At 30.5% G+C, this 430519-nt stretch overlaps 20 protein-coding genes across 37 annotated transcripts; 8 read left to right on the top strand and 12 right to left on the bottom strand.

Moving 5' to 3' along the window:
• Positions 1-3952: 3952 nt before the first annotated feature.
• LOC130669831 (RNA helicase aquarius) lies at positions 3953-9627 on the top strand. The gene is made up of 3 exons (XM_057472934.1): positions 3953-4200; positions 4394-8389; positions 8469-9627. Exons 1-3 carry the CDS (start codon positions 4126-4128, stop codon positions 9228-9230), a joined length of 4833 nt encoding a protein of 1610 aa, XP_057328917.1. The 5' UTR covers positions 3953-4125; the 3' UTR covers positions 9231-9627.
• A 3164-nt stretch (positions 9628-12791) lies between these two features.
• LOC130669832 (uncharacterized) lies at positions 12792-17071 on the top strand. Its single transcript, XM_057472936.1, has 7 exons — positions 12792-13038; positions 13278-13372; positions 14053-14207; positions 14319-14449; positions 14512-14647; positions 14714-16586; positions 16649-17071. The coding sequence occupies exons 1-7, from the start codon at positions 12960-12962 to the stop codon at positions 17012-17014; spliced, it is 2835 nt and encodes a 944-aa protein (XP_057328919.1). The 5' UTR covers positions 12792-12959; the 3' UTR covers positions 17015-17071.
• Position 17072: 1 nt separating this feature from the next.
• Positions 17073-18960, bottom strand: LOC130669835 (protein FAM177A1). The gene is made up of 3 exons (XM_057472940.1): positions 18529-18960; positions 18332-18454; positions 17073-18265 (listed from the first exon to the last, which is right to left on the bottom strand). The coding sequence occupies exons 1-3, from the start codon at positions 18601-18603 to the stop codon at positions 18002-18004; spliced, it is 462 nt and encodes a 153-aa protein (XP_057328923.1). The 5' UTR covers positions 18604-18960; the 3' UTR covers positions 17073-18001.
• A 92-nt stretch (positions 18961-19052) lies between these two features.
• LOC130669833 (putative ankyrin repeat protein RF_0381) lies at positions 19053-21758 on the top strand. Its single transcript, XM_057472937.1, has 2 exons — positions 19053-19210; positions 19298-21758. Exon 2 carries the CDS (start codon positions 19320-19322, stop codon positions 21630-21632), a length of 2313 nt encoding a protein of 770 aa, XP_057328920.1. The 5' UTR covers positions 19053-19210; positions 19298-19319; the 3' UTR covers positions 21633-21758.
• Positions 21759-25511: 3753 nt separating this feature from the next.
• On the bottom strand, positions 25512-27519 carry LOC130669261 (eukaryotic translation initiation factor 5). Its single transcript, XM_057472030.1, has 3 exons — positions 26478-27519; positions 26153-26344; positions 25512-26066 (listed from the first exon to the last, which is right to left on the bottom strand). Exons 1-3 carry the CDS (start codon positions 27516-27518, stop codon positions 25941-25943), a joined length of 1359 nt encoding a protein of 452 aa, XP_057328013.1. The 5' UTR covers position 27519; the 3' UTR covers positions 25512-25940.
• Positions 27520-27909: 390 nt separating this feature from the next.
• On the bottom strand, positions 27910-34115 carry LOC130669263 (uncharacterized). Of its 2 annotated transcripts, none has more exons than XM_057472033.1 (3): positions 33936-34115; positions 33552-33731; positions 27910-28348 (listed from the first exon to the last, which is right to left on the bottom strand). In XM_057472033.1, exons 2-3 carry the CDS (start codon positions 33571-33573, stop codon positions 27915-27917), a joined length of 456 nt encoding a protein of 151 aa, XP_057328016.1. In that variant the 5' UTR covers positions 33574-33731; positions 33936-34115; the 3' UTR covers positions 27910-27914. The 2 variants fall into 2 exon arrangements, with proteins under 2 accessions (XP_057328016.1, XP_057328017.1); XM_057472034.1 differs by lacking the exons at positions 33552-33731; positions 33936-34115 and adding exons at positions 30121-30464; positions 30575-30744.
• Positions 34116-34359: 244 nt separating this feature from the next.
• Positions 34360-36176, top strand: LOC130669262 (cytoplasmic 60S subunit biogenesis factor ZNF622). The gene is made up of 2 exons (XM_057472031.1): positions 34360-34618; positions 34896-36176. The coding sequence occupies exon 2, from the start codon at positions 34913-34915 to the stop codon at positions 36077-36079; it is 1167 nt and encodes a 388-aa protein (XP_057328014.1). The 5' UTR covers positions 34360-34618; positions 34896-34912; the 3' UTR covers positions 36080-36176.
• A 255-nt stretch (positions 36177-36431) lies between these two features.
• Positions 36432-39009, bottom strand: LOC130669260 (putative ankyrin repeat protein RF_0381). The gene is made up of 2 exons (XM_057472029.1): positions 38870-39009; positions 36432-38772 (listed from the first exon to the last, which is right to left on the bottom strand). Exon 2 carries the CDS (start codon positions 38748-38750, stop codon positions 36624-36626), a length of 2127 nt encoding a protein of 708 aa, XP_057328012.1. The 5' UTR covers positions 38751-38772; positions 38870-39009; the 3' UTR covers positions 36432-36623.
• A 5515-nt stretch (positions 39010-44524) lies between these two features.
• Positions 44525-57124, top strand: LOC130670650 (kinesin light chain). 13 transcript variants are annotated; one of them, XM_057474104.1, is made up of 10 exons: positions 44525-44662; positions 45019-45066; positions 51060-51426; positions 51631-51796; positions 52383-53098; positions 53174-53377; positions 53531-53542; positions 53732-53848; positions 54108-55500; positions 56589-57124. In XM_057474104.1, the coding sequence occupies exons 3-9, from the start codon at positions 51085-51087 to the stop codon at positions 54231-54233; spliced, it is 1683 nt and encodes a 560-aa protein (XP_057330087.1). In that variant the 5' UTR covers positions 44525-44662; positions 45019-45066; positions 51060-51084; the 3' UTR covers positions 54234-55500; positions 56589-57124. The 13 variants fall into 13 exon arrangements, with proteins under 13 accessions (XP_057330087.1, XP_057330089.1, XP_057330084.1 ...); XM_057474106.1 differs by lacking the exons at positions 44525-44662; positions 45019-45066 and adding an exon at positions 48947-49247; XM_057474101.1 differs by lacking the exons at positions 44525-44662; positions 45019-45066 and adding an exon at positions 48947-49319 and having other exon boundaries at positions 51631-51790.
• A 6212-nt stretch (positions 57125-63336) lies between these two features.
• Positions 63337-166898, bottom strand: LOC130670649 (netrin-1-like). Its single transcript, XM_057474099.1, has 7 exons — positions 165331-166898; positions 113524-113712; positions 89413-89562; positions 88174-88278; positions 68465-68533; positions 65625-65829; positions 63337-63799 (listed from the first exon to the last, which is right to left on the bottom strand). Exons 1-7 carry the CDS (start codon positions 166616-166618, stop codon positions 63655-63657), a joined length of 2151 nt encoding a protein of 716 aa, XP_057330082.1. The 5' UTR covers positions 166619-166898; the 3' UTR covers positions 63337-63654.
• Positions 166899-171476: 4578 nt separating this feature from the next.
• On the bottom strand, positions 171477-240997 carry LOC130670131 (uncharacterized). 4 transcript variants are annotated; one of them, XM_057473344.1, is made up of 12 exons: positions 240445-240997; positions 234674-237521; positions 234303-234436; positions 233808-233940; positions 182811-183047; positions 182405-182546; positions 180634-180845; positions 180014-180321; positions 178106-179935; positions 177865-178024; positions 177618-177786; positions 171477-175996 (listed from the first exon to the last, which is right to left on the bottom strand). In XM_057473344.1, the coding sequence occupies exons 2-12, from the start codon at positions 237354-237356 to the stop codon at positions 175810-175812; spliced, it is 6195 nt and encodes a 2064-aa protein (XP_057329327.1). In that variant the 5' UTR covers positions 237357-237521; positions 240445-240997; the 3' UTR covers positions 171477-175809. The 4 variants fall into 4 exon arrangements, with proteins under 4 accessions (XP_057329327.1, XP_057329329.1, XP_057329330.1 ...); XM_057473346.1 differs by having other exon boundaries at positions 182405-182543; XM_057473347.1 differs by having other exon boundaries at positions 182889-183047.
• A 210-nt stretch (positions 240998-241207) lies between these two features.
• On the top strand, positions 241208-246658 carry LOC130670132 (regulator of MON1-CCZ1 complex). Its single transcript, XM_057473349.1, has 11 exons — positions 241208-241422; positions 242289-242588; positions 242652-242826; positions 242895-243051; positions 243119-243224; positions 244167-244320; positions 244500-244563; positions 244680-244899; positions 244961-245127; positions 245927-246202; positions 246283-246658. Exons 1-11 carry the CDS (start codon positions 241291-241293, stop codon positions 246545-246547), a joined length of 2016 nt encoding a protein of 671 aa, XP_057329332.1. The 5' UTR covers positions 241208-241290; the 3' UTR covers positions 246548-246658.
• A 659-nt stretch (positions 246659-247317) lies between these two features.
• Positions 247318-306210, bottom strand: LOC130669317 (GTP-binding protein Di-Ras2). The gene is made up of 6 exons (XM_057472121.1): positions 305983-306210; positions 290688-290778; positions 255561-256364; positions 254362-254507; positions 254005-254270; positions 247318-253930 (listed from the first exon to the last, which is right to left on the bottom strand). The coding sequence occupies exons 3-6, from the start codon at positions 255745-255747 to the stop codon at positions 253729-253731; spliced, it is 801 nt and encodes a 266-aa protein (XP_057328104.1). The 5' UTR covers positions 255748-256364; positions 290688-290778; positions 305983-306210; the 3' UTR covers positions 247318-253728.
• Positions 306211-309922: 3712 nt separating this feature from the next.
• Positions 309923-342993, bottom strand: LOC130669316 (protein N-terminal asparagine amidohydrolase). 2 transcript variants are annotated; one of them, XM_057472119.1, is made up of 8 exons: positions 342546-342993; positions 330812-330904; positions 316269-316456; positions 314237-314302; positions 312781-312963; positions 312502-312710; positions 311949-312110; positions 309923-311299 (listed from the first exon to the last, which is right to left on the bottom strand). In XM_057472119.1, exons 3-8 carry the CDS (start codon positions 316453-316455, stop codon positions 311162-311164), a joined length of 945 nt encoding a protein of 314 aa, XP_057328102.1. In that variant the 5' UTR covers position 316456; positions 330812-330904; positions 342546-342993; the 3' UTR covers positions 309923-311161. The 2 variants fall into 2 exon arrangements, with proteins under 2 accessions (XP_057328102.1, XP_057328103.1); XM_057472120.1 differs by lacking the exons at positions 330812-330904; positions 342546-342993 and adding an exon at positions 319190-319388.
• Positions 342994-343832: 839 nt separating this feature from the next.
• Positions 343833-350907, top strand: LOC130669256 (zinc finger protein 260-like). The gene is made up of 2 exons (XM_057472024.1): positions 343833-343946; positions 345623-350907. Exon 2 carries the CDS (start codon positions 347444-347446, stop codon positions 349337-349339), a length of 1896 nt encoding a protein of 631 aa, XP_057328007.1. The 5' UTR covers positions 343833-343946; positions 345623-347443; the 3' UTR covers positions 349340-350907.
• A 748-nt stretch (positions 350908-351655) lies between these two features.
• On the bottom strand, positions 351656-358317 carry LOC130669254 (lysosomal alpha-glucosidase-like). Its single transcript, XM_057472023.1, has 16 exons — positions 357949-358317; positions 356865-357509; positions 356640-356791; positions 356234-356502; positions 355993-356161; positions 355366-355435; positions 355001-355105; positions 354685-354942; positions 354198-354403; positions 354023-354130; positions 353755-353932; positions 353089-353237; positions 352925-353009; positions 352589-352859; positions 351943-352139; positions 351656-351869 (listed from the first exon to the last, which is right to left on the bottom strand). The coding sequence occupies exons 2-16, from the start codon at positions 357504-357506 to the stop codon at positions 351807-351809; spliced, it is 2922 nt and encodes a 973-aa protein (XP_057328006.1). The 5' UTR covers positions 357507-357509; positions 357949-358317; the 3' UTR covers positions 351656-351806.
• A 4564-nt stretch (positions 358318-362881) lies between these two features.
• On the bottom strand, positions 362882-367970 carry LOC130669257 (uncharacterized). The gene is made up of 6 exons (XM_057472025.1): positions 367713-367970; positions 365941-366128; positions 365411-365658; positions 365107-365336; positions 364920-365022; positions 362882-363327 (listed from the first exon to the last, which is right to left on the bottom strand). Exons 1-6 carry the CDS (start codon positions 367849-367851, stop codon positions 363051-363053), a joined length of 1185 nt encoding a protein of 394 aa, XP_057328008.1. The 5' UTR covers positions 367852-367970; the 3' UTR covers positions 362882-363050.
• A 9187-nt stretch (positions 367971-377157) lies between these two features.
• LOC130669258 (uncharacterized) lies at positions 377158-378668 on the bottom strand. The gene is made up of 5 exons (XM_057472026.1): positions 378550-378668; positions 378121-378311; positions 377669-377916; positions 377365-377594; positions 377158-377280 (listed from the first exon to the last, which is right to left on the bottom strand). Exons 1-5 carry the CDS (start codon positions 378650-378652, stop codon positions 377174-377176), a joined length of 879 nt encoding a protein of 292 aa, XP_057328009.1. The 5' UTR covers positions 378653-378668; the 3' UTR covers positions 377158-377173.
• Positions 378669-384760: 6092 nt separating this feature from the next.
• On the top strand, positions 384761-386679 carry LOC130669259 (uncharacterized). Its single transcript, XM_057472028.1, has 2 exons — positions 384761-384991; positions 386272-386679. The coding sequence occupies exons 1-2, from the start codon at positions 384935-384937 to the stop codon at positions 386650-386652; spliced, it is 438 nt and encodes a 145-aa protein (XP_057328011.1). The 5' UTR covers positions 384761-384934; the 3' UTR covers positions 386653-386679.
• A 17881-nt stretch (positions 386680-404560) lies between these two features.
• Positions 404561-426863, bottom strand: LOC130670088 (fez family zinc finger protein erm-like). The gene is made up of 2 exons (XM_057473262.1): positions 426223-426863; positions 404561-407090 (listed from the first exon to the last, which is right to left on the bottom strand). Exon 2 carries the CDS (start codon positions 407074-407076, stop codon positions 405793-405795), a length of 1284 nt encoding a protein of 427 aa, XP_057329245.1. The 5' UTR covers positions 407077-407090; positions 426223-426863; the 3' UTR covers positions 404561-405792.
• Between the last annotated feature and the right edge of the window lie 3656 nt (positions 426864-430519).

Below are 430519 nucleotides of genomic sequence, written 5' to 3'. Positions count from 1 at the left end.
TATTTGGATCGTTTGGTTGAGTATTTGGTGGGCGATGGTCCTTCTAATCGGTATGCGTTGATTTGCCGTCAGTGCGATTCCCATAATGGAATGGCACTCAAAGAAGAATTTGAATACTTTGGTAAAGTATATTTTTATTATTTACTTTAGTTTAATTTAAATCTTTGTTGATTATGGATTTATTTATTATGGATTAATCAGGTTTCCGTTGCTGTTATTGTCAATACTGGAATCCAGCCCGTAAACAAAAACCATCAGCACCAAAATTAGATAGTGATATTAATTCATCATTATCAATAACCGGCCGACAGAGCGCTAAGTCAACAGATCACGAAGCAACATCGTCAAGTTCATCAGGCACTGATTCAGATATTGAGGTTGTTGATAAACCAGATACACCTGAAGCTGAAGCTCTCGAGTCAGATAAAATAGATGATAAAAATTTAAATGACAAAGGTATTAAATTACTCAGGTCTAAATAATTAATTATTTAATTTAAGGTCATGCTGTCAGTATTTCTAAAGAAAATTAAAATAAAAATCTAATTTTTATTCATTTATCTCTGATAAAAATCTAGACAATTAAGAGACTTAAGTAAAAATACTCGTGATCTTAAATTTAAAAAATAAAATTTTGTAAATATGAAATTAATTTTCTACTTGATAATAAATTAATAAATAAAATTATTTTAATAGTTTTAAATGAAGATAAAAAAATAATTGAAGAAGAATCTGAAGATAAATATGACCAAATGGAGGTAGATGAATCTCCACGTAAATAATTTAGATATTAATAAAATTATATAAATATAATAATAATAATAAGTTTTATTTGCACAACCTTTGGTTTTTTACAAAATTTCTATAATGAATTATATAAATTGTAAATTGTGAGAAATAATTTTTAAAACCAACAGTGGCTTGGATTTTTTAACATTTTCGCGTTCATTAATTAATGTAATGTAATTATGAAAAAAAAAAAAAGAAATCGTTATTGAATCTGTGATTAAAAATATTATTATTATTCTATTGACATCTCGAGACTGTATGAATTTTTTTCAATAACGATTATGATAGATTAGCAAATAAAATAAAAATATTAATAATAATTTATGATTTGTGAGCATTAAATAAAAATTATTTATTATAAATCTTTTTGTTTTTTATTTATTGTAAAAAAACAACTAAGACAATTTATATTTTATTTTGTGTATTTTTTTACGTTGCTCAAAAGCATCTGATATTATTTTTATTATCAATATTATTTACCTTTTTCTCTATACTTATTATTTAAAATATATAACTATTGTAATTGTAATAAGTTATTACTTTTAATAAACGAATATTTAATTTAGAGAAATAAAGATATTTTTTTTTTCGTTCTTTTATCAGATTTATATATTTTCATAATTTAGGTCTCCGATTCTACAGTAGTTGCAGACTACACTAACTGATTTTTTATGATTTTAATTATTCGAGTGATGAGTGTGAATATAACAGACATCAGACAAATTTTAAATTATATATAAGTAATAAGAGTAAACAATATTTATAAAAAATGCACTTATTCATTTTAAATTTTTTAAATGCGCATTTTTTTTTGAAATTTTATTTTATCAATTATTCACTCTATTTATTAATAGTTTTAAATTTGTCTGATATCTGCATCATTCACACTCATGGCACCGAAAAAATATCAACTTAAAAAACCTGACACAAGTGATGACAAAAATGACATTAAAAATTTACTTGCACCAAGTAAACAATTATTTTCAAATTTTTATCTTGAATCAAAATTTTTTTTTTTCACGTCAACATATTTTTACGCTTAAATAAAAAAATTTTTACTTGCTTCAAGAGTTTATATTTCTTAATGTAAGAGATATTTTTGTTTTGGAGCAAGATAAATTTTTTTTTTGTAGCAATATTAAATTATTTTGGTTAAAAAAATAACATTTTTCGGATCAAGTACTATTCTTTTTACGCAAGTATTTTTGTATTCTTCGGCCTAGACAACAAAAGTTGCTTAAGCCAAGAGGAAACATTTTTTGAGAGAAAATATCGATATGGAGAAGGGGGTAGTCACCGGTGCTAGAAAGCAGCAGCGGGAGTAGTTCGATGCTCGCCACGAGATCGCGCCTGCCATTTGCAGTGTCCCTGGTAAGAAACTTATTTCAGAAGTCTTATATTCCATACTTGGACGCATATATGACACAAGTATTTCTCCGTCATTCGATAGAATGATTATTATTCTTTGGGATATCAAAATAATATTTCTTATAATGCATCTTGACATCAATATTAAATATTAATGTCTATTTGAATAATTTTAACGTAAAACTTGCTGAGAAAAATTGCAAGTTTTGAAGCTCATCGAATAATACTTTGGTAATTTTCATGAAATATTACATCGTGAGAAAGTAGACTTAATGAATTTTAGATATAAATCGATGCAGGAACGCTCTTATTCCCGCTTACGTTTCCTTGCCTTTTCTACATGCAAGGTATGATCTCTCGCGACGTGACCTTTCGCCGCGTTGTAAGACAGGAACGTTTGGTTACATCCAGCGATTGAGCAACCCAAACGTCTCTTCATCTCACAGACCCACACATGATAAATCGCGCGGTATTTGAATGCGATGAGTCCACATTTCATGCACTCATACCATTGCCGCGATCTATATTGAGGGTATAACCTCCTGTCCCAATCCACATTTTTAAAAGTGGCCACATCGACTACGGGAAATGTCTCACTTGGAGACATCGATATTGCTGGTTCATCACCATCCAAGCCAAGATAATTAATCATGGCTTGAATGGTCTCCCGTTCATCTAGGTTTTCCGGAAATATGTCCGGTTTTTTTCTCGGTTTATACTCCGTGGCCGAAAGAAAGCAGAGTGGATGGTCCGAGACCCTGCGCCTTGTTGATCTTGTCAAGACAATGAAATCCGGAGAATTGGCTAGGCCGTTTGCCTATCCTTTTACGGCAATTTTCAACTGACTATTCATGTCTTACTGACTCAAATAAAAACAGGTGGCGACAGAAACTTTAAACAAAAAACATAAAAAAAAACTATCATAAACCATTGTGAGCAGCGCTTACATTTGAACAGAACTAATCTGCTTCTGAAGGCTGGAACAAATAAAAAGATTTAATTAACCTACATATTCATTATTTTTGATACCAAATAGTATCATCTAGATACATCCTATTAACATTAATAGTTTCTACCCTCCACCGACATAAAATTCCCGGCCGAATCATGCAATTTAATTAATAAAGGATTTAAAAAGGGAGTAAAACTCTTGGATAAAATCGCAGCTTTTGGGCTGAATTACAGTACTTATGTTTCTTAGGTCTGGCACCCATTATAGGTCACTTGACCACTTTCGCCTATCAAAACTCTAGGATCTGGAAAGCATTAGCGCAATTTATGTAATTTTTATTTATGAGCATTATGCTCAATTAAATAAATGTATTCAGGCAGAAATCAATGTAAGTGACCAAAGTAAGGATTTAAATGAGTTTTGACTCAGATGAAAGTGTTAATATTTAATATATTTGAGAAAAATCATAAATTTCTTATGTATGTGAGTGTATGTATGTATGTGTGTATGTATGACTTGCCCTTGTTAAAAAAAAATTCATAATTTATAAACATTATTGTATAAAATACTAATTAAATGTAATTGACCAGAAATATCATTTAATACATTATTTATTTAAAATAATTAAATTTTATTTGTATTTAATAAAGTTGTCTTGACAAATAATTCAAATTTCGCGCGCACTATTGTGGTAATGCTGTAACCATCGTATGATAAAATTGCAAATGCTGTTGTTGACATCTCACATGGCCCAATGATCAAAAGTAGCGAAATAAATATTTCCTTAATATTACTGTAGAGGAGCTGCTGTCGACCGGTAACTTTTAAAACTCAGCTGTTTGATACCTTCAGCAGCAGCTTCAGTTTGCGGAGTTCATTGTTTGTATTTTGAGTTTCAGTATCTGTAATTTTAGTTATTTTAATTATAACTATGGTTTAATAAATAATTAATACATACTTTATTAGAAATTAGATTGATAAATCTATTAAATTATATTTGAAGACACTGACTGTAAAATGGATAATAATCGTGTCATTAAAACTAACCCAGCTCCAACAGTGGAACAAATAACATCTGATCATATAACTCAGGTATGAATGACTATTTATTTATCTGTCATTACATATTTTAATTATTTTAATTAATATAAAAAACATGGTACAAATATTTATTTGAATTTCATTTAAAATTCTTCGAAAGTTGTAACGTTCAGTAAACGTATGGATTGTAGGTTATAAATTATCACGTGGATGTTGTTTATATGAACGTAAATGTATGTTACAGATTGCCAGTAAATACTGGACACAGCAGGACAATGATTCACATTCGCCGTTTAATAAACATGTTATCGAAGACATTTATATACAAGAAATATGTGCGTCAAAGTTTTCGATACGGAGGATAATGATGTTGGAGTACAGTTTGTACTTAGAAAATTATTTATGGCCTAATTATCAAGCAGAGAGTGCTTCGAGAGCCCACACTCTTTCGATAGTCGTGATGGTGAATGAAAAATTTCGAGAAAGAGTTCAAGTTTGGGATGTTTTCAAAAATAATCCTGCCGAGTTCTCGGGTTTTATCCAACGAGTACTAGAGGCGTGTTTGGAAAACAGTATTTTAGATTACGATCTAAAAGAGCAGACCTCGCTGATAGTATTTTTGAACCATTGCTTCAATTCAATGGAAATTGAGCTGGTGAGAAATGAAATAAAACGACTGGTGTCGTTGTCAATGTGGGTTTCGCTGCAGCAGGGTCGGCGGGAACTGGAGTTTAAGAAACACGAAAAGTGGAGAAAGCACTGGAGGATTTTAAGGAAAAAAGACAAACCAGAGCTTAAAGAAAAGTTGGACTGGGAAAGGAAATTTCTCCATCGTCTGATGATTAAATTTATGGCAATCTTAGACACAATTACTGAAGATGATCCTTTGAATCCTGATAAAGTCCACTACTGCGAAAGATTTCTTGAGCTGATGATTGACTTGGAAGCATTACTGCCAACTCGTCGTTATTTCAATACAGTGATGGATGATTGTCATCTGGTTGTCAGATGCTCCCTGTCCAATTTATTGAAGAGACCTGAAGGTAATTTATTTGGTCAGCTACTGGAGATGTTGAAGTTCTACGCGAAATTTGAAATTGACGAAAAAACTGGGGACACTCTCACTGATCACGATATGACCCACATTCACTACGAAAAAATAACTTCGCTCCAAAAAGCATCGTTCGCTAAATTTCCTGATCTCCGGAGTTTCGCGATGGCCAATGTCGCGAGTGTCGACACTCGAGAAGCTCTGGAAAAACATTTTGGTTCACTGAGTGAAGAAAAACTCAAAGCTGTCGCGTGTTATTTGAATCTCATCCCACCCGCAGAGAGAGCTAATGACGAAAACTGGTACCGTGTTGATAAATTTTTCCTACAGGAATTACTGATATCACGCCACGAGCGCAGGTCATCTCAGCTGGAAGAATTAAACGAAATGCCGCTTTATCCCACGGAAGATGTTATCTGGAATGAAAATATTGTGCCAACGGAATACTTTTCTGGAGAAGGCTGCTTGGCTTTGCCTAAATTAAACCTGCAGTTTCTTACTCTGCACGATTATTTACTGAGGAATTTTAATTTGTTTCGGTTGGAGTCGACGTACGAAATACGTCAGGACATTGAAGACTCTGTTAGTAGACTAAATCCTTGCAAGGCTGAAGACGACGGGGTTTATTTTGGTGGGTGGGCTCGTATGGCACAACCGATAACGCAATTCGCGGTCGTGGAAGTCGCTAAGCCTAATATTGGTGAGAAAAGACCCTCGCGTGTACGCGCTGACGTCACGATAAATCTCAGTATGCGGAAAGAAATAAAACCCGAGTGGGAAAATTTGAGAAAACATGATGTGTGTTTTCTTATAACTGTTAAGCCACCGAATCCCATCAATACTAAATACTCACACAAGCTTCCGTTTCTGACGCAAGTGGGCTTGACGGCAGTACGTGGCTGCGAAATTGAGGGTATGTTGGATTCAAACGGACGTGTGATTGAGGATGGCCCTGAACCCCGGCCTGTTTTGCCCGGAGAGTCGAGAACTTACAGAGTTTGGTTGGATTCCAACCAATATCGCATTGATATGGACACCACCAGCCATGGCAATGAAGATATTTATGAAGGATTCAGTATAATAATGCGTCGTAAGCCCAAAGAAAATAATTTCAAAGCCGTACTTGAAACGATTCGCGAGCTGATGAATACTGAATGCGTCGTACCTGATTGGCTGCATGATATCATACTGGGCTATGGTAATCCCGGTGCTGCTGAGTACTCGGAGATGCCCAATAGAATATCGACTATGGATTTCAATGATACGTTTCTTGATATCGATCATCTGAAATCCAGTTTTCCGGACTACAAAATTCAAGTTAAGTCAGATGATGCTGATAAACTGGTAAGGCCTTTCCGAATAACGTTTGAAGACAAAGATATTGTCACAGTAGAGTCTCATGTGATACCTAGCAGAGGTCCTTACAAAGCAAACCAACCGAAAAAAAATCAGATACCATTTACTCCAACGCAAATAGAAGCAATTCGCGCGGGTATGCAGCCTGGACTGACTTTGGTCGTCGGTCCACCTGGTACCGGTAAGACTGATGTAGCCGTTCAAATTATTTCAAATCTTTATCACAATTTTCCTAACCAGCGGACTCTCATTGTCACGCACTCCAATCAGGCGTTGAATCAACTGTTTGAAAAAATTATGGCGCTTGACATCGACGAGCGGCATTTACTTCGTCTTGGTCATGGAGAAGAGGCACTGGAGACTGAAAAAGACTTCAGCCGTTACGGGCGAGTTAATTACGTGCTAGCAAAGCGTATAGATCTACTGGCAGAAGTCCAGAGGCTCAAGGAATCATTGAACGTCAAAGGTGATGTCGCGTATACTTGCGAGACTGCTGGCTACTTCTTTATGGACCAGGTTATCACCCGTTGGCAGTCGTTTGAGTCCAAGCTTAAACAAGTATCTGGTGACAACATCACTGATGTCAATGTCATCAAAGAAGAGTTTCCGTTCACTAAATTTTTTAGCAATTCAATGCAGCCACTGTTTAAGAGCCAGAGCTACGAAGAAGATTTGGAGACTGCCCATAGCTGCTTCAGATACATCGATAGTGTCTTCAAGCAGCTGGAAGAATTCCGAGCTTTTGAGCTGCTCAGATCTGGTCTTGATCGGTCCAAGTATCTGCTTGTTAAAGAGGCTAAAATAATAGCCATGACTTGTACGCACGCTGCTTTAAAAAGGCGCGAATTAGTTGATATGGGATTTAAATATGACAATATTCTTATGGAAGAGTCTGCGCAAATTTTAGAAATAGAAACATTTATACCATTGCTGCTACAAAATCCAGAGGATGGGTTCAATCGTTTGAAACGTTGGATCATGATTGGAGATCATCATCAATTACCGCCTGTTATTAAAAATATGGCGTTCCAAAAATATTCAAACATGGAACAATCACTTTTCACAAGATTTGTCCGTCTTGGAGTACCAACTGTTGATTTAGATGCTCAAGGACGTGCGAGACCGAGTATCTGTAATCTATACAACTGGAGATACAAAAAACTCGGTAATCTTGCGCATGTTGAACGCAGTACTGAGTATTTAACCGCAAATGCTGGATTTTGCTTTGACTATCAGCTCATTAACGTTGAAGACTTCAAAGGAAAAGGAGAATCCGAACCCACTGCTTACTTTTACCAGAATTTAGCCGAAGCTGAGTACTGCGTTGCTGTATTTATGTACATGAGAGTGCTCGGATATCCTGCTGATAAAATAAGTATTCTGACAACTTACAACGGTCAGAAACATCTTATCCGTGATGTCATCAACTCGAGATGCGCAGGCCATCCTCTCATTGGCCGTCCCAGCAAGGTCACTACCGTCGACAAGTACCAGGGTCAGCAGAATGATTATATTTTACTATCATTGGTGCGAACTCGTGCCGTGGGTCACTTACGAGACGTCCGTCGTCTCATTGTGGCCATGTCTCGTGCTAGACTTGGATTGTATGTTTTCGCCAGAGTTTCTTTGTTCAAAGATTGTTTTGAATTAAGACCAGTGTTCGAACAGCTGATGCGTAGACCAGTAGTTCTGAAGTTGATACCCGATGAAAATTATCCGACTAAAAGGCTCAATGCTGACCCACCTTCAGCTCCGGTCGTTGAAATACAGGACGTATCTCATGCTTGTCATTTTGCTTATGAATTATACATGAAAAAAGTTGCCAATGAGAAGGTAAGTTTCTTATATATTATATATTTGCAGTATTATATATGTAGAATTTATAATTATAATTTTTTATATTTTTACTTAGGATGCGTACGCAGAATATGTGAAACCGGCAATGGCGTATGGGGCAAATGGTTCTAGTGGATCTGAATCAGGTATTGATGGTTCTAATAAAGGAGATAAAGAAGATGATGTAGCGATGGTAGTAGACAATAGTAACGGTACTGAAGCTGTTGATAAAATAAATATTACTGTAGAAAATACAGGAGAAGAAGTTAATAATAAAAATACTGGAGATGATGATAAAGGAAATACGGCAGTAGAAAGTCAAGATGAGGAGACAATCAAAGATACTGGAGATGTTGAAAATACAAATATGATAGTAGAAAATACGGGAAAAGAAAATACTGAAGTTGAAAAAATTAATATGACTGTAGAAGGTGCAGAAGAAGTAAATAATAAAGATACTGGAGATGTTGATAAAGGAAATACGACAGTAGATAGTAAAGATGAGGAGACAAGTAAAGATACTGGAGATGTTGAAAATACAAATATGATAGTAGAAAATACGGGAAAAGAAAATACTGAAGTTGCAAAAATTAATATGACTGTAGAAGGTACAGAAGAAGTTAATAATAAAGATACTGGAGATGTTGATAAAAAAAATACGACAGTAGATAGTAAAGATGAGGAGACAAGTAAAGATACTGAAGATGTTGAAATGAATACTGTAGAAACTACGAAAGAAAATACTGAGAGTAGTAATAATGAAACAACTCCGATAGAAAATGAAGTAGAAAATTCTAGCGCAACAAAAAATCATGAAGAACCAATGGAAGAAGATTAAAATTAATTAATTAAATTATTTTTTACTGTATGTTCATTCAATTAATTTCTTGTCTGTATAAAAAACGTTAGTTTTAAGCAAAAAAAAAAATGTTTGTAAGATAAAATAAAAAAAAACTTTTTTAAAAATTTAAAGTAATGTAAAGTAAATTAAAAGATTTAAAAATTTCAGGTAACTAAGAAAGTAAAAGAATGACAATGTACTGATTTTTTTTTCGTTGAAAAAAATTTGTAAAATTTAAATTTAGGCGGATTTTTGACAGTGTCATCAAGTGTCTTTACAGTAAACTAAAAAATATTGAAAATGGCCGTTCGTGACGCATGAATATAGTTTCAACTCAAAGCGTTTACAACCTCCAATCTCCAACCGACAATTCACTCAGTCTAAATATCTGTAAAGGTAAATCCAAAAATCTAAATTACATCACTTATTAATACTCCTCAATAATAACTTCATTACAAAGTTTAAATTTCATATTATATATATAAATTAATAGTCTAATAAAATGATTTTTATTGTCATCGTAACTTGGATTTTTCCAACGATCTCGCGTGAGTCGCGATGTAAAAAAAAATGCACTCCCTTTCCTTTTATGGTAAAATAAATTTTATTACTTTTTAAATAAATATTTAACGTCATTTATTTTGATAAATATTAATTTTTACTTATAAATATATTAATTTATAGAATTTTAATTGTTATTATTTAATAGTGGCAATAATTGGACCTTGAAACTGTAGTTTTTTTAATCGGCACCCTAGCAAACACGTTCTAGATAAAGATAAAAATGGCGCGCCGGCTTTATTTTGTCTCAACTCATATATTTATTTATCACAATTCATTATAATTAAAAGTACTTGTAATAATATATATATTTAATTATATAAGTTTGTAATAATGATGATAGCACAGTGATGGTTTCGCTAAAATTTATTTCACTGTCAGATTACTTTGAAGAGAAACTTGGCTGTCTGATAAATAATCTATTGAAAATAATTATTAAGTATTTGGTAATGAACAAAATTATTAATTAATTATTCATAATTAATTTTCAGATAATAAAAGATGCCGGAATTAACTGAATTGGACAAGGCAGCGAGCTCAGACTCAAAAGTCGAGGTTGTACCCGCAGGATCTGGGACAGAATCAGATTCCGATGACTCAATTCCCGATTTGGAGGACCCAAGTGCCGGAGGTGGAAGTTACTCTGGCACCAACGTCAGCGGTTTACCAGTCGACGTCATCTCCAAAGCTAAACAGACACGTGGTGAAAAAAAAGCACGTAAACTTATGAGCAAACTTGGACTGAAACTCGTACAGGGAGTCAACCGCGTTACCATTCGTAAAGCAAAGAATATTTTGTTCGTCATCAACAAACCTGATGTCCTTAAAAATCCGGCTTCTGATACCTACATAATCTTTGGTGAAGCCAAGGTACTTATTGTGCTGATATTCAATTAGAATAATTTTTTTAATTGGACTTTGATTTTAAATTATGATTTTTATTGTCTAGATTGAAGACTTGAGTCAACAAGCACAAGTTGCAGCTGCTGAGAAATTCAAGGAACCACCAAGTACCGCAACTGCTGAAGCTGGCGGCAGTACATCTGTCGTAGCTCCTATACAAGAAGAATCCGAGGAAGAAGTTGATGAGACTGGCGTCGAGGAAAAAGACGTCGAACTGGTTGTCGCACAAGCTCAAGTGTCAAGAGCGAAAGCTATTAAAGCGCTTAAAAATAATCAGAATGATATCGTCAATGCTATCATGGTAAAATTTTTTGTCATTTTTAATTTACACTACTCATTTAATTGCAAGGAGAAAAATGTTGGCTCGAAACCTATCAATTTTTATTATGCTGTCGGTCAAACTTAAAACAGGAAGTGAAGCATCCAAAAAACTATTATGCTGTATCGCAATACTTGTTACGCGCGAGAAACTTATCGATAAGCTTTGAAAACAATAATTTTTATATATAATAATTATCATGTGGCATAACATTTTTTATAAGAGCGTAATAATCTTTTGGATACTTCACTTCCTGTTTAAAGTTTGGTCGACAGCACAATAAAAATTAGATGAGTGTGAAAGTATCACATCAGACAAATTATAAATTATAAGTAAATAGAGTAAATAATTTAAAAAATAATAATTATAAAAAATGCACTTATTAATTTTTAAATTTTTTAAATGTGCATTTTTAAAAAATTTTATTTTACCATTTTTTACTCTATTTATTATTACTTTTAAATTTGTCTGACGTCTGCTGCACGGCTGCCCAATTTCAAAACACAGTAACTGACAAAAATAAAATTTTTGAAACATGCATCGAATCATGTCCACAAGACTCCACTGGAACTAAAAATACTAGAAAATTGATTTCGAAAAATTTGTCACTTACTGTGTTTTGAAATTGGGCAGCCGTGCTACATTCACACTCAAAATTGTAATGACGATAAAGTTAGCAGACATTTAAAAATTTTTGGATTTTTTTTAACAAAAAATAAATATAAAAAAAAATATTTTGAAAAATTGCACGTATAGTTTATGAAATTTCTGACGTGTGCATTTTTTTAGAAATATTTTTTTTTCATTATTTATCTGTTAAAAAAATTTTTTTTAATTTCAAATGTCTGCTAACTTTACTATCATAAAATTGTAAGGTTTTGAGCCAGCATTTTTCTTCGTGTGCAAATTAATTTAAAATGATGATAATCGTGAAGGTTTCGCTAAAATTTATTTCACTGTCGGATTACTTTGAAGATAAACTTGGCTGTCTGAATATAATTGTTAAAAATAATTGTTAATTAATTATTTTTAATGTCATTACGAATTTGACTATTTATTTATCTGTTACAGGAATTGACGATGTGATAAACTGAAAGCATTTGTTATGCGTTAGTCTCCGCTGCGAAAAAGCCAATTACAATTAATCGTCTATTATTTTGTATTTTATAATTTGTCATCGTCGTTTATTTTTTTTTTTTTTTTTAATTGCATTGCTACAAGACATAAATTAAGTAATAAAAATAATAAGTAATTCAAGAACAAAAAAAGTACATAAAGTTTTAATAAAAATTATAAATTCACAATTATTTGACGATATTCGTCAATAAAATTATCTTATATGTATATAACACACCAATTACATTTAAAATAAAGTAATAAATAATCATTGCTCACTTACCATTTATTTTGTTTATTATTTATTTAATACCTGAGGTGAAAGACCTGATGACATTTAATTCTACTTAATTATTTACTTTGCACACATGTGTATATATGTATAATATATTATTTAAAATTTATGATACTGAAGTTAGCAGACAATTAAAAATTTTCGAATTTTTTTTCCAACAGTTTAATTTAGAAAAAAAAAAAAACTGAAAAAATGCACATGTAGAAAATTCAAAAAATTAGAGGTGCAATTTTTTAAAATATTTTTTTTTTCTAATTTATCGTTTTTAAAAGCATCCAAAAATTATTAGACTTCGGCTAATTTTAGTATCATTTAAAATTTACCGACTGTCTGAAGTAGTTTTCTACATTATAGGCTGCCATATTTATTGTAGGCCATTTTTAAATACTGAAAATCCGTCCATTTTTACATACCAAAAAAACTGACAGTCGCGGTAGTGAATAAGCGGCATATATATTTTTAATAAGTATATAGTATATAAATTTAAATTAAATGGCAATAATTAGTGTAATTAAATAAATAATAATTTAAAATGCAAGACATTTGTTCAGATATTAGGACAGCGATTGATCATGGTCGCACTGATATCCTTCGATCTTTACTTGGTGCCTGTATGTATACAATAAATATCTAAATGTATAACCAATAAAAAAAATATCAACTGATACATTAAATAAATAAAATTGTAATTTTGCATTAAATGCTGACTCAATTTGGAATTTAACCCAGTACTGGGTTTCAAATTCGCTATATTTTTTATTTCAAAATTTTTAAATATTTTTGCGGCACGAATTTTTTAAATAATTTTTTGAAGGACGAGTTATTTAAATTGTTTTTTAAATTTGCTTAGGTGACAATGGCAACGTTGGCGAAGGAATAACCAGAGATGAAATTTTAAATCAACCATTTTTAGAAGAAGGTACTTTTTTATCTTACGCTTCAAAGGTAATTATTTCAAATTTATTATTTACTATTTGATGATACTGAGAGTACCCGGCATCTGAAAATTTAAGTGTTTTTAATTACTGAGTTAATTGTTATCAGAAATTTTAAAACATATCATGATACTGAAGTTAGCCGACTTCTAATAATTTTTGAATTTTTTTTCAAAACGATAAATTACAAAAAAAAATTATTTTAAAAAATTGCACTCATAGTTTATTAAATTTTCTACATGCGCATATTTTTATTTTTTTTTTAAATTAAGTCCTTGAAAACAAAATTCGAAAATTTTTAACTGTGCTAATTTCAGGATCATACTGAAGTTAGCCGACTTCTAATAACGTTTGGATTTTTTTTCAAAACGATGAATTACAAAAAAAAATTATTTAAAAAAATTGCACTTACAGTTTTTTAAATTTTCTGCATGTGCATATTTTTAGTTTTCGTTTTTTGTAATTGATTTGCTGAAAAAAAAAATTCAAAAGTTAATTGTCTGCAAACTTCGAGCCATAAAATATCAACAGTAAAATTTAAAAAAATTCTTTACATGCATTTTTAAAAATAATTGCATATCAATTTATTTTGTTTATTTAAAATACATAAATTTTTTAAATGACTGCTACTTTCAGCATCATTATTTGCCCAAAAATTTTTATCTAAATAAATTATATTTTGACATTTAGACGAATCAGGTTGATGTAGTAAGAACATTACTAAGTTGCGGTGCTGATCCAGCGGTTAAAAATGCACATGGACGTAATGCTGTTGATGTTGCTGCTAGTGAAGTCATACGTTTGATTTACGTTGAAGAATTATTACGTGCTACTGCTGCATCTGAGTAAATTATTTTTTTTTCACTAGATAATTATTTAAATCAATGTCTTTTGATGCTTAGACACGACTTTTGTTATTTAAAATTAATATAAATAATAATATTTTGTTTCATTAGAATAGATAGAGTTATTCAATTACTAGAAGCAGGCATTGATGTTAATTCATGGGATTCAGAAGGTAGTAAAAATACACCATTGCACTGGGCCGCTTGTTACGGCAATAAAGATGTAGTTGCTTGTCTTATTGGTAAGAAAAAAATATATAAATCAATAAGTATTTACTTATCTAACAGTAAATAAATATTAAAGATCGCGGTGCTGATGTTAATGCCGAGAATGGTTGCGGAGCGACGCCTTTGCATGAAGCAGTCAATCGTGGCGACATAACAATATGCCAAGAATTATTACTTGCTGGTGCAAATCCTCACACTCGTGCTCTACAAGGGTAATTATTATATAATATTGGTAATAATTATTTAATATATCTATAAATATGTTATTATTTATTCAGAACATTTGCAAATAAGAGTCCATACGATTTATCACGAACAAAGCCAGCAATATTTGGCTTACTGCAACGTACTATGCCGAAAGAAACTGACAGTGTTCATAGTCCAGTAACATACAGTGACTCAACAAATTTTAGCCAGAAAAATTTGTCAACGAATATGAGCCAGCTGTCAATAGATTCTGCTAAATCAACAGATCCTCTGTACGATCCAACACTACCTGCCCTACGTGACCCAGTAAATGACAACACGCATCACCATCACCAGAGTCCAATAAGATCTCATGACAAATCACCAACATGGAATTTAATATGGCCTGAACCCAAGAGTATAATTGATTTGAGTCACTACTCGCCGCCTTTTATTGCTGGCAAAGAAATATTTATATCAATAATCCAAGGAAGTGAATCTATTCACGATATCCTGGATGTCTGGGAAGTAAGCCGTACGTATTTGCTTGAACTAGGCCACGATGTTAAAGTGGGCGAAGTCCAACCGGGATCTGGAAGATTCACTAGCGACAACAGGATTGAATGTATCGTTAATCGTAAATTATTTAATATAGCAGAGGGTTATCAACTTCACATATCACAGAATTCAATAAAAGTTAGCGCGGGAAGTCTAGCGGGCTTACATTACGCGGTGTGCACATTCGTCCAGATACTGCGTCTCAGTAAAAATTCAAACTCACCGGAAGTTACGGAGATCGAATCCGTTTTGATAAAAGACGAGCCGCGGTTTATGCATCGCGGGATACTGCTCGACATTTCTCCACGTGGTAGAACCCCGACACTGGAGTATTTACTGCACACTATAGATCTATGGTCGTCATTCAAAGTATCCCATCTCCACCTGTATTCAAGATTAAATCCCAGCTGTGATTGGCAATTGTGTTACACACGCTCCGAAATGGTGACATTGGATCGGTACTGCCGCGATCGCCATTTGAATCTAATCCCAGCTCTAGACGTCGACTCAAACGTAAGCCAGCGTCATTTGACGCAAATGTGGCCAGTGTTTCAAGAACTACTCGCAATATTTCCAAGCTTGAGTTACGTGCACGTGGGCCCTAGACTTGCGAGCTTGCTGGTGCCACCAGAAAATCTTGATTTGAGCAACAGTATTAACGAGACCGTAGAAACTGACATGTCTGAAGTATTTAAATCTTATTCGTGTCTCCAAGAACTCTGGCACATTCTAAATTTAAATTCCGACACAACTCTGCTACTCTGTAGCAACGGCTTGCATTCAAAACCCGAGTTCAGAAGCGTTCCTAGCAACGTGATACTTGTCGAGTACGGATTCCAAGCAGACTACGACTTCTCCGAGTGGACTGAATCCTTTAAAACAGCTGGAGGCAATGTGCTGCCGTCCTCAGGTACCGCGAGCTACAACAGCTTAGCCGGTTGTCCTGGATCGACTTTGATAAACACAAGGAACGCATTGAAAATGGCCATTGAACAAAATTCAATTGGTATTGTCGTGGCTCACTGGTCAGGAAGTCACCATCTAACTCCGCACCCTTTCTCGTGGCTCGGATACCTGATAGCCGCTGGTCTTTCTTGGAACCCTTCAACAGAAATCGAACTAGGTCCTGTTGACCTATACGACAACCCAGAGGTTGCTAATTTGATTAAACGTCAGCGGTATTTGACCAGTATTTTAAACATCCACGTTTTCCAAGACCTGGAACACAAAATCGGCGGTACTATTCTTGAACTAGGACGCGTTGACACTTTGGTATTAACGCTCAGTAAAAACCAGGATGCCAATGACTTGCAACAGATTCCTGACAACCGGGGATCGACGCTCTACAGATTGCTCACTGATCCTGATAATGTTAATTTGGAATATTTGTCTGCTGATTTATTCGCTGTAAGTTCAAATCATGAATTAGTTATTTATTTATTTTAATTTATTAATTTTTATTTTAACAGAGAATGACCAAGCAAATAAAACGCGTGACTCATGCATTGTATGAAGCGAATGTAACTGCAAAATTTGGATCAATGGACATACAGGAATTGCAATTAACTGCTGATTTAATGGTGACGGCGTGTCGTATTGGTCGCACGCTTATTGGTGTTGGTGTAAATCCAAACAGCAATATGGGCCTAGCTGTTATTAATCTCGGTGTTTGTAATTTACCACCGACATTTAGAACTGACATTGCTAATAAAATGTTAGCACACATTGAACAGTACAAAGGAGCTTGGTTACAAAGACATTTACCACAAGGTCTTCAGAGTTCATTGCTAGTCTTAACCAGTGCACTTCATCGTTTTGTACCAGAGTCTTCGTAGTACTGATTTATTATTACTAATTTTTATTTCTTTATTATCACTGATGATAATAATAATAATTACATATTATTGACAATATTTTATTATTTTTTGACGTTACTGTTAGCAATAAATTTCCGTACGATGCAATTGTATATTTTAAATAACGACAAAACTTAAAAATAATTCCATTGTCAGATTTATATGAAGGGTATTAATTATTAATTAAAGACTGTTGAACAAAAAGAGTAAGAGTAATGATAATAATAAATGCAACGTATAATTGTACAATTTAGATATACAAATATATTAATATGTTAAAAATATATTATAAATTGTCAATAAAGTGCGTTTTTTTTAAAGGCACTAGGCTTATTTTTTGTTTTTCAATTTAAAATAATTGCTAGCCCTCTTTTGATATTCAGACTCCCTATTTATTTTTAATTGAGTAAATAATTTTAATACATGTAATTATTAATTTTCCTAATAATTAAATGAAATTATTGGGAAATGATCATTCAGAACTTTAAAAATTAATCATTTGAAAATTTCCTGATTTATTTTTTTTAATTAATTACTTTAAATGTTGAATTATTATTTTAACAAAAAATAAAGGGGAGAGCTGAGTACTGATATTTGTGCAAATTTACTTATGCTCATTTTTTAATAAAATATTTATAATTGTAAGCATGAAAAATTAAATTTAAATATTTTAAAATGTAAAAAAAAAATTTTTAAACGTTTCTGTGAGACCTAAGGTAAGAAACCCAGTACCCGATCACTCATATATTTGTATATCTACATTTACTAAATATAAATATACAAATACATGAAGCGATCGAGTACTGGTTCCCTGATCGGGTACTAGGTCTCTTACCTTAAAAAGTTACCGGGAAATAAATTTTAGAAGACTAGTTTTTTTAAGGGAACTAAATAGTTGATCATAACTGAGTAATTTTCGTAAAACTCTTGACTGAGTGTGAGTAATTTTTTTTTTTGTTTATAAAATTAATTGCCGGAAGTTTTAATGTCATTAAGAATAAGATTTTCTGTATTACTTTGAGTCCAGCCCTGCATCTCAAGGTCTTTTTTATCTTCATCGTTTTGCAGCTTCTGAAGACGATGGTACTCAGCAAGTTCAAAATTATACTTGGGTGAGGTAATGCCTAAAAAATCAGCCAGTGCTTCGCCAACGTAATCACAGCTCTCGAGTACTTTGGAGCCGATCCACGAGGTTTGGTACCAAGTCCACGGGATCCATCCAATATTTTTCTAGCAAGAAAAATTAATCATTATCTATGACAATAATTTAATAGTTAAAATATAAGTAATATTTACAAGATCAATGAGTTTTTTATCAGTGTCAGGTGAACTGGAGTCCGTTTCATCATCAGAATATTCGACTAGATCACCATCAGAAAAATGTAAAATTCTTTTGGGGCGTTTTAGTGATTGATTGTCCTGAATTATTAATAATTAAATTTTAATTAATTAAGTAATTAATTTTAATTAAAGGTTAATTCATTAAGACTTACTTGATTTAGTTTATCTCCACCCACTTGCAATACGACATTAGTTAAGTCACACAGTTCTTTATTTTCAGTTGTCATTTTGACAGCTCAACAATTAATTATGTCATCAATTCAAATTTTCAAATCAAAACTATACTTTTATTATTAATTTATTTAAACAATTAATAATCACGTACTTTAATTACATCCTTGACACGATTTGTTTTTATTATGACATTTAACATATGTGCAGTCATACATACATATATTTATGTTTATGACGTCATAAATAAAAATCAAAACAAAGAAAGAAACTTTGTCAGAACTTACTTTTAAAAAAAATTAATTTGGCGCTAAAATTTTGAAAATTAATTTTTTATAATAGTTTGATAATTTGTTGGATAATTATTTATAAATATTAACTCATTATTTTAAAAGAATATTTAAAGAATAATAAAAGTATGTCGCCTCGGTCGCCACCAAGTGATAAAAATATAAATTATTGAGTAAAAAAAATATTTTGAATAACAAAACTCCTAACCTACAATATGACACATGTGTCAATGTAAACATATTTATAAATATCAATAACAAAATATATATAGATATATATATAACTATTTTTACTGTAATAAAAAGTGTGTGTGCAACACTAATTTTAATTTGACAGATCAAATAGTATCAGTAATTTTTTATGTAATCACAGGTGAGTTACTTTGTGCTAAATGAGTAAAAAAAGTAAAACGTCAAATGTCAAGTTGTAAGTGAATTTAATGACACTTATAATTTTTAGGAATTAATAGAACGTGATTACAATGTCTGATGATGAAACACCACCTAAGCGGAGACGTCTGGATACATTGTCATCAAAATCTGACGATACATTGAATGACAGCGACCTGTCAGAAGCAATAAATCAGGAAAATTTATCAGACAGTGACAGCGAATCATCAAGCTCTGATAATATATACGATAATGACCGCGAGGTAAATTCTTTTCAATTGATAGCACAAGCTGTTGACGAAGACGCAAATGACAACGAGGAATTCCAAGAGAACTCCAGCTTTTCTGACTGGATTAAAGGCTCGTCTGTCGAATCAACTTACGAGGACGAAGAAGAATTGGTTTCTTTGAGGAAAGAATCCAAAGATACTCAGTTACATGTTGCTGTTAAAGCTGGAGATATTGAATTGGTTAAAAAAATTATGAGAACTGGCGTTGATGTCAATGCACCAGGTGAAGATTCTAACACAGCACTGCATCTAGCTGTTGATAATGAATTATTGCCAGCTATCAAGTGTTTAGTTGAATATGGAGCCAATATTTCTGCTAAGAACAAATCTGATGACCCATACCTACGATGGGAAACTCCATTGCACATCGCAGTGAGAAGAGATCGTCTGGATATTCTGGAGTTACTTTTCACAACAGAAATAAACGTCCAGGAACTGATGAAAAATTATGACACCAACTTGCGTCACGCTGTCGAGCGTAAAAATTTCAAATTGATCAATAGTTTAGCGGGAAATTCAAATTACAATAATTACAACAGTTCAATAAAAGAAGTGTTTAAAAATTTTTCAATGCAGCAGCTTTCAAAAATGGGCTACGGTGAAGACTTGATAGCTTTGCTATTCGGCAAGTACGCAGACATAAATGTCCGCAATAAATCTGATCAAACTCTTCTTTTTTTAGCAGTTACCAATAAAAATGTAAAGATGATTAAATATCTACTTGACAACGGTGCTGATATAAATGCGGTAAATTGCGGTGATTTTATTCCCGGATGGACTGCTCTGCATGCTGCTGCTGAGGCATGTTACGAAGATGTAGTAAAGATTTTATTGGATCATCAGTTTTGCGACGTAAATGTCAAGACAGATGACAATATAACGCCGCTCCATATTGCCGCGTCGAAAAATAATTTAACAATTGTAAAAATGTTGTTGGAAAAAAATGCGCTGTTTGATATTCATGGTCAACATGATCTTATTTATGGATTGACGCCTTATCACGTCGCTGTCTATGACGATTGTCTGGAAGTGACGGAATATTTTTTGGATAATCTTAAAATAGATGTTGACAAAAAGACGATGAATGATGAGAGCGCACTGCAAGTTGCTGTGAGAGATGATAATTGTAGTATGACAAAATTACTGCTGGATCATGGAGCTGACATTAATTATTTTTCAAAAGATCAGGGCGCGGGATTCACTGCATTGCATATTGCTGCGCAAAATGGTAATGCGGAGCTGGTTGATTTACTGCTGAGTCGAGGCGCCGATGTCAATATCATGGGAAATGACGTAAAGACTATTCTACATATGGCTGTTTGCTCGGAAAATGAATTTATTGTCAAACGTTTGCTAGCTTGTGGAGCTGATGTAAATCGCAAGAGCAACACGTATAGATTTGAAGGAATCACTCCACTTCTTGAAGCATCGTCACGTAATTTAAAAGAAATTATTTTGATGCTGATAAATGCAGGCGCTGATGTAAACGCTACTGCTACAAATAAATTTGACGATAAGCGTCAGTCTATTATTGACATCGCTATCAAAGGGTACGGCGATGATGAGTTGCTGAAGATGCTTTTAAATTTAGGAGTTGATATTAACAATTCTTATGTACATCTTGAGTTGGCTGATGCTTCTTTGACTATTCTTGAGCAGCATGTACTTAAATTGAAGGCGGCTGGCTTGTTTGTTCATCAAAGACATCTAGATTGGTCCAATCACAGAGGAGGTAACAGAGACTTTCAAAAAGAATGTAGAAGAGAGCTAAAGAAAATGAAGACTGAAAAAATAAATAAGAGTAATATTTGTTACTACGATCTGCTTGCTAAGGATGTTGATCAACTGGCGATGTATGCGGAGAATAAAAATATCAGGAAGGCTGTGAAGCTCGATAAGCTGACGGTGAAGTATCCGTTGTACGCGGAGATGTTGGTTTTTTATTTCAAAAAAGGACAGAAGCGTAACCAGCTGCTAAATGATGTTGAGAAATTCCTGGAAGATGTTTTTATCAAGCTGCCGCACAATTGTGTCAGGAATATTTTGGTATATTTGAGCGATGACGATTTATTAATGTGCTTAGGAAGGACATCCAGTGTGATGGCGGACAAATAAAAATTTATACTTTTTTTGAGTTAATGTAAATGATGTGTATATATTTTTAACTTTTATTGTGAGATATTTAATTTATTGTTATTGTAAGAGATTTTTTAACATTTTTTTTTAATAAAATGAATTTAATACGGATATATTTTTTTGAATTTTCCTGTATTTTAGATACTCATTTTGGCATAAATTTAAAAGTTTTTTTTTTTTCAAATTTACTTAAAAAAAAAAAATTGGTGTGTAATCGTATGTACCTGAAGATCGAAACGTTTTTCAAGCAACAAAAATGAAAATAATTCATGAAATTTGTGTCTAAAGGCGACTTAAGAGGTAGTTGAGGATGGCCTGTCATTTTCGGGTGACGTGCTAAACATTTCCGAAATCTAAATCCAGTAGATTTTTTACTTTTCATTTCTTTTTTTTTATTTTCATCCCGCGAAAAACGTTTCGATCTTCAGGTACATGTAATCGTGCATAATTTATAATTTGTAAAAACATTAAAATAAAAAATGACCGCAGCCTGGATTTGATCCAAGGGTCTTCAAGTGACCTGGTACTTTATGACATTGATGACTTTTCTGCCACCACCGTCCATCTTACGGTATAGATGTTCAGAGTAGAAATACTGATTTTGGCCACCAAAAATTTAAACAAAACGCAATAACGAATAACGTAATTAGTTTAAAATTGCGAACCGAGATACTTTTATCGCTCTGTTACGATGAAAATTTTATTTTATACTTTTTTATTAGTTAAAGGAAGTATCTACTGTCCAAAAATGGAGTAGTGGCTACAAATAGTACTTCTACCCTATTTAAATAAATTAATGCATTAGTAATTAATATTTATAAAGATATAAAAAAAAGTAATTGCAATAAACCATATTTTTATTTAATAATCATAATATTTTAATAGATACAATTAAAAACGGCCGTAATAATAAACAATTTAGAGTAATATGTAAATCAATTGAAAATAGAAATTATTAATCAATCTTTTATTTTAAATTAAAAGGACTGGGCGTCAAGACAATGCAGGTAATTTTTATTTTGCATTTATCTCAATAATGAGAAATTAATAATAGTACAAAAAAAAAAACATAAGGAAATAAACGAAACATTAAATAAAAAAATTTCGCGCTAAGAAAATGGAGCGCACGCATTTCTGTAAAACGCTTAAAAACACCTGTAGAATTAAAATAATGAAGCACGACATCGAACTTGTCACACATCAATGAGATGATTAGCCATATTCTATTATGGGAAAGGATTGCGTAAAGATAAGCCGTAAGATAGTCCTAAGATAAAAAATAAGTAATATTGCATAAAATAAACTTTCGGTTACGGCCATAAAAAACGTGACCATATGCAGTGAAATCTCAATAATAGTTCTCGATTAATTTTTTTCTTTGAAAAAAAAAAGAAAAGTGTTTTTTATTTGTGCTTGTTTTCATGCAAGACGTGGATTTTGTTTAAAAAAAAAAAAGAAAACTACACTGAGAAAAAAATTTTCTCTTGACGACTAATTTTGAGTTATGACAAGAAAAAGATTTGATTGTCCATTGCCAATTATATATTTGGTTGGTTTAACTAAATATTTTGTAATCCACCAACAAAATAGATTATTTCCTACACAAGTACTTTTTTCGTACTATGACAAAAACTGTTCAGGACGACAATTAATTTTCCGCTATGTTACTATTAAAAATTTCCAGCGGATCACTCATCCCATAAGTGCTTCAAGCTCGGAATATAAAAACTCTGAAATAAGTATCTTACCAGGGACACCACAAATGGTGGGCGCGATCTAGTGGCGAGCACCGAACTACTCCAGCTGTTGCTGCCTAACACCATAACTTTTAAATCAATAATCATTAGGTTCAAATATATATTCATTAACCTCGAACAAATATATATATTTATTCTAAATGAATATATTTTTTTGTGTCTAATTAATATTTATTAGAGTTAATATAATAATATTTTGCTCTAATATTTGGATTTGTTGGCACTACAAAATAGTTTAGTTCTCCATTAAATAAATATTTTCTCAACTCTACCAAATGATTTTATTATCTTAGAGAGAAAAATATTAATGTCAACAAAATAGAGTCTATTAAATCACTTGTTAAAAATGATAAAATAGATTATATTGACGTAATAAAATTTAGTTGTCCCAAATAAATTTCAGTTTAACAGAATTTAACAAAACCAATTTGATTGTCCGAAGATAAATTTTTTCTCAGTGTATGTAATAAAGTTTTTTCTCACTTAATGCATTTATGTAATTATTACCCACTCTCGCTAATTATTTTTATTCATTGAAATAAATGTTTTTCTTTATAGCGCTCAAGAAATTTCGGAAAATAGGTACCGGGATATAGTTCGCCATACAAACCTGAAGTCCACGACTACCAAACTTTATCCATTGGATAAGCTGGAATCAGCAAATTTGAACAAGCTGCCGAAAGTCACGAATAATCGGTTGTACGCCAATAACGGCGTTAATAAAATATCTTCCCGAAGCATCGTCTTATTGCAATTAGTGAGTAATTTTTTCCATTCAGAACGGCCGAAAGCATAGTTTTTAAAATTTATTCTCAAGAAAGAAATAAAGAGTGTGCAGCTTTTCACGATTAAAAATCGAGATAGGCGTAGGAACGAGTGTCGTATAAAAGTATCACTCTTGTAAGTTATTTAAGAATTTTTCTGTCTAAATTCATTTAGTTTTGAGATCTTTACTTTAAGTATTTTCGTCATTGACTGTTTTCGAGTGATAATAATAAAAAAAAAAAAGTTAATGGTGAGGCGTTCTGAATTTGTCACTATAAATTAAATTTATTAAAGAAGTGAATGCAAGAGTTTTTTTTTTATCTCATTAAGAAGTGTTTGAATTTCTTTTTTTTTTAGAAAATAAATAAATATTTAAAATGGTATTATTCGTATTCTTTAAGCGTCGGAATATAAAAACGTTGAAATAAGTATCTTACCAGGGACACCACAAATGGTGGGCGCGATCTAGTGGCGAGCACCGAACTACTCCAGCTGCTGCTGCGTAACACTATAACTTTTAAATCAATAATCATTAGGTTCAAATATATATTCATTAACCTCGAACAAATATATATATATATATATTCTAAATGAATACATATTTTTGTGTCTAATTAATATTTATTAGAGAGAAAGAGAAGAAATTTTCAATTACCGTTGAAAAAAAAATTTTTCACTTCTGCGGGCAAAGTGGGGTACCCCCTAAAAAAGGTAAAAAAAAAAATTTCTGGATTTTAAACGAATTTACTTCTACTCTATTTAAATAAAGGTTGCGTAACAATTCACCCTACGACAAAATACCCGCGACAAAACACCCGCAAACCAAAATACCCGCGACAAAATACCCGATGCCAAAATACCCGACGACAAAATACCCACGATGAAATACTCGCAGTCCAAAATATCTATAAATAATATAGATGTTGAATTCCTTCAGCATTGTATTTAGACAAAAAAAAATAGTAAATATATAGTATATAATATAAAATAATTAAAAAAATTATAATATAAATCATATTTAATATAATAATGATATTTAAAGTAATTATATCAATGTACCCATACATAAAAAGGTGTGAAGCATAGCGCCCTTTTTTCACGATTTTTGTGTGTGTGCAATTAAAAAAATATACCCACACATAAAAAAATTAATTGCGGGTGTTTTGTCGAGGGTGTTTTGGTTTGCGGGTATTTTGTCGTCGGGTATTTTGTCGTCGGGTATTTTGTCGCGGGTGATTTGTCTTCGGGTATTTAGACGTGCCACCTTTCATTTAAATAAATTAATGCCCAATTTTTAAATCAGTTATTAATATTTATAGGGAAATATGAAAAAAAGTATTTGCAATAAACCATATTTTTATTTAATAATCATAATATTTTAATAGATACAATGAAAAACGGCCTTAATAATAAACAATTTATAGTAATATGTAAATCAATTGAAAATAAAAATTATTAATCAATTTTTCATTTTAAATTAAAAGGACTGGGTGTCAAGACAATGCAGGTAATGTTTATTATGCATTTATCTCAATAAGAAAATTAATAATATTAAAAAAAAAAAAAAGGTTTAACATAAAAATGACTAAAAAGATTTTTTTTAATTCATAATGAGAACTTTCGGTAATAAGTTTTGTGTCCATTGAGTTCTGAGGTAAAGTAAAAGTTGAATTTTTAGTGTTTATAATTATTATTTTAATTGGTTTCAATTAATTAGCCGGTGTAAAAATTCATTGAGTGTATTATCAATAATTATCATTTTTTTTTAAATGGCATCGATGTCAACGTCATTTTCTTCATCGGAATCATCTACCACAGGTTTGGGTGGAGCTTTTTGATTCTGCTGTTGTTGCTGTTTGAGCGGCTGCTTGGCTCGGTCATCATACTCGATCTAAAAAAAAAAAAACAATTAAATAAATACATATTTACAAAAATTATTTTACAATAAATATCAACTGTCTGGTAAAAAATGTGTACCTCTAAATCATCATCCTCATCCTCTTCCTCAGACTCTGATTCCTCTTCCTCAGCTTCCTTGAGCCAGGTAATAAATGGTGCTGCTTTGTCGTGAATTTCCTGTGACAGATCTTTCGAAACGTACTTCTTACTTACTTTGCTCGCCCATTCGAACAAAGCTTTCTCTTCTAGGATATCATTGTCGTAAAAAAGCTATAAAATAAAAATAAATATATTAATATTTACATTAACCACAACTGTAAATAAATTTTACAACATTATTGTCATTTAAAAATCTATTAAAAAAAAAAATCAAGTAGTAGTTTATTAAATAAACAATAATCACCTTGAGAATACCAGGGACTTTATTCATAAGTGCGTCCTTGTGTAAAGCAATCACCTGTTCAATACCACGAATCAAATATTTTTGTGCTTTTATATCATCATGAGTGAAACGTAGCAAGAGTACGCGGTGCTTCTTAACTTGAGCAGCAATCCCTTGGTCGAACAACAGCTCAGCAAGTACTAGCGGTGCCTTGGTCTTTATTTCAAGTCGATCAGCCTCGCTGACGAGCTCCTTGTGATTATCAAGTTGTCCAGCATCGCGACGTGTTTTAACAAGTTTGTAAAAAATATCCATGCGCTCTTTCTCGCTTTTCTCAAGATCCTCGCTGATGGTCATCCCCTTGGCGCCTTCGGTCAGATCCTGGAGCCGTGCACGGACCGCTTCCTCCGAAACATCGACGGCCCATTTAACGTCGGCCACATCATCGACTTTTTTGTCCTCAGCGATTATCTCCGGTGCCTCGACAACAATATCAGTGGTGCTGGTGTCATTGTCCGGTGAACCAGAACGATCGCCATTAGAATCGCCGTTAACTTTCTTGGAACGTTTGCCGCGTTTACCTTCAGTCAAAGAACTGCCCTGAGCTGCGGGATTAAGACTAGGCGGATTTTTCAGAATGTAAGTATTTAATTTGTGGTTGCTCTCAAGTAAACCATGATGTCCGCAAGCTTTGCAACCCTGCGATATCGTTCCCTTCTTAGCGCTGACAATCAATTCTGTCTCCGGATTATCACAAGCTGGACACAGTACATATTTTCTTATGAAACCGTCAAGCAGATCCTGTAATTTAGCTGCCTCGTGCGAGCCATTGACAATGAAACGTTCATTCTTAAAATCAAATTGCGTTTGTGCACCCAATTCACAGCCAAAATATTTTGTTGGATAAGTCGCCGGTCTTCCAATAGCTTTTGCGACATCAATCATATTGACAATCACGGTTTTAATTCCATTGCCTTTGCCCTCGACTTTAGCTTGGATGCGGGGCATTTTGTAACGATAGAAAGCATCGCTAACATTACGATTTACGTTTAAACTACCCATGATGACAAAAGTTATGCTAATAAATTTTAAAATTTATAAGATAATCCAATAATAATCTATTTGATTTGTCCCTATAACTCAACCCCCAGTATTCTCTTTTATATTTTTTCTTTAACCGCTCAATTTTAACCCGCTCCTTTTGCTTTTCTTAAAAACAATCAAGTTGGCAATGTCTTAGTCCTCGTTTTTCTAACGTGTCGCTTGATTAAAATATGTGCGACCTCCTGATGCGTCAGTTTGATCGGTATTACTGTACGCTCGCTGTTTGGTACAAGAGCTACCTCGTGGTAGCGAAAACACGATCGAGTCAGGATGATTTGTGTTTAAAGTATTGTCTGACAATTTAGTTGTATTAGCAGCAACTTTAATATCTGCCGCACAACTTGATAATGACAGTCACGTCTCCCTAAACGGCTGGTAAAGCTTTCGATGCCTGTTACTGGAAAATTTTGAGGATCTGTGCTTAGGCAGGACTAGATGGTTCAATAAACGTTGGGTGGTATCTTGATTGGTATTATGCCGCGATCTTGTGGGCAGAGGGGGATAGTTTTCAATGATCATACACGCTGCTGGTCCGTATCTCTTGTTTACAGTAATTTTATCAGCACACCACCTTACTCCTACCGATGACGACGCTCCTGATGATCCCGTTAGTCGCAATGATAATTGCGATGATAACAGCGATGGTGTAGATAATGACTCACCAACAACTGAACTAATTAAATTAGTTTTTGCTATAATTTTGCTGTCAATTTTACGTCTGGACAGTGTCCTGCCACCGCCGCCTTTACTACTGGATCCTTTCCCTCTGGATGATATCCTGAATGTTTCTGTAAAAAAAAAATATAAAAATTACATAAATTTAATCCTACGATAATTAGACTCACATACTTAATACTTAATAGTAATTAAAATTTTTATTATGGGTTTTAATTTTTAACGTCCAACAAAATAATTGGCATCGCGTACTCGCGTGCCAAAATAATCGTCTTTACTCAACCAAAAATAAAGCTTAAAGATCATGATAAATAACTTTATCAATAAATAACCAAATAAATTTAGTAAAATATGTCAATTATCCGAAATGTTAATTACTCGTTCATTTGTTTATTTTTAAAAAATAAATAACCAGTAATCGGTAATTGGTAACTGTGATTGCGTAACGATATCAGTTATAGTTTATAAAATAAAAATATTGTGCACAACTCAAACAATAAAACGGTTATACAATCCCTACAACACAAGCAAACAGGATTAGGTGATCGAGTTCAAAGGAAGCCTGTCTTCTGTCTTGACAAATCGTTTTTATTTTATATCAACAATGGATTTATACATTTTCCCTCAATAATTTATTATTTATCCCAGTAAATTATTAACAAATAAGTATATAATATGAGTAAGTTTTAAAAAAAAAGTAGTAACTGCAATCACACGGAATTTATTATGTACAATGTACACTAGAGTCGGTGAAAATCAATTGCACGTTCTTTTAATAATCAACATTACATTTATTACCGTCTTATTCTTGTAGTCATGTATGTGAACATGAACATTAATATGTACATATGTATATATATGAAAAAATAATACACACGATTTCGATGCACGTACGATCGATAACGTTATCTGAAAGCAGGCGTACCTCGCGCTGCTTGACACCTTCTTCTCATCAATTTCTTAACCGAAATAGTTTATATTTTTTAAATATTTATATATTTGCTGATATGTAGTTATTACTGATATATTTTTAATACATATTATGGTCAACATATAATTTAGTTATGATAGTAAAGTTAGCGGACATTTAAAAATTTTTAAAACTTTAAAATAATAAATTAAAATAAAAATAAAAAATTCATGTTTAGAAAATTCAAAATTCAGTACATGCATTTTTTTTTAATTTTATGGTTTCAATTATTTACTTTTTTTTATGTAATAAAAAAATGTATGATACTGAAGTTAGCTGACGTCTAATTTTTTAAAGCGATGAATTATAAAAAAAAATTTTTCAAAAAATTTCTCATAAAGTTTTTTTGATTTTCTATACGTGCATATTTTGAGATTTATTTATTTTTTTTTAATTTGTTGAAAAAATATTTAAAAATTTTTAATTATCTGCTACATTTGCACTCATAATAAATTTTTTATATAAAGGCTGCAGCTGCAGATGAAATAGATCTAGTTTCCTAATCAACTAGATTTATATTCTGCAATTAAATTTTTAAAATTTTAATTAAAACCCCGAGTGACCTACATCATAAAAAAAACTAAACAAATAAAGTATAGCTAATTATTTTTATCGTGTAATTTTCAAGAGCTGACCAAGCATGATATTGACGTACACGTCGTGACGTTGATAATAAATAGTATGTCTATGCGCAATTATCGATGACAACCTTATAATGTATACATATTGATTTAAATTCATTTCCAAACACTCTTATGTCCACAAAAATGAATAATTTATTCATAAATTACAGAAACTAACCGTGACCTATTTAATTTGTTTTTAAAAATAAATAGGGAATAGATAAAAAAAGTAAATTATTAAATCTAGGTCAATGAAAGTGTCGAAATATTTTGATGTTATCTATTTTTTTACCTGCTCGTAGACGCATAAGTCGTTTTTTGGTCTGTAGAGCTCTATCGCTGCAGATGCTGATTAAAAACCGTGGGATCAATAGATCCAACTTTAATTAATCAAAATTTTCCTTAACTCCCAGCGATAAAACACAACAAACTACTTCTATAACTATACTTTTAATTCTGAACTAAGTAAGCGACAATTTTTTAGCTGATTGAGCGTAAAACGAAGCACTTGGGGGTAAGGAAACTGACTGTCACTGTCCTAGTGTACTGTAGAGTACTGGTGTATGCTGTTAATACTCAGCGAGACGGGTGTCGGATTGTGCTCTCCTGCTGGGTGGCGGATGCGCGATGCTAACACTAAAAATCGAATCGCTAAGTAAAGAGGGAGAAGCGATTAAATAAACGAGGGATTTAAATACCGGAAGAAAAATACTAAAGATAATTTTTAATTTATCAATAAAAATCACCGTCTCTTTGAATACTTTTATTTATCCATGTGATAAATCTCACAAGTTTACTTTTTATATTTTCACAATAAAATTTGCGCAGGCGTTTTATTGTAAATACCGAGGCGCAAAATCACTGAGTAAAACCCCGTGGTTTCGCTCCTCATTTATTGATCGAGTGCGCAGTGCACCACTCTTTTTAAATGTATACAGATATATAAGCATGATATCAATGAGCAGTGCGGATTTGTATCATCTTAGATCAACGTCTGGTCGTTTTTCCTTACGAGTTAAAAATCAACTCCGTGAATTTCACGAAATTTCATTTAATTTTCCGACTAGATGACTCAGCATCCACGTGACCTAGGTCATAGTTACAGGGGGTAAAAATTTATTACTGATCCTAAATGACTGATTGTATTTCTACTGATGATTACGTCTTATCTATTACATTAAAATGCTTTATAGAATAAAGATAATTCATTGTCATTTTTATTATTATCATTATTTTTTATTTCACTTGTGATTGTGATTCATTTGTATTTTTAACGAGTGGGAATTTATCATTAATCTGGTCACGTGTCCACGCAGAAAGGAAATAATTAATAGACATGAGATTATTAACAAGTTTTTATAAACAGATTACTTATTATTTATAATTTCAAGATAAACATTTTAAAAATCTTTAGTATAAATTTATATTTCATATATTTATTTTGAAATAGATAAATTTCCAACTGATCTTTAAAGTATAATTTTATTTAAAATATTTATAAAATTGCTGGTTATTATTTATCATTTATCACCAATTCAACTTACTTGATAAATTTATACAATTATAAATATAAGAGTATATTTATTTATATATACAGTGGCTCTCAATTACATTTATTTAAATATATATATTTATAAATGCGGAAGAAATAGCATTGGAACCTTCTAATTTAGAATAGAAATAAAAAAAAACCAAGAAGCTAGTTGAAGAATGTCGTAACCAGAGAGTTTTAGCGAGTGAAACTTTTAGACGGTTTTAATTTAAATTCAACTTTTGCTTTTAATTTATTCATATAAATTTTATTTCTTCACAATCAACATATTTATTTATTTACTATTATTATTATAATTATTAAAACCAAAACTTATTATTTATTCAATAAACATTTCATTCATAAAATTTAAATTATCTTTAAAAAAAAAAAATCTTAATCATACCCGCAGTAAAAAAAAGCCTCAGTATTTATAATCTTAGTTATTTTATCTATTGTAAAATAAATATTTTAATGAGATGGTAATGAAGAGGATGTAAATAAATAATTAAGAGGTTTAATCAGTTACGGATACTGTATTTTAATATAAAACATTAATTTAAATGTTGATGATATTTCCTTAGATGACACTAGAGTGTCGTAACAGTGGATGAGTTTAAAACAAGTTCAATGTACGCAGTTTACCAATAAATCACTAGTTACGATGGCAACGGACATATATATTTATGTATATCATATATATATATTGTCTAAGAAAGAAGAGACTAGAGAAGAGACCGAGACATCACTAAGATTAATTTGTACCCAGTGTAACTATGACCTAGGTCACGTGGATGCTGAGTCATCTAGTCGGAAAAGTAAATGAAATTTCGTGAAATTCACGGAGTTGATTTTTAACTCGCAAGGAAAAACGGCCAGACGTTGATCTAAGATGATACAAATCCGCACTGCTCATTGATATCATGCTTATATATCTGTATACATTTAAAGAGAGTGGTGCACTGCGCACTCGATCAATAAATGAGGGGCGAAACCACGGGGTTTTACTCAGTGATTTTGCGCCTCGGTATTTACAATAAAACGCCTGCGCAAATTTTATTGTGAAAATATAAAAAGTAAACTTGTGAGATTTATCACATGGATAAATAAAAGTATTCAAAGAGACGGTGATTTTTATTGATAAATTAAAAATTATCTTTAGTACTTTTCTTTCGGTATTTAAATCTCTCGTTTATTTAATCGCTTCTTCCTCTGTACTTAGCAATTCGATTTTTAATGTTAGCATCGCACATCCGCCACCCAGCAGGAGAGCACAATCCGACATCCGTCTCGCTGAGTATTAACAGCATACACCAGTACTCTACAGTACACTAGGACGGTGACAGTCAGTTTCCTTACCCCCAAGTGGTTCGTTTTACGCTCAATCAGCTAAAAAATTGTCGCTTACTTGGTTCAGAATTAAAAGTATAGATACACTTATTGATTTCGAAATTTTTTAGATCTGCATTTTTTTGAAATTTTATTTTATTAATTATTTACTTTATTTATTAATAATTTTAAATTTGTCTGATGTCTGCTAAATTCACTCATAAAAAATCATGCTCCGAAAATATGATCCTGAAGTTAGCAGACATCTAATTATTTTTGGATTTATTTGAGGCGGTAAATTTGAAAAGAAAAAAATTTGAAAAAATTGCACCTGTAGTTTTTAAAATTTTCTACATGTGCATATTTTTATTTTTTTGTAATTGATTTGTTGAAAAAAAAATCCGAAAATTTTGAATTGTCTGCTAACTTCAGGATCATTCCGAAAATAGCAGACAATTAACAATTCTCGAATTTTTTTGAACTTTATTTAAAAAAAATAAAAATAAAAATAAAAATATGCACTTGAAGAAAATTAAAAAAACTATAAGTGCAATTAAAAAAAATTTTTTTTTTATAAATTTATCATTAAAAAAAAAAATTATCAGACATCGGCTGATTTCAGTATCATAAAAAATCACCATTTAAATAAAATAATACCGAGTGATTTATTATTTATTTAAATAATTGTGAAAATATATATTGGCAATCGGACCAGCTGGTTAGAAAGTAATTATATATATAGGATAGTAGCCATTACATTGCAGATGGAGATGGAGATGGAGACTGAAGCGGAGCTCGAGTATTATACTGATAATAAATATTTGTACTACATATTAAATAATTAATAAAAATATATGATTTACCTTGTTGTCGATGAAAAGTCATATAAAATGGTAACGCCCTGCTGGACGGCCGCTTTCTAGCGTTAAAAAAAATTCACTTGTAACCCGTTGGGCAAGAAATTGGGACAGATGGATGGCCCTCAGTTAAGAGCAGCACCCTGTGATTTTACTTGGCGATATTACTCGCAACCGTCTGGTTACCTAAAATTATCAAAGTGTGTGTTTTATATATATGTCGGGTATCTTTCTTTCTATATATATATATTGCGCACAATACTTTTGTACATTTATACATATAGATATACATTATATAGATACGCGAACAGTCGAAGCGACCTCAAAAAAAAAATTCAACATTTTTATACAAGTAAATAAATATATTTTTAGGTTTAATATTTAAATTACCTGACAATGGCGACGCAGTGGATTTGACAATTAGTTTTTTTACGTTTGTGAACGTAATGAGTAATTATAAATATAATAATAAAATAAAACAATTATAATGATATAAACGTCCGGTTGTAGAGACAACTCATGCCTGAATGCTACTGCGAATATGAAATGAACGACACAATTTCATTTTCACTCCACTACGTATTTAGAAAAATGGCGGCTTCCCATCACGTTTTTATCACTTCCTTTTCTTTAATTTGAATTAATTTTTTTTTTATTTATTAATAAGATTAATAAATGATATAATTAATTTTACTGTTAGAAAGTTTTTCTTTTTTTTTTTATATGAACAGTAAAATTTAAAAATTAATAAAATAAAAATTCAAAAGAGGATAAATTGCAAGTGGCGCAAAATATCGAATCGATTTAAAAATTTTCGATAGCGGGAGTACGCAGGCGCGGAAATTAAATGTCATATAACCTTTTAAATAATTGAACGTGTTAAATATAATTGTTTAAAATATAATTTATGAGGATATTTTATAATTATGTGATGTAATAATTTTTTTTTACATGAGAATATTTAATTACAATTTAATTATTGGGTTTTAACAAAACAAGACAAGTGATTCATGTCCTATTTGTTGTCAACACGTGGATTGACGTAATTTGTCTTATTTATTACACCAAATAATGTAAGTCTTAATTAATTAGATTGATAATTAATCGTAAATTAATTAAAAATTTTTATAAAAACAGCAGACACTTCAAAATTTTGGATTTATAAATTAAAAAAACTCCATTTTGCTAAAAATAAATTTAAAAAATTTATACCAGACGTCAAAATTTTTAAAAATAATAGATCATTTGTTTACAAAATTTATCACACGTCTGCTATTTTTTTTGGTGTGAATTTTTCAAAACAAGTTTATATAAGAAATAATTTATGACATTTAATAATTTTATTTAAAGATTTTGGAGCAAAAAAAATGGAAACTGAATCTTTACCAACAACATACACATGCATAACATGCCGAGTTGCATTTAAAGATCCCGAAATCCAACGTCAACATTACAAAACAGATTGGCACCGTTACAATTTAAAACGTAAAGTCGCTGAGTTGCCTCCAGTGACAGCTGAGAATTTTCAGACAAAAGTAATTGAACAGCGCGGCGAGGAGACTGCAGTTCCCGAGCAAGAAAGTTGTAAAGTTTGTCACAAGACATTCAACACCACTAATCAGTATGAGAATCACCTCATGTCTAAGAAACACAGGGAAAGGTCTTTGAAGAACGAGAAAATTCCACCGCGTGATGATGCAGAGTACATTAATACAGTAAGTCCTGGCAAATTAATACACAAAGCCGTTAGTTCCATAGGTTCGCCGGACAAAGATGACGAGAAAGCATCTTCACTTAATGTTGAAGTAGACTCAGATGTTGAATCTGTCGACTCTGATGACTGGATCGAGGATACTGATAATCCAGTTAAAAATAACTGCTGTCTATTTTGTAAACATCACAGCAGGTCGATTGTAAAAAATTTGAAGCACATGAATGAAGCTCATGGTTTTTTCATACCCGACCCGGAGTACTGCATCGACGTCAGAGGTTTGCTGGTTTATTTAGGGGAGAAAGTATTCGCTGGGTTCATGTGTTTGTGGTGCAACGACCGCGGACGAGTGTTCCAAAGTGCTGAAGCTGCACGTGGTCACATGCTGGACAAGGGACACTGCAAGATGCTGCACGAAGGCGAAGCTTTGGCTGAGTATTCCGACTGGTACGATTACTCATCGAGTTACCCAGATGCTGAAGATCATGATCCAGATGCAGATGTCGAAATTCCTGAGATTGATGACACTGATTATCAGCTTGTCTTACCCTCGGGCAACGTCATCGGACATCGCTCGCTCATGAAATACTACAAGCAGAATTTGGATCCGAATCGCGCGGTTGCCATTCCGAAGAACGAAAAATTAAGGCGCGTTTTGTGTCAGTACCGAGCTATCGGATGGCCTGAAACTCAGAAAGTTGAAGTGGCAAAGAAAGTCAGGGATATTAGATTCATGCAACGTATTCAATCGAGATACCTTATGAAATTAAAGTTGAAAGCTAATAAATTCCAGCCGCATTTCCGTCAACAAGTTAATTACTAAAATAATTATTGCCAGTTACTTATAATGCTTGTACTACTTATGTATTCTTATACTGATTGGTTACTTTTTTCTAAAATAAAATATAATATTTAAAATATTTTTGTAATTTTCGGAATTTATTAAAAATTTATAAAAACTGGCAGAGATTTAAATAAAATTGACACTACTCCGAAATCACTCTGCTGAAAATACAAACTCCCTATTTACTCCATATGCGATTTTTTAAAAAAACTCTAAGTAAATTTGGGTTTAAATAAACCCCATAATTCTTCCGAATTCACTTCCGATTTTTACGGTGTAGTAAAAACATTTTAAACAAAATAATAAATAAATAATTCCTTTTACAAAATTATAAAATACAAATTATCAAGTCAAATCTATTTTATTTTAGTTATAAAAATATAAAAATTAGTGTTTACATCTGTAGCTTACTGACATAAATAAAATACTTATTTATTTAACGAATAATGTTATAAGTAGGCTCAACTTTTAACTGAAGTAAATAATTTATCTTCCTTAATTGAAACGTTAAGTAGATCCTCCACTAGCACCAATCAAATTTAAAGTACTCTGAAGATAGATCAAGAATTTTTCCTCTTCTACACTGAGCGAGCAGCAAATCCCCATACAGTGGAAACTTCTTTTTCAACTCATCTCGCCGCATAATCGTCTTAATTTTTTTATCTTCCACAAAGCTGTCTACTTTATTGATATTTTGTACCAGTAATTTATAATAAGAAACATTTGTGTTTTCAATATTTTCCTCCTTCATCTTTTTAATTTCTTCCTTGCATTTAACGTTAAATTTTTTTACTGCGCATTCATTGTCACATTTTTTCAAAAAGTCTCCTGTTTCAATCAACGACTCGAATTTTTTATAAACAACCATTCCAGCAATTTTCATTTTAGTCACATGATTTTTAAGTAGCCTCGAAATATGACCGTAAGTCCATTGATGTTTATGAGCTTTATTTATATCAGCCCCTAGTTCTAGAACCAATTCTATCATTTCAAAATCTCCATTATGATTTATTGCGATATCAACAGCAGACTCATAGACTTTATTGACTTTATTATAAGCAGTGGCATTTATATCTGCGCCCTTGTTCATCAACATGACAACAATATCCTTTAAATTCAATCTTATAGCCTCAAGTACAGGAGTTATATCTTCGTAATTAGTAGTATTACTTTGGCAATTAACATCAGCACCAGCATCTAATATAGGTTCTACTATGCATTCATTTTTCTTGCAAACAGCTCTATGTAGAACCGTCATTCCGCCCTCTGGAGTTGTATTAAGACAACATTTTTTATCTACCAGCAAGTAAAAGACATCAATCTTATTGCTTCGTAACAATGCATACTGCAATGCCGTGTAACTCTTGTACTTTGTCTTTGAATACTCATTGACAGCAATACCTCTGTCTATTAATAATTCAACCATGTCATAATTTTCGAGCTCAACTTTAGTTAATGCGGCAACATGTAACGCCGTTTCATCTTCCCCGGTCCTCATGTTAACGTCTACTTTAAGAGTATCCAGAAAATATTTTGTCATGTCTAGTAAATCTTCATGAACAGCAACGTGGTAGGGCGCAAACCCAATCATACCTTTGTAATTGACACGTACATCAATCTTAGCATTATTTTTAATCAAAAGTTCAACGATTTTTAAATTATTTTTCGACACAGCGATGTGAAGTGGCGTTAAACCGGAATCCATTTTAATATTCACGTCACAAAGTTCATCATCAAGTATAAGTTTTACTATTTCTTCATTGTTTGAGTGAACGGCGGCGTGTAAAACAGTTTCATTGTCAAAATTAGAAGCATTCACGTCTGCTCCGCTGCTAATTAACAGTTTAATCATATCGATATTTTCATTTCTAACTGCTAAATAAAGGGGAGTTTTTTTAAATTTATTTAGTTTGTTGATCTCTGTGGACTTGCTGAACCACATAATCAATGCATCTTCACTGTAACCCAGTTCTGATAATTCTTGCATAGAAAAACTCTTGAGAATTTTGTTTATTGAGTTGTTGTAAACATTTGAATTTGAATTTTCAGATAAAAAATTTATTGCTTTATCATTCTTGAGTTCAACTGCACGAGTCAAAGCGGCCTGGTGATGTTTTTTTAGTGCGGTTGCATTTATTTCTTTTGTCAAAAATAACTGGACGATGTCCAGGTGGTTTTTTTCTACCGCAGCATGCAGTGAAGTATTCCAGAAAGCGGGGTTATCACCGACAGCAAAATTTCCAGCAGTGATATTGGCGCCATGCTCTAGCAAACACTCAACAGCTGGTGAATATTCAACATCAACAGCTACGTGAAGAGCTGTCTTGTGGTCTGCGCCAGTTTCGTTGACGTCAACGTCAGAATCTAAGATCTTTTTAATTAATTCCAAATTTTTTTCTTTGACAGCAGAAATGAGCGGCGTGTCTTCAAGTTTTTTTGGTTCTTGTTCAGGTGCTTTCTCTTCAAAATTATCAGACTCATGGCTGTCAGATGAATGACTTGCAGAGTCTAATAAATCATCGCTAAATTCTTGCTCAGATTCTTCTTCCTCGGAATGATCAGACTCGTCACTGTCAAATGGATCATCACTTGTAGAGTCTGATAAATCATCGCTTAGCGAATCATAAATGAAACCTGGGCAACGCGGCATTATTATAATCGAATGTGAATTCCTGTAGAATTTGAAAAATTTTAATTAATATTATTATTTTTGTAATTAATGAAGTTTCGCTAACAAAGTAATTAATTAATATTCTAGTTTTAAATTACTTGCGTATTTTCTTGTGTATAATATTCGTCGTATGCAATCTTTGAGGTCACGATATTTGGGCGAACTTTTTTAGGTTAGCTAACGTTCCTTTGTTCGATTGCGCAAGCATCATCTACGCATATTTTAGCTTCGTAGTGGGGATTGTTTGGCTGACCCAACACTAGGGGCATATTCAAAAACACACTCTGGATACAGTCAGAAATTAAAAACAGGATACAAGAAATATTGTACTACGTATAGAATTTTTGCTACTAATTAAAAACTACAACTGATATAACTCAACATAAGAACCAATATATTTAGTTTATCAATAAATAAACTGGAAAATTTAAATTCAAATTGGAGCGGGAACCGCCATTACGGCTCGCCGTACCTAACGAAATCTCGAATTTAAGAATTCTAATTACTTTTTGAATATTTATGGGACTTGGATGATGAAAATCTTCCGAGGAAGTTCGTCTTCTGCTTTTAGTCGGAAGCTAAGAAAATTACTGTTATGATAATTATTTAATAAATAATTACAATTCTTAAATTCGAGATTTCGTTAGGTGCGGCCCAGTCTTAAAGTCAAACCAATACAACAGAAACTGGCATGTGGCCAAATTGGGACGATAGCCAAGAAAGAGCAAAAAAAAATAAACACCTTCTAGAAGAGAAATATTTAACTCCTGCGTTCAGAAATATCCTCTGGTAGAACCACCCTGGTGGAAATTTTGCGGAATTTTCTTTGAAGAACTCGGTTCTAAAGTTCTAAAGACTTTTTCAGAGTTACTCAGAGAAAAGTCCGAAAAATTTCCACCAGGGCAGAGGTGTGATTTAACATTACAAGGGTATTAATCGCACGTGGATAGGTAATTTTTCATCTCCAGAGTGTATTTCTGAACACGCCCTACATAATTATTAATGCTGGGTCATACCTAACAAAATCTCGAATTTTAAATTTCTAGCTATTGAATCAAGTGAATATTAAACTTTCACTTTTGCTAAGTCCGCAGTGGCCAAGTGGTTAAGGCGTCAAGACATTGGGGAACTTTGTGTACTTGTACACGAGACTCGGACTGTTGAGAGCTTGGGTTCGAACCCAACTCAAAACATCGCGCGTTTCGTCTGTTCACTCTTTTCTACATAAAATTTCCTTTAATTTGATATAATTATTTGATACCGTAAGATGGACGGTGGCGGTAGCTTAGGTTCATCTAAGTCACAAAGTTTCAGGACACTTGAAGATCCCTGGTTCAAATCCAGGCTGCGGTCATTTTTTGACAAATTAAAAATTACGCACGATAACAAACTGATTTTTTTTTTTATTTTATTTAAAAATTGATGATGCTCAAACTAAAAAAAAAATTAATTCAAGGAACTAAAATTTTTCAGTCTACGAAAATTGTTGTTTTAACTAAAAAAATTTAGTTGATAGTATATGAGTTTTAAAATTAACTATAACTTAATTTTTTTAGTGTATGTAAATAAAAATTGTTTTTATTATAACTGCTGATTTAATATAAAAAAGTTGTTATAAATATAAATCTAGTTAATGGAACTAAAATTTTGAAGTTACTGTAATTGAGTTAAATGTAGGCAGGAAATGGATTTTTAATTTTTTTTCAAAACTTGATGATTGAGTAAATAAATGTTTTTAAATCGCCAAAAAGTTTTTATCAAAAACTTTTCTTAAACATATTTTTTTTTGCAAAATTATTTTTTTCTAAAAAAATTATTTTTCAAAGCATTTTTTTTTCCAAAAAATTTTTTTTCTTCATTTTTTTAGGAAACTCCACACTGAGAGAAAAAAAAATTTTTTTCAAGTATTTTTTTTACTTATTTCTGTGAATACTTAAAACAAGAAATTTTTCCTAAATTGAAGTATAATATTTCTTATTTTTAGCAACTATTGCTTCGATCTCGTAATATATTACTAGATACATGAGTTACTTGTAACAAGCAATTATTTCTTGAATTAAGTTGACATATTTCTATATTCAAAAAAGCAATTACATAAGCCATGAAAAATCTTTCTTTGACCAAGCAATTTTTTTCCAAGTTCGAGAATATTTTTTCTCAAGTCAAGAAACTTTATTCTTGGCTAAAGACATTTTTCGTATTGAGTCAAATAAAAAAGTTCTTGAACTAAAACAAAAAAAATTTTAAACTTAGTAAAAAATTTCTCATCTTAAGTAATTTTTTTTTCAGTTTGAGAATATTTTTTTCTCAAATCAAGAATCTTTATTCTTGGCTAAAGACATTTTTTGTATTAAGTCAACAAAAAAAGTTCTTGAACTAAAACAAAAAAAAAAATTTTAAACTAAATAATAAAATTTCTCAGTCCAAGTGATTTTTTTTCCAGTTTGAAAATATTTTTTTCTCAACTTAAGGAATTTTTTATCATGGTGTGACGAGTCACAATATTTTCATATATAAAAAAAAAAAAATTATTAAAAGAAAAAAAAATAAACGCAAAAAAATATAATGCGTGTAAAAAAAAATAAATAAATTTAAATGAATAAAGAGATAGAGAAAAAATAAGGCGAGTGAAAATAACAAAATGTGCAGACGCAGAGTGCGAAAGAAAAAATTAGTACCAGGAGTCACCGCTAGGCGCAGAAGAGCGCTGCAACATTTTCCTAGTTGGACAGTTAGAATAGAAGTAATAAGTTCCGTTCAAAGGAATGAAAACGTCTCTCTGTCAACTACTCGCAACAGGACAATATCCTAGTAGAAGAGTACAAGTACCCTTGAGGTAAATACTTGAGAGTAGATTTTTGGAATGCTTTACAGTCATAACTATAACAGTGCAGGGGAATCCGAAGAAGCATCTATGCGGATTAAATTTAAATACTAAATATAAATATGTAATTATTGAATTGATCATGCCATATACTAAATAAGAAGATTTAATTATTAACCTTGAATATTTTGAATACTAAATATAAATTTTTAATTACTGAACTTAAGAGAATTTACCAGGTGATTTTCAAATGAACCGTTTTCACAGATAAAGACCCAAATTATTAAACAAAATATGTCATTCGATGCGTAAACTTATTATTTATCGAATGAAATGTTTCTCGTTCGGAAATCGCAGTTTATCTCTGAGAACGGCTCATTTGAAATTTCCATTTGCTAATGTAAGTGTAACAAGGACAGTTCCGTTCGTTTACATGTGTGTGAGAAAGAGAATAGATGGCACATCCTCTTAAGTCGTTCAAATACTGAATGAAAATTTTTAATTATTAAACTTTAGTGTTTTAAGTAGTAAATGAAAACTTATAATTATTAAATTAAAGTATTTTAAATGCTAAATTAAAATATTTCAATATTGATCACGAGTATTTTAAATACTAATCTTTAATTTTTAATTATTGAACTTGAGTATTTCAACTACTAGATGTGACTTTTTATTATTTATTTGGAGTATCTTAATTACTAAATTAAAGTTTTTTCATCATTTATTTCAAGTATTTTAAATATTCAATTTTAATTTTCTATCATTTAACATTAGTATTTTTTTATTAAACCTAAGTTTTTAGTATTAATAGATTTCACAAGTATTTTTACTAGAATTAAGAAATTATTTACTTGGCACTATTTAAGTATCTAAAATACTTGAATCAAGTATTTTTACTTGAAAATATGCACTTTTTTCTCTCAGTGTATACACTCCTCGGGAAGTAAATGAGAAAGCCTCAGATCACATGTTTGTTGACCTCGGCTTCGCCTCGGCCAACAATTACATGCGATCTGAGACATTTCTTACTTTACTTCCCTCCCTGATTAAAAAAAGCGATTTAAAGCGATTCGAAATAAAAAATTTTAAATACTTTTTAATGTTTTTGAATACCTTGAATACTTTTGAATCCCTCTTCTTATGGGCATTTATCATTGTAGATCGCTTTTGTAAATCAGGGCTAGGTGTGTAATATACTATTTTCTTATTATTTAATCTTAACTGACATTTATATTGATAAAGACAATAAATCCTAATTAAATTACTTAATTAATAATTTACAGATATTCTAAATGAGATTCTAAAAATGACTATATTCGTTCATGCATGGTTAGGGGAGGGAGGGGCAAAAGGGGGTACTTAAGGAAATGCCAAGTTTTCGAGGACTCAAATACGCTAAACCTTTTTTTTTTAATGATATTCAAAGAAAATAAAAGGAATTTTCAGTTACCGTTGAGAATAAAAAATTTTTTATTTCTGCGGGCAAAGTGGGGTACCCCCTAAAAAAGGTAAAAAAAAAAAATTTCTGGATTTTAAACGAATTTGATTAACTTGAATTTTTTTTTAACAGTGGTTATCAGATATTTTTGGCTGAGTTTTTTTCGGAAACAAAATCTCTAAATACAAAATACAGACCGCACATTGATGCACTAGTGTCTAATCTGGCGAAATGCGCTTAAATTGTTTGACAATATTCGTTTGTTTAAGAGGAAAACGGCCAAAGTTTCCATTTACTGCACAAGTGCAACAAAGATAGTACCCTTCGTGGACTTTAGTGTAATAGAAAGAGAAATACGAACCCCTGTTTTGATTATCATTACAGTCCTAATATGATGAGTTGATGAATCAAGTGAATATTAAACTTTCACTTTTGCTAAGTCCGCAGTGGCCAAGTGGTTAAGGCGTCAAGACATTGGGGAACTTTGTGTACTTGTACACGAGACTCGGACTGTTGAGAGCTTGGGTTCGAACCCAACTCAAAACATCGCGCGTTTCGTCTGTTCACTCTTTTCTACATAAAATTTCCTTTAATTTGATATAATTATTTGATACCGTAAGATGGACGGTGGCGGTAGCTTAGGTTCATCTAAGTCACAAAGTTTCAGGACACTTGAAGATCCCTGGTTCAAATCCAGGCTGCGGTCATTTTTTGACAAATTAAAAATTACCCACGATAACAAACTGATTTTTTTTTTTTTTATTTTATTTTAAAATTGATGATGAAGAACTCGGCAGATATTTGACAATATTATATATATTTACATAAATAAATTGAATACTTACAGCACGTAATTAATTTTTTTTATCTTAAGGTATTTTTTTTTGTCTAAACATAAAAAAAAAAAAAAATAGCCAACCGGACATAAGATTCTTAGTGTCAAAATTTTTTCCTATGAATAAAATTTTTAATTTAAATTTCTCATAATTTATTCAGTACAATTTCGTCCTTTTTGGGTAAAATTACAAATCCAAAATCACCGATCATCTTTTATATGACCGGCGCTTACATTAATAGAATGACAGGTAAAGTAAAAAAGAAATTTTACAATAATTATAATTAAATACTGCTATTTAATTTTCAAAATAACATATAAAACTTTATTATAAAAAATCGATCGTTAAATTTCTTGACTCTATACAATTATTTCGTATTTATGTGGACATATACATAAGCAATTTAAAAATATATTTAAATAATAATTGGAGTCCAAGTTAAAAATTTTTTTTTCCAAGATACTGATAACGTTTTATTCAAAATTTTTGATAAAATAAAATGTTATTTGTGTTCTTATCTAATCGACATAAGTCTATAAATTATTAAAATGTATTTATTTATAACTGTAACTGCTTACAATAAATTTTAATTTCAAAGTAAGCGCGGTAAATTTTTAAATTCAAAAATGTAAGTTAGAGGCGCGTCAGTCAACAATCGAGTTATCGTTGTTTTTACTTTCAGACGAGGATTACAAAGTGATCATTACGACTTAAGTCATTATATCTAGTTGACAAAAACCAATTACCCAGTGTACAAATATTATTATAATTATTTATCAGTATCAATAACTAGGTAACTATTAATAAAATAACTTTGACGTAACATAAGTAGTAAAAATAAATATAAAAAATAAAATATACGGTCATATATTTATGAGCAACGCTCTCGCCATTTTATCCTGTCACACTTGTCTTGTGATTTAGTTAGTTCGTGAGCTAAATGTAATAAAAAAACGACAATTAAATGAAAAATAAAAAAAAATTAAGATTCAAATGTTTCTTATCTATAATTACGACTATCATAGTCCAGCAATAATTAAATACTGAAGAAATAATAATAATCATCATTAACCTCTTTAACAAAAAAATTTCTTAGCATATTAGTTCTAGTGTCGAGTTTGTAAAATTAATCTGTCATTTTTTTTACAGTGATGGTAATTTGAAAAATACCAAGGATTCCTTTCTGGATCTCTATAAGTGAGTAGTTTTATTTTTATTAAAACAAAAGTTTCTTTGTGAGATCCATCCCAAGATCTAGATATTTTTCAATGACTAGAGCGTTCTGATACTTTTTAATATTAATCCTACAAAAGATTGTATTACTCTCTTAAAACTTTATTACTCTCCTCTGGATACTCTTTCACCTGCCACGCCTTCAACGAGAGCAGGTGAAGCCGGAAAATCCTACATACTTTAATTTGTTTCCGCGATATTTATACCGTGACGAAGATCTTGTGGATATTTCAATTTACTTGGGATTGAGAGTGATGATAAAACAAACCCACTGAGTAAATGTTTAAGTTAATCGAGTGATTGTTTTAATGATAAATATTTAAATAAATATTTATTATTTAATTAATTAATTACGCTTGAGTTGCCAATGAAAATTAGAAATTTATGTATTTTTTTTTTCGATTGGTTTTAATGATCCTGAAGTTAGCAGACAATTGGTAATTTTTGGATTTTTTTTTTCAACAAATTAATTACAAAAAAACAAAAAATAAAAATATGCACTCATAGAAAATTTAATAAACTACAGGTACAATTTTTTCAAATATTTTTTTTTAGTTTATCGTCTAAATAAAAATCCAAAATTTATTAGACGTCGGCTAACTTCAGTATCATTTAAATATGATCCTGAAGTTAGCAGACAATTGGTAATTTTTAGATTTTTTTTTTCAACAAATTAATTACAAAAAAACAAAAAATAAAAATATGCACTCATAGAAAATTTAACAAACTACAGGTGCAATTTTTTCAAATATTTTTTTTTTTACAATTTATCGTCTGAATAAAAATCAAAAATTTATTTGAAGTCGGCTTACTTCAGTGTCATTTAAATTTGGTGTTACAATTTGAATTATTGTAATTTTTATTATGAATGTCAATGTAGCAGACATAAAAAAATTTTTAAATTACATATAAAAAAATTAAATGATCAAATTGATAAAAACAAAAAAATGCATGCATTGATTTTAGAATTTTCTAAGTCAATTTTCAATTTTTTTTAAAGAAAAAATTTTATTTTATTCTAAAATTTTAAAAACTGTCAGATGTCCGCCTGCTGTCATTTTTTTATTACAATCAACTTTTAATTTAAATTTCATTGGGTCTCTAAAAATTTTTTAATCAAAATTTCGATAAAATTTTAATTGAATCTTTGAAAAAAATTATAATCATAACTTTGATGAAATTCCATTTGAATTTCAATTGGATTTAAATTTACCGCCGAAATTAATAATTCAAATATTTGAATTAATAAAATTTATAAAACTCAAATTAAAAAAAAATAAATAAATTACAAACGTACACTTGGTAATAATTTTTTTATTAAATGAATTTTATGCCATTGAATTGTTAAATTACTTACGTAACTCCGTATTATTAGACTTTGATTTAAATAAAATAAGAGAATATAAATTCATACAAAATTACAGTTAACCCACAGCTATAAAGAATAGTCATACATTTTTTAACTAAAACAGTTAATAATCCTTTACATATATCATTAAAATATCATTACTTAACATTCAGTAACTCGAATAGTAATTACAAAAAACAATTGCAATGACTAATGCCTTAAAAATCCTCACTTTTTAAAATAAATTGAATTAACGATTATTAAATAACATAGATTACAAACTGTTAACAAAAAGTCATTAAAAAAGAAAGTAGAATAAAAGTTATTAATGCATATTAATACATTATCGCATGTTAGTTCCACCTGATTATTAAGTATGTAACTGTATAATTAATACGTGGACAAAATATGAAAGTATTTAATTATTTAAGCACTTGTAGCATTGTCTATTAATAAATTATTAATATTTTTACTAATTGATTATGGATAATTAATAGATAGAAAAAAAAAACTTTCGAAAGAGTGCAGTCTAATTTTATTATTTACGTCGCAATTAAAAATATTTATATACTTTTTTTAATAACAATATTGTTTATATTTTTAATTCCACGTGTACACAAAAAAAATATTTCTTGGCGCGAGAAAAAATTTTGATTATGAAATGAAAATTTTTCAAGACTAAAAAATATTTTCTTGGCGCAAGAAATTTTTTTTATCCCAAGAAAATTTTTGTTTTCAATTTAGAAAAAAATTTCTTAGAGTAAGTAAACATTTTTCGCGCAAAGAAAATTTTTTTTTCTGTGTATGTTTTTAAGGGATAGGAAAATATTGCAACATATTTTATTTATATATTTATATTATTTTATTAGTATGTATATAAGTTGTTACGGTTGAGTTGAGCTTTGTTTAGTTGGTCTTAGCGGTGTAGTTGCTCGGATAGTAATGTCGTCACGGCATGAATCATCGGATACCGTCTATCGCACTCAACTCTCGAGCAATCAGTATTATATAGATATAGATATACGACACACTGATAAATACAGATATACTTGCATCAAAATAACTTTACTGCAGTTTTGTTCTTTTAATGCTTTGTAACTCACCACATACTCTTATCCATGGAATACTTACACTAGTGTACAAAGAATTTAAGTCTTAAATTTCAAAAAACTTATGCATGTATTATGGTTTAAATGTAAACTCGTTTGTTAATAAAATTTATTATCGTTACTTGAACCTAATTTCGCTTGATAATATTTATTTTTAATCTATTCAATTTATTTTTATTTGATTATTTAAAAAAAAAATTGGATGGTTGTACGGTAAAAAATAAAATGACGTTTAATTGTATGGTCTAATTGAAAATTTATCGAGCGAAGAATATATAGCTCATTGAATTTTTTTAATTAAAAAAAATGGAGCGAATTTTTAATGAAGATAATATTGGAGACCTGGAAAACTAAAAAAAAATTTGGTCTAGTTCTGAAATTTTATTGAAAAAATTTATTTTGTGTTTGTGGTATTTATGGTCGGGAGAATTTTAAACTTTAAAGACTTACTTAGTTAAGCGTTTTCTCTTTAAAGATTTAAGTAAATTAGTCAACAACTTTTCGGGTCTTGACTCACTAGTTTTAACTGTAAACTTAACAAAATTAGCGCGCTAGCAAATTATAGAATTAATTTTATTTATAAAACGCAATAAATAATGAAAAATTTAATTTAATTACTTTTCATTTTCAAAAAAAATTTCCATTTATATCTTCCAGGCTACGACTTTTTTAAAGAAAATTTTAAATATTTAATTGAAGTCCAAGAAAATCTTTATTATTTTTAAATTTTCCCGCTCAATTTTAAAATTGACAGTAAAAATTTAAAAATCAATTTTTTTTCGGTATTTCTGCATTTCATTTCAAATTTTTTTTTCTATTAAAAATATCTTTTATTAAAACTTTTTGAGTTACCATGTAAAATAATATTCACAACTCATTACTTTATCATTACTTACTTGTTATGCAGTAGATAATTACAGTTAATTTTTATTCAGCATAAATATTTATATTTTTTTTCGAAAAACTTTTTAGCAATGAGTTCTATGAACTTGTACAATAATCTTTATGCAATGTTTACATTTATTTATAAAAGTGTGTCATCTATTGTACGAAAGTTCCCCTTTCATTTTTTCTCATTTTCATGTCTTCATTCGACTTACACGATAATAATAATGAGTATGATGTTAAACCGCCCTTGCGTTGCATCCACTGGTAGCATGCATGTGCAATTACATTCTGTACATACTCTTATATATGTATATATATATCTATACATGCATATTTATAATGCATGTGCAGCAAAATGCACACAGATATCGAGGCCACATGATAAGCGCACGCGCGGGTGCATCTCCCACCCTGATCAAGTACAAAATACACGAGGGGTGCAGACTAAAATCTACTCCGAAAGCAACTTCAGTGAGGAATAAAACCCCAAAGTGACGTGATTATCCCCGTAGTTTAAAATTATTATACTGTATAGACATATATATTTTTATACTGAAGTACTTTGTTGTAGTTTTTAAAATAAATAGTTATAATAATAATTAATAACAGAAACTACTATTATTTTCGCACTATTGTAACAAATATTGATATTGATAAATAAATAAATAAACAGAATATAAAGTGAGAATATAAATTAATTAAATTTAAAATAAAAAGTTAACGTGCTCGGCTAGACGTGAGCGACACAGATCGATACCAGGGCATATACATAAGGGTTTTATCTTTTTTATACGGATTAGGTAGGTCTTGCAGATTCTGACATTATCAATGGGTAGAACTGATATGTCTAAAACACTTAATGCCTATAGAATGTGAGTTTTATCGTAAGTAATTAATTACCCATTAAAATCCTCATTTCAAATAAATTATTTTTTTATTTTTATTTTGGGAATCAGTTCAAAAATTTTTAATCAATGGCTTCAATTAATTTTTAATTGATTGAAATTTATAAACAAACGTTGGTTTGTTGTAAAAAATTGTACTCAATTCAAATTATTTTTGGTTGAAAAATTATTTTTTTGAATTTTGACATCTGCGGATTAACTGAGAAAATTAATTTATTATTTTTAAAAATAAATAGACCATAAATTTTTCATATTATTTGAAATATGTAACAGTCATATTTATTATTATTAGTAAAATTAATTTTTAACTTTAATCATTTTTTGTGACCAGAAATTAATTAATTTTTTTTTATTTAATTAAATATTTAAAATTTTAAAAATATGAGTGTGAATGCAGACATCAGATAAATTTAAAATTATTAATAAATAGAGTAAATAATTAATAAAAAAATTTAAAAAAATGCGCATTTAAAAAATTAACAAGTGCATTTTTTTATAAATATTTTTTTAAAATTATTTACTATTTGTTTATAATTTTAAATTTGATGTCTGCTACATTCACATTCGTTTAAAAATTTATATTTTGATTTATTAAAAAATTATGATAAATTTTTATATACAAAGACACGTGTTTAAAAAATGATTTCCTATTCCGCGTACGTTATCGAGTCACTGGTTTATTAATAACTATAAATAACTGAGCAGATAAAAACAACAATATTAAGATCCATAAAGAAAAAAATACTTGACCAGGCAGATAATTTATCAAATTTTTCCACGTCTGTAGAACAAGTTTTCACTGTAGTTCTTGTAAATGAATCTCTGCTGTCTGAATGGCTGTGCGACCTTGCGCGAAACTTGTCAGCTGTTAAACCATTCACGTTATTAAATATTTTTTACAGCTAAAATTATTTTTCTACATCCTCATTTTTCCCAACGAATCCTTTCTCCAAAAAAGTCATCTCCTTTTTCCCGAATCGCTTATTGTCTTGGTTTTAATTTTTCTAAGACCGGAGCCAAATAAAAAGAGGTCAAGGTCTGACTAGAAATCAAGGTATTCAACTCCATAAATCTTAATCAGTATTACTTAAAATTCAAAAATAATAAATCATTTAAATTTAAATAAAAAAATATTAATTATATCCGATAATTTTATCGTCCAAGTAAAATAAAAATAAAATTGCGCAGTCGCGAACTTATTGAACGATTGATATTTTGTCGCCCGGTTTTGCGCAACTTTTAACATGGGGTAAGTTGTTATTTCAAAGTTAATTCGTTAAATTTTATTTATTTAAATAAACTTTGACGGATAAAATAACAATTTACTTATGGATTTAAAATATCCTTGTGAATTCTGGTTGTACTGGGGTTTTTTTATAATTTTTTTTACATGTGAAAATTTTTACGGTCAGAAGGTCGTCAAGTTTGTAGTGGTCATTGGACGACAACGATGCTTGCAGGTCTTTAAGACATTAAATTTATCTTAACACTTCATATATTTCATTTTAAGATAAACATTTAAATGTAAATAGTGTCAAGTTTAGTTTAGTTTTTTTTTTAATCTGGATCTCGGTTAGTAAAAATAGTCTAGTCCATATAGAGATCGTGAATGTCAAAGTTTCACACATGAGCCTCAGCCTTTAATTGATAATTTTTTATTTGTCAGTTTACTGATTTACTAATTAATTTATTGTCTTAAAATTGCAGTAAAAAAATAGAACATATTGGCAGAATGACAGCCATGACGCAAGAAGAAATAGTTGCTGGTGCCCGGACAGTGGCCCAGGGTCTGGAAGCTCTGCGTGTTGAGCACACGGGACTTCTTCAAGGACTGCAGTCTCAAGAGGCACCTGAGGCTCGTGATAAAGCCAGTCTGCTGTGTAAAAACATTGAGATGATTGAGCTGGGTCTGGGTGAAGCTCAGGTAATGATGGCCCTCGCGAGTCAACTACAGATGGTCGAGGCTGAAAAGCAAAAATTACGTACACAAGTTAAGAGGCTTTGTCAAGAAAACGCTTGGCTGCGTGATGAACTTGCTGGTACTCAACAAAAGTTACAAGCCAGTGAACAAGCTGTAAGTATTTACTTATATATCACAGTTCTATTGTCATATATCATTATATATTTTACAGAGTATAAATTTAATTTTTAAAAATTTTTTCTATCGTTTCCTTTATTACTTTTTGAGAAAAATTAACTCCAAGTCCAAAAAATATTTATTTGAAACGTAATTTCTAGTGAAATTGTTATTGAAAAATAAAAATAATTTTTTTTTAAGGTTGCTCAATTGGAAGTGGACAAAAAACATATGGACTTTATGGAAAGTATGAGACAATATGATCCAGATCCACCAGCAGACGATGAAAATGCTAAAGACAGACCAAAAGATGATCCGGTTGTTGACTTGTTCCCCGATGAAGAAGGGGACGAACGAAACAGTAAGTGTACGTTAAAAAAACCACTTCCTTTTTATAATTATTTATATACCTTATTTATATATAATATACAATTTACAAACAAAATTATTAAGGCCATCCTCAGACAGCTCCCCTCCATTTTTTAAAAATATTCGATGACTTTCCATTGTAATGACTAAAAATTTTGATAATTAATTGCAAAAAAGTTTAAATATTTATGGGAAAAAAGGCAACGCAGTTACAATTTCTCTGACATTTTTTAAAAAATTATTTACAGTTGATATCTATGAGAAGTTGAACATAATTTGGAAAATTTCAGTTAAATCTTCATATCAACATTATAATTTTTAATGTCAATTTTTTTATCAAATTTAGTTTAACTCCCGATTGATAACTGAGTAATTTTTTTAAAAATCTATACCTCAGTGATATTGTTACTGTATTGTCTGTTTAAATTAATGCTTTAATTTTATTGAAATTAATTAATAAAATTTTAATGATGTGGTGACAGTTCAAGGTCACTGAATATTTTTAAAAAGTGATGGCAGGGGCATTGTCTGAGAATGCCCTTAAGTATTAAAATAATTACTAAATAAAAATTTTAAATAAACAGCAATGTCGCCAACGCCGCCGTCACAATTTGCCCAGCAAGTTAACGCCGGGTATGAAATACCCGCCCGTCTACGTACACTACATAATTTAGTAATACAGTACGCAAGTCAAGGCCGGTATGAAGTTGCAGTACCACTGTGCAAACAGGCACTCGAGGACCTTGAGAAAACTTCGGGTCACGATCATCCGGACGTAGCAACAATGTTAAATATATTGGCGTTAGTTTACCGCGACCAGAATAAATATAAAGAAGCGGCTAATTTGTTAAACGACGCGCTGGCAATTCGTGAAAAAACTCTGGGAGAAAATCACCCGGCTGTCGCCGCAACGTTGAATAACTTGGCTGTGTTGTATGGAAAACGCGGCAAATACAAGGAAGCTGAGCCGCTTTGTAAACGTGCGCTGGAGATACGTGAGAAAGTATTGGGCCGCGATCATCCGGACGTTGCTAAGCAGTTAAATAATTTAGCGCTTCTCTGTCAGAACCAGGGTAAATATGAAGAAGTGCAGAGATATTATCAACGCGCGTTAGAAATTTATGAAGCTAAATTGGGTCCTGATGACCCCAATGTCGCTAAAACTAAAAATAATTTGGCGTCTTGTTATCTGAAACAAGGAAAATATAAAGATGCTGAAGTTCTGTACAAACAAGTATTAACTAGAGCACACGAAAGAGAATTTGGTGCTATCGATGGTGATAACAAACCTATTTGGCAGGTAATGTATTTATTTATTTTCATATTTATTTAAATAATGGAGTCGTCAGTAATTGGATTGTAAATTTTTTTTAAGGTCGCGGAAGAACGAGAGGAAAACAAACACAGAAATAAAGAGAACGCACCTTATGGAGAATACGGCGGGTGGCATAAAGCCGCGAAAGTTGACTCGCCGACGGTAACCACGACGTTGAAAAATTTGGGAGCTCTTTATAGAAGACAGGGAAAATACGAAGCCGCTGAAACGCTCGAAGACTGTGCACTGAGATCACGCAAGGAAGTGAGTTAGAAATTTTTTTAAATCAACCTTTCAATTTTTCTAGAGCATAAATTTCGTATCACAATAACGTGCTAACATTTGAAAATAAATTTTAAAATAATTACTAGAGTTAAACGTTGCACAATTATTTTTTTTTTTTTAAATTGCACGCAGCATTTGCAGCAGGTGAGTTTCCCATGCTTTTGCAAATTTCATACATCATTCACGTGTTTATAATTTTATTTATTTAAATAACTGAGCTAGACTTTTCCTGAATTTAAAATTCAAAATTTTAAATTAAAGTTGAAGCTTTGGAATTAAATTTTTTTTTTTATGACAGTAATAGAAGCTAATGAATAAAATTTGATATTTTAGGCACTAGATCTAGTAAAACAAGCTAAAGTCGCACAAATACTCGGTGATGAAAAAGGCACAACAAGACGTGGCTCGCGTTCAAGTCTCGCGAACAGCGAGCACGAGCAGCACGACGAGGTGAGTTTCAAAAATTAAATACCCAAGACCACTAATTTATCGAGTATTTAAAATAAGTTTTTTTAAATATTTAAATTTAAATAATTTATAACAGTATTTTATATAAATATATATTTACAAAAGTGTATATCGCACCGCATGTCGTAGTATCACCATTAGTCGTCTACTATCCTTTCTTCTTTCTTTTTTGTTTATTTTTTTTTCGTTGTCCCGGCCCGATCTGACGATTCTCCGACACACACATGATCACAATCCACAGGGCTCGCTGCCGCTGGTACAGAAGTCACTTCACGATGGACAGTCCACCAACAGCGACACTAGTTCTAATAAACCCGGGTTCAAAAATAAATTCTTCCATGTTTTCGGTATTAATTCAAACACGTAGGACTTTTATTACTATTTTTATTATTATTAATTATTATTATTATTATTTAATACAAGCACGAAATAGCCGTAATGTTTTTTTAATACGCAATCTCATATGTCTTAATTGTAATTGTCTTTATTACTTCATTTAATTTTTAATTAATATCATTATTTATAGTATTTTTATTTTAAATATTATTGGATACTCATATTTTGTTTTTTATTAATTATTAATTACGTGTCTGTTAGATATTTAAATAAATATGAGTAATTCAATTTAATAACTAATTAATAATTAATGACGATAGGTGCTTATAATTGTGCATTTGCCTTAAAGAAAAATTAATTATAATTACAAACAATTAAGACCAGTGATAAATTTATTAATAATTAACATTATTTATTAATAAGATCTGATTAATTATTTACATTAATAGAAAATAATAAAAAAAAAAGTATAAAATCTAAATTAATAATGTAGACATTTAAAAATAAATTAGGCAGTAAAGTTGAAAATTATTTTATATTGAATACGTCTCAGGTACACTTGGTTATTCATTTTAATAGAGATGTATATTTTTAATTGTGCTTTTTACAACTAGCATTTAATGAAGTTGCTTTTTTAAATTTCTATATTAATTAAAATATGATAATAAATAAATATAATAGAATGTTTTGATAAAATTAACGCATCGTGTTTCATTTACTTCCAATGAACGCTCAAAAAAAAAAAAATTATTAAGACTTTGAATTTTATTTGTCAATTATTGAAACACTTTGCTTACTTTTATTAATAAAAATATATAAATTATAATAAATGATATTAATAATTGAGATTATTTTATAAATATTTATATTTTATGGCCTTTTATTAAATATATAAGTGATATAATGCATTATAAGTACGTGAATAATTGTTTTATCGCGAGTTAAAGAAGTAGTGCCTTGATACTTTAATAAAATAAATTATTTTACAGAAAAAAAAAATAAATAAAGTTTATACTGTCTGAGTAATTAATGTTCCTCGGTTAATAAATGGAATTAATCGATGTATAAATAATAAATTTTTGTTGCTTACGATGCACGCATAAATTTTTTTACCACAAGTTATTTTCGCGATGCGTTGTCGTTTTTTTTTTTTTTTTTTAATTTTTGTTCGCTTAATTGTAAGTAAACGCGGGCCCGGGGCTTAGGTACAGTCAGTTGATGGGACGAAGTAAGAAGATTAGATCAAAGGAGGCTGTCTGATGGAAATCCAAATGACTTGAGAAATTTAAGCTGGACAGGTGCGTATTTTTAGTAGGATTACTTCTGTTACAATTCTTTACTCTCTATCCCTTTATAATGCACAGTAGACGTGTGTAAACTTATTAGCTGCTATTATTTTAAATATTGAGAGGATATTCTCATTAAACAGGAAAACAAATTTTTATTTATGTTCTAAAATTTATTTATTTTATTTTTATTGATATCAATACTAACATTTACTTGTGTTTCATAAATTTAAAAATATTGCGCTTCTTTAAATTTTTTTATGATACTGAAGTTAGCTGACTAATAATTTTTGGAATTTTTTGAAGGCAACAAATTATAAAAAAAATATTTGAAAAAATTGCACCTGTAGTTTTTTGTATTTTCTACAAGTGCATTTTTTTTTTTTTTAATTATTTAAATTCCTCAGTAGAAAATTAATAAATTTCTAATAAAACTTTGTTTTGTATGAAAGATGTAATTGATGCCATTGTTGGTTACTCGAACAAAGCCGATTATTACCGATCTTTGTCGAATGTACCCGAATATTCAACCTTCGATTAACTGAAACAAAAAATTAACTTTGAGCGATGGATTATTAATTTAAAAAAATAGTTTTACAAAAAAATATATCAACTAATTTTTGAAAATTTTATTAGAGAATTAAAAAAAATAAATTTGACCTTTTTTATGAGAACATCCTCTTAATTATAGTTATTTATTATTTTTGCTTGATAAATTGCTTCATATAAATTTGATTATTTATTTTATGGTTATTAGATTACTATATTAATAGTGATATTATTTAAATGTAAAAAAGCACTAATGGTGACACTTGGTTGTTTATTGTGTTCTAATATTATTTAAAATTAATTGCCCTTTGTGCGGCTTTTATTTTTCATAAAACATATCATACTTTTTTAAATAAATTGTTTATGAATCTTTTATTTTCATAAAAAAAAAAAAAAAAAAAAAAAATAACGATAATTAAATGAAACAAAAATGAATTTTTAAAGTATTAAAAGTAAGATATGAAAGCAATTAAAAGATATTTTATTTAAAATATAAAATATAAAAAAAGAAAAAGAATTTTGGTAGAAGTAGCGAATTTCTTGTGTTGCAGAATCGGAAGTAAAGTGCACGGAGGATTCATCACATTAATGATTAATGAAGACTAATGATTAATGGATCACTAAAAATAATAAAATAAGTGTCAAGTGAGCGAAAGTAAGGATGAAAAAATCCAAGGTGGTCTCGATAACCAAACGACGTTTTTATTTAATTCTTTTTTTACAAATATTTAAAAATAGCGAAAACGTCGGTTCGATGTCTAACCTAGGCTGGATTGTTCATTAATGCATATTAATAATAATAATACATTCCAGAATTGCTTTCAACGATAATCGCGGCGTAAATTGCACTACAGGTGATCAATTTAACACTTAAATAAAAATATAAAACAAAAATAAATTAAATAATAAATAGTTTTTAAAAAATAAACATTAAAAAATTCCCGATTTGTTAATTAAATTATAAAATCTGGAATGGGCTACGCGGTGAATTGATTAAAATCTGCTTCGACTGGAATTTTTAATCAAAAAAACAAAAATATAATAGAAAACATTACACATGTTATTTGCACTTGAAAAATTTTTTTTTTATAAAAACATATCTGGCCAAATTAATAGAACACTTAATTTTTCGATAAATGAATTCTATGATTATGTTATTAATTATTTAATAAATTAATTGATAATTATAATTTATTAACTGAAATTATAAAATTTGCGTTTCCAAACATGTAGAAGTCATCGATTCTCAATTAAAAGTGATTGCTGCAAAGACGATAATAATTTTTAAAATAGAGCCAAAAAACATTTAATCTGTGTTCTATTTGTCGAACTACGTTAAATTAGTGTTAGGATTATATACTTTTATTATTAATATTAACATTAATATTAAATAATTTATTTAATCGCTTTGATTTTTTATAGTTAAAGATCTGAATTTAAAATCTTAAGTACTTGATTATGTAGGACTAGTCACCTAATGTATCTTAAATCAAGTTCTATTTATTATTTTGCAGTCCAATCCATTTATATTTACCGGTTAATTATTATTTAATTATTCAGGTAAAAGTCTAGAAGATTTCGAGCGAAAAAATATTCTTAGAGCATCAAAAATTCAGTTTTTAAAATTTAACTCGCCCAGTTGCTAATAAATATAAAAGAGAGGGAAATTTAAATGTTTAAAAAAGTTTGAAAGTAAAAAAGTAACAAATAGATTTTTTTATTTAGTGGAAAAAATTAAATTACTTGCAAAAAAATATATATGAGTATATATTTATTTATTCATATTAAAAATATGTAAAATCGTATTTAAATTAAACTGTAGTGAGTTTTTAATTTAAAAACTGACGTAACTCTAAAATATTTTGCCGTAAGATGGATGAAGTTCAAAAAATGGAGTAGACAGAGAAAATTAAAAGTCGTATTTGAATTATGTAAAATCAGACGTTAATTAAAAGTTAATTAACTAAAAATGTGTTTTATAATTAACATTAATATATTTTCTGGTTTCATTCTACTGTCTTATGCTGTAAGATGGATAATGAAGTTTAAAAATCGTAGTATTCAAATGAATGAATTTGGTAACGTTCTTGTTATCAGATCAGATTCAAAATATTTGAATTTTCTATCTTTTATTTTTAAATTTAATTATAAAAAATTATTTGATAAATCGCGAGTCAAGTGAGTGTTAAAAAAAAGTTGTAGTTTGAGAAAAGCTCAAGACTTTTACCGAAATAACTTAAATTTTTCTATTTATTTGAAAAGTATGTTTTTAAATAACGAGTGAAGAATACAGAACGTTGAGTAAAATGCATGATTTAAATTAACGTAAATAAGATTTTTTTAAAATTTAATTAATTGTGTATTAATAAGTATAATATTTTATAAAATTTATAAAAAAGAAAAATGATTAAAATTCACCGCTAAAAAATAATTTATTAAATGTCTGTACTTTTATTTTGTTTAGTTGCTATTATTTATTAATTATATCAATTAAGTATTAAATTAATTTTTTTAAATAATATGTGCTCTCGACGCGATATCTACGCATTTATAACCGTATGTGCGCCTGAGAGCTTTAAGGCCTAGTGTTTGTGTCTTAAAAAAATATATCATTTTTTTTTATTTAAGTATTAAAAATGCATTTTCAGTAGCTTATGTGTCCAAACAATAAATAAATATGTAAAGCTAAAAACAAACTTATCATTTAATAATTTAATTATTATAATACATAATAAATATAATAAAATAAATAAATAAAAAGTGATACTTCGCTAAAAATGTATTTTTTTTTATTCAATTAAACGACTAACAGAAATCGTCCATAAAATTTATGTTAATGGCGGCAACCGTCCTGAGAAAAAAAATTTTAATTAATCACATTTTTATTTGTCTGTGCAATTTAATTTTCTTTTATTTTTAAATGTAGATTAACTATATTTATATTTTATACGCAGTGCATTTAAATATTTATTAATTATTAAATATTGTAGCAGGTATTCTGGCTCTCAGGTGCAAAGAAAATAAAAATTGTTACTCGATCTGATTTGTATAAGCTTTGGTTTACAATAAATACATTTTAACTTGTACAAAAAATATCTAAATAAAAATCTATTTTTTTTCCACATTAATTTTAAATTTTAATTACTCGTTAAGGGTCCAAAGGTTGTCATCAATCCGAGCTTCTCAATATTCGGAACATAGGGAGCAGTCTGGGCGGGATTTTATTTACGTTTAATTTTTAAATATTTCCTATTTCGCGCTAAAAACTTTCATAAATTTATTTGATGTGAAATTTGAATACAAATTAAAAATATAATGAAGGTGAGTTGTGATTTCTCATGCCGATGGTTAAAAAAAAATTCCTCTGACTTCTGAAAAAAATTCATTGGTATTTAAATATTAAGGACTTTAAATAAAAGACAAAATTGTCATATTAATTTGTATATTAATATCTAATCACATTTATTACACCACAATACACATCGTTATACACTTTATATTTAAATAATTTAAAGTTAACACCATAAATTGGTAAACTGTAAGCGATTTTTTATTTTTTTTATCAATAGACATTAATTACTTATTTATTAATTAATTAATTAATTATAATTATTGTTTTTTATAAATTATAATCCGGAGGTATAAATAGCACACTTGTCACAGAACCAGATATTTAAACTAATTGACAAATATTTCTAATGATTTTATTTCAAATATTTTTCTGTCCGCGATAATTTGAATTCAAGCGTTTAAATTTTATTTTCGGGTACACGCTCCAGGTGAACGTAATAACTCTACTTTAAAATAATAATTACTCAGTTAATTAATATATATTTTGTCTCATTACCGTTACATATGTTTTAATATTCCATATGCGATTATTTAAATATTTATTATTTATTCTAATCTATCTTAAATTATAATTATTAATATTAATCTATACATGGTTGCGACAACAAGAACTCTTGAAGCTTAATAAATTTTTTTTAAACATTTTTCAATATTTTAAAATTTTAAATTCTCAAGTATTTTATAATTCGTTGATACAGTTCATTAAATAAATAAATATGTATTTAAAATAAAAAAATGATTATTTTACTTTTATTTAAACTTTCAAATTAATTAAACTTCGGTGAGTCTATTGTCATCTATTATTTAATTGTCTCTAAATACTGTACAATAGTAATTTTAATAAAATACAGAAATGTATAAAAAGAAATATTGTAATAATACATTTATCTATTTATTTATTTATTTATTAGTTAATTAATTAATTAATAAATTTATTAATAATTATTTAAAAACATGCAGATACTTGGATCAATATTATGGCAGTGGATTAAACATTAAGCTGCCGACAAATTAAAATAATTTTAAATATTTATTATTAAATATTCCATTAATAATATTCTTATTATTACTGGCGTTTATATTTTTATTTTTAAATTTCTATTTAAGTATTTTGATATACAGTCTAAAAAAAGCTTTGATAATTTATGATACTGAAGTTAGTCGACGTCTGATGATTTTTTAATTCTTTTAAAAACGATAAATTATAAAAAAAAAAAATATTTGAAAAAATTGCACTTGTAGTCTTTTTAATTTTCTGCATGTGCATATTTTTGTTTTTATTTATTTTTTAAATTAAATTGTTGATAAGAAAATTCAAAAATTGTCAATCGTCTGCTAACTTCAGGATCATTGATAATTTTAGTTTTTTTTTATTAAATGTACAAATAAGATCTACAATTATTTGTTATGGTATCGAATGTAAATAAATAAATAATTAATGTAAAATTAATTTAAAAATATAACTAATTATTAAGGATGTTGATGAGTGATAAGCTTCGAGTATAAAATTTTAGCAAAAGCTATATCAGTTTTTTAAATTAATTTGTATATATTTTTTTTTTTAATTAAACATTTGAACAGGAAGTTAATAAATATTTATTTTATAACTACAAATGCATTTAGAAATTATTTTATTATGATTAAATATAAAATTTTCTAATTGGCAGTTTAAATTGCAGCGCGCATGCGCGATTGTTTCCCGCTCTCAGTTACTGCGCATGAGCGCGACGCCATTTTCATTGTCGCAGCTACAGTTGGAGGCAACGGTCGCAGTGAGTTAATTTTAGTTTTTTTGGGGTAATTAACGATAAATAAATTCAAAATTTTTAATAAATCGTTGATTAATAGCTTGTAGATTAATAATTTATATAAATTTTTGAGTGACGAAGTTTAAATTCGTGGAATTATTATTTTCAATTGTGGCGTCATGGCGTTCTCGGTGCTCGCGGTTGTAAAATATTAATAATTAATTATTTTTAAAGATTGTCGGGTAAATATTTGTGCTTAAAATAGTGAGAAATGATTTTATTAATTAGTTTTTTTTTAAGTCGTGGTGTAATAAGTGATTGTGTGCTAAAATTATTTTTTTTTGGTGTCGGGAATTTTTTTTAATTTTTTTCGGGTAAAAAAAAAAAATTAGTTTATTTCTGATATTAAATTGTGTTCGTGTGCTAAGTTGTGTCGTGTAGTGAAGTGGTGTAGTGATGTAGTGAAGTGAAGTTGTGTAGTGATGTAGTGTAGTGATGTAGTGAAGTGAGTGCTGTGATTTAGAGTCGGAGATGGTCTCGACCCAGGTCCTGGTTCAAAAATGTCTGTAATTTTTTTTTTTGTCGTCATAAAACAATTGAATTATTTTCTCAAGACCAACTGGTAGTCACGTTCTCGAACCTTAATCACGAAAATCTCAAGACATCTCCGGTGAGTAAAAAAATTTTTTTGAATTTTTTAATATCACGGAAATTATTTATCAATTATCAAAAATTTAATTGATTTCAAAAATATATTTTATTCAAATATAAAAATTTGAAATTTTATCCCGCTCTTGGCAGTGACGCCGCATTCACTGTAAGTAATTTCTAAATGCATTCATAGATGTCGCACCATGGTATCGAAATAATTTTCAAATTTACCGCGCATTTATTTTTCTTTGTTTCAATATAAAGGTAAAAGACCCAATTATTCAAATTACAAGATATGACATATAATTTATTTATTAAATTTATTACTAACAATACATTTTTCCAATAAATTTTCTCATTTTAAATTTCTTCTAAAATCAATCGTTTGTACTTTTAATAAATACAAAGTAAATAAATATATAATATCTAGTATGTAGCAATAACTGGCGCCATAAAATCTCTATGGAATTTCCAGTTTTCACTTCAATTACAAAATAAATTTTTTTTTATTACGGTGTTGGAAAAAAATTAAGTGAAATGATTTACAAAATAATGGGCCACTAATTGGTGGTCTGTAAATAATTGGGTCTTTCGCCTCATTTTATTTATATTTTTAAAATGTAAACCCATTAGCAGTACTTAAGAAATTTAATCACGAGTAAACTAATGTTTCGCACATAACGTCGATCTTATGGAGTTCGTAACAACTATTACGGCTTAACACGCAAGAATAAATACTCAGAGCATTACTGTAACCCATCACCTTTTATTTACGTCCACAAATAAATAAATTCTTCATGCACATGCACATTCGCTGGGCAATTTGACTTTGATGATAACCGCGGTTAAATATTCGTCTTGAACCATTCCGTTGCTCTGCTCAACTTTTTATTTTTATTCTTCTTCATTTACTCTACTTATTCTTCTTTCTCTGTACTCTACACTTAAATATATACGTATCTCTTCCTCTTTAATCTCAATACAATTAAAACTTGTCTTTAAATTCATACAACTCTTCCCTCATACTCATATTTATCTCACTTGCGTGCTCACTTTACAAAAATTTTATTTTTTTTACTCGTGAATAATAAAATTTTTTTAAGAACACAGAAAAAAAATTTCTTGGCGCGAAAAAAATTTTGCGCTATGAATTTAAATCAAAAATTTTATGATTCAGAAGTTAGCCGACGTCGAAAATTTTTTGGATTTTCTTCAAACCAATAAATTATAAAAAAAAAAATATTTAAAAAAATTGCACTTGTAAAATTTTTAATTTTCTACACGTGCATTTTTTTTTTTTTTTTTTTTTGGTAATTGATTTGTTGAAAAACAATCCGAAAATTAGAAAAAATTTCTCGGCGCGAGAAATTTTCTTTCGCCTTAAAAAATTTTTTCTGTGTACAAAAATTTTTTGCTAATAATTTAAAAAATACCAACGGTGCTCATTAATTGATTAATTAATTAATTAATTTTTTATTAAAAATTAATTATCATACAAAAAATTTTTATTAAAATTTAGTCTTCAATATTTGTTCATAATTATAATAATATTAAAAGAAAAAAAAAGCAGTACAATTATTTATCGACTAGATATTATCGATATTTATCGACGCATAATTAAATTATAAAACTTTTTATTATTCTTAATTTAATAACTTATAACCTAGATTATCGTATATATAATTTAGATATGTACGAAGAGGGTTAAAAAAAAAATCAAAAAATATAAATCCGAGAGTTAAAAATAAAATTTTGATTGGAAGAATTTAAATTCCAAGATATCGTTAAATAAATTATAATTATTAATTATAAATTAAAGTTTTAACGATTAGCTGCGGTCGTAATCGATTTTTTTTTATAAAATAATTTAATTACATGCTCGTGATCTGCGTTGAAATCGACGCATTCGGCGGTGCCACTCATCTCGCCATTCAATAACGATTGATTTTGGCGTTACCGTTAGTCCGTTTTTGCCGACTCCGTCTTGTTCTTGTCCTAAAAATAAGTAAGACCTGCAAAAAAAAAAAAAATAATAAATAAGTATAATAAATTAAACAAATAAATATTAAAAACTTTCTCATATTTATGTACCAGCAAAAAACGCAATGAAAAATTAATCCGCGGGGAAAAAAAAAGGTAATAAATGAAAGTAAAAAAAATTATATATGACAAAGATATAAAAAAATATATGAAGATAAAATAATAATAATAATAATAAAGAAATGTAGGAGTGTTGCTGACATGAAGCGCAATGTGATCTCGAGGGGGTTGAACATAAAGACTGAATATTTGTGACAGTATGAGAGAGGTTGCGTTACACCTCGGATATAATATAATCTTGTGTGTCGTTTTGTAGTTTCTCTTATATGTATTATTATTACATGTTCTTATATCATATACATATAAATGTACGAATGTTTGTGGTAAAGTTTATAGCGAATATGCACTACCGGACTCGTCTCGACGTCATACCCGCCGTGAATTTGCGTGTAATGACACGCAAGAGAGTTTGTCTGGTTGGTAATGTAACTTACGGTACACGTATATGCATACGAATATATTTATTATTATTATATTTGGTATGTATGGTACTGGGTTACATTATTATAACACTATTCACGGCAACAAATTGCTTATGAATAAATTTGTAAGTTATAATTACGCGAATAATTAATTATATTTGTTTACCTCACTATGGTTATACAAATTACTCAGCTAATTTAATTTAATTTTTGATGACTTTTTTTAAATTGTAACTCTTGAATACTTAATAATTTACAAAATTATTTTATTTTCATTTATTTTTTTAGAATTATTTAAATATGATAGCTAATTTAGTTTAATAAATTCTTGCAGTGCAAAATAGTAGGGGAGGGAAGGAAGGGCAAAAGGGGGTACTTAAGGAAATACCAAGTTTTCGAGGACTCACATACGCTAAATCTTTTTTTTTTTAATGATATTCAAAGTAAATAGAAGAAATTTTCAGTTACCGTTGAAAAAAAAATTTTTCATATTTGCGGGCAAAGTAGGGTACCCCCCAAAAAAGGTAAAAAAAAAAAATTTCTGGATTTTAAACGAATTTGATTTAGTTGAATTTTTTGTAAGTAATTTACATGAAGAAAAATTATATTTTATATGTTTATTGGATACAAAGAAGAAAAACAATTTTTAATAGTTTTTATCTTAAAACAAACGTCATTAATATTTTTCAACTGACAATTGATTTTTGAAAAAGTTTACCAAAAAAAATTCAAAGTAACGCTTAATTATATTTACAGAAGTGATTTTCGAATGTTTAAAAACCATTTAAAATATAAAATTTTTTTTTATAAAATTTTGGGGGTACCCCGTTTTGTCTACCCTACCCCCTTTTGCCCCCCTTTCCCTATATTATGCATCTAGGGAGGAAAGTAAAAATGAAAATTAAAGAAATTGAATTTACAATTTCAGATTAAAGACTAGAACTTTTTTGAGTTTTTAAGTAACGGGAACGCATCAATTTAGTAATTTTTTTTTTTTTACAATTACCTTCACTTAAAGAAATGAATTTTCATATAAAAAAAGTGTTGGGTTTAAATTTCTTATAATAAAAAAAATTATTAAACTAGTGTTCTATTTATAAAAGCAGTTTTTCGTAGGCCAGGAAAATAATTCTCATATGTAGTATAACTTTATTGCCAATTTGTAATAAAAGCATTTCTTCAAACTTTTTTTCCAGTATGTAGTGAGAGAAACTAGATACTTTCTTTAAATTTGATTAGCAAAGAAGGAAGAGATGAGTTCGATCCAAAAGTTTCATAGTATAGAATATTGTAATGTAGAAAAAAAAAGGCTTACTTATTTGGCTTTATTTTGGGGCATCTGCAAGCAAGATCCTCATTGTGTACGTAGAGTGGAATAGGGCCGCGTTTAATCTTGGAATCCTCGTTTCGTTTGTAGATCAAATCAACATTTAGTGTGAATCTGGCAAAGGAATTGCCTGTAGCACCACCACTTGATACCTCATTACTCTTGTATCTTCCGGTAACTCTACCGAGAATAGCTGAAACACATCAATAAACACCATAAATTCTTCTTGCTTACAAATAAATTCAATCTAAATAATTCCCGCATTCTGTGCTTCCATTTCTGTACCGCGAAAAAAATAAATAAATTCTACTAAGTAAACATTTTTCTGACTCAAGCTTGAAAATTGCCTGAATTTATATTTTTGGCGATGAAAATTTTCTTGTAAGCTTCATATTAAGCAAATAAAAAATACGCTAAAGTACTTTTTTCTCTCAGTGCACTTTAATATTTTTTTTTTACATCAAATACTAAATTTATCAACATTTTTATCTCCTCTATTTTTGTTACCGAGCCGAAAAATTATTTTCACTTGAAATAAATGTCTTATTAATTCTAAAATATCAAAGCTATACATCAATACTGATACTAAATACATAATAATTGGTGGCAAAGGCATTTATTTAAATAAATTAAATTTAAAATCTATTATTAATCCTCGTAGAGCTAAAATTCATCGTATTAATCGCAATAAATAACGCCGGTTAAACATTTTAAATAAATGTCTGTTAAGGCAAATGGTGCGATTAGTTACGCCCTCAATAGACGTACATACGTATAAAAATATCTACCGTACAATTATAAACAACTCTGCAGTATACTACTCTGGTGGGTACAGTAGTCTAGTCTACATTATACACAACTAAACACTGGACTACATACCATAGATCTGTAAAGTATCATGTTGTGAATTTAGTACGAGTAATACTCGACGAAATTCGGCGTTACTCCCAAATATATATGTTCATATATGTACTAGGTTTCATGCAAAAGGTATTACATGACAAAATCTATTCCTACTATCGACTATTCCTGCACACAACAGTAATCTAAACTATTACTATTATTATCGCTATTAAAATGAAATACAAGATCGCAAGGGGTTTGTCCTAGAGCTTTGATATGACGTGATGTGACGGTAAAAAATAAAATTCGGGACATAGAATAAATATTATGTACCTGAAGATCGGAACGTTTTTCCTGAAACGAAAATTAAAAAATCGAAATGAAAAGTAAAAAAAATCAACTGGATCTAGATTTCTGAAATGTTTCGCACGTCAGCTGAAATTGTAGCCTACCCCATTTACTTTTTAAGTAAAATTAGGGGAAGGGGGGGCAAAACGGGATAGGCCGGCAAAATGGGATACCCTAAAAATTTCGTCAAAATTTTTTTTTCTCGAAAAACTTTCGAAAATGGTCAAAAATGACATCTAGTATCATTTTACACTATTAAAAGCTAAAAAAAAACATTTTTATATTTTTTGCGAAAAGTATAAATGAAAAAAATGTACAAATTTTATCGTACTACAAATTTATTTTCATGAAGTATCACAAATTAAGAAATTTATTTCTTTAATTAACTCAAGAACAATAACAACAATAATACTAATAAAAACTCTAAAACTGTAACATTGGTAATCATCATAATTTTAACTGTTACATTGTAACTTTCATAATTTTTTAATATTTTATAACTTTAGTGCTATAATATCACATTATTAACAGTTATGTTAATTTTCTAATATTCAATATTTAATTATTTCTCTTATAAAAATAATTTCTTTGGAATGGAAACTAACTAACATTATTTTTAACATAAGTATTAAAATTTATAATAAATAACGATATAAAATTGATTCATCGTTAATAAAAGATAAATCTCTAAAATTATTCACAATAATCACAGATAAATTGAGTATCGTCGTCCGAAACACGTAAATTTTATTACTTACATCAATTTAGAAAGACATTATTACATCAATTTTATTCACTTGAAAAAAAAAAAAAAATTTACTTTTTTTTGGGGTATCCCATTTTGCCCGCAGAAAATAAAAATTTTTTTTTTGATGGCAGTCTAAAATTTGTTATATTTATTTCAAATAGAATCAAAATGAAGCCAATTTACGATATTTATGTTCCTAAAAACTAAATTTTTCGTTAAGTATCCCGTTTTGCCCCCCCTTCCCCTATATGAATTTTTTTCATTTTCGTTGCACCAAAAACGTTCCGATCTTCAGGTACATTAAATATTTGTATTTAAAAAATGAAGTTTGTCGTTGATAAAAATTTTTATCGTTGATATTGAGCAGTTGACATAATAAGTAATGTAACAAGTACTGTTGAGTGTCACGAAACACGAATGACATGAGTGTTAGTAGATATAGTAAGTACGGGTAGGACACACGATAGATATATAGTATAACAGAAAACAAGAGTAGAGTCACATCACTTGTCTGTGTTATGCACATCGTCCCCTTGGTGGTTTAGTGTCCCCGGCGAAAGACTCAAAAGCGTGCCGTTCTATTATTGAAGCACCACGTCGGGCTCTTTTCATTTCATTTTTTTTTTTTTTTTTTATTATTTCTACCCATAGTCCACGCGGTTAAATCCCTCTGCGACAAGCTCTCGGGTACTCGGGTCAACCACGCGGGATTCTCTACTACTACAAGCTTTTTTGGCCTATGGACTTTTATAAATATATAGATATACATATATATGTATCTATAAAGTATGTCTTTACTTCTTTATGTACTTAGTATTATTTATTTATTTATTCAAGTATTTATATAGTTTTATGGTATGAATATTTTATATTTAGAAAATACTCTTACCGTAATCTCTCTTGCAATATTTATTTAGATTTAGTCTTCGTGTTGTTGATGGGCATTTTCCGCAACGTTCTGCAAAAAAAAAAAATATTTATTAATATTATTAAATAATAATAATATAAAATTAATTAATTAGTGATGGTGGTAGAGGTGGTAACTTGATAAAGTAGCTGTTAGAATTAAGATTGTCAAAATATTTAAAAAGATTGATCAATTAGCGGTAGATTGACGTACACAGGAGACAGTTGGACTAACGTCGGGTGGACTTGTACATCGAATCGCCGACGTAGGCTGCTCTGTGTTCGCTCGCGAGACGGATAACGCATTGCACGGGGAATTAATCGGGCTGACGGGCGAGTGTGTGGGTCATGTGCACATGAGTAACACTGGGTACTGAGTGTGAGAGAATATGTGTACATGTGTATAATCTGGATGTGAGGGAATAGGTAAATGTGGATGTTAGAGTCACGTTGGAGATATATGTGCTTAGAGTAATGGATGGACAGATATAGTTGGGTAATAATGGTGGCTGATGTCAAGTTGAGACGAGGTACATTCAAGTGGTAATGCTTCTACACCTGCTCCTTGTCTCGGGATTTATATATCTCGAGACAATGGAAAACAAATTAAACTTCAGGCTAAAGCATTTTTTAATTAATTCATTGTTATTTATTTGTTGTTTTCTGTGTTAATTGTATATATATAAATTTAATTTCGTATTTAATTTTGTTTTTAAATTCGATGGAAAAATTCAATCAATTAATTTTGATGGCTAAATTTAATTGGTTAATTTGGTAAAAATTATTATTAAATTGGGTAGAAAAATTTATAAAATTAATTTTAATAGTGAAATGAAATGAAATAATTTTTTTTTAAATTATTTTTACCAGAATAATTTATTCGTTTAAATAACAAGATTTAGCTGGAAGCTCTTGAGTTAAATTAAGTATAAATTTTACGAGGTATTTCGTGTGAAAATTTTCACATTTAACTTAACTTCTCACCGCCTTAAAATTTTTATTCTATTTCTCAGTATCTTTTTTTTCTTTATATTTTTTATTAATTTTTTTTCCTTCACCGCGAATTTCAATATTTTTCCGTCATGTAAAGAGGTGCATGTACTATAAGGGCGAGTGAAAATGAAAATGTGGGGTGTGAGGTGACGGAATGAAAGGAGTGAGAAGTAAAGAAACAAAAAGAAAAAAAAAACAAGAAAGAAAGGAAGGAGAAAAAGAAGAAGAAAAGAAGGGTGGTAGTATATAAAAAAGCGTAGATCTACCCTACGTTAGTGAAGTGAGTCCTCGAGGTCCTGGCTAAGGACTTTGCGTACACTCCCAACTCCCAAGATATATGCGGGGGTGGCTACCCCTAAATTTTTATTTTTTTGCCAACTACTCATCGCTAAAAAAAATTAAAATAAAAAATAATAAATGCGAGCCGAAAAATGTTTTTATCGTGTGGGGGTTCGTTATTTACACGTCAAGTCCCAGCGATTCGCTGGGGTATTAAATTGCAAAAGCCACCCTCTAAATATAAGTATAAAGAGGATATAATAGAATATTTAATTTGATGTGGATAATATATATACATATATATATTTTTTTATTTTTATATAAAAGTGGATTAATTGAAATTTTAGTAACTTGTTTGGGCGGGGGTGATTTATCATTTAGAGTGAAGCGTAAAAAAGAAACATGAGATTTGTCGAGGGTTTAGAATGTCTGGAATTTTCCATCTGGTTCTCGGTTGAGGTTATTTCCAAGGTGAATCGAGAGAAAATCGGAATTTTATTACCGTTACCACAGTCCATTAAATCTAGATTACACGACGTCGTATCCTGGAACGATATCTTTCGTAACTCTCTAAGCTAAAATGGAATGAACCAGGGGCATAAGGGTGGGAGAAAATAAAGGCATTTTAACAGGGGTGCACAAGAATTACGATCATGTCGAGAAAACATTTTCTTATATATTTTTTCTAAACGACCACATACGAAAATTTACTTACAGCTACTCGTGTATTTTTTTTCTTTTAGTAAAAAAAAATTTTTTCTTTAACGTCAACCCTCTGACGGAATTTTTTTTATGTTGAAATTGCAAAATATTTTTTTTTAATGGCTTGTGAAATTTTTTGATTAAAATTTTTGTGATATATTTTAAATTGAAATTGCGGATCAAAATTATTGAAATTCTTCGGAGAACTTCCGGAAAATTCCATTATATAATAATTTTTAAAAAATTTTTAAGATTAGTTTGTTTATCAAAAGAAAAAATGCGCGAATAATTCAAAATTACGAATTATTCGTTTGAAATCGGATTTTCAATCAAATAATTCGAAATTTAAAATAATTTATTCTGGATATCGGCAAATAGTGAAGTGTAGAGTAGAATAGTCCGATATTTAGTGAAATTTCAAAAAAAATCAATAAATTGTTAATAAAAAATTTTTTCAATTAAAAATAAAACAAAGGAGTCCGTTCGCTATAATCCACTTGAAAATATTCAATAGATTTTCGCACATTGAATTAAAAGTATTTAATTTAAAAAAAAAAATTCCTTTGAGTCGATTGATAATTTTATTTGTGACAAAAAATTTATTTATCGCAAAAAAACGACTGAGTGAATTAAACTTGGATTTAACCCAACCAAATAGTATTTAAGTCAGCGAAAATTGATTTCAGTTAACCCGATTTTATTTATTGCAAATAAATTTTTCTGATAATCTTAACTCGACTCAATTGATTTATTGGTTATAAAAAAAAATCTTTTTGGGGCAAAAAATAAATTTCGTATCACAACATTGACAAAAATATGGAAACATTTTATCAGTATTTGCTAGTAGTTTATTTAAAAATAATTATCCAATTAAAAGTACTAACGAATAAATGAAATTATTTGTTTGAATCCATTTAAAATATTTATGAATACAAGAAATGAATTAAATAAAATGAATAGCGGTTTTTGAGGTCTGATTACGATAGTAATACACGTCGTTTTCCACATCGACATTTATCCTTTTCACTTGTTCATGTTCTTTCTCGCCTCGTACTCGACATCCGACCGCAGGAAGTGCCGCAGGAGATTGCTCTGAAATCGCTTTACCCTTGTCGTAATTCATCTCCGTGGTCCGATCTCACAAGGTCAGAAATTCGTCTCGACTTGTTTCTTATTCATTTTATTTTTATTTAATCATAATAAAAAATTCTTCATATATATATGTATGAAAAAAAAAATTTTATTCCATAAAGAAACTTGATCATCAGCCATTAAATTTAATTGTCTACATAAACATAATTAGGGATTTATTTTTTTTTCATTTAAAAAAAAAACGAATAATTTAAATTTTATTCATGGAAAGAAAATTATGGCAGCGGTTCCCATAATTTTGTGAAATGTTTTCCTATACCATCATAGGAATTACGACCATAAATTATGGGAGCGGTTCCTATAATTATAGGAATGTTTCCCATAATTATAGGAATAGTTCCTATAATTATGGGAATGATACCCATAACACTATAGGAATGGTTCCTATAATTTATAGGAATACTTTCTATAATATTATGGAAACCATTTCTATAATATTATGGGAATGGTTCCCATATTATCATGAAAAAATTAATTTAAAGAAGTGTGGTAATCACTTGTACAATACACAGAAATATTATTAAACATAAAAACAAAAATTCAAACATTGAAAAAAAAAATCGTATTTGGCAAAAAAACATTAAAATTTTTAACAAGAATTTTTTGTCAGCACAAAACATTCAAGAAAATTTAAATTTTGGGAAATTTCTACACTATTGTGCAAAAAAAAAATTTTATGATATTATAGGGATGGTTCCCATAACATTATGGGAATAGTTCCCATAATATTATAGGAATAGTTCCTATACCAATATGGGAACCATTCCCATAATGGTATGGGAACTATTCTCATACTATTATGGGGATGGTTCCCATAATATATGGGAACCATTTCTATAGTAGTATAGGTACTATTCCCATACCATTATGGGAACCATTCCCATAATGCATAGCAAAACTTCCCATGATTTTTTTTCCGTGTTTTTATTATTAACGAGAGTAAATTTAAATCAATAATATAATAAACTATATAGAGAATATGTTTCAATTCACGGGGGATAACATTCACCGATGCGAAACGAAGTTAATTAGTCTATGGAACACGAGAGCAACCGATTGAGACCAATCGTATTGACAATATTGTTTTGCCGCTTGTATCCTCACTACTATTCAGTTTATATAGTGCCGCGTATTCTATAGAGATCTATCTCTAGTTGTCAAGAGATGGATGCCGCATCCCGTGAGTGCCCACACACATTCTCACCTAGGTATGCATACTACTTTGTGTATGTATATATTTATATAAATAAATAGAAAATACGACACAGATGTACGCAGTGACATTACTTCGATTGGAAAGTTACTTCAAAAATCGTTTGTTCCCAATCTACTGTTATTTCTCAATTCTCATAGTTGGTACACGAACATTAAACATATGTTTCACAAGCATTTACATACCTACACACATATATATGTATTAACGCGAGCTGGGGTTAATGAATACAAAGGACGTCTCGTTAGTTTGGAATTAAATGGATTACACTCTTTGACCTACGTTTTATCAATTCCACATATGTTCCACTCGCTTTTTTTTTTCATTTGTTTTTCTTTTATCAATTTAAATATTTTACAAAGCTCTATTTATTTTATAAACAAGTATTTTTTTATTTTTTCTGTAATTGGAAAGAACAATTTTTATTTTTTGTTTTAATGTAAAATTCAATTATTAATATTCCGTTAAAAAAAAACTTCAAAGGTTTAATTTTTAAAAAATTTTTTTAATTTTGGTGTCGAGTATTACAGCAAAGTCTCGGTTGCAAAAGGATACAATTTTTTCTATACTCAGTATGAATTTAAAAATTTTATACTTCGCGGGTTATTAAATTGAGCTTGAATTTTTTTGAATGCCAGCGTGGGAAAAAAAATTTTAAATTGGTAGTGTACGAAATTTTTTTTTATCTTAGGCAGAATAAATTTCGGGTTAAAAAAAAATTATACAACAACTTTTACCAGAATCACAAATTTTGAGATTTAAATAATTTTTTTTTTTAATGAGCCTTTTTTATGTCTAAGAAGATATCAGATTTTTTATCGTTTAGTATAATAACCATCAAGTAACTCGATATAAACAGAAAAACCACATTTTTTATTAGACTTTATTTTACCGTAAAAGTTTTACAAAGGGCGCAGAGATAGAGGATTTACTGTTTTATCTGTTCAGTTTGCCGGCAGGTTTTCGGGAATTTCGATACGAGCCCAGCCGGAACCAAAGCTGCCACTAACTACAACTACAATCTACTCACACATTCACTCATATATTTATATATATACCATGCCGATAGTGGAATGTTGGATATTTTTATTCGATAACCTGGTCTCTGTGCTTGCTATCACCACCCTCTTTCCCTCACCTCCGAAGCTCTCTTTTCTATCTATACAGCTATACAACTATGCCTATATAAACTCTAGTTCCTCCTCCAGTATACCATCACCTCCACAGGCATCAGGATGCCATGGGGCATCGATTGAATTTCAAACGAAATTCAAATTACGTTTAATTTGGTTAGCCACAGACAAGCGCTGCCTCAGGCTTGCGTACCATTTTCTCTTTCACTCATACTCACTATACACCCTTTTACGTTTACTATTACTATCTATATATATATATATATATAATACACATATATATGTTGCATAATATAGTGTAGTATACATGAACAGAGCCAGAGAGGAATATATGAGATAATATATTGTCGATGAGAGAATCGAAAAAGAGTTAAATCATCAGTGAAAGAGTATATAGCCATCAATGTATATCCTGGTATAACTACACAATACTGTAGAGTTCATTAAAATAACTATGAAATTTAACAAACATACTCTACATACTTGTTTTCCTGTTTGCTATTTGCTGTTGCTCGTTTTTCCAGTTCATACAAAAACATATTCTATTCTATTCTTTTTTTTTTTACCTTCATTTTCCTGTTCTGCTGTTTCTGTACACACTAGTAATGTTAATATCAATTGTCGAGATTCAACGTTTACTAATTAAATTTTAATATTTTTTTTTTAAATTATCATTTATTTATTAATAAATTTTAACGATTTTTTTATTTTTTATTTTATTATTCACGAGTGATAAATTTAAAATAACCAAGTGAACTATATTTCATTTGAATAATTAATTAAAATTAAATTTTTATAAATTATTAAAATTAATATTTGCTATCAATACTAATTATCTAAGTCAACAAAACGTGTATAATTTGTTGATAAATAACTTTCTATATTAATGTACATATAAAATTATAATGATGAGCGAAGTTTACAGAATCGCGTGATTACTTTAACGGTAAATACTTAGTACATGCTTACTACATAGTATCTCTGATAATTTATAAATTACAAGATTGATAGATATATACTTTAAATATATAAGTTGATTTAATCGAAAAAGTTGTATCGTGTTTGATATATAAATATATATGAGAATGTGTTAATATGTGTGGTTTCGTGCTGTTGATTATATATATAATATATCTACATATATTTAATCAAACGTTTGGCTCGTGGTCATTTCCTCAGTATCAACAGACTCATCTATCTTATATTACATTAGGATTTCGTGTCATGCTTCTCTTTCTAGTTACGCCTCATTAAATTATTCGTTTTGTAAATTATAAAAATTATATAAACATTTAATCAACACGCGGCATTATACCGACTACTGAATACAAATTATTAATTATTAAATATTAATCAATTAAATAAATAATCATTTCTTTTTACGGATGCTTTCGTTTACGTTAACGAACAAAAATTTTCGTGACAACATTATTTAATAAATATGCGCGCATCAGTAGTCAAAATGTGTGACTATTCAATACCGTTACCAATTGTGTTATTGTTCATTCTATTGACGGTTATTTTTTTTCGGAATACTGCCGAAGTATAATTGAGCCGGTATTTTAATCCATAAATATCCGTATCGATCTACACAAACTTTAGTCATTTCCACAGTGCCGGCAATTATTGAGCCCTGATATTTAAAAGCCGGACGTCGTCTTAAAAAATTTTTAATTCGAGAATGAAATTTTGAAACTTCATTATTCAAAATGTAGGGTAAAAAATACCAAAGATCGCCATTTGTGGGGTTGAAATGCAGTCGAATATTTTTATTAAACCATGATACCAATCCATGATTAGAGTCGACTGAAAAAACGACAGAAGAAAATCACTTTTTTAGAGAAATTGATACTCTTTGAATTTCTTTAGTAAATTAATTAATATTTGGCTCTATAATTACCATTAGCTACTGAATAGTTAGAGGATTTAACGATTCTTATAATTCCGTCGTCAACTAAATATCCATAGGTCGCTTCATTATTTTTCCAATTAATAAGACCATCGGCAATTATATGATTTAATTTTTGAGGTTTCGTTTGATACTCATGTAACTGTAACAATTCTTTCTGTGAAATATCATTAGCGTTGTGATAAAAGTGATAGTAAATATGTATCCACGGGAATCCATATTCATCTATACGAATATCTGTTTTTTCTACGCCTCCCACAATAACTGATCCTTTGTTTGTAAAATTTGGTGATTGTGTCAGCATGTTTTTATCAGTATTATTTTTATAGTCGGTCAGACAAAAGAATGGTAAAAATAACCATAATTTACTGTTGGAATCCATGTAAACGCGGTCTTTTTTAGAAATCCATGATAGTAATCCGAATTTTTTATAGTCACTCGTGAATGTCGATTTGGATATTTTTTGAGATGAAATCATAATATCGAGTATCGATAATATGAAAAAAATCTGTAATAATAAATTTGTTACACAACGAATAAATTAATTTTCTGAATTAATTGTCTATCAAAAACTCACAAAATATAGAGATGACATATTTTTGTTTCCTTATTTGACAGTAAATTTAGAATACGTTTTTATTTTTTAACCATCAGCTGCAACTAACCGATTGAAAGTGACTTGACAATAGTATTGACCGAGAAAAAATTTTTTATTAATCTAGATTGTCGGTAATTAACAATTTTAAAAATAAAATTAATCATTAATGATTTTTTATTGCCGGTTTTTTCGTTGGAATTTTACCGTATCAAGATACAATAAAAATTATTTATAAGTTCAATCGTTCGTTTAAAAAGTTTTTATGCGTTTTAAAAATAAAATAATTATTTTGGTAATTTATCAAATCAAAAATAAATATTTTGAGTATAGAATTTTCTTACGATAGAAACTAATAACCCTTCGGAGTACAAATTTATATTTACCGACTAATTTCGCGAGCTTTCCTTCGTCTGAAAATTATTAAATATCTGCAGAAAATTAATTTAAAAAAAAAAAAAATAACAAATTGAATTATAAATAGTACAAATGTACAACATACATTTAAATTTATAGTCTAGCAATGTAAATCGAGTGGTTGCCGGTTGCTATATTGCAGTTTCACCAAACTTTCAGTAACTAAGTGCCCATGGGTATTTGCCGGACTGGGATTACGCGTTGCATTAATCCGCGGAGATTACATTTACTGGACTACTTCTCTATATATTAAGTAATATATGGTCAATAAACATATCAGTGAAACCTAATAAAATATAAAATATATGTTAGGTTACATGAATGCTAATAGATTTGTCAGAAAAAGCCACTTTGGACAATCATTCGATTTATCCCGAATCATAATATATATATATATTTATTTTTATTATCCTTTATGTGTATATGTATGTATGGGAGAAATAAAATGGTAGACGACGCCAAGGCGCCTCAACACTCTACTTTATTCTACAACTATACACAACTGTTACTATTCCCCTTTACTCTTGAATCATCGCAGAAAAATCTTTTCTCGACAACAATTTTTCCCTCTTACTCTTTCTCTTACTATAACTATAACTATACTTATACTTTGTATACACCAGCATCCGTTCTATCATGAAAGCCAATGTACTCTGACAAAATACAACCCACCGACATCACCTAACCACCAACCGACTGAATCTCTCCCTCATATATTTTTCTTCATAAGTATAAGTATAAGTATGTATATGTATTTATATGCTTTCATATCTATATGCCTATGCAATAAAACTCGAATGAACTCGGTGTGTGTATGAGAGAGAGTTAACATGCTTCAAGATACAACAAGGGATGGTGAGACATTCACATTATGGTGATTGCCTACCATTCTTTATCATAACTCTGGTGTTGTGGTGAGTTAAATTGAAAGGGAGGTTTTTGATTCATAAATAATCATTTTTTTATTGATACTATTTTTTAAAATATTTTTATTATTTTTTTTAACCTCATATCAGCAGTAAATTTACATTTTATCAAAATTTATTGATTTTTGACTTTCCTAATAATTTTGTTCATTCTTGAAAAATTTTTAGTTCTCACTTCTTATAGGGGAAGGGGGGCAAAAGGGGGTAGGGTAGAAAAAACGGGGTACCCCCAAAATTTGATAAAAAAAATTTTATATTTTAAATGGTTTTTGAACATTCCAAAATCACTTCTGTAAATATAATTCAGCGTTACTTTGATTTTTTTTGGTAAACTTTTTCAAAAATCAATTGTCAGTTGAAAAATATTAATGACGTTTTTTTTATGATTAAAACTATCAAAAATTTTTTTTCTTCTTTTGTATCCCATGAACATGTAAAATATAATTTTTCTTCATGTAAATTACTTACAAAAAAATTCAACTTCATCAAATTCGTTTAAAATCCAGAAATTTTTTTTTTTTTACCTTTTTTAGGGGGTACCCCACTTTGCCCGCAGAAATGAAAATTTTTTTTTTTCAATGGTAACTGAAAATTTCTTCTATTTACTTTGAATATCATTAAAAAAAAAAAGATTTAGCGTATTTGAGTCCTCGAAAAATTGGTATTTCCTTAAGTACTCCCTTTTGTCCCTCTCTCCTCTAACTTTCATTTAGTTTTCAATTTTTTATAATTTTGATTTTTTGAAATTTTGCATTGAGAATGATCTGAACGTGAAATAAATCGCATATCGTCATCACCAGTTAGATGACTCGGTTATCTGATAATTTTTAATTTCATTAAAAAAATTGATAATTATTAGACATATGGGTCATTGTTAAGGCGTATCACTAAAAAAATATAAAAAAATTTACTTAATTTTCTTTTTTTCGTAAATATTACTGCATATAAATGTGCAGCATTAATTAATTTTAATGACTGTTGCTAAAACATAATTTTAAAAAATTTAAAACGCGAATGTTTTTTATATTTTTTTTAATTACACATGTGAAACTGTGGGTTTAAGGTGACAGTACAAGCGTATATTCACACGCGGTATCTTCTGTAAAGGTACATCGTTTGTTAAAGACACCCGAGCATTCATAAAGACGACGATAAAAATCCATAAGCGAGACGGAGAGATGCCTAATGTTCGTGTGCAGAAATGAGAGGGTCTAAAAAAAAAAATAAAAAAAATATACACAAGCTCGGTTCATTCCTCTGGCAGAGTACCGAGCGTATGTTTACCTTGGATTACTCTCGCCTCTTCGTCACGCTTCTCTCCGCAGCTTCCTCATGGAGGAGATCATGATGCGGTCCACATCCTCCCTACCACTATTATTTTATTTTTATTTTAAAAATGTTTTTTTTATTTTTTCATTTCTCTCTCTCTATTCATCACGACTTTCTCCTTTTTTCCTGGTTTTTGTTCCCCGGTTTCTTGTGTCTCCAGTCACTCTGCTCTCAACTCACATCACCACATCACCACACTCTCTACTCTCTACTCTCTACTTATACGTAGTTGTTGTTTCTGTACACCATGAAATGTAATGCCTGTGCCAGTACTATACCCTCTATACTGAGCACATTGCCAACCTGGAGCATATTCATGCGCGTGGGCTACACTTATGCCTTCAAGCACGACCATAAAGTAACGTCTTAATTACAAAAGGGTTCCGTTGCGACGGTGCAACCCATTATGAAACGCTTTAAGTGCCGCGAATTCAAATCCAAAGAGGAATTTACCGTCCAACAAATGATTGATAAAGACTTAAACTTCATTTGTTAGCATAAACTTTTTACTTAATAAATTAACTTTATAAATTATACTCCAGTCGTAAATGACATATTTTCCATTTTTTTTATTATTAAACAATCAAACGTTTCATAGCTTATTGTTTTCTTTTGCAAAAATTTTTATGGCTTTTTATTTAAAAAAAATTTACTTCGTATTTTTAAATTAAAAACTTCCTCATATTTTATTAAATACTCGTAAAAAAGTAAAGTAATTTTTTGCATCATATTCAATGAAAAGGGAGGGGGTTAAATTTTTTTAGGCTCATTTTGCACCACTTGGAATTTTTAAATAAAATGCCTGGGTGATAGTCATATTTGATATTTATTTGGCAAATAAATATATTGAAAATGTATAACATTTGATGTAAGATCATTAATTTAAAGTGTTAATTAATTGTTTGTCAAGTTTTAGGAAGTTAACATAAATTAATTAACAAAACTTTAGAAACTCGTAGATGAATATCATAATAATTAATAATTGTCTCAGTACATGATGTAATGAAATTTAAGATGTAAAGACGTAGCTCACAACGTAACGATTTTTATTCATATTTAGCTTATTAACTATTTTTAAAAATTAATTTTCTTAATTTAATTACAAACTTTTGCTCCAAGTGCAGTCGGTATATAAAATAAACTCATAATTTTTAAAAAAATAATTTAAAAAATTGCAAAGTTAATTTTTTGGTAAAATATACAAGTTGAGAGTCACTGGACAAGGGTCATTAGCGTGTGTTAGCTGTACACAAGTAAACTGCGCAGAATAAGTGTGAGGATTCTCAGAGCTCGTTTGTCTCTGTTTATTTTTTTTTTTAAAGTTTTTTATATTTTTTTAGTTTCTCACCCTCTAGTCAGTACGTTCAGTAAGCCAGTACTACACATGAGTACACACAGTACAGAGAGCACGAGACCAGATTAACGTCAGAGGGACTTAGGTGAATGCCAAAGTAACACTCGCGGGCACCAGTCATACCCACCAACCATATATGTATACGTTGATGCGTGTTGCTAGTGTAAATCAAAATATACCATCACTCAGCGACTCAAAATTCAACCGCGAGTTAAAAACTAAAATGGAAAATCAGAATTTTTTTCAAATTTTTGGACTAAAAATTTCTTGTCTTCAGCCAATTTTTTAGTTAATTAATCTTTATTAATAGTAATCAGAATCACAGTAATTAACATGTCTCATCTGTTATAGATATACATTTAAATAAAATTAATAAACTTGTTTTACGGTAGATTAGTCCTATATATATATATAGATATATATTTAGTATGTTACTTGTATATATTAACTTGGTCGAAACTTTCGTAATCCACGATACTATACACAAATATTATTATTATTATGGATATATAATAGTGTAGACGACAGAGGAGGTGAGAGGCTAATAGATACGAGTTTGAGAAGAAGAAGAAGCCACTAGAGGTAGATCAATTAGTCTTGATTTAAATTAGCAACGGCGGGTGGTAATTAACTTTGGTTTAGGTCGCGAGAACGATCCTCAACTGACGTTATATTATATACATATACAGTAAGAGAGAGAGAGAGAGAGAGAGGGGGGAAGGGGTGGGAGAGAAAAAGATAGGGACGAACGGACTCGGTCGATTTAATGCGCAACGCCGTTAATAATTACGATAATTAATATTACAAGCGACTGGGAAAATGCGTTGGCCCGTTTATAATAATCAAACTCCTCCTCTTCTTCATCTTGAATCCATCAATGTATTGTATCATTGATTATATATATTTTTTAGCGGTTATTATTGAGAATTTATTAAAAGAAGTAGTCAAATGTGAGTTTAAACTCATAATCCTGTCGTTGGTAGATTGCAAAATTTTTTCTTCTTTAGCTATCGATTAATTAATTTTATTACTAATTGTAATTTATTGCCGATATTTCATTGGCCGTCAAATAAAAGTTTTTTTTTTCAATCGTTAATTTTTTAATTAATTGACACATTCATGTTTTTTTTAAATGTAGACACGTAATAAATTTTTTCGGTACCTTCATATATCGGGGACATGTTTTTAAGTTCTTTAATTTAATTTTTTTCAAAATCTAATTAGGGGAGGGAGGGGCAAAAGGGGGTAATTAAAGAAATGCCAAGTTTTCGAGGACTAAAATACGCTAAATCTTTTTTTTTGTAATGATATTCAAAGTAAATAGAAAAAATTTTCAGTTACCGTTGAAAAAAAAAATTTTTCATTTCTGCGGGCAAAGTGGGGTACCCCCTAAAAAAGGTAAAAAAAAAAAATTTCTGGATTTTAAACGAATTTAATTAAGTTGAATTTTTTTAAAGTAATTTACATGAAAAAAAAAATATTTTACATGTTTATTGGATGCAAAAGAAGAAAAAAAATTTTTAATAGTTTTTATCATAAAACAAACGTCATTAATATTTTTCAACTGACAATTGATTTTTGAAAAAGTTTACCAAAAAAAATTAAAAGTAACGCTTAATTATATTTACAGAAGTGATTTTGGAATGTTTGAAAACCATTTAAAATATAAAATTTTTTTTTATCAAATTTTGGGAGTACCCCGTTTTGCCTACCCTACCCCCTTTTGCCCCCCTTCCCCTAATTTATTAAAATTAATTATGTAATTGACACTGATAACTTTTAACACATCAGGTTTTATATATTTTGTTTACCGATGAAATTAGTATGTGGTAATTCTTAATTAATGTAATTTCGTATTACCACGATGCAGCAAGGGAATTCAATGCTGTAATGAACCACATGTACAATAATTACTGTAATTTGTTACCATCAATGTCGAAATTTTGTTAATTACATTTAAATATATCATTATATATCGACAGTAAATACATTCCATAATATTTTTTAATTCTATAAATTTAATTAAAATTTAATTAATTTAATTACTTAACAGTGGGTCTATTATTAGTTATTAGTTATTAGCTTTCCGCGAGATTTAACCCAAGTACATATAAGTAAAAAGTTAAAAGTTAAATGGCCAAGAAAATTGAATAAAATTTTGTTGAAATAACCATTCGGGAAATGTGCATAACAGATGGTAAAATGAAAAGAAAAAAAAATATTAATATCAAGTTGGAATAGTGTACATTGAAAAACACCTTGTAGAATATTATAATACAAGATATGCTATGCATAAATGTATCGATTTACATTTATAAAGGAACTCGACTGTCGTATCGATATGTAGTCTGATGTTTTAGAGTAAGAGAGTAAGAGGGTAAGGGTGAGGTTGAGGGCGAAGAAGGGAGAGGAAATATTGAGAGTAGAGTAGAGTAGAGTAGAGTACCATCAGCAAAAGTTTATTGGCAGTGTGCCAGAAAGGAAATGATATTGTCCCTATCGCACGTCAGTATTCCATTTATTTTAAAAAATAAAAAACCGCTACAAGAAAGAAGGAAGAAGAAGAAAAAGAAGATTCTTTATATTATGTATATTATATATTTTTTATTCAATGCTCTTCTTGCTTTATTCTTGTAGAGCTTGCAGTTTTTATAAAGACAATAAGACAAGAATTCTTTTGTAAAAGTGTGTATACAAAATCAATGGAGGCAAAAATGTCGGAATAATTTTGTTTAAATTTCATTAGCTCGACGACAACACGGAAGCCTTTTAGATTTTGTTGGTACAGAGGAAGTGTGTAAAAGGAATAGGAAAGAATATACAAAATATATAAGAGAGTATATAAGTTTGATGATAACGAAAGGGGATGAAGGGATGAAAAGATTTGTCGGGAAACGGAAAAGGGGGCAACTCGAGGTTCTCCTGATGACGGAGGGTGGGCTCTGACGAAACTTTAGTGAAACATATTGCATTTGGGATAGAATTTGGCTCAAGGAACAAAGGCTATGTTGAATTATCTTTGTTCTGGAGTTAGTTGAGTAGGCTGAGGGAGCTACTAAACTACATATTGCAGGGCTTAGGTGTTTGTTTCAATTAAACTTCTCACGCTTGACTTGTTATTAATAATAATACACTTTAGCTACGTATTTAACTATGGTATTAATAGTTGCGGTTGTTATTTTTCGGTGTCTTGGAATTGGGGATTATTTCGTGATTAATTTTAGGTATTGGTATTAATAGCCGATGGAAAATTAATTTTTACTTGGGATAATTGGCTACAGTCTGATAAGAAATTTAATTTGGGATCTTCATTAAATAATTAATAATGTACTTCTTTAATTACATCTTATATTTATTTAGTATAAAAAAATATATTTATCAAATTTAATGAAAAAAATTTTTTTCATAAAAATTTTGTCGATTTTTCTTATTTTTGACGTAACGGAATTTTTATATTTTTCTGCTCGAGTAGTCTAATGAGAAATAAATCCCGTGTTTGATAAAATATATTGAACTTTTTTATATATGAATATATATAGTTATATATTTATTCTTCAGACATAAAAGAGCTTGCGATAAAAGTCTATTAAACGAGACAGTTGGAGTGATGTCTTGTCGATTCTCATTCTCGTCACTCTTATTGGCTGTTGGCTCATTTCGACGTATAAATACAACTACCACCTTCCCAACAACACTTGGCCTATTATATAGAAAACACGCCAGCAGGAGAGTTAAGTAGAGAAAGAAAGAATCAGCAAAAAAAAAAAAAAATAAAAAAAGTCCACATAAGCGCGAGCGAGTGGAGATAAAAAAGAATGAAAGTTAAAGGGAGCAGTATTTCCAGGGCGAAAGATTTACGCCCGGTTTGCCGGCGGCCGAAGGCACCAAAGAGCCCACTTTCTTACTGTACCCACCCGTCTCATGTGTTTGCTGCCGATATATACCTTTGCAGAGGTGTGTGTATATATTTTTTTTTGTTTTATTATTTTCTCAACAGGAGGGTGACTGGTACTGCAATTAGGCCGCGATCGAGATCGATATATCGAGTCTCCTGGCAGTAACTGAGTGAACGAACCGACGTCGCGCCCGCATAAATTTCCTTCCGTCTTTTCTACTGCTCGTTATGACTGCAACGTTAAATTTCCATTCATTCGTTTCTCTGACACTTGGGATCAATGGTTTAACAACCGGTTCTGATATATTTCATCGAAATCATTTTTTGCTGCTACTTTAAAATTTAAAAATAAATAAATTTTTTTAAATTGAAATTTTAATTAAAATACTTTTTATTTCGCGGAAAAAAATTTTTGCGCAATTAAAAAAAAATTTTAATTGAGATGGATGCAATTAAACAAATGTCCACATCTACAGAATAATTAATAGCAAAAATTTTTTTTATTTTTTATTTTCTGAATAGTTTTTTATTTTTTGCTGCTTTAACGTTCTCTACAATTTAACTCTAGCTCATTGGCAACCCTCGAACGATCCGACTCGGAAGTAAACTCATGTCATGTGTGTCCCATAGTGTCCTACAGTATCTCTATATATCTCTGGTCTCGTAGTCCTGAGGCTTGAAACCGCACGCGGCGTGGAAAACGAATCGATGCAGTGTGCAAACATTGCCGGGCTGGCTGTTTTCCGAAACGGAAAGGACCCTATACTCTCTCGCATTTATCCGAGCGTGTACACCCTGTATGAACGCGTATGACGAGCAGCTTGGGTGAGAGTTACAGAAAAATAATAATAAAGAAAAACCACAAGTAGATTTTTTACTAAATAACTTTTTTTTTATTTTTCGTTTCTACAAAAAAAATCATATTTTCGAACTTTGACCTCAAATTTTGGATAAACTATCAAAGATACGATAAAAAATAAGGAAACCAATTTTGTAGAAAATTTAATTTTCTACAAAAAAGACTCTTAGCAATTTTTTCGTAAACTCAATAGGTTAAGCAAAATTTTGATTCAAAGTTAATCATAATGAAATTCTCAAAATTAGTAACAAATTTAGTTTTTTTAATTTTGAATTTAAATTCTGGGTAAACTATCAAAGATATGATAAAAATTAATAGAAACATTTTTGTAGGGAATTTAATTTCCTGCAAAAAAGGTCTCAAGTAAATTTTTCATAAATCCAATAGTTTACTAAATACATTAATTTGAAGTAATTTAGGAAAAATTTTCAGTTTGTAAAAAAGGAAAATTTTTAAAAACGTTGAATTTAATAATAATGATAATATAAAATTATGGGTTGTTTAATGGTATGTATATAAGAATTTATTTTATGAAATATCGAGTAATGTCGATGTACCGATATCTGAATCATGAGTCCTATAAATCACTTAGCAACAAGCCTCTTACATCCACGCGACTTTGTACTAGTAGCCGATAATATTTTTTTATTTAATTTTATTATTTAGCATTTACTTTGCGTACCAAGAGCAAGACCTCGTGTAAGTAAGAGTAAGAGGCTCCTCCACAGTACTCGTCCTCAGCTGCCTCGACTTCTGCGTGTACTCTCATACGAATAACCAGAGGAGCTGGAGGATAGGAAAGAGGGATAGGGTTATCTTTATACTTTGGACGTCGCGTGGGTGCACCACCGCGTGTACACGCGACGAGTTACGCGCGCTCAAGGTGCATTAACATATAGATGCGATCCGTGACACGACATGAATCTGCTCCGAGGTATGCTTGTATACCTGTTTAGCGCATAACATACGCGTTTTTACTCCTGGTTAAATTAACTTTATTTTTTAAAATTAACTATTCTTTCACGTACTTTGTATTATTAATACAACCTCCCAGTTGTCTTTACTCAACTTTATCTATCTGAGAAAATATTTATTTCATTAAATATTCATGTACTTTCACAGAAAAAAATTATTCACATCTTAGATTCATTAAAAATTTATAAAATATATTTTAATGCTCGAGTCAAATTACTCGTATCGCATTCAAAAATTTTTATTCATCACTAAATTTAAAATTTTACTATTTTTAAACCAAACCAAAAATTTTTTTCTCAATTCCAAATTTCGTCTGGCAAAATAAAATTTTTCTACTTCATGACTAAATTTTAAATAATAAATCTTCACCTCAACAATTTAATTAATTAAAATTAGGATAGTAAAAATGAGCAAGTTTAAATTAATATCGCAATGAAATTTTGAATTGCAGACAAACGAAACATGAGGTAAATTAATTGTTAACCAGAGAGAGTGTAAAGCCTTACTAAGTAATAGAGTGATTAATCGAGCAAGTAATACCTTCTCTAGCATACTGGTAAATACGACACGCAGATGCTTGTGCAAGCGTACGTTGTTGTATTTTGTAACGTAGTAGCTAGTAGTTACCGAACATACTACAATATATATGTATATTGTATATGTTTATATACATAGTTGGAGTAGTACAGTAGTATAGAGGAAGCGCGTGGAAATATTTCGAGCGTAGAGGTACTCGCGCGTAAATATTCGCCGTGGTGATACTACGTATTATGGTCGTAGTGTAGTAGACATAGTGTTTAGTTGTAAGTATACTTGTATGTATGTATATATGTGTGTATAAATATATGTATATGTTATGGAAAAGCAGCCAGAGTGCGAGAGTAAAGTAGAGAGAGAGGAAGGAAGGAAGGAGTCCGTGGCAAGGGTATAAACGTGTACCGTTGTGCAAGGGTGGTTTTAATTAAGCCATTAGGGGTAGGCTGGAGAGGCTGGGACCTAGCGGCGAGACGTTCTCTCTACTCACCTCTCATCTTGTGAAACCTACTACGAGACCCTCTTTACTCTTCCATTTCCCTCCTTGCTCTCCTTATCCTCTTATCCCTCGGTTACTCCCACCGCACTTTTCTTTTCTGTTTTACCTTTACCACTCTCTTATACTACCACTAGCTTACTGCTGTCCCTCTTGCATGGCTTTTTGCTAAATTAATATCACCCTTAAATTTCTACCCCGATGTGACCATACTCCCGCTAAACTTGATCCAAATCGCCCTAACCCTCGTGCACTATAACTTCCTACTCACTTTGTCTGTCTCACTCGACATCACTTCGCTCTGTGAATTGTATTACTTTATATATATACATATATATTTGATGTGTATGAAGGTAGGAGGAGAAAGAGAGAAAGAGCCAGAGGTCTCGGAATTCATCCGGGGGTTACTAAAAGCGCAATACTCACCACTCGACTCGTTATCTTGTTCCATTTACTGTGTGTTAGATAATGGTTATGATTATGTAAGTACATTTCAAATGTACTCAATTTTATATTTATTTTTTTTGATTGTAGAGTTAGTTTTTATAAATTTTTTTTAATGAGTTATGGAAATTTTTTTTCAAGTCATAGATTGAGTGAATTTTTTGATCGATTGTTGCAACAGATGAAAGTAAAAAAAATTATTTTCGGGAAGTATGGGAGTGAAAAATTATATTTTATTTTAAAATGGGATTTTAGTTGAATATCATGGTAGAAAAGAGTAAACAGAGGGTGGATAGAGGGCTGTCTTGTTATTAAAGATGAAAAAAAAGTTGAGAGGCTTGAGAAATTAATTTCTATAAAAAAAAATCTATCAGTCTGTAGATATACAGGAGTATAAATTATAAGGATGAGGAATATTTTTAAAAAAATTTCCTCTATAACTTTAAATAGCGAATATAAATATTATGTTCTTTATTAATAAACTTACCAGCTCGTCCATCGTAACCCCGTTCGTCGGCATCCCCATCATCATAATCATGTTCCCCATTATCTTCACCCGCGATTCCCTGAGTCTGAATCACTTGCGGAATTTCTGTAAAACAAAATACCATCCATCTAAGCATCCCAAACAAACAAACAAAAAAAAATAGAAATAAAAAGTTATAATAAACTAAAAAAAAAAAATAAATAAAAAAAAAACTCAACTACAAACACTTAACACAGCAATTTAATCAGATCCACACTTTCCAAATTTATATTAAACCTTACATAAAAGGTAACAAACACTTATCTCACGTGTGAACAACTTACACCTAAAAAACCACATTTTTAAAAAATAAACATCTCACTAATTTAATTTTTTTTTTTTTTTTTTTTTTCGTTTATATTACACTCATTTTCCTTAATCGCAATCGCTACTAATCGACGACAAGTTTACTAAAAGTTAACCATCAATTATCTCTTTTAAATGATATCCTAAAAAAAAATGACCGCGAATCCCGAATAAATTCAAAAGTAAAAAAATAAATATCAGTAAAATTTAAAAAACTAAAAATAATAAAAATGAAAATGAGATGAATTATTAAAAAGTTGTTCACAAAAAAGCGGATGAAGATGATTACGAATAAGATACAAGTAAGTACATTAAGTAAAGCATAAGTTATCGGCTGGTAAGTTGATCGTTGTCCGTTCGGCCAAATAAGGTATGCATAAATAATAACCAGTCGCGTATATTACGCTTCCACCCATACCGACACACCATATCATACTACGACAACTCTACTACCTTTAAATATATATCTTATAAATTATCTTTGTATATATACATAATACATAATACATAATACATACATACATGTATACTTACAATCTCTACATTAGTTATTGGCTCACACCAATATGTGTGATTATTGGCGCGAATGAAAATAAATTAACAGTTTGGTATTTTGGTAACACGTTAACCAATATAACTATACCTACTATCTGAATATAAATTAATCATAATGCGATTTGCATTTGAGTATAACCAGAATCACAGATATATTTATAGTGGTGTGCATACCTCAGTAACTCTGAGCCATGAGCTCTGGGTGTGCATTTTTTATGTCGCTGTATTTCTTAATGATTGTGATATGTTGCTTGTGATGATAAGTTTGTGTTGGTGGACAGAGTGGAGAGTATAAAGGATGCTATATACGTATACATATATATATAATCGTATACTTACTGACACACGGTGCGATGTGAGACCTACTCTGTTGATAACCTCTGGCACACCTATTACAGGTGGTACCAGTCACACCATCTTTGCAAGGGCATTGACCTGTACTTTGATTACATGTTTTTCCTGATGCTCCAATTAAGTGACAATCACATGCTGTAACAAAAATTATTCAAATTATTTATTGTTTTTGTTGTCGTTATTGAGGGTGCGCGGTAAAAAAATTGGGAGTGAATTCGGAGTACGGATTTTATTTCAATCCGACTTCGTCACTTAGGCGTAAATAGGGAGTTTTAGTCTGGATTCCCGGGTCAAAAATAAAACTTGATTCAGGCTCGTTTCGCCTTATTTTCTTTTGGAGTTATCGATTTGCCGATGGTTTTCGATAAGATTTCGACTTTTTCGACTTGAATTTAATTTTTTTCAACTTTTTTCATCTTAGTTTGAACTTATTCGTCTTTACTTTGAGCACGATAGTCATTCACATTACTCTTGACTTGCTAAACCAAGTCGAAAAAAAGTCATTTATTCGCCTTACTTTCGCCTTCATAGGGCAGAGGTACCGTTTTTGGCCACTTTAGTGCCAGTTATGGACACTTAAAAAATTAGAATAAAATAATTTGTAAAATACGCTCTGACTTAATCAATTTTTCAAGTATAAAAAGATACTTTTATCTCACTACCCAAATAGTAATTTTCTTTAATACTTATTCATTAATTAAAATAAAGTATTAAATGTCCAAAAATGGAGCAGTGACCACAAATGGTACTTCTACCCTAGATAAAAATTATTTCACCTTAGTTCTGACTTTTTCCACTTATAATTTAAGTCGAATAAGTCTACATCAAGTCAGTTTCGACTTGATTTAGACTTTTTCGCCTTACATTTTAAGTCGAATAAGTCTAAACCAAGTCAATTTCGACTTGATTTAAACTTTTTCGTCTTAAATCGTGACTAAGTAAGCCAGTTAAGTCTAAACCGAGGCGAAAACTCAATGTATTTCATACCTCCGTAAAAAAAGTCGAGTTTGTCTTGTGAAAAACGGCTCCAAATTTCGACTTGGTAACCCAAGTATAAATCAAGTTTTATTTTTGACCCGGGTTTTATATTAATCCGCGAATTTTTTAGAGTGTGGGGGTGGGGTTTTTTTTATATTTTTAATAAGACAGATGGATGTTAGATTGTAATTAATTGCGTAGATGAATAAGATTATATAGATATTTATTGAATAGGTGGGTAGAGAGAATATGTGAGAGTTTAACTAAATGATTTATGGAATCAATCAACAGTCTGTCATGAGAGGTGAGTATTAATGAGAAATGCGGATTACAGATAACGGGTACAAATTGATAGGGGTGAGAATTTCGACGTCTGACTGACGATGAGCTTGATAGTTTGATATATAATTTAATCCTGGTTATATATATTATATATTAATGGAATAATTTATTAGATATATCAGAACGTGTGTGTGTGAGTATGAGCGATTTGATAATGTGTCGGGATAATTTTATTTGTGGTTTTAATTTATTGTGACGGTCTTTTATTTTTACGTTTTGTTTCACATGGTAAGCCTGTAATTACTACTTAATATTCAGCTGTGAATCACACCCCAATTCATGGCATCAATTACGTCTTGACTTGTTGAGAGTGACCCTCAACAATTTTCAGAGACATAAATCAATAATAATGCTGAAACATCTTGATGCTTGAATTTATGTGATAGGGGACTATTTAATTGATGCCTCGATTCAACATTTAATAACTATTTACTTTTTTTCTTACGATTGTTTATTTAATTTTAGTTATCCATTAGCCTTTATTACTTTTTTTCAAATAATTTACAACATCGGTTTTCGTAAATTAAATTTCGGTCTTCATATTTTACTAATAATAAATAAATAAATATATACAAGTATTTATTTATTTGATATATTTCATATGAATACGAATTATAAAAAAAAGAATCGAAATTAGGAGCAAAATAGGTTGACTTAAAAAATAATAAATTAATTGTGCGAAATACAAAATTTATGTCTCAAAAAATACTTAAAGATATTTGTGGACAATTTTCCGTATAAAAAAAATTGTTGAAAAAAATTTAAAAAAGTGTTGACTATTCTAAACATCAAAACGTGACACAACGACGAACTTTTTTTGAACGTTTTTTAAACTTCTGAAAATACACAAAAAAAACAATTGACTTAATACCTCAAATTAACATTTTTCAGTGCAAAATATGTTCAGAAAAAACTAATTTTGAAGTATATATAAACGTTTTTCGTATTAGAATGTCTTAATAATACAAAGGATACTAATTGACTTTTCTCTTGAATTTTCAAAAGTGTAAAAAACGTTCAAAAAAATTCGTCGTTGTGTCATGTTTTGAAGTTTAGAATAGTAAACACTTTTTTAACCTTTTCTTAACAATTTTTTTTTACACGGGTTATAATTTAAATTAAATTTCAATAGTGTAATTTTGATTTGAAAATTTTATTCAGTCCCATTTTGTCTCTGAAAGTCAATTTTCCCCCCTTTCCTCAAATTATTAACTATTAAAATCAATGTAATAAACAGTAATGATATTTATATTTTGAATAACTGTTGACTTAAGTCTGTCGTGACTTGTGGCACATGCTCATGTGGAGTCAGTAGTACAGTCATTAAGCGCATATAAGATAGCATCACGAACAGATATACTGGTACCACTTTATCGCATTTATCATCCTTAGTCGCGATCAACGAATACTAAATATAAATATCCATATACATATACACATATATACAAACACATGGACACATAGTTCTATAAAGCAAAGAGTCTTCAGTACAGCAAGACATTCGTTCTCACGTCTTTTCTCTTCCATCCGGTCGTGACTCCTACGCGGGCATACACACAAGATGACCTGACACGAGCAAAGACTCCGAGTCCTTTTCAAGAGATTTCAATTTTACCATTTATTTTTTTATTTTTTTATCAAACATCTTTCCTTTGGCTCTTTACTCTACTCAACTCAACTCCACTCGTCTTTTAGCTCGTCTCAATACAAACTTTTGGTTGTACCCTACCTCTATACAGATACAGTGGACATCATTTAAGACGTCCTGCACAGTAGTTAGCAACCAACTAATATAACCAAGTATATATACAATATATAGATATATAGTCAAGAAATAGAAGGACACACGACGTACGACGTTCATCGGCTGTATACTTACAAAGCGTAACACAGTACTCGCTTTCTCTCGTTTCACGACAGTAAGTCCATTCGACATACAATATTTACACAGAGCAAACATTAGTTTGTCGTACTTGTACTCTACGAGGGATTTATTAACATCAAGTCAACAAGAGACTCTCGTGCCAACTCTATTCCCCTCTTACCCACCCTCCCTATGGAACATCGATTGTACATATTTAAATTAATGTTTGAGTATTATATACTCATAATAATAATAATAATGAAAAAGAGTATTCATAACTAAATATATATATATATATATATATATATATATATTAATTTTTTTTACTATTACTATCAAATATATTTGCCGACTGTAAATATTTTATCAGTTGATATTTATCTTTATTGGTTCATGTTCACGACCCGATAAATATGTATATATATATTGATATTTAGTTTAATTTATAAATTTTTATTTTTATTTAGTACCAGAGTATTCAATTAGAGTAACAGAAGTGCAAATAAATTTATTGCACAAGTTAATCAGTGAGTAAATCAAAAAGCCTATGTAACAGCGTGTCTCAATCCAGTCTACGGTAATTTATTAATGTGCAGCATCTGTATGTGTATGTATATGTGTGTTTATTATGTGTGTAATGTTTGATGAACTTGAATGCGAAATGACTAATACGTAAGCTGAGACCGTTGAAATTTAATATTTTTATTTATTTAGTTTTTATTCGTGTTGACGATGTATCAATCGACCCACGCGAAATTTTGCTCAAATCGCTTGAGGATTTTCTCTACTTGAGCTTGTTCGAGTATCAAGATTGTCAACATCATTGTTGTTTTTATCTCGATAGCACACTCGAGTAATCCGGAAGTCAATGCAAAGGATTAAAAAATATTTCAAAAAAAAAAATTACATATATTTTTGTTTTAGAAAAATACTTAAATTAAAAAATTAAATAGCAGTAGTGTCGAGTTTAATTTAAATTTAAAACGTTTTTAATTAAAAAAATTAATGTTATGAATAAAAAAAAATTAACAGTAACCTAGATTGTAAATAAAAATCTTTAGAAAGACTTCCAGGTTATGCGTACATCAGTGGGGTTGAAAAAAAAAAGTAGACTAGAGCTTAAGGGAAAATAAGGCGGGTGGGTCGTTTACGCGTGCGAGTATCTTTCATGCGAGATGAGGCCGGTGAAAAGCGGCTAATTACGATCGCATCAACTGAGCGTCCTCAGGCTCATCGTCAAAAAAAATAAAAAAAAATCTCTTGAAAAAAACGTAAGATTGACTCTTGTAGTATACAAGTATGGTCGCGCCTAGTGGCTCTACACGTTGCTCGTTCCTCATTTGCCAGCGTCTTTTTATCCATTCCTTAAGTTATTCTCTTCTTTAACTTTTTTATTCTTATTCGTACTTCCTACTTGTACACTGCGTTTTCATTATTCCTCATGTCGCTACAATCCGTTCCTCATTTTCTCAGTGTCATTATTCATTAATGCCATCGTGGGATGGGATTTCTTTGAGTTTATACGATAATAAGCCAGCTCGTATACATATTTATATATATAAATAAATGTCAATGGAAACATAAATATGAAGGGGTTTTTTTAGTCTTTATTTGGTTGTAATTTTATTGTAATAGTGATTACTGATTAGTTTAATGGACGAATAACGAGGGTTAAAATTTTAAGTAACGGAGTAATTTTGTTGGGGTTTAAGGTAGAAAGGGTGAAATGTTAAATGGTCTTGAGGATCTTTAATTTTATTTAAAAAAAGGCTAAAGCGCTCGTAAATTCGACTTATCTGTATACTAAGAAAAAGTTGCAGTTTACATTTACATTTAGTGGGCGAGATTTTGTCCGGCTGTGTGCTAGCTAAAGATATATATTTTTATTTATTTTATTTATGCATTGTATTTATGTATATATTTATATTTTATGTTTGATGTACATAAAATTGTGAGAGTATAGTTAAGCCGATTATACTAGATTTTAGAGTCGAAATAACCTTCAGAGATTTCTTTTCATCTTTGCCCTCGTATTTTATCCGCGTTATGATTCAATTTTACGTTCGTGTTTTTTATAAAATAAAATTGGATTATAAATTTTTATGCACAAGACAGAGGTTACTTTTTTTTTATAACAAACTTTTTATTTCCTTACTTTTTTTTTTTTGTAAATAATACAATAAAATTTACTGTGCAGTTTTATGTTTAAATTTATCTGTCATAGTAAATATTTAGAGGAACGCGAAATGGCGGCTAAAAAAAATTCACTTTTTATTCTGGATACGCTGAGTCTTTTATTTTTTACTTACAGTTAGAGAAAAAAAAATTTTAATTACCATTGAAAAAATTTTTTATTTTCGGGCTAAATGGGGTTGCATTAAAAATATTTTTTTTTAATGCATATATATATATGAAAAATAATGGAGTTTTTTTTGTTATTATTTTTCTCGTGTAAAAATCGATAGCAGAATTTTTTTTATTTATTATTTTATTTTTTTTGCGGGAAAAGTACAGAGATAGTGAGATTTAAATGTAACTTTTAAAAAAGTTAAACTCGATTCGAAGAATATATTTATGTGGTAGTAGATATGTGTTGTATCTTAGAGAGTGTAGTGAGGGTGCGATAAAGGTTGAGAGATTGGCCTCGATATGGCAACTACCATGAGCATCGGGTAACTTTTCCGCTTGCATTTGGCCCTCGGCCCGAGATCTAATCGATTTGATTTCTTGCCACTGAGACACCTCCATGTCCTCTTGAATTTTTTTCCACCAGTTAAATAAATAACATTTAAATAGAGAATTTCAATTTTACTTAAAAATTTATCTGTCCACGATAAATTCACGATTTTTTAATCTATTGAAGTAACAGTGAATTAAAATAAAATATAAGTGAGAATTACTAAGTGATGGATGAGTAATAAAATCAGTGAGTTAAATTTATTAGCGATTGGATTTGAATTGTGATAGAAACTGTTATTATTATCATCATTATTATTATATGGTATGTTGTAGTGAGAGCTAACGTGAATACCGAACAATTTATTAATCGGATTATCAGGCTGATTTCCCCAGAGTAAAAGTTACCCGGATGATCGCGAGTGGTTTGATAAAATTTGCGAGCTTGCCGGCGCTTTTCACCTGCAACTCTCGTGAGATTAACTTATATGAAATTTCCACTTTAACTACTTTTACTTTTACGATACAATGTTCCAATATAAATAGATTCACTCTGCTCGTAAATCTGGGCTTTCATTTAATTCTTTTTAACACTCTTCCATTTATTTAGTTTTTTTACAACAACCCATTAAACTGGAATAAAAATCATTCATTTCCCGGCGGGTAAAATCGAATCTGAGGAAAAATTCACTTTTTTTGTTGATCACGCAAATTCTTTACTTCTTATTTATATTTACGAGTGGCCAATTTGGACATTACTAGATTTTCACTTTAAAAATTTAAATATTAAATCTTTACTTTATATTTCAAAAGTATAAATCTAAATTGTTGAAATAAATTTAAAAAAGAAATATAAATAAATTTGAAAAAATAAAACTTTTGAAAACGGTTTTGTTCACAACAAAGTGGTTGGTAAAAGTATAAAACCAAAAAATAGGATTGGATATGTATAAATATATATATGTATATATATATATACAGCTAAAAACCCACAATTCACGGATCGTTGCAACGTGAGCTTTAAAATTTCCCGTGGGTCCCCGTGACCACAGAGTCTGTTATCGTTTATCGGTTATCGAATCGAGCCATTATCCCACAATGTTCTGCCCCAGCTGTTTTCATTTTCTCACATTTCCTTTTTTTACTTTTTTACATAAAATTTTAAACAAATAGGCGGAATAAAGCTTTAAAAATCACGGATTTAATATTATATAAATAAATGAAATTAAATCTTGGATCTCGATGATCAAATAATAATTCCGATGATAGAAATAATGAGGGTTAAAAATAAAATAAAAGGATCGGTGTGACTTTTAGGGGATTATTTCCCCTGGGACTTTTTTTTCTGCCCTCACGTTCTTCATTGATGAAATTGCGCCGCTACACTAGACTTTCTTCTTCAACACATGGCACATCGAAAAGGGATATAGGTATAGAGTAAATGGGTATAGAGTGTTAAGGAAGAAAAGAAAAGTGGATGAAACTGGTCATGTGGAAACAGATTATTTTTCTCAATGCTTTGGGAATTCTAAGAGGACAGCTTCGAGTAGAGCTTCTACCTAAGATTTTATGATTTTATTGCGGGCTCAAGAGAGGGGTATAATATTGGAACACGTTGTTCGGCCAAGCATGCGATCAATTTTTCCTTCATAAAAATCTTTATAAGTAAAGACCACAGGGTTGTAAAAAAATATCTACTATTTTTATCCAAGAATGTCAATATCATTTTCTATTTTATTAAACGAAAATAAACATTAAAATACCTCAGGAAAAATAGTATGATTTAAAAATAATATTATTTTTTTTTTTTCATTTAGAAAAAAAATTCCTGCGTACCAAAAATTTATTAGATAAATTTTTAGAAATAAAAACAGAAATATCTGATATAAGGGAGGGAGGGGTAAAAGGGAGTACTTAAGGAAATACCAAGTTTTCGAGGACTCAAATACGCTAAATCTTTTTTTTTTTTTTAATGATATTCGAAGTAAATAGAAGAAATTTTCAGTTACCGTTGAAAAACAAAATTTTTCATTTTTGCGGGCAAAGTGGGGTACCCCCTAAAAAAGGTAAAAAAAAAAAATTCTGGATTTTAAACGAATTTTATTAAGTTGAATTTTTTTAAAAGTAATTTACATGAAGAAAAATTATATTTTACATGTTTATTGGAAACAAAAGAAGAAAAAAAATTTTTAATAGTTTTTATCATAAAACAAACGTCATTAATATTTTTCAACTGACAATTGATTTTTGAAAAAGTTTACCGAAAAAAATTCAAAGTAACGCTTAATTATATTTACAGAAGTGATTTTGGAATGTTTAAAAACCATTTAAAGTATAAAATTTTTTTTTATCAAATTTTGGGGGTACCCCGTTTTTCCTACCCTACCCCCTTAGCCCCCCTTCCCCTAAATAAATTTTTTTTTCGATTAAAATAAAAACATAATTTTTCTTGAAATAAAAAGTCATTTGAGCGGGATTCGATCCGCAAACTTTAGGGTCAAAACTTTGAACCAAGTTCTGCAATGAAATAAAATAAGTAAATATATAAGGAAAAAAATCGAGTAACGATTTATAAAAGTTTTTTAAAAAATATTAGCAAAGAAGAGATTTTTCACAGAACAAGAGTCAAGTCTGACTAAAAAATTCATCATCTACTTATAAATCTTGATAAACGAGAGATGTAGATGAGAATAAGGTTATAAGGCAAGGCGCGAAAGATGGACTTGGTAGATAGAAATAAGAAAGTGCGAAGAAGAAACTCCCGTGCGATTCAAAAATCGAGACACGCCCGGCGCCGTTTGATTTATTCACATCACACCGTCCGACCTCAAGTTTCTCCTGACGCTCAGCTCCTTTTTTATTCCTCGCTCGTCTCTCTCCATCTTTTATTTCATCTCCTTTCTCAAGTCTATCATCAAAGATTTTCAGTCTGTCTTTTCGCCCTATACTCTATACATCTCGGCACTCTTAGCCTCCGACTCATCCCGTCTTCCTTTTCCTCTTGCTCTTGCTCTCGGTCTCAGTCTTGGTCTCCACACCCCGTAATCAGACAGCGGTTCCCCGCGAACGAATTCGCATTCACAACTCGAAGTCGTTGGCCCCCACGTCTCCACTAAATTGTTTCCTTTCCAGATAATTCAAATCGCTTTTCTACGTCTATACATCATTTCAACATGCATGCACTTTTGCATAAATATTTCAAATTTGAATCAACATATAAATTTTTCTCGAGAAAAAATAAAAAAAAAGTGTTTCAATTTATTGAGCCATAAAAAAATTTGAAAAATCTTATAAAAACATACTTTTAAATCTTAAGAAGCACGCAAGAGTTGAATTTACCAGCATAGAGCGCAAGTTTATACGGATGACCTCTCAAGATATCCGTTTATTCGTGATGCCAAGCTTACCGGGTGAACGAGAAGAAAACGGAAACTGGTTTCGTCGTCGTCGCATGCTATGGATGCCCACCTGTAGCACGTCGTCGTTGTCGACGATGAGATACCGGCCAGTGTGTATGTCCTACCTCTATTCTATACATACATACTTTTACCTCTTACCTCCCTGCCTCTTTTTACTCCATGTGCTACTGGTGGGCAATTTCACGTGAGGGTGGAGCTCAGATTTTCGTCCACTGAAGACGTGTCCATAATTTATTGCATTACTCGTAACTACTCGGAGTATAAAACCAAAAAAAAAAAATTAAATATCTAGACCGTCATATTTCAACTTCATTGTTATTTATATATTTATACAATAATAAAAAATTATTTATACGCAATTTTAAACTCCAGTTTATTATATTACGTTTCATTTACAAGCTTCGGTTCATATGTTTATACTTAAAGGGGCGGGTAAAAAAATTATTGCTGATTTTTTATTAACCTTTTACTCTTAAATTTCATTTTTTAATTAGACTTTCACATAAATCACTCCTGAAATTTTGTCAAAATTATAAAGGAAGAATTTTTTTGAGCCTACTCCATTTTACCCGAAATCGCATTTTTTTTTTTTCAATAAAAATGGGAAATTTGTACGCATATATTTCAATATCAGTGAAAAGTAAAAAATTAGCGTATTCAGGATTAAAAAATAGTATTTATTCATCAGCGTCCCCATTTTGCCGGAGCTTCCCCAGTATTTATATTTATATATTTATACTGGCTGTTATTTTATGGGTTTGGATCCTTTATAACGCTCCGGAATCCGGCGCCTCTAATTGGCATCCCAATCTCATTCTTTATAGGACGGGTATTTCATTAGTTGTCCCGAAAAACCGTAAAAAATATTATATTAAATGTTTTTATTTATCTTTCCTTTTGTCTCAGAATTTTTAATTTAATTTTCTTATTCACTTCAATATTTATGCACTGAAAATTAAAATGAACTTTAGTTTATTTAAAACAACAGTTTTTTTATCAAATAAAATCTAATTAACCGTTTCGTCGGGTAATTAATAAAGTTAAGTAAAAAAAAAAAAAAATTCTTGTTGAGTATCGAGGTCGAAGTGGGTCAAAATGGAGATAAAATAAATAAATATAAAAAATAGTTTCGAAATAACTTTAGTATACATGGGAGCGAAAGGTGAAAAGTCAGCAAGAAATTTTTTCGGTTCTCATGAGAATTGCAATGCCAGCATTGAAGTCGTCGAGAACTCAAGAATAAGACGAAGACGGAGACGAAGACGAAACAGGAGGAAAGTTAGAGAATAATAATAAAAAAAAAAAAAAGAAGCGATCAAATAATCAAGAATCGACAAGACTATCTGACGGAATTCTCGCCACGTAAACGCGTCAATAACTTGTTCTTGTTGCTTGGCGGCACGTCCGCAGGATCCGTTGGGAGAGACCAAGTTAGATACCTCGCAAATTCGATTCCCGCACTCACACACTATCTTACATCTTCACATTCACATGTACAGTGGATAAAATACAACACTAGTGCAGGTGGGTAAGGAATAAAAGACAGAGAGATAAAGTCCATGCCGATCTAACGGAGATAAAAAATAAGAAACAGAGAAAAGGACAAGTTGATGTATCTGAGTTTGGAGCTACGGTATAGGTACATGTGCTGATGCTTCGGTGGCGAAATCACGTACAGGGAAAATAAAAAATAATAAAATATATAAGTAAATAAATAAATAAGGAGCAATAAAATAAAAAAGACGTTTAAACTTTTGGGTACTGCGCGATACCGTCTGGTAATTGGTCCCAATTTTTTATTTTTTTTTTTTCTTACTTTAGTTTATTTATTGTTATTATTGTATTTGTACTCCATTGTATCGAACAGCTCGTGTCTTTCGATGCTCGGAGTCGATATCGTCTTTAATATTGTGCTCTTGATTTGAGGATGGACCAAAAAAAGTTTTGAAAGGAAGAATTGAGGGTCAGATTGAGGTTTGTTTCCGTGAGTTAACTCATATATATATATATAGGGTATGGAGTGTATATAATAAAGAGAAAAGTTTCATTTTAGTTATTTTGTGGTTTTTTTTATTCCCCCGGGCGTATTTTTCGTCACTTTATTTATCCACGCGTGGGGATATTCAACCTGGTGGGAACGTCATTTCCTGTGTCGGGGCGCCAGACTGTTTTGTTTGGATTTTTTTTTAGTTATTCTATACTATATATTTTTTTATTTGTTTGGCTAAATATTTTTTACCAGACGTGTGTTATTTAACTTTAGCCAGCGATATATTTTGATAAATATTTCGAATTTTAAAAAATGGATCTGGGTAGTTTTTCAGTGAAAATACGGATGATATATATGTATGTATGTAAAGTTTGAAGTATGTAGAAATAATTTCCGGTTGGTAGTGAATAAAAAGTGATATTTGGATGATTGGAAAACCGATCTCACGTCGTTTCTTGAATCCTTTCCCAATGGGATAGTTATCTCTTTTGAAAAGTAACTAAGCTGTGTATACTTATATATATAAATATATGTGTACATATAGTATGGAAGAAAAAGTAAAAAATGAAAATAAAAATAAAATGAAGATGGAGGATAAAGCCGGAGGCTTCAATCTTTCTCGTTTCCGTCATCCAAGATTATCTGACTGCTCTTTTTTGCTTCTCTCGATTGCTCTCGCCGATTCGATAAATCGCCGTATTTTCAAATATCTCTTATTTTTTTATTTTCTCTATAACTTTATACCTCATCTAAAATATATATTTACCTATTTATTGTAACTTGAATTCCATGGATTTGTTGCTTTGATATCTTTTATCAAGATAAATAGAAATATTTACATAAGATAGATTTTTTTATATTTCAAAATATATACATTTAGATTTTATAAAGGGTAGACTTTATAAAATACTCGACTCATAATATTATATGTCTATCATAATATATAAATGACTTTTAATTCTTACTTTTACATCAAATTTCTTTTCATTAATTTGAAAAATTATAAAGAAAAAATTTTCCCGCGCATTTTTATGAGAAACTTTTTTTCTTTTTACTTTCAAATATATAATTTTCTATCATAATATATAAATTACTTTTAATTCTTATTTTTACATCAAATTTCTTTTCATTAATTTGAAAAATTACAAAGAAAAAAATTTTCCCGCGCATTTTTATGAGAACCTTTTTTTTAACTTTCAAATTTCAAATTTGATCGATTAATAAGTCAGCGAATAAATAAATTATTTATAAATATTTTTCAAAGTCAAATCTCGAGTTTATCCCTTTAATTTTAAAGGCCAAAGAATAGCGCAGAGCTGCATATGTAAAATTAGTTTAAAAAAAATCCAGAAACGGAGCAAAAAAATAAAAAAATGAAATAAAGAACGAGAATAAGGTATGTCATCGATCATATTTAATTGAAACCCGACACCCGTCAGAATATACCTCTATAAATCTCGATCTCTGACTATTTTCACGGTGGCCACGTGCATGCATAAGAGAGGAACAAAGAAAGAAATAAACCAAGTCTGCCGGAGATGACAAGGAAATAAAAGATTACTGAATAATAAAGATTTAAATTTAAATAAATATTAAATATTGAGTAAAAAAAAAAAATTAACTTTTACGTTTTAATATCAAGGAATTTCACAAGTGTTGAGAATTTTCCAACTTCATCTCATTAATTCCAAAGTTTATTAATTTAAATTTAGTATACATAGTTTAAATTCGCAGGATTTATTTCTCGTTAATTATCAGTAGTTGCATAACTTTTATTCAAAGTTTTAATTCATATATATTTACTTATTTATAATTAATAAATTATTTCGAGTTATTTATTGTTAAAAAATGTATTTTTTTATTGCCCGAGTGCATGTCAAATAAAAAGTTTAACACGTGATAATTTATTAACATCAGTTTGATAGTGAATAAAACTGTCATGTAAAATAGTAAGAGTTTAAAAAAATAATTATAATTTATAATAATGAAAAAAAAAATTTTTTTTGACGTGCACTCAAGCATTAAGTGTAGAGGCTCGTTTTCCGCGTTTGAAATCTCGTAGATGTATATGGAGGATATATATATATATGTATGTATATGTATATGTATAGAGAGAGGATGGGGAGGTGGGGCAGGGGGGAAGGGGGAGGGGGTAAAAGAGGTAGAGGTTCAAGTAAATGAGAGAATGGTTGATGTTGAAGTGAAAGAGATGATGGTACGAGCAGCGGGAGATCGATAGCTATCTTCTCTTCCATTCGTTTTACATGCGTTTGAAGCGCCTGGAGTGCGCGACCACTTCGCGTAATATAAGCACACGATATGTCGCGGTAATGACGGTGTCTCAAGAGTTAATGAGACAGTCGTATAACTGAAACCTAAAGAGACCGATGTCAATGCGACGAGTATATTTAATTAATATCCATATAAATAAAAACCATTTACAATAATAATAATATTTGTTATTATTATTATTATTATTATTATTAAATATAAATTTATTTAATTAACACTGATATTTTTAAATAAAATTCACTGGATATTTATTTTCAAATTTTATATAAAAAAAAAAAAATAATAAATTTATGTCACATTAAAATTACCATTTAATATCTTTCGTAATGAAAATATTTATTTTGACGTTAGGAATTATTGTACAATAAATAAATATAATTGATATTTTATATTTTTATAAAATAAATCACTGAAAAAACGTATATAATTATTTTTAAATACAAACTACTTAAGTTTTTATTGGGAGTAATAAAAAAAATATATACAAACTGGTGTAACAACTGGATATGAGACGATTACATTAAACGGCGATCAATTGCGATGTCCAGGTTGATCACACACTTACTGGTGTTCAATAGACCCGCATGTGTATTAATAATAATGATAATATATAAATCAGTCTCACGATATGCTCAAGATATCTCAGAGATATTTTTTAAATTCACGCTACAAATATATATATATATAAATACCATTTACCTTGATCTTTCTTATTACTGAAAGTTATTAATTTCTTATCGTTCTATTACTGATGAAGAATATTAATTAACTCGTCGACTGAGTTACCGGTTAAATTCTTAAGATAAATTACTAATCGACATGGAATGTCTGTGATATAAATAATTATTTATTTATTTTAAAATATTATAAGTTTACATATGCGAAATATATTTATGTTTGATGTCGCATCGAGTAGTATAGCATTAAATTAGGTGCGTGTATATTTGTGTAGTATATAAAGTAAGCCAGTGAGTGGAGGTAATGTAGTATGAAAATATAAAAGTATGAAGATTGAAGAAAAGGAATAAGAAATTTAGCATCCCAAGTACTCGGTGCAGTCAATGCATGTGACCCTTCAATTTCCTTCCTACCTCTTACCCTCAGCCCGATTTTTACGCACACATTTATAAATATATGTGTGTATGTTATGTGCACAATATATAGAATGATTGGAGGTATCGATTTTCTTTAAAGTGCCGGGTGTTCTCGATCTTTCAAGTGGATACCGATCAGGTATAACCGATGTGCTACGCATCGGGAGAGAAGAGTTATATCTACTTCGTGCTGCGCCCTTAAATTATAAGCGCAATTACCTTTACTACGGTCTACACACACTTTTATACTTTTATTATGATAGATTGAGCTGAATTGGAATTTTTATCAATACCTTTTTTAAATAACGCGGGAAAACGGAGTAATCAAAAGTTACACTTTCAGAATTTTAAATTTAAAATTTGAATTAAGCGCGGGAATAAATTAAAAATTGAGCTTTTTTTAAAATGGATTGAATTATTGACCAAACTGTACACAAATTTGATGCCTTGTGATAGTGTAAGTTCAATACAGATGTAAGTGACCCGCGTAAAGGGTAGAAGTAAATAGAACACTCGATCTTTTTTCCGCGCGCGATTTGAAATGCCATCATTAACAGACTTTTTAATTTATTTTCATTTTATTCTTAATGAAGCTCAGTCACTTTGTAAACCATTACAACTTCTTACTAAATTTTATTCAAAATCAACAAAATAATGATTAAAAATTTTTTTAACGGCTAAAATATAATTACTTTTTTTTTGCTACTGTTAAAAAAATGTAATATCAGCAAAAAAAATTTTACAGCAGCAGTAAAAAATAGAATAATGATCTAGTGAAAATTAGTGAGTACTGAAAAAGTGTTACTGTCAATAAAAATAATTAATGATTAAATTACTATAAAGACGACATAAAAAAATGATAATTTAAATAATAAAAGTGCATTAAAATAAAATAAACACATGTTTTAAAGGCATCGGTTTAATCGATAGTCGGGTCAGTGGCACGTAGAGACTATTCGATTGACGTTTTACAATCGAATAAGTACACGATTCAGCACACTTGCCGCCCACTCGACACCTCCGTAGTTCGCGACTCTTCTCTATTCTCACCATTATAAATTTTTTTAATCTTTTTCGACATTTTAATTTTTTCTTTCATCCACTCTACTCCTCTCGTACTCAACTGACACAAATTCATGAATTCAGCTTGATAATTTTTTTTTCCTCTTATCACGCGACTTTTATTCATTTTTATGTTTCCCGTCTTAATATAATACAAAGAAATATTTTTTTATCCCACTTTTTTTATGTCTCGTTAAGCTGCTCACTCCAATTTAATAAATTGAACAACAAGGTACTCGTCTGTTCTTAAAAATCTCAGCTACTGAAATATTTATAATTAAATGTCGTGCATTTTAATTTATTTATATTTGTATTTGTATTTATAAAGCCGAGTGTCTCAACTTCAGTCACACTTTTAAACATGAATCGATGGCACGTCGCGATTGTCTCGACTTTTAATAACGACTCGAGAGAACCCGACGATTCATAACGACGACCAAGTCACCGCAGGTGTCCGTAACGTGTCGTTTTGTTGCCCTACACTCCTATGGGAAAATATTTTACAACAAAATATATACATGCAAATATACCCTAATATTTATTTTAACTAATACCCATAATAAGATATAAAACTCAAACTTAAATGTTAAGACTATTGATCCTTATCTGTTTTATTGCTCGAATAAAAATTAAAATTTATAATTATTATTATTTTTTTCATCGATTAGGAAAATAAAATTATTTTTATAGTCAAGTATTATTTTTACATTTTAAAATAAAAAAAAAATATTGTACAGAAGTTTACGAACAAATTTAAAAAAATTCTAAAAACTCTACACCCTGATTAAATAACTGAATTCGACCGAATTAAAAATTTTAATTCTGTTATATTCTGTCGAATTCTTCTAAACAGAATTCAACTGAATTGAAAATTTGAATTTGAATTAAATAGAATAAAACCGATTTAAAAATTTCAAATTCGTTTTAATTCAGTTTAATTCGGAGTCAGATTTAGAAATTTGAGGATTATTTTCAAATTAAACAGAATTAAGCCGAATAGAATTATTTAAATTCGTTTTAATTTGGACAAATTCTGGTTTTCCTGCCGAATTAGACAGAATTCATTTTCAAGTTAGGTACCGAATTAACAGAATTTATCTGAATTAAATAGAATTAAAAATTTAATTCGATCGAATTCAGTTGTTTAATCAAGGCATTGAAAAAAAAATTTATTTGAGCCGACTAAGATTTATTTGAGCCAAAGACATCGTATATTTGGATATAGCCAAATAAATATTTAATTGTGAGAAAGCAATAATATAATTGAGCAATTTAATTGCGTGAAATAAATGATTTATTTGGGGTAAAGAAACGATCCAATTGCTGTAATGCAAATAAAGGTTAGTTGGGCCATGTGCTCAACCCGTGTAAAAAAAATTGTTGAAAAAAGGTCAAAAAAGGGTTGACTAGTCTAAACTTCAAAACTTGACACAATGACGAGCTTGTTTTAAACAATTTTCAAACTTCTGAAAATACATAGAAAAAAACATTTGACATAATACTACAAATTAACATTTTTCAGTGCAAAATACGTTCAGAAAAAACTGATTTTGAACCATTTCTGAACGTTTTTCGTTTCAGCATATCTTAATAATATGAGGATAGTTATTGATATTTCTCTTGAATTTTTAAAAGTTTAAAAAGCGTTCAAAAAAAGTTCGTAGTTGTGTCATGTTTTGAAGTTTAGAATAGTCAACACTTTTTTGACTTTTTCTTAAAAATTTTTTTTACACGGGAAGTATCGCCAAATTTTCCGATATTCTTCACAAATTTAATATCTTGACCACAAATATATCATTCACTTACCATAATTAAATTATATAAAATAACTTCAGTCAAATTATTTATTATTTGCCATTAAGAAATATTTAAAAAAGCCACAAATAAATTGATTTATTTGGGACAAATATTTTTATTTTTCAGTGTAACGGACTCTTAAAATTTTTTTAATTATCTACTGCAGTACTAACTGTTATTACTTCTTCTTATTTGTTCTAGACTAAGAAATAGAACCAATTGGACAAATTGTAAGTAGCGGGCAAGTATTTAAGGACTTAACCCATAAGTTTCGAACATTAAAGCTGATCTACGAAGCAGACTAGTTGTAAAGTGAAACGTCGACGTAAGCTGACAAATCTCCTTCGGTAAGTAGTATTTGAAATTCATCTTATATATATGTATACTTATATGACCGAACGCTTACCGATAACTGGAGGGGACGAGCAAATATTTAGCAAAAGTTTTCAAATATTAAAACCGTTTCTAGAATTTATTTGATAAAATGCGTAGAAACGTCCAAGTGTTTGGGCAACATGAATATTAATACCTTGAATCATCGTGTGAATGAAAATATCACAGACATAATAACGGATTGTAACGTAAAAGATCTATATAAATGTATGAGTATGATATATAGATGTAGACATACAAATATTATGTTACCAGTAGTCGCTCCTAACAATTCACTAAGCTTCTTAACGCATTCTAATTGGCCGGATGAAAAGGATCCGACTACAACAGTGAGTCTTCTTCACGAATACTCCACGTTAATTGGTGTAATCTGATTAAAACAAAATCCTAGTCTCCCTTTTATAGATATATACTTTCAACTGAAGCCTTTTCTTCTCTCTGTCGTAATTTTATAGCAGCCATTATAGCACAATCATCGGTATCGTAATAAAAACAACTTAATAAGCTGTAGAGAGTATGCTTTATTAGAACCAACTTGGAGGAGATATAAAATTTATTTTGCCGAATCGCGAGGCGGAGGTTTCAGTCTTTTGTTTTGTTCATTTTATTCTTAGCATTGTTTATTTTTTTTTGTTACAAGAGTTCGCTGTCTATAAGGAGTAAAACCGTATTGGGGTAAAATGATCTCGCATTTTGTCGGTAAAAAAAATTTCGAATCCCCAATTTTTTTTGTTCTACCTACTAATTGTTGTTCCACAATATTTTTGAGACTCTTCCCATGAATAGTAATAGAAAATTCTCGAGAAAAAAAATTTTTCTGACCCTAGACCTTCTGCAGACACATGCCTCTGGAAAGTCGCAGAAATGGTCAAGATTTTGGATAATTTAGAATCAATTTCATGAGTAATTTTCAATAGAAATAATTACAGTAATTAAAAAAATTGACATTTAAAGAAAATTCAGTGTGACAATTAATGAAAAAAATTCGATTTACGAAAAGTCATATGTTTAAAAAAAAACTACAATTTTTAATACTAATTAAAATCAAAATATATAGGGGAGGGAGGGGCAAAAGGGGGTACTGAAGGAAATACCAAGTTTTCGAGGACTCAAATACGCTAAATCTTTTTTTTTTTAATGATATTCAAAGTAAATAGAAGAAATTTTCAGTTACCGTTGAAAAAAAAAATTTTTCATTTCTGCGCGCAAAGTGGGGTACCCTCTAGAAAAGGTAAAAAAAAAAAAATTTCTGGATTTTAAACGAATTTGATTAAGTTGAATTTTTTTGTAAGTAATTTACATGAAGAAAAATTATATTTCACATGTTTATTGGATACAAAAGAAGAAAAAAAATTTTTAATAGTTTTTATCATAAAACAAACGTCATTTATAGTTTTCAACTGACAATTGATTTTTGAAAAAGTTTACCAAAAAAAATTCAACGTAACGCTTAATTATATTTACAGAAGTGATTTTGGAATGTTTAAAAACCGTTTAAAATAATGATCCTGAAGTTAGCAGACAATTCAAAATTTTTGGATTTTTTTTTGAACAATTAAATTCGAAGAAAAAAAAAACTAAAAAATATGCACATGTAGAAAATTTAAAAAACTACAGGTGCAATTTTTTCAAATATTTTTTTTTTATGGTTGATCGTCTAAAAAAAAAAAATCAAAAAATTATTAGACGTCTGCTAACTTCAGTGTCATTTTAAAATATAAAATTTTGGGGTACCCCGTTTTGCCTACCCTACCCCCTTTTTCCCCCCTTCCTCTATATTTAAAAAATATTATTATGACAACTTTTATCAGGTCAGAAAATAATTACAATGATTACAATAATAATAGTAATATAATATGATAAATGTTGTTATATTTACATTCCAATTTATCGCAAGTTGATGAAGATGAGAAGAAAAATGTTACGGACGATATAATTTATCAAGTGTATTTAAAAAGACACCTTGTATGTATCAGGTGCACTAGAGAGATCGCTCTCTCGTTCCAGAAGACGCGGGGGCTCTGGACCGAGAGAGAACGCGAGTGATCTCCAGGTGGGAATAAATTAAAAGCTTGGTACGGGGTAAAGCGGCCGGGCATCCTGTCCACACGGTAACTAGATACCAGACTGTTTAACTCTTTTTTTATTCTTTACCCTTTTTTTATTTTCCTTTACTTTTTCCTTTGCCTTTGCCTTTGCCTTTACTTTTACTCAATTCACTTCTGTCCTGTTCATTTTATTCAGCTCTTTAGCATCTTATTATTATTGTTATTATTATTTTCACGGCTTCTTGTTTCGCCCACTCTTTCGTATCGATAACGACACACCTAGTCGATTATCTATCGAATCGTGAAAAAATAACTTAACAATAAATAACATTTCTTATTGCTCTTCAATACGGAAGTTAATTTTTTATTTTATTTACTCAGGCGTATCTGATAATTTTTCTTTTTCTTTTTTTTTTTAATTAGTTTATTCAAAAGAAATAAATTATAATGGACTTTTAAAGTCAATCAATTAAATAATTAATTTGTTAATTAATTGATAACTTGAATCTTTTTAATTTTAAAAATAATTAATGACTGAAAACTTTCACCGGACTCGAACCGCCTTCTTTTAAATTATGTCTGCGTTTACTGGCTTTAGTTAATTATTATAATGATTATTTGAATAATTAATTAAAATTATTACTTGATTATGAAAAAATTTAAATTTAAAATTCAAGAATATTTAGTAACTTTTTATTACAAAATAAAAGTCTGGCTTCTTATAAAATAAAAGACCAACTTAACGCTTTGTCTTTTGTGAGTAAGAATAATTCTTTTATTTAAAGTAATAAATAATAATGCAAATGAATAATTCTGAATAAAGAAGTTATTGAGAATAGAGGAAAAGCGTTGAAGATAAAGATAAGAAAAAATAAAAATGGCCGACAATGAGTGAAACGGTTGACTTACAAAGGAAGAGGAAAGAAAAAGCGGAAGAACATCAATTGTAGGAAATACATTATATTAAGAGGGACGAAACTCAACCGAGACTAATATTGCTGATCGTACAAGTATAAGAGAGTAGGAAGAAGTCATATCGGGGGTCTCGAGCTTGGAGCTTTTAACTAAGTGCCGGGTAATGAATATGCTAACGTGTGCGAATGCAAGTACACTAGGCGAGAAAGCTTTAGCTTTTACTTTACTTTGTACTGTTCGCTCTCTACTCTGTACTTGTGTTGCTTGTATCGAGTTCAAGTACTTGGCAATACTACATATTATACTTCAGGATTAGTTACAAAACCACATTTATATTGTGAATTCTTTGTTACCTTTTTTTTAGTCGGAATTTTATTTTTTTTAATTCAAAATTTGTTGTAGAATTTATTTACATAGACAAAGAGCAGGCTCTTTATTTTTTTACTTCCACTGTAAAAACGTGGTGTTAAAACGGACTTATTTTAACACCGATAAAATTAACATTGCAATACCCATACAAAAAAAAGAATCGGCCTATTTCTGGGTCGTGAATGGCTGCCAATTTTGAAGCATCGGCCGAAGATCGGCTAAATATCGGATGATAACAGTATGCCAAGCATGGCAGTCGATCAAACCGTTGGCCAACCAATGGCGGTTAATTGTGCGCCGTTTTTATAAGCAAAAAGCACGGGCCAGTATAGTTAGCCATTTATTGGCCAATCATTGCAAACCAGGCATCGGCCGATCTATGGGAAAATTTCGAAGCTCGGCGACTTTGTATGGGTAGCGTAGATTTACACCGTTTTTTTACAGCGTATGTTTAAAAATAAATATAAAACATTTTCATTTTCAGACAAAATGGGGTAATTTCGATAAAAATAAAGTAAAATATTTTTTCTCTTTACTTTCTGCGCGACACCCTATTTTACTCGGCCTCCGCAAACTAAATTGATAATTTTTTTATATAAAAAAAATCTTTCTATCTATTGACAATAAATAACGTCGCTTTATTTTAAAAATCTTAAACAATCACCGCAATTTTATTAAAAAAAAATTAATTAAAATTTTTTTTCATCGAAATAGCTTTCAATATTCACTACAATTGTTGTTGTTGTTTAAAGACAAAGATAAAAAATTGAAGAGACAGAATAGGTAGAAGAGGTACGGCGGGAGAACAGTGAGATGAGATGACTGTGACCGATTCTGTTTGAGGAAGAACCCTTGCTTGAGGCAGTACTCTCGGTGGCGGCACAGGGTTAAACACAAGTAGAGGTATAGAGCTCTGAGTTGAGATAGAAAGCAGCATGAGACAAGACTTGCATGAGTGGTAGATAGAGTAGGTACTGTACAGTGAGTTTAAACAGTAACGTATGTGCTAGAGTACACTGGCATATAAGTTGGTACGGTCACGCGTGCTACGCAAACAGGGGAAGTTTCTAATATTACCGTATATGCCTCGAGCACCCTATAACTCACGCTTTCCGAGCTCATACACCAGGCATACATTCAGCTATACATTATACTGCGGAATATGTGTCCTCTCTGATGCTTAAGTAAATGTGTTTCGACGTGTATACGTGCGTGAAAACGTTATAACTATTCTATCCATATATATACATATTTTTTTTTAATAAAAAGAAGAAAGGCTCGAACATGCATTCAGTAAAATTAATATGAGAAAAATTAATTTCTCTGAGTAAAAGATTTTTTAAAATTTTACGCGGGAAAAAATAAGAAAAAAATGTTGGAAAATCCAAAATTGCACACCTCAATCGCTCATTTCATTTTTAATCATTACTTTTTTTTTTTATGAATTTTTTAATTCAACTTTTTAATTATTAATTTGATTTTTTTATTTCTTAATTCCAGTTTAATTTTTTTTTTTTTATTAAAATTTTTTCTAAATATCCCGCATTTTTGTTGTAGATGTCGCTCTTTTTTTTAATCCTACTGTTTTACGCTAGTGCTGCTGCCAGTAGTTGATGGGGAGAAAAAAAGAAAAAAAAAATTTACTGTTGTAATAATAACAATAGTAAAAATAAAAATGGCCGCTGAACTTTTCGTGAATAATCAGTCTTATTATTTTATTTAATTACAATTAAACTAAAAGAATTTAGACAGTAATTTTCAATAGAGTTCTTGTGATCAAAAATACAAAGATAATAAAAAAAAAGTTAGGCCGATTAATTGTGTCTATCGAGAGTTATTTGGTTTACTAAGTTTCATACAGGACAATTGACAACTCGTGTCACTGGGATTAAAATAATTTATATTTAATTAATGAAATTATTAATCGACTTAATATTGGGTCGAAGTTATTCTTTAATAAATTGTCTTTGTGTTGGTATAAAATTTGACCCATTTTAGTGTAATCGAAAAAGTCTAGAGATAATTCAATGTGAGTGAATGAGTCAAAAAATTTAGAACGATCATAAAGCACACCAGCGCTTTCGCGCTTGAGGTGTGCAATAATTTATTGTAGATTTTTAAAAAAATATAATGAGTAGTAAAAATTTAAATCACGATTTGAATTTAAAAAAAATTTTGTTACAAAAAATAACTTAAATAGTTTAGGACAAGTAGTACAATTCAAATGTAACTTTGTCGTCACGTACTAGTCGAATATCTTGGTTATATTGCTTAACCTGTGCACCGGCAAGTGGCTGCTGATGCTGGTATATATTTGAGTGTGGTAAGATTTTAAAGTCTCGAGTAATGTATATAGGGAGCAAAGTAGGCGGAGGTTAAAACGGAATAGAACGAGACGACACGTAGCCGCAGTTTCCGAGTGGTACTTTAGGTAAAAGCCTCAAGTAGTTTTGAGATTCGAATAGGAATAGAAATAGGAATAGGAAATTCCATGACATCCTTTGAATGATCCACCGAGCAAATTAACGATTCCCTTTGCTCTTTGATGATATTAATGTTCTGTTCCTTGAGCCAGTCGGGGAATTCCAGCTTGTAAATTCTACTACATCTATATCTTTACCTAAACACAAAACGTGGACAGGGTCTAGGTCTAGGGCTGGCTATTGAGGTTGTGTCCGCGGGACTTGATATTGTTTATCATAAATTGTCAGGTCATGTTTGAATAATATCAGACAAAAGTGAAGCTGAGGTTTTTGCGGTGAACCGCAGTACAGGAACGTCTTTCAGCGGTGTTTCTAAGTTGTTGTATTGGGGCGGAAAAGGGTTTCTGTGCAATTTAACAATGTGGTTTACTCACGTTTACAAGCCTTGCGGTGGGTGATCGGTTTTGTTGGATCTCTGTAGTAGCCCTCACGACAGTAATGGCAGTGTCTTCCTGCAGTAAAGTGTCTACATGACAGACATACGCCTCCGCTTACACGTCCCGACAGCTTGTATAGTTCCACATTAAAACGGCATTTTCGGGCGTGAAGATTACAGTTGCATACTAAAAACCAAACATCATTAATTATTCATTACCATTATGTCATTTTTTTTTGCAATTTATAATTAATTTAAATTTTTACCATAAAAAAAGATTTTTATTTTACGGATTGAAAGAAAATTCCAAGTCTTGTACTTAGACGCAGACAATTATTTTTATTTGACGTACAAATTTAAATTGTGTACTCAAAAATTTTGCAATTAAAATTTTTACTCAAAAATATTTTTTTAGAAAAATATAAATTAGAATTTTTTGAATGATTTTTGTTTATAGAAATTTTTATATTTAGAATTTAAAAAAAAAATTTTTGAACCTTGAAAAAAATCCATGCCCTGTATTCGAACCTGGACATAATTATTCCGAATCCTGTCACTGGCTTTCAAACATTTAAAAACTTAAATCACTCACATAATTTAATATAATGATTGTTTATTCTATTGACTAACTATAAAAAAGTCCATACATGATTTATGAAGAAAAAAAATATACAGACACATATATGTACATTATATTTGAATAGCTCTCAAGTCATATTGAAAGTATCGGTGACTCAAGGCAACCGCACGAGGTAACAAAAGCCTCTCTATATATACAGTTAAAGTAGTGGTTATTCTTTGGAGAGAAGAATTGAATTCATTCTGCCATCTAGAGATGCTACAAGGGACCAAGTAGAGGGAGAAAGCCGCGGTCTAGGTAACCCAGTCCGAGAAAAAGACGAGGACAAGAAAAACGTAGTTCTCTCAAGTATCATCGATGTCACGTTTTCGTTAGTCGACTTTTTCACGTCCTCTCGTTTCTTTATTTTTTATTTTATTTTTTTTCCCCGTCATTTTATACCCATTTTTTTATTTTTATTCTCATTCTCTTCCTGGCTCATCGAAAACGACGTGAAAGGCAAACGGACCACTTTCGTGTCTGCATTTTTTTATCCACGTACAATGTAATCCCCACAAAAAATAATAATATTTAATACTAATACTTCATGTTAAATCCTATATTTTATCGTTAGCTCTATAAAAACTAGTGACGAAAATTTTTAAAACTCAGAATGTTACGTAAAGATCGAAAAAAACAGATAAATCTTAGAAACAGGTAGCCGGAATTTTTTATTTTCACAAATACCGATTGATATTTAAATATTTTTATCGTGTTTCCAAGACCTAAAATAAGATTAAAAAATTTTCTACAAGATAATTTAATCGGTAGCTTGTTTTCGGTTGTAATAATTTGTAGCAACAAAAAAAGTTACAATTTTTTCATCATTTTGGGATGACCATTTTGCAACACCTCCTCTATATACGTCAGTAAAATATTTTTATTCCAAAGTAGTGAGATATTTTTGCTCAGATTATTGTCATCAATAAAAAATTTCAATTCAAAATGTCCAAAAAGAAAATTTCAAATTACTTTCGATGCTAATTTTTTAACGAGATAATTGGTGGCTTTTTTTTGGGTTGCAATAATTTGTAACAACAAAAAAAAGTTACAATTTTTTCATCATTTTAGGATGACCATTTTGCAACACCTCTATATACGTCAGTAAAATATTTTTACTCCAAAATAGTGAGATATTTTTGCCCAGATAAAATTTCAATTCAAAATGTCAGAAAAATTTTTTTCAAATTACTTTCGATGCTAATTTTTAACGAGATAATTGTTGGCTTGTTTTCGGTTGCAATAATTTGTAACAACAAAAAAAAGTTACAATTTTTTCATCATTTTATGATGACCATTTTGCAACACGCCTCTATATACGTCAGTAAAATATTTTTACTCCAAAATAGTGAGATATTTTTGCCCAGATAAAATTTCAATTCAAAATGTCAGAAAAATTTTTTTCAAATTACTTTCGATGCTAATTTTTAACAAGATAATTGTTGGCTTGTTTTCGGTTGTAATAATTTGTAACAACAAAAAAAAGTTACAATTTTTTCATTATTTTGGGATGACCATTTTGCAACACCTCCTCTATATACGTCAGTAAAATATTTTTACTCAAAAATAGTGAGATATTTTTGCCCAGATAAAATTTCAATTCAAAATGTCAGAAAAATTTTTTTCAAATTACTTTCGATGCTAATTTTTTAACGAGATAATTGGTGGCTTGTTTTCGGTTACAATAATTTGTACCAAGATAAAAATAATAATAAATTTAAAGTGAAAAATACCGATAATAATCTGTTGTGTTTTAAAAAGTCGATCTGAGCGATCGATTGAACGATCAGTCGATAGATTATCACCAGTATAAATAAAGTTTCGGCAAATAGCTACTGAAAGAGATACTCTGGTTGATTTTAGAGTTAAAGTTCCTGTTATTAGTCAATGCCGCTTACATGCTGGCTGATGCCGAAACCAATAAATAGCCCGGGGATATTTTTGATCGCTCACTCAAGATAACTATTTTTATCACGAGCTGATCAATGATCGATAGCTCGGATTTACTTTTTTTGCCGCCAAAAATTTTCTTCAGTACTTTTTTTTGAATTTTTGTTTCTGATCTGCTCTTTTATTCATGACCAGAGCCCTCGGGTGTGACAACCCCAGAAGATGCGCGTAGCGGTCGCTCGAGATTTTAAAACATCTCCCTTGGTACATTCTTATCTTCTTAACATCGCTGTCGTCTCTGTATAGCGGTAGTGGTAGTTGTAGTTGTGGATTTCATTCGGTTATATTACGAAAACCAAAAAACTCGTGAACGTTATCTCTCTCTATATACATTTAAGTTGGCTGGTAGGTTATACTAACGAGCTGACAGGGTATCCTCTGTTGTCTCCAAGGACCAAAGTCCGTGTTCTCCACGTGCTCTTTTACTCAATGGCTTCTTGCTCTCAGTATATACATATATATGTATATATAAAAAAAAAAAATAATATAAAAAGGCAAAGTAAGCCAATGCAATAAGAAGACTCATTTTCATTTATGTTAGAGATAAGACACTAGTCTTATTTCCTATTGGATATATTCTACTACGAAATTACATTAGCCTTGAATTCAAATCGTAGAGAAAATTGCCGATAAATAAAATTAAACAATTAAATATTTTTTTTGTTTTATTTTTATACGATAAGTATTATTTATTTTCACATTACACTTTTGTTGCGAGTAATGACGCTGATCGTTAAAGTAACAAATAAAATAAAATACTTAAATAATTGCTCTTGTTCACGAGGACTTGCACTGTACTTATTTCTTTGTTATTTTATTTTTAATGCCCACTCAATTTTTAAGATGAAGTAATTTTTTTTTTTGTGAGGAGAAACGGAAATTATAAAGTGTAATTTATAATTACGGTTAATTTCGTAATTTACTTTTCAAAATAAAATTTTTAACTGAATTATTTCAGGGCAAAATGGGTCACTACTAAAAAAAGTTACTGTTTAAAAATTTTTAGGTACAGAAAAGAAGGGTGGGGTAAGAGAAAAAAATTCTCCCATTGGGCAAAATTTTTTGCTCAATTTTAAAAGGCGTTGGTAGCCATTTGAAATTTCCCATTTAAATAACATGCGAAAAAAATTTTTTTAATTAAAAATATTATAACTTTTGAACCGTGTGAAATAAAAATTTGGCTCTAGAATATTCTTGTAGGGCATTAAATTTCTTAAAAGAAAGTCCTGGGAGTCGAATTTGTAAACTTGATATTTCGTATACTAAAAGGCCATCAAAGTCTAGAGTAAACAGAATCATACAAATTTAAGGCTTTATTATTAAAAATATCAATACTACGAGAAAATTTGTTTTACATGTAGTGTAATGGAATCACCAACAATATCCACGTTGTAACAAATAATATTTTGTTATCGATCACAATAAAAGAAAAGTATTTGGAAAATCCAAATAAAGCTTTAAATTTGTATGATTCTGTTTACTCTAGACTTTGATAGCTTGTGAGTATACGAAATATCAAGTTTACAAATTCGACTCTCAGGACTTTCTTTTAAGAAATTTAATGCCCTACAAGAATATTCTAGAGCCAAATTTTTATTTCACACGGTTCAAAAGTTATAGTATTTTTAATCAAAAAAAATTTTTTTGCATGTTATTTAAATGGGAAATTTAAAATGTTTACCGACACCTTTTAAAATTGAGCTAAAAATTTTGTTCAACGGGAGAATTTTTTTCTCGATATATAGGTCCTTTTTAAGACGTAAATTCGATAGGTTGGTTTTTTTGGCTCATCTTATTAATCACGGAGTAAAATGGTCATCTATAAATTTTATCTCATCAAAATTTTTTATATTTTATTGTGATAATTTTGCCCCGGTTGGCTGACTTGCCCCATCCTCTTTTAAATTCAATCATGAATTTTTTTAAACAAAATTTTTTTTTACTGTGATTTTGCCTCAGTTTCTAATTACAATTTATGAATTTAAATATGAAAAAAATTAATCAACGCGTAAAAAGTGAATAAGAGCAAATGCAATTATTTAATGAAAAGTAAAAATAATAAATAGAGACATTAAATAATATTAAAAACAAACATTTATCTCAACCCAACTCATTAAAAGTCCCACCTTCCTGTCAACATATTCCCGTGTATATTTTTCATTTTCTCACTTCCTCGTATTTATATTATTTTTTTAACATTACACCTCTGTATCAACAGCAGTTATGTAGCCGGCAGGCCCTCAACTCACCTGCAGGTATAGCTCTAAATTAAACACCAGCTATTTATTATCACCTTTTAAAATACAGAGATAGTACGGTTGGCTTGATACCCAACAGTTAAGCCAACCCGTCTTGTCTTATAAAGTCAAAGAAAGCATAAGCTTATTCTGGAATTTAGTTTTTTAAAAACCGTCTCGTTAGTGTTGCTGCCATACCTACACTAATTATTGTCTTTTTGTCGAGCGACATTTTATCACAGCGCAACTGATAATACTCGTTATGTCGTGACACTTTTACAAAAGTTACTTTACCTTAAACTACTACTGTGAGCCAGGACATTCAGCACAGTAGAGCACAGTAGTGTTGTACTACGGTTCGTTTACTCTGATACTAAAACAACGTCGGGATGTCGTTGAGAAATTGTCGCGTTCACTCGACCATGATTCTTGTTATGTCCGGAAATTTTTGTTTTCTTAACTTTTATTTATTTACTTTGTTAATTCGAGATATTTACTACTTACTTTTATAAATTACTTATATATTTTTTTAAAAATAATTCAAATTTTTTTTCAAATTCTTTGGCGGGAATTTTATAACTTTTTAAAGTGAATTTAAAATAGTGATAGATAAATGATTGTAAAAAAAAAAAAACATATTTTTTATGTAAGTTAATGAACGACTTTTAATTTAAAACGTGATACGAAAACCTGGCAAAATAATTAATTAAAAGCCGACACCGTCGGATCCTTTTGCTGCGGTTTACCGCCGAGGTTTAGCGGGTAACCATCACCAGTAAGAAATAATAAAAATAACGTTTAAAATATTTTTTAACAAATAAAGTAAAAAGTTAACGTTTAAAAGATGCAATTTTTCGGGTATTTTAATTCCTCGCAGGCTGTAATTTTATCTTAGCTGTGGGAAATCATGGACAAATTGGTTCATTTAGTGGTCGAATTAACTTCGGTAACGTACTACTTTATACCCTCCTATTCTCTCTTACAGCAGTAGCATACCTCCAGTGACTATAAATTTACGATGTACGAAACTTAGCCACAGCTCTATATTACTCAAAACTTTTCCAATTTATCTCAAAAAGTACTTTGTACCCCGTCGTAAAAAATAATGATTAATTATCCGTTCGAGTACAAATAGCAGTTACATTCTTACCATACCAACTTTTTTTCTCCCTCTTTACTCTTATTCAGTCTGGCTCGGGGTTTGACTCTGGAATTTCCTAACTTTTTTCACAAATTGGTACATCTATCTCAACACAATAATTAAAATTTTTCCTATTCAATAAAACCTCAATTGACCCGAGTCGAAATATTGGACACAAATTGAACGTTCTTAACGTTTTAAATGTAAATTGAACGTTTTGAACGTAGATTGGAGTATCATAAATTGAAAACATATTTATCATAAAACTAAAACCTATTTATACTTACAATAAGAAAACATAAGCATACCAAAAAATTTTTTTCATCGAATTTGTACTCCTGGATTATAATCACGTCAATTCCCTACACTGAAAAAAAGATTTATTTGAGCCAACTAAGATTTATTTGAGCCAAAGATATCGTATACTTGGATATGGCCAAATAAATATTTAATTGTGAGAAAGATATAATATATTTGAGTAGTTTAATTGCGTGAAATAAGTGATTTATTTATGGTAGAGAAATGATCCAATAGCTACAAATAAATAAGGGCTTCAAATATATGTATAGTATCGCCAAATTTTAGGTTCTTTGTCACAAATTTAATATCTTTACCACAAATATATCATTTACTTACCACAAATAAATTATATATTTTTGTCAAATTATAAAATTATTTGAATCAACTGTCATATTTTGTTGTACCAAATATTTTTATTTGTCATTAAAAAATATTGAAAAAAAGCCACAAATAAATTGATTTATTTGAGACAAATATTTCTTTTTTTTAGTGTAAAATTTTGTCGTCTGCTTTTCTGGCTTTTAAATAAAGAATTCGTATTTTGAAAAAAAATTTTTTTCAGTTTCATATTTCTATCTTTAACACTATATGTGTATATTTGTTCATATATTATGATATCAAGGTGATGAAAATTGTGATTACAAATATTGAAATAAATAAATTAATGTTATCATTAAACTATAATCATAACTCATGAAATTACCAATTTTTTATGAATCAAAATATAAAAAAATCGTTCAATTTACTTTCAAATCGTTTTAAACGTTCAGATTACGTTTAAAACGTTAGGAAAGTTCAACTTACGACTAAAATTTCGACTCGGGAACTTCAGGCTTCTTGGAAGTAGATGTAAAATATATGAAAAAAATTTTCTTTGCTGACAAAAAAAATGACACTAATCGTTAGTAATTAAGTGTCTTTAATTATGCAAAGTGTTGATAATTTATATGATTACAAATTTATTTGATAATAATAATAATGAATTTTGGTGACTTTCTCTAGAGGTATGGGCATAATAAGTCGACACAATCCATTTAACCACGTAGCTGTAATTCACAATGTTAATTCCTTAATTAGAAACGCGGCAGGCGACCCTTCAACACATTACTTTGATCGCTGGATAATGACCGAGTCGTTTATTCATGTCGGTATTCCTTTGAGAGCTCAGACTGTTCCTTATATTTTCAGTCTTTATTTTCACTCTTCTCTCAATCGTTTTATCGTTATATTATTTCTCACTGCTATATGTATGTATATACACTGACTGACTGACTGGGAGATTGACTGAATCGAAAAGCCGGTGGTCGAAGTCGTAATTGTGCGCGGGCGTTTGCGTTTTCTCTCAACTTTAAATCGGTTTTTCTTTGAATTTCAATTTATCTTTATCGTGCATGTATATATTTATATTAATATTCATATATGAGTATATTGTTGTACAGTTATTACCGGCTAACCTGCATGTACATTTCATTCGAGGGTTCGAGCTCCCAGAACCTCTATAACTCGAACGGTATATAAGTATTACATGGCATTACAACAAATTATTTATATAAAAGGCTTTGAAAGACGGATACATTAATGATAATAATAGAGATAAATACACCTGTATATTGTCTGGTCTGGAATTTAATATTTTATTTTGAAATAAAGATGAGGAAAATTATTTTACATCACTACAATTTCATTATTATCAGAAGTTATTTTGAATTTCCAACGCTAATATTATTTTATTTATAATATTTACTTTAAAATACTAATTAATAAATCAATTTCTCACTAAATTGCGATTAATTATTAAAATTTTTTTTTTTTTAATTATTGCCAACTAATTTGAGTGAAATTCATTTTAAAAATAAAATTTTGGAGATGCCCGGTCCAAAAATAAAACTTGATTTAGACTTGGTTCATCAAGTCGAAATTTGGAGCCGTTTTTCGCAAGACAAACTCGACTTTTTTTTACGGAGATATGAAATATATTAAGTTTTCGCCTTGGTTCAGACTTAACTGGCTTACTTAGTCACGATTTAAGACGAAAAAGTCAACATCAAGTCGAAATTGACTTGATGTAGACTTATTCGACTTAAATTATAAGGCGAAAAAGTCAAAACTAAGGTGAAATAATTTTGATATATTAAGGCGAAAGTAAGGCGAATTAATCACTTTTTTTGGACTTGGTTTAGCAAGTCAAAAATAAGATAAATGACTATCGTGCTCGAAGTAAAGACGAATAAGATCAAACTAAGATAAAAAAATATGAATAAGTTCAAAAAAGTTCAAAAAGTTGAAAAAAATTTAATTTAAGTCGAAAAAGTCGAGATCTTATCGAAAAATCGTCGGCAAATGGATAACTTCAAAAGAATATAAGGCGAAGCGAGCCTGAATCAAGTTTTATTTTTGACCCGGGTGGTTTCGGATTTTGAAGTTTTTTAAAAATAATTTTGAATGGCCCGAATCGCCCCCATGGTCCGGCAAAAATAAAACTGATGACGCATTTCAATTCGATATACGTAATTTTTTTATCAGTTCTTAGGATATTAAAATATATATGGATAATCTTATCGGTTTTTTTGATAAAAAGGTAAAAATCATTTATTACTTCTGGTAATTATACCCATTAAAAGAACGTCACCAAAGTTACAAACGTTTTATCTATAATTAATAAATTCTTAATCAGTTGCTTGTGAGCATAGCTCGCGTTGAGTCACATCTGTCTAGTTTTATTGAACAAAAATTTTTTAAATAAAAAAATAATTGAATTTTTTAAAAAATGAATCTCAAAAATTTTATATATTTGATATTCGTACTTTGTGTTACTTCGGCATTAGCAATGGTATGTTTTGATAATCATTTAACGTTTGTGGTTACATTAAATTAATTAAATATTAATATTATTTAATAGACCAACTCAGCAGAGCAAAATTTAATAGACAAGGAACATAAAATTGTAAAAAGACAAGATATTTACTTTGATTGGATCTTGGGACCTGGTTACTTTAACGGAAATTCTTTACCATCGATAGAAAATTCAACAGCATATTTTGTTTGAATAAATATCTATTTTCTAAACAATGTTAATTAGAAAAATAAAAAAATAACGAGTAAAAAGTATCAATATCTAATAAAAGAAAATTAAATAATAAATTGATATTAAATTTATTTATACAAAATGATGACGGAATTCGACATTGGACAAAAATATATTTTTCTACGCCGTAATTCCAAGTTTATAAAAATAATTTTTTTTAATTTATCGAATTTTTACAAAAATCGGGAAAAATTTCGAATCACACGTTTCGATATTTTTAAGGAAAATTCATTAAAATGGGTAATTTTTTATTGAAATAATTATTAATACGTCGCTCAATAATATCATTTCTAGTAAAAAAAAAAAAAACTTTACTAATTACGTTTTCAAAAATAAATAAATAAAAATAACTTCACTAAAAATTTTGTTGACAATAAAAAAAAAATTTTTTAATGGCAACAAAAAATCGTAAAATTTTTTTTTTAAATAACAGATTCCGTTTATCGAATTCGCGGGGCTCTGCCGTAATTACAAAATTTTCTCTTCTTCATTAATTTAAAAACATTCACATAAAAAAAATCTATCACCTTTAATTTCTAACCCTCCAGAAATGATTCTATTCCCGGCATATTGACAGCTATCAGATACTTACATCTATCATAGGGCTTCTATTGTCGACATTAACTTACTCCTCTCTTCCCTCATTCTCAATTTCAACTCCTCTCAACTTCGCACACGTCTGCAGGCACTCGATGTACCTTAACTGGATTATACGACATATCTTCAGTTGAAAATTACCGAGACAGTGGAAAAGGGCCAGCACACAAGCAAGAACACACGATATAACTGTTAAAAGGGTCGTCGCCACTCTTCTATCAGCGTGGCAGTAGCGCATCAGGATGTAGCGGCAACTTAATTCGATCTATTCGCAGTAGAGCTTTTATCGAAGTGGTTAATTGATCGAGTTACACGCTTTGTCTCTGTCAATAAATGACTTTCGTCTGTCCTACATTAATAACTTTTCTATTTCTACAAAGTTATATTTTTTTTAATAAATAAACCAACCCGTCGAAATTTAGAGCCCATTTAGAGCCTTCTAAAGTCGGACCTATTTCGGACTTGGAGGCTCTAAATAGAGTCTGTTTCTACACTGTAAAAAATCACCGGGGTAAGTCCAAGCGGTGTAGGTGTTAAAATTATCGGTGTTAAATTTACCCCCGAAAGCGGTGTGAAAATAACGCCGCCACCGGTGTAAATATTCTGTACCGGTGTTAAAAAAAATTCTCCGGTGTAAAAATAACGCCGCTGCCGGTGTAAATATTCTAGACTGGTGTTAAAATAACGCCACCACCGGTGTAAATATTCTTTACCGGTGTTAAAATATTTTATTGTGTGAATATTTTTACTTACTCGATCACTACACTTGTTGATAAATGATATTTTTTATTAATTTTCATAGAGAACTGATTTTTTTTTGTGTTTTATAATCTTTAAAGTTAATACTCCAAGCGGACGCAATTTACCCCGCTTTTACACCGGTTTGTCCGCTTTTACACCGGTTACCCCGATTTAACACCGTTATTTTTAACACCGGTGTATTACTCCTCCTACACTGGTGTAATTTCATTTTTACACTAGGCGGAGTTAAAACGAGTCCAGTTTTAACACCGCTCTTTTTACAGTGCATGTTAAATTAGGTCCGAGTTTGGTCCCTGAGGTGCTACAAATTTCCGTTTTCAGCACTTACGGGCTCAATGTAGGACCTGATGAAAATTAAAATTAGGTCCGATTTAGGGCCTGTAAGCCCTAGTTTATTGTAATAATAATATTAATAATTATAATATTAATAATAATAGTCAAATTATTAATATTATTAGCACTATTAATATTGTGATTAATAATAATCTATGTTACTCTGGATTTTATTTGCACCTACAATGCTTAAAATAATTTCAATTAACATTATCAAAATATACAGCAAATGCTGTTAATAGTTTAATTTTTTATAACAAATTACAAAAAATTATAACTTCAATTAAAGAAATTAATTATTATTAGTACTTCTTATAATTAAAATAATATTATTTTTCTTTGTGTGATGCATGACAATAAAGTTAGCAGATATTTTAAATTTTTTGATTTTTTTTAACAAAAAAATGAATATTAAAAAAAATATTTTGAAAAATTGCACGTATAGTTTATGAAATTTCCGACATCTGCATTTTTTTAGAAATATTTTTTTTTTATTATTTATCTGTTAAAAAAAATTTTTTTTAATTTCAAATGTCTGCTAACTTTACTATCATGTGTGATGCAGTCGTCATTCTAAAGTTGTTATCATAAACAATTAAACAATTATGGGACTAATATTGTTGGACTTGAAGGCTCAAAATCGGACCTCTCAGTGAATGTTAGGACCTCTGGGTTCAAAGTCGCAGCTACAGGGCTCTAAATCGGATCTATTTAGGGCTAGAGGGGCCTATATAGGCTCTAAATTTCGACTCGGGAACACTCTATTCCATCAATAACAAATAAAAAAGTAAAGACAAATAAATAAAAGCTGTTGATAGTGATAATCAATATTTATTTTGTTTCAAAATTACCCTGCAGAGTCTTAAGAAGGCAAAGAATGTGTGAGTGTATGGTTAAAGGGTGAAAGTTGGTTTGATTTATTGATGTAAAATTAGCTGGTCCATAAAGAGCGAGCGTGTCTACATCTTGGAGGTCCCGTAGGCATCCGTATATTCTTTTCCCATATTTTTATTTACCATCGTCAAACGATATTCTTACATCGAAGCTCATGTGGTAGTATGTTTATGTTGGTATATACTCAGTTAAAAAAATAATAATAAGAAGAAGAAGAAAAATACTCGTAAGAAGAACAAGAAGAAGGTTGTGATGATGATGAAGAACAAGTAAATGCTGCAGAAGTCGTGTGAGTTGTGTATGCGTGCAACACACAAGATGATAATGATGATGAGGGAGGAATATAAAGAGAGTGAGTTGAAGCCAAGTGAGGGTACAATTAACCCCAAGGGTCACCCATCACCGGCAGCATTTTGATGGAATGAGTTTGCATGCTTTTGCTCCTTATACTTAGCTATACGCCTCAGTCTATAGCTGATACTTGTTCCGTATTTTGAATTAGTAGTAGGCCTTACCGATCATCTTTCCCTGCCATATAAATATATGTTTTTTATAGACCCTGTTAAATATTAATTTTTATTTTTTTCGCTATCGGCATATGGGTTTTATATTTATTTTAATTTACGGGGATCTGCGGGCAAATATGTGTGATCGAGGAAGTGTAAAATTGGTTAACAAGAAAAAAAAAATATATATGTATTTCGAGTATAAATGGAGACGGAGGTGATAGAGCGCATTGGTGTCACCGCAAGACACGTGTAAAATACGAAAGCGTAAAATCGCGTTACAAGCTTATAGGATTATGGGAATTAAAATCGGTTCGCTACTGAGAGCTGGGTGTGTGTGCGTTTGTACAAAGGGAGTGTGTATGATGTGTAGATATATCTATGTGCTGTATAAATGGATCTGTAGCTAGAGAGTAGAGGAAAAAGAGGTAATGGAGGCAAAGGTGGGGTGAGTGATCGTCATGTACGAATAAAGGGTACATTTCCCTTTACATTATTCCATATACATGTCGTGATAAAGTCGACTAAGTGCGAAAATCCTATGCACTGATTTTTTTACATGCGTTTTGTTTTGAGTTTTAATTTAATTGTCAATAATGGACTCAACTAATTTCGAACAGACTTTGACACTTTTTTTTTTTAAACTAAAAAATCTGTTATTTTATTTACTGTTTAGTTTCTATTGAATTAAATTCTAATTTGATTTTGTGATTACAGTTAATATATGGGTTAATTAAATTTAAAACTTCGCTGACTTATAAAAAAAAAAAATTCATTGCTATTAATTAAAATTTTGATTACGAATAGAAAAAAAATCAATTGAATATTTGATGTAATAAAGAAGAGTACTGATGTAATGTATGAAATTAAAAAAAAAACATATCCTCGAAGTTTGCGGAGTAAAAAAAATACGGTAACACATGAATTAAAATTTTAATAACAAATGAATTCAGTGGATGATTAATTACCGTATTTTCATCTCTTTGTTTTCGTTTCACTATGAAAACTCTATTTAGCAAATTCAAATTAACGTGAAAATGGTTTGTCGGTTGATATCGTATCCATCGATCTGATATATCCCAACAATCTATCTCTCTCGCGGGACGTTATAAACTCACTCTTTACTCTCCACTCTCCTCTTTTCTCTCTCCGCGAGTTATCTTCATCTCTTTTCCTCTCTTTTGCATACACTCGAGCCTATGCAGCCCCTAGCTATGCTCTGTTGGTAGATAAAATAAAAATTCCCGTGAGCTACAACGCGAACCAGCAGCAGGAACAGCAGCCACAGCGTGCACTGAAAAATTCAACGGTTCTCGCACGCAATTCGCGTTAATTAATCAGTCACTGTTGCGATGTCTGCAGTAGTATTAAAATCCACTACCATACTCGGATGCTACAATATTCAAAATAACTAAATACGAATGCATCATACTCACACATAAATATATATATTTTATTTAACGTAATATATAATATTTAATGAAACTTCGTCGCTTGTAATTGTTTTGAGTGCATACACCAGACATTAAACTTGTTCAAATTTATACACACACGCACACACATCATAATTCATCATTTCGCAGTTACAAAATATCCTCAACTCACGTAAATAATATCGATTTATATTAATAAATATTGTATGTGATCAAATGTTTGATCGTGATCATGCGCCGGGCAGAGTAGAGAAATAGTTACTCTTGTATTACAACAACAGTAGCCGCGAGCTAATGTGTTTGAGGTAGAAACCGGAAGGATTATATTCGGGAAACCCGTTATTTATTACCCGATAAATTACCGGAGCTTCAAACCGATACTAAACACTATGGCGACGGCTGTAGTTGGCTCCAATCGCTAACGAGACGTTACATTAGTGACACGTTATACGTTCGTTATAAAATTGTACTGACGATTCATGACGGCTAACGAGAACTTGTCATCGTTATCGCTTTAATATATAGATATATATTTGACTAAGCCATTTCCCAGGGATTTTTGGTGTTCAAATTTATTTGGTTGGTACGGAAAAAAAAATTTTTTTTATCGTTAACGATGTTAACTAAAATTTTAGAAGGTCGCTTGAAATTTTTCCATATTTGCCGGTTTTGGTGATCAAATATATGCGATATAGTTTTGTGAATTTTTAAAAAAATATTTAAATAGGGGAAGGAGGGGGAAAGGGGGGGGGGTAGGGTAGGCAAAACGGGGTACCCCCAAAATTTGATGAAAAAAAATTTTATATTTTAAATGGTTTTTAAACATTCCAAAATCACTTCTGTAAATATAATTAAGCGTTACTTTGAATTTTTTTTTGGTAAACTTTTTCAAAAATCAATTGTCAGTTGAAAAATATTAATGACGTTTGTTTTATGATAAAAACTATTAAAAATTTTTTTTATTCTTATGTATCCGATAAACATGTAAAATATAATTTTTCTTCATGTAAATTACTTACCAAAAAATTCAACTTAATTAAATTCGTTTAAAATCCAGAAATTTTTTTTTTTACCTTTTTTAGGGGTACCCTTTGCCCGCAGAAATGAAAAATTTTTTTTTTCAACGGTAACTGAAAATTTCTTCTATTTACTTTGAATATCATTGAAAAAACAAGATTTGGCGTATTTGAGTCCTCGAAAACTTGGTATTTCCTTAAGTACCCCCTTTTGCCCCTCCCTCCCCCATTTAAGAACTTTTTTGGAGGTCATAAAATTCTATACAAAATTGTAATTTAACTTTTGAAATTTCAGCTGAAATATTTATTTCCGCAATTCGAGTGGCAAATGGTACAAAACTTTAATTTTGAGCGAGCTATTAAAATTCTAATTACGAGCAGAAGAGAATATACTTTAGTATACTAAATAATTTTGAACGGACAAAATTTTATTTGGAATTATAAATCATAGTTCTGTAGGAAATTAAATTTTTTAGAAAAAATCTGTCAGGGTAAAGTTTGTGTCGAATACTTTGGCAGTTACTAAAGTTCAAATTTATTTTTTATTAAAATGATAATAAAATTACTCTCTGAAGTTTTGACTACGAAAACTTTTGACAATTTCGTTTAAAATTTAATGGCACACACAAGTTTTAGAAGAAATTAATAAATCCACAATTTAAAAATTTTTACTATCAAAATTATAATTCTCAACAGACCGATTTTTTCTACTAATTTCAAAAAATCCAAATCTTAGAATTGTGATTTCATAAAAAACCAAACAGATTTTTAAAAATAAATTAGCAGCGCGGTTAAAGAAATTACAACCCGCATTCTCAGCTGGCAAAATGAAAGTTTTTGTTTTTCCACCATAAAAAAAACGAAATAATAAAGTAAAAAAAACCGGCAATTTACCAAGACAACATATTGATACTTTTTTTATTATCATTCTTCCTTTTTAAAAACATCCAAGATAACATATAAGATAAAACTTTAAATATACATCCAAGATTATTACACACTTTCTGAATTTCATTTCACGTAAAACTTTTTGCCCGCATGCTCTTACTCCCGCTCCAACTTAAAACGATATGTTTATATTTATTTCCTCAAAGCAAGAATTTAAAATTGGCAAACGCTCATTTTTTTTATTCTTATTTTTCACTTAAATTTTAAACTTTATACAAACATAAACATAAAAATAAAATAACAAAAACCAAACTAAACCTACGACATTCTAAATTGAAGCATTTATATATATTATATATATATTTCGGTTAGTCGGACGAGCATGAGTAGAGTAGAGGACAAGTATGAGCCAAAGGTATAAGATTATTCCGAGATGCCGCTTCTTGGATAAGCTGCCTCCAACTTTTGCGGCTTTATAGATCTCCCACACGCTTATATATATATATATACATATATATATAAAGTTACCACACTTTCCAACATGGTATTGCCAGTAAATCGTCCTCATATGCAAGCTTAAATCCAACACAACTTATATATATGTATATATATATATATACATATATATATATATATAAATATATATGTGTACCTGTTATATAGCTAACCGTTCAAACAGCCTTCTATTCGCCGTCTACTCGCTCAAGTCGTGATCATAAATAACACCAACAGCTTTCCCAATTACGTCTCGTCTTAAGAAAAAAAAAAAAAAAAAAAAAGTCAAACTTTTTTTCTCTCATTAATCCTCGATCCTTTGACTACAATATAAACATATTATACTGCGTATGACAACTTTAAACGTTAGCGTACCGCGGCTGGCGCACTGCACATTGACAAATTATTGCACTTAATAAATCGTCTTAACGGTTTTTAAATTTATTTATTTTTTTAATATAAATTAATAACATGTCCGATCTGAACGGCAAACAAATATTTTTTTATTTTTATTTATATTACATTTACATACAAACTATAAATCATAGAAAATATTTATTTTCCGTCTGTCTATCGTCTTAATAAAGTGATTTATGCAATGACTCAGAACTTTTATGAATTCAAAAAGTATTTATTTTTTTATTTTAAAAAAATATGAAAAATTGCTGGATTTAGTGTCACTTATTTTTTTTTTTCTTATAGACTTTTAGAAATATTTAATCGACTGTCTAAATTTCTTTGGGTATTAATTTATCTTGAGTTTAAACCCTTTTTGAAAGACCATTAATCCCTTTCGTTTGACTCTATTGTCGAGGAACAATCGATACTGATTGGTCGATACAATGCAATTAAAATAATATGATAATTTTTTAAATTATTTAATTACTTACTAATTGACTGAGGGAGAAGTGAGACATTATTATTAAAAAATAGAATTTTTTATTTTGCGAACTCTCTATGAACGAAAAAAATCGAGGGTAAAATAGTCAGTCTACCCCCATGGAAAAAATTTATAAAAAAAATATATTAAAAATACATAAAAAATATATAAATGTATATAAAATATGTATGAAAAATATATTTTAAATCGCTAACTTTTAGCCGATTTTCGTATATATTTTATATATTTTAAATATATTAAAAATATATCTTAGAATATATAAAAAATACATGTATAAAAATATACAAAAAAATATATTTTTTTATATTTAAAATATAAAAGAAATATAGACATGGTAATGTAAAAAAAATATATTAGTAATATATTTAAGTTAATCACCAACATAGAAAATGAAATATAAAAAATTTATATCAAAAATTTATTTTTTGTATATTTTTATACATGTATTTTTTATATATTCTAAGATATATTTTTAACATATAAAATATATACGAAAATCGGCCAAAAGTTAGCTATTTAAAATATATTTTTTATACATATTTTATATATATTTATATATTTCTTATGTATTTTTAATATATTTGTTTATATGAAAAATATATTTTTTTTATATTTTAACATATATTTTTTTTATAAATTTTTTTCATGGGGGTATTTTTTTCAGTGTTAAGTTGAACTTTTATTTCAATGAGGCAAAATAGCCACCAGTAATTTATGTATTTTTTAAAATCGTCTTATTAAACCGCGCTCTCCACTACATAAATTAATTTAAAATCATGGGTTAATATTTTATTGAAAGCGAAATTAAAACATTTAAATTTACAAGCTGTTCATGTGCGTCAACTAATGTAGAGGATGAGAGGTTAATGAGAGTAAAATATTAAGTATGAGAAGAAGAATAAGGCACTATGTGAGTGTATGAATGTAGCAACATGTGAATGTGTGTGTGTGTGTGTGCGTTGCTCGGCCCACCGACTGTTTTAATGAGAGTTTAAGTCCGTAAGTAAACGTCGAATAAATCATCCTCGCGGAGTAGCTGCGATGAGAAAGCACCCAGGGTAAGATCCAGTGAATAAGACTAACCCGCATAGTTGAGGTAGCTATTCTAACCAAAACTTCCTGCATTTATTCACCTCTATTGCATAATTTATCCTAGATTCTACGTCATTCCTCATACTCCACTTCTCTTCTCCCTCGTCCTTCTTTTTCACTTTTTTATCCCGCGTTCCATAACTCATTATTAAATATTACTTAATCAAAAGTCTTTTATTAAAATTCAGCGTTACATTTTTTTTCTTCCAATTATAGACCGCATTTGCTATTTTATTAAAAATATTTAAAAAATAACATTTTCATTTTTTTCCAGTCTGAGAATAAAAAGCAAAATTTTATGGAAATTTAAAATTTAATCAGGATCAAAAAATTAAATTTTTTACTTAGCCCCCGTCTCTCCCCTTCCTTATGTCTATTATTTAAATTAATAAACTTTGAAAAAAATTTCATTAACAAATAAAATATCCATAAATTTAAATATCAGTCAGAAAACAAACAATAAAAAATTATAATCCACTACTATAATAACCTGACTAATAAAACAAAGTTTAAAAAAAAAATTGATCCTTTGTAAAAATAGGAGACTAGTTTATCGCATATTTACACTTGATATCTAAACTTTTAACGCAGTCTACACACAGCGAGCGATTCTCGGGGGATTTTTTTATAGCATCCAATAACGCCACGTAAAGAAGCAATATAAAGCAAGAAAGTTAAAGCTATTCAGTCCAGCAAAGCTTTTCATCCCCTTGCCCCCCTCTCTTGCCGTCCAAGCAAGCGCGCAAATAAATAAAAAATATAAACCGATAATACAAAAATAATAAACCACAAATAATATTTAAATCCCTCTGTATACCCACATATTCGACGCAATAAAATTTATTTAGGGGTCGCGACGTGAAAAAAGGTGACGGATAAACGATTAGGGGAGTTATAAAACAGTGACGGTGCATATTATTACAAATTAAAGCTGTCCCGGTCTGTCACAGCGCATTTGTATATATGTATTATATATATATCCCAGGGTGAGAGTTAAAATATATAAGCGGAGTGGAGTTTTATTTGTGAATGCGTTGTTGTAGTTGTCGTCATACTCTAGGCCGCGCACCCTAGCCCCAGCTAATTGTCAGCTGGATGATCGATGCGTGACGTTATTCGGCCACGTAAACTGCCCATTTGCTTCATATATATATTCTCCGGGGAGTAAAATAGTCTTTAACATTCTCTCCGTCTCATTTTATCTTAACTCGGATATTTCTGCACCCTCGACGGAAATTCCCGCACGCTTTAGTGCAACCCCTACGATAGAGTTCGCCTTCTATGCTAGATGCCTACATATCTATATGTATATATATATGTATGTAGATATATGTAGGTAGGGATGTATGGATGTATATATGTAGTGGGTTCGCGCGTGCCCACGCGCTCAGCGAGTTATCGCTTTCATTAACTGAACAATGGAACCAATTTGCCTCAGGAGGTACTTGCGTGCTCGACACACCAGACACTCGGAGCTGGATTCTGTACGGTGCTACAGAGTCAAAGAGAAAGACGATAGTCTTGATGACAGCAGTAATTTCTGATGTACTGTTATTTTATTAGTCTTAGGTACCAGTACTGATGGTACTACACCACTACTACTTGTTGTATAACTTGTAAAATGAGCATAGATTTTGTATTTAGACGTGAGCTTTCTATTGTTGTGTACTTATGCTCTTTTGAATTATATAGTTTCAAATTACATGTTTTATTGTATTTTTTTACATGAGAGAAAGGATTTAATCTTAGGTTACATCAAAGTATACTTTCTTGCTATTAAAGATATTTTAATTTTTAATACACGCTGAGAATTTTACGGTATTTTTTGCATAAAAAATTTATAGAAAAATTACTATATATACCCATAGTAACATGAGGACAGTATGGAATTATCGTACAAATTACCGATACTGTAGAAATTTTTAAAATACATCGAACAGAATTTACAATGATCCTGAAGTTAGCAGACAATTGAAAATTTTCGGATTTTTTTTTTTAACAAAACAATTACAAAAAAATGAAAACTAATAATTTGCACATGTAGAAAATTTTAAAAACTACAGGTGCAATTTTTTCAAATTTTTTTTTTTTATAATTTATTGTCTAAAATAAAATCCAAAAATTATTAGACGTCGGCTAACTTCAGTATCATAATTTACAAGGTGCATTGTAATTTTGACAAAGCTACAGATGAAATTTATGTCAACTGCATACTTAAGATTCTGATTTAACCTAAAAAATTTTACTGTGCAGTTGGTATAAATTTAATCTGTTGCTTTGTCAAAATTACAATGCACCTTGTAAATTATGATACTGAAGTTAGCTGACGTCTTATAATTTTTGGATTTTATTTTAGACGGTAAATTATAAAAAAAAAAAATTTGAAAAAATTGCACCTGTAGTTTTTAAAATTTTCAACATGTGCATATTTTTAGTTTTCATTTTTTTGTAATTGTTTTGTTGAAAAAAAAAATCCGAAAATTTTTAATTGTCTGCTAACTTCAGGATCATTGTAAATTCTGTTCGATGTATTTTAAAAATTTCTACAGTATCGGTAATTTGTACAATAATTCCATACTGTCCTCATGTTACTATGGATATATGTAGTAATTTTTCTATAAATTTTTGATGCAAAAAATACCATAAAATTATCTGCATGTAGAATATTAAAAAACTTCACTATTATTAAATAAATGCCAAAAGAAAAAGTAACTAATTTAAAAAAATAATGGAAATTTTTTATTAAGACATAAAAAAATATCACAGCAATTTATCTGATGATATTAAATGTCACCTATTATTTTTTTTAATGAGTAAGATAAAAAAAATCCCCTAATACTTTTAGCAAATGATTATTATTTTTCATATAGTTTTTAGTGAAAAGCGCTGGAGGAAAATATATCCTTAGAGAAATTACATCTCGTGCAATGTCTCACGGAAGTATCAGTATAGTGGAGGTAAAAGGGGGAAAAAATAATAAAATAAGTAGAGAAGATATTAGACCGCAGGATTTAATACGCTTAACACGCCGGCGAATGAGCAGGAGTGGAGTTTCTCATATATATAAGACCGTAACAGCCGTGACATTAGACGCACCGGTGTAGAGAATCAACTACACGCAACTACTTTGCTACTATTATATATATAAATATAAATATACGGTGAAAAGCTTAGTATAAAATATATAACACGTAAAATAGTAACACGTAAGACGAGATAATAAATATCAGTCTTATTTTGCTAAGGGACATTATGATCATGAAAAATTTAAGAGTTTTAAGAAGTTAGAGCCGCAGACGATCGTTAAATTCGACGAGCTCGTAAACATTCTTCGAGTATTTTTTCAATTTTTTCGAGTGTCGTTACAGCGAAAAGTTTAAAGGGAAAGTCAATTTTTAACGGTTGGAAAATATTTTTTTCTTTTCAATTGAATTTACTTTTTTTATTGTTAACATTTCTGAGAAAATTATTCAAAGAATTAAATGGTAAGTCGACAAAAAGAAAATAGAAGGAAGCGATTAGCCTCGAGATATATATGGATGAAATAAGAAGATCTGAGAACCGGATGCTCGCCCGTAAGTCTCGGTGAAATTAGTGTAGAAAAAAAAGGAAAATTATGTTGTATATATAGTAGTAGAAGTAGTAGAAGTAGTAGGAGGAGGAGTAGTATTGAGATGGTAAATGTAAAAGCGAGTATAGGGGGATGAAGGATGAATTTGCCCGCGAGAAAGTGTCCGCCGAGAGTGCGAATTTGTCCCGAGGGTGCACTCAAAGTCGACCCGAAGAAATTCTTCAATTTAACGTACAATCTTTTCCAAGTTACTTTCTTAGCTCCTCAAATAACTAAAAGTCTTTTTGTACTTTTGTTTTACTTGCGTAGACAAAAATATCCGGCTTTTTGTTTCACGCTCGTTTATCAATTTTTTTAAAAAATTCACAATTTATTTGGGGGCGGGCTGACCAAATCGCTATTTTTTTTATCCTGAATACGTTCAATTTTTCACTTCCTGCTTACATTCGAAACAAATTTACCCATTAGCATAAAAATATTTTTTTTTTCAGTCAAAATGGAGCCGGATAAAAAAAATGAATCAGAATTTAAAAAAAAATCCCGGGAAAAAAATTTGAAAATTCTCCACTTTTTATATTTTAAAAACTGAATAAAAAAAATTCAAAATTATTAAGAATAATTAATAATGATAAACAGTAATTTAATGACACTTTAATTTAATGAATGCCATTTTTTTCCCACACGTTTAATAAATACACTCATTCTTTTTATTTAACATCGGGTTATCTTACTAATTAATCGACAGATTAAATGATCGAGATATCGGGTGACAAATTAACTGTACCCTTTGAATCAGTATTTTAGTCGTGTTTAATGTATTACATAAATTTTTTTTAAATCTCTGAATATTAAAAAAAAAATTTTTTTTTATTTTCGGTGTCGGTATAAAATTTATAAGTTATCAAATGAGTTGAGCTTGAGGAATAAGAATTAAAACTAAAATATATATGTTCTTGATGCCGATTACCGTCAGGCATCGGTAGAATGAGTCGGTAATCCCTTTTCGTAATTTGCCGGACGATAAATACTTACCCCCTTTGGATAAACAGCCAGCACCGAGGATTTATGGAGGCGTGTGGCAATTCTATATATATATATATATATATATATATATATATATATATATACATAAATGAAAGAGTGAAGTTAAAGGATAAAGACTATGGGAAAGTGGCGAACGGAAATGCAGAGTATATAAAGGTTATTTAACTTGCTGTTAGTGTTGGCATCATACAAGTTGGTGAGAAATACAAGTGTATATCTGTTGTGCATCAGGGTCACCCAGTTTAATCGGTACTCTCTCATCTGACAACGAGAACGGGCCAATCGTTTCATCTCAGGTTTAAACATTTTTATCGCCTCAATAAAAGCCTTTAAAAAATAAATTACAAAAAAAAAAATAATAATCTTTAGTTGATGTAATATAATACTATAAATATGGATTAAATACGCAAATATATTTTTTTTTTATGAATAAAATATTAAAATTAATCTAAAGTTTGAGATTGTAATAAAAGGTAAATGGAGTTTTATTGGGCAAAGTAACTTATAAATTTATAAAAAAAATTTACATTCAATATTGATAAAAAATCGATCAAATTGAGATGAACTTGGGCTGAATTTAGTTTACGGAGGAGTAAAAAAATGAAGTAGTTAAAGGACGGGGTGTAAAGAAAGAAAAAAGGTATAGAGAAAAGGCAAGTGAATGAATAAAAGATTTTCGTAGTGATACAATAAGGAGAATCGATAAAATACTAGATGGAAGAGCGTAAATATTGAAATATTTTCTTCCGCTCTGGCACGACTCGATCTATCACAAGCTGCGATGCTCGACTCTCTATATTTATATATATTTTTTTATTTATAAAAGAATATAGAGTGTTGTGTAGATGGAGATCGAAGCTGAGAAAGAGAGCCAGAGATGTAGAAATGGCGCATGATCGACGCCTGAGGAAAGCTAATGTATGGAAAATAAAAAGGAAATTTTAGTGAACGATGTATCACGCTAGGTCGCAACCTAAAATATGACGTATGACGTAAATTGATGCCTCTATTTCGCATTCTACGTGTCAGCCCTACGGCTAGAAGTACTATATTCCAAACTCATATATATGTGTCCACATCCATGTGTGTGTATGTTATTTTGCTATTATGTTCGCGTTTACAATATGCTTTATATTTATAGAACGTGATATGATATAGGTTTAGAATTAAAATTTTTCAAAGCCATTCGTTCGAATATGTCATACTTTTTTTATAATTTAAATAAATTTATGGGAACAAATATATTTTTTATGACGCTATTAAATTTTTATTGAGGAATAAATATCGATACCTTAAATACTCGGAAATTAAATCCGCCATTAAGGCAACAAAATATATTAATTTAATAATAAAATATTAAATCCGTAAATTCTTATAAATTTTATTAGCATAAATTCTCAAGTAATTAATCTTATACTTTGTGCCGATAAATATTTTTGATACATCTCCCCATACAAAGTCGCCGTTAATGGAAAAAATGCCGTAGATCGGCCGATGTCTGACTGCCGTCACTCGGCCAAGCATTGGCAATTAGTAATGGCCCAAACCTGGTTAATTACCAGCAGCCGTCTAATTTTTTAAACGAGGCTGCCGATGGCTGGCCAATGAATGGCTGCTTACGACTGGCCGATTATCGGTTCGCAACGTTGGGCTACTGTTGGTGAATCAGTGTTCCATGATTGATTGTTGTTGAAGTAGACTGAATAAGTTGATCATATTAAAGTATCAGCTCAACATTAGTAGGTTCGTCCAGTAGCCAGTGTTCAGACCCAGCAATCAGAAGGACGGCAGTTCGCGCCCAGAGCCCAGCAGAATTTTCACCGAGTTTTTTTCACATCATTTACCCCACTTAAATAGTTTAAATGTTAATGATCATGAATTCTACTAGGATAATAAAAATAAAATTTTTTATTAGTTAAATCTATTTGCTTGCTTGGCTGATTGCTGGCTACCATTAATCGGCCGATAGTCGAACGCCATTAATGGGCCGAGGTTATCATCCCGACTATAAGCCGTTTATCGGCCAATGAAAATTTCCATTGCTGAGCCATTAATCGACATTCTTGGCCTAGTAATGGCCCAATCTAGGGCCAATTTCCAAACTTTGTATGGGATCCTGACTGAAGTATTTCATATTTTACTAAAATCAAAAATTATTATAATTGTTGTTTCATAATTTTTAAAAGTATTGCGCGGGGTTGATTTGTTTTCTGTTGAAAAAAATAAATGAAATTTAATTAACAAGAATTTTAATGAACATTAAGACGAAGTGACGTTTGTATATAAAACAATAGGTATTTAATTAGACATAGTAAATGAGAAATAATGACAACAATAATGTAGTAGATCACAACCCCTTTGTTGGGAGAGAATCTTCGGGTATGTTGGTACAACTCGCGTGCGTTCATGTCTGTTCGCATGATGTACGACTGTTTGTAAACATAATCGCGCGGGTGGGAAGTCTCTTGTCTCGTAAATTCGTCGATGCGTTCACGCCACAAATTTTGCGTTCACCGAATGCAACATACATGTAAATATATATGGACTTAAATACATTCTCATACACGCTTTGACGCAAACCACAAGCACATATTTGCATCTACGTGAATGAACTCGGTTGTACTTAACACAGTTGCGAAAACATAATATAACATAAGCAAGCATCTACGAAAAGTATTTAACTACCGTAAGATTCATAACCAAGAATATTTGCACTTATGTTTAACTACCACTACTATTACTTTTAAGTCTAGACGGGAATTTCAAAACCATCTGTTCCGCTATAAATTATCAATGTATCACTTTATTTTGAAAGCTTATAACATTTCTGTCTTTTTTTTCTTTTATCCGATTTTATATATTTATTTATTTTATAACGGAAATGGGTTCGTGAGTGATTAAAAATTATTCTTCATATATTTTAGTCTCAAATAATTTTTAAACGGAGAATTTTTATTTAATTAATATTTTTTAATTGCAAAATTAAGTCTTGTAAATTTAAATTTCCAGCCCTTTAAAATAATCACAATATGATTCCACGGGAATTAAAAAAAAATAAAATAAAATTACATGAAGCTTTAAAACAGCTAAAGTACTCTACTCCCATTAATCAAACTAGAAATAATGTCCGCGACCTTCTCCCTAAAAGAACAAAACACAAAACATTATTTTTCATTCCGCGAATAATTCTTCCCGAGTTATTAAAAAAAAAGGTCCCTAAGTACTTAACGTAGAAATCATGCAAGACAAATTAACGTTTTCACAAGTCGTTTTATATAATTTGAGTGACAAGCGCAGCAGCCAGCTGTTTTTAAAATCTCCTTCAGTTCTTCGCCATTCCCGTTAACGTTAACCGGGATTTTAGCAACCCCTACAATAAACCTCGTTAACGCAAGCCTTCTTTACAATCTCTCCACTTTTATCTCCCGACATATTTTCGCGTTATTTTACTCCCATCCTTATCATCACATAATAAAAAAAAAATTATATTTTTTGCTCGACATCTATTCAGCGCATTAACGAATTAATAGTTAGCACATCCCGGTTGTTCGACGTAGGGAATAATACTCGGGTCTTGCATTCTCCGCCGCGAATCTGTTTGCGAGGCCATTAGGGATCAGCACAGATCGTAAATTCATTGATATATTTACTGTGTAAACAGACTCTTCGCGAGTGCCTGCATAAACGACCAGGCTTTTCAACTAAACATGTACATACATATACTTATGAACGCCTCGAACTCGAGCTTCTTTTCTTTACACTCATACTTACACTCACACATACTTATTCTCAATTCCTGTACCAACATTACATTTAAAATACTTTAACTCATCAACCTACACAACTATAACAATATTGTCTACTGCTATAACTGTTACGGCATTCCCTTAAGATTACTATCGGCATTAATTATTTAAATCGCGACAAGTCCCGATAAATACTTAAGACATCACTTTATTGTTTAATTAATAACTTGGGGCTCTCGTACAAAAAGTTACCCAAGTATTCAACTGCAAAATTATTATTATTGTATCTAAATGTCGATGTGAGGCATTTTAATAAATTTTTATGTTATTAATTATTTAGTATTATCAAATTACATTTTCATATATTTAGTCACGATCTTTAATGTCAACTATTTTTACTTCCTTTATTTATTTTCATTATATAAATCGTTAATTAGGAAATTCAGTTAATAAGTTGATAAAAATTCTAGCTGGCAAAATTACTTTCTATGTAATTTATTCATTACAATTAAACATAAATTTATTTTATAATTTCTGATTTAAAAAATTTGTAATAAAAATATTCCTAGTGAGCAAAAAATTTGATGTACCTAAAGATCGGAACGTTTTTTGCACAACGAAAATGAAAAAATTCAAGTAATTTGACTGCTTAAAAGTGACTTCAGAGGTGATTGGCGGTGGCTGCAATTGCCGGTATACATGCGAAATATTTTAGAAATCTAGATCCAGTAAATTTTTTATTTTTCATGTCGATTTTTTATTTTCGTTCCACGAAAGACGTTCCGATTTTCAGATACACAAAATTTGAGTCAAACTTTTTTTAAATTTTTCAATTTCTGATTTTAAAAATTTGTAATAAAAATATTCTTAGTGAGCAAAAAATTTGATGTAACTGAAGATCGGAACGTTTTTCGCACAACGAAAATAAAATATTCATATAATTTGACTGCTGAAAAGTGACTTCAGGAGTGATTGGCGGTGGCTGTAATTGCCGGTTGACATGCGAAACATTTTAGAAATCTAGATCCAGTAAATTTTTTATTTTTCATGTCAATTTTTTATTTTCGTTCCACCAAAAACTTTCCGATTTTCAGGTACAAAAAATTTGAGTCAAACTTTTTTCAAATTTTTCAAAACTAAACTAAATAAATTTAAATTTCTAAAAAATATTTCACGTAAAAAAAAAAATATTTTTATTAATAAAACAAAATATTCAGCAGCTAAAAAAAACCAGTAAAAGTTGAATCAATAAACCGTGACAGTTTTGGGTCAAGCATTAGATTGAATAGATAACTAAAATTGACAAAACCACCTCACAATATTAATATACAATATAAGCAGATAAAAGCATAAATAAATTAAAATTAAAATAGAAACAATAATAACTGTTAACCAACGTACATATCTATTCAAATAATACAAGGAACTAAACCTCTAAATTGAATAACCATCCGAAATGTATATATCCTTATTCAAACTGATTATATCTCTGTAAATTTTCCAATTGAGTGGATACTGGTACACAATACCAGTACCTATGTATACATCTGTACATCTATATACTATATACATACATAGAATATGAAAGAGAAGCTTTTGGCAAGTAGACTATTGGTAAAGAACCAAATCGAGTTCGGTAAATCTAGCTGCCCCATGCAGCCTTAACTATTGTTGTCCTAGTGAATAACAGGCTTAATCTCTGCTTTACTATTTTTCCCGTCATACTTTTTCTCTTACGCCTATTATATATATACTATATACAAATCAATGTTCTGCCGTTTAGTTAATTTAATCTACTCTTTAACAAATTCACATAAAAATTAAACTTACAACTTTTAGGACCTTTAGTTAAGGGGTAACGGTAACCGATTTTCAATTCAATTTAATTTACGAACAAACACTAGAAACCTAAAATAATCTTTAGCGTATTTTAAAACCTTACACAGAAAAAACAGATATCTTGAGTCAAGAAAATATTTTTGAAGACAAACGTTTTCGGGAACCAAGTCAAGATTTTTTTGAGCCAAGAGAATTCGTCTTGGTTGGAGAAGATTTCTACTTTATCTGAGAAAATTTAGGTCTCCAAAAAAATTTTCTTTAATCAAGAATATTTACCTTCAGTCGAGAATTTTTTTTGTGTGTAACAGAGGGCTAGAAATTTGGTATTTTCAAAAATTCTAATTCGTCTCCGAGAAAAATTGTTTTAAAATTTTCATTTTCTCAACGAGTGCAACAAAAATAATCCCGTTTATTTTTCTGAGTGTGAGAAAGAGGTCCGGTAGCGTATCCCCTTAAATCAAAACTGCGATGGCTCGCATTAAAATATATATGACAATGTCTCAATAAAATGAATTTACCGATTTTATTCTCCCTATTTTTCTTATTACCCCTCGAATGACAACTCGCTACTCACATCTGACATTTCTATTCAACATGACACTCAATCACATGTGGACGTATCAAAGATTAATAAAAAAATTTATATATATTCTATTTCTATGGAAATAAAATCCTCATTTTTGGCAAATAAAATTATTGACTCAGTGGGGCATGAAAATAAATAAAAAAAAGCAGAACTAAATAATGAGAGTACAGTAGAGCGATTGTTCCGGTCTTTAAACGTATGATAAAAGAGATTTAAATCTTGATGTATCTAGTTTATGTTGTTACTTATTTGCCTTGAAGGAACCAAGGTGTGGCTAAAATTCACTCGCGCCTCATTCTTCCTCTCTGATTCCATTCTTTGTCATCATTTGTGATCACATTTTTTTTTTATTCTTGTTCTCCATCCTCACTAGATATCACTCAGGCATATTTCCTGCCGATATCTCATCATCCCGACTCCCGTCTCAGCTCCAACGATAGAACTAAAGAAAACGATGTAGACATTGCGTCTTGCGTTTTAAATTGCGAAACAAAATTACACAATTGCAAGACCTTTATTAATGCTGCTATGCATACTTTTAAAAACTAAATAGGGATATTTATCTATTGAGAAATAATTTTAATGTAAACAAAGAACATTCCTCAGATGACTTTTTATTTTATTCTAAAATAAAATTAAAAAATTCGCTGGCTAAATTTAGGACACGGTATAGATTTTTTTTATCCGCCGAGTTTTTTTTCGAGAGTTTGATTTCAAAGGAACCGAAAGATATTTTTGGATGAGAAATAAATTAAAATTAGATGTAGAGATTCGGACGAGGAGACGTTCGGGTTTAATTTTGTGTAAAGAGAGAGGTAAGACAGTGGTCAAATTACTAAGGATTGATTTTTGATTGAAACGTCAATGGGTATCAGTGAAATCATGGGTCATGGATAAATTGCGTCTATTGTAAATGCTGGGTAATTTTATTGGTTTCGTCATGTCTATGTATGTAAGGTATGCATGGAAGTATTTATAGAGAGTGTTAGTGGATATGTGAAGAGAATCTCAAGAGATTGGGATGGTCTGTAGGCGTGTCATATCATGTTCTGCACAGCCTGTCAAGTCTTTGATATAAGAATACAATCGTCTCTGGATACTCACGTATATCGGGTTTATGTATATATTATATATATGTGTGGATGTGTAGATGACTTACCCATCGATAGATCGATATCAATTGATCATCGTCATCATGGGTGGGATAAGTATAAATGAGAACGCGTTAATGAACTCATATACTTTACGTATCTGATTTTATCTCATTGCTTTTTTAATCAATCAACTATTTGCAATTTAAAACATACTTTTTATCATTTATCATATTTTTTAACAGTTAATACACTTCTTATCTAAAATTGCCCATTAAGATAAAAATTATTTTTTTTTTTAAGCAAATTTAAAAAAATTTATTATGACCGCGGACTGGAGAAATTTTTTTTTTTTAATTTTCTAGATGCTCCGTTTTACTCCCGATACGTTATTTTACTTGGCATCAATATTAAATATAGAATATCGATAAAAAAAATTGTGCACCAAATTTATGTAATCGAATTATTTTTGACGGCTAGAAAATTTTTATTAACGGAAAAATGAGATAAAAATTTAATTAGTTTTGCAAAAGTAAAATCATTATTTAATAAATTTTTTTTTATGATTAATAAACTACGCGTAGTAAAAAAAAATCGTTAAAATCTCTCATCACGTCCAAAGCAGCGCAACAACTGCAGCTAAAGTAATACATAAAATAAGTGAGGGTTATAAGGTAAAGTTGGTATAGTGACGGTCGACATACGCACGTGCCAAGTACAAAGAACACGGATTTCACTTCACAACCTCCCAACGTCCATCACCAAAAAAAAAAAAAAGTTGAATAAAAAATAAAAAGCTCAGTGAATTCACAACAGTCTTTCGCGCGAGCGAGAAAATGAAAACGCTAACGCACTGAGAATTGAAAATAGAAGTAAAGAGCAAAGAACGAGTGAGAAAGCTTCAGTTAATATAATATATAAATACAGAGATAGATAGACAGAGAAAGAGTGAGATGAAGAGAAATAGATAGAGAGGGAGAGATAAAGTAAAGATCGAGTTGAAGCGCCGCTCAGCTTTACTACTGGCAGCGCTAATCTATTTTAGCCTCCGGCCAGAGCATGCCCCTGACGGCCCGCGATTTTCAGGCTTTGCCATCCACACTACACTACACTACACTACACTAGTTTATCTACTAGCACACACAAAATCCACAGACCATCATCCAGCATCCCTTTAACATCCACCCACACACTCAGAGTACGAGAAATCCTCGTCGATCCGTACCACCAGCCAGGGGTTGTTCATCACCCTCAGGGTAATATGTCTGCTAGAAACTTACCGCCAACTAAATATTTTCTTTTATATATATATACATTTATACAATACTATTTTATTTCATTCCTCCATACTTATGACGGACGTCCACTCGAAAACGAAGAAAAAAAAAAATATCATAACTCTGTACTATTTTTTCCACCCGACACTCATATATTTTTATATTTTTTTTTAACTTGTCAACTAAGTCTCGTATAACATTATAAGTATTCTATACTCTACAAGTTTTACGTATTTCATTCAATGTTATTTTAATGAGAAAAACTTTTTAAATTTTCCCGAGGCGTAATCCTGGAATTTTATTATGGATATGTTGAGTCTACATGTACATTTGTATTCAGTTGAAGAGCAGTAGCTATATTATTTGGTCTGGAAAATGATGGGATTATACTCTTCATATATATGTATATATATATAAATGTATGTGTATTAATACAGTGTACAGTAGAATATTATCGTGGAGTTTTGATATTAATTACGATATGATAAATACTTATTTTAATAACCAATTTGTTTATGAAAATTAATATCTACGTACATTTGTGCTGATCAATATTACGAGTGATTGATATTAATTTACTTTATTATTAAAAACATTTTACAGTATAATTAATTATTTCGTCTTTATTGCTAATGGAAAATGGTAAATAATTTTGGTAATCCAGATATTAATTTATTTTACATTAATTAATTTTTTAAATTATTAATTAATTTAATTTTCAATTATTCGGTGCAATTTTTTTTTTCAACCCAAATTTCAAATTGAATTTTTATTTAATTAAAAATAAAATTTTTTTTAATTGATTTTAATTAGGGAAAGGGGGGGGGGGAGGGCAAAAAGGGATAGGCCGGCAAAATGGGATACTCTCAAAATTTCGTCAAAATTTTTTTTTCTCGAAAAACTTTCGAAAATGGTAAAAAATGACATCTAGTATCATTTTACACTATTAAAAGCTAAAAAAAAACATTTTTATATTTTTTGTGAAAAGTATAATATTGGCGCCAATTTCAAATTTTGAAAAGAAATAACAAAGAAAAACTTCTTTAAAAATATGTTGAGAGTAAATTTTATTACTTACATCAATTTAGAAAGACATTATTACATCAATTTTATTCACTTGAAAAAAAAAAAAAAAATTTACTTTTTTTTGGGGTATCCCATTTTGCCCGCAGAAAATAAAAATTTTTTTTTGATGGCAGTCTAAAATTCGTTATATTTATTTCAAATAGAATCAAAATGAAGCCAATTTACGATATTTATGTCCCTAAAAACTAAATTTTTCGTTAAGTATCCCTTTTTGCCCCCCCTTCCCCTATTAAAAATTTTCTATACAATTTTAACAGACTATGATATATATTTTTGGTATAAATAATTCTGTATTAATATTTATCATAAAATAAAATATTAAATATTAAAATCAGATAAATGTATACATTAGTATTAATTTTCACGTAATAAAATATGATAATTAAATTTTTTTCACAAGAACTCACGGTCAGAATGTTGAAAAAGAGATATTAAAATAAAATTTGAATTAATAAAATATATATAAAGCGAAAGAAAAATGAAATTTAAGTAAACGAAGTAAAAAATAAAATAAGATTAAAATATCAAAGGTGGATACCGAAATGTCATTAAATACCTTCTTGCTACTTAATTAACATTTTTTACCATTAAATTACACTCAGGTCATAAATTAATTAATTAGCAAGAAATTTCATCTCACAATTTATTACATTGATAATAAAAAATATATTAAACGTTTTATTTAAAATATTAATATAAATAATATATTAATTAGCAAATTATTATGACGTGTGAGTTTAAAATTATTTTTATTGAAAAATAATAGATAAATAAATATAATAATATGAAAAAAAGGCCTGGGGGTGTGAAGAGAACAATAAATTATCGGTTGGAAACATTTACGACGCCGTTTGTTTCTTCATAACTTTTTTTATATTTTTTTTTTTATTTGTAACTTTTGTTTTTTGTCTCTCACCTACTCGGCGTCTGTCTGCAGCGAGTCTTTACTTACTTCTCGCTGTGCTCGCTGTGCTGGTATTATATGCTTTTTCGAACCAACAAAATGAAATTGATAGTTTTACATATATATATCTATGTATATATACTTGAATGTATAAGAACCCAAACTGAATTTATAAAATCCAAGACGGGAGACTTTCGAAGAAATCACATCCATATACATACAGCACACAGACATTCGCGAGTGCACAAATAAGTAAGAACAAGCAAACACTAATGTTATGTACGATTTAAGAAAGTAAATAAATTCTTATATTCGGGGCTTGAATCTTTTTACCAACAAGACAGTAGTAGTAACTGAGATTTAATGTAAGAAAATCGAATCAAGTAAGAGTTAACAGAGAAAAGGAAAGGAAAGAAGTTGAGTTGAGTTGAGTTAAGTAAAGGACAGCAATGAGTTTTGTTTTATGTATTTTATTCTTGACCGAAACTCTTTACTTAGACTAAAAACCACAGTCTTATATCAAAGTACTTTTTTTTTATAATGTACATTTTACTAATGTACTATAAGTTGATTGGCGCGTTTTTTCAAAAATTTTAAAAGTTCTAAGGTGTAGAATATTTCCAAAGATTTTAGATCCTTGGAAATATTTTGAAAAATTTCAAAAAGAATTTTTTTTAATATTTTGAATCTCTTTAAAAATTTCAAAATTGTTTAAGCCTTTGAATAAAATTCTAAAATTTGGAGTATGAATCAAAAATCGAAACTACTGTAGTCTGCACTGCAAAAAAATTGTGGAGTGAACCTGGATTAAATCTGAAGTGAATGCGAAGCGGATGGTTGTTTATTTATTTGATCGTTTCGGAGTAAAATGCATTCCAAGGGGAGTTTAATTTAATATTAAAAGTCATAATTGGAGTGAATTCGGATTAAAATAAAATCCACACAGAAAAAACAGATATCTTGAGTCAAGAAAATATTTTTGAAGACAAACGTTTTCGGGAACCAAGTCAAGATTTTCTTGAGCCAAGAGAATTCGTCTTGGTTGGAGAAGATTTCTACTTTATCTGAGAAAATTTAGATCTCCAAAAAAATTATCTTGAATCAAGAATATTTACCTTCAGTCGAGAATTTTTTTTTTTTGTGCAGATCACTCCAAAATCACTCCGCTAAAAAAAACTCCCTATTTACTCCGTATTCGGAGTGATTTTTTTCTAAAACTCCGGAACTTTGAGTGACGGAGTGAATTCGAGTTGAAATAAAATCCATAATCACTTCGAATTCACTCCCAATTTTTTACAGTGTGAGGTTAAAAAAAAATAATCCATAAAATAAACATCTCAAATCAACATCAACTGAAAAAATCTTAAGTGGAGTCACCTTCCCTCTGAGTAATTATCAAAAAAAATCAGTATAAAAACTATGAAAATGAAAATAATAATTATAATAAATGAGAGCAAAATTCAGTAAATACATCCAAGTATTTAAACCCCGAGGGCACTCGTCGGATCTGCTTGATATCACATAAAAAATAAAGCAAGATATAATCCGTGCAAAATATAATCCGGGATTCGGCCTCGCGGCAACTCTTTATTTTATATAAATTATATATTTTTTATTTTTATTAAATTAATTTTTATTTTATTTGTTATTTTATATGCCTGGTACATTCTTTTACCAAGTAATTAATTTATTTTACGCCTATCAAACTCAACTCGCGTCATTCTACCCTACTTATTTATTTGCATTCATCCGTTAAACTCCGAGATGAGGATTAGTATCGGTAAGGCCTGAGTTATGTGTCAAGTTTAATTTCCGTTGATATAAAAATTAGTGATTTCATTCACCGGTTTTGTTTCGACAATTTTTATTTTTTTTTTTTTCTGTCTCCAACTTTTTTAATCTTTATAAAATATTAATCCGGTCTCGTTTATTTTACGGAATAAAATTAAAATACATATTTTTTATTTTTTTTTCCTAATTTAATTCAACTTTTTTTTTTCACATAACATATTTTATTTTATTTAAAAATGTGTACGTGTATGTACTGCGAGTATACACAAGCAACTTTTAACAAAAGTACGCCCGAGGGTAGTAAGCATCAGTACCGGATATTACAACACTTTTATCTCCAATTCAGTTGCAATATCGCCCATTTTTTTTTTTTAATCTCGAAGTCAATGTTTTCGCAACGAAATTATAAAACTCAAGGGTACTATTTGTCCAATGGTAAATAAAAATAACAAATAAACAATTTTTTATTTCAAAATTTCCTGTCACCAAATTTCTCAAAAATGCGTATCAAGTAAAATAAAAAAAATTATAAATTCAATAGAAGTTCTATCAAGCGGATGAAAGTGTTAGAAATATTTTTTTAAAGCTGTACAAATATTATCAAGCAAATAAAAAAATGTTAGTCTTCAAGTTTTTTTTTTTTCTTTATTTTTTATTTCGGATAGACGAGCATGGGTGGGCACAAAGGAATAAAAAGTTGATGTCCCAAGTTTTCAGAGGGCTATTGAGATGACAATAGACTCCAGCGGCGTTGGCACCTCTCGCCGACGGGTTCTCCGATGAAAATTGGCTGGGACTATGTCGACACCTTCAATAAGCCCGTGAAAAGCCTCGTGTGTTTGTCCTACCGCTGTCGGATAGTATACAGAAGAAGCTATAGAGCTATAGACTGTAGATACCGGGTAGAATGTAGAATGTGAGAGTAGAGTGTAGATGTTGAGTATATCCACCGAGAATTGGATGAAATACACAACTACTACTACTACTTACTGACATTACTTACAGCTTTACTACTTCAATACGACTGTTAAAACGACGACTGTCATTCAGGGATATTGTTGGCACCAACTATTGGCATCCAAGTCGGTTCAAACCATAGGGATCTATACTAAGAACTTATTCAAGTACACTAGTACAATAATTTATAGAAATAAAATTTTTAATACCAATTATAATTTTTTTTCTCAGTGAACTTTAAATACTTCGTAAGTAAATTAGTTTTTTTTTTATTCTGAAGGTAGAAGACAATTAACAATTTTCGGATTTTTTTTCTGACAAATCGATTACAAAAAAAAAATCGTAAAATATGCATGTGTAGAAAATTTAAAAAACCATAGGTGCAATTTTTTGAAAAATTTTTTTTTTATAATTTATCGTCTATAAAAAAATCCAAAATTTAAACGTCGGCTTACTTGAGTATAATTTTTTTTACTCCAATTTTTATACCAAAAAAATTTGATGTTAAATTAGACAGGGGGTAAAACGGCCATATCCAAGTCAATTTAAAAAACTATGGGGTAAAGTGGGTCTAAAAAATAATGAAACTCCAAAAATTTTTTTTTACTAATTTTCAATTAAAAATTTTGAATTACCCATTGTATATTTTATTTCATAAAATTCGGGGTTTTAATTTACTGCAGTTTTTTTTACACAGGAAATTTGATTAAAAATAATGGTCGTAGTTCATATTTTTTATACTGCAGTAATTATTTATTAAAATATTTAAATCCACTGAAATAAATAACAATAATAATAATTAAACATAAAAAAATATGAATAGGGGTCACGTATATGCCATAAAAAATATATAGTATTTTTTCATAAATATATAAATGTATGTAGAGTGTAAGTTTAAATGTTTGAATGCAGAATGATCAATAATTTCCTGCAGTAATGCCCAATGTTGAAATAATACTTGTGCGGTTGTTAATTTAAGAACTTGAAAAGGTAATTATTTATTGTTGAGACCCGTCAAAGGAGTAAAAAGTAAAAAGTAAAAAGTAAGGAGTAGGTAAGTGTGTTGTTATTATAAAGTGTGTATTTATGAATGAATATAAGGAAAGACCGAGAATGGGAAAGACTGAATAATAATAAAAGGAAGAAATAACAAGTTGCACACAAGGCCAGCGGTGGTCCGTCCCTGACGTACCGATAACCACTGCCACGGGTGGTCCCGTCTTGGTACGCACTTTACGTGCCAACACCCACGCATACACGATCCTGTTCTACGCATCCTACGTACTCTATACCGCAAACTGCATACTGTAATACTTGATACTCCATACAACATAGTATAGGTACTGTACGGTGTACTGCACCACCGGACAATAACACACACACTGGACACTGAGTGCTGGATACATTAATAGAGACTACGAGCCAAGAGCTGATTCTCCGAGTCGATATTATATTATATATGTTTCGAGATAATTATACGGCATTAAAATATTAATTAGCTTCTTCCTTAAATGCTACACGAGCTTGTACGATAATTACTGTACAAATATTATTTAAATTACGTTTTATTTTCTCTTAACATATTCCGGTTGCATGGACCGCCATTGATATTTATTTTAGACTCACTAGAATTTATTGCAATTTTTTTTTTCATCGGAGTCAAATAATCGAGTCTTTATACAAATTTCTATGAGACATTTAAATATACAGTCCTAAGTATTGCGATAAGGTGGCAGTAAAAATAACTAGATGCCATAAAATCTATGAACTTTTTTTATTGATCTAGTAAATTAAAGTCTTGTCATTTATAGCATTCTAACTTTTTTTCTTTTTTTTGTAAATTATTCTACAGATCTAGGAAATTTTTTAAATAATTCAGAGTTCGGATAAAAAAAATTGACCTGACCCCAAGCTACCGATTGCCCGAAAAATTTTTAATTAAAATAATTTTCATTGATATAAACATAATTTGTTACGAAACTGAAGTTAACCGACGTCTAATAATTTTTGGATTTTTTTTAAACGATAAATTATAAAAAAAAAAAATTTGAAAAAATTGCACCTGTAGTTCTTTAAATTTTCTACATGTGCATATTTTTAGTTTTTATTTTTTTGGAATTGATTTGTCGAAAAAAAAAATCCGAAAATTTTTAACTGTCTGCTAACTTCAGGATCATATCTAATTGTCATTGTAGATAATTTTTACTCAGAAAAAAAAAGTTCCCTAAATGGTTATATTATTAATTTTGATCAAAGTAAAAGCGAGAAAACTGCGACAAAATTCGCCACCTGGCAGAGACTTAAAAAGTAAACTGATCTACTTGATTATTAAAATCATCGACTCATATAAATTTGCACCCGATTAATAATTTATTAAAAAAGCACTAGCCATTTCCATCGTAATTGAAATCGATAATGTATAGATAAATATTCATTAAAGTTATTTCTATTTTTATATGATATATTTACAGGCAAAGTAATTTCCAGAGACCGTGAAAGGGTTATACTGTATAACCGTCATAAATGTCTAGACTTTAGCCTATATATTGCAACAAATTGAATGAGTATTAAATGATTTTCACCTGATATTCTCGCTCATAGTTACTATCCATCGCACAGACAGTAATTTCCCGTGATTCTCCGGCTGAGGAAGCAAGCTAAGTCTATATAATATATGTCGGGAGTAAAACGAAGAGAACAAGCAAAAGTAAAGTACCAGAGAAGAGTAAAAGAGAAAAATAATACACTTGAGAAATAAGTGCAAGCCTCTACAGCAAAGTCATAGACCTCAGGTCACATGGATGTCTATACTGTATACCTGTACATATATATTTACTATGTATGTGTGTATATGTCAGTAGACTGTACCGTGATATCGACTTATTGAACGAAAGTATCGTGTGTAAACTTTCTTCCAACTCACTTCGTCATCAATCTCGTATCGGAACGTTCAAGAGACACTTGGAATAATTTCCACAGCGTGCGTTTATGTAGACGTATACATCAGACGTCTTATTTTACTCGAATCATAGTCTATACTCACGATCAAGCTGAACCATCTTGAGCTATCAAGTGAGTAAACTATCAAAACTCCTGTTATACTCTTAGCCCCTACATAAATCTTAAACACAAACAGAAAACTTTAACAAGTGTCGAAGTGATAAAATAAACTATTCCATTGCTAACAAATGTTTTCCGTATCAAACAGAAATATATATTTTTTTTCTGGGAACAAGATCACTTCCACTTGACTGGTTGCTTCCATTCCCTCCTATCCAATTCATTCCATTCTTAGTTTAGTTTAGTTCAATTCAATCCAATCCAATCCATTCTTCCCTACAGCACAAACTATCCACACTAAGAGATTTGTTTACAGAATTAAATAAATCTCAACAGCTGGACGCCCATACGCGCAAGACGAATTGCAAATCCTACTGAATTCGACCCCGAAATAAACCAATTTAAATAATAATAACAGTAACAAAAAAACGCGGGCTATTCAAAATCAGGCGCCGTTGATACTAAATTAAATGAAATGTTATGATAAAGTGCAGCGTGCGCACAACATTGTGGATATTTAATATTAATTTTTCTTGGGTCTCGGCTAAAAAAGGTTTTGTGTAAACGGCAACACGAGACCTTTGCGCATGACTAACGACTGGATTGGACTCCCTGGAAGCTTAAACTTAAACTCTTTCCTTGTTCTTATGCTTATTAATTTTTTGTTATATTTATTTATCGTTAATATTCCGCTTTAGGTATCTTATATCCTTAAGGTCGTCTTTTAGTCTCAGAATCCAAAGACCAAAGAGACTTTAGACTTATGTATTATTGGGCTCTCTATCTTTTTTATAGCGTAGTGCCGAGTGTCGAGTGTAGTCAAGTCATCGTCTGTTGAAAAAATAAAAAAATTTATTCTTCACCTCCACACAAAAATAACAGTGATAAAATATATTTGAGCTTAGCTTTGTATATATATATATATGCATATATTCTTGACATGAATATGGTTTTAAGAAATAATGGATACTCTGACAAGTCATGAGTAAAGATAACAAATTTTTTTTGCTTGTAATGAGATAAATATTTTAGTTATTAAAAATAATAAATGATGTAGGAGAGGGTGGGGCAGAGCGGCCCCCCTGAAATTTTGATCAAAAAAAAAATTTTTTTTTTTTCGACTAATTACTATAAATCCGATATGTTTGCGCATTTTCACACCTACGCATGACATTTGAGGCAAAATGGACAAGCCCAAAATTTCGAAAAAGTGATTTTTTCATATTTTTATCATCAAATTAAAAAAAAATTAGTATAATTCCACATTTCTAGCCCTACGCATAACACCTGGGGCAAAATGGACCAGCCGAAAGTTCCAAAAAAATTGTTTTTTCATATTTTTCGGCCGTTTCTCTATGTAAGAGCCAAATTTGGTCACTAAAAATTTATAAAAATTAAATTTTTTTTTTTTAGTTGATAAATTTTTGAAATAAAGTAAAATTATAGAATTGATTTTTTTTTTATTAAATAACAATTAGTAATTAAGGTAATCGAGAGTGAACGATTTTTTACGCTTTAAAAAATTTTTTTCGAGTAATATAAAACCGAAAATAGTTGTCAAGAGAAAGAAATACATTCTTAATGATGAAAACAATTTAAAAAAAAAAAAACGAAAAAAAAAATTTTTTTTATCACTTTTTGAAGGGGGGCCGCTCTGCCCCACAAAAAAAAAAAATTTTTTTCAGAATTTTGGCAAAATGTCCATAAATTTGTTCGAAATAGGACAAAAGTAAAGTGATCTTATGGTTGAAAGCCACAAAAAATAATAATTGGCTTAGGGGGGCCGCTCTGCCCCACCCTCCCCTATATATATATATATTTATTTATTGAGATTACAGTAGGTAGTTGGGTACTGTAATATAAGTAATTGGAAAAGATAATAATATCTATTATATGACAATTGGCTGCAATGTTTCACAGCGACGTCGATCGCGACCACTTGATGCTTGAGCAATCTCACCGAGACAATACATAACACACGACGTCCCACCTCACCAATTTATTGGACACCCACGAGTCTGCTCGTCGACCTCCCGCAGGATGCACGGCTACAACGCGTGCCCAGTGAGGTACCGGTGGGTTGAAGTCAAAACGAAAGACATAAAGCAAAAAAATTATGAAAAGATGAACAAGCATCGGAAATTGAAAGAGCTTACGGACTTTTGTGACGTTTTATTTTAAAAACACGGACAGTAACAAACGTCATCATTTTTTAAAATGAAGATAAGACGGTCTTGATATAAATTTTATTATTAACGCCCGCGGGTTTAATTCTTATTTAATTAATTAAATAATGAAATTTAAATCACCAGACAACAAACATGGGAAATAAAATTAAGCAAGTATGACATTAACATTAAAGTAATTACCTAAAAGTTTGTGTTGAAATGTTTGAGAAAGTTGTTTGATGAAAATTTATTACAGACAACAGCACATCACCTGTAAACTTACACGAGGTTTATAATTGTACTATGAACTTTTTGATTATTCAAATAAATGCACTCACTCGGATTTAAATAAATAACAAATATACAGATATATATTTGTTTATAAAGTTTTGATCAACATCTTAATCGTTTAAGTCGGCGGTCTATCTGCAATTTTGGGTCTCAAAATTTATATCAAAGTACTTTTGTTCTATATATATATATATATATATATATTTATAGCAGACTGACTAAAACAAAGACATCGAGACTAGACAGAGGTAAAGTGAGTTGAGAGAAGAGCGTCAGGATAAGCATTGTAGCGCATCAAGGAAGTACGCGACATCCGACCTCACCGACGAAACTCCATCCCTTGCACTCCCGCTCTATATATTTTATATAATCTATACATATACTTAAAGTTGGTATCAGAGGAATGGAGACAGAAAGAGCAGACGGAGCAGGAGTAGCTGGATTCTGCCACCATGAGGATTCAAGACTCAGGCTACGAGATATATAACTCGACTGTGTACTACGTCGGCGAAAACTATCCAAGTCCTGGGTAAAAGCGGTCTGCCACCGTTCCGCGTCGCTAGTTATTTCCTCCGTGGAGCTTCTGCTGCTGCTGCTGCTGCTGCTCAAGTTTCAAGACTCAATCCCCGGAGCCTAATACCGAACTAACTTTCCGATCGTCTTATCTGTTTTGTTGCTTATATCTATTTGCTTTTCAAAAGCTACCTGAGACTACTCAATTGATCATTTTAATCGCTTTATACTCACCTACTTGATTCTATTTATCACCAGCCAAATTGCTGTCAAGTTATTATTTTTGAATAATCGCTTTTAATTAAAGTTGATAAATCACTTTGTCGCCACTGATCAATTCAATTTTTTATTAAAAGTAGTGGATTTAATTTTTTTCATTTTAATTATTAGTAGACAAAAAAATTATAAAAATCACAGGAATCATTTTTTTATGATCCTGAAGTTAGCAGACAATTCAAAATTTTTGGATTTTTTTTTGAACAATTAAATTTGAAAAAAAAAACTAAAAATATACACATGTAGAAAATTTAAAAAACTACAGATGCAATTTTTTCAAATATTTTTTTTCTTCTGGTTTATCGTCTAAAAAAAAATCAAAAAATTATTAGACGTCTGCTAACATCAGTATAATATTTTTTTTTTTTTAATACGATTCTGAAGTTAGCAGACAGTTACAAATTTTTGGAATTTTTTTTTCAACAAATAAATCACAAAAAAAAAAAAACTAAAAATATACACATGTAGAAAATTTAATAAACTATAGGTGCAATTTTTCAAAATATTTTTTTTTTATAGTTAATGGTTTTCAAAAAAATTCTAAAACTGTCAGACGTCTGCTAACTTTAGTGACATTTCTTAATTGGAGTATTTAAATTTTTTGAATCCATTTTGTAGCTCCAAAAATTTATTTTTAAATGACTAATTATTTTACAAGTAAAAAAATCACCGGAGTCATAATTTTAAAATTTAATTTTTTGACCTGAACATAAAATTGAATTAAAAAATATCACAAATTAATTAATTACATTTTTAATAAAAAAAACTCGTTCATTAGCTTGAAAATATAAAACTTTCCATTAATTATTCCCATACTAAATGAATAATTAATTAACAAACTAATTAACGGTTGAAAAAAAATAAAAATGAAATCTTGCAAAGTTTTAATAGATAATTGATTTTATTTTTCTCTTCATTATTATCTCCTCACCCCCAATCGATAATAAATGACACTCACGGTCCATTAAGCAGTCAGAGACTAAACTTTACGAAACTTAACTTTTTTTTTCACCAGTTCTTTAAACTTCTCGACCATCTTACTAGTTTTTTAACTTTATTTTTATTTTATTTTTATATCAACCTCCTTATTTTGCTCTTTACTTATTTTCTCACTGTCTCGCCACCATCTCAACATTATACTCCATATATATATAACCCATTCGTACAACCAACTTCTTCAATATCTATATATCCTCACAAAGAGTAAGTACGTACAAATTTTTTCAGCATTTATCAGTTTTCCATTTTCCTCCTGCCAGCCAATACAACCCGCCAACTACTTCTTTTACTTTTACTACCTCTACATACATATATCTATATATTATATATTATATTACTATATCTGAAACCCACTAAACTTAACTTACTCTCATTTAACTTGAGCTAAGAATAAAGACAGCTCATATCCAACAGCAAAAAAATTTATCATAAAAGTAAAATAACCCATACAAAGTCGCCGTTAATGGAAAAAATGCCGTAGATCAGCCGATGTCTGACTGCCGTCACTCGGCCAAGCATTGGCAATTAGTAATGGCCCAAACCTGGTTAATTACCAGCAGCCGTTTAATTTTTTAAACGACGCTGCCGATGGCTGGCCAATGAATGGCTGCTTACGACTGGCCGATTATCGGTTCGCAACGTTGGGCTACTGTTGGTGAATCAGTGTTCCATGATTGATTGTTGTTGAAGTAGACTGAATAAGTAGATCATATTAAAGTATCAGCTCAACATTAGTAGGTTCGTCCAGGAGCCAGTGTTCAGACCCAGCAATCAGAAGGACGGCAGTTCGCGCCCAGAGCCCAGCAGAATTTTCACCGAGTTTTTTTCACATCATTTACCCCACTTGAATAGTTTAAATATTAATGATCATGAATTCTACTAGGATAATAAAAATAAAATTTTTTATTAATTAAATCTATTTGCTTGCTTGGCTGATTGCTGGCTACCATTAATCGGTCGATAGTCGAACGCCATTAATGGGCCGAGGTTATCATCCCGACTATAAGCCGTTTATCGGCCAATGAAAATTTCCATTGCTGAGCCATTAATCGACATTCTTGGCCTAGTGATGGCCCAATCTAGGGCCAATTTCCAAACTTTGTATGGGAAGAAGAAAAAAAATATTTTATTCAAATCTTAGATTACTAAAGTTAGCAACTACGTACATTATCAAGTTCAATAGAATAAAAATTTTTATTTAAATAAAAGCAAAAGGACCTCGTGCATTTTATTCTGCAATAAGGAACTGAGCAGCGATGGAGGAAATTTAATAAAGAAAAATAAAAAAAACAGCAGATGGAGAGATGAAGAGATAGCGAGAAGATGACGAGACAAGAGTATAAAATAATAAAAATAAATATAAACAAGAGCATAAGGATAGATGTTATGAGATGTAGGAAAATAAAGTTATAGTCTTACATCTCGACTCGACGAGGCTTTATCTTAACTTTCAGCCATTCCGAGGCTATTCAAAGAGTAACCCAATTAGCAAGCAGACGCGCGAAGAAAGAAAACGTTTACTTGGATACCACCGTGATCTTCAGTCTTAAGGCCTTTAGTTTGCGAAAGGTTTTTATTCAAATTTTTATTTTTGCTAAACGAGGATTATGTGGACTGGGAGGCGTCTCATCTTGTGGTTTTCAGTGACGATTTTATAGTCAGCGAGACCGAGACCGATTTGCCTCGCTTTTACCATCATGCCAGCAAACTTGGTCGTTATACTCGGAAACGTTTTCTGTTTAAACTCTCCCACGAGACGCTTTTATCTTATTTTCTGACGATAATATTACATACCCTCTTATTCGTTCACTGGTGTAATGTCTTTTTTTTTTAAATTTTTTCAACCGAAGCGAAATTAAATTGTTGCACCACAGTCAAATATTATACGAATCATAATAATGGCGAAGAATTTTTTTATTACTGGAGCCGGCGAAAATTGTTGGAGAAAAAAGTGATTTTTTGAAATTAAATTTTTTTTAATTAAAAATTAGCGGGTAATTTAAATTTAATAAAATGTTTTACTTCACAAAAAAAAAAAAAATTGGAGTTACCTTCGAAGAAATTCAATAATTAAAATAATAAAAAAACTGACAATTTATTTATCATCGTAACGAAAAATTGTTATTCTATGCAAGCGTGAATGGAATCGGAATGTCGAGTGTCCTTATAGATATATATAGAGACAGTGATCTATTGAGATGCGAAGGATGACGCGAGATGATGATCAGAATGGACGGAATCAAAGGGAGTAAAAGAGGCCAGGAAAAGTACCGTATGCAAGAAAGCAACGGAGACAAGACTACACCGAAGAATACAAAGAATGAAAATAAAAATAAATATCAAACATATATATGTACTGTATACTATATACTATACATACAATATATACATATAATATAAGAATATAAAAATGAAAGGAAGAAATGTTTAAAGCAAGAAGTGTTGCAGTTAGTAGCATGGAAAAGGCAAAAGCTACTTCCATGGTGTTTATTCTTTAAAGGCGATTGTGAATTGCCAACGAATGCCATTTATGGTGATCCCCAACTCAGCCTCTATTTTCAAACTGGTTTCAAATGTTTTATATTAACTATTTATTATTATTATTACTATTAATATTATTATTCTTATTATTTTCAAGTGACATTTAAAAATTACTATAAAAAAATCAAAATTCTGACCAAACTATAACATATATGACAAAAACACACAGGAACATTTTAATAGCTACTTAAATTCTCTACAAAAAAGGTCTTATGACATTTTCATGTACATCGAGTTATTTCAACAGAATCGCAACGTGAACTCAAAAACTAAATTTGAAATTATTTTTAAATGAATTAATTCTTTATATATTTTCAATATAACTTCAAAAATATCAGCGATACGTTAATAAACTAGGAGATCTTTTTTACAGCAAATTACATTTCCTAAAATTTTTGTCTGAAACATTTTTTTCTAAAATCAATAGTTTCGCTGGAAATTCCATTTTAAAAAGATTAAAAAAAATTAATTTGATAAGTACACGATATTATTATTATTACATTAAAAATATTGAAAATAAAAATGAAATATAAAAAATGATTATTATGAATGTGATAAAAATATTGAATTACATCTGCGGTGGGTAGTACCGAGAAAATGTTGATTATATTAGTGCAGTGTACTCGTGTATTTTAAAGTTAAGAGTATTATGTACTCTATAGCACAGCACAGTTTGGCTGGCGAGAGGAAAACGTACGGCGACCGCGGAAGCACCTGCGCCGCCAACATCCCGAGTCGCGATAAAACGAGACCGCGAACATGAACGCGAGCGCAAGAGAGAGACAGAGTAAGAGTTGAGGATGAAACGGGTCCTCGGGCGACGTTCCAACGTGCCCTCGTACGCACTCTTTTTATTTTTTTTATCTTTCTTTCTCTCTCTACTCGCAATTTCTCCACTTCCATTCGTACTCTACTCATATAAATGCACTTACGTATGGTACATACGTATAAACATTTAGCACAAGAGCTTACACTGTAGCTTCGAGTCTTCATGTATCAACATTACACAGATATATAAGTCGGGTGAGTTGAGAAAAGACGTGCGTGCTCGAGACAGACTACGGCAGACCGCGTGGCAGCCACGGGTTTCGCGATTTATTTATACGCGAACGCGTGACTTGTGAGGAGTCGTATAAAAGAGTAAGTGGTTTTAAACTCGCCGCGCTATTCGGCAAACCAATGCGTCAGCTTGCTTACATGCATTTATTATATGTTACCTTTTTTTTTTTTTTTTTTTTTTTATTTTTCATTCTTTCGTAATTTTTAATTCAATTTCATTATTTTTTTCTTCACGCTAATAAATATAAATATTTAATTCCCATTGTCGATTTATGAATTAAAGCCGTAAATAAAATATATGACTTTTTTTTTTATTTATTTAAAATTTTTAAATTATGACAGGACGTGTTGAGTATAAAAATACAGGCTAGAGGGGACAGAGGATGTGAATGTATAAAATAAAAATATATGAATAAGAAAAAAGTTAAGAATGAAGAGGGAGAGGGAGAGGAGAATAAAGAAAAAAGATAAAGGTAAAGTGGATGAACAGAGGGCAATCTCGGAAGATGCATGATGCATGCGTTCGACACACGCTCAGACTCTGTTCAGGTTTGCATTCACGCGGATCTTTGTGGTATTATGGCCCGAAGAAAAATTAAAGACAGTAGTGGCTGGTAGAAAATTTAAATAAAAGACTGGTCAAGGTGATTTTTTTCGTACTAAATATTTTTTAACACATTATCATTGTTTTCAACACGTAACTGACGTGAATGCAGGCTAGTTATGTATTTGGGTATAGAATTATACTCTAAATAACAGGCTGGCAACAAAAACTTAGCGCCTCTCAGCTCTTCTTAACGCAAACTTTTATATATATATTTATTTTTTGGTTTTTGTAAATTTTTTTATATTTTATTTTGTGGCTAACAGGTTCCCTGCATGTGCGTTCGACACGAAACGCGGCGTGTCCCGCTGCGCGTGTATAATTACTTAATTAAAAACCTCGGTCGTGATTCGTTTTCCGAACAGAAGTGGGTCTGAGATCTTGAAAAGCAGCTAAAAATAATATTAATAAAATGCTGGATGATATGAAAAAGAATAAGTCGGTCGAAAAAAAAGGCTCTTATTATTATTATTATTTTTTTTTTCATATTTCATTTTGATCTCGTAGACTGGAGATAGCTCGCGGTCGAGCTCGAATCACATTAAATACGGTCTGGTCATTTCTTTAGTTGATTTAGTTATTTGTTAAAAAATTCGCGGAATTACTTGGATGAGAGATTGGGATCGAGAGTGAGGATCAAGATCAAGAGGTCGAGGCTGACGGTGAGACTGAAGGTGGAAGAGAGAGGGACTTTTATTATGTAAGAAGGGGGTTGTTTTCCTGATCCAGATGTTTGCAAAGATGAGAAAGCTACTTGGCACGGAAGAACAGAGTTTGGCTTTCGACGAGCCGATAAATTTCATGAGGACGAGTCGGAAGAAAATACGATAAGTGCTTGTCGACGAGAGATCCGAGTCTCCAGTGTTCGAGTGTCTCGACAATCGAACTCCAATGGGAATCTTCAAGATATTTATTGTATATATATATATGGTGAGAAGGGTGGAGAAGATTTTCTTATTCTCGCCCTCTCTTTTTCACTCACGTTGTTCGTATCTGTATATTTTATTTTATATATATATATATACATATATGTGTGTATACCTCTATATATATATTTATGAAGGTATAGGATTGTGAATTCCAAGGAAGGATTGCGGATCCACCCGGCTACTTGATAGCATCACCGGATTCCAGAGAAATCGAGCAATCGATCCTTGAGAATTCAACTGGACTATGAAATTTTTTTTCTCTATTTTTTAACCGTTTTTTTAAGGAATTTATTTTCAAACAAAACAAAAATTGACTACATCTATTTCCAAATTTTTATGTACCTGAAGATCGGAACGTTTTCCGTGAAACGAAAATAAAAAACAACGAATAGTAAAAAATCTACTGGATCTAAATTTTTGAAATGTCTCGCATACGCGCTAATATGTCAGCCGGAAATTGCAGGCCTAACTACCCCTTCACCAGTCAAATTACATAAATTTTTCATTTTCGTTGCGTGAAAAACGCTCCGTTCTTCAGGTACATAAATTTTTAAAAAATATTTTCGCGTAAAAAAAAATGATGAGATTATTGAATACCGAGACGGGGAAGTAAAATATTCAAATTTTTTAAACTAAATCGTATATAATAACACATCGAGTTCTAGATATCAGCAAAAAGTGGGTATTATAGGGGAAAGGCTGTACACATTATCAGCACAGGGGATAGAGAAAACTGGTGACGCCCGAGTTGCAAGAAGTATCCAATTTAAAATGTAAATTACGGAATATTTGGCGCTTAGTCAGGCGACGAAACGCGAATGAAATATCCGCGAAATTAAAATGTAATTTAATTCGTCGAGACGCGCGTTTCTCGCTTGCCTTCACGAGCTTCATCGTTTCCGCTTATACTTTTTATTAAACCAAAAAAATAATCCATATATATATATATTTATATATATAAAGAAATTTTTTTTATACGCATGGTTGGATAACGCATCGGAATGTAATAAACGATATAGGATTTATAAAGTGAAATTATTTTCAACACATCAATTTAAATCAATTGGAAAATTGATTCTCGTTAAATGTCAATAATTTAACCGGTTATATATATCTATAGATATATACACACATTTGATTTAATATTGACATTTATACGTTAGCATGTCGTGTTAATCGACACATTAAAGTAAAAATAAAAAAAGAAGACAACGATCCGGAAATGGTTTGAACCCTCGACGTTTAATTCACTTTAACGTCAATGTGTCGTTATGACCGGTCTTTTGTGAATCTAAAAACCCGGACAGCCGGTGGTAAAATCTCTACTCTCTGTTCGATTTCACACACACACATATATATACATTCATACAAATATAGACTGCGTTATGGTATGTTACCAATAGTGCCTACAGCAAATGCCCAATACGGATAGCAAATTGATGCTGCTGGAAAAACGGCCACTTTTCCTCCGATCAATTTGAAAACTACAGGCCATTCATGGACGCCAGGTAGAAAAATATTTCCATTCACTGTACTTACATACATATATACATATATATGTATGATTGAGAGGGATTTATTCTAAATGATACTCGTACCTATTGCTTTGATTCAGAAAAAAATAAATTTCGAGGGTCAGCTGTGTCAACTATTTCAATCACAATACACTCGGTTCATTATTTGTACTTATATATGTATATATTTTTTTGTGTTCACTAGTACACACAAAAAAAAAAATTCTCGACTGAAGGTAAATATTCTTGATTCAAGAAAATTTTTTTGGAGACCTAAATTTTCTCAGATAAAGTAGAAATCTTCTCCAACCAACACGAATTCTCTTGGCTCAAAAAAATCTTGACTTGGTTCCCGAAAACGTTTGTCTTCAAAAATATTTTCTTGACTCAAGATATCTGTTTTTTCTGTGTACAGAAATATTTATTTCCATAGTAAAAAAAATTTATTTTGAATTGAACATTTTGAAAAAACATAATTGAAGTGTCTAATGAATTAACGAAAGTAATTAAAGTTTAAGTAAATGGGTAAAGTTTCGGTTGACGCATAGAAAGAAAATAAAAGTTTATCAGCTTCTGTTTTTGCTTCTACTTCTGCTTCCGCTGTTGTTTTTTTTTGCAGATGCACTTGTAGAGGTTTGCAGGCTGTTTATCGATTTGAAGCGATTGAGAGGGTGGTTTTAGCTTTACCCTAGTCGAGTACACCAGCCGAGGCTTTTGATTTCGGAGAGATGCGGCTTCGGGATACCTTCGCGCCGTACACGGTTCGCCGCGTCGAATTAAGGGTACGCGAGGGGGCGTACGAGACGTTTTGATACGAGATACGAGGGTTGGGAATTAAGTACGTCGAGCTGAATCGTAAAGATTCTACTGAGAGTTATATGCCCGTAATGTACTGTTTGCTAAATCACAACTGTTCAAAATAATGATCATAGATAACAGACAAGACACTCATTATTAGACCGAAATTAGGCATCTAACGCACACGTACTCTGTTGATAATAATAATGGAGTTAAATAAAAAAGTTTAATTAACCATTTAAGAGGCAGAGGAGGAAAATAAGTAAGCTATCAGACACGTCTCGATCGGTTGTCTTGTCTGAAGGGATCAATTATCTTTCACTACGCTTACAAAGCCAGCTCTTAAGCTCATATTAACATCATCTTTCTTTCCTGCATCAGTATTATACGCTATATATACCGATACTATATGTGGTGTTATCACGATAAAGAGGTCAAGATCGTCATCGTGTGATGCCAAAAGCCACTTTACTTAATAGTCTTCATTATTTTATACATCACCCGTATCTACTTCATATCATTCTCCTTTTTTATAACTTTATTACGTCAGCGATTTTTCTATTAATGTACTTCACTACACTCTAAATTAATTGCTTTTTCTCATATTAATTTATAAATATTTTTTTAATTAATTATCTCACTGATATTTATTTATTTACGTGCAGACTTAACAGTAATTAAGTGTTGAGGAAAAAATTCTTCAAATTTTTTATCAAAAATATGATGATAAATAAATTTTCGGGCTTTAATTCTAAGGAATTCTGGGGTAAAATGGGGGGTTATTTTGTCAAAATTTTATCAAAAACAAAATTTGTGCCTTGAAATTTTTTTTCTCACCAAACTTCTAATGCTCAGGAGAACTTTCGTGCTCTGATCTCACCTGCTAGCAAGTAAATAAAAGTAAAAAATTACCTTGACATTCATTAGCATCTTTAGCAGTAGCTCTGGCCCATGGTCGATCGAAGTGAAAAGGTTTACATCTCTCACAATCTCTACCAGCAGTATTATGTTTACATTCACAAGCAACCTCACCATCTTTACCCATAGAACAACGAGATGCATGTCCATTACACTTGCACCTGCCGCCAACGGCCAAGTCTGAAACGGCGTAGTGATGAGCCAGCGCAGTTCCACTGGTTGCCATAACAATAGTAGTAGGCGATATGTCCGGCTGGAAATTCATCTCCTCGATATCCAAAGCGTCATTCGAGTGCATTTCCTGTGCCTGGGGCGACAGGACCTGGTGGACCGACGGCAGGACCGTGACATGAGGATCGACTCCTCCATGTAGCAAATTATTCTTATGGTTCTTGAGCTTCTCTTCCCTCTCGCGCTCCCGCTTGGTCAGTTCCTCGATCCCCAGATCCTCCGCACTGAGCTCCGGTTGGGGAATATGGAGCCGGTTAAAAATAACCCGAATGTCCGTAGCAGTGACCCAGTCCTGAAGCACCGGAGAGTTATCAAAGTCCGCGGCGGATGGTCGGCCTTCCAAAGTACTGAAGGCGATTCTACCAGCGGGTCCCAGTCCATCGCCCCCAGTAAATCTGTGGCTGTCAGTACAACGTGCTTCCTGTTCATTAGCTTTGGTTATCGTCGCACGATTCGGTCTCCCGTAAACTTTACGACACTGGGATGAGTAAAACTGAAACGGTTGCCATGTTTTACCATAATCAGTTGACTTATAAATAGCTATTGAGTCTGGCTTAGCAGCCTTTGGACAAAATTGTAAGCTAACGTACGTCAATTCATACTTTTTACCCAATGAAAGTGTGAGAGTAACGTTGTCTGGCGGAGCATTGAAGCTCTGAGAGGAAACCAAGGGCTCACTGCGCCAGCAGGTTACGTTATTTGGATTATTTAAATCTGTTAAGTGACTCGCGGGAAAACGACGCCGCGGTGTTGTATCATCGCAGACGTGACATTGACCCACTCCTGTGACACCCGTATGGGGTTCCTGGACATCGCAGTAACGTGTCGGTCCACCGGTACCGCATGTTGATGATGCCTCGACAACGCGACCGAATGCCGCGTTTACAAAGTCGGGGATGCAACGTCGCGGACGATCTTCGTCGTAACAGGGGTCTGAGGGGATCGCTTGGCTCGAGTACATTTTTGCGTAAATTTCACTACCACATTTAACATAATTTATACAAACCAACACCACTATTGTCTGAAAAATCGTCCATTTAATTGCCGCCATTATTGATTTTCAAAATTTAAAATTCAATGTTTTTTTAAATTTCACAAGAACTTTTTTTTTTTATTCAATTTTTCATTTTTTTACTGAAAGACTTACCAGAAAATTAGTCATATATTTTTAGTTTGTTGGGGTAAAAAAGTTTTTTATTTAGTAATCATTTTTTGGAGCGAAGATATTTTGAATTTAAAAGCGCGAAGATTCAGTAGATCAGGACGTTGATAGCCGGACACTAAATACACACGATTCTGGTGGCGGCTCGCCGCTAACTGAGCGTGATCACACGACGTACGAGTAGTCAAAGTCCCTCCCTGAAAGCTCAACTCCCCTACCGTGGTCCTCGGCCAATCGTACTTGCCTCCAAACTAACCACCTCCCCACCTGCCGATATTATTCCGTGTACGCTTCGCGATCAGAGAACGCTACACTGAGAATCACGAGGGATGCTGCGCGCGCTTTGAGATTACGAGTTATTTTTTAAATATTTTTTTGTTTTGTTTAATCCTGCGGCCCATTACCGGAAATAATCCTTATCATTTACGAGCCGCGAAAATTATTGAGGGATGGAAATTAATTACGCAGTAGTACAAATAATTATTTTCAAAAATTCTAATTTAATTTAGTAAAAATTTTATTACATTTAATATGTAGTTCAAAATTTTAATTAAGGGATGAAAACTAATTACTCATGAATAGAAAAAATTTTTTCCAACAAAATTAATTTCTATAAAATTTTTTAGTAATTTTTTATCGAAATTTTGTTCTGTAGTAAGAAATAAAAATTAATTACAAATGACCAATTAAAATCATTATTTAGAAATTTATTTATTTCGAATTAATGTCAAGTCTTTCTAATTAAAAATTAACACACTTGTTAAAATGAATATCATTAATAAAATTATCTACAAAAATTTTTTTTCAAAATTACCATAATTCTTAATTAACTAAAAAACTCATCAAATTGAATAATTAAGACAAATTATGAAACCAAAAATTTTCACGTAATATTAAAGGCGTGAGTAAATAATTGCCGTACAAGTGTATGATATCTCAAGATAAGGTTAAAAAAAAAAGAAAAGATGTATCATAAGAAATAAAAATTATAATACAATACAATAGAAAGGTCTTTGTAACGTAAAGATAAATGCGCATTAAAGTAAACGCCCACAATACACACGCGAACTCAATACCGAGAGTTATATTTGAGAGTGTGATGCCAAAAGCAAAAACTAAAAAAGCCTAAAGCCTACTTGTCGAATGACGCCTTACGTGAGAGCTAAGAGTAGTCGCCGTTTCGTTACGGACAAGGGATATATTCACATATATATGTATATGTATATATATTTATGGGTAGACACTTATTTAGTAGGATTATTGCAAGGCGTTTGTGTAGCAAGAGCCTGTTTCTACAGAAAATTGGCAGGCGGAGATGGCTTGTGGAGTTGTGGAACATCATAAGGCTACTTTAGCCTGGTTTAGCTGCTTGAGATCTTTGGCTACACTCGGCTATACTGCTCTCATCTGTGCTATACTACGTCTGTTGTTGGTTGCTGGATACATCGAGGCACGTAAACGAGATACTGAACTGTACGAAAGGGGAGAGAATTGAGAGGACTAACAAGAATAAGACAGGATCCTCGTTTAGTTAAGTATAGGTGATGGTATTTAAAAATAATAATAAAGAATATCTTATTCTTATTTTTACTCTTGTTCGTTGAGAAGAAATTTTAAAAAATGAATCTCAAAAATATTTATCGCAAGGTATTTTTTTGAGAGTCAATTTATTGATTTATTGGCGCCTGATGTTTAAATGATAAGTGAAAGGTTCGGTGATTGATGTTTAGACACTAAGATACTAACGTGATTTAATGTATTTTTATTTTATTGAACAAAAATATATATATATTTAAATTAGCACACTCGTGACGGGTCGATAAAATTTTAATTAATTCGTGTCAAAATTTTACGATGCTAAATTAATGGCAATGATTTAAATAAATAATTCTAAATGTCATGGGTAATAAAATTTAGTATTACACTTTGGATGATTATTATTATTTGTTACTACTAAAAGTATATTTTTAATTCTTATTATAATGCCATTGATTTTTAATTCAACCTAATTTCGATAATCAAAATTTTTTCAAGGCAGTCGATAATTTTTTTGAATTAGTTTTAAATTTCCGCGGTTATTTTGTAATTTTATTTCTCACCATTTTTGTACCCATGTCAAATTTCATTTTCGAATTTTTTCCAAAATTAAAAACTGTCAGAAAATTTATTTTATAAATCTTAGTCGTGAAGTTTAATTTAAAACAGAAAAATATGAAACGTTTACTACGAATTATTTAATTATTGACACAAAAAAAAACTTCTTTCCGTAGAAAATTTTATTTTCAACAAAAGTATGAGTGTGTAAATAATTTCTAAGGTCACATAAATAATTAAATGACTTTGCTACTGCGTTTTCATACTTTTCGTTACACTGTTTTTCTCAAAGCAGTGAATTTTTTTTATTAAAGTTACAATTAAATATAAAAATTCATATTTTTGAATTTGGAAAAGAAAAAACCTTAAGAAATTTTCTGAATGCAAACCGAAGTATGCAACTGTTTTAAAATACCTCAATCATAAATCATTTTTTAATAAAAAATATACGAACTCAGGCGCCGGCGGCAAATTTTGATTATTTATGAATCGGTCCTCAGATTTGGGATAAAGATTAATGTCTTCTATATATATGAGCAATAATGTTACGTTTTGTTTTATATGTAAAAATACTAAGACCGGAAGTGAATTAGTATAAATGAATAGCGATAAAATTATAATAATAATGATAATAAATGAATTCCTGCGGAAGAGGGCCATGAGAGAATAAAGGAATGGAAGTAAAGGCTAAAAAGGCATCGTGAATATTAAACTCAAAGAGCGGTCACTGGGCGCTTTGATTGGAGTTGAAAAGTTTATAATACCCGTAACCAGTTAATCCTGAAGTTGGAAACGCTATCACGCTCCTGGACCGTGCTCGAGGCGAATTCACTCAGATTACATTAATTCGATAAATGGATGCTACAAGTTGAGTCGCGAGAACGCCGATAAGTTTATGTGATGTCTTAAATCACCACTTCAAAGTCTCCTTCATCAACACCTTTAATTTTTTTTATTTTTATTTTCCTCATGTTTAGTTTCGTCGGAAGTTTCAGAGCAAGAAATGCTCCCGGTCTTAAGGTAACTGACCCCTTATTTATTTACTTTTTTTCCTCGGAACTTTTGGGTTCTTGATGCAACACGAAAATTTTTCCGTAACTCAGTCAAGTCACTACTTTTTTAACACATGTTTTTAATATTTATCATCATATTTTCTTAACTCGAGGGCTGTTTGAAGAACAGGCGAGAGAATTGTATTGAATACAACTTTTTAAATGCCAGTAGGTTAAAGTAATAAACGGACTACAGACAGTTCAGTTTCTACCTGTGTATTTTCAATGCCACAATTGCGTGTTACGTTCCTAGAAAAACTTTTGTCGAAAAGTTTATATATAATAAGATAATAAAATAATAAAAATATGTTTTTATATTCAAATTCTTCGAAAGATTTACGCCTTTATATTATTGTGTATCTCTACAGTTGCTTATTTTTTAATCTTTTAGTTGTTTTCTTTACATATTTTTATTTTCGATTTTTAAAAATTCCATTCCATTGATTCTGTTGTCCACAGAATCTGGAAAAAATTTCTGAATTTATTCTTACTAACATAAAAGTCCAATCAAATTTGGAAAAAAATTTTGAACAGACGAATCCTTAGAATTTTAATATTGACCGAAAGCAACTCAGTTCCATGTCATTTTTGTACGGAATTTCCTGTAGAACTAGATTTTGGAATTACGCAGGAATTGATTACTGATTAGGCCTCAGGAGTTTCGATATTCCCGAGGAAAGGTTTAGAATGCCAAAAAATATTATTTTTTTTTATAGATTTCTACACGGGGATAAATATCTACACGCAGAGAATTTTTGAATAAAAATTACCCATAAAGTTTAGTACTGCAAATACATTTTTAGTCAGTAACTAAATTTTGACTACGGTGTTAATAGAATTTGCACTTCAATTACATGCTATCGAGTAGTGTATTTTACAATTATATGAGAGATATTTTGATATTTACCACATGTCCTGACAGTATCCAATTTTTTGGGTAATTTTTACTAAAAATTTCTCTGCGTGTAATGAATTTTACTCGTTAATTGTGAGTAAAACAGGGCAAGGATAAATAATTACTCTTCTATTTCTAGATTGTGCTCAATTATGAGGTAAAAAAAACTCAATTTCGTTTAATTTTTACCACAAAAGAGTAAAAAGTAAAACAAAAGATATTGGTTTTTATTCTTTTCATATATATTTTATTTTTGGCCCAGGTTTATTATAAATTGTAGGGTAAATTATATCAGAAAATTTTCTCCGTGTTTTCTCCCAGAATTTTTGAAAGGCCTAGAAATTTTAGATCCAAGGAAATCTAATCAATCGAAACAGATTTACTGATTTTGGGATAAAGATTTGGGATTGATATCAAATTTTGAAATTTGAAGAAATTAGATTATGGGGATCAAATGATTCAAATAAATTTTTCTCGGGCTTAGCAAAATTATTTTTGATTAAATTACGAAAATAATATTAACATTCAATTAAAATCTTCAATCAAAAAATCAATTTTCTGTCAGTCTTCAATAGAAATCAATTTTTTCAAAATTCTTGACATTACGAAAAAAGAAAAAATTTGAATTCATGTAAATCTGAATTTCGAAGGTTTTGGCTTATTTTTAATTTAACAAAAAGTAATAAATGAAAAATATCAATAAATATTTGATCAAATAATTTATTAAACATTTTTGTTGCTCCTTACGTTTATATTACAATATTACAAGATAACGAATGTCCAATAAAACATTCAAAATCATATCCTCTCATGTTATTAATCTGAAAAGTACACATCGGTATATTTATATTTTTACTTTTTACTTATGTGAAAAAACACATTGCGGTACTAGTGGATCAGTGTCAGCCACGCAGGTCGCAATCAACCGAATTATCAAACTCCACTCATGAGATCTATTTCTCAAAACTTAGCTATCAATAAAAAATCAGTGATTTAGAATTATCTCCTCCACTTTTAAATAACTATCAACTACCAACTAATTGTTCGTTTTCTCTACAATTATAATAACAATTTTAAAATAACATTTTTTAAATAATTGATATTTTGATAAGTCAGTTGATTAACGACTCGTCGCACTTTCCATTTTTATAAGTTATTTATATTTGTGTCCCCTACAAAGCTTATTTGTAATCAGTAATTAATCAGTAATCACCTATTGATGTACACATACATATTTTGTACCAAATACCGCAAATTAATATGTGACACTCAGAAAATAATCTCATTTTTTTTTTTTATTTTTCATCCATCAAAAAATTGATCATAAAATTCATGGAAATTAAAGATCATTAATAATTAATAATAATATTAAATATATATGTAATTATAATTTTACATGAAAAAAAATCTATGTTTGATTTCACTTGATATAAAAAAAATCCGAGTATCACTTGCTTTTGTATCTGACACAAAAAATAAGGGAGTTAATGATATTAATATATATTTTTGTTAATTAAAATTTTATTTATCGTGTAATGTCATCATGATCATACATGTAATGCCTGCACATTTTTATTCTAATTATCTAAATATATATAATATATATTCATTTATATTTATACTTCATAGATTTCATGTAGAAATAATTCTTCTCTTTTTTTATTATTTTTAACTTTTATTTTTATTTTATCTCCATTTTTTTTTATATTTATTTTATTTGTTTATTTAAAATAAAAACCATTGAGTAAATCGCAAAATCCCTGTAGTGACGAGTGTACTGATTAATTAAATTTTTTAATTAATTTAAATTAATCATGATGTTCTTTGGCACGCGGCTTTATTACGCTCGTCTGTTTGCAATTATTTTGAATAAATAAACAAATTTTCATTTAATTAATGGCTTATTTTAATTGTTACTTTTTTTTTTTTTTATATTTTTTTTAAATTTATACTTTAGAACTGATTTTTTGATTGGCGTTAATGCTGCCGAACACGATTTATTTTTATTCCATAGATATATTGCAAGATTTTTCTATTCTTTTTTTTTTTTTTTTTTTTTTTTTTAAATACAATGAGGAGTTAAGAGAGACAGAGAAAGTTAATTATTAAAAAAAGATATGTATTATCAACCTTAACGAGAGATTTAAAAAATAATGATACTAATTATTACTAGTAATGAATGATAATTAATTATTAATGTTAATGTTAAATAATTAATCGAAATTATGCAAAATAAAACGAAAAAATAACCAGAGTAAAATAACCAAAGTTCACACAATCAAAAATTAGAGCCAGTTTTTCAAACCGAGTTTATTTTTATCCGGGTTTTAATTAATAGTATATCTATATATTAGTCATATGTAGATATACCAGCAGAAAAACTGGCCCTTACACGGAAAAAAAAAATAGTAGTAGCTACTCTCTGGGATAGTACTGAGTACTATCCCGGATAGTATCGGACACAGTCTAGATAGCATACAGTACTGTCTGAAATTTTTTTTTTTACAGAAAGTACTCAGTACTATCCCAAAGAGTAGCTACTACTATTTTTTTTCCGTGTAATGTACTATTGTTTCTTATTTTTGAGTTTCTCTTTAAATATATATAAATTTATGATAAATATCTAAAGACAATTTAGAGATGATCTCACTCACTTTTGGCTGCGTTTTGTTATTCAACCAAAAGTAAAGTATAAAAACTGGGAAGATAATTTTTAATATAAATAATACTGCAATGCGTAAAATATTTATAGGAGAGTAAAAAAAAAAAAATGGCCGAATTTTGGCAGTGGCCAAGTTCAGGGGCAGCCTAATTCAACTAAGAGCCAATTTTTAAATCCAAGATCTAATTTCTGAGATTAATTAATTTATTACTTAGTGCATATATAAGATATATAAAATATATAAATATATTTTAGTGTATGTAAAGTTAAAAATGACAAATGGCTCTCAATATTTAATAAAAAAATTTGTTAACCTCAAAAAAAAGTAAATTATTTGTTAGGTAAAAAATTTTTCTTTTTTGGTTAAGTTTCGATCCGGTTATTTTTCCATCGGTCATTAAGTCGGTAATGTAATTTAAGCATAGAAAAATTAATATTCTTAAAAAGTATACAAAAATTAATTAATAATAAATAAATAAAATTATATTACATCTTAAATTATTTTTTTTTAAGAATAGAAAAGAAAAACAAAAAATATTTTGGTATTGGGAGAGTTAATTTTTTAAATCAATTTATTAATCTTAACATATCCAATGTTAATTAATCGTAATTAATTTTCGCTCATACCCTTAAATACACAAAATCAATATTTATATATTAGTTCATTAAATATCAATAATTAATAATAATAATAATAATAATAATAATAGTAATAATAATAAAAGTATAATTATATAATATTCAATATATTAATATAAATAATACAACATATTTTTCCCGCTAACAAAAATTTCATATTTTTTTTTGTTCGCTGATTTACAAACTTCTTCAAAATAATTACAATCATTCATTATTCATATACTTCCTTAATAAAAAAAAAAAATTAAAATGAAGTCTAAATTTTTAGCGGGTGAAATTTTGATTTAACTAAAAAAAAAGTTATTAATTAATATTATCTAAAAAAAAATATTAAAATCCTGTACGTTAAATGTAATCATTTTAAAACGGCAAACATACAATCCCAAAATGAAATTAAAAAAATTACAAAACCTATTTTCAATCAATTAATTAATTAAATTAAAATTTGAATGATTCAAAAAAATAGTGACACTCAAAAAATTTATTATCATTAATTAATATCAATATGCTCGAGATAAAAAATTCCAGCGAAAAATAAAAAAAAAATTTACACTGTAAATCGGGAGTGAATTCGTAGTGATTACGGATTTTATTTAAATCCGAATTCACTCCGGAGTTTTTTCAAAAATTCACTCCGCATACGGAGTAAATAAAAATTTTTTTTTTGAGCGGAGTGACTTCGGACTGATCTAGATTTTATTTAAATTCGTATTCACTCCGATTGGGAGTAAATTTCCCTCCGAGGGGATCAAATAAATTCACGGTCATCCGGTCTGCATTCACTCCGGATTTAATCCAGAAATTTTTTACAGTGTACGATTACAATAATAATTGTGAGTAGAAATGAATGGATAATTGCCGTCTAATTTGTCTCGTCTCGGAAAAAACGAATTATTTAAATTACAATTTAAATTTAAATAATATAACTTACAATGGAAGTTCATCACACAAACGTCCAATTTAAATAGTATACATTACACGCATTTAACATATGACTTTTCAACTTTTTTAAATTTAATTAACAAAATTTTTATTTTAAATTATAAATTATAAATCATTACTCGTAACACAATTATTCATTTTAATTTATATATTTTCCCTGTCGCTATTTAAATGGTCATGTTTTATATTTTTTTTTTTTTTTTTACTGAACACTGAAACTGGACATTTTAAATATTTCCTTTAATTATTTATTATCATTTATTTCCTATCCAAGCTCACCCTTACAATGTACGTCTTAATAAGTGAAAAATATTTTGTTTTATTTATTTTTTTTGTTTAATTTGTAAAACGCTATCGCAAAAAATATCTATATCTCTCTATGAAATCTAAGCGCTAAAAAATTGTGCTCCACTCAGTTTATTTACTTTTAATAATTATTATATAATATAATAATTAATTATTTATAACCGCAGCTAAACAATTCAGTTTGTGATAAATTTTAATTTGAATTGTTTAATTGCCTTATTATTTTTATTTCTTTGGGTATATATATATAAATATTTTTTTTTATCTTTTAGATTAAATAGCAACGTGATATAAAATATTCAGTTGCTGTTTATAGAAATTGATATCAAGTGGAACACAAATCGGCGACGCTTGGAAGATCAATGCCAGTTTCAGTGTAAGTTTTTATATTTTTTTCTTTATCAGTACTTGTGATTCCCATTTTAGTATTTTTTTATTTTTTTTTTGTTGGTTGTTTATTTAATTATTTATTTTTTTACGCGGAATCGAGTCATCCGGGATTTTTTACGAGTTTTTTCCCGCGATAGTCGTAGACACGCCGGCAAAATAGAACCATATCTGCTGGTACTGGAATGGGAGGCTGTCTACTCTCCCGAGGATAACTCTGTTCCCCAGGTGGTACTATTAGTCCTGGACATTCGAGATTTTCTTCTATTCTTCGTAAATTTTTTCGATATCTAAAAAAAAAAAAAAAACTCATTCAATTTTTATTTCTACTTCAGTGAATTATTTATCGATAAAAATTTTTTAGAAATCGTAATTAAAATTAAACCAGCAAACAAAATAATACATATAATTTTAATGAAACAAAAATATATGACAATAATTAAACATATATTTTGTGGGATATATTTATTAAATCATCAGATCATTTGTAGGTCAAAAGAATTTTTGTTTTACATGAGTGTGAATGTAGCAGACATGAGACTAATTTCGAATTACAAATAAATGAACTAAACAATTGAAAATATAAAAATAAAAAAAATGCACATACTTATTTCCAAATTTTATAAATGTGTATTTTCTTAATTTTATTCGATTTTTATTAAATTCACTTATTTCAAAATTTTAAGATTGATAGTTGTCAGCTACATTCACACTCATATCGTCCCCTTTCTGGGTAAACCTCGTAACTACTTTTTTTTCATAGTTCAAATTATGAGTGAAAACCATTCTTTAGTACCGCTATTGCGTAAAAAAGCTTCCAATTTTAATAATTATAACAGAATATTCGATGTACCTGAAGATCGGAACGTTTTTGCTGAACGAAAATAAGAAAAAAGAAATGAAAAGTAAAAAATCTACTGGATCTAGATTTCGGAAATGTTTCGCACGTCACCCGAAAATGACCAGCCACCCCCGACTCCCCCTAAATCCGCCTTTAGACACAAATTTCATGAATTATTTTAATTTTCGTTGCGTGAAAAACGTTTCGATCTTCAAGTACATAATGTTCGAGAGACTTTTGAATTTTAATATTTCTATTAACGCACGTGTAACAGAATATATGTTTTGACAGATTTCTGAAAAAATTATAATTTTGCAGTCACGAGATTTATCCAGAAAGCGGACGATATGTGAATGTAGCAGACAGACAAATTTAAAATAATTAATAAATAGAGTAAATAATTAATAAAACAAAATTTAAAAAATGTGCATTTAAAAAATTGCGAAATTAATAAGTGCATTTTTTATAAATATTTTTTTCTTAATTATTTACTCTATTTATTCATAGTTTTAAATTTGTCTGTCTGCTACATTCACACTCATTGTTTCACATATTATTTGCTTATAAATTTTTATTGGTTAATGCAAATTTATGAATAGTGGGGATTTCCACGCCATTCACGGAAAAGATTTTTAGAATTGAAATTAAGGTTAGAAATTTTCAGATTTAAATTTAAAGTAACCGATTTATTAGTTAGTGTGTTATTGGCGTTTGAATTAAATAGGATAAAGGTACCGTTTTTGGCCACTGTAGGACCAGTTTTGGACACTTGAAAAATTCAAATAAAATAATTTGTAAAAGACCCAACATCATAATCAATTTTAAAAATATGTGTAAAGATACTTCTAACCCTCTATTAAAATGAAAATTTTATTTTACACTTTTTCACTAATTAAAATAAAAGATTAAATGTCCAAAAATAAAGCAGTGGCCACAAATGGTACCTCTACCGTATACAAAGTACTGGATCCATAAAACAGTAAGTTTTGTTTTCAATTGGATTTTATATACTTGAGATTTCGTAAAAAATTTAAGATTACAGTTTTTGATCAGCAAAAAAAAATACTTACCGACAATATTCATTGAACGTCAAAATATAACATTTGTCCTCTATACAAGCAACGCTATTAGCATCGCGGTGCCTCGATGCAAACACTTCGTCCTCAGTGTCGAAATCCGTGCGACCTTGTTCCGTATGTTCTGGCCTGTAGTACCACAGTAACGAGAACATCATTTCGCCTGAAAAATATAAAGCAAACCATAAAATCTCCCATAGAAATAATTAAAAAAAAAAAAAACAAACAAAAAAAAAATTACCATCATCAGGATTTTCCCAAAGCGCAGCTATTTTAGCCACAAAAGGCAGGTCTGCTTTACGTGGACCGCTTTTCAATAAAACACAGTCCCGTGGTCTCAATACATCACCACTTATGTGTTTCATACTTTTGTAACACCTCCGTATAGCCGACTCTTCATTCTAAACAAACCAACAACCAAACAATCAATCAATAAATCAATCAACCCTCCCTCAAATCCACACTAAACAAAAAAAACCCACCGTTAAATAAACTTTGGCCTCATACGAGTCTCCTTCCCAGCTCCAGCCGTTGCTCCACTTGGGCTTAAGAAAGCCCTTCTTTGTCAAACAACTAAAACTATCACTAACAACCCCCGTGACACTTTCATCACGTCCGCTTGCCTTCTTATGACCCACGCCGCATATTTTCTTTGTACTTTTTTTATTATTCTTCTTTTTAACTAAGGCCGCTGGTTGTTTCTTACCCCCCTCTCCCTCACCACCGCCCCTCTCCTCGCAAATCTTAACAACCTTCCCCTTTAATTTTGATTCCCCGGGTTTACGCCCGTCAACTTTGTTTTTAACCTGCACTATTTTATTACTATTTATATTACCCTTCACTCTGCTCTTACTTTCCTTGCACTTGTCCTTATCCACTCCCCCTGTTCCTCCCACTAAGACTCCCAATTCTTTATCCTTATCCTTTATTAATTTACAATCCGCCTTATTAACACATAATTTATCCGTAACCACCGTCTTAACTATCGTCTTTGGAACATTTTTAATAGTCGACAATAAATTAACAGATTTTCTTTTACTATCGCGTTCTTTGAACGCATTACAGCTCTTAGTGCTAACGTTATTATTATTGTTATTATTACTAATATTAATATTATTATTATTATGATTATTATTATTGTTATTACCACTACTATTACACTTATTAATATCTTCATCATTCTTACTAGTCATTTGTACACTCTGTTGAATCACATTGTTAATTGTCTCCATAATACTCATCGCGGACGCCGTCTTAACATGACAATTTGTGATTCCATTGCTTAAATATTTTTTCGACCTCTTGTTGTTACCCTCGGCAGCAACACCGTCATCAGCTTTGCGCTTACAACTTTCTTTCTTAACTTTCTTCTTACCCTCCTTTCCTCCCACACTCGCTACTGAACCACAGTCAAGCTTATCAACCCCCTTATCACTACTTCTATCAGCGACGATCGTTCTGTTAACCAAAAACTCCCCGTTCATCGGGTTCGGTACCCGGTGGTCGTTAGAATCGCGGGTTGAACCTACGGACAGAGTTCGTTTGTCTAGTTTTATTTTCTTGGGAGAACTCAGGCTGTCGAGTGACAGCTTTCGCTTGGTCAACTTCTGGCACTTCGGTAACGTCTCTTTGTTACCCGAGCACTTGTTGACGTTAACGTCAACGGTATTAATGCCATCGGTCTTGTTAACGTTAACATTTACGTCGTTAACATCAGCGCCGTTAATTTTCTCAACTTTGTCCTCGATCGTTTCAGTGACAGTGTCTTCGTAATCGGGTTTGGTCCAGTTCTGATTGTCGATGTTGATATTAACAACCACGACGTCATTGAGTTCTTCCTTAACCTCAGCTTCAGCGGCCTCTAGTTTGTCATCGATCATAAGAATTCCCGAGTCTTTGTCTATTTCTAGTATCGCCATTTCTCTTTCCTCTTTGAGACACTGCTCGCACTTGATAATCCCGCACTTGTAATCATCCTGCTGCTCTTCGCACTTAACGTTGCAGTTTGAAACACACGATAAATTGTTATCACTGACGATTCCTACGCTGCATGACTCACACTTAACGTTATTGTTCTCCATTTTGAATGTGCGAATGCTTTCAGTTGACATTGGAGGTAATTTCTGTAAAGTCGGGGGGTGCGTTGGCTGCGACTGTTGCAATGAAACTGGTGACTGCGATTGCAATGACGGTGAAGGTACTGTTGCTTCTGCTGGTGATAATGTCTCGATTTTGACGTCACACGTTGACGTACATGCTCGCTTTTGACACGTACATTTGTTGCATTTATTGTCCGTACATTTTTGTTCTTCCTGTAATTGATAAATTTAAATACTCAATCAATTAACTAATCAGTGATATATTATTATGATTTGAATTTGAATACGGACCTTAGTACGGCATTCGTTGATGTGGGTAGTTGATGATGGAAGCTGTTGATTCTGATTATTGTTATTGATATTACGATTATGAGTGTTAATTTGGACGCGATCCGTGTCCCAGGCATTAGCGCCGTGAGGAGGCGCTAACCCGGCTAGTCCCCTCGCGGGCGAGGGGGGCCCTACTAAAGCACTGGGTGGCAATGACAGACCGGGCCCCGATGCCACTGGCGCCCCCTTACCATTACCAATAAGGGGCCCAGTATCCACGTTTTTTGGACACGATTGCATCGGACACGGACAACCTTGGAAGGCTGCGTCTGTAATTTTTATTTATTATTCAAAAATTTGGTCCACTTTTGAATTGATCATTACCCGGGTCAAAAAAAATTGATTTTGGCGTAATTTCAAAAATACAGTACCGATTTACACCCACTAAGTTAAATTAAAGTCACGTTATCTTGGATTTGACTTACATTTAAGTCATCTAAGTTAAATTCAAACCAACATGACTTTAATTTGACTCAGTTGACTTAAATTTTCAAGTCAAATTCAAGTCAAAAGTCAAAAAAGTCGAAATTGAGTTATTTTTTTGACCTGGGTCCTGGATAAATTTAATTGCGATAACTTACGATCTACAATAGGTCGACCTTGAGCGTGAAGATAAGCGGGATTAGGTGGCGGTGGTGGTGGTGCCGGTGGCGGTGGATAACCGGCATAATAAGGCGGCATCGAGTAATCACTAGGTGGCGGCGGAGGCTGGTATTCTACGACTCCTGGAGCACCGGTTCCTGCGCCACCTGCTCCTCCACCTCCTCCTGCTTCTGGGTAACTGTAGTACTGTCTGTAAATAATTTTATATTGTAACATATATAATTTATAATTACGGGCTGTTGAAATTAATTATTGGTATCGAGAAAAATATCATTTATTTGCTGACCATTACCACTGATCTTATAGATTTTATGACTTGTGTATGGTTACTTATTAAATTTTAATTATTGTTTGATATTGTAGTCATTAAAAGTCTAAAGTTTATGTCTTGATACTCTTATAAACATTTTTACGCTAAAATTAAAAACCGGTGATTTAATATTCGGACTGTGGACTTTTCTAAATGAACTGCAGCTTAATTTAGTTGGTCGCGTACTTGATCTCAGAATTAAATTTTAATGAGTCGAGTTCTCTAGTATTTTTTTTTAATGAGTTATGATAATTTGTATTAATAATCGCTCTTTTTGTTTTTCCATTCATTAAAACGGAAATGAATTAATTATAATGAGAAATTCATTAACAACGAAACTGAAGTTTGGAAACCGAGTTTTTAAGTGAATTTGTCAAAATAAATTCTTTAAATTATCAGTAATCAAGTAAATTTTAAATTAACGAAATTTTTAGGGAAAAAATTTTGTTTTTTGTGAATAAATTAACAATAATTATAAAAATTTTGCTTATAATTTCAAATAAAATTAATTTTTCCGCGATTTATAACTCAATAATTTTTTGATTTATAATTAAGGGATAGAGGAGGCAAGATGGGCCCTTAAAAAAAATTTCAAAATTTAATTAATTTTTTCTAACTTTAGTCTTCGATAAAATTTTTCACCCCAATATAATCTAGTGATACAAGAATTTACTATCGAGCAAAATGAGCCCCACTAAAAAATTTTAATTATCGCAAATTTAAAATTTCGGGTGACCCAAATTGCCCCACGATGTCCATATCGTCTTTTTACAGTAAAAAAAAAATCGGTGACTCATTTTGCCCCTTGTAATTTTAATTAATAAAAAAAAATTGATGGCCATTTGACTCCGCCCTATTATTTTTTAACGAAATACTAAAATTTTTTGATAAAATAGGGGAAGGGGGGGCAAAAGGGGGTAGGGTAGGCAAAACGGGGTTCCCCCAAAATTTGAGAAAAAAAAATTTTATATTTTAAATGGTTTTTAAACATTCCAAAATCACTTCTGTGAATATAATTAAGCGTTACTTTGAATTTTTTTTGGTAAACTTTTTCAAAAATCAACTGTCAGTTGAAAAAGATTAATAACGTTTGTTTTATGATAAAACCTACTAAAAATTTTTTTTCTTCTTTTGTATCCAATAAACATATAAAATATAATTTTTCTTCATGTAAATTACTTACAAAAAAATTCAACTTAATCAAATTCGTTTAAAATCCAGAAATTTTTTTTTTACCTTTTTTAGGGGGTACCCTACTTTGCCCGCAGAAATGAAAAATTTTTTTTTTCAACGGTAACTGAAAATTTCTTCTATTTACTTTGAATATCATTAAAAAAAAAGATTTTGCGTATTTGAGTCCTCGAAAACTTGGTATTTCCTTAAATACCCCCTTTTGCCCCTCCCTCCCCTATATGTATAAATGTATATATAAAAATTACCTTCTATAAGCTGGAGCATATTTATAATACGGTGGTGGATGCGGATGTGGATGTGGATAAGTCGGCGGATAACACAGCTCCTGATACTGCGGCGGAGTGCCATAGTATTGAGGACAGTAGGCTCTGTAGAAGCCACCACCTGCTGAAAAAACAATAAAGTACATCCAACTTAAATTAGTCTCGTTAGCACAAGCATTCTCTCAACATTGCGCTGTTATATACCAGAATACTTCCGTACGGCATAACTACACAAGTTTATTAAGCTCGTTAAAGCTGTGGGAAGACAAAAGATTTAAAAAGAACAAAAAAATAATGATAATAATAATCAAGATCATGACCAAGAGTAAAATAAAAATAAAAATAAAAATAAAAGTCGAGGAGTAGGAAAAAAAAAACATTTGCTCACTGGGGACAATTGACGTGGATGGAATCGCTGAGCTTGGTAGTCTTGAATCCGTTTTACGATACGAACGCCAAGAATTACCTGTGCTGTTGGTGCCACCGGAAGTTGTCGATGTTGCCACCAGGTCGTCTGAGCTCTCGGAATTTTGGGGCGGCGTGGGCGTCGGTTCCGGTGGCGGGCCTTTTATTGGCGGCAACGTGGGTGGATGCTGAATTAGCGGACCTGCCGGTTGATAATAACCTGTAATCAAATCATTTAATTATTATTATTTTGATTATTACTCATTATTCATCATTAAATTAAATACCCATATATATATATAAAGATTTAATATTGCGCGGTGACGGTTGTTTACGAGCATGTGTTGGATAAATATATACACACGGCGACAAATATTGAAGGTGTTATTAATAATGTGGGTTAATTGGGTTGGATATTTAACAAGGGTTTAATTGAAACAAAATAATCAATGTCAATGTCTAGCACTCAATTATGCCAATGTGTAATCTGTAAACATTGTGGGGGGTTGTGGGTATTTACGTTTATTGATACTTAGGGGACGTTTATTAACTTATGAGGGATTTACAAATTTCATTTGCTGATACTATAATGAGTCATTATTTAATTAATTGCCGACATATCATTTGTAATTATAATTTAATATCATTAGGGTTCTTATCCATTGTTTATATAATATGATTCAATTCTCCTCTTTATTAGATTGAATTTTTTCGATGTTTATTAAAACTTTGTACGACGTTTCGTCAGTTTCCTGACTTTCTGAGGTACTACAATTAAAACATAGTCATACGATGTTTTTATAAATGAGGTAATTATAGACCACGTGTTTTTGAATTGGTTGAATTTAATCTGACAATTAGATTATTACTGATTACTGTGTATTAATTCAAATTAATTTTATAATTTATTTGATTCGTAATAAGAATAATGAACTGACTGTGTATGTTTCAATTGTAGCCCGAGTCAAAATATTAGACGTAAATTGGACGTTCTTAACGTTTTAAACGTAAATTGAACGTTTTGAACGTAAATTGAACGTTTTGAACGTAAATTAAACGTTTTGAACGTAATTTGAACGTTTTGAACGTAAATTGAACGTTTTGGACATTAAAAACTCAATTCGACAGCTTTCAACTTATTCAAAACGTAGATTGGAGTATCATAAATCGAAAACGTAACTGAAACTTATTTAGACTTACAATAAGAAAACATAAGCATAGCAAAAAATTTTTTTCATCGATTTTGTACTCCTGGATTATAATCACGTCAATTCCGTAAAATTTTGTCGTCCACCTTTCTGGCTCTTAAATAAAAAATTCGATTTTTGAAAAAAAAATTTTTTTCAGTTTCATACTTCTATCTTTAACACTATATATGTATATCTGTTCATATATTATGATACCAAGGTTATGAAAATTGTGATTACAAATATTGAAATAAATAAATTAATGTTATTATTGAACTAAAATCATAACTCATGAAATTACCAATTTTTTACGAACCAAGATACAAAAAAATTGTTCAATTTACTTTCAAAACGTTAAAAACGTTTAATTCACGTTTAAAACGTTAAGAACGTTCAACTTACGTCTAATATTTTGACTCGGGAGTACCTGAGGAAGTCAGGAAACTAACGAAACGTTGTACAATGTTTGAATAAACATCGAAAGAATTCTATCCAATAAAGAGGAGAATTGAAATTTATATTTTTTATCAGCAGTTCAAAGATTTTGAGGGTTATATTCAATGCGATTTTTAGATCAGTCTTATTTTTGATAATTTTTTCTTATAGAAAAAATTAATGTTGGGCCTACGGTATCATTCTGCGGGAAAATGAGCAGGGCTTAACTTTTTTGACCAGGGCATCAGTTCTATGAAAGTTTAAATAAATCTAGTTATGGAAAAATGTTCAGACGTTGAAATTTTTCTAAACTAAATTTGAAAGTTTTCAAATTTTTCAGTTCAATGAAAAAAAAATCTTAAAATGACTTTTTATATTGAATTAAAAAATTTATCTCGACCGAAAAATTAAATATCTGCATTATAAAAGTTGCATACCACTGCATACTTAATAAAAATCAATCGGATTTTTTCTATTAGAATATTAATGATCAATTTCCGAGCGACATTAGCTGATTTATAATTAAAAATAAACCACAGCAGCAATAAACCTCTATTGTAACCCAGTTACAAAATTCCCATATAAATTTCGATTATTTAAAAAATTTTTCGAAAACACGAATCGATAAATGAATTTATCAGGCAGCCAACTTGTAGAGAAGTTTGTGCGGTGCAAGCACGAACGTGAACAAAGTTGATGAATTTAGTGATGACCATTAAGAGAAATCACAGAGTAAATAAATTAGTCTTTAGTCCGAAAATTAACGTTTTGACTTTGAGCCGTGTAATGAAAAGTTTGTTTGTTCTAATCAAGTTTTCCTTATTCTCAGGTCTACATCCAGAAGTAGAACCTATATATCCTATAATCATAGTATCAGTAGTTAGACTACTGTGCTGGTACAAGTTAGATAGCATTGCATAAAGCTTAAAAGGCGACTTACTGCTCCTACTGCATATATATCCCTCTATCTCCACCTCCTGACCCTCCTACATCTGCACATCTATCCTCCAATTCAATTCCTCAACACACTCTACTCTTTTCATCGTACGAATCCCGAGCGCTTATTTCGCTGGTGTAAGTAAACCCTACGTAGCCATCACACAGCTTACACCACTGTAGACTTTACTATAGATAAGAGTAATATAACACAAGCAAACTGAGCTAAGACTGAGTTGAGTAGAGTAGAGTAGAGTAGAGGTAAAGGCAAAGGCCGTTGGCCGGAATAGTCTCGCGTTAGTACGCGGGCACGTGGGCCGTTGGTTCGACTGTCCGTATTTGCCGGCAGTGAAAGGAGACAGAGCACTTGTAGAAAAGACCGAGATATATGAAGAATAAAAAAATCAGCTAAAAAGAGTTTAAATTAAAGAGTAAAACAAGAAAGAGGAGAATGAGGAGGAGGTTAACGAGTATCCAGATCCAGCGCTGCTACTTTTATTCTACATGCTCTGAGAATCCTTCGGATAACTTTGCGCACCAAGGGAAATTCTCGGCTTCATTGATACTTTAAATACTTTCAATTAAATTGAGACATTATTTGCTTCTATTTATTTTATTTATTTAGAGCAGAAATTTTTTTTTTTTTATGTAAACATTGCAGATTTTTTGCGAGTATTTTTAGAACTGATTATTAGACGTATGAAGCTCTTTTCAAACAGAAATATGAATGTATGTGTGTATGTATGTGTATGTGGATGTATGAGAAAATTGAGAGCATGAGTTGGAACCGTAACGGCTCGATGGACTCGGTCAACTCTCATGCTTTACTTGGTAGAAAGAGATCAACTATCTGAACGGTTGGATGCTTTTAACGGATCTAAGGATGCCTTGGCTTTCTTTGTGTTTATAAAAATATTTTATTACTGTTAAATGTTTTTGCAGATAAAGAAAATAATAACAAGTAACAGTTATTAAGTTACTTGGGTTTTTTAAGGATTTGTTCAAGAGTGAGAGGGCTCGCGATTTTAAAGAAGTAATTAAACAGCTTGAGAACTCGTTTAAAAAAGTTTCGAGCCTTTGTTTAGTATAGAAGTAGTTTACTGAAAATCGGGTGTAGATGATAAGGAAATCGGAGGAAAAATCGCAGCTTTGAATTGTGGTTAGAAAAATTTATTTTCTTTGGACACGCGTTCAAAGAAAAATACGAAAAGAGGGAATCAGTCTGGTTACGAATGAAATAAAAATAAATTTAAAGATCTGTTGATAATTTTATTTTTAATCGCGCCGCGGAAAAAATCCGCGAAAAAAGTCTGCGTAACTGTTTTATTTGTACCCTTACCCCTGATTGAACAACTGAATTTGACCGAATTAAAAATTTTAATTCTGTTATATTCTGTCGAATCTGCAAAACAGAATTCAACTGAATTGAAAATTTGAATTTGAATTAAACAGAATAAAACTGATTTAAAAATTTCAAATTCGTTTTAATTCAGTTTAATTCGGATTCAGAACCAGAAATTGGAGAATTATTTTTGAATTAATTAGAATTAAACCGAATAGAATTATTTAAATTCGTTTTAATTCGAACAAATTCTGGTTTTCCTGCCGAATTAGACAGAATTCATTTTTTAGTTAGGTACAGAATTTATCTGAATTAAATAGAATTAAAAATTTAATTCTGTTTAATTCGATCAAATTCAGTTGTTTAATCAGTGACGGGTCACTCACATGTCTGTGGAATTTATACTTTTACAAGAGCTTCAAACTTTTATCAGTATCCAAATATTGAACCTGTTTTGAAAAAAGTTCAATTTTTACTGTTCTATTAATTACTTAGTCGCTGGTTTAATTTTCCCGCTCGCGACTAATTAAAAATGAAAAATTCTCAAATATCGTGAATAATTTTACTGCAATAATTTATTAAAACAATAAAAGTCCGATAAATTGACAGTAATAATAACCTAAATGCACTTAACACCTGAATAATTAAATGATGAGAGGTAAATGTTTAAACATGAGATATCAAATATCTCATCTAGAAATTTCCACCCAAGCATTATCTAAAATGTATATATAATATAATATATAATATATATGTATACTAAGTGTATTAACTATCCCAGTAGATTAGCTTGGCCTATTTGCTTACGAAGGATAAAGGGAGGTCGAGAGTGAGGGTGAGAAAGGGGTCAGAGATAGAGAAGAAGAGTAAGAGGGAACATAATAAGCGGGAACAGGAACGGGAACGGGATAAATACATATATCGTAACGATGCGCCCCCACAGCAAAATGTCAAAATCGATCGGACTCATGACCACAAGCGTTACCAGGCCACTATAACTATACTACAACAGTGATCGATTGCCGCAGCACACTCCAATTATAAATTGGATAATTCGATTCGATCAATCTAAAACTGATGGCATATACGACAGCAAACCGGCGCCGAATGTCAACCTCTCTCCTTTATATATATATATATATATTTTTTTTTTTTTTTCATATATTCATGTTTATTTCAATGGTTTATTTACTCGGCTTTGGCTACTGTTTTTTATTCCTCAAAGCTCGAGTTAAACTTCCATGCTCTGTGTCTCTGTTTTCTTTTTTATTCTCGTCTCCTCTCAGGATAGAGATTGTCGGGGATTATTGCATGGGGAGATTCGACCTCGGGGATGGCAATGAGGCCGATTTACCTTGTATTGCGGAGGAGTTGTCGAGGTGACAGTGTTTTGTAGCGAAGGTACCGAACGGTAGTCAAGTTGTCGTAGGAGTCAAGGACCCTGGACTCGAACACGACCTCCGGTCTACGTGTGTCGGGTTGTAAATATATATATGTATATATTATATTACATTTTATAAAATGTATTGGTGAGTGGAGCATGTGGTGTGCGGTTTTGCTGCCGTTGTTTTTTCGATTCGTCACTTCACTTGTAAAATGTTATTTTATGAGAGATATAAGTTAAGTGTTGAAACATTTTATGGGATTTTATCCCGATAGGTGAGAGTTCGGTGTGGGATTTTTTAGAGAACAAATCATGCTCATGATTTTATCGAGTCTGTTAATAGGAAACTTTATTTATTAACGTACTTGCAGTATTAATGATGGATAGTATTTACAATATTCGCAATTACGAATTCGTAATTATTATTTTGGTTTTTTGTATTAAAGTAACTCGTAAACTATCGAGTTTACATGAAAATACAAAGAGAGCTTTTTTGTAGGAAATTTAATTCTCTACAAAAAAGACTTCAATAAATTTTTATGTAACTTCAATAGTTAACGAGTTATCTTGATTGAGAGAGTACTCAATCTATAATTTTAAAAATCAAAAATTTTTTTATAAAACTTTAATCTTTAAATTGATATTCTGGCTAAACTACTATCGATACGATAAAAATGTTGGAATACACTTTTGTAGAGAATTTAATTTTCTACAAAAAAGACTTCAATGACTTTTTACGTAAATTTAATAGTTTCCTCCTAATTTAAATTTTAAGCAAAAAATATTAATTTTTTCAAACACGATTTCTCTTCAGCGTGTAATTTAAAAAAGTACGCACTTTCCGCAAAAATAATTAACGAGCTAATTATATAAATATGAAGGAACATCAATAAAAAATTTAAATGCAACATAATTAATTTTTAAAATAAATTAAAACCAGCTAAAAAATATTATATTTGTAATTATAAAATCTTTTATTAAAAACCGGTTTTTAATTTAAATACGCGGCGTAAGCAACCTCAACAAATAATAATTACTCATTTAACTCACAAGACCAGCAAATTAAAAAAAATCAGTCAATTAGAAATATTTTAAATAATTTACTGCATCCTTAATATCAAATTAAAGTCTTCATATCAAATATCAGGTATCAAAAACATTAAACATAATACAAGTCATACATCCGATACTTTTATTTATTTTCCTCCTTATTTTCAAAATTTTCCTCGACAATTTGATCTGTTACTTTATTTGAGACTTCCAAAGGTGAATGCACTTTTCGTCATCTCGATTAATTCTTGCCCGCTAAGACCAAATTTCGTCTCAAAAATTTTTTTTATTCACCCCCATCTTTACCTCTTTCGTCTTCTTGTAACTTTTATTCAAACATTATTATATCCATCATTATTTCTTATGTTCGTCAACATTGCGATCTCGCCACTCACCACCAGAGCTCAAAGTATTTCGAAGGTAATAAATCCTCATGACCTTCAAACAAGTACATATATGTATACATATACACATGTGTATCCTTATTTTATCTTCCTTGTCACGAGAGTACTCAGTACGAATGTTCAGTAATCCAACATCTGAACAAACGAACAAACGCATGTGCTTTCTTTTAATTTCATTGGTCACGATGACTTCTAACCGCATCGCGGGGTCCCGTTTTCGCTTCCGCCTTTGGGTTTGCGGTAATGTAAGACATCCAATGTCATTTCTCTTTTATATAATTTTATTTTCTTTCTCATTTACTTTAATTTTATTCCACTTTATTCTACTTAATTTGCTTTTTATATTTTAACTAGTGAATTTTTTTATTTTTTCATTAAAATCTCAGGTCGTTATTTTATTTTTTCGAGTATTTGAAATAGTGTTTTTTAGTCAAGCTCTTAATTTATAATTGCGAGCAGTGTATCGATGTGCGTCATGTCCATTCGCGCGGAATTTTCATGGAAAAGAGGTCGAATCGCGGTATTATATATATACAGCAGAGTACTGCCAGGGACGATATAGAAAGTGCTAAATCAACCGCTTACTGGAGATAATTGGCGCTAGCGATTTATTAACGCGGATGACACAGTCAATTCAGAGTTTAATTTTTTTCCCATTCGTATTTAACAGGAAAAATTTTTTAATTACTTTTTTCCATTTTTTTTTTTTCAAACTACAAATAAAAAATGACTAGTAAACTCGTATCTGTGATAGCATTTCCTAAAGTTTGAGTACTCACATCCATATGTTCGCTCGACAAAAAAATTTTCAAAAAATTTTCAAAAATATTTTAAAATTTTTTTAAAACTATTTCTACTGTACTGGTCATGTGATTCCGAGTAAAATGAGTACACACATCAATATATTTTAACCAACACAATTTCAAAGTGACCGTCTTACATCTAATTAATAAATTAATTAGATAAAAAAATTTTTTTTGCAATGTATCGTTGTTGGTACTCATTTTACGCGGAATTTTGTCTACTTTTCAAATCTGACGTTCGTTTTTTATAAAAAAATTATTTCAAAAAAAAAATTCAATTAATTTTTGAATAGAATAAAAAAAATCAGATGCAGTTTTTAATTTTTACTTAGTAATCTAGGCAAAGCATTAAATCGTATTCTTTTTAATCTCGTACTTGAAATTGTATAGGCGTAAGAAAAGACAATAATAATAATAATACGACGACCCGCTTAGTACTATTGGCGTTCGCCAGCAACCGAGTAACCTCAATCGTCGAGATTTGTTCGAACATGCCCTCACACTGAGTATAATCCTCAGTGTTCTAGCAGCAATCTAGGCTAGTTGCGATCCTTAGTTAATACTCTAAACGATGCTGCACACAATCAATATATACGGATATATTTTCACATACAATACCCATAGAAATTATTCAATACTTCCCTTCATTTGAATAAAAAAAAGGGATACAAAACTACTAAACTGTACCTGTGTAATACAAACGAAGAGGATTTGCTTGAAAATTCTCTTTGGATAGTTTAGATGATAGCGAAAAAGGCGAGAAAGCTATTCTGAAAGCTAATATATATATATATGTATACACACATACGAAATAAACGCGAGTAATCTCTGTATCCCACACGCGCAAACTACTATATGGTTCAATTGTGCCAGAATATGGTCGATATTAACCAGGCTCTGTTATATTCAAGTTGGGATATGCTCATCGCCCGACATCCAACTACCGACAACCGACAACCAACCGTATCCATATCTACATAAACCTGTAACCACGTTTATATATCATCGCGACACACTACTTGCTCATCGTTGATCATGGATAACAAAATGCCAGAACCAATAAGCTTAACAACGATATTATAATCCACATTACGCATATTTCCGTCATCAAGACAATAAGAGTATTATACACTTGGCTCGCTTGTGTTATGACAAATTACCTATTTAAATTCACGGATTTATAATTTATTTTATTTATTAAAATCAAAGAAGCCTTCAATTCATTATCAATGTAAAAAAATGCGGGTGGGGGGGGAGGAATTTCAATATTTTTTTTCTTGAGTTCCACTTTTTTTAGCTCCGATCTGAGCATTCGGTGTCAAAATGACCCAGTTATAAAAAGATAAAAATTAAAAACGGTGTAACGTGAGTTCCTCTAAAAAATTTAAAAACTGACAAATCAGGAGATTTAATTTTTTTTTTAATTTATGGGTGCCCATTAGGGTGAGCTAAAAAAAACAACCTATCGAAATTATGTCTTAAAAAGGACCTATATATCGAGAAAAAATTCTCCCATTGGGCAAAATTTTTAGCTCAATTTTAAAAGGTGTCGGTAGCCATTTGAAATTTCCCATTTAAATAACATGCAAAAAAATTTTTTGTGATTAAAAATATTATAACTTTTGAACCGTGTGAGATAAAAATTCGGCTCTAGAATATTCTTGTCTGGTATTAAATTTCTTAAAAAAAAGTCCTGGAAGTCGAATTTGTAAACTTGATATTTCGTATACTAACAGGCCATCAAAGTCTAGAGTAAACAGAATCATACAAATTTGAGGCGTTATTATTAAAAATATCAATACTACGAGAAAATTTGTTCTACATGTAGTGCAATGAAATCACTAACAATATCCACGTTGTAACAATTAATATTTTGTTATCGATCACAATAAAAGAAAAGTATTTGGAAAATCCAAATAAAGCCTTAAATTTGTATGATTCTGTTTACTCTAGACTTTGATAGCCTGTTAGTATACGAAATATCAAGTTTACAAATTCGACTTCCAGGACTTTTTTTAAAGAAATTTAATGCCCGACAAGAATATTCTAGAGCCGAATTTTCGTCTCACATGGTTCAAAAGTTATAATATTTTTAATCACAAAAAATTTTTTTGCATGTTATTTAAATGGGAAATTTCAAATGACTACCGACACCTTTTAAAATTGAGCTAAAAATTTTGCCCAATGGGAGAATGTTTTTCTCGATAAATTGGTCCTTTTTAAGACGTAAATTCGATAGGTTGGTTTGTTTGGCTCACCCTAGTGCCCATTTTGCCCATCTCCCCTAATTGTATGGAATAAAATATTTCTACATTATTCTTGTGAGAGCTAAAATAAGTTTAATTAAATAATTCGCAAAGGAAAAATTAATTCCTCAAGACTGAGTGTCGTCTCGGAATGCTGATAGTTTTCAAGCTCATAGTTTTCAATAAGGGACATAAAGGATACATATACCTCGGGCTCTAGTTCTATATCGTAGACTATAGTTAAGGTCCAGGGTACAGCTGAGCAAAGAGGTAAAAGCCCCGAGGGACCGAGAATCGAGTCCGGAATGTGTCGTCGTCTCAGTAGCAGTATCTCACCAATGAAATCTTCAGTTTCAGTTACAGTTGGCCTTATTAGACTTTTATATAAAAGTTTGTCGGTAACTTTAAAAACTGTGTTGATTCTCTTAACAACTTATTTTATTTTTTCATTCACTCAAACTTAACCCACCGGCCAAAAGTTTCACTGAACTCTCAAGTTAAACACTTTTTTCCCTGACTATTTACTGCCGTACCGTGAGAGTAATAGTCGTCCGTGTATGTTATGTACAGCAGGATTTTTCGGAATTACGGCCAACATACTCCTGGAAGGCATTTTAAATGGGACCATGAGTGTGATTCGCCAAAGCATTCCTACTTCTATATATATCTATACATGTGTATATGCAGATATTTGTCGTAAACTAAAAATAAAGATTCTATTTAAAGAATAAAATAAATGTGCTGAGAGAGAAAAGAGAGGAAGGTCAAGGCGTGCTAGAAATGAACGGATGTTTCCAAGGAAAAATGTCTCATTTACAACCTACTCTTGTGTATGATCACATGCCGCGCCCTTTATGATAATTTATAAATATAATATATATACATTGTCGTAAGTCTCCAATACATCTTGACCATCAGCTATCGGCCATCGGCCATTAGTTACACTGGGCGAAAAAAAAAAATACTTCTAACAAGAGAAGGGAAATATTCGTGATTAAAATATTCACTTTATTGATGATCGGTAGAATGTGTTTTTGTTTCAAAAATCTATTACTATTATTAACAAAAAAAAAATCTTATGCTGAGAATCTTTACATCGACGTCCTAAGGGAAACTTTTTAAATTCGCAGTTTTAACAAAATGAGTTTTCAATATTTTCTGGTAGCAATTGTTGTAACACATATTGTCTATTTGGTAACACGGGTGTGAAAATAACTCGCAATTTTTTTTTTTAATTTATCAGTTGGTACGAACTTTGAAAATTGAAAAATTCAAAAAATGGAGCGAGACAGTTTGCTTCTGAAGACGTCAATTTTATGATTGAAAACAATTTTTTTAAGACAACCCATACAAAGTCGCCGAGCTTCGTAATTTTCCCATAGATCGGCCGATGCCTGGTTTGCAATGATTGGCCAATAAATGGCTAACTATACTGGCCCGTGCTTTTTGCTTCTAAAAACGGCGCACAATTAACCGCCGTTCGTTGGCCAACGGTTTGATCGAATCTTGATACCAAGCTTTGGCCATGCTTGGCATACCGTAATCATCCGATATTTAGCCGATCTTCGGCCGATGCTTCAAAATTGGCAGCCATTGACGACCCAGTAATGGGCCGATTCTTTTTGTTTGTATGGGAAGAGATAGTTTACTATCTTACAGCTTTTTTTGCTGTCAAAAAAGTTGTATACAAAGAGTTTGTTTACAGGAAAATATCTTTAATCCAGATGTTTATAAGCAAATGATTGCAGTGGGTTATATAGGAATAAATTCATTGGTTCTCTTATATTACTTATACTCGTCTACTTTCTCCAGTGAAATGCCAACTGGTTGGCACTCGAGAGATTACCGTGTGTACAGAGAGCTTCGTGTAGAGTAGCCGATTTATATGTCGGGTGAGTTGCTTTTGCCGTTTGCCTGTACACATACACCTTTCGACCAATTAAGCTGCTACGAAACGACCGGGAACGGGCAACGGGCTTTTATATTCTACACTAGTGTATATATTTAAGTGACTGTGGTAGTATCAGAGTAAGTACTGGTACTAGTATCACTACTGGTACTAGTTTCAGACTATGCTCTATTCTATAACCCCGGTCTAGTCGCTTTATACTCTTCTATTTCCCGGTTCCCACTAAGCAAAATCCCGGAAATCCCTACGAATTTCCCTCTGCTCTTGTCTGCAGACTACCGCCGGTATAAACTTTTATTTGGGAATCGCCAGACTGCTAAATTGCTTACCTATGCAACTTATTTACATTTTTTTTATTTTATTTTATTTGCTGTATGAACACTGAACCCTTGAAAAAATATGCGAAAATAAACGAGTTGTTAATTTCATACTTTTTAATTTAACTTTCAGTGGATATTTTTTTTTAATTGATTTCAGATATTTTTCCGGATTCTTTTATTAAGTTACCGATAATTAGGCAGCATATTTTTAATTGAAACTTTTTATTTAATGAATTAATTTTAAAAAAATTTTCCATAGAAAAATTAATAAGATTTTTATTTTCGGGTTTAATATTTTTTCGTAAAAATAAAAAAAAATTAAATGAAGCCGCACTAGTTTTTGTGTCAAACGTAAAATATATGAGTAAATTTAACATAAATTGTAATTAAATATAATTTCATAATTAAAAAATATTTAAAAGCGAATTTTATTTAAACTAAAAATTTATATAAGCTCTTTTGAAATGATACTCGACTCAAGAGTCTTATAAATGAACTTAATTTTAATTCAGCATTAAAAAAAATAATAAAAAATTTTTTTTATCACCAATTTAATACACTTTTAAAACCAAAACTTTTTGACTGTCATAACATAATATTCTTATCTTAATGTTTATGGCAAACAAGATAAGTACAGCGATCACGCTTACGATTATTATAATAGTATAAAAGTATTTAATCGTGATTTGAAATCACGTTTCCGCGGAATAGAGAATAAGTAATAAGTAATAAAAAATAACATAAAATAAGAAACAAGAAATATTAAATTGAAGCCGTCTATGGAGTTTAGAAACACAGGTATGATCTGCTTCCTTCCTTTTATCCAGATGGTCTAGGGCAGCATAGAATAGTTTTTAAGAATAAGTTTTCTCGGATAAGTATCACACGGGGTATTGAGGTGAAAATTAAAGAGCTCGGCTCAACTTGAGTCAAACCAGCACACGATGTTGTAAAACGGTAACGAGCTTCACTCACACACATTTAATATATATATGTATATGTATATGTATATGTATATGTATATATGACTAGCACTTGAGGGAGTTTATAACGACACCTGGCACGTGACTCGCCAGGGAACGCATTTACTAGAACGACGTGTGGTATATGCTGTAGTAGACACTGAGAGCTATAGGATGAGCATTAAACCGCGACTAAATGTATTATGCATGTATGTATACTTGTAGATAAAATACTACAGCGTAACTCGAGTGAAAATGAGCTAACTTGACAACAGGTTTTACTTTTCAATTATTATTATAAATTTTTTATTTAATTCATTTTATATTTCAAACACTAGGCATTTATGTAACAACAATTATCGCAATTAATAAAAATAATGATCTAGGGATTTTTAGATAAAGGCTGCGCGCGATTGGATGCACGGAAAAAAATAAATAGTAAATCCAACATGATGCAGTCTTGGTAAATAAACATGATGAAATCATGTAGCAGTAACGTGATTTGTCATGTTTCGGTCTCATGATAATCATGTTGCGGTAACATGAGAAAAATAATGTGGCAGCAACATGATTTTCATGTAGCCTTAATAGCATGAAATTAAACTGCAACAACTAAATATTTATGCTTCAGAAAAATTATTTATTATCAAGCAACAATCAAGCAAAAAATCGATTTTTTGAAAATCCTGACTACCCCTAACCCCTTAAGCAAAAATATCATTTACAAAAGATTTAATTTGATAATTTACTCTAATTTTCATCTGCAATATTATAAATCCGAAAAAATCTAAGGCTACATGAAAATCATGTTGCTGCCACATGATTTTTCTCATGCTACCGCAACATGATTGTCATTTAGCCGAAACATGACAAATCATGTTGCTGCCACATGATTTTTTCATGCTACCGCAACATGATTTTCTCATGTTACCGCAACATGATTATCATGTAACCGAAACATGACAAATCACGTTACTGCTACATGATTTCATTATGTTTATTTACCAAGACTGCATCATGTTGCATTTACTATTTATTTTTTTCCGTGTGCCAAGGGAATAAATTTTCTATATTGGTCGTAAATACTGTAGACAATTTTTTAATTTTCAATGAATCCGTAACTTTTTTTTTAATTTAAAAAAAAATTTGGGGCAAGGGGCATCAAAAAATTTTTTCGATTTTAAAATTTATTGAAAAATTATGATAGAGCAAAATTTTGAAATTATGAATTCTACACACAGAAAAAAAAATCCTCGACTGAAGGTAAATATTCTTGATTCAAGAAAATTTTTTTGGAAACCGAAATTTTCTCAGATAAAGTAGAAATCTCCGACCAAGAAAAATTCTCTTGGCTCAAAAAAATCTTGACTTGGTTCCCGAAAACGTTTGTCTTCCAAAATATTTTCTTGACTCAAGATAATTTTATCTGTGCAGGAAAACTACAACACGAACGTTATGTAAACTTTGAAAATTTTTTGCTCGTTAATCATAACAGTTATTATTATTATTAATTTTTAATGATAGTTTACGGTTCTTAAAGATAATTGTTTAGGTTTGTATTAAATAAAATTGTTTAACGACTTAAAATGATGACGTGGCAAAGGTGCGTTGAGCGGTGATCCGCGTTAGCTTCCGCGAACACAAGGTACTAACCTGGGAGGTATATAATAACAATAATAATAATAATGGTAATAACGGAAGGCACCTTCGTGCAGCAGCAGCATCAGCGTGAAAATTACCTCGTAGTAAGTAGGCGGCCAGCATCATGTCCTTCAATTGCGGTAGATACAGGCCGTTTAGCAGCCCGTAGTTTGCATAGTCGATGCTCGAGTTTTGACTACAGTTTAATCCATTTATATTGAGGTAATTTAATTGATGGAGCGATGATAAGTGACACGGGTGACTTAATCCGTGGTCCTGAGGCACTTGACGCTCGCCCAGTAATTCGCATATTTTGCAGTGGCTTTTCGTCATTTTTTATTCAACACTCTTTTAGCTTTCAGCTTATACTTTATTATTATTGTTTGTTTATTTGTTCAGTTCGTTTGTTTGCTCACTAGAATTTTAAGTTTAATTAATAGCTAAAGAGACTAATCGATTTAGTTTTAGTTTTTTCGTTATTGATTGTTCTCGCTGAAACGTGCAAGAAACTTTGGCTGAGTATCAAGACAGAAATTCGTTAAAAGTTTATGGGTCTCTCGTTTTGTTAACGTTTTCTTCAATCACCCAACCCGTGTTGGGATCGTTACAAAGCACCATCACAATCTCTATCTTTATTTTTTTATTTACTTTTTTAGTTTCGCGCTCGCTCGGTCTTTCGTTTTATCAACGGGATCAATAACTCCGAGCATAAGAGTTGACTTGGAAGACTAAAAGTTAAATATTAAATTGTCCGAGTACGTTCGCCAAAAAATTTAATCAACTGAAAATGTTAATTAAGTGACTAACTTTTTAAATAAAAAATTATTTTTTTTTAATTTCAATTAATAATTAAATTTTTCAGTAATTTTTTTATTAAATTTGCAAACAAAGTATCAATATATATTTTATATTTCAAAAGTATGTAATAAAGTTATATAGTAGTAAAATAGTAGTTATATATATTTAATAGTATAGTACAGATAATAAAACGATGAAATACTTGAGTCAGCAAATACGATAAGACATTCGATGTCTTACTTATACTTGATTCTATATTTATATAAATATATATATGTATATGTGCGTGTGTAGTTTAATGTGTGGGTGTGAAGAGATTATACAGTTTAAGTATAAAGTAGTAGAGATTATTTTCCATCTCTATTTGGTCTTTGTTTCGTTTTCACGGCAAGTTATCCGCGTGTTCATGGCGGTCGTAAAAAATAGGTTGGCTTTCTTATGAACGGAGTGACGTAGAAACCGCGAGAAAGAGGTGAAAAAAAAAGGGAAAAAAAAATGGCAAGCGCTAGTAGTATGAGTATAAGTATAAGGTTAAGGTGGTGATGGTGATGGAGGTGAAAAGGGAAAAAGGATTGAAAGAGCACACGGCAAACGGCGGCGCCTGAGTAGACGAGACGCAATAAAGAAAGTCCTCGATTGTATGGGAGCGAAAGAGCTGAGAGTCGATCGGTTTCGGGATAGGAATCGTGATTCGAGTGCACGTCGTGTCTAGATCGCTTGAGTACGTGGTATTTTAGTGCGCGAAAATTGCCTCTTATCTTTAAATTTTTACCATTCTTTCGGATTATTTTTATATTTAACTCTAATACGTGCAAACTAATAACACTCCTTTATTGTTTATGATCTTTATGATACTCCGTGCACTTTAATTATTTTAATTATTTTTTTTATTTACTTTAGAAAAAATTGTTTGCTGAACTTTACTTTTTTATGAATGAATTTTTAACAGAGTTTGTATTTAAAAAAAAAATTATTATCAATGTGTTAATAAATATAATCTCATTTAAATGCGTCATGAAACACAACAATGACTGGACAGCAAAGGGAAACGGACTTTTCAATCTCTACAGTATTACTACCCTCGGTAGTCGTAATATTACCGAGGACAAAGTTTTTATCGTACGAGAACTGATAAGCTGCCCTGCAGACTGTCCTGAGTCACACTTCCGGTCTTTCTAAATCACGTATGACATTTTCTCAATGGTAAAAAAAACTCAAAATGGATTCCATACGAATAAATATAATAGACGTGAACAAAATTTATTTTATTTTCATGAAATTTTTTTTTTATATCAATCACTTTTATAGAAAATGAGTAAAAAAATTTTCTTGTGACAATAAAAAGTATTCAAATTAAACATTTTATATTAAAATGGCTGAAACTTTTGAAATTTTCAATTTATCGATTCCTCCAATCAGACATTTTTTTTCAAAATTTCTGCTCCAAAACGTCTATTTCTATCATTACAGCCTTTAGTCATAATTTCGAAATTTTGCTCCAAATTTTGGAGCTCCATTATTTGAAATACAGAAATAGACGTTTTGGGGCGGAAATTTTCAATTTATCGATTCTTCCAATCAGACATTTTTTGTAGACCATAAAATTTCCTACAAAATTTTCCTTTGACTTTTTTATCTAACGTCAAAATTTCCGCTCCAAAACGTCTATTTCTGTATTTCAAATAATGGAGCTCCAAAATTTTGAGCAAAATTTCGAAATTACGACTAAGGGCTGTAACGATAAAAATTTTTTTTTGCCCGCATACTAGATAATTTTTAATAGCGATCATAAAAAATTTCGCTAAAAAATGACAGTATAATATATTCATATACATTAAAAGTGTTGACTCGAATATGATGTAACAGTGATTATATATACTATTAAAACGTATTAAATAAATGTATGCAAGTAAAACTAAGCTGAGCAGAATGTAATGTATGTGTAGTTAATAAAAGAACGTCGAGACTAATGTAACATTAAATAATAATGATAATAAAATATAAATAAACTTGAATGTATAGGACTGGATGTATAGTAAAGACGTAAGACGTAGTATGTAACAAAGAAACACATACAAGTGCCATGAGGAAAAATCGATACTCGATTGTGCACGGACACGGTGTTTGTATTCCATCTTTCGGACACACGTGACACGTGACGCCCGATACCGTGAATAATATAATAATATATATGCTTACGTTAATTTACCGACGTGACGCGTTTAGCACGAGACAACTCAGTCAGTCACAGTCACAGTAAAACCGGTGAAGGTTAAAAAACATAACAACATAACAAATATTAATAATAATACAAGAGACGTGTGTAGTGAGGCGAAAAATATTTACCGTAGATCACGTCGAAAAAAACACGGAATAGTAAACAAATTACGTAAGTCCTGATTCTTAGGTCAAGTTGAAGGAACAAAATACGGCAGTCAGTCGGTAAATTCTTACAAGTCCGTCTTTTCTTGAATTCTTTATTTTTTTTCTCCATGTCGGTAACAATTCTCTCTATTCTCATTCGCACATCCCGTCAGTGTCCTGTGCGACCACTCTGACCACTGATTTGTGGGTTTCGGCCTTCATTTTCCTCTCAATCCTCCATTTTCACCGTCGACTTATTCTCCGTCTCTAGTCTTGAATTTTACACATCCAGTATTTATTTAAAAAAAAAAAAACTATTTTATTTTACTCATAAATTTTTTTAATTCATTTCGTGACTGAGTGTTGACACAAAAAAATTTGATGAAAGGAAATTTTTCCATAATTTTTTTTAAAAGACTACATTATGAAATATTTATTAAAGTCGGAATAATTAAAATGTTTCTAAGTTTATTTACGCGAAAATTTTGTAAGTATGTGGATGTATATGGATGTGAATGCATATGTGTAATTACGGACGGTGAATAAACTTTAGTATAAACAGCACTTTGATAGGTTGATATTCATTAGAATGGGAGTACATCGTATCAACATTAAATATGTCATTTGAATATATTATTATTATATAGTATAGTTACATTTATTTATGATAAAATAGCTTGTATGGAGCTATCAATGTTAGAATTTATTTAAATGAGAGCAGATGAGCGGACAGTGAGTAGGAGAGAGTGAGAAATTAATCTGCTGCGAGCGGCGAATAGCGAGAGTACACGTGTATCTATTCATAGCTAATCGACAATTTGCATTATTGGTGTATTAATAATTTGTATACGATAACAAATGTTAACGTCAACACAATTAATCTATAATGTGACGTCATTACTTTACTGCTTAATCCTTCTTAATCCAGTCGCTCTATTTCCGCAGGTATCTATTTTTACATTTCATATGTAGTTCGTACTTTATAAATTTTTTTTTTGACGGTCGTCTAAATGACCAAAGTCAAAGTCTGAAAATTTTTCTCAAAATTCCATGTGTCTTTTTAACTTTCCGAGTCGAAATATTAGACGTAAATTGAACGTTTTCAACGTTTTGAACGTAAATTGAACGTTTTGGACATTAAAAACTCAATTTGACAGCTTTTAACTTTTTCAAAACGTAGATTGGAGTATCATAAATCAAAAACGTAACTGAAACTTATTTAGACTTACAATAAGAAAACATAAGCATAGCAAAAAAATTTTTTTATCGATTTTGTACTCCTGGATTATAATCACGCAAATTCCCTAAAATTTTGTCCTCCGCCTTTCTGGCTCTTAAATAAAAAATTCGTATTTTGAAAAAAAATTTTTTTCTGTCTCATACTTCTATCTTTAACACTATATATGTATATCTGTTCATATATTATGATACCAAGGTTATGAAAATTGTGATTACAAATATTGAAATAAATAAATTAATGTTATCATTAAACTAAAATCATAACTCATGAAATTACCAATTTTTTACGAACCAAAATACAAAAAAATCGTTCAATTTACTTTCAAAACGTTAAAAACGTTCAATTCACGTTTAAAACGTTAAGAACGTTCAACTTAGTCTAATATTTTGACTCGGGTTCCCGATAAGAAAATTGAACATTTTCAAAAATTCGGGAAGTTATTAGTTTCGGTCCAATTTTTGAAAATCGAATTTCTATCAGATCTCAAGGACTCGAAAATAGCGGGAAGTTTTAGGGCTGGCCGCAGAGTCAACCGATAGACCGATTTTTTTTGTTTTTCCGTAATTTCATAATTAGTAATTTTTGTGAAAAAAAATCGCGGCAAAATTTTGTAAAAATTAAAAAAAAAAATTTTCAGTCAATTTCACGAGTGATAATATTCTATACCGAAAGGAAAGTCTACGTGATAAAGATCTAATCAGTAAAAAAAAATCCGGGATAATTTATATTAATTGATAATTGTAAATTAATATAAAGTAGTAATAAAAAAAAATTTATGAGTGTTTTGAAATATTAATGGGGAAATCAAATTACTTATAAACGTCAGCTTGGGTAACTTTGGCCTGGCGGGGAAATTTGTCCACAAAAATAATATTTGACTTCAATTTTTTTTTTATCCGCGTAATTAACAAGTGGGTTAAATTGTGGGAATATTAAATGTTATAAAATTAACGACACTATTTAATTGACTTAAAATTAAATGAACCGATTGCCAAAATTCTGTAAATTTCCTTTTCGTAAAAATTTTGGATTTTTAAATTCTGTTGAAAATCGGCATTTACATATTTTTTCGAAATGCACTTTTCTGTACTCATGGATTACTTTGAAAATATGACAATTAAATTGTCAGCAAAAAATCAAAGAATGAATCGAACATAAGAATAAAAATAATCAGTAAATCATAACCCGGAATCTAATTGAGTAATGACGTCGCTGTTATTTTCGGATACCCCGTAGGTTTTACAGCTCGCACTTGTTGCTTCATATATATAACGTGATTAAAATCGTGCACCTCTGCGAGGTTAATTTACACAATTACTCGTTTCCCAAATAAAAATTACTCCAAAGTTTAAGCACTCGCACCCCATAGTTACATAAACATTAACCGCATTTATATAAATATAAATATAAATATTTATATAAACACTCATTGGCCATCAACTAACCGAACAAATAAATATATAAACAAACAAGCAAACAAACAAACTTCTACCAGCGACACTCAGCAACTCATTAAATCACTCAGCGCGTTTAAATAATTGATAATTAAGTTTAAAAAAACTAGGTAAAATAAATATATAAATAGTACGCAAGTTTAAAACGTCGTTGTGACACGCCGCGTAGCGCGCATTTGACGTCGTTCTCCTCGTTGTAACTCGTGCGATCTCGTCTTTTGCTTTCTCACTATACTACTATAAACACCGTTTATATATATTTATATATATATGTATTCATCCTCAATACACAACTACATTTCACAAGTCACGTCTCTGTCTGGTATATAGTAACCGCGAGTTCTTGTCTGATCGGTAAGTAGGCGGCGAAAACGCTCGATTTCGGAGCACTGAATCAGACGATACTACTTATACACATACTTATATAAGTTTCACATATATACATATACATATATATACATTTATACATACATATACACACGTATATATGTATAAAGTAGTAGGGAAGAAGACGTGACTAGACGGTGATTGTGGACAAGTAGAAAGAGTGTAACATATATATGTACATATATATAAGTAGTATAGAAGTACACGCGCTGACTTGGAGGATCACGATTCGACTGCGTACAATCCCGACAAGTTCTGCAGCTATACTTGCTCACTTTAATACACTTACATGCATATATACTTAAACACTTTACTAAATATGTATATATATGTATATATGTGGATGTATGTATGTATGACGAGTGTAATGCGCACAAATTCTCCTGCTTTTACCATCATTGCCAACCACTCACTGTAACACATACTTAAATTTATTATTTTTTTATTTTATTTTCCTTTTTTTTTTTTTACTAATTAACTACTCTGGAAGTCTATCGATCGCACATAAGGACGAAGATGAGGATGATGGAGATGAGGACGAGGACGAGGATGAGGATTTAGATCGAGTATCGACAATACTGCGGATGTTAAATCTTTTATTTAGACTGAGATGAAAAAATCTGCCATTCAATAGTCTATTAACTCGTTTAGTCTACTATGTATGTATGGATGGATGTGTGGATGTGTATATTATGTATAGGATTCTTTTGTATAGATTTTTATTTATTTTTTGTGCAATGGTTTTAGTTGTTTTGCTGGTTTTTTTCGTTATTGAGTTAATAACTGTTTTCCCGTTCGTCAGTCTATGGTACTAGTGTAATGGGTTTTTAGTTTAATACTCGGTTTCAGCTGCCAGAATGTTCACTTGCGGTTATAAATATTTTTTTTTTATTGTTGTCTGTAGGCACTCGAGTTGCTATTTTTATCCCGTTTAATTCAATGACAATATCATTTAGTTAATTTAATTTTTTTTTTGTACTAATTAATGTCCAGTTTCGTTCGTTGTTAACTGAACGAGAATATGCAAATATTGGAGCTGCTGAAATTTATTCAAAGGTGAATAAAAGATCAATTACAACTCATTAGACCTTAATTGTTCACTTTTTTCTCAAAAAAATATTTGAATTTTAAAAAAAGTCGCCACTGGACCGATGATCAAAATTTCGCGGTCAAATTTAAAATCAAAATTTTTCATCAATTTTACTTTTGATTCAGAAAAATTGTTTTCTCTAAAAGAAAGTCTGGCATTCAATAATCGATAGTTCAAAATTTTCAAATTTCATATAAAAAAATTAGGCGAAATTTTGTCTTTTAAATTCGGGAGCTTTCGACTTGACCCAGACCCAAATCTTTACTTCCAATCCATAGCTTTCATTCAAAACAAAATTCCCACAAAAATATATGACTTACATATACATTTTGCATAAATCATGTCAAATACTTGACCCTTTTTCACAGTTGACCCACTGTTAGAAATCTATCAAATAAATCTACAAAAAAAAGAAATCAACCCTCGAAATTAGTGATTTAGTAATAGGGGCAACTAAAGCTCAGGTGGATTTGAAGCGAGCAAGAGATTACAAAGGATAATATTGAATTAATGTATTAGTGAATTAATTTCTGTAAGCCGACGTCAAACCTCTATATCAATATATATCCTGGTTGTTTATCACAGGAATATATTAAACTTGCGTCGAGATAGTTTCTGCTGGTTCAACTGGTAGTAATACGTGATGGTTGATTACAATATGATATCACTATCATGATTGTTGTTGTTATTGGTGATATTGGTATTGGTCTAACATATGATGGAGGTATAGAGAAGTAAAGAGCAACAGGGTATGTGCGATGAGTGTCATTGGAATAAACACGCAAGGCAAGGTCAACAACGAACGAGTAGAGCCGCTGAAACCGCGCGGTGGAGAGTACAGACGATAGAGACTATATCAGTATAGTTGTTACATTATATATATAGGAGGATAAAGCGTTTGGTTGAGAGACAGCAAGACCACATACACCACACACTAAGCACGTTAAACGTCGCAATACAACATAACATGACCAAGCTGACTCTTTATTCTACTGCTCTGCGCATCTGCGTACGTGCTGTTTACGATCTCGTTGTCGGGCTACGTGCGTTTTGTCTTTTTACCACCACCTACGTGGTACTATCTACCAGCAGTGCAAGACCCACTCTGTACCGAGGTACATTCTATATGTACTGTTACTATGTAGTTACTACTATTATTTAATTTCTTCATATGCTGGAGCTGCTCATTTTTCAGAGCTTTCATTTTCTATTAGGAATTTCATTAATAAACCTGATTAATGCTTCGTATGATAAATCTTTTAAAGCTGTCTGATATGATTCAATGATTCTGTAATTAATTTCAGTTATATCCAGATTTTTTTCCATCTCTGATTAAACCTGTTTGCTACTTTTTATACTGGATTGTAAATTTACGATTTATTCATAAATTATGATAGTAATTATTATTATTATTAGTGTGTACGGGAATTTTGACCCTTCCTACGGTATTTTTTCAGAATTTCATTTGAAAACTAATGATACTGAAGTTAGCTGACGTCTAATAATTTTTGGATTTTATTTTAGACGGTAAATTATTAAAAAAAAAAAATTTGAAAAAATTGTACCTGTAGTTTTTCAAATTTTCTACAAGTGCGTATTTTTATTTTTTATTTTTTTTGTAATTGATTTGTTGAAAAAAAAATCCGACAATTAGTAATTGTCTGCTGACTTCAGGACCATTGAAAACTAGACGATTTTGGCGGATTTCGGTTGATTACAAAATTTCAGGAAATGCATAGAAAATTCTGAGATTTTTTTATTAGATTTTGACAGAATTTTTGTAATTTTTCTAGTCTGTTGTACGATTTCAGAAAATTTCTCAGTGAATTTTTAGATTTTTAGAAAATTTTCTGAGTTTAGAATTTTCTGATGGATCTAAAATTTTTTTTCGCTTTAGGGTCTAGAGTTTTTTGGGCAAATTCAAAAAGTTTAAAAATTTTTTGATGTACAATAATTAGGATTTTATTTTTCACTTGATCCTAAAGAGAAAAATATAAAAAATAATTAATAGCTCTCGGAATTCAGGAATCTTTGTCAGAAGCAGTGTCAGAAAAAAAATTAGAATTTTTAAAATTTCAGTACTTAGAGGTTGAAAAAAAGTAAAATCATAAACATAGAAATTCATTTAAATTTATGTTATCAGAAACCCTTAAGATTTTTTTCCAACAGAAACTTCCAGTTTAACGAGTTGTACTCAATGTCAGCGACTATTAATTAATTAATTTAAATACAGATTTTAAAATCACTGAAATCTAAACTAATCACCTCGCCGCGATGATCTACCGTTTCAATTACTCCTTAATTACTATCCTCTAACGTACATTACCAATCAATTATTTCAATGTTTTAATTACAAAAAAAGGTACCTTTAGCTCAACCGGTTCCCTTAATTTAAAAATACAAAATCAGATTTACTACAAAATGACCGAAGAAAAATTGCATTAATAAATTAAAATTTTTTTGACTCAAAAAAAAATGCAGTGAGAAATTTTTATTAAAAAATTAATAAAAAACTTTTAATTACATTTTTTTTTCTCAATGCAGATAAGAGTTATACATAATAAGAAAAAAATAATATAGGTATACTTCATATATACATATCTACATATATATATATACATATATATATATTTAAAAAAAAAGTATATACTAGTTAAAAAGGTGTGTAAAAGTAAAACTAATTAATTCAACCGTACAAAATATGCATGTTTTGGAGGTCTCATTTGTTATACTTGCTATGAGATACTAAAAGTTTCTTATACATCTCGCAGCTATCTCATATATATATATATATATATATATATATATATATATATATATATATATATATATATGTTTTTTGTCTATTTTCCGTTGTCCGTGCGAGTTCACATTTACACAGTATTTTATATACTATAGAATACATAGAATATATATATATATATATATATATATATATAAGTTACGAGTCTCTGCATGGGACATGATAACGCAGATTAATTTACAAATGTTGAAATATACTTATATATTTATACAATACATACATATAAACACTTAATTTTTTTTCAACCATATATTTTTTATTCCGTTAATTTATATAACTTTCTCACAATTTCTTATCGTAATGCATATGCGTCATTCTTGCACTCGTACTCATTTGCACATTCACATTTTGACCTATCTTTTTTTTTTTTTTTTTTTTTTTTTCTTATAACAAACTTTATACTCTGAATAATACTTTACTTTCTTTTTTGTTTATCAATAAAGGACCGGTTTTTCTCACGTTGCTTAATTTTAAACCAATATAATGAACACTCTTTTTATTTTTTTGTAAAAAAAAATATTCATTGTCGAAATTCGTGAGAAATATATTTTTATTGTGCTGTATTTATGTATCTATAGAAGCGCAGTAGATAAAAATAATATGGCGTGCAATGTTATAGATAAAAGCAACTCGCGAATATGGGAGATGAAAAATTTATAAAAAACTCGTGTAATCGATATGTGAGATTGGATCCATATTGAATACTGAATAACCTTATCGAGTACACGAACACGTACTACGTCCATTGGTTACATCTTGAGATAAACTTGCATATAATCCACATACATACATACGTGTAATGTATATCAACATGTATAGGCTGTAGCTAAGTCAATACATTTAATTTTTGCAGACCGTTAAGTGTAACATGTTAACAATCTCCATACGCATCTACGACTGAACTATTCCTTTATATATGTAGAGGCCCGCGAAAAATAGTAGGGACGATTTAGCAGAACCGACACTTGCAGAAAATTATTTTTATCATGATAAGAATTATTTCCCCTTTACTGTAAAAAATTAGAAGTGAAATCGGAGTGATTACGGATTTTATTTAAATCCAAATTCACTTCTTCACTCAGGGTGTTGGAGTAAAAAAAATCACTTTGTCTATGAAGTAAATAGGGAGTTTGTTTTTTCGAAGGAGTGGTTTCGGAGTGATCTAGATTTCATTTAAATCTGCATTCACTCCAATTCGGAATATTAATATTAACCCTAATAGTTGTTCATTTAAATATAGTGGAAACCTAAACATGCAAACCTTCTCAATAAGACAATTTATAGATAAATTGAGAAAAATATAGATGGCCCGAACTGGGAATCGAACCCAGACCAATTCGGTATCGCGCCGAGTGCTCTACCAGTTGAGCTATCCGGCACTATACTACATTTTATTCAATTAGATCTATAACGGTTGAACATGGGCCGTATCCAAATATTCTACTGTATACAGCCTAGATGCCTCCGAATTTTGATGAAAATGTTTATTGAAAAAGGGATTTTCGGGGCTGGCAATAACTCTATCGCATAGTTAGAAGTCCAAAGAAAACCTACGAATTTATTCAGATTTTTCTTTACAGAATACCATAATTAAATAAGCGGAGGCCGCTAATGACCCCATGTTCAACGTTTATGGTTGAAAACAGCGACACCGGATTAGGGTTAAAATAAACTCCCTTTCGGAAAAAATTTCACTCCGAAGAAATTAAATAAATAAACAGTCATCCACTCCGGATTTAATTCGCGTTCACTCCGCAAATTTTTTAAAGTATAATAAATCAGTTACATATTTATCCAGTCGAAAATTAATATTGAAAAAAAAATGTGATTTATTTTACTTCTCATACTCCTAAATGTCAATTTAAAATGATCCCTTCTCTGAAATGAATTTCAATTTTTAAACGAATTAAATTTCATTCAATAAATAAATTCTAAATGTATCAAATCAATACATTAAATGTCACTTTCTGTCCAATACTGAAAGACATTACATGCAAAAATGATTCATTTCATTATTACCTGCTCCAGTTTTTTAAAAAATCTATTAAAATACAAAACCTACATTCTCTTTTTTGAAATCTAATTTATAAATCACCTCATTAATTATGTCTGTCATCAAAGATATTAAAAATGAATTTTTGATAGTTACATGAAAAATATTTACTCATGATCTGGTTAAAAAATTTTCATACAAAAATCACTTGAAAAAAAAAAAAAAAAAAATAGTAAAAGTTGGAAAACACATGCGGTTTGTGTTAATTCAACCAAAAAAAAATTCAACGGTACATATCCTTTGACATATTCATACAAGCTATAACTCTGTGACACATGATAAAATTTTATACCTGTAAAGTTGATAAAATAAATATTCATAGAGTAGATGATGCTACAGAATAAATATCAGATAGTCTGCTGTTGGGAAAAATAATTTTTCTTTATCCCTTAGTCGAAAGTACGCACTTCCCTCCCTAATTTTAAGGCCTAAAGTCTCATTTCCCTCTCCTAGTGGAGTTACACGCGCCCCACTTACATCGCCGGGAGCAAAAAATTTTTTCGTGCCTACGGAAACAGCCGGCTGCTGCCATCTACTGAACGTCTACCATTTTATCAATAAAATTTTTGACGATAACATCATAGATCGTTGCTTTATTTATATGTACGTCAGTGTTTTCGTGTCTCGTTGTTTGTGATATTTTAAGTAAACAGTGTACTTGCAATAATAAAATGACTGAAAAAGTATCATCTGATGACTCTATGGACGAGGATGAGGTGATAAAAGATTTTGATGCAGAGGCGAGGTTAATTATTGAAAGATTATGTATTCATTTATATATTATTTATTGGCAGGAAAAAAATCTTGTTCATAGGCATAAATTTATTTCTTTCGAAAAAAAATAATTATTTTTTATTTTTATTTTTTATAAGTATAATTATGTCTTTTTTTTTGTTTTGTTTTTGATGCCTGCCCCCGCCGACCAGACGCACTCGCTTCGCTCGTGCTTTCAAATGTCGCGGGGCAGGCATCAAAAACGCAACAAAAAAAAAAAGGGAGACGGAAAAAAATTAAAGTTTTATGTATGTCCGAAAGAGGCGCGTCAATAGGGAGCAAATAAAAAAAACATGGCCGACCTGTCAGCTGAAGGCAGAACGTGGTTGTGTTGTTTATAGTATTCAAAAATGTAATTAATAAACGTACTTTCGACCAGGTATAAAGAAAAATCGTATACACCACACGGGAAGATAGTTAAAAGCCCTGCCCTGTGTGTCATGATGCCCTCGGCTTCGCCTCGGGCATCATATCACACAGGGCAGGAATTTCAACTTTCTTCCCTTGTAGTGTAATATACTATTTTTACTCTCAGTGAGTCTGAAGATATAATTTGTAATCGTTGTAGATCCTAGTGATGTGTGACTTTTAAAATTTGGATGAAAGTATATATATTTATATATATGTATATTATATACAGTAAACTCAACAAAACTTGATTCAAGCGCAGTCGGAAACTAATCAGGACTACATTGCTCCATTTTCACGAGCACAAGCACAACACACATATATCACGAGTCACAAATACGTTTACCGACATGAGCACTCTGTTATGTACGTACACAGGTAAATAGTTGACATACAGAGAAACCTTGCATTCTGTCCTATCAGGAAACAAGATTGTGTAGGGATTTTATTCATTGTGTTGGTGAGTGTTCTGTGCTATAACTATATAGGAATACATATCCCGAATGTAGAATGTGGAGCGCGCAACTACAACCGCCGGAAGAGAGCGAGATAGTTTTAGTCAACGAGTTATAGAACAAGACTATTATATAGACGTGGATGTATAGGTGTAGGTATAGGTATGGGCATAGGTGTAGGTATGATTTTATGTATATGTAATGTATGTGTGAAATATGTAAGTGTGTAGTGACACCACACACAGTATCTAAAACTCTTTGCGATGCCACGCCGCAATGTCCCAATTCTGTATACCTATTTTTACTCATCTGCATTCGCTTTTTACATCCGTAATGGCAAACATCCTAACCACACGTATATTAACTATTTTTGTTTTTATTGAAAATGTGTTTGTCATATTACATTTTTTTTTTATTTTTGGTTACATAGAAAAACATGAGGACTTAATTTTTTTTTTAATTATATTTTATGAGACATTTATTAATAATGAGTTAATTGATAAATTAATAGGGACGGGATAAGAAAGCGCCTGTGAAATTTTTTAAAAATTATAAGGGGCAAAATGGACTTCCAAAAATAAAAAAAAATGTGTAAGGTGAGACCCAGTATCCGATCAGGGAACTAGTACAACTAGTACATGATCACTCATGTATTTTCATATGTATATATTTACAAAATTTTACTAAATATCGATATACAAATTCACGAAGTGATCGAGTACTACACAGAAAAAAAAAATTTTCCGGCGCAAGAAATATTTTGTATTATGAATTGAAGACAAAAATTTTTCTTGGCTCAAGAATTTTTTTCTCGCCTAAAAAATTTTTTTCTTGTTCTAAGAAAATTTTATCTTACCCCAAGAAAAGTTTTGTTTTCACTTTATAATACAAAAAATTTCTTGGGTCAAGTAAAAATTTTCTTAGAACAAGAAAAAATTTTTTGCGCCAAGAAATGTTTTTTTCTGTGTACTGGTCATAAAGTATTAACCCTAAATTTAAATCATGAATAACTTGTGTTTAAAAAAAATCGCATTAGAACGTGAAACATATAGATCGTTATAGATTAAAGTCTCTTCTACTCCTATCCAAAATTTAAACTTAAAAAATTTTTTACCCGAGATAGAAACAATTGAAGGTTGAAAAGTTCCCTGATCGGGTACTAGGTCTTACCTCGTACAGAGATAACACAGACGTGGGTTATTAAGCGCACTGCAAAAATTTTTAAATTTGAAATTAGATAAAATTTTCATTCAAATGTTTAAATGTCCCAAATTTTTTTTTTGCTGAGTGAGTCATATCGAGTATTTATTTGGGGATTAAAAAAAAACTATTGATATTCTTTTTTTGAAGGGCCCGGATTACCCCCAATCTTTATAGTAAATATTATTTAGAAGTTAAAAAATTTTCAATTTGAAAGAGAAATGAATTGAGAAAAATTTTCCAGTAATTATTGATAAAAAAAACATGATGTTTTATGTGCAAAATGTATGAAATTTATGATATTAATTTGTAATGGAATGAATAAATTTTTTTAGCGAGCGAATTCATGGATGTAGTCTGTCAAACGGTTATGTTTTTATCGATATTATATCAACCGCAATAAAGTGGTTGTTATAAATAAATTTATAATAAAAGATATTTGTGAGAGATATAATTTTCATAACTGCATACTAAATCAAGGTAAGAGTATCTCGACATATGTTACAGCTACACCTTTATGATGCCGAGAAAAAGTAGTAGCAAAAAATGATAAAATAAAGTTAAAAAAATCGAGCAACCCTCTCTCCGACTTGCGAATTGAATTCCCATGATTGAACGCTCGCGAGACTTTAAGTACCTCGGAATAAAAAAATTATAAAATTTATTCTGTGGCTTTTTAACTCGACCGCAGTTATTACTCTACTTATATATATATAAGTATCGATTTATTATAAATATTTTTATCAAGATGGTCTGCCACGATTTCCGGTTCTTTGAATTTCGCGCAGTTTCGGCAACAAAAATTTTACCTGCGCTGTCGCTCGAATTTAAATAATAAAAGTATCACGTATATATATATTTATATATTAATTGTCATTGAAGACACTAAGAGTTTGAGGAAAAATAAAATTAAGCTTATCTACACACGCTGTTTAAAACATTTCGTATCTACTTCGTGTGTTTAAATACTTGTTATTCTTATCTTAAATAAATTCTTTTATTAGAATATCCGGTTTTCAGAAAATTTATATAAATAATCGTGATTTTCCTGTTTTATCATTTCTTTTTTTTTCTTTATCAATAATAAATAACTCAATAGTCAAACAACTCAAATAAAATTAAAAATAATTAATAAGGAAATTTATTTCATTCATAAATTAATTTTATTAAAAACTTCCTGAATATTTTTTCCGATAATCAAATTTTGTAATCAACGAACGCACAAACTTTTTTTAGTAAAAATTAAAATTCGCGCCCTAAATAATTTTTGTCATAAATATTGACAGCTCAAGAATTTATAAAATTTTTTGGGTCTTAAATTTCCAGTCATTTGGAGAGAGGGGGGGGGGGTTAAATTGGAATTTCAAATCAGAAGTATCATAAAAAATGATGATCCTGAAGTTAGCAAACAATTAAAAATTTTCGGATTTTTTTTCAACAAATAAATTAAAAAAAAAAAATAAAAAATAAAAATATGCACTTGTAGAAAATTTTAAAAACTACAGGTGCATTTTTTTCAAATTTTTTTTTTTTATAATTTACCGTCTAAAGGAAAATCCAAAAATTATTAGACGTCGGCTAACTTCAGTACCATAAAAAATACTGCAGTAATTTTTATTGAAAATCTGATAAATGTTCCATAGCAGACACAAAAAGTTTTCGAATGGTAAATGAATGATAATTTTTATTAATAGTGATAATTTATTGTAAAAGGAAGATAAATATGAAATAAAATATGTGTATCATGGAGAGAAATATTAATTTAATATCTTGAGAATTAATCTCTCAGGGGATCGCTGTAGAAAAAGTCGGCGCCATATTACCGAGTATTCAACTAATTGATTACATCCAGACGTACATAACAACAACAACAACAACGATAGCGACAGCGACAACAACATAAAGTATGATTATCATTATCATTATTCCGATATCAATCGGTTTATTGGATAAAAAAGAGTATCGAATTTTAAGTATCGGCAAGAACGAAACTCAAACTGAACAGAAAGAAATTACACGCCAGAAGCAGAAGCACAAGCTGTAAGCGCACAAGTATCTCAAGTATAACGTACACTTGAACGGGTAAGCTGGAGACACGAATTGGATACATTCTCCGGGGTTTCTTATACCTTTAAACCTCCAAACAGTCGTCGAGTTATCCGCCCGCGGTATTTGTAGATCACAAATACCGTATATACCGTATCGAGGAATGCTCAAGATAAATAACTCGATATATATATATATATAATAACAGCCGACGTCAGCCGTCCAGCTTCACTTGTCCGACATAACGTTGTCGTCATCTTTCCTCGTTTGTTCGTCTAATATTCACCACCAAGACCACACTTGTTATTCTGAACATTCAAACTATTCAATAAACTTTCTTTAAATATCTACCTCATATTTGTCTACAGTTGCAACTGAATTTCGCTCGAGTTTACTCAACCAACGGCGAAAATTATTTCAGAACAAACGTCAATCCCTTTCTTGACCTTTTGGTAAATTGACAAGTGTTGATTCAATCTGTTATATATTTACAATAATCATAAATTTTTTTGATATAAAAATTTGGAGAGATTCAAAAAATTACTCAGAAATTTTCGGAATTTTTTTAGAAATTTATGAAATATTTTAAAACTTCTTTAGTAGAAAAAAATGACATGATGTAAGAGTTGGATTCCATTTTTGAAATTTTCTTTGGACATTTATTCAAAAATTGACTAAAGTTATTTTTATTTTAAAATGACAATTTTCAAAATTTGGTTTGAAAAATAAACATTCGGCGGTAAAATAGATACGATAAGTTATTTTCAACTACTCGAAATTTGAAATTCAAAATTATTCAAACAAAGATTTTCTCAAAATCTCATAATTTCATCAGATCCATTTTGAATTTTTTTCACGACAATCCATTAGTGACCAAAGTATTCAAATTTCAAAAAAATAAGACGGCTCAAATTGCTGTCAAAATTTTTCCTCAAAGTATCCATTTTGCCCTTCCTCCGACACAAAAAAATATGAAAATTACATTTACATGTAAATTTTTGACGAATAAAATATCTTGACTTTCTAGATCAAGAAACATAGACGATAAATAAAATTTCCATTTGTTTGAAAGAGCAAAGTTCAGAATATTATTTCAGTAAACTAAAAACCCAACCAACAAACAAGCAAACATATATTATAATCATTTAAATGTCTGAGAATTTTAGCATTAAACTTTTCAAGGTCAATCCATATATATATATAGATGTTTGTTTTCTTTTCGTAACCATACCAGTAATATCCCGGTAAGGAGATTTGATGTTCAACATAATATTCTTTGTCTCAAAGCTTGTGAACAAAGGATATTGGTTCTAACACACATATATATGTTGTGTACGCTATAGGGAATGTAATGCCAGACATGGCAGGTCTTTCAGCGCGACTAGTTCCTCGAATCAATATGTATATACACATACAAACACATAGACACGTTCATCTATATATCTATATGTCTATACCCTGTGCTAGAATATTCGTGCAGGTGCACAGTTACAGTAAACAGCATACAGCATGCAGCAGTAGGTAATTTCCACGAACGGTCTCTATTGATGCGTACGTTAAACGCATATGCAATGACGTCATGCCACAAGGGGAACCCGAAGTTTCATCTGGTTTATTTTATTTTTTTAAAAATATTCAAAACACTTATCCTCTTTTTCTCCTCATATCCTTCAGTCCGCGTCTCGGATCAGAAAAAAAAACCGACTGATGATTTCACTATACCGTGATGTGAACAACCATTTTATAATACTATATTTGTCATTACGAGGAATGAAAAAAAACCACGTGCGCACGGTAAAATTGACCTTGCATCGCCACTAATGATTAACACGCAAATATGCCAGCATACATACTACATATTACACATTACACACGATACGAGTGTTTATGAAGCTGCTGACATGCGATATTGATAATTAATCAACCCTTTTTTTATTCTGATAAATATGTTTTTTTTATCACACGAGATTTTTATCTGGCAAGCACATGGAGACGTCAATCGAGAATAAAAGTCTAGTGTACGTAATACATAAACTACCGTTGGGATGTTGATAAATTAGCTGCAGACAATCTGTTAACGGCAATAAACCTTGTGGAAAATCCGACATATTTTCATCCGGATATTTTTCATTATTTGTATTGAGCTGTGATGAAAAAGAATAGAATCTATTCCAATGTTGAATTTATATATATATTTTTTAAATGTATACTTGTCGTCTATATCTGTCTATGTCGGTATATATATGGATGGATGAATGAGTAAAGGATAGAATATAGAGGATTTAGCAGTCTTGAAGTTTTTAAAAAAAGCCCATTTTGTTGTACCGTTGGCACGACGCCCGTACAACACAGATATCCACTTCCGATCGAACGTTGCCGCCAATACGGCCCACAAACATATACAATATAGCTTTAATACATGAACATTTGCTACCGTCTGTGTTGCCACGCGGATCTATACTTTATGTATTTTTTTCAATACATATATACCTTAATGTATACAGACAGTTTATTATTATTATTATTTTTCTCACCTTCCAGGTGTATTATATCTTGTTATCTACGACAGTTTGCAGTAGTATACGATCGAGCTTTCCAGCGATTTTAAATTGCTCTTGTGATATATGTGTAAACGAGACCATAACACTATTTACAGTATTTTTTTCCACATACATCTCGTTACAAATAATGTATTATTTTATAAATAATACATAACAAATTCATTGTTTGATACTAACGAGTTATAGAAACTGTTATTTTATCAGTCCATTACTGGAGACGAAAGCAAAAGCTAACCTCACTTTCTTCACGATTGAATTATCGCGCGGTTTTGAATGATAACTTGATCAATTGTCGATTATCGAAAGCGATTTTGGGAGGTTCACAATCGTATTGACGGATAAAAAATAATGGAAAAGTATTTGGGGAATAGTCCGGTTGCTAAATGGAACCAAAAGTCTCAGGTGAGCTGACTCGAGTGAGCAGATTTTCCAGTGACTTTCTTCGAGCAAAGCAGTTAATTATGAGAATAAGGGGGAGGATAAATTGAATGTGGAATTATTTGCGTGACAGTGCATATCACGGGTGATGTTTCGCTTCGTTCAAACTACAAGCAACATAAGGTGTTTTCTCCGGCTTGATAACAACAACAACAACAACAACAACAAGACAAACAAGAACTAGAGAAATGTTGTCGATCTCTCTCGTCTCATTCTGATTGTTTCCTCGTCTGAACAAGACCGTAGACGGGGTTACTACTTGCTCGTGCAGTAGAGTACATGCCAGAGGCCGGCTGGTCCCAAAGACGTTTTCACGAACAGAAGAAGCATCTGCCCGTTACCGCTGCTACACAGCTGCCAAATAACACAACCCAAGCTTTTACTTGCCTTCTCTCACCCTCTTACTCTTATATATACACACTTAAATTTATATATATATATATATATATATATATATATATATATATATATATACATATATACACCAAACTCTTATCCCCCATTGGCTGCCACCGGATGCCTTATTTCTTTCCCTCATTCTGTTTAAAACTCCGTCTCCCTCTTTCTCCCATCCTCAAACCACCGCGTTCCTTTTCATTCTATATTATTCTTTACCTTTTTTTCTGTTTCTTATTCTTGCTCGAGTGCATTCTCCGTCTATTTAATCCAAGTATCCCGCATCATCTCACTCATTCACTCACTCGCTCGTTTCTTCGTTCGTTCATTATTTCACAGTCCTGGTTTCGGTGGCCTTTCAGTCATACACTTTAAAAGCTATATATCAGTGTCCTTTTAAAAACCACCATCACCATCAACATCAACATCTACATCTACATCTAAATCTACATTAGTCTAGATGTAAATGTTGATGTAGGCTATAACCCAGTACCCGGATAGTACCTAGTTCCCAGTCAGCTCACTTTACTCTTTTGTCCATAATTCTCATCTCTGCGGTACGCTTTTGGGACACCAAATCCATCCCCTGATGTCGTCCTGGTATTATTCCTCCGATATGCCTTCGGGCGACCTACCGGCAACCCATACACCCATAGAGCACACTAAGCTCGTGCCACACGTATTTATCCGGCTATTCTGCCTACTCACTATCCACTGACTCGTGCCAGATACGATGAAATGCTTTTCTATAAACTTATACCTACCCAATAATAAAACTACCAAACTAAACCGTAAAAAAAATAAATTTTTCTACAACCGTGAGCGCGTATTGTGATTATCAGTGATCCGGATGATTTACTGCGGTAGAATTCGCTCGTGAGTCTCATTTTTGATGAGATTAGGACGTGACACATCAACATCTGCTTGTGCTCGTCCTGTTTTTGCTTCTCCTCGCTACTATTCTGCCTCTGCCTCTGCCTCTATACTTTACTTAAACACAGCAGATGATAATAATGCACAACAACTCCTATATTTTGTTTCTATCGTTACAACATACAACACACTAAATCCTGTTGTTATAAAGAACCCTTTTTGCTATTTTACTACACTCGTGTTTTCGTGTTTTGGCTCATTAGTGATGTCATAATTCAAAAGGATACTTTACCAAGAGATTTTCTTGTCATGTTTAGTTACTATATCACTTTATTTATTAATCCTCCTAACTATCATTATTTATCGCTCTACATACATGCGTTTTTTTTATATTTTATACACAGTGAGATTACGCATTCATTCTTTTTTTCACCATGACCATGAGTTTTTTCTTGATTATAATATTTTCTCTATCAAGGGGGACCACATGAACCTCCGAGCTTTCCGATCAAATCAAAAATGTAATTTTGGCAGACCACAAATCATCAAATTTTCGCGCGAAATTTGAAATTCTTTTTAAAAACTCCTTTTGTTAAATTTCTATTTTTTTCTTACCCAAGGCCCATGGTACGGGAAATATCTTCCAGTTTAAAAAACTTTTTGGTTTTTTTTGTAATTCAGGCATTGGGAAGGTCGCTATCACTGCAGTGGGGGGACTTATATTTGAGCGTTAGGAAATTATGAATAACTCACTGAATTTTGAATTTTTTGGTCCAAAAATTTGATCTTGTAGGGGAGACCGGGGCAAGACGGCCCACCTGGGGCAAGAAGGCCCACCTCAAAAATTAACCAAAAATTTTTTTTTCTTGTTTTCTTTTGATTATCACAAATTTAGATTATTTACTCATTTTTAGCCCGATACGTGAAACTTGGGGCAGAATGAAACACTCAAAAATTCTAAAAGAAAATGTATTTCATAGTATTATAGCCTAGTCATGATTAATTTAATAGAAATATCATTTTTTGGTTAATTATATGGATTTGGATTAAAATAGAGCATTTGAAAAAGTTAAAAAAACCAATAATCAATTTTCTACAGAAGTGAAAAAATGACTCGTATTATATCAAAAAAGGTTATTTCGAGTAATATTAAAGTAGATACAGTTGTTAAAGAGAAAAATATAAACATTTGTTACGCGGGAAATTTTTTTACAATTAAAAAAAAAAATTTTTTTTTTCATTTTTTTTCGGAGGGGGCCGTCTTGCCCAAAAAAAAAAAAATTTTTTTTCAGGAGCTTCACCAAAATTTTGGTGAATTGAGTTCAAGGTGGACAAGAGTAAATCGACTTGATGGTTAAAAGCCACAAATAATAATAACCGGCTTAGGTGGGCCGTATTGCCCCGGTCTCCCCTACATTAAACTTCACCTTAAAACATTAAAACATCCAAGTCATGGTTTTCCTTTAAAACAATTCCCAAAGATCATCTTTTTTCTGGCGGTCACACTAGTGATCCTCCTTAACAATTGGCAATTAATGGCAAGCAGCCAAGACATTTAGACCCGAAACACGGAGTGCAAAATAATCTAAAGGTTTTTATGTAGAGTTGTATCTCGAAAATAATTGGGGTAAAAATTGAAAAGCCGAGTGTTGAAAGTTAAGTGTTTTTAAAAAGTTTGTGAAAAGTAAGGTATGTATGGAGAAGTAATATAAAGGGTCGGTTGATTGCTTGGATACCGCTGAGTACACTAGATTTCCGGACACCATTGCCCATTACCCGGGCTTCGGTCTTCAGGCTTTGGAGTCTGGGCTCTGGGCTCTATACTCACTTCTGTACTCGGTATAGTATGGAAGCTATATAATTGGCAAGCAACCTTGCTGTTGCAGACTCGTTGAAGGCATTCCACTGAGTACAAGAGATTAGAGTGCTTCTGGATTTTTAAATTGCGACACGCTGAGGCCACTGGACCAGAACGTTATCAGTATGCCGACATCGTTCTTATATTATGGAGCTAGAGCTGGCTTTTCCGAGATCCCCGTGGCTGATCGAGTTACTTCTTTAATCTTGTTTTACTTTTTTACTTTTTTTACTTCCTTTTTATTTACCGTGTTAGCTGTTTTTTTATTGCATCACCGATGTGGTAGATCTTTATAATTATGGTAATCAGGTTTGAATCATTGACAGTATGTTTAGATAAATATGTGTGGTTATAAAATGTACACAGCTATTTATATCAAATTACTATTTACATATATTATACATTTTTTCCTATTAATATTTATTTATTTTATATTAATATTTATGCCCATTAAATTTTTAATTTTTTAAATATCTAGTTTTTTTGTGGCAAATACAATTTTTATTTTTAAATTCAAAGTTCTGGGTTCGAATCCGGTTGGAAATAATTTTTTTATATATTTGTGTATTCATATTAATGACAAATATTCTGATAAATTAAAATGATTAAAGTTAAAAAAAAAATAATTTCAATAAAACGTAAATTAAAAGCTGATTTTTTTTCGATAATAAAAAGAGTTTATAAAAAAAAATTTTTTTCAGTTGCATAAAAATACTTTCTACAAATTTCTAGATACGCGAGTAGAGTAACCTCGCCTGAGGATATTCCTCGTATATATTAAATGTTCGGTATGACGTCGGATTCTCAACAATCGAAGCATACGCCAGAAAAAAATAAAAAAAAATAACAAACAAAAAGTGGGTCGAGTCAAGGGAAAGTCAAGAGAAAAGAGTGTACAAGAGTTTAAAATGTTTCTATCTTTCTTAGAATAGCGAATTGTTCATAAGTTTACTTGAGCTCAAGCTCTCCCTCTTACATCCTCTTTTTATCTCAGTGAAGGTAAAGGTGTTAATTCACACCGAGAAATCAGCAATCTCAGCATTCGAGAGTTTTAACGCCTCGACATGTCGATTGGAAATTAAATATCTTAACAACCCATGTATCAGATCTCTTTCGCAAAGCACACATCCCACTAAAAAAATATTACCAAGATCATAAAAGTATAACACTTAAATTCCTCATATATATACACATATATACAACACGTTTTACGACAAATTAATTAAATCCATATTAACAATGTTATAAAATCCCTGTCAGCATATCAAAAACTCATGTTTAATCCGGGTCTTTTGACGGCGCACGTCAGGACTTACTTACAGTAGTTTTAAATCGAAATTTAACGAGAGTATTTTTCTCACAAACTATTGAAAGAGCATACTCTGAGCAAGGTTATATTAAGCTGAGAATGAGTGTGAAGACAACGAAGATGCGAGAAAATAAAAGTAGCTGTTGCTTTTATATATATATATATATATATATATATAATATATAAATATATACCAACCGGTCCCTGTCTTATCTGCTTTTGCAACTTGTTTAAAACGCCCTGAAGTTTCAAATGCAAATGCATATCCTTCTCTCTTATTCACATTCTCTTTTACTCACTCCATCATCTCACTGTACGTATATCTATATACCTGTACAATATATACGTATATATATTTTTTTACCTACTCGTCTCCTTATGCTTCTCCTGATGCTCCAACGCTCCCATTTTGCACCAGGTTCTTTCGACAATATAACCGTTACACGAAGGATGTTTAACGCTCCAGAAAATTAGGGACATCCTGCCCAGCTTGGAATTGTTAAAAAATAAAAAAAGTTTTGTGAAATAAAAAATATTTTTGAATTTACCGCGCCACGTGCATGTAAATTAAATGTTTAATCGCGAAATGGCTTGAAGAGTAAAAAGTACCGGGAAAAGTGAGGAATAAAAAAGAAAATGTTTGAATTACGTCATCGAGATTTTTACACATTTATGGAAAAGAAGAAGAAGATAAAGAAAAAGAAAAAGGAGTGAAGGAACATCTGGATCGTATTTATTCCAGTGTCATTCCCTTGTCTTTTCTTAAATTCTTCCCTCTTGTTTCCGAAACCTTTTCCTTTATTCTTATTCCTTCCGCCCTCTTACATTAAGGCGCCTTCAAACAACTCGACACAAGCCTTTAGCGTTTTTGGCGTTTCTTTAAATTTGGGTACGACCCTTCTGTTCTGAGGCCACTGCATGGCTTCTCAATAATACAGTACACAGTTTAGCCTTTTTAAAGTATAGGCACCAAAAGTACGCACTACGATAGAATATTATCTCTATTCAACCCTATTTTTTAAAGCGGAAGGGTTTTACTTCCGGTTTCGTAGTTTTTTATCGTTACTGTCACGTTTCTATATTAAAATTTATTTTTAACACCTATATATATTACTTATATAAGTAGCTCTATGTACATTTCAGTCAATGTTAAATTTATTGTCGATTTATAAAGTTAGTATTAATAGCGGTATTGACAGTATTATATATTTAACAGCTTTATCTGACTGGTACATGACGACGTCAGCAATACAAATGCTAATTTTTTTTTATACCATTTTTTATTGAGGTAGTTTGTATAGATTTAAACGATTACTGGTGGGCACAATGGATGAATTGTATACACTGCGATTGATTTAGTACATTTTAATAGACTTGCGTCGATATAAATCATAAATTTTTAAACCGGGTGTTAATCGTTTGATGAAAAAATATTTTTTACGCCTCATAAAAATCTTATTTTGCAAAAAATAAAATACGGAATATGAATTTTAATATTAGGGGAAGGGGGGGCAAAAGGGGGTAGGGTAGGCAAAACGGGGTACACCCAAAATTTGATAAAAAAAAATTTTATATTATAAATGGTTTTTAAACATTCCAAAATCACTTCTGTAAATATAATTAAGAGTTACTTTGAATTTTTTTTGGTAAACTTTTTCAAAAATCAATTGTCAGTTGAAAAATATTAGACGTTTGTTTTATGATAAAAACTATTAAAAATTTTTTTTCTTCTTTTGTATCCAATAAACATTTAAAATATAATTTTTCTTCATGTAAATTATTTACAAAAAAATTTAACTTGATCAAATTCGTTTAAAATCCAGAAATTTTTTTTTTTACCTTTTTTAGGGGGTACCCCACTTTGCCCGCAGAAATGAAAAATTGTTTTTTTCAACGGTAACTGAAAATTTCTTCTATTTACTTTGAATATCATTAAAAAAAAAAAGATTTAGCGTATTTGAGTCCTCGAAAACTTGGTATTTCCTTAAGTACCCCCTTTTGCCCCTCCCTCCCCTATCAACTTTTTTTTATCATTATGTATATGGAGAATCACTTTTATATTTATAAAATGAAAAGGAAATACTTCCTGTGTTAGATTTCGTGGATTGAAAGCAAAGCAGTTTAATGTCAGGGGTCAGAAAGGGTTTCCTCTAGTATTTCATCGACAAAGACAAACTTTACGCACATCACACATCGCACACATGTATCACATACAAAGTAACCTTTGGGATGGGGTAGCACACATTTCCATTGACGCAGCATATCAGCCTACGCTTCAATGCTTCTCCGTATCCACCCTCGTTTTTTTTGCCATCCATATATATATATGTGTATTCTATATATATATCAGCGCTTAGGTTTCCCATCTACGCACTTACACTATCCTCGGTCTCAGAACTCCCGACACACCCCCATCGGATTCCCAACTGCGTCATTCGCCTGAGAATGTCCCAACATCCCTCAAGATATTGGATTCTCGTCTACATCTATATCTATATATGTATATATATATATATATACTCATACCCAACTTCAATCGGCCTATTCACACGGTTCTAAAATACACATAACAAATTTTCTTATATCTTTATTTTTATCACACACCAAACACCTCTTTTATCATTTAATCATTCAATTTATAAACATTAGAAAATTCAAACGTATTTTTTTTTTTTTAGACTCAGGTGAACTGAAATTTATTATTTAACGCAACAATTAAATTAATTAAAAAAAGACTAAGTATAATATGACAATCTTATGACCTTGGCCTGGCTCAGACCACGTGACAAATAGTCGAGCGATATCATTTGTAAGACGTACTATCTGAATGTATAGTTATATATATATATATATATGTGAAATTTATAGCGAGAGACAATGACAAGAATATATATAACATATATGATTTATTTAAGTAGAGTAATGTTAATTATCTCCTAATGTTTTATGTAAATTTAAATCTTGCTCATTAATTTTTACTCTATTTAATGAATACATATTTGGACTTTTTTATGTCAAAATTTTTCAAATTTTTGGGTCTGTCAAAAGTCATTCAATCTGTCAATTTTTCAAGAGGGTTCTGTATAAATAGCAAATTTTTCTGACGAAATTTTGATGAAATGAAAATTTCTCGTACCCTAATTTAATTTATTGTCATTTTTACCCGAAAAAATATTTTCTGATTTTGTGGATTATATATATGACATATATTTTGCTATAAAATTTTTTTACAAATGAATTTTTTCATACAAATGTCATAAAACCCATACAAAAAAAAAAGAATCGGCCCATTACTGGGTCATGAATGGCTGCCAATTTTGAAGCATCGGCCGAAGATCGGCTAAATGTCGAATGATAACGGTATGCCAAGCATTGGCCAATCATCGGCCAAAGCTTGGTATCAAGCGCACTTGATAAAACCGTTGGCCAACGAACGGCGGTCAATTGTGTGCCGTTTTTATAAGCAAAAAGACGGCTGCCAATGATTATACTGCCATGTACGGGCCAGTAGCTAGCCATTTATTGGCCAATCATTGCAAACTAGGCATCGGCCGATCTATGAGAAAATTTCAAAGCTCGGCGACTTTGTATGGAAAATTTTGAGTGAACTTTGAAAATTCCAATCAAAATAAGATAAATATTTTTTTAATGGACATTAAATAATTTTGAACCGTGAAAATAAAAAAAAAAAGTGAAAAATGACAGCATAAAGTATCGAATTGTGTCTACATAAAATAATAACTGTTTTAAAATTAAATATCGTTATGTATTTATGGGGAACAGAGTGAAATATGAATACGGAAAGTAGATTGTTGTGGAAAATATTTATATAAGAAGATGTGAAAAGACAGTTCGAGTATTGTGTAGGGTATATAAAGATATATGTAAAATATATAATAATGTAATGTATAAAAGATCGAGTAGAGAGCGGGCGTGAATTTAGTGTTGAGTTTCGTGTTAACGGTTTTTAGCTCTTGAATTTCTCTCACGCTGTTACAACATACCGGGTCAATGTGTCTTGTATATTTAATGTTCTTTATTTTTTTATTCTTATTTTTAGACACGAAAATTTCGAGTGAATTATATCAAGATAGACATTAGCTTAGTGACGCGACAAAAAGTTTGGGAAAGTAAAAATAAGTCGGCAACTGTCGAGTTAAATTGTCAAAGAAGTACTTAGTGCTTTCGGTGCATTGCGATGTCGGCACTGAATGCAACTATTGCACTCGTTTTCTTCGGTTTTAGTGCTTTTTTTATCTTATTACCGTAGTTAAGACAACGTCCATTTTTTTGTTGCCGTCTAATTCTCTCGTAACTTTTTTTTGCGTAACTCGAAAAGAGCGCGAACACGATCAAATTTGTATGATTTATTTTTTGTGATTTAATTTATGAAAAAAAAAATTTTGATTTCAATAATTTTGGAAAAAAAAAAAAAATTATTGTCTCCCGCGAAATTTGAATATATTTGTAACTAATCAGAAAAATTAAATTTAACGAGTGTATAAAATGAATTGAAAACATGAAAAGACACAAATTAAAATCGAGCTTTTTCCAATACCAAATTTAATCAGTCTATAGACTGTCCAATTATAATTGGACAAAATTTTTCTTATGAAACATTGATTAGTAATTAAAATATGTGTTGAATAAATAACTGAAGTTAATTTATGTAAGATATTGAGAAATATTATACATGTATAAGAATATGAAATAATGTTAATAATAACTGAATGTCATAAATTGATGAATACTTGGTGATATCTGTACTGACACTATCCAGTACAGAAAATCTCTGACCCGTAGAATATTATGGACGTTGGAAATGCTCATTTGTATTCATAATGCCACTTTAAAATGTAGTCACAACTACACTAGATTATATATGACTATACATGTTTAGTTATATATATGTATATGTAGACATGCAGTCAGTGTAGCAGAGTACTCTCGAGACTGCACTAGATCCAATGTTTAACATGGTTATCATCTTTAAAATGCCGTACTCTTTTCAAAGTCAAAAATTTTTTTTATTAACGTTAAAAAAACTAGAATAAGTTTAAACGTGACAAACTGATAGCCAATAGAGTGCAGAGAAATCTTTATCGTGTTATATATTTGTGTTGAGAGTAAGTACGAGAAAGAGTGAGGTATAAAACTGGAATTGATTCTCCGGCGTACTTTTTTTCCCAGCTCATTTGAGATGTGAAGAGGGATCCGCGATTCTTCTCTCCAACTTGGCAGAACTCGCGATGTGGCTGAGTGTGGAGAAAGAAAGAGAGATAGAGAGAGAGAGGGTATGATACAGTAGGCCGGTTCCCGAATGGTTGCCGCGTTTTATTATGGAGTGAGACGCAATATCTCTACTGACAGCCAGTGGCTCTCAGCTGGTTTGCCTGCGTGAAAGTGCGCACCGCCATATCAACATTACACTTTTGTATATTTAATATATAAGACGTCATTTTGTAGCAAAATTTTCTTTAAATTATTTGATTTACACTAAAAAAAAAAGATAAACTGACACTACTCTTAATAGGAATTTCAAATTTGCTCAAAATTTCGCTCGAAATAGTGAAATAAATAATTTTGCGGCTGAAATTTTGATGTTACATGAAAAAGTTAGAGGACAATTTTGTAGAGAATTTTATGGCCTACAAAAAAGGTCTGATTGAAAAAACTGATAAACTCAAAATTTGAAAAGTTTCAGGCATTTTAAAGAACGTAAAAATAAATATTTTTTCAAAATTCAAAATCTCATGTCCTACAAAAATATATAGTAAATATATATGATTCATAAGATCAGAAAAATGTTTTCAGAGTAAAAAAATCATGGAAAAGGACAAAATAATGTCATATTTTTATGGCAAGTTTTCAAAAATTTCTGCGGACTTTCAAACTTTTAATTGATGGAAAAAAAAATATTTTTGAAGGAACATTATTTTTTTTTGAATAAATGTTTATATATATTTTGAGTATAGAGTAAACAATACTTAGATAATAAATTAAGTGTCAGACGGTCAGTATAATAGATAGCGTATGTGACACTAAACACCGAAAATGACAACTAGGACATTGAGTTGACGTCGACGACAAAGTGAAGGATAAAAATAAAAAAAAGTCGCGATCGGATGGGTCGGGTCCTCATCATCTACAGCTCTCGTCGCTCTACGGTTTAGTACGTGCTCAATAGGAACTTTCAGAGCTGCGGAATATACTCGTGGGTGTGCGGCAGTTTGCTACGGCGATGGAAAATAGCTGCGAGTTGTATAGAGTTGAGTTGCCGATCGATATAAAAAGGCCAGGTGACCACTGGTGCACGTGTTAAACTCGCGAGCTCTAGGAAATAATAAAAAAATTGTTTTTTTTTTTGCTGTCTAATCAAATAGTTGCATCGTGTGTCGTACGTTGCCGTACTCGTGCTGGATGACCGGGCTAAAGCTTGGAATTTTATCAGCTATAAATTGCTGACGTGTTCAAATCGCTCCAATTGCTAAAAATATTAAATTCTACCGCGCGGTTTGAATATTGTTTACGTAGCTATGAAAATCATATTTGCTTCTTATTTTCTTATTGATGTGGAATTTATTTTACTGACTCGTGTTATTTATTTTTTATTTTTTTGCGTGCACGTGGGATATAAATATATATGTATTTTTGTCCGGAGATAGCAGAGCTAATCATGTCACGGCTAAGAATAAAAATAATCACAACTAATGACTAATTTTATTCCCCAACTCAATGTCTAGACACTTTGACAATTCTACTTTACTTGGGTGGTGACTCATATTATTAATCGCATTTATATACAAGGGAGGGTTTTTAAAAACTTGTGGACTCAACGGCTCAGTGTCATTTAATGACGTGTTACCCGATACTTTTAATCGATTGATAATTATCAAATTTCATTTTTAAAAAGGGTTCATATTTTTTTAATTAAAAAATATCTTTACCTGAAATTAATTAATTGGAACTTTGTGATAAATTTCAAAATTTTCATTATTAAATATTTTAATAAAAAATCTTTTTATGCAAATTTATAAGTTACGTTTAGCACAAAGTCGAGCGCGAAGAGTGATAAAATTTTGTAAGCGATATTCGATAAGCATGACAAGAATTTTGATTTTTTGGAGTAAAATGGGCTTTGAAAAAAAAATTTGGGCTCATTTATTAAACAACAAAAAACAATAATTTGGATGTTAGATGCATGCTTTCTGTTCAATTTTTCACAAATTTGTGATAAATTTCCAAATTTTCAATGTAAAATTTTTTTTATACAAATATATACATTTATGGTCAAGACAAAGTCGAGCGCGAACAGAGTGATGATAAAATTTTATAATCAGGGGATATTCGATAGGCATGACAAGAATTTGGAGTTTTTTGGGGTAAAATGGGCTTTTGAAGAAGAAAAAATTTCGAGCTAATTTAGTAAAACACAAAAACAATAATTTGGATGTTAGATGCATGCCTTGTTTTTTTTTTTCATTGTTCAAGTGTGAACAAAAAATGTCATCAAATTTATTTTTCCAAAATCAATTTTGCATCGAGTGTTTTTTATCTGAACACAACTTTAAATAAAAATAATTGCAAAACCTGGTTATCTGAAACGCCAAATATTTAACAAGTGCAATTTTTCCACTGACGCAGAAAATTTAAGCACCGACCCATTCACTGGACCGGAGACCATTAATTTTTAACACCGTAATGTCCGTAGTGATATGTTAACAGAATTACATAACCGAGCGCAGCAACTCATTAATAATACAAACATACCATAAATATCAAGCATCGAAAAATTCCAGGGAAAAAAATTTCAATTTCAAAAATTTATCGCGCCCATTTTGCCCCTGCTTAAATTTGCATCAATTATCAATTAAACCTAAAAAAATATAAGTAAACAATAGAACTAACCTGCCAGAATCATATCGCGTTCGTGCTTCAACAATAAATCCAAAAATATATGAAACATATATATATGTATTGTGTATAAATATATCCAACAATAATACAATAATCAGTGGTATTATCTTGAAAACAAAATGCCGTAGCTGTTATCAGAAATGTTTCACGCTTCTTTAATCCTCTTGTTACCGTTTCCTTCCGTTTCACAGGAATTATCTTTTCGTAGCGCACGCGCGTGATTTACGAATTTTATTTTCCCGTTCACGTAAATACATAACATATATACAATCCTCCATATATATATAAATATATGTACACAGAATATACAATATATAATGTACAATATACAATGCAGTGTGCTCTGTTATTTTTTTAATACACTATACACTTTTTTAAAATAAATCGACAGGGGTCATCAGTTACACGTGAATTTTATTCACCATCTATCGATTTATCGCCAATCGATCCTATTCGTGAAATATTAAAGCGTTTTATTCCAATACATCCGAACGTTCGAATAAACTACCTTTCGTTTATTTATTTTTTTTAATCTATACTCTAATAAAAATTATTTATCATTTTTTTTCACTTGATTGATAAAAGCTACACCGATAATTGTTACTTATTCGAGTCAGGCGAAATAGTAAAGTGTTAGACAGTACAAAGTTTCATTATTTACCGCTAAAAAAAAAGATGATTCATTTTCTAGTCTGTTAAAAAACGATGTTTTATTTAGATAATTCTCTTTCACCAGCAAACGCAATCAGTTATCCAGCTAAATTCTCACGTTATTACTTCTCTTTAATGATCACCAGTAATTATTCACTTTTACGTTATTTTACTCTTTGTACTTAAAACCCATTTACATTGTTTTCCCTTTGCTTTACAAACTCAATGCCTTTACCTTTACCTTTTCCTATTCCCCCAACACCAAAGCGATCCTCGAATCACGTGACGTCAAAAAACGTACATACAATAACAGTAAAAAAAAAAATTAAAACAAAAAAAAAAGCTTAAAGTGAATTTTAGTTACACTTTGCCACCTAAATCCACTTGCAGATTCTCAAAACGTGCTTTGAAATCCAAATGCTTGTATATCCAACGAAATCCTACAGTAGTCTTACACTGTGTTATCGTAAACATAGCGCATAACGTGTCAAAGTTCTTTGGTTTAGCTTTTTCTATGCACTTTAGTTGATAAAAAAATAGAGTAAACAGAAAAGCTAAACTTTGTTTTTAAACCTTTTTGTTTTTTTTTAAACAAACTACAGCTTAAAAAAATTATCACTGCGTAACTTTGTTCAAAAACAAGTTACTCCACAATAAATTCCGCGAAACAATTGCTGAAAAGATAAGCATCGTTTTTAAAATAAATATAAAAGCACGGCAGAATTTAAACAATCGCGTGAAATGTTTTCAGTGACGTCAGCGGGAATACGCCGGTCATGTAACGATGCAAATATCTGCATCAAAACATGTGACAAAATTTTGACAATCGGCGTCGTCACAACTCCGAAACAAATAAAAAAATCACATCACCGGCAATAAATCCCGGGTATGGTGTAACTGTGGCAGTACTACGTGATAACACATGACGTAATAAAGATTAAATTTAACAACAACACACTTATTGTTAAGTAGTAAAGTTTAATACTGTATGCCACGAGTAGTGAGCAGCGTTTTGTTTGGTACCCTTTTGCGCACACTTCTGGTTTCGGTATATACCGTAAACTGTGGATAGTATAGGACGCACATCAGGAACTCCCCGATTGTGATGTGCGCGCGCACACATTCGGAACAAGAAAATAAGGAGTAGTCTACGTCGTAGACTATACGACTTACACTTACTTTTACATTGCTCTTACACTTACGGATCATGCACTGAGGCACCAAGTTAACTGTAATGGTGATGGTGCACCAGTTGGTGTGTCTTCTTCTTGCACCAATGCTTCTTCAGATACTGCTGTCTCATAATAATCTTCTCCATTTCACTTACTCCAATATCCATCAACTCATACTTATACTAATGCTGTCTCTGTCTGCCTCCCACTTATTCTAATATTTTGTCCTTCTTGTCTGCCTTTCTCATTCTATTGGTGTATTTCTGTCTTACTTATTCTATACAGCATTTGTGTGACACTCATACTCTTGGAGATTTGATAGTGTGTTACCACCAGCTTGACTGCGTAGTTATAATGTCAGTGTTTACATTCAAAAGAAGGGGATGTTTATGTGTATATGTATATATATATGTGTATGTATGAACGGTCATAATGTGTTGATACTCGCATACAGACGCGAGAAGTTGTGTGTGAACATGACAAGTAACGTCAGACACGTTCGGCGCCGTCTCCACGGGGATCGCGAATTGTGTGTGTCATATGCATGTATATACAAATGTATGATATTAATGTGTAGTGGATGTATTTTTGTGTGAATGCATGAGTTAAGGCACGAGAGAGCTGGCAATAGTCTGATGAAGGATAAAATTCCGCAAGTTGGATAAAGAGAGTGTTATTATTGCGCGCGCATATGACGCAGGGACGTACATTTTTGTTGGTGTTGATAATAAAATACTTGAGAACGAATTTTCAGGGCGCGAAATTAATGGGGGTTGGACGTTTTAGCGTTTAATCGAGTGGCTGTCTGGTGTTTTTATGGTGTGGGGTATAGCGAGGATCTATGGCATGAGAATAAGCGAAAAAGAATTAAGAGAAACGAGAATACTATTGACAGGTGGGCTGGCCAACTGATCTGATGGTCAATTCATGCCGAGTTTAAGGCGCTATTTTCGGGAACGCTTGATAAAACTTAATAATGATGTCCTTTTTTTTTAGAAATAGGATTTGGACTTACGGTATTGGGGCCGCGGGGTTTTCATTACACTGTAAAAAATCACCGGGGTAAGTCTAAGCGGTGTAGGTGTTAAAATTATCGGTGTTAAATTTACCCCCGAAAGCGGTGTGAAAATAACGCCGCCACCGGTGTAAATATTCTGTACCGGTGTTAAAATAACGCCGCTACCGGTGTAAACATTCTAAACCGGTGTTAAAATAACGCCACCGCCGGTATAGATATTAGGGTGGGTTGAAAAAAAATTTTTTTTTTGTCCAAAATCGTGGAAAACATCTAATAATTGTCGAATGTGATTTTTTTTACTTCACTTTCATTTTAATTCAAAAGAAAATGCTTTTCATTTTTGGATTTTTTACTTAAATTACAAAAATAATAGGAAAAAAAATTTTTAAACTTCTGACTTTCAATTAGCTTTCAAGGGGATACCCTACAGATTCTAGAACACCATGTAATTTTTTTTTGGCCACCTCAAAATGTTGAGTAAAAAATTTTTTTTTTTTAAGGTACCAATTCTATCTCCATGCTAAGAAAAACAAAAAAAAAAGTTTTTTTTCAACCCACCCTAATAGATATTCTTTATCGATGTTAAAATATTTTACTTTGTGAATATTTTTACTTACTCGATCACTATACTTGTTAAAAAATGATTTTCTTTATTAATTTTCATAAAAAAACTGACATTTTTTGTGTTTTATAATCTTTAAAGTTAATACTCCAAGCGGACGCAATTTATCCCGCTTTTACACCGGTATTTTTAACACCGGTGTATTACTCCTCCTACACCGGTGTAATTTCATTTTTCCACCGGGCGGAATTAAAACGAGTCCATTTTTAACACCGCTCTTTTTACAGTATGGAAATAAGTATTCAAATTGAAAGTCAAAGCTTTTGTAATTTTATAAAACCTTAGGTGACTTGGTAAGGATCTTATAAAGTTAGTTCGAGTCTTAAAATGGATTTGAAACTCGGCATTGTTACAAAAAGTTATAGTTTCATGATTGAGTGATTAATTCGAAATTACGCGTCAGCGTCGCGAACCTCGGGAAAAACAAATAAAACAACAGAGAGTCAATGAAAGGGAATGAATGAAAGGACTTACCATGTTGATGAGGAGCGCTGAATGCCGAGTGTCTTCTGGGTGACATGTTCGGATGAGTGGCCTGACTTCCTGGTGGCTGCATCGAGGATAAGGCCCCGAGGGGTGTATAGGACTTGCATGGCTGCTCCGGTTTCTATTTTAAAATAGATTAAGATACTGCCGGTTATTATTATAACAGGATTACACCTTTTTTTATGTTTTAGGACATAAATAGAATAGAGAGGCATTGGGGGAAAAAATAATTCAGATATACGGAGACCTAAATCCTGGATTATTACTTAAGCCTTCGTAGATATAATTTATTCATAGAGCAAAACCGAAATGATCTATGGATAAATTAGATCTGCGTTGATAAATCGGATTTGGCCGGATCTAAATTAATTTTTCCACGTTAGGTAAATAGATATTTTGTTGTGATGAAATTTGACGGTTTAATATAGTGACACAATTCCATTTGGAATCCTTTATCACCGTTGAAACATCCGAAAGGCGTACCTGCTCGTGAAGTTCAGCAGCCACAGCGGTTGCCGCAGTTTGCGTGTGGCTGGTTGAGCTGATTCTATATTGCATTCCAGCGATGCTACAGAAACCCTCGTGGTGGGTTGATCGGGTTTGATTAACATAGACACCTGCACATAGATGATAGTGAGAATTTGCTTTGGGATATGAGATCTGAGAGAGATGCTGCGCATATACCCAAATTACTACGCAAATAATACATACGTATACAGAGAAATACATATGGTTGCGTATATGCGAATATATATATATATATATATATGTATAGATAAATAAACAAATAGAATTAGTGAACCCGCGAGCGAACTAATACGACAATTACTTTATTAATTGAGGGTTAAACTAACCGGTGATTGTGACATCGGTATCCTGATTGACAATGACTACTTTTTTTGAAGCCTTGAGAGCTTCTTCTTCTTGCTTGGCTTTCCGTCTTTCGGCGGCAGTTTCACCCGCGTCGCCGTGCTGTTTGCGTCGTTTTATGAACTCGACTTCCGACGACTCGCTGGACGAGGATTCGGTAGACGATGAACTCTGGAGATGTTTTTCGTCTGAATAAGAGGCCGCGAGAATTGCTGATGCATTTAAACTAGCCATTCGCTTGCAGACCACCATATCCTTGAGATCCATCACCTCTTCAGGTTTTTTCCGTCTCACTGTTGAGTTTTTCTTTCTCCCGCGCTTAGCATTTTTAACTTCTGGATTGCGCGGTTGCTGTGATTGGGATTGCTGTGGGGGCTGCTCGTTGTTCGACTCGTCCTCGGAAGATGATGAGGACGAAGAGGAACACTCCATCATGTCCCAATGTTTCCCGCGAAGACCCGGTACATTCCTTAGATTTCTCTTAGCGACATTCTCCGACTCGGTTTTACTCGTCACTGTTGTGGTTTTTTTATTACTATTATCTTTTTCTTTGCGTCCAGATTCCTCTTTATCCTCTTTAGCGGCCGGTGCAGTAGCAGTTGCTGTTGCTGATGATGATTTTTTAGCGACTTTATCTTTTTCAGGTTTCGGTTTACAGAAACCACCCAGATAAACGCCACCGGCTTCATTCTCGTACATACAGTGCACTTTAGCTAATGCGTTTAATGACGCAACGCGATGCCGTTTCGGTCCACTCCAGAACCCAAACAATCGCATTCTACGCGCCCGTTCTTCGTCCGTTGAATCTTCCCGGTCTTTTTTCTTTTTCTGACGATTGCGACGTGTCTCCAATTCGTTCTCATAATCTTCATCAGAGTCACCACAGCTCGACGAAGCCTCCTGACTCTCATTAGAATCATCATTTGACTTTTCTACCTTCAGATCAATTTTAAACGCACACTCGTTTTCTTTTTTCGACGTTGCCTTGACACCACTGCCGGCAGTTTCTTCATTCTTGGTGCTTTGTTTAGTCACCGTTGTCGAGTCTGACGATGAAGAATCGTCGGAAGCGGAAGCACAAGGCGAGGAAGCCGGGGAAGAACCACCAGTCTTGAGACAAACTTTTTCACAATTTTCCTCCAGTGATTTGTTTGATTTTACTGATTTCTTAGTCGCTTGTTTTTTGTTACTTGTTTTCGACTTTGATGGAGTTTTCAAAGACTTTTTTACATCTGAAGATTTCACTTGAAGACAACTACCACTACCATTACTACTCCCACTATTACTATTACCACCACTAGCCGCACCACTGCAACAACTTTCTTCTTCGTCCTCCTTATCGTTACAAATTTCCTTTTTTATGCTCTCGTCGTCTTCTTCACTATTTAGTGGCTCTTCTTTCATCATTTTTTTGCCGTCAACTACCATGTTAACTTTGTCCGCGCTCTCCTTCAACTCCATCTTCCTTCTATTAACTATTTTATCAGTTATCTTCTTAAGTTTTTCCCGCTTTAAAACAGCGTTATTCAATTTGCCATTTTTCGCTGGCAATTTGGCTTTCATCTGTTTCGCTAATTTTGGTTTTTTATTATTACTATCTTGATTATTTGTATCACTACTATTGTTACTATTATTACTAACTTTAGACTTAGCATTAGTTGGATTCTTTTTCTTTGTCTTGCTATTAACTAATAACTCTTCCTCATCCTCAACACTCGATGAATCATCTTTATCTTTAGACTTATTGACTAGTTTTAATTTTTTATCCGCCAATTTCTTAGTCCCCTCGACAGACTTTTTACCCAGCAAACAAGTTTTCTTACCAGCCGATTTCTTCGACCCGCTGTTGATATTTTTTGAATTTATTTCTTTTTTAACAGCAACAGCTTTTGATTTTTTACCAACATCCTTATCTATTTTTTTACTCGAATCAACTTTCTTATCTTTGGTTAATTGATTTTTACCATTTTCTTTAGAATCTTTGCTGTTGACCAGCTTGCAGTCTTTCTTATTCTTGTCATCCTTCACTTTACTATTTTTCTTGCCAACCAAATTTTGCGCACTACTTTTGTCGTCTGCATTTTTAACTTCATCTGTCACTGTAACCGGAAGTGAAGTTAAACTCAAGTCATTTTCCCCAGATTCCGTCGAATCTTTGCTTAAAATTTTCTTCTTGTCAATTTCGCATGATTTTTTCTTGCCATCAAAAACTTTTTCTGTCTTTATTTTATCATCAGATTTATTATTTTTCTTTTTTTCGGTCCCGCAGTTACCGGATGTGCTGTTTAAGCTCAAATCCAATGAGCAATCATCGTCTTTGTCCATTTTCTTGTCGTCAGTTTCTATTTTCTTAACGTCCATTTCTTTGGGATTACACTTTTTTTTGTCATCTATCAATTTTACGTCAACTTTAGTCTTGGGATCAATTTTCTTACGTTTTTCAGTCGCTTTATCTTTTTTCTTATCACTGTCACCTTTTTTAGTCTTGTCCGAAGAAGACGCGGAAGAGGATGATGACGGTGATGACGAAGAGGAAGATAATAATTTCTTTGATTTTTTATCTGTTTTATTGTCGAGGGACAATTTATCAAGGACCTTACGCTTTTTGGCAACCGGTGGTGACTTTGGCGCCTTTTGCGAAACAATACCCTTCTTTTGTGGCTTCATTCCGTTTTCTCGCCTGGCCCTTCACATCTTTGGTGGAATTTTATTACACCACTTTATTGGTTTTATTTTTTAAATTATGAGCACTACCTGATTGCCATTTCCGGATTTTAATTTTATTTTTCAAAGTTTTAAATAAAATTAGGACAATATTAATTTCAATGTTATCTGCAATTCAAATAAAAATATATATAAATAAAAGTACTTCAATAATTTCTATACTATGATTTAGAACATCAAAAGTAATTGAAACTTGACATTTATTTGATTTGAATTTCGCGAAAAATTACCGTGACAGCAACGGATCTTTAATTAAATGCTACTACTTCATTACGGCAATTATCAAATTACACATATGGAGATTTTTAAAATTTCCTAATTTCAATTTTTTTCTAGTAAAATTTTATTATTTCACAGTAGAAGCATTTTTTTTTTTTTTTAATATAAAAAATATAAATTTTGCTCCGATAATTTTTTTATATTGAAACGAGTATAAAAATAAATACCATTCATTCTGATAAGTTTATCACTGAGTAATCGGACTATAATAAAACATTATGTTATTAAAAGAAAAAAAAAATATTGACCTTCAGTAAGCCACCAAATTTGTAGATTCTGCAATACACCGATTAATCAATTATATAATTATGAACTGATAATTATCTGTTCATTTATTGAATACCTCAAGAACTATTGTCAAAAATAGTGTAGTAAAAAATAAATCCAAAAATACTTAAAATAATTTTTTTTTCTTCCTAATCAATTAATTGATTAAATATACGTAAAGATCACGAAAATTTCCGTTGGTAATTAAAATCCGTTCCATTTAAAGGGCTACTTAAAGTACCGTTAGTCAAAGTAAAATTGAGTATTAGTATAATTATCTTTTAATTCCTCATTAAAAATACAAGAATACTGAATTAATTAATAGGTTCATTTTTGATGGCTAATTAAATTAATACTCGATCCGATAAAACTCAAGTTAAACAATTAACTAATTATCTGATTTATTATGTAGCTATAAAAGTATAATTTTATAATCTCTGAAACTGAATAAGTGAAAATTTGTGATTTTCGCTAATTTACTTTTAACGAGATCTCAAAATTATTGGAAATTCAATGAAAGGTTTTTTTTTTAATTTTTCACTTATTGGCGGGAATATATATTTATATATTAATTACCAGAGTGTCTATTTTTCAAAGGAGATCAAGTCAATTTTTTTTATTTTATCGAAGAACTGTTCTATAAATTGTCCGTACAAATTCTACAGCAAATAAATATCAGTTTAATTTAAAGGGACTTTTAAACGACCGTTAAATCCGCAGTGACGAAAAATCGTTTTATTGACGACTGGAGTCTTTGGCTTTTAATGAAATAGATAATTAATATTAATTATTTTTGGAAGAAACAAAGTTCCCAGACTTCTCACATCCGCAAGAAAAAGAAACAAAATTTAGGTGTCAAAATTTTCAAAAACTGAATATCGATTTTTTTTTAATTTTTCTGAAAACGCATTTGATCCTCATTGAAAAAACAAAATCTTCCAATCAACAAATGAATACTTTTAATGAAGTATGCAATCAATATAAATTTTTTTAAAATTTACTACTGTAACTAATTTCGCAATTCATTTTTTTAATTAAGTGTTAAAAATGTTTCATCAAAGCAACTGAATATAATTTTAATGAAAAGGGACTTTTTAAATCCCTTTTTAATCCCTATCGAAATAAATAATCCTCTCAACTAGCAAATAACTTCATATAATAAAATACACGGTCAATATACATTCAACAAGACTCAAATTCATTAAATAATTAACACTTCATATTTACACACTTCTGAAACCCACAAAAAAAAAAAACAATGATAGTAAAAATAAATTCCTGTGAGGTAAATAAAAAAATTCTACATACTCGACTCACGATTTTACAACCACTCATATATAATTAATCGTAAATAACACGAGAATTATTAATAACCATGAAAAATTTTCCTCAACGCCACTAAATATCAGTTTTATTCAAAGGGAATTTTAAAATACCATTCAATCCTCATTGAAACTGAAATTCTTTCAGTCCAAAAGTGAATAAAATGCCAATAAAATATCCTATTGATATAAATTCTTTATGAATAAAATTATTAACTGATCTGTTAACTAATTAACACTCATTTAATTGAATACTCTCAGATATAAAAAAAAAAAGTAATATTAAGTATGTAATTATCAGCTTTTCTATATATTTATAAATTAATTAAATTTTTTCGTCATATATTTATAGGCATTGATTGTTAATTTACTGTCATTTTAAGTTCATAAATTTGGAGGCTACTGTAAGCAGAGCTGACTAGTATTTTGCTGTAAATTTATAGATTATATATATATATATTTTTTTTTAAGATGATATATTATCAATAAATGTAAGCAGTAAAATGAACGTTCAATTGAAATAGAATCAAAAAAAATTTGTGGCTGATAAATTTAAAAAAAAATTTATAAAGGTCAATTTTTAAAGGCGACAGATAATTTTACCTACAAAATCTGTGTTGTAATTTTCCGAAAAACTTCTCTATTCAACGTTGAAATATTTTTTTACTAAATCATAAATAACTTTCAAAAATATTTCCCATGGCCATGAAACTCCCGTTTATTTAAAGGGCCAGTACCGTTACTAAAAATATATAAATATCACGTCTCTTTAAATTTAATTAAAATTAATTCGGCGATTAATGGACAAATCGGTCAATTAAAAATAATTAAATAATTTCCGTAAATTATAAATAAATAAAGCAATACAATATAATGCAATAAAAATAATTTTCCCTCATCGCAAACAATAAAACGTTACACAAATAACTAATAATTAATTATTCCTATTAATTACAATTGATTAAAATAAACCGTTATGAATATAAATATAAATAAAAGAAAAAAAATGAAAAAAAAAGTCTGGAATCCATAGATGGCCACAAGTGTCTAACACGGACCTCTAATCAATGATCCTGAGTCTTTGACAAAATCAACCCTCGAGTAAACGGAGTAAATTTATATAAAAATAATTAAAAAATGAATATTAAATTTAAATTAATTACCTGAGTTGTCACTTTTTCACTTACTCCATTCCACACGTACCCATATATTTATACGTATGTATAGATATATGTATGTGTGAGTATGTATATATATATATGTGTAGGTATATATATTAAATAAAATAATTTAGCACTTAAATCCAAGAAAATTCACTCGCGAGACACCACGCGTTGTTATTGTTATGATTGATAATTAAAACCTTTAACACAATTAATTAAAAAAAATAATAACTAATTATTGAATAGTAATAAATATAAATAAACGGTTAAATAATTAATATGTTTATTGAAATAATATATATTATAAAATGAGAGTTAACTTGAGACGTTATCATGACGGTACTGAATATTGTGTCCCAGCCCTTTTGCTAGAGCACCAACTAATCCGCCATTTTCTTTAATCGGACATCAGACCGATGATTACCAAGGACCTCTTTCTGTATTTTCTTGTATCCGTTTTACTCAAAAGCATGCCTTGACACCACTAAATTCTACACCAACCGACAATCAGCATCAGCCCGCTGACAGTCGGTAAGATACTGCCAGTACACCAAACACCAACTAGCAATATTTCGCTCTGCATTATTTTCCTTTGCTTATACATCATAATCATAAGTATATACGCTCATATATATGTAATACTAGGAACTTACATTGGTGTAGGTGAAACAGTTTGGACAGAGAATGGTGTAAAGAGGTGTGGGTGCTGACATCTTGCAGTGGGAGATCCAACTAGGGAAAATTGACACAAATCAGCTGATTTTATTTTTGTTGGGTGGTATTTTTGTTTAGGTAAACGTCAAAATATCGCTTAAACTTTTTTTGGAGTTATTGTATTTTATAATAATGTCGGCGAGTGAATCTACTGAAGGGGATGAGGGGAGTGATAATTATTATTTGGAGTTATCAATAAATCCAGTGAGATTTGAATCACTTACTTGTGTTAATAATGTTTTTTTTGACGACTCCAAACACCAGGTATGTATTTTTTGTATTTTTGATTTTTTTAATTAAAAAAAAAACTACATCTATGTATATATTTAAATAGATCACAGGTAATTGGACAGATAATTGGTTTTTTAATAGAGCAAAATTTAAATAAATTTGGATTTATGTATGTATGTATTTTTCAAAGCCTGATGAAGACTTAATAAAGAGTCAAAACGTCGCAATAATAACAATGGCATGATTGTTTATTCTTTTATTGTCCAATTACCTGTGGTCTATTTAAATATTTTTTGGATTTTGGATGCGATAAAATGGAAATCTGTATATAATTTTTTTTATGATACTGAAGCTAACCGACGTCTAATAATTTTTGAATATTTTTCAAACGATGAATAACAGAAAAAAAAATATTTGAAAAAATTGCACTTATAGTTTTTTTAATTTTCTACGTGTGCATATTTTTAGTTTTTTTTTTTTTTTTTAATCAATTTGTTTAAAAAAAATCCGAAAGTTTTTAATTGTCTGTTAACTTCGGAATCATTTTTTTTTTTTTTTGGTAATTACTGCATTCAAAAATTTATTTTAGATGTAGTATTACATTTTTAAATGATTATTTATGATTACTTCAAAAAAATACATTTTTTAAATCGGAGCAAAATTTTGAATTTCTAATTATAGGCATTAATTAGAGGAATTTATTTTTTTTTTTAAGAGCAATAAATAATTTTGAATTGTCAATTGAAAAAAATGTTACTCCAAAAATATTAGGGATGCCCATTTTAGAGCAAAATTTTTTCAACGGTTAAAAAAAATTGTCTATCAGCGAACTGCAGCGTAAACTAATTAACTATTATAATTATTATTAAATAAATGATGTATTAATTATTTGTATGGAGGTATTTGCCGTAAGATCCGGAGGAATAACGACAGTAACTGGACCAAATGACGTGTTTACATTCAAAATGGAAGATAAAGGCCAAGTGATATCAATTAAATTTTCAGCGGATATGAATATTTTAGCCATACAAAGAACATACACGTCCGTTGAGTTTGTAAATTATAATCCAGGTACTGGACTAGACACCACTGAATATTCCCAAGCCTGTAAAAGTAAAAATGCGACCATCCAAGGGTTCGTTTGGACCCACGGTAATGAAATTTTGCTCATAACCGATCATGGAGTTGAACTGTTTTCCGTAAGTGATTTTCATTGACTACCCGAGCATCCATTAGCAGAAAATTTATTTAAAACCTTTCAGGTAAATCCCGCGAAAAAAAATGTCAAAGCGCTTAAATCATTAAGTTTAGGAGTAAATTGGTACGTTTATTGTCCCAGAAGCAACATGATTTTATTGTCATCCGGGACAATTGGCAATCAAATGCAGGCATTGCATATCACACCTGGAAATTTACATAAAATAACTAAATTTGAAAGTAAGCAAATAAACTGAGCATTCATTTGATTTTTTGATTGCATAATTAAATTATTTGTGAATTTTTAGTGGAAGCGATTCCAGCAAAACCTGGGAAGTTGGCAGTTTCTGACAGAGACGTAGTACTGGCAGTACTCTACGGCACTCCGAGTATTGTCGTTCTAAGGCATCAATATGAAGCTAATAAATCTATAAGTGCTTATGTTTGTGTTTATACTGTTCATAAGTAAGTGTAATATATTTATCTGAAGCATGAGTATTTTATAAGTGTTATATTAATCTTATTATTTTAGAATGTTAACAATTAAAAAGAGTCATATATTAAAATTAGATTTACGAGGAAGATTTGCTATTAATGTCGTTGATAATCTTATTATTGTTCATCATCAAGCATCAAAGGTAATTTTATTATTATTTTTTATTGAAGTCGAGGAAATAAAATGGAATAGTTTCATTAACTGATCGAGTATCTTGACCAATAAATCAACGACCCCCAATAATTGGGTGAAAAGTATTTTAGTAAATTTCCCTGAGAATATTTTTTAAATTCTTATACAAAATAGCGAATTTCTGATTAATTCTGATAAAAAAAAATCGGACCGAAACCTTTATCTTGGCATTTTTTTTTTCAATTTTCAAATTTCTACACGGAAGTTCAAAAAATTTATAAGAATTTATAGGAATATCAAACAGGAAGTTTACCAGGATATTTTTTCTATTCCCATGAAAAATAAATCACATGTGGCCATTCATGAAAATTGACCATAGATTGAAAAATTCTTAATATTTCATTACATTATTTCTTTACAAAAAACTCGAAATTACTTAAAAATCAAATTATTGGTCGACTTACCCTATTTTGTTGATCGTAGGTTTCATCGATTTCTTTTTTTTTTTTTTGTAACTCTTCAATTATTCAGTTGGATATTTTTCTTATTATTGCCAACTGATATGTCAGATAAAGCGTCCCGAGTCGAAATTTAAAACGTATCTCAAGCGTCTCAGGCGTTTAAAACGTATCTTAAGCGTCTTAGGCGTTGTAAGCGTGATTAAAACGTTTCAGGCATTAGAAAATCATCAAATTCAAAAAATAAAGTGAATAAATGATTCAGAATGAAAAAAAATTTTTACTTAATACCCAGTACATTACCTTTTTTATTTTAATCGGAATTAAAAAATTATTGAAAAGTTTTAAACGCGCTCTTAACGCCTGAGACGCTTAATTTACGTTTTAAACGCCTGAGACGCTTGAGATACGTTTTAAATTTCGACTCGGGACCTTAATCTTTTTTTTTTATTTAACTAGACTAGTATTCAAAATAAATATTTATTTATTTTTAGACATCAATGATATTTGATATAATGTTAGGTGGTGTAAGTGATGGTACAGTAATGCACCATACCAGCGTAGCAATACCTAAACCTATAAAACCATACAATCTTAAAGTCCAAGGTGCTACGTTATCTGAACAAGTTATTCAACCTTGTCCACTTTGTATCCTTTATTATTATTATCATTATCATTATCATTATTATTATTATTATTATTATTATTATTATTATTATTATTATTATTATTATTATTATTGTTATTAATTTACATTTCAAGGTATATAACAGTGTCACAACTAAGCACTATACTAATTAAATTATATTTTCCTCAACGATAACTAGATTCGGAAAATTGGGTCGTCTTTCAGCCAAACATAATTATTGACATAAAACTGGGATGCTTGTGGTAAATACTCTCTTATTTGATACACGTAATTTAATAATTAACATTTAGCCAATAATACAAACCAACCAAATTTGATTACTCGGTTTAATTAATTATTAAACTGTAAACTGTTACAGGTACATTGAATTACATTTAGAAGCTCTGATTAAACTTATTAGTGATAAAGTTCAGCTGATTGAATTTTTTATTCAACGAAAAAATGCCAAAATAATTTTATTACAGGTATTGCAAAATTATGTTAATGATTTACCGACGACCCTCATTGATATGCCGGCTATTTTTGATAAAATAAATTCGGTTTATCGCGGGCATTTGGAAAATGAAATTCAGAGCCAGGTATTTATTGCTTATTGTTATTAGTTATAATAATTATGATATTGATTATAAATTATTCTAGATGGGTACACCGTTACAAAATGTATCAAAAAATACTGAAGTCTTTGATAATCTTTCTTATAAATTATTATTAGATCAAAGCGATATGTATACACATATATTATCAAAATTTTCAGCTGATTTGATCGAACCGAAAATGGTTATTTGGGTTTTACTTGAATATATAAGGTAATATTTTATATTTATTTATTTAATATATGAAGATTTTAATGTAAAATTATATCTAAAAAATTTATGTGGATCAAAGTTAAACAATAATTATAATTATAATTTTTTTTTTAATTTCAAAGCTTACTCTCTAAACATGAATGAGTGAAATAAGTGAATATTTACTAATTTTGAGTGCCAACTGAACTACTTTTTGAAATTAGTGGTTCGGTTTGCACTTGAAATTAGTGAATATTCACTTATTTTCACCAATTCATGTTTAGAGAGACAAAATTAAATTGGATAAGAAAATTTCAAGTCTACTTAAATTTGGAAGCATTGAAATTTTTTTGAAATTAGTATTAAACTATTTAGAAATTTCAGGCAAATTTAAGCGGTAAACAGTGAAATTAATATTGAAATAGAAATTTTTTTTTTAATTTTCCTACTTGACAATTCTAATAAAATTTAGTAAGCAGTTTTTTAAAAATTAATGCAGGAATTAATGGAGGATTTTTTAAAATTTCAAATTCAGTCTGAAAAATTCAAATTTCAGATTCAATGTAAAAAAATTCTTGAATAAATTTTTTAATTATGCAAAAGAACAAAAATATTCAAGTAAATATTTTTGATCAATTAATGAACAAAACCTCGATTATTACAAATAAATATATGACATATTTTTTTTACGTTGATATAAAAAAAAAAAAATCGTAATTTTTAAATGAAATTTTTTCAACTACGACTGAAATAACTTTAGTTAATTTTTTCCTGTTTATTAAAAGTAATTAAAAAAAAATTTTTGTTTATTTTACAAAAGATCATTAGTAGAACATGGGATACCGGTGCAACACTTTATATACGAGTTAGTAATAACGACTTTAGTTCAGCGTAAAGCGTACTATCAGTTGCATCAGTTACTCCAGTACCACGTCGTAGCTGACTCAAAACCATTGGCTTGTTTGCTTTTATCCTTGGAAAATTTGTATCCAGCGGCGCATCAACTAGCACTGGATATGCTAAAGCGTTTAGGAAGCGCCCACGAGGAAATAATTGAAGTTTTGCTATCCAAAGGCCATATATTACCTGCCTTAAGGTATTTACAACACAAACACAACTTAGATTTAGTGTTTCCATCCTGATAACCAGTATTAAAACTTGAATAATATAATGCAGGTACGTACGATCTGTCGGAATGGCGGATCAGGTGTCAGCCCGGAAGTTTCTGGAAGCCGCCAAAGCCCTCGATGACCCGACGATTTTTCATTCCGTCTACAAATTTTTTGAACAACGGAATCTGAGGCTGCACAACACAACTGCATTCACTCGCGGGGAACATTGTCAGTCTTATGTCCAGCATTTTGAATTTTTATTCCGTGGCATAGAGAACATGAACGTCAGTTTGAATTCAAGTATTTCTACTGTTTCTCTACAGGATTAATCCCAATTTTTTTTCACCATTAAATAATTAATTATAAAAAAATTAACAAGTGCAATTAGTTTGTATTACTGTAATTATAAAAATTGAATAAAAAAATTATATATATATAAATATGACTTTTAATTTTCTATAAAAAATTCGACCAAAAAAAAAAAATTTTAATTACGGGCTCACTTACATCTCGGGGATCTAATTTTAAATAAATATATGAAAAAAAAAATATATATATATTGTGTATAAATGTGGTATAGATTTTTTTGACAGTAAAAGTATGAGGCGAGTATTTTTGAACGTAGCTATTTTAAAAAAACTTTTTTGATTGATATAAAAAAAGTGAATCTTGAGTAGATGAGGGACAATTGACATAGCAATAGGATATTCCAATCAGCGTATTTACTGGACTGTAAAATGTTTTATCATTGCGGGCAGAGAGTCACGTGCCTGAATGTTTTAAAAAAAAAGATCGATAGTGCCTTTGTGTAGGATCTCTTGGTTCTGTATTCGTTTCGACTGCCTTGGCATTTCTAGTTGTCAGTCTCGGAAAAAAAAAGCTTATACACGTATCGCTGAATACCAGCTGGATTTCGAGAGTGAATAGCTGAGAGCGTAAATGTCATTGTTCATTGTTACTAAATAAAATGCGAATTTTCAATGATAATGCGAACCTGCCTGACAGTCGAAAATGAGTAAGAGATTGAACCGGCGACCGGCGAAAGGACCGGGAGGGATGAAAATTGAATAAGTTTTTAAATTAAAATCTACATATTTCAATAGTCCATTCAAAATGCATTTTATTGACATATCTTAAATCACTTTTTGTCTTTCATTAACTTATTGTTCTGCAAAACAATATTATGGATGTCTCTGTTTATTATTTTTAGTTCTTATCGCACAGTGCAGAAATTATCATTTTTTTCCGAGGGTAAGTTTTAGTGTAATTGGACAATTTTTATTTATTCATAGCTAGGGTTTTTATAGATTTTTTTTTCTACGAAGAATAGACATTTTTTTTTTCTTATTATTTATTATTGTTATTTTTAAAATTTGTTTCAGTTGATAGTGCGTTTAAAGATAAGATTCATAAATTCGGTTATTTTTTATTTTATTAATGTTTCGTTATAAAAATAAAAAATATTACTGAGTAAATGAAAAGTTAATTTATTATTTAACGCTCTTACTACTAAATTATTTTTTTAAATTTAATTAATTACTCGGGTATTATAATTTATAATAACGTAATTTTTTATTCAGCTGACCTGCAGTCGCTGATTTAAATTTTCTAGCAAATGTTAAAAAAATAATAAAATATTTAACTACTAGAATTAAAATTAAACGAAATTACGGGAATTGAATAATTAATAACAAGAAAATTTTTGAAATTTCTCAGTAATATCTTTTATTATAATTATTATTTAATAATAATTATTAATCTGTTCCCATTTGTAATTATATTCTCTTCACAAAACAGCAATAAATACATTACTCGTTATTTACGTACACAATTAACATACATTACAGTAGTAGTAATAATAATAATAATAATTATAGTAATAATAATAATAACAATAACTAATTTTATAATTAATTATTAATTATTACTATTCATTCATTATCGTTATAAATCATTTGATTATTAATATCTTTGGTCTCTCACACCACAAATAATTTCTTACCCTAGGCGACATTATTTTTATTTTTTTTCCAAACAATCCTAAAAATCACTTTAACCAACTTATTTATTTATTAATTTATTTATAATCATAAATAATTAATAATCGATAATTAATTCCTCGTACTACAGAGTTAAATTTAGTGCGTTTATTTTTAGAGTGCGCATACAACAGCTATTATTTTTCAAAAAGATCTATCGCTAAATAACAAAACTAATCAGAACTTTGTATTTCAGTAAGAATTTTAATTTTGATTCCATTTTCTTACAACTTTTCAATTTATGAACGTCAATTATTTTTTTTGATTTGTAGCTTAGCCCTCTGAGTATTTTTGTCCCGGGTCAAAAATCAAATTTGATCCAGGCTCGCTTCACTTTATTTTCTTTTGAAGTCATCGATTTTCTGATAAGATCTCGACTTTTTCGACTTGAATTAAATTCTTGTCAACTTTTATAGCTTTTTTTCATTTTAGTTTGAATTTAATCGTCTTCACTTCAAGTACGACAGTCATTCACCTCAGTTTCGACTTTTTCAAGTCGATTTCGATTGAATTTCGACTTTTTCGTCTTAAATCGTGACTAGTAAGCTAGTTAAGTTTAAACTGAGCTGAAAACTGAATATATTTCATACCTCCGTGAAAAAAAGTTGAATTTGTCTTGTGAAGACTCTAAATTTCGACATCAAAATCAAATTTTATTTTTGACCCGGGATGCTCTCATATATTTCATTCGTGTTTTTTTGTTCGCGAATTATTTCAAATCTCAACAATAAAAATCACAATTTATTGTAAGCTATGGAAATTTTCACATAAAAAAATCCCTTTTATTTAATGTGTATCACGTTTTAAAAAGTACATACATAAAATGTACACACATATATTATTTGTTTTATTAAATTTTTTTATTTTAAATCATATTCAAAGCAAACATACAGATGTGAGCAAATGGGCGCACACCTTCTGGCATAAACCTTCGATTATTTATTTAAAGTACCGTGAAACACTATCTGAATATTTGAAAATAGAGAAGTAAAAATGTCCTTTTAAAAATTTTATTTCATTTTCTTTTTATTATTTTCATATTCATATATATTTTGTTACAGATGCCCTCGGGGTAATTTTAAAAAAATTGAATGGAAATTAAAAAATTTCACGTCCTTGTGTTCAATCAATTTTTTATGAAATTTCTAAAAACTCACCCCTAGGAAACCTGTAACGCGAAATTACAAAACTAATACTCGAAAATAATTAAACACCATTAAGAATTTAAATTCATGATTATATTTATTATACTTTATTAAACTTGCACTATTTCCCTCGAGTTTTCCAATACAAAATCCTCGATAATCTTTTTAAATCCGGTCGACTTGAGAATTATTTTTATTATTCGTAAGCGTAATCCATCGTTTATTATTAATTTATCTGTTAAAAAATTATTTGTATTAATAATTATTACTATTATTATTATAACAATGGAATAGTAATTTTTTTTTTCATTTATTATTTAAATATTTTTTTTACAACCTCGTAGTTATTTTAATTTATTTTTTGTTATTGTAAAAAAATCCATTTGCCGGACGGTTGTACGGAGTAATAAATATATCGTTATATGTATTAATTATTTATTTATATATTTATTATTTATAATCATTTTAGTCTAACTAAAAAGTCTATCAATCATATATATATATATATATATATATTATTCGCGATTTTATTATTCACTGTCCATATGAAGACTGAATTCCATGTGATATTTTTCAAATTTATTTCTCTTACATGACGTACGTGTGAATATTTTGAATATATATATATAAATATATGTATGATTTTTATTAAAAGAATTTTTGATGTCCCCAAAATTCTTTATCACACTTATTTTAATATTTAACCATAAATTTCATATAAATTAAAATCAATAAATTATTTTACGTGCATCTTATTATTTATTATAAATTTACAATTTTGACTATATATTAACCATAATTTTTTTTGGGTTTTTTTTACTATCAATCCCTTTCGTGCATCGATTCAGAGTCATAGAGAATCATTAATTATTTATTCAATTTTTTTTTTTTTTTTTTTTTTTTTTTCAAAGTAACCCACGCAAATATTTCAAATAATTTCGCATATTCAGAAATTTTTTTTTTTTACCCGTGTAAAAAAAAATCGTTGACAAAAGGTTAAAAAAGTATTGACTATTCTAAAATTTAAAAAGTGACGAAATGACGAACTTTTTTTAAACGATTTTTAAACTTCTAAAAAAAACAGAAAAAAAAATTGACTTGAGGGGATACGCTACCGGACCTCTTTCTCACACTCAGAAAAATAAACGGGACTTTGTTGCACTCGTTGAGTAAATGAGAATTTTAAAACAATTTTTCTCGGAGACAAATTAGAATTTTTGAAAATATGAAATTTCTAGCCCTCTGTTAAAGTTTTCAAAAACGCTAAAGACTATTTTAGGTTTCTAGTGTTTCTCCGTAAATTAAATTGAATTGAAAATCGGTTACCGTCACCCCTTAATACTGCAAATTAACATTTTTTAGTACAAAATACGTTTAGAAAAAACAGATTTTGAATTATATCTGAACGTTTTTCGTTTAAGCATAGCCTAATAATATTAGAACATTTAGTGATTTTTCTCTTGAATTTTTAAAGTTTAAAAAAAGTTCGTCGTTGTGTCACATTTTGAAGCTTACAATAGTCAACACCTTTTCAAAATTTTTTCAACAATTTTTATTACACGGGTATTTCAAAAATGATTTCATAGATCGTTTAAATTTTGATTTTTTTTCAAACAAATTTTCGTCGATCGACTGAATTAGGATGGATCATAATTCAGAAAATTATTGACATATATAAATTAAAAAAATTAAATAAATATAATAATCGATTCTCTTCATCCAATCTAAAAAAAACCTACGTAACCAATGACGGCCTACTTATATATTTATATATATAATTGTAATAAATTAGAAACTATATATCAACATATTACATACCAACATACATCTACAATTAAAAAAAAAGTATCTATACATATCGATATATTTTCATAACTGTATGTAACAATCAACCCTGAATATTATTCCTCAAACGAAGCGGGAATGTAATTATTTATATAATTAAAACAAATAAAATCTGAAGGGTCGACTGAGGCACGGGAAATTTCAGAGAGTAATTTATTCATTTTACTTTTAATTGCCATTCAATTGGCTTCCGTTTTATTTCCACAAATTAATTATTTTTCAATAATTTTAATTAAAATTTTTTTCAAAACCTTTTGCCCTTTCTCCCGCAAATTAATTTTTTTTGAAAATTTAAATTACCGCACTTTATTAAATCTTCACTTAATTGAACAAATTTATAATGAGATTTGAATATTTTTGATACAAAAAATTTTTCCTTAGGACGGTACCCAAATTTTTATGAGTGTGAATGCGGCAGACATCAGACGAATTTAAAATTATAAATAAATAGACTAAATAATTAATAAAATTAAATTAAAAAAAAATGCACATTTAAAAAAATTTGAAATTAACAAGTGTATTTTTTGTAAATATTATTTTTGTAATTATTTATAATTTTAAATTTGTCTGATGTCTGATACATTTACACTCGTAAATTTTTTGTCTTCTGTTAAATTTTTTGAAAAAAAAAATTTTCAAGGGAACTTATCGTGCCCTGTTCTCTAGCATCTTGACGGTTTTTCGCGAACGTAAACTTGAGATTGAGGTTAAAAAAGATGACAAAGATGTAAAGAGACAGACATGAAGAGTAGATAAAACTAATATTCTCTTTGTAAGACGTTTCCTTTCGCGAATATAATGACTTATCAAAGTATTCATAGCCGTCTCAAACAACCACTTACTTTTCATGATTTTCGCCATCCGTACGACGCCGAGTTATATTCGTACTTGATCTATATACAGATATAGAACCTCGAGAAAAACGCAGTCGTGCGAGTAATACGTATCCTTATTAATGTAACACGTCAAAGATATCCTTGTGAACACGTCGCAACTCCACGCTTGACTCTGCTCTTTATATTCTATACTATTTTATTCCGAGCCAACTCATCTCTCATCTAAACTCAAACAGCATCCAGCATCCAGCATCATCTACCGTCCCTTTAAAAAATTTTCTCTTTGAATTTAAATTTCATATTTTAAAGTAACTGTAGAAATTTATTTCTCATATTTTATTTTCATATTCAAGATGCTCTTTACATTGTTTGCTAACACAATCTTTTTTTTACCATCACACTCGAAAATAAAAAAATAATTTAGAGAATTAAAATCTCGTTAGTGTTAATGTGGAAATAAAAAAATATTTTTTTTTTTTTATAATTATTGTGTGTTCATGGAATTCATTTTTAAATCTTTATATTTGTAACTGACGTTCGTATTTATTTATTTTTAATTGCAGTAACTATTTTTACCGGAAGGAAAAAATTCAAATTGATTTATCGCAGAAAGACCGCGGGCTGGATTCGAACCGCCGACCATCCGTTGGTCGGATGTTGAGAAAAAACGCAGCTGTAAGTGAAATTTAAAATATTTTAGATATCATATAGTAAAGACTGATATGTTTAGTGCAGATAAATCGAAAATTTTTATAAATAATCATCTAACAATTTTATTTAGAGAAAGGGGGGAAAAATGGGTCCTCTAAAAATAAACTAATAGTGTGATTTTTTCCTACTACTTTTTTAAATCTTCAACACTCGGTCTCAATATGACCCAGGTATAAAAAGATAAAAATTTTTAATGTGAGGCAAAATGAACCCCCTTAAAAAAATTCAAAAATTTCAATTATCGTAAATTATTCAAGCAAAAATTTGTATCGCAGTTCAAAATAAATTTTTTTGTCCACAATTTTAAGTGGCTCACATTACCCCTGATCTCCATATTTCCCCTTTTTAAAAAAAAAAAAATTTTCAGGACTCTTTCCTAATTTTTTAACCATTAATTTGACTGATAACCAAAACAAGTCAGTCTGGCTCCCAGTCGTGAGTTGATAAGTTCACCCATAGGATGCGCAATGCTTTTATTTATCTTTCCTCTGCTATTATTATTATTTCATTTTATTATACCGCGCACCTGCAAGATTACTTTGCAGAAAGTACCATATAGAAAACGTCTTTGATGTCTCTAGCAGTCTGCCCTCTACCTCAATGTCTGTCTCTACTTAAATTTTTTTTATTCAACCGACATTTCTTCTCTTCAAAATATATACGTATATATACATACACCTATATATAGATATATATGAATGTACTTCTCATATTTTTACGTGGTTCATTTTTTTCCTCTCCTTCAAACTCTACTTGAACTAAAGACTTACCTCAGTACTTTTGTTGCCCTAAAAACTTTCCGGTCATACATAAACTCACTTGGCTTGTACATTTTTATGAAATATTTCTTATCAAGAAATATCAACACACTCAATAATAATTTTATTTATTTATTATTAAATGCAGTGGGAAGTAAAAAAAAAATACGATTTATTTAAGAAATATTACAATCGTCAGCATGCGACTCGCGGATCTGCTGCTTTGTTTTCCTGGAAGCGCGTCTTATAAGACTTCTGCTGCGAGGTTTACTTTTGACTTCTTCAGCAACAGCGACTACACTCGTTCCTTGTGCTGCTAATACTTGTTGCGTAGGCCCCGAACCAGCGCTTCCGGTTCTTCCGTTCGGGCTTCCAGATCTGGAAGCAAATCGATAAAATAAATGAATTATGTGTTTCCTATGCAAGGAAATGGAGTAAAAAAAATTTATTACCGCCGAGATCCGTAAGCGGAACACCTTCTTCTCAGTCCGGATTCGTCGAGTTCACCGCCCGGATTCTTAGGTACTATTTTCGAGAGGGTGACAAAACACCTGAATAGTTCTTTTATATTGTAGTCATCTTTGGCTGAACACTCCATCACTTTGGCACGGAGTTTTGGCAGCTCACAAAAAAGCCATTCACTGACATCTTCAATTGGAACTTCGCGTCTTACTGATGCTAAGTCTAATTTATTGCCTGCCACAACTATCGGTACTTCCTAAGTAGATATGCAAATAGATAAATAACTGAATGAATGAATGAATAGGTAAATTATATGTGTGTTTGACTAAGTAATTTAATAGACGAACTTGGTAGTCGGGTCGTTGCTCTCTAACTTCTTCGAAGCACATCTTAACACAGTCAAAACTTGGAGATGAAGTTGTCGCGTAAACTAAAAGAAATGCATGCGCTGTTGCTATGCTTAGTCTTCTCATTGCTGGGAACTGCAAGTCTCCTGAAATAATTGTTTTTTTTTACGAGGGTTGCTACTAATTAAAACACATGATCCAAGTTTTCGACGATCGTTTAATTAGTTTGTGATGATTATCATGATAAACTTCTAAAGTCGATCGAACTCCGAAAGTTTCAATTTTAGTTCGACACTTAAAATTTTTTTTTGATGGCTCGTAATTAATTTTTCTTTTACTTCACTATTTAAGGGGGATAGCCACTGTGAGGATCGAAAAAATAGGTGGTTTTCGGGAATTTTTTTGACTGGAATAATAAAGGAATTCGGGGATCGGGTTTTTTTTTTTGTTTTCTAAAGTATACATTGAAGATAATTATCCTAAATTTTCATTAAAAAATATCGTGTTGTTACAAAGTTGTAAGCATTTTTGTGGAGCAACAAAAAAATTTCCCCCACCACGGTGTCATCTCTAACTCAAAAACGGATGATCAGAAACAAAAAAACTAAACGGCGTTGTAATCTGTATGTATGTGGTTATCGTTGCACATAGGGGATTTTGAAAATTTGGATTTGAAAAAAAATGGCGACATATTGAAAATTTTTTCGTTATTTTTTCTCATTTTTTTTTATTCAAACAGCCTTAAAAAATCTTAAAAATCAAAATTTTCAAAATCCTCTATGTGCAACTATAGCTACTGAATAGACGAATGCGACAGAAAATAAAAGTTGCGAATCGGTTCATATTTATGCAAATTACCGATGCCACCAGTTCAAAAAAAGTAGTTTCGAGAAAAATGCGTTCAAAGTTTTTAGTCGATGCGGCGGTCAGTTGACGCGCTGTCACAAAAATTACTATAACTTGAAAAATATTCAGAATTTTCATAGAAAACTTTAGATATATATTTTTGAACATATACGCTTTGATTTTATGAAAAAAAAAAAAAATTTTTTTTTTGAAATTTCACAGTGGCTATCCCCCTTAATTTTGTAGCAAAATGAAGCCTTCATAAATTTTGATCCGGTTTTTTTTTTGTAAATCGATCGTCAGAAGCTGAGATAAAAATTAAAAAAAAATAACTATTAGTATTTGTGTGTTACCTGCAGTATCTAAAAGATCAACTTTAAATGTCATTGTACCGAGGATACATTCACGTGAATAAAGATCCTCGACAGTAGGTCTGTATCTTTCAGTGAAACCTTGACCAAGAAGTCTTCTAATAATAGCACTCTTGCCAACCCCAGCACCGCCAAGAACGACCAAACGTATTCTCTCATAGTCTGTCATTATTATTATTAATGAGCGTCTGAGTGAGTGAATAAATAAATAAATAAATAAGAGAATCAATGAATAAATTATTTTATCGGTGAATCGATGCTTTCAATTCTCTCCCATTTCTTCTGAATATTTTCTATAATTTTTTTTCTTTACCTCAAATTCATATACCTTTATATATATGTATATTTATCTTTTTAAATAGTCAAGAATTTTGAAGGGAATGCAATAAGGGCGATGTCTTCGGGTTACGACTGCCAGACTCAGCGCAAGCGTATTAATGAGATTCTATATTAAAGCCTCCGGAAGCTGTCGCCGACGTGACGACGGGAGTGGCTTCTTTCACTAGTTAACTATCGATCGTGATCGGATACTTTGAGTTCAAACATTTTTTCAATTTATTATTTTTTTTTATTTTTATTTTTCTCCTAAAAAAATTTCGGTGATAAAAACTTTAGATCATTTGAAAATTTTCATTACGCGGGAAAAACATTTTTCAAAATTTAAATTTCATGTCATTTGATATCGAAACTCTAGACATTTTTATTTTAATATTTTGAATATTAGAAAGTAATTTTTAAATTTAGTGGCGCGACTTTTTTTTAAAAAATTGTTTAATCCATTAGTATCTGAAACAAAAAAAAATTAATTTCGATTAATTGATTTGTGTGTCAAAGGAAATTTTTTATTTATTAATAATTAAATTAATTAAATTTGACATGAGTATGGATATAAAATTATAATTTAATTGTTCTATTGAATTTATTTCGATGAAATTGGATTAAAATAATTATAATTAATGAACTTACTGCTAATTAATATTTTTAAAAATATTACATGAGATTAATTTGTTTATTAGTACATATGATTATCAGTATTAATTCCAATTACGGCTGATTAAATTAAATGCTGGGTAAAATTAATTTGAAAAAAATAAAAAAATAAAATAGTTTTGATTAATTTGATATTAAAAGGTAATTTGAGTAATTAGTTATTTATCAAGTGATTGATTGGAGAGTTTAAAATAATGGGTAATTATAGAGATTGAGGGTTGAGTAAATTATCGGAAAGAAATTTGTATCTGGAGGTTGACTCGGGGTAAAACTCAATGAACAAGGGAGAGAGTGATAGCGATGAAGAGAAGACGTGGGGGAATGAGGGGGAGGGTGAAAGTGAGAAGAGTGTAACGGTAGAAAGTTGTAAGGTTTGAACTTTAGAGCTAAAAAGGAAGTTAACTTGGTTGACTTGAGCAAATTAATCGAGTTCGATATCAAACCGAGTTAATTTAAAGTAATGAAGCTTCGTATACTTTTTATATAGTGTTCTAGTTAATTATCACTTCTTGGGTACACAAAACTTCCGTCGAGTAAATTAACTCTTTACTGTAATTAGTTTGTTTTATTTTTGTTTATTAGTCTTGTTGACATTAATTTTAAAAAAAATTTATTTAATTAGAAAATTTAATTTTCAATTGAAATTTAACGAATTCTATTTTTAAAATAAAATTTATGATTGAAATTTTGATTTCAAATTTTTAAATCAAATTTTTATTGGTGTTCATAAAATTTAACTTTCAATCAAAATTTTGGGAAGTTTATGGTTTCCGTAGCGCCGTCAAATGACCGCGAATTTTTGTAGAACTTAACGAAATAACTTTTTTTCAAATAGCTGTAACTTTTTCAAAAATGGAATAATTCAGACGTTTTTTTTTTTTTCAAAATTTTCATCCTTAAATTTAGTTTTAGGAAAAAAATACAGAAAAAATGAAGATATTAAAATCTATGAAATTTTTCACTTTTTTTAAAAAATCACATTTTTCCCAAAATCCATTTTTCTCGAAAACTAAGCGAGATATCGAAAAGTTTTATTTCTTAAAAAAGTCTTATTTTGTTGAGTACTATATGAATTCACGGTCATTTGGTGCCCCACGGAAACCGTAGAATCCCCAAAATTTTTAAAAAAAAATTAATTTTTCAAAGTTAAAAAAAAATATTGATACTGATATTTTTTTCTTTAAAAATTAAATTTTTTATTCTCAAACGATTACCCAGCTTAAGATCTTAATGAATTTTTAAGTCGATGTTTCCAATATCGGATTTTGCGACCTAATTTTTTTCATCCCTTAAATTTCATCATAACAAAAACAAACTCCAATTTCCATCTGCCCTCTTGTTTCCTCGGTATTCATGTCAACAAACGTTTCAAAAAAAAAAAAAAAATTATTTGATCCCCTACAAGTTAATTCATTCAAAATTAACCATTTGAAATTTTAATCAGTAATACATTACAACAACATAGACCACAACACGGTATAAATATAAAATAAGATAAATATACCGTTGATTCAATATTTCCCCTGAAAATAAATGTCAACATTTTTTATTTTATTTATTCGAGTAAATGGATATTTACAAACTGCACGAGATCGATGTCCATTACATACAATGTATTAAACATCCAATATATTATCTGATGGTGATGATGTTTGCACTCACCCTCGAATATTATTATTATTATTTTCACCCCAGATCGTAATTTTGCTTATTTTTATTTTCTCTCCCTCCCTGTTTCACTTTCAGTATTCATTATCTTGAAACTACCGTGCGTTATATAGACAATAAAAAGATATGAGTATATAAATGAGAATGAAAAATCATATGCTGTTTCATGCACTTAAATACTAAGACAATATTCCATTAAACTGTACCAGTGGTGTATTATATATTTCACTATGGCATTTATGTCTGTTATTTTTCTTATATGAGCTCAATATCAATGAAAATAATTATGTAATAAAGCTTATGTTTATTTTATAAATAACTTTATTTTAATTGAAATATATACTATTTTATTGTATGGAGGCATTTTAATTAAATGTTTGAAAAATAATGAGAATCTGAAAGATCTCTAGCACATAGAAGTGAAAGAAAAAATTTTTTTTCTCAAAACCGAACCCTTAGTCTAGATTTTCAATCGAATTTCGATCAGAATTCTTGGAGACCAATTCTGACCAAAAGTAAGGCATCCGTTGGAGGTTAGGAGGCCTCCGAAGTATGATAGAAATGTTCTGGAAGAACGCTAGCACATAAAAGTGAAGGATGAAAATGTTTTTTCTCAAAACCGAGCCCTGAGTCTAGATTTTCAATCGAATTTCTATAAAATTTCTCAGGCGACGATCCTGACCAAAATAAAGGCTTCTTTGAGATGTTTGGAACTCAAGGAGCTTGAAACAGTGGGAAGTTTCTAAGTTGTCCCGCAGGGTGAACCATTTAAATATAGTAGAAACCTAAACATGCAAACCTTCTCAATAAGACAATTTATAGATAAATTGAGAAAAATATTGACAGCCCGAACTGGGAATCGAACCCAGACCAATTCGGTATCGCGCCGAGTGCTCTACCAGTTGAGCTATCTGGTCGAAATGTGTCCGAAAGACACTTCTCAGACATTTCCCAGACACTTTCTATAGACTTTCCATCGAGATGACTGATTGATGACAGTTAGATTACTGACTGAAAACTGACAAATAACCAATTTCAAGTAGTCAAAGTTTACAAGCACGTACAAAAAAAAAAATTCTCGACTGAAGGTAAATATTCTTGATTCAAGAAAATTTTTTTGGAGACCTAAATTTTCTCAGATAACGTAGAAATCTTCTCCAACCAAGACGAATTCTTTTGGCTCAAGAAAATCTTGACTTGGTTCCCGAAAACGTTTGTCTTCAAAAATATTTTCTTGATTCAAGATATCTGTTTTTTCTGTGCATGAATATCATTGGACTTGTAAACTTTAGGTGAACCTTTAGACGCCACCGTCCATCTTACGGCTTTAAATAAATCATATTATTATTAATTGAAATGTTTTATTATGTGAAATTTGTCTTTTTGGCAAGTTTTTGACAGGTATCTGGTATGGTCTGGGTTCGATTCCCAGTTCGGGCTATCTATATTTTTCTCAATTCATCTATAAATTGTCTTATTGAGAAGGTTTGCATGTTTAGGTTTCCACTATATTTAAATGTCAACCCTTTTCACATTATTTCAATTATATTTTTCACTTACAGTCCGAAATTATTTAAAAAATTTTCATCGACCAAATATTTGAATACTCAGAAATTTAATAAAAAAACAAAAAATAGTTGAGGTAGACATGAATAAAAATAGTTTTCAACTAGAAAACTTAATTCATAATGAAAATTTTAATTAACGTGTCAACATTGAAATCATCAATGCGCGAATGTTTTTTTAATTAACTCTAATGCCAAGCACGTGAATAAATGAATTAATTATTAAAATCATGTAACAGGTAACAAAATCAATACGACCCAAAGGTCAAGTGCTTTATGAAATTTAATTACAACAAAACATGTCTCGTAATATAGCAACGTCAGGCGCATTCTTCGAGCGTTAGTACGTACGGGTGTTACTTGATTGCTTGTACATCAGAGTGACTGTTGAACAGAATCAAACATTTTCGACATAACCGTCACCACCATCACCACTGGAACTACCACCAGAATTACATCGACTATTATTAATTATTATATACACACCGTCCGAGTAACTAAGCGCCATTGCCGCCGTTATAGTCAAATTGCATTGCATACAAAGTAAATATTGCTTATGTGGAATTACATTTGGCAAATGACAGCTACTCAATCAATTATTAACCGTACGAATAATTATGTTCGGATTATATTGGATTACATTGCACATCATTGCCACCGGATTTTATCGATCATACATTAGACACATTCAGAAAACAGCTTAAAATTATTCCATCTATGCTCAATAATATTTCACATACTGTTAGATTTAATGCCCAGTTATACTCTAACTGTTTATTAAGTATTCCACTGTCATTAGTATGGATTGCGTTGTTGTTTATCTGTGTTGTGTATATATTATGTATATGTATATCTATATGTATATGCATATGTTGATAGTTGATATGTATATAGAGTAGAAGCAATTAGGTGGCTCTGCGCGTTTAGTGAATCTATTACCAAAAGCAATATTGGCAACCGACGACCACAAGCTATACCTCATGCCGGTCTCTTTGTGTTTTTAATTTACGTTAAATATTTTCTTGATTATTTCACTTTTTTGCATTATGCAGTCACGTCAAGTACAAACTTAATTTATTTTTCAATTATTTGTGAACGTGCTGCTATTTATGAAAATTTCTTTTTCAAATGAGGTCTACTAGTTCGCGTGAAATTTTTTTTTGCTCATAGTTGTGAGTTGTTGCAAGAGTATATAATTATAATTGTAATTATGTTTGGTTGAATTACACAAAAAATTTAAATTTTTAATTTATTTTGAAAATTCAAATTTACGAAGTTGTACATTGGAAGTTTGATTGTCAGGCTTTGGCGCAGTAATTAATTCCTGGCAGGATGTAGTTGAAAGGACGAACAGACTGAATTCAGGACCAAGTATGCATAGGTGTCCGATGTTGGCACTGGGTTCGAATAAACTTTTCAATGTATTCCTAAAGTTTGTACCAATAACCATAACTTCAAAGATCCTTGGGTTTAATTGTTTATTTTGCATTCATACGACTCCTTATTTACTTTCTAGTTACTTAGTCTCTTATATATATAATAAATTAAAAATTTAAAAAATCTAGAAATAATTATTCTGGATTTGAAATTTGAATCTAAAATGTTGGGAATTTAGGTATGGTAATCGTGAATGAAACAAATCAATTTATTAAACAATTGAAAATGATATCTTTTATTAAAATACGCGCTCTAGGGTATGTCTTCACTCGTAAGAGATTTAGCTTAGACTAACTTATTCTTTTAATATTATTTAACACTAAGGTCCAACAACCTCTCCTCCTTTTGTATAACAACGATCTCTGTTCAAAATATATATATTAGACTGGGCCAAAAAAATTGACTATTATTTTTTTTCATAGCTATATCGAAAATATTATTCAGAATGACAAAAAAAAAATTTCATGAAAGTTTGAGCCCTTAATATTAATTTTAAGAGGTCTATCATCGCTATTTTTAATTTTAATTCATAATTGGATGTTTTACGTCAGAATTGCTAAAACATTGGAGTAAAAAAAATTCATTTCCACTTATTCTTATGTAAAATTAAATTCCCTACAAAAAAGGTCTGATTGAAAATTTTCGTCAGACAAGCCGTTTCCGATTAATTAAGCTTAATAAATTGATTTTTACTTTTGAATTTTGTAACTGACGAATCAATAAATATCTAAAAAAGTCCATGACAGATTTTTGAAGGAAATTCAATGCTCTACAAAAAAGGTCTCCTAACATATTTTGCTAAATTCATTCCTTCGAAAGTTATTCAAGGTTGAATTTGAGTCAAAACGATTTCAATAACGTAAATAACTTTCGAAGGAATGAATTTAGCAAAATATGTTAGGAGACCTTTTTTGTAGAGCATTGAATTTCCTTCAAAAATCTGTCATGGACTTTTTTAGATATTTATTGATTCGTCAGTTACAAAATTCAAAAGTAAAAATCAATTTATTAAGCTTAATTAATCGGAAACGGCTTGTCTGACGAAAATTTTCAATCAGACCTTTTTTGTAGGGAATTTAATTTTACATAAGAATAAGTGGAAATGAATTTTTTTTACTCCAATGTTTTAGCAATTCTGACGTAAAACATCCAATTATGAATTAAAATTAAAAATAGCGATGATAGACCTCTTAAAATTATTATTAAGGGCTCAAACTTTCATGAAATTTTTTTTTTGTCATTCTGAATAATATTCTCGATATAGCTAAGAAAAAAAATAATAGTCAATTTTTTTGGCCCAGTCTAATATATATATATATATATGAGTGCAAATGAAGAAAAACATATTGCCTTGCATTTACTTGGAATCTCTTGTCACCCAAGTACCTAAGGTCATAAAATTTGATCCATGCTAGCTTTCTTTTCCTTAAGTAAACATATACATATTTTGAACTCAACTTATATATATATACTACGACTTAAATGCAACACTGTTCGAAATATTATTTCGAACAGAATATTGAGTTAACAGAAATATTAAATGAAATATATATTAGAATAAAAATTGATTTTTGTACAGAGAATCCAACATAAAGAATTGATGCATAAATTTTGATAGTTATTACACTGTTTTCAAGTGAAAAGTTTCAATTTAATTTATCTCATTAACTAAAATTGAGACTAAGTGTAAACACTTCATTAAAAGACGCCAACCACCTGCAGTTTTTATCTGCATCAACTATCACGATTGTCTTTACTACTCAATAACTCCAAGAAATTTATCCAAGATTAATTTTATTACTATACAGGCCTAGTTACTTGCTACTGTATACCAGTTAAATTTTTACGATAAATTTTTTTGTAATTAAAAAAAAAACTAATCAATTATCGGTTTAAAAAAATGTTTGATTTTTTTATGTCCAATCTACATCCAATTTATAAGTTCGTTAGAGGGCAACGATAACAAGATATTCATTATAAAGTCTATACATATATATATATGAGGTAAATTTAAAATAATTGTAAAATGAGAACAAAGTGAAAATTGACATTGATAATAATACTAGAAAATCATTGACGTAATTCTACTAACAGGCTCGATTTTCACATCGTTTAAAACTAATTAGTGACATTAAAATCATGGAAGCGTTACGAGGAAACTAGTTAGAGAATCAGGTGCGAACAAGCTATCATCCCATGTCCAATTAAGAGACCATCTCATGTATACAACCGCTACTGATATACAAGAGACGACACACATTATTTATTTTATTTATTTATACACACATATATGCATGGGTGTACCCATGCATATATGCATTGCGAGAGTTAAAACTACTCTGGAAATATATAAGCAGATAATCACGTGATTCAATTTATTCTCAGTTATAAGTTATAGTATTTTAGATAACTGAATTGACTATGAATTAAAACTTTTTTTTTTTAAGCAATTTTTGATTAAAATTTATCTACGAGTATACCAGAGTCAGAGAACAAATTCTATTTTAGTCCTCAAAAGCCTCAATTCTTTTGATGTTTTATTTGCCGCTCAAAAAGTAGCTCTACTTTAGTACTCAAAATCCTCAATGAGAACTATGAGTTCTAAATGCGAATAATTTATCGATTTTGAATTGTAACTAAGGCCTCAAAATCCTCAACGAATCAAAAGTTATAGTTTGGACTTTGAAAAATTTTAGATAGAAAAGGGAGGGGAGAGAAGACGTCGAATTAGACTTTTGAGGTTCAAATGTGTATAAAATTATTCCTGTATATTTTTAGTATTTTGAGACTCTAGTCCCCCGGATCAAAAATAAAATTTGATTCAGGCTCGCTTCACCTTACTTTCTTTTGAAGTTATCAATTTGCCGACGATTTTTCGATAAGATCTCGACTTTTTCGACATAAATTAAATTTTTTCAACTTTTTGAACTTTTTTCATCTCAATTTCAACTTATTTGTATTTTTTTATCTTAGTTTGAACCTATTCATCTTTACTTCGAGCACGATAGTCATTCACCTTACTCTTGACTTTTTCACCTTATAATTTAAGTCGAATAAGTCTAAACCAAGTCAATTTCGACTTGATTTCAACTTTTTCGTCTTAAATCGTGACTAAGTAAGCCAGTTAAGTCTAAACCAAGGCGAAAACTCAATGTATTTTATATCTCCGTAAAAAAAAGTTGAGTTTGTCTTGTGAAAAACGGCACCAAATTTCGACTTGGTAAACCTAGTCTAAATCAAGTTTTATTTTTGACCCAGGCCGGATTATGTTGTTCTTGTTTAGTCCTCGAAATGGTAAAATGGGTCGTAACTACTACTTTGAGGGCTAAACTTCGATAACTTTCTATACTGTTGTCAGTCTCAAAATTCTAAATTGATCCTCAAAAAATTTATTGAGAACTTTGAGACTTAAATCCGAATTTATTTTTTGACTCGGGTAGAGTTCAAATTTTTATGTAAATGAAGTCGATAAGTGTCATTGCGATAGTCGAGTTAAACTTTTGGACAATAATTTTGAAACAGATACCAATCAATAGTAATAAAAATGATATATATTATTAATAATAAATATAATAACGAGCGCTGATTAATTTACTGATCGTTAGACAAATAATTTATTTATCAATAAAAATGAAGTGAACTGTTTTTTTTATATCAAGTGGGGTTGCACCCTATTTTCTAGATTCAGTTTTATCTAACGATACCTTCCCTTCAGTAAATTGTATCAATTATTGGTATCGAGAACGTTCTTACCAAATTTTTTTTTTTTTTTTTTTTTTGTATGTTGAATATAGTTATGGATATTCTGAAACAATACTAGTAAGTTTTGAAAGAGAAAATACGGTCGAGCTTTAAGAGAGACGTGAGAAAAATTGTAGAGTTGACCTACGAGCGGTTGTTAAATTTTGAATGGAAAAATAATGCAGTAGTCAGTGCGCGCTTTATTTTTAATGGAAATCTTCTGCAGTAAAAATAAATATTTTACGGCTAATGGAATTTTTTTAGGATTGGAAATATAAATTAAATGGATGGTAGAATTTTTAAAATCCATAATAAAATTAAGTAGTGTAAGGAAGTAGTCGGTAGTAAAATTAAATTTTTACCACCTGATTAAAATTTCTGAGAAAAAAATTAAAATTAAATTATCCAGGAAAATTTTCGAGCCGAAAATTTATTTGGCTTTAAAATTAAAATTTAATCCTCTAGAAATTTTTTTAATTAATAATTTTAATAATTAAGAGAAATTTTATAAAATTAATGGAACCCTGTCTTCAAATTTAGTAGACATTCACTCTAATAATTTTTTTTTTAATTCAATACAATTTCAATCCGTACAATTGTGCTCTAAAAAAAATTCAAATTCAAGAATTCAAGAATAAAAGAAATTATTAAAATTAAAATTCAACACTGAGGCCATAACTTTTATGTCCTCTATCATTAGTAATTTTTTTTATTCCTTTATAACAATTGCGCGGAAACTTTTGCTTTGCATTGTAGTCGATTGCGAAGCCTCAATATATTTTTTGTAGATTATTATTCATAGTGTACAATGTATCTCATTTTGTTAGACGAAAGATGGATCAACGTTACGGTAAATTTCAATATTGTGTTTTTGATTTACCATAGATAGAAAGAAAAAATTCAGTTCACGTCGTGGCTCGTGTGATCTTTTATTATGAGTTCGGACGCGAGGCGTGACTACACCGAGGTCGTACGAATATATGTAAGTTTAAAGTACCCGGCACCACCCTCTAGTTCGAAAAATATTGACAAGACTTCAGAATCTCTCGGGACATGAATCCGACGACTCGTTACGCTCTAGCACGTATTGCTGCTGATGCAACTTGTACTGCGTTAAAATAAACTTTTCCAAGACCAAATAAATTTTCACTTGAACGAATAAATCATTCAGATCAAACTCTTTTTTTTTTTTTTTTTTTTTTTTTCAAATTTTGACAATAGGGCAACATGGACATCCAGGGCGATGTAGGGTTTGAAATTTTTTTCTCACAACTGCCCGAGTCGAAATTTAGAGCCCACTTAGAGCCTTCTAAAGTCGGACCGATTTCGGACTTGGAGGCTCTAAATAGAGTCTGTTTCTACGTAAAATTAGGTCCGATTTTGGTCCCTGAGGTGCTTCAAATTTCCGTTTTCGGCACTTGCGGGCTCAATCTAGGACTTGATGAAAATTAAAATTAGGTCCGATTTAGGGCCTGTAAGCCCTGGTTTATTGTAATAATAATAATATTAATAATAATCATCATAAATTATTCAATTATAATGAATCCAAATTTATTACGGGACTAATATTGTCGGACTTGAAGGCTCAAAATCGGACCTCTCAGTGAATGTTAGGACCTCCGGGTTCAAAGTCGGAGCTACAGGACTACAGGGCTCTAAATCGGATCTATTCAGAGCTATAGGGACCTATATAGGCTCTAAATTTCGACTCGGGTGGGTCGAATTTTTTTCAAATACCGGCTCGGTAATGAAAAAAAAAATTAAAATTAAATTTTTTTTTAATTTTGTTGTGACTCATTTTACCTTACATTCAAAACGTCTATGGAGCTAAAAAGGGATTAGGAAGAAAAAAAAATTACACTTGGGATTTTTTTCTTTTATGGTAAAAAATTATTTTCCACACGGGTTGTAATTCATATTTATTTTGGTCATCTAAAAATATTTACGTTAATGACCGCTGGGTAGAAGTAGTATGAAAGTAGTATAGAAGTAGTCGCAGGTTCTGAGGATCGTACTTTCATGTCAGTATGCTCGGTTTGAAATCACGTACGCGCCTGACAGAACATTTTCATCCCTCGATAAAGGTCGTCTTTGTAAGGTGCACGTGGTGTGTTAGACCGTAACATCATCTCCACGGCAGTTTAGTCAATCTGACAGAATCGATCGTCTTTATATTGATGATGTACACCTTTCCTCTTTCCTTTCTCTATTTTACCCTCTATAAAATAGTTATTGCTGTAGTTTGTTAATAACATCCCTTTATTTTTCTATACCCCTAGTAGATACCACAACCGCAACCACTATCTCTACCCCTACCACTACCACCGCTGCTATTTTATGTTCCCCTTCATTATTATTTAATTCACATTTAGATTTTTTGATTGACGGATAAACTAATGCTTACATTTTTTTCATTTTATCTTATCGGGGATCGTAATTGTCTGTAATCAACTTTGAATTATTTAAATAAACTTACCAGATCTTTTTTTATGATAACATGTTTATTTTTTTTACTCATATATTTTTCATAAATTTTTAAATATTTCAACAAGAAAATTTTTAATTCAAAAAAGGAAAAATTTGAAACCTGACCAAGTTAGCACCGTTTACGATCAATGAACGTGCATTTTTCCCGAGTCGAGATGACAAAAAAAACAATTTATTTTCAATGGAAATTTTATTAGAAATTATTGTCATTGTTAATATTTTTTTTAGTGAATTTCATCAACGCGCAAGTTTATAATTTTATTTTTACTCTGTTCAGTTTACCTGCCATCTCTATTTTCTCTCCATTTTTCCTCATCTCTTTATCAACTTTTTTTATAAATTTTTTTAAGAATACATCATACACACATTTGAACTCTACATATTTTTATCTTGCGTTTTTTATATGGACGGATACGTACGCGCTCTACCGAATCCACATTGCCTACTCGTTTAACAATTTTATTACTCGTGTCCCACTATATACACATACATACATACATATATACTTTATATACTACACAATACTAGCACTAACACCTACACCAGCACTAATGTAGCATAGACTCGCATGCCGACAAGCTTCGACCAATCGCGCTTAAACTAGTGCCATGCGAATTTCTACCTATTTTTCATCAGTTTATCTGCCAACTAATCAATAACTAAAAAAAAAAAACCATTAAAAATTATCTTCAAGTCAGATCGCAGCTATTTTTCGTTAATGCTTTTTTTATTGTTACAATTTACACTGAAAAATCGCGGCTATTTATTTTGTGTTATCAACCGTTTAATTTACATAGAACTATTTTTTTTATCTATGGAATTCAGATAAATTTTTTTAAATCTCAAATTCTACTCTCTTAATTTGAATCAGTGAAATTCCACTGGTTTGTCAGTGAAACTTCACTGATTTACTAGTAAAACTCACTGATTCGACCAGTGGTCTTGGCGGCCATTTAATCCCACTGATTACTCAATGGTGTATTACCGTACGATGGACGGTATGGCTCAATGTTATAGATCAAATTGAACGGAATATAGTATAGTGCCGGATAGCTCAACTGGTAGAGTACTCGGCGCGATACCGAATTGGTCTGGGTTCGATTCCCAGTTCGGGCTATCAATATTTTTCTCAATTTATCTATTGGCTCCGTGCACAAAAACACTAATACTATTAAATCATCAGTGTGAGACGTATACATGCATAATGACAGCACAATACACATTTACTTCTATAGTAGTATACGTAAGCGCACGGAGCCAATAAATTGTCTTATCAACGGAGGTAGTCACTGATTTAACAGTGAGAATTTCTCACTGATTCAACAGTGAACTGATATAATTTTCATTATAACCCAACTTATACATATAGGGCATGATTACTTACGTAAAATAAATGAATTAAAAACACAATTAATTCAATTGTCATTAACAAACAAACATAAGGTTATGTATAACTTTCTATAACCGGTATAACTAATCATAGGTCGCTGTTGACAACGGAGTTGTCAGTACTCGAGGTACTTAAATTTCGCACTGGTTTGAATCAGTGAACCCAATACTCATCAGTGATTTTTTTACTCACTGAATGAACCAGTGGATTTTTCACTGATTTAAATTTAGAGAGTTCGAAATCGAAATTAGTGATTTTTGAAGAACTTGGAAAAATAAAATACAAGTCAGAATACTTTTGACTATCTCTTTTTATACAAATAAAAAAAACCACTCCAAACTCAGTGTATTTGTTCAGTCAATTTTTATCGATTAAATTAAAAAAATATGTATAGAAAAAATCTTGTATTTTTTATTTAAAATGTGTAAATTAAAATAGTGAGTTGTTGAAAATTTCTTTACTTTTTATTGAATTGATTGAACAGCGTCAAAAGCTCCTAGCAATCATCTCGTTGTTGAGGTAAAATGAGAGAAGGAGATAAAGAGATCGATAGAGAAGGAGAGAAAAGGCATTTAGATGTATTCATGGCCAGCTCAATCCACATCGTAATCCTATGGATTGTGTGGATTCCCTGACGATTAAATCCGTACGGATGAAGGTTTCTCATCAAATTATACCCATACTACTTACTCGAGTCCCATCATTTTCACTAATGATACCATTCTATCAAAACTTTTTTTATATTTTTATTTAGAGACCTGAAGTATTTTTATCATTATCTTTGGTCTGCTAATTGAATTGTTTTTTTTTTTTATATGAAGAATTGATTGGTAGAATAAATAAAGTGACAAAGAAAATTAGAGATGATCGACTGTCAAAGGGACTAAATAGCGTGTAACATTAATCTGGGAGTTAACGTATTTATATATTAAATGGACGATAGTAAAATGGGCGTGAGAAGTATGAGCAGATAGAAGAGCCGATCGACGCGGATCTGAAATGGATGCCATTAAAATGTTGGCTATCGTAGAGGATTGAATGTACAGGCGACAGTGACTTTGAAACATGATACAAATCGATTACTAAATTTAAATTAATTCCATCTCTCGGTACACATTACATCGTCCAATTTCCGCAATTTCATTTCATACAAGGACATTATTTACATTTTTTCAATCTATTGCTATAATTAATTAATTAAAATAACCAATGGCAATTAATTAATCATGATTTTTATCACAAACATATTTTTGTTATTTATTAAATAACTCATTGCGATAAATTGAACCACGGGAGACTGATGCATTGTCTACAGGGGGTAAAATGATCACATCACAATTTTTTTCGCAATTATTAGTACACGTTCAATAATTTATCATTTTTTTTTATACTTTGATCAGGAAAATTATTCTTCAAAATTTGAATCAAAATTTTGGTTTATAAAAAATATTACTTTCTAAAATTAGGGGAAATAAAATTTTGTAAGCTTCGTACAGATTTTTAAATGAAAAAAAATATTAATGAAATTTTTATGACCATTTTACCTCATCAAAGTTTAAAAATTCAAGAATCGGTAAAAAGTTTTTAGTTTTATGGTGGCCATCTTAATTTACCCCCATTCAAATTTATCCTCATACTATTTTCCTACACAGAAAAAAAGGATTTCTCGACAAAAAATTTTTACTCGCCCAAAAAAATTTTTTCCCAGCCCAAGAAATTTTTTGCATTATGAATTGAAAACAAAAATTTTCTATGATCCTGAAGTTAGCAGACAGTCAAAAATTTTCGAATTTTTGTTTCAACGACTTAATTTAAAAAAAAAATAAATATAAAAATATGCATATGTAGAAAATTTAATAAACTACTGGTGCAATTTTTTCAAATATTTTTTTAAAAATAATTTATTGTTTAAAAAAAAATCCAAAAATTATTGGACGTCGGCTAACTTCAGTATCATAAATTTTCTTACAGCAAGAATGAATTTTCTCAGAGTAAGACAAAACTTTTTGAGTCAATAAATTTTTTCTCGTCCCAAGAAAATTTTTGTGTTCAATTTAAAATACAAAAAAAATCTTGCGCCCAGAAATTTCTTTTTCTGTGTATCAATTCTCTCATTTTTTTTTGTTTTGTTATTAAATGTAAAAAAATAAAAATTACAAATACATGATTCATTAAAAGTGTCATATATGTAATAGTGTATTGATGTCACAGTAAATATAAGTTAGCGAGTCAATAGCAATAGAGCAGAGGTCGAAATATATGTAAGCATCAGATTTGGTGTCGTAGCAGGAAAACAAATATAAACTCCCTTATGATTCGCAGTGTTCTAGTGAGTAACTTTTACGCTCGTGGGATTTATATATTATCTAAAGGTGTCGCGCTACTAGGATTTAATACTTGACTTCCCCTCTTCCTCAAGCCCCGTCGGCGACACGAGGTCCCGATGCCTCTTTCCTCCACGCGCTCTACAACTGCCTCATCATCATCTTTCTCGGGCTGTTGCTGAGAAAAGCTCCAGGCGTTATGTGTCACCTCGACAATCTTGTCTCTTCTGACTACACTAGTACGACTCACTTTAACCTACCCCAGTCCTCCCGCTTCCTCTTCGTCGTTGTCATTCAATTGCTAGAGGCTCCGTTCGATAATAATTCAATCCCGCTACGATGAACGTCACTAGCGTTTGAGTTATATTACCACGATGGTTGCAGTTACTGTTAAAGTCACGGCATTCACTTTGTATCGAATATCGTTTTATACCACGACAATCTATTGTGATCGATAAAAAAAATTTAACTGTCTGACTTTTTTTGTTACATATTTTAAGAATTTTTATTACTTTATAAAGATTTTAATATTTTTCGTTTGTTATTATTTTCCCGGTATTGGAAAAATTTACATATTTAAAATGGAAACTGGGGCAAAATAAAACACTGCTATGAAAAAAAAATATTTGCGGAAGTGGGGCATTTTGGTTACCTCAAAATTTTTTCTTAAAATATCAGAACTCAAATTTATAAAAATTGTGAATCGAAATTGGAACAAAAAAATTTTTTCTGGTGTCACCCGAGTCGAAATATCAGACGGAAGTTGAACTTTTTTAACGTTTTGAAAGTAAATTGAACGATTTTTGTGTATTTTGGTTCGTAAAAAATTGGTAATTTCATGAGTTATGATTTTAGTTTAATGATAACATTAATTAATTTATTTCAATATTTGTAATCACAATTTTCATAACCTTGATATCATAATATATGAACAGGTATAAATATATAGTGTTAAAGATAGAAGTATGAAACTGAAAAAAATTTTTTTCCAAAATACGAATTTTTTATTTAAGAGCCAGAAAGGCGGACGACAAAATTTTAGGGAATTGACGTGATTATAATCCAGGAGTACAAAATCGATGAAAAAAATTTTTTGGTATGCTTATGTTTTCTTATTGTAAGTCTAAATAGGTTTTAGTTACGTTTTCGATTTATGATACTCCAATCTACGTTTTCAATAAGTTGAAAGCTGTCAAATTGAGTTTTTAATGTCCAAAACGTTCAATTTACGTTCAAAACGTTCAATTTAGGTTCAAAACGTTCAATTTACGTTCAAAACGTTCAATTTAGGTTCAAAACGTTCAATTTAGGTTCAAAACGTTCAATTTACGTTCAAAACGTTCAATTTAGGTTCAAAACGTTCAATTTACGTTCAAAACGTTCAATTTAGGTTCAAAACGTTCGATTTAGGTTCAAAACGTTCAATTTACGTTTAAAACGTTAAGAACGTTCAATTTACGTCTAATATTTTGACTTGGGCAGTCATTTGAATGATTTTTGATTACAAAATTTTTCTTAACCTTGAGTAGTTTTATATTTTACTGGGGAAAATTGAACACCCTACAATTTCTTTAAATAAATTTATTTTCCCAATTAATGGGGGGTGGAAATTTTTTTATTTTGTCCGATTTTTCAGGCGCACCATTTTACCCCTAGTTTTTGTTTCATCACGAAATTAGTAATTATTTTGATTAACTGAAAAATTACTATTAAAAAAAAATAATTTTTGACGTTTTCGTAATTTAAGTTTTTGGATGATCGAATTGCCCCGTTATATTATAACCTCACACTTTAGGCAGTAATGCGTTTACGTTTTCCGTATTGGGATTTACTGTAGCGTTAATCAAAGTTTATTAAAACCTCTTTTGAGTAGTCGAAGCAAGTGTGCAGAAGGAATTCTCTACTCACCCCGCGATTAAATTTATACGAGAGTTGCCGCCGGAGCCGCTTTACCCTCAACTCGGACAGCTTTTCATCTAAGAAGATTACAAACTTTATTTTGTTTCGCAAAAGCTTTTATTTTTTTTATTATTTTTCCATTTCTGCGTTTCCTCGCGTCATCGTCCTTTTTCTTGAACAGAATCCCAGAGAAATAAAAAATTAAAAACAAGGACAAGTCTTGTCTACTAATTTTATTATTTCACAAGTACATGAGATATTTAATATCACGTTCATGTTTTAAAATATTACGAGTTTACTTTAATAAACTAAATTACCATAACAATGATTATAAATTATAATAATAATAAAAAATAATCTTCTCATTACTTAAAAAATTAGCGATAAGAATCCGCTTATTATTTTTAAAATCTTCATAAAAAATATAAAAGACATTTTCCCAGCATTATCACTTTTATGTTTTCTGTAGCACAGGATTATAATTATTCCAGATGAAAATTTAATTAATCTTCGTAATTAACAAAAGTTAATGTTAGAGGTCACTTTCTTATTCTATCATTTATTTAATAGTTTAGTCACCTCCCACGCGCTTCAATTTTTTTTTTCCAATTGTTTATTAACACTTGTTAGGTTCTATTCAGTGACCGGAAGTCTATTATGGGTTCAATAGCAAGAGGTAGTAGAAAAAGTCGATGCTTCAGACATCGATATAAATTTTCTTGGATTATTGAACTGTAATGAGGTAATTGCTCTGATAATAAATAAATTTATGTAAAAAATAATCATTTTTGAAAAAGTTATGAAATAGGGAGGGGGTGAAATTGACGCTAAGAATTTAAAAAAATATTTTTTTAATTTTCGTACGCGGCTTTAATTTTTTTTCTCATATTTTACAGTGGGAAAAATTTTTTCCCTCGTTTTCACTCTAAGAAATTATTCTGGTTTTTTCTGAGGGTCATTGTGCTTCTGCTCATTATTATTTTAAATATCATCTGGTTTTTATGCGTAAAATTTTAATATATTAAAAAATCGCAGACATTTAATAAAGTAAAGTTGTAATGGAAATATGTGACGTGACCATGTTAGAATTCTTTTTCTAGATCATTTCACATTCTAACCATAACTATTTTTTCATAAGAATTTTAAATATATGAATGTATATGTACATACATTTTTCTTTTTTTTTTTTTTTTTCTATTTCTTATTCCCTTTTTTTTCGCTGATATTTATTTTTCCTTTTATTATTGTTATCAAATATAGACAAACAGAATTTGCATTCGTTAAAAAGAAGAGACAAAGAAACTTCAGTAGGAAAACGTCAATAAAAAAAAATATAAAACCGAGTCAGGTTTTTATTTTACTGTGTGTACTAAAGAGAAAGAGGAGATCGAGGAAAAAAGAGCTTTTTACATTTTCCCTTTGGGTTTTATTGAACGAACGTGACTCTTGGCGTCTACTCATGCGGAATCGCCTTGAGCCTAATGTCAATTTACGTTTACATTCTTTTACGCATATCTGAGTTTGCAAAAAAAAATAAAAAAAAAAATTACCTTCTCATTCTCAATCATCATCTTGACATTCACGTTGTGTTTAATTCCCACAATCATTTTTATCATCCCCCGCTTCGAATTGTGGAAATAAATTTCTGTCACGATTTGTGGTCAGAAAATTTATAAATAAATCATCAAACTACGAGCATTAATAAAGTCGTCACCTCTGGCCTATGAGTAATTTCTATTTTAAGACGTGAAAAATAATAATAAACAGGAACTCGGAAACGGATGTCGGAAGTGATATGACCTATCAGCAGACAAATAAACGAATGGGGGAATATTCATTACATACGCGATCGTCTGGCTCCTGATGGGGCTAATGGCCGAACCACTTGTTGAGAGTAGAGATTTTTGTCCTCAAAAAAGCCAACTCGTTTCCAAATGTATGCGATATCCACAGTAGCATATATATATCAGCGGATATAAATTCAAAGGGATCCTTCAAATTTATCGATAGTTACCTTCGACAGTCGCTAATGGAATATGGAAATCGATTTTTACTTTTATTACTCTCCATAATAGTTTTTGTATCCAATCGCCATTAGTTCTTACTTTTAAATTCTGTTTGTTTTCCACTTTTTTTTTTGTATAGACATGTAATGAATATGAACTCATGTCTAATATTGATACACTGTAAAAAGAGCGGTGTTAAAAATGAACTCATTTTAACTCCGCCCGGTGTTGAAATGAAATTACACCGGTGTAGGAGGCGTAATTCGGTGGTGTTAAAATACCGGTGTTAAACCGGTGTAAAAGCCGGGTAAACTGCGTCCGCTTGGAATATTAACTTTAATGATTATAAAACACAAAAAATGTCAGTTCTTTATGAAAATTAATAACGAGTATAGTGATCGAATGAGTAAAAATATTCACAAAGTTAAATATTTTAACACTGGTAAAAAATATCTACACCGGCGGCGGCGATATTTTAACACCAGTGTAGAATATTTACACCGGCGGCGGCGTTATTTTCACACCGCTAGGTTACCCAGTCTTGGCCCAAGCCTGGCTTGCCATTGGATGGCCAAGGCTAGGTTACCCAGTCTTGGCCCAAGTCTAGCTTGCCATTGGATGGCCAAGGCTAGGTTACCCAATCTTGGCCCAAGTCTGGCTTGCCATTGGATGGCCAAGGCTAGGTTACCCAGTCCTGGCCCAAGCCTGGCTTGCCATTGGATGGCCAAGGCTAGGTTACCCAGTCTTGGCCCAAGTCTGGCTTGCCATTGGATGGCCAAGGCTAAGTTACCCAGTCCTGGCCCAAGCCTGGGCCAATATAGGTGTGCCAAAGCTAGGGTCCCCAGTGCTGGGCCAAGTAGGTGCCCGTTGTTCAACTCTGGCAGCTCCTGTATGGGCTACACCGCTTGAATTTACCCTGGTGAATTTTTACAGTGTATGAAGAAAATTCGGTTAAAAAAAAAATAGATAGCGATGAGAAAAAAAACTAGAGGCATTAAGAGCCTGGAGACCGAAGTGTAAAGAAGGTCGAGATGATGTTCGATAAAATCCACTCTTGCGATGGATGATCAACCATTATTTATGTCCCTTCCTTCCGGCACCCTCTCACTTTCTATTCCACAGTAAATTCACGATGTGGATTTGTGAACAAAGCTTAACGAGCTACGAGGAAATGATCTAGGAAATAATAATAAATCAGTATTCCGGTGTTATCGAATCACGTTTGTCGTACTCCTTATAAGAAGGCACGAGTATTTTCACTGATTGTCTTCTCTAATTGCATTCCGCGCTGCTTCTTCATCTTCTTCTTCTTATCCTGTACGGATTCCCGGTTTCTTTGAACCTCTTATAAACACTTGATAGCATTATAATAATGATGACAAAATTTATTATTATATTATTGTTTTTCTTAAATAATTATAATTAATTTAAATCAGTGAATTCGGATTCAACTTCTAACTTTTAATTAATGAATTCTACTATTACTTATTAATTAAAAATAATGACCCATGTATAATTAAAAGTATTATCATTAGGAAATAATAACTTTGATACGCACACTAATTAAAAATATTTATCAAGTTTAATTAATCGTATAAATATGGTCGGCTTAATATTTATTTACGCTGTGATTTTTTAATTAATTAATTCAAAGTGTTTACACTAGAGTGTAAATAAAAATAAGTAAATTTATTGGGTGTTCCAATCTTCTGTCCCTAGAGAAATTAGTACAAATGCATTTGTACAGCAATGTTACATGCTATATATATGTATATATATTGAGTGCACGTGTTTGTGTCTAGGGAAGAACCAAATAAACTGGAGTAGCCTAAAAAAAAAATATGATACTAAAGTTAGCCGACGTTCAATAATTTTTGGATTTTTTTTTAAACAGTAAATTATTAAAAAAAAATATTTGAAAAAATTGCACCTATAGTTTATTACATTTTCTACATGTGCATATTTTTTATTTATTTTTTTTTTTAAATTAAGTCGTTGAAACAAAAATTCAAAAATTTTTGTCTGCTGGCTTCAGGATCATAAAAAAATGATTATTATATTTTTTCTAAAATTTTTTGATTTTTTTTTGAACAATTAAATTTGAAGAAAAAAAATAAATAAAAATATGCACATGTAGAAAATTTAAAAGACTACAAGTGTATTTTTTTTAAATATTTTTTTTTTCATAATTTATTGTTTTTTAAAAAATCAAAAAATTATTAGGCGTCAGCTAATTTTAGTATCATATATTTATGTATATATCCCGTTCGAAAAAAGTATATATCTGCGATATATTCGGGCAAAATTGAATATATGTGACATATATCCAGATTTGCCCGGATATATATTTTTTTCATACAGGATTTACTCTGTAAAAAATTTTGAGTTCTCGGTGTGAAATTTTGGACAAAAAATCTAAAAATTTTAACTTACGTCATATTAATTTAAAAAAATATTCTGATAAAAAAATAATTTTTTCAAAAAAAGCCCCAATTGTCACTCAACCTTAAATGGGTTCACTTTGTTTTTGTTGAAACTAAAAAAATACCGGAAACTAGTTCGCGAAAAATTTTCAACGGGTAAAGATTATTTTTTTATCAAACGCAATAATTTTTTTCCATCTGCTAAAAAAAGTTGTCAGTTTTTTTTAAATACTTCTACTATGTGTTTAGTTTTCTTTTAATTTTTATGTAGTGGCTAAATAAAAACATGCAGCACAAAAATAATAATATGACAGTAGAGCGAGAATAATAAAAGCAGATCTTAATTATTCTCTTTGAGTACTATTGTATTTAAACAAATGCGAAAACACAAACGAAAGATAGAGGAGTGGAGAAAAAAAAGTAATAATGCTAGTCAAAAGACTAAATGCTCCAGGCTGTCATCAGGTAATAAAGCTTTAGCTTAAAGGGATCAGGGATCAAGTTGACAGGAAAAGTTCTATGCGCATTTTTTTTTTGCATTAAAAATTTAAACTCATTTAATTATGCAGGTTAGCAAAACTTTTTTGTACAAAGTAGTTTGTATATTTTTTCTACTGACATTTATTTGTTCTCTTCGCTTCAAATATTCGTTATTTATTTTCAGGCTAAAAACTAAAATTCAGTTTATCTCAAAAAGTCCAAAATAGTTCAATTCCATGAGAATTTTCCATCAGAATTAGAAAAAAATCTACGAAATATTCACTAGAGTTCAAAAATAAATTTTTCCGTCGAATTATTATTAATATTGGGGTCAAATTTTTTTTTTTTTTTTTTTTCAAATTATTCTATTTTCAATGCGCAACAAGAAAAAAAATAGAAATTATAAAAAAAAAACGTTTTAATGCTCAAATATTTGATTGAAAATCAAAAATTTAATTTTTTGACTTTTCAATCGCCAAAATCTTTATGAAATTGAATTTTTTAGGTATTGATTTAATTTTTACCATAAATCCACCGAAGAGTAGAACAAAATGAAAAAAAAAATTCTTGGATATCTTCATTTTTCGATTTTTTTAAGCCAAAAAACAGGGGAGCCCCACTTCTATATAATAACCAAAATTTTCAAATCATTAATTAAATAATAATTTCAAAGATAGAAGCACGCAATTAAGAGGATACTCGATCAGCAAATTATCAATTGCAAGCTCTCGTAATTTATAAACACAAAATAAATACAATGTATGTTTATGACTTTGGGCTGTTACGGGGTAAGCAAGCATAAATATTCGTATAAAAAATACAACCGATGTTTCTGACACTGTCTATCATGAACAGTATTCCCGCTGTGTATAAATAAAACCTAAAATGATATAATAAACCAACAAGTTTATAAGCTCGCTGTATATTTTCGGGTATTTCTTTGGCTTCGTCAATCAATCACACCTGGGATTCCCAGAGAACACACGTCTGCACCACGAACAATGACCCTGGCACAGTTACTAAGTTGACCAAGCGAAAATCTACGCTCCAACAATTCCAATGCTTCCCACCGATTCCCTTCCATTCCATTCCAGTCTATCTATCTATCCACTTTACCCATCCCATTCTATCCCATCTACTCCACCCACTGCTCTAATATACTCTCTTCACTGCTCTCTGGAAGTCTATCGGTAAGTTAATCCATTTGCCACTGGGATTTAGTCCCACGCGTTATGTAACGTCAAAATATATACCTCTAAATAGTATTTCTTCAGTTACATTGAATTTTATAATTTTGTTGGCGAGTAGGCGAGGGCCGTCAAAAAAGGCGCTTAGAAAAAAAATACATTTTTTTTATCCTCAATACGCAAAATTATCTAATTTGTGAAAAAAAAATTCGATTGCGATCAAAAAAATTATTTTTTGTCATATCGACAGCGAAAGTTGGATTTTCAAGCAACATGCAGAGGGCGCAAACTATACGATTAATGGAAAGCTATAGTTTGGTTAACTTTCCTTGAACTTGTATCGAAAAGTAACTTCTCTCGCTCTATCTCTGCCCTGTTATGACAAAACAACGTATCTCGAGATACGCTGTTTTGTCGTTACAAAGCTAAAAAGGTTTATTGAGTGTCACTTAATAATAGGGTATCGTCAAAATTTCACTAATTTAATTAATTATGCCAATAATATTGATCAAATGTGCGTATAAAAGACATGAAAAAAAAACGTATATCTTTTGCATTGGAAATTACAGCGTTTCGTCATAACAATTTCATCTATTTATCAAAATAAGCATTAGTTTCTTACGATACAAAAACCAAATCTCGAGTTACAACGTTTTGTCATAACAGAAATTAATTTTTCTGTTAAATTGTACTCAAATTCTGTTAAAACTTTAAACGCTATTTTCTCGAAACTATAATTTTTGAGATATGTCGTTTTGTCATGACAGGGCAGAATCTGTCTCTAAATTGCTACACGACTTAAAACATTTTTGACTGTTTCTCTCTCAAATTCAACTTCCGCTGTTGATATGACAAAAAATTTTGTTCGATACTTTATGCTCAAAGGTAGGAACTCTGACAGACTTGAAGTGCAGGCACGCGTTTGAGGTTATGGATACATTCTCATCAAGACCTCGTACTATATCCGGTCTTGATAAGAAAGCGCCCATAGCCTTAAACTCGTGACGTCACTTCAAGCTGTCAGAATCCCTTTCGTTACGCATTCGTATCGAAAATAACTATTTTCGTGTTTAGGCAAAATAGGACGAACTCAAAAATTTTTTTTGAAAATTTGACGTGTGGATTCACATGTGAATTCAAATTGTAAACCTAATTTACAAAAATATTTTAAAGTACACCCAAAAAACTAATTTTTACACAAATTTTTTCGAGGCTCATTTGCTTAGACCTCTAGTATTTTTTCTATGAATGAAAAAAAAAATTGCTACTTATCAATTATTAAAATCATCGTATTAATGATAATGTTGTGTTGTTTTTGAGAGCAATTTCCGTTAGTTTGTCTTCATGATTTCCTCTATTACAAAGCATATTAAAGTTTAAATAGTTTTCCTCTTTTTATTTGAATATTAAAAAAAAAATACATATATTTTGTTCTTTTTTTTCTATTCTAAATATTTTATTTTTTCTTTCAACCAGCATCTCTTTTCATTTAAACTTCATTCCGTCAGTTAGATCCACTAACTGCGGAAATGAGCTGACTGAGAAATAATAAAACAACAGAGAAATGTTACTTCACAAAATATATATATATATATATATATATATATATATATATATATACGTATATAAAATGTGAGATGTTTTACTAGTCGATGTTTCTCTGGTATGGCCTCAAGGTAAAGTATTTTATTTATCATTTTTTTTTTCTTTGTTATTATAGAGTACATGAAGATGGATGAGTAATCTAGTGTTCCGGAAGCTTGAAAAAGAATATAAAAAAAAAATAAAATAAGTGCAAATGTCAATTGCATCTGCGGCACTTGTCTTGGGAATATTTTTTAGTAAATAGAAAAATTCTTTTATTCACTTGTTCGAAAACTTTTAGAAATTTTTTATTGTATTTTATCTTCCACTAAAGGCCCGAAAAGTTTCATTTCTCTAAAACCCTCCATTACAATCTTGATCTTTTTCGTGTCGTTACTTTCTTTGCTTACATAAAAAAAAAACACCCCGTTTTTCTAACATTTTTATTTTCCCGTTTTTTATGCTCCCTCATGGCCATAATAAGAGAGGAAATACATTTTTTATTCGGTCTATGTTTTTTATTTCACGTCCTTATGTATTGTGGTTACTTTACTTGTGAAATGTTGATACCAATGAATTTTCTACAAATAGGCTGTATATATTTATATGAAAAGTCTTAAAAAAAATTCTATAACAACACGGGCCGAATATAAAATTTATTTAGGCTTCACTTATACTGCGCACTAGACTGGGCCAAAAAAATCGACTATTTTTTTTTATTTTTTCGATACTGTGAAAATATTATTCCTGATGACAAAAAAAAATTATTGTGCAAGTTTGAGCCCTTAATATTGATATTAAGAGGTGTATCATTACGACTTTTAGTTTTTTGACAGAAATTTTATTTTTTTTCCCAAAACTTGTAAATTATTTATCTGAAAAATTTGAGCAATACATAATTTTATAGGAAATTGAATTCCCTACAAAAAATTTTTCTTAGTGAATTGACGTAAAACGAGCCGTTTTCTTGTAACCGTGCTTTAAACATTGATTTGTTTTTTAAATTGGTTGTTTCTAGTTTGGATTTTTGTAACTACTAAAAATATTAAAATTTTTTTTAGTTAAGATACATTTTCTTGAAGGAAATTTAATGCTCTACAAAAAAGGTCTCCTAACATTTTTTGTGAAATTCACTTCTTTGAAAGTTATTCAAGGTTGAAGTTAAGTCAAAAAGACTTTAATAACCTGAATAACTTTATTTTCACAGTATCGAAAAAAAAAAAAAATAGTCGATTTTTTTGGCCCAGTCTACTGCGCACTTACGAATTATATCGAATTTTCGAACCAAAACATTTGGAAAATTCAAAATATGTCAGCTTTCGAATTATTCAAACATTCCACATCCTCGTGATTAATCAAAATTTTGTCTACTACTCGTAATTTTATTCAAAAATTCTTTTTTCATATTACTATTATTATTATATATAAGTATACTGATAGAATGAAAAAAAAAAAAAATCAGACTTGAAACTCAAGTACTGACCTCATTGAGAAGCCCTCAGTCTTCTATAGGACACCAGACTCTCGATAAAAATAAAAACCGCGACGACCGTCAGTCCGATAAAAATTCACTCTTCGAATAATTAAAAAAAAAAAAATTACCTTTGACTAGACATTTAATTCCTAAGAAAAACAAGCAGCGAATTGATAAAAAAATGAAAACAGTCTGACATAGAAAATAAATTATTAAATGGCAATGTATTAAAAAACAAGAGACTTAGTGACCCAAGGCAAGTTAAAACTTGGCAGTAATTGCGAAAGATTATAATGGAGGACGTGATAGAACCGGGAGGCTATCAGGCTTTGTGGTGCCGGGGATTAAGGTATCAGGAGTAACGACAACCCGAGCACGGGATAGATCCAGACAGAGTGAGATAGTGATCTTATAGCTAAACTGATACGACAAGATTGCGATACTCTGTAGTTACCAAACGAGAGACTTATAGAGCTAAAACCTTGTCATGAAGTCATGTCAGACGTGCTCCGGTTCTGGCTCTAGCTCTAGGTTTATTTCCAACTCGAAAGTTACCAGCCGCTACTGAGATCACCGGAAACATAAGAGATCGCCGTAAAATATAAAAAAAAATAATTGGCTGGCGGTACGGAGACCACGTAGCGTTCAAATGACCCGATGGTTTAATAAAAAAGAAAAATAAAAGTTTTATTACTCTGACGACTGTTTTTTATCTTTGATTTCTCCTTTACGTTTACTTGGGTGGGTTTATATTTTTCTCGTCTCGCTGTCTTGTTAGCTGACTTAATCCGGTGGATTGTGCGTTGACCTCTGTCACTCGAGCGTCAATTAAACTTCAACAAGCGGATTAGTAGAGATTACTTACGATTGATGATCGTGATAGATGTGGATGAAGAAAAGCTAAATGAAATGACAGCAATTGCCATTATTTATTTCGTCTATTTGTTATATTTTGATGCTGAGTCATCTGCTGAATCAAATCTACTCTCGATAAGGGCGTGGTGTCGAAGCTTTTAAAGCTTCTTATTTTATATTTTTTGTATTGTTGATTTATAGAATAGAATAAAATAAAATAAAATGAATAAACTCGGGCGAAATTGAGGTATTGCTGAAACAGCTTTTTGGGAGTATTGACATGTTTGGATTGGGGTAAACGATTTAAAGATTAAATCTACGAGTCATTTACAAAAAAAAACCAGATGGAGTTTTTTCACTGCATTTTTGAGGTTTCACTTTTTTTTCGAGTCGACATTGGGTCGAGATTAATGATGGGGTAGAATCGATTTTCACACGGAAAAAAAAATTTCTTAGTGTCAGAAATATTTTGCTCTATGAAATGAAAACAGAAATTTTCTTAGGGCTATTGAAGCCGGACCATATTGGCCGCATGCAGAAATTTAAATCGACACGTAATAAATTTTATTATGGTCATAATTTTTGTGTTGATTCAAATTTCCGTTAATGACCGACATGCTCCGGCTTTACTATGACACCATAGCATGTCGAACGAGAATAATTTATCCGTGTACGTCTAGGTCATAGATACGGATATTTATTCGAGGACTAAAAAAAAAATAAATAAATTTAATACCTGGATATTTCAATTATGAATATTAATTTATATTTACTTTATTTTTTTAAAAATAAATAAATAATATAAATATTTTAATAAAATTAAAATGAACTTTATATGATTAAAATATTATAAGTGAATAAATTCACTGAATACTCTTCAAATATATAAACATATAATTTATAAGATTAAATAGTCCGCTGAATAATGTTGAAGAGGCTTAAATTTAATACCAGCAAGTACGTTAAATATATATATATATATATGAGTAAACCCGTGTAAATAAAGTCGTTTCAAAAATGTTCAAAAAACTTAATATCAGCGAACTCCCAAATTTGGGAAAATTCTTCACTTTGGGTTGATCATTTTTGGACTTTTCAAAAAACCGAAGAGTAGAAAAATTTTTAGAGTGAAATTTTATGTAACTGAAGATCGAAACGTTTTCGGCGGAACGGAAATATAAAAATAAAATGAAAAGTAAAATATCTATTGGAACTAGATTTTAAAAATTTTTCTTACAGGTGCTAGTATGTCAGCCGAAAATTGCAGCCGGCCCCAATTACTTCTTAAGTCACCTTAGCAGTCAAAGTACATGAATTATTTTCATTTTCGTTACGTGAAAAATGCTCTGATCTTCAGGTAAATGAAATTTTTTCTCACGGGGTGTTAAAGGAAGAGAAATTCAAAAGCAAAGTGAACGTATATATATAATTTAGGGTAAATCAAGTTGAGAGTAAACAAAGCACTGAGTATATCAAATATATACCCTGCATATATTATACTATATCATGTCTAATAGTATAACAGTATGTCTATTAGTAACTGAACGCCAGTCAATCCTTCTTGATCATCACACCCTCATCTATCTATAGTCCATCGTCATTAATCGTCGACGGTGAGGTAAACCATGAGGCCATTTCCGTGCTGGTTGGTAGCTGGTCTTGTATCGGTAGTATACCTGTCTAGAGCTAATGTTCTAGCTGTTGGGAGTTAGGAGTTGGTATCTACGTGCTCTAGCAAAGTCTAGCGGTAGCCCACATGACGATTCGCGCGTGAAATCGTCAAAGGACTGGAATGAAAGAGAAATGCCAGTCTTGGTATACTTCTAATATAAACTCTTCTTTAATGTCAGATCTAGGGAATTACTAGCGTGTACCTAAACTGAGGTGATGTAAGTTGATAAAAAATATCACATCATATCATGTCATAGCATAGCATAGCAATCCGCTGGAAAATTAAAGAGAATAATTTTAAAATTTGACCTTACGATTCTGCTTCGCAACAGAAATGAAGTTATAAAAAGTTTAAATTAAACTGGTTTATAAAAAATAAATTAAAGCTGAAAAATTTAAAGTTTTGTACAAAGAGAAGAGATACTAGTTTTTTTATACCGTTAATTTTTTAACTGAAGGAACTTTTAAATAAATAAAACGCTTTCGAATGAATTTGCGTTACAAATGAAAGTTTTGTTGGATATTTTGTACAAAGTCAATTGAATGGAAATAATAGATCGGGAAATTGCAGTGAAAGTTTTGTCGAGTATTTAATTTTTATCGTGACCTTTTTTTTAAGTTTTAATTGAAAATTAAATTCGTATATTTTTTTTTTTTCTATTGAATATTGTGAAAGTGATATATTTCTATAAAATTACCGTTTGTTAGTCTGAAAAATTTATAAGCTGCTTAGAAAATATTTTTAGAGCCCAGTTTTTATTTGATACTGTGATATTTTATTCAAAATTATTTAAAAAAAAAAAATTTACCCTCTCAGTAAATATTCAAACGCTAGAAAAAAAAATACTTAACCCCTACATCAAATTTGAATAATCAGCGGCATTTTTAAAAAATACTACCCATGCAGGAGCCGCCAGAGTTAAACGACAGGGCCCTACTTGGCCCAGCACTGGGGAACCTAGCTTTGGCACATCTATATTGGCCCATGCTTGGCTCAAGACTGGGTACTCAGTCTTGGCCATTACAATGATTACCCAGACTTGGGCCAAGGCTGGGTTCCCCTGTCTTGGCCATTCAATGGCAAGCCAGACTTGGCCCGAGATTGGGTAACCTAGCCTCGGCCATCCAATGGCAACCCAGACTTGGGCCAAGGTAGAATTACCCAAGTTTGGCTATACCTATGGTTTAACAAGTAGATCATATAAATGTACCAGTTCAACGTTAGTAGGTTCATCCAGTAGCTATCGTTCGGACTTAGCAATCAGAAGGACGGCAGTTCGCGCCCAGAGCCCAGCAGAATTTTCACCGAGTTTTTTTCACATCATAATTAACCTCCTTTAGATATTTTAAACGTTAATGATCATAAATTCTACGAGGTTAATAATAATAAAATTTTTTTTTAATTAAATTTATTCGTTTCCTCGAGGCATGGGCAAGGTCTGGCAAAAAAGTCAGGGCCAGGACTGGCAACCAAGCATGGGCCAAGTCTAGCAACCAGGCCTGGCCCAATGTTATCATTCCAGAGTCCTATCAAGGCTGGGCCAAGGCTGGCTTACAAGCTTGGACCAAGGTTTTACATACTTGGGCCAAGCCTGGGCCCGTCGTACTTTCCTCTCTGGGTAACTTCAAATTTTAGCAAAATTAAGAAATAAAAATAAAAAACCGCTCAGCCGAATATTAAATAAAACAATTAAAAATATGAAATTTATTTTTCATTTATTTAATTATAATTAAAAAAAAAATAAATGGCGCTCATTAAAAGTAAAAACAATAATCCAAAGTTTAAAAATCACTTACAGTCCGATCTGAACTCCCACATAAATAATAAACAGTAACAAAACTATTTAATGAGGTCTAGTGCAAAAGGTTCTTTATGCCCACAGGGATTTAACCAACTATAAAGTCAGCCCAGCTGTAGATTGACACGACAATATAACAGACTCTACTACTTTACTCTACTCTACTCTACTCTCGTTTCATTTCAAGTCATAGTGTAGCATAACCCGGCTTTCTACTCCATTCACCAGTGACAGTAATAAAGGTAAAGGTAAAGCTGAAGCTGAGTCTGAAGTTGAGATTGAGGCTGAAGCTAAAGGAAAAGCAAAACCATTTTACCGAACGCCGTTTGCATTCGGGCTCAATTGTTCAGGACCTTATTATCCCCGAACTAAAACCATCGCCATCACCAACACAATTACCGTCACCTTTTAACACTCGTTTTTATTTCATTTTACTTTCAACAACAATACTACTACTAGTACAACCCAGTACTTTTGTTGTCCACCGACTAATCAACTATTGGGACGTCAAATTTATAAACGTTGACAAGGTTACTCTACAATTGTAAATTGTTCGGCACTTGATTAATATGTCAGTTTGTCAAATTAAACGATGAAATTGTAATTGTAATTGCAGAAGTAGTCGCAGTGGTAAAAGTAGTGATGTAAGGCAGAGAAATTGTTACAATTGACGTCAGTTGACCCGCGAAAATTAACCGACGGTCATTTTTTGAATTTCCTGCCGGTTTCCGCGCGAACTCAATTTTGTCCAGAAAATTATTTTATAAAAAATTGATCGAAAAATTTTTTAACGTCATTCTGCATCTCAGCAGAAGTGGAATGAAATTTTTTACGAATTTTTTGAATGACACGACTTGTAGATTACTTACAATTACGAGTACTTGTATAAGTATTCAATGTTGTCCAGGGAACTGTCTAAAAAAAAATTGATGGAAAAATTTTTGACGTCAATTTTCAGTGAATTTTTCGTGAGCTGACTAAACATAAAACTGACGGGCATTGCGCATCATGGAAAAAGTAATAATAATAAATTTATTAATTATTTATAAGTAAATTGCTGGCCTCGTTACTGTTAATCATTAATTTAATGGTCTAGTTTATTCTTTAGGGTCGTTTATATTTTTTTCACGTACTAACGTTACCAATTTATCGAGCTATTTTCCGAGAAAAAAGGAGAACGCTGGTGAAGAAAAATAACGCGGTAAATTAAAGAGGAAAATTTTATATCTTGTAGTTTTTAAATTATTCTTCTAGAGTTTGTGATCACTTGCGGAGAAATTTGAGACAATTTTAAAAAAGTTTGATCAAAAGTTTTTTGTAATTCAAGTCTTGGTGGCAATTTAACTGATTGTGAGTAATGACTACTTGGCTTTGTAACGACGAAAATTTTGATGGAAAAAAAAGTTCTCTGGTTTTTTATTGAAGATCTTGATAAGGTCGAATTATAAATTTGGAAACAAATTTTAATTGTAATTAGAGGATTTATGGAAAGTGTGGGGGTGACGTTAATTAGTGGGTGGACATGCGACTTGTCGAATGACCACTTATCAGTCAATTTTCAATTATTCAATTTACGGCTGTAATTTGAGTAGTAAATTCTGTTTAATTAAAATTAATTGTAATTCTTATTACTTTCATATAAACAAATAATTGGGTGACCCAAAAAAATAACAATTTTTTTTTTAAATTCATGTGAAATTTTTTTTTTGCGTCCTGAAAATTCTCACCAAAAATATGCATGGTAGTAAAAATTTTTTGAATTTTTTCTTCATTCCAAAAAATGTTCCGCGAAAAATGAAAAATTTCTTGAAAATTTCACTTCAAAAAATGAATTTTTGAAAGTCGCTCAAGAATTTTGAAATTTCTACGCAATATCAGTCGTCTACATGTTGAGGGTCAAACAAATAAAATGACACCATAAAAAAAAAAATTTCCCCTTTTTAAATGTTTGCGCTTTTTGTTAAACTCATGATTCTTCATAAATTAATATATTGTTATATTTTAATAGGATAAAAAAGTCACCCTAGTTTTAATTAATTTTTATTTTCTATACAAAATGTCATGAGTAAATTTTTTATCAAATTACTTTTAATTAAAATTATATTCGCGTGAATGACTCGTAATCATAATATTAATGAATTTTCTCAATTAAAAAATTTTATCTTTAAAAACCATTGTCCATTTGACTTTCGCTCCCCTTTCGTTAAAAAATCAGCATCACAGAACATAAAAAATACTTTTTTTTTCATAATAGTTTCACATTTCGCTTGGCTTTTTTCTTCATACATATAAACATTGACTGGAAAGTTTGCCTGATAAATTTATTAATATATTGATAGAATAAATATAAAGTTTTATGAATTCTACATACATTAAAATGTATATGTCATGTATAATTAAAGTGAACAAAAAAAAACTTTATTCATTAGCCGACCGAAATAACTTCGTCTACACTAAATATATACAAGTTGTCATTGAAAAGTTTTGCTAAGTGAATGTAATGTAACCCACGAGTACTTGGGTTCTTTAAAAAAAAAAAAAGTTATTAATTAATTTATAATTTCATAAATTTTACGATCAACTTTATTGAAATCTAATTCAATTTGACATCAGCGAACTTTATTTTTCACTCAATAAATTTAATACTTGATTAAGTAAAAACTTTTTACTTCGAGGAGTTTCAAAAAGTGGCAAAAAGATTTTGGAACAAAGGAAAAAAAGTCGATAGTAATTAAAGAGTATTACAAGTTGAAAATATCGGGTTCAGTTTTCTTTTTTATCTAAGAAGGGAAAATTTTTTCAATTACATTGACGAGGGACCTAGTCACTCAAATGAGAACAGGATTCAATCGCTTAAGATTTACGACTGAAAGTGTTTGCCATTTTACTCGTGTTCGTATAGTATGGGCAGCTATGAGAGCAGTGGAGAGTGTAAATGAAAAACCGACGGTTAGATCTCGAGGTGAAAAAGAGGCTCATGATTGTCAGTTAACGGTGATAATATATCTTTAGTCGAAAGACAGGAGCAGTCGGAACACAAAACAGACCCTTTTCAACTAAGATAATGGGGGAATATTTATTTCTAAGATCCTTCTGGATCTTGCTGCCATTTCATTCAAGACGTTACCGAAACGGCTCAAAGGATTTTCGAGTGATTTTATACGTAAATTTTGTTGATGTTACTCTACTTATGTTCTGCGGTTGCTGATTCATCACCGCTTCAAGCTGTTACTTCATTACCAGACATTAATTTCAGTCATTGCGTATTTTTATTTTATTTCTGAATTCATCTTTTTGGTGATTCAAAATATTTATCTTCACTTTCAGTCTGTACGTAATATTGATGTTGTTTTTTGATTTTCCTTCATGCGAAAATGAAAAAAATGCAACCGACCCGAAAAATGGAAATTAAATTTTTCAAGAATTTTGAAAATTTTGAATCTTTTGAAAATCGGTAAATATGATCGTAAACTTGATCAATTTAATTGAAAGCATATTCGATCACTTTTGATATATTTTGTAAAAAATCAAACTTGGTAACGAAATCCAAAAATTGAATGAAAAAAGTAATTTTTGTTATTTTGAAAAATTTAATTGGCAATTATTCCTAAAGTAACTGGCGGGTTTAGTTCAGTTTTGAACTTAGACACGATGATCATAAAAAAAGTCAACAATGTATATACATTTATATACTTTTGAAGCAATAGTGTTTTTGGAACTCCTTTAATGAATGAAAACATTTAATGGCAAATTTTTTGAAAATCGCGCCATGCGATCGTATTCAATTTTTGTCAAACTTTTTGAAAGCATTAAAAAAAAATGTATATAAATTTATATATTTCAAACATAAATAAATAAATTTCATTCCAAAAAGGATTTAATCAAAAATTTGAATCTATTGCAAAAAAAATTCCATTTATTTGTCGGTTCAAAAATTTAGCGTCACCTAATTTGCCATTTTATTCCCTCATAGAAATTTCCATAAGAATTTCCACATGTCCTGTGATTTTTCCCTCCCCTTTTTTTTTGTGTCTTCACTTGTCCAAAATCGCGGGTAGTTAATGACTTAAATGGCGGTTTTTTTCTCCAATAAAAATAATTTAATTTGAATATAAAATGGGAAACTTACAAAATCCAGCAATTACTTGGCATCTATCGCCTTAATAAATTCCTTTGATCCCTCGGGTCTTCGGCGTGGAATTGAGCGAATCGCATTAAAACTGAAACAAAAATAGCAAAGTGTTAAGAATAAGAACAAGAATAAAAATAAAATAGATTTATTGTCTAAGTAAATTTAACTTTTAGTTTTAACATAACATAAAATAAAAAAAGACAAATTATTGTACATTAGCCTTAGACGATTTCCCTGCAGGCCTATTTTCAAAAATTATTTTCAGTGACAATTTAACTTGCGTAGAGAAACTTTCACAATTTAATATATTTTTATTTTTTATATTGAGACGCGTAATAAGACGGGGGCTTTGTGAAGATTGATAGAATATTGTGATAATGCTGAATTTTTTCCCATGAGCTTTTATTTTTTGTATCTCCTTCTGTATACGTGACTCTTTTTATTCCTTTTTTTTTATTTTTTTGTCCTTGCCACCTCGGCTACTTGACGATCGATGGAGACAATGAACTCACGATGCTTTCATGGGTATTGTAATATTATCGATGTACATATTCTTACACACCCCTCTCTATATTTATTTATATTTAATGCTCCGTATTTTTTTTTCTCACCCCAAAATTTTTTATTCAGTGAAATAAAAAAAAATTCTCACTGATTTTTACGGTAAAAAAAAGTTTAATTTTAATAAAAAGCACAAATTTTCAAAAATAAATAAAAATTTTTTTTAATTAACGTAATGTATTAGTATTTTAGCTGACAAAAATAGAAATAGCGACTCGAGTTTATATTGCGAGCAAATATCTCTGGCAACGTGAGAATTTTATGATGAATTTAATTGTCGGCAAAATTGCCGTTGGTTAAATGGGAGATGATTGAAATAATGTGTACTGAGACACGTAGAGAGGACGAAAAAAAAAATAATTTAACATTACTGTGTACACTGAGAGTGGTATTCGTTTCCTCTTTATATACTTCTGTTATTTCGCTAAATAAAGTCCTCTTTGATGTTTTTTCCATTTTCTTTTTTATTTTTTTTACCTTTGTCACTGATATTGTTAACCTGGTCATACATTATTATTTTAGCGAGATATGAAATTTTTGATTTTCATAATGTCAGTATGGAAGAAATGCTTAGATAACAATTCAAATTTAATTTAAATCTTTGCTTAGTATCGTGATTCCGTTAAAATTTTTTTTGAATACTGGGGTAACCCCAAAAAAATTTTTTCAAATTTATAGCATCGAGTGATCGATATATATACATAATTTATTTTACAAAAAGTTATTTGTAATACGTCTTAAGAGAAAAAATTTTTTTGAACATTCTGTCAGAGATTGTACGCCATATTATGGAAAAAAAACATTTTCAAAAAAATTTATTTGATATCGCTTGGCCTTGTCCCAGATTTTGAATCACAAATAAATTTTTTATTAATATTAAAATCAGTTGATAATCGAATTTTTAACCCGCGCTCGAATTCTACTGGGAGCTGACGGTCAGCAGTTCGATCCCAGCTCAAGGTAATTTTTTTGCACCGAATATTATTTTACCGTAGATAATTTTCTTACAGTATGAGTTATTCAAGCCGAACTAAACAAACATTTATTACACAACTTACATTCGACTTCATCATTCCCCTCTCAATGAAACTCAAATATTATTACAATATTTGCATATCCCTGCAATATTTTCTTATATTTTTTTCTGCATTTATAGATATTGAATATACTTTGAGCTGCTTTACATCAATAATTCATCGTATAATTGTCTAAAACTAAACAATTGAACCAGTTTTCATTTAAAAAATTAAATATTCCCATGTTTCTTATCAAAAACACTGTCCTCATTTTTTTTTTATTTAATTAGGGGAAGGGGGGCAAAAGGGGGTAGGGTAGGCAAAACGGGGTACCCTCAAAATTTGATAAAAAAAATTTTATATTTTAAATGGTTTTTAAACATTCCAAAATCACTTCTGTAAATATAATTAAGCGTTACTATGAATTTTTTTTGGTAAACTTTTTCAAAAATCAATTGTCAGTTGAAAAATATTAATGACGTTTGTTTTATGATAAAAACTATCAAAAATTTTTTTTCTTCTTTTGTATCCAACAAACATGTAAAATATCATTTTTCATCATGTAAATTACTTACAAAAAAATTAAACTTAATCAAATTCGTTTCAAATCCAGAAATTTTTTTTTTTTACCTTTTTTAGGGGGTACCCTACTTTGCCCGCAGAAATGAAAAATTTTTTTTTTCAACGGTAACTGAAAATTTCTTCTATTTACTTTGAATATCATTAAAAAAAAAAAAAAGATTTAGCGTATTTGAGTCCTCGAAAACTTGGTATTTTCTTAAGTACCCCCTTTTGCCCCTCCCTCCCCTATAAATTTTCGAGCTAAATAAAGTATGCCGGGTAAAATGGGTCACTCCAAAAATTCAGTCTTTTGAAAAAAAAGAAATTTATTCCTCGCTTGAATATTTAATTAATTAATTAATTAATTAATAAAGTGATAAATTAAAAATGAATTAATATCGAAGATAAATTAATTGATACGGTGATTAAATTAATAGGCAGTTATTAAAATATAGAGTAATAAATGTCTATAAATGAGAACATAAATGGAAATTTATCGTCTACATGAATTAGTATCCTGGTATGGTGTTAAATTAATTAGTATCATATAAATTTATGATTGAATACAATTAATAATGTTCATCATGTATAACTGACATCTCGGTGATGTAGACAAGCGCGTTAACAATGATCCAACCTGATTGTGCTGATTAAGCACCCACCCGCCATCAGTCATCGGAATATTATCGGGTTTTCCCTCTACTCCTTTCAGCCTCGTCCCCACTCTTAACCCTTCCCCTTTTCATATGGAGATGAGGATTACCCTCCCACGGGCATGATGTGGCGGAAATAGTCAAGTCTCTCTTCAAGTTTAAAAATAATAATAATAATAATAATAATAATAATAATAACAATAGCAAAGCGTAGAGAAAAAAAGTACTCAGTAAATTGAAAAATAGCTACAAGTTAAAAACAGTCGGAATAAAAAGAATCGAGTTGGTTCTTTTTGTATGCACGTGGATCGTGTCAATGAACACAAATGCGCGGTATCGATGTGAGCTGGTACATAAAGTTTTTAACAAAAAATATACAGCGAAGTATTCTACTGGTTACCCAGTTTAAATTGTCGAGTTTTAAAGCTTTACGGTCTCGTTCCTATGACATGACAATGAACGAAAAAAAAATTTTATCACAAAGATAAAATACGAGTAAAAATAATAAAATTAAAAGACAACAAAATTCGTGCCAATGATTTTTTATAACAAATTTCAGTGAATTGCTTAAGTTTTATGCTCGTGTTATTTTTTTTTTACACGCGATTTTGTAATTGTCTGGGGTATCGATTAATCATTTGAGTGACTAGTGAAAAAAAATTTTTTTCTATGGCCACAATTAATTTATTTTTTAATTACTGCAATTAAAAAAAATTGTTATCGTGTAATTTTAGCAAAAAAATTATCCATTTTACCAGTGAGAGATTTGTTTTATTTTTTAAAAATGAAATTTAATATTTTTTTTCTGTAATTCTCGAGCAGAAATGTGAGAGCAGTTAAAGTCTTTGCTGTTGTGTCTTTTATTGTATTTTATTATTACTGTTGTTATTATTTTGTTAGCAGTCGCATTTATTGCTCACAGGGTGGGTGAGGAGTAGGACCCCTGTCACACTGAAGATTTCTATTATCCGTAGGTTATAGTAAATTGTGGCGTCGAGAAGGGAATGAGAAACAATAAGAGGAGAAAAGTACTCAAAACATGAAGGAAAAAATAAAATGATAATAAAAATAAAGCCGGCTGACGGAATAACGTCGAGAAAAAACAAATACAAAAAACTAAATTGTTATATTATTCACAATCAAATTTATTATTCGCAATCGCAATTTCCTAATATCTATTATTTATCCCGGATCAGGGGCTATGAAAAAAACGGATTATTTAACCCCAACACGCGGGTAATCTTTATCGTTTGTGCTGAAAAAAAATAATAAATGAGAGATATAGCAGTTTAATATCTTGCTATTAATATGAATCAATATCACGTTTTATAACGAGACTATCAAGTAGAATTATTGTCAACAATAAATAAAAAAAATAACATAATAGAATGGAAAATGACAATATGATTCTTGAAACAGAAATTTAAAGTACCCCAATTTTGAAAATAACCTCTTATGAATATTCAACTTTTATTAAAGAAAAAAAATATAATACGTACTCTACAATCTTCAAGTTGTAATAAAAAAATAAGGAGAAAATTATGAGTTTGTGATATTTACTGACAGCTTGAAAAGTTTTTTTTTTTTGACTTTATTCATTTTCTCAGCCTTCATATATTTGAGGGTGATTTTCTTTCTAAAACTAGTTAAAATAACATGATACTGAAGTGAGCTGACGTCTATTAAATTTTGAATTTTTTTAAAATCTATAAATTAAAAAAAAATATATATTTTAAAAAATTGCACCTGTAGTTTTTAAAATTTTCTACATGTGCATATTTTTAGTTTTTTTTGTTTTTTTTTAATTAAATCGTCGAAAACAAAATTTGAAAATTTTGACTTGTCTGCTAACTATGATCCTGAAGTTAGCAGATAGTTGACAATTTTCGAATTTTTTTTTCACCAATTAAATTAAAAAAAAAAAACTAAAAATATGCACATGTAGAAAATTTAATAAACTATAGGTGCAATTTTTTCAAATATTTTTTTTTTAATAATTTAGTGTCTAAACAAAAATCCAAAAATTATTGGACGCCGGCTAACTTCAGTATCATCTGCTAACTTGAGTATAAGGATCGTAAAATAACTATATATATATTAATGAAAAAATTCAATTACTATACATAAAGTGCGTGGGGTATGTTGGTCCCTCAAAATTAAAAAATTACCAAATTTTTCAAAAAATTTTGGACCAACGTCTTCAATCACAAAAAAATATTTGAATTGAAAATTAAAAAGTGATGACTTTTCATGATCCTGAAGTTAGCAGACATTTTAAAATTTTTGAATTTTTGTTTTTCAACAAATCAATTGTAAAAAAATAAACTAAAAAAATGCACATGTAGAAAATTTAAAAAACTACAGGTGCAATTTTTTCAAATATTTTTTTTTTTATGGTTTATTGTCTAAAAAAAGATCCAAAAATTATTAGAGGTCTGCTAACTTCAGTATCATGACTTTTCCACATCAAAGTCATATATTCCAAAATCGTCGATGGAAAATGAAGAAAAAAAATTAACTGCCTACAAAAAAATTTTATTTGGCTCAAAATCGTTTAAAATGGTCACCTTACCCCGATTGCTGCAATTTTTCTTGCAGTAAGTAAACAATTTCGAAAAAAAAAATTCTTACATATTTCTATGAGTTAATTTCTTATAGAGGAATATAACAGTTAGCAATATCTAAACAGCTTTGTAATAGACTTCTATCACGTTTATTTACCGAGATACAATTTATGATCACGTCTAACTCACTTAACAAAGTAATAAACATGTATGTACGTCTATCTACACAATAGCGCAAGCTGTATCTTCATAAATGCATCATATATATTTAAATATTCTGAGGAAACTTGTTTCGAAGGTTTATTCATATGTTGCAGCTACTTTGGTTATTAGTTTCGAACAATAAGCCCTACCCTTTTACCGGCTGTTAATATTCTATTAATATCCATATGTAATATTTCATATTTAATGTTAATGCTGTACTTCAATTTAAAAAATTACCGAAATTAAAATTCGTTATTTTTTTCATTATTAGTCCGGCCGATGTAAATTTATATATTTTTAGTCAAATTTAAGCAGAGCCCACTTGTATAGAGTAGACTTACCGCTTTTGGCCACTCAAGGGCCAGTTTTGGCCACTTGGAAAATTTGAATAAAATAATTTGTAAAAGGCGTGATGACGTAATTAATTTTTCAAATGTTTTCAAAGATACTTTTATCTCACAGTTACAATAGAAATTTATTTTGAACTTTTCCATTAATTAAAATAAAGTGTTAAATGTCCAAAAATAGAGCGGTGGCCACAAATGCTACTTCTACCCTATCAATATTGATAAAAAAGTTGACAAACTTTCTAGGAGTATCCATTCGACAAAGTCAATATCAATTGGGCACTTAATGTTTATTTTATAAGTAAACCATTCGTAAAGTAAATTTGTCGGATTGACTGTGATCGGCCGAGATTACGAAACTGTCAAACTACAAATCCAAAGTTCTTACAACTCTACCTGAAAATATTACGCTCGTTATTGTCTGTCAGTCCCCTGTTCTGCTAGATTTGCATCGAGATTAGGGAAAAAAATGGGGGTTAAACCCTAATTAAGAAGTAGTTTTGAAACTGTAGATCCTAAGTGACTAGTCTTGTAGAAACCTCATGGGATCATAATTAACCGCATTTGATTGTCCAAATAATTTACAAATTGCTCATTTATTTCTTCAATTAGCGAAAATTTGACTCAGAGAAAAAATTGTTCTGTAGATTTACGTATTTGAACTTTTTCTGGTGATAATGAGAATCAAAAATATAAAACGAGATTAAAAATATTGATCATCAGTAAAAATAAATGAAATTTTGTTAATTTAAGCCCCATCATTTATAATTAAATTTCCTAATTTGTCAAAGGAATTTATGTGTTCGTAAATAAGAGTGACATTAAATGTATTCGGGACGTGAAGCACGCGGTGCCATGGAACAGACGACCTTTTACTTGATTACTTATGTACGACCAAAGTAACGGTATATCTACTTGACTATTTGCTCATCCTGGTACACATGTTCATTAAATTATAATTAAAATTATAAATAAATACATCACGGAATTAATTTTAGACGACTTAATTTTCTGTCAGAATCTGTGAAATTGCCAAAAAAAAGGTCGTTAAATATTCAGCTTTTGACGCAACATATTTTCAGTGAATTTTTCATGACAGTAAAATAACAACGTAAATTATCTGGGGATTTTTATGCCCTGAGATAAAATAAGTAACAAAAAAGTGTATCTGTAGGTACGAGATACATTTTGTGGACTTTCTTTCTTCTGAAAGTGAAGTGATCCTAGAAACCTCAAGGGGAACATTTTTCTACTCCCTCATTTTTTTTCATTTCCCGCCAACTTGCATACTTATATATGGATAAAATTTATATACAATGAAGAGTATACAAGGTCATTTTTTTGAATAAAATTACCGCGAACTACATTATTCTGAGGAAAGTGTGTACGGAATCATAAATTATATGAAATTTTAATTTTTCTGACCGAATAATTTTCGAATATTTAAGGAAATAAATATAGCAATATATATATTTTTTTTATGTATAATATAAATTATATATAATTGAGAACACATAAAATTGAAGAGACGTTAAGTAATAGGTCAGTTAAAAAAACATCTGTCAAATATTTAAATAGAAGCTTTGTGACTAATCCTCAATTACGAACCAAAAATACGTTTTTTTTATTTTTGATGGGTAATTTAAACAATCGGAGCCGATTGTCAATAATAAATCTACTCAAGTAATGCAATGATAAAGTGATTTGTTAAAAAAAAGTTAACAAATTATTTATAAGTACTTTAGAGTAACGGGTCAACTGTCAGTGAATTTGTCTCACATATTTTTATGCCCAAAACATTTAAAAGGTCACATGAAAGCATTTTAGCTGAACACAAGTAAAACTTTATTTATTTCGTCGCCCAATAGTATTTTCAATTTACTTATCCATCACCTCAGCAATAATTACTTCCCTAAAATATTTTTTTTTCTTAAAATATAAAATGGTAGCACGACTTGTAATCCGCGGATAAAATATTCGCGACAAAATATCCGAAGACATTTTATCCGTTAAACAAAATATCCCCGGGCTAAATATTCAAGAGACAAAAAATCCTGACAAAATATCCTTTCGATAAATCTTATTCAGAAAAATATATTTTAAGTGAAAAAATAATTAATGATTTTCGATAAACGGGTACTGTACTATTTCAAGCATATGTGTTGATCTATTTTTAATTTCACAAACTCAAATTTTATGTGCAAATATATTAAAAATTTCTGATGAAAGGGTACTATTTATATTAAAAGTATTTATATTATAAAATATTTTGTCGGGGATATTTTTATCTATCGGATAAAATGTCTTCGGATATTTTCTCGCGGATATTTTGTCTTCAGATAATAAGTGACGGTGCCTATAAAATACTTTAGATACAATAATTCGAAGTTATCTCTGGTCAGTCCAAAATGAATGTATTCATTTTATATACCGCACAATATATCGATCCAGTAATAAAATATCAAAATATATAATCAAAAATGAATAGAAAAAATATAAATATTAATGGTTAGAATTTATGTTACACCTAAAATTCAAAAGTGAATTCGGAGTGATCTGGATTTTATTTAAATTCCGCATCTACTCCGAACCGGAGTTTTAATATTAAAATAAACTCCATTCGATGTGAATTTTACTCCAATGAGTTAAATAAATACACAGTCATCCCCTCCACATTTAATTCGCGTTCACTCCTCAAATTTTTGACAGTTTAAATTGCATATATATCTAAATATTGTGACAATTCTATTGATCCCTGACTCAAAAGCTGTCTATCCAATATTCCACTATGTAAATATCTATCTATATATTGATATATATAGTGATGATAAATGTAGTGACTGCAGAGAGCAAAATTGCACGTGTACTGGGTCAGATAAAAGTTTATTAAAATAATATAAAATGAGTAATCGCAAAAACGGGGGTGTCAAATGACGACAGCCAGGCTTGTATATTCTTCCGTCATTTCCGCATCGTCGATGCTCTTTGTTTAATATTGTATATATTGAATACACGACATGAACGTACCTCGATGACGTTTCACAAGGTCGTGACGCCACAGTTTACACTTTTAAATGAGAATAACTTTTTACTCTGTTTTAAAAATCAGCCATAAAAAAAATAATTATTTATACAGCTCAATAAATATGTTATTGTTATTTTTTTATAAATACATTAAATAAAATAAATTCACTGGCCCTCAGCCATTTCAGCTTAAAATTCCCTACAATATTTCAAGCCTGAGAATTGATAAAAAATATTTCATTCCTCAATAATAAAAAAAAATGTATTCTTGTTATCGAGGATTTTATCCACTTATCCATTTATTTATATATCATATTTATGTATTTAAAAAAAATTTTATTTCCAGACTAAAATATTCTGCGTAAGATCGTAATGGATGGAAAAATATGAAATATATATTGAAGGACGGGAATAAAAGAAAAAAAAGGCGTATCGGATCCAGAGCATTTTTCAATCCTTTTATATATATGTATTAGAGGTACATAGGTAGATATATATATGTGTAAGTAAAGGGGATTCGATGAAATCGCTCTAGTTTTCTTGGAATCGATATGCGTAAAGGAAGGGCCGGACACGATTGGTTGATATGACAAGCCGGGATGGTTAGCAACAAGAAAACGTGAGAAAGGAGGAGAGCTTCTGCTGACTTTCAGATGAAACGCCGTCTTTTTAAACTCGAAAAGCTCAGCTAGAGATTTTGCTACACAGCTTTCAATGGCGCATTTTACCTCCAAGGTTTCTTTCATGTATTTGTACTCCTTACATTTTATATAACTTGAGTACTAAATCAACCCTACGTTTTCTATGATCGTAATTAAAGTCTTTAATTTACTATAAGTACAATAATATCTTCAATCTTTAATTTATTAATGAGTTCGCTGGTAAAAAATTGAAAATTTTAAGCCTGGATATATATATTTAGGGACCAAAAAATTTTTTTACGTTTTGGAAATTAATAATCAAAATTTTGACATCAATTTTGATGATGCGGTGATGGGAAATGGATTCTAGTGATTTTTGGGTTTGAAAAAAAATTTGGCACGTGATTTTTTTGATTTTTTTCATTGAGAATTTGATTTAAATCGGCCATTTTGACCAGCCGTCGGAAAATTAAAAAATTAAATGAATCTAAGGATAATTAAGGGCGTACTTTGATCCTAAGCATCAACTCACTTTTAACGAGTTTTTAAAAATTTAATATCAGTTATTTCTTGCTTATAAATGTCCACAAAGTGTGCGGGAACTTTAAGTTATAACGTAAAATAATTAAATCCGTTTTGAATTTAAGTCTGCTAAAGTTTTACAGTTCTCTCAATTTTAAGTTAAATAACTTTCGACCTTGATATTTATTTCACCTTCGTACTTAATTTTTTTCCTTTTCCCCACGTGTCTAATTATATATTTACGCAGAGTACTTGGAAAATAATTTGAAACAAAAAAAGTGATAATTTAAAATTAAAAAATTTAATTAAAGTGAACTCGAGTTATTTTTTAACAGCTCAATGGACGATAATTAATTTAATCAGAGAAATAATTGAAACAGAATATTAACATTCGGGTATTGACCACGCAGACATTGGCGACGGAGAAAAAATTTTATTTGACTGTTGATACGTTGGTGTGTTTGCTATTAATTCAGATAATCACCGACTAGTCTGCAGAGATAATTAAATTTTATTTGGGTTTCCCGCAGTGTTTGTCTGTTGAATTTTGTTTATTTCAAGACAAAGCTGTACAAGCATGTAATTGCATGCTCGCAAGGTACATGGAAACCCATAATGGAGTGGTAATACCAAATTTCAAGGTAACTATTATAGCAAAGCGTAACACGAACCGAGCACTAGTACTATACACTTTAAATTGCAAGATATATAGTGTGCTAATGTTAGTCCCGAAAAGCTCTTTGGCTATAGTTGACGTGACTTTTAGCAGTACAATATCGTCCTCGTCGTTTGTTCCAACTTGCATCTACGTAATATCATCATAACTTCCATATTTTAGTCTATTATCGCTAAGGAGTAAGTTTGTTACCATTAAACAGAATAATGTGTCTTGGTATATTTATTTATTATTTTTATTCGATGCTTCGGAATTGACCCGAGACAACTTTTGGTTGTAATCATTAGGGACAAGATTTTTACATTATTTTTGAAATGAGTAGTTTACATTTTTGATATTACTGCAAAAATATTGGTCTTATTAAAAAAGTTTTCGAACAAAAGTTGTAGGAAATTTAATTTTCTAAAAAAAATTTCTCTTAAGATTTTTTTATACGATCAATATTTTCCCCGTAATTTAAAAATTAAGATTCATAATGGATGATTCAAAATTTGGGAATTTATGAAAATCTTAATTTTGAAATAACAGCTTTCTTAGTGGTCCTAAGAAAAAATTATAAGAGATAATTTTTTTAGAAAATTGAATTTCCTATAACTTTTGTTTGAAAACTTTTTTCATAAGACCAATATTTTCACTGCAATTCAAAAATTAACATTCATAATGAATGATTCAAAATTTTGTGAGTTATGAAAATCTTAATTTTGAAATTACAGCTTTCTTATTAGTCCTAAGAAAAAATTATAAAAGACATTTTTTTTAGAAAATTAAATTTCCTACAACTTTTGTTTAAAAACTTTTTTCATAAGACCAATATTTTCTCCGCAATATAAAAAATTTCATACCACTAATTATTAATTATTTTTAAATTAACGCAAAAATCCTGGCCCTAGTAATCATACTCGAGATGTTTTTTTTAAAGATCGCTTTTGAGTAAGAGATCAATAGAAATGTCACAATATTTAGATACTTAAGCGATTTATACTGTCAAAAATTTTCGGAGTAGACGCGGATTAAATGCGAAGGGGATGACTGTGTATTTAATTCTCTTGGAGTAAAATTCACTTCAAAGGGAAGTCTACTTTAACATTGACCAATTCGGAGTGAATACGGATTTGAATAAAATCCAGATCACTCCGAAATCACTCCGCGGAAAAATCAAACTCTCTATTTACTCCTCACTGATAGCTGCCACGTAATCGCAAAGTATTTTTAAATAATTTAAACTATTTCTATGTATATATAAATAAGGATTGACCTGAACTGTCATCGGATCATCTTACGATATCTCTATTGTACCAATAATTATCCAATTGATTTATTTCTTATCGTAATATCTTGTCTTATAACAGCAATACTATTTGCGTTATTATTCATTACACAATTAATTTATCAATGGCTTTTGTTGAAAACGGTCGCGTAAACTCTAAATGAGTAAATTGACAGTGACTGCGAATCTTAGAAATAAATTCCAAAAATACTTAATTATTTCATTATCATAATCTATTATTAATTAAATTACACAAGATGAACACTAAAATACATATTACTTAACATATATATGTATATACTCCAATCACCCGATTCAATATTTACTTTGTCTTGATATTCAAAATTTTTTTTCCGACAATAGAGAGTTGATAATTATTCAAGCTTTGTATTTTATAAATAAATAACTTCTACATCCAGAGAATTCAATGAAAAAGTCATCACTGACATTCGTTATGAAAAATTAAAAAATTTTAAATTAATTATCTATTTTTGGTGATCTATATTCATTACCCTTAAACAGCTTCTGTCTAGTCATTTTATAGTAGACTATTTTGGGTTATTGTACTCAGTATAATTGGCTTCTAAAATTAGATCGCGAAATAGTAAATAAAAACTTTAAAGGTCACTTGTAAATAATAAACGCTTTTATTTACGGTGTAGTAAATGTGAATTGAAATGATTTTTTTTTACATTTTCGTTTACATTCAAAAGGTTTAATTTCAAAATTGCTAACGGGTGAATTGTAATTGATACCAAAAATACTAGATTACTCATTTGTCATTTATATTTATAAATATATGTAGAGGAAGGGCGGACAAAACGGACCATCTCAAAAATTTGAACCATCTAAAAAAAAAGTTTCTTTATTTTTAGATTTTTTTTCAGGAATATTTCAGTGAACTCAAAGTATTGGTGATCACAAAAAGTACTTACGCTCTCTGAAAATGAATCAGTGAAAAAACCTACAAATCAGTGAATATTCACTGCGAATCAGTCCCAAGTAGGGGAATGGGGGGCAAAAGGGGGTAGGGTAGGCAAACCGGGGTACCCCCAAAATTTGATAAAAAAAATTATATATTTTAAATGGTTTTTAAACATTCTAAAATCACTTCTGTAAATATAACTAAGCGTTACTTTGAATTTTTTTTGATAAACTTTTTCAAAAATCAACTGTCAGTTGAAAAATATCGATGACGTTTGTTTTACGATAAAAACTATTAAAAAAATTTTCTCTTCTTTTGTATCCAATAAATATGTAAAATGTAATTTTTCATCATGTAAATTACTCAAAAAAAAATTCAACTTAATCAAATTCGTTTAAAATCCAGAAATTTTTTTTTTTTACCTTTTTTAGGGGGTACCCCACTTTGCCCACAAAAATGAAAAATTTTGTTTTTCAACGGTAACTGAAAATTTCTTCTCTTTACTTTGAATGTCATTAAAAAAAAAAGATTTAGCGTATTTGAGTCCTCGAAAATTTGGTATTTCCTTAAGTACCCCCTTTTGCCCCTCCCACCCCTATATCACTGATTCAATTTGTGATATACTTGGGACTATTTGTGCAGTGAATATTCACTGATTGAAGTACTTTTCACTGATTCATTTTTAAAATGCGGTGTCCATTGTGCCCATCCAGATGTTTTTTTTATAGCAATTGGAAATTTAGTTAATTATTTAAGCCGTAAGTCAAAAATTTAGTGTATTCAAATTTTCAAAAATTCATTATTTATACGGGTCCGTTATACCCCTATCTTCTATATATATAAACATGATAAAAAAATATGATGGAAATGAAAATTATAATTTGACCAAGACGGAATTTATTCATTGGAGTAATTTAAGTAAATTTGATCTTTGTCAACAGTTTATTGCACTCTATTTTTTTAACTATTTGTTTATGTAGCTGTTATCTTTTTTTATTCATGTCTTGCCAAGAGCAAATGTTCTTTTTCGTATTTTCTAGTACATAGTTATATGTCGGTTTCATGAATATCAACAGGCTCTGGCGGAGCTAGTATAAACACAATATGGTAAAACCCGACTGTTTTGTTTGACAATTTACAAACTTTTTTAATATTATTTTTAAATAATAAATGAAACATTGCAGGTAATAAATAAAGTAAATAAATTTACTTGTCAATCAATAAATATATGAATTCAAATAAAATTCAAAAAAATTTATAAAACACTGAAATAAAAAGGATTCAACCATTTTTTGGAACATCGTTGATTCAAATTTACTTTTTTTGAATTACTATCAAGATATTGCGTTATCAAAATTTGAATAATTTAAATTCTGAACACCGCAAGCATTTGACGGTTTGTTTTAAATTTTTGGGATGAATTATTATATTGTATACAACAAAGTGAGGATAATTGATTATATTAAAAATATTTATATATATTTTTTTTTGAATAATATTATATTAATGCTGTGTAAAAGTTTAAAGTGGAAATTTTAAAAGATTCAACTTTATAAATGGATTATATTATTTTTTTTACGTTCAATTGTAGGGGAAGGAAAAATGAGAGCGATAAGAAAATAAAGTACTCTTGTAAACTTAAATGTGATGTATCTTTCCTTTTCATTCATATTTAAAGATATGAAACATATTTTTCGCTCCCATTAAATTTTTTTCCCAAACAAAGTGAGCCAGCCTCAATTTTTTTTTTTTTAATATTTCCAAAAAAATTCAAGGGTAATATTTTAGGCGCATAGAAATTTGAAATTAACACCAAATAATTTTTTGAAAATTTTTTTTTACTGCAATTTGACACCCGACCCTTGACTATATTTTGAAAATTTTTTATTTAAAGTTTTCTCTGTATAAATTTAAAATGAAAATTGAAAATTTATCAAAAATAAAAACTTTTTTTTTTTTTAATGAAAATTAAATTATAAAAAAAATTGAAAATTAAATCAGCCTTAAACTTTTTTCAACTCATCCTCAATAATTTATTCAAAAATTCCATAACTTTTTTTTTAATAAAAATTCAAATGATTTTTCAATGTCCGCTTAAAAAAAAATTCCTTATAACCGAATACTTTGCAAGCATTATATCCGAGGGTACTTTAATAGCAAATCAATGTTCTGATTAAAATTTAACGAATCGATTTATCTCTTTACTTTCTTTTACTTCTGCTTCAAGAAACTACAAAACTTAAAACTAATCACTAAAAATTCAGTTAAATAAATTATACTTTACAATTTAACTTTACAGCAGAAAAAGTTTTTAATTTAAAATCCACTTACCGATAATTAGTACGATGAAATCACAAACAAGATAATTAATTAATTAATTTAGTAATTAATTATTTACTCAAAAAAAAACTAAAAATTAAAATTTATTCATAAAAAATTTAATTAATTAGTTAAAGTATATATTTATGTGATAAAACACAATCCGACAGCACGAATTTGTTGAGAATCGAAAAAATGTGTGTTCAGACGCGTTGACGGAACGGCACTGAGCGTCAAAAAGCGTCGTGGCAACCCTGATAACGACGCCGATGATAAAGACGGCATGCGCGAACTCTAAACCCCGCGGCGATAATAATACGCGTGTATATTTATATACTTATTATTATTATTATTATTATATTTTGTAGCATAACGTCTCCAGTATCCAGCTCTGGAGCTCGGTATTAAAATCAAAAAGTAAACACGATTATATAGATGCATGAAATTAATAAATTTAATTATTTTATGTCTCATTAATTGATGCGCTTTTATAAAAATTTTTGAGTAATTGATTTATGATAAAAAGGAGAGAAATTTTTTTTTGTTTCTTTGCTTATCGCTAAAATGTTTTAACACCAGTCCATTATCGATTTTAGGTCACAACAGATTGCATTAAATAAGTTACTCTATTCTATTAGTCACGGTTTGATTTTTTTTTTTTTTTTTTTTTTTTCAAATGTTGCCCGAACATTTGACTCAATTACGGGTTAAATATTTGTCTCCTAATATTATTTATTGTTGAATTTTGTTGTGAAACTACTGGGGCTCAAATAATTTGAATTTTTCTGGGAAAATTTAAATTTTTCGGAAAAAAAAAAATTATTCTATGAAGCGTAAAAAAATATTTTTAATTATTTTCAGTGAATTTTGAAAATTCGTACCAATTTCCATATGAGCGAGTTTTCATTCGGTAAATAAATAAATCGATTTTGATGACTACCGAGTGTTCATTCGAGTTAAAATCTGCTTTTATTTTAAAATAAATTACTCACAGAATTTTTCCAATTTTCCAAAAATTTATCAGGATCTTTGTAATTAATCACTCGCGTAAAAAAAATCAAAATTTGTAGTGACCTAATTTCGACATTTTTTTATAACCCTCAGTTTTAGAAAATAAAAAAAAATTAAATAATATTCATTGATACTAATTTCGGTTGTAAATAAATAAATTAATTATTGTCAAACTTGTTGATGGATTAATTACAAAATCTATTAATAAATAAATTAATTTAACACGTATGACCTATTAAGGATGTAAATTACGTTGATTGGGAGTATGTGGTCGTCGTCCTTTGTCAACGATTCACATGCAGTGCATCCTTAATTGTCAGGATATATATCAACCTCTATATACTGGAACCCGTACGTTATAGTCGAGATTGATGTACAGATTTCACACACGCGAATTTATTAATCGATAAACCAGGCATGACATTATTAGTCATTATCATTATATGTAAATAAATTATTTTAAATACCAACATTACGATTAATTTTAAATGACAATAAAGTTCGCAGACATTTAAAAATTTTTTGATTTCTTTTTACAAACAAATAAATATTTTAAAAAATATTTTGAAAAATTGCACGTATAGTTTATGAAATTTCCGACATGTGCATTTTTTTGGAAATATTTTTTTTTTATTCTTTATCTGTTAAAAAAAATTTCAAATGTCTGTTAACTTCACTATCATTAATTATTAGTCAGTAAAATTTAAAAAAATTAAAATAATAGTTTGGATTTTTTTTTATAGATGGTAAAATATATGAACTGATATATTTAATCAATGAGATAATGATCTTAATATACTAGGAACATTGCTCTTCACTAAGCACTCATGCATGTGCTCTCTATTCTCTAATCTCTCTACTCCCCTAGTACGCCCTAAGTCTTTCAAATAATTCTACCTCATCAGCTTCCGATTATCAATCATGATAATGATGAAAATATTCACTAATTTTCAATATCAGCTTACGGCTAATCCTATAAATTTGTAATTAATAATTAATAATTAATAATTAATATAGTGCGCAGAGTTAATTGCCGCGGGTCGAAAGACGCGGAATTAATTCGCGTTTTTTTTTTAACTTTGAAACTTGGAATATCAACCATCTTGGACCAGTTTCTAATAAATTAAACGGAATCGCCTCGAGGTATAGAGGATACTGCTTTAGTTTTTATCAGTTATGGATCTTCATTGCCCTACACTTGTTATACTTGAGAAATTTAATATTTAATTTTGTGACTCTGAAGAGGTACTTTGAAATTTTAATAAAAGAAATTGTATAGAGTTTTTTTAAATTATGCAGGCATTAGTAGGAAAATTTCAAAGTAAATTTGTTTTACTTCGGTGGTTGGAAAAATTTTCAAAATTTATTTCTTTAAATATCTTTAAGAATTCGATTTTTATCGATTACTTTATTAGGTTATTTTGGAATTTTATTTTGTAAGGGTTGCATATTTTTTTTACAATAATAATAATTATTATTAGGGAAGGAGGGGGCAAATTACGCCCCTGGGGTCAAAGTAGGCCCCTTAAAATTTTCAAAACTTCAAAAAATATGTGGCAAAGTAGGTCCCACAGAATTTTCTATACGCCAATAAATTCGGACGGATAAAAAGCTTATCGAAATTTGTTATATAATGAGGGCTAAAATAGACCACCAAAACTGTTCATTAAATATAATTTATTAAGAAAGCTAAAGATAGTAAAATTACGTTTCAAAGTTATATCATCAAGTTATACAATCGTTTTATAGTTATTTACAAATATCACACGTGTGAAGAATAAAAAATATCAAATCCGAAACTTTTTGGACGGCCCACTTTGCCCCTAATTTTCGATTTTTTAATTTTATTGGACGAAGCATAATGAAGTGAAAATAAGTATCAAGGGTCTAAAAAGAAATAAACGCGTACAAAAAATTAATGATAATATAATTATTTTCCTTAAGGGACCCACTCTGCTCCCCCCCCCCCTCTCCCCTATTATACTGTTTGAAAATAAAATTTTTATTGAATTATTGATATCTGGATGGTATTAAAAAAAAAGAACAATTAAATGTATGTAGAAAAATTAATCTAGTAATTTGAGTCTACCAGTAATTCTTTAGCGTAATTAAAAATTAGAAAATTGAAATTTTTCAAGGCGAATTTTAGCCACCCCCTCTATTTAGAAAAAATTAAAGGATCTTGAAATGTCATATTTATATTTTTCTGTCAGATTGAAAAAAAATGGACGTCAATTAAAAAATAAAATGTAGCGGAAATTTTTCCATCAGTGAATTTATTAAAAATTTTAATAATCTCTAAATTTTGAACTTGTAAAATAAAATTTAACTGATAGATTTAAAATTTAACAGACCGTTTTTTTAGGCGCGCGCAGACTTCTTGGCGGGAAAAATAAAAATACGAATTAAAATTTGATCTCAGCCGCATTTATCATGACAATTTTAGTAAACGCATCATTAATTTTGTTTTTCAAAAATGGCGGGAAAATTTCCCTGCAATTTGAATCCTGTATTTTCTTTTCATGCTAAAAAATTATTGACATATTTTTAAGCTGGTAGATTTTTTTGTTTTTAATAAAAATGTACCCGTGTCTAATAAAATAAATAACAAAATATTATTGAATTGTATAATAATTTTATTAAATTTATTTAAATTACAATTACAATTAAATTTTTGTTATAAAATAAAACAATAATATTTATTAATAATTAATCATATATAAATATATCACCAAATAATAAAAATTACAATTGTATTTACGTAATGAAATAATAATAATTATTATTAATTACTACTAATAACTACAACTATAATAAAAGAGAGCAAACAGTAAATTATATTTGAAAATAAAATAAAAAAGTCTAAATGAAACAGACGTTTTCCAGCAAACTTTCAAAATGATCAATTACATCTTCGTGAAAGTTTATTATTTCTTTATAAAAATCTTATATTTACTTGACAATGACGGTCTTTCTTTTTAAATCCACCGGTGTAATTGACTCGAGACAAGAAAACTTATTTTTATCCTCAAACTCTGTTACATTAAAACTTAAAACTTAAGAAAAATAAAAAAGACTAACGATAAAAATAAACTTGAGTAAGCAATAACAAACTTTACTCAGTTTTAACTCGGGAAAAAATAATTCTGCCATACGAAATTTCATCGCTTATTTTTTTTCAAAATTTAGATCCACATTTTTCCAAAGATCTACTAAAATTTTCCTAGATCTTCTTAGATCTAAATTCCGTTACCCCGCGATGCCGGTTCAGTAACAGTTCAACCGACGACCAGTTCAACCGACGACAGTTCAACCGACGACAGGTCAACCGAACGACACTTCAACTGCAAATAACCCGGGCCCCCTTATTTAGGTGCCCTCTTATCAGAGATTTTTTGTTGGTTGAATTGTCGTTCGGTTGAAGTGTCGGCGGTTTAATAGTCGCGGCACCGCGACCCCGAAATCTTTTCCCGCTCAAAATTTTCAGATTTTTTCTTTTTTTTTTATTTCGGTCTTCGTGGATTTTTGTAGATCAGAATGCGAGATTCAGATCAGCGCAGATCAAAATTAAATTTTCCCTGAAATTACAATAAAAAATTTTATTTTTTAATATTTATTTATTTATTAATTTCCTGCTTCATAAATCGTCTCTTTACAACTTTTTTTTTTAGTAAAAATATATTTTTTTTCTCGTAATTAATATCTAGACTAAGCTCGCTCATTATTTTTAATTAACACCCAAGTAATAGCGTCTTCACATTAAAAAAATTTTTTTACGGACGGTTTTGTTTATTAAAATTTTTTTTTCTTAGTAATCAACGATATTTATTTTTTTTTACAACAATATAACAGCCATCGATTTATAGACACGGAAAAAAATGATTGTTATCAAATAGACGCAATTGATAAGAAAATTTTGATAAATGGCGAGCTTAGGCAACAAAAGTATATACATCGTATCTTTCTACCTTTCTCCATTTTTTTTAGTCGTAGTAATAAAAATAATAATAATAATAAACTAAAAATTTTTATGGCAAAGGCAGATCGATTACTCGACCACAAAAAATGTACGGCGTAAAATAAACCGTTTAGCTTAAATCTAAAAAAAGGTGGCCGTGGTTTGAAAACAAGATAAATTGTATGTAAATATTGCACGAATAACGCAATTTATTTATAATTATTAAAAATTAGTGTCGTATCGTATCGGCTGCCAAACTCCAGTTGTTTCATCTCGGCGGTAGTAATGAGGCCTATTATCTCGGAAGACTGTCACAGCCGGAAATTGATTGTCTTGTATATATTTTAATGTTGCTCTTATCTAAAAAAAAAAAATAATTAAAATTAATTCAACAAATTAATCAACAAATTTTTAATATTATTTCTAACACTAGTGTTCCCTTAAATGTTCATTGAAATTTTAAACGTATAAAGTATGGGGACTCCGGATCACTCAGGATTTAATCCGCGTTATCTCTGAAAATTTTTTCTAGTCTAATATTTTAAAAATTAATGAATTTTAATAATAAGCGACTGAGGCAGTCGTTCGGCACACGCGTGGCTCGGGTGATCACCAAAGTTAAGTAGCATCGAGCATGATTACTACTTGGTTGGGTGACCGCAGCCACGCGTCGGGTTCGAACGGAGGTCTCTAACCGTTAGACGCGGGATGAAGATCCAGTGATCGGTAAAATGGGAATTTTATCGATCACTGGAGCTTCATTCAAACCGAAACTGTACGGGCTAGGTTTTCTCTGTGGTTTTTCTAGCCACTACACCTCCATTTCGCAAGGGAGGTAGTATGGCTCACCGTAATGATGCAGTACAGTACGAGCACAAGTCGGGCCACAGCCGCAAAAAAAATGAAAGAGAGTAAAAAGCTTAGGGCGTTAGAAGGTAAACGTAAAAAACTGCAAAAGTTGTTCAATTAAAACACTAAAATAAATAATAAATAATAATAATTATAATACTTGAGAAACAAAATGAGGTGGTTCAACATCTGGTGAAGTAGATAAATGTTGTAAAATAAACTGATCAGACTGCGCCAGCCACAAATCAACTCCACGAAGTGGGTCGTAGTTGAAAGGTCCGATTCTCAAGAGTCCAAGTCCACAATCGTAAACATCTAGAACCTATAGGAATAATAATAATAATATTATTTAAAAATAAGCCAATAGACCAACCGGCAATAGAGAAAAGAATCATGTGGGGCACGTGTGCGCAGTGGGTATGAGTGCGCAACCCCATTCATTTCAGACTGAAATGCATGGGTTTGCGCACACAGAAAAAAAAATTTTCGACTGAGGGTAAATTTTCTTGATTCAAAATTTTTTTTGAAAACTTCAATTTTCTAGAATAAAGTATAAATCTCCTCTGATCAAGACAAATTTTCTTTAATCAAAATAAATTTTCTTGACTCAAGATAAATTTTTTTTCTGTGCACTCATATTCATTGCGCACCCTTGCCCCACATGACTAATAATAAAAAAGTTTGATAATAAAATAAAGTAGAATAAGACTCACTTGCTGGCCACCTGTCAAATGCCTCGCCGACCTCAAAGCCTGGTCTGGGCCCTTGTCCGGGAACGTTGCCGGGAATATCTCACCGGTCTTGACATTCAGCCCAATTCCATATATTACGGGCCAATGGATTCCTCCTCTCACTGTCGTATTAAGCTCGCCCACGCAGCAAAGTGTCAGGTCGATCTCGATAGGTTGCTTGTGAAAGGCAGCTGTTTAATTTATTTCAAATTATTATTTCCATAATTCAAGTAATAAAAAAAATATATATATATATCTTACATAAAATATTGTAAAATAATTCTTCAGAGTAATTTCGTGGATCAGAGTAACCACCAACGAGCTGTAGCTCAACTCGGCCTTCAGGAAAACCCAGCGCGAGTTCCGTCACCCTCTGGACCATCGCAGCCGCAGCATCTTCAGTACCAGCGCCATCAAGATGCGCCAGCGCAACAGCACCCGATCCTATAAATTACAATGCATCCAATAGATAAAATGCATTACTATAAATATATTATATATATATATATATATATGTGTAAAGTGGTTTAAAGAAAATAAATAGCCTATGGTATATATCGGATGAAATATACGGCAAGAAAATTTTCTCAAGTGCCCAGAAACGCATCATTTTCTCATCTACACGTTGAACGTGTGGTGGCTCTACAAATTATAGTAACTGAGAATAAAAAGTGTAAGAGGATAAAAAGTTTAAAGTAAAAATAAAAAATTGATGATAGGAATCAAGTCTCATTGGTATCGTGTTCAAACGAGGCACCGACACTGCTCTGAGCACTGAGCACTGAGTACTGAGATAATTAAAAAAATATATATCTCGCATGTAAGACAGTTGAATGAGACAGATAGATATATGGGTGTATGTTAAACATTACACGGTGTAGCATAAAGCAATATAACACAGGTGTACCAGGCGTTGAAGATTCGATAAAAAGTTTTATAAAATACGGAAAGAGAGCTGAGTACATTTAAATAATACTTTTTTTACTTGCACGTCACGTTTTGTCTGCTAAGTATTTTTTTAAAGTAATGGCTAATGTTTTTTCTTTTTATTTAATTTTATGTGCACGTGTGTAAGAAAAAATTACTTGAGTTTCAAGACTTGAGAGGAAAATTTTAATTGCGATTATTGCGAGTAAATATTTAAGGAAGTACTCAATTTTAATTTAAAATTAAAAATTAATTTTTTTATTCGAATTCGCTCAGTCACTCGGTTTCGGAGTTTAAAAAAAAAATTTCCTGCCTATAAAATGAAGAGGGAGTTTGTTTTTTCAGAGGAGTGATTTCGGAGGGAAAATTTAAATTGCGATTATTGCTAGTGAATTATTTGAGGAAGTACTCAATTTTAATCTAAAATTTGAAATGAGTTTTTTTGTCAAGCAGACTGTAAAAAATCGGGAGTGAATTCGGAGGGATAGCGGATTTTATTTAAATAAAAATTCACTTCATCACTCAAAGTTTCGGAGTTTAAAAAAAATCGCATATGATCTGGATTTTTTTTAAATCCGCATTCACTCCGATTCGAAGTTTCAAACATTGAAATAAATTCCGCTCCGAATTCACTCCAGATTTAATCCGCATTCACTCCGAAAATTTTTTACAGCGCGGGAAAAATTTAAAATAATATTTTCTATGATAAGAACAGGAAAAATTAGATATTTAATTTGTCTGTTAAAAAAAAAAAAAAAATGAATGATTGAATAAGACAATAATGACTTACCAGAATGTCTAACAACGACAATTATACACGTGGTCATGTCGTCTGAGCCAAGAATACTCACGTTCTCTGTAACAGAATAAGCAAAAGGATGTTGAATAAAATAAAAGTTAAATATAGATAGCGTAAGGAAAAGGGTTACGGTCAGATTGCTTGACCAATCAACTTGTCTTTATTTTTTTTATTCCCATACATACATACATATATATATATATTGTCTTAGTCTTTAAAAATAATAAAAAAAAGTCTCGCTCTTTCACCGCAATTTTTAAAAAAATTGTTTTATTTTATTCTATCGTATCCTCTTTCATTTCAAGAGAGTTGAATGCAGTTCTTATAGTTGAAGCCAGTAATTGGCAGTCCTGAGCTAAAGTATAGTCGTGAATTATCGATAATAATCTCTACGACAGTTAATATTGCGTCGCTTTTACTTTTTAAGTCAATATCGTTGTGTAATTTTTAATTTTTAATGAAACAGTATAATATGTACTATAGTACCGCAGTATGTACATTTTTTTTTAGTAATCTAATAAAACGTATATTGATTTAAATAAAGTGATTGAAAGTGTTTAATGAAGTCTGATGGATATGTAAAAAGAACAAGTAGTAGATGTTTATTATTGAATTACTCAAGATGATGTGGACATTTATGTAAATAATTGATATTAATTGCTAGTAATTTTATACGTGTCATGCTTCTGCTTTCTTATTGCTTTTTTGAGTGCTTGAGAGGTTTAACACTTGGACAGTTATCGTCAGATTAAATAAAGAAAAATGTGGTGGGATTTAAGTTTCAATATCTATAGATGGGACTTCATTTTTATTATTTTTTTATCTCTCGACACGAAGCTATTGGAGTGAAATTTATCTGCTCGGATTATTATGACCACTGTAAAAAAGAGTGGTGTTAAAATGAAATAACACCGGTCTAAGCGGTGTTAAAATACCAGTGTTAAATCGGTGTAAAAAAAAAATCCACGTACAGAAATTAAAAAAAAATATATTACATATAAAAATTTAAAGAATATTTATACCAGTGGTGGTGTTATTTTAACACCGGAAGATTTAACACCTACACCGCCTGGACTTACCCTGGTTTTTTTTTACGTTGCAACATTATGACCACTGTTAAAAAGAGTGGTGTTAAAAATGGACTTAATTTAACACCACGTGGTGCTAAAATGAAATAACACCGGTCTAGGTGGTGTAATTTGGCGGTGTTAAAATACCAGTGTTAAATTGGTGTAAAGAAAAATTCCACATATATAAATTTAAAAAAAATATATTACATATAAAAATTTAAAGAATATTTATACCAGTGGCGGTGTTATTTTAACACCGGAAATTTTAACACCTATACCGCTTGGACTTACCCTGGTTTTTTTTTACAGTGCAATATTATGACCACTGTTAAAAAGAGTGGTGTTAAAAATGGACTTAATTTAACACCACGTGGTGCTAAAATGAAATAACACCGGTCTTGGCAGTGCAATTTGGTGGTGTTAAAATACCAGTGTAAAATCGGTGTATAAAAAAATTCCACATATATAAATTTAAAGAAAATATATTACATATAAAAATTTAAAGAATATTTAATGGCGGTGTTATTTTAACACCGAAAATTTTAACACCTATACTGCCTGGACTTACCCTGTTTTTTTTACAGTGCAATATTATGACCACTGTTAAAAAGAGTGGTGTTAAAAATGGAGTTAATTTAACACCACGTGGTGCTAAAATGAAATAACACCGGTCTAGGCAGTGTAATTTGGTGGTGTTAAAATACCAGTGTTAAAACGGTGTAAAAAAATTTCACATATAAAAATTTAAAGAATATTTATACCAGTAGCGGTGTTATTTTAACACCGAAAATTTTAACACCTATACTGCCTGGATTTACCCTGTTTTTTTTTTACAGTGCAATGAACTAAGTAGAATTTTTTAAAATTTAATTTTGGGCGGGAAACTTTTAAAAATTTTATTTGTGAGATTTCTATTTAATTGAGTAGTTAATTAATTAATTAAAGTTACTTACTATCATGCGGAAGAGTTGCGGCCATTTCTCGTTGCTGTACATAGAGAAGGCCCACTGGACCCACTAATTTAGCGGGCATCGAATGCAATTGAGCTGCTGTCTCACGATAAATTGGATGCGCTCCATAAAGTGATCGGCTGTCTATCGGAGCCTCCTCTTGCAGGACTCCGTTTACCACCAACACCATCCTTTTGTAATTAAAAAATATACTTGACATTAATTTTTTTTTTAATTAATTAATTAAATAAAAAAAAAAACAGAACTAAATTTTATTTCAGACAAAATAAACTTTTTAAGCTTTTCACTTAAAAATAAAAATAACGAGAGTTTATACGAAGGATTAAAAATTTTTTACTGCGAATCGAGTTTTAAAAAAAAATATGAGTATCCTTATATATGTAGTATGTACAGTATTAAACTCTGTAGAGCCCTTATGAATGCTATGGGATTTAAATCCTCCCGCTACAATTCTCTTGACATATTTTAAATTTATTTGTCACTTATTTTTTATTTCTACGGTTTATTATCATTTATTTTTATTTAACACTGCCTCTCATCATTCAAACCACGAGACCATTACACAAGAGCCATAATATTTTATACTCGCGTATTAAGTCGCATTTCGTGGGCATTAATTTCATCACCGGCGGACATATTTTTTTTTCTTTCATCTTCACTTTTTAAATTTCATTTTACCCTTATTTCTGCGGCACGTACCACACGTGCTTGACTCTTTTGCACTATTCTCTATCCTCATCTCATATATATTTTCATATATACATACATACATCTATGCATGTACACGCAAAAAACAACAGTTTAAATGCGATGACGCACAAAATCTTCTTAATATTTCTCACTTCCCCTGAATTTTTTTCACCCTCACCTTAAGCTCACAATAAATTTTACTTACAAAAAATTATTTTTTTTTATTCCCCAATTAATTAAAAAAAATTCCCAATTTAGATGATCCTGCCGTTAGCAGACAGTTAAAAATTTTCGAATTTTTTTTTTCAACGACTTTATTTAAAAATAATAAAAATAAAAATATGCACATGTAGAAAATTTAATGAACCATAGGTGCAATTTTTTCAAATTTTTTTTTTTATAATTTAATGTTTAAAAAAAAATCTATAAATTTTTGGACGTCGGCTAACTTCAGTGTCATATCAATGATACTGAAGTTAGCAGACCTCTAATAATTTTTGGATCTTTTTTTAGACGATAAACCATAAAAAAAAAATATTTGAAAAAATTACACCTGTAATTTTTTTAATTTTCTACATGTGCATATTTTTATTTTATTTTTTTGCAGTTGATTTATTGAAAAACAAAAATTCAAAAAGTTTTAAATGTCTGCTGACTTCAAGATCATGTCATATCATTTAGTTGTCATTTAAAAAAAAAAAAAAAAGTAAATGCCGCACATTTAATTGCAAAAAAAAAATTTTATTGTTGGCTGTCCATTTTACCCCTATGCCTGCATCTATTCGATTACACAACAAAAAAAAACTGATAAAAATTTAGCGAATAGATAAATTTTAATTTAAAATTTAATGATACGTGAATTATTTAAAAATATATATATTAATTATATAACAAATTTCATAAGCTGATATTTTATTTCACTTACGTTATTAATAGTAATAATAATAATAATAAAGTGCGTTGCTAAACAAATGTACATAACGTCTGTAAAATAAAAATCGTAAATGTCTATGCAGGTTAACGATTATTTCAAAGGGATCAATAATAAAATAATAAATAATATTAAAATATATAGTACAGATATTAAATCCAAAGTTCAATTTAAACGGTCGAATGAATTTCGATAACGAAGAAAGTGTAATAATTAATACTGGTTATTATTTATGTATTTAATGACTTTATTGTGAGTAATTTTGTTAATTAAAAATATGAGATTTATATATTTAATTATTTGAATAATTAAATATTTAAAAAGTTAGTGCGATAAATAATTTATTTATAATATAAAAGAGGTTACTAACGAGACTAAAGATCAAAAAGAGAGATCTACGAGGATCGAAGATCAACACTATTGTTATAGAAAATTCGTGACGTGATTTCGTGTCAAGTGACTACGGTACACGTCTAAACCGCGAGTCGCGACAATGTACTTGTATAACAAGCTGTACGTCACTTTGCTATGAAAAGAGTCTATAGAGAATGAGAAAAATATAAATGGGATATAAAAGATCAAAGGAGACTTATGGTGCAAGAAAAAATATATATTGATAAGAATCGATTGTAGAGTCAATCGAGCACTTATTGTTGCGTTTTTAAATTCTTATAAATGTTTTTATTTTTGCTGTTTTATTTTATTGCGATACTTATGATAAGTATTTGTTTATATGTAAGTATATTTTTTCGAGATTTTTCCACGGAAGTTTTGGTATAAAATATGGCAGCTCGAAAAAATCCGAGGGTCCATTTCACCGCATTTTCTTATGAGAGCTGTAACCGTAACTTTTTTTTCAGTGTACGCACAGAAAAAAAAATTTCGGAGCTCGAAAAATTTTCACTCGATCCTAGAAAATTTTCACTTTCCCCAAAAAAATTTTCTATTAAAATTGAAAGCAAAAATTTTTTCTGGACAGAGAAATTTTAAAATTTTCTGTATAAAATTTTATTGCGAACGAGAAAAATTTTACTCTGAGGTAAAATGGGCCACGATAATAAAAAAAATTTTTCACTAAAAATTTAAAATCACCCGCTGTCGGGCTGATGGATTTTCCCCCAAATTTGAAAATAAAAATAAAAATCAAATTTTCTTCCTTCGCTAAGCGAAAAATTTTCACCCTCTTAATTTTCTAACCAAACTCAGTCACCACTTAAGTCACCACAATTTCAAAAAAACGTTTATCTCTCCACACTATAAATAAATTATTAAGTAAACTTACTCAGTAAATATTATTTAAAATCACTCAATAAATTCACTTGTGTATTTAAATTGAACACAATTAAATTAAAATTATTTAATTTTCTTCAGTTAATAACAGATCGAGCGAGGAAATAAATGATCAGGTAAAATCGTAAGACTATTAACAAGAAACCGGTGGTTAAGACTACACTCTATTCTCGATACTCGATAGTAATGTGTTCAGCTTATTAACAAATCATACTAATTATAGCATTCCTTATCATTGTACACATAGATTGGCTGACATGCGTTCTACGTCACGTTGAGGGAGGAGTCAAAATCAAAATACGACCAACCAACATCCATGTTAGCGACTTATACATATTAATGCTCGATATAACGAATAATAACAACAATATGGAATAATTTACATGACAAATAAGCTTTGAAAATATATATTTAAACTGTATACTAATAGTTACATATTTCGGTTGGGTTTTTTTCGTCGAAAGTGAAAACCAATCAAATATTTATGTAAAGTTATGCGCGGATGTTAATATGTGTTGTGATGTGGACTGAGATTTAACGGGCATAGGCTCGATGTAGCAGAAAAAAGGTGGAGGAGGTGAAGAAAAAGGAAGAAGAGAAGAAGAAGGTAGAGAATATAGATGAGGGAATAAAAGGAGTGATAGGATCTGACTTGAGATATGGGAATAAAGCACAGCAGAAAAGGATTAAGCGCAAACGAAAGACTACGAGCTGTGTTAGATTAAATCTGTAAGAACGAATGGACGGGCTGATGTCGACGGAAAAATCCGTAACATCGTATTGAGACTGCTCTCTTGTAGTTTTACTTGTGTATGAGTATGAACTATGTTTGCTGACAGTGTGTGTGTTCATGTGTGATTTCACTCTCTCTAGAACTGTAATCCTTCAGCGATGGAATTTCTGTTACTTAAACTTCTGTTGGACAAGAGCTAGACTGTTAGACGAAGTCTTTCAACTTTATATTTAAATTTTTATTAAATTGTTTTTTTTTTAAGAAAAAAAAACTAGTGTTTTGACCATTCGCAAGGTGACATTTTTTTCGATTTTTCTGAAATATTTAAAATGGAGCCGGTTCTAAAATTTCAGAAAATTTTCTAATTTTTTAATTCCATGGAGTGAAATAATAAAATTTTTTTTTATCTTGAAAATTTTGAAATGTTTTCCCGAAAAATTGAAAGTTCAAGTTAAATTTTTGAAAAAAAAAAATCCAAGTTTTCAGGAAAAAAATTTGACTACAAAATTTTGTAAAAAATTTTCTATTTAAAAAAAAATTCTAATAATGGCATAAATTAATGATACTGAATTTGGCTGACGTCTACTAATTTTTGAATTTTTAAAAAACGACAAATTAAAAAAAAAAAATATTTCAAATAATTGCACTTATAAATTTTTTAATTTTCCACACTCGATTTTTTTAGTTTTTTATTTTTCGTAATTAATTAGTAGAAAAAAAAATTCAAAAATTGTAAACTGTCTGCCAATTTCAGGATCATATAAATTTTATTACCAGAATATTGAGTCCCACTTTACTTTGTACAGTAAAATTATTTGTGTTATCATAAAAAAAAAATTTCGAATCCAAAATGACTTGAAAATATTATAAAACTGATTTTAAACGGTTGTATAAAATATAAACCATAAATTTAGTCGAAAAAAATGAAGTATATAATAAAAATGAGCATTACAAGGAACTACAAGGTGGATCCTGTGGAATTACTATGACGCAGGGAAAATTAGCGTCTGCCACCCCATTCGCCGGTATGAGATTACACGGCGGCGATGGCTATCGCCATTGTATCGCCAGGAAATTACACTCCTCGAAAATTCATTGTATCAGAATACGGCGTATAGAGAAGAGGATAAGAGAGCTGTACTCTTCACTCTCCTCTCCTTCTCTCTTCACTCTACACTCTTCAATCTACACCACACTAAAGATATAGAGTCAGTTTAATATAAGTAGTGGAGGATAAAGTCCACCGAGAAACTCCTTCTCCATATTTGTAACTTTATTTTTTTATTAACTTCCCCTTTTTTATCCACTCGACTCATCCTCAGACCCACGTCTGTAATTTAACGTCATTGTTTCTTTTTTAAACTTTCCCTTTTAAATTGATAGCCACTTTTATTTATCATCATTATTATAATTATTGTTGTTATTATAAACGATTACATGTTGACAGTTTTAAAAAGTCGTTAAAAAAAATAATAATGTCGTAAACACGACAATTAATAAGTAAAAATAAAATTTTTTAACCGATGAATAAATACTTATCATACCCGTGGTGATATATTTATAATTATGCGAACGATAAACGAAATTCAAAGTTAACATAACGTATCCCCTTATTTACTTGTCTTGGGCGATAATGATAAGTGATAACCGATAATTATATGCGTGATATCAGTCTCGACATGAGCGCTCAGATTAATCGGAATCGCCAGTAAATAAATGTGTCGATTTATTTCTTAAACGTGTGAAGAAACATCACTTATGTGATATATATGTGTAATCGGTTTATCTGGAGCATTCTCAGTAGATAAGAAAGACATATGAATTTTAATAAAAAATCTACGGCCTTATCTAAGGCTCGATAAGAGAAGCAATGAACTGGAGTTTTTTTTCTTTTTTTTTTTTTTTGTAGAAATTAAATGTTGGGCTTTTGGGGAGAGATATTTTTTATAATTAAAAGGTGTGATGTGTTTGGAAGTGATAAAAGTTTTGATGGAAGAGAAATTACTTTTTTTTTACGGGACTAGTTTGAGGAGATAAAAAAAATGTGGAGATTAATGTTGAGATTAATTATATTCTTTGATAATTGAATGAATGACTGGGTTTTAAATTAATTTGGGGGGGGGGTAAAATTTGACATTTATTAAGTGTGGCAGTGATCAGTAATTTATTGTGGCTTGGATTTAATTTTAGTTCAAAATTGATGAGAAATTTGTAACATGAGTTATTTATTTGAAAAAAAAATAAAAGGTAATTTTCCAAAAATTTCATTTTTGATATTTTTGAAATCAATGGAAATTAATTTTGCAGTAATCGATTTATCAGAATTATTTGAATCAATTGGATTGATAGTTTTCAGGTTTTTCAAAAAAAAAACATTTTCCAAAAATTAATATCTTGAAAATTTCAAAAAGTTGATAAGTTTTTCTGTAAATTTAGTCGCGTATATTTTACGTCATTGTTTTTTCCACAAAAATATGAATCATTTTCTGACTAAAAAAAATCGTAATTCCCGCGAGTTTTTAAATTTGATATTTATTAAGTGAGGCAGTGATCAGTAATTTATTGTGACTTGGATTAATTTAATTTCAAAATTATTAAGAAATTCGTAACACGAGTTCTTTATTTGAAAAAAAAACTAAAAGGTAATTTTCCAAAAATATTCATTTTTGATATTTTTGAAATCAATGGAAATTAATTTTGCAGTAATCGATTTATCAGAATTATTTGAATCAATTGGATTGATAGTTTTCAGGTTTTTCAAAAAAAAAACATTTTCCAAAAATTAATATCTTGAAAATTTCAAAAAGTTGATAAGTTTTTCTGTAAATTTAGTCGCGTATATTTTACGTCATTGTTTTTTCCACAAAAATATGAATCATTTTCTGACTAAAAAAAATCGTAATTCCCGCGAGTTTTTAAATTTGATATTTATTAAGTGAGGCAGTGATCAGTAATTTATTGTGACTTGGATTAATTTAATTTCAAAATTATTAAGAAATTCGTAACACGAGTTCTTTATTTGAAAAAAAAACTAAAAGGTAATTTTCCAAAAATATTCATTTTTGATATTTTTGAAATCAATGGAAATTAATTTTGCAGTAATCGATTTATCGAAATTTTTTGGACCAATTGGATCGATAGTTTTAAGGTTTTTCAAAAAAATAAACATTTCCCAAAATTCAATATCTTGAAAATTTCAAACAGTTAATAAATTTTTCTACAAATTTACTCACGTATGATATTTTACGTCATTGTTTTTTCTACAAAAATATTAATCATTTTTTTGATTCTCAAAAAAGTCGTAATCCCGCGAGTTTCAAAATTAAATATTTAATAAACCGGAAGTTAAAAATAAAGAAATAGAAAATGAAGCAATGCAAATTAAAGAAATAACTTGTGGGTGCTTTCTTACTCCTTATTCGTGACTGTAATCGCTGTGAAGCTGTGTTAGTTTACATACATATGTATATAGTAGTGTACATCTGAGATTCAACCACACGGAAATCCACTTGAAAAGTAGCCATTACCTTAATTATTGGTGTCTCGAATACTCGACGAGTCTCGTCTGCATGAAATACTTCTCAATGTCGGTTGTCAAGTCTCACATACATTTATATATATATTTATGTACATACATTACATTGTATTCCCGGTTTTTTACACAAAGAAATTTTTTTTCATTGCTCATTTACTTTTCAGCGGTAACTTTATAATCGAAATGAGGTAAAGTTTAAATACGAAATTATTTAACCACAGCAGTGATAAATCACGTCTGTAAATCGTGATTAATTACAGAAAAGTTATTCAAATAAATAACCAATACATTGATCAATACACGGAAATAAATTGCAATCCTGAGTTTATTAGAAAGAAAATAAAAAGCTCGAGCCTACATAAATATATATTTATATATAACGGATTTCAAATATTTAAAAGTATTTGAATTCAGTGTGGGATTGAATTATTTTTGTAATTGTCTGATTGAGGAGATGAGCAATTCACGTAAATAATTTTTAAACAGCCAGAAAGCGGGCAAAATAATCTCACGGAAGATGAGAGAAAGCAACGAGGATCGAGTACAAACAACTAGATATATACTATATATATATACTATATATACAGAGGTAGAAATAGGATTGGATGGTATAACCTATTGCTGGCTATTACTGTTGCTGGAGTTGTAGCTGAAGCTGGTGATGCTGTTGCTGGTGGGTTGGATGAAAACGCGGTAGTTATTTATTCAATCGTACAAACTCTGGTACTATCATCGGTTACCTCATTCCGCGAATCGATCGGACTTGTATTGAAAGAGAAGAATACGAATATAAGAATAAGAAGACGGGATGAGATGAATAAAAAAAAATATGGAGAATCCTAACGGTTGGTAAAACGGGAATACGTTTCTGATTCATTGGTGTATTGTGAATTCTCCGGTAAATTTAACTATCAGCATATAGATTTTTATTTATCTTTGGGAAATAAAATTAATGAGAAAATCCGCGAATGTTTTATGAAATAAAGTCGATCTGTGTCAATAATTTTATAGACTTTTTTTTATGGTTAGTATTAGAAAATATTTTTCAATAATTCAGAAAAAAAAAATAATCGGCCCATTACTGGGTCGTAAATGGCTGCCAATTTTCAAGCATCGGCCGAAGATCGGCTAAATATCGGATGATAACGGTAAGCCAAGCATTGGCTAATCATCGGCCAAAGCTTGGTATCAAGATCACTCGATCAAACCGTTGGCCAACGAACGGCGGTTAATTGTGCGCCGTTTTTATAAGCGAAAAGACGGCTGCCAATGATTCACCATGCATGGGCCAGTACACTAATAAAAAAGTTTACTTGATTTAAGAAATAAATCTTGAACCAAGAATAGCATTTTAAAGAAAATGATTTTCTTGAGTCAAGAGAAAAAATTCTTGAGCCAAGAAATTATTCTTGGTTCAAGTAAATTTCTCTTGGTTTAAGAATTTTTTCTCTTGACTCAAGAAAATCATTTTCTTTAAAATTCTATTCTTGGCTCACGATTTTCGTTCTTGAATCAATTCAACTTTTTTATCAGTGTATAGTTAGTCATTTATTGGCCAATCATTGCAAACCAGACATCGGCCGATCTATGGTAAAATTTCTAAGCTCAGCGACTTTGTATGGGAACAGTCACATATTTTTGTAAAGTAAGAGTTCACTTTTTTAAAAAATGCAGAAGATGCTCGAAAATTTATTTATTTTTGAATGAAATAAATACTAAATTCCCATAACAAATAGACAATAAAATGACATTTTATTTTTTTAAATTCTTGAGCCCGCAGTAAAAAAATCCGGGCATGCATCTAAGGGTCTTTAATTGGTACTCAAGCGATTGACTCCATAACAAATATATGAGATAAATATTTTCTAAATTTATCACCCATAATCATAAACTCCAACGCATAATTTTATAAAGAAAACTTTTCTTTTGAAATCGCAGTTTTTTCAAAAAATATTCCCATGATTTCTCGACCGTTAAATTACGAACTGATAAAAAAATAAATTTTTCAAAAATAAGTGGGAGGGCTCATTAGCATACGTATTAGCTCCATGAGAATGTAACGCGGCCGATGATTAATTAGTCAGTTTAATTACTATCCTAATTACCTCGGATACGGATCTGAGCTGACCAAGTAATCACACTGCTGGGATAAGTACCGGTATATATCTCCACATATATATTGTATAGATAGGTGGATGTGTGGGATGACGACAAGGAAGACGATCATCTCGAATCTACATCCATGTGTACGAGGGAGAATTAACTCTAGGGACCAATATAACGATACGGGTAATTAATCCTCACGGAATCTCGACATGGATTAATATTTCAGGGAGATTACCGTTATCTTTGTTAGATTATATTTTCATGTGTTAATGTTTTAAACTCGTGTAAAATAACAATTTGTATGTATAGATATATAGGCATACGTTTATATAAAATCTTTGAAAGATTAATTGGATAGAGGTTTTTAATGATGATATTTTATACCATCACGAACGGAGCTTCGGATATAAATTTAATCCTTATTATAGTCCTTAATTAAATTGTATCGTTATAGATATTATTTATTAAATATCTCGATAGAATTAATTAATATCTTTTAATAGAGCTTAATTAAAGATTTTTTTAGCTTTTGACTAAAATAATTACTGTTGTTTTTTTATTATAGAGGGGAAACCTTTGGCTCTAAAAGTCGAGTTTGAAACGAAATTATTTCCTATTAATTACTTTATTATCAATTTCTAAAATTAATTACGATAAGTGACGTTTTATTCCACGACAATATACTTAATTAGAAAAAAAAAATAGAAAATTTAAGACTATCGTTAAAATTAAAGATTTTAATCAAATATTAAGTATAGAATAATAATAATGTTTGAGTACAGTGACATTAATATGACTTTTATGAGTTGTTTTTGGAAACTCCCACTGTTAAATTTTCTACCAGCGTCGCAATACTGATATCAGGTTTAAAAAAAAATTTTTAATAGAATTATTTGAGTGGGGACTCATATATATATAAATACATAAATCAGTCTATTACTAATTACTGCGACAGTGCTCGTAATAACTGTCGATAGAAGTAAAGACAGAATTTTGATACCCACAGTATTATGTGTATTTTTATTTGAATATTTTGAGCAGTATAATAATTTTATATATAAAATGTCTATCAAAATTTGGTTAATTTTGGGTATTGTAATGGCCATCATTTTGTTAACCGAGAGTTGTGCTACAACAACAGGATGTAAAAAAGCTGGAGAAGTAGTATGTATAACTCATATTTTTAATATAAATCTACACTACATTGTAAAAAATCGGAAGTTAATTCAAAATGATCACGGGTTTTATTTAAATCTGCATTCACTTCGACTCGGAATTTTGATGTTAAAATGAACTCCTCTGGAATGAATTTTAATCCGAGGAGATTAAATACCCGTGTAAAAAAATTATTATTCATCATGAATTTAGATATAAATTTCATCTCGAAACTCAGATCGTGCGCAAATATGACTTTCATAATGAATTTGTATCGTCAACTTTAATCACGTCAAAATTATGGCAGTAAAATTCAAATCCAAGTGATCCGAAGTTCATTCACTAAATTAATTTTACCATCAAAAATGATTTACGTTAATCAAGTACTTGATAGAAGTTTATTAGTAACTTTTGAATTGATAAATTTTACAAAAAGTTTAATTTAGTAAAAATTCAGTCCAGTTTCTATCGAAGTCATCCCAAGTCTAATTTAAAGACGTAATAAATTAATTTTATAATTGGTACCGATTTACTAGACGAAAAGTTGGAGTAAATTCATGATGAAAGTCATATTTGTATCACGTTCTGTGTTTCATCATGAAATTCAGACCTTTTTTTACACGGGTACATAAAAAATCAAATGCTCCTCATTTACTCTGAATGTAATCCGCGTTGACTCCGCAATTTCTATATAATATATGACCCTAGTATTTATTACAATGATTATTGTTTACTAAAATAGCATAAAAATTTTTTTTATTGCAGTGCAAGAACTCAGCCGATTGCTGTGACGATTACTTGCAGACGAAATTTTGTTCAGGTGACCCAGTTTCAAAATGCAGTTATATCTTCGAGGGGGGAGTACATCCCACTGATTAAGAAAATGAGCTATGATGTATCGTGGATTAATCGATTAAGAAAAAAAAAGGATAAGGTGTCTTCATTTGGTCCAGCCCTCTAATATATATTTTATTTTAATAATATTGAAGTTAGCCGACGTCTAATAATTTTTGGATTTTATTTTGGACGGTAAATTATAAAAAAAAAAAAATTTGAAAAAATTGCACCTGTAGTTTTTTTAATTTTCTACATGTGCATATTTTCATTTTTTATTTTTTTGTAATTGATTTGTTTAAAAAAAAATCCGAAAAATTTTCATTGTCTGCTGACCTTAGGATCATTCTATTTTATTACCTCACGTAATTAAAAATTTCATTAATAATTTTTTATAAGATAAGAAGTATTTCAGTCAGTTTTTGTGGACGTAACAATCAAGTGCCGTAATGTCGAAATTTTTTTTTTTAATGATTGTTATCGGATTAATGGCATTAGTAATTAAATGTTTCGAGCCAACGACAGGAAGCAAGAACGATAACGAAAAAATTGTTATACAAAAATGTATATTACAGATATTAAATATTTTTAGTATTGTTTTAAATAGAATTGTATTTTAAACTGATGTTATTTTTCTTTGTTCGAAGCCTTCAATTTTTAAACTTCCCGCCATAAAAATTTAAAATTCTCAAAAAAAGGAAATTATATATATATATAATTGGATATAATATATATATATATATATATATATATATATATATATATATATATATATATATATATATAATTCTCAAAAAAAATATATATATATATTGTTTGTCTGATTTTCAAGTTTTCATAAGATTTTGTTCTTTTTATTTCTTTCGTGCTCTATATATTTTTCAATATTTTTTTTTCTTCTCGACAGTTCTTACGTTGATGTAAATTGAGTTTGACAATCTCGCTGTATCCTTATAATCCGACCTTCGGATGATGCGTCGGTAATATTATTTCCGCTGACATATTGCGAGCACGTTTTTTTCCACTATTTTTAAGATTTATTTATCTTATTTATTTATATATATATATATATATATATATATATATATATATATATATATATATATATATATATATATATATATATATATATTTTCCCGTGTTATTATTATTCTACAGTAATATATCTAGTGAAATGTCACGGGTATAAATAAATAAAAAAAAAAACGTAAGGAAAATATTTGAACAGTCGGTTTGTTCACAGCAAACAGCTACCTCGAATAAAAAATAATCATATAAATAAATATAAAATAAAAAATAATAGATCACAACAAATAGAAAGGATAAATATAATAAATAACAATTGGGTTTGATATCCATTATAGAAATTTTTTTTTTCTGTATGAGCTCAGTTACTCAATTTCGTTGTGCCTCAGGCGTTTTATCAAATCTCGGATAAAAAATAAATTTGAAATATTATTATACTGGACTCTTTCTCATTTACAGAAATAATAAAGTATAATAATACGTGATAAGACGGGAGATAACGTATGACGTAAAAGTTCATTAAAAACCAAACTGTATTTAAGATTATATATGAATATAAATACATTTATTTATTTGTTCAACAAATAAATGAATGGTAATAAGTATATACATATATATAAATATACTCATCTGGAGCCACGTAAAAAATTTTTTGCCTACAGTTTGGATTTATTTTTATGCCTACGGATGATTTGAAATCCATTTGGGAGCAATTGATCCCCAAAAAAAAAAATTTGGTAAAGGGTCAGTCCTTCGCATGGTCAATTTTGAGTTGTAAGTCACTGTCAGATGCTGTAACTCATCTAAAGCCGCGCAAAAATTAGCGAAAATTTGATTTGTCATCACGATGACAATACGGGTCACAATTCTGTTCGGATTCTGATGAAGTTTTTGAAATTTTTTTTGGTAATTCCCCTGATCAATTTTGGCGATGATCAAAATTACACGGAAAAAAATGAACTATATAAATTAAGAATGACAAGTAATATAATGATAAAGAGATCAATAAATACCATCATTCTAAATAGTAATTTTTTCGTTTATGATTCAAAATTCAAACGTGAATAATTACAGGATAAATATGAAAATGTATTGTCTATGTAAGAAAAATTACTATTTGAACTGTAAAAATCGTAACTGATACTTAGAAAATATACGACACGTTTTATAAAATTTACTATTTGAGTGCTAAAATTCCCCATATTGACAACCGGGTTCCGGGTTATAATTTCAAATAGTAATTTCTAAAGTTTTTTTTTTTCCGTGTAGTCGATCAGTTCAAAAATTGCATACATTGAAAAATTATGCGCCTGAAGATCGGATCGTTTTTCGCGCAACGCAAATGAAAAAAAATTATGTAACTTGACTGCTTTAGTTAGTTGGAGTGGCCTGCAATTTTTGGCTGACATGCGAAATATTTCAAAAATCTAGATCCAATTGAATTTTTACTTTTCATTTTGTTTTTTTATTTTTGTTCCTCGGAAAACGTTTCTATCTTCAGGTACATGAAAAATTTGACTTTCATGGATTCTGTGAAAAGTTCAAAGCTAATGAACTAAGCTTTCATTTTTTATTTCACACTGACTGTCACCGATTTCATGGGGGTTCAAAACTATTTTTTAAAAAATCTATTCTACATTCCGCCTCTCATGCAGTATTTTATCAGCTATTCAAAGGAACTGAAACGAATGATCAATGACAAAAAAAAATCATTCCACTATTCCAATACCTAGGACTCAACGAAATCCCTTCCTCCCCTATTCGACAGGAAAAAATTAAAAAAAAATCGAACAAGCGGATCTACATCCAAGTCATCTCCGAGTGTTTCAATACGGGAGTAAAAAAAATGGGTTGCATGGGCAGTAGACAAGAAAAGGACGATGTTAATCGAGATATGTATCAAGCGCCGGGAATTCACGGTCCGCGTGCACATCTTAATCGTGGAATATGTTGCACGCGAATAGACTGAGAAAGTAAATAAAAAATAAACAAGAGCTCGGGATACAAGTAAAAGTATAATAATAAAGTTATCCAAGCAAAATAAAAACGTTTTCACGTTCTACCGCGCTTCTCATGATCCACATATGTTGCATTGTCTTTACGCCATCACACGGATCGTTGGCAACATCTCGCGCGGAAAATGCACATCAGTTTATCTCGTGATTTCCCACTTGTTGTTAAATTCTTCTGATAATCGTAATAAAAAATTTTAAAAAAATTATTACCTGGTTGTTTTTTTATTTAATCTTCAGGTAGGACACGTTCCTGCCGCCATATTCAGTCTTTTCTCTCCAGTACCTTCTACCCCCCGTTTATTTCTGAAACCAGCCATAGAAAAAAAAAAAAATAAAATTAATAAATAAATCATGAGAATTTTATTCGTTAAATAATTACAGATTAATTCAAATTCAAATTCAAATTTAAATTTTCAAATCTTAAATCTTTTAACCTCAACTTCAATAAAATAAATTATAAATAAAAATTTAAATTCATATGAAGAAAATTTAACTTGGAAATAAAAGGGAACATAAAAATGTCGATTTTAAAATTAACATGATATTTTTATAGAGATAAGGAAAAAAATAATACATATGTTAAGTTTGGGTCTTATGATAAATATTTGAATTTTCTGACAACACCTGCATAGGTCACGGCAGAGCCTACTAAATATATATTTAGTGACATTAAATTGTTATGATAAAGTAAATAAATATAGAGATCTATAATATTTATCGAGTGTATCTAGAACGTATGCAAAGCTTGATACATTATTAGCATACAGTGGCCCAGGTGACCACTGACTATTTGCATATTTATAGGCTTTGACTTCCTTCGATTGTCTTTAGTCTTTATACTCAGTGTATTTCTACTTATTTTTTAAACATTCGTTTATATGCAGCAATAAATCTGTCATAGACATTAATCATTAATTCCATGTATTTAAATTCAAATTATTATTAAATTGATCGTTCTTATTATTGAACAAACACTTGAAAAATACAATGTAAAGTCAATTTTATAGTAATTGAAATAAGCAAGCCCATTATTGACTCGTGTTGTTTTTCAAATATTTATTTCTATCCAAAAAATGCTGTCAAATTTTTCTTAATTTATTTCACTAGCAGACGACTTTTGATTTTAATTATTTTCAATTCAAATTTTTTTTTTTCATTTTCAGAAAAATGGAGTAGCTTACAAAATTTGAAAATAAAATTCTCACATGTAGAAAAACAGCAGGGCAAAACGAACCATCCCAAAAATTTGAGAAAAAAATTTTTTTCCAAATTTCTGAGCGTCCAAAAATTTTTTTCAGGAATTTTTCAATGGACTCAATGTATTGTTGGCCACAAAAAATTCATACGATGACCTCTTCGCTACATTTAAATTTTATATATGTTATCTTCAAAAATTTCGTTTTTTGACATCTTTATTTACTAACAGGATTGGAAATCTCTTTTTTCACTAAATTTCGATATAAACACTTTTGAATTTCAATACTCCTGCCACACAATACTGAGTTGTTTAGTGACATGGGTTCTGTAAAATAGAATCTATAATTTTCTCACACTACTTACAATATTACAAGAGCGACTATCGAAAGTTAAACAGAAAATTTCAAATAATTGAAGCACTCCCTGAAGAATAGGAGCTTCAACTTTCTGAATTTCTTCGGTTATTTTTAATCAGTACGCTAATGAAAAGTGGGTGCACACTAATAATGGACGTTATCGTTCGACAGTAATAATTGCGCACACTTGTAAAACCCGCGGCCAGACAACCCGTACATACATACACATTTAGTGTACGTAGACACACGACGGTCCGCATTCCATGAGTGGAACAACCGGTACACGTTACAGTGGTTCTCACTAAAAGACAATTGCAGACATTAAACTATTTTAATAAACTTCTCAGATGCTACAGCACCAAGTCCAGTGTAGTCTCCTTTTTCCGTACCCACTCTCGTTTACTTTTTACTTCATCATTAAACTTAACTCGTCTTTACTCGGCTCTTGAAGTTGAGGCCTTTGAAGATTAAAGAAGATACTACTGAAGACTTAACGAGACCAAAGAAACAGAGATTGGATATCCTACGGTTATGTAACTTTCTTAAACGTGAGTAGTCTCAGTATTTTGCGGAAGTAATTTCAATACTTCCGCCTTCAAATTTTTTAAATTATTTTTACATAAAAAAAGATTGAAAATCTCTAGTATAAATACTCATACAAAGTCGCCGAGCTTCGAAATTTTCCCATAGATCGGCGGATGCCTGGTTTGCAATGATTGGTCAATAAATGGCTAACTATACTGGCCCATGCAAGGTGAATCATTGGCAGCCGTCTCTTTGCTTATAAAAAAGGCGCACAATTAACTGCCGTTCGTTGGCCAACGGTTTGATCGAGTGCTCTTGATACCAAGCTTTGGCCGATGATTGATTGTCATGATTGGCGAATGCTTGGCATACCGTTATCATTCGATATTTAGCCGATCTTCGGCCGATGCTTCAAAATTGGCAGCCATTCACGACCCAGTAATGGACCGATTCTTTTTTTTGTATGGGTATAACACTGTAAAAAATCACCGGGGTAAGTCCAAGCGGTGTAGGTGTTAAAATCGGCGGTGTTAAATTTCAACACCGAAAACGGTGTGAAAATAATGCCGCCACCGGTGTAAATATTCTTTATATTTTTGATTAATTTTCATAGAAAACTGACATTTTTTGTGTTTTATAATCTTTGAAGTTAATACTCCAAGCGGACGCAGTTTACCCCGCTTTTACACCGGTTTCTCCGCTTTCACACCGGTATTACTCCGCTTTTACACCGGTTTAACACCGGTATTTTAACACCGGTGAAGTACGCCTCCTACACCGGTGTAATTTCATTTTAACACCGGGCGGAGTTAAAATGAGTCCATTTTTAACACCGCTCTTTTTACAGTGAAGGAATATGAATTTCTTAAATTGGATAAATTTTTTTTTACGCTCGATTGTTGACGTCTATTGTAAATAAGAATCAAGATTCGGTTGTCACTCAGCACAATGTGAGTTACTGAGGTACAGAAAAATTTTTTGCCTGCAGTTGCATCTAGATTTCTACTTTGCTTAGCGGACTTGTTTTATTTTTTTGTCCATTGCCTCTGTCTCTGTCACTCTCACCGGCTGGATATAAAGAGTTGCAGAGTCAGTCACGGTGATTTATGTGCATAAGACTCGAGTACAGTTTCTACGGTCGCTGATATTAAAATTATTTTGCCATACTTTATATTACATTAGTTTACTTTGTTTTATTCTACTGTATATTTATTTTGAATTAATTATAATCATTTATAAATATAATTCAAGTGGTTAGAGATTAAATCATTAATTAAGTTATTAGAGATATAAAAAGGTGTGATTATGATAAGACAGATAAAACAAGTTTTAATTATTTATATTTATATAATAACCAGACAGTGTCTAGTCGACATATCAAACAAATCTAGTAAACTTGTGTAGTACAAAGTAATCATTTTTATCTGTATAACGAGCAGGTAAAGAAGGGGAGAAACGGGCCGTGAAAAAAAAATCCCGGTAAAAAAATTTTAATTCCACGTTTAAAAAAAACGTGGAGTTGACTAATAAAATAAGAAAAATTATCAAGGCCCATTTTACCCCCTCTTCGTGCTTAAGATTTAAATATGAGGCCTAGAATTCACGATAGAATAAATTTTTTTATTAAGAAAAAAAAAATAATTTTTATGTAACTCCTGACTATTTGTCTTGTAAAATATAGGCAATATTTCAATAGCGGAGTAAAGAAGATGCGTGATGACATGCAACAGAGGCTGAAATTAATAAAAAGAAAGTGAAATCAGTTATATAGAAAATATAATTTTATAGTTGAAGTTTTAATGATTGTTTTAAATAAAATAAAAGCCGATGAAGAAAATTCGACTAATTGTATTCTGTAGAGCTTAAATTATTTGAAACGGTTTAATTTATAAAATTGAGGATGCATGAAAGTTGAATATGAAGATACGCGTATAAATTTTCGAGAACAAATCAAAGAACCAACCATCTAATTTGCTTCTGTGCACATAAATGTGCCCGCGTGTAGCGATGTAACGTCTAATTGGAGTCCATAGAGGATAAAGAAACGACTGTTATGTACACATATAGATATATATATCCATATGTATATAAATATATGTGCACGTATGGATCTATAGAATAAACGTGCATGCGGACCGTACGAAATTTGCTTCGTTAGTTTCAGCGCCTGTTCTATAAGAGGAAGGAACGAACAGAAAACCGTTGCCGTGGGAAAGTCCAGGGATATATACATACGTACGTACATATACTTAGTTATAGTGTACTTATATTCATGGAAATCTATTCTATTGCTTATAATTTTATATCATGCATTAAAAAATAACCCATAAATTTTAATGCCCCTCTTCTGAAAAAGCTTCTTTGCGAAATAATCTTCCGGGAATTAATATTTAATTTTCTGCTATTACATCTAAATACCCGCTCTTTAATTTTTTTATTCATCATTACCTTTTTTTTATAACACTACTCCGTATAATTATCTTCCTAACGAGCTTAAATTGATCATTGGCAGCAAGAATTTTTTTTTAAATAATTATTTTTATGATTAAAAAAAAATTTATCTATGGAACGAGAATGAGAATTTATAAAATTTTTGTCTGTTTTTTAATTGATAATTAGAAAAGTCAGGAAGGTGGGACACCATGATGATTTAAAAAAAAATTCAAAATAAAATGGATGGGTAGAAGTATTACTTGTGGCCGCTGCTCCATTTTTGGACATTTAATAATTTTTGAATTGTTTTAAAAATGATATATTTAAAAAATATATATATTTCAGAAAATTGCACTTGTAGTTTTTTTAATTTTCTACATGTGCATGTTTTTAGTTTTTTTTTTTTTTTTTAATTAAATTGCTGAAAAAAAACGTCAGAAAATTTTTAATTGTCTGCTAACTTCAGTATATAAAAACTATATAAAAGTATATATAAAAGAGTATAAAAAAAATGTCCATTGTATTAAAAAAAAATTTCCATAGGGTAGAGGTACCATTTGTGGCCACTGCTCCATTTTTGGACATTTAATACTTTATTTTGATTAATGAAAAAGTAAAAAAAAAAATTACCATCTTAATAGTGTGATAAAAGTATCTTTAAATATAATTAAAAAATTAATTATAATATTGTGTCCTTTACCAATTATTTTATTTAAACTTTTCAAGTGTCCAAAACTGGCCCTAAAGTGGCCAAAAATGGTACTTCTACACTGTTAAAAATAATTTGAAAATTACAATACAAAAGGAATTGAATTTTTATAACTAGATATTTGAATTGTATTTTCAATGAAAAAAGCTTTAAATTTAATATACGTAATTTAATAATCAAGCTGGCATTCAAAATTAAGAAAAAAAATATGAATTTTAATAAACGTACTTGAAATCTATACTTGATTTTTAAATTTTCAAAGCAAGTATTGAAAATTCTAAAACATATATTGAATTTCAAAAATTCTATTTGAAATTTCATAATACTTATTTTAAAATTCAAAAAAAAGTATTTGAAAATCCAAAGTGTTAATTTGAAAATTCAAAAACGTGTATTTTAAATTCTATATGAAATTAGTAATGAAATTTCAAGCACAAATGTATGTGTTTATTGCGTTATATACAATCTTTGAAACTTCAAACAATTTTTTTTACAGTGTATACTAGGGAGCTTCATTTGAAATGAACATTTTTTTTTTTTAGCGGACACAAGAAAATTTTGTTGCTTATGTTGAGAGAAAAATTCCCTGAAAACTTCAGCTATTAATTTTAATTTTAAATACTTTCTATCGAGCATCAAAGTTTTCCCATTTAAAAAGCATGTAAATCGAATAATTTTTTTTTAAAATTACTATAACTTAGCCCGATTTTAGGCTATCGTTTTGAAACCAGTTTTTATTTGTAGAGTAATTGTTGCTTTTCAAAAGTGTATGAAACGGTTTTGGTCTAACTTGATCCATGTCGATTGTATCAGCTCCGAAAATCAATTTTTCACTTTTTTCATTTATTTTTGTTAATAGTGAAGAAACGGCTCATCTTACAAAAAATATGCATAGGACCAATCTTTTAGGAAATTTTGTCCTCTACAAAATTGCTCATGACACTTATATTGCTAAAGTGCACTGTTCATGAGATACATGCATTTTAACATTTTACAGTAAAAAAGATTAGTACTATAGTAAGCTTACAATTTTTTTTACTGTAAAATGTTAAAATGCATGTATCTCATGAACAGTGCACTTTAGCAATATAAATGTCATAAGCACTTTTGTAGAAGACAAAATTTCCTAAAAGATTGGTCCTATGCATATTTTTTTTAAGATGAGCCGTTTCTTCACTATTAACAAAAATAAATGAAAAAAGTGAAAAATTGACTTTCGGAGCTGATACAATCGACATGGATCAAGTTAGACCAAATCCGTTTCATACACTTTTAAAAAGCAACAATTACTCTACAAATAAAAACTGGTTTCAAAACGATAGCTTAAAATCGGGCTAAGTTATAGTAATTTTAAAAAAAAGTTATTCGATTTACATGCTTTTTAAATGGGAAAACTTTGATGCTCGATAGAAAGTATTTAAAATTAAAATTAATAGCTGAAATTTTCAGGGAATTTTTCTCTCAACATAAACAACAAAATTTTCTTGTGTCCTCTAAAAAAAAAAAATGTTCGTTTCAAATGAAGCACCCTAGTGTATACTAGACTAAAATCGATCAGAACACTATTTTTTTAGGAGCTTGGCATTAAAATGGAAATAACTAGAAAACAATGCAGAATTTGAAAAAAATTTATCAATGATAATTTGTAGACAATAAAATCGTCTACAAAAATGATTGAATGCCATTTTATAATAAGTATGATAGTTTTGCCGGAAAAGTAAAAAGATATCAAAATTTACTCTTACTTGACTTCGAGCTTCATTAACTTTTGAACAAATGGATTTGTCGAAAAATGATAAGAGACTTTTTGTGTAGAGCGTTAAATTCCCTACAAAAATATATGCTGGGCTTATTCGTACAATCAGCCATTGCCGAGGTGAAAAATTCCAAACTAAAAAAGTTTTTTTTTTCATGTTATTTAAACGTAAAATAGAAATATACGATGAGCGACCTTTCAAAATTGATATTAAGAGCTCCCGTTTTCACAGGCTTCTTTTTTTAATGACTAGGAAGATATTTCACTGCGGGTTTTGAAAAAAAAAAAAAAAAGTCGATTTTTTTGAACCGGTCTAGTGTATACCCTATGTGATTAAAGTATTTTCAAACCCATTAAAAAAATTAATTACGTCATCGCGTAACTTTTACAAATTATTTAATTAAAATTTTTCAAGTATCCAAAAGTGGCCAAAAACGGTACCTCCACCCTATAGATAAAATACGGAAATATATGAAATTTAAAGCTCTCAGAGCTTATCTGCGAGAACTAAAGCACCTGAGTACATCTAAAGCCCATTTAAGTGTAAAGAGCAGCCATTTAGGAATCGGGTTAGTGTGGAAGTATAAATTCTTAAACCTCTGAATTTCGAGCTCGGTTAACCACAAAGACTCTTTCGGGATGTGAAGCACGTCATGCCTTTAATTTAAAAGCTTTATGTACTCTTCTAATGTCATATAATATAACGTTGAATAATTTACATACATTTATGTAGATATCTATAGGTATGAACGTGTTAAGTATGTAGATATAGTATAATAATGGCGCCACTCATCTATACTCGCATAATTTCATGCAATATCGTGCGAGATGTGTAATAGACGTGTGTACCTTTTTTTTTGCTCATCACCATACATCCTCTCGCTGTGCTCTCACTACTTCACCATCCAAGAAAGCAAGTGCGCAGGGAATATATGGTGAGTTAACCCAAGTACTCATATATACATATCTATATATATATGTATGTGGATATATAAGATGAGAGTAGTCGAGATGAAGCTCCAGGCGCGGCCAGATTAATGAAACTCATGCGAACAGTGTTGCTCAACTTTGACATTTAAATTTTATTTTAATTAATAGTAAATTTTTTAGTTAAAAAAAAAAATTAATTAGTTAATTTCATTTGTTAATTAATTCTATGAAAAATATATGAAAAAATAACCGAGACAATTTTTGGAACCCATACAAAGTTTGGAAATTGGCCCTAGATTGGGCCATTACTAGGCCAAGAATGTCGATTAATGGCTCAGCAATGGAAATTTTCATTGGCCGATAAACGGCTTATAGTCGGGATGATAACCTCGGCCCATTAATGGCGCTCGACTATCGGCCGATTAATGGTAGCCAGCAATCAGCCAAGCAAGCAAATAGATTTAATTAATAAAAAATTTTATTTTTATTATCCTAGTAGAATTCATGATCATTAACATTTAAATTATTTAAGTGGGGTAAATGATGTGAAAAAAACTTGGTGAAAATTCTGCTGGGCTCTGGGCGCGAACTGCCGTCCTTCTGATTGCTGGGTCTGAACACTGGCTACTGGACGAAACTACTAATGTTGAGCTGATACTTTAATATGATCTACTTATTCAATCTACTTCAACAACAATCAATCATGGAACACTGATTCACCAACAGTAGCCCAACGTTGCGAACCGATAATCGGCCAGTCGTAAGCAGCCATTCATTGGCCAGCCATCGGCAGCGTCGTTTAAAAAATTAAACGGCTGCTGGTAATTAACCAGGTTTGGGCCATTACTAATTGCCAATGCTTAGCCGAGTGACGGCAGTCAGACATCGGCCGATCTACGGCATTTTTTTCCATTAACGGCGACTTTGTATGGGAAGCAGGACAATTTTTTAAAATTTTGTCAAACAAAAAAAAGTATCAGGGGTAAAAAATTTGACAGGTTGAGATCCATTGTAATAAATTTTTACTGGGATTCAAATATCTTTTGGTGTTAAAATTATCTTGAGGCGGTCGTTAATAAAAATAAATAAATAATTAATTGTTGAGTTAATCGCGATATTAATTAAATAAATGGTTATTGCCTCCAGCTGATTACTATTACAGCCGAGGATTGGGAGTGGCAAATAAATAAAATTGAGAGGATTTATTTATCATAGACAAAGATAGTCAGTTTATATATATATGTGTGTGTGTATGTGGGTAGGTAGATATATATTTATAATATAGCTTATAATATATAGCCGTCTATTGATTTGATCCTCGCGTGTCCGGTAAAACTCGCGGGAGGATATAACCTGTACATTTATAAATATAAATATATATAGGCATGTATGTATAGAGCTCTGGAGATAAGAGCATGAAAAAATATTAAACGAACGTGGAATTAATCTGACCGGGTGTATATAATGCCCAGGAGAGACCCAGCGCATATGCTCGTAATCGACTCTTACCCGAGAGAGCCTCGGGCTTTTGTACGTGAGCGCAAATCCGACGAGGATTATCTCTCCTTTTCATTATTTCATTCTCTTTTTTACTCCTCAATATTTATATTTATATTTATATATATAGTAACAGCGGGATTAAATGAGACAGCAGAAAATTTTCATCTGGACAAAGTGGACACTCGAAAAATAATTTTTTCCGAAATGATGGATTTGAATTTTTTTATTTCGTGATTTTTTATAAAATGGCGGGGCAAAGTGGCCACTCGAAAATACTCTTAGATTTTTTTCGTGTGACCATTTACTCTATTAATTTGATTACTAACGACCGAGACGATAAAAAATTGGGCAGAGATTTTTTATCTGTAAGGATAAAAATAAAACAAAATTGAAAGCTGACATTTTTGACATCTCACTATCGTCTTTTATGTATTTTTACTTTTTTTTTTTTGTTACTACATCCTGACGATCGTCGTTACTTCGGATGAGACTTTTTACGTCGCTTTTATTATCCGGAGGGTAAGGTGGGGTCACGTCAAACGAGAAGCTGAGGGAGAGAGAGGGAATTAAAGGAAGAGAGTGTAAAATGGAATACGAATGAAAATAAAAATCTAAATAGAAATAAAAAAATGAGTGTGTCAGACAAGAGTAATATTCAAAACGTGTCGCGACACGAATGACTTTAACTGTTGAGCTACTATACCTTGTGTTTTTTTTTATTTATGGATCTCGAGTAGTGCGAAACGACGTGGAATGAAGTAAAAAAAGCAACAAAATAAAAGACGAGTCACAGCTGTGCTCTTGAGCATCAGCCACGTGGGTGTAGATGCTCAGACACGCGGTTTATTTGGGTTCACACTTTCCTTTTCGCCAAACTTTTTTTTTACCAGAGCTCATATTTTTTACTTAAAATTTATAATTAAATGATTTTTAAATTTTTGAAAAATTAATTTTTTTTTATTTTGAACTCTGCTGCCGTAAAATTTAAAAATGACTTCAAATTTTTTTTTTACTGTACACTAAAAATTTTTGAAAATTATTCTGTATGTTGGAGGTCGTATTGCTCGAAATTACGTACTAATCACCCGAAAAATTATCCTCTATTGATAATGACCACTCCCCTACTATTAAAATCTCAAAAAACGCGATAGTTTTTGAAAAATCTAATACTGTAGGTTATTTCATATTCATAGATCCATAAATTATTGCACTTAACTCGAATGGTAATTTAAAGCATCAGAGCTGTATTTACACCACTACCAGACCAGATGATTCTATCTTATTACGTAGTCTACGTACATATAATACAGTACATAACTACATATGACTGCCAGCATGTAACCACTCACGCAACGGATTTAAGATGTCACTAAAAAATATCCTCTATTCTGTAATAAATAATTGCTAACTATCCTCATTAAATTTAAAAAAAACGCTCTTTCAGTAAACAAATAGTCATAAATTAAGTTGCAATTATTAATAAATAAATATAAAATATGTTTTCACATAATAACCAGTTTTCACACCTTCATTATTTGTTGAAATTTTAATGCTTCTTGTTATCTTTTATTTCTTTATGTCTAAATTTATGTTTTATATCCATTCAATCACGAGATTTATATATTACCTCATTATATACATCTATATAAATAAATATATTACACTGTGACATTTTTTGAATCGACAAATTTTTTTCCAATTTTCAAATATTTTTATTTTTCATAAAAGTTCAAAATTACGCTATTCTACTTATCGTTACTTTTACTCCAAAAGCATCTCTATCATATTAATCATATACATGATATATTTTTTCAGAGCATACCAAAAATTGCGATTCATTTTGTATTAAAATTCCCAAAATTTCAAATTTTGAATTTATCTAATTTTCCAATAAAATCTTTTTTGTTGCCCTCTTACTTCTCAACAAATTTCCCCTATTACTCCAAAAGTATCTCTATCTGTCGTATTAATCATATATATGATATATTTTTGCAGAGCATACAAAAAATTTTGATTATTTTGTTATAAAATTCCCAAAATTTCAAATTTTGAATTTATCAAATTTTTCAATAAAATCTTTTTTGTTGCCCATTTAGTTCTCAACAAAATTCTCCTTTGACTTTTTTATGTAATGTCAAAATTTCAGCCGCTAAAACAATTTTTCGGTCTGTGTTTTCCAAAAAAATGTAAAAATTATGAGCGGTCTTCCAAAATTAGAACTAAGGACTACAAAAAAAATGCTTTGAAAAGAAATGCTTGAAACGTGAGCACAAAAAATGATGTCATGAAATGACAGTCATATATTTATATACAATAAAAAATATATATAAGTTATATTATGATACAAGAGTCATAAATTATATTATTGGTAACGTTAAATTTTCTAAAGTGATTGATTTAAATAAATTATATTTTTATGGTTATTATTTATGAATATCCTTTATAAAAAAAATATATAATATTTGTAATAACAAATAATAATAATTAGTATCCTTGCTCCAAATAAATTTAATGACAGATAAAATGATAACAACTCACCGACAGAGGCCAGCAGAGTATCACGCCGCCCAAGTATTTTTGTTAAAATAAAACAGTAGTAATTCACAACACGGTCGATAAAACAAATAAACAAATCTATTGATTGCTACAAAAAAAAATTTTGAAAAATTGTACGAATTTTAGTATTCAAAAATTTTTGGAAACTCTATTAGATAAAGATTCACTGTTATGCAATGAGCAACTGGTGGCACACGCGTGAGACTGAATCGAGATGGAGTTCAGGAGCGAGTCAACAGAAAAATAAATAGAATGTCAACTGTCACTTCACATTTATTTTTCGGTGGTTTAAAAAAACGGGCGCTCGAAATTAGGAGATGTTTCGAGACCCTTAGAGAAAATTTTCGCGGGTTAAAGGGGTAAGTCAGAAAATAGTCGTACAAAAGAGGCCAGATGTGGCCACACTCGGCCACCACACTGTCTGCACTAAGACCATTTTCTACTTACATCGAGTACTTGACGGTAGGATGCGTGCGCACGTGCTGACGGTATTGGATGCATACTATTCGATATTTACTGCAATTTTAAACTTCAAACTTCACATACTTCACTAGCAAATTTTTATAAAAGAAATTTACTAGACTAATTATTTTTTCGATTTTAATTAATGTCTTTTTTTTTTAATGACGTCTCGCGAATTTTTTACCATCAATGATTTTACAATTTTTATATTTATATAATTTTCTAAACAGTCATATTTTTTATAAATTAATAATTTTTCTAAATATTTTTATTTTTCAAATGTCAATTTCTTTTTTTTCGTTTTTTATCAAATTTTTTCGACTACTAGAGACATCTATAAAAATTTTTTTTATTTACAGTTAATAAAAAAGGGATTCATAAATTTTCTAAATATATGAACAAATATATATGTCAATCAACAGTCATATATATTTTTTTTATTCATGCAGTGAAGTATAAAAGCATTTAATTAATTTTTCAAAAATTAGCGGGAATAATTTTTAAAAATAAACCAGAGGATTAATTAATTTTTTTTAATGAAAAAAAAATAATAATCGGGTTATGAAAGCTCATTTGGAATCAGTGATGCGCAAAAAGAGCTGATGCATAACGAAAAATATTAAAATTAACTGATGCGTATAATAAACTTTGGTTGGTACAGTCCAGATTCGGGAGCGCATGTCCATCTGTGTGTAAAGTAGGAAACTATACTAAAGTACTAAGATCTATGTGGGTTTCTTTGTTCATTGAATAAAAGTTTCTCGCTCTTTTTACCCCTCTAGCGGACTGAAGGTAGAGGTATAATATATAATATAGGATGTATGTGAATCAAAGATGGCGAACCGAGGGTAGGGCTGTTCGTCACGGTCTTTTAAATAAAAATAACTTTTCGGGAAACTGAATAATACTTTGAGCCGACTTGTAAGTACTTTTTGATTATTATATGTAGAGTATACTTGAATTTTTTTGTGGGAGTTTGTATTGTAGATGAAGCGGGATTTAAATGCATGAATTTTATTCGCTTGTTATTAGACGAGACTGAGAGACTTGATGGTTGAGAGTGTAGTCGGGAAGTTCAATGCGCACATACGTGTGTCACTGTTGGAAATAATTTTAAGTGATAGAGAGAGAAAGAGGGAGAGAGAGATTAAATGCGCGCGCGTGGTTTTCTTGTTGATATCCACGTGCGTGTGCTCTCATTTCTGTTTAATACTCTATTATACGTATTGCTTATTTTTCTCTGCATGCTCTACTCCCTTCCTACGCTCCTTTGTACATACATTACATGTGTATACTTACTCACATACTCAAATTCTTGATAATCTATATAGTTTACACGCGATGTTTTATTTTACTCTAAAATCATTTCTCTATATTTGTTCGATTATTTTTTTATTTCTTATCATTGAACATTTTACTGACTCGTATTTATCATGATTAAGTACAAAGTCAATAAAAATTGTTTTTTAGAGTGAGGTAAGATGGCTCCCCTGATTGAACAACTGAATTCGACCGAATTAAAAATTTTGATTCTGTTATATTCTGTCGAATTCTGCAAAACAGAATTCAACTGAATTGAAAATTTGAATTTGAATTTGAATTAAACAGAATAAAACCGATTTAAAAATTTCAAATTCGTTTTAATTCAGTTTAATTCGGTTTCAGAACCAGAAATTGGAGAATTATTTTCGAATTAATCAGAATTAAACCGAATAGAATTGTTTTAATTCGTTTTAATTCGGACAAATTCTGGTTTTCCTGCCGAATTAGACAAAATTCATTTTTAAGTTAGGTACAGAATTTATCTGAATTAAATAGAATTAAAAATTTAATTATGTTTAATTCGATCGAATTCAGTTGTTTAATCAGGGTCTTCATTTCATTTTTTATGACTTGCTAGTAAAAATTTTTTTCACTAAAATTTTACGCGGCTCATTTTATCCAACTTTCAAAACAACTTCAGTAAAGTAGTCACTAAAATTTTGTTCAATTAATTTTTTGAAAAATTTTCTTTATTCAAAATTACGAGTGGTCTATTTTACCCCATGCATATCAGTAGGGGCAAAATGGACCATTTTAAATTTTCCATGAAAAAATTAAAGAGTCGACTTTACCTCATTTTTATCATGTGAGGCAAAATGGACCAACTTTAATTTTGACAAAAAATTTTTATTAAAAATTTTAGCTGACCCATTCCTTCCCGCTTTTAAAAAGCTGAATTAAAAACCTGGGGTTCATTTTGCCTCGTCTGTTACATGAAAAATTTATGCCGGCTCAATTTCCCCCACTAAGAGTTACAAAATTTCTGCACCATTTTACCTCACCTGAATTTTTTAACCCAAAAAAACTTTATCACAAACTTTTCAACAAAGTCTCGGCAAATAAAATCGATCATTCATTTAATCAGATATATTGGCATACATAAATAACAAACTGCATTGAGGTCAGCCACATTTATCATAAAATTTATAAATTTAGAGCAAGGCTAATCAAAAAACCACGTAACACAATCCTTAGCATCCGTCCCAACCAAAATAAAATTAGCATGTCTGAATTTAAAAAAACGGAGCTTTGGAATTTTTAAACTTTCTTTACAGATGGTGATGGTTAAACGGGGGGTTAAGGGCCTTAATCACAAAAACCTCTTGAAGCAGACTTACTGGGAAAGGACTTACTCTACACTAATAATAATAAAAATATAAAATAAATAAGCTATCGTAACAGCGTCTAACTTGGTCTTTAAGCCGTACTGGCCACACCGGAAGTCATTTAATTAGGAGCGGCGTGCAGGGGCACGTACGAATGCTCCCATACTCGAACACACTCACACAGCTCTTTATAATCTTAATTTCGCTACTATACTCACGTTGTCCTCACATTTTATTCGTGTTATCCACTCTAGTCATCATATACAATCGCAAATCGTCAGTCATCAATCGTCTTTACAACTCACCCATAACAAAAACATAAAACTAGTTCATGTTAAATAAGCAGTAGTCCACAAAAACTAACAGCCGAATTCAAATAAGATAATTTATGCAGTAACATTTCCAAAGATAGTCCAAAAAATATAAGAAAAATAGACTGAAGAAAAAGTCAAAGGTCCTAGTTTTAATCTGAGTTGAGAGGGCAAGTGGGACAGAGGACAAAGAACCGAATTAGTTGTTCCTACAAGAGTAGAAATAAAAATATAAAAAAAGCATTGAAAAGAGGGTGAAAGCTCGCAGGTACGCGCCGACAATATCGACCTTATTATTGCGGCTGCGCGGTAAAAAGCGCGCAATAATAAGTAACTCTCATAAACCGGGTACATAGTGAATTAGTCTACACTTTTGCTCGCTGGAAAAAAGCTTTTCTCCAGCTCGCAGCTGCCTGCCTTGAAAAGAAAAAAAAGGCAGCTCTATATCGGAAACGTTTTCCGGGCACGGAGATTCCAACGCCTTGGCCACGTCAAGTTTATCGACCGGCAATAAACATCGAAAAAGCCCTCAAGTAATTTCGACGCTCAAATATATTTAAACTTAACATACTTCAGCAAACAAAGCCTGGTATTGAGGAACGATAACCAACATATCGATTGATAATTCTTCGGAAGTTAATCTATAAATAATATTATTGATTAACCGGGTATTCGATACTTACACATGGAAATATAAATGTAAGAGTGTTGTGTAAGTAGAGGAAGACACGCATTATTAAAATTATTTGTGTGACGATAACGCTTCGATAAAACCTCTCACGTCCACTACTTTATTGCTTACATGCGTGCGATTGTTGTGTGTGGATGTGAAGTCGTGTGTATAAGTAAGTTAAACGTTCCATCAATGTGTGTACGCACTCAATGATAAGGGACAGACATATGGACGGTTTTCCGGGTGTGACTTGTGCCGGCGGTCAGTCGAAGTAGCTTCGCTCGTGCGATCGGTCTTACACTTTAAATAGGTCTCATTATTTTATTTTTTTTTTTTATACTCTAGATCCTACTCTAGATAACAGTTTATTGTCATAATTATTATTGTTATCATGATTCGGTTGTTTAATTAGATAATCTGATAAGTTGTAATGTCACCAGTGAGTGACAGCTGACATAATTTATTCGGTTTTTAATTATTTTAAACAAAAGTGATATATATATTTCTGCAAGTGTAGCCTTGGCGAGTTTGATAAAATTTAATACACATGTATGTGTGTGTAAGTGGATGTGGATGTGGATGTTGATATGGATGTATATATTGATAAGAGGTCGTTATGTTTGTTCTTTGTTTGATAACGCTCAAAGCGTTAAAGTCTCTGGAACGGCGCAAGTGTAGATCGATTAGATAGAATAATTAAATGAATGATACCAAAGAAATATTTGCGGTAACAAGTTCCCGGTGACAACTGATTGTGAGCAGGAAAAATATTTAACGTTGGTTAAAATGACAAATACACAGCAAACTGTATTGTCCCAAGTGTCCACGGAGCAAGAAGAAGTTGAACTTACGGAACTATTGCCAGTTGAACAGTCACGTATCAAGGATACGCGGGAATTTAAGGACTTAGATGAAGGGACTACAGATGGGCTTAAAGTATTAAGAAGTTTTACCCAGGAACAAAGTGAATTTGATACCCAGGGTTTTAAAGTTTTTCGTAAAATAGAAAGTAATGGGGTGAAAAAAGGCAAAAGTGAAATTCATAAACCTGAGGTGGACCAAAATGGTTATGGAGAAAATGAGGGTGAGAAAAAATTTAAAACTGCTAGGAAAAATTATAACCTTAGGAAAAAACGCAAACAAGTTTATTTGAAAGACGAAGTTTATTATTATCAGCAGGAACATACTTCTGGAGTTGAAAGTGACGAAAGTAGCAACCAAAATGTGTCGAATAATGTCATTAAGGACATGGCCAATAACTTTAGTGGGCAGTCTGGAGAAAAGCGGCAGAAGCGAAGGAAAATTGTCGGTTCGTCATTGGAAGCTGAAGATGCAAAAAATGTCGCCAGTGTAGGGGAGGGTTTGAGCGAAAAAGAAATTCAGGAGAATTATTCGGAAAATAACAACATAGAGAGTGAAGTTAGTATGCAGCCGAGTAAATCTGAAGAAGAATGTAACGACAATGATAAAAATGGAACTAAAAATACCGAGGATAAAAAATACTGTTGCCTGATGTGCGATGCCAAGTTTAAAGGCAGCGGCGGATTGAGAAACCATTGGAAAGTCGTGCACGCAGACGGACCTTTTTACAAGTGCGACGATTGTGGCAAAGAATTTCCCCTAAAAGAGCGATTGAAGCTGCATGTACGCACGCATACTGGTTTTAAGCCTTACAAATGCAGCGAGTGCGGTAAAAGCTTTGCACGGGGTGGGCAGTTAGCGCAACATCGTCGGGTTCATAGTCACGCAAAGCCTTACCACTGTTCGCTGTGCTCGGGTACTTTTACATGCCCCGCGAATTTGGCTTTGCATATGAAACGTCATAACGGGCAAAAAGACCACAAGTGTGATATATGCGGACGCGGATTCATAAGACGCGATGCGCTGAAAAAGCATCTTGAGTGCCTGCACAAAGACGTCAAGTCATTCCTGTGCGTGATTTGCAACAAAACGTTCAAAGGACACCTGCCTCAGCACATGAGGACTCACTGCCAAGAAAGACCCCACGGATGCGCTACGTGTGGCCAAAGATTCGCCCAAAAATCCCAGCTTACTGTTCATCAGCGCACCCATTCAGGCCAGAGGCCGTTTAGGTGCCTCGTTTGCTGGCAAGCATTCGCCCATTCGACGGCCCTTAAATTACACACACGACGTCACACTGGCGAGAGACCTTTCAAGTGCACCGAGTGCAATGTTGGATTCACTCAACTGCCGCACTGGAAAAAGCACATGAAGTGCATACACAAAAGACTTGAACCCTACAGCTGTAAAAACTGCAACAGCTTTTTCCGGATCAAAAACGATTTGGAGAGCCACGAAAAAATTTGCCTAACTGACGAAGATCTGGCGGCCAGTGTTGTTGCTGATGAGACGCGAAGTTACCGTTTGATGAGTATAGAAAAAATGCGGCTACTGCTGGCGGTTTTGCTAAAGAGGATTTCGAAACCCGAGAAACTCGACGAGCTGGGTTTCGGAAAGCGGCTTATCGACGAAGTTCTCCAAGATTCTTTGGTCTCGGCGGGCAAAGACCCGGTTTTCATTGGCGAGCTTACAGAATTGGAGACTTTGAGAAAGAACATTGAGACTTTTCTTGAATGGACTGTGCCCAAAGAACACTGGGAGAATTTTAAAAAGCTTAATAAGAGCCCGGAAGAAATACTTGAGACTCTTACAGCCACTTAAAGCGTATCGCCATTATTATTATTGACTTTTATGAGAGCCAAAGAAAATACTGGATTTTTGTGTGATAAATAAAAATCCTGGTGCCATCTACTGAATGACCCTTGCCATTGATTGTTTTATTGATTAATTATATTATATTGTAAGTGTACTGTTTGCTTTGTACTTTGAATGCCTTGCCATAAGTTTGTTGATTACGGATAAAGCTAATGAAAATTTTTAATTAATTAAGTGCACTTTTATTAATAATTATTTAATGCCAAATTTATAGTCTTTACGTTATGTTATGTATCGGAAGTTTATATTGTTAAGTAGTTAGATAACTTTGGCTTTTACTTTTGTTGCTTAGAAAAATTATTCACCGACAATGTGGTCGAATATCAGTTTAATTACTTATAGATCATTACTAAAAAAAACTGCGATAGTTAGATGTAAGTTGATGTGAACAGACAATAATGATATTAACTATTAATATATGACACATGATATTCTTATATATCGATACTGTAGTTGATAGTTTAGGATTTTTATACGTGTAAGAAAAATTAAGCGATTATTGTTTCTGTCAAATGTCTGACTGATAAATGGTACTAATTTTTTTTACTTCCAAAGAGAATTTTACAAAGACTTTTTACCAAAGTTTGTTCTGATTTGTTCCAAAAAGTTTATGGTTTATGCATATGTAGTTTTTTTTATTGTGAATAATGTTTTGATGTTTATCAAAAAGTTTAATGAATGAGAAAAAAAACCTTTTCTTTATGAAGCGAAAAGTATAAATAAAATACGTCGCATTGTTATGGATCCGAGTCACTGAATAAAGATTGAGGTCATCGAGGGCATCATTTGACTTGACGATAAGGGAAACCTTGTATTTTTTTTCACATAATACATAAGATCCGGTACCAGTGAACAGAAAAGAAATATTGAAATTACATATTTTAGCTTTTTTAGATTATATTTAGTTATTTTTTTTTTTTTTTTCATTTTAGTCTTTAGGACAAAGATATGATTTTTTAAATTGAAATAAATGTCGATATTTTGTAGCTAAAAAATAATGATACTGAAATTAACATGATCCTGAAGTTAGCAGACCATTAAAAATTTTCGGATTTTTTTTTCAAAAAATCAATTACGAAAAAATTAAAAACTAAAAAAATGCACATGTAGAAAATTTAAAAAACTACAGGTGCAATTTTTTCAAATTTTTTTTTTTTTATAATTGACCGTCTAAAAGAAAGTCTAAAAATTATTAGACATCAGCTAACTTCAATATCATAAATTAGCGGATGTCTAATAAGTTTTAGATTTTTTAAAAGACGCAAATTATAAAAAAAAAAAAATTTTTTAAAATTGCACTTATAGTTTTTTTAATTTTCTACATGCGCATATTTTTATTTTTTTTTTTTTTCTATATGAAATTGTAGAAAAAAAATCCGAAAATTGTTAAATTTCTGAAAATATCAGTCATATAAAAATAATAACAATCACTTTAGAATACAAGTGAATTAAGAGGAATGTGGAATAAAAAATTCAAAAATTAAATTTTTTGAAAATTTATTAAAAAGAGGAATTGGTAAAAATTATTTTTAAGATTTTTATAAATGGATTTCTTTTAAATTTTTATTTTTAAGTTATAAATCCGCTAATTAAGTTCTAGTGTATGTAAAAAAAAAAGTTATCAAAATTGTTTGGATTTTTTGTTAAAATTGAATTAATTTTTTAATTTGGATATGAAATTAAATTTCATATATGTATATTTAATAAGAAAATTAACTAACACAAAAATTTGAAATCCTTGTGATTAATTTTAAATTGACGTGACTCTAAAATTAAAATTTAAAATTTCAACGAAGCGAATTTTTCAAAAAGCCGAAATTTTGAATGAAAAAAATTATAATTCATTACAAAATAAAAATGTACTAATTTTGAATTGAAAATAAAAAATATCTTTTAGCTTTTGATATTTTTAAATAATATTTTGTTTTAGTGCCATATAATTTTGTGTACCTGAAGATCGAAACGTTTTTGCTGAGCGAAAATAAGAAAAAAGAAATAAAAAGTAAAAAATCTACTGGATCTAGATTTCGGAAATATTTCATACGTCAGCCGAAAATGACCGGCTACCCCCAACTCCCCCTAAATTCGCCTTTAGACACAAATTTCATAAATTATTTTAATTTTCGTTGCGTGAAAAACTTTTTGATCTTCAAGTACACATAATTTCAAAAGTCTGTTTTTTTAAAACAAGTTAAAATAAAACAAATATTGATTATTATTTATATTTATATTTCTATTATAAAAAAAATTGTTAACACTCGCTTGAATAAAAATTCTAAAATATATTTATATGCTTGTATAAAATTATATAAAGTCATCACAATCATAATTATGGTAATAACTACCATTAAAAAATATAAACACGTATAAAATGTTTAATATATTTATATAAAAACAATAATCGTAGAAAAAATTAATTCCACACGAGTGACCAACTTTCTTGTAAATTAACATTTATTGGTTTTATTGTCAAGTACTGAAAAAATAAATAAAATTATTATAATCTCATGACTAATTTATACCACTAATTTATTCATAAATTTACTTACCGATCGTTTTTTGTCATATGTATACTTTACTTGTTTATTATTAATCATAACTTTATTAACATTTTTATTTACTCCCATAATTTGAATTTTTCCTAAAGTCATTTCTTCCTTAAGTTTATTTTTTGAAGCCGCTGATACTAGTGTTCTATTTTTCAAATTATATTTTAAGAAAACATATTCTCCTTTTTCGATAGTATCTATAATTAGAAATTAATTAACCAATTAATTAATATGTTCATTAAAAATAAAAATACTAGAACTTTAATGTGAATTTTTTTCGGAACAATGAAATTTAAAAATAAAAAATAACAAATTTCGACTTGATGTGAACGCATTTGAATTTTCATGTGAGCGAACTTTTGATTTTTTAATGAAGTTTTAAAAAATTTCTTAATTAATAATTCTTGCGAAAGTTTATATTTTTTTACAGAACTTTCATTTAAATTCGAGTTTGTCTTTACAGCAGAGTAATTTCTGCATGATCTAGATTTTATTTAAATCCGCATTCACTCCAATTCGAAATTTCCATATTGAAATAAACTCCGCTTCGGAGTGAATTTCACTCCGGGTTTAATTCGCGTTTACTCTGAAAATTTCTTACAGTGCGTAAAGTTCTATACACTTTTAAATATTGATTGAGACAAACCTATCGAGTCACCGTCATCCCAAAATAATTCTCCAGCGGCTTGCCCATTTTCATCGAGTGCAATTAATAATTCGAAATTATTTTTACGACTTTCAGTTGTCGTCTTACCCGGCACTTGGGCTGGCAAAATAGAACCACCGCGAATAAAAATAGGTATCGTATTAACCGGGGCATGGAAGGTGAAATTCTGTCCTTTGGAAGTGATCATCGACTTACTGTAAAAGTCGTACCAAATTCCCTTTGGAAGATATGGATCTACTTCTTCTTTCGCCTAAAAATTGTTTATTTATTGAGTAATAATTATTTTTTTATAAATTGATTAATTTTTTTGAATACTTCATCGAGCACTGGGACGATTAGAAATGAAGGTCCCCATAAAAATTGAGTATCAACAGCCCAAGTATTACGATCTGTGGGAAATCTTGAAAAAATATCATTAATTGTTAATTTTTTTCATTTATAATTAATTAATAATTACTAGATTGATTTAAATTTGTTACTCGATAAATAATGGACGGGCGACAGTCTCTCCGTACATATGAGCACGTGCAAAAAGTGTATAGAGATATGGCAAAAATCGGTAACGTATCATCAAAGCTTCTCGAGATGATTTAACAACCATGTCACCCATCGCCACTGGATCTTGTTCCTACAAACATTAAAATTAAAATTTTGACTCCATGTTTTATTTTCTAAAGTTAATTTTTCAGGTAATTAATAAAATTAATTTACGCCAAAATTCGAAGAAAAATTTTCGTATTACTCAGAATTAAAAAAAAAATTTATTGGTCTTCAAGATTTACTGTCAGTAAAATTCAATTAATTATTTTTTTAATCATATAGAATTTTTGAAAAAAATTAATAGTGATGTCAAATTCAAAGTTCATTACAAAAAAATTTTTTTGTACCCAGAAAAAAAATTCTTCGACTGAAAGTAAATTTTCTTTATTCAAAAATTTTTTTGAAAACCTCAATTTTTTCAGATAAAATAGAAATCTCTGACCAAAACGAATTTTCTTTAATCGAGACAAATTTTCTTGGCTCAGAAAATCTTGACTTGATTCCCGAAAACGTTTGTTTTCCAAAACATTTTCGTGACTCAAGATTTTGACTTTTTTTTCAGTGTATTGATTAATTATAATTTAAAAAAATAATAATGAACTTACGATGGTATCATCGGAATTATGATTGCGTGAAAATGGATAAAATGCACCTAGTTGCATCCAACGATTGCATAAAGCTTCTGTGGTATTGCCATCAAACCCACAAATATCTGCACCAACCATCGGAATTTGGAACAAACTATACATCAATACTTCAGGAACGCTCATTTTCAAATCATACCTACACAATAACATTCATCAACATAACTAATTAAATTCTTCACACTAATTATCTACATCAAAATATTTCAAATTCACGAATCGCAATTACCAACTAGAGTAAATGTCTCCAGTCCAATGAGCAGCATAAGATCCGTGACCTTCCCAGGACGCGCGTGAAACAACAAATGGCCGTTTGTTACGAATTTTAATCAATGAACTGTCGTAAAAAATTTTTTATTAATTAAAAGGCTAATTAATTTTTCTAATAAAATAAATTTTATTACGCATGAGTGGCTACGGCTTCAGCAGTTCCATAATAATTATGGACATCGTAATGCGATCCCATGTAATGTTTCGCATCCATGCAGATTGTTTTTGATGCCAAGGAATTGCCGACAACGTTGGGTAAGTATGGGGGGTAATTCAGCGAATTATTTATTGGGCATCCATTGATACGCCCGTTGTAAAAATTTGAGGGCTCGTTCATGTCCTGATTAAGTTTTAAAAAATTAAATTTAAGAAAAATTTATGCATCTGAAGATCGGAACGTTTTTCACAAAACGAAAAAAAAAAATTTGATTGGGAAAAATCTAATGGATGACTAGATTTCAAAAATGTTTCGCATACAGATGTTGGTATTTCAGCCAAAAATCTGAAGCCACCACCAACTTCCGGAACTACCCCGTAAGTTGCGCGAAAAACGTTCCAATTTTTAGGTACAAAAATTTGAATATTTTTGATTGTTGAGTAGAAATAGAAAAATAAATTTACGATCCATGCTCCGTCATACTGAAATTTCTCGTGCATACTGTTCATCATAAAGTACCAGTAGTCGCTAATATTTGGATGAGTAAAATCCGGCCATACTGTGGATATACGATTCCATACTTTTCCAATAAACGGCGCATTTGTTTCAGGATCTTTTATAAAAATGTCGTAGCGCAGACCTTCGTCATAAGGAGGGTACGAACCTTTCGTTTCAGACCCTGATATTCCGGGATCTATAAGTGGTATGTAATGCATACCAGCCTACAAAATAAATTTTTTACAATAAATTCAATAATTTTTGATTATTTAGTTTATGTACCGCGTGAATTTCTTCTACGAATCCCGGAAGATCTTTGAAACGGTCTTGGTCGTAAGTGAAATCATTATTATTGTCCATGTAATCTAAATCATTCCACTGGGTATCCTGTTGCGAGAATCAAAAAATAATTTGTTGAATATTTTCTATTCAGCGGAAAATTGTTTGGTAACTCTAGTTCGGAAAAGTCACAGTCCATAAATTTTGGAATTTTTTTGATCAAAATTATGTTCCTGTTAATCATTTTTAAAGAAATCACAGAATATTTTCAGTGGAATCAAATTGAAATCGCGTTTTCAGTATCGGAATTCACAGGAAATGACTTTTTTGAACTATGGTTGAAGAAATTAATTTATAGAAATACAAACGAAAGGAATTTTCGCAGCTCGAGTTCTGTTCCAAACTTCTTTAGTTTTTTCTAGAGACCCGTAACCAAATCTTTGAAAAAAATAATTAGTTACTAATATTCATTATGATTAATAATCAGGGTACGGAAGTTTGTGCTAAATAATAAGAATAAAGAAAAAAATTCACGCAAATTTCTCTATACCAAAATGATGATCGTGAGCAAATTCACCTAAATCAAATTAAAAGATATATGCAAATATCAATTGTTATAAAAGCCGTCGAAATTAAGGTTGTCAAAAGAATATGTCAATAAAACTATTAGCAATATAATTAGCAAGACCACCAGCAAGAAAATTAGTAAGACCATCAGCAAGACAATTGATCACTCGTCGTACTGACGGTCTTGCTCGTTGTCTTGCTAATTAACTTGCTGTTGATTGTCTTATTGACGTATTTTTTTCACAACCTCAATTTCGACATTCTTTCAATGCATTCGATATTTGAATATATCTTTTAATTTAATTCACGTGAATTTGTTCGCGATCGTCATTTTGATATAAAAAAATTTGGGCGAATTCTTTTTATCCTTATTGTTGAGCACAAATTTCTGTACCCTGATGATTATCAATAATCAAAGTAATAATAACCTGCATAAATGAAATCCCAGTGACCAGTAAGGTGGCATAAAAGGTCTGCCAACAACCTTAGAATATTGTGTAAGAACATCACTAGGCGTTGGACCCATAAAAAAATATATATCAAATATCCCGCCGATTGTTCTGAATGTTAATGCAGGCGTTGGTTGCAATATTACGTCTGTAATTAATTATCAATAAATGGTAATGAACAAATTCGACAATTTTATGAGGAAGTATCAAATAATTGTACCCATAGCATTGCTGTTGAGAAACAAAACGCCATGGCAGACACCAATCTCTTCTTCCATTATCATGTAGAATGGATGTGAGCCATACAAATTTGAATTTTCAGTTGGTGGTTGATCCCGATTGAACATTGTCAGTATCTGCCATGTTGTATTCAATTTTAAGTGCGTTCTGTGTTCACCTAGACCGTAAATATTGTGCGTGGGCAAGAGTGTACTTATTTGAAGCATTTGGTCAGCAAAAATGAACCCACCAGCTTTCAAGGAATCAAATCTATTGGTTTAAAAAAAAATTAATTAATACTTTTCAAAATTGTCGATTCAAAAACTTTCCAACGATTTTTTTTACCAAAAATTTGATGGAAGTTGTTTTTGATTCTGATCTAAAAAAATTTATAAATAAATAATTACATTAAGGCATTATTTTTTTGTCTTTTGACACGAAAACCTGGTTTTGAATTATCAATTTCAAATTGATAAGATTTTTTATCAATTTTAGGTTCCGGTACAAAATTTCTTACTGGCCAATGCGGCTCATGTCTTTTATGATCTGGATCAAAGATCTTAAAAACAATAATTAGAATTGATTAATAATTTGAATTAAGACAGATCTTAATTGATAACATAAATAAGAACCTTGACTTGCAAAATGTTTTCATCGATTTCGATGGACTGCATCCTGATTTTTTCCAAATCATTTTTGTAAAATGAGTCCCCTGTTTTTACTAAATCGGCCGTAAAATTGCCGGCACTTGCATTCAACTTATCAGTGGTATATTTATATAGTTTCCAATTTGGCGGATAGAAACAGTAGGGAATATTGAGAGGAACACGTTCGGAAATAACGTCTATGTCTTTATTAATTGCCTCCCAACAGCATCCTCTGTCATAACAAGCCAATTCGGATGCTCCGTTTTCCGGATGACAATCAAAACGCAATTCACGCGCAATATTACTGCACTCTGCACTAGTCGCCATCGGTTCATTGAAATCGTAAATTTTTAGGGTATCCATATTGATCATCGGTAATTTGAAAGTCTCGAAAATGGATACGCTGTTTTCGGAATGAATTTCTTCGTTTAATATTGTACGCTGATTTATTATCACAACCCAGCCCAGTATGAGTAATAATAACATCCCAAATAGTAATGCCAGTACATTATAAATTGCCAGATTATAATTGACATTTATTAATTGATTCAATTTATTTCTTAAATAATTCAAATGTTTTTCTTTTTCTTTTGAATTATTTACCGCTTTTGGTATTAATGGCTTCATTTTCTAAAATAAAAAAATATATTTGTAATTTATCTATATATATATCAGACTATTTTGTCGCAACGTTTTTTTCTAAACTAAAAAAAAAGATCTTGAAAATTTATAATTAAAATTTTCGATCATAATTCGCAACGATGACATTTTGAATTGTAATTATTTTCTTTTTACCTCGAAATTTTGAAATTACATAAAAAAGTCAGAAGACATTTTTATAGAAAATTAAATTGGCTACAAAAAAGGTCTCTTTGAAAAAATTGATAAATTCAAAATTTAAAGAGTTTACGGCATTTTTTGAAAAAATCATAAGAAAAATTCTACTTAAAGATTAAATTTTTATAGATGCGCAAAAAAAACCGTTGCTACAAAATAACATATATATATATTCAAAAATCTTATAAATTTTATTAGTAATAATTTTATTAAAAAAAAAATATTTACTTACTACTGTTTTGTTAATTAATATCTCATTTAAATTATTTAATTATTTAATTAATTACAGATGATAAACAAGTATATTAAGTATATGTTAATAACACAGTAAATATACTTAACATATAAGAGATTTATTTGTCTCAATCACTGTTTTCAACTCGCTAATTGTCGTATATATATGCGTTTATAAATATATCTACTTATCATTGAGATAAAATTTTGATGGACTTTATGTTTTGATAGACAATTACGTTGTACATTTCAAAAACTTTTCCGAACGCATGAATAAATGCGCCCTAAAATATATAAATATATATAAATATATTTAAAAATAGTATGAGCGCTATTATTTCACCGGTTTTTACGTAATTAGTAAAACTACTAAACAAAAATACAATATTTGTACATACATATATATATATATATATAAATATATATATATTTTGTGCTACTACATATATTGCGATGTTTTACGCTATCTATAACTGATAAATTATCGACGACTTTTAAAATAATTAATTAACTAAAACTATAATTCATTTAATTAAATTATTGCCCAAAATTTAAAAATTCAAATTTTGAAAAATATTTTGATAATTTGTATTTTGTTGTCGGTAAGGAAAGTTCTCTGTTTGGCAACGGGGGTAAAGTGACATCTAAAACATTTGATCTCTTAATTACCGAGTGCGATTTGTGGAAAATTTTCGATTTTACCGACGGATAATTTCCTCTTGATTGAAAAAAATTTGAGAGATAGCGAGACTTGTTCTCACATTTTTAAAAATCACGATTTGGCTACTGGGTGTAGATTTAGATGCACTGAATAATAGAATTATGAGATTAATTTTTTTTGAATCGTACCAAAAAATTTTCATGACTTAATACTTAATACTGAAGAATTACGGAGCAGAATTTACTGAACTTCCTGATGGATTCGGACAAATAAAATTTTTTTCTCGCGTTAATCGCGGGCTAACTCTGCTCTACAACGTAACTCATAATAGAACTGTTATATGGACGAGATTTAGCCAACAATAAAGAGGTATACCGGGACGAATTTTTTATTTCCAATACAGGTAGTGCGCATCAAAGCAAAACGTAATCGTCTTAAATCTACTGTCCACATTTGTATGAATGTTCATCTTATAATAAAATACACTCGTAACTCTACAAAATACTGTATCATATTTAACTTAAATGTTGATCTTGTAATACATGGGCTGATGTTACATTTTATTTGTAATTTTTAATCTATAGGGGAGGGCCGACGAAATGGGGGCGCTAAAGAAAAAGTTCACTTTTTTGGACCCGAAAGCGCGAAAGCTTTTTCTATTGATTTCTATTTTAAAAAAATAAAACAGATTTACAATTTATATTAGAAAATTTTGAATTTTTTGGCACGATGGTCAGTTTTCAAAAATTCGTATATTTCGCAACTACACAGAAAAAAAAATTAACTTGGTTCAAGTAAATTATTTTCTTCAAAATATTATTCTTGTTTCGAAACATCTAAACTTCTCAATTCAAAAAAATTTCAGTCTTGAATAAATAAATTATTACTCTTCAATGGAGAGTAAAAATTTTTCTTTCAAAAATTTTAATCTTAAAAGAAGCATTTTTTGCTTTCAAACAAGATATATATGTATTTCTCCCAAGAATTTTTTTCTCTTGGTTTGAGGCCGATAATATTGACTCAGGATGATACCGACTTAGTTTGAGTTTGGCGCATTTTTTGAATCAGGATGTTATTTTATTCGATTCAGAAATATACAAATATATTTTTAAAAATTATTAATCAGTTTATTACTACAATGGTTACTTATACTAATTTTTGATTTGGAAGTTTAATGCATATTTTTATTTGAAAAAAAATTTATTTGTACTAAAAATTTAAATAATATTTTTGTTTAATGGCCACATTTTCAATAATAGAAAATTTGAGGTTACCCAGTAAATAAGCATTGACAATTAAATACATTTACTGTGAAAATCTTTAAAGTTTGAACACAGTAATTATTTACTACTTTAAGTATTATGATACCGAAATTTGTTTATATGCATATACATTAAACAAAAATAATTATCAACGGCGAGATTAATGTTTTGATGTTCAAATTGTGAACTTACAATTCAAAACTAACTACAACTGACCGAGAAAAACAAGCAAGTACGCTGTTCCCATCGAGGCGCCACCTGGCGTCAAAATGTTCACTTCACTCAAGTAAATCTGTTACTTGGTTTGAGAGTTAGATTTATTGTGTGAAAAAAAATATACTTTTGAACCAAGCATATACAAATCTTGATTTAAGAATCCTGAAACTTCTTGAGCCAAGAAATAAATTCTTGAAGCAAAAAAAATGGAATTTTTCAAACTAGTATCCTTGGTTCAAGAATATTTCACTTGAATCAAGTTAATTTTTTTTTCTGTGTAGGGAGGAAAGAAAAAAATGGCAGCTCACGTAACGACATTTGAGCCAAAAGTGAATCAAATTTTGAATTCATAATAACAAAAAAAAAAGCATTATCAGCTCATTTGATAAAAATCACAATTTTATAATTACGGAACCCGCACGAAAAAAACATATATTCGTATAAATTCGGGCAAATCTGAATATATACCGCATGTATGAGACATATATTCAATTTTGCTCGTGTATATCCAGGATATATACTTTTTTCGTACGGGAAAAAAATTTTGAGAGGAAATTCTAGATCTTGTAATTTTCCATTAACTATTTTTGTGGTCCAACTTGCCTCTAAACGCATTTCCTCTCTTTTATCATCAGTAAATGTATTTTTTTTTAATGTATTTGAAAATTTAAAATGTAAAAAAATGATTTCTAATGGATTGCATAAATAAAAAAGGTTTCAAATGAAAGCAAAAGTTGGTTTGGTTACATATCAAGAAAGATAAGAAATCTCGACTCGTAATGGGGATGGTGGTGAAGGTGGTGACGCTGTAGGGTTTCAATCTGGTTGATGGAGCCTTACACAGACACCAGAGTAATCTCTTGACATTACGAGAGATGAGCAAATTTTATCACAGCCAGCCAGACGGCTACAGATAGATTACAGACTAACTCAGATTTTCACAGAATAAAAAAAGTAAATCGTTGATTCATATTCTAAAATTTTTACTTTTATTAAAATACATTTTTTTTTTTTGTGGGAAAAATAAAATTCTGTTATTCGCTTATTCAAAAAAGCTTTGCAAATAGAGCTGGGATGTGTTGGGTTTGAATGACTAAAAAAATGCAAAGATATACAATACACTGGGATCATTATTTAAAAAGTACAGTTGACTGGAGTTTGTTCGAGTGTTGGAAGTTGGAACAAATGGATGAAGGACACGGTTAGCGATAGAGTGAGAAAAAGAAAGAGATAGAGAGTGAGTGGGATGATCGAGGGTCGTGAGGACTTGACATGATCCTCTGCCCTTTGATCACAACTCATCGGCTATGTCCCTTTACTTAAACGCGCACTGATTCCTCATGAATATTAATTAATAAAAAAAAAATCAAACCCCTCCGCAATACTCAGTCATCTAATTGTTGGCTCTTTAAAGTGAAAGATATATTTTTTTGAGACTGGAATAATATTCGTTTGAAAACCGCCGCTGTAATTGAGATTAAAAAATTTTAATTTTTTTTTTTTTAATTAAAATTTTTTTAAAAATGTGCAGATGAAAAAAACTTTTGTTCGACGGCTTTTTTATTATTTTTACATGGACCGAATTTTGAAGCAATCGGAAGTATTCGGGGCAATATGGACACTTAAAAAATTTCGTGAAAAAAAAATTTGTATCATGAAATCTGTTCTTATTTTAAGTTTTTTATGAATTCAATAGCAAAATGGAGCAGCTGAAAAATTTTCTTATGGGATTTACTGGTGGTCCAGTATAACAATTCGTCTTAAAATTATTTAAAAATTATGACGCAATTGTTTAAAATATGTAATCAAAAATAGGGGAGGGAGGGGCAAAAGGGGGTCGAAACATAAGACTCGAAAAAAAAAGTAGTCGGTTTTTTTGGGCCATCCTAACGTACACACAGACATACACTCGGACATCATCGTGAAATTAGTCAGGATAGCTTCTTAGAACCTCAAAAGGTCAAAATCTGATAGAAATTCGGTTTTCGCAAATCGGACCGAAACTAATAACTTCCCGAATTTTTGAAAATTTTCAATTTTCTTAACGGGAAGTTAAAGAATTCGACTTAAAGCTGACATCAAATAAGATATTAAAAAATCATCAATCTCTATATTTATGAATAGAGATATACAAATATGTGATCGGGTTATCGGGTATTAGCTCTTTTACTTTATGTCAAAAATATATATACCTAAATATCAATTTAAACGGTTTGATTCCTTAATTTTACGCTGATGTTAATAAAATCCCATTGGAATTGAAAATTTTTGGTTACTCAAGTTTAGACACAGAAATTTTGACTTGTTTATAAACGCGTCAAATTTTATTATATGAAAGTTACAATCTGAACTTTTTTTAAACAAGTAAAAATTTCTGAAGAAAAATTTTTTTGAATTCGTCAAAAAAACTTGATTCACAATATAATTAGAATAATTCGTGCCTAAATTCAAAATTGAAAATTAATATATTTTTATTTTCAGAAGCTTAGAAAATTTCAACTCAAAATTCTACAATGTTTCAAAATTCCAAAATCAATATGGCCGTCGTTTATTCAATATTTGTTTTTGTTAATTTTTTCTAACCGAAATGTTTATGAACGAAAGATTTTGAATTAGATCAAGTACGGGTGCTCGAAGCGCTTTCTATTGCATCAGTTGGCAGAACTTTTTTGGTTTTCCCTGCTATCGAGTATGATAGGGGATAAAAGAAATTCGCTCGGGTCTAGTAATGTTCGATGTTTTAGGTGTTGAGGGTAAAGTTAAATATTCACAAGATTTAAAACAAGAATATGTATATTTTTAACAGACATATATTTCGTCTTTGAAAAATAAAATCGTATTTTTATTACAATTTTCAATAAATTCGAAAAATTATAAATTTCAATTCTATAAACAATACAATTTTAAGTACATTGAATTATATTGAATAGATTAACATCGAAACTGATGAAATAAATATTATTATTCTTTCGTGAAAATCTTGAGAGCTAGAAATCCTCCATAACCAGGAAAACCACGATGATACCAACCGATTCCGTGAATAGGTTTAGGTGAATTTTGATCGGTGACGACCTCCTGTATATCGACAAATGGAACTATATGTTGTATATTATCAGAACTCTCTTTAGTTCCACTAAAAGCTACCGAAAATTTGCATGATTCACTGAGTTCTTCATTATTTCCTATTAAAGCTGTGGACGGCAGATAATCTGGATAACGAGATAACATATCGATGGCACTAAAACGAAATTATTAAATAATTATAGCACTTTCTACGACACAATTTTTCAACAAAAAAAAATTTTTAATATCACAATTAGACTAGTATATCGCGTTACTAATTCCAAATAAAGCACACTCTGATGCTTCGCATCATGAGTCGTGCAAAAGACATATTTTTATACGTCTTTTAATTATAATTTAAGCTATATGTCTTTTTGGCAATTCAATTTTCTTTTTCATTTGTAGCTATGATACAACTTTACAAAAGAATTGGCGATGGAAAAAAAATTATAAGCCCTTTTGGAATTGGTGACGCGATGTGAAAATATTGATATTTTCTAAAAATAAGCTACACGGAGAAAAAAAAAAGTTTGGAAAATCCAAATGAGCATGCCTTAAGCGGTCGTGTCATACACGAATTATTTAGATTAAATGTTTACGTTACGATTTGTTAATTTTTTCATAAAGACTCCTATTTTTTTGCTTACATTTAAGAAACTATTAAACCATAATAGAAAATTATTATAGAAAATATGAAAAAATTCCCGTGGATAGAATGGAAATTTTTGCTAACGACATCTAGCACGCTCCGATAGAAGAAGCAGGTCTTCACTAACTCTGTTTATATATTTTTTTTATATATGGCAGCCTGAGATGTAAATTTTTTAGCTTCGACAGTACACATTTTATTATTTTAAAATCAAACAAATAATAATAGAGTTGTGGTTTTTTAATCAGTTTGTTAGAACGAATTTACGGATATATTGAAATAAAATTTAAAAGAATTAGTTTTGTTTTTCGAAAGTTATGGAGATTACAAGAGGAGTGTTACATGTATTTTACAGGATTTTTTCTGAAAAATTCATTTTTTATCCAAATTGTGGGTTGGACCAGCTGTTTATTGTTTAGAAAAATGACCATTGATGTTTTCTTTTATTGGGGTATAAAGGCCGATCTACTTTAACCACTATATTGTTATTTATTTAAATAAAACTCTGACGGACTCCAGTTTATTTATTTTTAGGCGAGAGTAGAGCATACCTACGCTCGCGCTTAAGGCATGCAATATTGTTCCTCGAACGATCTAAAGTATAGTAACTCGTAGATCGTTACCACAACAATATGTATACTTATGGTAACAATACCGTATCGTTCCTGTAATTATCTATTAGATAGCTGTGAGCCCTATACGACTTTCCGTAGTCGTCACCTCACACGGCACCACCTAACCTATTTACATAAGCATCCATTTTCGCGTCTATTTTGTGTATCGGGTATAATTGTTGCTAGCAAACGCTTAATAAATAAATTATTTTATTTAATCAAAATTATTTATTTATCATTTATTTATTAATGTTAAAGATTTTTAAACGTCTCATATCATTTGCAACGCACGTGACGTCAGATAGGGCTCAGAACGATACGGTATAGGTCTCAGACCTATTTACCGTATTGTTGTCAGAACGATACAGTAGATCGTTGAAGTGACAATCTAGTAGATAACTTTTTCGTATTGTTACTGTAACTATACAGTATAATTCTCAGAACAATATTTTTTTCTCCGTGTATCATTTGAAAGGTTCAACATTTGAATAAAAATGTAATTACCTTCCATGGCATTGACTTTTTTGTGTAACTTCGGGTTCATTTTCATTAAAATTACCATCGTTATCGACGTATCGTCCGCGCAATGAATCACCCAACGTAACACCTGTTTGATAACATAAGCAATCGAATTATTTGAAACTGTTAACAAAATAAATATTTTTCATAAAAACTGAAATTAAAAACTTACCTGTGACAACTGCATTCTCTGATAAAGTAAGATCCTCTAGTCTGATTCGTAAAGAATCGTAAGTACTATCGTTTCGGAAATTCCTAAAAAGTTTCGTTTTTACGTTACAATTATTAGAAGTCGTCCACTTGAGAGTTGATGGATCAATTTTCCCTAGTGATAATATTCCTTGTTGAAGTTCAAGGTACATTACATTACCGTGTCTTTTGAATCTCGCGCCCGTTGCAACACTATCAAACGATATTTATAATGTATAAAGTGAATTTTTTTATTTTAGATATAATAATTAAATGATAAAACTCACTATCCATTATCAACTGAAACGGGATCAAAACAAATGGAATCAAGTAATTCACCACGCGTGTTAGTAGCAGTTGAAATATCATCTCGTTCACATAAGCACTTGCAAATGTTACCAGTACGAGATAGTACATCGCGATAATGAGATATATCTCTTTCATCAGGATAGATGGTTACACGTACATTCGAACCATACTTAATTTTCTTTGAGTTTTCGTAGTCCGCTACTGCTTTTTTTCGTTCTTCACTTTCCTTAATTATTTATGCATATTTTGATTGTAGTAACCCGAGTAAAAATGAAATTATTATTTTTACGAAAAAATTATAAATTTTTATCGACCGCCGCACCACCGCTGCACCAATGCCTAAGCATAACCCCGATTTCACAAAATTTATTGACAATATCATTAATTAACACGAGTAATAAATTAATTTATTTAGGTTGGTGGTGCAGCGGTGGTGCGGCGGTCGATAAAAATTTATAATTTTTTCGTAAAAATAATAATTTCATTTTTACTCGGGGTTTTAACTTACTTTTTCGAACCAGCAAGAGCGAAGTGATCCAACACATTGATTGGGGTAAGGTAATTCTTCTGCATCGTCAAGATAATCTGATAGTGCATCTACTACCATATCACATTTACCATTACAACAGTCAAAAGTGTTCACCAACTCTTCATTGACACTTACTGCATACAAGTTATTGAATTGAGCGAAATTGGCTAAAAAAATTAACGCAAATGTTTCGGTCACATAATATTTGAAAACATAACTATTGCATATTCATAAAATAAAATAAAGTTTTTGTTTTTTGAAATCTTCTGAACTACACAGAAAAAAAGGTTGACTTGGCCCAAGATAATTTTTGCCTTCATTTTTTCATTCTTGGGCTGAGTAATTGGGTTTTTTTAATCCGAGAACATTTTCTTCGACTAATATTATAAAAATATTGTGTCAAGAATAATTAAATTTTAATTCAAGTTAAATAATCTTGATTCAAGAATAATTATTTTAAATCAACTTTATTTTGTTTCCAACCAAGTAAAAAAAACTATCAAAACAAGATACTTTTCTGTCTTGGTTGGTGAGTATAGTAAATTGTCACAATATATATCAACATTTAAACCAAGAACTTTTTTTGCGTGGCAGAAGAACATTTACTCTCAGTTTTAGAAAACTACATTATCGACTCAAGACAACGGTCTATTGTAATGAGAAAATTTTAATTTTGATTTAAATAAATCATAATCTTAACTTAATAAAAAAACTTTTCTTGAATCATGCAAATATTTACTTCACGGAAGACATAAAATTCTCCCATTGATGATTTTTTTTCTTGACTTTAAAAAAAATGTAGTCTCGATTCAAGAAAATAAATGACTCTACTTGAAAAAATATATCGTTCTATATTTTTGAGTGAATTTAACCTAGTATAAATATTAAATGTTGTGAAGCAGGAAATCATATGTGTATATTCAGAATATCACGATACGGCAGTAGAGGGGATAAGAAATAAACATCCTCGATTAATGGTTTATGAACAACTTAAGAAGAAATAAATGGTATTGCTCATGGTAGGAATCGAACCCAGACCGATTCGGCATCACGCGAGAGCTTTACCAGTTATGCTATCCGATCATTCTCTGAACGTTCTTTTACTGTACCTATATCCAGTAAGTACACTGTACGATGTAGAGTCTACGCTACCGCCACTTTAGTATAGTACAGTTAGCTTTCCCAAGAGAATTTTTGCGTTGGGCCGTGAACGCAGTTGCTGTTGGCCCAAACGTCTACGCTTACTCGCCGCAACACAACAAAATACTTGAACCAAAATATTTCTTACCATTGAGTCGAGTACTTTTAATTCTTGACTCGAGTCACAAATTATCTCGATTCAAAATATATTATTCTTTAACAAAGAATATTTTACTTTTCGGACAATTGATTATATATTGGGGCAAAATATTTATTTTTCTCACTTTAAGAAAATATTTCTTACTTCAAGAAACATATATTATATCGGTTGAATAAAAAAAAAGTCTTACGCCAAGATGACTAAATTTAAGAAAATTTTGTTCTTGAACCAAGAAAATTTTCGTTTTCATTCGAAATTGCAAAAAATATTCTTGCAGCAAGAAAAAATTTCTTGCGCCAAGATATCCTTTTTTGCTGTATACCAATATCTACGAAAATTCAAAATAAGGAAATCGTTTGAAAGAAATTTCGAATAGGGCATTTCCATTTATTTCAGAGCATTCTTCTAATTAAGAGATTGAATAAATATATAACATATTTAAAAATCATACCTTCCGCTCCATTTTCACGCCATTCTGTTGGATCACCTTTCTTAATTGGAACTAATTTTGATGTTACCGATGACACATTTAATTTTATAATAATTATAAACATCCATATTGTAATACTGGATAAATATAAATAATTCATTTTATTATTTTTCTAGTAATAAAGAAGAATAATTTAAAAAATAAAATATATATATTCGAACAGCAATTGAATCGACCTTGCTTAGATAAACGTTGAGTGAGCTCTAATGATGTCGATGGACAGTCGATAGCTTTTATAGTTTTATTTTATCACATGTTAAAAAATAATCTTTTACACTAATGACGCACTTCAAAGTCATTATGTACAAATATTTGATATTTTGTAGCTTATGTTTTTACATGAAATAATACATGCAATAAATCATAAATATGAATCCAAACATAAATGTGGCCATTTTTAATTCTGAATATTACGTTTCTTGATTACTTGCACAGTATCATTTTCATCTTACAGGGTTACTTCAATCGAAAAAAATCGGTCAACCCTGCAGGCCAGCCTCAAAACTTCCCGCTGTTTTCGAGCTCCTTGAGCTCGAAAACATTATTGTGAATACATTTTCGAGCTCTTCGAACTCGAAAATACTTTTGTATGCCATTGTTTTCAAAAAAACCATTTTTTAGCATTTCTTTCTGCCCAAATACACTTATCCAAAAAATTAAAGGAACAAGAAAATTTTATAAATTTTTTGGTGATTTTTGGAAGGCTGTATTTTCGTGAAAAATGGTCGTATCGAAAAAACAAAAAAAGCAAATTGAAGCTTGAAATCTCTAGTTTCAAGATCTTTCAGCAAAATATTTTTTCGAGCCACGGTTTTTGCGGAATCATGAGAAAAAGGTCGAGACAAAATTTTTCTAAATTTTTTGGTTTTGTTTTTTAGGTCTACGGGACCGGGAAAAATTTTTTCTAAAAAACGAATTCATGACTCGTTTAGGAAATTTATTCAGCTACAATTTGCTTTTTTTTGTTTCTCTGTACGACAATTTGCCGCTGAGATATCAGCCTTCAAATGAAAAAGGATCCTTTTGTCTTTAATTATTGATATCTCAGCAAGTAATGGTCACACAGTAATTTAAAGGGCAGTTTAATAAACTTGAATAAATTCCCTACAAGCTCCATTTTTGATTTAAAAAAAAAAAAATTTTTTTTCATCCTTGATATCCATTTGAAAAACCCACAAAAAATGGCCATTTTCTGGTTTTTTAGTCAACTCATCGCTACTTTGCAAATATTGATAAAAAAAATAATGTTGCCAGGTAATTTTACAGCTTAATGTACCCCAAAAAACCTTGGAAATTTTCAGATTGATCCATTGAACCGTTTGTCCGGTCCGATTGCTCAAAGTTTTACAAAACAATTAAAGGAACAAGTATTGTTCCTTAATTTAAGTAATTGTTAACAAAATGAAAAAATCAATTATTTTTGGATTTTCTTTCATTTTTGCGTTAGTTATTCAGTAAATGTAAGATAAAGAGGAAAAAAAAAAAAATTTCCAACAAACGAGACCAAACAAGAATTTTTTTACATTTTTTTTTTTTTACGTTTTATTCGGGGGGTTTTTTTTTTTTTTTGTTTTTCGGAAAAAATTTTTTTTTTTTCTCTTTACCTTACATTTACTGAATAACTAACGCAAGAATGAAAGAAAATCCAAAAATAATTGATTTTTTCATTTTGTTAACAATTACTTAAATTAAGGAACAATACTTGTTCCTTTAATTGTTTTGTAAAACTTTGAGCAATCGGACCGGACAAACGGTTCAATGGATCAATCTGAAAATTTCCAAGGTTTTTTGGGGTACATTAAGCTGTAAAATTACCTGGCAACATTATTTTTTTTATCAATATTTGCAAAGTAGCGATGAGTTGACTAAAAAACCAGAAAATGGCCATTTTTTGTGGGTTTTTCAAATGGATATCAAGGATGAAAAAAATTTTTTTTTTGAAAAAATCGAAAATGGAGCTTGTAGGGAATTTATTCAAGTTTATTAAACTGCCCTTTAAATTACTGTGTGACCATTACTTGCTGAGATATCAATAATCAAAGACAAAAGGATCCTTTTTCATTTGAAGGCTGATATCTCAGCAGCAAATTGTCGTACAAAGAAACAAAAAAAGCAAATTGTAGCTGAATAAATTTCCTAAACAAGCCATGAATTCGTTTTTTAGAAAAAATTTTTCCCGGTCCCGTAGACCTAAAAAACAAAACCAAAAAATTTAGAAAAATTTTGTCTCGACCTTTTTCTCATGATTCCGCAAAAACCGTGGCTCGAAAAAATATTTTGCTGAAAGATCTTGAAACTAGAGATTTCAAGCTTCAATTTGCTTTTTTTGTTTTTTCGATACGACCATTTTTCACGAAAATACAGCCTTCCAAAAATCACCAAAAAATTTATAAAATTTTCTTGTTCCTTTAATTTTTTGGATAAGTGTATATCCCGAACGGGAGATAACGGTACTAGTTATCTATAATTGACGCACACTTCTTCCTAAATGATTTAATTTCTACGAAAAATTTAATTATACTACATTAGTATCTATCACTTTAGTGACGTCAAATGATTACTACGAACGAAATTTGTTACTTTATTAATTAGTTATCTTTAACTGACGCACCGGCAGTCTAACGTGCGTCATTATTAAAATAGTGGACGTAATTATAATCATTTCGATATCAAATACACCAATGGAAAAAATTAAAGGATCAAAAAAAAATTCTAAATTTTTAGGCGATTTTCAACAGGCTCTAACTTTGAGAGAAATGGTCGTACAAGAAAAGAAAAGAAAGGAAATCGTAGCTCCAAGTATCTACTTTTTGGATTGGAACTTTAAAATTTTTTAGCGTCAGCAGTTTTTGAGTAATCTTAGAAAAACCAACGACAAAAAAATTTTCAAATTTTTTTAATTTTTTTTTTTTGGTCTCCGGGCGTGGAAAAAATTATTTTTGCTTAACCACTATGAGGATCAGATACCTTCATTATTCAGCTTTAATTTCTTTTTTTATGGACCTTCATACGTCCACTTCTCGCCGAGATATCGGTCTTTAAATGGAAAAGGATCCTTTTGTTTTTGATTATCGATATCTCAGAAACCAATGATCGCACAGAAAGTTAATAGTGGGTTTTAAAAACTTGAATAAATTCCCTTTAACAATTAGCCATTGCTTTTTCGAAAAAAAAATTTTTTCCTATCGTCAGATGAATTTAAAAATGCAACAAAAAAAGAGCTTTTTGTGGTTTTTTGGAAAATCAAGCGCTGAAACGAAAATATTGTGGAAATCGATAATGTTGACTGTGCATTTTACAGTTCAATATGTCCACAAAAACCCTGCAGAAAGCCAGATTAATCCAACCAGCCGTTTTTTTGTTTCACGCGATCAAATTTTTAAAAAAATTGAAGTATCACGTTTTTTGCTCTGAAAAGCTCATAATCTTTAACAAGATGAAAACAAACATTTCTTCGGAGCTTTGTCCACAATTTTATTGCAGACAGTGCTTTAATTTCCAAAAAAGGAAAAACTTTTTTTTCGAATCAAAATTTTCAAAAAAAAAAAATTTTTTTTTTAACTAATGACTGAGAGATCAGTAAAATCACGGAATGCAGCAACGTAAACGTGTTAAAAATAATTGGGTGTTGGTTTTGTAAATTACCTTAAGTTATTCCAAAAAAAAATTTTTTTGAAAAAATTTTTTTTTTGAAAATTTTGTTTCGAAAAAAAAGTTTTTTCTTTTTTGGAAATTTAAGCACTGTCTGCAATAAAATTGTGGACAAAGCTCCGAAGAAATGTTTGTTTTCATCTTGTTAAAGATTATGAGCTTTTCAGAGCAAAAAACGTGATACTTCAATTTTTTTAAAAATTTGATCGCGTGAAACAAAAAAACGGCTGGTTGGATTAATCTGGCTTTCTGCAGGGTTTTTGTGGACATATTGAACTGTAAAATGCACAGTCAACATTATCGATTTCCACAATATTTTCGTTTCAGCGCTTGATTTTCCAAAAAACCACAAAAAGCTCTTTTTTTGTTGCATTTTTAAATTCATCTGACGATAGGAAAAAATTTTTTTTTCGAAAAAGCAATGGCTAATTGTTAAAGGGAATTTATTCAAGTTTTTAAAACCCACTATTAACTTTCTGTGCGATCATTGGTTTCTGAGATATCGATAATCAAAAACAAAAGGATCCTTTTCCATTTGAAGACCGATATCTCGGCGAGAAGTGGACGTATCAAGGTCCATAAAAAAAGAAATTAAAGCTGAATAATGAAGGTATCTGATCCTCATAGTGGTTAAGCAAAAATAATTTTTTCCACGCCCGGAGACCAAAAAAAAAAAATTAAAAAAATTTGAAAATTTTTTTGTCGTTGGTTTTTCTAAGATTACTCAAAAACTGCTGACGCTAAAAAATTTTAAAGTTCCAATCCAAAAAGTAGATACTTGGAGCTACGATTTCCTTTCTTTTCTTTTCTTGTACGACCATTTCTCTCAAAGTTAGAGCCTGTTGAAAATCGCCTGAAAATTTAGAATTTTTTTTTGATCCTTTAATTTTTTTCCATTAGTGTATTTATAAATATATTATTTATAAACGGACGTATATGATATAGAGGAAGGAGGGGCAAAAGGGGGTAGGGTAGGCAAAACGGGGTACCCCAAAAATTTTATAAAAAAAAATTTTATATTTTAAATGGTTTTTAAACATTCCAAAATCACTTCTGTAAATATAGTTAAGCGTTACTTTGAAATTTTTTTGTTAAACTTTTTCAAAAATCAATTGTCAGTAGAAAAATATTAATGACGTTTGTTTTATCATAAAAACTATTAAAAATTTTTTTTCTTCTTTTGTATCCAATAAACATGTAAAATATAATTTTCCTTCATGTAAATTACTTACAAAAAAATTCACCTTGATCAAACTCGTTTAAAATCCAGAAATTTGTTTTTTTTTTACCCTTTTTAGGGGGTACCCCACTTTGCCCGCAGAAATGAAAAATTTTTTTTTTCAACGGTAACTGAAAATTTCTTCTATTTACTTTGAATATCATTAAAAAAAATCGGTCTATCGGTTGACCCTGCGGGCCAGCCCAAAAACTTCCCGCTGTTTTCGAGCTCAAGGAGCTCGAAAACATTATTGTGAATGCATTTTAGAGCTCTTCGAGCTCAAAAATTCTTTTGTATGCCATTGTTATCTAAAAAAACAATTTTTAGCATTTCTTTCTCCAACGATATCTCGCGAACGAATTAACCGATTTTGATGGTTGAGGCAGCAATCGACGCGTTTTATCAAGTTCTAGAGTTGATTAGATTTTGAAATTGATTTATCCAGTCGTTTTTGAGGAATTTTAAAAAAATCAGAAATTTTTTTTTTTTGAATTTTTTCGTCAACGGTTTCACTTGAACGAATGAACCGATTTTGATGGTTGAGGTGGCATTCGACGTGGCTGATAAAGCTTTAGAGCTGATTAGATTTTAGAATCAATCCATCCAGCAAATTAAAAGTTATCCAAATAAAACATTTTTGAAAAAATTTTATTTTTGAAATATTATTAAATTTTTACAGCTTCAAGATATTAACAAGCCGCATCGAATGACACATCAAAGATCAAAATCGGTTCATCCGTTCAAGAGTTATGAATATTTACATGCATACGTACGTACGTACACACATACATACACTCGGACATCATTGTGAAATTAGTCAGGATAGCTTCCTAGAACCTCAAAACCTCAAAATCTAATAGAAATTCGGTTTTTGCAAATCGGACCGAAACTAATAACTTCCCGAATTTTTGAAAATTTTCAATTTTCTTAACGGGAAGTTAAAGAATTCGACTTAAAGCTGACATTAAATAAGATATTAAAAAATCATCAATCATTAGTTCTTGGATTTTAATTAATTGAACTGAAAAGCGTTAAGTTTGATTATGTTGAATTATGATAGTTTATTGCTGTGATCTGAAATTAACACTTTTTATTTATTTTTTTAAATTTTAAGTTCATAAATATAGTGGAAATTTTTTTGTACCCGTGGAAATGACTACGTTTATCAATTCTCGATAAATGTTATTACTTTATCCTTGTCGAGTGTTTAATATCTAACATGTTTGACTCATTCGAAATAAAAATGAGTCACGATTGTAAAAAAAAACAATAAAATTTCTAGGATAACAATACAAAAAACACATATACACAAGTTATCATTTGCAAAGTTTTTCCTAAAAAATAGAGTAAAAAAGAAGGCGAATTAATGTTCTATCTTTACAAAATAAGGATATCCATTGTATCAAAGGTATCCATTGGCCTGCAAATATATATAAGGGATCGGACGTGCTCAACTAAACGTTTAGAAAGCTTGAATAATTATGATAAACAGTAAATAGGTTTTATAATTTCATTTAATGGCGTCTTTGTGAATAATTTGTTGCACTAATGACGCTGGTTAATTATGTTCAAATATATGATATCTGATTTGCAGACTGATGTCAGTTTACATCCATAGATTATTTTTAGTCACTGATCACCAAAAACTGTTCGATATATCTATATTTATAAAGAGAGATATACAAATATGTGGAGTGATCAGGTTATCGGATATTAGGTCTTTTACTTTATATCAAAAATATATGTACCGAAACATCAATTTAAACGTTTCGATTCCTTAATTTTACGCTGGTGTTAATAAAATCCCAATGGACTTGAAAATTTTTTGTTACTCAAGTTTAGACACAGAAATTGTTTTATTAGTTTTTATCATAAAACAAACGTCATTAATATTTTTTAACTGACAATTGATTTTTGAAAAAGTTTAACAAAAAAATTTCAAAGTAACGCTTAATTATATTTACAGAAGTAATTTTGGAATGTTTAAAAACCATTTAAAATATTAAATTTTTTTTTCATAAAATTTTGAGGGTACCCCGCCCTCGCGGTTTTGGAAATACCGAAATAATACCGGAATTATACGGTATAAATACTGCATAAATATGGTATTATTCAAGTTATTTTGGCCAGTTTTTTTGCCGCATTACTACCAAAAATTTACGAAAAAAATTCAGAATATTTACGGTAATAAAACAGAACAAATACGGTACTTTAACAGCATTAAAACCGTAATTATACAGCATATTTTCGGCATTTTTGCAGCATTAAACCGTTCTACCCGGAACAAAAATTATATATAATTATATAAAATTTTATTCAATTATATATAATTATATATAACATTATAAAGTTATATGTACAATAACTGTCATGAAAAAAAAAAAAAAACCCGCCATCTCGTGGGCTCGATCCCGAGTCCTATTGATTTAAAGCCTGATCTGTTAACCATTATGCCAAATCGCTTATTCAAAAGTTGATACTAATTGTATTTATATCTACCCTCGCGGTTTTCATGATACGGTTTGAACACTGTATTAAAAGAGCATACACGTAGTCGATAACAAGTAGTTTTACCGTATTTATACGGTATGTTTGTGAAATTTAATTACGGTATTCCTACAGAGCTTATACTGCGTTTATACGAAGCTTATACGGCATTTCTACCGTATTAATACGTTATTTCTACTGTAATAATACGGTACTTCTACTGTATTAATACGGCATTTCTATAAGATTAATACTTCATGTATATGATATTAATACGAAATTTCTACCGTAACAATATGACATTGTTAGCGCAATAATACGGCATTTCTACTGAATTTATACGGCATTTCTACCGAGTTCACACAACAATTCTACTGATTTAATGAGGTGTTTATACGGAATTTATCCAGTACATGGTAAAAAAAACTATATATAATTATTAATGATAAATGGCTCTATATAATTATTTATATTGCTTTACAATGTATTATGTCACTCGTATATTTTTAATCATATAGTAGAGATTCTATAGACTTTTGATTAAAATATTTTTGTTAAAGCTCAAGTTCAAATTCAGAGATATATTATTTATGGAAGCATTGATAATAAATATTTTTGTCATTATGTAATATAGGTTGTACTCTATTACCATCAAAAAAGGTACTTATCACTCTATCAATTAACGGAGGAGTACCCGCGCCAGAATGGTCACAATTTCGGAATATAAGACTTCTGAAATAAGTTTCTTACCAGGGACACTACAAATCGTAGGCGCTTCCTAGTGGCGCGCACCGAACTATTCTCGCTGCTGCTGCCTAGCACCAGTGACTTCCCTCTCTTCCATATATATCTTTTCTCCCAAGAAATTTTTCTCTCGGTTTGAGTAACTTTTTTTTTTTTTTGGTTGGAGCATACGAAAATTCTTTTGTTAAACAAATAGTAATTATTCCAAGAAATTTTATTTTTTTTCAAACAAAAAAATGCAATATTGCTACAATAACCTGGCACGGCTTTCTTCAATAAAATATCTCTTATTTTGAGAAATAAAAACTTTTAAAACAATTAAAAATTTTTCGACTAAAGCATAAAAATTTGTTAACTTGAGGAAAAAAAATTTTGATTCAAAGTAAAGATTTCAAAATAATTATTTATTTGATGTAAAAAAATTTTTATTTTCCGAATCTTTAAAAAAAATTTTCTTGTATCAAGAATATTTTTCTTAGTTCAAGTTAACTGTATTTTCTGTGTAGAGCAACTAAAATTTAAAAGACGCGTAAAGGTTTTTATAATGTACAAATAAAGAACTTGATGAGCTAAAAAAATTCATTTTTCATCCAAATTGTGGGTTGGACCAGCTGTTTATTGTTTAGAAAAATGACCATTGATGTTTTCTTTTATTGGGGTATAAAGGCCGATCTACTTTAACCACTATATTGTTATTTATTTAAATAAAAGTCTGACGGACTCCAGTTTATTTATTTTTAGGCGAGAGTAGAGCATACCTACGCTCGCGCTTAAGGCATGCAATATTGTTCCTCGAACGATCTAAAGTATAGTAACTCGTAGATCGTTACCACAACAATATGTATACTTATGGTAACAATACCGTATCGTTCCTGTAATTATCTATTAGATAGCTGTGAGCCCTATACGACTTTCCGTAGTCGTCACCTCACACGGCACCACCTAACCTATTTACATAAGCATCCATTTTCGCGTCTATTTTGTGTATCGGGTATAATTGTTGCTAGCAAACGCTTAATAAATAAATTATTTTATTTAATCAAAATTATTTATTTATCATTTATTTATTAATGTTAAAGATTTTTAAACGTCTCATATCATTTGCAACGCACGTGACGTCAGATAGGGCTCAGAACGATACGGTATAGGTCTCAGACCTATTTACCGTATTGTTGTCAGAACGATACAGTAGATCGTTGAAGTGACAATCTAGTAGATAACTTTTTCGTATTGTTACTGTAACTATACAGTATACTTCTCAGAACAATATTTTTTTCTCCGTGTATCATTTGAAAGGTTCAACATTTGAATAAAAATGTAATTACCTTCCATGGCATTGACTTTTTTGTGTAACTTCGGGTTCATTTTCATTAAAATTACCATCGTTATCGACGTATCGTCCGCGCAATGAATCACCCAACGTAACACCTGTTTGATAACATAAGCAATCGAATTATTTGAAACTGTTAACAAAATAAATATTTTTCATAAAAACTGAAATTAAAAACTTACCTGTGACAACTGCATTCTCTGATAAAGTAAGATCCTCTAGTCTGATTCGTAAAGAATCGTAAGTACTATCGTTTCGGAAATTCCTAAAAAGTTTCGTTTTTACGTTACAATTATTAGAAGTCGTCCACTTGAGAGTTGATGGATCAATTTTCCCTAGTGATAATATTCCTTGTTGAAGTTCAAGGTACATTACATTACCGTGTCTTTTGAATCTCGCGCCCGTTGCAACACTATCAAACGATATTTATAATGTATAAAGTGAATTTTTTTATTTTAGATATAATAATTAAATGATAAAACTCACTATCCATTATCAACTGAAACGGGATCAAAACAAATGGAATCAAGTAATTTACCACGCGTGTTATTAGCATTTGAAATATCATCTCGTTCAGATAAGCACTTGCAAATGTTACCAGTATTACGTAGTATAATGCGATAATAAAATGAAACGTTGCTAGGAGATGCCCAGGTTGTACGCATCATCGAACCATAGTGAATTTTAAATGAGTTTTCGTAGTCCGCTGCTGCTTTTTTTCGTTCTTCACTTTCCTTAATTATTTATGCATATTTTGATAAAAAGAAAAGAAGAATAAATTAATTTATTACTCGTGTTAATTAATGATATTGTCAATAAATTTTGTGAAATCGGGGTTATGCTTGAGCATTGGTGCAGCGGTGGTGCAGCGGTCGATAAAAATTTATAATTTTTTCGTAAGAATAATAATTTCATTTTTACTCGGGGTTTTAACTTACTTTTTCGAACCAGCAAGAGCGAATCAATCCAGCACATTGATCGGAGTGAGGTACTAGTTCTGGAAAAGCGTCAACGAAATATGATAGTGTAGTTACTTCCGTATCACATCTACCACTACAACAGTCAAAAGGGGTCACCACCTTTTCATTGACACTTACTGCATACAAGTTATTGAATTGAGCGAAATTGGCTAAAAAAATAAACGCAAATATTTCGGTCACATAATATTTGAAAACATAACTATTGCATATTCATAAAATAAAATAAAGTTTTTGTTTTTTGAAATCTTCTGAACTACCAATATCTACGAAAATTCAAAATAAGGAAATCGTTTGAAAGAAATTTCGAATAGGGCATTTCCATTTATTTCAGAACATTCTTCGAATTAAGAGATTGAATAAATATATAACATATTTTAAAAATCCTACCTTCCGCTCCATTTTCACGCCATTCTGTTGGATCACCTTTCTTAATTGGAACTAATTTTGATGTTACCGATGACACATTTAATTTTATAATAATTATAAACATCCATATTGTAATACTGGATATACACTTATCCAAAAAATTAAAGGAACAAGAAAATTTTATAAATTTTTTAGTGATTTTTGGAAGGCTGTATTTTCGTGAAAAATGATCATATCGAAAAAACAAAAAAAGCAAATTGAAGCTTGAAATCTCTAGTTTGAAGATCTTTCAGCAAAATATTTTTTTGAGCCACGGTTTTTGCGGAATCAGAAGAAAAAGATCGAGACAAAATTTTTCTAAATTTTTTGGTTTCGTTTTTTAGGTCTACGGGGCCGGGAAAAATTTTTTCAAAAAAACGAATTCATGGCTTGTTTAGGAAATTTATTCAGCTTCAATTTGCTTTTTTTTGTTTCTTTGTACGACAATTTGCTGCTGAGATATCAGCCTTCAAATGAAAAAGGATCCTTTTGTCTTTGATTATTGATATCTCAGCAAGAAATGGTCACACAGTAATTTAAAGGGCAGTTTAATAAACTTGAATAAATCCTCTACAAGCTCCATTTTTGATTTAAAAAAAAAAAAATTTTTTTTCATCCTTGATATCCATTTGAAAAACCCACAAAAAATGGCCATTTTCTGGTTTTTTAGTCGACTCATCGCTACTCTGCAAATATTGATAAAAAAAATAATGTTGCCAGGTAATTTTACAGCTTAATGTACACCCAAAAACCCTGGAAATTTGCAGATTCATCCATTGAACCGTTTGTCCGGTCCGATTGCTCAAAGTTTTACAAAACAATTAAAGGAACAAGTTTTGTTCCTTAATCGCTGTAATCGTTATCAAAATGAAAAAATCAATTTTTTTCGGACTTTCTTTCATTTTTGCGTTACTTATTCAGTAAATGTAAGGTAAAGAAAAAAAAAAAATTTTTTTCCGAAAAACGAAAAAAAAAATAACCCCCCGAATAAAACAAAAAAAAAAAATTGGAAAAAAATTCTTGTTTGGTCTCGTATTTTGGAAATTTTTTTTTTTTCCTCTTTACCTTACATTTACTGAATAACTAACGCAAAAATGAAAGAAAATAAAAAAAAAATTAATTTTTTCATTTTGGTAATGATTACACAGATTAAGGAACAAAACTTGTTTCTTTAATTGTTTTGTAAAACTTTGAGCAATCGGACCGGACGAACGGTTCAATGGATGAATCTGAAAATTTCCAGGGTTTTTGGGGGTACATTAAGCTGTAAAATAACCTGGCAACATTATTTTTTTTATCAATATTTGCAGAGTAGCGATGAGTCGACTACACTGAGAAAAAAAAATACTTTTATCAAGAACATTTACTTGATACAAGAACATATATTCTTGATAATTTTCAAGAATAAGTAATTTTGTCTCAAGAATTCGTAGAATTGAAGGAAATAATTTTTATTTAATTCAAGTAAAGCTATTCTTTTGTTTACTCATAATATAATATCAAATCCATATAATTACAAAAAAAAAATTGATGCTCTTTTCTCAAGAAATTGATAATTAACAATAATAAAATAAATATTTTGAACGGATTTCTTGAATCAAGAAATTCTTGTTTGGAAAAAAGTATTTTTTTTTCTCAGTGTAAAAAACCAGAAAATGGCCATTTTTTGTGGGTTTTTCAAATGGATATCAAGGATGAAAAAAAATTTTTTTTTTTTTAAATCAAAAAGGGAGCTTGTAGGGAATTTATTCAAGTTTATTAAACTGCCCTTTAAATTACTGTGTGACCATTACTTGCTGAGATATCAATAATTAAAGACAAAAGGATCCTTTTTCATTTGAAGGCTGATATCTCAGCGGCAAATTGTCGTACAGAGAAACAAAAAAAAGCAAATTGTAGCTGAATAAATTTCCTAAACAAGCCATGAATTCGTTTTTTTGAAAAAATTTTTCCCGGCCCCGTAGACCTAAAAAACGAAACCAAAAAATTTAGAAAAATTTTGTCTCGATCTTTTTCTTCTGATTCCGCAAAAACCGTGGCTCAAAAAAATATTTTGCTGAAAGATCTTCAAACTAGAGATTTCAAGCTTCAATTTGCTTTTTTTATTTTTTCGATATGATCATTTTTCACGAAAATACAGCCTTCCAAAAATCACTAAAAAATTTATAAAATTTTCTTGTTCCTTTAATTTTTTGGATAAGTGTATAGGGGAGGGTGGGGCAGAGCGGCCCCCATGGGGCAGAGCGGCCCCCCTGAAATTTTGACCAAAAAAAAAATTTTTTTTTTTTCGACTAATTACTATAAATCCGATATGTTTGCGCATTTTACCCCTACGCATGACATTTGGGGCACAATGGACAAGCCCAAAATTTTGAAAAAGTGATTTTTTCATATTTTTATCGTCAAATTAAAAAAAAATTGTTATAATTCAACATTTCTAGCCCTACGTATAACTCCTGGGGCAAAATGGACCAGCCGAAACTTCCGAAAAAATTATTTTGTCATATTTTTCGGCCGTTTCTCTATGTAAGAGGCAAATTTGGTCACTAAAAATTTATAAAAATTAAATTTTTTTTTTTAGTTGATAAATTTTTGAAATAAAGTAAAATTATAGAATTGATGTTTTTTTTTATTAAATAACAATTAGTAATTAAGGTAATCGAGAGTGAACGATTTTTTACGCTTTAAAAAATTTTTTTCGAGTAATATAAAACCAAAAATAGTTGTCAAGAGAAAGAAATACATTCTTCATGATGAAAACAATTTAAAAAAAAAAAAACGAAAAAAAAAAAATTTTTTTATCACTTTTTGAAGGGGGGCCGCTCTGCCCCACAAAAAAAAAAAATTTTTTTTCAGAATTTTGGCAAAATGTCCATAAATTTGTTCGAAATAGGACAAAAGTAAAGTAATCTTATGGTTGAAAGCCACAAAAAATAATAATTGGCTTAGGGGGGCCGCTCTGCCCCACCCTCCCCTATAAATAATTCATTTTATTATTTTTCTAGTAATAAAGAAGAATAATTTAAAAAATAAAATATATATATTCGAACAGCAATTGAATCGACCTTGCTTAGATAAACGTTGAGTGAGCTCTAATGATGTCGATGGACAGTCGATAGCTTTTATAGTTTTATTTTATCACATGTTAAAAAATAATCTTTTACACTAATGACGCACTTCAAAGTCATTATGTACAAATATTTGATATTTTGTAGCTTATGTTTTTACATGAAATAATACATGCAATAAATCATAAATATGAATCCAAACATAAATGTGGCCATTTTTAAATCTGAATATTACGTTTCTTTATTACTTGCACAGTATTATTTTCATCTTACAGGGTTACTTCAATCGAAAAAAATCGGTCAACCCTACAAGCCAGCCTCAAAACTTCCCGCTGTTTTCGAGCTCCTTGAGCTCGAAAACATTATTGTGAATACATTTTCGAGCTCTTCGAACTTGAAAATACTTTTGTATGCCATTGTTTTCAAAAAAACCATTTTTTAGCATTTCATTCTGCCCAAATATATCCCGAACGAATTAACCGATTTTGATGATTAAGGCGGCAATCGACGCGTTTTATCAAGTTCTAGAGCTGATTAGATTTCGAAATTGATTTATCCAGTCGTTATCCCAACGGTTCCTCTTGAACGAATGAACCGATTTTGATGGTTGAGGTGGCATTCGACGTGGCTGATAAAGCTTTAGAGCTGATTAGATTTTGGAATCAATCCATCGAGCAAATTAAAAGTTATCCAAATAAAGCATTTTTGAAAAAATTTTTATTTTTGAAATATCTCCGAACGCACCCTACGATTAAGGGGTTGGGGGCAGTCAGAGACACGAAAAAATGAGAATTTTCAGTAATTTTTTTTTGCTATTAAATCATTTTATTTTACAAAAGTAATAATATGGCATTATTAAACAATGTTTTGACTTGAAGTCACGAAAATTTGAAAAAAAAAAATTTATAGTTTTCAAAGTTATAGCTGTCTGTGTTGACCCAGTTTCAAAAAAAAGGTCCTTGCGGTGACTGTCATGAGTTCTTGGAGATTCATCTAAAATCAATCGGATGAAAAAAATTAGTTTTATAAATAGATAATCCTGGGCCTGATCGAAGCTTTTTTTTTTTTTCAAAAATTAACAAAATGGCGGCCTTAATTAACTGTTGATTTTTTCCTGAAAATCTAGAAAAAATTTCTGAGGCCGCCATTTTGTTAATTTTCGAAAAAAAAAAAAAAACTTCCATCAGGCCCAGGATTATCTATTTATAAAACTAATTTTTTTCATCCGATTGATTTTAGATGAATCTCCAAGGACTTATGACAGTCACCGCAAGGACCTTTTTTTTTGAAACTGGGTCAACACAGACAGCTATAACTTTGAAAATTATAAATTTTTTTTTTTTTTAATTTTCGTGACTTCAAGTCAAAACATTGTTTAATAATGCCATATTATTACTTTTGTAAAATAAAATGATTTAATAGCAAAAAAAAATTACTGAAAATTCTCATTTTTTCGTGTCTCTGGCTGCCCCCAAACCCTTAAGCTCAAATTTTTACAGCTTCAAGATATTAACAAGCCGCGTCAAATGACACCTCAAAGATCAAAATCGATTCATCCGTTCAAGAGTTATGAATATTTACATGCATACGTACGTACGTACACACATACACTCGGACATCATTGTGAAATTAGTCAGGATAGCTTCCTAGAACCTCAAAACGTCGATATCTGATGAAATTTCGATTTTCGCAAATCGGGCCGAAACTAATAACTTCCCGAATTTTTGAAAATTTTCAATTTTCTTAACGGGAAGTTAAAGAATTCGACTTAAAGCTGACATTAAATAAGATATTAAAAAATCATCAATCATTAGTTCTTGGATTTTAATTAATTGAACTGAAAAGCGTTAAGTTTGATTATGTTGAATTATGATAGTTTATTGCTGTGATCTGAAATTAACACTTTTTATTTATTTTTTAAAATTTTAAGTTCATAAATATAGTGGAAATTTTTTTGTACCCGTGGAAATGACTACGTTTATCAATTCTCGATAAATGTTATTACTTTATCCTTGTCGAGTGTTTAATATCTAACATGTTTGACTCATTCGAAATAAAAATGAGTCACGATTGTAAAAAAAAACAATAAAATTTCTAGGATAACAATACAAAAAACACATATACACAAGTTATCATTTGCAAAGTTTTTCCTAAAAAATAGAGTAAAAAAGAAGGCGAATTAATGTTCTATCTTTACAAAATAAGGATATCCATTGTATCAAAGGTATCCACTGGCCTGCAAATATATATAAGGGATCGGACGTGCTCAACTAAACGTTTAGAAAGCTTGAATAATTATGATAAACAGTAAATAGGTTTTATAATTTCATTTAATGGCGTCTTTGTGAATAATTTGTTGCACTAATGACGCTGGTTAATTATGTTCAAATATATGATATCTGATTTGCAGACTGATGTCAGTTTACATCCATAGATTATTTTTAGTCACTGATCACCAAAAACTGTTCGATATATCTATATTTATAAAGAGAGATATACAAATATGTGAAGTGATCAGGTTATCGGATATTAGGTCTTTTACTTTATATCAAAAATATATGTACCGAAACATCAATTTAAACGTTTCGATTCCTTAATTTTACGCTGGTGTTAATAAAATCCCAATGGACTTGAAAATTTTTTGTTACTCAAGTTTAGACACAGAAATTGTTTTATTAGTTTTTATCATAAAACAAACGTCATTAATATTTTTTAACTGACAATTGATTTTTGAAAAAGTTTAACAAAAAAATTTCAAAGTAACGCTTAATTATATTTACAGAAGTAATTTTGGAATGTTTAAAAACCATTTAAAATATTAAATTTTTTTTTATAAAATTTTGGGGGTACCCCGTTTTGCCTACCCTACCCCCTTTTGCACTCCCCCCCCCCCCTTCCCCTACATCATATACGTCCGTTTATAAATAATATATTTATAAATATTTGATATCGAAATGACTATAATTACGTCCACTATTTTAATAATGACGCACGTTAGACTGCCGGTGCGTCAGTTAAAGAAAACTAACTAAGAAAGTAACAAATTTCGTTCGTAGTAATCATTTGACGTCACTAAAGTGATTGATAGTAATGTAGTACAATTTAATATACCGCAGAAATCAAATCATTTAGGAAAAAGTGTGCGTCAATTATAGATAACTAGTACCGTTATCTCAAAAATCATCACTCTAAATTTTATATAAAAGGGACTAGAAATGAGGATTAGTTAAACACAACAGCACCAGCTGAAGTAACAGTCTCATTTAAAAATATTAAAAAAAAATTTTGGTGAAATAAAAATGGTGGCTAACAAATTTTCGCTCTGCGCTCTACTCTTCGTCGGCTTATTTGCTCCGGTAAGTCCAAAAATATTTAAATAATTATCAAATACTTCGGTAATTGGACTCTATCAAAAAATGTATTTTTAACTTCCCGCTAAGAAAATCGACGATTTTCGAAAAATTGGTAAGTTATTGTTTTCACCCCGATTTGCGAAAATCGAAATTTCATCAGATATCGACGTTTTGAGGTCCTAGGAAGCTAATCTGACTATTTCCAGAATGATGTCCGAGTGTCTGTATGTATGTATGTGTGTGTGTGTGTGTGTGTGTGTGTGTGTGTGTGTGTGTGTGTGTGTGTGTGTGTGTGTGTGTGTGTGTGTGTGTGTGTGTGTGTGTGTGTGTGTGTGTGTGTGTGTGTGTATGTATGTGTGTGACCGGCTTATAACTTTTTAAGTAATGAACCGATTTGGATGGTTAAGGCGGCAATCGAAAGAGCTTGTTGGCCATCAACTTTTCTGAAAATTTCAGATCATTTGATTGAGTAGATTCGAAAATATTGGCGAATTACGGAAAAAAAGTTTTTTTTTTTTTAGTTTTTTATTGATTTCTCAGAAGTGACTCGAACGATTGACTTTAAAATCTAATCAGCTCTAGAACTCAATAAAACACGTCGATTGCCGCCTCAACCATCAAAATCGGTTTATTCGTTCGTGAGATATCGTGGGCAAAAGAAATGCCAAAAAACGGTTTTTTGCGAATATCTTTAAAACGACTCAACCAAACAATTTCAAAATTTGATCAGCTCTAGAACTCAATAAAACACGTCGATTGCCGCCTCAACCATCGAAATCGGTCGATTTGTTTGTAAGATATCATGGGAGAAAGAAATGCTAAAAACGTTTTTTTTTCGAAAAGAATGGGATACAATAGTATTTTCGAGCTCGAAGAGCTCGAAAATGTACTCACAACAATGTTTTCGAGCTCAAGGAGCTCGAAAACTGCGGGAAGTTTTGGGGATGGCCCGCAGGGTCAACCGATAGACAGATTTTTTTTTTTTTGTACCGCTGCACTAAATTTTTGTATTTCTACTTACAGGGGAGGCCCATATTGCCGCCTCTCCCCTACTTAAAAATATGAGTAATTTTGAATATCCGTTAAAAAATTCAAATTTCTCATTTTTGGAAAAGATGGAGCAGTCTCGAAAAAATAAAAATTTTTTTTCCCAAATGTTAAAATAAACCTGAACATTTTTACAAAATTTTTGAATTTACTATTTGCGGCTTTTTTATATCAATAAATTTATATCAGATAAATTTGAATAAAATTATAATTATGAATGAATAATTTTTTTACAGGCATATCTATCACCGGCCGTTCATTCAGCGTGTTCACGATTTGAAACTAAGAATCCCGATGGTACGACGAGGATTTCTGATATCAATATGTTTATTCCATTCGTCCAAGAAATGAAATTCCAAAAGGAAACAGATGCCTACGTGTATCCGGATGGCAAAGAAGGTGCTCAATTGACAAAGTATTCTTATAAACCATGTGGTAAAGAAACAGTGGCTTTAAGTGTCGCAGAGGTCGACGAATTGATTAATTTCCTGCTCGTCCGTAAAGAAGCTGGAGTGTCATTGTTGCACTTTAGTGTCATCAATTGCCCGTCATTAGATTATTCCTTACGATATGAACTGTCTTCTGGAATAACTGTTTGTCAATTTAATAAAAATTAATTTATTTCATCGACTTTAATTAATAGTTTTGCTGTATAATATTTATATATTTAATATGTAGCCTTATATTTGTTGTATAAAATATAATTTATTAATAATTTTTTTTGAAATAATAATAAATATATGTACAGTTAATTTATTTTAATTAATTAATTTCAAGGGAACCAATCACTTGAAAATAATATCGACTTCTAATTAGACAACATACGTCAAAAATGTTCATGTCCACTTACGCCAGCTTTGAAATTTAATTTACAAAAAAAATGGAACTAGATTTTTTTGAAGCCTGTCCACTTGTAGCGTACAGAGTAATTAGTAAATAATTAAAATAAATCTGAATAAATGAATAAAAAAATGTAAATATAAAAGTAGTACATAAAATAGTTGTGGACATAAACAAATAAAAGATCCACTAGAGATATAAAGTAATTAGAGGACGAGCGTCATTCTTTTATAAAAGATCAGAGCTAGTGTACTAGTGTACTAGTAGGATCGATGTATAGTAAGTGAGTAAGTAAAGAGAGTTGAATTGCGGAGCATCCAAAGCGAGAAGTGGTCTTACAAAGTGGGATTAAAAAAAGTAAAATAAAAAAACAAATGATGATGGCATAGAATAATAGTGTTGAAGGGAATTTGTAGTAGTTCCGGGATGGAGATCGGCAGAGATCAAAGCCCCCGGGGGTGACCTGCGATAGCGGTGGCGGTGCCGGTGGTGACGACTTGCGACTGCGACCCCACGACCAGTTTCCATCTCTTTCGCTCTCGCATTTGCTTACACTCAACCTCCAGCTCAAGTGGCATCAACTTGAATCGAGAGAAGAATATAAAGAACCCACCACGGGCTCATGCGTAAAACGATCCCACTGCAAACAATCCCGATTTGTTTAGGTATAACAATCTCACTCTGTCTCTGTCTCACTTTGTTGTGGGCTCGGGCTTCTGCTTCTTTATCAACTTATATATATATGTACGTATATATTTTTTCTTTGGTTGTATATCCCATGGATGGATGGATGGATAGGTGGATGGATGGATCCAAGTTCTGAGCATTGCTGTAAACCCACTGGACTCGGTGTGTGCTCTTGCATTGATCGTCTACCCACTCTGCTTTACTCAGCTCTGCTTGCTCCTCCGGCTTTCCACTCGACCACTACAATTACAATTGTTTCCATACAATAACCGACGAGATGATAAAATTCCAAAGACCCTGAGTATCGCGACGTCCCCCGGGCCAAAGGAATATACATAAACTCGAGATATATATATTTATTTTTTACGTGATAAATCAAAGGCAAATATCCTTTACTTTTATACAATTTATCTCATTAAACTCAACGACCGTATTTCGGTCTCGTAATTTACTGAGCGATTTTATTTTTTTATTAAGAGTTAATTATTTTAAATTAATTTATGTCAATCATCCAGAGTCCGGACACCAAGTAGAATTAATTACCTGAGAAAAAATAATTGATTGACGTAAATATTTTTGAAAAATTAAAAAAAAAATTTTTTATGGTGTCAAATTTTTTTTAATAAAAATTTTGACTTTTGCAGAGTAATTTTTTTTTTTTTAATTAATATTGATTTTAAAAAATTTTTTTCTTCAATTAAATAATTTTTTAATTTTTATCAAGTGTCTCTGATACTAAACGTAGAACTTATTTACTAATAACAGAGCTAGCAGTCACTTTATAAAAAATTGAATGATCCTAAAGTCAGCAGACAATTAAAATTTTTCGGATTTTTTTTTCAACAAATCAATTACAAAAAAATGCACATGTAGAAAATTAAAAAAACTAAAGGTGCAATTTTTTCAAATTTTTTTTTTTTATAATTTACCGTCTAAAATAAAATCCAAAAATTATTAGACGTCGGCTAACTCCAATATCATAAAATTTAACATTTTTATCAAATTTATAAATAATTTTGCTTATACATTTTATTAACAAAACTGAAATATTGTCAGCATTATTTTTTTTTTTATCAAAGCTAAATATTTAAATAATATATATCTATTCAAGCATAAAAGTAAATAATTCATAAATACATGAGATAAAATTTAATATTTGCATTACAAAATCATGGAAAACAATAAATAAACAAGCGCAGCGACAGGGTGACAAATTGCGAGCGTAAATGAATCAGCAAAATCCCAAGTGGTTTTCTTCTCATCCAATAATTAGCCACTAATGCAGCACACTGCTCTTCAGTGACAATCGCCCACATCCAGAAACAGTAGAAGCAGAAACAGAAGCAGTCACCCCTCATATAGGCCTTCTCTCTTCGTGTATATCTCTCATTGTCTTTTCTCGATTGACTATTTTCTCCACGCCCATTTATTTTTGTCCCTCGATTACAATCATCTTATACCGCAACCCTCTTTTATCACAATCGCCTGTGTAATATCAGACATGCATCACGCGATGCAGAATAGATTTACCCGAATTTCTTCATCTAACATAAAATTAGATCCATATTATATACATATATTTGTCTATATATAGTAATAAACCGTTACAATATAAAATATATCACAAATCACAATCCCATTTACAATCATAAATATATATAACATTAGATACCTTGGTACGACTTACTCTACTTTATTTTTATTTTTGTATAAAAATATAAATTCTATAATAATAATAATTTGACGAATTTCGCCAAGTGGATAATTAGCCAATTGACAAGGGATTTAAATTATCCCATTAAGCCTTCAGTTTATCACCCTTCTAATTTATCTCATCCCTTTAACTTTTACGTTGACGTTTGCAATTTTTCACACTTTTTTTTCACTCGAAATTTTATTTCCAATAATTAAAAAAAAACTTTCATTCAAATTTTACTTTTTTTTATTGTTGCAGTTGATAAAAAAAAAAGTTTTCGACGACAGTTAACACGGTAGCCAGTCGACCACGAAAGGCATAAACTCCCAGAGGAAAAGCGCACGCGGAGCTTTCGGAGGGGAAGTTTCAGTCCCTCGCGAGTCTCATCGCGGCTTAAAATGGAGGCTGCGGCGCGAACAAATGACGACATCGACCAACGAGAGCTTGAAGCTTACTTTTGTCTTCACTTTATTTTTTACCCTCGATCTATTTATTTTATATCTATACAAAATAAATCTAAACCGCAGATTTTTTTTTCCATCAAAAAAAAATCTCAGACATTTTCAAAATTATGAATCTGCGTTCAAAAATATTTTTGACAATTTATAGTCATAATTAATAATATTAAATACTTGAAAAATATTCATTATGATTATTACTCTTTTTGATAAATATATATATACATATATATTTTTATAAAATCGGACAGACGAAAATGAAGAGGGTGAATTTGTGAGCCGCGAGCAACCGAGCGAATGCAAAGCTTGTGTGCTGAAAGGCAAACATTGACATATGCTCGTGTAAAACCTCAGGCCGCGGGACTCGATTTCGTCATAATATACATCTATACATTTATATTACACACACATATGTATATACATAAATACATTGGACGTGCAATTATATCCATTAATATTTTTAAAACATATAATAATCATACGTAAATATATGTCATGCCGTTACAAATTTATAAAATTAATTATGGATATTAATTTTATTTCAATAACTGAACATATTTTCATTGAATTTTTTATTATTTACCCAGAAAATTTACGTTTCAAAAGATTTTTGAAAATTCATGTTAAATTAATAATTAATCATACTAATTAATATTAATAATAAATCATGAAAATAAAAAAATGCACATGTAGAAAATTAAAAAAACTATATGCGCAATTTTTTTTATTTTTTTTTTTTTATTATTTATCGTTTTAAAAAAAATCCAAAAATTACAAGACGCTGGTAAACTTTAGTATCATAATGATACTGAAGTAAGCCGACGTCTAATAATTTTTGATTTTTTTTTAAACAGTAAGGGCCAGTTTTTCAAACCGAGTTTATTTTTATCCGGATTTTAATTAATATTGCTAGTATATCCATTATATATATATATATATATATATATATATATATATATATATATATATATATATATATATATATATATATATATTAATAATATGTAGATGATACTGAAGTTAGGCGACGTCTAATAATTTTTGGATTTTTTAAAAGACGATAAATTAGGGGAGGGTGGGGCAGAGCGGCCCCCCTGAAATTTTGACCAAAAAAAAAATTTTTTGTTTTTCGACTAATTACTATAAATCCGATATGTTTGCGCATATTTACCCCTACGCATGACATTTGGGGCAAAATGGACAAGCCCAAAATTTTGAAAAAGTGATTTTTTCATATTTTTATCGTCAAATTAAAAAAAAAATTATTATAATTCCACATTTCTAGCCCTACGCATAACACCTGGGGCAAAATGGACCAGCCGAAACTTCCGAAAAAATTATTTTTTCATATTTTTTGGCCGTTTCTCTATGTAAGAGGCAAATTTGGTCACTAAAAATTTATAAAAATTTAATTTTTTTTTTAGTTGATAAATTTTTGAAATAAAGTAAAATTATAAAATTGATTTTTTTTTTTTAGTAAATAACAATTAGTAATTAAGGTAATCGAGAGTGAACGATTTTTTACGCTTTAAAAAATTTTTTTCGAGTAATATAAAACCAAAAATAGTTGTCAAGAGAAAGAAATACATTCTTAATGATGAAAACAATTTAAAAAAAAAAAAAAACCAAAAAAAAAATTTTTTTTATCACTTTTTGAAGGGGGGCCGCTCTGCCCCACAAAGAAAAAAAATTTTTCAGAATTTTGGCAAAATGTCCATAAATTTGTTCGAAATAGGACAAAAGTGAAGTGATCTTATGGTTGAAAGCCACAAAAAATAATAATTGGCTTAGGGGGGCCGCTCTGCCCCACCCTCCCCTATAAAAATAAAAATATTTTAAGAAATTGCACTTATAGTCTTTTTAATTTTCTACATGTGCATTTTTTCAGTTTCTTTTTTTCTTTAAATTTAATTGTTCAAAATAAAATCCTAAAATTTTTAATTGTCTGCTAACTTCAGGATTATATATGTATATATACCAGCAATGATAAGTAAGCTCGGATTAAAAATAAACCTGGTTTGAAAAACTGGCCCTAAATTATAAAAAAAAAATATTTGAAAAAATTGCACCTGTAATTTTTTAAATTTTCTGCATGTGCATTTTTTTATTATTTGGTTTTTTGTAATTGATTTGTTGAAAAAAAATCCGAAAATTGCTAATGGTCTGCTAACTTCAGGATCATAGTATCATATATATTTAATATTGTTTAAAATTATATTGAATGTATGATTTATCAATTAGTTAGAATCTGTGATTGTTAATTAACAAGTAAATAAAATAATTTATAAAAAAATTTTCGGGGCACTAGTTTTTTTTCGGCTTCTGTAACTGCATTTGTGGTAATACCCGAGTAAAGCCAAAGGATTAGTAGCATTAGGGTGCGTATAATCCTCGACGATTTTTTCTTTATCTTTTACCGGCTTCCACCAGAATTATACTCTAGTATAGTAGAGTTTTTGTCATTTTATTTTCTTTCATAACATTGCAATACTCAATAATTCTATCCTCGTTTACTGGCGTCGTTATGTCTCCTCCGCATGTTCAAGAGACGTTTACTAATGCGTGAACTGATTTTCTGAACGAATTACCCGTGAAAATCTATGAGAAAACTAAATGGTATTTAAAAAATATATATATAAATATAATAAAAGATTTTGCGGTTATGAGATTGTAACAAGCCGGCGTATTTATAATTTCTAGTTTAAATTAAGAGGATGTAACTTTTTGCTGCATAGATCTACAAGATTTTTTTTTGCTCTAATCTTCAGAGTAACCCTTTTCTTTACAATTTCAAACATAAAAACGTTATCCTTTTTGGATTTTGATCTCGATGTATACATTTACTTTTACTTTTATAAGATAAATGAACTTCAACAAGAGCATTAATGTTAAAAAAAAAAAATCTAAATGCTAATCGTGAATGGATTTGTTGTAATAAAGGGCTTTAGTGTCTCATAGCAACGAGATCCTCTTGGATCTTAACCTCTTCACTTTTATGTAGTGTAGTACATAGTCTGCCTGTATGAGAATGAAATGAATGTAGATGTGGATATATAGATGTAGATGTAGATATAAATATATGGAGCTATATGCCAACCCATAATAAATCCGACATTTTTTCGTTAATCGAGTGGAAAAACGCAATAACGCCAGGGTATATTGGTATTGGCTGCTGCTTCATGAACTTTGAGAGCCCGGATAAATTGACTGCTCTGTCAAACTTGATTTTCATATTCGAGTATTGGGTATAAAAAAAAAAAAGTGTAAGTAGACTATTACGAAAAAAATTCAAGGTTGAGTTGAATTTTTTAGCAATAATTTTTAATTGCTTTTTGTAAAATTCTGGCGGATTGTTCGCGTGTGTGGGAATTCGGAGAATGGAAAATGCGCGAATAATTGACGGTTTTTTTATTTTTTTCATTTATTTAGAAATCTTTTAGGGGATAATTGTCAAGCTGTCTGACAAATGTTAATTAAATATTTGTGTAATTATAATTGGTGAACAAATCGATTATTCACTTGGTTAATTAGTATTTTTAATTTTTCAATGTACGTTTAATCGAGTGTCAAATTTGTTTAAATTTTTTTTATTCCTGTCACTATTTTGCATCAGTGATCAATTTACCCCATACTTTACAATAAATAGTAGATAAAAATTTTCCTACAAGAAAATCTTTTTTTTTTTAAATCTCATTTTCGCCCGAGCTTCTAATAATTATAAATTTTCGTTATTTCATTTTAACGAATCAATTACAAAAAAAAAAAAAAAAAAAAATGCACACGTAGAAAATTAAAAAAACTACAGGCGCAATTTTTTCAAATATTTTTTTTCCTAATTTATCGTTTCTAAAAACAATTCAAAAGTTAGTAGTCGTCGGCTAACTCGACTATCATCTTAATACCACTGCAATTAAATTTTTTTTAAGTTCTATAATTCCTAAAAAATTGTATCATTACATAAGTACCCAATTTTATTGATCATTAAAAAAAAAAAAAAAAAATTTAATAATTTTTAAAAAATACTCCAAGTTGTTTTTTAAATTTAATAAGCCCGCATATGGTATAAATACATATTATAACATACATATATATAAGTGCTCGATATAATATGAAAACACTTCCGTCCTATAGATTTGAGTACATGATCGTGGTTGCAACAATTCGCGCGTGAAATACGAGCGGACGTTTTGAACTGGCTGTTTAACGTAGCTGTCGTCCCTTGTCATCATCACTCGCGCCGTCACTGTACTGTATACTTCATACATACAACATCCAAAACCCATATATATATTGGTAGTAGTTAATAGTGTAGTATACAGTACACAGTATGTAGTAGAGTATTTAGTAGTAGATCAAGGATCGCGTTGGCGTTTCATACTCGACAATTCTATATATAAATTTTATCCCAGTAGCAAAAGCACTAAGCTGAAGCTTAGCCGTTTACATGCGGGAGTCTCTTTACTCTATACCACAAAACATGTGTGCATGTGTGTATATATATATATAGAACTACTACTTCAGAGTCCTGACCCGATATATATATTTTTATTCCCTTGTAAACACTGAATTTCAATAAAAGCCCCTATATTCATACGTTTATTTTATTTAACGTGGGTATTTAAAATTTATTTTATTATTATGATTATTAATTTTTTTCCATTTTTCAATTATTTTATATTTCTGATGGAAATTCAATTTACTGAAGAGTGAAATGTGACGGAGGAAATGAATCGAGTGTTTTTATGTCAATAAAATTTTTTTTTGTTTTGTCATATAAAATAAATTAATTTATTTATGGTAAAATATTTATTTAAACGTTTGCTGATGTAATTTTGCGATGATTAAAATTTTTAAAAATAAAAAACCAACGGTAAAGAGAACATCTTTATTGACATTTTTGATCATAGTTAAATAGAATAGAGATTGTAAAAATGGTAGAGAAAATGATGATCCGGATGTGGATGCTCTTGATTGTCCATTTGGGCCCTTTTATGCTGGGCTTCAACAAAATTTTTAAAGAGTATCGATACAAAAGATGTATAATGTATACAGTCCTAAGCAATCTCGAGGACCTTCATAAGCTGTGTGATTATTTACAGATGAAATGAATTTTATAGTTAATGAAAAAATCGATTGTGATCGGAAAGTTTTTTTTTCTCGATATTTTTTAACTGAAATTTTAAATTGGAAAATCAAAAGCACATGAGAAAATCAAATTTATCACAAACTGATACTTTATTCTTCACTAAAAATTTTTCAAAAATAATTCCAGGAAATTAAAAGGCGGCAGGGACACCCCCCCCCCCTAAGCTGCTAATTATTTTTTATAATTTTTGAACATCGGGTAAAAATTTTTTTTATTTACTTCGGACAAATTCATCATTAAAAAAAAATTTTTGAGGGGTACAATACCTCCCCCCCTACCCAAATGAAAAAAAAAATTTTTTAAAAAAGCACTAGTCTAATTTAATAAATAAATTATTTTAGATCAGGTGTGAAAATTTTTTTTTTAATCCGCCTAATTATAGAGTATAAATTTTTATTGCTAATGAGACTCTATACTTAAGAGTAAATCCGAAAGATATATATTTTTTAACGAACGTCAGAGCTCAGGTATAATAAAAAAAAGTGAGAGAAGTTGCGTCGAGAGGGTAATGAATAGAGGAATAAAAAAACTGCAGTGAATTCTCTCGTCTCATCATTCTTTTTAATTCTCTCATTTCTTGGTCTCGTTGGTAAAAAAAAATAAACGGGAGCAGATAGCTGTGTGTTGCAGGAGCTGTTTCACTCTTTGGGTATGGTGTATAAAAGCCGATACGACAAGAGAAGAGAAGAGTAGACATTGAGCCAGAGAGTGGAGTAAAATTGCTGGTGGTTCTGATTCTGCTGGTACAGCTTCTGCTGGTACACGGGGGTGTGGCAAACCGCCCCTCTAGAATTGGCGAGATTTCCCAGTGTCTGCACCATCCCCCAAGCCCCATCGGGCGTGTCACGCACGTTGTATTGTTGTATTGTCGGGTGCAATCTCGCTAAGCGTTTCACCACCAACACCACCCTCCCACTCACTCTTACTATAATACTACAGCACACTGCCACCTCAACACTCACCCCCTTCATTACATTTTAACCTGTCCACCCTCAATGCTCACGCACATATATGTCCTCTTGTTTTAATCATAACAATAATGACAGCAACAACAACAACAACAATAACAATCATAATAATAACCGACAAAAAAATTAAGTGCAGGCGATTACTTTCTCAACAACTCATTGTCATTTTTACATTTAGTGCATTTGCTTTTTTTTCTTTCTCAAGGGATTATATTCTGAATAAATGAAATGATAAACTATTTTTTTAATTTTATGCACAATTGATGCTGACATTTTCTGTAGACAATTTTCTACAAATTATCAGAGAACAGAAGCATAAAGGTCAGCTACGAAAAGCTGAAGAAATAAAAAGTCGAACGATGTTATCAATATTTGTAATTTTTACAGATTCTACTGCGAAAAAACCTGAACTAATAAAATCGTATACTTAAATATTTTTTATAGGTATTTTACTCCATTGCAGACTTGGTCACTTGGCTGTCAGTCCTAGCAGAATAATGGATTTTGGCTGATAGAATAGTGATAGCGCAGCTTCTCGAATTTTGTTACAGTAGATCTGCTAATTAATTTTTAAAAATGTCTAAAAAATAAAAAAACAGAAAATTTGTCGAGAAGAGAGGGTCTTTTAGTCTAGAAGACTCTAGATCACATGATTTTGGGTCGACAAATTTGTAGAGTAGCTAAGAAATAAACTAGTTCTTAGGTCTGTTCTAAAAAATTCTTGTACTACTCGATTTATTGAGCCATCGATCTATGATTCCAAGACTAAACTAAAATTTCTAATAAATTAAATTTTTCTATACACAGAAAAAAATAATTTCTTGGCGCAAGAAAATTTTTGTATTATAAATTGAAAACAAAAATTTTCTTGAGACAAGAAAAAATTTCTCGGTTCAAAAAATTTATTTTCGCTCCAAGAAATTTTAAGTTTTCAATTTATAATTCAAAAAATTTTTTGAGGCAAGTAAAAATTTTTTTAGGACAATTAAAAATTTCTTGCACTAAGAAATCCATTTTTTCTGTGTACGTTTGGCGAATTCAGTCCTTCTGCTTATCAGACGTTCAAAAAATGATACTCAAAAAAAATTTTCTCACTGCATGAAGATCGATTTAATCTCCCGTTATTAAACGCACCCAAACCAAAGGGTTGACTAGCCATCAAGGCAGCCGTATGTATATCAACAATAAATCTCCATACTTGTATACACACAAATCACCGTAATCGGCAATACCAGACGGGAATTCCCGTGTCACTCTCAGGCACCACTAAATACCGATCGACACACGGTCTTCTCTACTCTTTTATTCCCCCAGCGACTACAGGCGCTAGATTCACCCTCTCTCTCCCCAAGCCACGACGCCTCTACATCAACTCGCATTAAATTAAATCCGACCCTAAATTTGTCTGGACGAATTGAAAAGTAAAGAGTACAAGATGTTTACGTCAATTATACATCAGGATTTATTATCTCATTTCCAATCTTTTCCTCCATTAAAAAAAAATCTTTTAACGATAATTAACCTCTCAATGTCATCTCTAAGAATTTATTATCTTTCTTTCCTTCAGATATCAAATTGATCAAGTGATTTTTTGAAATATTTATCCGCCTGGAAATTTCAGTTTACTCGAGTATCATTCGATATATATAATAGGAATAATCGATTGTCCTTTGATGCCATTAACGGAAGTGAAATTAATTCACACAATACATATCCACATACACACATATACACACACATATATATTTATATAGTGCATAGACTGACACAGATATAAATGAAAGCAAAAGTGTGATTAACGAAGCGTAATAAATAGATAATCATAATCTATTGAGTTGTTGTTATGAGAATTAGTGAAATGATCCGTATGCCAATTTATTGGTAATAATCTCAATACAAGTAGTGTGTGTGTAAGAGTGTGTGGGTGCATTGAATGAACGCTGAATGTTCATAGAAAACTATTATATTGTGTATTGTCGGGAACAAAAAATCACTAGTTAGGGGTATCTGCGAATGGTGTCGCTCGTGTCTGGTTTTATTCTCGTGTGTGCTGTTTTTTCACTTCATTGTTAAGATCGGGCCTTTTAATCCTCAACAAGCCGCCTACTGTCGGCTTCTTTTGACTCACTATTTTATTTCCTTATTTTTTCTTTACATTTATTACTTCTACTACTACTACTACTACTACTACTAGAACTACTGGGTCTTGTAATGAATGAAAATATATAAAGACGTCAGGGAAGTTATGTTTAATAGATCATTACATCGTTCACGTTGTTTTGACCTTAAGGCTACTGGTCTTGTCAGAAGTTTTGTTTGCGGTTTTAAATTTGGAGATCCAAGTGATGAGGAAGAAATATGGTTCGGATTCGGAAATAGTGATGTAGTACTGGTAGATCGAGAGATGCTTGGTCATGTGTGAAGAAAAAATTGTATTTATTTATTTACTGGGCGTTGAATGTGCGGCTGTTCGCTCGAGTTATTGAATTGAGTGGTCATTGTTTACAAACACTTTTGTATTAATATTAACAACTGTACCTACAGCTACAATACGCTGTGCTAATTTTTTTTTTGTCTATTATTTTTTTTTTTTAGCCGTTATTTTGATTCAAAGCGATCGCGGTGGATTTCACTGTTGGGTAAAATATAAAATAAAAATCTATCAGTTGAAAATTTAATAAACAAATAAATGTATCGTTAGTAGAAAAATTTTGAGTCTCAATATCGCGTCTTGTTCTAATTATTAGATGAGATCGCGAATTGATTTGAATGATAATAAAAATTATATGTAAAATGGATAAAGAAAAATGTTATATTTTATAAATATTGAATTTGTACAACAGCGGATATATATAGTGGGATAAAAGCAACTAATTGGCAATTATACAATCCACTTTTATCTTTTATAAATTCATTTGAAATCCATCGTAATTTTTTTTTTCGTCTTTTTTAAATTTGAGATGAGACTATGATCCACAAAAGCCGGGAGTTTATATAATTGGATAAAATATTAATTATTCGTGGAAAATAAAAGAGATAAAGCTGAACTAAGCGTGTAATAAGAGGTGGATAAGGACGAGTTTTAAAGAGGAGAAAGAAAGAAGAGGATAAAAAGAAGGCGAAATAAAAGTATGATATATAAGATAGGAAATAAAAGAAAGAAAGAAAGGAAGTGATGGAGATTCCCAGCTCATAAACACTTGGAGTGCGACGTGATCGTGTCGCGTCTCTTGGCGGCGGCGTCACATCAAAAGCACTCAGCGACTCTCGCCAGGGGTGTTCGCTTTCTCACCCTCACGACCACCGTCACCATATTTCCCACCTCTGTCTATTCTCAACGACTACCAAAGCGGACGAGTGAAACTTTGACTCCAGGTTTGTTTGTCTCTTTGTTTGATTTCACATTCACGGAGATAGCTTTCACTTACGCGCCACGGACCAAGATTAAACAGATTCCGAAATGTCTAGTACTCTTTCTCTCGCTCATCAGCTTTTCATTCTCTTACTCAGCTACTTTTCTTCTCTTTCCTGTACAAGCTAGTGCAGTGTAGTGAAGTGTAGAGCAGACTAGAGTGTGCTGGTGGGTGCTACCCCTGACACTAGTCTCTCCCTTGAACCCTCTCTTGTGTGATGCCCTGACATCATTGCTCCAAAGAGGGTTGAATGGAAATAGAGACCTGGTGTCGAGTGTCCACGCTTTTTTTTCCCCAGCTGGACATGAATCCCATTATATACAACTACTTATTAACACATCATCGTCTATTATCCTGTTTATTACTCATTTAAACACTGGATTTACAAATTTTTTTTTTTTTCCATTGATACTAGAATTTAAAATATTTCCAGTTTTTTCCACCCGCGCTTTCATATCTGATATAATTACCGACAGTTCATTAGAGTAACAGTAATTTTTTTTTTTTGTTTTTCGATCACTAATTGGCCAACTGAAGTAGCAAAAATTTATTTCAACAGAATTTTCATTGCAATTTGAAAAATATTTTTTTTTCCATGTATAGGCATTCAAATTATTGGCGGTAATAATTATTTTTATATTTTTGTTCGAAAAAATCTATTTAATTAATTCTAGAAAAATTTAAATTATAACGCCGGGAAAAAATTTTTTTTACCAGTAATTAATTAAAAATACCAAAAAAAATGTTGAAAGAAATAATTAATAAAAAAAATAATAATGATGATTGAACAAGTTTTTTATAAAAAATTTCTGCACTCCAAAAACAAGTATTACAACTTCTGTAATCGAGTAACGATCATAAAAATAAAAAACTCGGTACAAAAGGAGCTCTTGTACTCAGTTAAAAAAAAAAGTGTAGCTGAAGTAAAAAATGTAAAAGAAAATATCTTTTCAACTCAACATCGTCAGCACCAAGACCATCATTATAATCCATCGACTGCAGAATTTTTCCTCGTTACCTTGTTATCAATGAGTTACACTCGAACGCTTCTTTTTTACAATGTACTTACATTCGATATATATTTTCGTTCGTTCGCACACTAGACACTAGAATAGTGCTAGCGCTAGCTACAGTACGTCTATCAATAGTATTACATTGATGAAAAAAAATTAAGATTCAAGAATTAATTAACGCATCCGACCTTGTATCATAAAATTCTAGCAAGGATCAATTGACACGAATGGTTTGAAATTTAATAATAAGGGAGAGGACCGATTGAATAGCCTCAGTGCCGGTGGTGGGGGTTCACACAACAATGAAGATATAACGGGAAAATACGCGAGCAGGCGGATGTATATAGTGTATATATAATACGCGGCAAAGCCTGAAGAGGGTAATGAAGAGGTGTTGAACCGTGTTCCATAAAGCCCTATTGCCAAACCCGAGGGTCTTTTGCGCATAATAACTTGCAGCTCGCTCATCAGTTACGGGTTTTAACCAATTACGGGGGTTATATTAACGGCTCCGTAACATTTTGAGAACCTCGCTGGAACTTGTATTCATACATATCGAAATATGCAACAAATATATCTATACATGTTTGTGTATAAACTCAATTTCAGACTATTGTTATATATTTCCAAACGAAATGAGGTTTAGATAGCAGTATATGCTGATGAGTGTTTTTGTATGAAAGGATAAATGTAACATATATGTTAATGATTTTTCACGCACTCACATATATGTGATACTCAAAAAATTACCGAATTTTTGAGCGAATTTTCAAAATTCAAATCCTTAAATGACTGAATTTTTTTAAGAAGAGTTTCCAAGGAATTTTGATAATTTTTTTCTATTAGAAGACTCTATGAAGAACAAAAAATGTTTATGTTATGAAGGGTTATTTCTAGAAAACGCAAACCCATAAGCTATTTATTATAAAAGTATCATTGTGGGCAGGGTTATCAGCAGTCATGTCCGAATCCTTAAAAAAAAATTTTTTAAGAAATACATGCAGAGAAATTTTTAGTAAAAATTACCTAAAAAATTCGATACTGTGAGGACATGTGGAAAATATCGCAATTTTTCCCATGAACATTGTAAAATATACTACTCGATAGCATGTAAATGAAGTGCAATTTCTACTAACAACATAGTAAAAATTTAGTTACTGGCAAGATGTCCTTACGGTATCAAACTTTATGCGCAATTTTTACCCAAAAATTTTCTGCGTATAGATTTTTCTAGAGGACACTGTAAAGAACAGAAAATGTGTATGTCATGAGGGGTTATTCCTAATATGAGCAAATCCATACTCTTTATTAAAGAATCACTTCAGACCAGGGTCATCCTCAGTCCGATCAGAATTTTAGAAAAAAAACCACATGCGTAAAATGATACTGAAGTTAGCAGACGTCTAATAATTTTTGGATTTTTTTTTTAGACCATAAGCCTAAAAAAAAAAATATTTGAAAAAATTGCACCTGTAGTTTTTAAAATTTTCTACATGTGCATATTTTTAGTTTTCGTTTTTTTGTAATTGATTTGGTGAAAAAAAAATCCGAAAATTACGAATTGTCTGTTAACTTCAGGATCATATGCGTAAAACATTCGGACATGACAGGAGAAATAGTCAGATTATTTTTCTAGGGCTTCTAAACGTTTTTTATTTTATGAAAACTCAAATTCTGAAAATAATTTCCCTATTTTTTTTTTTTAACTTTAAATTTTTGTAGCGGGTTAAAAATTTATATTTTATTTGAAGATATTCAAGTATTTTAGAACGATAGATTTAAGTATTGGTAAGAGTAAAATTGAAATACCGGAATCGCGCTAGAACGGATATTGATGAAAGAAAATTTTTTGAACCGGCATGATATCTTATATACATATGTATTTATGGATATATATATATGAATGTATTTATTCGAATGTGGGGATACAGAAGCGAAAAAAATAAAGTAAAGTGGTATAGTATTTTTTTTCTTTTTTATGCTGTTACTTTCATCTTTTTACTTTTATTCTCTAGTGTCTTGTGGCTCGGGGTTTTTTGGATTGTAGAATTTAGCTAAGTATACAAGACTAAAGAGGCAACGATTCGAAAAGCAGCGTGAGTTCGTGCCCAGGTGTCAATAATCCGCCCCTAATTGTCCCTGACGAAAGGAAGGTGGAGCTCGGCACGGATCCCTTGAGGTGATTCCCATTAAACGCCGCTAAATAACTTGTTTGTATACCTAACAACAACAATGACAACAACAACAACAATACCTATAATCTCTTATTGCGATTTACTCCGGAAATCTTTTTTGCTTCCAATTTACTACATTATTTAATTAGACTTAATATTAAAAAAGAAAAAATTTCAAACTATTGCATAACGAAGACTTTTTTTAAATAGAAAAATTCAAATGGAAAGAAAAAATATTTTTAAAAAATAAAATAGTTATGGTAGAGTTTGTTCCTCTCCGACACGTCAAAAGCTTGAGTGCCTATCTCGCGTATAACGACCGTCAGTTTGATAAGGGGTAAAGCTGGGACGATGAAACGCGTTGGGGTAGCAAAAGCTGCTAGCTTGAATACACAGACATCATATATATAAGTATATATATATATATATATGTATGTGGTGTATATGTAGTTTGTATCTAGTGTAGAGCAGTGCTGGGCTGCGCAAGATCGAATTTAATGGATAGAGGATGACAGATACCTACCCTAGATATATCAGGGAGAAGCCCAGGATATCTGCAGCAATGATCAGTACACGTTGGCACGTCGCATCGTATGCTATTGCCCTCCTTTCTCGATCCTTGTGTGTGATCCGCGTACCATCTATACACATAGCTCTATTGGCCCGAACGAGATCGCATCGCCACTAATGGTGGATGACGTTGGCAAACCTCACAAACTCGTGCTACCTTTTACTCGTTCACGAGCTAGATACTTCATGCATATATTTCTTTTTTATTTTTTAATACCGCATCGAGCTTTTGCCCTCTTTATTTTATTTTACTCTTTTTTTGTAAAGCGCGGCATGATCGAGATCTTTTTTGATCCAAGGACGAGGACTCTTTCAAATTCAAGCCTCTGATGTAGTAACTATATAAGAGCAGATCGTATTGAATTTTCAAGGCCGATAGAGATAACACCAGATGGAAATTTTCACATGCGGATTTTCCTTTCTGATTAAAAGTCCCGAGTTCTTTAAAAATCCAAATGTTAGTTTTTTTTTTTATCTTTTACTATAAAATTGAAATTATCAGGAAAACACGGATTCGAACGAGAAATCTCATTAATAATCAGAGGAAATTGTAAAAAAAAAAACAAGTAAACTTTTATTTGATTTCAAACGCGAGGTCGTCGGTTCGAATCCACATCAGAGTTTTTTAAAAATATTCTTTTGAACACAGAAAAAAAGGATTTCTTGACGTAAAAAAATTGTACTTGCTCCAAGAAAATTTTTGCTTGACCCAAGAAATTTTTTGCGTTATAAATTGAAAACAAAAATTATCTTGGAGCAAGAAAAAATTTTTTGAGGCGAGAAAAAAATTCTTGAGCCTAGAAATTTTTTCTAGTCCTAAAAAAACTTTTGTCTTTAACTCAAAATGCAAAACATTTCTCTCGCCAAAAAATCCTTTTTTTCGGTGAATTTTCATGCCTTTTAAAAGTAAACTGAAAAAAATAATCGGTAGCAGCTACAGATTGGTGATCGGAAGCCGCTACCGATTATTTTTCGGTAGATGCTACCAATTATTTCGGTGATAGCTACCGAAAAAAAATCAGTAACTGCTACCGAAAAAATCGGTAGCTGTTACCGAAAATTTATCAGTAGCATCTACCGAAAAATAATTGGTAGCGGCTACAGATTGGTGATCGGTAGCCGCCACCGATTATTTTTCGGGAGACGCTACTGATAAATTTTCGGTAACAGCTACCGATTTTTTCGGTAGCAGTTACTGATTTTTTTTCGGTAGCTATCACCGAAATAATCGGTAGCATCTACCGAAAAATAATTGGTAGCTGCTACCGATCGCCAATCTGTAGCCGCTACCAATTATTTTTCTGTAGATGCTACCGATTATTTTTTGGTAACAGCTACCGATTTTTTCGGTAGCAGTTACTGATTTTTTTCGGTAGCTATCACCGAAATAATCGGTAGCATCTACCGAAAAATAATTGCTAGCGGCTACCGATCGCCAATCTGTAGCGGCTACCGATTATTTTTTTCAGTGTAAGAAGTCTTATAATAAATTAACTGCAAAAAAAAAGTGATGATTTTTTTATGTAAATGGAATTATAAATAAGACGATAATAATTATTTTCGTATCGATTTATTTATTGCTTTGGACGAAGGAAATATTTACAAACGGGAAACACGTATACATATATGCAATTTTGCCGCTACCATTGTTTTTTTCTTTAAATATCTGCAAATACATGTAATCATCATTCATAATTATTCAATAAATTTAATTAATAATAAATGCACATTTTTTATTTAATAATAATATAATTTACATTTAAATTTTATTTAATTATTGATGCACTTTTAAATTGCGTTATTCCTAATCCCGCAATAATAATGTGAGATGGAACCATGATAAGGGCGTGCTTGAAAAAAAATCAGTCACGAATTTTCAATCTGCATCAAATATACACAAGCCGTCAAATGAAGAAATAATTTTTTAATCCCTATGCAAAATAAAAAATAAATGCAAATATATATTTTTAACGAATGATCATAAAAATTAGCTATCTAGGTAAGTTATTTTTTTTAAATTTATAAACTTAAGTCTACTATCACACCGATTCGTACATTAATCAATAAATCGAATACATATATATATATGTTCATCATATATTTGTCGTCAACTATATAAATCTACGTGCGAATCAGCTCATAATTAAATCCGTAATTATAATAATATATTTTTGATCATTATATATATAATATATTTATTTTTATATACTCTCTCGTATTTTAATCTCCGCCATAACATTCTATACACTTATATATTTACAAGATATGTACATAAAAAAAAAAATCAAAATTCAGTCATAATTGCACCGCTTTTATATTTTTGATGTCCATATATAAACTCCATTTATATATAAAAAATTCACTGGGGTTTGAAAACGATTATGAGAATCACAGGTGCCCATTCCCACCGGAATTGCGCACTTGTAAACCTCGTGTCATACATTTTAACCTCTATAACCATCATATCCAGCAGTAGCCTTCTCTTTTTTTTCGAATCCCATGGGGTAGTTTTTAACACTTTTCGCTTGGTCAGATTTGAAACCTTGTATTCCATAAAGAAACCAAGCAACCGAAAACTATAAATGTATGTTACAGTTCTTTGATCTCGAGTAAGCATTTATCCCCATTGAAATCAATTGAAATGTAGCAACGGTAATCTCGTTCGTAAATATACTTCTGTATATAGACATCTTTTACTTGAGACTTAGATGTCCTGTATCGTGAGTATAGTTCATAGATGTCAAAAATAAAGGACACTGTTTTCGGTTGGCGTAATGAGCGTTCTCGGTCTGTCACAACATTTTGCTGAAGTAACTGGCCTGGTGAGAACCCGGCGAGGGCAGCAGAAACGGGCTTACGAAAGCGTGGCCCGTCGAGCCATGATGGACCGCGGAAAATCCCGACTGTTCGACGTGGGTCTGTCCTGCAGCACTTCCTAAATTGCTGGCGCTCATTACTGGCGACACTGCGTCGTGCAGCTTCCTCATGTGTTTCTTGAGATCGAAATTCCTGCAAAAACCTTTCCCACATATTTTGCATGAGAATGGTTTTTTGTCATTGTGCGTGTGCATGTGGAAAGTTAGGTTGTAAATCTGATGAAAAGCTTTATTGCATATGTTACATTTGTAGGCCTTCTCACCGCTGTGTGTCAATTTGTGATTTTTGTAATTGCCCTTCTGATGAAACCCCTTGCCACAAAATTCACACACAAATGGTTTGTAGTTCGCATGAATGCGTGTGTGAGTGTTCAATGTTGAACTACGATTGAAGGCCTTGCCGCATGTCTGACACTTGTGTGGTTTTTCAGCAGTATGAATTATTTTGTGACGACATAGAGTGCTCGCTTGACGAAATCCTTTGCCACATATTTTACAGACAAACGGTCTTGCTCCAGTGTGCACCGGCATGTGTCGCGTTAAGTTGTAGTGGGCATTGAATACTTTGCCACATTCTGGACAAGCAAAAGTTTTCTGCTTCCCTGGGTTTAATTCACGTCCCGGTGAAATGTGAGCCGGTTGTCCACTGGGCGATTGAGTCGCCGAGGCGGGAACTGATGCACTTGGAATAGGCACTACTGCACCAGGATTTATGGGAGACTTTTTACCACTTGAGACACTGCTGGAGTCCAACCGTGTTTGATGCGACGGTGAGATAGGCGGCGAAACTGAGTGGCTACTGATACTGGTTGTGCTATTGCTGGAAACTGGACCACCTGGAAATGCTCTTAGCAGCGGATTGGGATGATAATAGAGCAGTGGGTAATGTTGGAGCAGAGTCTGCTGTCGTAAAGTTGGTACGTATTTCTTGAAAGCCGATTCTAGGTGCGCTGAATAGCTAAGCGATGAAATGCTGGGTGCTGGCTGACGTAGGATCGTTGCTGCGGCCGAGGAACACGAATCCGAGAGTCTCTTGTCGGGCTCCATGATCTTCGCAATCGAGAAGGTCAGCGTTGAAAGGTTTCTGCATGACGGCGAGCTCCTTGATCTGCTGGAGGAATCGTCAGTACCAGCGGGTGGTAAGCTTGTTGGTGTGTCAGTGGCTGCCATTGTACTGCTGGAACGATCCAACGGCTGCATTCTCGTAGCCGCTCCTGCAACAGGAAACACGCACATCAGGATCAGTCAGGGTAACTGGGTATCAAAGCAAACTCTGTTAAATATCTAGCTAGGTATCTATCTATAGATGCATAGGTATAGTCTGGTATGGTGTAATATATTGTAGCAGTGTGGAGAATGAGAAAGGATAGGGAGGAGACTTGGTGCTAGGGGCTGACTCTGAGAGCGACCCTCCCTCGAGCCACCGCCCACTATTGGTTTTGGTATACAGTCTGTCGTGTATTTACATATCCTGCGGTATCACCCGAGGCTTCTCGAGCTCCCTTTTACTTGTTCGTTCGTTCGTTCGTTCATTCGTTCATTTCCTACGGAGTTAACGATCATCAACGATTACCACTAAATTGGCTTAGGTTTCGCTCCAATTCTGTGACCAGTAAATTAAGTCACTTTAATTACTCGCTACCTTTTCTCAAGCATCAATCCCGGTTGTTATTTTTTATTTCCTTTTGCTACTATTTTTTTTCCGTCCGTTATTTATCGGGACAAAAGGCAGAAAAAAGAGGCATATAAATGTAAAAAAGTCATTTATACATACATACAAAATGGGGAAAATATACAGAGCTACTGAATAAGAGTCAGTAAAAAGCTGGTACGGTTTTGCTGAATGAAATGCCAAATGGTCAGCACAGTGAAAGCGCTTAAGGCTTGAGATAGGGCTGATTGGCTGGACGTGCATCATGGGTATGCATGCAAGACTCGAGGATGTTTGCTTCCGCAGAACTATGTTCTCTGTTTGGACTTGGAATGACGGTTAGAATTGAATGCGAAACGTTTCTCTATCTCAAACATATATACACCCGAGTCTACACTCAACCCACACAAATACATAACCCTGTATATTTCTACAATTACTACTACAGACTGCTGACTTGTGTTTATATAAATCCTCCCAAAGAGCTTTTCCTTGACCTTCTACTCGTCTATCCAATCAACTCCGCAGACTTGCCTCTTGAGAAAGAGAAAAAAAGTCGAAATAAAAAGGCCAGTGTGCAGAAATGTAACAACATAAAAAAGTGAATTCACCCAGTAGCTCCGCCCATCTTCTGAAACCTTCGGCAATTGTTCCGACTCGTGCTGGGATACACTCACACACACGCAGACATCGCACCATAAAAAAAATAAATACATATATATAAAAGTCTAGCTGATACAATCGTGACATCGTGAGGGGAGCAACTGCGCAACGAAAAGAAATAAAGAAAAAAACTAAAGAGGGATATACATTGTAAAGCTTCCCCGCGGTGAAACAAGCCACGGAAACTTGACGAAACGCCCCTGAGGCCTCCATACATACAATTGCATCACCATGGCTCGAGCAACTGTCGTCCACTGGGTATAAAACCATAATGCGCTTCTCTGCTCCTCAAGTACTTCATGCTCATATATAATATGTTAGAGAAAAAGAACTCTATAAAGCATACATATTAAATGTGCGAAGTAAAATAATACCAAGGACGAAATGGAGATGATTGGTCGGGGTAATTGATGGTGGTACCACGTTGTTACATATTCGATATTTAAAGTGGGGACGCGACAAATGACAATGGGCAAGAACAAAAAAACTTAAGAGCCCGGAGGAAAGAGGAAAGAGGATATATCTTATAATGATGTATATATGTCGGATGATGTGACGCGCGAGCCAGACCAATTTACCCTATCAATTCAAACCAATTTACGTTATAAAATTCCCCGTTGACCGGCGGATTGCCGTAATGGCTGCGTTATTGCTGCCGAGGGCCCATTTTGCCTGACTTAATTCAAGAGCACATAGACGTTATTCAGTTGCCGATTAATTATTAGCAAAGTGACTCCGTCCATCACTCGTAAATTATTCTGTGTAAATAATTTCGGACAAAAGCGGCTTTTCAGAATTTTCGAAACGGCTCAATGATGGCCGTGGAATACTGAATATACAGGAAATAGGATCGCGGTTTCGTGACGAGTTCTTGTTAACGAGGAAACCATTGTACGGGTTTACATAGAGCTCCCAGGGCAAGTAAAGGAAAATTAACAACCAAGTGGTGGAGAGATTCTAGCAGGCGCTAAATGTACAAAGTTTACCGATCAAGTTACGAATGGTCCGACGAATCCAATCACCACCTACCCAACTCAACCCTTTACCCCAAACACAAGCTCCTATAACTACCGCAGCTGGGTTTAGTACACTCTCGGGTAAACTATTAACTTGAATAACCAAGAGTGAAATCGCCCGGCGGATTTGCAGAGCGGGAGCTCTACCTCTAGTGTTCGAGGTGTAACTGGAGCCAAAGAAAAACGAACAAGAGCCTTTGCTTTTGCTCGAGGAAAGTAAGTATAATAAGAATAAGAAGTACGTCGGGCAACTTGAAATGGCTTTGCAAATTTGCACGTCACGTTGTGCAACTCGTTAATTACCCAAGACACTGAATTAATGTTTAAACTCCGATGATTTCTTTCTGATGAACCCACCTACAGTGAATTGGACAATATCTACTCTCTGCGGGTTAACAAAAAAACTCTTTATGTTCCTTATTCTAGTGATTATTTTTTTATTTCCGGCTCTTTAAAAACCGCCAATAGAAAACGACAGCACGCTACGCCGCCATAACTCGCGATCAACAATTTGATAAGGAATAGATTAGCATAAAAAGTGAAATGCCTACTCGATAACTTGTTTCATCAGTTATGTATTCGGTTCTTGTTAGATTTTTGGTTACATCGTATTCTTATGAGCGATCATCACATCAGAACTCTAGTAACACAGCGAAGAAATTTAAATCAGACACGGAAGGAGAGGGCTTGCGTGTGGAATCTTCATCAGTCATATCCGAAAGCACTTGGGAATAAGTCGAGTGTCGATTAACTTGATATTGAGAATTTTATTGTCGAAGTACTGGTATCAGAAGGAGTACTCGAAAAATAAGAGATTGGTCAATTTTCGAAGCATTAAAAATATTAAAGAAAGCGGGAGCCAAGAGCCGAGTGATAAAGTTTTTCACGAGTGACAACCCACTTGTTTATTCGCGTCACTTTAGTCCCGAGTTAAAACTCAGGGAGCTTTGGCTTATTCTTCAACTCGGTCTTTGTGCACTACAAATCCGAGCAATTGTTCCATCCCTGACAGTAGTGTGCTACGAATGGTGCTCCCATCAGAGGCCTTTCGTCGTCAACTGGCGCGCGAATCGTTGACGTATAATTAGCATTTGGGTGCAAATAAGACCGTAGGCTGAAGATGACAGCAGACACAATACAAACCATGTCCCCAGAACTCACCCTTTAACTAACCGTAGCTCTTGGACGTGACCCTCAATGTTCGGTATATATACAGTCAGCTCAACTTGAGATGAGAAAGCAGAATATTACGAGTAAGCGGATTTTCTCCTATGGGTAAAGCTCGCTATTTAAATCTTTAAGTATCGACACATGTGAATTATTTGCCGGCTAGTTAACCCGTTGGAAATTTTGTCCGAAAGTTCTAAGTCTTTAGAAATAAGTAAAATATTTAATTGCGAACTTTAACGAAATTATATTTATTTGTTTATTGAAAAATTAGTTGATTTATTCAAATTATTCAGATTTATTTTAAATAAAAATTCATTTTTTTTATTTTATACTTAAAATGAGCAGTTAAAAAAAAATTTTTAAGACAAATTGATTGTATGGAATTTGAGATAAATTTTAATTAAAATTTTGAAAAGAAGAAAAATCGACTGGAAAAATATTTCTCGTTTTTTAAAAAAATTTTACACCAAAAATAAAATTTAAAACTTACAAGTGACATAATTTTAAAAATTCTTTTTATGAAATTTGAAAAAGGCCTTTAATTTTTCTGAACAAAATTTTATTTTTATTCAAGTCAATAAATTTATTTTCAAAAATAAATTTGCTGACTTCAAACACGGAGTTATTAAATTTCAAAATTTTTGATAGTGGATTAAAAACTTGATTTCCGATAAAAAAAAACTAAAAAATTTTCATAAGTATAAAGAACAAAATGATCAGAAAAATATTCGTAGGGGGTTGACACGCAGCTGCTGTACTACTGGGGGTCACCATCGACTTTTACGCTCTTTTCATCACCAGCATAACCCACGATTATACCCACCAGGCAGTCTCGTTATCACTAGACACTTTTTAAAATGTCAACTGACCTCCATGCTCAATAAAACACACCCCTTACTGCGAGCTCGCCAGGTATCCTTTACTCGAGCTTTGCTTCAAAACTTATATTATTCATTTAACATTTTACACATACATGCACCCATACATACATTTATACATATATACATTTTTTTTTTATATAAAACTCTGCCTTTTTCTCTTAGCTCAGAGTTTCTCGATGCTCATTGTTTGATATTTATTTAAAAAGACAAATAAAACTCAAGTACGCTCGCAGTGGCTGAAAAAACGTATATACTTATGAGAGACGTTAAATGTGCGGGGTTAAAAAAATAAATAAGGATCAAGATGAACAAAATAAGCGCAACGAGAAGTTGATGTGAGCATTTGGCATCCCGCACACGCCCACACGCGCATGTACTCGTTTTTGCGTGCATTTTAATATATCCCTTAGCTTTTTTACGCTCTACTCTTTTTCACATCTAACCCAACTCTTAAATACGCACGTATGTATGCATTTATATATGAATATATGGATGAATGTATGTATGGATTGTGGACGTACGTTCATTTCGGTTCCCCTAGTAACAATAGGGGGCACGTTATATAAAAACCTTGTAAGCAGTTAGCTAGTAACCTGAGATTGCTCGCCAACGTTTTGAAATAACGATGACGATGACATTAACAATAACCACGCGATAATTATTTTAAAGTTAAAAGAAATGGAGGGCGTTAGCGTTATATATAATAGTGAATAAAAAAAAGTCAGAAAAACAATAATAAAATAAAAATAATTGTTTGCATTATTGGTAATTCTGATAGGTAAATATTTTTTGAAAAATATTGTAACTGATAATGAAAAAAAAATTTGGAATTATAATTTAATTATATTTGGCTTGAAAAATAAATTAAGTTTGGATTTTTTTTTCAGTTAAAGAGAAACTCTCGGTCTCAAAATTATTTTATTTTTAAAATTCTACTAGTGTTCCTGAGTAAATATTTATTATCAAGTAAATAGAAAAATTTTCCATGAAAATTATAAAATAAATGATTTTTTCATCAAAAATTTCAAATTAAGACTCAAGTTTATAATAATTTTTTAAACCAATCACTTAAATTTTTAATTAAAAATAAAGTTAAAAACTCAATAATTTAAATCTCAGGAATTTGGACGAGATTTAATAAAAGAATTACATCATTAATTATTTGGAGGTTTCGTCAATTATATTTTGACTTCATCAGCAAACTTAATATGAATTCTCTATGTCCAAATATCAGAATTCATATTAAATTTGCTGATGAAGTCAAAATATAATTGACGAAACCTCCAAATAATTGATGATGTAATTCTTTTATTAAATCTCATCCAAATTCCTGAGATGTAAATTATTGAGTTTATATCATGGACACGATTCAACAACAACATAAAGGTAAAAATTAAAAATTAATATTTTAATTATAAAACAAAGAAAAATGAAATACCTCTGGTTATTATATTTTCAAAAACTCAAGCATCTGTTCATAACGTCGAAAAAAAATAAAATTTGACGTTAGAGTCGACTGATCTTTTCTTACATCACCCTATTAGATGAATGTACTGTAGCCCGATACCGCGGCACGCCTACTCTTATAGACAAAAAATAATAAAAGTAATAGCAACGGGCAACAATGCCAGGGGTCTTGTACAAAGCACTGAGTAAACGCAATAGCTGTAGAAATAGCACGGCAAGGACTAAAAATTCGCGCTTCCGCTCTACTCGGTATTCATGCACCCGCCGACAGGCATCTCCACTCTGTCACCGATGGAGAATGGAGCTAAGAATTCGATATACCGGAAGTCTCGCGTGCCATTTGCATCGTATCCGATGTACACGACGATATACACTCAATCACACACACACACACATCAGCGACCGAGTGAATTAAAATAGTAGTGAATAAAAACGTAAAGTAAGACGTACGTCGGTAGGAAACAACGATCTCCTCCTTGAGTTTAAGTACCAGGCGCGTGCCCGTTGTCTTCCTTATATTTATGCCCTTATATATATTTCTTTACTTATACATAATATTCTACGCCCTTTTATATTCTTCAATCAAAAAAGATCGTTGTCCTACAAAAACCACTAGAGCGGCGCGTGTCCAAGACTTTTAGAACCTCAAACTCAAAAGACTTTTTAAACGGCTTTTCTTTATATAAAACAATTGATTTTTTGCGGTATCGCGTATCAAAAAAAATTATTTTTTTTTATAAACGAACTTTGGTGGATTGTAAACTGGAATGGCAGTTTATGATGAAGAGGAAGATGACGATATTTTAGATTTCTTATCATTAATTTTTTTTTTTTTTTTTTGTTGGTGTTAATAATAAAGAAATGTGCTTATATCCGCTCAATTTAGTGGGGTATATTGTGGAGTATAGTGGATAGGAGGCTATTACCTCAGTCGATCTTTTGATAAGCACGTCAAGCCACGCCAGCGCCACACACGATCACTCTTCACTTGATATGAGAAGAACATATTATATAGATCATATGTTGTATAGAAAATAAATGCCTTAAATATGTGGATCAATACTTTTTAATTATAAAAAAAATTATTAAAGCTGAGATTAAAATTTTTTTTACTTCTATTTTATTTGAATTTGATAAAAATATGAATTTTTCCCGCTAGAAAGTGGCCATCTTACCCCACCCTCTTGGATACCGTCAATATTTTAGAACAATTTTTTTTTATGGTGTCTCGTTCTACCCCAAGTTCCTTAATAAGAAGTATTGAGTTTTAAAAAAAAACTTTTAACTTAAAATATTAAATTATAAACTTTTAAATTTTTCGAAGTATAAAAATAACTTTCAGGTCTTAAAAAGTTTTAAGACATAACTCGGTAACTTTAACTAAAAAAAAAATAAATAAACAGTTTTATTAAATATTGGAAATAAAATTTAAAAAAAATAAACTAAAAAACATACACGGAGAAAAAAGTATAGTAAAAATTACAATACTATAGTAAAATTTACTAACAGATATGAAAAAATACATTCTGTATTGTAATTATTACTAAACGTTTAGTAAAATTTACTAGTTAGTAATAATTACATAATAAGATATTAAAAATTACTATACGTAATGTATTTTTTGCTAAGACGATTAGATTTTTTACTATTTGTATAGTAAATTTTATTATCAAGTACTATCAATAAATACAAATTTGAGAAAGTAAATTTTCTAATACAATATAGGATTTGTTACTATACAAAATATTAAAAATTACTATACGCAATGTATTTTTTGCTAACACGATTATATTTTTTTACTATCTGTATAGTAAATTCAACTATGTATAGATAAAATTAGAAGTTGGTGGGAATAGCATATACAAAGATGTATTACAAGTTTTAGGACTTTTGTTCAAAGGACACATCGGGCCGTCAGACATTGGAAAGAACTCGCGCGCGGGAGATCAGGGTTCGAATCCCGGTTGAATCAAGTGATTTTTTAAAAAACAAAAATCCACACCAACATCAATACAGATGACAGAAATAATAATCATAATAATAATTAATAATTATAAAAAGTTAAAAAACTATTAAAAATTTAATTCTATTTTTTTCCATTCTAACATAGTAAAATTTACTAAATGGAATAGTAAAATTTACTAAACGACTTGTAAAATATACTAATCTGTTTATGAATTTTCCATATAAATCATAAGCGTTCCAAGATTACTATCCAAATTTAGTAATTATTCTCATATTTTTCAGTAAAATTAACTTTATTTTTTTCTCCGTATACGGTCTTATATTTTTTATGAATTAGCTTTACTTGATGCTTGTGTGTATTAAATCCCGAGTGCTATATAAAAATCAGTAGGATGTTTTCTCAAGATGTTGACTGAGTTGTAAGGGGTTAGAAGACCAAGACGGAAGGTAGAGAGTGAAGTGGGCTAGAAGTGGGTAGAAGAAAGTAGTCTGGGAGGGTGTGGAGTTGCCGGGAACTGGGTGTTGGGCGCCGGGTCTCGGATCTTGGCTCAGGGTGAGCTGGTGACTGGGTTGGACGGGTGAATACAGTCTCCCTAAGCCACAAATTCAAGCTGAACCAGCGTCAAGCGTCGAGGCTGAAACACCCCTTACATCACCCAACGTGTCTTTATTTCTGAGAACACGAGCGAGCTTTTCACAAGGATATTTAATAGAATTCCATAATGCCGTTAAATGTCACAGTCTGACGGCAAGTTGATTGGTAAAGCTTCAAAGCTTCATCATCAACTTAAACGATTTTCTTCAATAAATTTTTTAAATTTAATTCATAAGTCAATTCACTAAAAATATATAAATAAATGTATGATTAAAATCTTAAATTATGTTTTGAGGTCTAAATTTTTTTTAAGGAAGGAAATAAAAACAGCTGCTCGCGAATTTAATTTGAATAATACTCCACATCCCTCTTTGAGGCCTCAAGGCACACCGGAAGTCTAAATACTGTGTTGTTTAGTAATGTGTAAAAAATATAATGAAATGACAACGCCCTTATATATTTATCACTGGATGGGGAGATGGATGTTAAAAAAAGCTAAATTGAATTTAGAATAATATAAACGGGATATTGTTGTGAGATTCGATCAAAAGTGACCACTCCAAGTGTCCAAGTGATCGGCTGGTGGAAATACCGAGGGTAGTTTATGTGGGGCATCTAAGTGTGGGTACGATTGTGGTTTTTGATGACGGAATGGAGAAAATGTATGAGGGAAAAGAAGGGAGAGAAGCGACGGAAAAAAATACTGAGAGAAATAAGGGACGTAATCCGCGTTCGAGTGGTAGGTGACAAGTTTATTTAAGACGAAATCATCTACGTCGATCCTCGATTAAGGCACAACAAGTATGTTGTATGTTGTGGGTTTAATAAAAAGAGAAAGACTCGAAGACGGAATTCCCGAGGGTGTTGGGGGAGTGGGGGGGACATTATGGCTGGAATTGTGGGACGTCAAGACGGAAAATGAAAGTAAATGGTTCATTTTTTAATGAATACGTTATTTCATATACTTTTAGATGAATTTTGTTGAAGAGAACAATGAATTGGCTGTAGTAAAATTGTGTCAATTACAGAGAAAATAATGAATGCATATCGAGACACAAATAAGATGTAAAAAAAAAAATGTGGAAATAAAATGAAGGAAGAAAGATAAGAAAAGTGAGGGTGGTAGAGCCACTGGGCATTACATTACAATTTTATGAATATTTATAAATAAACCTGCCGGCTAGTGTGCACCGGTTATCAAGATTCACCTGCTGACTTCTTAGATACGTCAAGAAATAAAAAAAAAGCAGATAAACGAATAAATAATTAACAGAGTCTAAAAAATGGTGTCTATTATTGAAGCTTTTGGGATAAAGCCATAGAAATGGTTTTTAAAAAGCCCTCATTTTCTTCAATATCTTATCTTATCTATGATAGCGAGCGGGTAGATAGCGGATGTAAAAGGGCTGGCCGCGTAAAGGGTGGGAGGGGGGAGATAATGGACTGAGATGAGCAGGGGGTGAATGGAGCGCGAAGGGATGCAGCTAGTCGACACAATCTCTGGCATCATATATATACATAACAGAGTGTGGCTCTCCCCATGAAAGTTTATGAGCCAGCTCATTGGTGGCAGCTTTGGCCCATACAGTTCCGCGGAGGGAAAGCGATCATCGCTCAACATTTAGGGCTTCCGAGGCTAAGTACACATTTAATCATAATCTAATATTTAAAAGGTAATTTCACGGGCTGTTTACCCCGTCCAACCCTCACTCTCTTGTTCTCTCTCTCCTCTCTATACCCTTCAATATTATACACAATCCCTCACTCCTTTTATTTTTTATCTTTATCCCTTCAATCGACGTAATATGACTGCACTTCCGGTACTGATTTTTGTTTTATTAATATTTATATTTTATTGTTTTTGATAAATAAAAATATTTATTTTAATTGAACTAAGAATTTTATTTAATCAGCTATCGAATTTTTTTTTTGTAAAAAAGGAATTTGTACACTGTTAAAAATAATTTGAAAATTACAATACAAAAGGAATTGAATTCATAACTAGATATTTGAATTGTATTTTCAATGAAAAAAGCTTTAAATTTTATATACGTAATTTAATAATCAAACTGGTATTCAAAATTAAGAAAAAAAATATGAGTTTTAATAAACGTACTTAAAATTTATACTTGATTTTTAAATTTTCAAAGCGAGTAAAAAAAAATTTTAAAACATATATTGAATTTTAACAATTCAATTTGAAATTTCATAATACTTATTTGAAAATTCAAAAAAAAGTATTTGAAAATCCAGTGTTAATTTGAAAATTCAACAACGTGTATTTTAAATTCTATACGAAATTAGTAATGAAATTTCAAGCACAAATGTATGTGTTTATTGCGTAATATACAATCTTTGAAAATTCAAACAATTTTTTTTACAGTGTAGAATTAAGTCGCGATCACCGGAAATCACTTCATAAGCGATAAATTACTTAAGAACATTTTGAAAAAAAAAAATTTATGTCATCATCGATTAAAATGAAAATAAATAATTTAATCTCGAGCATAAAAATATTTTTTTTTTTTACGATAATGAACTAAATGCATTTATTTCCCGTAAAATATTAAAAATACTCATTTAATAAAACGACCAAGATTCTCATGAGTCTCATATTCTATGGGAAAGTTTGATGATCCACGTGGCAAAGCAATGAAAAAGTTAATTTATACTTCAAGGTGTATAAACAAGCGTCCGGCAAATCGTTATTGTTATCAGCGAGACCAATAAAATTCACACAAGTAAATAAATATTAAAACCACCACCGAGTTTATGCATTTAATTTAACTCACAACTGTATAATAAACTTACATAAACTAGTCTACACTTTTACGATCTATATATTTAAACCCGGTATAAGTATACACATAAATATAAACATATATAAGACCCACGGCGATTAATAGTCTGCCGTTGATTCATTCGCCTTAATTTATACGTAAATTATACGCAAGCCGCCCTTTCGGTGCTCAGTGAATAACCATTGACTTCCGGTTTACCCACTCAATTATATTCTGTTATTTTCGTCCAATATTTCAAATGACAATTAAATTCCAACCAACTCGGCTCAAGACTAAATCACTATTACACTAAAAAAAAAATTTTTTTCAAAACTAGACATTTTTGGGCACAGAAAATATTTTATTGCAAATCTGCAATTAATCGCTTGTTACAAGAAATTTTTTTTTTGACTGAAGAAAAATTATCTTAGCAATCGGAGCACTAGACTTAAAAATTGGGAGCAAATTCGGAGTAATTATGGATTTTAATTCAGCGGAGTAATTTCGGAGTGATCTGGATTTAATTTAAATCCGCATTCACTTCGATTTAGAGTTTCAATATTAAAATAAACTCCGCTTCGGAGTGAATTAAATAAATAAAAAGTCATCCGCTCCGTATTTACTCCGCATTCACTCCGCTAATTTTTTACAGTCTAGTCTAATTATAAAGAAATTTATTGAAACTAAGAATTAATTTCTTTGAGTTAAGAAACAAATAATTTATTCCCGAGTCAAAAAATAAATTCGGATTTAAGTCTCAAAGTTCTCAATGAGGTTTTTGAGGATCAATTTAGAATTTAAAGATATGACAACAGTATAGAAAGTTGTCCTAATTTAGCCCTCAAAGTAGAAGTTATGACCAATTTTACCACTTTGAGGACTAAACTGGAAGAACGTAATCTATATTAGAGCCTCAAAATTCTCAAAACATGCAGAAATAATTTTATACGCGTTTGAATCTCAAAAGTCTCATTCGACGTATTCTCTCCCCTCCCTTTCCTATCTAAAATTTTTAAAAGTCCGAAATATAACTTTTCATTCGTTGAGGATTTTGAGGCCTTAGTTACAATTCAAAATCGATAAATTATTCGCATTTAAACCTCATAGTTCTCATTGAAGATTTTGAGTACTAAAGTAGGGTTACTTTTTGGGCGGCAAATAAAACATCAAAGGAATTGAGGCAATTGAAAATTAAACTAGAATTTGGTTTTTGACTCGAGTTGACCCAAGAAAATATTATTTAAAAAAAAAAAAATGTTTTATGAAGAATACTATCACTGATATATATTTTAAATACTTAAAATATCGTCAGAACGTTTTGATATGGAAAATAAAGTGTGCTAAAGTGTAACATCTGAGTTATTTAGCTGAGAGCAATTTTTCAGTGTGCAGTGAATAAATTAAATATGCGTAGGAGAATAAAATTTATTCACTAAGGGTATGTAAGTGTGTAAGATAATGTTTTATGCGTTGTACGATAACAACCCAAGATCTTTCTTGCACCTGCTTATACTTAGTATATATATATATGTATAGATATTCCCCGCAAACCCAAGAGAATTCACCATCTCCCGTCAAGTCTCTTAATTTATCCAATGTCATACATATATATACGTATATATATACTATTGCACACCTTATTATCTGTTAATCTCTCAACCGGATGTATAAGTATCCTTGCACCTTTTTCTTCATTATTTTGAACTATTTTTATTTTATTTCTTTTTTTTTTATTTTCAAAATGTATGCAACTTTGTATTTTACAAAAGTCCAATTAAATTTACGTCTTGATATAAATTATTATATTTATTTACTTTAATAATAATAGTTTTATATTATTTATTGTCTTAATCCTTTTTTAATGAGGATAATTTATTTTTTTCACAAGACAATTTTTCATTTTTAATTTAATTAAAATTTTATTTTTTAATTGATTCATTTATTTTTTATGTTAAAATAATAATTTGTTATTTTTAATGAAGAAAAAGATAAATAATTAGAATTGTTATTCAAAATCTAGGCTATAAAAAATAATTTATTTAATTGTGAAGTTTAATTTCTCTTTACGTCATTGAAATTTTTATTTAAATGATAAAATTAAATAATTAAAAATTGAATATAATTGAAAGGTTCAATGTATGGCGATAATGATAATATTTAATGAATATATAATTATAACAATGATATATTATATTATGTACACAAGTATGTAATTCAGATAATATTCAAGTTATTGTTACGCGAAATAACCCATCAGTGCTCAAAAGACCCTCGACCGCTAATTTTACTCCGTTTAAAATATATTTCGCCTACAGCCAACGCTACCTGTCAGCGCAACAAAGTTATTAATTATTAACAACAATATCATCTCATTCAATCCACATCAATTCAAACTAATTATTTATTTCAACCACTTGATCAAAAATTAAATAACAATTACTGCCGTAAATTTCCTACCTCGTAATAATTTAATAATTACAATTTTCAAAATTTAATTCGATGAAAAATTTAAAAAAATCTGATCAAAATTTCAAATATAATTACCAAATAAAAATAAATATAAAGAAAAATTTTAAAAAACCTGATCACTTAATCAAAGTTTCAAATGTACTAGGGACAAGAAGTTTGCCTTAATTTTGAAATGAATAGTTCAAATAATTGATATTTTGGCGAAAATATTGGTCTTATAAAAAAAGTTTTCAAACAAAAGTTGTAGGAAGTTTAATTTTCTATAAAAATGTCTCTTGTGATTTTCTTATACGACCATTATTTTCACCGTAATTCCAAAATCAAGATTCATAATGAATGATTCAAATTTTTGTTAATTATGAAAATCTTAATTTTGAAATTACGGCTTTCTTTTTAATCCTAAGGAAAATTTATAAGAAACATTGTTTTTAAAAAATTGAATTTGGAACAACTTTTACTTGAAAAATTTTTCTATACGACCAATATTTTTGCCGTAATATCAAAAATTTGACATCATTAATTGTCATATTTTTGAATTAAGGAAAAAATCTTGGCCTTAGTAATGACCAAATAAAAATAAGAAGTATAAAATATATCGAAATAAAAAATACCAGCAATTAAATCTAATTATTTATTTCAACCACTTTTGATCAAAAATAAAATAACGATTCAGCTGCCCAATTTCAAAACACAGTAACCGATAATAATAAAATTTTTCACATATGTATTGACTCATATTCACAAGACTCCACTAACACTAAAAATACTAAAAAATCAATTTTAAAAAATTTGTCCTTTACTATGTTTCGAAATTGGGTAGCCGAATTATTACCCTAAATTTCCTACCTCGTAATAATTAAATAATTACAATTTTCAAAATTGAATTCGCTGAAAAATTAAAAAGAATTCTTATCACTTAATTAAAGTTTGAAATATAATGAGCAAATAAAAATAAACAGTATAAGATTTATCAGAATAAAAAATACCGGACAATATGGCAAAGATTAATTGAAAAGACCTCAAAGTTTAAGGCGTTTTAGTTTAGCATTACAGCTTGAGGTTGAAATTGCCGTTTGGCTTCAAGAGGAAGTGGTACATTAATTCTAGGGCAACCCTTACCTAAACTACATACGTACATACACACATGCATTCATATATACATATAAAGTTTACATACACCCTCTATAAAACCCTCGTAGTTCTGAGCATTTGCCTCATGCTCAGTATTATGCCACTGCACTTTATAATATACATATATACATACATACATAAGTATGTGTAGTATATATATATATAGGTCTAGAAGAACTGACACACACTATCTAACTATATATACATTTATATAACTCAGTATGACTTAACAAAAGCTCGCAGTCAAGTTTACCGGTTGCTAATTTGTAGACAGATATACGATAGCGACGGGGTAAGTCCGTGCCAAGTAATTTGTTTGTCATAAGTTTATCGTTATTTATTACTAGTTATACACTACACTCTCACGCCCCGACGACTATCAATCTCACCATCAACAATCTACGAGTCAATTTCATATATTTACGGATAACATACATACAAATTTTTTTAAAATATTTTTCTTTATTGCCCTAAAAATTTCAAGACAAAAATTACTCGTACACTGAAAGAAATTTTCTTTAAAAATTATGTACCTGAAGATCGGAACGTTTTCTGCGGAACGAAAATAAAAAAACAAAATGAAAGAAAAAAATCTACTTGATCTAAATTTCTGAAATGTTTCGAATAAGCGCTAGTATGTTAGTCGAAAATTGTAGCCACCAATCACCTCTCAAGTCACCCTCAAGCAGTAAAATTTCATAAATTTTTTCATTTTCGTTGCGCGAAAAACGTTCCGATCTTCAGGTAGATTAAAAATTACCGTTCCATTCACTGTAATCGTGGGTCGAATGGCACGACCTAATCATTTTTCGGTAAATGAGAAAATTTTTAACATTTTTTCAACAAATTTTACTGTAGTCTACTCTCTTAAAATGAATCAGTGAAAAGTAGTCCAATCAGTGATATACTCGGGAGTGATTCGCAGTGAATATTCACTGATTTGCAGAACTTTTTACTGATTTATTTTAAGAGAGTACTGGAAATTTTATTCCGTTTTCGGTAAATTTTATGAAGTCGACCACAAAATAAATAAATTTTTACGTAATTTTGATTTCAAAAATGGTAATAAATAAAAGCGCCGCATTATGTCCCACGATTGCAGTGAATTTGACGGTAATTTTTAAAGAAAAGTTCACATATGAATGTCGAATAGTTCACATATTCTAGATATTGAAATTTTTGTCAGGCGTGAGTTCAAAATTTAATATCCGATTCGATTCAATGTGAATACTCCTAATTTTTTGCCCTCCTTTTATACTGTATTCGCGTTTTAGTGACGATTTTACAGCGAACATGGCACTTACGGCTGTGCAAACTCGCACGCGATATAAAAAATATAAAAAATAATAACAAATAGTTGCAAGTTCTCACGCCTTTGGGTGATTTATTTAAATTTTGCGGCGCATTCTCCGCCTCATTTATTATTTTGTTCTTTTTATTGTTTATATAAATTTTTTACCCGACCAAAAATATAAAAAGTATTTTTAATTTTTAATCAAAAATTTTTTTAGTTAATTAAATTGGGGAAATTGGATTTTAATGATTAAATTTGAGGAACTATTAAAAAAAAAGTGAATAAATAAATAAGATTTTGGAGTAAAAAAAAAAATTCAAAGTCCTGAGAGTATAATTTATTATGGGATAAAATAAAAATGAGAGATAAGATGTAAGGAGCATTCTCTTTCTTAAAACTCTCTTCAAATATTAGCAGAGGAAACGAGGATGAAGACGAAGATGAACTGGATATGAACCTGCAGAAGAAGACGAAGAAGTAGAGTGTACCCTGCATGATCCCTTCTTGTGTGCCGTCCAGGAAAATCCCAACAGAATATTTCAATGGCGAATAATCGACGTAGACAGCTGCCGGGTATATATATATATATATATATATATATATATAAATATATAGTAATACTCGCGATCTAGCTACTGCTCGGCAGCAGGACTCTCGACATAAAATCAAGTAGCGTAATAATGCGACACCGCCGTCCGGATTCACGACCCATACGTTTTGTGAAACGAGGATATAAAAGGAATAAAGTCCGCGGGATAACGACTGGTAGTATTTAAACGGGAAACTCGGGATAACAAAAAATTCAGAAATAAAATTTATTCGCTTGAATTAATAAAAATTCATTAGAATTTTTTTTATTCTTTATGTGTGAATGTGAATTTACTTTCTGTATACATATACATATATATAGAGAGAGTATTTATTGTTATTTTAGTTTGAATTAAGGCTATAGAGTTTGTATTTCTCAGCAGTGAAATACTTCTGCAGCAAACCGACAATTAATGCCGAGCGGAGGCTCTCGAATAAGTAGATAAGGGTGTAAAGATATCTATGCTAATCACTGGATGCCGTCGCATGTCTGCAAGCGTATTCTAGTCAGTAATCTTTACAAAAAACTCAAAAAAAAATTTTTTTAATTACAAGTAATTCTACGCAGAAAAAAAGTTTTTTTGGCGCAAGAAAAATTTTGGACGATGAATTAAAGACAAAAATTTTTTTAGAACTAGAAAAAATTTCGGAGTGATCGCGTATTAAATCTGGAGTAATTTTTTATTTATTTTATCCTCGGAGTGAAATTTACTCCAAAAGGGAGTTTATTCAACATTCAAACTCCGGAACTCCGAGTGTTGGAGTGAATTCGAATTAAAATCTAATCCTAATTCACTCCAGATTTTTACAGTATAATAAACATATGACGTCATAATCATCAAAGTGATTAATATTTTAAATTGAAAAAAATTTATCAAATTTTGTGTAAAAAAAAATGATATAGGGTAGAGGTACCATTTTTGGCCACTGCTCCATTTTTGGACATTTAATCCTTTATTTTAATTAATGAAAAAGTGTAAAATAAAATTTTGATTTTAGTAGTGGGATAGCAGTATCTTTAAACATATTTGAAAAATTGATTATGTTACACTGAAAAAAAAAATACTATTTTCTAAACAAGAATTTCTTGGTTCAAGAAATCCGTTCAAAATATGTTTATTTTATTAATATTAATTATCAATTTCTTGAGAAAAGAGCATCAAATTTATTTTGGTTATTATATGAATTTGATATTATATTATGAGTAAACAAGAGAATAGCTTTACTCGAATTAAATAAAAATTATTTCCTTTAATTCAACGAATTCTTGAGACAAAATTACATTTTCTGGAAAATTATCAAGAATACATGTTCTTGTATCAAGTGAATATTCTTAATAAAAGTATTTTTTTCTCAGTGTATTGAGTCCAAAACTGGTCCTAAAGTGACCAAAAACGGTACCTCTACCCTATTATTAATAAATATAATATAAAAGAAAAAGATTTTTAGGCTTTTTTTGAATTTTATCACAATTTCTGCCAAAAAAATGCCAACAATTTATTTTTCGTATCAAAAAAAATAATAAATAAAACTAGTTGTTGCATTAGGGTCAAAGTGTTTGCTCAAAATCGTTTATAGTGTACAATAATAAAATCTCGGGTGTATATGAAATGAAATAGAGATTGGAAGGCCCCTTTTTTCGTGCCTCGCAAGCCCCCTCCAATATAATAATGCATTGTGCGCTTAGTACTTGAAGTTTATAAACCGAAGCCCCTGAAAAACGTACTCAGTACCACCCTGTCCCACATGCTTTACTTATTCGGATACAACCAGAGAATGAAACCTAAACTTAAACCAAACTCCTGCGTTCCCATTTGGTTCCTTTAATTTTTTCCTTCACTTAATGTAACTACACTACTTACTCTAACTACTGCTTTGCTTAATCTACTCATTATACACGTCGACATCTTTGTCTTACGCATACCGTACCTCATCCACTTACTGCAACACGTCATACATATTTTATAATATTGAAGCGCGAATATCCAGGGCACTTGTAAACTTAAAACGTTGTTGTGCTCTTGTAAAATAATAGAATGCAATTAGCGCTCTTTTGCGCCCCTACTCTCCCTGTATTAAAAACAAGTACGCGTATAAAAGAGTACGAGTGTGTGTGTTGGCTAAATATTTTTATGATTTTAAGATAAGAGCTAATTGTTCGGTTATTTTTTATACTCGTAATTGCTCTATTATAATCAACAATTGAATTTTTGAGTGTTCGGACCGACGGTTATACGATTGTATCAGTTTTGTTCATTGATATATTATTTCTATTATCGATTCAATGGAAATTTAACAATAAAATCATTTAAATTGAAATTCATTGTTACAATTAATTAAGAAATTTATTTTAAATTAATTTTATACTGTCAGGAAAATTTAATAAATATGAAAATTTTCAGAATTAATCTAAAATTAAAAAAGGCAAAATTGGAATTTGATTATTTGTAAGCAATAAGTTGATAAAAAAAAAAAAAATTACTCCGAACAGTAAATAGTTCGTTTAAATTAATGAAAAAAAAATTAATTGTGGCATGGGTCGAAGGAGGGACGGAAGTAATTTTTGGAAAACTGTAAAAAAAAATTTAAAGTTTGGATTAATAATTTTTAAAATAGAAATTAGGGATGAGGTTTAGTGTGAAAAGTTGGGTAAAAAAATATTTAAAAAAATCTTACCAATGATTTAAAATTTATCTGGTTGAACCTTCCGGTGCACAATAATCACAATCACTTTACTTTTTGTACTTGAAAAAAAAAAAAAATGCAGATCAATATTGACCAATTTTCGTCACTGATAACACTGTCGCCAGTTCCAAAAATCCGACCACTTGATCATTTTGTTCGTGACTCAATTTCACAAAAACTTTTAAATCTTCAATGAATTATCAATAAAAATCCTTTTTTATTTGATAAATTTTTTTTAAAAACGAAAACACAAAATTTTTTTCACAAAATAAACTTGAAAACGTCGCCGTCGGTAGGTTTTTTTATCAGTAAAGTTAAAAATCCCCGATGTGAAAAATGACGATCGCCTTTTTCTCTCCGGGGACGAGGACAAAAACCAGAGCAAGACCAAGACCAAGAAGAGGCAGTTGATGAGGTCCCGGGTAAGATCGTTGAACCCTTAAACGAGGTGTCTCGGGTGGTGTTTGCACGACAAAAACGCGTGTGTCTACCGTGGTTCGTCAATGCGACACGAAAGGGCAAAGGGGGCGCCCTAGTTGCGCGACTAAAGCTCAATCTAGCCAGCAGCTAGCAAGCTGGTCAGCCGCGGATGGAGATGGTTGTAGGTTCTGATGCTGTCAGCGTGCTCCTGCTGCAATTTAGCCCCCACTTTAGCTCTCTTTTCGCGATAGGCGTGCCTTGAATAACCTACACTCTCTGGCCCCGCCCACCGAGGTTTAAACTGAGCCCTACCGAAGGCTCCACTACCCGCGCGCGAGCCAGGGTGAAAACAATCCCCCCAGATATCTCGCGGAACATAAACGACTGCTTGATCAATTCTCAAAAGCTTCGCTTTGTTTTACTAAAAAACATTTCTTCAGTTGCTGAAAAAAAAAAATATCCCAAAGAAAACATACAATTGCACATTTTCATCATTTTTTACAAAAATAGAAACCTTTAGATTTTTAAAACTCAAGACAGAATTTTAAAAAATAAGTAATTGATGTTTGAGCAGCGAAATGTCTGTAAAAAGTGGAAGAAATTTATTTGACAGTATTGAATCTGATGTACACATATATAAATTTATGTGTGTATATATATACTGTCTAGGGATTTAAAGTAAGGGTGTGAGAATGAATGGTAAAAGCTGGTGCCGCTTAGGGTGGTTTTGATTCCCGTGGGGAAGCTTTTTGGTGTATGTATAGTCAGTAGACTACCGCGAATGAGGCGTCCCCGCGACTACCGAGTATGGATTTACAGTGAGCCAATGAAAACTCGTGCGATGCTCCCTCGTTCTTTGCTACCGCGCCAATCGCGCAACCAGACATTTCCAAAGGAGATTATTCCACGGAATACAGCTCAGACGAATAAGACAAGGACGTCATCACCTGTAAACCCTAGTGAGCAAGTAAGACTGTGTACTAAGAATTTATAGTACCGAGAAAGACTAGTGCCAGTTGATAAAACTTAAAAAGACACTGTCACACACAATCCTTTGTTGACTGTATCAAAGCCTAGGCTAAAATAAAAGTCTGAAATAATCAGTTAAATTTATTTAGCACTTATGACATCACGGGTAAACTGTTGAAAATATTGAGCACTAAATCCCGCGGCAATTTTACCCGATTACATTGATGACAGTACTTAAGCTCGAGTTGATTGTTTACCGAGCGACAAGTTTCGTGTGCTTGCACGTGTCGCGGCATTAACCGACGCCACATGGCAAGCGTCGATCATATACAGCGATCATCAAGGGACCACTAATGGAAACTAGGGACTGGGCACAGTAACAGTAGGTATAGCGGAACTGGTGGGTGCTACCCAGGGTTGGAGACAATTCGCCATCGAGGATGCACAGTGTCGTCGTGTAAACACTTTCGGCATCGCGTGAATTGTCAAATCGGCATGGGTAGATAGACATATATGTATATAGACAGCAACAAACCAAACCGAACCGGGTTCCCGATGCTTGAATTTGTAACAAAAGAACCGTGGATCCAATCCACCGGCAACAATGTCATACTGCTCATGCATGGCAACCCCAAAAGTACAACTCTACTATGAAAAAATAGCTAGTGTAATAAAATGAAAAAAAAAAATGGAGCTACGTGACAAAGAAAGACTATCGCCCTCTTGTAAACCTAAAAATTGGTAGCCTTTTGCTCGCGGGCGCCTCTTGGTGGTGCTTGTGTGTGAGCAGTGACTACTGGTGTAGAGTAGTGTAGTGTTGTGTAGTGCAGTGAGGTAAACTCAAGTACTTCAGCGCCCCCGGATATATAAGTAGTAGTTGTAGAGAATTGTATTCACGTTTTGGTTCCTTTCCTGGTACGTGTGTACGAGCACAGAACTTTACTGCTCTTGTTAAATCTACGGCACAGTAGTCTGAGCATTCATACTGATACATATAAATGTATACATTTATGTAAAATATATGGCTGATGCTGAAATGTGACACATGAACCAACGCCCTCTGCCAACCATGTGCACTGAGGATTTAATTGTGTGAGTTTATGTAGAATGACGGGGTATGTGTGCGTGTTTGTACAAAAGACACTTGAGGCACCCGGGCAAGAAGTAGACAATTCACAATTAGCAAACACAAACAGAAGTACGAGTGGATTCAAGTTGTTGGACTCACGACGACGAGTACAGTTGAGCTCCATTGCAGGAGTACCAGTGGCAGTGGCAGTAGCGTCTGCCTGCCAGCGAGTAAGATCCTTGTGTATTAGTTTTGTTGTAGATTAAAATGAGATAGACTGAGAATTAGAGAAGTGTGTTGTAGTGGTGCATGAGCTGAAAGTGCTAAGACTACTTTCGACTTTGCAGAAAGCAAATGGCTGGGGTGGCTTCTCAAGTTGAAACAGTATATAATAATAGTGTGCGTACATCACTGTTATTTTTTATACCTCCACTGAATTTCATATTTTTTACAAGGGATGTTGTCTTTAACCAGAAAAAGTTCTAGGTTTTAGTTAAAAATCTGTATTGTACACAAAATGCTTCACTTAAATGATGATAGTATACTTCGAGAGAATTTTCGAATACTACTGTCTGTTCGAGATCAGGCTGTAAGGCATAATCATGTGTTTTTTCTACCTACACGGAAAAAAGAGCAGTTGAAAAATTACAGTTTCCACAGTGAAAACAGGCCTTCGGAGCAAAAATCTTTAATCATTAAAGCTTAAACTGTAATTTTAGAAATTTGTTATAGTAATAAAATTAATACAATTTTAAGCAACAAATTTTACAGTTTAAAATCTAATTTTAGTTAAATAAATCTTTAAAGCATTATTTGCTTTTTATTTCGAATTCTTGCTTTATTTAAAAATTAATAGTTGATAGGTGAAATTGTTAAAATGAAGATTTATTGGTTATGTATTTTTTGCTTTCTGAAATAATACCTCTTATTTATTCATAACATAAAAATTACACTGTGAGTTATCAATTGTCGAGAATGATTAATGATCTGAGAAAAATCACAGCTCACACTGTAATCAGGAGACACGGTAGTGTCTCGCGCCAAGTACACGTTTAAACACACATGTATATGTGTGAAGTGTCATGGCGCGAGCCTGCCGTGTCTCTATACCGTAGACCGAACGGTATTTAGCTCCAATTTTTAAAAACTTTTTTAAAAAACAATATTTTTAGAAAATTCCTTTTTCAGTCGAAAGATGATTGATTGTTCGTCATAAAATTATGAAACTTTACCCATTTTAGTAATGAGAACTAATTTAAATAATGAAATTAGGCCAGCATATACTATAGCACCCCCATTTTTAATCATTTTACAATTTTTTTCATGCGAAAAGGGCACTGCCAGAGAATAAAAACTTATAAGAAATGCCATGATTCAGTAAATGATATATGTTTTTCTATAGCAATAATTAATTTTTTCGCCACCAGTGGAGCTCCAGTCTATATTTTTTACTATAGTTTGATATGAAATTTACCCGGATAGTCACCTCCACTGCAAATTAACTCCTCTAATAGCCACTTTAGCTTGAAATTGACTGTAACTTGACATCATTGAAATTACCTGCCCGAATTTGCCAATAATTTAACAGTAAAAGTTGAAAAGAAAAATTTGCGGTTAATTTTTGCTCGATTTAGAGGTAATTTTTTATAGAAAATAATTGTTGGTAACGTTCGTTCTTTGCATTTCAGATGATAAGCAAATTATACATAAAATGTCTATACAACTTGCAGTACAATTTGACGTAAATTTACTACCCGAATTAGAATGCAAATTCACTTCAAAAGCTGACTAAACAAAATTTTTCAGGCAGTTTTACATCAATTTATTGTT

The sequence above is a fragment of the Microplitis mediator genome, chromosome 6 (assembly GCF_029852145.1).
Source record: "Microplitis mediator isolate UGA2020A chromosome 6, iyMicMedi2.1, whole genome shotgun sequence".
In the NCBI taxonomy this organism is placed as follows: Eukaryota; Metazoa; Arthropoda; class Insecta; order Hymenoptera; family Braconidae; genus Microplitis; species Microplitis mediator.
This window is presented reverse-complemented; position numbering and strand designations above follow the sequence as displayed.

Bases quoted from the DNA above. Each gene is read 5' to 3' on its own strand.
- LOC130669831 (XM_057472934.1), top strand. From the start codon at position 4,126: ATGGATAATAATCGTGTCATTAAAACTAACCCAGCTCCAACAGTGGAA. The intron at 4,201-4,393 runs GTATGAATGACT...TGTATGTTACAG, and splicing joins CATCTGATCATATAACTCAG to ATTGCCAGTAAATACTGGAC. The intron at 8,390-8,468 runs GTAAGTTTCTTA...ATTTTTACTTAG, and splicing joins AAAAAGTTGCCAATGAGAAG to GATGCGTACGCAGAATATGT.
- LOC130669832 (XM_057472936.1), top strand. From the start codon at position 12,960: ATGCAAGACATTTGTTCAGATATTAGGACAGCGATTGATCATGGTCGC. The intron at 14,648-14,713 runs GTAATTATTATA...TTATTTATTCAG, and splicing joins CACACTCGTGCTCTACAAGG to AACATTTGCAAATAAGAGTC. The intron at 16,587-16,648 runs GTAAGTTCAAAT...TTATTTTAACAG, and splicing joins TGTCTGCTGATTTATTCGCT to AGAATGACCAAGCAAATAAA.
- LOC130669835 (XM_057472940.1), bottom strand. From the start codon at position 18,603: ATGACAACTGAAAATAAAGAACTGTGTGACTTAACTAATGTCGTATTG. The intron at 18,455-18,528 runs GTAAGTCTTAAT...TTAATAATTCAG, and splicing joins GTGGAGATAAACTAAATCAA to GACAATCAATCACTAAAACG. The intron at 18,266-18,331 runs GTAAATATTACT...TTTTCTTGCTAG, and splicing joins ATAAAAAACTCATTGATCTT to AAAAATATTGGATGGATCCC.
- LOC130669833 (XM_057472937.1), top strand. From the start codon at position 19,320: ATGTCTGATGATGAAACACCACCTAAGCGGAGACGTCTGGATACATTG.
- LOC130669261 (XM_057472030.1), bottom strand. From the start codon at position 27,518: ATGGGTAGTTTAAACGTAAATCGTAATGTTAGCGATGCTTTCTATCGT. The intron at 26,345-26,477 runs GTGATTATTGTT...TTTATTTTATAG, and splicing joins AAGTCCCTGGTATTCTCAAG to CTTTTTTACGACAATGATAT. The intron at 26,067-26,152 runs GTACACATTTTT...TTTTTTTTTTAG, and splicing joins ATGAGGATGATGATTTAGAG to ATCGAGTATGATGACCGAGC.
- LOC130669263 (XM_057472033.1), bottom strand. From the start codon at position 33,573: ATGACTTTTCATCGACAACAAG. The intron at 28,349-33,551 runs GTAAATCATATA...TTTTTTTTACAG, and splicing joins GACTTTTCATCGACAACAAG to AAACATTCAGGATATCATCC.
- LOC130669262 (XM_057472031.1), top strand. From the start codon at position 34,913: ATGGAAACTGAATCTTTACCAACAACATACACATGCATAACATGCCGA.
- LOC130669260 (XM_057472029.1), bottom strand. From the start codon at position 38,750: ATGCCGCGTTGCCCAGGTTTCATTTATGATTCGCTAAGCGATGATTTA.
- LOC130670650 (XM_057474100.1), top strand. From the start codon at position 49,276: ATGGGTAGAACTGATATGTCTAAAACACTTAATGCCTATAGAAT. The intron at 51,797-52,382 runs GTACGTTAAAAA...TTAAATAAACAG, and splicing joins GGACGAACGAAACAGTAAGT to CAATGTCGCCAACGCCGCCG. The intron at 53,849-54,107 runs GTGAGTTTCAAA...CACAATCCACAG, and splicing joins AGCACGAGCAGCACGACGAG to GGCTCGCTGCCGCTGGTACA.
- LOC130670649 (XM_057474099.1), bottom strand. From the start codon at position 166,618: ATGGCGGCAATTAAATGGACGATTTTTCAGACAATAGTGGTGTTGGTT. The intron at 113,713-165,330 runs GTAATTTTTTAC...TTTGGTTTTTAG, and splicing joins AGATGCTAATGAATGTCAAG to TATGCAACTGTAATCTTCAC. The intron at 88,279-89,412 runs GTAAGTATACGA...TTTGTTTTACAG, and splicing joins TCACATCGCACCGTGTGTCA to AAATTCCGCAAGTGATTCAG.
- LOC130670131 (XM_057473344.1), bottom strand. From the start codon at position 237,356: ATGAAGCCACAAAAGAAGGGTATTGTTTCGCAAAAGGCGCCAAAGTCA. The intron at 180,322-180,633 runs GTAAGTTATCGC...TAAAAATTACAG, and splicing joins AGGTCGACCTATTGTAGATC to ACGCAGCCTTCCAAGGTTGT. The intron at 178,025-178,105 runs GTGGGTTTTTTT...TGGTTTGTTTAG, and splicing joins AGGCCAAAGTTTATTTAACG to AATGAAGAGTCGGCTATACG.
- LOC130670132 (XM_057473349.1), top strand. From the start codon at position 241,291: ATGTCGGCGAGTGAATCTACTGAAGGGGATGAGGGGAGTGATAATTAT. The intron at 241,423-242,288 runs GTATGTATTTTT...ATTTGTATGGAG, and splicing joins TTGACGACTCCAAACACCAG to GTATTTGCCGTAAGATCCGG. The intron at 244,321-244,499 runs GTATCCTTTATT...AACGATAACTAG, and splicing joins TATTCAACCTTGTCCACTTT to ATTCGGAAAATTGGGTCGTC.
- LOC130669317 (XM_057472121.1), bottom strand. From the start codon at position 255,747: ATGACAGACTATGAGAGAATACGTTTGGTCGTTCTTGGCGGTGCTGGG. The intron at 254,508-255,560 runs GTAACACACAAA...CAATTATTTCAG, and splicing joins TGATCTTTTAGATACTGCAG to GAGACTTGCAGTTCCCAGCA. The intron at 253,931-254,004 runs GTAATAAATTTT...ATTTGCTTCCAG, and splicing joins TCCGCTTACGGATCTCGGCG to ATCTGGAAGCCCGAACGGAA.
- LOC130669316 (XM_057472119.1), bottom strand. From the start codon at position 316,455: ATGGTGTTGGTGGTAAACGGAGTCCTGCAAGAGGAGGCTCCGATAGAC. The intron at 312,111-312,501 runs GTGAGTCTTATT...TTATTCCTATAG, and splicing joins ATTTGACAGGTGGCCAGCAA to GTTCTAGATGTTTACGATTG. The intron at 311,300-311,948 runs GTATTATAATTA...TTTTTTTTTTAG, and splicing joins CACCTCATTTTGTTTCTCAA to ATAAGAGCAACATTAAAATA.
- LOC130669256 (XM_057472024.1), top strand. From the start codon at position 347,444: ATGACAAATACACAGCAAACTGTATTGTCCCAAGTGTCCACGGAGCAA.
- LOC130669254 (XM_057472023.1), bottom strand. From the start codon at position 357,506: ATGAAGCCATTAATACCAAAAGCGGTAAATAATTCAAAAGAAAAAGAA. The intron at 356,162-356,233 runs GTACAATTATTT...AATTAATTACAG, and splicing joins TCTCAACAGCAATGCTATGG to ACGTAATATTGCAACCAACG. The intron at 353,933-354,022 runs GTAATTGCGATT...GTTATTGTGTAG, and splicing joins GGAGACATTTACTCTAGTTG to GTATGATTTGAAAATGAGCG.
- LOC130669257 (XM_057472025.1), bottom strand. From the start codon at position 367,851: ATGAATTATTTATATTTATCCAGTATTACAATATGGATGTTTATAATT. The intron at 366,129-367,712 runs GTATGATTTTTA...TAATTTTTTTAG, and splicing joins GCGTGAAAATGGAGCGGAAG to CCAATTTCGCTCAATTCAAT. The intron at 363,328-364,919 runs GTAATTACATTT...ATTTCGTTTTAG, and splicing joins AAAAGTCAATGCCATGGAAG to TGCCATCGATATGTTATCTC.
- LOC130669258 (XM_057472026.1), bottom strand. From the start codon at position 378,652: ATGTTTATAATTATTATAAAATTAAATGTGTCATCGGTAACATCAAAA. The intron at 377,595-377,668 runs GTGAGTTTTATC...ATCGTTTGATAG, and splicing joins GTTTCAGTTGATAATGGATA to TGTTGCAACGGGCGCGAGAT. The intron at 377,281-377,364 runs GTAAGTTTTTAA...GTTATCAAACAG, and splicing joins AGAGAATGCAGTTGTCACAG to GTGTTACGTTGGGTGATTCA.
- LOC130669259 (XM_057472028.1), top strand. From the start codon at position 384,935: ATGGTGGCTAACAAATTTTCGCTCTGCGCTCTACTCTTCGTCGGCTTA. The intron at 384,992-386,271 runs GTAAGTCCAAAA...ATTTTTTTACAG, and splicing joins TCGTCGGCTTATTTGCTCCG to GCATATCTATCACCGGCCGT.
- LOC130670088 (XM_057473262.1), bottom strand. From the start codon at position 407,076: ATGCAGCCGTTGGATCGTTCCAGCAGTACAATGGCAGCCACTGACACA.